The sequence below is a fragment of the Amblyomma mixtum genome, chromosome 3 (assembly GCF_055824585.1).
Source record: "Amblyomma mixtum isolate Tamu chromosome 3, ASM5582458v1, whole genome shotgun sequence".
NCBI lineage: Eukaryota > Metazoa > Arthropoda > Arachnida > Ixodida > Ixodidae > Amblyomma > Amblyomma mixtum.
The window spans coordinates 166,228,743-166,641,142 of record NC_143014.1 but is presented as its reverse complement, the minus strand read 5'-3'; the positions used below and the strand labels follow the sequence as shown (position 1 = coordinate 166,641,142).

Genomic DNA, 412,400 nt, shown 5'->3' with positions numbered 1-412,400 from the left:
AAGGCGGACAAAGAACGACAAATGTACAAGAGAAACTAATTAATACAGGATGAGTTACAAGGCAATGATTAAAAAGAAACTATTGTAGACGGGAAAAATTAAAGGCAAAAATATACATAGCACATACATGGTACCTGTTAGTAGCATGAATGGAGGACATATGGCAAATACTAATCTAAGAAAAAATGGAGGGGTCATATTAGAATAGTCAGTCGCTGTAAAAGTTGTAAGACGCACAAAGAACCAAAACAAAACGCAATAGCAACGAAGAAACTGAAATACACTGCTATGTCGCGTTCTCTTGTAAGTGGGAAAAGTCTTTCGTGCGTGCACGTTGCCGTGCAACTTTCAACGGATGACCGATGCGGTGAGACGGGAATTGTGAGAGTGCACAGATGTGCACAGATCTGGAAAGCTTGGTTTGATTGGTTTGATTCATAGGGTTTTAACGTCCCAAAGTGGCTCAGTCTATGAGACACACCGTACTGAGAGGCTCCGAAAATTTTGACCACTGAGGTTCTTTCAATTCTATTAACATTTCACAGTACACAGAGGCCTATAAAATTTCGCCTTCATCGAAATGTGACAGACAAAGCCGGGATCGAGCACGCGTCCTTCAAATCATCACCGGAGTGCCGTAACCACTGTGCCACCGCGGCGGCTAAAAATTGGGATGTAGATAAAGGCCTGAATGCAGCGAAATGGCAGGCAGCTGCCGCACATTCTAGCCATTAGCTGTAATACCTAGATGAATGGACTCCATTTTGCAGGTAGATATCCCCAGGTCGTGATTAGCATCCCGTTAATATCCCTCGACAGCACACTGTATAATAGTGATATCTTGTCTTCACTTATAGGGCATAAAACTTTGCGGCTAACGAAAAGGTTTGACATAAAGTCGCGGGCAACAAACTCCGAAATGTAAAGCAAAATTATTGGAGGAACGTCAGGAGACAGGAATAGAGGAAAGCGGGTTTCATTTATTTATTCGTTAAAAGGTCTCTTGTTGAGACGCTACATGAACCAGTAGGAATTTCAAGGCAAAAAAAAAACAATAAAAGTTAGATTGAAAGGTTTTAGGTGAGCCGCTTGAATTCTAGTGGGTCATTGAAGGTGCCAACTTAGGTTGGCAGGCTATTCTGGTCGCATGATGTGCGCAGCAAGAATGACTGCTGTAAATTCGGGGAATGCACTTGTGGGAGTTAAACTATTACGGTGGCTGGAACTGGCGATGCGGAGGCTTTTTTACGTAGGGGCTATCCGAAAGCAACGAACTGAAAATGTGTGCAAAGGTTACGGCTTGTTATTGCACGGCGTAAAGCAAGAGCGGGAGAATATACGTGAGCTTTTAGTGCTGTGATGCTTGAATTCTAGGAATAATGAGAGAGAATGAATCTTCTGCGTGTCTGAACCGACTAGAAGGCGTTAGCAAGATTTCAAGCTGTCTTCTGCGTTTCAAGGCCATTAGCGTGGTCTGATAAGAAGTTCCCCCTCTTAACAGCTGCCATCGGGTAGAGTCGTTGCCCCAGATTGCTCGATGCAAAAGCGGAACCAACGGTATGAAATGAGAGCTGAAGTGGCGGTAACATCCCGTCGGGCATTCATTATCTCGACTTCGAGGCGAGTCAAGTTTCGCTGCTCCGCGTCGCGGACCGTCGGGGAAAACACCGCTCAAGGAACACGGATCGCATTCGCGAGCTACTCTTGCGGCGATCTTCACGGTGCGAGGCCACGCAAAAGCATGAAGCCCCCATTGCTTCTCGCCATGGCAGCCGTGTTATGCGCCAGATCAGCGCTTTGCCATGAAACCAGTAAGTGGCACGTCGTTCATCCTTGTTTCATGCTCATTATGTTTGCAGCGTGCACTTGCTTACGCCGCGGTAATTGCTTTTTCGACGGCTGCGCAAAAAGTCGGCTTTTCTAGCGAACTCATAACTAAGTGAAAACGATGAGCGAAAATTTGGCTGTGGCCTGCACACACGCACCGCAGGTTCTCAGAGCATTTTGTGAAGCGCATCGACCCCTGGTGCTCCCGCTTTTGCCTCAATCTTCTCGTTCAGTGATAGAAATCAGATGTGAGCTACACAAAGTGGATGTAGAGATGTAGCGCTGCTTGCATAAAAGCCCATGCGTTAAAACATGCGGCTTTTCCTGCTGATCGAGCCAGCGCCGTCTTCGAAGGGTGAGGCGAACTAAACAATAACGCCGTAACTAAAAACCGAAAAAGTTCGTGACCTCCTAACCATGCGTTCTTGGGAGGTAAAAATAAATCTTCGAACGCTTCGATGTTCTTTGCGACACACGAGACAAGGGCCAAGACGACGAGTGTCGACTTCAAACGCCATTTTTCGACAGTCCGTTCTGGTTGTGTCCTCTTCCTTTGCCCTCGCCTCGTCTGTGACACTGAATTGAAAGGTGTGAACGTGCCAGCAGGGCCAGCCATTGGTCTTAATACCCGAGAGGGACATTTTTAGGTGTATTTATAGCATTCTTGGGAGCTGTTTTTCCGCACTGAAATTTGCGAGCAATGTGTTGTGACACAATTGTGTTGATGGAGTGGTGGACTTTTGCTCCCATAAAGAGACAAGAGTGGAAATTTGTTATAAAAGTCTGTTTATTCGTTGAATAGCTCAACACAAACTTAGGCAATGATTCACCCGTTAGACAACCCATTAGACAAGTTGCATGTGCAGAGAATAAGCTAGTTGCCTGTTGTGCCTAAATGAAATAAGAGTTCTGCAAAAAACGCGGCACTTTCCCAGCGATTTAACAGCTCCCTTTTAGAACTTAATGAGGGCAGACGTTTCCGTCGATACAATCAAAACCTACGCAGACCGGATGAAACACGCAACGAAGCGCCCACACGATGAGACTACCAGGAGACTGCCAGCGAAGACTTCGATAGAACAACTGACCTCATTACAGAGTGCTCTGAGCCTAACGCCCAAAGCACTTGAGCATCGGAGATTTTATGAAGGCCATGGCGTGTGACACACGACACCCTCTTCGCACATTTATGGTAGTAAAGCAATATAAAAAAGTAGTATTCTATAAACATCACATCTACAAAACTTAATTTGTACAGTCCCTCATAGCTTGTGTCGCTTTGGGGTGTTAAACCCGCATGAACCACAAACCATCAATTTGCAGAAAATCCTTTTCAGTTGCAATTTTCAGTGCGCAGTAATATGTGTGTAACATAAACGTTCAAGACTGCGTTCACTTAGTGTTACCAAAGGATAGGGCGATAGATTTCTGCATTATCAAAGCGTTCCCCAATATTTAGAGGGATATAAAGCAAATGTACTCTTCAAATCACTGCCAAGTGCACGTTGATCGTACCGTTTCTTCACTACGAGAATATAACACTCATGACATATTTCACTCAGTACTGTCAACATAAAGCACTATCGTTCTGTCCGAAAGCAGGTGCTATGGAATTAACAGAATTCACTACGGCAGATTCGCTTTCGTAGTAACTACCCAGGGATTATCTGTCAGTCACATGTGGCTCCTCCCACACAGATGTTACAAATTCAAGCTGGTATAATCACTAAGTGGCAACGGCACACCACAATACCAAAGCGACTATAACACTCTAACGTTGAAATGTGGTGCTAGCAGAGCAGTTCTCATTTTCCAGTTTCCCACGGAGCACCAGTTGTTCGCAAGCTGTGCGCTATAAGTCTCGATTTGCACCGTCTTTACGAAGGCAACCGCATCAAAACCATGCGCCTGGATCTGTAGCTTGTACAGTAAAAAACAAGTGCGCACACATAGCCAACGAGATCATAGCACTAGGACAAAGAGTAACGAAGTACTTGAAATTAATGCTGATGAAAGGCGAGCAGCCGCATGCAGATGACGAGATACGCCGGCTATGGACGGCAGTAGCCGGCAGCCAGCGGGAAGTATAAGAGGCGCTGCCCGCTGCTGTGAGGGGATGCGAACATAAATATTTCTTTTTTTTATATATAAAAAAGAGCTGTACATTCAAATCAAATGCACAGAACCAAAACATTTTAGGAGCCAGTAACAGCAGTGGTGTCCTAAATGGTGAAAAGACCACAGATGTGTCACTAATTATTGTTTACTTATTTCTGTTGCCGTCATCGACAATTTTGCCGCTTCAGTTCCAGTTGATGTCACTGGCACTTGGTTCTCTATCGCCACCAAGCACCGACTACACGACTAGTGTAAATTGATTTTCAGTTACACTTCAAGCGCAAGCGCGCCGTTCTGCAGCCCAGCGCCTTGCGCATAGAAGCAATGTATTAAAATGGCCTCCGGCTCCGACCGCAATAGTTCGTCGGCATGTGTGTTTTACAGCGACAGCTCTTAAGCGCCCGTTACTGGCCTTGGCTTCGTCGTTGCCGTAGTATTAGCAGTATGTAGTATCTTCTCGTCGGTGTAACCGGTGGGCGCGTTGCCGTGGATACCACTTGGAGTATGGTTACCTTGGAAGGAGGAGGATATCACGTGAGTGGAGAAATGCGTAACTGGTGGGTGGGAATTACCACCGAAAATATCCGGAGAGTGATTATGGTGAAAGTAGGAGGGTACGGCGAGAGTGTAAAAAGACGCAACCGGTGAGTGGTTTCCACGGGAACTAGCCGCAGGGAGCCTACGCTGAAAACAGGAGGAGTGTTACTGTGGAAGGAGGACGATATGGCGAGAGCGGTGGAATCCCCAATCGGAGGATGGTTACCGTTGAAGGAGGGCATGGCAAAAACGGAGGAATCTAGAACCGGAGGGTTTTTACAATTGAAGGAAGAGGATATGGCGAGAGCGGTGGAATCCCCGACCGGAGGATGGTTATCGTTGAAGGAGCGTATGGCGAGAACGGCGTAATCCCGAACCGGTGGATTGTAACAGTGGAAAGACCAAGATATGTAGAGAGCGAAGGAATCCCCAACCGGAGGATGGTTACCGTTGAAGGAAAGTATGGCGAGAACGGAGGAATCCCGAACCGGAGGGTGGTTACTGTGGAAGGAGGTAAGTACTCCGAGAGCGGTGGAATACCCAACCGGAGGGTGGTCACCGTTGAAGGAGAGTATGGCGAGAACGGAGGAATCCTGAACAGGAGGATTGTTACAGTGGAAGTAGGAGGGCATGGCGAGAGCGAAGAAATCCCCAACCGGAGGGTGGTTACTATGGAAGGAGGAGAGTACCGCGAGAATGATAGAATCTCCAACCGGAGGATGGTTACCGTTGAAGGAGGGTATGGCGAGAACGGAGGAATCTCGAACAGGAGGATTGTTACAGTGGAAGGAGGAGGGTAGGACGAGAGCGGAGCAAGGACGGAAAGATGAGAGGATGCCTGCCGCGGAAGGAGGGGGCACTGCGAGAGCGATGGAATTCCCAACCGGAGGATGGTTACCGTTGAAGGAGGGTATGGCGAGAATGGAGGAATCCCGAACCAAGGCATTGTTACAGTAGAAGGAGGAGCATATGGTGAGAGCGATGGAATCCCCAATCGGAGGATGGTTACCATTGAATGAGGGTATGGCGAGAACGGAGGAATCTCGAACCGGAGGATTGTTACAGTGGAAGTAGGAGGACATGACGAGAGCGAAGAAATCCCCAACCGGAGGGTGGTTACTATGGAAGGAGGAGAGTACCGCGAGAGCGATGGAATCCCCAACCGGAGGATGGTTACCGTTGAAGGAGGGTATCGAGAGAATAGAGGAATCTCCTACTGGAGGATTGTTACACTGGAAGGAGGAGGGTAGGACGAGAGCGGAGCAAGGACGGAAAGGTGAGAGGATGGCTGCCGCGGAAGGAGGGGGCACTGCAAGAGCGATGGAATTCCCAACCGGAGGATGGTTACCGTTGAAGGAGGGTATGGCGAGAAGGAGGAATCCCGAACCAGGGGATTGTTACAGTAGGAGGAGGAGCATATGGCGAAAGCGATGGAATCCCCAACCGGAGGATGGTTACCGTTGAAGGAGGGTATGGCGAGAACGGAGGAATCTCGATCCGGAGGATTGTTACAGTGGAAGGGGGAGGGTATGGCGAGAACGGAGGAATCTCAAACCGGAGGATTGTTACAGTGGAAGCAGGAGGCTATGGCGAGAGCCTAGGAATCCCCGAGCGGATGATGGTTACCGCTGAAGGAGGGTGTGGCGAGAACGGCGAAATCCCGCACCGGGGGATTGTTACAGTGGAAGCAGGAGGATATGGCGAGAGCGATGAAATCCCCAACCGGAGGACGGTTACCATTGAAACAGGGTATGGCGAGAAGGGAGGAATCTCTAACCGGAGGATTGTTACAGTGGAAGGAGGAGGGTATGGCGAGAATGAAGGAATCTCGAACCGGATGATAGTTACAGTGGAAGGAGGAGGGTAGGGCGAGAGCGAAGGAACCCCCAACCGGAGGGTGGTTTGGAAGGAGGAGAGTACTGCGAGAGCGATGGAATCAACAACTGGAGGATGGTTACCGTTGAAGGAGGATATGGCGAGAACAGCGAAATCCGGTATCAGAGGATGGTTACAGTGGAAGGAGGAGGATATCGTGCGAGGGAAGGAATTGCTAACCGGAGGCTGGTTACTGTGGAAGGAGGAGAGTAATGCGAGAGCGATAGAATACCCAAACGGAGAATGGTTACCATTGAAGTTGGGTATGGCGAGAACGAAGGAATCTCGAACCGGAGAATGGTTACAGTGGAAGAAGGAGGGTAGGGCGAGAGCGAAGGATTCCCCAACCGGGGGGGTTGTTACTGTGGGAGGAGGAGAGTACCGCGAGAGCGATGGAATCCCCAACCGGAGGATGGTTACCGTTGAAGAAGGATATGGCGAGAACGGTGAAATCCCATATCAGAGGATTGTTACAGCGGAAGGAGGAGGATATGGCGAGACCGAAGGAAATCCCTTCCAGAGGGTGGTTACTGTGGAAGGAGGAGAGTACGGCGAGAGTGATCGATTTCCCAACTGGAGGATGGTTACCGTTGAAGGAGGGTATGGCGAGAATGGAGAAATCTCGAACCGGAGGATTGTTACAGTGGGAGGAGGAGGGTATGGAGAGAGCGGATAAATCCGTAACGAGCAACGAGAAGAAAAACTGAGAAAAAACTGTCATTTTTTTTAAAACCAATTGAACAACTGAAAAAAATTTGTATCGGTTGCACGTTGTTAAAGCTAGTGGGCGTTAAAGCAGGTGTTCATTCTTCAGTTTGGGGGGACACTGAAACTCCGCCTTAAGGCTATGACGGGATAGCAGTGGGTTAGAGCCCATATATGCAGAATTGGTAATTCTCTACTTAACATTCACAGATGACGGCGAGTCCTCATGCCACTACCAGCGCAGTGGCCCAGCGGTTAAGCTATGCGCCTCTGCACTGGCAGGTGGCTGTTACTGTCACAGCCACTGGTAAGGATTGTGCGATTTATGTTGCTCTTCTCGAGCAACCTCTCGAGCAGCTGGCACGACGCTCCTCCGAACTTAACCGGGCTTACCCGAGTTACTATCCGAGCTTAACTCGGGTAAGCTCGAGTGGTAACTCGGGTTTCTAGGCAACAGCACAAGATCATGAGTACGGTGAGCGGTGAATTTACGTACGGCGGCAAGGTTCTTGGCCGGTGTTGGTGAGCGTGTGAATGCTTTCGCTCTAAAACGCAGTATTCAAACAACTTAATCGGCGCACAGAGGGGAGCATCGCAGCGCAGCTAGCAATTTCGAGGTGCAGTCCACACTTACGGCCTAACACCATCCAAGCCAAACACGAAACTTTGTCTTCCCGGCATTCCCGCGGTCGATGAAGTTTTCTTTAAGAAACTCGCATGGAATGGACCGCCAACGTGCGCCATAGGTATTATTCAGAAACTCTATGATCAGATGATCAGAGTGGCTTGTATCACGCCGAAGCGGCTATCGCTAGCAACCTCATGACCGAGTTATTCAGCCGTCCGGGCATCATCATTGGATAGAGAGAGGAGGCGGTTGGCTAAAGAAGACAAAACGGCAGCGTCATCTCACTCGCTGCACCCGCGGTCGCGGGGAGCGTGTGTATGAAAATCAGGCGGCTAGCTCCGCGCCGGCGCTAGGCAGGGATCGCGAAGCCGATATGTCGAGCGACGAAACTACGAACGCAGCGCACACGTCAGCAGTTTAACGCGGCCGCTGCTAGACGCCCCTGGCTGCACAGAGGGCGACTCCTTCTAGTGTCCGCGTTTTATTCCGGCCCTATGGCAGACTCCAACTGCACGGTGCAGGCAAGAACGAACAAGGTAAGCGAATTCAAGCGAATTCAAGAGCCAATTCATGCCAGTTCCAGACCATCTACTTCTTTTTTTTTGCTCGGTGTGCGCCCTTTTTGCGCGGTGTAAAGCAACTTTTTGACGTAACAGTTACAAGAGAACCGTTTTTAAAGATCATCACTTCCCAAGAACTGCTGCTGTGCGCGTGTGAACCGCTGTTCTTGCCGTGCAGTGTGTCCGGAGCCACCAAGCCTGCAAATCCACGACCAAGTGCAGCAAGAAGGCGAGTTCCAGGAACAGGTTCCCGTAGGCACCACGCTGACGTAACTATACATTTTATTTTTTTTATTTGTTATTCAAAGTGCCGCCGAAGGCCCTCATTCGAGAGTATTACATGGGGGGTGGGGAAGGGAAACTAGTACAAGGCATTGGTTAAAAGTTATAAAAATGTACTAAAATAAAACAGAAATCATAAATATTAATGAAAACTAGGCATCCACAAAAAGAGTCAGAACAATGCACATTGCAGCAAAATTTTAGGAATAAATAAAAGTACATCAAGAAAAAGACACCGCCGGAAAAAGTTTCCTGAAGTATAAATAAAAATAAAAAATAAAAATAAAAGGTGGAAGAAAGTACGCTGAAAACAAAATAAATAAGACCATTTTAGTTGTTGAAACTTGAGTGAATAAGGTGCTGGAGCTTATTTAGGATAGATTCTGTGGCAATGTCTGATGGTAAAGCGTTCCATTAGGTTATTGTGCGTGGTACAAAATACTAAACATAATGAGATGAGTGGCAGTTCACATAAGGATGATCAACTTTGTAAGGATGATCACGGCGTGCAAAGGAATTCACGTGTGAAGGGAAGGATAACGCTTATGAAAAGTGATAGGCGAATAATTTTGCGGCGCAGTGCTGTGTTATCTAACTTGACTTTGGACTTCAATAAGTTGACGCTGGTGTAATATGAATAATCAGGAAAGATGAATCGCACAGCACGGTTTTGCAGGGCTTTGACGTTACTGATGATGTAAGTTTGACGATGATCCCAAATGGCAAACGCGTATTCGTGTTTCGGACGGATTGCTCTGGTATACGCTAGTTTTTTTACATGTGTTGCGGCCTCTATTAAATTATATTTGAGAAGTCCGAAAGTACGATTAGCGAAGGCCAGAGGGAGTTTAATATAATGATTCCATGATAAGTCGCACTGAAGGTCAATACCAAGATACTTCTAACTTGCGGTGAATCCTACACTATTGCTATCAAGAGAGTAGATAGTAGGAATACGTGCCATGTTGGCGAAAAACATGCGCTTAGTTTTGGAAGTATTTAACGGATTCAACCAAATAGAACACCATGTGCTTATCGCTTCTGGATCAGACTGCAGTAATTGGCTATCAATGTTACAGGTTATACATCGATAAAGCACACAATCGTCAGCAAATAGTCTGATTCTAGACGTCACGCAACTGGGTAAATCATTAATATAAATGATAAAAAGTAAAGGTCCCAGTACACTGCCTTGTGGGACTCCAGACGTAACATTAGCATGACATGAGTTAGAGTTGTTAACTGATGTGAAGTGAATTCTAGATGAGAAGAAATCTGCTATCCATGCAATAATATTAAGGTGAAGGTTCAGTTGTGAAAGTTTAAGTAACAACCTTTGGTGGGGAATGCGATCAAATGCTTTAGAAAAATCTAAAATATATCGTCAACCAGCGTCGATGAGTGCTTGTATGTCGTTAATAAAACCACCGAGTCGGGTGTCGCATGAGCAGCCCTTGCGAAAACCGTGCTGAGGATCGAAGATAATGTTATGATCTTCAAGGTAGTTGATGACCTGAGTATGTATGATATGCTCGAATAATTTAAAAACTCTATTTGGTAAGGAGATGGCACAATAGCTAATGGGAGAAGCACGATCACCTGATTTGAAAATGGGTATTATCTTGCTATGCGCCAGTCGTAGGAATGGTGCCAGTTGATAGCGACTAGGAAAATAAGACGGTTAACATGCAACAAATACTATGTGATGTATTCCTTAAAATTTTATTATTGAAACCCAGATAGTCTGCGCTAGAAGGTGTAGAGTTAAAACATCAGGCTCACTGATTACTATCTCGTCCATGGTTAGTCCCACTAATGCGCTTAACTTAGGCGAGGAAGGAATGTCTTTATCAGTAAACACAGGTACAAACGCAGGATTAAGAAGTTCAGCGCACCTTGAATTAGGGATAAGAACACCAATAAAATCTGTAAGAATGATGTCAGGAAAAATTACTGGGTTTACCACACGCCGAAAACGCCGAATATTATTTTTCAACATGGAACCCAAGCCGCGAGAAAAAAAGTTGTGCCGAGTAGATTTTAATAGTGCCTTATAATCCTTTTCACACGCTCTGTATTTATCATGTGAACTCACAAAACCATTCAGTTTTGCCTGTCTGTATAGTTTTTCTTCTTGTTGTTCAGCCGCCGAAGACGGTTGGTAAACTAACGAGAACTATCACCAGTAATGGTTACCATGGGAATGAACTGCTCGATGAGATCACTGAGGGCAGTTATAGAAAGTATCCAGTTCTGTTCTATAGAGCGAGAGAAGAAGTCATGCAAAAAGTTATCAGAAAACTTTAATAATTCTGTGTTAATTGCAACAAAATTCGCTTTGCCGTACCATCTTAATTTCTCTTTAGTAATTAACTTTTCACTAGCGCAAAATTTAATGCACCCGGTGATAACATCATGGTCAGAGATGCCTTCCTCATGAGTTATGCCGGAAAATATATCAGGTTTGTTTTTGAGAACTAAGTCAAATACGTTGGCAGAGGCTTTAGTTGATCGTGTCAGTTGATTAATGTGTTGTGTTAACGAAAAATCAAGGCAAGTTGTGAGAAAAGAATGTGCTGCTGCATCTGTGGCCGCTACGGAAAGTGTTGAGGAATTAACGCTTGGAAAAGTAAAATCTCCAAATATATTAACAGCCGAATCGGGGAACCGCGCATACATTTCCTTCAGCACCCGATGATATTCATCTGAAAACGCACCAAACATGTCTGGCGGACGGTAGAAAACGCCGATGATAACACGAACGAATTCAAGCACATGCCACGAAGGAATCGATAACGACAGGTGTGGCAATGAATCATTCCTTTATCGCGATGAAAACACCGGCCCTCCCCCCCCCCCCCCCCCCTTCGGAACTGTCTATCATAACGAAAGAACTTGAAATTGCATATACTGGTAGAGATCCTGACATAATGAATAATGTCGTTCGGCTACGTCTCAGTATCAGTAAAGAAGCTTCACATGAATCGATGAAAGGTGATAGTGCTATACCATTGGCTACAACACTTCTAATGTTGGTGCATAAAAACAGACATTCGTTATCGTTATCACAATGCAATTTGGCAGGTGAGGGTGGTAGATGAACCTGGGTTTTCGGAAACGGAGGGTGGACGTCATTCGTCATCCTCACGCCCTCATAGCAGAAGGGCTCGACATTAATTGGCGTTCCACACATAGAGACCATCATTAATAAAGAGCTTGTTGAAAACAAGTCGAACTTTATCCCCATCTTTCTTACTAGGTTTTAAGAACTGAAGAAGCATCAGTAGCTTTTCGCGAAAGGCTTCGGAGTAATCGTGCGAGATACTTAAGTTGATGTTTTTGATATTATAGCTGCGGCTCATGACTAAGTCAACATCTCTTTCATTAAAGAATTTAGCTATGATATGCCGCTTTTTGTCGGAAAAAGAGCGGTACACACGATGCGCTCTGGAAACATTTTCTACAGTAAGCAGAAGTTTTTCTTTACAAAAGTCATTTACATGACGTTCAGACACTTACCAAGTTTCCGGCTTCTCTGGATCAGCTATACTGTGAAATAGAAGACTGGACCGCCTAGAGCGATTTTCAACGTCATCAATTTTTTCTTGTACAACTGCAAGACCCTTGCCACTGTTCACCACGGACTCAGCAGATGGTGCGGTTGCAAATTTCTGCTCAAAATCGTGAACTCGCTTTCACAGTTTCTCTAAATCAAGTTTTAGGCCTCCGTGAATCTGAACTACTTTGCTGACAGATTCTTGAAGGACTGCATTGATAGCTTCAAGGGGTAAGATAGAACCGGCCACAAGGTCAAGCTTTTCCACTTGAGCCTTAGTCATGGGTCCCGGGTTTGTCTCGACATCTGCTCCCAAAACTAGCAGACACCATAAATATGATACACAAGCGCGGCAACCTTTCAAAACATAAGGTGGCCACGACTCCACTAAAAGACAGACATCATCGTCATGGTAAGAATAAGGGTCATAGTAACCAACATGTAGAAACATGAGTGGTGAGCACAGGATCGCAGTGGCGGTGCCATAGCCCAGAGGGGCGTCGAAATGCGCGCACTTTTGTACCGCCTGATCAGCACTCACAGTCCCGCGTTGCCAGACGGAATCGAGAACTGCGTCCGGAAGTGGCGGAGCATCCAGAAAAGGCGAAACAGGCAAAACAACTTGTTGATAGGCCGCAGTCGGTTGACGAAAGCGCACCGAGCTGCGAGCTTGTATCGTTGAGCCATTCCATAATTCCAGAATATCATAAAATTTCAGTGGAAGTTGCAGTAACGTTACGTGTTGCATTAGAACGTTAGGCTAATTTTAAAAATTAACAAATAACTTTTCATGGTGAGAGGTAAACATTAGTTTAGCATTACAACTGAACATGCTGATGCTGTGAACCATTTTTTAAATTTTAAAATCATAACTGTGAAACAACACTGCAAATTGTAATGTTATTATAATATTCAAATAATGACCATAACACAACTGCAAATTTTTTCAAGCATTGTGTCTCACTGAAGATGTTTTTCAACTGCAAGAATCTGAAGTTAAACGTCTAAGCTGATGCCTACCGCTGTTTGCTGTTTGCCTACCGGGCAAACGGTTCTTGGGCCCCACCTTGTATAAAGAAAAACAACACAAGCTTGTGCAATGGCGTCGTTTGGCCACTGCTGCCCTTGCGCATGAAAATTCAAATTCATCAACATTCCGCTACCATCGATGCTTTTCAACTTGCTCAATTGTCAGTTGTGATGTGGACCACTCTTTCATTGTATATTTATAGCGTTTGCTTTAGTTTTTTTTTTACTCCCACTTAAGCACGGCGTCTTGAGCAAGTACAGGCGTTTTTGCCGTAAGATAGCGGATTGTGCAAGCGCCAAGGAAACGTCATCTTGCGTCTGCGGGAATGTTCAGTGGACTGAAATTCGAAAGTGCTTAATTATACCATCCGATCTATTCTGACTCGCGCCTTGGTTCCACCAACATAGAGGGCACTAAAAATATCCTCTTTTATTCGAAATGCGCAAAATTAGCGAAAAGGTTTGGTGTCCTGAGATTTCGAATTTTGGAAATGGGCTGCGCAATCCTCACCCCTCATGCTAGCCGTGTGACCAATTAGTTAGGGCTTTCAGCGTATACTGGGGCTTTCAGCGAGCACTTCAAAAAATTTTCAAAAAATAGGCTTTTTAGGGTAAAAATTTGGCTTTTGCGGCATAGTATTACCATTGTTAGCGGACACCAGAAAACCGGTGAGTCGTCTTAAGTAATGAGTTGCTTAAATAATTTTTTTAATAATTAACTTTTTAACTAGTTTTGTTAGGCGGTGTTGCTATTATAGATTTGTAGCCGAGCGTTAGTATTAGCCATAGCACTTTTTAGAATCTCGAAAACTCAATTACCGTTGGCGCTGTGGCTCGACAAAATTGGGCTTTTTCGAGTAGTTACGTGCATTGGAGGGGTTGGTTTGCCTGCATGCTTTCGAAAGCGCAAGTTTTTTTGAGCCATAGCGGCGAAGGTAATTGCGTTTTCGGGGTTTTAAAAACTGACATGGCTATTTCTAACGACCGGCTGTAAATTTCTGACTGCAACCAGTCACCTATGCGTGATACTTTAAAAGTAAGTCATCAGAAATCATTTAATCAGCTTACTACTTAAGGCAATTAACCGGCTTTCCGGTGTCTGCGAACACTGGTAATATTATGCCCCAAAAGCCATACTTTTACCCCAAAAAGCCGATTTTTGAAAATTTTTGAAAGTATTTCCTGAGACACCTGGTATAGTAAACATTTTATCCGTTGCAGATCCACGACAGCACTTTATTATGAAATTGTGCCGCATTGAGTGAAATTATTTATGTGCGAACCATGTTCGCACTGTGAGCTGGACTGCGTAGCTCGAGTAGCTCGAAAATGCACGTCGAGCAAACGCACCTGAAGAGTTGAGTTTGCTGAGAACGAACCATTGCAGTGTGTCGAGTCAGCTGTATGGTTCCCACCCTGTCATGGTTGTCAGTGCTCTCTTGCGTTGCACAGGTACCGTTGTGGGCCGGGATACACCCCGATGGAGGGCGGTACGTGGAATGCAACCTGCCTCCAGAGAGAAAACGGGTCACTGTACTGGGATATCGACCCGTTCGACTGCAAACGTAAGTAGGACATTTTTTTTATCATTGCTGGGTGCAGTGAGAGATCTCAGAGATATGTGTCCGGACCTTCTGTATCAAACAAACAGGAAAAAAAATCCAGAAAAAAAAGTTCCATGGCTCAGATTCAAACAAAGCAATTTCTCATGGGAAGCGAGTATGGAACCTGGTGGCCAGGACGAGTTTTATTTCTTTTCTTTTATTACGTGGAAGTACACCCACCCTGAGAGGATTCAAGCCCGACCTAACCAGGTCGTATGCCGCAACCCTTCATACACAGTCACACCAACATCGTGCTCTTGCTTTGCCCGCACATCAATATTCCGGGAGACACACACATGCATCGAGTAAAGGCAGCCATACAGGAGGTTGACCCTGCGCACCATAGCACACTGCCCTCTGAACAGACTTCGATGAACGGGGCGGCTCTGCGTGGGGATCTGTCATGCGGCTCTTGCGCAGGCTAAACAGTCCCATTAGCACTATAAAAGACCACATGGAACCTTATAACCTTTCATTGTAGGGAAAAATCTTATCGTATAGGGCATAATCTCAATGTCCTTTTTGAGCGACCGTTTAAAAATGTCCCCCCCCCCCAAAAAAAAACAAATAAAAAACGCCATCACTACAAACCTCAAAGCAATGATGAATAGTTTCTGGCTCCGGACGCAAGCGACAGTTTACAGACCATGTCACAAATGTCTCTTTTTCTCGATGCCACGTTTTGACAGGTAAGGTTGATCTGTCAAGTTTGACAGGCTGATGTTTGAAGGTTGAAGTTTGAGGTTCGTAAGGTTGAAGACGGGTTCCGTGTTACTTGATGGATAGAGGAGAACATAGTCTGCGCGGCAAGGCAGCAGCAGTGGCGGCGGAACTTTCCATGATACCATCCTAGGTGGCGTGAGTAAACAGAAGGTGGATGACGTATACAAACTGCGCCTCCGTTGACGCCATTGCAAGCTACCGCGCCCTCGCGCGTAAAATAACAGCGCGTCGCCTAGTAGTTCCGGCTCTGCGCCAGACATGGAAGGGGCAAAATAGCCAATGCCTTGGCGTGTCTTTAACAGTGTCTTAAACCCGACACTGTTACGAATAAAAGCAACGCAAGAAGCAGAATGATGTGGTGCGACAAGGCGGTGGTGGTAGCCGTTCCGCAGAAGCTAAGAGTGAATAAGAAGGCGTTTGCAATGGCCAAGAAAAGGTGTTTGCAGTGGATTGAAGAATAGCTATAGCAGTCGTTAGTGTGGTCATCTGCTTGCTAACGCGTCTAAACCTTACCTGTCATTTAAAAAAAAATCTTTCTTCAACCGTCGTGGTGGCGCAGTGGTTATCGTGCTCGGCTGCTGACCCGAAGCACGTGGGTTCGATCCCGGCCTCGGCGCTTGTATTTCAATGGCGGCGAAATGCTAGAGTACTGTGCACTGTGCGAAGCCAGTGTATGTTAAAGAACCACAGGCGGTCTAGATTACTGGAGCCCTCTATAACGGCGTCCCTTATACTCCCGGGTACATCGAAAGACCCAGGGCATACCATTAGGCGGCCACAATTTTTATTCTGAAGGGCGTGCCATGCAGTAAGATTCTACTCGTTTTTCTCGTGGAGCCAATGTATAAATGAAAGCCGATATTTGGGCTGGGGTGTTCGTATTGACAGCCGTAGCCTGGTTATTAATGGTACTCTGAGAGGTCGGACTGAAGTTAGCTTGTGCTGATAGATTACTGCATTCTGATGACAAAGACGCTACTTTCGCTGAAAATATAGTTTTGATAAGAAAGAAAAAGCGAGGAAATGAAATACAGGGGTCGTCATCACCAGCATGTTTGGCAAGTAAACTGCGGGGCGTCGTGGCAGTTTTTAACGCTGATCCTTGAGACTAGGCTACTCCGCCATTCACTTTAAAGCGTTTGTCACGGAGTTTTTTTCGAGTGGCGTGAAAACTTTTTAATTCAATTTTCTTAGCAATTGTAGCAGGATTTCCGGGGAAAGTAACTTAGCGAGAGCTAGCCAAAATGCCGGTCCGAGCTTCGGTCATCCAGCCAGCGATCTCGCGCCGCGCGCTAGCGGAGCGGCGGCCGGCGCTGCTCATCATCCTCTTTACAATTACCCCCAGGCTGAAGGCGAAGCCATCCTGGCGAGTCAGGGAGACGACAACACACACGGGTCATAGTACGGCTTCAGGCGTGACACATGAACAGTCTCGCGGCTGCGTCAGCGTTGATCTGTGGAGGGTGTCACCGGGTCGACAATGTAGTTGACCGGGGAAGTGCGCTCTGATGCGGTAAAATCCGCTTGGGGAGAAATTTGGAGGAAAGGCCAGGTGAGGTAGACGGCACGTGAAGCCGGACGAGAGAGCCGGGTAGAAAACTGTCAGCAGGGTGGCTTGTGTCGAAACGGAATTTTTGACGCCCCTGCTCGCCGGATGTTAACGACCAAGCGAGCTGACAGCACTCCTCGGCATGCTTGGAAGCCTCCGAAATAGTGGTGCGCTCAGACACGTCGGGCCGGTAAGGAAGTACTGTGCCAAGTGGTGAGGAAGGTTCTCGCCCGTACAATAAATGTATTTTGCTGCCGGACAAACACTAACGTCCCCAGAAAGGGCTATAAAATTGATTTTTTACTAATTATAAAACTTGGTTGCAGTCGTTATCAGTGTTCCTTTGCGCGCCAGTGATAAACCGAAGACTGAGCGTCGTGTAGTCGAAGCGCTTGTACCGACTGTATATCCAATTTTCTTCAGCTTTTTTATTCTATAATGAACTTGGCGCTGTGACTATCAACTTAAATTAATCATTGAAGGCTATTAGTGAGAAAGTAATGAAACGCCATGAAAAAAAAAGCTCACCTGCATAATCTGCGCCCCGTCTACTGGCGAAAAAATGGCATTTCATAATAATTGCACCTGTTGCGCCGAAGGTTTCTCTGACTAGTAAGGGATCTAAAGTCCAACGTTGCGAAACTTGGGGGCGCCATTATGTGATGCGCTGCGGACGATGCTTCCTATTTCATGTGCAAAATGTAGGTTGTTTCTCTTTGATACGGCCGTAGTTTTTTAAAAGTGTGAGCACTTAAAGTTTTCAGTGCGGATCTGTCAGTATTTTTTCGTCTTGCAGTTGCACAATTGTGAATCGTGTTCATGAACGGCAATAAATCCGCTACTTCATAGGCGGGTTATCCTACTACCCTGCAGGTAAGCGCAGCTAAAGCCGCACTGCGGTTAATGTCGCTCTCGTTTCTTAATGCGGAAGCCACCTTCTGCTCTAAGCATAGCGATTGGGGTGCGTCGACGTTTACCGCATGGAACTGCTTGGCATTTCGCATGCGTTATTCGCCTGCCTTCCCCATCCCCTCCTGCGTCCTGAATTTGGCATGTCTAACACACATTCCTTCCTTTTCGAATGAAAATTTTTACCTGCAGCGAGGGTAAAATTTTTCGCACGTAAAGAAAATGCCATGGAACGACTGAGAGCTTTGCGCTTTGTTCAATGAGACTTGCTCAGAGACAAAAATGACTGATAACCGGATAACCCGAAATATACTTAGAGTACTGATAGCGCAATATACCCAAAGCCGCTGTGAGCAGTGCTGGGATGGTTTAACCTTGTCGTTTAACATTACAGAAATATTTTAGCTTTCTCTGACCACACTGTTTTGTGTTTTCGTGCGACACGGAAGTACAGACCCTAGATGCTAGGAAGTACTTGAAGATAGGCTTGTTGGTGCGTATTTGTGAATACGTTATGCTGACGAGCGACAGGTCTTCAAGCATCCGTTTTATTTTAGGTCCAGCTCGGCACGGACCAAATTTACTGCTGATGAGGCCGCAATCAAACGCGAACACCATCTGTGAACACACCACAGTTACGCCTTTCTGCGTAGTAAGCACCTGGCATTGTTCATGCTTTTCTGCTACAGGTCTGGCGAAGTACATGTTCATCGACGAGTTTCGCATTGATGTCGTTTTACCTATATGCTTTAGGAATAACGAATAACAGTGCTCTGTTCTAATACATCCCTTCAGTGCACCCTTGAGGAAAAGTAAGATCTTTCTTTCCCCGCCAAATGCTTATGATGTGCAGTGGACCAGAACGTCGCATCGGCGCAAGTTGCATTTTCCCACCGCCAGGAACTTCGTAACGGGCTCAGCAAGAACAACTTCGCACTAATGTGTGACGTCGATCTTTGTGGTGTTAAGAGCCACTTGTGAACTTAGTTGTGAAACAAAGATAAGAAAACCTACACAAGGTCTGGACGCAATCTAAGTTCAAGTCAGGGAAGATGGGGATGTGTTTACTTGCTCCAAAGGCTCCGCTATCTGCAGGCTTGCAGCTCTACTGATAGCGACATGCTATAAAATCACCGTAAATGAAATCTTATCATACTGCTCCACTTATTTTTGTATTTTTGTTTTTATTTACAAATACTGCAGGCCCTTTTCGGGTTCTCATCTTTCCGTGCACTTGTGTTGTACGTCCCCAGAGACACTTAGAGTGAGGGGTGGTTGCGGCCTCGTTCACAAAGGAGATGCCCTCGACTCAGCCTGGCGAGCTGAGCCAGAAGCCACCTACCAAGTGGTAAGGGAGGTGGCCGTTTGGTGCCCAGCTTTCGCCTGTCCCAAGCCAGAGAATGGGTCGGAGCCAAAGGTTCACAAACAAAGTTTATACAGCAGAGAGACGACACAGAGGATTTCACAATCACTCGTACGGGCACGTACAAAGTGATTTGCAATACAATGCAATTCATGAGAAGTAACACTCGAGGAAGATTACAATGCAAGAAAAAGCCTTGCACCTGAAGTCCACTAATACAAGAGAGAGACAAAACAATAAGAGACAATTTGTTCACCGGTCACTGCGCTGGAGGAAGACGACGGAGTCGTCCGCAAGCCGGCGCACACTGTCTCGCTGGTCCGTGGCTGGGCGAGTGGTGTTGACCCGAGAGTGGAGCGGGCACGCTTCTCTGAAGCTTGAACGGCGGCCCGGGCTGACAGACAGTGGTCAACGCCCTTCACTTGGCAGCAGTGGCGAAAAACAGCTTTCATCGCGCTAAGCACTTTGCTGCGTTCTTTGGCGCAGGTTCACTTGCGTCATAGCTACGAACCTGGCTGTGCTTCCTGCCATCTGCGTGACCGCACGTGGGCAACTGATTGACTGCCCGGATTACAACGAAGAGCGATACCATGTCACACAGCGTATCCACTGTCCCCTTTCGTCTGCACCACGTGGCCTATTGCCGGCTAGAAAAGGAGCACCCGTTTCTCGTGTACCTTCAATTGGCAGCAGCGGCGAAAACAACTTTCATCGGACTAAGCACTTTGCTGCGCTCTTTGCCACAGGTTCACTTCCGTCAGAGCTACGAACCTGGCTGTGCTTCCTGCCATCTGCGTGACCACACCTGAACAACTGACTCACTGCCCGGATTACAACGAAGAGCGATACCGTGTCATCACAGCGTATCAACTGTGCCCTTTGATCTGCACCACGTGGCCTATTGCCGGCTAGAAAAGAAGCACCCGTTTCTCGTCTACCCTCAATTGGCAGCAGCGGAGAAAACAACTTTCAGCGCACTAAGCACTTTGCTGCGCTCTTTGCCACAAGTACGTGTAAATTTTTCGAAGCTTTTCTTCTCATTGTTGTCGCTGCTGCCAAGTGTTATCACAGGTGCCGTCACTTCTCCTGCGTCGCTGTTTCTGTTGTGTGTTAATAATACAGCACCAGTGTACTTAGGTAGTCATGATAAAGGATCTGCATCAAATGAAGGAGGAACTAAAGGAGGAACCAAAACAGGCGCTGAAAACCTTTAAAGAAACTGTTGAAAGAGACCCATGAAATGGAATTCGCGGGTTCAAGTTAGAACAGCGAAACATAACTCAATGCTTAAAATATGCGCACCAGGATATCGAAGACCTGAAAGAAAAGCTAAATGCTGCAGTTACCAAGAATCAAACACTTCAAAAAGAAAACAGGGCACTGCAGGAGAAGTGCCTAAGCCTAAAGGGCGTATGACACAGGCAGAACAACATTCCAGGAATAAAAACATAGAAATAACATTGAAATTCAAGGAGTATTTGTGCAAGAAATGGAAAATGGTGTTGACATTGTCAAACAGATCGGCAGTGCCTTGAAAGAACACATCTCAGAGGATGGCATTGAGATGTGCCACAGAGTGCCGGCAAGAAATGATGCTGAAAAACGCATATTTGTGCAGTTTAAGTCCAGAGCACACCGAGATGCTGTCCTGATGGAGGGATGGAAGGCAAGACTTCTTAACACTGGCATAAATCTGGGCAAGCCTGACCCCATCTGTGTCAACGATACCTTTGCGTTGTCCTGAAAAAACTTCTCCGTGCAGCTGTCGGTAGGAAGCGTAAACATAGGTGGAAATCGGTTTGGACGCTGAACGGCAAGATTTTTGCATTAAAGTCGGATGATGAGCTGGTCATCAACATTGAGCATGAGTCTGATTTGTGCAAGATTCTGTAAAGAAATACTGTATAGTGTGGCTGTAGAGTTTCCAAAATGGAGTACCTAGTATTTATTTATCCAGCTGATCTTAAATTAACCAGTCCGTCTGACATATCTCTTTTGCACCTTAATGCACGTTCCATGCGCAATAAGCGTGACGAGATTGATGAATTGTATCGAGTATTTACATTCTAATTTAGAATCCTATGATATCTGAAACATGATGTAATCATGCATCTGACATCCTTCCAATAGAAAGTTACGAGAATTTTTTTCAAAATCGCCTTGGCAGACGTGGTGGCGGCTTAGTACTTTACGTTAACACAGAATTGCATTGTGAACAAATGTTCGAATTTTCCGCAATATCTGCAAGTTTTGAAGTGCTGACGATAAAAACCTGTAACGAAATCATCAGCACTGTGTAGCGACCTCCATGTGGTAATGTGAAAGATTGTTTCACATTTTTTGACAGCGTAATGGATTACTTTTCCCAAAATAGTTATTCTTTAACTTGTGCCCGTGATTTTAACATTGATATCATGAACAGAAAAAACAATTACGACTTCGATTTTCGACTACTCTCAGCAGGTTACAAAAATGTCATTACGACTTCAACACGTGTTACACCTTCCTGTTCATGAACACTTGACCTTCTTATCACTGATCTCGATACAGATATCCGGAGTGCAGGCACAATCGCAGCCGACATAAGCGATCATTGCCGAGTTTTCATGACCTTTCCTGGTCCCAACAAAAAAAAAACATTTCGCCCGTGAGTTCACCTATCAGCCTATTTCCGAAAGTGCTTTGGAATCATTTAAGCACGACGTTACTGCGTATAACTGGAAATTTGTATTCGATCAGACAGATGCTAACAAAGCGTACTAAGCCTTTCTTGAAACTTTCCTTTTAATCTATAACAAAACACTTCCCGCTTAAAACTGCAAAGTGATCAAGAAAAAGTAAGAAACTCTGGGTGACCTCAGCACACATCAAACGTATCAAGAAAAGAACAGCCTTTATCACGCCTCTTTGCGTTGGCGTTGTCAAGACAAGCTAAGGGAATTTAAGAACGTACAAAACCCGCTAAATGCGGTGCTTAAACAGGCAAAACATTTGTACTACAAAACCTTTTCACTGAAACTATAATTAGGAACCCACCTCCAGTGGGGAATATTGTCAATGATATTCTTGGTAGAAGAAGGAAGATTGCTGCCCCCAAAACGATGCTTCATAATGGCGTAGAGTTGTGTGATGTACAACTTGCACATCATTTCAACCGCCATTTTGCTAATATTGCCCCGGCAGCTAATTTAAGCCCACCAAGAATAAGCACAGGAAGAGTCAGTCCCTCTCACAGTTTGTTTCTTGAGCGCACGGACACTGAGGAGGTCTACCACGCATTTATTAGCATGGTAAACTGTAAAGCGCTGGATCCCAATAACATTGATATGAGGCCAGTAAAATTTGTAATAGAATATATCGCTCCTATTTTAGCCCCCATTTTTTTATTTTGCTCTCGAACTCAGCATTTTCTCTGATGACATGAAAAGGCTATAATTACGGTGGGGCACAAAGGAGGCGTTATAAATGTCGTGAATAATTATAGGCCAATATCCATTCTCTCGATTTTTCAAAAGGGGCTTGAAAAGGTTATATTTCATAGATTGAATAACTTCTTCGAGAAAAACAGCATAATAACTGACTCCCAATATGAAAATATGATGGGACGATCGACAGAAATGACATTACTTCTACCGAAAGAACAGATAGTTCAAAATATAGATTCTGGTCGTTTTACTCTTGGTCTGTTCATTGGCTTGAGTGAAGGCTTTGACTCCCTCAACCATAATATTTTGTGAGGTAAGTTTCACAGTATGGAATACGCGGCGGGCCTCTCAATTTAATTAGGTCATCGCACCGTCAAGCCACTCCTCGGTTATGAGTCAGGGCACTCAAAACTAATCAAGGACGGTATCGCGGTTTCGTGCCTTAAAGCAGCAACATCTAGGTCGTGCCACCACCGTGTTGCGGAAAGTGTGTCAGAGCAAGTGGTACGATTGAAAAGCAGCGGTTTTCCCGACCACGTCATCTCCAGGGCAGGAGAAAAAGTTCTGAGGTGGGTTAAGACAGGAGCCAACGGAAGAGGCCGTGTTGACAGTGAGCGCCGTAGGCCAGCCGTCATTCCGTACGCTCACAGGCTTTCCCATGGGTTAAAGAGCGTGGCAAAGAGGTACGATGTTAGGGTGGTGTTCTCGGCTCCTAAGAAGCTCGCTGCAATTTGCCCACAGGTGGACAAAAAACTGGCGGCTGGTGTCCACAAGAATCGCAAGGCCTGTACAACAAAGCATGTGGCGCCTTTCATTCCTTGCAAAAAGGGTGTTGTATATCGGTTGCCACTGTCTTGCGGTAAGGTGTGCATCGGGCAAACGGGGCGCTGTGTAAATGTAAGGCTCTTGGAGCACCGCAAACTACTCGGCAGTGACTCGCGAGACAACCTTCCCGCACACCGCCGGGTTTGCAAATGCACACCCCTTTTCCCAAAAACGGACGTGCTTTTTTTCCACCAAGATAAGGTGACCCGGGAGCTGATGGAAGCGTTCTTTATCTGAAAAACCGGCAAACGGTGCGTGAGTGATCCTTCAGTGGCCTTGTCAGAATTGGAATTTAGGTACTTGAATAACCGGGTGCACACGCGCGATGCTTCTGTTTAGATTATCTTGCACGCTTGCACGTAATCTGTTATGACATACGCAGTCGTGGGTGGTTTTTGTATATATTGTGTTCTGTTCTTTCCAATAAACCTTAGTTGCGAGTCAGCGCTTGTAGTGTCTCCCCTCTTTTCTGTGTTTTCTGTCTAAGTTTGCGCTGTTTTTTCCACCATAATTAGGTCATACCTGAAAGACAGAGTCCACTGCGTCTGCATACATAATGTTGAGTCATCTCTGCTGCCGCTGCAAACCTGAGTACCGCAAGGTAGTGTTTAAGGATCGCTAATATTTAATCTTTATATTAATGTTATAGTTCTTTTAATTCAATCAACTAAATGGTTTATATACGCTGATGACAGTAGCAGTCTTCATAAAGGTGAAGATACAAACTCTGTAGTGCAACCGAACGCTTGAATCCCTATAAGGGTGGTCCCAGTCTAACTGCATAATAATCAATACCACTATGACTAAGGTTTTACTGTTTACACCAAAAAATAAAGTTTTCACACTGCAAAATAAGATCAATTATAAGAATCAAGATATAACAATAGTAGGTGAGCATAAGGTTCTTGGCGTTACTTTTAATTCTCACCTAAACTGGGATCACCACATTAATCACGTCGGCAAGAAACTGTCTACTGTTGCGGGCACTCTGTCCTGCTGCAGGAACCTCCTTCCTGAAAGAGTTAAACTCCAGTTGTACCAAGCTTTATCTACAACCCACATAAATTATTGTAGTCTTGTCTGGAGCTCAACAACAAAAAGAAATACGAATAAAATTAACGTGCTCCAGAAGAAAGTCCTGCGCTATATGGCAAATGTTGGAATGCTCACAGCTACAAACAACCTATTTCCGATGTATGGGATCTCTTCGTTGCCTGCACGGTTGTGAATATCAACTCTTAAAACTGCTTTATTTCTGCTCCGTTGAATCTGCAAATTTTCTTACCACTGTTGACACATTACAAAGCGAACAACAAATGTATTCACTAGAAACCCCCCTAACTGGCTACTTCCCTATTTCCGCATCCAAAACAAGTTTCAGTCATTGGAGCATAATGGTCCATCACTTCGAAACAAATATCTAAAGGAGTTTTTTTTCCATCTAAGCAAGAATATAAAAATTATTTCTGTAACCACAACTGAACTCTTACATGTCACCTTGATTTGTTGTATCGTGCGTTAGTCTCGAAACTGAATAATTGTCCTCCGATCGTGTGCTTGCATATTTCATATCATCATATATATCATATATCATCTGATATATATATATATATCATCAGATGATTTTTTTTATCGTCTGTTTGTTTCGTGTGTACGCTTTTGAGACCTGATTTATTACCCATATATTTTCAGTGTGATTTTTGATGAGGGCAGTTTCTTTCTTTTGTTGATGATCTGCACGACTGCTGTCTTGTAAGGTGGCCACTGGGCCATCGTCAAGTTGCTTAGTGCACTTTTTAGTCCAGGGGACCATTTTGTGGGGGACCAGAGTTTGTGTTTGTAGCGCTCTAGAAAATAAACGAATTGAATTGAATATATAGGCGCTTCGCGTCTGTTCGTTCTTCACGCCAAGGCAAGCGTGTACATACATACAGTATCAGCTGTAGAATTTCCTTCTCACTCTCGCGCCAGAGTTGCGCGTCCCCATTGGTCAGGCGCGGAGAGTGGCTTCGGGAACCTTCCAGATCCTTCTTGCGTTGTGCCACCGCCTGTGCGGGAATAAAGGGGAGAGGACATCATTTAGCACTCTCAAGGCTATGCCCTCTCCGTCAGCATTGAGTAGAATTTACTCAAAGCTTCTCGAATAATCGAGGACGTGCGCCGACGTGTTCCTTTGGCGCCGCGCAGGCGAGCGAGGTGGAGAGGGCAGCAACACACGCAAGGTTAGGCGCTCTCCGGTGTTTCTTATCCACTGTTTTAACGGCGCGCGCTGGCGAGATTGCTTCCGCGCGCGCATGTTTTTCGAATATCCGCCGAATTTTGTGACACGGGTCCAAGATGGAGTCGTTAAAATGATGGGAGCGAAAACTAAATAGACCTGAAGGTGACTTGGGAAGCAGCAGCGCAGGAAAATAATGGGTTGCGTGAAAAAATGCTAAGGTCGAAATAAAAAGACAGTGAAACAGATCAACATCAATGGCACTTAACAAATCGCTTCAAATCTCTCTGTTTTGCATACACTCAACAAAAGCGTCAAAGTACTGCAGTTTAGGGCCTCAGCAGGGGAAGGGAGTTTTCGCACAAGCCATGCAAGTTGCTAGGGTGACAGTAATTTTTGAAAGTGGCGACAAAAATAATTTGTCTAACTATCGTCCCATATCAAGCCTATCGATTTTTTCAAAATGCCTCGAGAAACTGCTGTAGAAATGGATCATTAGCTTTTGTATCAAACATAACTTATTGGCCGCTCATCAACATGGGTATAGATTAGGCCATTCCACTGGCACAGCGCTTTTAACTCAAAAAGAACTAATCCTAAATTTTTTTGAACTGCATCAATTAACTCCAGGTATATTTGTACATTACTCAAAGGCATTTGATTGCATTAATCATCAGACAATGATTGCTAAACTTGAATTCTATGGCTTCCGTGGCGTTTTTCTTGATATATAAACCTCTTATCTATCAGCACGAGTACAAGCTGTAATTAACAATAAATTATCCGACCTAAAATCAGTTTCAGCAGGAATCCCACAGCGAAGCATATTGGGGCCTCTACTTTTTGTCATCTACACAAACGACAGCGCTCTCATTGACCCACACACAAAATTTATAATATATGCTGATGTCACGAGCCTATTTCTCACCACTAGAAGTACACATAATCTAACTGAACAAGAAAACACATGTTTAAATTTTTTAAATCATTGGTCTAACGTAAACTCACTATCTATAAGCATAAATAAAACAAAAGCCGTGCTTTTTAGGCCAAGAAATAAAACAGAGTGCGATAGCGACATTTCACTTTGGATTGGGTCTGTTCCTTTGGAAGTTGTCCCCGGCGTAAAAAGCCTTGGACCATATTTTGAGAAGCATTGGTCGTGGTCAACACATGTTGATAAATTAGCTGACAAATTATCAAAAATAACTGGTGTCTTAAGTACACTGCGCAATTTTCTGCCACAAAACATGAATTTAATTGTCTATAATTCCATGTTTGCTTCCAATTTAAACTACTGTTTCACAGTATGGGAAACTACTACGTTCTCAAATTTAAATAGCTAACATGTCATTCAAAAATCGAGCAATAAGAAGCATTGCAAACATCCCCCGCGACGTTACGACTAAAGCTCTTTTTAATGCTCTCCACATAACTTCAATACACCAGCTATATAATGTCAATTTAATAAAACGATATCGGAGAAGTAATACCTACCGTAATTTTCTTGAAACTTTGTGTGATTTAACACCCAGACAACACACTCATGCCATAAGAAACCACGATGAATTTTTCGTTCCCCAAACACGAACTAATTATGGACGTCAATTGGTCAGCTATCACTTGCCATCATTGCTAAATGCCTTGTGTTAGTCCTTCAAACCTTTATTTTGCATCTTATTGCTTTTGCCGTTTTGCCGTTTTGTCTGTTTTTTATTTTTTATTTTTCCTATCAGTTGTGTCTCGCTTATTTTTTTCCTCAAACGCAATTGGTTTGTTGTATATGTAATATGTTGTATATGTTGCATATACATATATGCTGCGCCCGCCGCGGTGGCTGAGTGGTTACGGCGCTCGACTTCTGGCCCGAAAGGCGCGGGTTCGATCCCGGCCGCGGCGGCGGAATTTCGATGGAGGCGAAATTCTAGAGGCCCGTGTACTGTGCGATGTCAGTGCACGTTAAAGAACCCCAGGTGGTCGAAATTTCCGGAGGCCTTCAAAACGGCGTCCCTCATAGCCTAAGTTGCTTTGGGACGTTAAACGCGAATAAACCGAACCAAACATATATGTTGCATATACAACATATATGTTCTCTATGTATATGTAATATATGTAATTAAACAATTCTTGAAAACTTGTACGGGGGCGTTGGCGCTCAATCAAGCTCCAGAGAGATCTTCTTGCCAGCGCCCCTAACATCTGGATAATGTAAAGAAAGATTTGATGTGCTTTGGTTTGATTTGAACTATTCCAAAGGGCGATCGCACAAAGGAGCATAGAATGTTCATATGAATTAATGTGACTTTGGTTAGTACGTGCAGAACGTCCGAATCGTTCGTGAACAAAACTGATCGGTATAATTTGAAATGGCCATGATAAAGCTCATGTGTGAACCTCAGCATGGGAATTGATTTGCGCTGTTCCAGCGTATGTGGGCTGGCCCTGTTTTGCAGCTTAGTAACGCTGGACCGGCGAGAGTTAAATCTGGATATGAAACGCAGTGCTAAATTCTGAATACGCTCTATCATGTTAACAAGGCATTTCTGATGTGGACTCCAGATTAAATCAGCATATAATATAATGTTTGCCTAACAAGCGTTCTATAAGCATGGAATTTGAGCTCAACGCAACTTTCTCCGGAGAAATCATAGTTTAACATCTGCCTTGCGACAAATGGTTGCCATATGAGGATGCCAGCTTAAGTTATTAGTGATTATTCCGCCCAAATAATTTGATCGCATTTCATTATTCCAGTTCTGTCTGACGAGTACAAAAATTTTAATTTTTTTTGGTAAATGTGATCCACTAGGTTTTGGCCGCGTTCAGTTTCATCCTCCACTTTAAACACCACGAGTGAATAGAGTTTAGCGACTCATTAGGCTTGATTTTGTCCTCTCTTATGTGTGTAGCTTTGTTTACACAATCATCTGCGAAAAGGCTGATGCTAACTGGTGGGTCGACGCAGAAGAATAAGTCATTTATATAGATCAGGAACAAAAGATTAAGGACTCACCTTTGTGGCACCTCCTGAGAGGACATCGTGGTCACCTGAAATACATTCAGTGATGGCGACACATTGCTTCTGATTATGTAATGAAGAAGTTTTACTATCAATCTCTATTGCAATGAGTTTAGCCACTGAATCTTCATGAAGAATGCGTCCTATAGTGTGTATATCCATGACGAAATTGTGCCTGTTTCACTAAAAATAGAAGTTTCCACAAATGACAAAAGAATGCTTTCTCAGGGATGATAAATCTGGTAAAGCATGCGCCATCCGGCGCGAACACTTGCTGATACAGCATTTCATCTGCCAGAAAGGAACAGCGCGGATACAGCATTATGAAGGTGAATACACTCATGAGAAAATCTGATAACTGCGAAAATCTAATAACTGAATTGTTTGAAAAATATCTGTTTATTTCTCTCAGCCTGTGTAAACGAAGCTGATGATCCGTCTGACTACTGCTGGGGCATCTCAAACTGCGTGCAGCAGCCGTCTCCCGCGAGCGGCTTCTCTTTGTGATAGTGATGTAAAAAGGACTGAACTGAAATTAGTTAGAGGAGACGCCCCGGGCGAAAAGAAATGATAAAATCGCTGATATAGTTAGTGGAGCATGAACACATTTCGCCCTCTTGTCACGTTTGACTGAACGCAGCTTGAACCCATGACATGGCCAGCATACACAGGGTGAAATAGTGACGTGTTGTGCTCTCCCAAATGCAACCTAACCCTGTTCAAGTATGCCACCTTCAACATCCACAGCGGTGTCGTGTGACAATCCGGGAGACGTCCAGAATGGCCGCCGGTTGGACTCCCAGTTCGTGTACCCAAGCCGCGTGCGCTACGAGTGCAACAGGGGCTACAAGCTGGAGGGAGCGCCCATTCTGTATTGCCAATATAACGCCCAGTGGAATGCACGGAAGCCCGAGTGCCGCAGTGAGTATAACCACCAGAGACGAAGAACCTTTTGCCCTGTAGCACCCTCACGGCGTGCAGTGGTGTCGTGATAGTTGCTTCATGGTGGTAAGACCCACATACGGATGTCAACAGCGGCTGAGTGATTAAATGGCTAGTGTGGTTAAAATAACGGTAAACACTATATACTATCTTCTGCATTAACAGAGAGTGTTCTTATCATGCGAAAGAAACCTGGTTTTGGGTGCGGTTACTCGTGATTTGCAGAGGAGGTGTTAGTTAACGCATAGCTACTGTTATCATTTTGATAGCTCTGTGCCAGCTGCTCTACCTGTGACTCGCGGTGACAAAATAGATTAATTGATTTACCACTGGTGTAAAAAGGCCAGTGCACTCTCAAGACTTCAGAAAGAGCTCGCTTACCACGCTTACCTCGAACCTCAATTCGAGCACAGAGGTGACAGGGCATGACGAATCTTCTGCAACCACTTTGACGTGTAGCCTTGGCCCGCGCACAGCTTTAACATGAGAGCGGCTTTTTCTCGCAGGATGGCTCTTGCAAAATAACTACGGCAGGTGTGAAGGTTCGCCACCAACATGAGTTTGGCGTCTTTCGGAACGTTCACTGCTGCATGTTGTGACGATGCTCCTTGCGCAAGATAATACTCTCCAATGTTAACAGTGAGTCCGATGTGAGAGGGTACTAAGAACATAGAGTAAGTGTCCTGAGCTGCTGGCCAGTTTTGGGCGCTGACCGCTGCTGTGGCTGTCAAAGCGAGCAGTGGGAGGGAAAAGAAAGACTTTCAAGGCGAAAGCCTTTAATTTCTCATCGTTGTAAGCAGCAGTTGTCGACAGAAATGTCACGCTATTCAGTTGGTCGAAACGGTCGTGACGTCACAGTGCGCCAATTTCAAACGGGGCCAATTGTACTTTGGCTAGTAACCATGCAACCAATTGAAGGGATCATGTAGTGATGCTCCAAGTAAGTGGGACTGAGCTTAGTTAAATGCTTAATTACCCAGTTAGCCTAATTAACTTTTCTAGTCAGGCCATATAAATAAATAAAACCTAGTAAGAAATTGGTCGAGCTCGGGAATCGAACCCCGGTCTTCGGAGTGCGAGACGAGCACGCTATCCACTCCGCCATGCCAGCTTTTTTTTTCTTTATTGCCTTCAAAGGCATGGGAATACAGTGCATTACAACATATGTGACTATTTACATGGCTATTTACATGGCTACAGCACTCCTCGCTTCCAGCGACCATTCCAACTTCTTCAGTTGGGATAGATTCTGGAAAAGGGATACAATTTCTTCGTCAAAACCTCGGTCTTTTAACACATCGTAAATTTTCAAGACACTCTCAACAAAATATTGATACACAGATCTGGCTCCAGGATCGCAATGGCGATATGCCATGGCACTACGCCACACTGCATGCAAGCCAAGTAGAAAAATGGTGTCATATGGAGCTCCATCGTCTCGATGGTTTGGAATGAACAAAGGCGCGTCTAGTGAATACGGTGTCTTCGCTCACTGCCATCCTCCTCCCTTCCCTTCCGGCGAGGTTTAGCTGTCCACCGAGATATGAGACAGAAATACATTTCCTTTCCTCAAAAACCAATTTACCGACGAGCGAGGTGTAAAACCGAATGGGCGATGGCGTTCTATGGACTCCCTGGCAGCGTTGCAAGACGCTCTCGCGTTCCACTCTTAGAGGCGAAACTTAACATCTTAGCCACACATCAGTGACCGCACTTTAGGTCAAAAAAGTGCACCCCCCACCCCCTGAATTTTGACGGGTGTCCACCGAGATATGTGAGACAGTTATTGCGTAATTTTCTTTCCTCAAATACAATTTCCATTTTCTTCATTACGGGCCATCTTTGCCTTTCTTCTTTCACTCCCACTTTCTTCCTTCCTCTATGGTGCGGTTCAGGTGTCCACCGAGATGACAGAGAATTACTCCGCCATTTCCTTTCCTCAAAAATTGTTGCGTTCAAACGGCAAGGCATCGCGCCGAACGGGTGGTGGCGTTCCGTGGACTCCCTGGCAGCGCTACAACACGCTGTCGCGTTCCACTCCTAAAGGCGAAGCTTAAGAGTCATTAATTAGCAGTTAATTAGTACTCAGACATTAATCAGTAATTAACCAATAATTAGTGATTTGTCATCACTTGGTAATTAGTACTCAATTACATGTGACGCCACCAGTGCCACAGAAGCAGTGAAAGTGGTGCTTAAAACGCTTTCGCCTCTGCGCACTTTAGACAGTCAAAGTGCCCCCTGAATTTTATAGTTGGAGGCGGCATGAAAGCGGTTGTAGAACTACGCGTTTCGTTACGGCCACTCTGCTAGCAGCAGAATATTGGCATACATTCAACAGGCGTATAACTGGTACTCCCCCAACGCAGCAGCGATATTACATTTCCGTCTTTCTTTTTAAATTATGAGTTTGTATCCTCTGGTGTCAGATTTTTAGAGTACAACAAATGATTTTCTAATGAAAGACTCGCTTAGACACTGCTATATTGCAATGTTCGCGACGAAGCCAGCGCTATTTCATAAAACAACCACGTTGAACAAGCACCGCTTCCAGCGTTGCGCCGAGCAACGGCTGCTGCAAAAAAACAGAGGCCTCCTCCCCTAGCATGATAAAGAGCAAGAGAGTGAGTTGCATATGCGGTAACTCTATGCAAGGAGTTCCCAAGCTCTGTGCTTTTAGTTTGACTTGCTTAATCAGGACCGCGGTGACCTCAATCACTTATTCATTCGTTCGACATAATAGTTCGGCCATCTCTTGCTCCCTCCTTTCTTTGGCGCTCTCGCCAAGAAGAGGAAAGGATACTAAAAACAGAGGCAATTATGGAATTTCAGGCCGAGCTTCTGCTAGCTATCCCTCTCATTTACTTCGCTCACCAGTTCTATGGCTTAGAAAAGAAAAAAAACAAAACAGGTGGATGGACTCGTGAGTATTTTTGCTAACAAACTTCATGTTGGCCTACATAATTGCGGGAAATTTCTTCGAACTTAAAATACTGGAAAATTTGAGTACGTGGAAAAGAATTTCTGGGGCTTCGTGGGCACGTCAGCCGGGTCCACAAGTTACACAGCTACTTGTAGCCACCCTTCTCGAATCGACTGGTCAAGAAGAGGAAAAAACCTTTGCTATGTCAGAGTCACTGCCGCTTCCAAGAACTGCAGTAGGAGAAAAAACTGTTTGGACAGCATGCTCCGTAAACGAAGCAGATAGCTCCATTGTTAGCTGGCGGCTTGCGACCACACTGGTGGTTTCCTGCACAAGTCTCGGCTCCAGCCAGCGGCTAATAAATAGAGCTATCGGCTTCGCTCACGGAACACGCAATTCAGATCTCGAAACTTTGCCCTCCACTGTACTATCAGCGTCAAATGAAACGCGAACAAAACAACAGGAACGCGAGCACAAAAAATCAAGCATATTAGAGGCTGCAGATGAAATACAGGCGTGGGCTATTAACATTTCCGAAGAGCGGTCTTTTCGGCTTCAATGGGAAAATCAACTGCTCATGTATTTTGCCTCCCTAATATAATGTCTGCGAGTTGTGCTGTTAGCGTTTCAATTGGCTTGTTCGCGTTTCAATTGACGCTGATAGTACATCTCCCAAGCGGCCAAATCATGCATATTAAAATTGATAGAACAATACAATAACGAGCACAAACAGTAAGAGGTCAGCTCTGCATATACTGCCGCGAATGTGATTGCTTGTTTTCGAAAAGGCATGACCTCTATTTAAAAGCAAGACTGCACCAAGGGAAGCCGAAACTCGCAGAATTGCTCAACGTAAAAATCGGTTATGTGAGCCCACCGTCGGCCGATGCTGGTAATACATAATACGCCAGGTTGTCTAGAGGGTGGAGAGACATTTGAATGAGTATTCTTAGTGATGGTGCCTGTTTTTGTTTTATTTATTATTTCATGCTAACATCTGATTTGCTTTTCTTGGGCATCGTTGTACGCGCTACATCCGGGCGTAATGAACACCTGACTAATGGCAGCACTGTGTTCATGTACCTTTTCTCTCCTCTCTCGGCTGCGTTGCACCAAGCGGCCTCCCACGGTACTACCTTTAACCCAGTCCTACGTGTTAGCCTGTGAGATGATCACACACGAGACTCAAGGACGATATGAGACGCTGTGTCCAATAGGACCTTTCCCGGAGAGAAACATTCCTCTCCTTTTTAATCTTCTTAAGGTTTATCAGTTTTAATACCTAATTCTATAATTTTTTATTACTTTTTTAGGTAATCCATCCCAAGTCAATCCATCCCTTTAACCTAGTCCTACGTGTTGGCCTGTGAGAGGATCAGACACGAGACTCAAGGACGATATGAGACGCTGTGTCAAATGGGACCTAAACATTCCTCTCCTTTTTATTCTTCTTAAGGTTTATCAGTTTTATTACCTAACTCTATAATTTTTTATTACTTTTTTAGGTAATCCATCCCAAGTCAAGCCCGAGAAAAAAGCGCGTACATTCTTGAATTGTGCACTGCACATAATCCTGCCCAAGCCATTTCGTCTTGTGTGTGCCCCTGTAACGACTAGAGAATTTATTGCATAGACTGTCCTTTTTTTTTGGCGAGTGAAATGTGTGTTTCATTACTGCTGCACTAATTAACTGCCGAGCTACGCTCTCTGCTGCAGTCATGGATTGCGGTGCCCTGAGAGACATCGATAACGGCACTGTGCGCTTGTTGGGAACGGTGTTTGGCTCGAATGCCGAGTTCTCGTGCAACCATGGTTTCAAGCTGGTTGGCAACACCACACGAACCTGCGGCGTTGACGGAAATTGGACTGGCGAATATCCGCGTTGTGAAGGTAGGTGGGCAATCTTATCCGGCCAGAAACACGAGATTCTTGTTCCAAGTTCACTTAGCGCCTCTTTGAATAACTCCATTAAAACTTGTTCTTTTGATCTGCCACAGTAACGATGTTTTCTGTAGTTGGAGAAATATACCATGTTCTTCGCAGCGTGAGCTTTCTCGGCATACCCACGGCTCGCGATTTTACTGAGCAGCAGCGCTGTGCGAGAGAGAGAGAGAGATGTTGAGTTTTGGGAGTGGTTCAGAGGAGTGCTGTATAGGGGACCTTATTGCGTTACCTTACGCCCGTGTCGGTGAGAAATGGCGCCGACACGCAGCTGCAGAAATCGCTCAGCATTCATACATCAATAGCAATGGCGGAGCGACTTCTCACCGCCGCCGTGCGCGCTTAATGCAACCCAGTGACCGCTGTATAAACGACGAGGTGTGCTTTAGGCATAACGGATCGATGTTTTCAACTTTCTTTGAGAGGGGCTAAAGCGAGGGTGCGAAATGATTCTAACCTCATCGCAGCCAAGAAAATTGAATCATTCGCAATGCAACATCGTGGTTTTAAATTGTGAGGTCAGCGAATCTGATTCGCTCAGCGGCTTCCTTTTCCCCTCATGTCGGTGAAGTTCACGTTTTTCATAGCCCTTATGAAAGCGCTCCTTTCTTGAGACTGCTGTGTCGTTTTTCGAGCCTGGTATAATTCTGAGCTGAGTGGTGGGGCGATCAGGTCCAGCTGCGCCACTCTGTGTGAACGTCATCCACATAAGCCTGCATTCGCCAAAAGCGATTGCATTTGATATACCCCAAATGATGATGATGATGATGTCCTCGGGGCTAATGGCACACACCCACGGCGGGGGATTGGCCAGGGTGCATAGCGGATAAGAACGCACACATGTACAAATACCTCAAATAGTCCTTTCGTCCGCGACTGCTCGTGCCACTTCACTGCCTAGAGCGGCTCATGCCTTGTTTCGATAGCCAAGAAGAAAACGCTTGTTAGAAACGTGAAAACAGAGTTCACTAAAGCGGTGGTTTGGGCTAGCTCGCGCTGACATAGTGATAGGTAAACAGCCTGCGGAAGGAACGTGACAGAAGGGAGATAGCAAGATGAGCAGTTTTGCGCTTAGGCGCGTCACGAATGGTCGTACGAAGCGCTGCTGTCTGCACACGTGTGAGCAGCGCTTGGTACGAGCACTCTTCAGTATTCATGTGCACCCAACACTGCGGAGCACGATGGGAGCACCCATCTCAACCCATTACATGTTGTAGGGTGCCTTTTCATTCTTTTTCTCTGCGTCCTCTCCCGGAGGCTCTCATAGAGCCCGTGCATCGTCCAAGGCTATCTTCTTTCTCTCTCTCTCTCTTTTTTACAAAGTGCTAAAACAACACGAAGTGTTCGCCCCTGTCTGTTCTTTCTTCGTCCGTGTTGTTTTCGCGCTTTGAGAAATACATGTCACTTTGAAAGATACATGCCATACTTGCACGAATTAGGTTGATCCGCCACACTTATTTCTCTTATTCGTTCCCGTCTATCCTGGCCTGAATCCTGCGCGGCTATGTGCATAAGTGGCTATAGAGTGTACGCTTATTAGGACACAGGCGTTCTAGTACCCAAATGTGTTGTCCGTTCGCGCACGGGTTGGCGGACAAAAAAATTGCAGGCTAATGCATGCTACCCCTGGACTAGTACAATGCATGGAATGCATGTGTGGAGAGTTGTCCACATTTACAGAAGGGGCCCCGCGAGGCCTGGTGAATTAGCGGCGGCCAGCTGATTCGACACGTCAGTTGTGCAGAGCAGCCACGATCGTTGTGAAGGGTAAAGCTGGCCACCTCTTGGTTTTCCAAACGCTGGTGCGTGTGGTGGCCCTACACATGGATGCAGCGCCCTGCTTTGTTCCCGTGCATACACGCAACGCAAGGAGAGGCAGTGGGTTTCGCGCGAAAGTTACCATGCCTTCCTTTTGCTCTTCTTCTCAAGGGATCTCCCATAGCAGCCCATGCATCGCTGTAGAGGCTAGCTGATGCTGCACCTAATTCTTCTTCCAAGTTCACAAAAATAACATAGATAACCTATCCTCCTACTAAGGCAACTACAGCTGCTGTTTGTGTTGTGCGTGGTCGTGTAGAGGGGCGCTAGGAACGCCTTTTGATGGAGTAAATCACTGTCCCATATTTCACTCGTTTTTCCACAATCGAAGCACTCATTCTACCCTGAAGGCGGCACACATCGCCTGCAGGAGTGGATATACTCGGTCAACTACGAAAGGTAAAAAAAAAACGGAGAAAAAACCTGCAGCCGTGCGGTGAATCTAACAGCAGAAATTTTGCGCTGGGGGCCGAACACGTTGCCTTTGAATATCGTTTTTTTTTCTTTACTGCCTGATTTGACATGTCACATCTAACAAGACCCTGAAACCATACATTACAGAAACGGCGTGGAAAGTTTCTAAATACTAAAAAAAAAAGCTCCTGCGCATTAAATGTACGAGTGGTTTTCTTTAATCTAGCCACTCTGGTGTGGGTTTTTAAGGGCCTTTGTGTCTCAAGGAATCTACCCGCCGACTTGAAGAAATTCTCCCGGTACTACCGGGCAACAACGTCAGCATGGTGCGCAGCCATGCGCCCGCGAGAGATGCTTTTCGGATCCAGAAGCATTATCGCGTCAAAGGCGACGTCATCTTCGTTCTATGGTTGGTTGGTTGGTTGGTTTATGGGGTGTAACGTCCCAAAGCGACTTAGGCTATGAGGGACGCCGTAGGGAAGGGCTCCGGAAATTTCGACCACCTGGGGTTCTTTAACGTGCACTGACATCGCACAGTACACGGGCCTCTGAGAATTTCTCCTCCAAAGAAATTCTAGCCGCCGCGACCGGGATCGAACCCGCGTCTTTTGGGTCAGCAGCCGAGCACCATAACCACTGAGCCACCGCGGCGGCTTCTTCGTTCTATCGGTAGAAACCTAATACTGTGAAAGTCTAGCGGTAAGTCCTTTTTAAAGTCGTTTACAGGATGTCTCAGAAGAACATGCCTTCCCAGCAGTCCAGGAAGACGTGTTCTACTGTATGCAGCCAAAGAAAGAAGGATTAATTTTGCTCCATTTCCATGCTTTAGAACGTCTCTTACATTCCTCGATATACAGCGCGTTGCACCTAAGATTTTGAATCATGGGAGTTTAACGTCCCATAGCGACTCAGGCTATGAGGGACGCCGTAGTGAAGGGCTCCGGAAATTTCGACCAACTGGGGTCTTCACCGTGCGCTGACGTCGCACAGTACTCGGGCCTCTAGAATTTCGCCTCCATCGAAATTCGACCGCCGCGGCAGGAATGGAACCCGCGTCTTTCGGGTCAGCAGCCGAGCACGATAACCACTGAGCCACCGCGGCGGCACATTGTTTCATCTAAGATCTTAGCAAGCTTTAGAAGTAGGCTTCTTCAGTTAGCATAGTGCATTTGCGTCATAACAATGTGAACGGTGTATCACATCAGAATACGGTTAAGACGAGTTACTAGCAGGCTGGTTACCTAAAATTGAATAGTTATCTTTTTAACTATTACTCTTACGGTTCTTAACTATTGAAAAGCTGTACCCCGCTTTAAGTAATATCTATAGGAATTTTTAGTATTTTGAAAACACGCTTACCCTCGGTGCTGTGGCCTAACAAATTTTGGATATTTCGACCAGTTGTGCGCACTGGAGAGGTTGCTTTGCCTGCAAGTTTCTCGAAAGTGCGCGCATTTTGGCGCGATGTTGCCAAAATTTGTTCATCCACAGCCCCGAGAGTTACCGTGCTGTGGAAAATCTAAAAACTTATATTCATATTACTTGCTGTGGGCTACGCGCCTTTCAGTAATTAAGGAACCAAGTTGTAATAGTTGAAAACTTAACTATTCAATACCAATTAACCAGGCCGCTAGTTAGCACGCCTTAGCTGTATTCTGATTTACTACACCGCTGACAATGCTATGCCGAAAAAAGCGCTATTCTAACTCAAAAAGCCTATTTTTGAAAATTGTGTAAAGTCTTAGGTGAAACACCCTGTATAAAAACTTCGGTACAAGGGAGCAGGCAGGACAATGCTGACAAGCAGTGTTCTTCGGTTTGCCCCTCCTAAATGCTCATCAGGAAACCTAGCACATAGGAAATCACAGTCAACTACGTCTTCTTTTAAGTATCCCTGTACCGCCACCCGAAGGCACTCGCAAGATATAACAATGTCCGACAACAGTCTCTTTAATTTTAGCTTCACGACTTCACGTAACAGAGGGGCTTTTAGATTTCGAACGAAAAGTGTACAGTTTACAAATTATTCAATCAACAAATCATCGGATTAGGTTCGCCCGACTTGTTCTTTGCCACATAAAACCCCCTATAAATATTATATCCACATCAAGCCAGGAACAATGCAACACAGTAAGCGCATAAGCACAGAGCATAGTTTGATAATAAAAAAAAATTGCACACAACACTTCGCCCCCCCCCTCCCCCCGAAAAAAAAGAAAAATCCCGCGTTGTGACTTTTTCCACTCTTTCATGCAAAATGTCGGTTTGTTCCTCGCTGGCTGTCACGCTAGTTTTACAAAGACCTAAGTATTTCAGGGGTGTCGCCACCGAAGGCATATCTGTGAATGTGTCTCCAGTCGCGGGCCTCTCGCGACGCCAGAGGGCCGAGATGTATTGCTATTGATTATAAACGCTGCAGTTTGAGTCTCGGGACTGCTTCCTACGTACATTTTGCAGACTTCGGTGTTCCAACTGTCCGGCAACTCACAGATCGCTGCCCTGTAAGTTTGCACCGCTTAATTAACGATGAAATAATCCAGACCAAATTTCACACCGAAGCAAATTTCAATTCAGAAGCAATTTCATAGAGTAGGCTGGAGGTTTTCCCTCCGTAAAATATCAATAGCATCCTGGTACAAAATAATTGTGCTAAAAATCCAGCGTCGCTTCACTTATGCTCAGGCCAACAATGCACGCAGTTAGAGAACTGCAATAGGATGTATTTGGACGTTTGTTTTGCGGCGAATAGTGAATATTTATAGGCATTTAGTGGAAATGTTATTTTTTCAACCGATGCATTGGATGTTTCGGCGGAACGTTTTTCCTTGTAAGGTCGCTCTCTTACGACAACGACAACGTGAATGCCATCCCCGGAGGGCACATAGCATTTTCATTTAGCGTTAGAGCTGTAATTGACTCGCAGAAACTGCGACACTTAGGAAACCGCCGTTACTGCAGCTTATGTACGCAAGTACATGCCTTCTCTGAATGGTACTTACTGAGAGCTTTTGCTGAGGTATATACTCTCTTCCCGCCGCTCAGAATGGTCTCTCTTTACTCTCGTTCGGCGGAATCGGCTGCGAAGATATTTTGCGAGAGATACAGTTTCACAGCGGACAATATCCATCTTCCAGCCATCTTCCCCCTCACTTTTATTGCGAAGCAATACTACTTTAGCTACCACCTCAGCCCGCCAAAACGCGAGGCGGTGGTAGGCACGGTTGACCTTTAGCATGACGTCTGGTGTGACGTCACACCATCTGTGTAAAAACGTGGCCCCATCTCACGCCGTCGCGATGCGAGGCGGTAGGCACGGAGCGGCGGCCTAACTCCCGCTCCTCTCACCAGGGGCTCCGCGTTCGGAGTGACGTCACACCATCTGTGTAAAAACGGGTCCCCATCTCACGCCGTCGCGATGCAAGGCGGTAGGCACGGAGCGGCGGCCTAACTCCCGCTCCTCTCACCAGGGGCGCCGCGCTAGGAGTGACGTCACACCATCTGTGTAAAAACGGGGGGCCGGCTCAAGCCGTCGCAGTGCGAGGCGGTAGGCACCGACTCTGGTTCGGCCTCTTGTGAGGGTTGAGAGATGCCGCCTCAAGCAAGCAAGCACTTCGGCAGAATGCAAAGAGGAAGCAACAGCGGTACAATAGCAGAACCCACGTATTGCTTCGCAATTACCAGGCTTAACCAAACTAAGCCACCACCAATTTTTCATATTCTTGTGTATGGATCCGGTACCAGCCTTTGGTTATGGATCCGCTCAGCTTTCTGTATTGAAGGTTTACCTGTTATGATAATAAATAAATGAATAAAAATAAATATATCTGCGCTACATTATACAACCGATGGAAGTAGAGCCATCATTGAACTCCTTGTACCCGTATAGGATTTGCGCAGGAAGCTCTCAATGCTCAACGAGGCATTGTACTCATTAGGAAAGTTATGTCAAGTAAGCAGTCCCTAAAGACAGCACTGCAGTCTCTTTCGCTCTTTTTGAGGCTGTGCTATCTTTGAGGGTGTACTATTATAGTTTATAAATGAAAGCATGTTCTCGACTGTCATTCACGTGAGCATTAGCAGGTGAGGTGTCTATCCGTCCACGGACGGACATAATTGCGCCGAAGCCAGAGAGTCAAAATACAGACAAATATTGCATTCCTACATTAAAACTTATACAAAATGCATATACGTTTCGGTACAGACAATACTATGGTACCACTGGATTTGGATATTACTAGAATGAGTGCTGCGCATAGATAGAGACAAGCGTAGGCGGTGGGTTTCGTGGGGAAGTTACCATTCATTTTTGCAGCAGTTCTTCACACAGGAGCTCCTATAGTAGCACACAACTTCTGTCGAGGCTAATTTCTTCGAGTGCAGTTTCATCCAAGGGGCGCGGATGCATGACATACATAACCTATCCTCATACTTTGGCTGCCGTGAATGCGGCTCATTCTGTACGTACCCATGAATGTAGTGTTCGCATAGAAGACATGTATGCTCTCTTCTCTTATTCAGGAGATAATTAAGCTTTATTGTTATCTAGGTGAAGTGTCGGTGCGTGGACAGAGAAAAAAAATTGTGCGAGCATGGTGAAGTGAAAATATATACATACAGAATCGATCACACTTGTCCAGAGTGCTCGGACGGTGGGCTGCGGAGCAAATGAACTGAAATCTTTCGCAACTGCTTTCCTAGCGGTAAGGCGCTGGTGCCTGTACGCTTCACGTCTCGATTCGGCTGCTCTCCAGCGCAAGCATTATCAATGAAAGTCAATACCTGCTTCATAGTTTCTCATCTTTCCCCCTGACCGGCACCTTTCCAGCGCTCTAGAGAAGTGTAATCGACTCTGTACTTAATACAGTCCACAATCAACCAAAGGACCAGCTTGAATGCATTTTCCCAGTGCATTTCAGCGAGACGCCGGACAGAATAATCATCGTCCGTCCTGCGTGTGTCCCTTACGCTGTCGTGCGTCTCGTAGAAATATGCCGGCAAAATGCACTCAAGCTAGAGGGACCAACTAGCCCGTCACCCGGCTACGGGCCGAAAAATTGGTAGAGGCTTAGCTTGGTTAAGGCCGTAAATTGCGAAAGCAACTTCATTCGTTTCTTCAGCCCGCCGTCGTTTCCTAGCTTGACCGAATACAATCCAATCCAATGCAATCCACTCCAATCCAGTCCAATCCAATGCAATCCAATGCAATTCAATCCAATGTAATCTAATGTAATCTGCGTCCCTCATAGCCTGAGTCGCTTCGGGACGTTAAACCCCAATAACCCTCTAATGTAATCTAATGTGATGTAATTTAATGTAATGTAATCCACTGCAATGCAATCCACTCCAATCCAATCCACTGCAATCAAATCAAATGCAATGCAATCCAATGCAATCCACTTCAATGCAATGCAATCCAATGCAATGGAATTCAATGCAATCCAATCCAATCCAATCCAATGCAATCCACTTCAATCCAATCCACTGCAATGAAATACACTTCAATCCAATCCAATCCACTACAATCCAATCCAATATAATCTAATGTAATGTAATCTAATGTGATGTAATTTAATGTAATGCAATGCACTGCAATGCAATCCACTCAAACCCAATGCACTTCAATCCAATCCAACGCTGTCCAATCCAATCCAATGCAATCGATTTCAATCCAATGCCATCCAACCCAATCCAATGCAAACCAATGCAATCCACTCCGATCCAATCCACTGCAATCCAATCCGCTGCAATCCAATCCAATCAACTCCAATACAATGTAATGTAATGTAATCTAATGTGATCTAATTTAATCTAATGCAATCCACTCCAATCCAATCCACTCCAATCCAATCAACTGCCATCCAATCCCATGCAATGCAATCCAATCCAATCCAATTGAATGCAATGTAATCTAACTTAATGTAATGTAATGTAATTTAATCTAATCCAATCCAATCCAATCTAATCCAATATAATCCAATCTAATACAATCTAATGCAATCAAGGTGAACTAAAGGTCAATGGTGGTCACCGCCGCGGCACGATGGTGGTCACCGCCCGCGGCACGGTGGTGGTCACCGGCCGCGGCACGGCGAAGGCGTGAAAGTGCAAGAAGTATTGTTTTCGCAATAAAAAGCTCGCCGCCCGAGTGACGAACAAAAAGAGGACACCCGCCTATTAAGTCTCAAAACGAAGGGAGCCGCTTTTCTGAAGTTTTTAAGCATGAAATGCTTTTAGCCCCCGTTGTCGGCAGTGTGGTGACGTCACGCCGAGACCGAGAGCCATCATCCGGGCACTGAAATCCACTCATCCGGGCACTAAATTCCAGTCATCCGGGCACTGAATTCCAGTCATCCGGGCACTGAATTCCAGTCATCCGGGCACTGAATTCCAGTGATCCGGGCACTGAAATCCACTCATCCGGGCACTGAATTCCAGTCATCCGGGCTCTGAAACGAGAACATCCGGGCACCGTACGAGACTTAACGAGATTTAACGAGACTCTCTAAGCCCTCCTACGCGACCGGCATGCAAGCGCCGGTTGGTCTCCAAACGAGACAAAAAATAACTGCTGCCAGTGCCTTCTCAATGTTTATCAAGATATCAGTGGAGCTGTGGGTTTGATAATGCACGGAATTATAATTTCCGATTTCTAATAACGCGTGCAAAAAGCACATAAATGCCACGTTACACTTCGTTGTCATACGTGATCTCTTAGGGGCTTCGCGCATCGAAGCAAAGCCGCGCAGGCGCACAGGGGCCCGGGGGAGAAGCGCTGCGTTCAAAGGGCAAGGCATCGCGCCGAACGGGTGGTGGCGTTCCACCCTTCCATTACGGTGCGGTTCGGGTGTCCACCGAGATGGCAGAGAATTACTGCGCCATTTCCTTTCCTCAAAAAACCTTGCGTTAAAAATGGCAAGGCATCGCGCTGAACGGCTGGTGGCGTTCCTCCCTTCCTGTACGGTGCGGTTCGGGTGTCCACCGAGATGACATTAGGCCCGTAAACATTTCATGCTTACTCTACTCTCGGTTACGGGAGAGGCAGAGTTTTTTTTCTAAGCTTCATTGGTTACTCCCGATTATGGTCTATTATTATGGACTATTATTTTATTATGGTCTATTATTTTTGTTAGGTATGCGGGCTTAGCTCGAACTTCGGATGAAAAGAAATTGGCACATTGTTTGATGATGTGCTCCACATAATTGGGCTGGAATGTTTCATCTGTGAGTTATTGTGATCATCTGTTATTGTGAGTTATTGTGATGCCTTTTTATTGCAATTGAAGTATCACGCTCCTCCAACCCTGCTGCATTTGCACTCAACCGATGTTCTCTGGCGCAGTCGTGGATTGCGGCGACCTGGAAGGCATCTCTAACGGCGTTCTGCGCCTTCGGGAAACTGTGCTGCGGTCGAAGGCCATATTCAAGTGCAACCGAGGTTTCAAGCTGGTCGGCAACAGCACCCGCACCTGCGGCGGAGACGGTAAATGGTCCGGTGAATATCCGCATTGCGAAGGTAAGTGTGCAGTCTAATCGGTGCGAACGCACACGAAGCTTATTTCAAATTCACGCAGTGGCTCTTTCAACAGAGATGCTGAAGCCTGACCTTTCGAGTCGCCAGAAGGATGATGTTTTCAGTGTTTTTCATTATACAATATGCAGATCTTGGGTTAGCTTTGACGGCTTATCTTCTGTGGTTGATTTTGCGCAAGAACTGTGCAGTATAGGCGTTAGCACTGATGCTAGAAAGCAAAAGCTGATAGCTTTCAGCCAATGCTGCTATAAAGAGTTTTGATCCTCGTAAACAAAAACCGGCTTCTTATGTTAATAGGGGAGTCCACAACCGCCTCCAGCGGATGAATCTGTGGTAATGTAAACGGCGTGGTTGAATTCGCGGCGAGTAGGCGGATGCTCCTCAGGCCCTTCCCTTTCTTGCGTTCCAGCAGAATTAGGAGGTTCAAGAATTCTAGCTCTTCAAGCCTACTGGCACTTTTTCGGCGAAATCTTGTGTCGCTGTTTCAGTCATAATTATGATGCAGAAGCGAAACATTTTTTTTTCAGAAGTGTGAAGCTTGAATTGTTGCACTTTTTCATTCCTCTTCTATCCCTTATAAACTGAGTAGCTCTGGGACGACAAAACCTATAAACCATTATTCGTTTACTGCAGCCCAATATTATTTCTGTGACACGGAAACGGCTCCGCGTGCCAACTTTATCGTTTTTAAAGGCGCTAACTAGTCAGACTGCTTTTGACGTCATATGGGTGTTAAGCGCACCTTTGATTGCTGTCATCGTGCATGACGATAAAGGAAGTAAGGTCATTAGTGGGTACCGCCTTTTGAATCTGTGTTATTGAGGGTGAATAGAACCAATACAACGTTTTGTAATATGTAACTTGAGCCCCTATTATGGTAGTGAGTGAATACTCTCTTCGGTAACCGCACAAGCGTTGACGAAACACTCGAGCGAAGGAATGACTCTGTGTGGAGAAAAAGCAAAGATACTAATGTTCCCCTTCTTTCATTCCAGCCATATGTGACATACAGCCTGGGCCCGGTTTTGATGTCCTACGAAACACGTCTTACGGATCACGGGTACGGGTAAACAAACTTTTCGCTTGCCGTAGTGTTCCTCACAGTCATCTTAACGGGAACTAGAATTAGGATAAGCCCTCAGATTACATGTGCGTATCAGCTGGTTTTTTTTTTGCAAACCTTTGTTTTCATGAACAGTTCATCCTAAAGGGGAAGCCTGTTTTCTCTTTTTATTTGTGACACCAAAATTTATGTCTAATAGCGGGTAACAATATGGTGGTGAATTCGATAAGATAGGCATGTCAGAACCGTGCCACCGCTGGTGCATATGCACCAGCGGTGGCACGGTTCTGACGTCAGACCACCCAGCCAGTAGACGGGGTGCTACTATTCCCACCAGCGATAATTCTGAAGGTAAAGACGACATTCTACGTAAAAGTGTGGATATCTAGCATCGTACGAAGCACCTGTGGAGGCATGAAAAAGCATCAAGAAATAAGTGTGTCCTCTGTGAGCTGGCCCCTCTCGACTAGCTTCTTTTTAGCCTCTTTATGAATCAGTCAGTACGTACGGTATGTATCGCTTTTATTTCATCGGTGGGCACCAACGGGCGTTATATCTGATTGGCCCTGTGATTGAAGGGTAGGAAACATGCTGTTGAAAGCGGTACTTCGAGTGTCTTTTCATTGTTCTGATGGCTATAATCAGGAAACCGAGAAAGCAGTGGTCTCAAATGGGCGTTTAGCATTTTGTTGTTGCTGTCAACAGATACCGTGAGAAACACACAAACGTCTAGTTTCTTTTTATGATATTGGTAGCTCTCAAACCTGGCAGTCTATCGCTACTAGTATGCTACAAGCGTCATCACTTTGCGCTTCACTCCTCTGCCGTCGTCAGCGTAGTTCTCAGTTTAAAACCAGTTATTTTTTATGTATTTAAGAACTATTTTTAAAGTTAAACACGAAGGAATGTCTCTTTAAAAGCACACTTTGTTATTGACACCATTCATTTCGAAACTTAGGAATTCAGTGACAAACACTCCTCACTGGCCACCACGTTTATCACTAAAGCACTGACACATGGCAGACTTTGTTGCTCTCTACTTCCCCTTTGTTATGCGGCAATACAATATGGACAAAGAACTGCTTTCCGTGTCGTAGAAGTGCTGCTGCTATTAAAATTATGAGCATTTAAATTATGTGCTTCGCGGATTCATGTTTTGCTCGTAGCTCTATCTGGCTTAACGATATATGAATAATTGCTTGCGATTTACAATATTTTATTGTAAGCGTACAGCCCCAGCTCACAATCCCTAGGAGCCTCTTTCATTGGCAAGATATGAAACCGTTCTAGGAATCTTAGAAATTCTGTGTCTTGGATGTCTCTGTTATTCTACATCAGCGCAACGCGGTCACATTCCACAGCCTAATGCTTCACATCAGCCTCCTTGAGGCATCTATGAGCTGTTTGCATTAGAGTATGGGAAGGAATCTCACCGCATTTATAGGTTATGCACCAGTGTACGGGATGCCTTTGGGAAATGACATTGAAGGAAGTTTCGGCAGCATCTCTTAAAATGGTCACAGCGCTCGAAAAGTCTTTCGTGAGCAATGTATTGCCATAATGCTCAAGAACCTTTCGCGAGGCGTGCCGTGCGGACTCACTTGCTTTAATTTTACCCTGAATGCGCAGTTTATTTTTTTTTAGAGAAACTCCAGTGGCTGCGGCGCCCTTGTATTTTGGTTTTCTCTTCCACTCCAGAGGTGGCAAGAGCAGACTGATCTCCACAGAGAGAGCAACAAAGGAGGCACGCGGGCTGAGTAGGGGGCCCCGGAATAAACGTAATGTCTGTGTAACTCAGTGCGCATCAACTTGTTGATGGCACGTACGAACCAAGCGATTTGGTCGGGTTCACCGCTGCTGCTATGTGAATATGCTTTCGTCTGCCCATAAAGACTTCTCACAAACATGGTGTGGACGTTGGAGGGGAGATATTTTTACGATTTGAGACTGAGGGAAGGAGAATATTTTAAAAGTAAAGAAGCAAAAGAAGAAATGCTTGCATTTGCTCACCTGTGGCAGTAAGTCACACCCTTGGCGTGGACTGGTCACGAACATGGCTTTGAAGTGAATGCAAGGAATTAGCAAAGGTGAGCGTGAGAACTGCGTGAATAATGTAGAATGCATGCGAGGAACAAAAACTAGTGAAGTTTAAAAATTGGTCAGGTGATTCAAACTTTGAAAAATTTAAATTGCAGAGGGTAACCTACTTTTGCTATTAGAAACTCCGTTGATAAAAAATGCCTTCACCATGCATCGAATGGGGGTAGCCTTTTGGGTTGAGGCTGAAAGGATGAAAGGTGTACTTGCTTTGAAGGCAACAGATCGAGTTGCATACTAAGAACAGCAGACGCCTGCTCTTAGCATCCTTTACGTTTTTTTTTCAGTTGCTTGCAGAAAATGGTACCCAAGTGACAGAATCTGACAACAGCCTCGTTGTGAAATGCGTAGACGGGTATCGATTCACACGGGAGTCGCTTCGAAGCGCGGGAGGAGAAGAAGCTCCTCTCAGGTGTCAGGGCGGTGTGTGGGATCCCCCACAGCCCTGGTGCACCCAAAGTAAGTGGCTGCATCGAGTCCATTACCCTGGCACAAGTGCAAATTAGAACTGATAATGGCGTTACTAATATGTTCGCACAGGCGATAAATCTTAAAAAAAAAAACTTATGGAAGTGGTTGAACGCTTCGTTGTTGAGGAGTTAGGGAAGAAGGAACGGCGGCAGCGCAACTTGCACTTTTATACCGTCTTTATTTTTGTTTATTTTCAATTTATTTATTTAAGTATTTTTCAAGGTGCTCACCAGTTGCCAAAGGCTTAGTCAAGTGGTGCACGCGGTGATGAATACAGAGGAGAAAAATGAGCTGAACATAGCAAAATGATGATGATAATAATGATTAACAAACAGACATATGTTGACGCCCTATTGAGGTCTGTGTGTCTCGCTTGGATTCGACGAACTCACGATGGAATATATCAAGATTAGGTGTCACCAAACAGGTGTAAAGACGCATCATTCGCACAATGGGACTGAGGTTGCTCGGAGAGGAGTTGAACCCACGAAATGGTCGTGGACTTGATCCAGACGCGTGAGGCTTAGCCATCGCTGCTAGGTACGTACAGCCTTTGTCAAAAGTTTGGAGCCCAGGGGGTTTATTTCTGAAGCGCACTGTTTGGTTCGTAATGCATCTCCAGCGCTCCAAATTTGCTGAAGGTAAGAAGATTTCTGGTCCTGCATCTCCAGCGCTCCAAATTTGCTGAAGGTAAGAAGATTTCTGGTCCTGCCCGGCTTTCCTGGAACAGCAAAACATTTTCGCAGACACCATGTACGATTTCCGCCCACACCGGTCCGCACAAGATGTCCTGTTGCAACTTCACAAGGAGATTCTCGACCCCGTCGAGCACCCCAGCAATGATAAAGTAGTCGTCGCACTTGACCTGCGGGGGGCTTTCGACAATGTGACCCACGAGATCATCCTATCCCACTTGTCGCAAACAGACTGTGGGCGCAATACTTTCAATTATATCAAACAATTCCGTACAGATCGCCAATCCTATATCCGGCTGCAAGACACAGAATATGGCCCATATCAACTTGGCACACGAGGGACCCCACAGGGAGCTGTCCTCTCGCCATTACTATTTAATCTGGCAATGATGAAGCTCCCTACCCAGCTGGCAGAGGTCGCCGGTTTGCAGCACGCTCTGTATGAGGACGACATCACCCTCTGGGCAACACAACAATCGGTTGGAGACATCGAGACCAACCTGCAACAAGCGGCAGCTATTGTGGACGAATACGCTCGTCGCTGTGGTCTTGAATGCTCCCCGAGCAAATCGGAATTTGTGCACATACGCCCCAACTCAAAGTGCACAACCAAAATTGCCCTTTCCCTACTTAGCGGACCGATGCCTGAACACGAGGAGATCCGGGTACTGGGGCTTTTCATTCATCATAGGCGCAAGATAGACACTACCCTAAACAAGCTACGTAAGGTGGGGGACCAGGTGGGTCGGATGCTCCGCCGGGTGTCCAATAAAAGGGGGGGACTACGATGCAAAGATGCCCTGCGGCTGGCATTCGTGACCAGCCGGATTTTATATTCGGCTCCCTACCTCCACCTACGCAAATGCGATGAGAATGCCTTAGAAGTAGTTCTCCGCAAGATTTATAAGAGAGCGCTCGACCTCCCCATAACGACGTCCAACAAGCGTCTCCTCGGTCTGGGGATGACCAACACCTTTGGGGAGTTACGAGAAGCTCATCTTAACAATCAATACTTGCGCCTAAGCAAAACACCTGCGGGGAGGCGCCTTCTGACCCGCTTACACATATGCTACGCAACACATACAGAAGAACGGGTCCGCATCCCTGAAGCCTGGCGCTTTGCACTCCAGGTGCGACCCCTTCCGAAGAACATGACTGCAGACACCCATGATGGTCGCCGTCTCGCGCGGGCGGAGGCTATTTCTCAACAATATGGCCATAAGCCAGGTGTCTTCTATGTGGATGCGGCCGGCCCACACCATGGGGGTTGGTACACGGCGGCCGTCATCCACCAAAACACTACAGTTCAGGGCCTTACTTTCCGTGCCCCAAACATTACATTTGCGGAACAGATCGCCATTGCATGCACTGGCCGCCGCAGATCCAGAGTCCCGAGTCATTACCCAACAAACACAAAACCTCCTCAGAAACTCCAAAAAAGGATGGAATGTCCCTGTCCCAGTACAGCATTTATCAAACGTTTCCAGACCATAGAGGCAAGACATAGAAACACAAGAATAAAGGCAGTGCTCCCACTAAAGGTCTAGAAACGTTCTTTCGAGAGTTTTAAGCAGCAACAAAAAAGAATTAATGCATTTTGGTCCCAGAAAGGTAACTGGGTATAACGTTTTCGGGACCAATGGTTTTCAACAAGAAATAAAAATTGACAGCTCGCTCTCTTTTCTCTCTCTCCCTCGGCCACAACCTGCGGGGAGAGAAGGTTTTCCTCTTGCACTCGCCGTTTTGAGAGATGAAACAGCAGTTTCATTCGAACAGCCGAAGGAAACGGTAAACCCCGCATCTCTCTTGGCGCATGCGTTTCTCGCACGTGGGCCGTCGGCTCCATGCTGCAGGCAGGCGGCGGCGGTCTGCATTTTCATCGCGCCGCCGGCAGCGGCGGTCACCAGCTTTCACGTCTTCTAGCGTTTTCCCAGCTTGCGCCTAACTTCAACATTATGTGGTGGTCCCTCCAGGCGTCTCCGACTATCGGCACTCCTCGCTGCGCCGCTGTCTGGCAGAAGTGCAGTAATGTCCTCCCGTCGCTCGTCCGGCTTCCTCGCTGGACGGACGCCATTTTGCGCGCGCTTATTCGCGCTGCCCGAGACGTTCGAGCACAAGCCCCAGCGCGCGGCAGTTCTTGCTCTCGTCACTGCGCCAACTGGGCTGTCGTGGACTTCGTAGCAACGGATTCACGGAAGTTTTCCCGTGCACCTCGGCGTGCCCACACCATTCCTTTTGGAACTGATACCGCGGCGGCGCATCGCAAGTCCTTTGCGCAGCTCCACGGCCCTACTGATGCCGCTGTTCGAGGCGGCGTTCGCGGCAGCGGAGTTCGTGGCAATAGGTGACTCCTCGCACGCACCCTGCATTCCTCAGCGCCTCCGACGACTTCAGCACGTTGGTGGTGGCAGCGTGGCCGTCTACTACGGTCTGAGGCGGGAAGGACCTTCGGAGACCCACCACTCTCTTTCTGCGATTGCCCATGGATTAGCCTGCTCTACTTCGCCGCCGCGCAGCCATCCTGCCGCAGCGGTATAGTTTGTGCAGTGTTCGCATGGTTATATTGACTATCTCCCACTGGATTAATCGTGCCTTGATCTCGACTCCCAAGCTGGACTGTGCCGCATGCGCGGTCTGCCGCACCATGGCTGCAGCGCGCCACCGCACGTACCTGAGCACGTTCACCTTCCCGCCTGGCTCCAAGCAGTCTTATCCCCACACTTAGTCACAAGAAAATAAAACTCCCAGGATCGTTACGAGGGTGTAACGCGTATGTTTGAGCGCTCGCTGTGCTGTGAGAAGGCGCAGGACAGAAGCCTGCGTTTAATTTATGGTCTCAGCTGTTGCAGCCTTGTATTTCATCCCTGGGTTTCCGTAGGCAACGTCGTCAAGGTATGTTGGTTTATTTTAATTTTTTATTTTATTTATTTATTTATTTTTAAGCATACTGCAGGCCCTTTTCGCACTTTTTTTATTTTCGCCTAGTAGAACTAATATTTTTTTTCTGTTTGATAACACGTCGCCGAAGCTTGCTCCGAGTCTCTAAGCGTGAGGGGGGTTTCAACTTGAAGAAAATCCGTGGCCTGAAACTGCGTGTCTGCAGCGTACGCCCATCTCGTCTTTTCTTTTGTCACCGAAGTTGCTCTTTATATACGTTTGCTTTTGCGTGTGCATATCTGATTTTGTGGCCCTTAGAATGCTCGTTTAAGGTGCATCAACTTTCAGCCTGTATTCTGTTTTACTTGCTTCATATTGCAGACTTCTCAGGGCTGGAGAAAAAAGTGGCCATCATTATATGCATGGCGCCGTAGTGTTATGTACACTGTGTATTAAATGGTGCATACGTTTGCGTCTGCTGTTTGTATTCATTCAGATTTGCGCCTTTGAACGTAAGTTTTGTTCGGCACGGACTTTCAATTCGGTCTGTATTGTTTTTTTTTTGACTGAAACATGAATGCATTTTGATTGTGGTGGTGTATGGTGCGGTCGCCGGCATGGACGGCAGGATGCAATTCGTGCTAAGAGCACAGCTAGTAAACTGAAATTACTTCTGTATGGCGCTGCTATTTGCTCTTATATGGGCCAAATCGAGTTACTTTTTGAGTTCATATTTCCTTTGTTTGCAAAATGCTAACACATTTCACGTAAACGGATAAGTGCAGAACGGCCGAGCCAGCACGCATTCAGACGAGTGGAAAGGTGGATTACACCACCTGCAACGTAAGTATGCACCTGAAATTTGGCACATATGTGCGCTTGAATGCCTGCAGGCTGCATGAAAAAGGAGGAATAATTTTATTGAACCAGAGCCGAGAAATCGAGCAGTAACCTTTTGGGGCTTTCCATGGAACGCACAACTTTTCGGACATTGCTAGTTGTGGGGACGTTTTTTAGATGTGTTCGGGAAAAATGAGCACCTCCTGGGGAGATTCCCGATGTCCCGATGGGTCATTTTTGGGAGATTTTGAGGAGGTTTTGTGTTTGTTGGGTATTACGGACTCCAGGGGCGCCTGCCGCAATATTGAGCAAGGGTATATTCCAGACCGTGCTTTCAAAATTCTCCACGCATGCGAATACACAGGGTTTCCGACCCATCGTACCATCGTGTGGGCTCCGGCTCATGCGGGTCTTGAGGGGAACGAGGCAGCCGACGCTGCCGCCCGCGCGCTTACTCGCCGGGCGTCGCCTCATCCGCAGCCTGATCCGGAATTCAATTTCAATCCGGCCATCACCTTTAAAGAGATCACCTCTCTTTATCAAAATTTTCATGGTCTCTATCCCCCTCCCTGTAAAGGCCTCACCAGGGTGGAGGAGCGCTGGCTTCTCCGCCTTTATACCAATACTGTACTGTGCCCGGCAGTACTTAAGCACTTCAATTCTTCTTTCTCGGGCGCGTGCCCACACTGTGAGGAGGAGTTTTCGGACACCTACCACATGGTGTGGGTATGCCCTTCCAATCCTGCCTACCCACCCCACCTCCACCCCACTCGAGAGGACTGGGAAGCTGCCCTGCGCGGCTGCTCCGAACTCCATGCCCAACAGGCATTGGTAGCTAGAGCCCGGGCCGCTGCGGAAGCTACAGGGATCCCGGACTAGGGATCCCTCCTAGTGTTTGTAAGGGGCGGGCCCTTCCGGCTCGCCCCATCGACCTCTCACTGTAAATAGAAATAAAAGTTTTCCTCCTCCTCCTCCTCCAATGGGTAGGACTACCACGAATGTTACAGGAGTCCCACTGCGAGGCTTAGAAGCAAACCCCCTGGGCTCTAAACGTTTGACAAAGACTGTACATGCAGTCAGTGTGGCCACGAATGTATCTATACAGGAAAAGAAGATCCCGTCCCGCAACTGCAGTGTTGTCTTCAAATCAAAACTTGGCAGGGCGCGCAGGGCACGACTGTAATCGTTTTCGAGGAGCGGATGGCAAGTTCAGACGGCCCATTACATTCCTGATGAACCGCTTTTGCGCGCCTTTAGGAGTATGGAAGAGGTGCGCCAGATTGTATTCCAGTGCATTGATATATAGAGAGTGTTTTTTTTTTAAACGTTTATGTGTCTCTATTAAAGCTAAAGTTTTACTGGTCTAGTCAAGCCAAGGTCATGGGCGCCGCAATTTGACCTCCAAGTGGAGGAGCGGTGGAGGTGTGGCCGCCACGTGACATATCAGGTCCCTCGCCGCAGCTGCAAGCGCGCGCCGCCGCCGTGCCGACCGCTGCGCCGACCACCGCCTTGGCAGCTGTGGTCACGTGACTAACCACGTGACTCGCCATTTGCTGGAAATAAAGCCCCTCAATGAAACAAAAGTAGCGAAAAGCTTTGAACTTTCCGACACTCCTCCTCTCCTGGCGCGCCGCAGGAGAATCGAGCCTCCCATTGGCCGAGGCGCCGTAGTCACGTGTTAGCGCGCGCTTTTTGGCTCCGCAGCAGACGCCGGCGCCATTGCCGGGGCTGGGAGTCGCGCTTCGTTCTCTGTGGTCGTTTTTCAGTTGTCAGTCGTGTTTTTTCGGATGATTTGGTGTGAAGCGCCAGCGGCTGCAGTCTTTCTTCGCACTAAATGCCGTTTGGCATGATTTTAAACAGGCTCGTTCGCTAGCGGGTACGAAAGCCGTGCTGAAGTGCAGGTTTAATGTTGCTCGCATTGCGCGGCGTGTCGGCTTGGTTGCAGTCGGGCTCGTTCGCAGGCTCGTTCGCATGTTGTTTGAGACCCGCCGTTTACGTTGTTCGCTATGCAGGGGCGCTATGCTGGAAGGCCCGAGTTTGCTGAAACTCGGAATCTTCCCGAGCTCTGGCGACGCCCCCAGATGAGTGGACTGATGGTAGCAAGACAAAATCCCACCCTCGTCACGCCTCCAACTTCATTGGGTTATCTGGATATATTCCGTGCTTTATCATCACATCAGCGCCACTTCATGGGCTTCTTGGGCGGTCTACAAAGAGCGGGTCACGTGAGCCAACCGCCGGTGCACTTTTCATTTGTGTGTCGCTCCACGAAGTGCACTGCGTGTGCAATTTGACAAACGAGGTTTGTTGAATTTTATAATGCGCTTAGTACACCTTTATAAGCATTTTATAGTGTGCAAGATTTGGATTTAAAGCGCTTTAGAATGATTCATGCATTATTAAATTTTGCTTTGCACCGCGAGGGAACGCTACCAACGCTACGGTCCCGTCATCAGCTGACTGCCAATGGCGACGAGGTACATGTGCAACGCTGTGAAGGCTACGGAAGTAGTCCGCAAAAAAAAATAAAGAGAGGTGTCTCACTCCGCGCTGTTCCGTGGCCGTGTGGTCTAGCGCGTCGCTCCGGAGAGTCGACAGGCAATGGGAGTGCGTGGGTTCAAATCCCGCATGGTGAAACTCTTTTTTTCGCACTTTTTTTTTCCTTCGCAAGTTGAATTTCGTGTGAGTTGAATGAGAAAACTCGTTTTGTTCAGAATCGCTTGAATATTGTGCCGTGTTTTGAAATGAACTGCATGCATCTGTTCATTTGATGCATACCGCGTTGATGTGAGCTGTCCGAAATTCGTTGTCAGTGAGCTCGCACCGGCTTTTGGTCAGCAGTGGCGGTTTTCTTCCCGATTCTGCAGCATTGTGACTTTACTTTTTAGATGCACGCGAGAGGTTTGTGCAGAAGATGACATTCATTCGTCGGGTTTAATTAATTAGCACATGGGTGAGTGCTCTGCAGTGGCCCGATTAACAAGTGGAAACTTTCGATTTCGCCGTTGCCGAGGAGCCGACTTTTTTGTGGGCCTCTCTTAAGGTACCTGGCATGTTATGAATTGTTCTGTGCAACCGGTTAGCGGCTGATCAAGTCTTCGCCAAAATAGTCTGGGACAGACTTGGGCACTGTGCTGTGGAGTAGCAAAAAGGACTTGGCGAGAACAATTATTTTTTACTGATCGCAAAGTTCAGAAGCAAGATGTCTGTTAATTTAGAATGCTGGTTTATCATGCAGGAGCGCAGCAAACATGTTCTAGACTTCTTAATCGCCTATTTTCTCACTGTATATGTGTCCCATTCTTGTGAATATCTGCAATTCTTTTGTTTTTGTTAAGATATCTTTCGTTCTTAAGCAAAGCGGGTTTTCCTTGGTCATTGAAGAGAGCTCTATAACTTGGCTATTATATGCGGCAAAAGAGCAGTATATTTAAACTGATTGGTCAAATTATTTTTACACACACCACCTCGATATGGCCTGTTTTCCCGTGTTAAGTGTTAAATTTTGAACATAGTGTTGATTCACACAGTGACAGAAAATAGTACTGCCTCAAGAGTCAGCTTGGCGCGATTTCCCTGCTCTCCTAGAAGAGCAGAAGCTGCTCAGGCAGGATTTTCATGCAGCCAGGTAAAAAGAGTTACAAACTGTGCGAGCGTAAAGTAAGAATGCAGAAAAAGATGTACAACGCTAGGAAAAAATATTTCGAAAGAGCAAACAATAAATGAGAAAGGACAGTAAAAAATGCTGACGCCGCAGTGTTTGCGAAAAATAGTTTATTCTGGAAACAGCCAGTGCATGGATCACAGTGCATAGAATTTGAAGGACACATGCAGTGGACGTACACCAACACACAATCAGTCAAGTGCTCCAAAATTGAAAAAAAAAATGTGGAGCCATTGAACAACGCTATTTGAGAAATCTAAAAACTGACCAATGTACTAACAAAGACATGACTCAAAACAAATTCACACTCAACTGAGCAAGAGCCAGCTTGAAATCATTCACACATCCAAAAACTAAGGACAAAACATACAGTACTGGCTACCTCAACACTGGCACTGCATAACATGTCAAAACGACCAGAGATTCACAGTAATGCAAGACAACACCAAACCAGGAATCCCTTTTCAGGACATGAAGATCAGACACCCATACATACCATTCCCAACCCTCACACACAAAATGAGGACAATGCCTAGGGGTTTGTGAACGTTCTAACTTTTTGGACAGCATAATTGAATAAATTTCAGTTCAGTTAGTCGAACGAATCAAAGAGTATATGTTCAAAATTATTTTAAATGAATCTAATTTGCTCTCAAATTTTCACATACTTTTCGAATAATTGACATAACGGTTGATTAAGCTCCACTGTATTTTTCCGCAATTATTATTCCAAAAACTGCACACATTAACGACGTGTACCAGTATACGTATTCTAATTGGAAAAAGTACTACTTGCACTCCCTTACAAATTCTACTTCTATACCGACACTATTAACACGACCACCTCACCACCTACACTACAAGTTACTGCCCGATAGAATTTGATGCAATGAATTGTAATGATTTGATGGAAATGTTACAATTTTTTATGGAAATGTTACAATTTCCTCAGTAGACTGATCAACACACACACCCACATGCACACATATTTCACATTTCCACCCACACACGCACAAAGGTGATCACAGCAAGCCGATGAGTTCTCTCTCTTTCCTCGGTAGCATGTGTATTACACATCAATTCGAAGTCAGACAAGTTCCTCGATGCCACTAAAATCTTCATCACTGGAATCAGTGCTCGACTCATCAGAGGAGGAGTTGCACGAGTCAGAAATGCTGAAGACAACCGGTACAATTTCAGCGTCAACAATCATATCGCGTTGCCATGCTTCAGCCTCAACTTGCTGCACATGAACACAATAGTTTTACCAGTTTTCCTAGCTTACAGACGCCAGTGCTTTCGGCAGTAGCTTTTCCACTTCAGCCAAAGTGAAACATTTATTTCGGCTATGAATATTGCATAAGAATGCAATCTGCCAAGTGACACAAATGCTACCGTTTAAAAACCCATTAAAATGCATGCATGAAATAGCTGGAAAAATCCATGCACTTATTACATGCGCAAACATGAGGCAAAACAAAAAATTATCTACACTGTGTGTAAAACTGCTCAGTTACTGATAAACGCAAGCGGTTTTTGAGGTTTAACGCCCCAAAGTAACTCAAGCGATGAGGCATGCCATGGTGAAGGGCTGCCAATAACTTCGACCATATGTGGTTCCCTAACATCCACTGATGCTGCACAGTACACGGACCACTATCACTAATAAATGGGAGAACATTTCATTAACCACGACATGCATGAAAGCAAGAAAAGAGCACTCTTACAACCATTGTGTTCAATGCGTAATGTGCCTTCCTCGTGAAATAGTTGGCCTTCACCATGTCAGGGCTGTACATCGAAGGGGCCTTTACGCCACTGTAGGTCCCGTCGACGCATCCCACGACGTCTGTGATTCCGCCGCGCAGAAGGAAACGCTCCTTAATTAACATACGCACGCTCGGCCGCAGTCGTGGAGAAAGCGAGCCACCGCTTCTGCACAGCCGCGTCGATAAGCGCGTCGGAGACGTCCCTCACACAGCGGCTCACATTGCTTTGCTGGCGTCCAATAAAGCGGTCCGCGCCGACGCTCCCCTGGAAGCTCCCGATCGCGAAGAACCGCAGGGCACAGAGGAATTGCTCTTCGACCGAAAGCGAATGAGGCCCGCTGCGCACTCTCCGCAGGCGTGGGTCGTCGCCTAACTCTTTACACAACCATCGTACCGATGTTTTGGAGAGGCGAAAATGTCGTTGGAATTCGTCGTCGGCCATGGCAGTAAACGGGCCCAGCCGGCCGTACTGACATTTGCCGCCAGAGGAAGCAATGACCCAGGCTGCTGCTGCTGCCGCGATGACAGTCCCGAGATGAATTCGGGGCACTTCACCGTTCACGAGTTTAGCTCCGAGTTCACCTGTCAATCAAAACCATTGGTCACGCCCCCGGCGTGCCGTACATAAATTATAGGCGTACGCGCTATGGGTGGGCCACTCCCAATATCCCTGCCGGCTACAGGTATGCTGCGCGGCTGTGCTGATTGCTGACAGACATCGACGATGTTGACCATCGAAATATAACAGGCAAAACAGACGTCATCGCTGATTAATCTAAGCACCTCTGCGAAGGACACGCAACGTAGCGAAAGCCGCCGATTTCTTCGCTCGCATACCAAGGTTGCACAACACTATAGCCTGTTCCAACCACGCAAGACACAGCACAATGCTGACGGCGCGTCACACCTGCTTGCAAGGCGTCAAACACAGAGCACGACGACGAAACGGTGCTTGCAGCACGTCCTACTTCAACAACATCGCATCACACGTGTTTGGCTTGGCCGTCGTTTCATCGGTGATAAAGCTCAGCATCAATGTGTCAAACATCCGCGATCGACAAACGGTCGCTGCTCCGGACCCAGTGCAACAAAGAGTTTGTAATTTCCAGCACGCAAGCACTGCGTACTTCACAACCGTAACACCTTTCTCTGTTTAAAGTCCGATTCCATTATTACAAACAGGATCCCTCATCTACCCGAACGATGTTATTACGATGTCACTGCGGTATACAACGACGATCGACGTTAGTGACAAAACCAGACCGCAAAACCTTGAAGCGCGCGACGTAAACAAATACTACGCAGATACGCGCGCCACCACCTTCACAGCTTTTAGTCAGCGTCTGATGACATAGGATGAGCTGTGTCGCTGGCTAGCACGCTCTTCGCATCCGCAGTGCACTAAAGAGGCGTCACACACAACAGGCATACGTAATGAATTATTGAATACAGCCAAACAGCAATTTTTTTTCCCACACCGCACCACAGCCGCTCGCACGGGCAATTTCTACCGCTGAGATTCGCCAAGAGCGCACTAAAAGCAATGGTTGACCATGGCGGGGTGCGGCAGCGGCCGTAGCAGCGGAGAACTCCACCTGAGGTCACTGCAGAGAGCAGCAGTGACGCGGGGGTGCAGTGAAGTTCAGTTTTTTGCTTTTGTGTATTATGCAAGCCGGAAGATACATGACTGTTATGTGTTGATATACGACCCAATAAAATATATTATCGCAAAGGCCGAAAAATAAGACAGATTCAGTCTTTCCAGTCGAAGGCAGCGCTACCGGCGGCGTGTCAGCGCAGGAGCTCTCTCGTTTTCGGCACGGCGGGCTGCCGCTCTGTTCGTATGCAAGCCACGCTGCAAGCAATGGCCTCACTATCGCCACTAGCGGCAGAAAGTGTCAAATCTTTGTTAATTTCCTAAAGCTATGCTTTTCAACAACGCTTCATTGGATTCAGATTTTAAAATACATTCGGAAATGAACAAAATGTTCATAATATTATCTGTTGCCTTTTAACGTATTCGAGAGAAGAGAAAGGGTTGATACAAGAGTGCACCTAGTGCGCACTGCTCGTCTTCGGAAATGGAGAGACAGATAGAGCCTGAAAGAGAAGACAAGCCTTTGACGCGCCCCAAAAGGCGTGTCAAACAGCTAGCGGCGAGTGTGCAGATAGATAGCAGAGAAGTCACGATTTCGCGATTGCTGATATGGCGCTGATAACTTCAGGTAGCGCTGCGGCCTGGTATTGCGCAGTGTATTGTGTTTGAAGTGTGAAACAGGCGCGCAGGGTGCGCTTGTATCGCCTTTACGTGGCTTTATCTCTACATTTTATTGTGCGCTGCCTGCGCACGTTCCGCGCTATCTTCGTTCACTGACTGCCGCCATCGCAAACTGGGATGAAACTCGGGCGAGCGCCAAACTCGGGCCTTCCGGCATAGCGCCCCCGGTCTAGGCTTGATGTTGCGTGCATTGCTTGCCGTATTTGTGCTGCTGCAGCTGAGCTCCTGGGCTCACGAACTCGATACTAAAGGGGCGGTACTCGCTGTTTGAGCCTACGCTGCTCATGCTGTTTGCGATTAAGGTCTAGCTTTCATGTTGCACGCATTGCTGAACGTATTTTTCAAGCAGGGTTCTAAACCAAAATCGGGCGTTCCTGTACTTAGGCACATTAACGCACCTGTCGCTTGAATACTCGATATATGCGTAGATAATACTTGTGAATGCAAGCAAGGACCTCCGTAAAACATAGTTTCAGACATTTTGGGTTTAGGCCGTCGTCGCTGCCGCGAATTCCTGCGAAAATCACGCTGCGTGGGGCTATGTAACGTGGATAGGTGGTGTCAAATGAATCACTAACGCAGGGGCGCGCGCAATGATCCAGACCATTTCCGAAGTTCGACATTGGAAAAGCTCCTCAGGGCCTTTAATGCGGAGTGGTGACGTGTTAACACTTGTGTATTCTTTTCTCAGTTATGAAAAGTCACGCTCTATATATTTTTTACGTGCCTTGTATCTCCCACGCCACAATCTCAATGCGGCCGAATCTGAGGCAGAAAATGCAACAAAAATCATGCGGGCGCGCGGTCCGCTGCGCGCCAAAGCGCGAGCGACGAGAAAGCCACTCGTCGAGAGATGGTAGTCCACGACCGGCTTTATTAGCCGGTCGTGTGGTAGTCACTCTAGTGCCGCGAACTCGCTCGCGCGCGCCACTTCCAATTTGTGCTCCGCAGTCAAACCGATCGAAGAACAAAAAGTTTCTATAAAGCAGTGCAACGTTGGTCTGGGCAGTTATTACAGTAATTGATTTTTCAATCTCTCATTTCATGACCGAAGCCAAGGCAGAAAACAAAGTTCATTCGGGCGCGCGGTCTGCCGGGCGCCAAAAGGCGACGGTTGGGAGCGTCTGCTAGCTGCTCCCGGCCTAGGTGCCGCCACCGTCGGCGCCCGGGAGAAGCCGAGAGAAGGAGCGCCGGTATAGGAGGAGGGGGAGGAGATGTCGCTACTTTTAGTTTATTTAGGGGTTTTAGCTGGAAAAAGGGAGCTGCGCCGCTCTCACGGCATTCGCGTTGCAGTTCTCGCTATGGCCGCAGCGAGTCGCGGGAGCCGTCTATGAGAGGAGCTGTCTGTGATACATTGTGAGACATTGAACTGTTCAACTTATCTCTCATCAAACTGTGAGAGATAAACTGAAGGCGGTCCACCGAGATGAACCCTGTTTTTAAATTTCCTTAATCGGCAATGTGTTACGAAATATCGAAGGTCAAGAAAACACTTTGAATGTTCGTTAAGTTGGCTTTTCAGCATTACGTGATTATAAAATGTTGCTGCGCGTGGTGTCCCCGCCTAAATCAAGCCATATTCCTCTATATCATTAAATTTATAAACGGCATTCGTACTTGAGGCATTAAAAATGCGAGCGACGCCATTATATATACATATATATCAAAAAGTATTTCTTGCAGCTGATTGATTAATATAAGATAATGTCACCAGAAATTGAAAAACATAACAAAATTTAATTCACGACGTTTCGGCTGGAGGACCAGCCTTTTTCGAGTGTATTACAGTATTCGAAACAAGCAGCTTTTATAGTATCCGCGAGGTACAGGAAAAGGTGTAAAACACAAATGCAAACAATGGTGAGGGGAGAGGTTTAAAAAAAAAGTTGGTTACAACTTGAAAAGGCGGCAGGTGTTCGGAAGGAGGTAAAGACAGAAAACTTGATGACAAGCGCGAAGCTCTACAGCGCACAGCTGCCACAGGGTTGTGACAAAAAAAAAAACTTTACTGCACAAGACTACAAAATGGCACTCCTGACGCATTGCGGCTGCCAGGCGCTTCGCGCTTGTCGGCGCAATGCGTCATGAGTGCCATTTTGTAGTCTTGTGCAGTAAAGTTTGGGGGATTCCCCTAAAACATTTGACCAACACCCGTTTACCTTTGAAGGGTGCATGAGTGCATTAAAGGGGCAAACGTGCTCAGCGCACCCTTTAAAAAAAATAAATATAAGTGGAAAGGGTGCCGTTATTAGCTTTACACCTTTAAGGGTGCAATTTTTTTTACTCTCTAGATGGGGGAAGACATTGGAGGCGCTCTATTGCCCCGAGTGTTGACGGTCACCCACGAGGTGTTTCCGGTGCCGTTTGATGCCTTTGAAAGAGGCTTCCTAGGGCCAGTGAAGGTCTCGCTTGGTGGCGTTATGCCGCACGATAACGTGCGTGCTGCATGCGAAGAACAGGTTTGACGATGCTGGGTCCAGGATACTGCAACAGAGAAGCCGAGGTCACGTTCCTTACGGCATCTAAAAGGGGAGTGCCATAGCAAAGGCCGTAAAGGGCGAATGCCATAGCCTCTCCTGAGTGCGCGAAGACTTTAACGATACTAGTGCAGCGCGACATTCAGTGAAGACAACCCACGCTGCTGGGGGTTGTTGCAAAGTAAAAGCTGCTCGCCGAGCAGCTAGCTCGGTAGCAGAAGTCGAAGTGCGGTGACTCAGCGTCGCCAAGATAGTGGTGCGCGCTGATGGTATCCGTAACGCCGACTGTTGATGAGACGGGCATGACAGAACCATCAGTGTAGATGTGGCAGTGCGCACTGTAGCATCCAGAGGTGTGCTCAAGGGCAAAGTATATAAGGTGCTGGTCCGGGGGTGTTGGCTTTGCTCTTAATGTCACTTATGATATAGAGCGGAGAGTGGGCGCAAACCCTTTTGTTTGTTGTAGTTGGCATTCGACAGCGTTGCGCCACCGAGAGTTTTCCCGAGCGTATTTTTGTGCGGAGTTACGACGCTTACTTCGGGAGTGCTCGTGAAAGTTGTTTCTGCCGTTGATCTTCGTTCACAGCAAGCTCGTTTACCTCGCCGTCCAGACGCTTGCGTTTTAGTTTTAACTGTTCTTTTCTTACCGCCAGGTTGCGGGGATTGTTTTGTTGTTCCCCGCTTTAAAAACCAGTCTTTATTCCTTGAGTTGCTGGTTCGTCTTGGGGCTAGCGGCTCGCGGACTCCTTAGCGTAGCTCACTGGCGCCCAACGAGGGCTGCCAAATTATGGCCGCACCACAACAAGTCCACGAGACATGATCTCGCCCAACTAGTGACACATCCACAGTCAGTGTAAAAGACACGGTTTATTCGGTACCAACGAAAGCTTCCAAACAGCAGAGCATGCAGTCTAGGCTGTCGAGAACGCAATGCTACGATTAGAGGTAAACGGGCGGTAGCATCTGAACATGGCGAAACAAAACCGCTGCGGCGTGAATGGGCTGTTGTGCCAGAAATCAGGGCTCGAAGCCTGCAAGTAACCATCCAGGCCACGCAGCAGCCACTCAGGTCGAATTCGGAGATATCACTTCCACCTTTTCTCTTCAACCCGGTAAGGCGCCGCCCTCTGTGCACATCGAGACGGCTCGCGCCGGCCGCCGACAGCGAGGCAGCGCCTCAGCAGCGTTACTGCCAGAATCCTCCTCTGCGTCGCCTCCACCGCCCTTACCAGACGTCCTCGCTGCATCGATATGACTTCACAGCCCCCGAGCAGCAATTCGCTTATGCACAGTTACGCTGCACCCGCACGCACCTAGGTGGCGGGGAAAGAACGCGCGCGTCCAGCGCGCACAGTTTGAACGCCTAAAAGGGTCAGTAGTGCCCCACAAGCTTCAGTGCCAAAAGTTATAGCGCCGCACCCAGTGCCGCCGCTGGCGCTTCAGTGTATCGCGCGATTATTAGTACGAAAGCAATATTTCACTAGCAATCCTGAAAAAGCCGAGGTTTGTTTGAAGCCTCTGAGATGCCTGCAAAAATAAAATAAATATATTCGTCATTCAATTTCGAACCCGCGGCGGCTCGAGTAGATCAGCTTCGCTTCACTGCGGCGTCCCCCATAGCCTGAGTCGCTTTGGGACGTTGAACCCCATGAACCAAACCAGATCAGCTTCGCTCGTCATTGCACGAGAGCACTATGTTAAACTGCCCAGTGTTAAACAGCTACACGCTCTCGCGCTGTGAAAAGTCTACTCTAATTATCCTCGTCTCTCATCTATATATATATATATTCTGTGCATTGCACGTCGTCGTCTTCATCAACTTCCATCTGTGCGCAGAAGTCACGAAAGGATAGGAAACGCCCACAACTGGCTCTCTATGGGTCAGTGGACACCTCAGTCGCGCTTTGAGCTACGTGGCGGTTGTGACAGAGGGATGAGCGCTGCTTGCGTTTGCGTTGGCAATGTTTTGGCAGAAACGTGGTATTGGTAGCAATAGGCCGCGGTGTTCATTGGGTTCATTGGCGTTGCCGTTGGCATCGCTGTAGACTCCGCTGATTTTGAGGAAAGAAAAGGCGCATAACTATCTCCCTGGGTAAGTGACCACCTTAATCATGCTTTCAGGTACATGGCGGTGATGTCCACTCGCTGCTTTCGCACAATAATTCGTGCTTAGCGATGCTAAACCGCCAGCAATTTGTTTTGTACGAGTGTTCTCAAAAGTAGCGAATATTGGTAAAAATATCTGAATCGTATTTCACTCCTTTCCATCACTATTCGGTTCATATTCGATTCGGTTTTGAGCCACATTCGAATCGCCAGCAAAGCTAAACTATACGTATTCGATTCGCTTTTGTGTAAGTACTATTCGCACAGCCCTAGCTGTAACTTGAAGAAATCTAGATTCACTTGTTTAATCATGATCGTATGCAGATATGCTGCAAAATAATCTTTTTCTTTCCTTTCCTAAATTTTTTTCGCACTTTTTTACTGTTGTTCTTGCTTTCTATTGCTGCAGCCAGTTACAGCTGCTTTGAATCGGGAAGGGCTCCATATACCTACTTTGTTCGTTATTAAGAAATTAACTATTCAAACCAACTTTGTACGCCTCATGGGAGTAACCATTCAGGGCGCTTTTGATTGCTGTCACCGTACATAACAGCTAAAGAAGAAAAGCTGGTTATGGGTGCGTCTTGTTTTTTCGAGAGAGTGCATTAATGAGGGTGAATACAACGAATACGATGTTCAATATAATAGTATTGAACTTAAAAACAGAAGTTGGTAACAGTGGGCCTTGGTCCGTGGCGTCCTATATTAGTCCGTTGACAAGTCAGAACACTGAAAGAAATCAGTTTTTTAATGTTTGACTATATCAGACAAGCCAGCGTCATCCAAATCCCAAAGCTTACAATTTCGACTTTTGATTAGGTTCTTGTTTAGTTATGAGGAAAAGCTTTAACAACGGACTATTTTTTTGTCACGAAGGACTTCTGTATGGTGGTCATGGACGCGGGCGGAGTTTTACAGCAGAATTAAATTCTGTATGAGAATAGATATTATATGATCCAGTGTTATAATAGCCAATAGGCTATCTCTGAGCTATTAGGAGTGTTAAACTTCTCATGCAAATCGATTATATTGTCATGTGGCTGTGTTTACAGCGTGGATGAATACGTTCGGAGAAAACAAAAGACCATCGCGAAACTCATGCTTGTTATTAAGCTAACCTATACCGGTAAAGAGAAACAACTAGGAGGCGTCTGTAGCATTAAGTGTGCTCGGCGATCGTCGAAGATCAGAATCACCGTAGCTTTTGGAAAAAAAACTTTAAAGGTGAGGAAGACAGCATAGCACCGAAATCGATCTCTGATTTCTAAAAGGCCGTTGTATGCGGTTACAGTCTTTCCAGCGGAATCTGGTCGCCTGTTGCATGTAAAACAAAATGATAAGGTGCCTTCCGTGTCATCGAACAAGGAACATAAAAAAAACACGACAAAGGTTCGCGTTAATATTGTTTGGAAGAAAATGGGGAACTTATAATTCCTTTTCCTATTACAGCAAAATGTATCGTACCCCCTGGGCCTGGTTCTCAAGTCCAACGCCTGACATCCAGCTGGCGGGGACAATGGGTAACATACTTCCCTTATTCGTTGCTGTAGTGATTGTTGTCATCCGAACGGCCACTGGAAATAGGAAATAATAATATTGTGACGCACATGAAGAGCAGATGCCTCTCCTGAGAGGTGGTCGGCATCTCTGACTACGCAGAAAAATTCAGAGGGACACTTTGTTGACCTGAAGTGCGGTGAGGCGAAAGCGTTTAGCGCGGTGTTGATCCTTGTGTCACTGATGTGTGGTTAAGATGTTAATTAAGTGCACAGTTGTTTGTGAATCTTAAATGCTGGAGACACTGGAGGGCGTTTGGGAGGCATCCGTCTGATTCGACGCCTTTCTGCAAACACTCTCCAGCGTCCTAGACAAGGAGCACTACATATGCGTTGACAAGAAGTAGCGTAGCCATTAGCACGCTCGGCTCCGGAATGGACAGCTCGTGGTTGGAATCCCATCGGGCAGAAAGAATTTTTTTTCCGGTCTGACGAAAAGCGTGACACCTCTGCACACAACCTTCCGTCGACAACGATGAGGCATTAAAGACTTTAGCCTTAATATAAAGAGAATCAGGTAGATGCGTTTAATGCAAGCAAGAGGACGCAGCGGTCTTCAGTCGCCCGTTCTGCTCTGCATAAACCCCTGCTCATAACGTCTTAGCGGAATGCTGGGTATACAGGTCGCCCGAACACGGATCCCCACTTGCAACTTCGCCAGTCGTTGCCTCGTAGTCTGTCGCCTTCTGTGCTGACGATGTCTCTGGACGGAGACGCTCCGAGGTCCGTACGTGACCAGCAGTTAGTGGCAGCATTACCGGTAGACAAGGTCGTTCGCGGGCTCATCCAGTGACGACGTGGACGATGGCTTATTCGCTACCAACGGGTGAGCCGCCACAATAAGTGTGTGGCTCCTCAGCCCGCCTTGCCAAAGTTTTCCCTTACCGACACGAACCTAACTTGGTATGACAACCACGAGGATTCTTTCCCGAACGACATGGGATCACTTTGTAGACGAGCTCTAGAAGGGCTTCGGCTACTCTGTCTCGAAAAAGGAGCAGGATGAACAAGCGGTAGCGCAAAGGGCTCAGCTTCCCGGTGAGACATGTATAAGGAAGAATGCTTGAAATTATGCAAGGTTGTCTGCACTCGCATGACAGAGGAGGACAAAGTTGACCGCTTGCTTAAAGTATTGACTGAAGACACCCGCAATTTTCTTATCGGGAAAGCAGGTCTCGAGTCCATGTTTGACATCATCCCGCACTGGCGCACGTTTGAGACATTGAAAATGCGTCGCATTCCCCCCCCCCCCCCCCCCCCATTCAGACATTTGGAGGAGTGACGACTGTGGCAGCTGGTGACTGAACATCGTCTTGTGATCTGGCATGCACGATCCGCCAGATCTTTCGCGTAGAAATGACCAGGTCGCTGGAACCAACTTGGAGCCCCTCAGTGCTCCCTCCCGCGTATCCCACGCGCCCTCCATCGGTAGCAGCGGCCAATAACGCAGCGGACTTTGTGGAGCACCAGGTACCTCAAAGGCTGCGGCCGAGCAACATTCCGCGATCGGCCCCGGAGCACTGGTACCGCTACTACAAGCATACGCCGATCACATATTTGACTAGGACGTTTGGCCCCGTAATTCGTACGGTGACTACTTACCGCTGCAGCCTGTTCCTGGTCGCTCTTTTCTCGGCTACCTCTGCGGTTAGCCCGGTCACACGTAGTGATTCCCTGCTGAAAAAAAGTTCTATGATGCAATAACCTCATAGATCATTCATCATAGAATATCATACAATCTTTATGACATATCATAAAATTCTGTATGATATATATGATATCATACAGAATTTTATGATATGTCATAAAGATTGTATGATATTCTATGATGAATGATCTATGAGGTTATTGCATCATATAACTTTTTTTCAGAAGGGTTCTGTTCTCGCCGCCATCCATCTCGTTACGGCTCTTCAGCCTAACCTCCGAGGTCGGATCACCAACAAGTTCCTTCTCGGCTCGCATCCTACCCGCCTGATTCCGTGGACCCCTGGCCTTCGCATTTGCGGGATCGTTCACCGGCATCGGATAGAAGCGTGGCACCACCTCGAGCTTCCCGCACGTGTCGGTCTCCATCACCCCTAAAGCGCTCCTTCTCGCCTCCCACGGAAAACTACTCGGCGCGACCGATGGAGTTGAGGTCGCTGGACGCCTGCCGCCGGAAGAGATGCCCCCGCCTATAGTTACATTACGGAACAAAGTGCACGTGCTAGTTCATGGTGTGCCTGTCATGGCTTTAGATGATACAGGAGCTACTGTTTCCGTTTGGAGCGCTGCTTTTAAGTGCCTCCTCGGACGTATAGTTTTGTTTCAATGGGACAAAAATGTCCAATTTTGAGGTATGATTGCCTTCGATTGCAGTTTGCAGTGTCGAAGTTTCTTTGAGTGGTACAGTAGTCAGCACAAAAAAATTGCAGTGCTGTCCCGATCGACGCACGACGTTGCCTTCTGTGATACGGCTGGGTGCTGCGTATAAATGCAGGTCGTGGTGCAATAAACCTCAGTTGATAGATGGCGCCTGTCCTGTTGCTTCACATTCCTTTTTGTCATCTTCCCATTTTCGCCTTTCGGTTTCAAACATGACATCGAACCTACTAGTCCAAACCAAAGTACTTCCAGCAGAGCCATTCCCGCACTGACCTACAATCCAGTGGCGGTATTCTTAAAGGGGTTTTCAGGGTTCAATTTGCATGCCTAGACTGAGATTCTTCTACACGACATGCTGTAGAGGGCTGGAAGTTTAAGCTGTAGTCATGTGTGGCAATGATTAATGCTCCGCTGCTAGGATATAGACCGACAAAGACTAAGAGACAGACAGGATCGGTTAAGCGTATTTATGCACTTGCAGAACAGCTCTCATGCAGTGCAGTTCAACTAGCCCAATCTCATGCCCTTGTTAACTTTATGTGTGGCAGATTATATCCCAGCAGTAACCGAAACCATAAAAACAAGTTCTGCACACATATGGTGACACCGGGTCTTCAGGAGATATCATTTATTTCCTTGGTACGTATAGTACCAATGAAACAAAGTGGTGATCAAAATGGAAGAGCAAAGCAAGTGTAAGGAGCATATATGTATGCTAACAATTTTCACACCTAGCGCATATATTCACGTTATCACATATATGTGTGCTAACAATTCAGCCAGTATAAGCGCCTTGAGATCGCCAACATGAAAAGCCTAAAGGCCGCGCTGGGAATTCCACTCCAGGCTCCTACCAACTCTTAGGAGAAGCCGTTGCCTTCTCTTACGTTTACAGACCTCCAATAAACTGTTTCTACAATTAGTTCGTCTTCGAGAGACCCGCGTACATCAGGTGCTGGTTTTTCGACTACGAGCTAGGAACCAAAGTCACTTTTATGCAACCCTTCACACCCTAAGCTCAGCAGAGTAGGTTGGCCACCCACGGGACACAGGTGTCAGCAGTACCCGCCATGGCGTTATCATGAGATTCATTGCGGCTTCGGCATCTTTGGCTTACGCACAAAAGGATCGCTACCTCTGGTGGAAGTAAGATCTTTCGTTCTCGAGCATCTCAACAGCGTTTATGATCGCCCCCTACAAGTCTGCGCTCTGAGCAGGCATGAACAGTCATACTCAACCGCTTTTGTAGTGCCGTACCTTGAGATGTCTTGGGCTGGGCGCCTGCAAAGTGTAGTGTCGTGCACTTCGGCTGAATCATTCGCCATTGTAAGGTCGCTTAAACGTCCGTGTTTCTGCAGACCACAGATAATCATTATTCTGTCGGACTCCAAGTCTACACTACAGCGCCTGAGTGCAGGTTGGTAAAGCTACAGTAGGGAGAATTGACAGCTTTCTTTCTAGTGGCTAACATCTCACGTTGTAGCCGCTGGTAAGACGGCAGAGACCTTTGCTCAAGAAGCACGGTCATATCTATCTTCAGTGGTTGTTCCAAAGGGCGAGAACTTCGCTAGCCACCTAGTGGTGCAACACTTTTGTCCATTTCATCCATATTTGCGCCTCGCTTGCGTTACGCGAGGCTTGTCGAGCGACAGAGTCACTCTCTTTTTCTACTGCGCATGAACTCTGCATACACGCCGGTATGGTTGCGCAAGATGTTGTGAGTGACGTGCACCGTTTCGTTTTAGCGTTCCCGCGTTTTTCTGACGAGAGTGAGGCACTCCTGGAAAACCTGGGGAATCTGAACTTTCCCATGGACGACGTCTCACGCATCATTTATCCCGAGGACCCCGAACTGAACGGCGATTAGTGTCACGATCAGTGCTGAAGTTTTTAGGGGAAACTGACCTTATGGAACAGTTATAGAGGCGCAATCACTTAAATCAGTGACTGAGGCAGAGCAGTTCCGACAGGTCACTGTAAGGCTAATTCCACCTGTATATTTACACCCCCCTCCCCCCCTGCCGTTTCCACAGCAGCACTAAACCCCACGAGCCAAATTAGGTTTCGGTACCGTCGTCTTCATCAACTTCCGTTCGGGCAGCGCGAAAAGATGAGCTTCCCTGGCCACCGCATAAAGAGTAGTACAAAATCGCCGCAGCGGAAGGCCCTGCGTGCGTGCTTTCTTATTCAGAGAACTCAAGCAGCTGTATGTGCCCTCCGTAATTTTTGTTTGTCTACGTCAAAACATTATCGGATTTCACAAGGGAAAATCGTATTGTCGACACCACAACTGTTGTCGCGATCTGCTACTTCTTGAAAAGACGGAAAAAATGTAACAGAAAGCGGGGGGAGGGGGTGGCAGGAGAGGGGCTGGAACAATGTACTACCTCAAAATACAGACACAGAAAACACCACTAAACACAGCATGCGCTAAGTGTAAACAAGCTTCGTATCGGGGTGCAAATTAACACTTTGACGATCGCCGTCTCAGGTTTCATGCAAGACAACGCCTGCGAATATATGTACAGCATTTATCAAAGCTGTCCGGCCTACACAGTTCGGTGCCTTGTACAGAGATGCTTACGGCACCCCTCAATCGGCGCAGCTTGCCAGGGGTGCTGAGGAGAGGTCTACTCACCCGCCAGATATTTGGAGCTGCAGGAGTGCCACGCCCTGCTACGCGGATAGACAGCGATCCTTGTGGACAGGACATACATTACAACAGGCGTACCTGCCTAAGTTCATATACTATACTCTACTAAGAAACAACGACGACCTGGACAAAAAGTACGCCGGTTACTTTGAACACATCTTGGAAGAAAAGCAGCACGTAGCGGATTGCACGGGTTGGCTAGCAGCGTGCGAAGGCGACTCTCAGTCGGATCCAGATCAAGACCACCCGCGGCAGTTCTCAGTAGCCTTGACTTTCATCTGCTCAGCACAAGGTCGCGGGATCGAGCCCCGACCGCAGAGACCGCTTTTTTAAATCAAATTCAAAAACACCGTGCACTTCATGGCTTCAGAGCCTGATAAAGATCCCCACGTGGTTAAAATTAATCTGCAGCCCTCTACTACGGCGTCCCTCATCTATCCACGTGCCGCTCCAAGTCGGTAAACGCTACGAACCATACCATACCGTACCACATCACGCCACACCGCGCCACTCCACGCAATACCATACCGTCCCATAACATGCCATAATATAAGAGTTCGGCAGTTAAGCATGAATGCAAACACGAGAATATCGAGAACGATATAAAGTTAGATCACTTACCAGAGTGGGCAAAATTTATTTTGTGCCAAGGACTGTGCAAAAGAAACACGGGCAAAGACGACACATTAAAACGATGGTACCGGTGCTGCTTAAGTTGGTTTATAGGGTTTAACGTCTCAAAGCGACTCAAACTATGAGGGATGCCGTAGTGAAGGGCTCCGGAGAATTTCGACCACATGGGGATCTTTAACTGACAACGCACAGGACACGGGCTTCTAGAATTTCGCTTCCATCGAAGTTCGACCGCCACGGCTGGGTTCGAAACCGCGTCCCTCGGGACAGCAGCCGGGGGCCATAACCACTGAGCCACCACGGCGGACTCGGTGCTGCTTAAAACGAGGTTTATTAGCACATGCCTGCCCATTTAAAATACAGTCAAGTGGTATCACAGATACCCTCCAAGATTTTGCGATCTTATAGTTTATAGATGTTTTTGTTGAAGGGTATCTGCGATATCACTCTGCTTTATTTTAAATGCGCAGTCGTGTAGGAATAGAGCTCAGTTGTATGTGGGGCCGGGCCCATCATGTTCATGGGCCTTCTATGTCCCTGTTCTCTTTTGCGCCATCTTTAGTATGCTTTACAGTTGTGAACAAACTTGCCTAAACCAAAGTATTACTTCTTTTATGGAGGTGTATTGCTCCAGTACAGCTAAAGCAACCCATGCTGACCGTAGTCCCCCAATACCGCTAGCTTATGGGACGAAACCAGCCGAAAGCACTACATATATAAGCCCAATTTTCTAATTTGTCATTCTAATTCCTGGGCTTGTGTTAAAGTCTTCGAAATATGAACATGTTGGTTGCCTTGGGCTTACTCTTGCTTGCAATGACATGATCGTAAACAGCAAGGTGAAACCCCCAGACCTACAGCAATCCCACCATCGGTCTGGATTGCTATGCTGCTGTTAAGAGGAATTTAAAGGGAATACAAGGAACAAGCAGATGTCAGCGTGAGACCATGATGGATATTCCATGATGCACATCGGGAAGAAGATGTATCATTTTGATTTTAACGGGTGCCCCTTCCATTATAAGTGCAGTAGATGTGAAATTCCGCCGCTGTGCAGCCAATGTGAATAGCCGTTTTGTACAGCGGCTGGAAATCTTTCCATGCGGAAAACGTTAGCTCTACATTACTGCTTTCACTCGCCGCGGCTCAGTGACTTGGGTGTTTCGCTGCCCATCCCAGGCCCACGCGTGGAGGCGGATTACAAAAACACCCTTGTGCTGTGGTATGACAGCGCTCATTAAAGAACCCCCGATGTCTAAATTAATCGCAAGCCTTCCACTGCGGTGTCCCTAATAGCTCATGAGTCCCTTCGGGACAGTAAACCGACCTATTTAAAATTTACACCGGCACCTGCTCCTAGAATCTCATTATATATATTTTTTCTTTTTTTTTCAGTGGTCGGGGGTGCACGCGGGTACCCAAGTGTCTGAATCCGACAGCAGCCTCTATGTGGAATGTGCACCCGGGTATGCCTTCGTACAGCAGTTGCGTCCACGCAGAGACGAACGAAAGCTGCAACTGAGCTGCCAGGACGGCGAGTGGAAACCGCCAGGGCCCTGGTGCACCGAAAGTAAGTGGGTGCATAGAATCTATCCTTCTGCCACACATGCCAACAGCGCTCAGAGTGCTGCTGATAGTTTGGCCCCGCAGCTGGTAAATATTAATATCTATCGGCGTGTGCAATTAGTTAAAAGGAAGTAGTGGAGCACAAGGACCATAAGCAGTTCGACCTGCACGGTTTTGCCACTGTTGAACCTTTTATGCGTAGCATATTGCAATCACTCAGTTCAGCCCTTGGGCGCGGCCGGGCAGCCACCAAACCACGTGACGTGACGTCACGACAGCCGGAGGAAAAACCGTAGGTAAAGACGATGGCGATTCTTGGTGAGAATTGCAAACACAGTAAACAGAAAGAAAAGAAAAAAGAAAAGAAAGGAAAATAAAAAAAAAATAAATAAAAAGAATAAAAAATTGCAAAAATAAAATAAAAAACAAAAAATATAAAATAAAATAAAAGATAAATAATACATAAAATAATAAAAAGACCACGCAATATGCAACGCATTCTTGGCTTAACCAAGCTAAGCCTGGGCATCAATTTTTTCATCGTCTTCGCTGCCCAGCCAGCGCTAAGAAGAGGAAGACCGCTGGGAGTGTGCGCAAGGCGACACGCGCTGGACGTTCTCAAGTCCATCTTAGCTTAGGGTGCGCTCAATAACGCCCCCCCTCAAACCGTCCAAGAGTTCAGTCCTTGGGTGCCTGCCCGTGGCTCATCCTCAACAGCCACCCTGTCTTAATTCTGAAAATATACTTAAGCGTGAAGTAACGGCAGAAACAACTGCATACAGCAGCGATCGGTGGTTTCAGAGTTCTTCGTTTGAAATATAAGAAGGCTTCGGCATCATGGGCTTCGTTTTGCAAGCGACTCAGGCTATCGAGGATTACGTACATTTGAAAAATTGGGCCCAACAATGTGTCCATCACTACCCACACCAGTTTACAAAGCGTTGTTTTGTGCGGTGCGTCATAAATAAGTTTTGATGACGTCGAATCAGATGGTATGCATGCAGCGATACTTAGAAGCGCCCCTTGCAAGCGGCGGTTTCAATTTTTTATGTCTCATCGTAAACTCAAAGAAAATAGACCAATTCTACACTTCTAGTGCTCAACATACTAGTCGCCAAACCCAACGCGCAAATTTTACTATTTATAAAATTAAATTTGAGCAAGCTGCCGCGTACCACAAGGAGTGGGGTGTGACAGCTCGTGTACATACAAGAAAAATAATACAACACTGTTACCTGCTGTCAACCACGGTATCGGCTCCCGTGCATAATAATATCGCAAGTTTTTTGTCATGCGGCCCGATAACTCAACTTCCACCTTCATGATATTTCTCAGCCGAACAAAGGAGCGGATTTTGTGGGTCACTCTTGGAGGGGGCGGTTGGGTAGGGGCTGTTCTATTTGAACCATGTATTTCTCGGATATATCTTCAACAAATGGGGTTCGTTATGCTTTTCCTAAGTTAGATTTCTCTCCTTGCGGAGGGGACCGTTTCCCTGCCTCCCCCTATAAATCCGCCCTTGGCTGAACACTTTGTAAAGTTAATCAATACCTTGAAAGTCGAGAAACTGCACAATGTGACTGTTCCGCCTGCCGTTTCATTCACACTTACTTAGCTTCGAGACTAAGGACCTAAAGTGGCATATTTAAATGGCCGACCTGAATATTGGTATTTATAAAGCTAATGTTGGATAATCTGGGAACAAACAGTGGTTTGAAATGGGAGTTGAGGTGTCGAAAATTCTAAGGGAGCACATCTATCGCGGCCAACAAGTCACCGAAGATATGCACCATGAGAAAGAAATAACTAGGACAATCAGAACTGGTTAGGGACCCAGTGTTGAGCACTGAAACATCATCTCTAACACAACTAGTTCACGCTTCTGTTTTTCCTCAAATTATTATTACAGACTGAATAGGCAAGTGCAAGATACTGAATCATGATTTCACCTTGCCTGTCACAGAGCCTTGTAGAATCCCTACACGTCTCCCGGAAGGGGTTGAAGCTGAACAAAGCTGGGAGGTGCCTCACGGCCAGCAGGTGAGGTTCAGGTGCAAGAGCGGCTACACGATGGAGGACGCTGACTATGAGCAACATCAACCTCTATGCCTCCTTGGAGAGTTCGATCGCCGCTATCCTTCTTGCAAGCCAGGTAAGGAAAGCAGGTTATCGCATAGCGAGCACGCCATCAACACTACTGCGCAGAGTTTAATCTGCGGTTACCACATGCTTGTCGTCTGGCTGCTGTTGTGTCGGCCAGCACAAGGTATAGCATGTGATAATTTTGACCGCCTGCTATTGCCGCAAAAACACTGTGAGAACTGCCTGCATCGTGCGATAATACAGGCCCTTTCGAAGCCATGTAATAAAGCAAAACCTCCAGTGCACGTAACAAGTCGAAAAGGCCAAATTTTATCGAGATACATCGCGAAGAGTATTCGCGTTTTTCGAAACTCTAAAAACTAATATGGCTATTACTAACCACCGGCTACAAATCTCCAGTTGCGAACAGGCACCAAACTCCAATAGTTAAAAGTTAATTATTAAAAATTAGTTGCCCAGCTTACTAATGAAGGCGATTAAGCGGTTTTCTGGTGGCCTGCAACACTGATAATACTGTGCCGGAAAAGCTATATTTTTTACCTTAAAATCCTCTTTTTGAAAACTTTTTGCAGTGTTCCCTGAAACACCCCATGACAGAGTAAATAAACCTCTTCAGATGCTTTCAGAGTCGAACCTAAACAAAAGAAACAAATATAAGAGGACGTTGCAGCATGTACCAAAAAAATGGTCAACAACACAAGGCACAAGCTACTGTACAATAATTCGTGAACTTAGAACCCAAAGGTGACTATAGTGAAACAGCGTCAATTTCGCCTGCTCAGTCTGAACGCTAGAAGCATTGTTAACAAAGTGCAAGATTTGGAAAAACTTCGGTTGTTACATGATCCTCATTTCTGCATTATCACTGAGACATGGTTGCATGGTCTGATTCGCAATGACGAAATCGTTCCGCCAGGTTACCAACTATACCGAAGAGATAGAGGGTCTCGTGGTGGGGGCGTAGCCATTGTTGCGAAGTATGGTACTGAGGTAAAAATTGCAGACCAAATTAGTGAACACGAAAGCCTGCTCCTAAAAGTGTCCCTCTGGGGTAGCACGTTTTTTCTTTGCGCAGTTTATCGACCTCCAGATGCTGATGATTCGTTTCTACTTAAGTTATATGATCATCTTCTAGTATTTTCAGGTAAAAACTTCATTATTACTGGGGATTTTAATCTGTCCTGTATTGACTGGAATCGCATACAGTATGGCTATTCCGTTGCCGGTGACACACTAATAGATATAATGTACTCTCTTAACCTCGAGCAGATAGTTAAAAAGTGTACTCGCGGTAGTTCAATTCTAGACCTACTGCTTATTTCCGAAATGTTCTGTAACGGAATAGTTCGCGTGGAGCCTGGTATTTCTGACCATAATTTAATATTTTTTTCCTGGAGTAAGACTGCTAGTAAAAGCAGGCGACTTGTCTCATCAACTGCAGTTAAAAATTACACCAGAGCGGACGACACGGCCATAATTGACTACCTGGACATGCATCTTGATAGCGTTAGTCATAACGTAGAACGTTCCTGGCAACATTTTCGCGCAACGGCACAATTTTGCATTACCCACTTTGTTCCCACAAAGAAAATTTCCAAGCGTCGCGCTAACCCTTGGATCAATGGCGATATTATTCACATGAAAAGAAAAATTAAGCGCCTGAGAAAACAGCATAAAACTTCCACACCGCAGTTTAGTGAAATGAAAAACGATTTAGTAACAAAAGACAGGCATGCAAGAAACAATTTTTTCAGTAAAACGCTATCAGAGTTTATTGTGAGTGACCCCCCAAAATTTTGGCGTCACGTAAGCCAAGATAATGAGGAGATTCATAAAATAAAATTTGAAAATAAAATTATCAATGAACCAGCAGACATAGCAGGAATTTTCAATCGGTATTTTCAGACAGTTTTTTCGGAGCGGGATAAACATGAATATCACAGTACCCCAACGGCTCCAGCGAAAGCTCTATTGATTACTCGCGAAGGTGTCATTACCATGTTGCTTAATTTGAATGCAAAAAAGTCCACAGGCCCTGATGGCATTCCGAACGCTTTTCTTAGACGTTATGCTGAGCAGATTTCAGGGTTTCTAACTGATATGTTCAACTTGTCGGTTGCTACAAGTGACATTCCAGCTGATTGGCGCATTGCACGTGTTACACCAATTCATAAAAAGGGTGACCGACTCTCTGTAAATAATTATCGTCCTGTTTCAATTACAAGTACATGTTGTAAATTGTTGGAGCACACTATTGCAGTTACATTCAAGATTTTTTAGCAGACCATAATTTGTTGTCGTCATATCAGCATGGCTTCAGAAAAGCCATGTCTACAGTAACCCAGCTGGTTTCAACTGTGCATGATTTATCGAGTGTGCTTGATGTGTCTGGTCAGGTAGACATTCTGTTTTTAGATTTCTCAAAGGCCTTCGACAAAGTGCCTCACGGTAAACTACTGTATAAATTAGAACGCCTTGGTCTCCCTTCTTTTATTGTTCAGTGGGTCGGTGCATACCTCCGCAATAGAAGCCAATTTGTTGAAATAAGAAGTTGTGCATCTGGTGTCCTTCCTGTTACTTCAGGCGTACCACAAGGAAGTGTTTTAGGGCCACTGTTGTTTCTTATCTATGTTAATGATTTAGTGGATGTTATCCCCGGTGAAGTATCTATAAGACTGTTTGCTGATGATTGTCTTGTTTTCAAAGAAGTAACCTGCGCTAACGATCATATTTTGCTTCCGAACAGTATTCTAGCAATAGCACGATGAAGTGATCGCTGGGGGATGGAGCTGAACACAGATAAAACGGTACTCTTGCGTGTTACTAGGAAGAAGTCAATTAGTGCTTTCACATATTCGCTCTATAACAGGCCTATTTCAGTAGTTGATAAGTATAAATACCTTGGTGTTACACTGACTAACAAGCTAACCTGGTCCGAGCATATAAACGATATTTGTGTAGCCGCTCTTAGAAAGTTGTGGTTCCTGAAAAGAAAACTAAGAAGCGCACCACCTTGTACAAAAATCCTAGCTTATAATGCATGCATAAGGTCGAAACTAGAATATGCCTCTGTTGTATGGGACCCTCATTGTAAAAAAGATATTATGCAGCTTGAAAAGGTACAAAGAAAAGCAGTTAGATTTATTTTCGGAAAATATAAACGCTTAGACTCCCCTTCTCAATAGCTCAATAATATCCCTACAATAGCAGCACGAAGGCAAGTTAGCCGTCTTGCATTTCTTTATAACGGTCTTTCCGGAAAGATCAAGTTACCCATACCAGAATCTGTTAAACACGCTAGTACAAGGACAACGCGGCATAATCACGAACAATCCTTAGCCCCAATCTTCGCTCGCACTAACACATTTAAATATAGTTTTTTTCCCCCGCACGATCACTGAATGGAATTCTTTAAAACGCAACATTTTTCAAAGCAAAGACTTTGTGAAAGGACTAGAAAGCCATATTTTGCACACCTAACATATCCTGTTTTCCTTCCAGAAGAGTTATTTTTCATACATTTCGAATTCGTACTATACATGAGATGTGTTGTCCATTTATTTCCCAATATTAGTTTTATCATATAGTTGTCCTTTTAAGAAATGTGTTGTTTCCCATGTGTTCTTTCTCGCATTATATATGTTCTTCTTGTGTTCTAAATTTGTATGCCCATCCTGCTTGGGCCAAAACATTGGCCTGCAGTATATGTAAATAAAAAAGCAATTTTTAAAGCGCAGTCGTCTTCAAGCTAAAGGACGAAAAGTTGAGACGGGTGCACCCGAAGATAAGGTTTGGTTTATGGGAATTTAACGTCCCAAGTTGAGTCAGGGTATGAGGAACGTCGTAGTGAAGGGCTCCGAAAATTTCGCCCACCTGGAATTCCTTAACGCACACTGACATCGCACAGAGCAAGGGCCTCTAGAATTTCGCCTCCATCGAAATTCGGCTGCCGCGGCCGGGCTCGAACCCGCGTCTTTCGGGTCAGCAGCCGAGCGCCATAACCAATGTTTCACCGCGGCGGCCTAACGCGAAGGTAAACTGAGAAGCCTGCACGTGAACGTAACAATTAAACAGCGAAGCAAATGCCGGCGTCGAAGACACAGCCTAAAGAGGTTAGCATGGCGCATGTGTGAGTTAAAAAAGGAAACAGAAAGGGCGGCCGTCAACGGGCATGAGTTGGGAAAAAGACAACTAAAAACCTGCGAAGCAAAAGCAGGGTTTGTATCGGTAAAATAAGTGCAAAAAAAATATGAGAACTACCAGAAAGTCATTAAGTAACCTGGTGAAATGAGAAAAAACATCAAGGAAGAGAAAAGCATTAAAAAAATTCAGGGGGCACTTTGACTGTCTAAAGTGGGTAGAGGCGGAAGCGTTTTCCGCACCACCTTCGCTGTTTCTGTGGCACTGGTGGCGTCACATATAATTGAGTACTAATTACTAAGTGCTGGCAAATCACTAATTAATTGTTAATTACTGATTATTGCCTGAATACTAATTAACTGCTAATTAATGACGCTTAAGCTTCGCCTTTAGGAGTGGAACGCGACAGCGCGTTGTAGCGCTGCCAGGGAGTCCACGGAACGCCACCACCCGTTCGGCGCGATGCCTTGCCCTTTGAACGCAACGCTTTTTGAGGAAAGGAAATGGCGCAGTAATTCTCTGTCATCTCGGTGGACATCTGAACCGCATCGTAGAGGAAGGGAGTTGGGAGTGAAAGAAGATAGATAAAGAGGAGCCGTAATTAAGGAAATGAAAATTGTATTTGAGGAAAGGAAATTACGCAGTAACTGTCTCACATATCTCGGTGGACACCCGTCAAAATTCAGGGACCAATTTTTTGACCTAAAGTGTGGTCACTGATGTGTGGTTAAGATGTTAAGCTTGGCCCCTAAGAGTGGAACGCGACAGCGTCTTGCAACGCTGCCAAGGAGTCCATAGAACGCCATCGCCCATTCGGTTCTACGCCTCGCTCGTCGGTAAATTGGTTTTTGAGGAAAGGAAATGTATCTGTCTCTCATTTGTCGGTGGACACCTAAACCTCGTCGGATGGGAATGGAGGAGGATGAGAGTGAGTGAAGACACCGTATTCACTAGATGCGCCTTTGTTCAGTCCAAACCATCGAGCTGGCATGGCCGAGTGGATAGGATGCTCGTCTCTCACGCCGAAGACCGGGGTTCGATTCCCGAGCTCGACGAATTTATTAATCGGTTTTATTTATTTATATGGCCTGACAAGTAAAGCTAATTAGGCTAATTGGGTAATTAAGCAATTAACTAAGCTCAGTCCCACTTACTTGGAGCATCACTATACGATCGCTTCAATTGGTTGCATGGTTACTAGCCAAAGTGCAATTGGCCCCGTTTGAAATTCGCGCATTGTGACGTCACGACCGTTTCCACCAACTGAAAAGCGTGACATTTTCTGTCGACAACTGCTGCTTACAACGATGAGACATTAAAGGCTTCCGCCTTAATATTACGAGGAACTTTAGCGGCTAAAGTGGTGAAAGGCGAAAGCCTGAGTGCTGCATTCTGCTACGCGATTGTTCACTTCCCATTTTGTTGGTGCATTAATTAACTGCTCTATAATGACGCTTAAGATTCGCCTTTAGGAGTGGATCGCAACAGCGTGTTGGAGCGCTGCGATGGAGTCCACGGAACGCCACCATCCGTTCGGCGCTATGCCTTGCCCTTTGAACGCAACGCTTTTTGAGGAAAGGAAATGGCGCTGTAATTCTCTGTCATCTCGGTGGACACCTGAGCTGCACCGTACAGGAAGGGAGGAAGTGTGAGTGAAAGAAGAAAGAGGGGCCGTAGTGAAGAAAAGGAAAATTGTATTTGAGGATAGGAAATTACGCATTAACTGTCTCACATATCTCAGTAGACACTAGTCGAAAATTGTATTTGAGGAAAGGAAGTTGCGCAGTAACTGTCTCACATATTTCGGTGGACACCCGTCAAAATTCGCGCGTGGTGACGTCACGACAATTTGGACCAATCTGAAACGCGCACAAATACGACTTGCTCGTCGGTAAATTGGTTTTTGAGGAAAGGAAATGTATCTGTCTCGCATATCTCGGTGGACACCTAAACATCGCCGTAACAGGAAGGGAGGAAGATGGGAGGGAACGAAGACACCGTATTCACTAGACGCACCTTTGTTCAGTCCAAACCATCGAGCTGGCATGGCGGAGTGGTAGCGTGCTCGACTCGCACTCCGGAGACCGGGGTTCGATTCCCAAGCTCGGCCAATTTCTTACTCGGTTTTATTTATCTGGTCTGACTAGAAAGGTTAATTGGACTAATTGGGTAAGTAAGCAATTAACTACACTCAGTCAAACTTACTTGGAGCATCACTATACGATCCCTTTAATTGGTTGCATGGTTAGTAGCCAAAGTACAATTGGCCCCGTTTGAAATTCGCGCACTGTGACGTCACGACCGTTTCCACCAACTGAAAAGCGTGACATTTCTGTCGACAGCTCCTGCTTACAACCATGAGACATTAAAGGCTTTCACCTTAAAAGTAATCCAAAATGGGTGAAGAAGACAAATGTGCATGACCCGTAGCAGAGCAGTCGTATTACAAAGAAGCAAGTAAAATAAAAGCACAAATATCAAGAGGCTTAAAATTTAACTGAAGCGTGGTTATAAACTTACTGGCGATTGACGAGAACCAGCAATCAAATGCATTCCAAGAAAACCGTTTAATTTCATAATTTCCAAGCAGAAAATTCAGGAAAGCTTTTCATTATTTGTAAGTACGAAATTCTTGGCGTTGGCATGGAATAGAATAGAAAGGGAGAACACTGAGGCTTTCCAGCACCCTCTGATTTCGCTGCAAGAGAATGAAATGCTTGGTTGCAGGAAGTGCTGATCCATGCGGGCTGCTCTTTGGTGCTGCTCCCCTAAACCCGAGTTCTACGTCTGTGATGGAAAGGAAGAACCGGCTTTCGTTTATCTACAAAAATTATTGTCACCAATAGCCGGTAGATTGTTGGAAGAAGGGTAGAAGGGCACCTTGGAGCACTGAGCCAACACAGGGAAGCAGCCAATGAAGGTGATACCGCGAATCTTTATCCACGCCGCGTAGACCCCCCCGAGCGGCGTCACCACATGGGCGCCAGGTGCCCGTATTTGTCTTCCGTGCCACGATGTCTGGACTTTTCTTAATATAGTTGCAAGACCATGACTTATAGCCGAGAACTCGCGCCGATATCTATATGAAGGCAGTCACATGGTGGTGGTAAGCGGGGACTGTGATTTCGGCGGAAATGAGTTCACTTTCTGGAACGTGCATCGTGGAAGGGGTTGCACTTGAGGGTGGCGTTGTTCGTCGGAATGGGGAGTGGAGCAGAGGCTGCTCTAGGCGTTGGAAGGTGATTGGAGCTTTGGGTGGAAGGTCGGGTTGAAGGGTCAAGTCGGCGAGCTGAGGATGTTGTTCGAAATGCGGAGCGCTGGCGGCCCTACCCCCAGAGGCCGCCGTCCTCAGGACTGCCGGAGGGACGACTAGCGACCTGGGGAAGAGAACCTACGGGGCTACGGCGACTTGGACTGGCGCTGTGGTGAAGGAGCAGGGGGGGACGTTGGTGGTCAGGTACTGGGCGATGTTACGGGGTCGTTCACCATAACGTGGCCGGGGTGCGTCTGGTGAAAAGTTTCGCAGGTCCCTCCGACGATACGCGTAGTGCCGCAGGATGTGGCGGGCTTCATCGCAGGGGAAGCACAGGGGCCGGTTGCTCGACGTGCGCCACAGGTGTGCTTTGCTAAAAGTGGTCGTGCGTTAGGGAAAGCAGGCGAAGTCGGGAATCGTTGATACGATGTGGGAGGAGCAGGGTAGTAACACGTCGGTGGTGCTGGCGTAGAGCTCGACGCCCTTACATACGGCGCAGGCAGCGACTTGGGGCAGACCATTTTCTGCATCGCTCGAAGTACTTCGTCACGAACGACGTCCGAGATGGCTCCGACGCCCGGGTGTTGCTCGACAGGGCGAAGCTTAAGTAGCTCGTCGTGCAAAATACTCCTGACATGCTCAAGGAGGGCCTACTCTCGGAGCCGGGACGTGGCACGTGGGCATCCGTAGGAGATGTATGCGCCGGACGGCCGCAATGCGCGAACCTCGGCTGCAGGCTGCGCTGCAGACTTGTCCCCTCCCGAGCAAAGTCGACCACAGTGCTCGGAGGGTCGCGCACAAGCCCGGCGAAAAGCTGCTCTTTGACCCATCGCATAAGGTGACGCCCCTTCTTCGCTGCGCAGTTGAAGAGCCGCTTCATGTCTTCTACGAACATGGCGACGCTCTCATTTGGCTTCTGTACATGGGACTGCAGGGCAAGTTCAGCTCGATCTTTCCTTTCGTTGCTTCCGAAGGCCTCCTAAGCCAACATGCACTCTTTCGTTGTGTGAGTATACGAGACGTAGTACGAAGTGGTAGCGGCCAGCTCCATCACTTGGTGAGTAAAATGCGCAAGCACAGTGTGATCACTTCTCATAATTTCATCTTCTTCTCTTCAGCTGAATGTTTTGTATGACACAGCAACACTGCAGCCATGCGTGAAGCACACCGTAGCAGCGTGCTCCAGATTAACTTCGCCATTACCGAAATGTCAGTACAAGAGGGATTTTTTACTTCCTTTGCACAGCAACGGAGCTGCAGCAGTGGCCGCGCTAAACCTGCGACCTTGGGTTCTGGTGTTCAGTTTTATGCCGGAACAAATGTTGTTTGTGAAAGCCAATTTCTACAACGCTTTTCGCAAAAGCCTTGGTAACGAAAGAAAAACAAACAGCCTGGTGCTCATGTAAGAAACTTTAGTGATTTAGTTTGTACTCGTAAAACGCATTCCTGTACTACGAATATCATACATTGTATCACCACGAAAACGAAGCAACGAAAAAAAAAGCTTTAAAACATAAACAATGCCCTTCAGCACCAGTCATGAACAATGCGAATAGTGCGCTTGCTTGTGTAACAGAAAGCAGCACGACGCTGTCGGTATCTGCTGGCAGGCGTATAGAAGGTGGTCAGCCTCCAACGTCAACCACTGGCAAAGCTTAAGGAGACTGGCAAAATATCGGAACACGGACTTCTTTCTTCCTGCAGATGACTGTCCCATTGAGAACCTCCCTCACGTGGAAAACGGGCAGCCCAGGCCATATCAGAGTGTCTCTCATGGGTCATTCGCAATCTACGAATGCAACACCTCGCTGGCACTTCAACCGCAAGGAGGGGTTCAATGCCATCTGGGACAGTGGAGGGGCACGCCGCCGTTATGTGTTCCGAGTGAGTATTAACGTCACCTGCGTTTTTAAATTTCTCTTGCACAATATACTCTCACGTCCGTAAAAAATAGGCAATAAAGCCATTAAAAAAATTACCGACGATTACGTTACTTCCTAATGCGAAATTTGAGTGCAGCCCATCAGTTGTTTCCGTTTTTCGATGGACTAAGGGAAAGAATTCGAGTAAGACATTTATGTACAATTACAGACAACTTATTTTTCGCACATATTCCTTCATCAAGAAACACTCCACTAACATTTCTTGATTGTCATGAAGAAAGCTTTGTGATCGGAGAAATAGATGAATATACAGGGTCTGTTCTGAAAGTAGTAGGACTAGTTTTTTCCTGGGCGAACGGGCGGACGAGAGGTGGTCTGCGCGTGCAGGATCGTTGAAGGGGGATATTGGGAATGCTGGGGAAAATCGGCTGTCGGCTCTGAGCCGTTGAAGAGAGGAGGTCGCTTGTAGTGTGAAGCCCTGTCGAAACGTCTCGTCACGCAGAATCATCGAGCGTTTACTGGATCAGCGATACGCGATCAAATTTTGAGTAAATCTTGGTGAAACGGGCAAAGAGACTCACAACATGATTAAGGAGGCCTACGGTGACGCTTCCATGGGTAGATCAGGTGTTTTTTGAGTGGCACAAGCTGTTCTGAGAAGGTAAGGAAAGGGTGGAGGAAGACGACCGCTCCAGACGCCCTTCGACCAGCAAGACCAACGAAAATGTGTAGCGAATGAAGCATTTACTTAACAGTGATCGTAGAATGAGTATCAGAATGATTGCTGATGACTTGAGCATTCCTCAAACCCACGTTTTTGAGATCGTGACAGAAAACTTATCCATGAGGAAAGCGTGCGCGAAGTTGGTGCTGGGAGTGTTGTCAGAGGGGGAAAAGGCCAACCGGTAGGATCTTCTTCATCATGTGAATGAGGACCCCGATTTTTTGCCGAGCACATGGCGGCAACGCTGCCTCAGCCCCCCTACAGCCTCGACTTGGCCCCGCCAGACTTTTTTCTATTCCCGAGAAAAAAATCGACGCTCAAGGGGGAACATCACGGATCGGTAGAGGTCGTTCAACAGGCCGTGACGAGGGAGCTAAACAGCATTCCGGTCCAGGCGTTCCTGGAGGCGTACGAAAACTGTAAAACTCATTGGCAGCAGCTTGTGGGTGCGGAAGGGTGCTACCTTGAAAAATTGTAATCGTTTGTACTATTCCCTTGAATAAATTTTGTTTAAAAAAATGAGTCCTACTACTTTCACAACAGACCATGTATGCTCGACTTGACTAAAAAAATGCCTCATTCTCAGAGACGAGGACTATACGAGTATTCGCGATGTTGTCACAGCCGTGGAAGGCGTTACGAGCGAAAGTAATGGGTTGTTGTCCCGCACTAGTGGTAAGAAAATCCTGTTTGGCTGTATACGTGCATTAAAGTCCCCATCCGCCCTGCCACCATGGCAGATGACAGTTAATAGTTGATCGCGAGATTTCGCTCATCGTTGTCAGCGCGAATGCATGCAGCCCACATATCTCTCGCATCGCCCCACGTACCTATAAGCGTGATTCAGGCGTTTACTTTCCCAGGGATCCAGTCATGCGCACTTGTTTTCATTAAAATGATCTTAGTGTAAAACGTTGTCAACGCCAAAGCTAATGAACACAACGAACGCCGATGGCCTATGGCTTCAGCGCCGTGTTTCTGGCACAACGTTGCCAAGGCCAACGCATGCAGTGCACATCTGTCCCTACTGCCACATAGCTTAAAGCAAGATTGAGGTGTCCGCTGTTCCAACAGGGCAGTTATGCGCCTTCCCTCTGGTTCAGGTGTCCACCGAGATGTATGAGACATGCTGCGCCATTTCGTTTCCTTAAAACACCAATATACCAATTTCACCCTCTCCTTCCCAAGCTCCCGCTCTATTCATTTCGCAGCTTAAAGCGCGGCTAAGATGCCTACTGCTGGTTACAACGGACAACGGCGACGGCAACGGCGACGGCGACGCCGCGGAGCGCAGAAACGGGCGCCAAAGAGCTACGCTCTAGAACATGCATAATTCGGTGACTGTACTACGTTACGGCCGCTGCAGACTCGGAAATTCCGGTAGTCAACTACTCTACAGCCACTGCATGATTAAGTTCCTACTACGGACGTCCTATGGTATGAGAAGCACGAACTCATTTAACGCCAGGTTAAGACCTCTTGGTACGCTATTGTAACAAGCGCATTATAAGGACTGTAATATCCCCCCCCCCCTCTAGAATTTACTTCTTCAGTATGAAATTTTACTTCTCTTTCCGCTCGATTTCATCGCCAGGACCGTAGCAAATCCCACTTGGAGTATCAGTGCTACATCCGACGCGGAACGTATCTGTGCACTGTTCCCTGTGCAGAACAGCGCAGTGGCATCGGCGGCCCTTAATACCACAAAAGAGCAATATTGCTCACTGAGACAAGAAGCGCAAAACAATTAGTACAGCTAAGCTTGCCGCCTTAGCGCATTATTCAGGAAAAGCTGGTTGAAATTAGCGGCGTTTCTAGCAGGTAAGTTCGGTCTAGTGCATGCATGCAACGAGGACCGCAGCGCTAGCACAAGCATGTTTACAGGCATTTTATGCATGCACATGACGGGACACCCTGACACACAAACGCCTACTTGGCTTTGCTTTTCTATTTCGCGCACTTTTAGCTACTTGGCTTCACCTCTCTTTTTTTTTCGAGCATGTTTAGCTACTTGGCTTTGGCATGTTTGTTTCGAGCACATTTACGTGCTTGGCTTAGCCTGTCTGTTTCGAACTCATTTGGCCACTGGCCTTCGCCGCTTTATGAGTCAGCCCCACCATTAGCAGTGAGGTCTCCCACGTTCAGCTCGGATATGAACACGCTATCAACTATCTTGTCAGAACGAAGGATATATACTTCCACTAGCATGCCGAATCTACGGGCATCCCACGGCACACACTTTTCGCGAACATCCGCCGTGGACTCCTTTGCACCTTATCAACGCGCCGTTAACTCCGCAGCTGCGTCTTTTGACGAAAGGAAATGGCGCAGTATCTGTCTCATATCTCGGTGGACACCTTAAACGCAGCCACAGCTCGCGTGGCGAGGTGGACAGAGAGGAAAGGAAAAAAGTGGTAGGGTTTTAATGTAGTTCAACCGAGTACTCGTGCGGAAGCCAATGTTTAGCCTGGTTGGTTCATGGCTTTGCTTTGCTTTGCTGGGTTGTCGGCACGTCTGACGACGATGTTCAGTAGTAGTGCTACTTGACGAAGACGACGTTGTACAATGCACTACGCGAGAATGTGTTGCAGTTTAACACGTAGCATGATAGGCTGCGGCGATAGCATATATGCTATAGTGCTGCGATTGCATAGTGCAGCCGTAACGCGTAACGCGCTACGGCTGCGGTTTTACCTCTTAAATGCCTTATACAAAGCTAACACACCTTTCGCTCAAAAATAGTATGCACTGGTATGACAGTCGCCCCAGCCTGGACTGGTTAAGTTTGAGTACAGCATCGAATAAAGTGCGAACGGTTGCCGGGGTCGCTAAAGGAAGGGAGAGAGGGAGCGAGGAACATACATGTGTTTCTCGTTCTTGACAAAGGATAGTTACAGCTTGACATCAAATCCTGAGGACGCCTTAAAATTTTTTTAGTTGTAGCGCTCTAGGCGTCTTGCTATGCGACGCGATGCTTTTCGGTGTAGAATTGTGTAATTGCATTGTAAGAGGGCGAGCTTAATTCCAACGCCGCCAAAGCAGGCCAGAGACGTGTCGTAAGGAGGACCCGGGAAGAGACGCCTAGCTCCTTTTCCCCTTCCGGTTTCATCCCCGCCCAGCTGGATGCTTCTGAGAAGGCGCCCGCGGTGTCCGTCATGTTCGGGGCTTTGGAAAATCGCCCTCCCGCCCCTCCCTCTGTTATGAAACCGGCTGCACGGCACTGGGGCACGAACCAAGGTCAATTGAACTAGGTCGCGAAGCCGGAGCCTGAATGTGGTCCAGAACCAAGTGCTAGCGACATCAAATTAGTGGTGGAACTAAAGCGCCAAACTGAAATGAGTGGACAAACACGACTAGAAGAGGAAAATAATTAGGACATATTTTGTGTTTCAAAAACATTCGAAAACAATTGCAGTGATTCCTTTTTAAAATGTTTTAGTTGTGTGCATTTTGTTAGAAAGTATAGCGCTTGCTTTGTAAAAATTTTTATGACAGCGTTCGCTCAGAGCAGCGGCAATGGCAGCGGGACGATGCCAAGGTTGACTGTGCTCTGATGTCATACCCTTGTCATATCTTTTGACCATTCTGCTTGCTTTTGTTTGAAACTCGATTCTGCTGGCCCTACTTATTCATCGTTGCTTGTTGCTCGAGTTCTTGGTGTGCATCGTTGGTGTACAGTTTCCGCTTTTCCCTTTTGCCAGCGCTTCTGTGTAGTTTCGTTCTGTTGGGTGCGGATCTGTCGCTTTTGCCCCAAAAGGGCATTGTCTGTGGCCATGGGGCCCCCGTACGCAAAAAAGAGGTGTGCGGTTGCACGATGTGCGAGCGATAACCTGTCTGGCGGCGTCACATTTCATCGCTTCAGCGCTACACCTCAGACATTCAGCGCGACACCTGAGGCGAGGACGAAGGAAAAAGGCACAACGAGAACTTACTACCAAAAATAGCGTTGGCGGCCGGCACTCGTCGTGTCTTCTTTCTTCGTTCTCGTGTCGGGTGTCGCGCTGAAGTGTCGCGGCGTTCAGCAGTTTATTTTTGCCGCCAAGCAGCACGTGACGCTGACGTCACGAATATGACGTCACTAAAACACGTGACTTTAACGTCGCGTTTTTGTTTTAATTATGACGTCACTTTTTAGTTGTCCACGCATTTCGAAGACGGCGCTGGCTGCGCATCATGAGCCGCCATGTTTTGAACGTATGGGCTTCTATGCAGCCTTCGCTACCATAGTACATCTACCTTGCACGAATGGCGCATTCTTTGCCTTTCTGTGGCGGGTAACAGTAACACGCTTTCGGACCTTTGCCGAGCGGTAGTTTAAGTTTTTTATTTCTCATCGTAGACTCAAGAAAAATAGCCCGATTCTACCGGTATAGTGCTCATCCTAGTCGCCAAAACATACGCGCAAATTTTACTATTTATAAAATTAAAGTTGAGCAAGCTACCGCGTACCACAATGAGTGCAGTGTGACAGCTCGTGTACATACAAGAAAAATAATACATTACTGTTACGTGCTTTCAACCACGGTATCGGCTCCCGTGCACAATAATATCGCAAGTTTTTTGTCATGCGGCCCGATAACTCAACTTCCACCTTCATGATATTTCTCAGCCGAACAAAGGAGCGGATTTTGTGGGTCACTCTTGGAGGGGGCGGTTGGGTAGGGGCTGTTCTATTTGAACCATGTATTTCTCGGATATATCTTCAACAAATGGGGTTCGTTATGCTTTTCCTCAGTTAGATTTCTCTCCTTGCGGAGGGGACCGTTTCCCTGCCTCCCCCTATAAATCCGCCCTTGGCTGAACACTTTGTAAAGTTAATCAATACCTTGAAAGTCGAGAAACTGCACAATGTGACTGTTCCGCCTGCCGTTTCATTCACACTTACTTAGCTTCGAGACTAAGGACCTAAAGTGGCATATTTAAATGGCCGACCTGAATATTGGTATTTATAAAGCTAATGTTGGATAATCTGGGAACAAACAGTGGTTTGAAATGGGAGTTGAGGTGTCGAAAATTGTAAGGGAGCACATCTATCGCGGCCAACAAGTCACCGAAGATATGCACCATGAGAAAGAAATAACTAGGACAATCAGAACTGGTTAGGGACCCAGTGTTGAGCACTGAAACATCATCTCTAACACAACTAGTTCACGCTTCTGTTTTTCCTCAAATTATTATTACAGACTGAATAGGCAAGTGCAAGATACTGAATCATGATTTCACCTTGCCTCTCACAGAGCCTTGCAGAATCCCTACACGTCTCCCAGAAGGGATTGAAGCTGAACAAAGCTGGGAGGTGCCTCACGGCCAGGAGGTAAGGTTCAGGTGCAAGAGGGGCTACACGAATCAGAACGCTGACTACGAGCAACATCAACCTCGATGCCTCCTTGGAGAGTTCGATCGCGGCTATCCTTCTTGCAAGCCAGGTGAGGAAAGCAGGTTATTCCATAGCGAGCACGCCATCAACACTACTGCACAAGGTTTAATCTGCGGTTACCACATGCTTGTCGTCTGGCTGCTGTTGTGTCGGCCAGCACAAGGTATAGCATGTGATAATTTTGACCGCCTGCTACTGCCGTACAATACTGTGAGAACTGCCTGCATTGTGCGATAATACACGCCCTTCCGAATCCATGCAATAAAGCAACCCCTCCAGTGCACGTAACAAGTCGAAAAGGCCAAATTTTATCGAGATACATCGCGAACAGTAATCGCGTTTTTCGAAATTCTAAAACTAATATGGCTATTACTAACCACCGGCTACAAATCTCCAGTTGCGAACAGGCACCAAACTCCAATAGTTAAAAGTTAATTATTAAAAATTAGTTGCCCAGCTTACTAATGAAGGCGATTAAGCGGTTTTCTGGTGGCCTGCAACACTGATAATACTGTGCCGGAAAAGCTATATTTTTTACCCTAAAATCCTCTTTTTGAAATCTTTTGACAGTGTTCACTGAAACAGCATATTACAGAGTAAACAAACCTCTTCAGATGCTTTCAGAGTCGAACCTAAACAAAAGAAACAAATATAAGAGGACGTTGCAGCATGTACGAAAAAATGGTCAACAACACAAGGCACAAGCTAATTGTACAATAATTCGGGAACTTAGAACCCAAAGGTGACTATAGTGAAACAGCACACAAGTAATTTTTAAAGCGCAGTCGTCTTCAAGCTAAAGGAGGAAAAGTTGAGACGGGTGCACCCGAAGATAAGGTTTGGTTTATGGGAATTTAACGTCCCAAGTTGACTCAGGGTATGAGGGACGTCGTAGTGAAGGGCTCCGAAAATTTCGCCCACCTGGGATTCCTTAACGCACACTGACATCGCACAGAACATGGGCCTCTAGAAGTTCGCCTCCATCGAAATTCGGCTGCCGCGGCCGGGCTCGAACCCGCGTCTTTCGGGTCAGCAGCCGAGCGCCATAACCAATGTTTCACCGCGGCGGCCTAACGCGAAGGTAAACTGAGAAGCCTGCACGTGAACGTAACAATTAAACAGCGAAGCAAATGCCGGTGTCGAAGACACAGCCTAAAAAGGTTAGCATGGCGCATGTGTGAGTTAAAAAAGGAAACAGAAAGGGCGGCCGTCAACGGGCATGAGTTGGGAAAAAGACAACTAAAAACCTGCGAAGCAAAAGCAGTGTTCGCGTCGGTAAAATAAACATGAAAAAAAATATGAGAACTACCAGAAAGTCATTTAGTAACCCGATAAAATGAGAAAAAAAAAACATCAAAGAAGAGAAAACCATTAAAAGTAATCTAAAAGGGGCAAAGAAGACAAATGTGCATGAGCCGTAGCAGAGCAGTCGTATTACAAAGAAGCAAGGAAAAGAAAAGCACAGATATCAAGAGGCTTAAAATTCAGCTGGGGTATGGTTATGAACATATTAGCTTTGCAAGAGAAACAGCAATCAAATGCATTCCAAGAAACCCACTTAATTTCGTAATTTCCAAGCAGCAAATTCAGGAAGGCTTTTAATTATTTGTAAGGATGAAATTCTTGGCAATGGCATGGGACAGAATAGAAAGGGAGACAACCGAGGCTTTCCAGCACCCTCTGATTTCGCTGCAAGATAATGAAATGCTGGGTTACAGGTCGTGCTGATCCTTGCGGGCTCCTCTTTGGTGCAGCTCCCATAAACCCAAGTTCTACGTCTATAATGGAAAGGAAGAACCAGTTTTTGATTCGATACAAAAATTAGTGTCACCGATAACCGGTAGATCGTTGGAAGTGTACAAGGGATCACCAGGAATAGCACGGCCGCCCGGTCACTGTCGTTGGCTATGGCTCACGGGGTGGAGAACGTCACCGTCAGTTCGTGGAGGTCGATGCTATCATCATTTTCGCGAAGAAAATCGAGGCCGAGTATTAGGTCATTGCAGCACTGAGCCAACACAGGGAAGAAGCCAATGAAGGTGATACCGCGAATCTCTATCCACGCCGCGTAGACTCCGAGCGTCATCACCACATGGGCGCCAGCTGCCCGTATTTGTCTTCCGTACCAGGGTGTCTGGACTTTTATTAATATAGTAGCAAGACCATGACTCATAGCCTAGAAATCGGCGCCGATATCTGTCTGAAGGCAGTCACACGATGGTTGTAAGCGGGGACTGTGATTTCGGCGGAAACGAGCTCACTTTCTGGAACGTGCATCGTGGAAAGGGCCGCACTTGAGGGTCGCGTTGTTCGTCGAAATGGGGCGTCGAGCAGAGGCTGCTCTAGGCGTTGGAACATGATTAGAGCATGGGGTGGAAGGTCGAGTTGGAGAGTCAAGTCGGCGAGCTGAGGATGTTGTTCGAAATGTGGAGCGCTGCCGGCCCTACCCCCAGAGGCCGCCGTCCTCAATTTTTCCGGCGCGGACTAGAGCAACGTTTATAGATACTTTTTTAGTTCCATAACTCCTCGCAGCGCCCGTAGGGAGCAGGCGGCCTGTCGCCGTCCCCGCCACCGCGGCGCTGCAATCGCGGGTTGAGCTATGAGAGCGAGAGTCGTCTGCTAGCGTGCACCGTTTTGCACGAGCACTCGCATTGGAATCATCGCTGCGCGACTGCTGTTTTTTGTTTCCGGCTCTTGCCCGGAGGCATTTCATAACATATGTGTGCTTAGCGCGTTTGCGAACTTAAGACCGGTGATCTGAGCAGTGTCACAAGCGGCCGTTTTGTACGGGCAATGACGAAATGCATGCATGCTTCGATTCTGATTCTCGTGAGATGAACCTAACCTTGCTACTTCAATAGATTCGGATTATCCGCCGAACCAGTTTTTCGCGACTGGCTGTTGTGTCTCGCATTTCGCGCAAAATTACTTTTAAGTTTTATTACAACAATACTGGTGCAAATAAAACCCGCCGCTGTCTCGGTGGCTACGGCCCGCGGCTGCTTTCCCGAAAGCCGCGAGTTCGATACCGGTGTAGGCGAAATGCAAGAGTAATTCAAGGCCCTTGGCATTTAAATAGAAAAATTTTATTCACAAATCGACTAAATATCGTTGTTGACATATTTGCTCTCGACTAATTTGTCAGACAAGCTTCGCCTACTTTCGCTCTTTTTGAGCTCTAACGGCTCTATTATTTTCAAAGCACTTTGCTCGCGCAAAGAAGTGCATGCGCGTCACTAAATAAAAGTAAATTAATTGAGCTATGAACACCTCAGCATGCTCTGGTAAACCAACAGCATTCGTGCCTTTTTTTACAAGAGAATCCTGCACGTTCCAAAACAGGTCGCCGAACAACTCGCCCTTTCAAGCCTGTTTTATAGCACCCTCTACCGCGCTTACACACGCAAACATCTTTCCGGAAGGGTACGCGAGAATGCCACTAACATACTCGCGCTCAATAATGAGCATTGCCTCACGCGGCAGAGAATCCTGCCTGCCAAGTGCGTCACATTGCGTCACAGAGTTCATATTGCGCTTTACTTTTCCTTTTGAAAGCCACATAGCTTGTCAAATAGTACAAGGCTGTTTCTTCTGGTGATGGAACACTGTATCTGTGGTCGTTGGAGGCATCGGAGAGGTCCCTGAAAGGTATCGCCTATCAGCTCCTGCCAGATCTATTCTTTCTAGCCTTTTTCTGGATGAGGGCGTCGTGACGTTTTTCTCCGAGGCTCTCGAAGGCACTAATTAAGACACGATCAGTTCCCGTATCACAGTTCCCTTTCACAGCTACTTCAACAGGTGTGTAAAAGAAAGCAGCCTAAATAACTGGCTGAACTTGGTCACTGTAGGGTGGTCTTCGTCACCTCCTAATGACCTCACTAGGCCAAAGAATCTCTGAATTAAAAAAAAAAAACACATTATATATGAGCATTTCTAGGCTTTTTCAACGTGCCAGTCTAATTACCTCAAACGGGTCTTGGTTTAACTTCGCTGTCAGAATATACCTGAGGCTCTTGTTGTGTAGGAAGTCTATAATGGAGAGCACTGACATCAATGCCACCCTCAGGGACTCAACGGTTTGATCTGATGCAATGAGTGATATTTCCTTTTGCTTCCGTACGGATGGCGTTTCTCCGGGTTGCTCTAGTACCCGCTGGTACAGCCGGGCGCGAAGCAAGTGGGCTTAGTCGCGCTCGAAAGCTGCTTCACGGCCAGCAGCGTTTGTTGTTCTGAGTGCCCGATGGGGACCACGTGTTCGCAGAGCGCACAGGAACACAAATGGACAAAAAAAAGACAACGACAAACCCGCGCACGGGCTAAGTAGTAACTGCAGGAGAGGAGCCGCGCGCGCGCCGGCGACCGCGCAAACCTCGACTGCAGCGCCCTCTCACCGCCCGGGTACAAGCAGCGCCCGCTTTCAGAGGAGGAGTTATGGAACTAAAAAAGTATCTATAAACGATGGACTAGAGGACTGCCGGAGGGACGACTGGCGACTTGGGGAAGAGAATCTACGGGGATGCGGCGACTTGGACTGGCACTGTCGCGAAGGAGCAGGAGGGGGGGGGGGGGGAGGGACGTTGGTGGTCAGGTAGTGGGCGATGTTACGGGGTCATTCACCATGGCGTAGCCGGGGTGGTTGTGGTGAAAAGTTTCGCAGGTCAGTCCGACGATACGGGTAGTGGCGCAGGACGTGGCGGGCTTCACCGCAGTGGAAGCACAGGGGCGGGTTGTTCGACGTGTGCCACAGGTGTGCATTGCTAAAAGGTGGTCATGCGTTAGGGAGAGCAGGCGAAGTCGAGAATCGTTGATACGGTGCGGGAGGTGCAGGGCAGATTCTCACAGCCGGTCTCCTCTCCGGCGCGGCGGCGACGGAGCCGGGAGCCACGGCCGCAACGGAACGGATTTGTGTTCTAATCGAAAGAGGCGCCGGACACCGGCAAACCAGTTTGGGCGGGCGCTCGCTGCTCCCACGTGACTCTACGACAGTGCCTTTTTTTTTTCTTCCACGCGAAAAAAAAAAAAAACGCTGCTCGGCGGTGAAAGTCGTCTGTCGTCTGCTTGCGCTTTGGTTTGCTTGGCTCTTATCGGAGCAAAAAACGATGCGATCTTGCAAGCGGTGGAAAAAGTTTTAAGTTAGTTTATTAACTCTACGCAACTCCCCTGTTTTTCCAGCGAAACACCACGCGTACAGCACCAAAAAAAATATACCGGGTGTCCCAGCTAAATGTAACCAAACTTATAAAAAATGCGAAGTGTCCTAGTACAGTGAAACCAACTGAGGGTTGTTCATAGTCGCGTGGCCTAGTCTTGTGTATTTCTTGCGCTCTTCAAAGTTAAATAATCAGTTAAGTTTAATTAGCTAACTTTTTAATTATTGACTTCAGAAAGAAAGTGTCAATGAAAACGTTTCAGGTCGCCTCGAAAAACTGCTAGTAGTGCTGTTTCTGTCAAGTTACAATATACGTAGCTTCAGTTATTGGTCTTAAAAGAAAGTTATCACGTGACCAGCTGCTCGGTCACTTCTCTGCCCCAATGTGCGCCCAAAGTCTCATCGAGGAGAGGAGTTCAGGAAAAACGGATTTTATTCTTTAAGGCGCGTCTTGGGACGTGGTGGCACAGTTGTCATGTGGAAGCCTTTTCTTATTTTGCGGGTTATGGTTAAAGGCCGGTAAAAAAAAACTACTTTACGTAATTATTACTTTGCTGCAAATGTCTCAGTAGGCTGTTTCTCAAAGCGTTCTACAACTTTTCCATTGACACTTTGTTCCTCAAGTCAATAATTAAAAAGTTAGTTAATGAAGTTTAACTAATTAGTCAACCTTGAAGAACGAAAAATATACTGCAGACTAGGTCACGCGACTCTAAACAACCCTCATTTGGTTTCAGACGGCTAAGACATCCCGTGTTTTTTAAAAGCTTGGTTACATTTAGCTGGGACATCTTGTATATATAGCAAGCTACTTTTAAACCGCTGCAGAAATGAGTGCTGCAGTCACAGTATTCAGGCCAATATGCACGAAATTAAACATATGTAGGGTGATAATGAACTCTGTTATCAATGGCTGGAGAGATCGGTCTTTAGACAGCCATTCAAGAATTAAGCTAGCAAAACCATTTAAACGGCTAATAAAAACAATGAGGCCTCAGAAGCTAGCAACGGGTGAACGGAATTTTGTTTTTTCTGCTCTTTTCGTTATTTTCGCAGTTACCTCTCTCGCCCCTTTCTCTTTTCTTCACCTGGATGGTTCCCCTTTGCATCAGCAATCCCCTTCCCTTCGCTTTAAACCTGGCAACAGTCTTTTCGTCCCCCACTTCGTTACCCTCCCGAAAAAAAAAAAATCATTTATCGTATATCCCACGCCTAGTGCAAACGCAATGCTCATTCGGAGACCCGTTTTGGCTCGAACACTTCGTATATTGCCATGTGAAATAAAATTGTCATCCGCTCTCTGTTCCTCGACAGCGGGCGCTTTTCGGGGCGCAAGACGCGTGCATCTCCCGACGGAGAGTACAAAAATGAGCAGGCTTTTTTTTATTTTCTCCCCGCCCGCGCACCCGCGCATCGCCGCCGCCACCGACGGATGGATGGATGGATGGATGGATAGGAGCGCCCCCTTTGAAACGGGGTGGTGGCAATTGCCACCATGCTCAACTTTTCTTTATTTATTATTTTTTTGTTTACTGTGTTGGCAATTCTCATTAAGATTCTCCATCACCTTTGCCTACGGTTTCCTACAATTCTAACCTTATGCCACATCTCTGCTTTTCAGCCACCAATCCTCCAATCGCTTTTTGCTGACTTCCACTGCAGATTTATTTACATGACCATTGTTATCTTTAAACCCTAGGGCCTCAGAAAGAGTGACTGTGCCTGCATCGACATCCGGATGGATACCATCACATTTGATTATGAGGTGTTCAATTGTTTCCACAGATCTACCACACACTGCACATGTGTCATCTTCTTCGTTAAATTTCTTTTTGTAGCTGCGCGTTCTAAGACACCCTGATCTAGCTTCAAAAAGTAGGGCACTGCCTCTTGAGTTATAGAAAAATTCTTTCCTGATCTGCCTTTTCCAGAATCGATATACTTCTACACTATGTTTCTTTTCCATTGAATTCATCCAATTTTTAACTTCCGCGTTTTTAACCTGTCGTTTAATGCTCTTTCGTTCTCCGTCCTCATGACCGGCATACTTACTGGTTAGTTTTCTAGTTCTTTTCCGCCACTGTGAGTCAACGTTCTTTCTGTATAAATATTTAAATACCTTAGCTGCCCATCTGTTATCGTCCAATTTTCTCAGGCGTTCTTCATATAGTATTTTACTCTTAGCTTCCCGTGCCTCGAACGATGACCAGCCCATATCCCCTTGTACTGCCTCGTTTGTGGTTTTGCCGTGGGCACCTAGTGCTAATCTTCCAACAGCTCTCTGATTTACGTCTAATCTCGACTGAACTTCTGCCCTTAAGCACAGAACCGCATTGCCGAAAGTAAGTCCCGGCACCATTATTCCTTTCCAAATACCTCTTAGTACTTCATATTTGTTGTACCCCCATAATGCCCTATGTTTCATTATCCCGGCGTCTCTTCGTCCTTTTGCCCTAAGAGCCTGTTCATGCTTTTTCGTGTATATCTGCCCTTCGTTTAGCCATATCCCGAGGTATTTGTATTCGGCCACTTTGGGTATTTCGTGGTCTTGTATTGTAAGCACCTGATCAGTTGTATCGTTAAAAATCATCACACCTGATTTAGTTGCGCTAAAACTGAATCCTAGAGCGTCTCCTTCGTCTCCACAGCAATTAACCAAAGTTTGTAAATCTTCCTGGCTATCTGCTAACAGTACAATATTGCCACGTATCATTGTAGTGTTTGTTCGTTCACGCTCAAGGCTGCAAGAAAGGACTGTTATCATTTTTGTTCGTGACGCGAGCAGCGACCAGTCTAATCTCGATTGATCGCAGCCATGAAAGGCTGCATCTTGGTTTTTCCAGATTACTGTAGATGATCTTGTCCTGCTATCTGGAAGTTTCTTTGCCGGCTTTAAATTGAGCGATGCCGCGAGCGGCGGGCATTCGTAGTTCGACGACCGACGAGCACGTTTGTTGCTTACGCCGCCGCCGAGTGATTCAGTTACTTTTCGGGCGCAAGTCAGCCCAAATAAAGAGCTTCGTTTCCAAGACTGGCTGGTGTCTTCCTGACCACTGGACTGCCGTCACTACAACGTGACATCTGGTGGAGGTGCTGGGTAGCCTTCCATGTACCGGACACCCCCTACAAGCCGTGACGCCAGCCCTCTGAGTCATCAACCGCAGGACCTGAGTCCAGTCCACCGCGCTAGCCGACGCCTGCAAGGGGACGCACCAGAGTTCGGGAATCTGCCGGACCCTACCCGGAAGCGGAAGCCAGCCGCAACATCTACCATGAGCTTGCCCCAGACGATGACTCCAATCATTCTTCAGCAGCCCCGGGTGCCACCAACCTTCGACGCTTCGCCTGGCGCCGACCCCGAAGAATGGCTGGAGCAGTTCGACCGTGTGGCTATCTTCAACAACTGGGACGATGCCACGAAACTTAGGTACGTCTTCTTCGCCTTGGAGGGACCAGCAAAAGTCTGGTTTGAGAATGAGGAAGCTAACCTCACGAACTGGGAAACCTTCAAGGAGCAGCTTCTAAAGACCTTCACGAACATCGTGCGAAAGGAGAGAGCCCAGCAGCTGCTACAGTCTCGCATACAACACCCAAACGAGACCGTTGCTGTGTACACTGAGGAAATGAAGCGTCTCTTCCGGCGTACCGACGCAAACATGAAGGAAGAAGAAAAAGTAAAGCTGCTCATGCGAGGAGTTAAAGAGCAGCTCTTTGCCGGCCTCGTCCGCAACCCACCGAAAACTGTCGCGGAATTTGTAGAAGAGGCATCCACGATGGAAAAAACTCTTGATGCCCGAGCCCGCCAATATGACCGCTAGCAGCGCGTTTTCTCGGCAAGCTGCCTGGACACCGCTAACAGCAATGACCTGCGGGAGGTTATACGTCAAGTTGTGCGAGAGGAGCTCCGACGATTGCTGCCAACGGGAACGCAGCCGCAACCTTCATCGCTCACTGACGTCATCCGGGACGAGGTTCAACAGGCCTTGGGTGTGACGCCGACACCCACGCAGCCTCCGCAGCCCCCAGCCATGACTTAAGCCGCAGCTGTGCGCCGTCCTGCACCTCGACGACGGGACCCAAGCCCCTATCGCCCTCAGCCAGCTGCGTTGGACCGCCGCCCACCCGCCCCAACCCGCCCGTTCTACGAGCGACGCGCGCAGCCGAGGAAATGCGACGAGTGGAGAACTCCCGACCAGCGCCGCCCACTATGCTTCCACTGTGGCGAAGCCGGTCATGTCCTCCGGCACTGCCCATACAGAAGACTGGGCATCCGAGGGTTCTCTTACGACGCTCCACGACCCCGACCCGGCCAGCGACCAGCCGAAATCGAGGAGTTTTTGCGTCGGGAAAAATACTCATCGCCGAGCCGCCTGTCACGTTCCCCGTCGCCATCGTCCCCGCGCTTTGTTTCTCCTAGCCGAGGTTACGCCGTGCGTGGACGCTCCCCCAGCCCCCGAAGGTTAAACTAAATAAAGCAGCCTCTGGAGGTGAGGTTGCTTCTAAGCGCAATGACAAAGATCCTCCATCGACGAGTACTCAAGACCATGCCTCAACTACGACGACAACACCGACGACGACAACACCGACGACGACAACACCGACGACGACAACACCGACGACGACAACACCGACGACGACAACACCGACGACGACAACACCGACGACGACAACACCGATGACGACAACACCGATGACGACAACACCGACGACGACGACACCGACGACGACGCGGCCAGACTTGAAGCTTTTACCGCTGCCAAGTGAAGTAACGTCGCAGTACGCCCACCGCAGCCTCACTACTCGACGAAGCCGAGATCGGACACCGAAGACAACGTACAATACGAGAACGCGAATAAGTGACCTTGAAGTTACGGTCGACGGTCACGCGGTTACTGCCTTGGTGGACACGGGAGCTGACTACTCTGTCATGAGTGGCCCACTCGCTGTCCGACTCAGGAAGGAAACAACAACTTGGGATGGCCCGCTGATCCGCACCGCACGTGGTAACCTGATTACGCCGTCAGGACGCTGCACCGCGAGAGTTACTGTAAATGGGAGAACCTACGCGACAACCTTCCTGATCCTACAGCAATGCTCGCGAGACGTGATTTTGGGAATAGACTTCCTGAACGAACATCGGGCGATCATCGACCTTCGATCTAAGTCGATCAAGCTTTCCACGGAAAAAACCATACCTGTTGCGACGGGCGCGACTCATCACATTGCCTTAAACGTCCTCGATGTAGCATTGAGCGTGCCGCCCCGATCAAGTGTTCTCGTCGGCATAGGTACTGGAGACATCGAAAATGCCGAAGGCGTTATCGAGGGGAACACCCAGTTACTCCTGGATCGAGGATTGGGCGTCGCGGGGGGAGTCGCCAAAATCCGAAATGGCCAAGCCCAGGTGTTGCTAACCAACTTCACGGAAGAATACCGGCATCTAAACAAAGGTACGACGATCGCTTTCCTCGACGAGCTGGCAGACATCAGAGACGTATTTGCCCTACCCGACCAACCCGCAGAACCATCTGACCAAGGCCATCAACCCACGTTCGACATCAACCCGGCATTACCCTGGAGCAGACAAGACCAAATACGCAGTCTTCTTCAAAGGTACACCGATTGCTTCTCATCAGGATCGAATGTGCGACGAACCCGGCTTGCCAAGCACCGCATTGTCACAGACGAACACGCACGACCACTGCGACAGAGCCCCTACCGCGTATCGCCGCTAGAACGCCAAGCTATCCGCAAGCAAGTTGAGGAAATGCTTCGTGACGACGTCATACAGCCATCGAGGAGCCCCTGGGCAGCACCGGTCGTCCTAGTGAAAAAGAAAGACGGCACCCTTCGCTTTTGCGTCGATTACCGCCGCCTGAACAACATTACGAAGAAGGATGTCTACCCCCTCCCCCGCATCGACGATACACTGGACCGGCTGTGCAACGCTAAGTACTTCTCATCGATGGACCTGAAGAGCGGCTACTGGCAAATTGAAGTCGACGAAAGAGATCGCGAGAAGACTGCGTTCATCACGCCAGACGGACTCTTCGAGTTCAAGGTGATGCCATTCGGCCTCTGCTCTGCCCCAGCGACGTTCCAGCGAGTAATGGATACGGTGCTCGCAGGCTTGAAGTGGCAGATTTGCCTAGTCTACTTAGATGACGTTGTTGTCTTCTCCTCAAGCTTTGAAGACCACCTCAGAAGGCTTCGGATAGTGCTGGAAACGATCAAGTCTTCAGGCCTGACACTGAAACCAGAAAAGTGCCACTTCGCCTACGAAGAGCTGCTGTTCCTTGGTCACGTCGTAAGCAAGGATGGAGTTCGCCCAGACCCCCAGAAGACGGCTGCGATCGCAGTTTCCACAGCCTAATGACAAGAAGGCTATACGCAGATTCCTTGGATTGTGCGCTTATTACCGACGATTCGTCAAGAACTTTTCGCGCATCGCTGAACCTTTGACTCAACTTACCAAGGCTGACGTGCCTTTTAAATGGGAAAGGCCACAAGAGGAAGCTTTGAACGAGCTCAAGCGCCGCTTACAGTCCCCTCCTGTGCTCGGGCACTTTGATGAAAACGCCGAAACCGAAGTTCATACCGATGCAAGCGGGGTGGGCTTAGGAGCGGTCCTCGTTCAAGACGTCACTGGAACGCGGCATGGCAACGCGCGCCGCTAAGTGGTCCTGTCCGAACGCAGTGACGTCCCGTGTGACAGCCTAGTTCCTTGGGCTCGTAACTTCTACCACCGCTGCGACGACCTCCAAAACACAGAGGACGCTAGGGGGCAGCCGGCGTTTGCCAGACGTGCGGCGCTTCGGCTCCGTCATTTTTTGGCAGGAGCCACGGCTCAAGTCATCGGACCCCATCAATTTTGCTCCCATTAGATTTGGCAAGTTCATCGGCATCTGTGGATACCAATTTCATCTAGGTGGGCCCACTTTTACAAATTTTAGAGCGGTTTTTCCTACCCGCCTCCGGCGCCGACGCTAAGCCTAACAGCTGCGCCGGCGTTCGGCTGCAAGGGAGCCGCTTTCGGCAAGATGGCAGAAACGCTTCTGCAACGCGGCTATGACCCGGACGCCATGTCTTGGTCGACCGTTCCCGTCACTGTGGAACCCAAATCGGCGCCCGCGGACCCGATCCGCAATGCATCTCTCCTCCGTCTACTTGAGCGCCGCTCCAGACGAGAGACCAAGGTAGAGGCGAACGCCACGCCAACCACCGGCAAGGCTGCTGCTACCCGCCAAGCTGGCCGCAAACCCGTGACCAAATGGAGGCCCAAGCCTCTACCAAAATTCAACCAAGACGACTTTGTCATCGTCATCAAGCCCCGGAAATCATTGGCCATCCGGGACGCCTTTGAATACGGCGAACTCGGTGCAGCGTTCGGCGCTTTCCTCGGGGCGCCTAACGCGGCCGAGTTGAGCCTCCTCCTATGCAAGGAGCAAAATTTGATCCTAGCTACCACCCGGAACGCTCACGTCGCAGACCGTCTGCTAGGCGAGTTTTCCATCAAATCGACCAAAGGAGATGTGCCTCTCGCCGGCCATCTGAAAGAACATCAAGAGGACGTCTGCTATGGGGTCATTACGGTGGCCAACCAAGAGACGTCTGAGTCTCTCCAACCTTGCGTGCAGTGGAGGAGCGGCACTTTACTAGATATCCGCAAGTTCGGCTCCTCAAACAAGGCCAGGCTTACCTTTGCCGGCACGGTGAGGCCTCGATACGTGCACTACAACTTCGAGATTATCACAGTGCAGCCATATTTCCGCACTATTCCGGCCTGCAGCTTGTGTGGAACTGTCGGCCATCGGGTGGACTCTTGCCCCAACCCAACCCAAGACACGTGTGGCCTGTGTGGACAGCAGGCACCCGTAAAAGAGGGGGTGCGGACCCCTCACGAGTGTCAGCCAAAATGTGCGGTTTGTGGTGGTGGCCATGCCACGAACTCGCGGGACTCCACTGCAAAATATCGCCATACCAAGCCAGCCGCCCCTAAGGGCGGGAAATCCAGCGGGACGGGCAGGCAGCCACGTCACCCAAGCAGCATCGGCAGCGATGCTTCAAAACGGCAGACGCCTACCAGCGGGAAGGACGCCAAGAGCTGTCAAGTGCCACCAACGCCCCCACACGGCGGCCAGGAGAAGCAAGCCCGCTCCCAAGACAACAATGGCGCGACCGGCTCCTGGGCCAACGTCGTCAAAAATGGCAAACAGGTGAGCGGTTCAGGCAGGGTTGCCTCCTCCTCCCACCTCCTCTCCCCTCCCCCTCGCTCGGCGGCTGACGCTGAGCTCCACAACATTGTAGCTTCTCTCCGGGCACAAAACGAGATGCTACTTGCCAAAATTGAAGCCTTAGAGGCTAAAACAACTCCCCCTCCCCCTAGTAACTCCGACACGGACGCTATGGAGAGCGAGACGGCGGCGACGCCGGCTCTGGAACCTTCCCTTGCCGAACTCGAAGCCCGTCTAAATTCCAAATTTGACACCCTGTTGGAGACAGCGATGGAACGCCTCATCGCTAGAGTCATGGAGGCTATCCCCTCTATGATCGCTGAACACGTCGCGACTAACACCCGCCTTTCTCGCAGAGCCGGTCCTCTTAAGGACGTATCTGGTCGGCCCTCCAGATTGTCCCGCCGAGTAAATGACCTTGACGATGACGAAGACAGCTGCCCCCCTCTAGGTGCTGAGCTTCAGCCCCTGGTATCTGGCTCGGGGGCAGCCTCACTTCCACCTCTCACCTCTAAATCTGAGCATGGCGGGACACCCCCGGTGTAGGCGCTCCCCCCTTTCCAAATCGGCTTCCCCCATTACGATTACTCAGTGGAACTGTCGGAGGCTCCGGTCCCGTTCCAAGCGGGCCGAGCTCCGACTTTTCCTTTCAACCTTTGAGCATTTGCCAGCCGTGGTTGCCCTCCAAGAGCCAGGGAAAGGCGCCGCACTAACAAATTATACGACGTTCCAGCAGGACCCCTCGTCTTGTCTGTTAGTCCATAGAAATTATACAGCCAACCAGGTCGACTTAGACATACAACTTGAATACTCCTATGTAATGGTGACCCTCCTCCCACTGCGCAAGCAGGATGCACCGCTACACATACTCAATGTATACTGCATTCTAAATTGCCGAATGTATCATTCGCGGACCTCTTTAGCCGCGCGCTGAGAGTTGCGGGTCGGGACCCCCTCCTGATTGTGGGCGATTTCAACGCTCCCGCTCGGATGTGGGGTTACTGTCGTGAAGAGAAGTGGGGACGCAAGTTGGCGGAGCTTGCGTCAACGCTGGGCCTCACTCTTCACACTGACCCCCTCCATCCAACTCGTATAGGCAACTCCGTGACTAGGGATACCTGTCCGGACTTGACCTTCACCCGCAAAATTCAGTATGCAGACTGGGTCAACACCGAGGAAACCCTCGGCAGCGACCACTGCCTCCTGAACACAATGATTAGGACCCATCCTTTCGCACGACCAACAACGCAAGCCCGACTCCCAGATTGGACTAAGTTCAGGCAAAATTATAACACTACCACACCCATACATGAGCAAGGCTACCAGTCTTGGTCACAACATTTGGTCTCTTGCCTTCGCTCCTCCGAAACTCAAATTCAACTCTCAGAGGCGGTCTCGGATGTGGACAACCACCTGCTCCACCTCTGGGAGGCCCGGCATTGCCTCGTCCGTCGGTGGCGCCGGCAAAAGCACAACCGAAAACTTAAAGCTCGCATCGCCGAGCTCACTCAACGAGCGGCTGAGTATGCGGCCCAACTCGCGGACTCCAACTGGGTGGCCCGATGCAATACAGCCGCGCGGCAAATGTCCAGCCGGAACACGTGGCGGCTCTTTCGCGCCCTAATTGACCCAACGCAAACACGCATGGAAACTCAAAAACACCTCCAAAGAGCAATACACAGCTTTCAGGGCAACACAACTCAATTGGCGCACAAGCTCCGGGACCAGTACTTGTGCACCACACAGGACCCCCGCGGGCCGGCGTACTCTTATGCAGGTTCTGAGAACGTTGAGCTGGATCAACCGTTCCAGCTCCACGACCTGAGGGCGGCCCTGGCAAAAATGAAACGCGGCACCGCTCCGGGTCGGGACAAAATTACAGTCAAATTGTTAGCCAACCTCCCCGACCTGGCATACCTGTCTTTATTGAATTACATTAACTCAATCTGGCTTGGGGAAGTGCCACTCCCCATCGAGTGGAAGACCGCCCTGGTCACCTTCATTCCTAAAGCTGGCAAGGCCATCAACACGGACAACCTCCGCCCCATCTCTCTGACTTCCTGTGTGGGCAAACTCATGGAGACGATGGTACGTGACAGGTTGTCCGAGTTCATGGAATCCAAACACCTTTTCGCAGACACCATGTTCGGGTTTCGCCCACAAAGATCTGCACAGGATGTCCTGCTAGAACTAAATCGGGATGTCCTCGACCCCGTCGAATGCCCTCACAATGACAAGGTCGTACTCGCCTTGGATTTGAAGGGTGCATTCGACAACGTTACCCACGAGATCATTCTCACCCACCTCTCTCAAACTAACTGCGGCAAAAACGCCTTTCAATACATTCGGCAATTTTTAACCGACAGACAATCTTACATTCGAGTCCAGGATAAAGAACATGGCCCTTTTCATTTAGGAACCAGGGGTACACCCCAGGGCGCGGTGCTGTCTCCCCTGTTGTTCAATTTGGCTATGATGCGCCTACCGGCCCAGCTGGGCGCTGTCGCCGGTGTGCAGCATGCGCTGTACGCCGATGACATCACCCTGTGGGCTACACAGGGTTCCCTTGGAGACATTGAGGCCAACCTGCAGGAGGCGGCGACCATAGTGGACCGTTATGCTCGCCGCTGCGGCCTCCAATGCTCCACCCAAAAGTCTGAATTTGTGCACATACGCCCCTCACCAAAGTGCACAGCCAAAATTTCATTGTCTCTTGAGACAGGTCCAATTCCTGAAAATATCGAAGTCCGGGTACTGGGGCTCTTCATACATCAAAACAGACGGTCAGAAACAACATTGGCCAAACTCCGTCAGGTGGGGGACCAGGTGGGCCGCTTGGTCCGCCGGGTTTCTAACAAGCGCGGGGGGTTACGATGTAAGGACGCCTTGCGGCTGGCGCATGCATTTGTAACCAGTCGAATTCTATATTCGACTCCATACCTCCACCTGCGGAAGCAAGACGAGGATTCACTCGAAGTCATCCTTCCGCAAAATTATTAAGCGAGCTCTGGGCCTCCCCGTGAACACCTCCAACAAGCGCCTCCTGGGGCTGGGCATGGTGAACACATTTCGGGAGCTCCGGGAAGCCCACTTGACCAACCAATACACACGTCTCTCAAAGACATCGTCGGGTCGCCGCCTGCTTGCCTGACTGCACATCCAACACACCACCCTTATGGAAGAGCGCGTACGTATTCCATCCCAGTGGAGATGCGCCCTCCACGTGCGCCCTCTTCCCGCGAACATGAACCGTGAAGACCATAATGGCCGGCGCCTGGCGCGGGCGGAAGCCCTGGCCCGCCACTATGGATCGAAACCCGGCCTATTCTACGTGGATGCCTCCGGCCCCCACCACGGGGGATGGTACACGGCCGCAGTCGTCCACCAATCCAAAACAGTGAACGGCCTTACTTTCCGAGCCCGTGACATAACACACGCGGAGGAGCTCGCCATTGCGTTGGCTGCATCTGATTCCAATTCAAAAACAATTATTTCCGACTCGCGAGGGGCATGTCGGAGCGTCGAGCAGGGCTGGGTACCATATCTAGCCTACCGCATTCTCCAAAACAGCGTCTACACCGGGGACCCCGCGCACCGGCGTATCGTTTGGGCTCCTGCTCACATGGGCCTTGAGGGAAATGAGGCAGCTGACGCCGCCGCCCGCGCGCTCTCTCACCGGACATTCCCCTCCGACCCCGACGATCAGGAACTCGAATTCACTCCCGCTTACTCCTTTAAAGACATTGTTTTACATTATCAATCTGGCCATGGTCTTTATCCCCGCCCGTGTAAAGGTCTCTCAAAGGCGGAGGAGCGGCTTTTGCTTCGCCTGTATACCAATACTTTGCTGTGCCCGGCAGCTCTCAAACACTTCGACCCTTCTTTCTCGGGCAGCTGTCCGCACTGTGCGGAGAAGTCTTCGGACATTTACCACATGGTGTGGGCCTGCCCCTCCAACCCTGCTATCCCCCCTAACCCCAACCCAACCCGGGAGGACTGGGAGGCGACCCTGCTCGGCTGCTCTGACCTGCAGGCCCAACGGGCCTTGGTCGCGCGAGCCCGGGCGGCGGCCGACGCCACTGGGGTCCCGAACTAGGGACCTCCACCTAGTACTTGTAAGGGCTGGCCCCCTCTGGATCAGCTCATGCAATACCTCCAGTAGTGCATGTGTAAATAAATGTTTTCCACCACCACCACCTCGTTCAGAAAAATGGCAGACAGGAGAAAGTTATCGCGTACGCTAGCCGTTCACTGTCGAGAGCCGAAGCCAACTATTCGACGACAGAGAAAGAATGTCTCGCCATTATTTGGGCCACGTCCAAATTTCGCCCCTACCTATACGGACGACCATTCAAGGTTGTGAGCGATCACCATGCCCTGTGCTGGCTGGCCAATTTGAAAGATCCCTCCGGCCGTCTTGCTCGTTGGAGCCTGCGTCTTCAAGAATTCGACATAACTGTAGTCTACAAATCTGGCCGCAAGCATTCCGATGCAGACTGCTTGTCACGAGCTCCTGTCGACGCAGCACCCGAAGAGGAAGACGACGACGCTTTCTTAGGACCGGTAAGCGCCAGCAGTTTCGCGCAGCAGCAGCACTCGGATCCTGACTTGCAAAGCCTAGTTGATTATCTGAAAGGCAAGACCGCATCGCCTCCCCGAGGGTTCAAGCGGCAACTGTCGTCCTTCGTCCTTCACAATAATGTCCTCCTGAAGAAGAACTTCGCGCCGAACAGGCCAGTGCATCTTCTTGTCGTGTCCAAAAATCTCAGGCAAGAAATTATGCAGGCATGTCATGATGAGCCGACTGCAGGACATCTCGGGATTGCTCGCACGTTGCACCGTATCCAGGAGAAGTACTATTGGCCACGGCCAGCTACCGACGTTTCCCATTGCGTGAAAACGTGCCGTGAGTGTCAGCGACGCAAAACGCCTCCGACTAGACCAGCCGGGCTCCTGAACCCTATACCACCGCCAACTAAGCCCTTTCAGCAAATAGGGATGGACCTCCTCGGCCCCTTTCCGACCTCTTCAACAGGAAACAAGTGGATCATCGTGGCCACCGACTACATGACCCGCTACGCCGAAGCAAAAGCGTTGCCTAGTGGTACCGCAACAGAAGTCGCAAAATTTTTTGTCGAACAAATTCTCCTGCGACACGGCGCCCCGGAAGTGCTCATCACAGACAGAGGAACGGCGTTTACAGCGGAGCTGACGCAAGCCATTTTAAACTACAGCCAGACAAGCCATCGGAGGACCACTGCCTATCATCCACAAACCAACGGACTCACAGAGCGTCTGAACAAGACCATCGCAGACATGCTCTCCATGTACATCGACGCCGAACACAAGACGTGGGACTCCTTCTGCCCTATGTGATCTTCGCTTATAATACTGCCGTCCAGGAGACAACCAGGTTTGCCCCATTCCAGCTGGTATACGGCAGGAAGCCCACGACAACACTCGACGCAATGCTCCCGCATGTTACCGACGAAGACAACCTCGACGTCGCCGCCTACCTTCATCGCGCCGAGGAAGCCCGAAGACTTGCGCGGCTTCGCATTCAAGACCAGCAGCACACCGACGCCCGACGCTACAATCTGCGCCGACGAGACACGCATTACAAGCCAGGTGATCGGGTTTGGATATGGACGCCAGTTCGCCGCCGTGGATTGAGCGAAAAGTTGCTGCGGCGCTACTTTGGCCCGTACTGGGTTCTCCGTCGCATCAGTGACCTCGACTATGAAGTCATCCCCGACGCCACGACAGCATCTCAGCGACGCCGCCCACGCCCGGAAGTCGTACATGTCGTACGCCTAAAGCCATATTATGAACGCTAAAGGACTCGAAGTTTCATTTTCCGAGTTTATTTTCATTTTAAAGCATCGAGACGATGCTTCTTTGGAAGGGGGGTAATGCCACGTATCATTGTAGTGTTTGTTCGTTCACGCTCAAGGCTGCAAGAAAGGGCTGTTATCATTTTTGTTCGTGACGCGAGAAGCGACCAGTCTAATCTCGATTGATCGCAGCCATGAAAGGCTGCATCTAGGTTTTTCCAGATTACTGTAGATGATCTTGTCCTGCTATCTGGAAGTTTCTTTGCCGGCTTTAAATTGAGCGATGCCGCGAGCGGCGGGCATTCGTAGTTCGACGACCGACGAGCACGTTTGTTGCTTACGCCGCCGCCGAGTGATTCAGTTATTTTTCGGGCGCAAGTCAGCCCTAATAAAGAACTTCGTTTCCAAGACTGGCTGGTGTCTTCCTGACCACTGGACTGCCGTCACTACAACGTGACAATATCGTCCGCATACATTAAACCCGGGAGTCGCTGCTCAACTACATTTCCGCCTAATCTGTACGATAGATTATAAGCCAGATTACTTTCTTCTAGCCTTCTTTCCATATTTATCACGTAAAGCATGAACAGCAGCGGTGATAGAGGACAGCCTTGTCTTAATCCTTTGTGCACCCCCACAGCTGTGGTACTTTTTTTCCCTTCCCATGTAATTTCAACTTCATTATCTCGGTAGATTTCCTGTAGAAAATCAATTACCTCATCACCAATATCTAAATCTTTCAATATGCTCCACAGGAGTTCCCTGTTCACGTTATCGTATGCACCGCTTATGTCCAGAAAGGCTAAAAACAGAGGTCTATTTTCCGCCTTAGCTATTTCTATGCATTGGGTAAGCACGAACAGGCTATCATCTAACCGCCTACCCCTTCTGAACCCATTCTGAAGTTCTCCGAGTATTCTATTCCCTTCTACCCATGACTGCATTTTTAATTTCACCGCCTGCATTGCCAGCCTGTACATAATAGATGTTATCGTAATCGGACGGAAGGATTTTATGTTCATCTTATCTCCTTTCCCTTTATAAATCAAATTCATTTTACTCTGTCTCCAGCTGTGCGGAATTTGCTGATTTGTTATGACTGCCTCCAATGCTTTTATCAGCGCGCCCTTGCTTCTTGGGCCAAGTTCATTAATCAGCTTAATTGGAATTTCGTCTATCCCTGCGGATGTGGTTTTAGGAATATTCGCTTCCGCCTTTTCCCAGTTAAGACTATTCAGTTCTAAGCTGTTCTCTTTTGTGCTGTCTTGTGTTGCCGCCTCACTTGGGGAGATTACCCCATTGGCGTTGCTAAAAGACGCAGCTATAAATGACGTAATGTAGTCCACAGCATCGTCTCCCTCTAAACATTTTCCCTCAGCATCTATGATCTGTTCCTGCTTTCTTTGATTTGTTTTTCCCAACCAGCTTATATGGTTCCAGAATTTTCTTGGCCCCCCTTTATTTGCCTCGCGAACTTCAGCCAGCCATTTATCAGAGGACTGCTTTATTTTAGCCTGGACTAGGACCTGAACTTGCTGTTTCTTTTGTCGATAAGATTCACATTGTTTTCCTATTTCCTCTACAGATAACTGCGCCCTCTTTGCTTCTCTGTGTTCCCTTGAAGCCATCCGTCGTTGTTCGATGGCCTCCTTAATTTACATACTCCACCCGCTTCGTGGCTTCCTCTTTCCTCTCCAGTGGTTAACTCCTTTCACTTGTTTCATTTTTGTAGCGATGAGCAGTTCCAACTGATTATAATCCCAATTTTCCATGTGGCGTTTCTCAATTACTTCTTCTATATCGGCTGATATTAGCGCTATTTGTTCATCATTTAATTTTGCGTTGTCTTTTGGACTTCGTTGCATTTCTCTTTTGACTAGGGCTCCCAACTGTAGACTAATACGTTTATGATCACTTCCTAGGCTGTCCTTCCCCTCTTCGTCTATTTCCATCATTGCGAGCTTGCTATAGATGCCCTGCGACATTAGACAGTAGTCAATGGTTGTATGCCTGTTACGGGATTCCCACGTGATTTGTCCCTCACATTTAGTTTCTCTATTGACAATAACTAAGTTGTGCCGCTCACACAAGTCTAGCATCAACTTCCCGTTACAATCTGCGTATCCATCCAGATCCTCGATGTGGCCGTTCATGTCTCCAAGCAAAATAATATCGACACCGTCTCCAATCTGCTTTATATCGTCATTGAGGCACTTAACTAGATCCTTGTTTTCTTGCCTGCATTTGTCCGCGGTCCCTAAATAAACTACCCCTAGCCATGTCCTTTTGTCAGCAATTGTACCTGATACCCAGACATGTTCTTTGCAAGTTGATTTTATTCTTTGCCAATTTGTTCCTTGATGTATCAGCATACCTACTCCTCCTCCCTTCTTCTCCGTTGTTGTTCTGTTGCACCCTTCCCAGACATAGCCATCGATGAAAGATGGATCTTCTAGATCCCTCAGATGTGTCTCGCATAAAACGTACACACCTACTGCTTCGTCCTTTAACTGCTGTTCTATTTCTAGCCATTTCGCTCTCTTTCTACCCCCTTGCATGTTTATGTAACTGATCCTGGCGTTAAATTTCTTTTTCGTGGTTTTCTTTCTGGGCCTCCTAGTGGCCATTTTGTTGGGATCAGCCGCCATTGTTACATTTACATCGCTTCTACCTACCCCTACGCCCTGAGCCACCGCGGACCCCCTAAAAAAGCTACCGCTCGGCCTCCCAGGCGCCTGCCTATCTCTTCTCCTACCCTTCCACTGAAATGGATGCCATCTCGTCCAAAGTCTCTGCCCGAACCTGCTCTGTGCACTTCCTTGTTTATTTCTACCACCTCAAAGCCTTTCTCGAGGCCTAACTGCCTTATCTCGCGATTAAGATTCACAACGTCTTTAGCAACCTCTACATTCCTTCCTTGTACCTCCGGCACTGTACACACCACGATCTGCGCTTGCTGTGCTATCGCCCTTATACCGTCAACTCCCTCAGCTAATGTTTTCCCTACTTGTGCGGCGTTACCATTCAGGACATCATTTAGCCCCGCCGCTACCACTACCAAGTTACGCCTTGCAGCCTTCTCGGAAAGTTCACTTTTAGTCGCTCTCAGAACATCGTGCATTGTCTTTCCTGGAAACACCCCGACTGCTACCCGCCTATCACCCTTCACCCGGTCCAGAATAGCTCTTTTGCAGCGCCCCATGTTTGAGTCACCAGCGATAAGCACTAGGGTACTCTGCCACTCCCTCCTAACCTCCGACGACGACGCTCGCCAGCGCCATCTCTTGTTCGCAGCAAGCAAGCGGTGGGTCACGTGAAGCGAGCTCGCGCTGTGACTGGCTCGCTCTCCGTGGGGGCGGGCTCTGTCGCCGCCGCTCGACGGAAACGTAGAGCAGGACCCGGCGGCACCGGCCACCCGGTTTGGGGGGGAAAACGGTCCAAAACCAGCCCCCTCCGTCGGCTCCCGGCGTGACGGAGGCGACGGAGCAAGGGAAAAACGGCTGTGAGAATGTGGCCTAACACGTCAGTGGTGCTGGCGCAGAGCTGCGTAGCGCATCGCGGTACGTTATTACATACGGCGCAGGCAGCGACTGGAGGCAGGCCATTGGCTGCATCGCTCGACGTACTTCGTCACGAACGACTTCCGAGATGGCTCCGACACCCGGGTGTTGCCCGACAGGGCGAAGCTTATGTAGCTTGTCGTGCACAATGCTCCTGACATGCTCAAGGGGGGCTTCACTCTCGGAACCGGGCAGTGGCACGTGGGCATCCGTAGGAGATGTACGTGCCGGACGGCCGCAATGCGCCAACCTCTGCTGCAGGCTGTGCTCCAGGCTTGTCCTCTCCCAAGCAAAGTCAACCACATTGCTCGGAGGGTCGCGCACAACTCCGGCGAAAAGCTGCCCTTTGACCCATCGCATAAGGTGACGCACCTTCTTCGCTTCAGGCATGGAAGGATCTGCGCAGTTGAACAGTCGCTTCATGTCTTCTACGAACATGGCGACGCTCTCATTTGACCGCTGTGCACGGGACTGCAGGGCAAGTTCAGCTCGGTTCGTTGCTTCCGAAGGTGTCCAGCAACCGCCGGCGGAAATATCGCCTCCTAAGCCAACATGCACTCTTTCGTTGTGTGAGTATACGAGGCGTGGTACGAAGTGGTAGCGGTTAGCTCCATCACTGGATGAGTAAAATGGGCAAGTATAGTGTGATCATTTCTCTTAATTCCGTCTCCTTATCTTCAGCTAAATTTTTTGTATGTCATAGCAACACTTCAGCCATGCGTGAAGCACTCCGCAGCAGCGTGCTCCAGATTAACTTCGCCATCACCGAAATGTCAGTACAAGAGAGATTTTTTACTTCCTTTCCACAGCAACGGAGCTGCAGCGGTGACCGCGCTGAACCTGCGACCTTGGGTTCTGGTGTTCAATTTTATGCCGGAACAAATGTTGTTTGTGGAAGCCAATTTCTACAACGCTTTTCACAAAAGCCTTGGTAACGAACGAAAAACAAACAGCTTGGCGCCTATGTAAGAAACTTTAGTGATTTAGTTTGTACTCGTAAAACGCATTCCTGTACTACAAATATCAATCACTGTATTACCACGAAAACGAAGCAACGAAAAGAAGCTTGAAAACATAAGCAATGCTCATCAGCACGAGTTACGAACAATGCGAATAGTGTGCTTGCTTCTGTAACACAAGGCAGCACGAGGCGGTGGGTAGCTGCTAGCAGGCGTATAGAAGGTGATCAACCTCCAACGTCAACCACAGGCAAAGCTTAAGGAGACTAGCAAAATATCGGAGCGCGGCCTTCTTTCTTCCTGCAGATGACTGTCGCATTGGGGACCTCCATCCCGTGGAAAACGGGCAGCCCAGGCCAGATCAGAGTGTCTCTCATGGGTCATCCGCAATCTACGAATGCAACCCCTCGCTGGAACTTCAACCGCGAGGAGAGGTTCACTGCCATCTGGGTCAGTGGCGGGGCACGCCACCATTATGTGTTCCAAGTGAGTGTTAACGTCACCTGCTTTTTACATATATCTTGCACAATATACTCTCACGTCAGTAAAAAATATGCAATAAATCCATTAAAAAAATTGCCAACGATTACGTTACTTCCTAATGCAAAATTTGAATGCAGCTCAGCAGCTGTTTCCGTTTTCGATAAATTAAGGCAAAGAATTCGAGAAAGACATTCATGTACAATTATAGACAACTTATTTTTCACACATATTCCTTCATCAAGAAACACTCCACTAACAGCAGTTCTTGATTGTCATGAAGGAAGCTTTTTGGTCGGAGAAATAGATGGATAAATGCTCGACTTGCCTAACCAATGCCTCGTTCTCAAAGACGAGGACTATACAAGTATTCCGCGATGTTGTTAAAGCCGTGGGAGGTGTTACGAGCGAGAAGAACGGGGTGTAGTCACGCATAAGTGGTTAGAAATTCCTGTTTGTCTGTATATTTGCATAAAAGTCCCCACTCACCCTGCCACCATGGCAGGTGGCAGTTAATGGTTGATCGCGAGATTTCGCTCATCGTTTACAGCGCGAATGCATGCAGCCCGCATCTCTATCTCATCGCGCCACGTACATATTTAAGCGTGATTCAGGCATCCACTTTCCCAGGAAGCCAGTTATGCGCATTTTCTTTCCTTAAAATGATCTTACACTGCAAACCGAAAAACACCCGGATAGGAGTAAATGGCTCATCGCGTAGCGCACTCCCGAAAAGGGGTTTTTATACTCCTCAGAATAGGAGTATATCGTCTACTCCTCTGCTTGAAGGTGTACTTGTGGAGTGCTAGAAGGAGTAAAGTGTTACCGCTCTGCAGACGGGAGTTTATTTAGGAGTAAAGTTGTGATCACAAAGGTGTTAGCATGGCAATTAATAGAAGTATTATATACTCCTTTGCAGCTACTTTTATAGTACATTTCAGGAGTACGTGCCTGTTCCTTTTAAGTAGTTTTGACAGGAAATTTTTCGAGAAATTTTTCTTACTATAGGGTTACATTTATGATTCCCAGACGAGTATATTACTCCACTTGATGCGGAAGCCGATTTGAAATAAAGTATCCGTATGGAAGGCTCATTTTAGAGCTTGATATTCCAGGATAAATGCGTCGATGAACTTACAGTGATTTATTTCAAACAATATTTTATTGGGTACAAAACATTTGAGACATGTGTTCGGCAGCTTGCTTTCGACGGTTACAGAGAACCTACGTGTTGGCCCCTGTAGAAAAGAAGAGTGCCTTAACCCACGCTGTCTTTGGGTACATAATTTAAATACCCAAAGGAATGAAAATAGAGATGCCACACTTGAAAGCAAGGAGGGAACCTTGAAATGCTTCGCTGTCAACATACAGGCTCCTTCTGAAAGAAAGATTAGAAAAAAAAATGCATCAGAGGAATTGCACCTCTAAGCTTGAAGTATGACGTGCTTCAAGTGTAGAAGTCAACGTCCCAAAGCCGTTCAGAGTGCACTTTTAAATAAAGTAGGTATTATTGAAGTTTAAACGCTTTTCATGACTAAAGATTAGCTAGTAGAACATAGTAGGTAATCAACTAGCTAATACATACCTGTACCCTGTCGGATGACAGCGGCTAAACGCGGTTTTCAGGGAATCACAAATTCCAGAGAGCCGCTTTCGTAAGCGTTAAGGCAATACGGCGAATGGGAAGCAGCATCGATAGGGAACATTTTTTCCGCAAAGCATAAAACTGAAAAAAATAAAATGGTCTTACTGAGGCACTTGCGCATTCGCGCTGCCTTTGGCTGCGTTCCTGCACCGAAAGAGGCCTCGAGATATAATTTTTTTTTTACTTGTCAGAGGTTCCTCATGCTTTTCGGGCACCTTGTCAGAACCAATTACTGAAATCAAAACATGCAAACAAAAGACAGCGCTTTGCATACACGCAGCGGAAGCTTACATGCAATTTCCTTGATGGGAGAGCCTGCAGCTACGCATTTTCAGGCGTCGTCATTCTGTGTATAGGTCAAAGGCAGGGCAAGGGCGACTGACATAGCAGGCATTGTTAGGAATAGAAAGCTACCAAAAGACCCACCCTCCCGCCGCCACCTGTCTTCTGTTAAGCTTTGCCCTCACATTCGTGGCCAGGGTTCAAAAGAAAACATTCTACACAGGCCTATCTGGCTGGGAAAGGAATATACTTTCGGGAAAGAACGCCAATGAAAAAAAAAAAAAACGTTTCGGAATCTTCTTGGTTCTTTCAGCAGGTGTGACTGCGAGTGAGTCACAGCTTGCCTTTTTTTAAGCCTTCGGTTAGTCATCCGCCGGGTCACTGATCGTAGACAGTTGATGCAAGGATAGTTCCCTCGAAGTCAGTCTTGTCAACCCGCGCTTCCTTCCTTGTTCATTTGTTTGGCATCCGCTTTGTGCTGCTTCAGTTTTTCTGGGAAATGCTTGCTTTCGCCAATGTACTACGTCCAGCACGAGCAGGGGATCTTGTACACTGGCGTCTGCTTTATTCTTTTTCTTTCGCTGCCTTCCTGGGATCAGCAGTCTGAACCGGAACGCTTGCCTCCACGAGTTTCACATAATGGAATGTGTTCGGAAACTGCACGCGAAGTGGAAACTTCTTTTAACATTTTTCAAATGCGAAGAGCTTACAAGATACCACATTTTGGAACTAGACGCCTAACCATCCAGAAAAGGCAGCGTTCAGTATGGTTGAAACCTCATGTCCGCTGCCGAAACTCGGAAAATGTAACAGTTTAGCTAATCTCCGTGAGCGCTAAGGCGTCGTCATGTCCTGTGCTATGACTGAAAACAATAAAATCGCTTGCATTGTTTGCATAACAAGGCCCTCTTAAAACACAGGAAAGGAAGCAACCGATTAGGGCAGGGTTCTCAGCACTGTTCGTAATAACGTGACAGAAATTCACAGACCCCAAGGCTGTGCATTTTCACCTGTCATTGCCTGTACAGCTTTTCCATATTCGTGGGGCGTGAACGCATGAAGAAAATTTGGTCCCTAGAAGAACTGACCGTACTTCCAGCTGTACATGTTAGCGTAACAGCCACGACTGCAGTGCCACACTCTTTTTTTCAGCCGCATGCAACAACAAATTTCTCAGATACTTACTTCATGCCTGCTGTGTGAGTTGGCTCCACCGGACCACAATGAAGCCTTTGCTGTTTTGCTGTTCTCGTTAAGTCTTTCATCTCGGCGCACCCGTGGTTCACTGCAAGTCTATGCACACTGAAAAGGGAGCGGCGTTAAGTGCATGCGCATCTATGGCATCAAAGGAGAGTTTAATACTGCTTACCAGAACACACGACGATGATAATCCGGTCTTTAGTATTCTTGCAATACAGCGAAATAACGAGGGGCCGACGATGTCGAGAAAACTGGTGCGTCACACACACACCGCCATGTCGGCGCGGCGAAACGGCAGCAGCCAACACTTGTATGCTGCGTAGACAATGAATGACTAGCCGCTGCTTCTGCACATATTGCTGGCTTGAGTGAGACGTTCATTGCAGCACGTTGCTGCTAAGGTCGATGATGTCCAGTCTTACGTCACGACAAGAGCGCGCAAAGGAGCGGGTAGCAAACTGGCGGCTTCGGGGAGGTCGACGCGTCACACACCGCCATGTTGGCTCGGCTGAGCTCGGCTGGCTAAGCCTCTCGCAGACTGCCGTCGCAGGCGATGCAGCACCAAGCGTTCTCCGAATACACTGGGGGCTTCACAGGCACTGTCTGCGGCACTGTCGCGAGGTTGCGGCGATCCGGTGTCTTGTAACATGACAAACGTGCGTGAAGCAGCAAAAGCAGAGGCGAGCAGGCAGCGACGACAGAGCCGGCGTCGTCACCTGCAAGTGCAGCGAACCGGCAGCTGCCACTAGGTGGCGGGCAGACACTAAGGAGTGCATAAAGGGCCTGAAGGAGTATTGAAGCCGACATACTCCTGCTTGGAAAAGTAGTAAAATCATGTAAATGCTTTATTTTACTCCTCGATTTCGCGACGGCAGTAAAAAAGGAGGATTTCCTCTTTTTTACAACTTAAAGTCGATTGCGCAATTTTCAAAAAGGAGTTTAAAAGCGGACACTAGCCATTTATACTCCTATTTGGGCTTATTTGTGTTTACAGTGTACTGTAAAACGTTGTCAACGCCAAAGCCAATGAACGCAACGAACGCCAACGGCCTATGGCTTCAGCGCCGTGTTTCTGGCACAACGTTGTTAATGCAAACGCATGCAGCGCACATCTGTCACTACCGCCACGTAGCTTAAAGCACGATTGAGGTGTCCACTGTTCCAAGAGGGCAGTTATGCGCCTTCCCTCTGGTTCAGGTGTCCACCAAGATGTATGAGACAGATACTGCGTCGTTTCGTTTCCTCAAAAACCAATTTACCAAGCTTTCTCAGAAACTTCGTAGTTAAAGAAAAAGCCGTATGCCGTATGGCTGCGCTTGGGTGGATGCCAATGAGTAATTACTCCCATATTACAGATTTACTCCACCTTGGGGGATTCCCCTAAACATTGGACCAACACTGTTCCCACTTCGAGTTATTGACCAATTCGCTCTCGCCCTACCATAAGCTTGCCGTCCCGGTTAGCTCAGTTGGTAGAGCGATTGCTCCGGTGAAGCGGTGGTCCCGGGTTCGAACCCCGGACCAGGACGAATTTTTCTTTAACTACGAGGTTTCTGAGAAAGCTGTATAGCCTTCCTTTGTAGCCGTGGGGCTGCGCTTGGGTGGGTGCCAATGAGTAATTACTCCCTTATAGCATTAGTGATCAAGTCGGCAAAATGCCCGCGCCCCGGCAAGGCAAGAGCACCACCCTCTTCCGAGTCGTGCCAGGTAAAACAAAGAACAAGGCCTTAAGCTGTGCTGCTAGATTAACTCCCCTTTTGGCTCATCCTCCCCCCCCCGTCCCTCAGGCGGTTTGGTTGGGTGATTTCCGGAGGAGACCTATGCGGGCGATTCAATGCCACCGCATCTTTCAATTTTGAATCAGGTTTTATGCTGGAATAAATTACACCTGCCGTTGCGATCCACAGACGGACGCCCGATAGATCAGTTGAGAGGATAGTAGAGCTCAACTACTATTCATGTAATCTCAACCGCTGAACAATACATAACCGACAACAAAGATAACCCACACACTGCAACTATACATTACAAAGTCTCAAATGCTGTCATAAAAAAAAACTCTTTATGCAGATAATTAACAAGCATCTTTAAGCCACATCATTCCAGGCAAAAATAAAAGCTCAAACCATCGCTTGCATTTTTCTACCGGAGTGAATGAATAAATAAAAAAGAACAGTAAATACAAGACACATGTATTCCTGGAATACCCCTACTTCAGCCGCGCCCTGCGCTTTTGGGCGGCCGGTCTACCAGCTAACGTTTCCCAAAAGCTGCGGGGCTGATTAGTTCTGTCTCTTTGCTACTGGCGTGCAAAGCCCGGGCAGCGCTGGAAAAGCGCTACGCGAGAGGGGCGCTGCCTCCTCTCTCGGCTCCCGGCATGTCTCGTCTTTATCGGACCCGCGCGCGCACGGCGGCGCCCTTTTATCTGGTGGCCGCGCGCTCCTTTCTTTAGCAAGCAGCAGGCGTCACATGTCTCATGACAACCCTTGCAGCGGTCCAACGATGGAGAAAGTGGCTTACGTCCTGCATGTGCCAGCTTAGTCGATCTGGTCTTCACGCGACTCCTGTGAGCTCTCCGAGAAGTAATGCCGCAACTCCGCGTAACTCCGAGAGTGGCAACTCCGAGAAGTTACGCGGGGACCTCAATTGTAGAAGCCCGACCTGCACTTTTGCTTTGCGACACCACACAATTCGGTTTAGCCGCCGCGGTGGCTCAGTGGCTATGGTGCTGGGCTGCTGGCCCGAAAGACGCGGGTTCGATCCCGGCCGCGGCGGTTGAATTTCTTTGGAGGAGAAATTCGAGGCCCGTGTACTGTGCTATGTCAGTGCACGTTAAAAAACCCCAGGTGGTCAAAATTTCCGGAGCCCTCCACTACGGCGTCTCTCATAGCCTCAGTCGCTTTGGGACGTTAAACCCCATAAACAAACCAACACAATTCGGTTTTCGTTGCATGGCGCCGCTTTTTGGAAGCTGCCCCAGTGGATCTGTTGCGCGCGCCTTCTGTTATCGCGGGGCCGTCACGTGTTAAGGTGCCAGCCCTCGCCGCAGCATCAAAAGCTGACTCAGTAATTCCCGGAGGCTCGTCGCGTGCGGAATTTTCCTCGCATGGGAAAACTGCCTGAGCCCTGCTGTCAGTGCTAAGTAACAGCATGGTAACAGCTTCTCTGACAATTCGGACGCCTCAGCGATTTTGTCTGAGCTCGGTTCTTTACCTTCTGGGCTCAACTGGGCCGCGATCTTGCAGTCTTTAGAACGCGTTAGCGCGTGCACGGAGCGGTCGCCATAGCTCAAGCCCCTCTTCTTTAAGGCCGTTGTACGGTCGCTTTTGAGCGGATCCGCCAGGCAGGCGGACTGGCGGACCGAACGACCAGACAATAGACAACCGCCCCGTCCGGCGGGCGGGAGGAAAGTTGGTGAACTTCAACTTTCGGGCGGACGAGCGAACCGCCTGGCGACCGAATTGCAGCGATTGGCTGCTTTTTACGTGACGTAGGCATCCGCTCCTGCCGGGGCAAGATGGCCGTCCGTCGACTGAACTGGGGAGCGAGGCATAGGTCGCGACTGTAGTGGTGGCAGCTATGCCGCGAGGCATACTATATTGGCCACATGTTGATATTACGAGTGTTCAGAGCGACTGCGAACTTCTCCGCGTGCAGCAGCGGCGAGCAGCAACAGTTTCCAGACTTGAAATCGACGCTGATGTAGTTGACACAGCGCCCCATCAAACCGACGCAAGACCTACGCGTTGGCGGTGTCACGAAGTGTTTATATGGAGCTGTTTGTGGTTGCTGCAAGCGTTCCTAATTCCTGCGAGGATCATCACGCACAGCGGCGAGCAACAGCTGCTCACGGTGAACTTCTGTGCGTGCATGAGCTGCCTAGCACAGTGACTAGTGTCCGCGTAGTGAAAGTGATTGCGATCGAAGCGAGTGCTTTTACGTCAAGGCAGTGAAATGTGCACCTTCGAGAGCTCAATACGCACGCCGTGCTTTCCTAATGCTGAAATGAACGTGGCGTTGTGCAGCTAGTCGCATTCCTGCCTTATTATAGCCTGGCCCCTCTGTTTTTAATCCTTCATCACCCAGCACCAATGGTCCTATTTGTGTTATTGGCATGTGCTACAAATCACCAAACACATTTCATACTCTTGACCCTGCTAGATTGCTTTGGCCCATTAAGTTTTTTCATCCAAATCGGCCAGCCTTTAGAAAACATTTCTGCAATAGCCAACTTTTTCTTGTTCTTCACGACATGCACCTTGACTGCAACATCCCCCTATGATGCTTTTGTTCTTTGCTTTGAAAAAGCATGCGATTCCCTTATTTATGTGAGGCTAGTTTTCTCGTGCTTTAACTTGCATCCAATAGCTCTAAACTGGATCCAAGCTTAAACAGCCAGCCTTCGGCAGATTTCCCTTGCCAATTCTTGTGCAGCCTGCCTTTTCCTGCAATCTCGAACGTCCCCCGAGGCACTCCTTTGGGCCTCAGCTTTTTATTACTTGCATTATTACTCTCCCTTCAGTGTTTTGTCACATGCCTTCACAGACAGCTATATGGGGTCTGCCATATTTCAATCAATACCAGCATTTCACTTCTCCAAAACAACATTTAGCATGCCCTGGATTGGCCTGTTTGCTAATGTTACTGAGAATGCACTAATATTGTTTTTTATTGTCAGCATTACATTTTGCCAACTTATAAGGCCTTCCGATAAAAGTATATTCACTGTATACTGCTTCAAATACCTAATAATCCTCATACACCCACCCACAGCCTGTGATATTTACACCACGACGTGCCCTTAGTATCACCGTCTTCCAAGTTGCTTGCGTTCAAATCCCCGGTGTGGCATCAGCTTGTGTATTCGAATGGCACATGCCACAAAATCTAACTTAACTAGAATCCTGGAATGAGTTCAGACCTGAGGCGCTTGTTTTATTCTCAGACTATTTTTGAAGCTCCAGTGTAACTGCACTAAAAGTGAATCTTCAAATTTCTGCATGTCATGTAGAAACTGCAGATTTTTTTAAACTGTTGATTGCCACATAACAAACTAATCTATTCTGAGTCATGGTTCCTTCTGCACTAGTCGCACAAGCAGTGTTGTGCCTCAGTTCGCTCATGCCACTGCATTTCAAGATTCATTTTTGTTTTTGCCACAAAAGGCTGGAATGGCCTTCCAACTCACAGGGCTTACTAACCTCTTGTCCTTTGAGCTAGTCACTGCAGAAATCCATGCAGTAAATGATGATGTTCATCCACTGAATTAGGTAAATCCCCCAAGGTGAAGATTTGTGATAAGGGAGTAATTGCTCATTAGCATCCGCTCAAGTGGAGCCATAAGGCTACAAAGAAAACCTACAAAGCTTTCCTTTGTAGCGGTATGGCTGTACTTGGATGCTAATGGTTAATTACTTCTTATTAGTATTAATTACAAACTCATTAAGTTCTTACTAGGCGTATCATGTTAGCTCACCACTCAAGTATTGTCATTTAGTACTGTTTAGGTATAATAAATGTTAAAATAAGTAATTGTAAAAAAGTGCTTAGCCACTTGCCCAGCTCAGGAAACTAATACAATGCTATCTTATGCGTAAGAACTATCCTCACAGTATATTTCAAGTAATATTGGGGCAGATTTACACAACAGTTTTGTCGGACGGTATACAGTTGCATTTAGGCTAACTTGCACACTGCACAAGCTAGGTCTAGCCAGCTAAACTCGTGCACTGAAAAGCTAAGCATGCATTACTGTGCCTATCTGTGTCAGTCTTTTCTTGGCGCTTCTCTCTTATCGTATCTTCAGGTAAGCAAGACATCGACTTCATAACATGGCTCAGTGAGAATGCTGCAAATGCATACATATGCATGTGACTTTTATATAATCAGGATAGTGTTTACAGGACTGCTGGTTCATCTTAAACACAAAAGCTGTCAACTTCAAGTTGCATTATAGAGATGAAAGAAACGATAAAAGCCATCACTGCTTTTCTGTTTTTCTTCGGCATTCTTCGGCCTAACATCATATTGCTATTTTCCAAATTTCTGTTGCCTGTCAATGCCTCAGTTAATTTCTTTTTTTTTGAAAGTAGACTGGCAGCGATATACGTATATTTTGCTGAACATGTTGATAGTCAGCAACTAATAGCACTCTAAAATTCAGCATATGTTAAGTGGTATGAACATCGCTTAACAGTTAGCAATGTTCATTTTTGCTTGCTACCTTGGGAAGTGGTCATCGTTACATTCAGCCATTCCACATTTTACTGATCAGTGAAAATAACTTTAGACACTGCTTTAAGGCTGTATCAGAGAACATATGCTATATACCTGTCACATACTTAAACGGCTTATTTGTAATTTCATTTTATACCACGACATCATAGCTCCCTTACTGGAAATCCAATTTTACAAATTCTGCTTGAGATGTTAGTGTTTCCTCGAGATAACCAGATAATATGGCCATCGTACCTTGTTCCCCTGACTATACAGGTATTCTTTCTCAGCCTAAGCCGGGAGCCGTGGCCATGTAAACCCTGCAAATTGGTTCTTGCATTTACTGAACCTGTAATTCAGTTCACTGGCTCCGACATCTCATTATCTTTATATTAATGAGAATGGCATGCACAGACTTCTATGCAATAAGAAGGCACCAACTTTGCTTTGCATTCACAGCGACATTTGAGAATTCTTTGGAGTTGCACAGAGTATATGCCAGCTTGTTTTGTACATGGCAACAATGACATGGCCTTCAGCAGAACTTCCCATAGTTGTTTTCAACACTGCATTCTGGCTTGTGCAACTGCAATATGAGCTCAGGAAGGAATGCTAAACCACAACTTGATGGCCCGCTGTCACTGTGCAGAACAAAGCCATGCCCTTTTAGCCCAGTGATGCACGTCCTAGCCCCTATGCAGCCACATAGTGCTATTTCTATGTTGGGTTTAATAATGGCGTGAAAAACATGACAAAAATAAATCATTATTGTTGCATTTTCACTGTTCTGTGAAATGCATAACTGCTTTAATTACAACTGATTTTACCTGTTCCAATTAGCTGGAAACATAACTTCTCATGTCCATTAGCATTTGTGTTTGACAGCAGTGTTGTGCTAAATTGTGAATGTTAAACACATGCACAATTAACACACCTTCCCCACACGCACGCACACACCTTATATATTGAATAGGTAAGCATGTCTTTTCCAGTAACAGTATAGGGGGCCAAGGAGAAGGCCGTTTACATATTACAGTGACTGTGCAAATTGCTTGGGAAAGGCTGCAAGTGCAATTATTTTTTTTCTCTGTCAGCAATGCAAAAACACTGAAGTGTGCTATTTTGAATAACTGACTAAAAATTTTAAGTATGCAATCGTAACTATTTTAAAAAATGGGATTATGCCGATAGTAATTACGGACGGTTGTTAGCAGCCTGTACTGCAGTGTGGCCCGATCGAGAATTCGTAGCAAGAATCGCGTCGTCGCAGCGAAATCGTCAGGGCAGCGTAAATTTCAGAGCAGGCAACATTCTGTTATTTTGGGGCCGGAATCACGGTCCGTTGTGAGAAAGTTTCGTCGAACGGGGACGCGATGTGACGCGTTTTTCAGTCTCTTGGGTAGAAATGATCCAAACACGTATCATTTCCGACGGCATCGCTTTAGATGAGCAGACTCGCCTTCGATCTTGCAAAGTTTTGTCGCGAATTGTTTCGCGGCCGTCAGGGTCGTCTGAACCAAGATTCGTGCCGTCCCAGCCCGAATCACAGCCGACCACGAGTCTACCTTCGACGAAAATCCCGCAGCAAAAGAAACGTTGACGTAACGGATATTTCCTTGAATACGCCGCAATTAATATGGGTAATTTCTACCGCAAGATATCTGCATGTTTCGCTACAAACACGTCTGTACCGCCGCACGCGATTAGACGGGCGGCACTGGCGGGAGCACCAATCGGAACGTTCGAACCATCCGTCTCGTCCGCCAGCAGCAAAGTCATCGTACAACACCATTCCGCCCCACGCTCGAGCGGAGGCTGAAAGCGAGCGGTCCGCTCGCTGGCGCATCCGCCCAAAAAACGATCGTACAACGGCCTTTAGCTCGCCCTCCGAGCGGTTTGAAAAAAGGTACGGGTACTGTTCTGGCAAGGTCGCTGACACCGCCGCTTCGGTATGCAGCACCCCAAACGGGCCTTCAATGGTGACGCGTGCAACAGGCAGACAGACACTGTCCTCCTGAGCCACCTGCTGGATCCACGCGCTTTCCCCCGTGAAATCTTGCGGTGAAACGAGCGAAGGATGCATTACATCCATTGTGGCGGGGGAGTCGCGCAGAACGCGACACCGTCGCCCATTCACTGTCATTTCACGCATGTACGGCTCTATAGTTGGATACAGCTCAAGAAGGAAGCGGCTTTTTCCTGCCACAGGACCTTCTTCCAGCCAATGGCGTCGGCGGATTCTCATGACCCTGGTAACATGAAAATGCACGCAGTGGTAGATGAAAGGGGACAGTTCCTTCTTTTCATGGTCGGGGATAGACCCCTCTCTTCATTGTGGCGCTGCTCCCTGCATTGTCATGCTAGCAGGGTCATGAGAATCGTCGGACGCCATTGGCTGGAAGGGGTTCCTTTGACGGGGAAAAGCCGCTTCGTTCTTGAGTTGGATCCGACTATAGTAGGCGCATATTTTCCTCGTCGATAGTAGGGAGCGACGAAATCAGCCTAGTCCTTCGACAGCCACTCGCGATGTGCCCGGGCTCGTTACAGCGGAAACAGACTGCCGGTTTCCTCGCCTCGAAGACTTTAGCACGATCCTTCTCTTTTTTTTTCTTTGTCTGCGTCATTTCTACCGACGGAGTCTTTTTCGCGGACCCCCTCATTTGCCCCTTTCTCTACTCTCGGCGGGGCCGCTCTATTCTCGTTCCGCAGAGGGCGCTCCCCGAAATCCCTGTAGGGCTTTGTTGCTGCCCCTAAGCTTTCCTCTCCTGTTTCGCGCCTGACGTGGAACTCTTTCTTCTGCGAGCTCGGCGGCGCGCTCTAAGCTTTTCTTTTCGGGCCTGTCTTACACCCAGAGCCGCGTTTCCTCATTTACACAGTGGTAAAATTGTTCTAGACGTATTTATTCTACAACTTTGCCACGGTCCTCGTAAACCTCCGAGCCATTCGATCAGATTTGCCTTAAGATAGTAGGCAAAATCTGAGAATGACTCAGAAGGGCCGCTTTCCCGTGGTTCTGAACCGTCGACGGAAGGCGTCGGCTGACAGGCGGTACTTTTTCAGCAAGGTGGCCTTCACTTTATCGTAATCATCCGCCTCCGCCTTTGTCAGCCGAGCAAGCACGTCGGCAGCCTCACATGGCAGAACCGTCAAAAGGTGCTGTGGCCAAGTTGTACGAAGAAAGTTATGGTTTTCGCACGCGCGCTCAAAGTTCACAATGAACAGTCCGATATCTTCACCCATTTTGAAAGGTGACAGAAGGTCTTTCATTTTGGGCGGCTTCGATGACTGACTGCTCACAACAGAGGCCGTGCCCGCTTTTGCTGCTTCTGCCTGAGCTTCAGCTAGCTTCACCTCTAGTCGCTTCCTTTCTAGCTCCACCTCATCTTTCCTTTTTTGTTCCTCTAACTTCTCTTTTCTTTTTCGTTCCTCCAATTCCAATTCCTCTTTTCTTTTTTGTTCCTCTAACTCCTCTTTTCTTTTTGTTTCCTCCCAGTTCTCCACTATCTCCTCGTCCTCAAAACCGAGGTCCTCTATCGCACTGACAACATGCAGTTTCTTCATTGTTTTCCCGCAATCAATCCCTAATTCTCCAGATAAGGAGATCAGGTCCATCTTACGCAGCTTTCGCCAGTCCATGACTGCCCTTACGTGCTTGCTAACAATGTGATCGCTAGTCTCTAAGGATGTTGGTGCAAGCAAGATTCAAATCCAAATAGGCTACTACAACCAACGCACACTACCAGGAAGAGCAGCACTAATGCTAAGCCTGGCAATACTCAAGGAGGGAGGCAATGCACTCACCAAAACCGGAGCCAGGACACCACGCAGACGATCTTACCGCTGCCAACCAGCTGTTGCGACCCGGGTAACATGGTCTGACCGGTGATGGGACGAGCAAGATGGGAGACTGGGTTAGGAGGAAGGCAAAGAAAACTTTATACAATTATTTGCATTGTTTACAAAAGAGCGACTGAGAGTGACTCTCAGTGGAAGGGAACTTCTTCGCCAACCGGAGTCGACCGGAGTTAACGGGCGTCTCTCGGCCACACTCACAGCCGAGTTAAATAGAGTTCGGATTCCCCCAGATCCCTGACTGGGGAATAAAGTTCGAAGAACGATGTCCAATCGCATGGGCAGATGTGGATGCCGGTGGTACCATAACGGCAGGGGTGGTGCTGGACTGTCCCGCTCTCTCGCAGCTCGGTCGATGGGAAGGGGTAGATGCTGAGTAATCAAACAATGCTGGAAATGAATATCCCGCACTCTACCAGCAGGTGAACGAACGTCCTCGTGCTTCCCCGCCGGGTGTCCAAAACATGAGACCTCTGTCGAGGACACAGCCGTCTTTAAATTAATAGCAACAGCTTGACCTTGCACCACTCCGTCGTTCGGCGACCTGAGGGTAGACTCGGCCACCTGACGCCGCCATCGTCGGCGCTGCTTCCGTTGCTATTTCCGCCGCTGCTAATCTTCACCAGCCCTAGCCGTATCTTCGGCTTTCGCCGGTCCTCGACCCTCGCCGCTGCCGCCGGGGTCACCCCGGTCGAGGGTGTCCGCTGCCTTAATCCACTTAGCCTAGGGGGGGGGGGGGGGGGGGGGGGGGGTGCATCACAAGCACTACACTGGTCTGCCGCCGTCGCGAGGTTGTCGGCCTTGTTAACCGTTCTCGGTTCCTGCTTGCTCGGGCCCACGTGGCCAGTACAATCATAACAACGCCTCATTCCTGTGACATCCTGGTAGCCGATAATTTCATATTATATGAATGTTCGACCATTTGCTTCTGCATACAGTTCAAGGGCCGCAATGATTTCCTTTCCCGGGAGCAGATTACTGTTGCAGTAAGAGACGAAATTGACGTCAGGATGGTGTAGCAGCCAAAAAACGAGGCAAAGAAACTAAAGCAGCCTCTACATATGTTCCTGTGAGATGACACTGAAACAGAAGCTTTTCGAATTAGTACAGTTACTACTAGTGCACTGCACGGGCTCGGGCCGGCCCGAAAGCCCGGGCCCGGCCCGGCCCGCGGGCCGGGCCGGGCCGGGAAACGATCTGTTTTGCCGGGCCTGGGCCGGGCCCGGGCCTGAAGTTGCGGGCCTGGGCCGGGCTCGGGCTTAAAGCTGCGGATGCGAGTGGGGCTTGGGTCCGTACAGAAACGGCTGGTGTCCGACTATTCATTCACTATTGCAGAGTGAAGTACGCAACTGCGACATTGGAGCAGCGACACGGATGAGCTATGGGTTATAGTACGCGCTGAGAAAGAAACTAAACTTTATTCATTGACTTATTTATTTCCTTATTTCCACGCCGTGGTGGCTTAGTGGTCAAGGCGCTTGATTACTGAGCCGGGGAACCAGGGTTTGCTCCCATCCTCGGCGGTCGCATTTCTGTTTAGGCGGCAAGCATGACAGCCATGTACTTTGTAGTATCATTGCTCGTTGAGGAAACCCAGGTGGTCGAAATGATCCGGAGCCCTTTGCTTCGGTATCCGCTTGGGCCCTTAAGCCCCAAAAACATAGCCTTAGTTTTATAGCTATATTTTTCTCATGTGAGAAAATTCACAAACTAAAGCGCGTTTGCTTTTCTTTTTGATGAGCTGACCGGAACGTCTCGTAAATGAAATAGCCACAAAAGCTCGCGAGAGTTTGTAAATCTCATCGAATAAGCACATCTATCTCTCCTCGCTTCTTCAGCCTTGTTGTCATGAGAAGGGTTTTGCCCTGGAAGTTATCACGTCGTACGCACGTTATCTTCTGCTCCACCAGTAAGAGTAAAATTCAACCGGTCTTAATTGGTCATTGATCATTCGTCATCCCAAAGTTTAGGACGCTTATAGTCTTCAAAACACACACCATGAAATACTCAGGTCATTTAACTTTTCGTTTCTGCTGAAAGGCGACCAGTTCGGCTATGATTTCAACCTGTGAGATCGCGTTCACTAAAAAAATGTCATCCCACTGCTTGGTAGGCAGCTTTAAAGTTTATTCTTCCAGGCGGCAAAATATAACTGATTAAAATCATGGGGGAATGCAAAGTAGTCTATTACGCGCGTACGCAGCCCTTTTTATTTCGCTTTCGGAACTTCCGAGTTTATCTTTGCGCACCTACACGAGATCACTGTCCAAAAGAGGGCCTGGCGAGCACTACTCTTAATCACTTCCTTCTGGGTTAAAAAGAACCAACTTTCTGCAAGCCAAACTGCGGTTTCAGAACCTTTGTCGGCCAGTTCCTTATCGGTCTAGTAGCAGTCTACTTGCTCAGAGTGAGCAGTGTACCTCAAGCGTTACTGTGAAACGGGCCGGGCCGGGCCCGGGCTGGGCTTCACTCCAGGATTCACGGGCCGGGTCGGGCTCGCTAGAGCGATAATTTAGCGGGCCTGGGCCGGGCCCGGGCTTGAAGCCGCGGGCCTGGGCCGGGCTCGGGCTTCAGGTCTCGGGCCCGGGCCGGGCTCGGGCTTCAGGTCTCGGGCCCGGGCCGGGCTCGGGCCCCAGATTGAGGCCCGTGCAGTGCTCTAGTTACTGCCTTACATTCCAGCCCGCAACACAGGACATCAAGCTGCGAAAACAGCTTCCATTGGTTATGTGCACTTGGTATTGACATGACAAATAAATAACTCATACTAATAATAAATATACTTTGATGAGTGAACTAAACATTTAGTAGTTCTCCCCTTGAATGAAATCATCTGAGATTTATGATATTGCCGAGGGACACTGTTTTACCTTTTCATGCGGCCAAAAAAAAAAAAGATGTGCGCACCATAGCCCTGCCAAATTTCTAACGCTAGCATGCCTTGCAAAAGTCATTTCATTTTGCACAGTATTTCAAACATTCAGAAGTGTGGCGGGTCGGGCTAGTTGGTGCACGTTTGACATTTTTCGAAAGTGCTTTGTCCGTGTTGTTTTAGCGCTTTCTAAAAATTTGAATAGAATAGAAGATACCGGTTTGATCATGAAATTAGCATTAATCGTATATTCTAAGAAAATTTTTGACGTTTAAAAAATCATAAGCATTCGAACAAAAATTTAAAAATTTTGATAGGCGTCGTATCCTTCGACGTATGATGCTGAATGCCGCATTCTAGGTGTGATAAAAGCTGCCAATATTTTAGATTACTCATTACCCATGAAATCAGTGCGCGATCAAGAAATCGCCGAAAGGAACAGTATTTGAATCCTACACTATTCACCGTGAAGACCAATATATATGAAGCCATAGCAGAAAGAAGGATGCCTAGAGGTCAGGTTCCATTTTGCCTTGGCAGACAAAGCACTTAGCTTTCAAGAACGCTTATTAGTTGAACAAAATTGTTATGGTACTGCCATTCCAAACTTTATCGAAAGGATGTTTACCATTATCTCATAATCATTTACCTCTGCAAAAACTCCATAGTGAGAGGGCAGCCGGGTGGATAACAAATGTTGAAAACAAAGAAAGCTCCAAGGAGCCCTAATGCCTCCTCTGTGCTGTCTGACGAGATGCACTCCTCTCCGCCGACAACAAAGATAACTCGGTGGATGTCGCCCGGCCTGCTTGGACATAAAATTACTTCAGATGCACACACTGACCATTAAACGGGCGCGCAACGATTATGAGTTATAATTTCACACAGTTTGCACAAGTACGCAGACTGAAGCTAGACACAAATCTACTAGCGCAATGCTAGACAGTTACAAGTTTTGTTCTTGTTTTGTAATCTCAAGGCTAAAGCGAATTGTTTCTTTCATGCGGAAATAAATAATCCGCTTGAGGTATAGCATATAGAATACGGCAGGCTTGGTGTCACATACATGACATCAAGGATTATCCTAAGCATCACAGGCAATTGGCCCAGTACTGCAACTGGATGGTGTCACCCTCGTTCCTTTGTAGGACCGGCCTTTGCCAATACATTTCCAGTATTGGGCCGACTAGCTGTGCTGCTGGGGATATTGGGTCTGCCCTTAAACTGACAGGGCAGCGAAGCCTCTAAGCGTGGTCTAGCCTGCGTTTTTGGTACCTAACATTTCTTCCTAGGGACAGTGCTGGTTCTGCAAAATGAGGTCAATCTACTCATGACCATTTTTTGATTCAATATTCCATAAATGAAAATATTACCCACTTATAATTGCAGGATGCAGTGTTGAGGTAGTCCCTCAAGCATGCTCTAAACTGCACGCTGAAAATTAACAAGTTGTACAAAATTTAATAAAATCTACATGAAGTACAGAAAGAGTGGAACAATATTTAATAAACCCTGCTAGAGGCATAGAAATAGTGGGAAAGTACGCATAAACTTGAGGACGCATGCACAAGGCCCAAGTAATTTCAAGACGGTTCGTTGCCGTCTTTGTTCGGAGGGGCACAGGCCTCGCCAAACGTGGTTATTCGGTGGTGATGAGGGAGGTGACGTTCGGTGAGACGAGGAAGTATATTTACAGAATATACAAGAGTGATAACTACAAGTTACAGAAGCGAAGTCACAAAGACAAATTCAATAACTGTAACTTGAACGAAGCGATCTCACACAGCGATAACACTCGAAGACGTTACTTATCTACCGAAGGGTTTCAGTTTAAGCCTAGGTATTCTTCAAGTACGTGGTAAGCACGAAGCTTCTAGCTAGGCTAAACAAGACTGAGGTCTCATGCTTTTTTTTTCATTTTTATAGGTTATTTTTTATATAGCCCGCCCTAAACTTCTATAACCATTGACGTTTTAATACAAGGTAGCCACAGCCCCTGAAGGTTGGACACAACCTCGATCCCAGGGCTTGGCTATAAGAAAAAAGATACACATAACGAAAACATTCCGAACATCCTCTCCCCGCGGGAGTTCTTGTCCTTATCGCGTGATGCTGTTTTCCTTTCGCCGCCGAACTTGCGTGTCGCTTCTCGAATGATGTCGAGTTTTTCTAGCTACCCCACAAGGCGAGTTATTAGAGAGTTTAAGTATTGGGTCACCGCGCATAAGGTGACCCTATCTGCACGCACATAGCGTTAGCGCTATCAGTACACATTCACGGCTTATAGAATAGGGTCGCAAGCGGTCGCTTAGCGTCGTTTGCACGCAGCGCCATGACGGCAGGAAAGAAAAGCTAGTAGAAAAAAAATATTTTACGCCAAACGTTTTTCGTTACAAAACAGTAATATAATAATATTCCAGTCGATTTAGAATTGAAACAGTACCTAATTAAAATAGTTAATAAATTTTTCTCTTCTTAAGTTAACTGTGCAGTAAAAAGTGGTCAACATCATCCAAGCACTGGACTCCGAGCACGAGCGCATATTGACTCTATGACGAGAACTGCAAACATCCACCGCATCACCCATAGCAATGCTGTCAACTGGCAGCGACAATACTGGTAATTAGAGGGTTTTAGAATAGGGGGCCTCAAGGATTGGGGACCCCCAAAAGATAGCGCGCCCCAACGATAGAGAAGCGTACACCGCTGAAATTTAGAATAGGAGCCTACTCGACTCTGGGCTTGGGTTCCTTGACTGCAGCACCATTGCCGCCAAGAACAGAAATGCTAAAAAAATGAAAATGAACAACTGAAAATATTTTTGTTTCATATATCTGGTTCCTTTTCCGCACCATTAAATTTGCATACAAGAATTGAAACAGCCGCTAAAAACAAGAAATGCTTTCACATTTTTTTATAGTTTGCCATGTGCAGCGCCATCTTGGGCGGAACCCACCATGGTAACTCTCGCAGATGTAATTATTTTCAGTTTTGTTTACGTCCGCGAGAGTAAAATATACTGCGCAAATAAGAAAAGTGTGTTACCGGGATGCAAATTCTTTGTGACCCCTATTTGGACAAAATTGCCAACCTGCTTGTGGAGATCATTAGTTCGAACCTCCCGCGCTTTCTGACGTGAAACGATGCGTAAGCCTGGCAACTCTATGAACACGGAAGCAATCTGAAAATTTGGCGTGTTTTATCGTTGAAATTTTGTGGTTCAGGCAACTTCAGCCAAAGCGAAAGCTTCGTCCGCCTTTAGTTTGCTGTGAACGTGAGCTACAGAGTAGCGGCAGCGACCAATCGGCGATGAAGTGAGAGGCCCCGCTTTGAAGGGCGCCGCCATGTTGACCCACCCTAAAACGGCGTTCGGGCGCACGCTATTTGGTCGATTTAGCGTTAGCGTCGCCCGCTTACCCAAACGCCCAAGGGCCGTTAGCGTTCTGCGCATGCGCAGTAGCGTTCCGCTATTCCCCTATGACCCAAAGCGATAGGGTGACCATATACTAAAACTCTCTATTTACTGGCTCATCGTAGAAGTGTAGGATAGCGGAGGCAGGAAAGGAGCCCCGCGATGCTTCGCTGCTGTCACGAATGCCGGCAAACGAAATGGCCCTTCGCGAAACTCGAAGCAGGTTCGCATATTTCCGTGGAAGTGCCGTGGGGATCCGCTGCCGTGAGAACGCGGCACTGGATCGAGCGGCGCTCTATGTCCACCACTACCCTTTGTGTGCGCCACGCGTGCCTTCTTGACGCGCTGGCGGATGAGCATGCTTAACCGTCATAGCGATGCTTACACTGAATTCCACGCTTTTGTGGATGTTTGCGGGGTATGCCGGGTGTGCAGCTAGGGGCTTTACTGAGCACTCTCCGCATAGATCGAAGGCGCGCAGTGACCTCAAGTTACTGCAATTAAAATAAACTAATGATCGAGGCCATAATGAAGCGCGGCCTTACAGCCCCCTCTCGCGTGATGCCGCCCTATCATCACATCTATCGTAATTTACTGTATTTGTGCGTAAGCGATTCTGTTAGTGACTGGAGCCGCTAAGTATGAGGCACTGTATATATTCTACTTCAGAGTTTTACTTTCTTAAACTCAATTCGATAATATGGTGTCGGGAAACATGTTCACAGGCTAAGCTCTTTTTGTTACAATGATAAATGCGCCGAAATGGCTCACACAGACAAACACGGAATACAAAACGCAAGTCTCTGCGGTTACAGTGTTGGTATTTTTGAAACATGCAAGCTAAAAAATCTTTATAGAATAAACTAATCGTCTTACTATTCTTTTCAGAGAAATGTGTCGTGCCTGAACACCACGGCACGAAAGTGAAGCGCCGCCGAATGCTGTCACAGGTACAGTGTTTTACGATCCATGATTATTGCACTTCCAAGTTCTTCTTCCTCTGCGCGCGTCGCTATTCTTTATTATTTTCTTTCTTTCGTTTGAGCGGAAAGGCACGTACGCGCCTCTTTTGAGTGAGCCGGATGGCCTATCCGAACGGTTAGTTAATTGCTGTGCCCTTCGCCCCTGCCTCCCCACACCATCTTTCAAGTCGTTTACAGCGCCGTGAAGGCTGCGACTATCTGAGCCAATCAGAACGGCGTGCGCTGCAAAGCGTATTTCTCTGCGCACCTTACCCCGTGACTGGTGGCTCTATCACTGGGAAGGAAAGGGCACCAGTGTCCAGCTCCTACACGCAGGAGGCTTAAAGACATGCTTAAAGAGGAGACTCGGCCGACTCAGCGGACGCCATGTTTACGAATGGCGGCGGACCACTTCGCAGCAAGCATCCGCAGTACTGTGGGCTTGCGGATTTGCTCTGCTATTTTAACCGGTGGATAAAACGCTCGCAGTGCTTTCAAAACATCATCCTTAGCTATGTTATCGGTTACTGCAATATTTCTGTAAAAAATAGCAACAACAATGCTCAAATATTTGAAGGACTATTTGATGCCTTCCTTGGCCTTGATTGGACGAGAGAGCTCTACCATTCACAGTGCTGCAAACGGTTTGTGAGGTCCTTCTAACCCCTCTTTTTCTTTTCAAACCCGATCAGCCAGGAGCACAAGGTGATAAACGATTACCTTCCCTGATTGTTCAAGGATTGTGACGATACTTCGAGCTATATGATGGCACTGTGGACGAGCAACAGGAAAGGGAAAGAAACGGGCCTTTGGCTCCTGAAGGCTGGAGCGCCGAAGCGCAAGTGTCACATCACTGCATAATATAGTCCTGGACACCACGGGGGCGAGGCCAACAAGTTCATACAAAAGAATCGACCCCTCTCTCGTGTTTCAAAATTTGGCCGACCCTTCCAGTCGCCCCTGACATTTATAGGATTAAGCGGCTGGAGAGAAAGGGGTGTTCAAGGCAATCGGGGTGAGTTCGAACAAGTTCTTTGTGCAGCAACTGGCCTAAATAATGTGTTCACTCTCCTCATTTACTGCCCTGGCTACTTTGCACAGCGGCAAAGCCGGGGACAAATACCCGTCTCCTTCCTTTCCCTTCCTAGCCTTGCCAGTAGCGACACAGAAAGTTGACCGTGGTCATATTTTAATGTTTTACTTTCCTTAGAAGATGGCGAAACTATGTGCCCAGCACAGCACACCTTCAGGAGCTTTCCCCTTTATGCAATCACACAGACTGGCCGACCATGATTGGATCTTTGGAAGCTGGTGCAAAGTTCGCTAACTGCCGCAGTTTGATTCTAGAATCCTTCGGAAAAGTTTCCCTTTCTCCGGTAATTGGAGCGGTAAAGTTTGTTGAAAACATTACTTTCATGTAGTTTTAAAAAATTTTAAGAACAAATATTCTAAACTTTTTGAGATTGTTCGGGTTTTGGTGCAGAGAAAAAGGGTCTGATATAGAGAGTTTTGGGTCTAATCTGGGAAATATTCGTTACGGCATGAAATAGTGCTAGTCTGAGAGGCGACGTCAGGTGCTCTCGGTGGAGACGGCTCTTTTTTCACGACTCCATCGAGTGCGCTTGCCAGTACTCCAGATACTTGCCGGCAGGAAAGGCTGCACCCCCGCCTCGCCCCTCAAGCTCTATGATGCACATGCGACCAACCTGCCGCAAGTCTTGTCTCTGGTCTCCCCCGTGCCGTTCGGATGAATAGGCTGGAGACCCAATACCGTTCTATCATCCGAAGATGCCCGGGAGTTCCGAAATCAGCCCCGGTCAATGCCATCTTGACCGAGGCAGGAACACTCCCCTTTTATCTTCATCTGCTTCGAACAGGCCTACTCTTCACCTACAGGCGGCAGCATGTCCATGATGGTTTTTCCCTCATCGCTAGGCTGTGGCACCTTCCCTCCTGAAGGGGCGAAGATAATAAAAAAAGAGGAAGAAAGAAGCAATACCTCCCATCCCGGTTCACTTGGATCTGCAGGGCCAATTCAAACGCCATAATCTCATGTCTGCAATGACATATACAACCGCATCACTCCAAGAGGAGAGCCTATCTGACAGTGTTTTCACGGATGCCTTGGTTCTCCTATGTATTACGCAGCCGACCGCAGGTTAGCAGCATTCCAAAACGTCAAGCGACAGAACACCACCGTGCGTGGCAACGGCCACTATCCTAGACTCAATCGCTGAAAAACCGTGGCCACAGGCTCTACCACAAATGGTTGCTATGCCCCATCAGCGTGCCTGGCAGCGAGAAAGCCGACTCGCTTGCCAGAGCACCTCATGGTCCTGAATCCCCCCCTCCCCCGTCTCCACAGCGGTGATGTCCTTCGATTACTCTAGGACTGCCATCAAGAAAAGGCATCATCAGCTTGGATTGCATCTCATGACTGCTTGAAACGGCTACCTAAGAAGCTGACCCGAAGAGAACAGTCACTCTTCCTCCGCTTACGCATTGGCTGTTCATAGACAGCGTACAGGAGTTACCTCCATGTGAGAGCCTAGTCGGAAGCCTTCACGGTGTGCGGCCAGGACAAGACCATGGACCACCTCCTCTGCCACTGTCTAGTGCCCCACGCCAACCGCAGGCCCCGCTTCCAAGACCTGGGCCTACTTGCCGACACAGGAGTACACCTCCTGTTCCCCAGTAGCAAACACCTCCCAGCCCTTCGGATCCTCGAGCTCCACTTGGACACGACTGAGCCGTCTTAGATTTTGATAGCTGCGCAAGGTCTGCAAATCGCCATTTCCTGACCTTGACAGAACCACCACCAATCCCAATCCTTGCTACCTCGGTGCCCTCCTGAACTAAGAAAAACAAGGGCTTGTGTCTGTACCCCTCCCCTCAATAGTCACAGCAACAACAAATGAGATAGCCTTTGCAGTGGTAGATTTAAATCAACAAGGCGCAAACCTGCCTTCGAGACCATTGCGCCGCTCGTACTCTGGAAATACCCTGGGAATTCAATGGTGCGAGTTCGGGTTCATCGGGGGGCTATGCGTCTTGAAACAGTGACTTCCACTTCGATTTGTGGCTGACGACGATGCCCATACTCGTCGTTTGGAATTATTGTCACTGTGGTACAAGACACACGGGGTTTGACGTCCCAAAGCGAACCGTGTGCTAAGAGGGACCGTGTCACGGGTTCGGTGACTACGCGATGTCATCACCGAGTCCTGACAATGAGGGGGTGGCCGTTTGATGCCCAGCGTAGCTGGTAAGCAAACGTAGTGAATGAGACCAAGGCGTGTTAACACAAGTCATAACACAAGTCAGAACACAAGTGAGAGCCCAATTAGCTACAGTCGATAAAAGTTCAGAGAGGGAACAAACATAGAGTCAACCGGGGAGCGCGGCTGCAGTCCATCCACAAAGATGCAGTCAGTGCGGCCCCCGAAGGCGACGTCCATCCAGAGCAGCTTGCGGTTTCGAGGATGCGGTGCGGCGGCTCGGAGTCGCGGGAGTTCGCGGCGGCAGCGTCTCCACCGACGAGCGGACTGAAGTTTGTGCCCGTACGGCCCCTGCCTCGCGGCGCCACAGAGTCGGTGTCGAAAAAGCAAACACCAAAAAGCGCAACAAGAGCACGTAGGCACCTACCTTAGGCACTGCATGGCCGCCATCTTGGAGGAGGAAAAATGAACGGACAATTAAAAAGAAGCCCTAGGCTTCGATTCGGTGACCTTGGAACAGCAAAAAAGAAGCCCTAGGCTTCGATTCGGTGACCTTGGAACAGCAAAAAAGTAAAACACAACCAAAAAGGTTGTCACGTCCGCCCGCAACTTCTTTCCTACTAATTGTCAGCTCAAGACTTCGGCAGTATCGGGGCGGACCTTGAGCGGGGAAAAAGTAAGACATACACAAAACAAGCACCACGTACGCCGCCGCTTGCGCAATGCGAGTGGGTTGTCTAACTGAAACAGCGTGCATATATTCGTGCTTTTCCCGAGACACATACAGGTTACACGGTCACACTATGTCAAAGAAACGCGGACACATAAGTTTTATACGAAACAAAAGTAATTTACAGGTTGCCGCCGCTTCTGTGACAGACCCCATACTCTAGTGCTCGTGGTTAATTTCGTCCATCTGGCGCACTTCAAAAGGACAATGAGGACAAATAGAAGTTTACCTGTATCGGTAGGGTCATCATCAGCAGCAGCAGTCTGACTACCCCTACTACAGGGCAGAGGCATCTCGCATATGATTAACTTGGTCCTGTGCCAGCCGTGGCCACCTTCCTTATCTGCGTAATCGATAGGGCACCACGTTCTAATCCTAAAGAGCCAATCATAAAGAGCCATCACCAAGAGCCACTATCTCTCTGTGACTACGCATACTCCTTGTGTGCGTACATCTACGTAACATCTCTTGGTGGAGGTCGTGGGTTCGAGCCGACGAGCCGACTAGCCGACTCGTCGAGATAGCTACCGACGCCCCCCCCCCCCCCCCCCCCCCCGCCGTCTGGACCTGTTAGGCCAACTGTCGTAGCCCACCCTCGCCACACGGTCACATTCTGCGGTACAAATGGCGTGGACGTCGAGGACTGGCTCTCGAAGTACGAACGTGTGAGCACACACAACAGGTGGGACCCGACGATGAAGTTGGCCAACGTCATTTTCTACTTGACGGGCACCGCAAGGGTCTGGTCCGAGACCCACGAGGAAGAACTCACCAATTGGGACCTGTGCAAGCAGAAGCTTACCTAATTGTTCAGTAAGCCATTCGGATGTCAGCTGGTCGCGAAGAAGGAGCTTGCATGCCGCGCACAATCGTCCACAGAATCCTATGTGTCTTACATTCAGGACATTTTAGCCCTCTGCATGAAAGTTCATTACGCCATGTCAGAGAGTGGCAAAGTCGGTCGCGTTCTAAAGGGAATGGCAGACGACGCCTTCAAGTTGCTGGTGTACAAGGACTGTGGAACGGTTGACGCAATCCTAAAAGAATGCCGCCGGTTTGAACAAGCGAAGAGCCGCCGTATTTTTCCCCAGTTCACGCGGTTGCCGAACACGGCGGAAACTTCGTCCTGCGTAGACTCACCTCAACCGTGCCCCCTGCCAACATCCGACAGCCTGACACGACTTGTGCGCCGAGAACTAGAGGCAGTATCTCCCACAGTTTCCCAGTTATCGGTACCGGACAGTGCGCCTGCAGTATCTCTTATACAGGCTGTTGTCCGACAAGATGATGATGATGAAAACTTTATTTGTAACAAGGGAGTTTTGGACACGTCGGTCCTTGGGCCCCCGCACGGCCCCACTGCACTCAAACGTTCATGTCCCGGAGGCTCATGACGCTGGCAGCCCGGCCGGTGGCGAAGGCTTGCTTGGCCGGGTCCTCGGAGCGCAGTAGGGTCTCCCAAGCCTCCGAAGTGGTAAGGTGCTCGAGGCCCCGCGGGGGAGGATCCGCCGGGCAGAGGAAAAGAATATGGTCGAGAGTGGCTTTGGGGTGGTGGCAGAGGGTACAGGAAGGGTTCGTGTGGACTGGGTGATATCGCGAGCGTATATAAGGGGAGGGCAAAGTGCGTGTTTGGAGCCGCCTCCAAAGTGTCTGATGGTAATTGTCGAGGGAAGGATGAGGTGGGGTGTAGAGCCGACGCTCGGCTTTGTAGGCCTGCGTCATTTCACTGAATGAGTGCGTGCGCTCCCGCGAGAACCCCAGGTCGGAGGCCGCCGGTGCCCGGTTGAGAGAAGCTCGGGCTAAAGCATTGGCGGCCTCGTTTCCTGGATTCCCGGAGTGGGCAGGCACCCATATCAGCGCCACATGGCGGGGCGGGGGCGCGGCGAGGGAGTCCAGTATGCGAAATGCAGGGACGTGAACTCTCCCGCCAGCAAAATTTAGTATGGCAGTTTTGGAATCTGACAGTATATATCGGGCCTCCGTGCGGGTGATGGCCAGGGCAATGGCGGCCTCTTCGGCCTCCTCCGAAGTGGCAGTAGGGGTTATGTGAAGGGTGGCAATGGGTTGGAGGGAGGGGTTCGTGATGACTACAACCGCGTCCTCGCCCGTGCATGCGGCATCCACCCAAACGGCATACGGTTCCGTGCCATAGTATTTGTGGAGTGCCCGTGCGCGAGCTCTGCGGCGGGGTTCGTGGTAGGTGGGATGCATGTTTTTGGGGAGAGGTTTAATAAATAAATCGCGGTGAATGAGGCGGGGGACCTGCAGCTGTGTGGGATCGGTAACTGGTAGGCGTATACCGAGGGTGTGTAGGATGTGTCTCCCGGTGGTGGTTCTCGCGAGACGTATGTATTGTGTCTGTCGGTGGGCCTCAATAAGCTCCCCTATCGTATTGTGCAGGGCTAGTTGAAGGAGTTTTTCGGTTGAGGTATTTAGGGGTAAGTGTAATGCTGTTTAAATGCTGTTCGAATCATGGCATCCAGGGTGGAGATTTCCCCGGCCTGGAGTTTCAGGTAGGGGAGCGTGAAGATAAAGCGGCTGAGGACGAAGGCATGAATGAGACGACATAGGTCATGCTCCTTCATGCCCCGGTGGTGTGCAGAAACACGGCGGATTAGGTGTTATATCGACACAGTTGTCTGCTTGAGTTTCCGTATGGTGAGTGTGTTTTTCCCGTTGTTCTGGATGTGGAGGCCAAGTACCCGGAGAGTGTTTACCTCCGGGATGGGCCGGTTTTCCAGTGTCACGGTGATGGGGGCTGTGGGGCAGTTTCGTGTTGTGGGGCGGATTATGAGGAGCTCCGACTTCTCCGGTGAGCAGGAGAGTCCGATACTCCGCGCATGCGTTTGGGTGAGGATAGCCGCGGACTGTAGGGTGTTCTCTATGTCTCCATCAATGCCATGGGTGGTCCATAGCGTGATATCATCGGCATAGAGTGTATGCCGAAGTTGAGGGATGGTTTGTAGCTTGTGGGCAAGGGGAATGAGAGTGACATTGAAGAGGAAAGGGGAGAGGACGGACCCCTGGGGGGTTCCAACCCCACTAAGGGTGTATGGGGGGGAGATGTGGGGACTGAAGTGAATTTCGGCCGTGCGCTTAGTAAGGAATGTTTGAATATAGGTGTACATACGTTCACCTATGTTCAAGGGGGAGAAAGCCGCCATGATCGCTTGATGGTCCAGGCGATCAAAGGCCTTGGAGAGATCCAAGGCTAAGACAGCTTTTGTGTGACCCGGAATGAGGGGGTCGAAAATGTCCTGCGTGAGTTGGAGCATGGCGTCCTGTGCTGACAGATGGGTACGGAAGCCCACCATGCTGTGCGGGTAGAGGTCTTGCTCCGCCATGTGTTGGGTGAGTCGAGCGACTGCGACGTGTTCGAAAAGCTTGCCTAGGCATGAGGTTAGTGAAATGGGACGGAGATTTGAGGGTGTAAGTGGTTTGTGGGGCTTTGGTATGAATATGATTTTGGCGTGACGCCAGGATTAGGGAAGAGTGCCCTCCTGCCAGCATTTGTTGAAGTACTCCGTGAGCTGGGCGATCGATTGATCGTCCAAATTGCGGAGCATGGCATTAGAGATCCGGTCAACTCCTGGGGTGGAGTTAGAACGGAGAGTCAGGAGGGCCGCTCTGACTTCTGTCTCCGTGATCTCTGCGTCAAGGTTGTCATTCGGGGCGCCTGTATAGGGGGGCAGGGGGTTTGAGGTACCGGGAGTTGTATATGTGTTTCTAAGTATATTAATGAGTGCGTCAGGAGAAAGGCCGGTCTTGTGTATAAGGCGTGTGACGTGGTGTTGTGTGGCTGTTTTGGATTGCGTGGGGTCAATTAGGTGACGGAGGACTTGCCAGTTACGTTTGGAGGACAGATTTCGAGCCAAACTGTCGCAAATCTGACCCCAGTTTGATCGGCAGAGCTCCTCAGCGTGCTCAGTAATTTGTGTTTGCAGCGCGGCCAGCCGCTTTTTAAGGGTCCGATTGAGCTTTTGCCCCTTCCAGCGCTCTAGGATGCTATGGTGGGCCTCCCAAAGGTGGGCCAGGCGAGTGTCGAGGGTGGGCGTATCTGATGTTGTGACAAGGGTTCGCGTGTGTGTGGATACATCGTTCATGAGTGATGCCACCCACTGGTCGATGTCTATAATGGAAGCGTCAGGGAGGGCCGCCCGTGCGGAGCGTACACCATCCCAGTTGGTGATTTTGTGTGTTAGGTGACGGGACTGTCTTTGCTTGTACGGTACTTTAACGGAGAGGATGTAATGATCGCTTCCTAATGTATGACGCGTTGTGGTCCACGTAATACCAACAAGGTTGCGGCTCAGTGTCAAATCTGGGCTGGTGTCCGCGCTGACACTGTTACCAATCCTCGTGGGGGTGTTAAAGTTGTTGTGTATTGTGAGGCGGAGCTCTTGTACCAAGGACCAGAGACGCCGGCCTCGTCCAGTGGTGGTGCGGTAGCCCCAGTCAGTATGCTGACTGTTGAAGTCTCCTCCGATAATCAATGGATGCTTGCCTGCAAGACGGTGGAGATCTCGCAGTAGCGTTTCCAATGAAGCCATCGGGTGAGATGGTGGGTGGTATATATTGGCGACAAAAATCGATGCTACTGAGTGTGTATCTCGTATGATTTCTGTAATTACGCAGGGCGTCTCGGAGGTGATGTAATGGTTTTGGTGTGTAATGGAGCGATGTATGAGTGTGGACGCCCTGGGTGTATTCGTGGCGTCCGAGTGAACAGATGTATAGCTAGGAAGTGTGGCAGGGCTATGTGTGTCCTGAAGGAGAAGGATGTGGGGCGTGGGAAGTGTGGGGAGGAGGAGTTGGAGGGGTGCGCGCTTGCCCCGGAAGCGGCGGCAGTTCCGCTGAAGAATTGATAAGGAATTAGGAGGTAGCCCCGCCATACTGGAGCTTTGGTGGGGTGAGGGTAAGTGGATTGGTTGGGGAGTTCTGTGTGGGCGGAGGGGCCGGGGGCTTGCTGGCATTGTTGACTCTGCCGGCCACTCTGTCCGCCCAGGAAAGTTGACGAGCCTTCTGGTCTTGGCGGCGACGAGATGATGAACGCGACTTGCTGGAGCGACGCACGTCGGTGCGGTCCGCGTCTCGGTCCGGTGTACGGGAGATGTGCTGTTGCAGTGAGGCGGGCGGTGAGCGGCGTCCCCTGCCTTTGCATCCTCTAGTGCCGGTCATGTGGGCGCCTCCACATAGTAAGCAGGCTGGGGTGCATGTCGCAGTGTCCTCTCGTGGGTGGGGGACGCCACACCTTGGACAGTTGTGTGTGCGCTGAAGGGTGCACACGTCCGAACGGTGTCCAGGTTGACGGCAGTTTGTACATGCGTCGAGGTGTCCTCTGTAGGGGGTGCAGTTGTGGAGGCCGCCTCCGTAGGAGATGGTTCTGGGCACCGGGCCCCCCCGGAAAGTAATAAGGATTGAACGGGTCTGTCCCATGCGGCGTGCATCAATGATGGGGGCCGTAGGGTTGCCCACGATGAGGTCTTCTAGAACCTGTGTCGGGGTTTCCTCCCAGTAGGCGTTGGTAATAACTCCCCTTACTGCACCATCCGGGGGGGGGGGCGATGTAGGCACTGACAGCGTAGGGTTGGTTTCGAATTTTGAGCTGTTGAATGGCGACCAGGCGAAGCGTGTCAGCTTGGTGAGGGGTGCTCATGGTACATGTGTTGTTTATGGGGTGAATGCGCAACTGGGTGGCGTCTGGATCTTGGATGTCCTTGGCCGCAGCTATCAGAGCGAGGCGAAGCTGGCGCGGTTGAAGGTCGGTTAAAGAAAGGCCTCCGTTCGAGCGGAAGACAATCTTGTAATCGCCCGCAGGTAATGGTGGCTGGCGTTGCGACCTTTGCGCCGCGAGACGCGCCGCTCGCAGCTGGGACGCTTGGTGTATGGAATGTGTCGGTCGTGAGCCGGCGCTGGCGTTCGCCTCGTCCTGGATCTTCGGCGCATCTTTTTGGCGGGTGGGTAGGTTCAGGATATGAGTCCAGTCCCTGGGATTATAGTCCTTGGGGTTGATGGTCTCCTCGAGCACCTGGACCTCCATGCTCTCGCTGTGGGTGAGGTGGTAGGTGAACGCACGGTGGCGCGAGGCATAGTGCTGCAGCTGGTCGGTTAGGGGTGGTTTGCGGCCCGTGGGCCCACGTAGGAGGGACCGTCGGCCACTAAAGTAGAGCTGATCGTAGTGCTCCCCTTTACGAACGGTGTAGTGAAGAGGTGGGCACTGCGGGGCTCGTACTTCGAAGAAATCGCCGTGTTTGTACGGAGCCGATGCGTAGCGCGTTCGCACTCATCGGTACCGGACAGTGCCCCTTATACAGGCTGTTGTCCGACAAGAATTCGCCAATCTCGGGATCCGATCTGTATGCTCCATTAGTTGCCCAGATGCTCGTCGTGTGTTTCCGGTGCTCGGGGCCCGGCATCCGTACCACACTCGCCGCAGCCGCAACCCAGATGAGTGGAGGACACCTGATGACAGGCCCATCTGTTTTAACTGCTCCCGAGTTGGTCACATCTCTCGACACTGCCGAAGTCGTCCGTCATCGACCTACCGCCGCTATCCTGATTCTGTCTATTCCCGCCGCTCGTCGTCGCCCACTGAACCACAGTTCTCAAGCTCCGACGCTCAGGCCCCTCCCACCAACCGCTCGTCGTCGTCTTACCGTCGCCGATCTCCGTCGCCCCAATCTCGCCGCCCGTCATCTCCTGGCCCGTATGCTCGATCCCGTTCGGAAATCTGATGGCTGCAGCGTCTGGAGGTGATGCTGCTCCGACGACCGAACTTGAAAATCCTCCTTTGACTCTCCATGCCCGACGGAACATACTTAGCGTCGACGTGGACGGGAGCCCTGTTACCGCTCTCATTGACACGGGAGCGCGCGTCTCCGTTATGAATTCCCGTCTACTGCATCGTCTAAGGAAAGTGCTCACTCCTGCCCACTCCGCTCTTCGTGTCGCCGATGGCCGTACTTCCGCTATCGCTGGAATGTGCACAGCCCGTGTGTCAATCGCCCAATGAAATTTTCCGGCTGATAAATATGCTTTTCGCTGATGCATATGTATCAGCTAACCGTACTTTCGGACTTCTCAAACATAATTTAAAAAAGGCCGCGACACAGGTAACAAAAACTAGCGTACACCACATTAATCTGTCCGAAACTCGAATCCGCGTCTGCCATGTGCGATCCTCATCAGAATTTTATCATCAGTAACATCGAAGCCCCGCAAAACCGTGCGGCGCGATTCATCTTTTCTGATTATTCTTGTTACACCAGCGAGCGTCACCTAATTGAAGACTAAAGCCGAGTTAGAAAACTTAGCACTGCGCCGAAAAATTAAAAAATTTCCCGTCTATCACTCTTCCACAAGTTTTATCACCATCCTTCCCTTCATGATGAATTCTTTCAGCCACCGCCAGTTATCTTTCCACGTCGCGATCATTCTTGCAAAGTTAAACGCATTAACTGCCAGTCATTCCATTATGCCTATTCTTTTTTACCACGCACAATAACCGAATGGAACGCTTTGCCATCTGACATTGCCACAGAATCTGATCTAAATAAGTTCACTTTATTCACTCATGTTTAAACAACGAAAAAGGTATTTTTTTCAGCGTTATTTCTTCCCCTTTGTCTTCTTTTTATTGTATATTTTTTGTTTTGTACTTCGGCGCACTTTTTCCGGTGTGGTCTTTTTCTTGTGGTGCTGTTATTTATTCTCAAATTTTGCTACTATGTGCATTGTTGCAACTCTTTCTGTGGATGCCTATTTTTGATTAATATTTTGTGACTTCTATTTTATCTTAGTGCACTATTTTAACTTACCCCCCCCCCATGTAATACCCTCAAATGAGGGCTCTTGGGGGTATTTTGAATAAATAAATAAATAAATAAATAAATAAATAAATAAATAAATAAGTAAATAAATAAATATGTCTTTCTATAAAAGATTAAGCGGCCGAACAGTAACAGTTATAAAGTTAACTATTCAATATTAGTTAACCAGCCTGCTAGTTAGCATGTCTTAGCTTTATTCTGGTGTACTACACTACTGACAGTGTTATGCCTAATCGCTCTTGTACTTCGAAAAGCTTAGATTAAAAATTGTGTGACGTCTTAGGTTACACGCCCTGTATATATACGGGTGTGTAGAGAGAACGGTAATCGACGTCTCGTGACCATTTTTGTTTTCTATTAAATTTTTATATGTGATGGAAAAATGTCATGACAAAGGTGAATCGCATTCAGTTTTACAAGAACCGCTGGTGTTTTTTCTTTTTTAATCGTATATCACTCTGGTGGAAAACATCGATTTTTTTGCGATTTCGCAAAATTGCTAGTTTCCCCGCAGAATCCAAAATAAGATTGTGTGCAACCTGATTATTTTTTCAGGAAATGTATGTAAACATTTCGGTTGGAAGCAATGCAAAAATGTTCTTGGTTCCTGTAAATTTTTAGCAAAATATCGCAAACAATGCTAAAAAAGTAAAGCCTTCCAATATGGCCAGTTTTTAGAACAATGGGAAAAGAAGAAATGAGAACCTGTGGCCAAAATTTTTTCCACGTATTAAACCATATCTTAAACTATTTCCGGGGAAAAGCTGTGCTTCTAGAATGGGCAGATTATTTCTAATTAGGCGTTGAAATCATCTATAATTCGAAAACATAAAAAAGGCGAACTTTCACGGAGATTAAAAAAAACGCCCAATCCGATTTTGTTTAAAATTTTCCTAGAACACCTTCAGTACCTTGCAATTCTAGATCAAGAAAAATATTGCAATATGGGGTCTTAAAATATAAAATTAAAGGCCCAACACAGACGATATTTCGTTCAGTTACCATTACTGAATATCATGCGTTAAAGAGAGCAACGGCCATGAATTCGACTTGGAACTCAGCGCATGTGGTTATATTGTAGTCAGCACAATGACAAAGTCTGATAACATATCTGGTAAATATTTTTTTGCTTGTAAGTCCAGTTTTGATCACGTTCAACTTCAATACACGCCCTGTATTTGTCGTAATCTCTCTAGGTCTCGAATGCGGCAAATACAAATATTCCGTTCTTCCTAACTTGAATCTTCAAATATTTTATTCCTTAGCTATTTGAGTATTGTTAAGTAATAATATTTCTTTAATTATTGTCTTTTAATGAGTTTTATAAGACCGGCGATTGTTCATAGAAATTATTATTTTCGCGTTTTAAGACGGGTAATTTGTTTCAAATATAAATATCATTACTTACATGTGAAAAGAATCTTTTAACTGGCCACTTAATTTAGGTTGAGGCACGAGCCGGAGCAGGTTCAATTACCCTATGCACTTCCTTTACACGCGAGCAACGCGGTTCAGGGCAATAACGTTATCGTCTCTTTCGTATATAGCGTTTTAGGGTTGTGGTGGTCTTGCACGTCTAATTCTGTTGACAAAACTTATTCTGCACTACACCGTTTCAATTTCAATGTCTTAGACGAAGAGCGAACTTCTCCAAATAAAAAGCTTTTTTGGGCGGATGACACCATTTCCGTAAACTCTGTTACCAAATTAAGGGGAACTGTTCATGTCGCTATGCCCACAAAGAGTGGCCCCGCACAAGACGATAAATCAGTACAGATCTGATTCCACTACTAAACAGTAGTGTAGGCCATCTAAACATTGCCTGAATTCGATCCACCATCTTTACTTTCGATACATGTGGTTGCCGTGTACTTTCTGAGCTCTCTTCCATCCTGTCCAAGAAAGTCAATAAGCTGACTATGCCGAAAGTCCTGAATGCTAACATCATTCAGCTTTCCTCTGAGCGCGCCTGCGAAGCCGCTAGCTCTTTCTAAGCTCCAACTCCCAGTCCATATCAAGGTGTGTACCGTGTGCTAAATAGTCTCGCATCGCCGTTTCACGCACTTCTGCTGCGTCCTGTGGCCAGAAACATGATGTTGGTTATATGATATTCCTTGTGTATGAGTTCATGAAGCGAATATTTGCTCTGACAGCAAGTGGGAGTCCTTTCATTGGCAAAAGTTGCCTTGGCATATCGACAGAGGCGCTGGGTTCATGCATGCTGCACCTTGGTTTCGACAGAGCCAGCCGTGCAGGCGCCCCCTCGTCAGACAGAGCATTTCAAGAACGGTAACTTTTTTTTTGTGCCAATAGTACGCTCTGACAGCATTTGGAAACCCGACTGTTTAATACTAGAAAAATCAAAAATGCAATGCTATATTTTCTACTGATAGCTCTGTCTTCCTGCATTCGTAAATCCTGTTGGAATAGATGTTGTGTGCTTGTGTGGAGTAATTCGGGGCCTTCCTTAAAAGTTATTTTAATATCAATACAGAAGTCTCAGCTATTTAACCATCTAATTCGACTTCGAAGATGCCGTTTGGTTTTCGCGCTCACTAAAAAATTGATATTTTTTTTTCTGTGCCGAAGGTTACCTCACTTCAAAGTGAGGTAACCTTCATATAGCGCATATTCGGCAGGCTAGTGCCGCCTGCGCCTTTTTTTACCGAAGGCGCAAGCGGCACTAGCCTGCCGACGTATATGCACAGAATCTGCTTTTTTCCGGGAGGAAGGGCTTGCCTGGCTCAATTTGGAGCATCAGAAGGATAACTATGCCATTCTGCACGCTTTTAGTTAAAGTTTAATTATACGAATTATCGTTCATCTAAACGCTATAAAAGTTTCGGGTGAGTGTTTTATAAACCTTATTTCTTGCCAAATTGCCTTGAAATTGTTTTGAAATAGAGCAAAATTCTGAATACCATCAACCAGATGTATAGGAGCCACGTAGAGAAGCAAACGTATAATTGTTTTGACTCATAAAAACCGCTTTCAAGCGAAAACATGCATCCAATGTATTTTCTGAGACTGCCATTGTGCTATCTAAAACGCAACAACATGCTCCGAGTTGAAAATCGAATTCATGGGTGTTGCTCTTTTTAAAACACAATATCCAGTAATGGTCAATTTAATTACTTTTTTTTTATGGCTGCGGCTGATGCTGCTCATGCGAGAAGGGAGGCATCATCGCATAGACACCACGGCACTGAGGAGTTGCCTTCCGTGCGGGAGCGCTGCTTTGTCCTCCCGGTGGAAGAGAGGCCGTTGCGCTAGGGCGTGCCCGCGCCCAGTGACAGCGCTTCAAGTCTTTGCTCGCGTTCGAACCACGTTGGCCGAAGGGCACCACCTTTAGCAGGCTGCCAGGTCGTCAAAAACTGGGCATGGCCCGCGAGGGGCGCAGCGGGGTTTACGGAGCTTCTCCAAAGCGAACACCCCCAAAGAAAGCCGGGCGCCAGGCCGGTGGTGGCTTGTACCCATTTTTACCGGTGGGTGTCCGGCGGTGGGTTTCGAACCAACCACCTCGCGCAGCCGAGACTGGCGCCCAAATCACCGTTAATGGTAATTACAGTAAAGCAATGATAGGCCTTTAATTTTATAGTTTAAAGCAAAATAATGCAACACTTTATTCTTGCTCTAGAAACACCAGGTATTGAAGGTGTTCAGAGAAATTTTAAAAGATATCGGAGATGTTTTTTTTTAATGTCCTTCAAATTTCGCCTTTTTTCGAAATTCTCGTATTTTCGACGGTTTCAACGTCTAATTAAAAATCATCTGCCCTTTCTGGGACTACGAATTTTCTCCAGCGATAGTAAAAAGAGCGAATTAATACTGAGAAAAAATTTCAGCTCCAGGTTATCACCTATTCTTGCCCCATTGTTTTCCTAAAAACTATACTTACTGAAATGCCTTATTTTTGCAGCAATGTTTGCGATACTTTCCTGCAAAACTATACAAGCTAAAAAAATATTTTTGCATTGCTTCCAACAGGAAAGCTTGCATACAATTGTTTAAAAAATAATCAGGTTGCACAAATTTTTTTTTTATTATCTGCAGGGATCCAAACTAGCGATTTCGTGAAATCGACCTTTTCCAGCTATCGGGATATACGATTTTTCTCCAAAAATACTACATACTTTCTTGTCAAACTAATTACGATTCCCTCCCGTCGGCATATTTGCCCATCACAGACAAAAATTTTATTGAAAACAAAAAAATAGTGATGGGACCTCGATTACCGTTGTTATCCGAACACACCATCCGCCGCGTTGGCTGAGTGGGTAGGGCGCTCGGCTGCTGTGCCGGAGTTCCCGGTTCGAATCCAGCCGCGGCGGCCGCGTTTCGATGAAGGCGAATCGCAGGCGCGCCCATGAGGTGTGCGATGCCAGTGCACGTTAAGGATCCTCAGGTGGTCGGAATTATTCCGGGGCCTTCCTCTACGGCACCTCTTTCTGTCATTCTGATTTCACTCCCACCGTCCTCCCTTCCCTTACGGCGCGGTTCGGTTGTCCACCGTGAAGTGAGACAATTACTGCGCCATTTCCTTTCCCTAAAAACCAATTTTCAATTTTTACCAACTTTCTACATTAACGTATCTGTTAATGTAGTTTTGTCTGACCCCTGCTAGCTTGCAAAAAAATTGTGTCCGACGAAGCATCACCGGAAACGGCCGTCATGCTCGAAGAAGCACGCCATCAGATACACCGAGTGCAAAAACAGCCTATTTACCAGATTCTTCTGACTTGTGGCCGAGTTTGCATCGGGCAAACGGGGTGTAGCTTCAACGAAAGGGCAAAAAAAAACAGTCACTGACAATCCGGAACAAGAACAAGGTAAGCAGAAATATGTCGGAGCACTTCAAGCGATATGATCGCAAGAACACATGCAGGTCACTTTTACCGATGGCTACATTCTTGGCGTGGGCTTATGACAGAACAGAAAGAGAAATTATCGAGGCGTTTTTCAGAAATAAAGCAGGCAGCGAGTGCGTCAGCACTGGCTGCCTGTTTTGGAGTGTACCTTTTCTAGGCCATTTCTAGTGTACCTTTTGATGCAGCCTTGTGTTTTTGATTGTTTCGTGTTAATCTCGGTTGTAAATATTTCACCCCTTTTTACTTCGTGTCACCGCTGTACTGTTTTTACCTGAGGGCTGTATACACGCCATGCTTGTTATCGGTTTTACTCTTGTAGTTTTACGTTTCTTGATGCTTCATGTTCACCTTGTTTTGGATTGAACCCCTTTTTGCTTACGACTTCGCTGTATTATTTTTTTACCCGTGCGCTCTGTCCATCCTTTGCTTGAAATGGTTTTTGTTTTCTATGATACTTTTCCTGCGCATCCGCTCCGTAGCGCTTAACTTTTTTTAGCCTTCTTTTATCTATCTAAGCTTTTCTTTAATTCAAGGATTTTTGAATATGTGCTTAGCGCGGATCTGCTTTTTTAAAGACCACTTTCCTGGAGAAATCCTGTTTTTATGCTTGTCATTTTGATCCGGCTTTTCTCCTGTCTCCACCCTGCCATTTATTATCAACCTTGGCCGTTTGGATTACACAGTATCTCATGTGTTTTCACTATTCGGTTGAGAAAAAAAAAACTTGTTTAGCCTCTTGCGGCTTCATGGCTACTTGATTACCACGTGGTGATGGCCTGCTATAAAATCACTGTCCGTAAGCTTCAATAAAATCAGTTGGTAGTAGTCGCCCGTCACCTGTCGTTTCGTATCTTCTCGAGCAGTCTCATCTCCAATGGGCATCTTCATGTGGGCACATATGAATATGGAAACCGACAAAATTAAACTGGTGGGTAATAGTAGCACTTTGTATTTCGTTGTTCGTGCATTACTTTAGCCTTCACTGCAAAAGCTAAGCATTGAATTAATTAAAGTCATTTAATTAGCGGGTTGGTAGTCTTCTTCATTTATATACCCTGTCATATAGGCACAAAAACGTTACTTTGGAAGCAACAATTTGGCATTCTCTAGCTGATGGATCTCTTCAGGTACTGTTCAGTTTTTGTGTTCAGAGACAACACATGCTTCCTACAAGCTTCATTTCTTGCTCATGTTTTCACTCACAGGTTTTTGGGAGCACTGACGTTGCGCCCAATACACAAGTGACAGAACAGGACCACAACCTCTTCGTGACCTGCACACAAGGGTATCACTTATTAAACCCCACGCAAGCAGAGGCTCAAGTCGTCTGCAAAAATGGTGCATGGGAGCCACCACCGCCTTGGTGCATTGGTAAGTCAATTGGTTACAACAATAACGAGAATGCCAAAACCGTTCAATACGTTCACTGGTCGGGAGGAATCGCCGTAGCGCTGTGCGAGAACTACCGTATTTACTCGATTCTAACCACCGTTTTTTTTAAGGATCGCAAGGCCTAAAGTGGGGGGGTTAGGGGAGGGGGTAAAGGGTAGGGGAGGGGGGTATTTCGATTCGAAAAATCTAAAATGACGCCGTCACCCCCCCCCCCCTTCCCTGTTGGCAGGATCGGTCCACAGCGGCTCTGTGTTTCAGTGGTCTTCAGCAAGCGTGATTGCTGTTCGTATGAACTTCAATGCGTAGGCAGCCTCTTCGAAGTCAAGCCAGCCTCCATTAGGGCTGTCAAACAACTGACACCAAACTAAGCAGCGGCGTGCCCGTGAAACCTAATCCTTAAACTAATAAACCATGCAGATTCTGTCGCAGATATCCCGTCAAAAATGCCCGCGTTTAGAAAACAAATGCGCAGCATGAGCGTTCACGACTGAAGACCTATTAACTTCCGCGGTTCTATGCGAGACGTTTGCATACATGCTCAGTTGTTAGCTTCATCACCCCGGTGGAGCTACATGTTCACCCGCGGCTATCTGACAGCAGCTTAATTTTGACGCTATTTTTCAAGAACGCTTCCCCTTCCGATTCTGAAAGGGCGGAGAGGTGCAAGAAACACGACTGAGCTATATATGGCAGTGTTTGTGGCTGGACCGCTGCCATTCCGAGCTGAACTCGGATGTTTGATTGTCAGCTGGCTAAATGAGGACAGTGCGCAATGGACGACGAAAATAGTCTTTTCATGCCTTCCCTGTACAACACCGTCGAAATAGCATCCGATTATTGTTGCGAGAAGTTTTGTTGTGAAAGCAACACTACTGGAGCCCAGCTCGGCTCGTCGCGTATGCTCCTGGCGGCGCGGCTACCAAACGACCTTAGGGAAGCGCACCTGAAGTTTGCTCCCACTGCACCAGCGCCACTTCTCCCCTGCCGGTCATTTTGGCGTTGCTGTCCGGGCACGTCGCCGGCGGAGCGCATTGAGCCAGCAGCCTGTCGGCTGGTACGCGCGTGCTGCTCGCGCAGCTGGCACTCTCTCTTTCATTGTGAGCACGTGCCGTCCTGCTCGCGGGCGCACAAAAGTGGTGTTGCCGCTCGCTGTGAATTCCGCGACGTTCTAAGAGTGGAGAAACTGGTTGTGTGTGCGGCTGTCACAATAGTTCTCTGAACATCAACGGCCAAGGAATGCCCGTGTAATTCTACAGATTTCCTGGTGATGTCCTACATTCTTGGGAAAAAAAATTTAATATTGGATAATTGTAAAGTACAGTAACGGAAATATTGAAGGTAATGGTCCACCCTTTCTATATGCAGCAAAATCTTAAATATTTTTCATCGCTCGTATCGAGCAGTTGACGATAGGAAAAACGTTAATACGAAAAAAAAATGCAAGCCTATCGATGGGAGATTGCTATAGTCAAATCTTCCAGTATATGAAAAAAAAATGCGGTCATACATTTTTTACTATTCAAAAATGTTTTTGTCCGGAATTGTTGCGTATGAAATGGATCAGAACGAGAAACGGCAGGCCTCGATAACTGCTATGGGCAGGGTGAAGTAAGCTTTTTCCTGTTACTAAACACGTTTGGTATGTCGCACGCGTAATATTATTTCTGCGCAGTTTTTGCTGTAATTCACTAAGCATGCAGTGTTTAGTAAAGCTCGCGCTAACGAAACTCATTTTTTTTACCGTTTTTTATTTTGGAGACTGACTGCAGCTAGCGGCATTATGCAGACGCGTGTGAGGCAAGGTCAGTGATCGCCTGAATGTGATCGCCTGGACTGAGGGCCCACCCTTGCTCGAAGACTCAAGTCGCCAGCGCCCAAGCAGGACGACAAAGAAGTCTTCATCTCCGCGAATCTCTTGAAAGAGCAATAAAAGTTTTCTCTCTCTCTCTCTCCGACTTGTGACGCCGGGCTCAATTTTCGAAGTTGCTTTACATGTAAAAAATTTCAAAAAATAAAAATAATCAAAATTTTTGCTTGCACATGAATGAGCGTTTGCATATGAGCGATGGCTCTGCAAATAATTGTTTTGGGGATGCGCGTGCGCTGTAATCGGAATTAAAATAAATATACGAGCCGCTTATCTCCGTTGTAGCGATTGAAAAACTAGAGCATTTTTTCTCTTAGCCGTATATAGCAAGCAGCTGGTAGGCGCATTTCGTGCGTGTTTTCGTTTTTCTCCTCAGCCTCGCGTGTCGCCTTAAGGCCACTTTATTTTAAGTTAAAATAAAAATTATTTCCATCATTATTCATCGAAACACGTAACAAAATCCTTATTATTTGGCCAACAAACCTGCATGCACCGAAGTGCTCAGTCACCCAACGAAATTAAGCATCTTGCGAAGATGGCCGTGCCAAAAAAAAATGGTATTTACCTCGAATTCCACGTCTTAAATGATCTCGTCATTTACTTGCGATACACATTTCGCCGTTACGGTACCGGCTTTTTCGTCAACAATCTGCTTCACGTAGTGGGCCTGATCCACTAGCAGTTCTTTTTTCAAGTTCGCAGCGAAAAAAAAAATTCACTGTCCACTATTTCTCTTAACCTACATCTCAGAGCGTACTGCCGCGACCGAAAGAAATGCGAACAGCGGAGTGCCTAGGCTCTCCGCTGTTGGAATTTATTTTCGTCACGCTTATACTTGGCTCGCAACACAAATACGCTAGAGACATCCGTGATACAATAATGTACCACTCTAGCGTCTTTTTGTTACTACCGAGATAAAAACGCATTGAAGATAAATTCCGACTGCGCAGCGCGTGGGCGCCGTGCTGTTCGCATTTTTTTCTAGCGCCCCTGTACATTTTGCTAATCCTCTGAAGCTCGCCAGCGTTCAAGCACGAGGGAAAAAGCTCGGGACTGCACAAAGAGATTTGCAGGCTGGCCAACACGTGCAAAGTACGTGCAGAACTGGCTTTTTTTCAGGGGAAAGCGCGCTGCTCGCGCAGCTACTCAATGGGAGGGGTGACCGGTTTGCCCGGACAAAAATACGGAGTCGGTCGGAGAGGGCGCTTTTCACTGGCGTCCGCAGCGCCCCCCTGCGAAGCTGCGGTCCCCTGCTCCAACAGACGGCGCCGCGCCGCTGCCATCTGCGCGAGAGGTAGCTCGGGAAGAGCAAAATCCCGACGGGTGGCTGGGATAGAAACAGCCACCTGCCGGTGCAGTGGCGCATCGCACGACTGCTGCGCCACTGCGCTGGTAGTGGTATATGAGGACTCGCCGCCATCTATGAATCTTAAGTAGGAATTACCAATTCAGCATACATGGACATTAACCCACTAAAGATATCATGCCACACAACTAAGGAGGAGTTTAGTGCCCCCTCCAATTGAAGAATGAACACCTGCTTTCGCTGGACTACTCGGTTTAACTACGAGGCCTGTTAAAAAAAAACTGGCATAACTGGAGCGTTGGAAACCTAATCACCCTCAAAGCAGTCTCCTTGGGACTCCACACGCTTCCCCCAGCGGTGCTGCCATTGTTGGAAGCATTCCGAGAAGGCCTCTTTCTGAATGGAGTTCAGCTCAGCTGTCGTTGCAACCATAATGTCCTCTTTTGTCTGAAATCGCGTTCCTTTCAATACCCTCTTGAATTTGGGAAACAGCCAGAAGCCGCAGTGGCCATATAAGGAGAGTAAGGAGGCTTTTGAACTACAGGAGTCTTGTTTTTCGCCAAAAAAGTCTGAATCAAGTCCGAGGAATGTGGAGGAGCATTGTCGTGATGGATGCACCAATTTCCTGTCGACAACAACTCCGGTCTCTTGCGCCGCACAGCATCACGTAGGCGACGAGGGCATTCGTGTAGTGCTCTTTGGTGATTCTTTGGCCCTATGGTGCGTACTCGTGCCGTACCACATCGCGTGGGTCAAATAAAGCAGTCAGCATCACATTGACGTTGCTGCGCGCGTGGCGGGCCTTCTTTGGTCTTGGTGACGTGGAATGCTTCGCTTTGACAACTGGGATTAGGTTTCCAGGTCGTACGCATACACCCAAGACTCGTCACCGGTGATTATGGTGTTCATGTAGTCGGGGTAACTGTGCTGAATCTTCCGAATGGTTTCCACTTATCTGTCGCCCAGTTTCTGGCAAAATTTGATGCAGTAGAGCTGCTCCAGTCGTTCCGCCCTTTTGCTTGCTATAAAAAACCCACGAGAGCACTGCGCACTACCTCACTCAAACGCTGCGTCCCAGCGACTGACGCTATCGGCAGGCGAGAAAAAATTCGAGCATGAGCACGAATGTTCTTTGTCGGCTGATGCAAGCGCGTTTGGTTCATATCAATCAGGCGTTCGCAAAAAAAAAAGAAGACCGGACACTTTTCTAACAGGCCTCGTATGTTAAGCCCCTATCAATTTTTTCTTCAAGTTTAAAGTTTGCCGTCAAGTTCCACAAAATGTCTTTCACATAAATGGCATGCACCCAATCTTTCATGCTTTTCATGCTTTCATGCTTTCAAGATTCATGCTTTTGTGATAATGGGCCAAACGTGGCAAAAAATGATATTTTAACATATTTAACCCAGCGATTCCCGGTGTTTCAACGGTAAAGAGAATGTAGCCATGTGAATAATTTTCATTTGTTCTTTAAGAATTACATCAATTGCTAACATGCTTGAAGAAACAGTTTTTTCCAACATTTTTTTCGAAGCAAAGTCAGAATGTCAGCTGCCAGAGATGCACGCAGGAGGCCCGCTAAAAGCTGAATTCTTGAAAAAGCTAACCCTAACGACCAAACAGCCCAGAAATTTTTCGGCCGTAATGCTACATTGGCTGGAGAGGGAGTATATTAGATTTTCGCTCATGATCAGCGGCAAGCGCCGGAGTATTTGCTTCAAGTTTATCCTCATCAGACATGATCAAAATTAGGTAAATTCAGGTATGCTAAGATCAGTTTTTTCGCAAAAATCTCCCCGTTCTTTTTTTTTCGCATTTCTGCAGGAAAAGAACTTTTTGTGTTGATATCCTGGAAGTTCATAACTTTTAAATAATATTTTCAGTGCGCGGGCAGATCAAACACATATACAGTACACTTGTTTTAACAGCACCCTGTATTGGGCGAGTTGTAATATCTTCATGTTGAGGACCAGCGCAAAACAGACAAACTACAAAGAGACGACACGGGCGACGACAGCGCCCGTGTCGTCTGTTTCGTTTGACCTTTGTCTGTTTTGCGCTGGTCGTCAAGAGAACTGCTTGTTCTGGTTTGGAGAAACTACATACACTGACATGCCTGTTTAGTATACACCATCTGTGTAATCGTGCAAGTGTAACTTTTACGCTTCTTTGCGTGTGAGGTTGCTCCTGTGGCCTGCTTTGTCGCCTCTCTCGGAATTCTCCCCCATTAAAGTACTGTGGACGAGGTTAATGTCACGCTACTATGTCACAATATAGTATAGAGATTTAGCATAGCGGAGACATACTAGCGTAGACGTATACGAGATTACCGGACGCGTCCTGCGCACGCGCTGTGGCCCCACCCCTTTTACTGGGCGTGCGCAGAAGGCGTATGGTAATCCGTTATCCATCTCAGCCAGTAGGTCTCAGCTATGCTAAATCTCTTTATGTAGAATCCCGAGCATATTCAAAATGTCTTGGGATATCACAGGACGTTAAGCCGGGCCATGCTACCTTTACTGACTGTGAGTGCTGCGTCTAAAAATGGTACAGGTGGATGTTCATTCAAAGGCAGGTATTCATTGCTGCCCGCTCCCATATTACGTGGTTTGCTGACTCGTTGGAATTTTCGGTTCACCAGTGGAGACACCTCTTGAGAGCCGCGGTGGGTCAGTGGTTATGGTGCTCGGCTGCTGACCCGGAAGACGCGGGTTCGATTCCAGCCGCGGCGGTTGAATTTCTTTGGAGGAGAAATTCTAGAGGCCCGTGCACTGTGCGATGTCAGTGCACGTTAAAGAACCCCAGGTGGTCGAAATTTCCGGAGCCCTTCACTACGGCGTCTCTCATATCCTTAGTCGCTTTGGGACGTTAAACCCCATAAACCAAACCAAACCAAACACCTCTTGAGAAGCGATGGCTGAGCTGAGTATTGCAAAACACACTTTATGACACGAAAAACTCCTTTGGTCAGTCATTCTTCATCTAGCTGTTGTATGGACGCCAAGCGTCCGAGCGTTTCGAGCACAGCGCGTGAGAAGGTTCGATGTCGGTAGCTAACATGTGAAATCCATGACTAAAAGAGCCTTACGCAGGTTTTATTAAGTCTCCAGCAAAAAAAAAAAAAAAACCGCACATGTTGGAAGAAGCCGTGTGCTTCCCAAGTGGCAGGAGCACAGAGTAAAAACGAATCAGGTTTTAGTAAGACTTACCATGCATCTTTCTTGCTTAGCCTTACAACTGTTTAAGAATCAGCTGAGCTTTTAAAAATCCCAAGGTATTGCTCTCGGCAGAAATGGGAGTGAGAGGGAGCTTAGAAAAAGAAAGGCGCTTCCCACCTTATTTTCCTACCCGCGCTGTTGTGTCACTACTTGGCGGAAAAGGATGTGAGTCACTGTATGATACTCAAGAGTGTTTCGGCATTCGAGAGTGGCGTGAAACCAAACGTCTACATATTTCGGCAATTTCTGCCCACCTCAAAGAACCCTTAGCTGACGAAATCAATCTAGGGTCCTCCACTATAAGGCGACTATTTCTCTTTCCCGGCTTTCACCCCCTCCTATATTCCTTTCCACACGGCGCGCTTCGGGTGTCCTTCCTTCCTGAAGCCGTTACTGTGCATTTCCTTTCCTAATAACCATAACCAGTTATTACCATTATTAAACTCACTGATATAGCCCTTTCATGAAGGCCAGCAAAACTGAAGGAGCTACGTTGCACTTGCTATTTCTTTCGAAAGTGTATCGAATGGTTTTCCGCTTCCTTGAGTACTCACTCTAAGAACTAAAGGAGTGCGGGGAACTCCTTTCGATGGAGTATACGCTTGTCTCATATTTCACTCCTTTTTCAAGAGTCGCCGCACTCCTGCAAGGCGCACTCCCTATGCAGGAGTAGAAACACTCCTTTATTACGAATGGCTGGGGAAAAAAACCTGCGCCGGGGCGAGGATTCGAACCGGGGAACTCAGCATTACGAGCTGAGTGCGCTACCTCTCGTTTATACTTGGGTTTTTTTTTCTTTATTGCATGGAAGAACTTCCGTAGAAAGGAGGAAAACTTCAATCAGACTGGTTCGCGTCTCAAGTTACCGGGCTGCTTAATAGGAGGCCGCCATAGCCCTAACTCACCACTGCATCCCCATCAAAACATCAAAATTCAGGGAGGCACACACATGCATCTAGGCACGGCAGCCAGCTTGGAGGTTCTTCGCGTGCAGTATATACACTCCTCACCAAAGCACACTGTTCACGAAACACAGATTTGGACGATCTTGGTGGCTCGGCATGTCTGTCCATCATACGGCTTTTCCAAAGACTGAATAGTCCCATCAACATAAACAGACCATAAAACACAACAGAGTTTTTGTCAACAGGCAGAAATCTAATAGTGTATGGTGTAATTTCAATGTCCTTCTTATGAGTTCGTTGTAGTATGTCCCTAAAGAACATGGCATCACGGAACAGGATGAAGCAATGATCAATTGTGTCAGGCACGTTACACAGACGGCAATTCACATTCCAGGGTACAAACATCCCCTTGTCATTAAGAAATGTCTTGACAGGCAGCGTCGCTGTATGTAGTTTAAAAAAGAACGTTTTAGCGGCTGCCTGAATCCACATCCGCCTAACACGCTTTAGAACACTGATGTCCAAAGACCCCAGATAAGGCTGCCGATAGAATGGTGTAGGGAACAAAGACTCAGTGAGAGCCTGGGTCATCTGTTTTCTCGAGAGGCTATACAGGTAATCTAAAGAGAAGCGCACAGTGAGGAATTTGAAAGTGTCAGCAACCTCCTTAAGGAATCCCCATAAAGTCCCCTCACGAGCCTGCACAGTCGGTGCGAATAAGTAAGGCAAATGAAAACTAAGCCGCCTAATGAGCACAGCTACCATAAACGGGTGGTTTGCCGATTTGAAAAAGAAAAAACGGGAAACAAGTTGATGCGCGAACAGGTGAACAAGGCCCACTCCACCACCCTCTAAGGGAATGAACAAGTTGTCACGCCTCATGGGCTCCCATTGAGAGCGCCAAACGAATGTTGCAAATATTCTGTGTATTGCTTGCACCTTCCTCCTCGCACAATGTAGGACTTGAAGGACATACGCGAGCTTTGCAAACAAAAATATGTTACATACCTGTGCCCTCGCAAACACTGAGAGTTCCCTACCCATCCAAGCCTGTGTTTGCCGCCGTAGAGCTACAATTTGTGAATCCCAGTAGGCTGTACTGTTGCGAACTTGATGCAGCGGAACGCCTAGGTACTCAAGAGGGCTACAGTCCCAACATATGCCACCGAACTGGCTTGGCTTAGTTCCCCAATAACCCAACCAAAAGCCTTTGGATTTCTCTAAATTAAGAGCCGCGCCTGATACATCGCAGAACTGTTTAGTCAAGTTTAGAGCCTCAAGTACACTCTTTTTGTCAGAACAAAAGAGAGCAACATCTTCAGCGTAGGCTAAAACTTTAACTTCACATTGAGCCAGAGAGAAACCGCGGATAGCTGCGCTGTTAATTATACTGAGAAAGAGGGGTTCCAGATATAGGGCAAACAACAATGGAGACAGAGGACATCCTTGACGAACAGATGCTTCTAGTGGTATTGGTTTCGTTAGCTCCTGATTAACAATAACCCTTGTATAGGAGTTCTTATAGCACAACCTTATGCCTTTGAGCAAGACGTCACCAATATTGCATACTCAAAGACCGCGAACAAGAAATCGTGCCGAACTTTATCAAACGCCTTCGCCAAGTCAATTTGAGTCACAGCTACTTGGCCTGTCTCATCTGATACTGTCTCTAATACTGAACGTGCAATATGGATATGTGTTTGAATACTGCGGCCTCTAATACCACAGACCTGATGCGAACCTATCAAGTCCATAATGACGAGCAGCAGACGACTGCTAAGAACCTTGGCAAAAATTTTGTAATCAACATTGCAGAGGGAAATTGGACGATATCCCTCAACAGTTTTCAACCGATTAGTATCTTTGCTTTTGGGAATTAATATTGTGTGCCCAGAATAGAAAGTGGGAGGCAGGACACCCACATCATAAGATGCTTGGAAAACTTCCATCAAAACAGGCACTAGGCAAGGCGAAAATGTTTTATAGAATTCGCTAGTAATACCATCTGGCCCAGGAGATTTCTGGCTCTGCAGGGCAGAAATGGCTGATGGAGGACGTATGGTCACGCCGTGATCAGTCCGTCTTTCAAAAGTGGGACTTGTTTAAACAGGAGATCAAAAACTTGGCAATTGAGGCCTCAGCAAGAATCGCTTTCCTGAAGAGACACCACCTTCGTGAGCTTGGCCGCACCCTAACGGAGCTACATGAGCTAGAGAGGGTAAGCCCTAGTGCCTATCTCGAAGAGATTAATAACGTAAAAGCAGAGCGTCAACAATTTGCGACAGAAAGATATAAGGGGGCCTTGATACGATCTAGGTCCCGAAGGTTTCTTGATGAGCAACCTTCTTGTCGGGTCCTGAGCGATGAAAGAGAGAATGCTCTTGCGAAGGAAATATTGGAAATTCAGTATGGTGATTGCACATACAGCGATGCGCCTCGTATTCTTGCTGCTTTCTTCGACTATTATCGGAAGCTGTTTGGCAGTTGCGAAGATCCAAATCAGAGTTTCGATTACAGTTCCTTACTCGGAAACTTCCCTCGACTTGACGATGAGAAGTGTGCTATAGTGAAGGGACCTATCACTTTGGAAGAAATTCATTCTCTCGCCTATACTTGGGAGGAGTGCTAAACCTTTTGAATAGTTATATATGCTTACATTTTGAGTTCAGCGGCAGTTTCGTGCGTATATGTAGCGAGTTCTGTGCTCCAAATTGGTAGATCGCTGGCTGGTTAGAGTTGGCACAGCTCAGTAAATGATGAAACAGTAAAGGCAACACCTGAACGCCACGAAAAATCCTTACTCGACCGCAATTTCATGGTGCACGGTACGTTGACTCGCCCTTCACGAACGAGTTAACTGGTGTCCTGATGCACTATTATTCGTATTAAAATGATGTGTAGCTTCCCTAGAGCACTCGTCGAGCATTCATACAGTAGTTGGAATGCAATATAAAGTGTTTAGACTAATGTTTCGCCGACGACCGCGAAGGTTTACGGGATCTGACAGAAGTGACATTTTGCAACATCTATTTCAACACAACGACCTGCAAGGAAAAGCGGTTCGCAGAAACGAGCGATTCTTCTGTTAAAGGAAAACACTTCTGGTTTGGTTTGGTTTATGGGGTTTAACGTCCCAAAGCGACTAAGGCTATGAGAGACGCCGTAGTGGAGGGCTCCGGAAATTTGGACCACCTGGGGTTCTTTAACGTGCACTAAACATCGGACAGTACACAGGCCTCTAGAATTTCTCCTCCAAAGAAATTCAACCGCCGCAGCCGGGTTCTGACCCGAAAGACGCGGGTTCGAACCCGGCTGCGGCGGTTGAATTTCTTTGTAGGAGAAATTCTAGAGGCCCGTGTACTGTGCGATGTCAGTGCACGTTAAAGAACCCCAGGTGGTCGAAATTTCCGGAGCCCTCCACTACGGCGTCTCTCATAGCCTTAGTCGCTTTGGGACGTTAAACCCCATAAACCAACCCAGAAGTGTTTTCCTTTAACAGAAGCATCGCTCGTTTCTGCGAACCGCTTTTCCTTGGAGGTCGTTGTGTTGAAATAGATGTTGCAAAATGTGAATGGCGGTTCCGAAGGGCATAAAATATATTCACACAGCGATAAACTAATGTTTAGGATAAATTGCGACTGTTACCATGACAGTCTCTCCTTATACGCATTCTACTGAAGTGTATGACTTCGCTGAATGGTATACACTATTCAGAACACCGAGGCGGTCGCATTTCGAAGAAAGCGAAACGCCAAAGCCTCATGCACTGCGCGATGTTAGTGAACTTCGCTTTGGGATGTCGCGATGTCAGTGCAGTCGCTTTGGGACGTAAAATCCATTGAAATCAAATCAAATATGCTGTATGAATGCAACGCAATAATCTCCAAAGTGTACACTGCACGTATCGGTTATGTACAAGGTCTGGCTCTCTGTGCGGAGCACAGCGCACTTTCTTGTTTGGTTGTTTTTGCTTACCACTAGTTTGCATGAGATGCATGTCGCAGGTCACTATATATATGGCTCCGATGCAGTACAAAAGCTAAGAAAATAAACAACCTCCAACTCCTTCAGGCCCTAGAGGGAGTGCACTCGCAGTTTTACTCTTTACCGAAGGAGGCAATTCACTCCTTAGGAAATTTGGGCGGAGTAAACTGGTGCTAAAGAGAGTGCAGTAGCCGCTATACTCTATCATAGAGAGTATCCGTTCTTAGAGTGCTATGAGTGTGCTAGTACCGTAGCGCCATTAGACCAGGACGAAGAACCTTATATCGACGATAGACCACAGCAAAGTGCCCAGGTGACCGCGACTAACTGCTAGCGTTTTTTTCTTCAGCTAGTCGCTAGCTGTTAGGTCAAGCGAAGAATAATTCTTCAAAGATTTGCAACGATTTTGTAGTTTGAAATACTGGGCTTTCTGAAGTGAAAAAATAGTTCTTGAGACATACCACTGCTATTAGTGTTGACCTTCCCCGAAGAGCCTGAATGGCTGTCCGCTGCTCTATATTACCGTGCTCCAGCCTGGCCGTAACAGATCTAGAAGACCACGCGACATGTGCACCCCCGAGTAACGTGTGCCTAGGCCACTGCAGCGTGCGCTCCTCAGCTCCGGGTGTCGGCCTGGCGCGTCCAATAGTAGTTTTTTTTTTGAGGACTAAAGAAGTAAATTGGTTACGGACAGTATAACTGGCTTACTGAGCGCTGAGTGCCTGCACTACCCGCGGCGGAAAAAGTAGAAGACAGGACACAGACAGTCTGAGAGAATGCGACAGATCGAATAAAGCATATATATATATATATATATATATATATATATATATATATATATATATATATATACGAGGTCTGTTAGAAAAGTATCCGACTTTATTTTTTTTTGCGAACACCTGATGGATATGAGACAAGCGCGCTTGCATCAGGCGACCTTGAACCTTCATGCGCATGCATGAATTTTTTCCGGCCTGCCGATAGCGTCATTCGCTGGGAAGCAGCATTTGAGTGAGGCAGTGTGCAGTGCTCTCGTCGGTTTTTTATTGCAAGGAAAATGGCGGAGTGAAAGGAGCAGCGCTACTGCAACACATTTTGCCATAAACTTGGCGACAGCCGAGTGGAAACCATTCGAAATATTCAGACGGCTTTCGGTAAAGATGCTATGAGCAGCACACTGTTTAAGCAGTGTTACAATTGTTTTAAAGATGGCCGCACATCGGTGGAGAACGAGCCACGCTCCAATCGGCAATCAACATACCAAAATGACCAGGCCATTGCCGAACTGAACGCTATGGTGATGCGGGACTGTCGCGTGACTATCCGAGAAATTGAGGAAGAGGTGGACATGAGCAATTTCTCCGCACATTCCATTATCACCGAAGATTTGGCCATGGAGAGAGTTGCGGCGAAATTCGTGCCGATACTGCTCATGGTGTAGCATTAAGCAGCTTCGTGTTGAAGTCTCACAGGACATGCTGGATTCCGCAAATAGTGACCCCGACTTTATCAACATCATAATCACTAGTGACGAGTCTTGGGTGTACAGGTACGACCCGGAAACCAGATCCCAGTTGTCAGAGTGGAAGCATTCCACGTCACCAAGACTTAAGAAGGCCCGCCAATTGCGCAGCAATGTGAAAGTGATGCTGACTGCTTTCTTTGACACCCTCTGTGTGGCAGACCACGAGTACGCACTCTACAGGGTCAAACAATGACCAAAGAGTACTACAGGGATGTCTTCCGTTGCCTACGTGATGCTGTGCGGCGCAAGAACCCGGAGCTGAAGTCAACAGGAAATTGGCGCACCCATCGCGCCAATGCTCCTGCATATTCCTCGCACTCGAATCAGATTTTTTGGTGAAAAACCAGACTACTGTAGTTCAACAGACTCCTTACTGTCCTGATATGGCCCCTGCGATTTCTGGCTGGTTCCCAAAATCAAAAGGTCATTGAAAGGAGCGCGATTTCAGACAAGGAAGAACATTATGGCTGCAACGACAGCTGAGCTAAACTCCATTCCGAAAAGGGCCTTTTCGGAATACTTCCCACAATGGCAGCACCGCTGGGAGAAGTGTGTGGAGTCCCAAGTAGACTACTTTAAAGATGACTAGGTTTTCAACGCTCCAGTTATGAAAGTTTTTTTCAACGGCCAAAGGTCGGATACTTTTCTAACAGACCTCGTATATATATATATATATATATATATATATATATATATATATATATATATATATATATATGCTGTTCCGTCGCTCACAGCGCAATATAAAATGCTGCTGTAGCCTAAACCGCTCGATTCTTTGCGTTAAAAGTCCGCATGGCGGTGTCATTGTGCGTCAGTTGTTGTTTGAGTCGCGTAGCTGCCTGTCTTATTGACAAAAAATGGGAAAGTTCATACCGCATGCGGCGAAAAAAGACACTTTTGCAACAGGTGTAATGGTAGCCTACTGGTAGCCCCAAATCTTCTAAGCAGCAGAACGACGGAAACTCACGAACGCGAGAGGCGAAACGACGAGGGCTCCCCAAGCCTCACTGTGCTAGAAATGTCGCTGCCGGTACAACTCTTGGGGCAGCGTCTTCTTCTGCCCGGCATCGGGGCATGCGATACGGACTTTGGAAATTACGACCAAATCCGCGCGCTGTGCGAAATCTGAGTCCGTACATACCAGCGGTTTAGCCGTGATAAATATTTTATCAGGCTCTCTGAGCTATGCAACAGCCTGTAGGTCGTGTAAAAAGCTGTTAAGGAACAGTATACAAACCGCAGGAGCACAGATGTAGCCGCAATAGAACGTTGTCGCGAATCGGAGTGACGCGTCCCCGACTGCTGAAGGGGAACGCTTTCGCGTGCAGGTTCGAAGAACAAATTCGAATCAAACAAAACAAAACGAAGCCGTGTTTATAATTTAAAGGAAAGCAGCCAATGAAAAGACCGAAAACACTAAGGAAAACACACACTAGGCACGCGTAAAACACAACAGATAAAAAAGGAGAGAGTTCACCAGCTACAAAGCGTCCCAGGTGGTGCGGAATGCCTTGCAGGTAGCACAGACGCGGGTTGGCGAGTTGTGATGTGTCGCTGGCGTTGCGTTCAGGAAGGCGATGGTAGAGAGCCAGGAGATGAGGAACGGAGATGGATACGGGAGACGCTGACGAACTCGTGTCAGCCGCCCCCAAGAACGGAGCAGCTGCAGCAGGAAACCTGTAGCCAGGTTCTGTCGATGGCGTTCCGCAAACACCGTAGGCTTGTGCAGCCTATCCCAGGAAGCCTTGGCTGCTGCCTCTTCCGACCTCGAAATGGATGCAGTAGGCCTGCGTCGTTGATTCAGGGAGGTCCATGGCAGCACAGACCCGAAGTCTGCCGGCCGCCACCTCGACGCTTCAATGAGGCTTCATGACTTGCGTCGGTGATCCAAGGGAAGTCTCTGGCCGCTCGGATCTAACGTCCGACCGCTGCCTCTTCCACGCTTGAACGACCAGACTTGTGCTAGGGTGTCTTCCTCAACACCTCGGTTTGCTGACACGTAGCTCTACGCCATGCCGCGTGACTGGCTGTGCCGGCGAAGCACACCACATGATTGGAATTGAAACTTCGGATCGCTGCCATTTGTTAACCACAGCGCTGTCACAACGTTGCCTCTGCCTCAGGCCCATCACGCAAGTTGTTGATCTATCATGTACTAAACGGACAAAGCCTGAATTAGATGTGCGTAAGTCGCGAGACTAAATATGTCGAGTCTTTCAGCTGATACGTTACTCTCTTAATCCGAATATGTTTACTCTGAATCCGTGCAGCATCGTGATTTCTTGCTAAAGCCTCTTTTTTTTTGCGAAACGAAGACGGCAGCGCTTGAGATTTCATGAGCTATATTTACCCTACGTAATCCTTGGGAACCCGTAATGCAAACACTTGAGGTCTCTTATATTTTACACCCTGGTTATTACCTGTCAGTAGGCGAACTGATGTGGCTGATAGATTTGTTTTTGTGTAAACTATAGGTGTAGAAAGTGTTGATGTCAGTTTACCCAAAGGCTCATGCGACCGTGCAGTCGTACTGAAGGAGAGTGTGCGCTGCCGCGCGGTAATTATTTCGTTGTTTCATAAATCTCAGATGTGAAATCGAAGAGGCTGATTGCACGGTCTTTGCATAATGCATAGGGGTGATATATCAGGACTTGATGGTTATCACTCGCGCGGGGCAGGCCTGGAGCGGGCGCGCGTTCTCCTTTCGCGTGAACGGCGGAAACAGCGGCGGAGCGGTGGGGCTGTGGCGACCCCCCCCCCCCCCCCCCCCCCGCGGTGTGGTGGGAGGCGGAAATAGACCCCATTGCGAAGGCCGTAAGAAAAAGAGCGTGCGCGCCCCCCTCGACACCGGCCGTGATGAGGCTAGTCTAATGCGTCCATTAAGCGCTACATGGAGCTGTCCTCCAGTGAACTGATGCCTCATGTCGGAAATAATCGTTGCACTCCTCTTGAAAGAGAACTGTTGGACTGTCTTCAAACTAATTCCTCGCCCAGCTCTTGCACGATGACATCTAGCACACTGAACCTGCAAGGAAATGCATGATATCGTGATCATCAGCCTAATTACTACCATCGGAGAAAGTCAAAATTGTGACGCAGTGTATAGAAGGTACTCACAAAAAAAATTTGGTGGATAATTTGTTCTTGGCGCTTAAGAATATTTGAACATAACCTGTAAAAACATGAAAATACTGAATTTACCATGTGTCAAATGGCTATAATTTCTAATCTTATTGTGCCATGTCACACCCAGGCAAAGTGACCAAAAAGGAATTAAGTCTGATATTTTACACAAATAAACGCATTTTTTTGTTAGAATGTAAGAACTACGCATGCATAAATTACGAGCTGGGTTTAATGCGCCAGCATAGGAGAGCCACGAAGGTGAAAACTGTCCGGCGTCGACGTCTGTTTGCAATCTCCACCGGTCAACCATGGCAGGTGGTGTTTCGGGGAACTTCCTCCTCTCGTCCTGGCCTGTGTAGGGGAGAGGAGGTAGACGCCGGGATAAGAATGACTCGGCAGAAATGAAGCAATGAAGTGATTACGTGCACAAAGAATATAGAAACAGAATTGAAGTAGAATCAAAACTTGGAATAGAATCGGAATTTGGATAGAATCAAAACTGCAACAAATTTATAAGTGAAAGACAATGGAGTCGTAACTGGAATCGAATCAGAATTAGAATAGATTGGCCAGTGCAGAAAAATGCTGTTGCATTTACTCTTCACCACTGCAACTGATTGCCACTGCATTTTTTTAGCAGTTTTATGCCTTTGCTACACGGGTACATATTCGAATCACATCTGAGTCGAATGACATTCGAGGCTTGGAATGGCATTCGGACTCGCAGACTCCCGCGGTGCTACACGACACTTAACAAACACATTAGAAAGGCTCAACTCGTTTTCAGTGTACAGCGACGACGACGGCGGCGGTCACTGCGGTCACACTAGTCCGACAACGACACTATCACTGTCAGCAGCTGCATGTGATTATAGTGAAGCCACACTTGTCCAACAACGACGATATCGCGGCCAACAGCACCGTGTGATTATAGTGAAATCACACTAGTCCGACGACGAAAATATCACGGTCAACAGCAGCATGTGATTATAGTGAACTATCTAGTTCAGTGTAATATGATTGTAGTGGGACAAGCATTTAGGCCAACGGCCCCAACAAATCCGATCAGCGGACGGCCTCCATGTCCTCATGAGGTCGGAGGCTGAGCGAAAACGCCTAAGCTGATGAGGCGACGGTGTGAAAATATTCGCGCTTCTACATTATTCGCATTGGAAATAAACAATACGATCGGCTATATTTCACATGTATAGACTTGAACACTCACCAGCAATAGGCGCATGCCAAATTAACTTTAGTAGACCACGACTGCCTTCCCTTCCGCGACGACTTGGCCTAGCGAGTCCGCAGGGTTCGGTCTGTGACTGCGGGCGGTTGTGAAGAGCGAATTCACAAGTTTCAGCAAATGCAATAGGTCAACCAGTGTGGTTTTGACAACAGTGACCTGAAATCAACTATTGTTTGCATCGCAGGGCGTGAAAACGAAGAACGGGAAGCGCCGGTGACCCAGACTTCCGAGCAGTGCTTTACGGTCAGCAGCAGTTGTCGCCGTCGATAGCTTGTGGGAAGCAAGTTAGGCCCTTTCAGTTAAAGCGAACGGTCTCCAAACATACTTCTGGATAAAGTAGTTTAAAATAAAGTACTGCTCACGTCGAAGAAAGCCGGGACAATTAGCGAGAAGCGCCGGTCCTACAGGATGTCAACAACCCGGCTGTGAAGTGTTTCTCAGGCGGGCGATTGCATAAGCGCTTCCCACAGACGTCGGTCGCTCTGCGTAAACAAGCACGTGTACAACCGGTACAGAAGATCAGATATTATTTACTAGAACTATAGCGCAGATTGCGTCTTATGTCATGAAAACGAGCACTAGCTGTTCGTACGCAGCGATGTAAACAACCCTATGAGTGCAGTCGTCCTCATCGGCGCTCTGCTGGGGAAATTTCATTCTCAGGCGGTAAATTTTCATGGTGGTTTGGTTTGGTTTATGGGGCTTAACGTCCCAAAGCGACTAAGGCTATGAGACACGCCGTAGTGGAGGTCTCCGGAAATTTCGACTACCTGGGGTTCTTTAACGTGCACTGACATCGCACAGTACACGGGCCTCTAGAATTTCTCCTCCAAAGAAATTCAATCGCCGCGGCTGGGATCGAACCCGCGTCTTTCGGCTTTCGGAAGGCATTCGAAACGCCCGTGTAGCAGAGGTATTATTCAAGCGAAGCTACGGCACAGGTGGAGGCATCTCCTCCACAAGAACATCAAAATAGCCTATATGAACTATGTTTTCTTCTCCGTTTTGTGCAGCATGTCTTGCAAAGACGACTCGCACTTGTGCAAGATATGCTGAAGCCATGCAGGAGACTCAGGGCACATTTCGTTAAAACAAGTAATATTGAACTATATCTGCATCGTTTCACATGCACGTTACATTTTAGGCGGAACTCTTGCTTGAAGATCACGCGAAAAACCTCTCTGATAGATGAGAGTTCTGTTTGAGACAACTTGGGCAAAACTAGCTGTAAATACAAATTGCGCATTTTCTGGAACAGTTTGTGCAGCCTGCCAGAGCGCAAAGCAAAGAGCAGAATGATTTTCGATGTACTCAAGACTAATTCTATGTGTCATTAACTCTGACTGTATTCTGGCCTCTGTTATCTGCGATGTCGAGGAAGTGCCTACTGCATCTCCTTCGGAGAGGCACAGTATGCTCAAATGGAGAAGAGACTACACGCCTCATTCCTGTGACATCCTGGTAGCAGATAATGTGACATTATTTGAATGTTCGACCATTTGCTTCGGCATACAGTTCAAGGCCCGCAATGACTATATACCTTTCCTGGGGGCAGGTTACTGTTAGCGTATGAGACGAAATTGACGTCAGGATGGTGTAGCAGCCAAAAAAGGTGGCAAAGAAACTAAAACAGCCTCTATATATGTGCCTGTGAGATGACACTCAAACAGAAGCTTTTCACATTAGTACAGTTACATCCTTACATTGCCGCCCGAAACGCAGGACATCAAGCTGCGAAAACAGCTTCCATTGGTTATGTGCACTTGGTATTCACATGACAGATAAATAACACATAGTAATAATAAACATATTTCGATGAGTCAGCTAAACATTTAGTAGTTCTCCTCTTGACAGGAATAATCTGATATTTATATTGCCGATGGCCACTGTTTTACCTTTTTATGCGACCAAAAAAAAGGATGTGTGCACCATAGCCCTGCCAAATTTGTAACGCTAGCATGCCTTGCAAAAGTCATTTCAATTTACACAGTATTTCACACATTCAGAAGGGTGGCGGATCGGGCTAGTTGGTGCACGTTTGACATTTTTCGAAAGCACTTTGTCCGTGTTGTTTCTAAAAATATTTCACACATGTCTCGAAGTTTAGTAAGAGAGACTATTAGATCTCATTCTCAAATCAGGTGTCTTCTGTTCATCAAAGTGAATAGAAGGTACCTGTTTGATCATGAAATTAGCATTAATCGTATATTCTAAGAAAAGCTTTGACGTTTGAAAAATCATAAGCATAAGAACAATAATTTTTAAATTTTGATAGGCGCCGTATCCTTCGACGTATGATGCTGAATAGCGCATTCTAGGTGTGATAAAAGCTGCCACTATTTTATATTACTCATCAGCCATGAAATCAGTGCATGATAAATAAATCGCCAAAAGAAACAGGATTTGAATCCTACACTATTCACCGTGAAGACCAATATATATGAAGCCACAGCAGAAAGAAGGATGCCTAGAGGTCAGGCTCCATTATGCCTTGGCAGACAAAGCACTTAGTTTTCATCAATGCTTATTATTTGAACAAAATTGTTACGGTACTGAAGTTCCAAACTTTATCGAAATGATGTTTACCATTATCTCATAATTATTTACCTCTGCAAAAACTCCATAGTGGCAGGGCAGCCGGGTGGATAACAAATGTTGAAAACAAAGAAAGCTCCAAGGAATCCCAATGCCTTCTCCGTGCTGTCTGACGAGGTGCACTCCTCTCCGCCGACAACAAGGATAACTCGGCGGATGTCGCCCAGGCCTGCATGGACATAAAATTACTTCACATGCACACACTGGCCATTAAACGGGCGTGCAACGATTATGAGCTATAATTTGATACATTTTGCACAAGTACGCAGACTGAAGCAAGACACAAATCTACTAGCGCAATGCTACACAGTTACAGTTACCCCAGGTGGTCGAAATTTCCAGAGCCCTTCACTACGGCGTCCCTCATAGCCTGAGTTCCTTTGAGACGTTAAACCCCAATAAACCAAACCAAACGAAACAAGTTTCATTCTTGTTTTCTAATCTCAATGCTAAAGCGAATTATTTGTTTCATAAAAAATAAAGATTCCGCTCAAGGTATAGTATATAGCATACGGCAAGCTTGGTGCCACATAGATGACATCAAGGATTATCCCAAGCATCACAGGTAATTGGCCCAATACTGGAACTGGCTGGTGTCAGCCTGGTTCCTTTGTAGGGCCAGCCTTTGCCAATACATTTCCGGTATTGGGCCGACTAGCTGTGCTGCTGGGGATATTGGGTTCACCCTTAAACTGAAAGGGCAGCGAAGCCTCTAAGCGTGGTCTAGCCTGCGTTTTTGGTACCTAACATTTCTTTCTAGGGACAGTGCTGGTTCTACAAAATGAGGTCAATCTACTCATGACCATTTTTTGAGTCAATATTGCATAAATGAAAATATTACCCACTCATAATTGCAGCATGCAGTGTTGAGGTAGTCCCTCAAGCATGCTCTAAACTGCATGCTGAAAATTAACAAGTTGTACAAAATTTAATAAAATCTACATGAAGTACAGAAAGAGTGGGACAATATTTAATAAACCCTGCTAGAGGCATAGAAATAGTGTGAAAGTACGCATAAAATTGAGGACGCATGCACAAGGCCCAAGTAATTTCAAGACGGTTCGTTGCCTTCTTTGTTCGGTTTGTTCGGAGGGGCACAGGCCTCGCCAAACGTGGTTATTCGGTGGTGATGAGGGAGGTGACGTTCGGTGATGGAGATGAAGGAGACGAGGAAGTATATTTACAGAATCTACAAGAGTGATAACTACAAGTTACAGAAGCGAATTCACAAACACAAATTCAATAACTGTAACTTGAACGAAGCGATCTCACACAGCGATAACACTCGAAGACGTTACTTATCTACCGAAGGGTTTCAGTTTAAGCCTAGGTATTCTTCAAGTACGTGGTAAGCACGGAGCTTCTAGCTAGGCTAAACAAGACTGAGGTCTCATGCTTTTTTTTCATTTTTATAGGTTTTCGCAAGCAAAGAAGTTAGGGCGGTCATGTTTAGAAGCCCGCCCTAAACTTCTATAACCATTGACGTTTTAATACAAGGTAGCCACAGCCCCTGAAGGTTGAACACAACCTCGATCCCAGAGCTTGGCTATAAGAAAAAAGATACACATAACGAAAACATTCCGAACATCCTCTCCCCGCGGGAGTTCTTGTCCTTATCGCGTGATGCTGTTTTCCTTTCGCCGCCGAACTTGCGTGTCGCTTCTCGAATGATGTCGAGTTTTTCTAGCTACCCCTCAAGGCGAGTTATTAGAGAGTTTAAGTATTGGGTCACCGCGCATAAGGTGACCCTATCTGCACGCACATAGCGTTAGCGCTATCAGTACACATTCACGGCTTATAGAATAGGGTCGCAAGCGGTCGCTTAGCGTCGTTTGCACGCAGTGCCATGACGGCAGAAAAGAAAAGCTAGTAGAAGAAAAATATTTTACGCCAAACGTTTTTCTTTACAAAACAGTAATATAATAATATTCCAGTCGATTTAGAATTGAAACAGTACCTAATTAAAATAGTTGATTAATTTGTCTCTTAAGTTAACTTTGCACTCAAAAGTGGCCAACATCATCCAAGCACTGGACTCCGAGCACGAGCGCATATTGACTCTATGACGAGAACTGCGAACATCCACCGCATCACCCATAGCAATGCTGTCAACTAGCAGCGACAATACTGGTAATAGAGAGTTTTAGAATAGGGGGCCTCAAGGATTGGGGGCCCCCAAAAAATAGCGCGCAGCAACGATAGGGAAGCGTACACCGCTGAAATTTAGAATAGGAGCCTCCTCGACTCTGGACTTGGGTTCCTTGACTGCAGCACCATTGCCGCCAAGAACAGAAATGCTAAAAAAAAAATGAAAATGAACAACTAAAAATATTTTTGTTTTATATATCTGGTTCCTTTTCTGCACCATTAAATTTGCATACAAGAATCGAAACAGCCGCTAAAAACAAGAAATGCTATCCACATCTTGGGCGGAACCCGCCATGGTAACTCTCGCAGATGTAATTATTTTCAGTTTTGTTTACGTCCGCGAGAATAAAATATAGTGCGCAAATAAGAAAAGTGTGTTACCGGGATGCCAATTCTTTGTGACCCCTATTTGGACAAAATGACAAAATTGCCAACCTGCTTGTGGAGATCAGTAGTTCGAACCTCCCGCGCTTTCTGACGTGAAACGATGCGTCCTCCCTAAGCCTGGCAACTCTATGAACACGGAAGCAATCCGAAAATTTGGCGTATTTTATCGTTGAAATTTTGTGGTTCAGCCAACTTCAGCCAAAGTGAAAGGGTCGTCCGCCTTTAGTTTGCTGTGAACGTGAGCCACAGAGTAGCAGCAACGACCAATCGGTGATAAAGCGAGAGGCCCCGTTTCGAAGGGCGCCGCCATGTTGACCCACCGTAAAACGGCGTTCGGGCGCACGCTATTTGGCCGATTTAGCGTTTGCGTCGCCCGCTGACCACGGGCCGCTAGCGTTCTGCGCATGCGCAGTAGCGTCCCGCTATTCCCCTATGCCCCAAATCGATAGGGTGACCATATACTAAAACTCTCTATTTACTGGCTCATCGTAGAAGTGCAGGATAGCGGAGGGAGGAAACGAGCCCCGCGATGCTTCGCTGCTGTCACGAATGCCGGCAAACGAAATGGCCCTTCGCGAAACTCGAAGCAGGTTCGCATATTTCCGTGGAAGTGTGCGCCACGCGTGCCTTCTTGACAATGCTAGGAGCCATAGGCCGTCATAGCGATGCTTACACTGAATTCCACGCTTTTGTGGATGTTTGCGGGGTATGCCGGGTGTGCAGCTAGGGGCTTTACTGAGCACTCTCCGCATAGATCGAAGGCGCGTAGTGACCTCAAGTTACTGCAATTAAAATAAACTAATGATCGAGGCCATAATGAAGCGCGGCCTTACATCCTCCTCTCGCGTGATGCCGCACTATCATCACATCTATCGCAATTTACTGTATTTGTGCGTAAGCGATTCTGTTAGTGACTGGAGCCGCTAAGTATGAGGGACTGTATATACTCTACTTCAGAGTTTTACTTTCATAAACTCAATTCGATAATATAGTGTCGGGAAACATGTTCACAGGCTAAGCTCTTTTTGTTACATTGATAAATGCGGCGAAATGGCTCACACAGACAAACACGGAATATAAAACGCAAGTCTCTGCGGTTACAGTGTTGGTATTTTTGAAACATGCAAGTTAAAAAATCTTTATAGAATAAACTAATCGTCTTACTATTCTTTTCAGAGAAATGTGTCGTGCCTGAACACCACGGCACGAAAGTGAAGCGCCGCCGAATGCTGTCACAGGTACAGTGTTTTACGATCCATGATTATTGCACTTCCAAGTTCTTCTTCCTCTGCGCGCGTCGCTATTCTTATTTATTTTCTTTCTTTCGTTTGAGCGGAAAGGCATGTACGCGCCTCATTTGAGTGAGCCGGATGGCCTATCCTAACAGTTAGATAATTGCTGTGCCCTTCGCCCCTGCCTCCCCACACCATCTTTCAAGTCGTTTGCAGCGCCGTGAAGGCTGCGACTATCTGAGCCAATCAGAACTGCGTGCGCTGCAAAGCGTATTTCTCTGCGTACCTTGCCCCGTGACTGGTGGCTCTATCACTGGGAAGGAAAGGGCACCAGTGTCCAGCTCCTACACGCAGGAGGTTGGTTGGTTTTATGGGGTTTAACGTCCCAAAGCGACTAAGGCTATGAGAGACGCCGTAGTGGAGGGCTCCGGAAATTTCGACCACCTGGGGTTCTTTAACGTGCACTGACATCGCGCAGTACATGGGCCTCTAGAATTTCTCCTCCAAAGAAATTCAACCGCCGCGGCCAGGATCGAAACCGCGCATTTCGGGTCAGCAGCCGAGCACCATAACCACTGAGCCACCGCGGCGGGGCTACACGCAGGAGGCTTAAAGACATGCTTAAAGAGGAGACTCGGCCGACTCAGCGGACACCATGTTTATGAATGGCGGCGGACCACTTCGCAGCAAGCCTCCGCAGTAGTGTGCGCTTGCGGACTTGCTCTGCTATTTTAACCGGTGGATAAAACGCTTGCAGTGCTTTCAAAACATCATCCTTAGCTATGTTTTCGGTTACTCCAATAATTCTGTAAAAATAGCAACAACAATGCTCAAATATTTGAAGGACTATTTGATGCTTTCCTTGGCCTTGACTGGACGAGAGAGCTCTACCGTCCAGAGTGCTGCAAAATGTTTCTGAGGTCCTTCTAACCCCTCTTTTTCTTTTCAAACGGGATGAGCCAGGAGCACAAGGTCAGAAACGATGACCTTCCCTGATTGTTCAAGGATTCTGACGGTACTTCGAGCTATAGACCAGAATCCAGAGCCGCTCCTGGGCGCGGCCATATTCCGCCCTGGTGCGCCGCCGTGCGGGCGTTTCTTTGGGGACTGCGGGGCTGCGGCAGCTACGCGGCCGCGCCTGCATATAGCCGCGCTTCGGGCACTAAAAAAAAACATTGCCGAGCATACTTCCGCAGCGTGGCTGTGTTGCAGGAAGTATTCACGTTATCAAAGGGAGCACATTGATGCCTTTTAATGTCATTTAGTTTGACATTCACGTGAGTTGTGCTGACGCTTAGAACGCGCTCGTGCTTAAATCGCTACCGTCTTGGTGCTCCACTACAAAAAAAAAAAACTTTTTGTTCAATATGAAGTATTAGGTGTGCGGCTAGCATGCAGTTCCAATTCCCATGCACTCTTAATCCTTCGGCCATAAAGTACCACCCACAAACAGGGCTTTCTTGTCGCATGCGTGGTGCGCCAGTTTATCAACAAATTACCGCTGTGAGCTTAACTTAGTCGCAGCGCCAACAAAGAACAAAATTTGTCATGGTGTATGCAACCTGGTGCATAAAAACGTACTTTTGCTCAAATTATCAAAAGCTTGAATAGATATTAGCAGCGAATCTAGCTTTCACGAATTCTGAGGTCCGAAGTCGCGTTCATTTTATTCGGTAGCTCTCGCCGCGTGTGACATTGTTGCGTAGGCGTTTGGCTAAGTGCGAATGAATGTATTAAAATCGCGCATATTTTCCTATGATTAAGGTAGATAGCAAAGGCAGAAAGACACTACGGTAAACCTTTTACACCCCCCCCCCCCTTCCTTGATCCCTATGACATGCGTGCGGAAAGAGCAACTGAAATCGGTAGCGGTCGTGCTTACAATCCTGTGCAAGAAATGTGTTTAATGGGAACTAGAGCCAGCTCAGCGCAAGGATCTAGGTGATTGAAAACACGCGCTTCGTCGGGGAAACCTTCAGTCTGCAGCTCGCCTATCCAGTTACTATACCACTGAATCAAATCAATAAATCTACATTCCTGTGCTAAAATTATAGATGATAGCGCACGTAAAAGACGGCAACAAACGACACGCCAGCGCAGAAATCTGCAGAAATCTGACCGAAGCCGGAAAACTTCCCTTTTACCTCCTCCTACTCCCAACAGGCCTACTCTTCACCGACAGGCGGCAGCATGTCCATGATGGTTTTTCCCTCATCGCTAGGCTGTGGCAACTTCCCTCCTCAAGGGGGGAAGATAATAAAAAAGAGGAAGAAAGAAACAATACCTCCCATCCCGGTTCACTTGGATCTGCAGGGCCAATTCAAACGCCATAATCTCATGCCTGCAATGACACATACAACCGCATCTCTCCAAGAGGAGAGCCTATCTGACAGTGCTTTCACGGATGCCTTCGTTCTCCTATGTATTGCGCAGCCGACCGCAGGTTAGCAGCATTTCAAAACGTCAAGCTGCAGAACACCACCGTGCGTGGCAACGGCCACTCTCCTAGACTCAATCGCTGAAAAACCGTGGCCACAGGCTCTAGCACAAATGGTTGCTATGCCCCATCAGCATGCCTGGCAGCGAGAAAGCCGACACGCTTGCCAGAGCACCTCATGGTCCTGAATCCCTCTAACCCCCACTCCCCCGTCTCCACAGCGGTGATGTCCTTCGATTACTCTATAACTGTCATCAAGAAAAGGCATCATCAGCCAGCATCCAGACATTGGATATCATCTCATGCCTGCTTGAAACGGCTACCTGAGAAGCTGACCCGAAGAGAACACTCTCTCTTCCTCCGCTTACGAATCGGCTGTTATTAGACAGCGTACAGGAGTTACCTCCATGCGAGAGCCTAGTCGCAACCCTTCTCGGTGTGCGGCCAGGACAAGACCATGGACCACCTCCTCTGCCACTTTCCAGTGCATCACGCCAACCGGAGGCCCCGCTTCCAAGACCTGGGCCTACTTTCCGACACAGGAGTACACCTCCTGTTCCCCAGTAGCAAACACCTCCCAGCCCTTGGGCTCCTCGAGCTCCACTTGGACACGACTGAGCCGTCTTCAGTTTTGTTAACTGCGCAAGGTCTGCAAATCACCATTTCCTGAACTTGACAGAACCGCCACCAATCCCAATCCTTGCTACCTCGGTGCCCTCCTGAACTAAGAAAAACAAGGGCTAGTGTCTGTACCTCTCCCCTCAATAGTCACAGCAACAACAAATGAGATAGCCTTTGCAGTGGTAGATTTAAATCAGGAAGGCGCAAACCTGCCTTCGAGACCATTGCGCCGCTCGTACTCTGGAAATGCCCTGGGAATTCAATGGTGCTAGTTCGGGTTCATCGGGAGGCTATGCGTCTTGAAACAATGACTTCCACTTCGATTTGTGGCTGACGACGATGCCCATACTGGTCGTTTGGAATAATTTTCACTCTGGTACAAGACATACGGGGTTTGACGTCCCAAAGCGAACCGTGTGCTAAGAGGGACCCTGTCACGGGTTCGGTGACTACGCGATGTCACCACCGAGTCCTGACAATGAGGGGGTGGCCGTTTGATGCCAGCGTAGCCGGTAAGGAAACGTAGTGAATGAGACGGAGGCGTGTTAAGAGGTAACAACAACAAAACAACTTTATAGTTTCGATTGAAGAATACCACAGCTTTCACAGACGCCTAGTGTACACCCTACAAAACAATGGCGGGAATCACATAGCATTAAATACACTGAATTAAGTTATACATTGAATATGTCTACACAGGTCAGAACACAAGTGAGAGCCCAATTAGCTACAGTCGATAAAAGTCCAGAAGGGGAACAAACATACAGTCAACCGGGGAGCGCGGCAGCAGTCCATCCACAAACACGCAGTCAATGCGGCCTCCGAAGGCGACGTCCTTCCAGAGCAGCTTGCGGTTTCAAGGATGCGGGGCGGCGGCTCGAAGTCCCGGGAGTTCGCGGCGGCAGCGTCTCCACCGACGAGCGGACTGAAGTTCGTGCCCATACGGCCCCCTTTTAATGTCCTCGGGCGCTAGCGGGCGAGGAAGTCGCGGCGCCACAGAGTCGGTGTCGAAAAAGCAAACACCAAAAAGCGTAACAAGAGCACGTAGGCACCTACACTTTGACACTGCATGGCCGCCATCTTAGAGGGAGAAAAATTAACGGACAACTAAAAAGAAGCCCTAGGCTTCGACTCTGGATTCGGTGACCTTGGAACAGCAAAAAAGTAAAACACAACCAAAAAGGGAGTCACGTACACCCGCAACTTCTTTCCTGCTAATGGTCAGCTCAAGACTTCGGCAGTATCGCTGTCGGTCATGAGCCGGGAAAAGTAAGAGGTACACAAAACAAGCAGCACGTACAGTCGGGGACAAAAGTCTCCGGACCACGTGTTCCTCTAGCGAAGCCTATAGCTCTGTCATTGTCACAAAGTGCGCGCACGCCTTTTCTTTCTTTTTTCTTCTCCGACCAAAGTGGCCAGGGCTGGCCACGGCGTCGGTTGTATGCGGGCATGTCGCGACGCAGCGGCGATGATTTTGCCTCCCCCCGCGTGGGCGGTTGACCCCTCGCGACGCTGGGGGTCAAGGCTACGTCGCCCCCTCCTCAGGATTACCGGCGGGAAGCGAGTGCTTTCACGAGGTACGGACGGGAAGCGGCCGGTTGAATGCCCCCACCCCCTATTCCCGATCTTCGAAGGCTTCTCGTTAGGACCGTAGCTCTCCTTCGCGCCCCCTTCAGCTTCTTCACGTTTCTTCTCCCCCCTTCTCAACATCTGTATATCGTTGGTGCACGGGGCCGAGAGGATTCGTTTGCTTTTGTTTGTTTTCTGTTGTTTGTCACGGGAACGCGGTGGCGGGAAAATCACGACCGAGTTAGTTGGCTTAGAGATTTCGGTGCGTGCGGACGTGTGTGGGGTCAGCCAGGGCAGTGGTCGGCAAGCGAGCCTAGGCGGTGTCTGACGCGTAGAGCGCGGCGACGGCGGCCCCGAAAGACGCGTGGAAGACGCGTAACCCGTGGCCCAAGTTCGCCCGTATCCGCACCCCCCCATCAGCACCGCGCGCTTCCGCAGCCCGACGCTCCGTGCGACCGGACCTTGCCACTACGCAGCTAAGCCTCCGATTCTCACCACTCGCTTTGCTCTTTTCTTTGTTCTGTCGCTATTCTCGTCCTATTCTTTTGTATATTGAGGCGGAAGCCTTTAATGTCTCATCGTTGTAAGCAGCAGTTGTCGACAGAAAATGTCACGCTTTTCAATTGGTGGAAGCGGTCGTGACGTCACAGTGCGCGAATTTCAAACCGGGCCAATTGTACTTTGGCTGGTAACCATGCAACCAATTGAAGGGATCGTATAGTGATGCTCCAAGTAAGTGGGGCTGAGCTTAGTTAATTGCTTGATTACCCAATTAGCCTAATTAGCTTTACTAGTCAGGCCATATAAATAAATAAAACCGATTAAGAAATTGGTCGAGCTCAGGAATCGAACCCCGGTCTTCGGCGTGAGAGACGAGCATGCTACCCACTCCGCCATGCCTGCTCGATGGTTTGGAATGAACAAAGGCGCGTCTAGTGAATACGGTGTCTTCACTCACTCTCATCCTCCTCCATTCCCTTCCCGCTAGGTTTAGGTGTCCACCGACAAATGAGAGACAGATACATTTCCTTTCCTCAAAAACCAATTTACTGACGAGCGAGGCGTAGAACCGAATGGGCGATGGCGTTCTATGGACTCCTTGGCAGCGTTGCAAGACGCTGTCGCGTTCCACTCTTAGGGGCATCAGTGACCACACTTTAGGTCAAAAAAGTGCCCCCCTGAATTTTGTGAGACAGTTACTGCGTAATTTCCTTTCCTCAAATACAATTTTCATTTTCTTCATTACGGCTCCTCTTTATCTATCTTCTTTCACTCCCACTTCCTCCCTTCCTCTACGGTGCGGTTCAGGTGTCCACCGAGATGACAGAGAATTACTGCGCCATTTCCTTTCCTCAAAAAGCGTTGCGTTCAAAGGGCAAGGCATCGCGCTGAACGGGTGGTGTTCCGTGGACTCCCTGGCAGCGCTACAACGCGCTGTCGCGTTCCACTCATAAAGGCGAAGCTTAAGCCTCATTAATTAGCAGTTAATTAGTATTCAGGCATTAATCAGTAATTAACCATTAATTAGTGATTTGTCATCACTTAGTAATTAGTACTCAATTATATGTGACGCCACCGGTGCCACAGAAACAGCGAAGGTGGTGCGGAAAAAGCTTCCGCCTCTACCCACTTTAGACAGTCAAAGTGCCCCCTGAATTTTGCTTTAATCGTGTAACCTTGTTGTATAGTTCTCGCCCTGTTGTTTTCCTTCTTCTTGTTAATAGTTTGTGTTTGTGTTCTGATTTTGTGCTTGTTCGCATCGCGCCTGTGCATTACCGCTATTTTGCTTGGCTTGTTTCGTGACCGTTGTTCTTGTTCTTACCCGAGTAAAAGGGTTGCTAAGAAACTTGCCTATACGCCTCATGCCTCCGGTCAACGGCTAATCAGGCGTGGCCCCTATCGCCGGTCAGCAGCCTAACCTCATCTTCCGCACGCGGGGTGGAGAGGTTTGTCGCTCCTCCCCCTCCGAGCTTACGGAGAGTGCAGCAGTGGGCAGGTTGGCCCGATTAATTATAACTTCGGCGCCAACCAAACATCAAGCCGCCCACGATATCTTGACAGTTATTAGTCGGCTTCTGGAGACCACACTTGTGGAGGTAAAAGTTAATTTTTTATTCTTTCATCTCCACAAGTACGGTCTCCAGCTGCTGTCTGATAGTAGAGCTATAAGCTTTGTTTGAGAAACACGTGGTCCGAAGACTTTTGTCCCCGACTGTACGCCTCCGCTTGCGCAATGCGAATGGGTTGTCTAACTAACTGAAACAGCGTGCATATATTCGTGCTCTTCCGGAGACACATACAGGTTACACGGTCACACTATGTTAAAGAAACGCGGACACATCAGTTTTATACAAAACAAAAGTAATTTACAGGTTGCCGCCGCTTCTGTGACAGACCCCATACTTGAGTGCTCGTGGTTAATTTCGTCCATCTGGCGCTCTTCAAAACGACAATGATGACAAATAGAAGTTTGCCTGTATCAGTAGGGTCATCATCAGCAGCAGCAGTCTGACTACCCCTACTACAGGGCAAAGGTCTCTCGCATATGGTTAACTTGGTCCTGTGCCATCCGCGGCCACCATATCTGCGTAATCAATAGGGCACCATGTTCTAATCACAAAAAGCCACTCTCACCTAAAACGGTGGCTTGATAAGCTAGAAAAGCACAAAAAAAACGAAATGCAGTTCTTTTTATCACCGCCAGATTTTGCAAGTAAAATGCGTGCGTCAGGACCAATTTTTGGGTGCGGGTCCCAGAGGTTACGCCACACCGCCATTCATTACAAAGCGGTGACAATACGTCCTTTTCGGTAAGGACATCCCGACTTTGAATCGATTGGCTGGAATATATGGTCAATATACAACGACGAAGACAGTGCGGGGCTCGTGCACAGAGCGCCAAGAGGACGAAGTGTGTACGCCGTTGGCCGGCAGTGGAGTATTCCCTGCAGTCCTCAGGTGTCCACCTATGTGTATGCTGATGGCATCGCCTTTTTTCCTTCAGAGGACGACATTTCCTCTTTTTACCAGTCCTTACAGTCCTACCTGAATGTCCTAGACCAATGGTTAGCAGACATTAATCTGTCCCTTAATGTCAATAAATGTACTTTATTGGTTTTTCCGCTCTCTCATCCAGTTAATATATCTATTGTTTACCGGAACTATGTAATTCCTCAAGTGCAAAGTGTCAAATACCTCGGAGTAATTTGTGATCCTTCTCTTTCCTGAGGGGCCCATATCGAGCAGATCACTGCGAAAGGAGTCCGAGCAGTCGGTATGCTGCGCAGGCTGAGCAGTGTTCGATCTGGCATGAGAAGGCACTCACTTCTTATGATTTATAGAATGTACGTCCGTCCAGTCTTAGAGTTCGGCTGTGTTTTATTCGCTGGTGCGCCAGCGTATAAACTTTGCCCCTTGATTCTCTTGGAGCGGGAGGCGTTGCGCCTTTGTTTGGGCCTTCCAAAATGTGTGGCGAATTCCGTTTTGTACCTGGAAGCGCGTATTCCATCATTGGCTTCTAGATTTCGGCTCTTAACGGTGAAAAGATTTGTAAGAATGTGCGATCCTTCGCTTCATGCCTCCAATTTGATCTTTCTTCGTCAGCCTCGGCCATTTTTCAACGAAACCTGGTCTCGTTTCCGTACCCCTCAGATATGTTTTGTGCAATCCCTCCTTGACCCCTTAAACGTCCGCATTTCGGACATCCTTCCGGTATGCGCCAACTCTTCATCTATTCAGATTGTCTTCGATGACATCTTTCCAAAACATGCAAAGTTAATGCCTTTTCATTTGCTCAGAGGTTTACTGCAGGATTACCTGCTGTGCTTTAAATCTCATGTGCTCATACCGACAGACGCCTCACAGTGTGAAGAAAAGGCCGGTGTTGGCATTTTCTCCATCTCCCTTGACTAGTCATTCTCACTCTGCCTTCCCGATTACACCCCTATTTATTTAGCCTAATTTCTAGCGGTAGTCTTGGCGTTGCGCAAATTAAACAGCTCCTTCTCTTCTGTCATAATTATGGCGGATTCATTATCGTTGTGTTCCTCTCTCACCGCGCCTACAACATCTCAGGCACTTCGCTTACTCAAATGCTTGGTTCCACCCCACGTGTGTTCATTACGGTTGGTCTGGGTGCCTGGGCACAGAGGAATCCATTTGAATGAGGTTGCCGATACCCTGGCGAAGGCATCTCTTCAAGGCCCAGTCGTATCTGTGCTTCCACTCAGCGCATATATTACGGCGGCCAGGTTTCGCAGGTATCTGCTCTTGAAAGAATTCGCAGCATCAGCTCTGACCTCCTCTCCCGAATTCCGGCATCTCCTTTACCCGTGGTGCAGTAAAGGATGGCGATCACGCAAGCTTGAGGTTTCCTTCACGCGTCTACGTTGTCGCGTGCCTCACTTAAACTTCTACCTTTATAGATCTGGTCTGGCGGTCTCCCCATTGTGCCCGTTCTGCGGAGAACCCGTAACGATAGATCATTTCTTGTTGACCTGCCGCCGTTTCTCCTCTTTAAGGAGCCGCCTGCTGGAGCATCCGTTACGACAGCTAGGTCTAAGTCTGTCAGCTGGGGTTGCTTTGTCTCTTGGGGCTTCCTCCCTTGGGCACAGCAACTGGAATGTGCTCTCCGCCATGCAAAACTTCCTTACAGACACTAAACGGCTGCCGTGTTAAGCTCTGCTCTTTCTCATGATCAATATTTCCCTGGAACGAAAGCTTTCCGAAACATGGAATATTTAGCGCCGTTCTCTATTCCAGTCACCGATCTCACAGTATTTGTTTAGCTTATTTCAATTACTCCCCTGAGTTTCTTTCATTTATTTCCTAATTGCTGTTATTATCATTATTATTTTATTTTCCCCATCATTATTTTCTTGTTTAACATTTTGTGCACATATCAGTTGCCGCCTGTGTCTTGGCCAATCCCCCGCAGTGGGTACGCACCATTATCTAGAGGACAACAACAACAACGACTTATCTGCTGTCAGCTATCTCTCTGTGACTACGCATACTCCTTGTGTGCGTACATCTACGTAACATCTCTTGGTGGAGGTAGCGGGTTCGAGCCAACGAGCCGACTAGCCGACTCATCGAGATAGCTACCGACGCGGCCCCCCGTCTGCGCCTGCCAGGCCAACTGTCGTTGTAGCCCACCCTTGCGACCTGGGCACATTCTGCGGTACAGATGGCGTGGACGTCGAGGACTGGCTCTCGCTGTACGAGCGTGTGAGCACACACAACAGGTGGGACCCGACGATGAATTTGGCCAACGTCATTTTCTACTTGACGGGCACCGCAAGGGTCTGGTTCGAGACCCACGAGGAAGAACTCACCAATTGGGACCTGTGCAATCAGAAGCTTACCGAATTGTTGGGTAAGCCATTCGGACGTCAGCTGGGCGCGAAGAAGGAGCTTGCATGCCGCGCACAATCGTCCACAGAGTCCTATAGGTCTTACATTCAGGACATTTTATCCCTCTGCATGAAAGTTGATTCCGCCATGTCAGAGTGACAAAGTCGGTCACGTTCTAAAGGGAATGGCAGACGACGCCTTCAACTTGCAGGTGTACAAGGACTGTGGAACGGTTGACGCAATCCTAAAAGAATGCCGCCGGTTTGAACAAGCGAAGAGCCGCCGTATTTTCCCCCAGTTCACGCGGTTGCCGAACACGGCGGCAACGTCGTCCTGCGTAGACTCACCCCAACCGTGCCCCCTGCCAACATCCGACAGCCTGACAAGACTTGTGCGCCGAGAACTAGAGGCAGTATCTCCCACAGTTTCCCAATTATCGATACCGGACAGTGCCCCTGCGGTATCTCTTATACAGGCTGTTGTCCGACAAGAATTCGCCAATCTCGGGATACGACCTGTATGCTCCATTAGTTGCCCAGATGCTCGTCGTGAGTCTCCGGTGCTCGGTGCCCAACATCCGTACCACACTCGCCGCAGCCGCAACCCAGATGAGTGGAGGACACCTGACGACAGGCCCATCTGTTTTAACTGCTCCCGAGTTGGTCACATCTCTCGACAATGCCGAAGCCGTCCGTCATCGACCTACCGCCGCTATCCTGATTCTGTCTATTCCCGCCTCTCGTCGTCGCCCACTGAACCACAGTTCGCGAGCTCCGACGCTCAGGCCCCTCCCACCAACCGCTCGTCGTCGCCTTACCGTCGTCGATCTCCGTCGCCCCAATCTCGCCGCCCGTCATCTCCTGGCTCGTATGCACGATCCCGTTCGGAAATCTGATGGCTGCAGCGTCTGGAGGTGATGCTGCTCCGACGACCGGACTTGAAAATCCTCCTTTGACTCTCCATGCCCGATGGAACATACTTAGCGTCGACATGGACGAGATCCCTGTTACTGCTCTCATCGACACGGGATTGCACGTCGCCGTTATGAATTCCCGTCTACTGCGTCGCCTAAGGAAAGTGCTCACTCCTGCCCACTCCGCTGTTGTTCGTGTCGCCGATGGCCGTACTTCCGCTGTCGCAGGAATGTGCACAGCCCGTGTGTCAATCGCCGAATGAATTTTTCCGGCTGATAAATAAGCTTTTCGCGGATACACTTTCTCTAAAAGATTAAGCGGCTGAACAGTAGCAGTTGCAAAGTTAACTATTCAATATTAGTTAACCAGCCTGCTAGTTAGCACGTCTTAGCTGTATTCTGGTGTACTACACCACTGACAGTGTTATGCCTAATCACTCTTGTACTTCGAAAAGCTTAGATTTAAAAATTGTGTGAAGTCTCAGGTTACACGCCCTGTATATACCAGGTATGCCAGCTAAATGTAACCACGCTTTTAAAAAACACGGGGTAACCTAGCCGTCTGAAACCAAATGAGGGTTGTTTAGAATCGCGTGACCTAGTCTGTAGTATTTTTTTCGTTCTTCATGGTTGACTAATTAGTTAAGCTTAATTAACTAACTTTTTAATTATTGACTTGAGGAACAAAGTGTCAATGGAAAAGTTGTAGATCGCTTTGAGAAACAGCTTACTGAGACATTTGCAGCAAAGTAATATTTACGTAAAGTAGTTTTTTTACTGGCCTTTAACCATAACCCACACAATAAGAAAAAGCTTCCACATGACAAATGTGCCACTTCAACGTCCCAAGATGCGCTTTAAAGAATAAAATTCATTTTTTCTGAAATCCTCTCCTCGATGAGACTTTGGGTGCACATTGGGGCAGAGGAGTGAGCGAGTAGCTGGTCACGTGACAACTTTCTTTTAAGGCCAATAAATGAAGCTACGTAAATCGTACCTTGACGGAAACAGCACTACTAGCAGTTTTTCGAGGTGGTCTAAAACTTTTGCATTGACACTTTCTTCCTGAAGTTATTAACTAAAAAGTTAGCTAATTAACCTTAACTAATTAATTAACTTTGAAGAGCGAAAAAAATACTCAAGACTAGGCCACGCAACTATGAACAACCCTGAGTTGGTTTCACTGGACTAGGACACTTCGCCTTTTTTAAAAGTTTGGTTACATTTATCTGGGACACCCGGTATATGGGTGTGTAGAGAGAACGGTAATCCAGGTCTCTTGACCGTTTTTGTTTCCAATTAAATTTTTATATGTGATGGAAAAATGTCATGAAAAAAGTGAATCGCATTTCGTTTTGCTAGAACCGCTGGTGTTTTTTCTTTTTTAACCGTCTATCACTCTTGATGGAAAACGTCGATTTTTTGCGATTTCGCAAAATCGCTAGTTTCCCCGCAGAATTCAAAATAACATTGTGTGCAAAGTGATCAATTTTTCAGGAAATGTATGTAAACATTTCTTTTGGAAGCAATGCAAAAATATTTTTGGTTCCTATAAATGTTGAGCAAAATATCGCAAACATTGCTGAAAAAGTGAAGCCTTCCATTATGGCCAGTTTTTAGAACAATAATGAAAAAATAAGAAAAGAGATCCTGTGGCTGAGATTTTCCCACGTATTAAAGCATATTTTAAACTATTTCCGGGCAAAAGCTGTGCTTCTAGAATGGGCAGATGATTTTTAATTAGGCGTTGAAATCATCTAGAATTCGAAAACATAAAAAAGGCGAACTTTCACGGAGATTAAAAAAAAACGCCCTCTCCGATTTTGTTTAAAATTTCCCTAGAACACCTTCAGTACCTTGTAATTCTGGATCAAGAAAAAATATTGCAATATGGAGTCTTAAACTATAAAATTAAAGGCCCAACACAGACGATATTTCGTTCAGTTACCATTACTGAATATCATGCGTTAAAAAGAGCAACGGCCATGAATTCGACTTGAAACTCAGCGCATCTGGTTGTATTGTAGTCAGCACAATGGCAAAGTCTCATAACATATCTGATAAATATTTTTTTGCTTGTAAGTCCAGTTTTGATCACGTTCAACTTTAATATACGCCCTGTATTTATCGTAATCTCTCTAGGTCTCGCTAATGCCGGCAAATACAATTATTCCGTTCTTCATAACTTGAATCTTCAAATACTTTATACTTTAGCTATTGTGAGTATTGTTAATTAATAATATTTCTTTATTTTTTGTCTTTTAATGAATTTTATACGACCGGCGATTGTCCATAGAAATTATTATTTTCGCGTTTTAAGACGAGTAATTCGTTTCAAATATAAATATCCTTACTTACATGAGCCGGAGCAGGTTCAATTACCCTATGGACTTTCTTTACACACGAGTAGCGCGCTTCAGGGCAATAACGTTATCGTCTCTTTCGTATATAGCATTTTAGGATTGTGGTGGTCTTGCACGTCTAATTCTGTTGACAAAACTTATTCTGCACTACACCGTTTCAATTTCAATGTCTTAGACGAAGAGCGAAATTCTCCAAATGAAAAGCTGTTGTAGGCGGATGACACCGTTTCCGTATACTCTGTTACCAAATTAAGGCGAACTGTTCATGTTGCTATGCCCACAAGGAGTGGCCCCGCACAAGACGATAAATCAGTACAGAACTGATTCCACTCCAAAACAGTAGTGTAGGCCATCTAAACATTGCCTGAATTCGATCCACCATCTTTACTTTCGATACATGTGGTTGCCGTGTACTTTCTGAGCTCTCTTCCATCCTGTCCAAGAAAGTCAATAAGCTGACTATGCCGAAAGTCCTGAATGCTAACATCATTCAGCTTTCCTCTTAGCGCGCCTGCGAAGCCGCTAGCTCTTTCTAAGCATGAATTCCCAGTCGATATCAAGGTGTGTACCGTGTGCTAAATAGTCGCGCATCGCCGTTTCACGCACTTCTGCTGCGTCCTGTGGCCAGAAAAATGAGGTTTGTTATATGATATTCCTTGAGTATGAGTTCATGAAGCCAATATTTGCTCTGACAGCAACTGGGAGTCCTTTCATTGGCAAAAGTTGCCTTGGCATATCGACAGAGGCGCTGGGTTCATGCATGCTGCACCTTGGTTTCGACAGAGCCAGTCGTGCAGGCGCCCGCTCGTCAGACACAGAATTTCAAGAACGGTATTTTTTTTTGTGCCAATAGTATTCTCTGACAGCATTTGGAAACCCGACTGTTTAATACTAGAAAAATCAAAAATGCAATGCTTTCTATTTTCTACTGATAGCTCTGTCTTCCTTCATTCGTAAATCCTGTTGGAATAGATGTTGTGTGCTTGTGTGGAGTAATTCGGGGCCTTCCTTAAAAGTTATTTTAGTGTCAGTACAGAAGTCTCAGCTGTTTAACCATCTAATTCGACTTCAAAGATGCCGTTTGGTTTTCGCGCTCACTAAAAAATTGATATTTTTTTTTCTGTGCCGAAGGTTACCTCAGTTCGAAGTGAGGTAACCTTCATATAGCGCATATTCGGCAGGCTAGTGCCGCCTGCGCCTTTTTTTACCGAAGGCGCAGGCGGCACTAGCCTGCCGACGTATATGCACAGAATCTGCTTTTTTCCGGGAGGAAGGGCTTGCCTGGCTCAATTTGGAGCATCAGAAGCATAACTATGCCATTCTGCACGCTTTTAGTTAAAGTTTAATTATACGAATTATTGTTCATCTAAACGCTATAAAAGTTTCGGGTGAGTGTTTTATAAACCTTATTTCTTGCCAAATCGCCTTGAAATTGTTTTGAAATAGAGCAAAATTCTTAATACCATCAACCAGATGTATAGGAGCCACGTAGAGAAGCAAACGTATAATTGTTTTGACTCATAAAAACCTCTTTCAAGCGAAAACATGCATCCAATGTATTTTCTGAGACTCTGCCATTGTGCTATCTAAAACGCAACAACATGCTCCGAGTTGAAAATCGAATTCATGGGTGTTGCTCTTTTTAACGCATTATATCCAGTAATGTGAGAGAAGCCAACAGCCACAGAAACCAAGGAGCGCAGGGGATTTTTTAATTTATTTATTTTTGTGTGATGTTGATCAAGTAAGAATATTACTGAATATGTTGTCGCTTAAAGCTAATTGATTAGAAAAGCAGAAGAAAAAACAACCACATGCCGCCGGTGGGATCCGAACCCACGACCTCCGAATTACGCGTCCGGTGCTCTACCTCTGAGCTACGGCGACGGCTGTCAAACCTTCTGCTTTCGGGGGTATTTATGTTTACAAATAACCTAACCTTGAGAGTGTTCATCAGCGCACCCACGTTCGTAAGCGGCGGACGTGGAACGTCCTGAGCTACCGCTGGTGTGACGTAGAACGCCATCGAACGGCGAGGGTGGAAGCTGTGTGAGAACCCTCTTATGCTTCCTATGGCGTCAAGGCTGCCAGAACCGAGGCCCTCGCTAAGCAATTAAGCAAACAAGGGAAGGGGAATGAGGGGCTCGTTATAAATATGAGAGAAGCCAACAGCCACAGAAACCAAGGAGCACAGGGGATTTTTTTTATATTTATTTATTTTTTTTGTGATGTTGATCAAGTAAGAATATTACTGAATATGTTGTCGCTTAAAGCTAATTGATTAGAAAAACAGAAGAAAAAACAACCACATGCCGCCGGTGGGATCCGAACCCACGACCTCCAAATTACGCGTCCGGTGCTCTACCTCTGAGCTACGGCGACGGCTGTCAAACCTTCTGCCTTCGGGGGTATTTATGTTTACAAACAACCTAACCTTGAGAGTGTTCATCAGCGCCACCTACGTTCGTAAGCGGCGGACGTGGAACGTCCTGAGTTACCGCTGGTGTGACATAGAACGCCATCGAACGGCGAGGGTGGAAGCTGTGTGAGAACCCTCTTAAGCTTCCTATGGCGTCAAGGCTGCCAGAACCGAGGCCCTCGCTAAGCAATTAAGCAAACAAGGGAAGGGGAATGAGGGGCTCGTTATAAATATGAGAGAAGCCAACAGCCACAGAAACCAAGGAGCACAGGGGATTTTTTTAAATTAATTTATTTTTTTGTGATGTTGATCAAGTAAGAATATTGCTGAATATGTTGTCGCTTAAAGCTAATTGATTAGAAAAGCAGAAGAAAAAACAACCACATGTCGCTGGTGGGATCCGAACCCACGACCTCCGAATTACGTGTCCGGTGCTCTCATTCTCAGCCCCTCATTCCCCTTCCCTTGTTTGCTTGATTGCTTAGCGAGGGCCTCGGTTCTGGCAGCCTTGACGCCATAGGAAGCATAAGAGGGTTCTCACACAGCTTCCACCCTCGCCCTTCGATGGCGTTCTACGTCACACCAGCGGTAACTCAGGACGTTCCACGTCCGCCGCTTACGAACGTGGGTGGCGCTGATGAACACTCTCAAGGTTAGGTTATTTGTAAACATAAATACCCCCGAAAGCAGAAGGTTTGACAGCCGTCGCCGTAGCTCAGAGGTAGAGCACCGGACGCGTAATTCGGAGGTCGTGGTTTCGGATCCCACCGGCGGCATGTGGTTGTTTTTTCTTCTGCTTTTCTAACCAATTAGCTTTAAGCGATAACATATTCAGTAATATTCTTACTTGATCAACACCACAAAAAAATAAATAAATTTAAAAAAAATCCCCTGTTCTCCCTGGTTTCTGTGGCTGTTGGCTTCTCTCATATTTATAACGAGCCCCTCATTCCCCTTCCCTTGTTTGCTTAATATCCAGTAATGGTCAATTTAATTACTTTTTTTTATGGCTGCGGCTGATGCTGCTCATGCGAGAAGGAAGGCATCATCGCATAGGCACCACGGCACTGAGGAGTTGCCTTCCCTGCGGGAGGGCTGCTTTGTCCTCCCGGTGGAATAGAGGCCGTTGTGCCAGGGCGTGCCCGCGCCCAGTGACAGCGCTTCAAGTCTTTGCTCGCGTTCGAACCACATTGGCCGAAGGGCACCACCTTTAGCAGCCTGCGAGGCCGACCGAAACTGGGCATGGCCCGCGAGGGGCGCAGCGGGGTTTACGGAGCTTCTCCAAAGCGAACACCCCCAAAGAAAGCCGGGCGCCAGGCCGGTGGTGGCTTGTACCCATTTTTACCGGTGGGTGTCCGGCGGTGGGTTTCGAACCAACCGCCTCGCGCAGCCGAGACGGGCGCCCAAATCACCGTTAATGGTAATTACAGTTAAGCAATGATAGGCCTTTAATTTTATAGTTTAAAGCAAAATAATGCAACACTTTATTCTTGCTCTAGAAACACCAGGTATTGAAGGTGTTGAGAGAAATTTTAAAGGAAATCGGAGATGGTTTTTTTTAATGTCCTTCAAATTTCGCCTTTTTTCGAAATTCCCGTATTTTCGACGGTTTCAACGTCTAATTAAAAATCATCTGCCCTTTCTGGGACTACGAATTTTCTCCAGCGATAGTAAAAAGAGCGAATTAATACTGAGAAAAAATTTCAGCTCCAGGTTATCACCTATTCTTGCCCCATTGTTTTCCTAAAAACTATACTTACTGAAATGCCTTATTTTTGCAGCAATGTTAGCGATACTTTCCTGCAAAACTATACAAGCTAAAAAAATATTTTTGCATTGCTTCCAACAGGAAAGCTTGCATACAATTGTTTAAAAAATAATCAGGTTGCACAAAAAGTTTTTTTATTATCTGCAGGGATCCAAACTAGCGATTTCGTGAAATCGTCCTTTTCCAGCTATCGGGATATACGATTTTTCTCCAAAAAAACTACATACTTTCTTGTCAAACTAATTACCGTTCCCTCCCGTCGGCATATTTGCCCATCACAGACAAAAATTTTATTGAAAACAAAAAATAGTGATGGGACTTCGATTACCGTTGTTATCCGAACACACCACCCGCCGCGTTGGCTGAGTGGGTAGGGCGCTCGGCTGCTGTGCCGGAGTTCCCGGTTCGAATCCAGCCGCGGCGGCCGCGTTTCGATGGCGGCAAATCGCAGGCGCGCCCATGAGGTGTGCGATGCCAGTGCACGTTAAGGATCCTCAGGTGGTCGGAATTATTCCGGGGCCTTCCTCTACGGCACCTCTTTCTGTCATTCTGATTTCACTTCCACCGTCCTCCCTTCCCTTACGGCGCGGTTCGGGGGTCCACCGTGAAGTGAGACAATTACTGCGCCATTTCCTTTCCCTAAAAACATATTTTCAATTTTTACCAACTTTCTACATTAACGTATCTGTTCATGTAGTTTTCTCTGACCCCTGCTAGCTTGCAAAAAAATTGTGTCCGAGGAAGCATCACCGGAAACGGCCGTCATGCTCGAAGAATCACGCCATCAGATACACCGAGTGCAAAAACAGCCTATTTACCAGATTCTTCTGCCTTGTGGCCGAGTTTGCATCGGGGAAACGGGGTGTAGCTTCAACGAAAGGGCAAAAAAAAAACAGTCACAGACAATCCGGAACAAGAACAACGTAAGCAGAAATATGTCGGAGCACTGCAAGCGATATGATCGCAAGAACACATGCAGGTCACTTTTACCGACGGCTACATTCTTGACGCGGGCTTATGACAGAACAGAAAGAGAAATTATCGAAGCGTTCTTCAGAAAGAAAGCAGGCAGCGAGTGCGTCAGCACTGGCTGCCTGTTTTTAGTGTACCTTTTCTAGGCCACGGCGTGTATACAGCCTTTTGATGCAGCCTTGTGTTTTTGATTGTTTCATGTTAATCTCGGTTGTAAATAGTTTACCCGTTTTTACTTCGTGTCACCGCTGTACTGATTTTACCTGAGGGCTGTATACACGCCGTGCTTGTTATCGGTTTTACTCCTGTAGTTTTACGTTTCATGATGCTTCTTGTTCACCTTGTTTTGGATTGCACCCCTTTTTACTTACGACTTTGCTGTATTATTTTTTTTACCCGTGCGCTCTGTCCATCCTGTGCTTGATATGGTTTTTGTTTTCTATGATACATTGCCTGCGCATCCGCTCCGTAGCGCTTAACTTTTTTTAGCCTTCTTTTATCTATCTAAGCTTTTCTTTAATTCAAGGATTTCTGAATCCGTGCTTAGCGCGGATCTTCTTCTTTAAAGACCACTTTCCTGTAGAAATCCTGTTTGTATGCTTGTCATTTTGATCCGGCTTTTCTCCTGTCTCCACCCTGCCAATTATTATCAACCTTGGCCGTTTGGATTATACAGTATCTCATGTGTTTTCATTATTCGGTTGAGAAAAAAAACTTGTTTAGCCTCTTGCCGCTTCATGGCTACTTGGATACCTCGTGGTGATGGCCTGCTTTAAAATCACTATCCGTAAGCTTCAATGAAATCACTTAGTAGTAGTCGCCCGTCACCTGTCGTTTCGTATCTTCTCGAGCAGTCTCATCGCCAATGGGCATCTTCATGTGGGCACATATGGATATGGAAACCGACAAAATTAAACTGGTGGGTAATAGTAGCACTTTGTTAGTTAGTTATATGGGGTTTTATGGCGCATAAGCAACTATAATAGTAGCACTTTGTATTTCGTTGTACTTTAGCGTTCCCTGCAGAAGCTAAGCATTGAATTAATTAAAGTCATTTAATTAGCGGGTTTGCATGGTTGTCTTCTTCATTTATATACGCTGTCATATAGGCACAAAAACGTTACTTTGGAAGCAACAATTTGGCATTCTCTAGCTGATGGATCTCTTCAGGTACTATTCAGTTTTTGTGTTCAGAGACAACACATGCTTCCTACAAGCTTCATTTCTTGCTCATGTTTTCACTCACAGGTTTTTGGGAGCACTGACGTTGTGCCCAATACACAAGTGACAGAACAGGACCACAACCTCTTCGTGACCTGCACACAAGGGTATCACTTATTAAACCCCACACAAGAAGAGGCTCAAGTCGTCTGCAAAAATGGTGCATGGGAGCCACCACCGCCTTGGTGCATTGGTGAGTCAGTTCGTTACAACAAAAATGAGAATGCCAAAACCGTTCAATACGTTCACTGGTCGCGAGGAATCGCCGTAGCGCTGTGCGAGAACTACCGTATTTACTCGATTCTAACCACCGTTTTTTTAAGGATCGCGAGGCCTAAAGTGGGGGGTTAGGGGAGGGGGTACGGGGCCGATTACTGTTGCAAGAAGTTTTGTTGTGAAAGCAACACTACTGGAGCCCAGCTCGGCTCGTCGCGTATGCTCGTGGCGGCGCGGCTACCAAACGACCTTGAGTCGCCGTTGCCTGGCAACCACTTCAGCTGCGCTCCAACAGACGGCGCCGCGCCGCTGCCATCTGCGCGAGAGGTTGCTCGGGAAGAGCAAAATCCTGACGGGTGGCTGGGATAGAAACAGCCACCTGCCGGTGCAGTGGCGCATCGCACGACTGCTGCGCCACTGCGCTGGTAGTGGTATATGAGGACTCGCCGCCATCTATGAATCTTAAGTAGGAATTACCAATTCAACATACACGGGCATTAACCCACTAAAGATATCATGCCACACAACTGAGGAGGAGTTTAGTGCCCCCTCCAATTGAAGAATGAACACCTGCTTTCGCTGGACTACTCGGTTTAACTACGAGGCCTGTTAGAAAAGTATCCGACCTTTGGTCGTAGAAAAAAAACTGGCATAACTGGAGCGTTGGAAACCTAATCACCCTGAAAGCAGTCTCCTTGGGACTCCACACGCTTCTCCCAGCGGTGCTGCCATTGTTGGAAACATTCCGAGAAGGCCTCTATCGGAATGGAGTTCAGCTCAGCTGTCGTTGCAGCCATAATGTCCTCTTCTGTCTGAAATCGCGTTCCTTTCAATACCCTCTTGAATTTGGGAAACAGCCAGAAGCCGCAGGGGCCATATAAGGAGAGTAAGGAGGCTGTTGAACTACAGGAGTCTTTCGCCAAAAAAAGTCTGAATCAAGTGCGAGGAATGTGCTGGAGCATTGTCGTGATGGATGCGCCAATTTCCTGTCGACCACAAATCCGGTCTCTTGCGCCGCACAGCATCACGTAGGCGACGAGAGCATCCGTGTAGTGCTCTTTGGTGATTCTTTGGCCCTGTGGTGCGTACTCGTGGCGTACGTACCACATCGCGTGGGTCAAATAAAGCAGTCAGCATGACATTGACTTTGCTGAGCGCGTGGCGGGCCTTCTTTGGTCTTGGTGACGTGGAATGCTTCGCTTTGACAACTGTGATTAGGTTTCCAGGTCGTACGCATACACCCAAGACTCGTCACCGGTGATTATGGTGTTCACGTAGTCGGGGTAACTGTGCTGAATCTTCCGAATGGTTTCCACTTAGCTGTCGCCCAGTTTCTGGCAAAATTTGATGCAGTAGAGCTGCTCCAGTCGTTCCGCCCTTTTGCTTGCTATAAAAAACCCACGAGAGCACTGCGCACTACCTCACTCAAACGCTGCGTCCCAGCGACTGACGCTATCGGCAGGCGAGAAAAAATTCGAGCATGAGCACGAATGTTCTTTGTCGGCTGATGCAAGCGCGTTTGGTTCATATCAATCAGGCGTTCGCAAAAAAAAAAAAGAAGACCGGACACTTTTCTAACAGGCCTCGTATGTTAAGCCCCTATCAATTTTTTCTTCAAGTTTAAAGTTTGCCGTCAAGTTCCACAAAATGTCTTTCACATAAATGGCATGCACCCAATCTTTCATGCTTTTCATGCTTTCATGCTTTCAAGATTCATGCTTTTGTGATAATGGGCCAAACGTGGCAAAAAAAAATATTTTAACATATTTAACCCAGCGATTCCCGGTGTTTCAACGGTAAAGAGAATGTAGCCATGTGAATAATTTTCATTTGTTCTTTAAGAATTACATCAATTGCTAACATGCTTGAAGAAACAGTTTTTTCCAACATTTTTTTCGAAGCAAAGTCAGAATGTCAGCTGCCAGAGATGCACGCAGGAGGCCCGCTAAAAGCTAAATTCTTGAAAAAGCTAACCCTAACGACCAAACAGCCCAGAAATTTTTCGGCCGTAATGCTACATTGGCTGGAGAGGGAGTATATTAGATTTTCGCTCATGATCAGCGGCAAGCGCCGGAGTATTTGCTTCAAGTTTATCCTCATCAGACATGATCAAAATTAGGTAAATTCAGGTATGCTAAGATCAGTTTTTTCGCAAAAATCTCCCCGTTCTTTTTTTTTCGCATTTCTGCAGGAAAAGAACTTTTTGTGTTGATATCCTGGAAGTTCATAACTTTTAAATAATATTTTCAGTGCGCGGGCAGATCAAACACATATACAGTACACTTGTTTTAACAGCACCCTGTATTGGGCGAGTTGTAATATCTTCATGTTGAGGACCAGCGCAAAACAGACAAACTACAAAGAGACGACACGGGCGACGACAGCGCCCGTGTCGTCTGTTTCGTTTGACCTTTGTCTGTTTTGCGCTGGTCGTCAAGATGAACTGCTTGTTCTGGTTTGGAGAAACTACATACACTGACATGCCTGTTTAGTATACACCATCTGTGTAATCGTGCAAGTGTAACTTTTACGCTTCTTTGCGTGTGAGGTTGCTCCTGTGGCCTGCTTTGTCGCCTCTCTCGGAATTCTCCCCCATTAAAGTACTGTGGACGAGGTTAATGTCACGCTACCATGTCACAATATAGTATAGAGATTTAGCATAGCGGAGACATACTAGCGTAGACGTATACGAGATTACCGGACGCGTCCTGCGCACGCGCTGTGGCCCCACCCCTTTTACTGGGCGTGCGCAGAAGGCGTATGGTAATCCGTTATCCATCTCAGCCAGTAGGTCTCAGCTATGCTAAATCTCTTTATGTAGAATCCCGAGCATATTCAAAATGTCTTGGGATATCACAGGACGTTAAGCCGGGCCATGCTACCTTCACTGACTGTGAGTGCTGCGTCTAAAAATGGTACAGGTGGATGTTCATTCAAAGGCAGGTATTCATTGCTGCCCGCTCCCATATTACGTGGTTTGCTGACTCGTTGGAATTTTCGGTTCACCAGTGGAGACACCTCTTGAGAGCCGCGGTGGGTCAGTGGTTATGGTGCTCGGCTGCTGACCCGGAAGACGCGGGTTCGATTCCAGCCGCGGCGGTTGAATTTCTTTGGAGGAGAAATTCTAGAGGCCCGTGCACTGTGCGATGTCAGTGCACGTTAAAGAACCCCAGGTGGTCGAAATTTCCGGAGCCCTTCACTACGGCGTCTCTCATATCCTTAGTCGCTTTGGGACGTTAAACCCCATAAACCAAACCAAACCAAACACCTCTTGAGAAGCGATGGCTGAGCTGAGTATTGCAAAACACACTTTATGACACGAAAAACTCCTTTGGTCAGTCATTCTTCATCTAGCTGTTGTATGGACGCCAAGCGTCCGAGCGTTTCGAGCACAGCGCGTGAGAAGGTTCGATGTCGGTAGCTAACATGTGAAATCCATGACTAAAAGAGCCTTACGCAGGTTTTATTAAGTCTCCAGCAAAAAAAAAAAAAAAAAAACCGCACATGTTGGAAGAAGCCGTGTGCTTCCCAAGTGGCAGGAGCACAGAGTAAAAACGAATCAGGTTTTAGTAAGACTTACCATGCATCTTTCTTGCTTAGCCTTACAACTGTTTAAGAATCAGCTGAGCTTTTAAAAATCCCAAGGTATTGCTCTCGGCAGAAATGGGAGTGAGAGGGAGCTTAGAAAAAGAAAGGCGCTTCCCACCTTATTTTCCTACCCGCGCTGTTGTGTCACTACTTGGCGGAAAAGGATGTGAGTCACTGTATGATACTCAAGAGTGTTTCGGCATTCGAGAGTGGCGTGAAACCAAAAATCTACATAATTTGGAAATTTCTGCCCACTTCAAAGAACCCTTAGTTGACGAAATCAATCTAGGGTCCTCCACTATAAGGCGACTATTTCTCTTTCCCGCCTTTCACCCCCTCCTATATTCCTTTCCACACGGCGCGCTTCGGGTGTCCTTCCTGAGTGAGGCCGTTACTGTGCATTTCCTTTCCTAATAACATAACCAGTCATTACCATTATTAATTTCTTTGATATATCCCTTTCATGAAGGCCAGCAAAACTGAAGGAGCTACGTTGCACTCGCTATTTCTTTCAAAAGTGTATCGAATGGTTTTCCGCTTCCTTGAGTACTCTGAGTGTGCTAGTACCGTAGCGCCATTACACCAGGACGAAGGACCTTATACCACAGCAAAGTGCCCAGGTGACCGCGACTAACTGCTAGCGTTCTTTGCTTCAGCTAGTCGCTAGCTGTTAGGTCAAGCGAAGAATAATTCTTCAAGGATTTGCAACGATTTTGTAGTTTGAAATACTGGGCTTTCTGAAGAGAAAAAATAGTTCTTTAGACATACCACTGCTATTAGTGTTGACCTTCCCTGAAGAGCTCGAATGGCTGTCCGCTGCTTTATATTACCGTGCTCCAGCCTGGCCGGAACAGATCTAGAGGACCACGGGACATGTGCACCCCCCGAGTAACGTGTGCCTAGGCATCTGCAGCGTGCGCTCCTCAGCTCCGGGTGTCGGCCTGGCGCGTCCAATAGTAGTTTTTTTTTTTGAGGACTAAAGAAGTAAATTGGTTACGGACAGTATAACTGGCTTACTGAGCGCTGAGTGCCTGCACTACCCGCGGCGGAAAAAGTAGAAGACAGGACACAGACAGTCTGAGAGAATGCGACACATCGAATAAAGCATATATATATATATGCTGTTCCGTCGCTCACAGCGCAATATAAAATGCTGCTGTAGCCTAAACCGCTCGAATCTTTGCGTTAAAATTCCGCATGGCGGTGTCATTGTGCGTCAGTTGTTGTTTGCGTCGCGTAGCTGCCTGTCTTATTGACAAAAAATGGGAAAGTTCATACCGCATGCGGCGAAAAAGACGCTTTTGCAACAGCTGTAATGGTAGCCTACTGGTAGCCCCAAAACTTCTAAGCAGGAGAACGACGGAAACTCACGAACGCGAGAGGCGAAACGACGAGGGCTCACCAAGCCTCACTGTGCTAGAAATGTCGCTGCCGGTACAACTCTTGGGGCAGCGTCTTCTTCTGCCCGGCATCGGGGCATGCGATACGGACTTTGGAAATTACGACCAAATCCGCGCGCTGTGCGAAATCTGAGTCCGTACATAGCAGCGGTTTAGCCGTGATAAATATTTTATCAGGCGCTCTGAGCTATGCATCAGCCTGTAGGTCGTGTAAAAAGGTGTTAAGGAACAGTATACAAACCGCAGGAGCACAGATGTAGCCGCAATAGAACGTTGTCGCGAATCGGAGTGACGCGTCCCCGACTGCTGAAGGGGACCGCTTTCGCGTGCAGGTTCGAAGAACAAAGGAATCAAATCAAACAAAACAAAACGAAGCCGTGTTTATATTTTAAAGGAAAGGAGCCAATGAAAGGAACGGAAACACTAAGGAAAACACACACAAGGCACGCGTAAAACACAACAGATAAAAAAGGAGAGAGTTCACTGGCTACAAAGCGTCCCAGGTGGTACGGGAATGCCTTGTAGGTAGCGCAGACGCGGGTTGGCGAGTTGCGATGTGTCGCTGGCGTTGCATTCAGGAAGGCGATGGTAGAGAGCCAGGAGATGAGGAACGGAGATGGATACGGGAGACGCTGACGAACTCGTGTCAGCCGCCCCCACGAACGGAGCAGCTGCAGCAGGAAACCTGTAGCCAGGTTCTGTCGACGGCGTTCCGCAAACACCGTAGGCTTGTGCAGCCTATCCCAGGAAGCCTTGGCTGCTCCCTCTTCCGACCTCGAAATGGATGCAGTAGGCCTGCGTCGTTGATTCAGGGAGGTCCATGGCAGCACAGACCCGAAGTCTGACGGCTGCCACCTCCACGCTTGAATGAGGCTTAATGGGCTTGAGTCGGTGATCCAAGGGAAGTCTCTGGCAGCTCGGATCTAACGTCCGACCGCTGCCACTTCCACGCTTGAACGACCAGACTTGTGCTAGGGTGTCTTCCTCAACACCTCGGTTTGCTGACACGTAGCTCTACGCTCCTCGTGCCTGCCTCGCGCACACCACTCGCACGCGCCCACGCGCAACGCGGGGCTGGCACGTACGGCGCTCCGCTGTCCGACGCACCACTGCCGACACGTCGCGTTCCAAAACTCCCTCACCAGTGTGGTCTGCACATCACAAACGTCACATCCAGGGTGCCGTGGAAAGAGCTTCCTTTCGAAACGCGCCCTTTTTCGTGCCCCCGTCCTCCTTTCCACTGCAGACCTTTTTAGAGCGCAGCTCTTTGGCGCCCGTTTATGCGTTTCGCGGCGTCGCCGTCGCCGTTGTCCGTTGTAACCAGCAGTGGACACCCTTTAAGGTGCGAAAGCAGTGGAGCGGAAGCTTGGAAAGGAGAGGGTAAAAGAGCAGCCTCCTACCCTCTTTAGCAACCGGCGCGCCAATGGGTGGCGCAGCTGTGCATAGCAACCGTGACGTCACACAGTAGCGGTAGAACGAGCGCGCGCGCGTCGGCGGTGGCAGCTACACCGCCGCTCCTTCGCCAGACGTCTCGTTGCAGTCGAGTGAGTGAGACGCATGGCTCCGAAGCGGCCCAGTGATTCCGCGCCAAGCGGTTCGGGGAAGCGGCAGTGGGTTGACCACAAGGCTTTCGCCAAGTAAACTTTAGAATTTCCAAAGTGTCTTCGGTATTTTTTTTGAAGAAAGGAAATGCGCACCATCTGTCTGCCACCAATGCGAAACCCATAGAGCGGGGGCTTGGAAAGCAGAGGGTAAAATTTGTAAATTTTTTTTTTTGTGGAAAGGAAATGCGCAGTATCTCTCTCACATATCTCGGTGGACACCTGATACCAGAAGGAAGGTGCATAACTGCCCTCTTGAAACAGTGGACACCTCAATCGTGCTTTAAGCTACGTGGCGGTAGTGACAGATGTGCGCTGCATGCTTTGGTATTGACAACGTTGTGCCAGAAACGCTGCCACCTGCCAGGGTGGCAATGTGGTTAGGGAAATTATTGTAGATGTAAAGACAAACGGGAATTTCTTACCACTTTTGCGGGAGAACATCCCGTTCCTCTCGCTCGTAACGGCTCCCACAGCTGTGACAATCTCGCGAAATACTTGCGCAGACCTCGTCTTTGAGAGCCAGGCATTGGTACAGCGAGTCGAACACATATATCCATCTATTTCTCCGTCCACAAAGCTTCCTTCATGACAGTCAAGAACTGTTAGTGGAGTGTTTCTTGACGCAGGAATATGTGTGAAAAATAACAAGTTGTCTGTAATTGTACATACATGTCTTGCTCGAATCCTTTGCCTACATCTATCGAAAAGCAATGAGCTGCGCTCAGATTTCGCATTAGGAAGTAACGTAATCGTCGGCAATTTCTTTTTTTGTTGATCAGTGTTGTATCCAGCTAAATAATGTCATCGAAAGATAAAATAAACCTAAAAAATTGGCTATATTTACTCCATGCTGTGAATGTTGCGAAACGGTATGATCCAGGTGTCCACCCCCTGTTAGTCTGCTACTGCGACTTTTTTTTTAACCAGTTATAACTCCCGCACAGACGCGCAGAGAGCGTGCGATAGGCGTTTCGAAGAGTTTGGCGCCATCTTCCTACAGCGCGTCCCATCCAAGGGCAACGAAGGTTGCGGTAGGTGCGAGGTGTGGTACACATCGAAGGGCTGGTCACCTGATCGTTGGGAAGAGCTACGCATAGTCCCTTGATCACGGGTCAGCGCACCCCCACTCGAAGACGACGAATGCAACGGGAGGCACGTGCAGGGGGGAATCACATCGATCGCGGACAGACTTTCGCATCGATTTCGAGGGACACCGCAGACGCATCTCTCGCTACCAAATCACTGGCAGCTAGCGTCTGTCCTTCTCTTGTAAACGTAGGACAACACTACATCCATCCATCCATCGTCTGACGGTACGCATCCCGCAGCCAATCCGTAATGAGTGGATCCCACGTGGCCTCCTGAGCTCACAAACTGCAGATTCTGCGACCCGCCTTGCGACCCCAACCTCGTCTTTGCATCGAGTCCTCACTCTGGATGACACCGGCCTCGTTTTAACAATAAAGAAACACCTCTGGCGCCGCACACGTGCTCTCATCCCTCCTTGTGCGGTATTCCTCTCCCGTGGTCTTACCCGAGCAAAGGAGGTTGCGTTTCGGAGGATCCGTGTCGGGGTTGCCCTAACTCCAGCCGTGACACGAAAGTGGCCGCAATTTGAAGGCTCATATCCCCGCCTTGGGTGTCCAGTCTGCCAGAATAGAAATACTGAGGCCGATTTTCTCCACCTGCTGTGGGTTTGCCCGGCTCTGAAGCCGACAAGTATTCGGCACTTGGCGGCAGCGGGTCTCTCGCCGAACAATCCTGCATCATGCACCGCTAGGACACAGGAACCACATCATCATTCACTCCTCGACTTCATTAGATCAGGCAACCTTTTCTCATTTATTTAAGCATCCTCGTCATCCATCATTACATACTGTTTTATGCCCTGAGGCAATAAACTTCGCTAAAAAAAACGCTGTACAGACGACTGCTTCAAGTAAGAGCAGAAGTCGGATCAGCCTGAAACCTCGTCGATGTGTACAGGCGCCTCGCGTGGTTATAGTGAGTCAAGACCGCTTTTCTTTTCTTCCCTTTCCCCAGTAGAGAGTAGAAGGCCAGGGAGAGACCTGTGTCAATGGAGTGTGTTGGAGTGGAGTGCTGACAACTCCAGTGGACCGTTGATCGTTGTGTGGCAATCTTTCTCCCTGCAGATGGCTGTCGCAGAGTGGACCTGCCTCACGTTAAGAACGGCCGCCCCATAGGAGACGAATTCGTCACGCCCAACTCATTGGGCAGGTATGAATGCCAGCCCCCGTTTCAACTTCAAGGGGGAGGAAGGATTCGCTGCCAGCAAGGATTCTGGCGTGGCCCGGCGCCATCATGTGTTTCAAGTGAGTTGAGATGTCGCCTGTTTTGTTGCGGGGTATTTGACAGCATTTTACAGAGCCTTCCTGATCGGTCGATAATTGCGAATCCTTGACAGGGGGCAGCGATCTGGCTTTCTGCTTGGCAGTTTTTAAGTCGTTTAATTGAAACTGAACATTTATCGTTTAAATTTTAGGTGAAATATACGTTTAAATTTTACAATAAATATACATTTAAATTTAAATGTTCTCATTCTAAAGTTTGCATTTTTGCCAATTAAATACACGTTCAAATCAAAATTATATTTTAAAATTGAACTGAAAATTAAGATTTAAACTTTTAAAATATTGCAGCATGAAATACTGAGATTTTAATTTCAAGTTAAATTTATAGTAAAATAAAAGACTGCTATTTGAGAGTAATGTGCAAATTTTAAACTTTTATACTTATAAATTTCATGTTTTAAGTGAAATTCAATTTCGAATGCCATTTAAAACTTACAATTATAAAAATATATCTTCAAACACTTCATGTTCTAAAATTTTTATCAAATAAGATATTCTTTGGAGAGAGCAAGCCTTATATTTAAAAAAAAATTATACTATGGCGGGGACTGGGGCATCTCTCCTCGCGGTAACTCTTTTCGGCGGGAACTGCACGGAGTGTAAATGAGTCTCTGAACGAGTGTTCTGAAGCTGAGAAATTTTGCAAGTTGCCAGTTGCGACCAATAAAGGCTCTTGCCTAATGCTTTAACTTACCCGTCGCCTAGTTTAGTCAGATTGTTTTTTCAATGTCTTTTTCGCAACACTTCTTTCAGCAAATAGTGTTGAAGCCTGATCAGGATGCATTTGATTCAGCAAATGCATCGCGGTACATGAGTTCGGAGATCATAAATATCAGTAGAGAAAGGATAAGTGAAAGTCGGTTGCCTACCAAAGAAGAAGCCTGCTGAATAGCGAAGTGATCGCCCTCTTATGTGCTATAACAAGTTATGGATGAATAGCCAAGTCGTAAGTGAGATAAGAACTAAGAGAATTCTAAACCAGCCTGCACATTTGCGCACGCAGTTATAAGCCCTGCGTCACGTTGAAAATGTTAGACTCTTTCATTATAATCGCCACCTCCTTACCTTTAAGGCATATATTGTAGACGCCTTGCACTTACTTTTGCGCAGTATTTCTCAGTATGCCAGCGTAAGGTTACAGCGCTATCTGCAATACGTAAAGTTGGATTGACTTTCGGCTTTGCTGAACTGCTATCAAGCCTCACACGACGCCTGTTCAGCGAGCCAGCTTGATACGGTATTGCTATGCTTACGTACAGCGTTTGCTGTTTGCCTCTTCTTTTCACGAGCCTCGCAGTATCCGCTGCTTTTTCTCCGCTATGATTTCTACGTGGTCACATTAGATAACTGTTAGTATAGCAAACGCAGGAATCAAAGCAGACTTCGCCCACCAGTCAGCGCCTTCGTCTACTTTCTGCTGCGAGGTGCATTTGACCTATAATAATCTGATTTAACGTAATCTGATCCAGGAAGCGGATCAGCCCGATAAAACAGAGAAAGCGGAGAGAAAGAGAGGAAGCAAGAGGTGCACTCTCAAGTGAACATTTATTCTAAAGTAGCACCGAATGCATGCAAACTCAGTCTCAACTGCACAACGCTGCGAAAGCGTAGAAAGAAAACTCTGCCTTTTCACCTCCTCAAAGGGCAAACAGGTGACAGCGACAATTGTACCGCACCCTGTCCATCACAGCACCCATTCCTCTGAATACCATACTCAGGCCCACCTTCGTTACGCCCCTTTTAGCCAGCAGGCTAATGCGTGAGTTTTAATGCGAAAACAGTATATGTCCCAACGGCAACGAAACCCGATGTCCAGAAAAAGTGCAGCCGAAAAACTCACGTCACCCTGCTAAAAGAAAAAAGACTTCTTCCAAAGTTGCGGAGAGTTGACCTCAGAACATTCACATCGCGAAGCGAGCACGCATCCCATACGCCACAAGACCCTTTTTTTATTTTTTTCAACACAATATTTATTAAGATGATGCGATGGTTTATGTACATTAGCTATCTACAAACATTAAGAAAGCAGTGGCCGATCAACACATCTTAGCAAACAAGCGCGATAAAAGAGTCTATACAGAGCACATAGCCAGTACATCATAATACGACACATCTAAGCAGCAAGCAACTAGAAGAAAGGCAATGAACAGCAGCACATCACTAAGAGTGAGTGCCACTCCGGTTCAAACTCGGCCTAGGCATACAATTCTTGCAGGTCAGCATCATTGTACTGAAATGTTCTTTAGCAGAATAAACAGATTCACATATCGGTCCATCATGGATGCTTTCCTGAGGGTGTGTAATCTAATTAATATAACAACCCTAAGAGTTCATCAACGAATGGCTGTGCAGCTAGATATCGTACAGAATGCGGCGTGAAATTAAGCCCTTTTTCTAAACGTCCGTTGCGTCATGTCCCAGAAGAGTATTGCTTCTTTATAATTGATGAAATAATGCCCAATCATTTCAGGAGCATCAAAAAGACAGCAATTAAATTGATGCACAAAAATAGTTTTTCTCTAGCTACGTTTTAATTGGTAATGTCTCAATGTGTAGCTTCATGAAAAATGTTTTTGTACTTTGCGAGAGGGGAATTTTACGTACTCCCTTGAGTACGTCATGCCCGGCCGGTAAACCGAAATACACTGAGGGATACATTATTAGAAGGAAGAGCGTAAAAACTAAGTACTTGTACAACCGTTTCCTCGACACCCAAAAAAGGAACTTAATTTCAGAAGGAACAAGTTGGAAACGAAAAGCCAAATAAACCTTATGCATGAATCTCCAGAAACAGGGACAATCAGAAACATTAGAAGACACAATGCGGAAAAGGTTATCACGCCTCATTGATTCAAAAGGCGAGTCCCACACAAAAATTGCGAAAACTCCGTGGAAACGCTGGATATGAGTTTTTGGGCAATAAATAATTTGCAGGAAGTAATAAATTTTAGTGGCCAGAAACAGAGACCGCGCGCAATAGGCCACAAAACCGCGTTCTTTATTTGCTAGCAAAGCTGAACGTAATATATGCGCTGCCTTACGACTGTATTGTAATAAATATGTGTGCCATTAGATATGCACGAAGAAAGTTAAAAAGGAAACAAGAAATCGCCAGAGACACTCAAGACTGCTTACGTGTGAGAAGGCGTAAGCCTACCCGCTCACTTTGTGAACGCAATCGCCGAGCGCTGCGGCGTGATGTAACCCGATGCCACGCAGCTGACTATTCTACCTCTGCATGGCTCTACGTAGCCGCCGCCGCTGCGCGAAGCACCCCTTCTGATGTGCGCGCTAAAGCAGGAGACGCATGTCCGGCAACGCGTCCGGCGCGCCGCCCAGGGTGCCGCTTCGGAACTGCCGCACCACAGCCGTGCGCACGTGATCGAGGCGGCCGTGCCACAGCAAGCAGCGAGACACGGAGCGGCAAACACTGCTGCGCCGTTCTACCCAAGCTAGCCCACAACCGGTGCCGCCGCGCAGCATTGGCTGAGCGCTGCTTGGCTTGGTGTACAAATATTGCAAGAAAAAATATTGTTGCTTATGTTGCGAGCTTTCGGCAACGGCACCGCTCGCGGGCGCCCCTGCCTTACCGACGAGCTCTGCTGCTGCCTGTCTGCCGTGGTCGACGCTAGACCGCCTGCTTCGCATCGAAGCGGCAGGGGTCGGCGCTTTGGAAGTCGCCTGCGCTATAATTGAAGGCCTAATCTTCACTCCGCTTTGCTGTCAACAGCATCATCTCACAATAAAATAATAGGATGGTCAATTTCCACGGCGCCTTCAGCAACAGAGCTAGCGGGCGCCAGTCGAGCCGGACCCCACAATCGACCCAGCGGCAGCTGCGAGGCGGTTCTCGCAACAAATTCGCTCGTACCACAGTTGTCACTTTTACCAACAACTCGGTATTGGCCAATTACCCAGAAAAATGATGTATTTTTTTAATTTCCCTATCCCAGGGTTTATTATTCTCGTCAAGAACACTCATTAGCTCATTTTTATAACGCCGGCAGACGGGATCCAGACTCGCCGGCCGGCAGGCTCGGCTTACTTCACGTTCGCACAAGAAAATGCAAAACAGCCATGCTACCAGAAGGAATGCTTCTATAGATTCGAGCAACGACAACATGCCTGTTCTAGAGTGGAGCTTTCGGCAACGACACAGCCAGCGGCAACGCCGGGGGACGAACTGCGCGCTGGTCCCTCACTGCCCTAGTCGTCGCTAGGCCTAGATCGTTTCGCATCGACGCCGCAGCTGAGGGCTCTTGGGGACTGGCCAGCGCTCAAAAAACGTGCTACACTCGGCACCCCTTGGTCGTTCTCCCAAATCCGGGATTGTTTGAATGAAGTCATGGCGCTCAGTGAAAACAGCGCAGTCAAGCTGACCCTACAATTCAGCAGGCGACACACCGCTCACCGGCTCACGGTGAATGTCACCAAGCAGAGCTTTCGTGGACTCGACGTCATCGTGACGTTGGCGCTCCGCGCGCTCGCATTGGCTGCCACTGCCAGCCGGAGCGGCGTGCCGGGCCTTCGCCGTTTGATGCATCCGGCGGTCGCCGGCTGGCCGGAACGGCGCCGCCGGACGCGGCGAGCCGGACCGGATTCGGAGCGCCCGCCTGACATGTGTCCCCGCCTTAACTTCGTGGAGGCAGTCGGTGCCGCACCGCGGCCCCCGCACCACCTTAATGGTATTACGCGGTAGCTAATGGCTTAATGCATGCAGAATTGTTCATTCTCTGCTTAATATTCATAGATCCCTGAGAGTCCTCTTACCGCTCCTGGCGCAGTAGAGCAGCGGTTAAACGGTGCCCTTAGAAGGCAGGTGCTGCCACCGATGGGACTTGTGCGATCCAGATTGCATTTCACGAGCAACCTCGCGCGACCAATCATTAATTTAACCGCCAGCTGCCAGATTGCCAGATTGCATCTTTTATGGGAGAAGAAAGAGAGAGACGGATTTCCGCTCAATGAGGCGAGTAAGGCTTTCGCTTTAAAAATAAGCAACAATGATTTCGCATTCAGAGCACGGAAGTAGCTTTAAGGGCCGTGCGTAATGTTTTAGCCAAATTGTACCCTGCCAACGAGCGCGCTGAGCCCCTCGTGCAAACTACTTCTGTCGAACTCCGAAATCAAATAGAGGCAAACTCCCACTAAGAGATGCGATCATCGCATATCATTTGATATTATTTTTGAGACCAGCGCACCCCTGTGCGCCGCAGCCATCAAAAGGAAAAGAAGGTTACCAATACTGAAGAAACTACAACCATAATGTCGCAATTCTTGCAAATTCGTAAATTTTCATGAATCCACGAGCAGATTGATTTTGCTGAAGAGGCGCTAAATTGGTATCGCAGGCTCTACGCCCGAAAAATCCCACTTTAAAACTACCCTATTTGAGTATAAGACACGTCGGTGCACGGCTATTCGGTACAGATTGCGGGTTAACCACACTGCGGTGCAAACATTTTTCCTTGTGCCTTGCAAAGGACTGCAAATACTGAGGGAAGTACGGTCACGTCACTCTTTTGTGCAAACCTGCCTCTAGGCATCAAGTAAAATTTGAATGCCTTGTGAAGAAAGAAAAAATACGCACGGTTATGACACGGGACTGTGCGATAATACAATGGCTCCCATTAAGGATTACTTTCTCCTGGTTAACAGCCCCTACAATCATTTTTTCCTCTCAGAGTTGGGAAAATATGAGCTAATTCACTTTAGCTCTGGACTGCATTCACAGTACAGTCGAATGGTTAATGAATCTTTCAATCCTGATCTCTTCCTCATTACATTACTTTTCGATCTAGAAACTTGTCTCGAGCTGGTGGTAAAATGAAAGGATGCATTCGAGATTCGTAAATGCGCAACTACTTAACGCAGCCAGCGCATGGTACGATATAGATTCACATTGCAAAATCCTTTTCCCTGCAATGGGCGTAGTCAGCCTAACGACAATGATCAAGCATATCTGTCTATCCTTGCCGGAAAGTGGTTCGGAGAAACAAAGAAGGCATGCGAAGTGATTTCCACCAAAAATGCTTGACCGAAAAAAAAAACGCGAGATATAAAATTATGGGACATATGTAGCCGAATCCAACACCAAAAAAAAAGCGCAACAGGAATTCGAACACCAGTTGGGAATCCATAAATGATATCGCTTGGAGTCGTATCTTGAAATTATATTTCCGTGCCCATTCTTTGTCTCTTTTCCCACTAGGAGCTACCACTTCGTGACGTCAGCATTGACGTCTAGCAAGTAACGTCAGCTTCGCGCTCCGGTATATTAAAGATTGCAAAGGCAATGACAAAGAGACCATAGCAGTGAAAGTGCAAATAATCATTTAAAGGAAGGAGATTCCATTTTAATTTTCTTAGTTCTGCAATGTCACCCACAGAAGTGGAATATTATTTCCTCGTTTTCGGGTCAAGATAAGGCTTTACACAGCTCCAGGGACAGACTCGCCGCCGCGGCTCAGTGGAAGTTATGGTAGGCTTGTGCGAGGTATTTATTCTCCGCTTTGCTCGAGCAGAGCAACATGGATCTCATAAGACCCACCGGCGGCTGTGTTTGAAGCAGCCACCTGCTGGTGGCGCATCACTTAACCGCTACTCATCTGCTCCGGTAGTGCTATGAGGACTCGCCATGATGTATCAATGTGACATGCTTTGCGTAATTACAACCGCCGCAGTTAGCAAACAGCTGGAGATGGCACAATGGGAGATGGGGAGATGAAAAAATTGCTATACACTCAGAACTGAAAAGTTTGGAGGGTAAAATCAGATTTACAATCACATTTCCTCCGCATCAGTCCAATTGATGGGCTACAAAATTTTATGGGGTATCTGAGATAAGCCTGGACCCATACGGAAGCTCATCCATTGCAATGTATTCTGTCGGTCCAAGGGTCGATGGTAAATAACGCCATGGAATTCCGTAGTATACCGTTCGCGCGTTGTAGACGAGCGTGTGGAACACTATGCGTAAGAGCACTTGTTCGCTGCAGCGAAACTTGCGTGCAACGAACGTTTGTTACTCGTTTGTTACACACGCTTTCATTGTCACTTTTACCGTTAATATTACACCCGATCGACACAAAAATTGTATTGCCGGTACCGGTACAAGATACCAAGCCGAAAGTGATTTCCGATACTGATACTCGCACCAAGCCGGATCTCCGTCGGCCTCTCAGTAACGACCGAATCGGACCGTCTCGTACGGCCAACGCAATACAACTGCTCTAGGTCTCTCCCGAGCGCCTGCATTCCGTCCATTTCGCGCCAATTTCTCACTTCTAACTAATCACTGGTCTCTCCGCTCTAACGATCACATATTGTAGAACTGTAAACAGGAGCCGCCGCCGGAATTTCTAATACAAGTTCCTACTCTAGAGCAATGGGATGAGACCACTGTGTTCAAACACAGGACGCTCAATGGGCTACTCAAGTCGCTGTCAGCTGTGGACTGATATCCACCTAACACGGATCATCGGAATTTTTTCTTTTCTGACGAAATAAATGTTTTGCAATCCAACAATCGCGCTCTCTCCCGAAGATTCAACATTGCCAAAACAGATAAAATCACAACTACTCGCGCGCCACTTCAAACAACCGGTGTCAAGAGTCAAGACACAGAAATCCCCGCACGTGCGTGGCGCTTCTGGTCCTCCAGCGCCCGAGCACCGTGGCTCCAGAGAAGCAGTGCAAATAGACAAACTTGTTTTCCGGCCAGAGGCGAAGACTCGCACGTGTTCCCAGCATCCGCGGTCTCCAGTAGCCCTCACCAAGGGCTTCGGTTAAAATAGCAGTGAGGGCATTCTACGAAAGAGTGTGATCGCGCGACCCGAAAGTTTATTAAATGCGGCACATCAAAACCGCCATATTTCTCATTGAAAATGGCATGCTCTTTCCATTTTCAGAACTGTAGTCTGAATATTTCAACTGAAACTGGAGATATTACAGGCTATCTGGGTCCAAAATAGTATGCCATTAGGATTTCACCAAAAATTCTAGGCTGCAAATCTAGTCAAGGAGATGGCAACACTTTATTAGTAATTCATCGGTTATTAGGTGAGTCTGATCAGCCGATGGGACAGGCGGCGCTAGCGGAGGCATCGAACATCTCTTCATCGTACCACGCGACTTTCGGTGGAGCGTACGGCGCTTTCTCTCCCCTTAGGCATGACGCATCGTAAGTCTTCAAAAGTGCGTCTCCCTGGCCCCGGCATCAGATCCTTCCTGCTCACAAAAGCTGGTGATGTAGGAAACCAAAGAAGCCGTAAAAAAAAAAGCACAGAGAGGAACTTAGCTAAGCAACCGCTGGGATGAAAAAGCACGCAAATCAACAGAGGGAACAAATCGTACTAAGCAAAAAGGGTTGCGTTTACCCACAGCCGAGGCGAGCGAATCGGCTGCCTGAAGAAGAGTCGGTTGCGCTTTGCACGGCCTTTCGCGGCGCCCAAGCGGCCCAAGCAGTCAAAACATGGCGGAGCATGCAAGCTTTCGAGCTTTCGAAAATGGCCGCGATCGGACGGGAAGGAGCTGACCGAACAGCGCGCACACTCAGCCTTCGTCACGCCATCCTGGATCGTTTATTGCTCGCGCGGGCGCATAAAGGTTAGATTTCTTTGTATTGCAAGATTGATGTTATCAGCGGATGTTTTTTGAAGAGAGGTTGAATGTGTAAGCGTACCGAAAATGTGATTTTGGAAAAGCGTCTTTTTCGCTGTTCTTTATCGAATATTAAGGCCCGATACCCCTGCGGAACTCCTCAGGTTCACCTCCTAACACAGTTTCACAGCACTAGAGGTGCCACAGTGTGATCAAGGCCGCGCAGCCGGTCCGGCTCCGCGCGCCACTGACAGCGTCTTCTGAGGCCATACCCCTGTTTTTGCATGTCATATTTGGGTAGTTACTTCCACCCCTTGTTCGGCTCATCTTCTGGTCTTGCGAAGGGCACATAGCCCCTCTTCTTCTCTCTTCTTTTTTTACTATTTCTCCTTTAGTCTATTACACTGGCAATATTCCTTCGCGTACCCCCCTCCCGCCATTTTTTTTTCTCTCTCACAGTCCAGCCTCAGCAGCTACCAGCGGCGGGTGTAATCTTGCCCACTGCAAAGAAAAAACACTACTTTATCTTTTCATTTTTTCCCCCTGCTTTCTCTCTTGTTGGGTCGAGATTGTTTTCCCCAATGCCCTCCCTGCCAGAAGGAGCGAGAAGTTCCCGCATACTTCCATGAAGGTAGCTACACGGCAGCGAACGCTGCCGCCCATCTCAGCCCAGGTCGACACGTCTGTCAATAAGCAAGCGTGCGGTGCTTAACAAAGCAGGGGTTGCATCTCGATTTTGTATTTCCCTGCTTCTTACATGTTTTGCGTACTCTCCATTTTTTCGTGGGGCTCCCACTCCCCTTTTCTGCTTTTTCGTATCCAAGCTGACTTCTTTATTTTTACTTGTATTTATTTCTTTTTACTTCGGTCTACTTATTTCTGTACTCTTTATCCGTTTCTCGGTCCCATGTTCTGTCCAACCCTATAAATGGGGTAACCGCAGCGAAGACAAATCACTCTTGAAGAAGATCGAGCCTCCGATCGAAACATCCAATCAAATAAAAATATTTCCTTTAGCGAAGCGTACACTTAACTATATGCTTTTTAAAGCATAATCTGTCACTTAAAGACAAATAATTATAAAGCAGAAGAAAAATTGGCGGGGGCTTAGCTTTGGTTAAGCCTGGTAGGTTGCGAAAGCACGCAGCGCCTCCAACTGAAGGACCACAGTGCTCCGCGTCTACAGGTCATGCGTGGCTACCGGCCGGCGCTGCGCGACGACTGAAAGCGTCTTGGAACACAGTGCGCCGCGTCTACAGGTCACGCGTGGCTACCCACTTTTTGAGGAAAGGAAATGGCTCAGTAATTCTCTGTCATCTCGGTGGACACCCTAACCGCACCGTAAAGGAAGGGAGGAACGCCACCACCCGTTCGGCGCGATGCCTTGTTGTTGCGACTGAAAGAAAGATAACTTGTAGAACGCCGCCGGGCTCGCCATTCTGCGGCAAATGCGCGTTGCTTAGCCAACCGCTCTTGCCTTTCTTCACCTGTCTCCTCGGCACGGCGCCGGCGTTTGTGCTCAGCACGTCGCTCCAGCGACGCCTTTACAACTCCTCAGACATGACTAAGCGGAGCGCGCCTGCGGCGCCCCGTTTATCCTCTCCTAGCGAGCGCCCTCACGCGGCGGGCCGAGGAGCCCGTCACGTGGCAGCCGCCGCGCCGAGCGAAGGAACGACTACGGCCGAAGAGACGAGTTGGGGCCCCTGCTCTCCTCTGGTCATGACGCCACGCTGTGACGTGGTCGTGCGCCGCAGCTGCGCCGGAGCGAAGGAACGACCTCCACCGACGGCAGAAAAGTGCTAGCAATATTGCTTTCGCAATAAAACATCCATGCGGCCGGTGGGATCCGAACTCACGTCCTCTGAATTTTGCGTCCCGTGCTATACAAAAGCAGCTACGGCGACGGCTGTGCAGTCTTCTGCTTGCGGGGGTATTTATGCTTTTGAGTGTAACCGAACCTCGAGAGTGTTCACCAGCGCCGCCCTCGTCCATAGTGGCGGACGTAGTACGTCCAGTATTACCGCGTGTGTGACGTGGAATGTCATCGAACGGTCCTCTAACTTCATCGAACGGAATCTAACAGCCATCGGAACCAAGGTGCATAGGGAAATGTATCTATTTTTTTAATCTGTGGTGTTGATCAACGGGAAAATAATACTGCGATTAATCTGTCGCTTGAAGACAAATAATTATAAAGCAGAAGACAAAAATCTCTTGCCACCGGCGGGGGAACACTCTCAAGGTTCGGTTACACGCAAAACATAAATACCCCCGAAAGCAGATGATTGCACAGCCGTCGCTGTAGCCGTGGCTGCAGATCAGAGGTCGTGGGTTCTGATCCCCACCGGCGGCGCTGTAGTTTTTCTTCTGGTCCATAATTATTTTGTCTTCAAGTGACACATTAATCAGTGTTATTTTCTCATTGATCAACACCAAATTAAAAAATATAGCAACATTTCCCTATGCACCTTGGTTTCGGTGGCTCTTGGCTTCCTCCATATGTATGTCAAACCTGCCCCTCATTTCCCTTCTCTCGTCTGCCCACCGTATCAGGAGGCAGCTCAATCATTAATCATTAGAGTCTGCTCGGGAAGAGCAACCTGGGTCGCATCCCAACCCAAGTCCCACCGATGAAAGCAGCTGGCAAAGAAGGGCAGTGGGGCACGGCTTGACCGCTGCACCAGGAGGGGTAGGAAGACTCCCAGATATCTCCTGTGTGAATAGAGAGAATTGCTTAGTTCCGCATATATGGATATTAACCCATTATCGCTATCCGAACAACTGTCATCCGTGAACACTGGATCTGAGCACCGAAATCGAAGTGAAAACTAAACTGCTAGCGCACCTTATTCGCATTTTCCCTGACTACGCAAATCGGCTATCATTTTTTTATTAATGAATTGTTCTTCGCCTCTTCAGACATCGCAGATACTACGCACGCGAGGAAATCGGGCAGGGTACTAACTGAAGATCGTTTCTTTCTCTCTGCAGATAATGAGAGCAACCACGAAAGAAAAGCTTGCAAATTTTATGAAAGAAAGGAGCGCTTCAAGGCACATCACAAAGGCATTCCCGTGAAGCCTAGAGGTCCTTTCGAGCACGGGACCGAGCTTGTGTTTCACTGTGAACCTATTGGGGAGCTGCATCTCAGAGGGCCCCGCACAGCTCGATGCATCGATGGAAAATGGGATCCTCCACAGCATCCGTACTGCTACGACTTAGAACCATATGACATCTTCGTACGCTTCCTTAACGCTACCTACACTGCCCCCGGTGGCACAGTATACGTGGAGCCGAATACGGAAGTTCGCGTGATGTGCTGGAGCAATGCCCCAGTTGACCTCTCCTTGTCGGCTGAACAACCGATTGGTAAGTGCAGAGCCTCCATTTTTATTTTTTTTCGTAATGCTTACTGCTCATTTCATCTTTAGGCATACTTCCCTGTGGTAATGTGAAAGAAGCCAACAGCGACAGAAACCAAAGGGCACAGGGTATTTTGTTAATTAATTTATTTATTTTATGGTGTTGATCAATTTAGAGTATTACTGAATATGTTATCGCTTAAAGCTAATTGATTAGAAAAGCAGAAGAAAAAACAACCACATGCCGCCGGTGGGATCCGAACCCACGACCTCCGAATTACGCGTCCGGTGCTCTACCTCTGAGCTACGGCGACGGCTGTCAAATCTTCTGTTTTCGGGGGTATTTATGTTTACAAGTAACCTAACCTTGAGAGTGTTCATCAGCGCCACCCACGTTCATAAGCGGCGGACGTAGAACGTCCTGAGTTACCGCAAGTGTGACATAGAACGTCATCGAACGGAGAGGGTGGAAGCTGCGTGAGAACCCTCTTATGCTTCTTATGGCGTCAAGGCTGCCAGAACCGAGGCCCTCGCTAAGCAATTAAGCAAACAAGGGAAGGGAATTGAGGGTCTCGTTATAAATATGAAAGAAGCCAACAGCGACAGAAACCAAAGGGCACAGGGTATTTTGTTAATTAATTTATTTATTTTGTGGTGTTGATCAATTTAGAATATTACTGAATATGTTATCGCTTAAAGCTAATTGATTAGAAAAGCAGAAGAAAAAATAACCACATGCCGCCGGTGGGATCGGAACCCACGACCTCCGAATTACGCGTCCGGTGCTCTACCTCTGAGCTACGGCGACGGCTGTCAAATCTTCTATTTTCGGGGGTATTTATGTTTACAAGTAACCTAACCTTGAGAGTGTTCATCAGCGCCACCCACGTTCATAAGCGGCGGACGTATAACCTCCTGAGTTACCGCAAGTGTGACGTAGAACGTCATCGAACGGAGAGGGTAACGAGGCCAACACGTGTCCAGCTTTTCGAGAGAACGTTATTATCACTATCTGGCCTAAAAGATAAACCACGGCCTCAGAAGATCGCGAGTAAAAACAATAGAAAGACCTCAGTTACAGATGAAGATTCAAACTGCAGCCCTCAACGTCGATAATGCGGCGCTTACGCTGTACAATGATAACCTGCTGCATAACAGCACATTTAACTCGAACACAGCCCAAGGGCGCTATGCCGGAAGGTCCGAGTTTGGCGCTCGCCCGAGTTTCATCCGAGTTTGCGATGACGGCAGTCAGTGAACGCAGATAGCGCGGAACGTGCGCAGGCAGCGGACAATAAAATGTAGAGATAAAGCCACGTAAAGGCGATACAAGCGCACCCTGAGCGCCTGTTTCACACTTCAAACACAATACACTGCGCAATACCAGGCCGCAGCGCTACCTGAAGTTATCAGCGCCATATCAGCAATCGCGAAATCGTGACTTCTCTGCTATCTATCTGCACACTCGCCGCTAGCTGTTTGACACGCCTTTTCGGGCGCCTCAAAGGCGTGTCTTCTCTTTCAGCTCTATCTGTCTCTCCATTTCCGAAGACGAATAGTGCGCACTAGGTGCACTCTTGTATCAACCCTTTTTCTTCTCTCGAATGCGTTAAAAGGCAACAGATAATATTATGAACATTTTGTTCATTTCCAAGTGTATTTTAAAATCTAAATCCAATGAAGCGTTGTTGAAAAGCATAGCTTTAGGAAATTAACAAAGATTTGATATTTTCTGCCGCTAGAGGCGATAGTGAGGCCATTGCTTGCAGCGTGGCTTGCATACGAACTAGAGCGGCAGCCCACCGTGTCGAAAATGAGAGAGCTCCTACGCTGACACGCCGCCGGTAGCGCTGCCTTCGATTGGAAAGACTGGGCAACTACTACACGCTGAATCTGTCTTATTTTTCGGCCATTGCGATAATATATTTTATTGTGTCGTATATCAAAATATAACAGTCATGCATCTTCTGGCTTGCATAATAAACAAAAGCAAAAAACTGAACTTCACTGCACCCCCGCGTCACTGATGCTCTCTGCAGTGACCTCAGGTGGAGCTGTCCGCTGCTACGGCCGCTGCCGCACCCCGGTATGGCCAACCATTGCTTTTAGTACGCTCTTGGCGAATCTCAGCGGTAGAAATTGGCCGTGCGACTGCGAGCGGCTGTGATGCAGTGTGAGAAAAAAAATTGCTGTTTGGCTGTATTCAATGATTCATCACGTATGCCTGTTGTGTGTGACGCCTCTTTAGTGCACTGCGGATGCGAAGAGCGTGCTACCCAGCGACACAACTCATCCTATGTCATCAGACGCTGACTAAAAGCTGTGAAGGGGGTGGCGCGCGTATCTTCGTAGCATTTGTTAACGTCGCGCACTTCAAGGTTTTGCGGACTGGTTTGGTCACTAACGTCGATCGCTGTTCTATACCGCAGGGACATCGCATTAATATCATTCGGGCAGGTGAGGGATCCTGTTTGTAATAATTGAATCGGACTTATAACAGAGAAAGGTGTTACGGTTGTGAAGTACGCAGTGCTTGCGTGCTGGAAATCACAAACACTTTATTGCACTGGGTCTGGAGCAGCGATCGTTTGTCGATCCCAGATGTGTTTGACACATTGATGCTGAGCTTTATCACCGATGAAAGGACGGCCAAGCCAAACACCTGTGATGCGATGTTGTTGGAGTAGGACGTGCTCCAAGCACCGCTTCGTCGTCGTGCTCCGTGTTTGACGCCTTGCAAGCAGGTGTGACGCGCCTTCAGCGTTGTGCTGTGTCTTACGTGGTTGCAACAGGCTATAGTGTTGTGCAATCTTGGCATGCGAGCGAAGAAATCGGCGGCTTTCGCCACGTTGCGTGTCCTTCGCAGAGGTGCTTAGATTTATCAGCGATGACGTCCGTTTTGCCTGTTATATTTCGATGGTCAACATCGTCGATGTCTGTCAGCAATCAGCACCGCCGCGCAGCATACCTGTAGCCGGCAGGGATGCTGGGAGTGGCCCACCCATAGCGCGTACGCCTATAATTTATGTACGGCACGCCGGGGGCGTGACCAATGGTTTTGATTGACAGGTGAACTCGGAGCTAAACTCGTGAACGGTGAAGTGCCCCGAATTCATCTCAGGACTGTCATGGCGGCAGCAGCAGCAGCCTGGGTAATCGCTTCCTCGGACGGCAAATGTCAGTACGGCCGGCTGGACCCGTTTACTGCCTTGGCCGACGACGAATTCTAGCGACATTTTCGCCGCTCCAAAAAATCGGTATGATGGTTGTGTAAATAGTTAGGCGGCGGCCCACGCCTGCGTAGAGTGCGTACCGGGCTTCATTCGCTTTCGGTCGAAGAGCACGTCCTCTGCGCCCTCCGGTTCTTCGCGACCGGGAGCTTCCAGGGGAGCGTCGGCGCAGACCGCTTTATTGGACGCCAATAAAGCACTGTGAGCCGCTGTGTGAGGGACGTCTCCGACGCGCTTATCGACGCGGCTGTGCAGAAGCGGTGGCTCGCTTTGCCCACGACTGCGGCCGAGCGTGCGTAGGTTGAGGAGCGTTTCCTTCTGCGCGGCGGCATCACAGACGTCGTGGGATGCGTCCACGGGACCTACATTGGCGTAAAGGCCCCTTCGAAGACCAGCCCTGACATGGTGAAAGCCAACTGTTTCACGAGGAAGGCACATTATCCATTGAACATTGCAATCAGTAAAAAATAATTGTTCTCGCCAAGTCCTTTGGGCTACTCTACAGCACAGTGCCAAAGTCGGTCCCAGACTCTTTTGGCGAAGACTGGATCAGCCGCTAACCGGTTCCACAGAACAATTCATAACATGCCAGGTACCTTAAGAGAGGCCGACAAAAAAAAAGTGGGCTCCTCGGCAACGGCGAAATCGAAAGTTGCAGATGGCCACTTGTTAATCGGGCCACTGCAGAGCACTCACCACTGTGCTAATTAATTAAATCCGACGAATGAATGTCATCTTTCACACAAACCTCTCACTTGCATCTAAAAAGTATAGTCACAATGCTGCAGAATCGAGAAGATAACCGCCACTGCTGACCAAAAGCCGGTGCGAGCTCATTGACAACAAATTTCGGACAGCTCACATTAACGCGGTATGCATGAACATGCAGTTCATTTCAGAACACGGCATAATATTCAAGCGATTCTGAACAAAACGAGTTTTCTCAATCAAGTCACGTGAAATTCAACTTGCGATGAAAAAAAATGCGAAATAAAAAAGTTTCACCATGCGAGATTTGAACCCACGCGCTCCCATTGCCTGTCGACTCTCCGGAGCGACGCGTTAGACCACACGGCCACAGAGCAGCGCGGCGTGATACACCTCTCTTTATTTTTTTTTGCGGACTACTTCCGTAGCGTTGCACATGTACCTCGTCGCCATTAGCGGTCAGCTGATGACGGGCGTTGGTAGCGTTCCCTCGCGGTACAAAGCAAAATTTAATAATGCATAAATCACTCCAAAGCGCTTTAAATCCAAATCTTGCACACTATGAAGTGCTTATAAAGGTGTATTAAGTGCATTATAAAATTCAACAAACCTGGTTTGTCTAATTGCACACGCAGTGCACTTGGTGGAGCGACACACAAATGAAAAGTGCACCGGCGGTTGGCTCACGTGACCCGTTCTTTGTAGACCGCCCAAGAAGCCCATGAGGTAGCGTCGATGTGATGATAAAGCACGGAATATATCCAGATAACCCAATGAAGTTGGAGGCGTGACGAGGGTGGGATTTTGTCTTGCTACCATTAGTTCACTCATCTGAGGGCGTCGCCAGAGCTCGGGAAGATTCCGAGTTTCAGCAAACTCGGGCCTTCCAGCATAGCGCCCAATACAAAACCATACTGTTCACATGAAATCCACGCCATGGTTACGGCAATGTAACGCGAAGTTTGGTTTGGTTTATTGGGGTTTAACGTTCCAAAGCGACTCAGGCCACTAGGGACGCCGTAGTGAAGGGCTCCGGAAATTTCGACCACCTGGGGTTCTTTACCGTGCACTGACATCGCACAGTACACAGGCCTCTAGAATTTCGCCTGCATCGAAATTCGACCGCCGCGGCCGGGATACAACCAGAGTCTTTCGGGTCAGCAGCCGAGTGCCATAACCACTGAGCCACCGCGGCGGACTAACGCGAAATTCAGCGACAGGGGGTACAAAACTGGAATATTGTGAAGCGCCTCATCCGAGGAGAGTCGTCAGTCAGTGGTAATGCCCTGAGGCCATTGCGGAACCATAGGCGATCCCACTGTAAGAAAACGGGTCGTCCCGAGAAACGCCTTCGCGGTTCCATTGGCTTCCGCATATTCTCGCCGACGCCTGTTTGCTCGGCTTGTGCGGCGCGCACTGCGGGGTCTTGACGCTGAAGCCGCCTTGTCTCAGATTCGGTGGCACTCACTGTAGGGTCTCAACGTTGTATCCTCTTTGCGACGGCTTCGGCAGTATACGCACACGGGGCCCTGACGCCGATGCCTATTGTCCTCACATTGTGCTTTGCGCAAAGTTCGGGGTCTTGGCAGGCTTGCTACTTTATTTCTCCGTCTCCAGGACATCGTGAATCATACGTTGCGGCAGCGTCTGGTATCACCGGCTTTCCGATCACGACTGACGGAGGGAAATGCTACGCAAGTTGCCGGCCAGTCTGCCAGCACTTGCTGGCTAGGCTGAACGTGCCCCGCAGTGAAAAAAATGGGTGCGCGCAGGCCATCTCGTGCGCATGCCTTCTCTCGTAGCTTTGTGCGATTAGTTGTGCGCTTTTTTTTCGACTCTACGCGCTGCAGGCGTCGCAGAAATCGAGTCCGCCATCACAAGAGTTCAGACATTAATAAGTGACGGTGTAAAACAAAGCCATACAATGGTCGAACTTCGACCCTGTACAGTCCACCGGTTTTCGGGATTCTTTGTCACTAAAACTTCCTGCAGGTTTGTTGCTTCCTTAAGCGCATTCGTGCGCTCAAGTGTTCGAATATGAATGAGTTTTCTACGCTTCTCTTAAATGAAGCGCGAATTCGCCAATATATTCGAATGTGTGGTTAAACCATTTAAGCCGAATAACACTGACAGTTTTCGTGGAACTCCACTGCCATTTCGCACAGGTGCAAACGGAAACACCCCCCCCTCCCAAAAAAAAAGTAGGCCAAATATCCCCCTCCCCCCACTCCCCCCCCCCCCCCCCCCCCCCCCCCCCCCCCAAAGAAAACAAACAAACAAACTGGCGGGTGTCATACGATGTGTTACGAAAAACTTCGTTTGCAGTATTCGTTGTATACATTTCGCATTTACATTCAGTGATGTTCTACGCCGTAACCGAGAGTCTCTATTTCTGGCAATTTTCCCATCACTTTGCACCAGTTTAGGAAGTCCAGAAATCTGGAAAAAATGAAAAAATTTTGGATTTTAACATTTCTTGAAAACCCATGAATATTCTCTTTTTGCCAAATTTTCCTACGAAAATTATCTGAAAAAAAAAATTAGGAGCTGTCAGTCGGCCTAATGCGAAAGAAATGCAGTAGCATTCTTGTCCCACTGGCCAATCTATTCCAATCTATTCTAATTCTTATTCGATTCCGGTAAATATGCTGTTGCGGACGCACCAGCCGGCGCCAATATCGGCGGCCGAGCAAAACGTTCACGTCGATGTGACGGTTACTAGTTGCTCTTGTCCACACCTTCTCCGTAGTGCGAATAAGCGAAATGAGCGATTACATTTCACGTGTTCACTCTTCGACACTAACCAGCAGTATGAATAGGCATGGATAGCCCGCGGGATTCGTTTGTGCGATGCCGGTGATTGTGGAGAACGAGTTGACAAGTTTTAGCGAATGCAAATGGCCATCGAGCATAGTTTTGACAACAGTGACCAGAAATCGAGGATTGCTTGCATCTTAGGCCTCAAATACATCGAGCGGGAAGCGCCGCTGCTAGGCGGTGTGTCCCAGCCTGCCGACCGATGCTGCAGGCACCCGCGGCTGCAGCTACAGCAGTCGCCGGCGGCGCTTGAGGACAACAGATTAAGCCATTTTAAGCATCGCAAATGGGACCCGAGCATACTTCTAGATAAACCAATTTAAATTCGTGTTGCACACTTCGGGAAACCAAGTTACAAAGGGCGAGGAGACGCCTGTCCTATGTTGTGAACAACCTGGTTATGAAACGTTCCGCAGGCTGATGCTCGCATTCTCCTGCGATTCTTGCAGAGGTATCGCACTGCTTAAACAAGTAAACAAACAACCGGTGAAAAACAGAGCGGAGTGTTGGACGTAAGTATAACGCAGCTCACAATTCATGCCGATTTTACAGATGTAGCTAGATGTGTAAACAGAAGCAGAGCTGAGGTTTAGTCGTCCTCATGGGAGGATTCCTGGGGGAGGTAGCTACTCGCGCGGCAAATGGTAAATCCGCTACAATTACCCTGAGGCATGCATTTAGCGAATGCATGGAGAGTGTGTTAAACAAAGAACAGATTTATTTATTTATTTAATTATTTATTTATTTACTCGTATATACTGCCGCCCCGCAGTTGCTATGGCAGGAGTGGGGATATTGAATACATGAAAAACGTGTATACAGGCTGTTTCACTTAAGACTTTACATAATTTTTCAAAAGAGGCTTTTTGGGTTAGAAGAGCGTTTTTTTTTTTTCGTGCCTTGTCAGCGGTCTAATACATCAGAATACAGCTAAGACGTGCTAGCTACCAGGTCGGTTAACTAATATTGAATGGTTAACTTCTAACCATTACTATTAGGCTCCTTAATTATTTAGAGGCGCGTAGCCCACCGTAAGTAATACACATATCAGTTTTTATGATTTCCAAAACGTGGCCTCCCTCGGCGCTGTGGCCCAGCAAATTTCCCCTATTTCGACGAGGTAAGTGCACTGGAGAGGTTGCTTTGCCTGCAAGCCCCTCGAAAGCGCATTATTTAGGTGCGATGTCGCCAAAAATTTGTAGGGCCACTACGCCGAGGGTAACCGCGTTTTATAAATTATAAAAACTGATATGGATATTGCTTACGCTTGGCTGTACACGCCTGTCAATAATTAAGGTGCTTAACAGGAATGGTTTGAAAGTTAACAATTCACTATTAATTGACCCGTCTGCTACTTAGCACTTCTTAGCTCTGTTGTTATGCACTACACCGCTGACAGTGTTATGCCGGAAAAAGCGCACTTCTCACTGAAAAAGCATATTTTTAAAAATTATGTAAAATCTTGGGGGAAATATCCTGTATGTTCACGAATACAAGCGTGCATGCATAAAAAAGTGCAAACAAAATACAATATAAAATGAACAAAAGAGGGTGTCAGTGACGTTCAGTGGTAGCCAAAAATTGCGGAAATAAAAGTGAACGAATTTCAAAGGGCAGGGAATTCCAGCATTCGGTGGTACGTGGGAAGAAGCTGTAATTATACGTGTCACTGCGCGTGAAGTGGAGATATGTTTGAACTGTGGTGGCGCCTGGTTGATAATGGAGTAGACAAAGTAACATGGATGTTCATTGCCATGAGGCGCGGTGAGTTAATGAGCTTGTAAATATATACTTAAGGCACTCGTTGCATCGTAATCTGCAGCCACGGGGCCCTGAGCAGTCTCGCAGCGCGGCTGCGCGGGCGGAGCGAAGTCAAGACAGCGACGAGTATTGGTCGGTACGAAGAGTGAGACATCGTGTCGCAGTGTTATGGGGTCGGCCGGCTGGCGCGCTGGCAGCTACGGGCCGCCGACACAGACCCCCGCCTAGCGTCGGCGTCGGCGTAATGCGGCAAAGCGAAATACAACTCAGAAACCGCGTTGTCATACGCGGTGTGCCGACTGAGACCGGTCGAAGCGAGCCGCTTGTTTTCAGAACTTTGGGACGTCCTGCACGCGCTTGGCTTTTCTCAGCATGTCGCAGTAACGACCAAGTTTGCCAGCATTCTATAACCGCTGGTATGCACAGCATGTGTACGAGAGCAGACGACACTGCAATTCGTGCGTGACAACTTTTGGGGCGCATGTGACTAGGGTTGCTGCTCTTCCTTGGTCGTGATGTCGTAGCACACCCCGGCACTCAGAAACCGAAACCTAAATCGCTCAGTGTAAAAAATGCTACCGTAAATTATTTACCGCGCATATATGAATTGCGTACTGCGTGTCACCCGTCCTGGGGCAATACGCAGTGTTTGAAACAAAGAACACGCCATGCAGCTAAAAGTAGTGTCTCGACCCCTTTAAGCTCCAGAAGCTATTTGCAGCTATTAAATGGGGGCGCAAGAATCCGCGTGTGTGGTTAGCCTCCATATGTACGCTCACGTGCATCTTTCAAGAAAGGTAGTGTGTTATGTGAACACCCAGATATTTGCACGATGAAACAGCCGATAACTGAGTGCCATTAAGAAGACAGTGAGAGGTGTTAACACGAGGGCGGGCAGAAATACCCATGTATTTGCATTACTCGCTTCACCGGGAAGAAATTCTCTCAGGCTGTAAACATGCTTCATCGCGGGGTTTAATAATTAAACGATATAGCAAGCAATCATCTGCGAAATGTTTTATATGGGGCATAACATTATTAAGTAGATCACTCAATATTAAATTAGAAACAAGAGAAGACCTAATACAGAACACTGAGGTACCCCAGAAATAATGGAAATAGGTGTGTCATAATTATTAACCGAGACTTCTTGGCTAAGGTTGGAAAGGAAATATTAGTTCGAAAGCGCTCATAAGCTCACCAACAGCGACCGAAAATCTTATCAACCGTCCGATCTTTCTTTCCTGTGCCGTTGCCTAGCAACAGGGACGCCGCTTACCCGAGCTTCCGATAAGGTCAGGTAGTAACTCGGGTAAACTCGGGTATGTTCGGAGGAGCGCCGGGCCAGCTGCGCGAGATGCTGCTCGGGAAGAGCAACATGGGTCGCGAAGTCCCCCTACCGGCTGCTACGAGAGAAACAGTCACCTGACACTAGAGTGGCGCATCGCTTAACCGCTGCGCCACTGCACTGGTAGTGGTAGGAGGATTGGCCGCCATCTATAATGGTACCAATTCTGCATATATTCTGCAATTACCAATTCTGCATATATGGGCATTAACCCACATTGCGTCCTACCTTTAAGGCGGAGCTAAAGTGTTCCGTCTAACTGAAAAATGAACACCTGCCTTCGTGCTTAAACCCCTACAACGTTTTTCTTTTTCCAGCCTAATACCTGATCGTCAGTATTGAAAGCACTGAGTTTAAATAGCAAAAAATCATGAGTAATAGTGGCAAACGCCTTAGCAAAATCTGGAAAAAAAATGCAGTTCACAAGAACGTTAAACACCTAGCGCGAAATAAATCATTAGAGGAAGATAGGGGCTCTGTTTCGCACGAAAAAAAAAATTTCTGAAGCCTGGTTGACAAGAATTGAAAACGTTCCGAGATTCAAGGAAAGGAAAAAGGTAAGAGTAAATTATGGGCTCAAGAAGTTTGCAGAGCACGCTGGGCAATGAAATGGGGCAATAGTTAAGTGCTGAAGCCATGCCACCTTATTTATGTAAAGGAAACACCTTGCCCGCTTTCTAATCAAGAGGGAAGGACAACTCTGTAATGGCAGTACGAAGATTTCATGAAGAGTCAATGACGAGCCGCCAGGTGCGCTTTTAAAGAACTTCGTTGTTATGCGATCGATACGTGAGCAAGCTGAAATCTTCTGTCTTTCAATTAAACATGATGCGCCACTGGAATCAATGATTATCGTTTTCATGGAAACGAAGTCGGAAGTACAAGGATCAGGGTAAAAGGTGGACAAAGTGGATGACAGACACGAGGCAAAAAGTTCATTAAACAATTAGCAGCAGTCACTCGTGTCTTGGTGTGTTTCTATGATCCGAGTGATCTGCTGTACTCTTCTTACTCCCGCTGACCACATTCCAAATTTTTCACGAATTATTTCTCAGAATAGAAAGGCGCGTGAGCTGATGGAATTCTTTCTCTCTCGGGCACAATTTTCTTTTACTCCGTGTTGGCGGTAGAATAACGTTGCCAGCGATCAGATGTTTGTGTTGCCTTGGCCCGCCCATATAGCCTTTGCTTTCTCTTCAGCTGGCGTCGCAGGCACGCGTTAAGCCAAAGCATAATTATGCATCAAAGCATAATGCGTGTCTGAGCGATAAATTTATTAATCAAGAAATTTAATTTTTCTTTTAACAAAGCCCCATTTTCTTCGGCAGAGTGAGCCTGGAAACCTGGAATGAAGTCAGCGATGAAATTCATCAGTTCGCGGTGTATATAGTTAGTCTGACGTTGAACTTTTGGCGTTTCGGTAGCGAGAACAGAAGGGCGCAGTTCGAAATAAATGAGGCAGTGATCACTTAAACTAGTCATATACCTTACACACGAAGCAAGGTGAGGTGTAGTAATCAGAATGAGATCAAGGACGTTAACAGAATGCTGTGTAGCACAACAAGCTGCCTAAAATTAAAATACTAAATAATAACTAAAAACTAAATAAACTAAAATAAAAATAAAATTAAAATGAAATACAAGCACTCGGGTTAACCGTCAGATATCGGTGGAGGTTCATCCAAGTTAACTGCTGAAAAATTAAAATCATCAAGAAGAAAGAATGGAATTGAATGGAACGGGACAATCAACTCGTTTAATACCTCATGTAGCTCAGAAATAATGTTATAGAGGTATTGGGTGGGCGATAATACACGCGAAAAATAAAATCCCGATAATTGAGAGTGATACGTACTCACACTATTTCTAACTGCGAAGTCATATCTAAAATACAAGAACTCAACCATCACGTGCAGCGATCAGCACCCCGCCATCAGTACGCAAGATACGGTCACGACGAAAAAACTTGAAAACTCTGTCACATCAAATCACTGTCACTGTAATGACGTTCAACTCTACATATCTGTCTGAATGCGGGGGGGGGGGGGGGGGGGGGGGAGAGTTTCATTGACGTCCTTGTTATTTTCGTTCTAAAGTGGACTATTGCTTATGCTTGAACAAACTTGCTTCTCCTATATAGCTTTCTCAACCTGGAAGGGAAAAGATACCATGTGGATGAAATTCAGCCTTACCTGGAACACGTCGGCTAACATCTCCTGCCGTCACCGTCACGTAACAACGAGGAGTCATTCACGGCAAATCACTGTGCTGGGTCAGCGTAAGTATGCACATCATTTTACTCCTTACTTCACTATTTGTACAGAGAACGATAGCTTTGAGAGGACGACGTGCCAAGAAGGCAATCTTTTTGAGCAGAAAAGCACCGGGTAGCTTGAACTGCTCTAGGCAATACTGGTCGCTCCTCTAACGTAGCAGGGGGATGCAGAGTTACGTGAGCGGACGAGATTTGCAAGCCTGCGTGGATGTGATGAGGTGGCAACAGTTGGCGTAGGACGGGAATAATTTAATCTGAGTAGAAGGGGCCTTTTCCTCCGGTGGATGTGCTTAGGCTGATGACGACGGTAAATAATTATTAACACGCAATAGGCACACTCCAGCGGCGGATCATTGCCGACGTTGCGCCGCAAAGCATGGCGGCACAGGTCGCGGGAGCGAAGAAGCGGGAGCTGAGGGGAGCGCGGTGAAAGGTCCCTGTGGCATGCCAGGAGGCCAACGGTGCAGGAGGGGTAGCTCGAGCGTGCAACGTCACGCCAAGGGAGAAAATTGATATCTTGTTTGTTCATTGATCACATCACGTTAACAAGCGTGAGCAGTACTGGACACGGTGGTCCGTAGGCACCCCGGTAACTGCAGAGATGCGTCAGGCTGCGCAGTACCCCAGCCATGCTGGTTCGGCGACTTACGATGAGATCAAAAAAGCCCCACTCAGGCACGCAGACATGTGGGGACGACAAATCTTCTTTGAGATCCTGGCATGCCCAGGTAAGTTTGGGGAAACGGCAGACTTCATGGGCTTGTACTAGCTTGTAATGCAGAGTTAATTACGTTCAGAAGTCTTGTTTCCTTCAGCGTGACAAGAGTTCAGCGTGACAAGGCACGCTGGCTTTCTCCTCATCTACCTGCACTCTTCACACATAACAGGGACATACCGAGTGTAGTTTGTGCACCTGATTCGCGCGATGCCGAAATGAGTCTCGTGTTTTTTTTTAGAGCAGTGCAACATACATCAAGTGTGCTAGATTCGTGCGAGAAGGTAACAAGAAACCGGAGTTTACCTGCCGTATCTAAGGAGAATAAACATAAAACAGGCCAGAAAATAAGGCGGGGTGCGCAACAGCTGTCAAAAACAGGCAGAACTGCATCACCGCGCTTCTAACGATGCACTGTGGTGTTGAGTGGTGTTGAGCAGTGTCTGTTTCTACGCTTCCGGCGAGCAAGTCGTTGATATCCAACGATAAGCGCACCATGTAATCGGTGCAATTCGGCGAGGCACAACGCGCGATGAAGCGTGCAATCTTCGCTTTGTGGTGAGTAGGTAGCGCTGTGACCCTGCCTCCATCCGGGTTGCCTTAACGCCCGAACCACTTAGCCGACGACTGGCGAGTCACGGGGGACCGCTTATACGAAAAAACCCGGTGGTCACAAGCGTCCGAGAGATTTCTGCACCTGAGGAGTGACATAAAAAATTGCGAGGACACTTGGGCAACTAAACTGCTGAGAGGCGAAATCCGAGGATACTATGCCGTCACGACTTCCGGTGGATGTGACGTAACACCGTCCCTGTGGCTAAAACGTCGTTTGCGCTATTTCGACGCAATTTCGACATTTTGCCAATAATTAATTAACTAATTAATCGACAGTCATCAAAACTTGGCTTCTGGGTTCATTTTTTCCTCCTCTATCTGAAGCAAGCATTGGCTTTCTTCTATCCTTTTTAGTTCCCGAATTAAACGCGTTTGACACGCTTTGTTAATGGAAGAAAGTATGAGCCATTAAAGGCCTTCGTCTTAAAACAGCCACGAGAGCCCACCTCAGACCAGCAGTCCCCTGAGACCAAGGAGGAAAGGGGATGTTTTTTATCATATTTCATGGCGTCGGATCCACGCAGGCGTTATGTGGTTGGTTTTTCTTCTAGTTTCTAATCAGCTATGTTTAAAAATAAATACCCTTTTAATCTCCCATTAATAAACACCACAAATAAAAATAAAAATGTCATAAAATAAAAAACGTCCTCTTTGCTCCTTGGTCTCGGCGACTTGTCTTCCGTCATGTACAACGCGCCCCTCTTTTTCTTTCCTTTGTCTGCTAATCTCCGAACAGGCCAGTTAACGAGCAGCGAATGCCTGACGCACCATGTCTGGCCGGGTTAGGGAGACACGACCCCCCTCCCGTCTCCGGGAGCCCGCCGTCACCTGATCGTCTACCTGTGGTTCGGTCGAACCACCCTTGGCATTGCTTAGATAACCACCGCGCTGCTGCCATTCGTGGATGCTCGAGGCGGATCTAAGAACCACTGTGTTCACGTCTGATTCACGCCGGATGTTCGCGAAGGTAAGGGAAAGAAAGGAAGCCCCCCCCCTCCCCCCAGCAACAGCTCTGAGATAAATTTCAACACCCCGAAGGATTGAACTGCACACGAAACGGCTATTTAGGAGCGCCCGACTGCTTCGTCCCTCGTATTTCATTCATCGTATCGTTTCATCATGTACAGTTTTTTCTTTATTTGCTACACGATGTAATTAGTGTAAACCGATATGTCTTGTTGATTTATTGCTCAACCTCCCTGACTCCTCGTCCTTTCTCTTGCGGGGAAACCACTCCGGACCCGATTCGCAACAGTAGATAATATATTGTCTCCAGACTGTCCTATGTCTGACAGCGTCCGCCTGCTGTTAATAGATTTCACGCCAATTTTACAGCGTAGACTGGCTGACACTAAGAAAACGACCACCCCTTTCTCCCTCCCGCAGATGCCATCACAACGTCTTGAGAATTCTCAGGCATGAGATCGAGATAATTAGTCACGCAAATCGAACACCTAAACACTTCCCACTCCCTCCACTGCTCTTCACTCCGCTGATTTTGAGGAAAGGAAAGGCGCATAACTGGCTCCCTGGGTCAGTGGACATCTCAGTCGCGCTTTGAGGTATATGTCGGTGGGGACGTCGGCGGCCTGCTGCTCCAGGAGGGGTGATGACGTCATTTTAGTGCCGCATTTCTACCACGGGTTTTTGATGACTACGGGGTTTTCGCACAATGAGCAATGTAATGTTCACGCATCAGAATTTAATAATCAGCTTTTTGAGATATAGCGATGGGTGCCTGACGCGTAGTACTAGTGTAGTACCAGTAGTACTAGTGTCGTACTATTGTAGTACTAGTACTACTATTACTAATAATACTATTACTATTAGTACTAGTACTATTAGTATTATTAGTACTGTTGTAGTTCTAGTGTCGGCGGGCATTAGAAAACAGGAGAATCCGGTTTAATAACCACGTTAACAAATTTCTAGTAATCAACTTTTAAACTATACCAGATAGCAATTACAGATATGTAGCTGGCCGCAGGTAATAATGGCCTCATTCATTTACAGAATTTCGAATGCGCGAACACCTTCAGCTCTGTGCCTAAAAAAAAATTAGCATCATCGGAGCAAAAAGCCAGCCTCGATCGTCCGGAAAGTCATTGGCTAGCGCAGGGTGTTACGTGGCCCCACGTGATCAGCGGAGGCGAGCAACGGCGGCGGCGGCAGCTTTGGCGGCTCCGCGGCGGGCGAGTCGGCACCGCGGCAGTCGGAAGGGCCACTTGTAGATGTACAGACGTACGTAGATGGCTCCGCGTATCCAGTTGTCATGGAGCCAGAAGCAAGACCGGCGGGCGTAGTAGGGAATCCCCGCGCTCGTGGACAAGGCTCTGGGCAATCGCATTGACACACGTAATGTAATTCAGTGTCCCTGCACAGCTTCACCGCCCATCGCTTGACGGCTGCAGTCCGTGACGCACGCGTCACGTGACCTTCTCTCTCGAGTCTGCTCTGGAGCAGCGAGCAGAGAAGCGCCCTGTAGCAGCAGGGGTTGGAAAAAACACTGGGGGCCAAAGACGTGCGATATTTGAAGTACGCACGCAAAGACCATAATTTGTTAAGCTACAGTGCCGAAGGTAATGGCGTTTTTGAAATTCTATAAAGTGAAATCGCTAGTATCAACTGCCAGCTACACAGCTCTAATTGCAACCTTGCGCCGGAATGTTGCGGTTAAAAAGTTGACTGATTAAAAATCAGTTAACTAGGTTAATAGTTGAGAGGATTCACCTATTTTCTTATGTTCACAAGTACTGGTATTACAATGCCGCAGGCTCCATCTCTATACCTCGAAAAGCCTATATTTAAATATGCTTGGTCACCTTCGCTGAAACAGCCGGTATGATGGACGCCACAGTGCTAATTTATGGCGCTCCGAGGCTCTGTCATTTCTGCAGCTTGCTCTCTCCACACAAAACAACCCCCTCGGTCGGAATCGACTCGCGCCACCTTTCCAGCCAAATACTACAACGTTGCTGCTCACTCCATCCATCAATTAGCTTCAGATATCGCGTTTCCTGTTCACGTGCGCATTTTCTGCCGATAAGAGTGGCAAGCAGTCAGTTTTCGCTTAGACTGCATAGTGCTAGCGCAAGCGCATACAGGGGTGAAGAAAAAATAGACGACGACAGAAAACTGCTGACTTTTAGTCTTTACTTCATTAATTTTTTGCAATATATGTAGATTATGTGTCACACTTCATGGCAACACGAGAAATGGTTAAAGGTACTGTGAAACATCTTCTGAAGAGAGTATATAAACTGGCTTAATCACTACTTTCTCTCGTCGTTAACGCCTGGGCCAAACAATACACTCCTACACGCCGCAGAGAACCCACAAAAGCTCGCGAAAGTAGGGGAGTCCTTTCCGGAGTCTTTTTCGTGCTCGCCCTCCTCCGCCGCACGCTCCTGCGTAATTCTGTTCAGGTATGGCCATTGGTTAGATCCTGTCAGGCGTCACGCAGCTACCGTGGCGGCGGCCAGTCAGCAGCGTCGCTCCGGCAGGTCACGAAGCTCCCCTCCCCGGAGAATTCCCGCGCAAGGAGCACCGACCTCTGCCCATGCAAAAGTGATGAGACGCGAGGGCAAGGCGCGAGGACCGTCTTGAATAGAAATTTTGACTAGAGATAACTCAACTTCTACAAAGCGCATCTAAAAAAATTCTTGCTAGAGTATATTCGTGAAGCGGCGTCCTTTAACATCCCAAGAATATCGCACCTTTTTGAGAGCCTCTTTCAGAGCCACTTTAAGCTGGCTCCTAACGCGGAAAGAAGTAGGCTTCACCGCGAAGTGGGAGTGCGGCTTCAGGCTCCTCCTTTTGAGCTCCCTGCGCATTTTGTCCGCTCCACAGTGAAACCTACTTATATTCGCGTTAAGAACCGTTTCTCGTGCCACTCTAAGTACACAGATACTGCACATGGTAGCGAAGCAACTTTTTTTTTTTCGGTAATTCACTCATAGCAGCCCATGTGTGAACTATCGGCAAAACGTTCTTCGTTCGTTAGCATTAGCACTATGCATGTCGTTGCACCCCCCACTCGAATTTCACCATCGAGTGCAATGTTTTTTGCTTTTTTTTCCCCAGATAGCGGTAGCAGTGGAGTACTGAGAGCAGATGTGGAATTGAAGCGCATCTTCGTAGTGATGTAAATCAAAGCTTCTTTTATGGCGCAGTGTGCACGGCATCAAGGTACGAGGACAGAAGGAAGGAAGACACAAGGGACCCACGAGCGCTGACTTACAGCAGTATTTGTGAGTCAGCGCTCGTGTGCCCCTTGTGCCTTTCTTGTGTCCTCCATGCCCTTGGTGCGCTTTACGCTTCCGTCATGACAAACAAACAAGCTCGAACTGCACAGTTAGTTCTTTTATGAGGTGATGTTTCTGAGACCATTATGTCTTTTATTTTTAACCGTTATGTCTTTCTTCTCTTTTTTTTCTGCATTGCGCTAGACTCCTATAGCTGTCCCCCCCTCTCAAGCAATGCGGAAGGCCTCCAAATAACGCGAAGGAATCCACGCACATACTATTTCACGTGCGTGGAGGGGTACAAAATAGTCGGAAAACGTAGCCTGCACTGTCTTGGGCACGGAGAATGGAGCGGTGCCATTCCCAGATGCGAGCCCGAATCGGGAGTCTCAAGCATTCATGCCGCCTCGCCCCAAAGTGACCAGACTGGGTCCCAGACCCCGAATCCTGCCCATCGAGTGCAGCCATTTTGACTCCGGAAGGAACCGGTGAGTGACATGCCGCGCAGCTGTATACGCACAGAAAACAAAAATAACCAAGACCGCAAACATCCACATGATTCGCTGTAGCGCACGCCAGTACACGTGACTGACAGGCAGCCGTGGTAATGATGTTCACATTTATGAGAGGTGCATCCTCCTTAATTAAAGAAGCTGAAGGGTAACTAGGTGCATATCTTGGAGGAGACGAAGCGCAAAAGAAAAAAAAGACAGCACACTGTAGAGGAAAAGTGATGGGACATGCTCATGTGGCATAGTTTTTCTCTGTTTGTGTGCTCTGCTTTTTTTTCTTTTTTTGCGCTTCCTCTCCTTCACGCTATGCCTCCTGCTGAGATTTCATACTCGGTGTACACTTCAGGGCAGAAAAAAATGTCACTTAGTCGTAAGGGCTTACGGACTAGTTGGTTCAACAGCGCGAAAAGTCGGCCGGCGGGAACGAACGTGTTCCTAAATATAAATTGGCTCTTGTTTCGTTTTCCATGATTAAACATTTTGAAGTCTGCGGCCGTAGTGCATTTGTGCTATATTGTGCCTGTCTTGTTGCGCTGTTCACTTTATTCAATGCGAGACGAACAATGGCCATTAAAATATGTCTGCAGTGAAGCTCCGCTCACATTTATGACCACCACACATAATTCCTCCGCGACAAAAAGGCAACCCGTCGTTAAAGTTTTTTCTTGTGACCGAAATAAGAAGCATATCACAAGGCGAAATAATAAGCTCGAGCATTGTAACGCCTCATGGCCGTTTCACATGATGCGATTCTTGCTAAAGCGCACTGCGATTTCAGCCGCACTGCGACAGAAGGGCACGCCGCTCCCGTCGCAGAGCGGTTGCGGCAGGCTTCCAACCAGTTGGTCGCACTCCGCACAGTCGCAGCGATCGTTGCGAACGGAGCGGCCGTCAGCCAATAGAATTCAGAGGTGTGACATCACAGGAAACGACGTAGCGGAAGCCTCATCGTAGTTGCGTGCAAAAGCAAACACTTAAGAATACCTTCTTTGCATAAAGTACTTGATATTTTAATAAAAATACATTAATTCAATAAAAAAAGTAAAACTTAAGCGTGTTATACATTTATTATTGGTAAATTATGCCGGTGCCGCTCGTGCCGCACCAACAAAAATCGCAGGCGCCGCAAGCATGTGAAAGGGCTGTCGCGACTGGCGCCGGTGCGACACTGCGACTGGACCGAAGTTTTTCTTGCGCGCCGCATGATGTGAAACGGCCATCAGGCTTGTTTGACGCAGCCAAATATTAAAAGGCTGAATTTGTCTGCGGCTGCGGTTGGTCAGCGCAGTAATACATGTCCTGGAGAGCCATGACCCACTGTTATCAGTGGCTGTTTGTCTGTTTTTTTTTAAGTTGTGTCTTACTATACCTCTAAAGCACGTAATAAACGATATTTTATCTACCCAGCATTCTGTTTTGTATACGAAGCCCTATAGCTGCTGGGAACGCTATGTGGATTGCCTCTGTGAGATTAAACTGCGTGAATTGCAGCGTCTGCATGAAGGTCTCGATGTGGCTATCTCGGATGATGGATGCCAGATCAAGTTAAACCAAACAAATTACAAGACCTCCATCGGCTTATTAGGTTCTGGAAGGGTCGCGTCGCACTTTGAACCACGTGGTATTCCGCTTCTTTCTGCAACACTTCGGCCAAAAGAAAAGAGCTCCCGGGGCCACGCGGTGTATAGTTATGTCGGCACTGCTACAAAACCACAAGAACTCCTTCACCGGCCAGGTCTCAGCGCGAAGCTCTCGCACTGACAAGTGAAGGAGGCCTGCGAATTTATCGCGTGCGGTTTTTTACACGCGTCTGCCGCTTTCCAAGCAGCGCGATGTCTCGCCTCTGGGATGCGGGTGAAAACACGGTGCGAAGAGGGTGACGTGCCCGCGCAGCCAGGAGAGAAAATCTGCCACTGGGCGTGCAAAGCCGAACGGCTTGCGTAGACAAATATATTTATTAATTACTTCAAAGCGAGAGCAGACTGCACGCTTGAGGATTTGAGGTGTGAGTGTCTTGCAATTTGAACGGAGCAGCGGTTGTGCACGATCGCACATTGAAATTCTTCGTTCCCACAGCCGCTCAGCGTAATGCCCCCCTTGAAAGCCACTCTCATCCGCGATCGGACGAACAGCTGTAAAACAATAATTCCAAGTTGGACATCACTGCCAACAAAACAACTCACAGCAAGGTTCCCACCTATAACATGAATTTCAGCGACAGCTTCGGAACACGCAGTGCTGAATGTCCACGCCCACGTCGTCTTGCTTCGATGTGGGCATCAGATAGATTTGGATATTCGGATATGCAGGATAGTACCACGCTGCGCGTTTGTGATCATTGTTCCGAGCGCGATCATGCTTCTCTTGGCGGTCTCTGCGCCCGCCGCCCACTGGTGCGCAACATCCCGCCGAGCATGTCACTTCCTCCCGGCTATGCCTATACGTGTACTGCATATTGGCGATTTTCACAGCCCAGAAGGCGTGCTTCCAGTAATCCAATATTGCAGCATTCCAGCGTTATGGCGGGCTCCCCCTATAGGCAGCCTGCAGGTTGCATCGCGTTTGCTTTAAAATTCCACAATAATCTTTGTTTATCGACGGTGAATACCTCCTGTGAAGTAGTCTTCCGTTTCTCGAGGGTGTAAAAGAGTAAACGAGAGACAAGGAAGAAACCGCTACCTGGCGTTTGAAAACGGCTGCCGTGAAAGGGGAGTGGCAGACTGTAGACGCGCGCTTCAGAGAGTATTTAAAATCAACATCAGCGGTGAATACTCACGTGCAACAGGTGAATGGCAGATCTACATAGGTTCAATATTCCGCATTTAGGACTATAGGTAAGCAAGACCCAGCGACTGTCATTTGCTGCAGTGAAAGAAGCTGTAAAGTTTCCAGTCGCTGTAGCTAGGGCTTTCATTTAAATGGTCTGCCCTTTACCACGTGCTATTTTTAAGATGAATATAGGTTTGCAATAGTATGTAGATGTGGAAGGCTGGAACACTCAGGTCGCCTTTACCACGCAATGTTATCTCGGAGCAATTAATCACACCTTGTGCTTTCAATTTGTAAGCAGTAATGAACATGAAAGGCATGAAATGAACGTAAAGCTACTATAGCATAATTTTTTTACGGCGGGAGATTGCATAAGCCCACATAGAGCCGTTGCTTAGATGAAGCCCTTCCACGACCGCCAATCTCAGAAGCCAGGAGAAAAACAAATTGTGTGGTTTAGCTCTGGTTAAACCTGGTTGGTTGCGAATTAAAGCAATAGAAGCAGTAGAGCAACTAGATTCAGATATAGACTCTTCGTCTCTGACTTCCATGGTGAGACTCCTCGAGGAGCGCCGCACGACCGGCTTCTCCTGGCTGAGGTGGAAAGAGCAAGCTGATGTCATGCGTCGCCATAGCAACGGAGAGGCTGACGTCACACCATCTGTTAGGCGCGGCGGCGGCTCCTCGAGGCGCAGGAGGGTCCACGGACCACGCAACGAGCGGTTCGACCTGGCGTAGTATTGCTTTCGCAATAAAAAGATAAGGAATGGAGGGGCAGCGATGGAAGAAAGAAGGGAAGAAGTAGAAGTAGAAAATGAATGGTCGCTGTTGCCGACGCAGATATTGAAAGAAAAGATAAATGCAGCGATGTCGCTCGTTATCGGAGCATCTAAGGCAACCGTCCACGTGACCCGGTCCAATCGGTTCTGCGTTTCTCTCTCTCCCCGAGCGGCTGCAGCTCGGAAGCGAAGTGCTTCCTGAGGAATTCCCTCTGAAATTCCCTCTGCGGAGGCCGAGGAAACAAAATATCAAACCGAGAAACCTGCGCACGTGCGTGGATGGCGCAGCAGCTGCCCACTTATTACCGTTTCATTGCCAGTCTAATAAACATTCTTAAAAGAACATAAAGTAGACATAGAGGGAACCCGGATCAGCAAACCTTTTCAAGGCCAAAGCCAATTCAAAATAAATGAACAGTGGGAACAGTGTTGGTCAAATGGTCAGGGACATTTGACCAACACTGCTCCCACTTCGAGTTATTAGAGACGTTTAGTATAGCATATATGAGTGCTTACGTGCGTTATACGCAAGCATTTAGCGGGAGATTACCATGGTAGTTGCAGGAGCACCTTTAGTTTGCCGTACAACAACCCGAACGCGACGATAGCATGGACGATAGCCAAGGACGCAGTGGCGCCATCTGGTGTTATAATGTAAAAACGTTTTGTGTCAAAATTTTTGGCACATAGCCAAGGCATTTGCCAAGCTTATCCAAGTCGTATCATGTAGCTAGTGATGTCAGCACCAACACGAGCATTGCGACGGGCAAACCACGATCACTCGTGGGCCAGCTGTCCGCCGAAAAGGCTACTTTTGGCCAGGCTATGACTACCTTGGCGTAAAAACCCAAATCAAGCCAACCCACAGCGGGCAGTGTTTAGTTAGGGTTCGGAACAGCGAAGTTACAGAGAATCCAAAATAGGGCAAGTTTATCACTCATTCGTTCTGCTGTCGGCGAGAGGAGGCAAAGCGAATATCACATGTTCCATTTAAGGGCAATGAATATGCCTAAAAACACAATAACATTGAGAATTTCTCTTGGAAGCGGGCGATGTGGCCGCCATAATGTTTACGACGCTATGTTTCCTAGCGTACGCAAGAGCACGCGCGCTATTTTATAGCGTTCGCTATGCCTTTGCCTATGTCTGCATACGCTATACTAAAGCTCTCTATTAAGGCGAAAGCCTTTAATGTCTCATCGTTGTAAGCAGCAGTTGTCGACAGAGAATGTCACGCTTTTCAGTTGGTCGAAACGGTCGTGACGTCACAGTGCGCCAATTTCAAACGGGGCCAATTGTACTTTGGCTAGTAACCACTTAACGCGACCTCTTGCCAAGCTCTTCCCGGCGAATAAAATGTTTTACAATCAATAGTAACCATGCAACCAATTGAAGGGACCATATAGTGATGCTCCAAGTGGGACTGAGCTTAGTTAATTGCTTAATTACCCAATTAGCCAAATTAACTTCTCTAGTCAGGCCATATAAATAAATAAAACCTAGTAAGAAATTGGTCGAGCTCGGGAATCGAACCCCGGTCTTCGGAGTGCGAGACGAGCATGCTATCCACTCCGCCATGCCAGCTCGATGGTTTGGAATGAACAAAGGCACGTCTAGTGAATACGGTGTCTTCGCTCACTGCCATCCTCCTCCCTTCCCTTCCGGCGAGGTTTAGGTGTCCACCGAGATATGAGAGAAAAATACATTTCCTTTCCTCAAAAACCAATTTACCGACGAGCGAGGCGTAGAACCGAATGGGCGATGGCGTTCTATGGACTCCCTGGCAGCGTTGCAAGACGCTCTCGCGTTCCACTCTTAGAGGCGAAGCTTAACATCTTAACCACACATCAGTGACCACACTTTAGGTCAAAAAAGTGCGCCCCCCCCACCCCCTCAATTTTGACGTGTGTCCACCGAGATATGTGAGACAGTTACTGCGTAATTTTCTTTCCTCAAATACAATTTTCATTTTCTTCATTACGGGCCATCTTCGTCTTTCTTCTTTCACTCCCACTTCCTCGGTTCCTCTACGGTGCGGTTCAGGTATCCACCGAGATGACAGAGATTTACTGCGCCATTTCCTTTCCTCAAAAACCGTTGCGTTGAAACGGCAAAGCATCGCGCCGAACGGGTGGTGGCGTTCCGTGGACTCCCTGGCAGCGCTACAACACGCTGTCGCGTTCCACTCCTAAAGACGAAGCTTAAGCTTAAGCTTAATTAGCAGTTAATTAGTATTCAGGCATTAATCAGTAATTAACCATTAATTAGTGATTTGTCATCACTTAGTAATTAGTACTCAATTACATGTGACGCCACCAGTGCCACAGAAGCACTGAAAGTGGTGCGGAAAACGCTTTCGCCTCTACGCACTTTCGACAAAGTGCCCCCTGAATTTTTGATAAAATTGCTATGGCCCTACCGCAAGCTTCCCCTCCCTGTTAGCTCAGCGGGTAGAACGACTGCACCGATGAAGCGCTGGCCCCGGGTTTGAACCTTGGACCAGGACGAATTATTCCCTAACAGCGAAGTTTATAAGAAAGCTGTATAGCTTTCCTTTGTAGCCGTATAGCTGCGCTTGGGTGGATGCCAATGAGTAATTACTCCCTTATTACAAATCTACTCCTACTTGGGGGATTCCCCCTAAACATTTGACCAAAGACAATGCTACGCCGAAAAAAGCGCTCTTGTAACTCAAAATGCTCAGTTTTAAAATTTGCTGAGAATTTTAGGTGAAACATCTTGTGTAGGCGCGAGAACGCAGTCAGCAGTTCGCAGTCTGCAACTGTCTTCAATAATTTCATGCCATTTCTTTCGTACCCACAGAGCCCATTTCTACCGTACGCGTGTATTGCAACTAGACGCAGCCGCACGCGATGTAGCGGAGAGCACCTGAGGCTGAGGCGCCTTCCTAGTGGGCACTGCGAAGATTGACTTGACAGTGCGGGAACAGCTCCCTTCGTCTGACCAGACTACGCTTTTCAGGACGTCAGATTGCTCTTCTGTTTATGGAGATCTAATTCAAGTAGTCAAGGCGGGTTTGGAAATCCCTGTCTTCTAAATGCGCATGCAGTGCACGTGATACTCTCTAGAGCTCTCACCAAACGCTCTTCTACGTAACTCTGGTGTGGGTTTTGACGTCACGCGCGCTTGCACGGGAAATGAGCTTCCAGGAAAGCCGGAATAGCTGTTTTCGTTGCTTCCTAGGCTGACACCCGTATACTGCACTGGCGTATACTTTCCTGAGGCTACCAGTTTCTGCCAGTGTGTCATAGTTGCGGAGTCTGGCATACCACTTGCCGCCGGAGTTCCTGCTTGCCCACTGTGAAATATCTGTGCCGCTTATCTTCTAACGCCGTTCGCTATGCCGAGGCCAAGAAACATTCCCGTGTGTTCTGGTATCGCAAAGTGGATTCTTACTGGGTCATTCCTCGGCCTGGGGCCGTGTTCTGCAACGTTCCATTTCCTTTACAATCTATTTTGCCCACTGCCACTGGTCGCTGCTTCCATTGTCGTTGGATGCTAGAGAAGACATCACGCTGGTCGTCATAAACAGACACACGCACAAGATGCCACCTGCTTGAATTAACGCATTTCGAACCCATGTCGCACTGGCCGGCACCGACGCCGACGAGTGGCGAAGAATGACGACACGTTTGACACGCCCAACGAGCTTTATCGCCGCTATACAGTCTCGGCAAAGAAACTTAGTCCGTGTGACTCTACCGGTCCGGATGCGGCTGCCGGCTGTGGCTGTGGTTAGTAATTTACTTTCCTACCTGCTGTTGCTTCCGTGACATTGATGTCATGGCTTAATGAAATGCAAGACTGAATGAGCCATTACAGATTAAAGATCCTGGATGTCGATCCTGGAAGAATGAAACAGCGGCAGAAAAGGCTACATGCACAGTTGCACACTATCAGCTACAATAAAAAAGGCGTTGTCACTACTTATCACCCCCCATCGCGCTGTCGTCTCCACCTTTCCGTCGGGTTCCCTGACGATAAAAAAAAAAAAACGTGAAAGGTGCTTCAATTGCGGCATCCAGTGGATTATTGCGGTCGCACGCCGCGGCGTTCCCTCGGCAACAGATTCATTGTTGTGACAAAACGGTATGGCTTGGCCCTCACCAGTATCCGTATCCATCGCAGCCACCGACACCCTGTTTCGTCGCCCGGTGCGGGCGAGAGAATTCGCGCGTTCCTTCAAAGCATTTGAGGGCACTGAAATGCTGGTGGTAGCGGGTAGGCACGTTGAAGTTTCTTTTTTTTTTAATGTTGTGTGCTCGAATGAAAGGTCGGAAAAATCAGCCAGACGATATTCACATTGACGGAAGGGATGCGATATGATTGCTCTCAGTACGAGCAACAGTATTCCCTGTAAGAAGATTTGAGCACAAATAATTAAAAAATTCTGTGTGGTTCTATGCGAGACGTCTGCATACATGTTCAGTTGTTAGCTTCTTTTACAGGGTGGAACAACATGTTCACCCGCGGATATCTGCAGCAGCTTCATTTTTACCTATTTTTCGAGAACGCTTCCCCTTCCCATTCTAAAAGGGGAGAGAGCTGCAAGAAACACGATTGAGCTATATATGGCAGTGTTTGCGCCTGGACCACTGCTATTTCGAGCTGAAATCGGACGTTTGATTGTAAGCTGGCTAAATGAGGTCATAGTGCAATGGAAGCCGAAAGTAGTATCTTTTCATGACGCCACTCTACTACACCGCAGAAATGGCATTCGTTTATTCTTGCCTGAAGTTTTTCTTCAACATTAAAGTTTGCCGTTATGTTCCACAAAATGTGTTTCGCATAAATGGCAAAAACGTAATCTTGATCGAAAAATGGCATAAATTATCTAAGCTGCGATGTGTGCCATGAGGCACCAGTTCCGCGGCCGTTAATAAGCCCTTAGACGGTCAGCAGAGCTCTCAGTAGCCGCGTCTGTGCAGACTGAGCTGGAAAAAAAAATCAGCCTTCTATCGCTTCCTGTTTTTCTGATAATGGGCCAAACGTGGCAAATATATATATATATATATATATATATATATATATATATATATATATATATATATATATATATATATATATATATATATATATATATATATATATATATATATATATTTTAACATATTTAACTCTGCAATTAATACATCAGTTGCTAACCAACTTGAAGAATAGGCTTTTTCCAACAATTTTTTCTAAGCAAAGTCAGAATGCCAGCTGCCAGAGATGCATGCAGGATGCCCGCTAAAAGTTAAATTCATGCAAATGATAACCCTGACGGCAAAACGACCCAAAAAGTTTGCGGTCGTAATGCTATATTGGCAGGAGATGGAGTTGATTTGATTTTTGCTCATGATCAGCGGCGTAAGCCGAAGTATTTGCTTCAAGTTAATCCTCGTCGGCAAGATCAAAATTAGTTAAATTCAGGTATGCTATGGTCAGCTTCCCCGCAACAATCTCCCTGTTCTTTTCTTTTTCTTTTCTCCTATTTCCGCAGGGAAAGGACCGTTTTTGTTGAAATCCTGGAAGTCCATAACTTTTAACCAATATTTCCAGTGCGTGTGCAGATGAAACACGTATACAGTATACTAGTTTTAACAGCTCGTTGTATTGGGCGAGTTGGAAGTAGTTCGTCTTGAGGACCAGCGTAAAACAGACAACGAACCAACGAACGAACGAAAGAGGAGGCGACAGGGGTGACGACAGCCCCCATGTGGTCTGCTCTTTCATTAGTCCTTTGTCTGTTTTGCGCTGGTCTTCAAGACGAACTACTCGTTCTGGTTTGGAGAAACGACATACACTGTCATAGATGTTTAGCATGCAGCATCTGTGTAATCGTGCCAGTGTCACTTTTACGCTTCTTTGCGTGTGCGGCAGCTCCTGTGGCCTCCTTTGTCGCCTCTTTCGCATCTCCCCCAATAAAGTACTGTGGACGAGGTCAGTGTCACGCTACCATTTCACAATTCAGTATAGAGATTTAGCATAGCGGAGAAGTACTGGCGTAGACGTATACGAGATTACCGGACGCGTCTTGCGCACTCGCAGTGGCCCCACCTGGCCCAGCCCCCGCCACTGGGCGTGCGCAGGAGACGTATGGCAATCCGTTATCCGTCTCGGCCAGTAGGTATCAGCTGTGCTAAATCTCTGTAATGTAGAATGCCGAGCATATTGAAAATGCCTTGGGGTATCACATGACGTTAAGCCGGGCCATGCTACCTTCACTAAATGCTAGCGCTGCATTTAATAATGATGCTAGGTGGATGTTCATGCAAAGGAAGGTATTCTTTGCTGTGCGCTCCCAAATTACGTGGTTGAGTGACTCGTTGGAATTTTAGGTTCGCCAGTGGAGACACCTCTTGAGAAGCCTTGGGTGAGCTGAGTGTTGCAAAGCGCACTTTATGGCAGGAATAACTGTTTTGGTTAGTCCTTCCTCACCTAGCTCTTGATGCACGCCAAGTGTCCGAGCGTTTCGAGCACAGCTCATGAAAAGGTTCGATGTCGGTAGCCAATATGTGAAATGCATGGCTAAAATAGCCTTACGCAGGTTTTCTGAGTCGCCACCCAAGAACAAAAAAAGACTTAAAACATAACCGCACATGTTGGAAGAAGCCGCGTGCTTCACAATTGGTAAGAACACAGAGTAAAAACGTGTCAGGTTTGAATAGCACTTACCATGTATCTTTCTTGCTTTGCCTTACTGCTGTTTAAGAATCAGCTGAGCTCTAAAAATCGCAAGTGAGAGCAAGCTTCACCTCATTTTCCTACACGCGCTATTGTGGCACTACTTGGCGGAAAAGCATGCCACTGAATGATGAACAAGAATGTTTCGGCATTCAAGGGTAGCATGAAACCAGAAATGGAGATTTTTTTTTAAATTTCCGCGCACCGTAAGAACCCTTTGACTGTTTCTCTTTCCCTCTTTTCACCCCCTCCTATATTCCTTTCCTCACGGCGCGCTTCGGGTGTCCTCCCTGAGTCAGCCAGTTACTGTACATTTCCTTTCCTAATAGCCAGTCATTACCATTATTTAACTCATTGATATATACTTTTCATGAAGGCCTGTAAAACTGAATGAGTTCCCTTGGACTTCCTGTTTCTATCAAAAATGTGTCGAACGGTCTTCAGCTTCCGTGAGCACTCGGAGAGCGCCAGTACCGGCGTGCAATTATACTAGTACGAAGAGCCGGATACGAGGTCTGTTAGAAAAGTATCCGACCTTTTGCCGAAGAAAAAAAACTGGCATAACTGGAACGTTGGAAACCTAATCACCTTCAATGTAGTCTCCTTGGGACTCCACATATTTTCTCCCAGTGGTGCTGCCATTGTTGGAAGTATTCCGAAAAGGCCCCTTTCGGAATGAAGTTTAGCTCAGCTGTCGTTGCAGCCGTAATGTCCTCTCTTGTCTGAAATCGCGCTCCTTTCAATTGCCTCTTGATTTTGGGAAACAGCCAGAAGTCACAGGAGGCGATATCAGGAGAGTAAGGAGTCTGTTGAACTACAGCAGTCTGGTTTTTCGCGAAAAAAGTGTGAATTTAGTGCGAGGAATGTGCAGGAGCATTGTCGTGATGGATGCGCCAATTTCCTGTTGACCTCTACTTCGGCCTTTTGCGCCGCAAAGCACCACGCAGGCGACGGAGGACATCCCTGTAGTATTCTTTTGTCAATGTTTACTTTGTGGGGTGCGTACGCATGGTGTGCCACACAGAGGGAGTCAAAGAAAGCAGTCAGCATCACTCTGACATTGCTGCGCACTTAGCGGGCCTTCTTTGGTCTTGGTGACGTGGAATGCTGCCATTGTGACGACAGGGATTTGGTTTCCGGGTCGTACCTGTACACCCAAGACTCGTCACCAGCGATTATGGCGTTGATGAAGTCGCGGTCACTGTTTGTGGAATCCAGCATATGCTGTGAGACTTCAACACGAAGCTGCGTTTGCTCCACCGTGAACAGCTTCGGCGCAGATTTCGCCGCATTTTTCTCTACGGCCAAATTTTCGGTGATAATGGAATGTGCAGAAAAATTGGTGATGTCCACCTCTTTCACAATTTCTCAGATAGTCACATGTTGGTACCGCGTCACCACAGCGCTCACTTCGGCAATGACCTGGTCATTTCGGCATGTTGATGGTCGACCGGAGCGTGGCTCTCTCTGCACCGATGTGCGGTTGTCTTTAAACCAATTGTACCACTGCTTAATCTGTGTGCTGCTCATAGCATTGTCACTGAAAGCCATCTGAATATTCCGAATGGTTTCCACTTGGCTGTCGCCTAGTTTCTGGCAAAATTTGATGCAGTAGCGCTGCTCGTGTTGCTCCGCCATTTTCCTTGCAATAAAAAACCGACGAGAGCACTGCGCACTGCCTCCCTCAAACGCTGCGTGCCAGTGACTGACGCTATCGGCAGGCGAGAAAAAATTTGTGCATGCGCAAGAAGGTTAAAGGTAGGCTGGTGCAAGCGTGCTTGTTTCAAATCTATCAGGTGTTCGTAAAAAAAAAATAAAGTCGGATACTTTTCTAATAGACCTCGTATCGACCACACACCGCAGGAAAGAGCCCAGGTGATCGCGACGAACGGGTGGCGTTTTAATGCGTAAACATTGCACGCCTATTTGGCGGTGTCGGCGTGGACTAGATAATCTCGGTTCTATAACGGTAGAACTATTCTGTATATCGGAAAAGAGAATTGTATCGTTAGATAGAGCATTGAAAAAGGATGTGCAAGAGACGAAATGGTCCAGGTGGGTTAATTAAGTAATTAACTAGAGCCAATTAAGTCACCAATTCAAAGTCACCAAGAGCCAATTAACCACCTAAAGCGGTTTTTCGTCTTTGAACAATTGGGCTCTGATTTATGTCCCCCCTGTGTAATGCCCCCAGTGGGCCCTTAATTAAGGTATTTGAATAAATAAATAAATAAACAAATAAATGAATGAATAAATAAATAAATGGTTTGGTTTGTTGGGGTTTAACGTCCCGAAGCAACTCAGGCTATGAGGGACGCCGTAGTGAAGGGCTCCGGAAATTTCGACCACCTGGGGATCTTTATTAACGTGCGCTGAAAACGCTTCTGTGGACGCCCGAACGGTGTGGACAGGAACTTGTCTGCACTGTAAAAGTAGAAAAGAGCATCAAAAGAACTTGAACCCGTAAGAGAATGGTCGAGGTGGGCTAATTAGGTAATTAATTAGCGCCAACTAAGTGTGTAATATGGGTCCAAGATGGCCGCCAGGTGACTTCCGGTTTCGGATTGAGACTTCCGGTCACGCGATTTGTCGGCGGGAAATGAAAAAATGAAAAAGCTTGTTATGTCGACGTGGTGTGACGTCATAAGGTGTGACGTGATGTTATGGGAAATTCCGTCGGGGGGAGCATAGGCGCTTACGCATTTCTCCAATACGGGTGCCGCAGTGATCTCTAAAGTTGTTTGCTTCTGCTAGTCGCTAGCTGTTAGGTCAAGAGAGGAATAATTCAAAGATTTGCAATGGTTTGGCAGTTTTAAGTACTGGGCTTTCTGAAGGGAAAAGATAGTTCTTGAGACATACCATTGCTATTAGTGCTGGCCTTCCCTGTGCAACCCTAATGGCTTTCCGCTGCTCTAGATTACTGGGCTCCAGCCTGTCCGGAACAGATCTAGAAGACCACGCGACATGTGCACCACCGAGTGACGTGTGCCTAGGCGTCTGCTGCGTGCACTCCTCAGCTCCGGGGTTTCGGCCTGGCGCGTCCGGTAGTATTTTTTTTTTATGAGGACTAAAGAAGCGAAATGGTTTCGGACAGTATAACTGGCTCACTGAGCGTTGAGTGCCTGCACTCCCCGCGGCGTCATAAGTAGAAGACAGGACACAGGCAGTCTGAGAGAATGCGACAGATCGTATAAAACATATATATGCCGTTCCGTCGCTCACAGCGCATTGTAAAATGCTTCTTCAGGCTAAACCGCTCGCTTATTTGCTTTGAAATTCCGCATAGCGGTGTCATTTTGCGTTAATTTTTGTTTGCGTCGGGTACTTTCCTGATTCAGTGACAAAGAGTGGGAAAGTTCATACCGCATGCGGCGATGCCGGGCGAAAAGAGATGCTTTTGCAACAGCTGTACTGGTAGCCCCAAATCTTCTAAGCAACAGAACGACGGAAACTCACGAACGAGGTGAAACGACGAGGGCTCCCCCAGCTTCTGGGGTCTTATGTGCTTGGTGGTCGGGACCAGGGGCTTCACCGCATGAGGATGAGGTGGGCAGACTACGGAGGGAAGTCTTCAGGAGTCGCAGTAAACTTGGCGGTTTATTTACATTATTTACAATATAAACAGATTCCAAATGTCAGGAAAGAAGTTCTGTACACATGACAGATTGCGGCTTAAGTACAGTTGCTATTCCCAAGCCACCTAGACAGGGAATCCGGTCCCTGGTCGAGCGTCCAATGGGCCTTGAGCCTCTACATAAGCTCCGCCTTCCCCACGTGACCGCGCACACAACACAGAAACACATGCAGGCAAGGAGGAATCCGGCGCCTGGCAGTCGCGGACGGCGTGGTTTCTCGCGGGCTGACGAGGCCCAAGGGTCGTCGGCCTCTGTGCGGCGATCCTGCCGCACGAAACACGAGATCTGTTGGCTCGAACCGGTGGACTCTTCACGAGGGAAGGACAATCAGCCGTGACCACCCCCGCTTTGTCGGCTGCTCAGTGCTCACGCGGGCAATGGGTTGGCGCCGCCGTCGCCGCCACTTGGGAAGCGCATCTGAAGTTTGCTCCCACTGCACCAGCGCCACTTCTCCCCTGCCGGTCATTTTGGCGTTTCTGTCCGGGCACGTCGCCGGCGGAGCGAATTGAGCAGCAGATCCCCGGCGAAGGGTATTAGACGCCCTTGTTCACGGCGACGCCGTCGCCAGTAGCCGCCCCCACGCCGGCGTTTCTTGCGCTTCCTCCGAAAAGCAGCGCTTTCGGTCACGGTAGCTCGATATGGCGCCTACACTCTTAGCAAAAAAAAACACCCAAAAGGGAGTAAATGGCTTGTCCTCTAACGCACACCCAAAAGGAGTTTTTTTTACTCCCTATGTATGGTGTTTTTTATTTACTCCCTTATATAAGCGAGTTATTTTGGAGTACAAACGGAGTTGTTTTGGAGTGAAAAGGGAGCTATGCCCAAAGTGAAAAAGGTGAGCCAACTCATGCGCGGCGTTAAAGAGCAACTGCTCGCTGTCCTCGTGCGCAGTCCACCAGGGACTGTTTCTGAGTTCCTTACGGAAGCTGTCACGGTGGAGAAGATGCTCTGGTGGCGGTGTACAACCTACGACAGGCCGGTATTCGCCGCTTCGGCTACAGAATCGTTTCCTGCCTTCGGGGCTAACCCTGATCTCCGCGAGCTGATCCGCTCCGTTGTGCGCGAAGAGCTCCAGACGCTTTTCGGTGCTCCCCTGCCGACGGACGGCTCTCTCGCTAGCCTCGTCCGCGAAGAGGTTCAAGCCTTTAGGCCTTCGTTACCGTGCGTTGACCCGCCGTCTTTTCCCACGGAGTACCGTCGGCGAACGTATGCTCAAGCCTTTTACGTCCTGCGCCCTCTTCGGCGCAGTTTCCTCCGCCCAATCAAGGCTCACTATACCGAAATCTCCGACACGTACATCGACAATCGACGATTGCCCCAGCGGAAGACGGACCTGTAGCGTGCCCCAGGTCGGCGGCATCTGTGTTTTCACTGCGGGGAACCCGGTCATCTGTATCACCAGTGGCCGTATCGACAGCTTGGGCGGCAGGGGTTCCCTGTTGACATGCCCCGCCAACAATTAGGTCAACGACCCCGGGAGATCGAGGACTACGTCGCCCAGTAGCACTGGCGACAATTCCCCAACGGCAGTCTCGGTCTCCATCACCACGCCGACCTTCGCCGCAGCCGCAAAGCTCCTCGTGGATGGCGCAGAGACGGTCGCCAAGCCCCCGCCGGGAAAACTAAAGAGAGCGACCTCCGGTGGCGAGGCCGCTGGCAATCGATGCGAACAAGACCCCCCGACAACGCGAACAGCGGCCGACCGCGATTTAAAGGCAACGAGTGCAGTTCCTGAACTCAGAGATCGATTCTCGTTGGATATGCCCGTGCTTCACGACGGCTATAAGGTTAGCGTTTTGTTGGCACTGGCGTTGATTTGTCGATTTTAAGCGGAAAGCTAGCGGCGCTTCTTAAAAAGCTAATGACGCCATGGTCGGCACGCAGATTCGCACGGCTGGCGGACATGTCGTAACTCCGCTTGGCCTGTGCACGGCAAGAGTCCAAATTCGCAGCTCCACATTTGTTGTCAGCTGCCAAGTTCTACCTGACTGCTCCCGTGACTTTATCCTTGGCGTTGATTTTCTCCGGGAGTATGGAGCTGTTATTGACCACCAAAAGCGCACTGTCACATTTTCTACCGAGAAAGCTTTTTACTCCGAAGACCGTCAACGCCGCGCCGCCCTTCGAATTTCCGCCGAGAGCGTTTGGATTCCGCCACGCGCCAGTGTTTTTGTGTGTGTTCATTGCACGGACTACGTCAAGGAACAGCGGTCGCAGAAGGCAACCTGTCCCTTTTGCTCACCCACGGCATCTGCACAGCGCGAAGTCTCATCCATCTCCGCTACGGCTGGTATGAGCTCCTGGTGACTAACTTCACTAACCAATCCCGGCACCTTTTTCGTGCTACTGCCATCGCATTCGCCGACCCCTTCGGGGAGATTTCTGAATGTTTCACGTTCGAAGTTGTTATACCTGTGTGCCCATCCCTTGACGCTCTTGACATCAGTCCGGACTTTTGGTGACTGAACAGCGAGAACTACATGCCCTCCTACTCGAATACGCTACCCGTTTCGCTTCTTCGTCGAAAGTCCGGCAAACGGCTCTTCTGAAGCATCGCTTCATTACGACCGACGATGCCCGCCCTATCCGTTAGTAGCCGTACCGTATCTCACCGAAGGAGCGTGAGGCGATCCACACGCAGGTGAAAGATGCTTTCAGATGGAATCATTCAACCTTCCAGCAGCCCCTGGTCGTCACCTGTCGTGCTGCTGAAGGAAAAGGATGGGACACTCCGCTTGTGCGTTGGTTATCGAAAACTGAACAACATCACTAAAAAAGACGTCTACCCGCTGCCTCGTATCGACGACTCACTCGACAGACTTCGTCGCGCCGACTACTTCTCCTAAACTGATTTAAAGAGTGGGTACTGGCAGAGAGAAGTCGATAGAGGGACCGCGAAAAAACGGTTTTCGTGACCCGCGACTGATTGTACGAATTTAAAGCGCTACCTTTGGGGCTATGTTCAGCACCGCCAACTTTCCAGCGGAGTATGGATACCGTTCTTGCTGGACTCAAATGGCAAACTTGTTTGGTTTATCTCGATGATGTCGTCGTATTTTCCGAAACCTTTGCCGAACACCTTGAACTACTCAGGACAGTATTAGATATCCTCCCATCGGCCGACTTAACGCTCAAACCCGTGAAGTACCACTTTGGATACAAAGAGTTGAAGTTTCTCAGTCATCTTGAGAGTTCCGATGGCGGTAAGCCCGACCCCGAGAAACCTGGTGTTGTCGCCGACTTTCCTGTTCCTAACCAAGAAAAGTGTGCAACGCTTTTTGGGTCGGTGCGCATATTACCACCGCTTCATCGCAGACTTTTCAAAGATTGCCGCATCCCTGTACCATTTCACGAGCGATGATACACAGTTCGTGTGGGCCGCCGAGCTGCGCAGACGACTGCTAACAACCCCTGTTCTTGTGCACTTTGATAAAGAGGCTGAAACCGAAGTCCACACCGACGCCAGCAATGTGGGCGTCGGCGCCGTACTCGTCCAACACCAAGGTGGCTTGAAAAATGTCATCGCATATGCAAGCAGCACGCTTTCTCGCGCTGAAACAAACTATTCACTACAGAAAAGGTATGTCTCGCGTTTGTGTGGGCAACCATGAAATTTCGTCCTTACCTCTACGGCCGCTTGTTCAAGGCAGTTACAGACCACCATTCTTTGTGCTGGCTGGCCAATCTTCGCGACCCATCGGGGCGCCTAGCCCGATGGAGCCTCCGCCTCTAAGAATTGGAATACACTATTGTGCATAAATTTGGCAGACGCACGAAGACGCTGACGCACTCTCGTGCACCCGTAGGGTTAGCCGATGATAGCGTGGAGGACGAGAGCGGCTTTCTTGCAGTTGTCAGCGACTTAGACGTAATGAGCCGACAGCGAGCTGACCCAGACCTGCGATCTCTCATTGATTACCTAGAGGGCCGAGCTTCTGACGTACCTCGACAATTTTCTAGGAACCTGCCAGCCTTCTGCCTCCGGAACGGCATTTTGTTTAAGAAAAACTCCATCACTATTGACCGAGCGCACCTCCTCGTCGTTCCGGCAGACCTCCGCGCCGATATCCTTCTTGTTTATCACGATGAGCCCACCTCCGGCCACTTGGGCTTTTCCCGCACACCTCCACGCGTGCGCCAGGCGTATTATTGGCCCAAACTTTCTCACGCCGTTCAACGTTACGTAAGAGGCTGCCGTGAGTTCCAACGCCCTCTCAAGCAAAGCAGGTTTGCTCCAACCTATTGAACCGCCTCGGACGCCGTTTGATCAAGTCGGCATCGATCTCCTGGGCCCATTCCCTGTGTCATCGGCCGGTCATAAATGGGTCATAGTCGCGACCGACTATTTAACAAGGTATGCGGAAACTAAGGCGGTGCAGCGCGGCACGTCATCTGAGATCGCCCAGTTTTTTATGCGACAAATCATGCTGCGTCCTGGCGCACCGTCCCACGTAATCGCTGATAGAGGTACGGCGTTTACGGCACAGCTTATGCGCGACGTGTTCGAGCTCAGTTACACGAGCCATCGCAAAACCACTGCCTGTCACCTACAGACGAACGGGCTCACAGAGAGGCTCAACAGAACGATCGCCGACATGATCGAAATGTACATAGACTCGCAGCACAAAACCTGGGACGAGATTCTCCCGTATGTCACATGCGCCTACAACACGGCCACCCAGGAGACGACCCGCTTTACACCATTTCGTCTGGTCTACGGACGTCGACGTGGCGTTCAGACGATGCTGGATGCCATGCTTCCATGCGGCACTGATGCCCACCCGCTGACGCTAGACGCCGAGCAGTTCGCTCAGCGCGCCGAGGAAGCACGTCTACTTGCCCGTGTTCAAATTCAGCGGCAGCAGAGTACGGATGCGCGCCGCTACAACCTCCGTCATCGGCACATCAAATACCATCCCGGTGACCATGTTTGGTTGTGGACCCCGGTACGCCTGCCAGGCTTGTCTGGAATACTGATGTGCCGTTCCTTTGTACCTTACAGAGTTTTGCGCCGCGTCACAGAAATGACCTACGAGGTTTTTCCTGACGGTACTGTGCAGCCTCAGCGTCGCCCACCCCGCTCTGAGGTCGCGCACGTAGTCCGCATGAAACCGTACTTAACGCGGTAATGGGTAGTACGCTCAGTGTTCCTCTGGTTGTCGCGTGGGACACCTTCGCCCACCTCCCTTGTCCATTTTTCTGTGCCTGTGCTGGTGTTTTTCCCCTTCCATTCCTCATGCTCCAGCCCCGCTTTTATATTTTTGGTTTTTTTTTTGGGGGGGGGAGGAGGAGGAGTAATGCCACCTGGTGTTCTCAGGTGGTGCTTGAAAAGGAAGACGTTGAAGTGTCTCGCGCTGGCTGGCTGCCGTATTCTGCTGGCTAGCGACCTGTAGCCCTATCTTCCGTTACAATACCGTCATGCCTAAAATCCGCCATTAACAGTGAAAGCGTTTCGTTTCAGACTGCCCGGTTAAAATCTAGTGGTTATCTATTGCATTTGATTTCTAAGAAAGGCGGTAAACTGCTTTGTTGGGTGAAGAAAGCGGGGAAGGACCAAAAAGAATGTTGCGGTAGTTCCATACACACAAGGTTTAAAGAATGTTGCAAACAACATTGACGCGGTTTTTTCAGCTCGAAAAAAAAAACAAAAAAAACCTTGGCACGTGTAGGCAAGGGGAAGCTAGAGCGAGGCGACAACCACCCGAAAGAAAATAAAGGAATGCCGTAATCAAAACAATTGCTTTGCACCCTGCAATGTTGGGTGGTGTACGAATAACTTTCGTACGCTACCTCGCACTCAGAACGATGCGGTGTAGCGACCATTGGATTGTAAGGTCTCAAATTAGCGTATACTTGAAAAGCGAACGGAAGAAACTAGCGAGGAAGACGCCCATAAATGAGTAAGCAGTAAGAGTGAAAATAGAGGAATTGCAGATCTCGCCGCAGAACATATATTCGGCTTTAATCGAGGGTGACGACCTTAATGTTCAAACAATGAACGATAAGCTGATAGGTATCATTGCGGAGTGCGAAGTATAACTAGGCGGCAGGATTGTTAGACAGGATACCGGCAAGATTACTCATGAGGCGAAGGATCTGATTAAGAAATGCTAAAGCATGAAAGAATCTGACCACCCAGACAGAATACAACTAGCAGAGCTGTCAAATCCAATCGATAAGCGCAAGTTAACCGACATAAGGAAGTATAACATGGAGAGAATCTAGCGTGCTCTAAAGAACAGAGATAGCCTAAAAGCTTTTAAGAGGAAACTAAGCATCGATGAGAATCAGATGTATGCTCTAAGAGACAAAGAGGGCAATATCAGCAGCGAAGAATGTAACCAACCCCTATATAGAGCCTTCATAGATTTCGAGAAAGCATTGGACTCAGTCGAAACCTCAGCTCTTCTGCAGGCGTTACGGAATCAGGGTGTAGAAGAGCCTTACCTTAAAGTACTGGAGGATATCTGCAGGGGCTACACAGGCACCATAGCCCTCCGTGAAGACAGCAATAAAATTCTAATAAGGAAGGGTGTCAGGCAGAGAGACACGATCTCTCCAATCATATTCAGCGCCTGTTTACAAGAGGTACAGTCGTGAGCAGCCTTGTCTAGAGCGCTCGGGCGGTGCACTTCCTTGCAAACAAATCCACATTTTGTGGCAGCCTCTAGGGTCCAGCTGCAACGCTTGCAGGGAAGTAGCGCCAGATAGCCTCGTAAACAAAGCAGGCACGAAAACTTTGCCCTGTAATGACGGGCTGCTCTCTCATTTCGGTTTTTGTTACCAAGTGCGCACTGCTCAAGCGCTCTAGACAAGGCTGCTCACCACTGTACTCGGATATCTTTATTGCGAACAGCTGGGGATTGAGTTAATGGAGAATACCTTAGAAACCTGCCAATCGTTGACGAAATTGCGTTGCCAAGTCAATGTGGAGGTAAATAGCAAAGCATGATCAGTGACTTAGGCAGAGCAGAAGGGTGGGTCTAATAGTTAATATGCAGAAAACTAAAGCATTGTTGAAGTGTCTCGAACGGGGGCAGCAGTTTACAATTCGTAACGAGGCGCTGGGATTTGTAAGGGATTACGTATTCTTGGGGCAAGTAATTACCGCTGACCCCGATTACGATAATGAAGCAACTAGAAGAACAAGAATTGGATAGAGCACGTTTGGCTGGTTCTCTCAGATCATGAATGTCAGTTTACCACATTTCTGAAAAGTATATAACACCGATATCTTACCGGTACTCACCTGTGGGGCAGAAACGCGGAGGACAATTAAGGCAGCGAGGTAAGAAAAGGAAAATGCTGGGTGTAACGTTAAGAGACAGGAAGAGAACAAAGTGGGTCAGGGAACAAAAGTTGATTAAATATATCTTAGGTCAAAATCAAGAAGATGAAATGGGTTTAGGCAGGGCATGTGATGCGAATGCAGAATAGCCGATGGTCGTTAAGGGTAGCGGACTGGATTCCTACAGGACGCAAGCGTTTTTGCCACCCCAACAGAACGTTAGTGGGGCGGATGAGATTATGAAGCTTGCGGCGATAACAGGACCGCGGCTGGAACAGGGCAGTGTTGATTGGTGAGATGTGAGACAGGCCTTTGTCCTGCAGTAGGTGTAGTTCGGCTGCTGCTGCTGATGATGACGACGGATTCCTTGTACTTGCGGACCGCTTTGTATCGGTCAGATAGGAGGCTGTATGAACTTCCGACTAATTGAGCACAAGAATTCCAGTTCCAGGAATTCTTTATGCAGTATTGACCGTCATTGGAGGAACTGTACATTACCTCCGCTATTTTCTAACGCCGTCGTACTCAGGCAAACATAAAGACCATCGAACGCATGAAATTTCGGAATCAATAATTGATAGGTTGCATAAAAGATCCATTTGTAACACTGGATGAAATCAACAATTGATCCTTGAAATATTTCTAACTTCCTGTGCGCTTGCACCATGGCGAATCTTGTGTATGATAGTAGCCTTTTTTTGTTTTCTGGAAAGAAAAGCATATAAGTAACGCGTCTCCGGAATAAAAAGCCTCTTGCGAGTCAGCGCTTATGTTTTGTGTGCGCTCCTTCCTTTGCGGTGGGTTCTTCCCGTGCTGTTCTAATCATGAATCAGTACCAACTCACCCAGATGGCAGTCTTAATTAACTTATGCTTATCTTTTTTTCTCATTTCTATACGTGTGTGCAGTGGTGAAAGTATAAACAAGTATTATATCAATATCGCTTAGCTAATCATCGATACGGAGAAAAAGGTTTACGTGCTCATTTTACCGTGCAAAGTTTCCTTAACTGGTGTACTAGGTCTGTTGCATCGCAGCCGTAAGCTTGCTGATTTTTGAATCGTTTATCTGGAAGTTCAAAGCGAAACATACATCATGCTAAGAAGTATCGTGCTTGCATACGCTTCTCATTTTTTTTATGCACCTTCTTCTCTATGTATGCACCACTTATTGTAGCAAATAAAATGTTTCATTTTCATTTATTTACGTATTCACTAAAATGGAGTACAGACGTTTGTACTACGTACGTTAAATAAAAACAGTGCTTTAGAGCAGGAGAGCCCTAAGTACAGGGAGCAGTACGCAACTCAAAAGCACAGCTGATTACACTTTTAACCTGGTTCCATACGGGCCCAACCCAATAACTAAAGTTGAAGTGGAACTTTTTAAAGCGTTTTATTTGGGTGGCGCTGTGTTCTAGATATAATAATCAATACATGATGTGGAAGCGCTTTCACGATAGAAGTTTTGTGCGGAACAGCTGTTACACTCGTGTTTGGCTAGAAATACGTTCTGCGTACATCTAAAGACCTTTACGGAGAGCTTCCCTACAGTTCGGCTGCTTGGAGAAGTTGAGGCTCGACCTCATGTTAGGTTTCACTGCGTCTCACCACTTACCCGCTGTATTATGTGGAGGGGGGAGTCCTCTTCTATTGGACTCATCTACTGTCTGTCTCGCGCCACTACTCAGCGGGCAAACCCAAGCGCGCTTGCATTTCAGCGTAGCATGCAAGTCATTCAGATGCCTGAGCCGAGTCCGGACCCGCGATTTAAGGCCCGTCCAAGGCCCGTGAAATTACCTCACTTCTCAGCCCAGCCCAGCCCGGCAAGCTCGGTGCAAGGCCTAATGTTGCGAATTTTCTAACCTGATGGTACTTTCTGAACAATAATTACTGTGTCTGCAAGATAACACCAATGAATGCAATTCCATGCGCTAAAACAAGTTACACATAAGGTGGACTGGAAAGCAGAGGCAATAGACTAAGGCTGCACTTAACCGACTTCTGCCGACTCACTTGCGACAACGCCAGCTTAAAAACACAATACGAATAAGATGTATAGAGGGCAAAACGCATGTCTATAACACGCTCTGAGCGTGTTTCGGGCGTAACACGTGATAACTAGCGATTAGATTTGCTTAAAAATGGTCTGGATGTAAACATGGGCACTTAAACTCATAGAATTTCATCGTCATTTTTTGCCTTCTTGGTTGCAGCGGCTTTGGGAGCTCCGGAACGCAGAGTTTGGTTGTTCTAGGCATGTGTTTTGCCCTCTGTACAGGTATATATCACAATCTTGAAGATTAGGATGGCGACGAGCACTGCACTGCTTGTTAGTGCTCCTTCTGCGGGTTGCAGATTAAAAGATAATAATCATTGTTGAGAAACACTGGCCTGTTGGGAAATGTTTATAAAATGACATTACCTGTTTGAACGTGTGACTGTAGTCAAACTCGGCACAACCTTTCAACTCCGAACAATAATTTTTCATGGGAATGCATCTTATGCCCCTGTCACGTTTCAAGGAACTATGCGGTCAACGCGATTATTGGATAAGCATAAATGTACTCGGGCAGCTAATACCCGGAATAAACTCGTAAGGAGGAAGAGGTCACCGCAAATTTTGGAAGGTCCCTTGCTCCGTACAACTTGATGACGTAAAATGTTAGACTAAAATCTCCATTTTACTATCTCGAGAATTATCTCCACAATCTGAACATAAATACAGAAAGTGTTAGTATATCAACTCTGATTACACCTTTTCTAGCACAAGGGTGATGAGCATATGGATTGTGAATTGTGTAATGATGTGTTTTTATCGTTCAGGAAACAGCGGTATCTATTTCATGTTTATTGCTTATTAGTAATTATTTCGCTATGTTTATTATGACCTCTTTAATCATATCACTACATTATAGCTTTTATTTCAATGTATAAATGTAGTCTTGATTGCTTTTGTCTGTACGTGTCAATAATGTTTGTAACCGCTGTATGCCTTGCAAAGGAGAGCCCAGAAATCATCAAGCGATTTTTCAATTTTCTTCCAGCCCCTGGAGCCTGGAAAGAAATAAATTTCTACTTCTTTTCAAAAGCTTTGCTAAATGGACACACCAAGAAACATAAACAGGTCGTTTGGTGCATCGTCAGGTACCTGGAATAAGGACCTTCGTCGTCTTGCCGAGATAAGCTTTATAAGCCGCCGTCTCTCATGAGCATCACTACTGCATGTTGATGGAGAGCTCGACTCGGTCTCGAAAAGCCGAAAAGCTGGTTTTAATTTCGACCGGAACCGTTTTCTTGCTTCTGAAGTTTGCTTAGCTGCTATCAGCCATGAGGCGAGCTTTCTTTTCGTGCAGCGATTCCCAAAAATTCGCGTCCAGAGTGCCACATTTATCCGGAGTGGCACCGCCTGTGGAATTCAGAGTGCCCGTAAAGCAGCGACGCAGGGATATGAAACCATGGACGGAGACATGGCTCAACCTAGTCAAGCGGCCTGCATAGGCACAAGGAGCGCGCTACAGCTGAGACAACAAAATTCAACATAAAATAATAATCACCGTCGTCGTCATCATTTACTATACGCTTAATGGCCAATAGGAGGCAGTATTTTGAGAGATTAATTTGAGGGACAAGCGGGTGCGCTCAGAAAACACCAATAGCTCTTAAATCGCTTGGCACACGTCGAGTTATAAAATCCGCTGTTAGTTGAAAGTTTCTGTTTAAAATAATAATAGTTACAGAGGCGAACTTACTTTCCCACGTTCCGAGTAGTTGCTAGAGATTTGTTCCTTTAGAGCCTCAGGCTTTGCTGTGAATATGTAGTACAGAGTATGAAAGGGAACACTTTGTCTTTGGATCCGATTCGGCAAAGCCGCTTTTGGATAATATACTGAGAGAGAATCTGCATAGAGAAAGGAGAAAAATATGTTTGGATATCCCACCGGGGAGGTAACTGTCAGTTTCGTGGGAACAGGTTGTTCCCTCTATCATTTCTTGCAAATATATGTCTTTTTGTTGCGGCAATTTATTGCAGATTTATCAGATTAAATGCTCGACAGGAAACAGACTTAATGTTGTATGTCGATCTGATACTAAGGTGTTTACGTATTTAATCCACTCTGAGGGTTTGATCAATTTTTCCCTTTCTTTGCACGGTCGCCGCTATACAGTTGTCGATGTGAGGAGCTGCAGTGTCGCCATGGTGTTCGTTGCTTTGAAAATAGCTACAGCCATGCATTGCGTTGACAAACATGATGTATTTTTTTAGCATCAATTAGGAGAAGAAAAAAATGTTACAGGGTTTTAACGTAGTTAAACCGAGTAGACCTGCGAAAGCGTCTGGTTAGCCTGGTTAGCTCATTTCTTTGCATAGCTGGGTCGTCGGCACGTCTCGCGACGATATTAGTTGGATAGTATGATTAGTTGATGAATTGGATATTAGTTGGATAGTATGAATTGATGAATCATACCCAATTAGATTGGGTATGATTAGTTGATTAATCAAAAGAACTTATTGGGCGAGTTGGTGGGACATGATGCGAATTGACCATAGCGAAAACATACGTAGACAAGAGAAGAAACACAGACAACAGACTGGCGCTGTGTCCCACCGAAGCGTGGCCTTCCGGTACAGCATCGGCCTCGCATTCGGAAGGTGCTGGGATCGATCCCTGTGCCGCCGGGGTACCTATCGGTTTCTTTAATGGGCACAAGGTTCCCCTGGCCTGGTGCTCCGCTCTTCTAGGGGGAGATGCTTGGGAAAATGGTCGTAGACCAAAGTTGCCTTGACGGCTCAGAGATAAGTTCCGCTGTAAAGCAACCCCAAATCCGCCTCGTGCGGTAGAAGCCCAATTTGTGGCCCTTTTTCCAGCGGGATTTGCGCAGCCTCCTTCAAGCGGACACCCCTGAGGAAGCCGGGCGCCGGGCCGGGGGTGGCTTGTACCCATTTTTACCGGTAGGAGTCCAGCGGTGGGTTTCGAACCAACCACCTCCCTCAGCCGAAGCGGACGCCCAGGCCACTAGGCCACGACTAGTTGATGAAGATGACGATGTACAATGCATAGCGCGAGAATGTGTATATTCGTTCTCTAACAGTGTAATAGTAATATTAGTTCTGTAATGTTGATGAAGACGATAATGTGCAGTGCACAGCGCGAGATTGTGTTGCAGTTTAACACGAGGGGCGATCGGAGGTGACGATGGCATAGTGCTCTCGTGCGGTGGCCAGCGAAGCTGTTCTGTTCGCGCCGACGCGGGTTCGAATGCCAGTCTTGGTAGTATTTATTTTATTTATGTATCGTACAGCCAAGGTCACCCTCAAGATCAAGCTTCACACCAACTCGGTGAGCCGGTTAGACCTCGTGAAATAGCGCTTTTGCACTAAGAGCCGAATGAATTCCGAGGTAAAAAGAGTAGCTGCTCCTCAGAACGCTGTGCAGCCCTGCTGTGAACTCCTTTTGCAGATTTTTCCAAGCGTTTCCCTCCCTTTTCACCGGTCGCAGTAGCCGGTATTCAGTGTAGTCTGACCTTGAAGGGCGACATTGGCCTCACACCATACACAAGTCGACAGACGCCGTCGGCTCTTCATGCATTGCCAATTCATAGGCAACCGAACCAGTTTCTACCCGAGGTTGATGCACGCTCCGACGGGTCAAATTTCGGGCAGTATCTGTCACCAGAACCTTGTGCGTGTCTTGTCGCTTTCTCAGCCTAAAAATTATGAGCCTACGAAATTCGCGGTCTGTCCTGCAGGTGGTGAATTCCTCGCGATAACCTCGACCAGCAAGTCTGGATCATCCAGCTAGACCGCAAGCCTGCTGTCGCCAGCGGAACCCTGGACTGGGCTCCCGACAACCCGGCTCATGCGAATTACTCTATTCATATTAAAAGTTTTTTTCTCTCTCTCTCGTGGATAGCAAATGACTCTACTGCTCATTCCTTATAAGGGCTGCAGAAATGTTGGTAGCACACCCTCAGATTTTTTTGCTCTGCGGGACCCGACGTTAAGTACACTCACCTCACCATTGAAAGCGAGTATCAAACTCAATAAAGTAACGATATTAAAATAAAGGTTGATGTCACTTCCATTGTGACGCTGCTTAGACTACAGACACCTCAGAATATATAGCGCGCTTTATAGTTATAACATTACCGACGATCATATTATAAAAAAAACACTGAAGCTTCAAGCGGGGACAAAGAAATAGAAGACAGGACGGGTGCTTTTTTGGTCCCCGTCTGAATCACAAGTCTCTTAAATATACGATGAAGAACCAACTGACCGATGTTTCTTCGGCAGGCATGCCATTCTTGCAGGGTACGAGTGACTGGCGAAATAAAAACAGCGAACTTCAGAGCTACACTGGCAGTTACTACGCGATTAAAAGCAATTTGTCATCTGCTAGCATCATTTTCATGTTGCATAAAACAAGCATGAAGGCATCAAACTATTTTGTATTGAAGACCAAAATTATTCTTTCGAAGAGTTCAATGGGGTAACTGCCTTGAGAATTACAAGGGCACTGCCACGAAAAAAATATGGGTAATAAGTTTTAAATATCTTATATCTTTACTGCTTCATTTCAAAATTCTGACAAGTGTACATGCAGAGACAGCAAACTACAACGAAGAGTTACAAGCTGACAAAAGCAAAAAACAATTTTTTTAGGTAAGGCGTGAGAGGAATCTGGTCGCCGAAACACACTTATTATACAGTAACGAATGTGCACATAAAGGCAGGCACATGCGAAAAATAAATCTGTTGTAAGTTGGCATTGCTTATAGGTTTCTTTGTCCTTCCCGTGTCCTTTCCTCATGTTGTGCCATGCTTTGTTCGAACACTTGTGAAGCAGGGTGTCTAACCGGAATTTTTCCGGGTTCAGTTGCGGGTTCGGCTTGGGAGCGACATCCATTTGGTGTTGTAACCGCTTGCAACCGGTTCTAACCGGTTCTACCGTGCTCAAGCTAGTTTAGGACCAAAAAAAGTTTTGAACGTAGCTAGATGTTTTAATCAATCTTGGATATTTTATTTTTCCTTGTAACGTTGATATCGAAAATAAAAAGTGAAAAAGGTTTGTTCTGTTCAAGATGTCATTTTACCCACTTTACAGTCCACGGTAAAAAGTGTAGGGATTCACGACAAGAGCCATGAAATTAAATTAAGTGAAAATTGATGCAAAATGCTATGTATACGCTAGAGTCCATCTGATGAGGGACATAAGAGAAAAATCTGGTGAATTTTGCATGTAAGAAATCCACTTGTCTCACCATTTCTGGAGACCCCGCCGCGCGAAGAAGGTTGCCCTTGAGGCTTGTGTCAGTCAAGCAATTTTCTTGCGCAGAGTATTTACGCGGGCGCCTTGAGGACCGCCACATGCGCCTTCTACCTTACTGCACATTATTGAGGCCGGAAGCTGTGCTATATAGGCAGCTAGAGACAGGCACCTGTCCCTCGCCCCAAAACCGACATGCTAGTCACTCCATGGTCCAGTTGTTTAGGGGAATACGCCAATGTGGAATAGATTTTTAATAAGAGAACAATTACTCACTAACATACACCCAAGCGCAGGCGTACGGCTGCAAAGGAAAGCTTTACATCTTCCACTAAAACTTCGTAGTTGACGAAAAATTCGTCCCGTCCTAACCGAATAGGAGCAAGCTGGGGTAGAAAAGGATCTGTTTGTAAAACTAAGGAAAGCACTTTTTTCCTAGCTTCTCGAGTTTTGTACATAACAGTAAGACGTGGTGTAGTGTAAGCTCATCTCCACATCCTTCACACGCTGGTTTATCTTGTTTTATAAAAATGAAATTGTGTGTGTGATGTGAAGGCGACATAAAATTACAACAATCAAGCGTTCTTGATGACTACATCCTTCCCATGCCTCGATGACTGGCTTTATTAGGTGTGGTTTGTTGTTTGCTTTATAAATCCATGAAGCCTGCCATTTTGCCCTCAGGTTTCTCCATACAAATTTCACACAATCTTTATGCGGTATATGTGCAGTATTTTTTCATTACGGGCTGCTGCTTCACATGTGTAGGCATCTCTCGTTGTCGAAAATTTCTATGTGGCGCCGAACTTAATTGCACGTCCTTCCGTTACGGCTCCTACTACGTTCTGTATATCTTCTGTTTAGGGTTCTATTGCATTTCGGGAACGTAGTGTGTTCATTACACTGGTGGTGTCGGTGCATATGATACCGTTTTCAATGTTTTTCTTTATTGTTTTTATACCCACGAAAATGGCGTAACATTCAGCAGTGAAAACTGATGTGCACTGATACACCCTTACACCCTTACACTTTTATCCAATTTGTCTTGTAATACAGCCTTTCCAACGTAAAGCCTTATTGTAGAACCAGCTGTGTAAAAAGCTGCGTAATATCCATATTTTTCATTTAGTGCTTGAGAACTCTTAGAATATATGTTCATATGGTGTTTGCTTTTTACCAAAGCGGGTTAGTGTAAAGTCACATGAAATGGGGAGGCTGTACCAAGGCGGCAGAAGATCAAGTCTCCAGGTGATATTAGGCAGTTGCTAGGGTTCGAAATTTTTAGCAGTTGTCCTCTAAGTGGAATAACAAAGGCCTAATCAGTTGGAGCTTGCTAATGAATGGTGTTTTGGAATAGCACTTTGTAACTGTGGGATAACGCAGCGCAGACATTTGGGCTAGTTGGTGGGAATTCATGGTGGAAAAAAACAGCGCGAAGTAAGACAGAAAACACAGAAAAGAGGGGAGACACTACAAGCGCTGACTCGCAACTAAGGTTTATTAGAAAGAACAGAACAGAATATATACAATAACCACCCACGACTGCGTGCGTCATAACAGATTACGTGCAAGGCGTGCAAGGTGATCTAAACAGGAGCAGCGCGCGTGTGCACCCGATTATTTAAGTACCTAAATTCCGAATCTGACAAGGCCACTGAAGGATCACTCACGCACCGTTTGCCGTTTTTTCGGATAAAGAACGCTTAAATCAGCTCCCGGGTCACTAGCTTATCTTGGTGGAAAAAAAAGCACGTTAGTTTTCGGGAAAAGGGGTGTGCATTTGCAAACCCGGCAGTGTGCGGGAAGGTTGTCTCGCGAGTCACTGCCAAGTAAGTTGCGGTGCTCAAAGAGCCTTACATTTACACAACGCCCCGTTTGCCCGATGTACTCTTTACCGCAAGACAGTGGCAACCGATATACAACACCCTTTTTGCAAGGAATGAAAGGCGCCACATGTTTTGTTGTACAGGCCTTGCGATTCTTGTGGACACCAGCCGCCAGTTTTTTGTCCACTTGTGGGCAAATTGCAGCGAGCTTCTTAGGAGCCGAGAACACCACCCTAACATCGTACCTCTTTGCCACGCTCTTTAACCCATGGTTTGGTTTGGTTTATGGGGTTTAACGTCCCAAAGCGACTAAGGCTATGAGAGACGCCGTAGTGGAGGGCTCCGGAAATTTCGACCACCTGGGGTTCTTTAACGTGCACTGACATCGCACAGTACACGGGCCTCTAGAATTTCTCCTCCAAAGAAATTCCAGCCGCCGCGGCCGGGATCGAACCCGCGTCTTTCGGGTCAGCAGCCGAGCACCATAACCGCTGAGCCACCGCGGCGGCACTTTAACCCATGGGAAAGCCTATGAGCGTACGGAATGACAGCCGGCCTACGGCGCTCACTGTCAACACGGCCTCTTCCGTTGGCCCCTGTCTTAACCCACCTCAAAACATCACCTCAACTTCACCTCAACTCCACCTCAAAGCCGTAGGCCGGCTGTCATTCCGTACGCTCACAGGCTTTCCCATGGGTTAAAGAGCGTGGCAAAAAGGTACGATGTTAGGGTGGTGTTGTCGGCTCCTAAGAAACTCACTGCAATTTTCCCACAAGTGGACAAAAAACTGGCGGCTGGTGTCCACAAGAATCGCAAGGCCTGTACAACAAAACATGTGGCGCTTTTCATTCCTTGCAAAAATGGTGTTGTATATCGGTTGCCACTGTCTTGCGGTAAAGAGTGCATCGGGCAAACGGGGCGTTGTGTAAATGTAAGGCTCTTTGAGCACCGCAACTTACTCGCCCCCCCCCCCCCCCCCAACACACACACACCAGTGTTCAATGAGCCAGGCTGGTTGATATTTTAAACCGCGCTCAATCGTCCGCCACTTATTCGCTAGCGGTTGTATAGTGCTAGCGCACTAAAAAAGTGGTTAGCCATTAAAGATGGAGCCGTTCGGCCATGGTGCCAACTATCCACCGCGGTGCTCAACAAGGGGAAGGGACAGGGACTTGCAAGGAAGTCCTGGCCCCGCCAGCTGTATGCCCTAGCTATTACCGATTGAAGGGTAACACAGGGTAGTCAGCCACACAAGATTAAGCCTTGTCGCCAGGACAAAACAAAAACCAAGAAGGTAGTTGAGGATAGGAAGGTGGTGAGAAAGAAGGTAAGAAAGTGAGAGATGCAGTGGAGGATCTGTAAATGACAACTGCCGATTCCCCCACGGTCGGCTCAGACCGAAGTGTATGTACAGCCGTGTGTAGCCCCCACCGAGGGGCTTTAAGGGCCCAAACGCTCGGCGTCGGCTCAACCACCAGGATCCCCTTTTCCCCGGACACATCCAAACGCCACGCACGGGTAGGCGGAGCTGGTTGGAGCCCACATGGGCCAGGAACCTGTGGGGGCGCAGCTCGCCAACATGTCCATATTACAGGTGTCCCTGCGGGGGTAAACTACACTAATGCTCAACACTCTAGGAGAGAAAAACTCACTCAGTTCAGGTTAATTTCCTTAAAGGCTCTATTTTTTTTCTTAGGGGGGGGGGGGGAGGAGGGAGACTACATAGAAGGTTATTTATTTATTTATTTATTTATTCATTTATGTCTTCATAATACCTTACAGGGCCCAGAAGGGCACTGAGTAAGGCGGACAAAGAACGACAAATGTACAAGAGAAACTAATTAATACAGGATGAGTTACAAGGCAATGATTAAAAAGAAACTATTGTAGACGGGAAAAATTAAAGGCAAAAATATACATAGCACATACATGGTACCTGTTAGTAGCATGAATGGAGGACATATGGCAAATACTAATCTAAGAAAAAATGGAGGGATCATATTAGAATAGTCAGTCGCTGTAAAAGTTGTAAGACGCACAAAGAACCAAAACAAAACGCAATAGCAACGAAGAAACTGAAATACACTGCTATGTCGCGTTCTCTTGTAAGTGGGAAAAGTCTTTCGTGCGAGCACGTTGCCGTGCAACTTTCAACGGATGACCGATGCGGTGAGACGGGAATGGTGAGAGTGCACAGATGTGCACAGATCTGGAAAGCTTGGTTTGATTGGTTTGATTCATAGGGGTTTAACGTCCAAAGTGGCTCAGTCTATGAGACACACCGTACTGAGAGGCTCCGAAAATTTCGACCACTGAGGTTCTTTCAATTGTATTAACATTTCACAGTACACAGAGGCCTATAAAATTTCGCCTTCATCGAAATGTGACAGACAAGGCCGGGATCGAGCACGCGTCCTTCAAATCATCACCGGAGTGCCGTAACCACTGTGCCACCGCGGCGGCTAAAAATTGGGATGTAGATAAAGGCCTGAATGCAGCGAAATGGCAGGCAGCTGCCGCACATTCTAGCCATTAGCTGAAATACCTAGATGAATGGACTCCATTTTGCAGGTAGATATCCCCAGGTCGTGATTAGCATCCCGTTCATATCCCTCGACAGCACACTGTATGATAGTGATATCTTGTCTTCACTTATAGGGCATAAAACTTTGTGCCTAACGAAAAGGTTTGACATAAAGTCGCGGGCAACAAACTCCGAAATGTAAAGCAAAATTATTGGAGTAACGTCAGGAGACAGGAATAGAGGAAAGCGGGTTTCATTTATTTATTCGTTAAAAGGTCTCTTGTTGAGACGCTACATGAACCAGTAGGAATTTCAAGGCAAAAAAAAAAACACAATAAGAGTTAGATTGAAAGGTTTTAGGTGAGCCGCTTGAATTCTAGTGGGTCATTGAAGGTGCCAACTTAGGTTGGCAGGCTATTCTGGTCGCATGATGTGCGCAGCAAGGATGACTGCTGTAAATTCGGGGAATGCACTTGTGGGAGTTACACTATTACGGTGGCTGGAACTGGCGATGCGGAGGCTTTTTTACGTAGGGGCTATCCGAATGCAACGAACTGAAAAAGTGTGAAAAGGTTACGGCTTGTTATTGCACGGCGTAAAGCAAGAGCGGGAGAATTTACGTGAGCTTTTAGTGCTGTGATGCTTGAATTCTAGGAATAATGAGAGAGAATGAATCTTCTGCGTGTCTGAACCGACTAGAAGGCGTTAGCAAGATTTCAAGCTGTCTTCTGCGTTTCAAGGCCATTAGCGTGGTCTGATAAGAAGTTCCCCCTCTTAACAGCTGCCATCGGGTAGAGTCGTTGCCCCAGATTGCTCGATGCAAAAGCGGAACCAACGGTATGAAATGAGAGCTGAAGTGGCGGTAACACCCCGTCGGGCATTCATTATCTCGACTTCGAGGCGAGTCAAGTTTCGCTGCTCCGCGTCGCGGACCGTCGGGGAAAACACCGCTCAAAGAACACGGATCGCATTCGCGAGCTACTCTTGCGGCGATCTTCACGGTGCGAGGCCACGCAAAAGCATGAAGTCCCCATTGCTTCTCGCCATGGCAGCCGTGTTATGCGCCAGATCAGCGCTTTGCCATGAAACCAGTAAGTGGCACGTCGTTCATCCTTGTTTCTTGCTCATTATGTTTGCAGCGTGCACTTGCTTACGCCGCGGTAATTGCTTTTTCGACGGCTGCGCAAAAAGTCGGCTTTTCTAGCGAACTCATAACTAAGTGAAAACGATGAGCGAAAATTTGGCTGTGGCCTGCACACACGCACCGCAGGTTCTCAGAGCATTTTGTGAAGCGCATCGACCCCTGGTGCTCCCGCTTTTGCCTCAATCTTTTCGTTCAGTGATAGAAATCAGATGTGAGCTACACAAGCTGGATGTAGAGATGTAGCGCTGCTTGCATAAAAGCCCATGCGTTAAAACATGCGGCTTTTCCTGCTGATCGAGCCAGCGCCGTCTTCGAAGGGTGAGGCGAACTAAACAATAACGCCGTAACCAAAAACCGAAAAAGTTCGTGACCTCATAACCATGCGTTCTTGGGAGGTAAAAATAAATCTTCGAACGCTTCGATGTTCTTTGCGACACACGAGACAAGGGCCAAGACGACGAGAGCCGACTTCAAACGCCATTTTTCGACAGTCCGTTATGGTTGTGTCTTCTTTCTTTGCCCTCGCCTCGTCTGTGACACTGAATTGAAAGGTGTGAACGTGCCAGCAGGGCTAGCCATTGGTCTTAATACCCGAGAGGGACATTTTTAGGTGTATTTATAGCATTCTTGGGAGCTGTTTTTCCGCACTGAAATTTGCGAGCAATGTGTTGTGACACAATTGTGTTGATGGAGTGGTGGACTTTTGCTCCCATAAAGAGACAAGAGTGGAAATTTGTTATAAAAGTCTGTTTATTCGTTGAATAGCTCAACACAAACTTAGGCAATGATTCACCCGTTAGACAACCCATTAGACAAGTTGCATGTGCAGAGAATAAGCTAGTTGCCTGTTGTGCCTAAATGAAATAAGAGGTCTGCAAAAAACGCGGCACTTTCCCAGCGATTTAACAGCTCCCTTTTAGAACTTAATGAGGGCAGACGTTTCCGTCGATACAATAAAAACCTACGCAGACCGGATGAAACACGCAACGAAGCGCCCACACGATGAGACTACCAGGAGACTGCCAGGGAAGACTTCGATAGAACAACTGACCTCATTACAGACTGCTCTGAGCCTAACGCCCAAAGCACTTGAGCATCGGAGATTTTATGAAGGCCATGGCGTGTGACACACGACACCCTCTTCGCACAGTTATGGTAGTAAAGCAATATAAAAAAGTAGTATTCTATAAACATCACATCTACAAAACTCAATTTGTACAGTCCCTCATAGCTTGTGTCGCTTTGGGGTGTTAAACCGGCATGAACCACAAACCATCAATTTGCAGAAAATCCTTTTCAGTTGCAATTTTCAGTGCGCAGTAATATGTGTATAACATAAACGTTCAAGACTGCGTTCACTTAGTGTTACCAAAGGATAGGGCGATATATTTCTGCATTATCAAAGCGTTCCCCAATATTTAGAGGGATATAAAGCCAATGTACTCTTCAAATCACTGCCAAGTGCACGTTGATAGTAGCGTTTCTTCACCACGAGAATATAACACTCATGACATATTTCACTCAGTACTGTCAACATAAAGCACTATCGTTCTGTCCGAAAGCAGGTGCTATGGAATTAACAGAATTCACTACGCCAGATTCGCTTTCGTAGTAACTACCAAGGGATTATCTGTCAGTCACATGTGGCTCCTCCCACACAGATGTTACAAATTCAAGCTGGTATAATCACTAAGTGGCAACGGCACACCACAATACCAAAGCGACTATAACACTCTAACGTTGAAATGTGGTGCTAGCGGAGCAGTTCTCATTTTCCACTTTCCCACGGAGCACCAGTTGTTCGCAAGCTGTGCGCTATATGTCTCGATTTACACCGTCTTTCCGAAGGCAACCGCATCAAAACCATGCGCCTGGATCTGTAGCTCGTACAGTAAAAAACAAGTGCGCACACATAGCCAACGAAGATCATAGCACTAGGACAAAGAGTAACGAAGTACTTGAAATTAATGCTGATGAAAGGCGAGCAGCCGCATGCAGATGACGAGATACGCCGGCTATGGACGGCAGTAGCCGCCAGCCAGCGGGAAGTATAAGAGGCGCTGCCCGCTGCTGTGAGGGGATGCGAACATAAATATTTCTTTTTTTATATATATACAAAAGAGCTGTACATTCAAATCAAATGCACAGAACCAAAACATTTTTGGAGCCAGTAACAGCAGTGGTGTCCTAAATGGTGAAAAGACCACAGATGTGTCACTAATTATTGTTCACTTATTTCTGTTGCCGTCATCGACAATTTTTCGCTTCAGTTCCAGTTGATGTCACTGGCACTTGGTTCTCTATCGCCACCAAGCACCGACTTCAGGACTAGTGTAAATTGATTTTCAGTTACACTTCAAGCGCAAGCGCGCCGTTCTGCAGCCCAGCGCCTTGCGCATAGAAGCAATGTATTAAAATGGCCTCCGGCTCCGGCCGCAATCGTTCGTCGGCATGTGTTTTACAGCGACAGCTCTTAAGCGCCCGTTACTGGCCTTGGCTTCGTCGTTGCCGTAGTATTAGCAGTATGTAGTATCTTCTCGTCGGTGTAAACGGTGGGCGCGTTGCCGTGGGTACCACTTGAAGTATGGTTACCTTGGAAGGAGGAGGATACCACGTGAGTGGAGAAATGCGTAACTGGTGGGTGGGAATTACCACGGAAAATATCCAGAGAGTGATTATGGTGAAAGTAGGAGGGTACGGCGAGAGTGTAAAAAGACGCAACCGGTGAGTGGTTTCCACGGGAACTAGCCGCAGGGCGCCTACGCTGAAAACAGGAGGAGTGTTACTGTGGAAGGAGGACGATATGGCGAGAGCGGTGGAATCCCCAATCGGAGGATGGTTACCGTTGAAGGAGGGTATGGCAAAAACGGAGGAATCTAGAACCGCAGGGTTCTTACAATTGAAGGAAGAGGATATGGCGAGAGCGGTGGAATCCCCGACCGGAGGATGGTTATCGTTGAAGGAGCGTATGGCGAGAACGGCGTAATCCCGAACCGGTGGATTGTAATAGTGCAAAGACCAGGATATGTAGAGAGCGAAGGAATCCCCAACCGTAGGATGGTTACCGTTGAAGGAAAGTATGGCGAGAACGGAGGAATCCCGAACCGGAGGGTGGTTACTGTGGAAGGAGGTAAGTACTGCGAGAGCGGTGGAATCCCCAACCGGAGGGTGGTCACCGTTGAAGGAGGGTATGACGAGAACGGAGGAATCCTGAACAGGATGATTGTTACAGTGGAAGTAGGAGGGCATGGCGAGAGCGAAGAAATCCCCAACCGGAGAGTGGTTACTATGGAAGGAGGAGAGTACCGCGAGAGTGATAGAATCTCCAACCGAAGGATGGTTACCGTTGAAGGAGGGTATGGCGAGAACGGAGGAATCTCGAACCGGAGGATTGTTACAGTGGAAGGAGGAGGGTAGGACGAGAGCGGAGCAAGGACGGAAAGATGAGAGGATGGCTGCCGCGGAAGGAGGAGGCACTGCGAGAGCGATGGAATTCCCAACCGGAGGATGGTTACCGTTGAAGGAGGGTATGGCGAGAATGGAGGAATCCCGAACCAAGGGATTGTTACAGTAGAAGGAGGAGCATATAGTGAGAGTGATGGAATCCCCAACCGGAGGATGGTTACCATTGAAACAGGGTATGGCGAGAACGGAGGAATCTCTAACCGGAGGATTGTTACAGTGGAAGGAGGAGGGTATGGCGAGAATGAAGGAATCTCGAACCGGATGATAGTTAGTGGAAGGAGGAGGGTAGGGCGAGAGCGAAGAAACCCCCAACCGGAGGGTGGTTTGGAAGGAGGAGAGTACTGCGAGAGCGATGGAATCCCCAACCGGAGGATGGATGGTTACCGTTGAAGGAGGATATGGCGAGAACAGCGAAATCCGGTATCAGAGGATGGTTACAGTGGAAGGAGGAGGATATCGCGCGAGGGAAGGAATCGCTAACCGGAGGCTGGTTACTGTGGAAGGAGGAGAGTAATGCGAGAGCGATAGAATACCCAAACGGAGGATGGTTACCATTGAAGGTGGGTATGGCGAGAACGAAGGAATCTCGAACCGGAGAATGCTTACAGTGGAAGAAGGAGGGTAGGGCGAGAGTGAAGGATTCCCCAACCGGGGGGGTTGTTACTGTGGGAGGAGGAGAGTACCGCGAGAGCGATGGAATCCCCAACCGGAGGATGGTTACCGTTGAAGGAGGATATGGCGAGAACGGTGAAATCCCATATCAGAGGATTGTTACAGCGGAAGGAGGAGGATATGGCGAGACCGAAGGAAATCCCTTCCAGAGGGTGGTTACTGTGGAAGGAGGAGAGTACGGCGAAAGTGATGGATTTCCCAACTGGAGGATGGTTACCGTTGAAGGAGGGTATGGCGAGAATGGAGAAATCTCGAACCGGAGGATTGTTACAGTGGGAGGAGGAGGGTATGGAGAGAGCGGATAAATCCGTAACGAGCAACGAGAAGAAAAACTGAGAAAAAACTGTCATTTTTTTTTAAACCAATTGAACAACTGAAAAAAAATTGTATCGGTTGCACGTTGTTAAAGCTAGTGGGCGTTAAAGCAAGTGTTCATTCTTCAGTTTCGGGGGACACTGAAACTCCGCCTTAAGGCTATGACGGGATAGCTTCAGTGGGTTAGAGCCCATATATGCAGAACTTAACATTCACAGATGACGGCGAGTCCTCATGCCACTACCAGCGCAGTGGCGCAGCGGTTAAGCTATGGGCCTCTGCACTGGCAGGGGGCTGTTACTGTCACAGCCACTGGTAATGATTGTGCGATTTATGTTCCTCTTCTCGAGCAACCTCTCGAGCAGCTGGCACGACGCTCCTCCGAACTTAACCGGGCTTACCCGAGTTACTATCCGAGCTTAACTCGGGTAAGCTCGAGTGGTAACTCGGGTTTCTAGGCAACAGCACAAGATCATGAGTACGGTGAGCGGTGAATTTAAGTACGGCGGCAAGGTTCTTGGTCGGTGTTGGTGAGCGTGTGAATGCTTTCGCTCTAAAACGCAGTATTCAAACAACTTAATCGGCGCACAGAGGGGAGCATCGCAGCGCAGCTAGCAATTTCGAGGTGCAGTCCACACTTACGGCCTAACACCATCCAAGCCAAACACGAAACTTTGTCTTCCCGGCATTCCCGCGGTCGATGAAGTTTTCTTTAAGAAACTCGCATGGAATGGACCGCCAACGTGCGCCATAGGTATTATTCAGAAACTCTATGATCAGATGATCAGAGTGGCTGGTATCACGCCGAAGCGGCTATCGCTAGCAACCCCATGACCGAGATATTCAGCCGTCCGGGCATCATCATTGGATAGAGAGAGGAGGCGGTTGGCTAGAGAAGACAAAACGCCAGCGTCATCTCACTCGCTGCACCCGCGGTCGCGGGGAGGGTGCGTATGAAAATCAGGCGGCTAGCTCCGCGCCGGCGCTAGGCAGGGATCGCGAAGCCGATATGTCGAACGACGAAACTACGAACGCAGCGCACACGTCAGCAGTTTAACGCGGCCGCTGCTAGACGCCCCTGGCTGCACAAAGGGCGACTCCTTCTAGTGTCCGCGTTTTATTCCGGCCCTATGGCAGACTCCAACTGCACGGTGCAGGCAAGAACGAACAAGGTAAGCGAATTCAAGCGAATTCAAGAGCCAATTCATGCCAGTTCCAGACCATCTACTTTTTTTTTGCTCGGTGTGCACCCTTTTTGCGCGGTGTAAAGCAAATTTTTGACGTAACAGTTACAAGAGAACTGTTTTTAAAGATCATCACTTCCCAAGAACTGCTGCTGTGCGCGTGTGAACCGCTGTTCCTGCCGTGCAGTGTGTACGGAGCCACCAAGCCTGCAAATCCACGACCAAGTGCAGCAAGAAGGCGAGTTCCAGGAACAGGTTCCCGTAGGCACCACGCTGACGTAACTATACATTTTATTTTTATTATTTGTTATTCAAAATGCCGCCAAAGGCCCTCATTCGAGAGTATTACATGGGGGGTGAGGAAGGAAAACTATTACAAGGCATTGGTTAAAAGTTATAACAATGTACTAAAACAAAACAGAAATCATAAATATTAATGAAAACTAGGCATCCACAAAAATAATCAGAACAATGCACATTGCAGCAAAATTTTAGGAATAAATAAAAGTACATCAAGAAAAAGACACCGCCGGAAAAAGTTTCCTCAGGTACAAATAAAAATAAAAAAATAAAAATACAAGGTGGAAGAAAGTACGTTGAAAAAAAAATAAAACCTTTTTAGTTGTTGAAACAGGAGTGAATAAGGTGCTGGAACTTATTTAGGACAGATTCTGTGGCAATGTCTGATGGTAAAGCGTCCCATTAGGTTATTGTGCGTGGTAAAAAATACTAAACATAATGGGATGAGTGGCAGCTCACATAAGGATGATCAACTTTGGAAGGATGATCACGGGGTGCAAAGGAATTCACCGTGAAGGGAAGGATGGTGATAAAGCTTATGAAAAGTGATAGGCGAAAAATTTTACGGCGCAGTGCTGTGTTATCTAACTTGGCTATGGACTTCAATAAGTTGACGCTGGTGTAATATGAATAATCAGGAAAGATGAATCGCACAGAACGGTTTTGCAGGGCTTTGACGTTACTGATGATGTAAGTCTGACGATGATCCCAAATGGCAAATGCGTATTCGTGTTTCGGACGGATTGCTCTGGTATACGCTAGTGTTTTTACATGTGTTGCGGCCTCTTTTAAATTATGTTTGAGAAGTCCGAAACTAGGATTAGCGAAGGCCAGAGTGAGTTTCATATTATGATTCCATGATAAGTCGCACTGAAGGTCAATACCAAGATATTTCTAACTTGTGGTGAATTCTACACTATTGCTATCAAGAGAGTAGGTGGTAGGAATACGTGGCATGTTGGGGAAAAACATGCGCTTAGTTTTGGAAGTATTTAACGGATTTAACCAAATAAAACACCATGTGCTTATCGCTTCTGGATCAGACTGCAGTAATTGGCTATCAATGTTACAGGTTATACATCGATAAAGCACACAATCGTCAGCAAATAGTCTGATTCTAGACGTCACGCAACTGGGTAAATCATTAATATAGGTGATAAAAAGTAAAGGTCCCAGTACACTGCCTTGTGGGACTCCAGACGTAACATTAGCATGACATGAGTAAGAGTTGTTGACTGATGTGAAGTGGATTCTAGATGAGAAGAACTCTGCTATCCATACAATAATATTAGGGTGAAGGTTCAGTTGTGAAAGTTTAAGTAACAACCTTTGGTGGGGAATGCGATCAAATGCTTTAGAAAAATCTAAAATATATCGTCAACCAGCGTCGATGAGTGTTTGTATGTCGTTAATATATGTCGTTTTTTTTGTCGATATCGCAGTTGTGAAATGTACCTTGTTTTGAATGTGAATTTATTAGGTTTTCCACTCCTGTAATAGCCTGAGAAAGGCTGACAGTATCAATAAATGAATGAAATGAATGAATGAATAAAACCAGCGAGTCGGGTGTGGCATGAGTAGCCCTTGTGAAAACCGTGCTGAGGATCGAAGATAATGTTATGATCTTCAAGGTAGTTGATGACCTGAGTATGTATGATATGCTCGAATAATTTAAAAACTCTACTTGCTGAGGAGATGGGACGATAGCTAATGGGAGAAGCACGATCATGGGTATTATCTTGCTATGCGCCAGACGTAGGAATGGTGCCAGTTGATAGCGACTAGGAAAATAATACGGTTAACATGCAACAAATACTATCTGATGTATTCCTTAAAATTTTATTATTGAAACCCAGATAGTCCACGCTAGAAGGTGTTTTGAGATTGTTTAGTAGAGATAAAACATCAGGCTCACTGATTACTATCTCGTCCATGGTTAGTCCCACTAATGCGCTTAACTTAGGCGAGGAAGGAATGTCTTTATAAGTAAACACAGTTACAAACGCATGATTAAGAAGTTCAGCGCACCTTGAATTAGGGATAAGAACACCAATAAAACCTGTAAGAGTGATGTCAGGCAAAATTACTGGGTTTACCACACGCCGAAAACGGCGAATATTATTTTTCAACATGGAAGATAAGCCGTGAGAAAAAAATTTGTCCCGAGTAGATTTTAATAGTGCCTTATAATCCTTTTCACACGGTCTGTATTTATCATGTGAACTCACAAAACCATTCAGTTTTGCCTGTCTGTATAGTTTTTCTTCTTGTTGTTCAGCCGCCGAAGACGGTTGGTAAACCAACGAGAACTATCACCAGTAATGGTTACCATGGGAATGAACTGCTCGATGAGATCACTGAGGGCAGTTTTAAAAAGTATCCAGTTCTGTTCTATAGAGCGAGAGAAGAAGTCATGCAAAAAGTTATCAGAAAACTTTAATAATTCTGCGTTAATTGCATCAAAATTCGCTTTGCCGTAACATCTTAATTTCTCTTTAGTAATTACCTTTTCACTAGCGCAAAATTTAATGCACCCGGTGATAACATCATGGTCAGAGATGCCTTCCTCATGAGTTATGCCTGAAAATATATCAGGTTTGTTTTTGAGAACTAAGTCAAGTACGTTGGCAGAGGCTTTAGTTGATAGTGTCAGTTGATTAATGTGTTGTGTTAACGAAAAATCAAGGCAAGTTGTGAGAAAAGAATGTGCTGCTGCATCTGTGGCCGCTACGGAAAGTGTTGAGCAATTAAGGCTTGGAAAAGTAAAATCTCCAAATATATTAACAGCCGAATCGGGAAACCGCGCATACATTTCATTCAGCACCCGATGATATTCATCTGAAAACGCACCAAACATGTCGGGCGGACGGTAGAAAACGCCGATGATAACACGAACGGATTCAAGCACATGCCACGAAGGAATCGATAACGACAGATGTGGCAATGAATCCTTCCTTTATCGCGACGAAAACACCGGCCCTCCCCCCCTCCCCCTTCGTAACTGTCTATCATAGCGAAAGAACTTGAAATTGCATGCACTGGTAGAGATGCTGACATCATGAATAATGTCGTTCGGCTACGTCTCAGTTAGTTAAAGAAGCTTGACATGAATCGATGAAAGGTGATAGCGCTATACCATTGGCTAAAACACTTCTAATGTTGGTGCATAAAAACAGACATTCGTTATCGTTATCACAATGCAATTTGGCAGGTGAGGGTGGTAGATGAACCTGGGTTTTCAGAAACGGAGGGTGGACGTCATTCGTCATCCTCACGCCCTCATAGCAGAAGGGCTCGACATTTATTGGCGTTCCACACATAGAGATCATCGTTAATAAAGAGTTTGTTGAAAACAATTCGAACTTTATCCCCATCTTTCTTACTAGGTTCTAAGAACTGAAGAAGCATCAGTCGGTTTTCGCGAAAGGCTTCGGAGTAATCGTGCGAGATACTTAACTTAATGTTTTTAATCTTATAGCTCCGGCTCATGACTAAGTCAACATCTCTTTCATTAAAGAATTTAGCTATGATATGCCTCTTTTTGTTGGAAAAAAAGCGGTCCACATGATGCGCTCTGGAAACATATTCTACAGTAAGCAGAAGTTTTTCTTTACAAAAGTCATTTACATGACGTTCAGACACTTACCAAGTTTCCGGCTTCTCTGGATCAGCTATACTGTGAAATAGAAGATTGGCCCGCCTAGAACGATTTTCAAGGTCGTCAATTTTTTCTTGTACAACTGCAAGACCCTTGCCACTGTTCACCACGGACTCAGCAGATGATGCGGTTGCAAATTTCTGCTCAAAATCGTGAACTCGCTTCGACAGTTTTTCTAAATCAAGTTTTAGGCCTCCGTGAATCTGAACTACTTTGCTGACAGATTCTTGAAGGACTGCATTGATAGCTTCAAGGGGTAAGATAGAACCGGCCACAAGGTCAAGCTTTTCCACTTGAGCCTTAGTCATGGGTCCCGGGTTTGGCTCGACATCTGCTCCCAAAACTAGCGGACACCATAAATATGATACACAAGCGCGGCAACTTTTCAAAACATAAGGTGGCCACGACTCCACTAAAAGACAGACATCATCGTCATGGTAAGAATACGGGTCATAGTAACCAACCTGTAGAAACATGAGTGGTGAGCACGGGATCGCAGTGGCGGTGCCGTAGCCCAGAGGGGCGTCGAAATGCGCGCACGTTTGTACCGCCCGATCAGCACTCACAGTCCCGCGTTGCCAGACGGAATCGAGAACTGCGTCCGGAAGTGGCAGAGCTTCCAGAAAAGGTGAAAGAGGCAAAAAACTTGTTGATAGGCCGCAGTCGGTTGACGAAAGCGCACCGAGCTGCGAGCTTGTATCCTTGAGCCATTCCATAATTCCATAATATCATAAAATTTCAGTGGAAGTTGTAGTAACGTTACATGTTGCATTAGAACGTTAGGCTAATTTTAAAAATAAACAAATAACTTTTAATGGTGAGAGGTAAGCATTAGTTTAGCATTAGAACTGAACATGCTCATTCTGTGAACCACTTTTTAAATTTTAAAATGATAACTGTGAAACAACACTGCAAATTGTAATGTTATTATAATATTCAAATAATTACCATAACACAACTGCAAATTTTTTCAAGCATTTTGTCTCACCGAAGATGTTTTTCAAATGCAAGAATCTGAAGTTAAACGTCTAAGCTGATGCCTACCGCTGTTTGCTGTTTGCCTACCGGGCAAACGGTTCTTGGGCCCCGCCTTGTAAAAAGAAAAACAACAGAAGCTTGTGCAATGGCGCCGTTTGGCGACTGCTGCCCTTGCGCATGAAAATTCAACTTCATCAACATTCCGCTATCATCGATGTTTTTCAACTTGCTCAATTGTCAGTTGTGATGTGGACCACTCTTTCATTGTATATTTATAGCGTTTGCTTTAGTTTTTTTACTCCCACTTAAGCACGGCGTCTTGCGCACGTACAGGCGTTTTTGCCGAAAGATAGCCGATTGTGCAAGCGCCAAGAAAACGTCATCTTGCGTCTGCGGGAATGTACAGTGGACTGAAATTCGAAAGTGCTTAATTATACCATCCGATCTATTCTGACTCGCGCCTTGGTTCCACCAACATAGAGGGCATTAAAAATGTCCTCTTTAATTCGAAATGGGCAAAATTAGCTAAAAGTTTTGGTGCCCTGCGATTTCGAATTTTGGAAATGGGCTGCGCAATCCTCACGCCTCATGCTAGCCGTGTGACCGATTAGTTAGGCCATATACTGGGGCTTTCAGCGAACACCTCAAAAAATTTTCAAAAAATAGGCTTTTTAGGGTAAAAATTTGGCTTTTGCGGCATAGTATTACCATTGTTAGCGGACACCAGAAAACCGGTGAGTCGGCTTAAGTAGTGAGTTGCTTAAATAATTTTTTTAATAATTAACTTTTTAACTAGTTTTCTTAGGCGGCGTTGCTATTATAGATTTGTATCCGGGCGTTAGTATTAGCCATAGCACTTTTTAGAATCTCGAAAACTCAATTACCGTTGGCGCTGTGGCTCGACAAAATTTGGCTTTTTCGAGTAGTTACGTGCATTAGAGGGGTTGGTTTGCCTGCATGCTTTCGAAAGCGCAAGTTTTTTTTAGCCATAGCGGCGAAGGTAATTGCGTTTTCGGGATTTTAAAATCTGACATGGCTATTTCGAACGACCGGCTGTAAATTTCTGATTGCGACCAGTCACCTATGCGTGATACTTTAAAAGTTAGTCATCAGACATCAGTTAATCAGCTTACTACTTAAGGCAATTAACCGGCTTTCCGGTGTCCGCGAACACTGGTAATATTATGCCCCAAAAGCCATACTTTTACCCCAAAAAGCCGATTTTCGAAAATTTTTGAAAGTATTTCCTGAAACACCTGGTATAGTAAACATTTTATCCGTTGGAGATCCACGACAGCACTTTATTATGAAATTGTGCCGCATTGAGTGAAATTATTTATGTGCGAACCATGTTTGCACTGTGAGCTGGACTGCGTAGCTCGTAGTAGCTGGAAAATGCACGTCGAGCAAACGAACCTCAAGTATTGAGTTTGCTGAGAACGAACCATCACAGTGTGTCGAGTCAGCTGTATGGTTTCCACCCTGTCATGGTTGTCAGTGCCCCCTTGCGTTGCACAGGTACCGTTGTGGGCCGGGATACACCCCGATAGAGGGCGGTACCTGGAATGCAACCTGCCTCCAGAGAGAAAACGGGTCACTGGACTGGGATATCGACCCGTTCGACTGCAAACGTAAGTAGGACATTTTTTTTAATGCGCTATCATTGCTGGGTGCAGTGAGACATCTCAGAGATGGGTGTCCGGACCTTCTGTATCACACAAACAGGAAAACAAATCCAGAAAAAAGTTCTATGGTTCAGATTCAAACAAAGCAATTTCTCATGGGAAGCGAGTATGGAACCTGGTGGCCAGGACGAGTTTTATTTCTTTTGTTTTATTGCGTGGAAGTACACCCACCCTGAGAGGATTCAAGCCCGACCTAACCAGGTCGCATGCCGCAACCCTTCATACACAGTCACACCAACATCCTGCTCTTGCTTAGCCCGCACATCAATATTCCGGGAGACACACACATACATCGAGTAAAGGCAGCCATACAGGAGGTTGACCCTGCGCACCATATCACACTGCTCTCTGAACAGACTTCGATGAACGGGGCGGCTCTGCGTGGGGATCTGTCATGCGGCTCTTGCGCAGGCTAAACAGTCCCATCAGCACTAAAAGATCACATGGAACCTTATAACCTTTCATTGTAGGCAAAACTCTTATCGTATAGGGCATAATCTCAATGTCCTTTTTGAGCGACCGTTTAAAAATGCCCCCCCTCCCCCCCCAAAAAAAAAATAAAAAACGCCATCACTACAAACCTCAAAGCAATGATGAATAGTTTCTGGCTCCTGACGCAAGCGACAGTTCACAGACCATGTCGCAAATGTCTCTTTTTCTCGATGCCACGTTTTGACAGGTAAGGTTGATCTGTGAAGTTTGACAGGTTGATGTTTGAAGGTTGAAGTTTGTAAGGTTGAAAACGGGTTCCGTGTTACTTGATGGATAGAGGAGAACATAGTCTGCGCGGCAAGGCAGCAGCAGTGGCGGCGGAACTTTCCATGATACCATCCTAGGTGGCGTGAGTGAACAGAAGGTGGATGACGTATACAAACTGCGCCTCCGTTGACGCCATTGCAAGCTACCGCGCCCTCGAGCATAAAATATCCGCGCGTCGCCTAGTAGTTCCGGCTCTGCGGCAGACATGGAAGGGGCAAAATAGCCAATGCCTTGGCGTGTCTTTAACAGTGTCTTAAACACGACACTGTTACGAATAAAAGCAACGCAAGAAGCAGAATGATGTGGTGCGACAAGGCGGTGGTGGTAGCCGTTCCGCAGAAGTTAAGAGTGAATAAGAAGGCGTTTGCAATGGCCAAGAAAAGGTGTTTGCAGTGGATTGAAGAATAGCTATAGCAGTCGTTAGCGTGGTCATCTGCTTGCTAACGCATCTAAACCTTGCCTGTCATTTAAAAAAAAAATGTTTCTTCAACCGTCGCGGTGGCGCAGTGGTTATGGTGCTCGGCTGCTGACCCGAAGCACGTGGGTTAGATCCCGGCCTCGGCGCTTGCATTTCAATGGCGGCGAAATGCTAGAGTACTGTGTACTGTGCGATGCCAGTGTATGTTAAAGAACCACAGGCGGTCTAGATTACTGGAGCCCTCTATAATGGCGTCCCTTATACTCCCGGGTACATCGAAAGACCCAGGGCATACCATTAGGCGGCCACAATTTTTATTCTGAAGGGCGTGCCATGCAGTGAGATTCTACTCGTTTTTCTCGTGGAGCCAATGCTTAAATGAAAGCCGATATTTGGGCTAGGGTGGGCTACTTTCGCTGAAAATATAGTTTTTATAAGAAAGAAAAAGCGAGGAAATGAAATACAGGCGTCGTCATCACCAGCATGTTTGGCAAGTAAACTGCGGGGCGTCGTGGCAGTTTTTAACGCTGATCCCTGAGACCAGGCTACTCCGCCATTCACTTTAAAGCGTTTGTCACGGAGTTTTTTTCGAGTGGTGTGAAAACTTTTTAATTCAATTTTCTTAGCAATTGTAGCAGGATTTCCGGGGAAAGTAACTTAGCGACAGCTAGCCAAAATGCCGGTCCGAGCTTCGGTCATCCAGCCAGCGATCTCGCGCCGCGCGCTAGCGGAGCGGCGGCCGGCGCTGCTCATCTTCCTCTTTACAATCACCCCCGGGCTGAAGGCGAAGCCATCCTGGCGAGTCAGGGAGACGACAACACACACGGGTCATAGTACGGCTTCAGGCATGACACATGAACAGTCTCGCGGCTGCGTCGGCGTTGATCTGTGAAGGGTGTCACCGGGTCGACAATGTAGTTGACCGGGGAAGTGCGCTCTACGATGCGCTAAGGTCCGTGGTACTTGGGGAGAAGTTTGGAGGAAAGGCCAGGTGAGGTAGACGGCACGTGAAGCCAGACGAGAGAGCCAGGTAGAAAACTGTCAGCAGTGTGTCTTGTGTCGAAACGGAATTTTTGACGCCCCTGCTCGCCGGATGTTAACGACCGAGCGAGCTGACGGCACTCCTCGGCATGCTTGGAAGCCTCCGAAATAGTGGTGCACTCAGACACCTCGGGCCGGTAAGGAAGTATTGTGTCGAGTGGTGAGGAAGGTTCTCGCCCGTACAATAAATGTATTTTGCTGCCAGACAAACACTAACGTCCCCAGAAAGGGCTATAAAATTGATTTTTACTAATTACAAAACTTGGATGCAGTCGTTATCAGTGTTCCTTTGCTCGCCAGTGATAAACCGAAGACTGCGGGTCGTGTAGTCGAAGCGCTTGTACCGACTTTATATCCAATTTTCTTCAGCTTTTTTATTCTATAATGAACTTGGCGCTGTGACTATCAACTTAAATTAATCATTGAAAGCTATTAGTGAGAAAGTAATGAAACGCCATGAAAAAAAAGCTCACCTGCATAATCTGCGCCCCGTCTACTGGCGAAAAAATGGCATTTCATAATAATTGCACCTGTTGCGCCCAAGATTTCTCCGACTAGTAAGGGATTTAAAGTCCAACGTTGCGAAACTTGGGGGCGCCGTTATGTGATGTGCTGCTGACGATGCTTCCTATTTCATGTGCAAAATGTAGGTTGTTTCTATTTGATACGGCCGTAGTTAAAAGTGTGAGCACTTAAAGTTTTCAGTGCGGATCTGTCAGTATTTTTTCGTCTTGCAGTTGCACAATTGTGAATCGTGTTCATGAACGGCAATAAATCCGTTACTTCATAGGCGGGTTATCCTGCAGGTAAGCGCAGCTAAAGCCCGCACTGCGGTTAATGTCGCTCTCATTTCTTAATGCAGAAGCCACCTTTTGCTCTAAGCATAGCGATAGGGGTGCGTCGACGTTTACCGCATGCAACTGCTTGGCATTTCGCATGCGTTATTCGCCTGCCTTGCCCATCCCCTCCTGCGTCCAGAATTTGGCATATCTAACACACACTCCTTCCTTTTCGAATCAAAATTTTTACCTGCAGCGAGGGTAAAATTTTTCGCACGTAAAGAAAATGCCATGGAACGACTGAGAGCTTTGCGCTTTGTTCAATGAGACTTGTTGAGAGACAAAAATGACTGATAACCGGATAACCCGAAATATACTTAGAGTACTGATCGCGCAATATACCCAAAGCCGCTGTGAGCAGTGCTGGGATGGTTTAACCTTGTCGTTTAACATTACAGAAATATTTAAGCTTTCTCTGACCACACTGTTTTGTGTTTTCGTGAGACACGGAAGTACAGACCCTAGATGCTAGGAAGTACTTGAAGCTAGGCTTGTTGGTGCGTATTTGTGAATACGCTATGTTGACGAGCGACAGGTCTTCAAGCATCCATTTTATTTTAGGTCCAGCTCGGCACGGACCAAATTTACTGCTGATGAGGCCGCAATGAAACGCGAACACCATCTGTGAACACAGCACAGTTACGCCTTTCTGCGTAGTAAGCACCTGGCATTGTTCATGCTTTTCTGCTACAGGTCTGGCGAAGTACATGCTCATCGACGAGTTTCGCATTGATGTCGTTTTACCTACATGCTTTAGGAATAACGAATAACAGTGCTCTTTTCTAATACATCCCTTCAGCGCACTCTTGAGGAAAAGTAAGATCTTTCTTTCCACGCCAAATGCTTCTGATGTGCAGTGGACCAGAACGTCGCATTGACGCAAGTTGCATTTTCCCACCGCCAGGAACTTCGTAACGGGCTCAGCAAGAACAACTTCGCACTAATGTGTGACGTCGATCTTTGTGGTGTTCAGAGCGACTTGTGAACTTAGCTGTGAAACAAAGATGAGAAAACCTACACAAGGTCTGGACGCAATCTAAGTTCAAGTCAGGGAAGATGGGGGTGTGTTTACTTGCTCCAAAGGCTCCGCTATCTGCAGGCTTGCAGCTCAACTGATAGCGACATGCTATAAAATCACCGTAAATGAAATCTTATCATACTGCTCCACTTATTTTTGTATTTTTGTTATTATTTACAAATACTGCAGGCCCTTTTCGGGTCCTCATCTTTCCGTGCACTTGTGTTGTGCGTCCCCAGAGACACTTAGAGTGAGGGGTGGTTGCGGACTCGTTCACAAAGGAGATGCCCTCGACTGAGCGTGGCGAGCTGAGCCAGAAGCCACCTACCAAGTGTCAAGGGAGGTGGCCGTTTGGTGCCCAGCTTTCGCCTGTCCCAAGCCAGAGAATGGGTCGGAGCCAAAGGTTCACAAACAAAGTTTATACAGCAGAGAGACGACACAGAGGATTTCACAATCACTCGTACGGGCACGTACAAAGCGATTTGCAATACAATGCAATTCATGAGAAGTAACACTCGAGGAAGATTGCAATGCAAGAAAAAGCCTTGCACCTGAAGTCCAATAATACAAGAGAGAGACAAACAATAAGAGACAATTTGTTCACCGGTCACTGCGCTGGAGGAAGACGACGGAGTCGTCCGCAAGCCGGCGCAAACTGTCTCGCTGGTCCGTGGCTGGGCGAGTGGTGTTGACCCGAGAGTGGAGCGGGCACGCTTCTCTGAAGCTTGAACGGCGGCCCGGGCTGACAGACAGCGGTCAACGCCCTTCACTTGGCAGCAGTTGCGAAAAACAGCTTTCATCGCGCTAAGCACTTTGCTGCGTTCTTTGGCGCAGGTTCACTTGCGTCATAGCTACGAACCTGGCTGTGCTTCCTGCATCTGCGTGACCGCACGTGGCCAACTGATTGACTGCCCGGATTACAACGAAGAGCGATACCATGCCACACAGCGTATCCACTGTCCCCTTTGATCTGCACCACGTGGCCTATTGCCGGCTAGAAAAGAAGCACCCGTTTCTCGTCTACCCTCAATTGGCAGCAACGGCGAAAACAACTTTTATCGGACTAAGCACTTTGCTGCGCTCTTTGCTGCAGGTTCACTTGCGTCAGAGCTACGAACCTGGCTGTGCTTCCTGCCATCTGCGTGACCACGCCTGAACAACTGACTGACTGCCCGGATTACAACGAAGAGCGATACCGTGTCATCACAGCGTATCAACTGTGCCCTTTGATCTGCACCACGTGGCCTACTGCCGGCTAGAAAAGGAGCACCCGTTTCTCGTCTACCCTCAATTGGCAGCAACGGCGAAAACAACTTTCATCGGACTAAGCACTTTGCTGCTCTCTTTGCTGCAGGTTCACTTGCGTCAGAGCTACGAACCTGGCTCTGCTTCCTGCCATCTGAGTGACCACGCCTGAACAACTGACTGACTGCCCGGATTACAACGAAGAGCGATACCGTGTAATCACAGCGTATCAACTGTACCCTTTGATCTGCACCACGTGGCCTATTGCCGGCTAGAAAAGAAGCACCCGTTTCTCGTCTACCCTCAATTGGCAGCAACGGCGAAAACAACTTTTATCGGACTAAGCACTTTGCTGCGCTCTTTGCTGCAGGTTCACTTGCGTCAGAGCTACAACCTGGCTGTGTTTCCTGCCATCTGAGTGACCACGCCTGAACAACTGACTGACTGCCCGGATTACAACGAAGAGCGATACCGTGTCATCACAGCGTATCAACTGTGCCCTTTGATCTGCACCACGTGGCCTGTTGCCGGCTACAAAAGAAGCACCCGTTTTTCGTCTACCCTCAATTGGCAGCAGCGGCGAAAACAACTTTCAGCGCACTAAGCACTTTGTTGCGCTCTTTGCCATAAGTACGTGTAAATTTTTCGAAGCTTTTGTTGTCATTGTTGTCGCTGCTGCCAAGTGCTATCACAGGTGCCGTCACTTCTCCTGCGTCGCAGTTTCTGTTTCGTGTTAATAATACAGCACCAGTGTACTTAGGTACACTCTAAACACGGTAACCTTTGGGTAACCTTTGTAAAGGTGCACATTTTCACATTGAAGTATACCTATAATTTAAAGGTTACAGAATGTAACCTTTCCACTTATAACCTTTGTAAAAGTTACAAATGGTAAAGGTTACTTCTTTTTACGCATAGGTTACGCGACTTTTTTAGCGCTGTAACCTTTACAAAGGTATACATCATTGAGCTAGTTATAGGTTACGTGCTCCAAAATGTGTAACCTTTGTAAGCCACAATGGCTGGCCTAAAAAAAACAAAAATGTCGCTGCAACTTGCTGAAGGTGATGAAATACAGAGGTCTGCTGGATTTCAATTTGAATGGAACAAAAATTGGCCAAACAAGAGAATGGTTTAGAAAGGAGAAAAATGACAAACATCGGCATATGATACGCAAAATTTTAATTGACTCCAACATCTTCAAGACTTAGTGAAAAATACAGAACAAGAAAACTTCCCAAATATTGTCTACACTGAAGAAAAACTAAGGAATGTAACAGATGCAGGTATGTTCAAGGCACCATTTTTGCTAACTTTTTTGCAAAAAAAATCACAATAAATGGGCATGCAAGGCACTAAAATATGGGCCCATATTACAGTATTACTGTTGGCATGCGAAACATAACCACGTTGAACAAGCAACTCAATAAAGCATGCTCAGATGAAGTCTCGCTTCGAATAGAGCTTGGCTACAGCATATTGCAATGTAAATAAAAAAAATAGGCACTGTAATTGTAGTACCAAAAAGACAAAATAAAAGCTCTATTATTCACGACCAAGTGCCATGTCAACTTGACATTGTGTAAGGGGTACATCAGACACAAACTATGAATGGCAAAAATATCAGAGAAGGCAATAGTTTGATCACACATTTTACCACACTTCTTAAAAGAAAGATTAAAATGACTATACAATAAGAGAACAAGAAAGGTGGTCCAAGCAGTGCAGATAACTTATAAGTTCTTTTAAAACTTGCGGCCACATAAAAACGCAAACAACAATCAATCGATGTAAACATCCTGGCTAAACAGCAACCAGAGATATACATATACCTAACAGCTTTCAGAGGTATGTACATAACATCAGCAAATTCAGCACAACTTGCCTAGATCATAGGAACAAAAGCCCTTTGTGACCCCTCCAGTCACTTCATTAACAAAGATGCAGAAGGACATGACCAATAACTTGTAACATTAACAGTGCTATAAGCCTGACAACACTCGCATAAGTACATCAATTTCCAATACACTGTAGCGCAGCAAAAGACGAGGACACAAGAGACGAGAGACGAACACCACGAGCGCTAACTTCCAACAAATTTTATTCTCCCGAAGCATCACATTTATACGCCAGAAAACAGTAATCACACGTGCGAACACTATCAATTTCTTAGAAAAACAAGCTCTTTATCTGAGAGGAGAATGGAAGGTGTGCTTACGCACGAGCATCCTGACCTATTTATTTTTTCGGCTTCAATGATTTCGCGCACTACCCTTTCTCTGCTTTTTTCTATTACCAGACTTTTATCAAAGAAAGGCTTACAGGTTTTCGACTTGCATGCGAGAATGTGGCCAACCAGCGATCCGATCCGTCTTGCCCGTTTCTGACGTTGCGAGCGTGTTGCATTAGGCGCTCGTTCAGACGCTCGCAACGTCAGAAACGGGCAAGGCGGATCGCTGGTTGGCCACATTCTCGCATGCAAGTCGAAAACCTGTAAGCCTTTCTTTGATAAAAGTCTGGTAATAGGAAAAAGCAGACAAAGGTTAACGCGCGAAATCATTAAAGCCGAAAAAATAAATAGGTCAGGATGCTCGTGCGTAAGCACAACTTTCATTCTCCTCTCAGATAAAGAGCTTGTTTTTCTAAGAAATTGATAGTGTTCGCACGTGTGATTACTGTTTTCTGGCGTATAAATGTGATGCTTCAGGAGAATAAAATTTGTTGGAAGTTAGCGCTCGTGGTGTTCGTCTCTCGTCTCTTGTGTCCTCGTCTTTTGCTGCGCTACAGTGTATTGGAAATTGATGTACCAACAAGCCCAAAAAGTGCTGCAGTGTACTGCAGTTAAAAAAAAAACTTGCTCAATTTAGCTTTAGAAAATATACTTCAACATATTAGAAAGTGAACAACTGAACTACATTTGTTTCCAAGAAATTACAATAAATTATTCTTTTTCAAGAGCATGAACAAGCTCTTAAGTCGGTTCGTCAGCAGTCCACGTGGCACTAAAGTGTCTGGCAGGACAATCTTCTGCCGCAGGATGAGTATGGCGGAAAATGCCCGTGGATAGTCGAGGTATTTTATGTAATATGCCACCAGGCAGAAGATGGGGGCACGCTCTAGGTTGCCGTTGCTGATCGAGATCACTTGTTGACTACTTCCAGCGTAAACACTCAGCACAGGTATTTGCATGAGGTGCAGTCACTTGCAACTCTTCCGGCAGTGGGATCTGTGGAATGTTAAATTAGAGCCAGTGAGCAACCATTCATACTTAAAGCATGGCTGATATTCTCACCAGAGTGAAACATGGTATACAAAGAACACCGCAGTGCCTACCGCATCCCAGCGCCGCTGCTGCGACTGCTGCGCTGTTGCTTCCGCAATTCACTCAGGATGGCCATTGGTCAAACCACAGCCAATTTTTTTAATGAGCCCAATTGTATATCCAAAATCGTATGGCGCACCGATCAAGTGATAATCAATGAAACGACGTGCAAAGTTCCAAAATTCAGATTCAAAACAAAAGTACCGCTTCATAGTGAAAACAGCGCGGGAAAACGAGACGAGCAAAGAAAGACACACATCGTCTCGTTTTCCCGCGCTGTTTTCAATATATGAATCAATACTGTTAGAGGTGAGCAAAACGGGAGGGGGAGCGAGTAAGAACACTCGTCGCCAACACAAATTTGTGAGAATAAAAAACGGATATATTGCACTTACAACTTAATTCTTGTTAGCGCACTTCAATAGGGCTCACACTGTCATATGCACGTCCGCTCAGATCGCTCGCGCACCACACACCCTGCGCTCCGCTTCTCGTCGCCAACGCTGATGAGTGGACGCGCCGCACTCGCGAAAAACAACCATAACAAACACAAACATCATCCAGACGGCGCCGGGAAGAGAGGAAAAAGGATGGCAGGCAATGCGGTAGGCACTGGGACCGACCGGCACACCGAGCCAGATTCACGTGATCGCCACTCGAGTCGAGGAGACGACTGCCGCCGCGTGGGCGGGAATATAGCGCCGATGTGGAATTGCGTCATAAGATCGCTTACAATACCAACTCGCCCAAATGGCATCCTTAATTAAAAAAGTACCGTTGTGCGTTTTAAGCGTGCTCTTTAGTACGTATGCAAAAAAAAAACGCGCGCACACGCATGCAAACGATCACGAATTAGCGCTGGATTACCCGTATTATCACACCTAATGACCCCAAATGACATACGGCAACAATAGTCTAAAACCAATATTCTGGATAACCAAACTTTTGGCCCGAAACCCCGCGCAGTAGGTGACTGAGGCACTCAAACTACTGAACCAGATTTCGCTTCGAAGTACACTCAACGAGGCTTAGAAATGAAGCTGCTCTGGCAAACAAAGAAAATACGCACTTTGACTAGCATGAAATGACTTCGCAGGTCGTTATTGTGCATATGGTAAAAAAAAGGCCACTCACCCATGTCCGTTATTCTTCCATGAGCACCTGGAACGTGATTGCAGTAGTCGCAACGAATTGCGCTGGACGCGGAGCTGTCTGCCGAGCACACAACGACGTAGCGTCTTCAGTCACATTGGGGTTCGTTGCAGCAGCCGCGCAGCGTACTCCACATGTCCCTGCTGCTTAGCGGAATTACTGACACGGGGCATCCCAAACAAACCACTTCAAAAACGCCACCAAAAGACGGAGTGGTTCACGAACGGTTTCAACTCTCGGTTCCAAGAACAAAGCAGCCTCCGCAACGCTGCAACGTCCGAGCCTTCCCGCCGTCCAGACTTGCCTGCGTGCTTGCCGGCGTGCAACGATGCCAAGCGTTTTGAAACAGAAGCGCCGCTTTTCATTGGGTGAAGCGCCGGCCGTCTGCGCATGCGCGTTTTACGCATACTGGAGCGACCGTCATGCCATATTTTGAGTAGTTCTTTGCCAAATAATCGTTTCCTATAGGCGCCGCCGTTCATACCGTGGGCGCATTACGTTTTGATTTGAGATACATATTTGCCACCTGAAATCATACATTGGAAGCGTATGTAGAGAGCCACATGAAGGGAAGTCGAATCGCGCACTCGGCGGCCCGCAAATGCGGCTACGTCCGCTGTCGCCTTCCCAGGCGCTGCCCTTCCATATATATGTCTGCGTTTTTACTATTAATTGCGACCGCTGTTACCGGGTATCGGTTCGACGAAGATGAGGAATAGGCTCTATCTGAGGCATCGCGAAATTATAAGTAATTTGAATTATTTTTTATTAACGTTGATTCGCGCATCGGTACAGAACATGCTTAGAAAAGTAGGACGTTGGGTTTCTTTGCAAAGCTCATGGATAGGAATCGAACATTCAAGATGTGTTCTCATATATATTCAGCTGCAAAATACTGCATTCGCATTGCATTCGCTGCCTCCTTTGGTAACTGTGAAGACAGATATCTGATAACGCGCGATTCAATGTGGCTGCGACCCAAAATAGCAGTTTCGGGTTCATGCGACAGCTTACGTTGATGTCTCCCCCTTGCGGTCGAAACCGCAGCCCCATTGCATCCGAAAAGCACATTCCCGCACGTAAAGCAGCATACGTCCGCTATATGTGCATATCTCCTGGCTTGACGACGCATATAGGTTACCGTGCTGACCAAAGGTTACTGCGCAAAGGTTACTTGGCAATTTTTTCATTGTAACTTTTGAAACGGTTGACTTTTGGTCGTTGTAACCTTTGGGCTCCACAAAAATAAAGAAAACGTAATGAAAACATAAAAAACATAAATTGTAACCTTTGTGAGAAAAGTTACTCACGTCCAAAAGTTACTTTATAGCTTACTGTGTTTAGAGTGTAGTCATGATACAGGATCTGCATCAAATGAAGGAGGAACTAAAGGAGGAACCAAAACAGGCGCTGAAAACCTTTAAAGAAACTGTTGAAAGAGACCTATGAAATGGAATTCGCGAGTTCAAGTTAGAACAGCGAAACATAACTCAATGCTTAAAATATGCGCACCAGGATATCGAAGACCTGAAAGAAAAGGTAAATGCTGCAGTTACCAAGAATCAAACACTTCAAAAAGAAAACAAGGCACTGCAGGAGAAGTGCCTAAGCCTAAAGGGCGTATGACACAGGCAGAACAACATTCCAGGAATAAAAACATAGAAATAACATTGAAATTCAAGGAGTATTTGTGCAAGAAATGGAAAATGGTGTTGACATTGTCAAACAGATCGGCAGTGCCTTGAAAGAACACATTTCAGAGGATGGCATTGAGGTGTGCCACAGAGCGCCGGCAAGAAATGATGCTCAAAAACGCATATTTGTGCAGTTTAAGTCCAGAGCACAGCGAGATGCTGTCCTTATGGAGGGATGGAAGGCAAGACTTCTTAACACTGGCATAAATCTGGGCAAGTCTGACCCCATCTGTGTCAAGGATACCTTTGCGTTGTCCTTAAAAAATTTCTCGGCGCAGCTGTCGGTAGGAAGCGTAAACATATGTGGAAATCGGTTTGGACGCTGAACGGCAAGATTTTTGCATTAAAGTCGGATGATGAGCTGGTCATCAACATTGAGCACGAGTCTGATTTGTGCAAGATTCTGTAAAGAAATACTGTATCGTGTGGCTGTATAGTTTCCAAAATGGAGTACCTAGTATTTATTTATCCAGCTGATCTTAAATTAACCAGTCCGTCTTACATATCTCTTTTGCACCTTAATGCACGTTCCATGCGCAATAAGCGTGACGAGATTGATGAACTGTTGCGAGTATTTACATTCAAATTTAGAATCCTATGATATCTGAAACATGATGTAATCATGCATCTGACATCCTTCCATTAGAAGGTAACCAGCATTTTTTTCAAAATCGCCTCGGCAGACGTGGTGGTGGCTTAGTACTTTACGTTGACACAGAATTGCATTGTGAACAAATGTTCGAATTTTCCGCAATATCTGCAAGTTTTGAAGTGCTGACGATAAAAACCTGTAACGAAATCATCAGCACTGTGTAGCGACCTCCATGTGGTAATGTGAAAGATTGTTTCACATTTTTTGACAGCGTAATGGATTACTTTTCCCAAAATAGTTATTTTTTCACTTGTGCCCGTGATTTTAACATTGATATAATGAATAGAAAAAACAATTAGGACTTCGACTTTCGAGTACTCTCAGCAGGTTACAAAAATGTCATTACGACTTCAACACGTGTTACACCTTCCTGTTCATCAACACTTGACCTTCTTATCACTGATCTCGATACAGATATCCGGAGTGCGGGCACAATCGCAGCCGACATAAGCGATTATTGCCCAGTTTTCATGACCTGTCCCGGTCCACCCCCCCAAAAAAAACATTTCGCCCGTGAGTTCACCTATCAGCCTATTTCCGAAAGTGCTTTGAAATTATTTAAGCACGACGTTACTGCGTATAACTGGAAATTTGTATTCGATCAGACAGATGCTAACAAAGCTTATTCAGCCTTTCTTGAAACTTTCCTTTAAATCTGTAACAAAACACTTCCCGCTTAAAACTGCAAAGTGATCAAGGAAAAGTAAGAAACTCTGGGTGACCTCAGCACACATCAAACGTATCAAGAAGAGAACAGCCTTTATCACGCCTTTTTGCGTTGGCGTTGTCAAGACAAGCTAAGGGAATTTAAGAACGTACAAAACCCACTAAATGCGGTGCTTAAACAGGCAAAACATTTGTACTACAAAACCTTTTCACTGAAACTATAATTAAGAACCCACCTCCAGTGGGGAATATTGTCAATGATATTCTTGGTAGAAGAAGGAAGATTGCTGCCCCCAAAACGATGCTTCATAATGGCGTAGAGTTGTGTGATGTACAACTTGCAGATCATTTCAACCGTCATTTTGCTAATATTGCCCCGGCAGCTAATTTAAGCCCACCAATAATAAGCACAGGAAGAGTCAGTCCCTCTCACAGTTTGTTTCTTGAGCTCACGGACACTGAGGAGGTCTACCACGCATTTATTAGCATGGTAAACAGTAAAGCGCTGGATCCTAATAACATTCATATGAGGCCTGTAAAATTTGTAATAGAATATATGGCTCCTATTTTAGCCCCCATTTTTTTATTTAGCTCTCGAACTCAGCATTTTCTCTGATGACATGAAAAAGGCTATAATTACTGTAGGGCACAAAGGAGGCGTTATAAATGTCGTGAATAATTATAGGCCAATATCCATTCTCTCGATTTTTCAAAAGGGGCTTGAAAAGGTTATATTTCATAGATTGAATAACTTCTTCGAGAAAAACAGCATAATAACTGACTCCCAATATGAAAATATGATGGGACGATCGACAGAAATGGCATTACTTCTACCGAAAGAACAGATAGTTCAAAATATAGATTCTGGTCTTTTTACTCTTGATCTGTTCATTGGCTTGAGTGAAGGCTTTGACTCCCTCAACCATAATGTTTTGTGAGGTAAGTTTCACAGTATGGAATACGTGGTGGGCCTCTCAATTTAATTAGGTCATACCTGAAAGACAGAGTCCACTGCGTCTGCATACATAATGTTGAGTCATCTCTGCTGCCCCTACAAACTAAGTACCGCAAGGTAGTGTTTAAGGATCGCTAATATTTAATCTTTATATTAATGTTATAGTCCTTTTAATTCAATCAGCTAAATGGTTTATATACGCTGATGACAGCAGCAGTCTTTATAAAGGTGAAGATCCAAACTCTGTAGTGCAACCGAACGCTTGAATCCCTATAAGGCTTTATTTCTGCTCCGTTGAATCTGCAAATTTTCTTACCACTGTTGACACATTACAACAGCGAACAACAAATGTATTCACTAGAAACCCCCCTCACTGGCTACTTCCCTATTCCCGCATTCAAAACAAGTTTCAGTCATTGGAGCATAATGGGCCATCACTTCGAAACAAATATCTAAAGGAGTTTTTTTTCCATCTAAGCAAGAATATAAAAATTATTTCTGTAGCCACAACTGAACTCTTATGTGTCACCTTGATTTGTTGTATCGTGCCTTAGTCTCGAAACTGAATAATTGTTCTTCGATCGTGTGCTTGCATATCATCAGATGATTTTTGTTTTTTTTTATCGCCTGACTGTTTGTTTCGTGTGTACGCTTTTGAAACCTGATTTATTGCCCATATATTTTCAGTGTGATTTTTGATGAGTGCAGTTCCTTTCTTTTGTTGATGATCTGCACGACTGCTGTGTTGTAAGGTGGCCACTGGGCCATCGTAAATTTGCTTTGTGCACTTTTTAGTCCAGGGGACCATTCGGAGTTTGTGTTTGTAGCGCTCTAGAAAATAAACGAATTTAATTGAATATATAGGCGCTTCGCGTCTGTTCGTTCTTCACGCCAGGGCAAGCGTGTACATACATACAGTATCAGCTGTAGAATTTCTTCCTCATTCTCGCGCCAGAGTTGCGCGTCCCCATTGGTCAGGCGCGGAGAGTGGCTTCGGGAACCTTCCAGATCCTTCTTGCGTTGTGCCGCCGCCTGTGCGGGAATAAAGGGGAGAGGACATCATTTAGCACTCTCAAGGCTACGCCCTCTCCGTCAGCATTGAGTAGAATTTACTCAAAGCTTCTCGAATAATCGAGGACGTGCGCCGACGTGTTCCTTTGGCGCCGCGCAGGCGAGCGAGGTGGAGAGGGCAGCAACACACACAAGGTTAGGCGCTGTCCGGGGTTTCTTCTTCACTGTTTTAACGGCGCGCGCTGGCGAGATTGCTTCTGCGCGCGCATGTTTTTCGAATATCCGCCGAATTTTGTGACATGGGTCTAAGATGGAGTCGTTACAATGATGGGAGCGGAAACTAAATAGACCTGAAGGTGACTTGGGAAGCAGCAGCGCAGGAAAATAATGGGTTGCGTGAAAAAATGCTAAGGTCGAAATAAAAAGACAGTGAAACAGATCAACATCAATGGCACTTAACAAATCGCTTCAAATCTCTGTGTTTTGAATACACTAAACAAAAGCGTAAAAGTACTGCAGTTTAGGGCCTCAGCAGGGGAAGGGAGTTTTCCCACAAGCCATGCAAGTTGCTAGGGTGACAGTAATTTTTGAAAGTGGCGACAAAAACAATTTGTCTAACTATCGTCCCATATCAAGCCTATCGATTTTTTCAAAATGCCTCGAGAAACTGCTGTACAAATGGATCATTAGCTTATGTATCAAACATAATTTATTGGCCCCTCATCAACATGGGTATAGATTAGGCCATTCCACTGGCACAGCGCTTTTAACTCAAAAAGAACTAATCCTAAATTTTTTGAACAGCATCAATTAACTCCAGGTATATTCGTACATTACTCAAAGGCATTTGATTGCATTAATTATCAGACAATGATTGCTAAACTTGAGTTCTATCGCTTCCGTGGCGTTTTTCTTGATATATAAACCACTTATCTATCAGCACAAGTACAAGCTGTAATTAACAATAAATTATCCGACATAAAATCAGTTTCAGCAGGAATCCCACAGGGAAGCATATTGGGGCCTCTACTTTTTGTCATCTACACAAACGACAGCGCTCTCATTGACCCACACACAAAATTTATAATATATGCTGATGTTACAAGCCTATTTCTCACCTCTAGCAGTACACATAATCTGACTGAACAAGAAAACACATGTTTAAATTTTTTAAATCATTTTTCTAACGTAAACTCACTATCTATAAGCATAAATAAAACAAAAGCCGTGCTTTTAGGCCAAAAAATGGCTGAGGCTTAACTTGGTTAAGCCTGGAGAATGCGAAGCACCATCGTGTCGCGTAATTTGGAGGCGCACAACCGCAGCGACGGCGCGAGGTGGGCCCCCGTTTCTCCACTGTCGTGGCGTCATCGTGTCACGTGGTGTGACGTCATGTATCACGTGATTTGGAGGCGCACAACCACAGCGACGGTGCGAGGTGGGCCCTCGTATCTCCACTGTCGTGACGTCATGTATCACGTGGTGTGACGTCATGTATCACGTGATTTGGAGGCGCATAACCACGGTGAAGGGCTGAAGTGGTAGCTAAAGTAGTATGCTTCGCATAAAAATAAAACAGAGTGCGATAGCGACATTTCACTTTGGATTGGGTTTGTTCCTTTGGAAGTTGTCCCCGGCGTAAAAAGCCTTGGAGTATATTTCGAGAAGCATTGGTCGTGGTCAACACATGTTGATAAATTAGCTGACAAATTATCGAAAATAACTGGTGTCTTAAGTACACTGCGCAATTTTCTGCCACAAAACGTGAATTTAATTGTCTATAATTCCATGCTTGCTTCCATTTTAAACTACTGTTTCACAGTATGGGAAACTACTACGTTCTCAAATTTAAATAGCTTACATGTCATTCAAAAATCGAGCAATAAGAAGCATTGCAAACATCCCCGCGACGTTACGACTAAAGCTCTTTGTAATGCTCTCCACATAACTTCAATACACCAGCTATATAATGTCAATTTAATAAAACGATATCGGAGAAGTAATACCTACCGTAATTTTCTTGAAATTTTGTGTGATTTAACACCCAGACAACACCACACTCATGCCATAAGAAACCACGATGAATTTTTCGTTCCCCAAACGCGAACTAATTATGAACGTCAAATGGTCAGCTATCACTTGCCATCATTGCTAAATGCCTTGTGTTAGTCCTTCAAACCTTTATTTTGCATCTTATTGCTTTTGCCGTTTTGTCTGTTTTTTATTATTTATTTTTCCTATCAGTTGTGTCTCGCTTATTTTTTTCCTCAAACGCAATTGTTTTCTTGTATATGTAATATGTTGTATATGTTGCATATGCATATATGTTGCGCCCGCCGCGGTGGCTGAGTGGATACGGCGCTCGACTTCTGGCCCGAAAGACGTTGGTTCGATCCCGGCCGCGGCGGTGGAATTTTATGGAGGCGAAATTCTAGAGGCCCGTGTACTGTACGATGTCAGTGCACGTTAAAGAACCCCAGTTGGTCGAAATTTCCGGAGACCTTCACTACGGCGTCCCTCATAGCCTAAGTTGCTTTGAGACGTTAAACCCGAATAAACCAAACCAAACATATATGTTGCATATACAACATATATGTTGTATATGTATATGTAATATATGTAATTAAACAATTCTTGAAACCTTGTACGGGGGCGTTGGCGGTCAATCAAGCTCCAGAGAGATCTTCTTGCCTGCGCCCCTAACATCTGGATGATGTAAATAAAGATTTGATGTGCTTTGATTTGATTTGAACTATTCCAAAGGGCGATCGCACAAGGGAGCATAGAATGTTCATCTGAATTAATGTGACTTTGGTTAGTACGTGCAGAACGTCCGAATCGTTCGTGAAGAAAAACTGGTCGGTATAATTTGAAATGGCCATGATAAAGCTCATGTGTGAACCTAAGCCTGGGAATTGATTTGCGCTGTTCCAGCGTGTGGGCTGGCCCTGTTTTGCAGCTTAGTAACGCTGGACCGGCGAGAGTTAAATGTGGATATGAAACGCAGTGATAAATTCTGAATACGCTCTATCATGTTAACAAGGCATTTCTGATGTGGACTGCAGATTAAATCAGCATATTATAATGTTTGCCTAACAAGTGTTCTATAAGCATGGAATTTGAGCTCAACGCAACTTTCTCCGGAGAAAGCATAGTTTAACATCTGCCTTGTGACAAATGGTTGCCATATGAGGATGCCAGCTTAAGTTATTAGTGATTATTCCACCCAAATAACTTGATCGCATTTCATTATTCCAGTTCTGTCTAAAGAGTACAAAAATTTTAAATTTTTTTTGGTAAATGTGATCCACTTAGTTTTGGCCGCGTTCAGTTTCATCCTCCACTTTAAACACCCCGAGTGAATAGAGTTTAGCGACTCATTAGGCTTGATTTTGTCCTCTCTTGTGTTTGTAGCTTTGTTTACACAATCATCTGCGAAAAGTCTGACGCTACCTGGTGGGTCGACGTAGAAGAATAAGTCATTTATATAGATCAGGAACAAAAGATTAAGGGCACCTCCTGAGAGGAGGTGCCCTTTGTGGCACCTCCTGAGAGGAGATCGTGGTCATCTGAAATACATTCAGTGATGGCGACACATTGCTTCCGATTATGTAAGGATGAATAAATTCATGAAGAAGTTTTACTATCAATATCTATTGCAATGAGTTTAGCCACTGAATCTTGATGAAGAATGCGTCCTATAGAGTGTACATCCATGACGAAATTGTGCCTGTTTCACTAAACATAGAAGGTCCACAAATGACAAAAGAATGCTTTCTCAGGGATGATAAATCTGGTAAAGCATGCGCCATCCGGCGCGAACACTTGCTGATACAGCATTTCATCTGCCAGAAAGGAACAGCGCGGATACAGCATTATGAAGATGAATACACTCATGAGAAAATCTGATAACTGCGAAAATTGAATAACTGAATTGTTTGAAAAATATCAGTTTATTTCTCTCAGCCTGTGTAAACGAAGCCGATGATCCGTTTGACTACTGCTGGGGCATCTCAAACTGCATGCAGCAGCCGTCTCCCGTGAGCGGCTTCTCTTTGTGGTAGTAATGTAAAAAGGACTGAACTGAAATTAGTTAGAGGAGACGCCCTGGGCGAAAAGAAATGACAAAATCGCTGATACAGTTAGTGGAGCATGAACACATTTCGCCCTCTTGTCACGTTAGACTGAACGCAGCTTGAACCCGTGACATGGGCAGCAGACACAGGGTGAAATAGTGACGTGTTGTGCTCTCCCAAATGCAACCTAACCCTGTTCTAGTATGCCACCTTCAACATCCACAGCGGTGTCGTGTGACAGTCCGGGAGACGTCCAGAATGGCCGCCGGTTGGACTCCCAGTTCGTGTACCCAAGCCGCGTGCGCTACGAGTGCAACAGGGGCTACAAGCTGGAGGGAGCGCCCATTCTGTATTGCCAATATAACGCCCAGTGGAATGCACGGAAGCCCGAGTGCCGCAGTGAGTATAACCACCAGAGACGAAGAACCCTTTGCCCTGTAGCACCCTCACGGCGTGCAATGGTGTCGTGATAGTTGCTTCATGGTGGTAAGACCCACATACGGCTGTCAACAGCGGCTGAGTGATTAAATCGCTAGTGTGGTTAAAATAACGGTAAACACTATATACTATCTTCTGCAGAAACAGAGAGTGTTCTTGCGAAAGAAACCTGGTTTTGGGCACGTGATGATGGTTGCGGAGGAGGTGTTAGTTAACGCATAGCTACTGTTAGCATTTTGATAGCTCTATGCCAGCTGCTCTACCTGTGACTCGCGGTGACAAAATAGATTAATTGATTTACCACTGGTCTAAAAAGGCCAGTGCACTCTCAAGACTTCAGAAAGAGCTCGCTTACCACGCTTTCAACACAAAAACGACACTGTCTAATCGCGTTCCTCATCTTCTCAGGTTGCGCAGCAAGGCTTGGTTCGCTGACTGAAATAGTCGACAGAATTGCAAGAAAAGCTGTACCTCCACCCCCGCACCACAATTCGAGCACAGAGGTGACAGGGCATGACGAATCTTCTGCAACCACTTTGACATGTAGCCTTGGCCCGCGCACAGCCTTAACAGGAGAGCGGCTTTTTCTCTCAGGATGCCTCTTGCAAAATAACTACGGCAGGTGTGAAGGTTCGCCACCCACATGAGTTTGGCGCCTTTCGGAACGTTCACTGCTGCATGTTGTGACGATGCACCTTGCGCAAGATAATCCTCTCCAATGTTAACAGTGAGTCCGATGTGAGAGGGTACTAAGAACATGGAGTAAGCGTCCTGAGCTGCTGGCCAGTTTTGGGCGCTGACTGCTGCTGTGGCTGTCAAAGCGAGCAGTGGGAGGGAAAAGAAAAACATTTGTAGTTTGGAGGCCGCATGAAAGCGGATGTAGAACTACGCGTTTCGTTACGTCCACTCTGCTAGCAGCAGAATATTGGCATACATTCAACAGGCGTATAAGTGGTACTCCACCAACGCTGCAGCGATATTACATTTCCGTCTTTCTTTTTAAATTATGAGTTTGTCTCCTTTGTTGTAAATTTTTTAGAGTACAACAAATGATTTTCTAATGAAAGGCTCGCTTAGTCACAGGTATATTATTCTGTTCGCGATGAAGCCAGCGCTACTGCACAAAAACACCAAATTCAACAAGCACCACTTCCAGCGTTGCGCCGAGCAACGGCTGCTGCAGAAAAACAGAGCGGCCTCCTGCCCTAGCATGATAAAGAGCAAGAGAGTGAGTGGCATATGCTGTAACTCTATGCAGGGAGTCCCCAAGTTCTGTGTTTTTAGTTTGACTTGCTTAACCAGGACCGCGGTGACCTCGATCACTTATTCGTTCGTTCGACATAATAGTTCGGCCATCTCTTGCTCCCTCCTTTCTTTGGCGCTCTCGCCAAGAAGAGGAAAGGATATAAAAACAGAGGCAATTATGGAATTTCAGGCCGAGCTTCCGCTAGCTATCTCTCTCATTTACTTCGCTCGCCGATTCTATGGCTTAGAAAAGAAAAAAAAAACAGGTGGATGAACTCGTGAGTATTTTTGCTAACAAATTTCATGTTGTCCTACATAATTGTGGGAAATTTCTTCTAACTTAAAGGACTGGAAAATTTGAGTACGTGGAAATGAAATGTCTGGGGCTCCGTGGGTACGTCAGCCGGGTCCACAAGTTACACAGCTATTTGTAGCCACCCTTCTCGAATCGACTGGTCAAGAAGAGGAAAAAACCTTTGCTATGTCAGATTCACTGCCTCTTCGCAAGAACTGCAGTCGGAGAAAAAACTCTTTGGACAGCATGCTCCGTAAACGAAGCCGATAGCTCCATTATTAGCTGGCGGCTTGCGACCACACTGGTGGTTTCCTGCACAAGCCTCGGCTCCAGCCGGCGGCTAATAAATAGAGCTATCGGCTTCGCTCACGGAACACGCAATTCAGATCTCGAAACTTTGCCCTCCACTGTACATCTCCCGAGCGGCCTAATCATGCATGTTAAAATTGATAGAACAATACAATAACGAGCACAAACAGTAAGAGGTCAGCTCTGCATATACTGCCGCGATTGTGATTGCCCGTTTTTCGGAAAGGCATGACCTCTATTTAAAAGCAAGACTGCACTAAGGGAAGCCGAAACTCGCAGAATTCCTCAACGTAAAAATCGGTTATGTGAGCCCACCGTCGGCCGATGCTGGAAATACATAATACGCCAAGTTGTCTAGAGGGTGGAGAGACATTTGATTGAGTATTCTTAGTGATGGTGCCTGTTTTTGTTTTATTTATTATTTCATGCTAACATCTGATTTGCTTTACTTGGGCATCGTTGTACGCGTTACATCCGGGCGTAATAACCACCTGACTAATGGCAGCACTGTGTTCATGTACCTTTTCTCTCCTCTCTCTGCTGCGTTGCACCAAGCGGCCTCTCACGGTACTGCCTTTAAACCAGTCCTAAGTGTTAGCCTGTGAGAGGATCAGACACAAGACTCAAGGACGATATGAGACGCTGTGTCAAATAGGACCTTTCTCCGAGAGAAACATTCCTCTCCTTTTTATTCTTCTTAAATTTTATCAGTTTTATTGCCTAATTCTATAATTTATTATTACTTGTTTTGGTAATCCATCCCAAGTCAAATGCCCGAGAGAAAAGTGCGTACATTTTTAAACTGTGCACTGTACATAATCCTGCCCAAGCCATTTCATCTTGTGGTTGCCCCTGTAACCACTAGAGAGTTTATTACATAGGCTGTCCTTTTTTTGGCGAGTGAAATGTGTGTTTCATTACTGCTACACTAATTAACACCCGAGCTACGCTCTCTGCTGCAGTCATGGATTGCGGTGCCCTGAGAGACATCGATAACGGCACTGTGCGCTTGTCGGGAACGGTGTTTGGCTCGAATGCCGAGTTCTCGTGCAACCATGGTTTCAAGCTGGTTGGCAACACCACACGAACCTGCGGCGTTGACGGAAATTGGACTGGCGAATATCCGCGTTGTGAAGGTAGGTGGACAATGTTATCCGTCCAGAAACACGAGATTCTTGTTCCAAGTTCACTTAGCGCCTCTTTGAAAAACTCTATTAAAACTTGTTCTTTTGATCTGCCACAGTAACGATGTTTTCTGTAGTTGGGGAAATATACCATGTTCTTCGCAGCGTGAGCTTTCTCGGCATACCCACGGCTTGCGATTTTACTGAGCAGCAGCGCTGTGCGATAGAGAGAGATGTTGAGTTTTGGGAGTGGTTCAGAGGAGTGCTGTATAGAGGACCTTATTGCGTTACCTTACGCCCGTGTCGGTGAGAAATGGCGCGGACACACAGCTGCAGAAATCGCTCAGCATTCATACATCAATAGCAATGGTGGAGCGACTTCTCACCGCCGCCGTGCGCGCTTAATGCAACCCAGTGACCGCTGTATAAACGACGAGGTGTGCTTTAGGCATAACGGATCGATGTTTTCAATTTTCTTTGCGAGGGGCTAAAGCGAGGGTGCGAAATGATTCTAACCCCATCGCAGCCAAGAAAATTGAATCATTCGCAATGTAGCAGTAATGACATCGTGGTTTTAAATTGGAAGGTCAGCCAATCAGATTCGCTCAGCGGCTTCCTTTTCCCCTCATGTCGATGAAGTTCACGTTTTTCATAGCCCTTATGAAAGCGCTCCTTTCTTGAGACTGCTGTGTCGTTTTTCGAGCCTGGTATAATTCTGAGCTGAGTGGTGGGGCGATCAGGTCCAGCTGCGCCACTTTGTGTGAACGTCATCCACATAAGCCTGCATTCGCCAAAAGCGATTGCATTTGATATACCCCAAATGATGATGATGATGATGTCCTCGGGGCTAATGGCACACACCCACGGCGGGGGATTGGCCAGGGTGCATAGCGGATACAAACGCACACATGTACAAATACCTCAAATAGTCCTTTCGTCCGCGACTGCTCTTGCCACTTCACTGCCTAGAGCGGCTCATGCCTTGTTTCGATAGCTAAGACGAAAACGCTTGTTAGAAACGTGAAAACATAGTTCACTAAAGTTGTGGATTGGGCTAGCTCGCGCTGACATAGTGATGGGTAAACAGCCTGCGGAAGGAACGTGACAGAAGGGAGATAGCAAGATGAGCAGTTTTGCGCTTAGGCGCGTCACGAATGGTCGTACGAAGCGCTGCTGTCCGCACACGTGGGAGCAGCGCTTGGTACGAGCACTCTTCTGTATTCATGTGGAACCAACACTGCGGAGCACGATGGGAGCACCCATCTCAACCCATTCCATGTTGTAGGGTGCCTTTTCATTCTTTTTCTCTGCGCTCGTCTCACGGAGGCTCTCATAGAAGCCCGTGTATCGTCCAAGGCTATCTTCTTTCTCTCTCTCTCTCTCTCTCTCTCTTTTTTTTTTACAAAGTGCTAAAACAACACGAAGTGTTCGCCCGTCTGTTCTTTCTTCGTCCGTGTTGTTTTCGCGCTTTGAGAAATACATGTCACTTTGAAAGATACATGCCATACTTGCACCAATTAGGTTGATCCGCCACACTTATTTCTGTTATTCGTTCCCGTCTATCCTGACCTGAATCCTACGCGGCTATGTGCATAAGTGGCTATAGAGTGTACGCTTATTAGGACACAGGCGTTCTAGTACCCAAATGTGTTGTCCGTTCGCGCACGGGTTGGCGGACAAAAACATTGCATGCTAATTCATGCTACCCCTGGACTAGTACAATGCATGGAATGCATGTGTGGAGAGTTGTATCGTAATCTGTATCTAATCTGCTCAGCATGCAGCGCGCTCTGTGTTCATGGCAAGATACGCCCCCATGTGATAAGGGCGTTACCCGCATGTTCACATCGTGTATAAAACCAGTGCTGAATAAACGCGAGGGCTCACTTTTGCCCAGCAAGTAACACGCGACGTGTCGTCGTCTGTTCCACTCGATGCAAGAGTTGTCCACATTTACAGAAGGGGCCCCGCGAGGCCTGGTGAATTAGCGGCGGCCAGCTGAGCGACACGCCAGTTGTGCAGAGCAGCCACGATCGTTGTGAAGGGTAAAGCGGGCCACCTATTGGTTTTCCAAACGATGGTGCGTGTGGTGGCGCTACATAAGGATGCAGCGCCCTGCTTTGTTCCCGTGCATACACGCAACGCAAGGAGAGGCAAAGGGTTTCGCGCGAAAGTTACCATGCCTTCCTTTTGCTCTTCTTCTCAAGGGATCTCCCATAGCAGCCCATGCATCCCTGTAGAGGCTAGCTGATGCTGCACCTAATTCTTCTTCCAACTTCGCAAAAATAACATAGATAACCTATCCTCCTACTAAGGCAACTACGGCTGCTGTTTGTGCTGTGCGTGGTTGTGTAGAGGGGCGCTAGGAACGCCTTTTGGTGGAGTAAATCACTGTCCCATATTTCACTCGTTTTTCCACAATCGAAGCACTCATTCTACCCTGAAGGCGGCACACATCGCCTGCAGGAGTGGATATACTCCGTCAACTACGAAAGGTAAAAAAAAAAAAAACGGAGAAAAAAACCTGCGGCCGTGCGGTGAATCTAACAGCAGAAATTTTGCGCTGGGGGCCGAACACGTTGCCTTTGAATATCGCTTTTTTTTCTTTACTGCCTGATTTGACATGTCACAGCTAACAAGAACCTGAAACCATACATTACAGAAACAGTGTGGAAAGTTTATAAATACTAAAAAAAAAAGCTCCCGCGCAGTAAATGTACGAGGGGTTTCCTTTAATCTAGCCACTCTGGTGTGGGTTTTTAAGGCGTTTGTGTCTCAAGGAATCTACCCGCCGACTTGAAGAAATTCTCCCGGTACTACCGGGCAACAACGTCAGCATGGTGTGCAGCCATGCGCCCGCGAGAGATGCTTTCCGGATCCAGAAGCATTATCGCGTCAAAGGCGACGTCATCTTCGTTCTATCGGTAGAAACCTAATACTGTGAAAGTCTAGCGGTAAGTCCTTTTTAAAGTCGTTTACAGGATGTCTCAGAAGAACATGCCTTCCCAGCAGTCCAGGAACACGTGTTCTACTGTATGCAGCCAAAGAAAGAAGGATTAATTTTGCTCCATTTCCATGCTTTAGAACGTCTCTTACATTCCTCGATATACAGCGCGTTGCACCTAAGATTTTGAATCATGGAAGTTTAACGGCCCATAGCGACTCAGGCTATGAGGGACGCCGTAGTGAAGGGCTTCGGAAATTTCGACCAACTTGGGTCTTCACCGTGCGCTGACGTCGCACAGTACTCGGGCCTCTAGAATTTCGCCTCCATCGAAATTCGACCGCCGCGGCAGGGATGGAACCCGCGTCTTTCGGGTCAGCAGCCGAGCACGATAACCACTGAGCCACCGCGGCGGCACATTGTTTCATCTAAGATTTTAGCAAGATTTAGAAGTAGGCTTCTTCAGTTAGCATAGTGCATTTGCGTCATAACAATGTGAACGGTGTATCTCATCAGAATACGGTTAAGACGTGTTACTAGCAGGCTGGTTACCTAAAATTGAATAGTTAACGTTTTAACTATTACTGTTACGGTCCTTAACTATTGAGAAGCTGTAGCCCGCTTTAAGTAATATCATACGAATTTTTAGTATTTTGAAAACACACTTACCCTCGGTGCTGTGGCCTAACAAATTTTGGATATTTAGATGAGTTGCGCGCACTGGACAGTTTGCTTTGCCTGCAAGTTTCTCGAAAGTGCGTGTATTTTGGCGCGATGTTGCCAAAATTTGTTCATCCGCAGCCCCGAAAGTTACCGTGTTGTCGAAAATCTAAAAACTGATATTCATATTACTTGCTGTGGGCTACACGCCTTTCAGTAATTAAGGAACCAAGTTGTAATAGTTAAAAAGTTAACTATTCAATACTAATTAACCAGCCCGCTAGTTAGCACGCCTTAGCTGTATTCTGATTTACTACACCGCTGACAATGCTATGCCGAAAAAAGCGCTATTCTAACTCAAAAAGCCTATTTTTGAAGATTGGGTAAAGTCTTAGGTGAAACACCCTGTATAAAAACTTCGGTACAAGGGAGCAGGCAGGACAATGCTGACAAGCAGTGTTCTTCGGTTTGCCCCTCCTAAATGCTCATCAGGAAACCTAGCACATAGGAAATCACAGTCAACTACGTCTTCTTTTAAGTATCCCTGTACCGCCACACGAAGGCACTCGCAAGATATAACAATGTCCGACAACAGTCTCTTTAATCTTAGCTTCACGACTTCACGTAACAGAGGGGCTTTTAGATTTCGAACGAAAAGTGTACAGTTTACAAATTATTCAATCAACAAATCATCGGATTAGGTTCGCCCGGCTTGTTCTTTGCCACATAAAACCCCCTATAAATATTATATCCACATCAAGCCAGGAACAATGCAACACAGTAAGCACATAAGCACAGAGCATAGTTTGATAATAAAAAAAAGAATTGCACACAACACTTCGGCCCCCCCCCCCCCCCCCCCCGAAAAAGAAAGAAAAATCCCGCATTCTGACTTTTTCCACTCTTTCATGGAAAATATCGGTTTGTTCCTCGCTGGCTGTCACGCTAGTTTTACAAAGACCTAAGTATTTCAGGGGTGTCGCCACCGAAGGCATATCTGTGAATGTGTCTCCAGTCGCGGGCCTCTCGCGACGCCAGAAGGCCGAGATGTATTGCTATTGATTATAAACCCTGCAGTTTGAGTCTCGGGACTGCTTCCTACGTACATTTTGCGGACTTCGGTGTTCCAACTGGCCGGTAACCTACAGATCGCTGCCCTGTAAGTTTGCACCGCTTAATCAACGATGAAATAATCGAGACCAAATTTCACATCGAAGCAAATTTCAATTCAGAAGCAATTTCATAGAGTAGGCTGGAGGTTTTCACTCCGTAAAATATCAATAGCATCCTGGTACAAAATAATTGTGCTAAAAATCCAGCGTCGCTTCACTTATGCTCGGGCCAACAATGCACGCCGTTAGAGAACTGCAATAGGATGTATTTGGACGCCTGTTTTGCGGCGAACAGGGAATATTTATAGGCATTTAGTGGAAATGTTATTTTTTTAACCGAAGCATTGGCAGTTTCGGCGGAACGTTTTTCCTTGTAAGGTCGCTCTCTTACGACAACGACAACGTGAATGCCATCCCCGGAGGGCACATAGCATTTTCATTTAGCGTTAGAGGTGTAATTGTCTCGCTGAAACTGCGACATTTAGGAAACCGCCGCTACTGCAACTTATGTACGCAAGTACATGCCTTCTCTGAATGGTACTTACTGAGAGCCTTTGCTGAGTTATATACTCTCTTCCCGCCGCTCAGAATGGTCTCTCTTTACTCTCGTTCAGCGGAATCGGCTGTGAAGATATTTTGCGAAAGATGCAGTTTCACAGCGGACAATATCCATCTTCCAGCCATCTTCCGCCTCACTTTTATTGCGAAGCAATACTACTTTAGCTACCACCTCAGCCCGCCAAAACGCGAGGCGGTGGTAGGCACGGTTGACCTTTAGCATGACGTCTGGTGTGACGTCACACCATCTGTGTAAAAACGGGGCCCCATCTCACGCCGTCGCGATGCGAAGCGGTAGGCACGGAGCGGCGGCCTAACTCCCGCTCCTCTCACCAGGGGCGCCGCGCTAGGAGTGACGTCACACCATTTGTGTAAAAACGGGGGCCCGGCTCGAGCCGTCGCAGAGCGAGGCGGTAGGCACCGACTCTGGTTCGGCCTCTCGTGAGGCTTGAGAGATGCCGCCTCAAGCACGCAAGACACTTCGACAGAATGCAAAGAGGAAGCAACAGCGGTACAATAGCAGAATCCACGTATTGCTTCGCAATTACCAGGCTTAACCAAGCTAAGCCACCACCAATTTTTCACATTCTTGTGTATGGATCCGGTACCAGCCTTTGGTTATGGATCCGCTCAGCTTTGTGTATTGAAGGTTTACCTGTTATGACGATAAATAAATAAATAAAAATAAATATATCTGCGCTACATTATACAACCGATGGAAGTAGAGCCATCATTGAACTCCTTGTACCCGTATAGGATTTGCGCAGGAAGCTCTGAATGCTCAACGAGGCATTGCACTCATTAGGAAAGTTATGTCATGTAAATAGCCCCTAAAGACAGCACTGTAGTCTTTTCGCTCTTTTTGAGGCTGTGCTATCTTTTAGGGTGTACTATTATAGTTTATAAATGAAAGCAAGTTCTCGACTGTCATTCACGTGAGCATTAGCAGGTGAGGTGTCGATCCGTCCACGGACGGACATAATTGCGCCGAAGCCAGAGAGTCAAAATACAGACAAATAATGCATTCCTACATTAAAACTTATACATAATGCATATACGTTTCGGTTCGTCCGTAAGGTTATACCTTTTTTGCCAAACGTAACCAGGCTACCCTGATCATTTTCAGGCTACCTTTTTCAGCAACCAGAAGAGGAAACCAAAGGCTAACATTAACATCGCGCAAGTTTGCCGCCGCTCCGCCACGAGACCTATGCTCGAGCCGTGGTCATGGCAGGCTAGTAACCTTTCGCAAAAGTGGCACGTAGGCCCAGCGAGAACAGGAATTCCATGATGGTAGATTGACGAAACAGTGTCACAACGAGCACAAACAATAAGTTTGTTGTTTGTTTATTGGGGTTTAACGTCTCAAAGCGACTGAGGCTATGAGAGACGCCGTAGTGGAGGGCTCCGGAAATTTCGACCACCTGGGGTTCTCTAACGTGCACTGACATCGCACAGCACACGGGCCTCTAGAATTTCGCCTTCAAGAAATTCAGCCGCCGCGGCCGGGATCGACCCCGCGTCTTTCGGGTCAGCAGCCGAGCGCCGTAACCACTGAGCCACCGCGGCGGGGCACAAACAATAAGGGCACAAACAAACAATAAGAGCCCATCTCTACATACACTGCAGCGACTGTGATCCTTTGCCGCTTTTTGAAAACATGTGAGCTTCATTTAAAAGCAAGAGTACACAAAGGGCATTTGAAGCACCCGAGATCCCTCCTCACTCTCAAATACGAAAAAAAAAAATTCTGCGGGCACTGAAGTCAGCCTACTTGGAGGAAATGCGACGACCGTGTTTCGGTGGAGGCGAAACGCGAAAGGCGCCCGTGTGCTGTGCGATGTCAGAGCACGCTGAAGATCCCCAGGTGGTCGAAATCATTCCGGAGACCTCCACTACGGCACCTCTTTCTTCCTTTCTTCTTTCCTTCCCTCCTTTATCCCTTTCCTCACGGCGCGGTTCGGGTGTCCACCGAGATATGTGAGACATTTACTGTAGTGACTTTCTTCAAAAACCAATTTTAAAATTCAATTCAAATTTTTCGTTTTGAGGAAATGAAAGGGCGCATTAGCTCTGACATTTCGACATCTCGGTGGACGCCTCAACCGCGCCTTATAGCATGCAACTGAAGGAGCGTATGCCATCGGTGCGAAACCAGCTAGCCTCCAACTTCACATCTCGACGTCTCGGTGGACATTTCAACCGCGACTTAAGGGGAAATGTAGTCTCAGAAAGCAAGCAATTGATGGTGCATGTGTTATTGCTCCGAACCCCTGTCGAAAGCTAGCCTCCAACTTGACTAAAACATGTAACTACATGCAAAGAGTAAGGCTGTGACAGCACCCGGAATACTGTACGACGAACGGTTGCTCAAATTTTTGGTGAATGTTTTCGGGAATACTGCCACCTCACTGAGGTCAGCCAGTGATGATATCGCTGGGATTTCTTTGGCATGTGCGATGTCTGTTGCTCAGACAAACGTCGACGCTTCTGCGGACGCAGTTTTGCGCTTGTGACTCAACTCGCGAGTGTGTCGTCATCACTTTGGTGTGATGACACACGAAGTTTTCCGTCAACCTCTCACGTCATCTCGCATGTCGGCAGCCGATTTCAATTCCCACCTATACCCCAATTTTCTTTTCTCATTTTTATTTTTTCATGACGTCACATTTCTAGTGACATCACAGGGGACCAACTTAGGGCGACACGTTTTGAGGACACTTCCAGAGTCAACATTGCCATGTAATTCTTTCGCATTAAAAAAAAAATTGGCAGAGGCTCAGCTTGGTTAAGCCCGGAAATTGCGAAAGCAACTTCATCCGTTTCTTCAGCCCGCATCCGCCGTGTCTACCGCCGATCTGCGCCGACGGTTGGTTGGTTGCGACTGAGAGAAGGATGAAAACGAAAGTGCACGGGCCTGCCTACTGGCTCCAGCCGAGCCACCACCGCTGCCACGTGCAGATAGAAGAGAGTTGAAAGATATGAGGAAAGATAAACACCTCTCATTAAACTTGGCCCTGCACTTGTAGATGCACCCGCATCAAGCGACGTTGACCGGCGTGCTCGCTAGGCTGCTGAATACGCACGTTGTTTAGCTAGCCGTTCTTCCCGTTCTTCGTCTGTTTCTTCGGCGCGGCGCCGTCGCTTGGCCGCAGCAGATCGTTCCAGCCTCGCCTTGTACACATCATTCGACATAGCGCACTGAGAGGAGCGCAGCTGCAGCCCCCCCCCCCCTTTTTTTTTCCCGCTCTGGCGAGCGCCCTCTCTAGGCAGCGGCAGATAAAGTATTTAATGCCGAAGAGAGCCGCTGGACTGGGTCAGACCTAGCTATGTTATGTTTAGATTTGAGCTAAGACCATATTTAGTAGATATCACTTTTTCTTGCTTTTTTCATATTTATTGCGTGATTCTCACGATTTTAGGCAGCGAAGGTTGGACCCGAAACCATTTTCTCTTGTATTTAACCTTTGGCAATTTCTAGTCAAATGCCGGATGAAAATAAGTGCGCCCATTCACTGAGAATTTGGTGCACACAATAGGTAGCTTCATCTCTGCGTCAGAGTGAGCACAAGACAGTGTTTGTTTTTCTCTCATTTGCTTCCAAGAGAAATGGCATGTTGCTTCAAACCCAGCTGCTGAGCTAGTTCTCAGCCCACCTACGTTCTCTGCCGCAGTCGTGAACTGTGGCGTCCTGGAAGGCATCTCTAACGGTGTTCTGCGCATTTTGGGGACCGTTTTTGGCTCGACGGCCGGCTTCTCGTGCAACCGCGGTTTCAAGCTGGTCGGCAGCAGCATACGCACCTGCGGCGCTGACGGCAGATGGTCCGGCGAATCTCCGCACTGCAAAGGTGGGTGTGTGTATTATCATCACGAAGCAAGAGAGTCTTGTTCTAAGTTCACGCTGTGCATCTTCGGAGAAAACCATTAAAATTATTGTTCTTTGGATATGCATGCAGCTGTATGGTATTTTGAATAGTTGGCAATGTACAGTATGCAGGTCGCAGGGTGTGCTTTCTGTGCCTATCTTTTCTACTTGATGTACAGCAACAGCGCTGATTCTACAAAGGTCCTGATGCTTCAAGGAAAAGGTCAAAAACATGAGCTTCTCGGCGAAGCTAGCCATAGATATTTGAAGGAACCAAGTTGCGCTATAAAAAAGACAGCCACAGGAAAAAGCCAAGGAGGCAGACAGAGCGCATTTAGCTCTGTCTGTCTCCTTGGCTTTTTCCTGTGGCTGTCTTTTTTATAGCGCAACTTGGTTCTTTCAAAGCAATGCACCAACTTGCCCAACAAGAAGTTCTTCTAAACTAGCTATAGAACCTTCGCCTCTGCCCACAACCTCACCCTGTTGTCGCAGAGAAAAGGAAAAGGCATATACCAACCGGTATATCACTGCATACGAGGTCTGTTAGAAAATTATCCGACCTTTGGGCGAAAAAAAAAAACTGGCACAACTGGAGCGTTGGAAACCTAAAAATCTTCAAAGTAGTCTCCTTGGGACTCTCACACCTCTACCAGTGGTGCTGCCATTGTTGGAAGTATTCCGAAAAGGGCCCTTTCGGAATGTGGTTTAGCTCAGCTGTCGTTGCAGCCATAATGTCCTCTCTTCTCTGACATCGCGCTCCTTTCAATGGCCTCTCGATGTCGGGAAACAGCCAGAAGTCGTAGGGGGCCATATCAGGAGATTAGGGAGTCTGCTGAACTACAGGAGTCTCGTTTTTCGCCAAAAAAGTCTGAATCAAGTGCGAGGAATGTGCAGGAGCATTGTCGTGATGGATGCGCCAATTTCCTGGTGACCTCAACTCCGGTCTCTTGCGCCGCACAGCACCACGTAGGCGACGGAGGACATCCCTGTAGTACTCTTTGGTCATTGTTTGACCCTGTGGGGTGCGTACTCGTGGTGTGCCGCCCAAAAAGAGTCAAAGAAAGCAGTCAGCCTGACTTTGACATTGCTGCGCACTTGGCAGGCCTTCTTTGGTCTTGGTGGCGTGGAATGCTTCCACTGTGATGACTGGGATTTAGTTTCCGGGTCGTACCCGCACACACAAGACTCGTCAACAGTGATTATGGTGTTGATGAAGTCGGGGTCACTGTTTGTGGAATTCAGAATTTCCTGGGAGACTTCAACACGAAGCTGCTTATTCTCCACCGTGAGCAGCTTCGGCACGAATTTCACCGCAACTCTCGCCATGGCCAAATCTTCAGTGATAATGGAATGTGCAGCAAAATTGCTGATGTCCACCTCTTCCGCAATTTCTCGGATAGTCACACTACGGTCCCGCATCACCACAGCGTTCACTTCGGATATGGCCTGGTCATTTCGGCATGTTGATAGCCGACCGGAGCGTGGCTCGTTCTCCACTGATGTGCGGCCGACTTTAAACCAATTGTACCACTGCTTAATCTGTGTGCTGCTCATAGCATCCTCACCGAAGGCCGTCTGAATATTCCGAATGGTTTCCACTTGGCTGTCACACAGTTTCTGGCAAAATTTGAAGCAGTAGCGCTGCTCCTGTAGCTCCGCGATTCTCCTTGCAATAAAAAAACCGACGAGAGCACTGCACACTGTCTCACTCAAACGCTGCGTCCCAGTGATTGACGCTATCGGCAGGCTGGAAAAAATTCGTGTATGCGCACGAAGGTTCAAGGTCAGCTTATGCAAGCGCGCTTGTTTCATATCCATCAGGTGTTCGCAAAAAAAAAAATAAAGTCGGATACTTTTCTAACAGACCTCGTATAAGCGCTTGTGCGCAAAGCCTAGCAAGAATAGCAAAACGTTTGGGCATAGGGCAGAAGACGACGACGGTGGCCATCATGAGCGGCACCATTGCCTCACAATACTATCGGTTCAGGGGAACTTCACTTCCTATGGAAGCGAACTGTCACTAACTTGAAGAAAAGTACGCGGTGTGACGTGCAAGTTTTATTTCACCGCTCTCAAAATAAGATCACACCTGGGAATGACTACTTGCCATAGTACTGAAAGTACAAGCACGCTCTTTTATGGAAAGGTTTCAAAGTTATTTTATTTCGTTTCGCATTAGAAAGTAACCCGGGCGCTCGTATAGTTCCTCATGGCCGTAAGGAAAGCTTAAGGAATACAGTGCAAATCCAAATTTCATCCAGAGGCTTATATATCCACATCACGTCTAACAATAGAAGTAATAGCCTATTAGAATAGCACGGAGGGTTTAAATCCATGGGTCACACTAGATAGTTTGCAAGGTTGTCTCTCTGAGCATTTGGTTGTAAAGAAAAAGACAAGGCTGTAGAGCATACCCAAAAACTTCTGAGCATAGCAGAAGACTGTCAGCAGCGGGCGTCTTCACCTTCATTTAAATGCAGTCCATTCAAATGCCCTACTCCACTTTCAATGTGCAGAAATCTGGTGTCCGGGAGAGATGCTTGTGCAGTTCACCGAGCAAGGTGGTAGTGTGGTGGTGGGCAACGAGTCTATTTCCGGACGCCAGCTCAGTGGCACCACGGTGCGTTTCATATGCCCATCAAGCAGTGACCTGGTCGGCTCCGACAGTAGTGTCTGCCAAGAAACCGGAGTTTGGAGCTTCGAACCCCCGGCTTGCAAACGTAAGTAAAGTTCAAAAGGGAGGTTTAACCTTCAGGAGACGACCACGACATGGCATACCATGCATAACTCAATCTCAACGCTGGATTACATAGTCTTCTACGTACTTAACCTTAGACAAAGTTTGCCCAGGCTGTCTCAGAAAATTATACGAGAGCGACAATTATTATAGTCATCATTAGTTGTTTTCTAACGCGGTAGCGTTAAAGGCCCCGTTACCCTAAAAATCCGACATCGGTGTTGTCGGCGTTGCGAGCGCAAAATCGCGAGCATTGCTCTGGCAAGTGGTGCCCGGAGAGCAACCAACGATGCAGGTAAGCCACCTAGGTCACATGACCTTGCGACGTCATCACACCCTGCCCACCGGATAGTGAGAAAACTGGCCTCCGGGGCAGGTGGCAGTTAAATTAATGACTGGTCGCTCGGGAAGAGCAACCTGGGCCGCACAACGCCCACCGCTGAAGCGCCTGCTATCGTAGCAGAGTGGCGCATCGCTTAACCGCTGCAACAATGCGCCAGGAGGGGTACCAGGATTCCAAGGGATCTACGAATGTGGAAATTGCCACCTGTGTATGTGGGAATTAATTCATTACGCTGTCGCGTCATACCCTTAAGGCGGAACTTAAGTGTCCCCTAGAATTTAAAATTTGTTTCGTGTGATTTGAATATATAACAAATATAAAAGACCAGTTACCTATTTCTCAGTATATTTTCACGCAATTATGCACTCTTCTTCTACCAAGTGTTGGGGGCGCAAGTGTTTTCCGTCAGCTCGTCTTTCAATTTTGCCCTTTAATGGGTGCTTCTGACTGCGTTCATTCTCCGTCTGTTCTAAGTTATTAACTTGCTGCCATTTGTAAGTGACATATTCGGTGGTTGCATGTATTGATGCATATTTTTATAAGTCGTAGGTGAAGTGGAAGGTTAATATAACGTCATCAAGACTACTGAAATGGTCATTATCCGCTGCCACAACTATAGGATGAAGCAGTATCAACTTTCACTGTATTTCAGAGTAGCGCGGTCGACGCTTTCGCAGGTTTTGAAAAAGTATAGGTTCGGAGGAGGTTTGATTTTTGGATTTTTCCAGGAGAGATGCTATAGCGACTAACCAAATTGTCGAAAAAAACATTGTCCACGGGAGCCTCATAGGAACGAGTGATTCCATTAGATGAATCAAAGTTCTTGTCGTGCATGAATGATGGGATTTGTTGTATGCGTAGCCCCAAATTCAAAGATTCGGCAGTGGTGATAGCAATAAGAGTGCTCGGCGGTCGTAGAACATAAGTCCTGCTGTTGTCGGCCGCGCTCAATTTAAAGCTGGCCAAGAACCATAAAGAAAATGCGCCAAAGTGACGACAGCAATTTACAAAAAAATGGAAGCAGTAGCGCGCGGCTGCGATCTTTGAGGCAAGTCTGGTCGCATATCACGTCACAAGCAAATGATAAAGCCGTTGCCAGCGGCTTTGGGCGTGAACAAGCAAACAGTACGAAGGTTCGGTTCCGGTTTATGGGGGTTTAACGTCCCAATGCGTCTCATGCTATGAGAGACGCCGTAGTGGAGAGGTCCGGAAATTTCGACCTCTTGGGGTTCTTTAACGTGCACTTTCAGAGTACAGGGGCATCTAGCATTCCGCCTCCATCGAAATGCGACCGCCGCAGTCGGAACCCAACTCGCGCCTTTCGGGTCACCAGAAGTAGGATTCGTCGCTGTATGAACCACTGAAAGTTGTAGCGAACACAACAGCAGCAAAAGTGTATCTGCCGTCCACCATAAGGGACAGAGGTTCCCCTCACAGTGACAGGCCCATCTCCCTCACTTGCATAAGTTGTAAATTACTTGAACACGTTGTTTCCTCTAATGTTCATCGTGCCAGCACGGCTTCAGAAATGGTTATTCGTGCGCTACAGGCCTGCTCGTACTGGAAACTGATCTGAATTCTAATATAGATAGAAATAAACAAACTGATTGCATCTTTCGTGATTTTCTGAACGCTTTTGAGCGCGTTCCAAATGGCCGTAAAATCTCCAAATTGTCAGCCTTTCGACTTGACTCCTTAAAATTATCATGGCTTCGTAACTTTATCTCCCTTCGAGAGCAGTATACCTTCGTTAACAATTTGTCCACCGTCATCTGCTTATGTTACCTGAGGTGTTTTTCAAGGCAGTGTTCTCTGTTCTTTGTTATTTCTTATAGTACATGTTAATGATCTGCCAACAAATGCATCCTCCTGTTCACGCTTGTGCGCTGATGATTGCATGATTAATAAAATCAACCGATGACCATGGTGTTCTTCAGCAAGATTTTAATATTTCTAGGCGGTGTGAAAATTGGCTGAGGACGCTTAACCCCTTGAAATGCCAAATAAAGACCATCGACAGTAAACGTGCCAATTCTAATTTGTCTTACTTTGTAAATAATGTGCTTGTGTCTGAGGCTTCGGACAAATACCTGGGCATTCGTACAACATCAAATCTTTTCTGGTCCGAACACATCACTTCCGTCCTGTATCTGGCTCACTTGGTTATCTCCACCAAAACATTAAAAAGGCGCCTGTTCATGTCCGAAAATTCGTTTATGCAATATACGCCCTCTGCTAGAAGTTGGGTCGTCGATATGGTCACCATACCAGGACTATCAGCCGTTGCCTGAAGCGAACGAACACAAAGCTAGTCCCAAGGAGGTCATATCAATCAGCCAAATATGGCACCTCAAGTGTTCTTTCATGCTTGCATTTTTTTTTTCAGTGCACATACGTTATTTTTCAGTGCAGTATATGTCCTCAAGAGTACCTCTCCTCGCCTTGATGATGCAGACGGGCAACACCAAATTCAATTCTGCTATCTGTTCACAGTAGTAAAACTAACATTTTTCCTAATTTCGTTTATTTGTCTTATTCTCCTTTCCTTTTGGGAATCATATTATAGGTTCTGTGACACCGGAGAGCTTCGTGTGCTCCATCTTTTTGATCATACGCAGCCTAACCAGTCCAAGTCAACTTTTGTCAGTGCATGTAGATGTAAACACTGAGCAGGCTTTTGATTGATATCACAGTACACAATGACAAAAGAATGAAGGCCAGTATAGTGGACGCGTCCTGCTCTCTCGATAGAGAGCATTACCGAGGCCTAATGTAACGAACTCAGCGTTCTGTGAATTTAACATGATCTGCTATGATGGAACCTAGCGATTAATTTACTTTTAAGAATGCATGAACTTCGATGAATCCCTGGTGTACCGAGCTGTAATGATCACCTTTCATTTCAGCCAAATGTGTCGTTAGTCCTGGCCCCGGTTCACAAGTCCTACGCAAGACGCCTCACAGATCACAGACATGGGTGAACATTCTTTCCAGCTTCATTTATGTAGTGCTTCTCGTGGAAACATTAACGGCGAGTAGAATCAAGAGAAATCCTTAACTGATAACGAGACATCAGCGGTTTTTATTTTTGTAACTTTTTCTTTACTTATTGCAATTTGTTGAAATGATGGATTCTTTTTTCTTCTTTTTCAGAGAGAATCATGTAAGAATGCTGAGAGTGTGGTTGTGAATGATATACAAAGGTTAGCAAGCACAAAAATATTGTCACACTTCAGAGTTTTAAAGTTTACATTCGCGGGAGGGGAGGCCTCTATCACTCCTCTCAGTGAATATCGCGAAGCTGAAGGGGACATGCATTGCACTATGGCTACCTGCAGCTGCGTAGGATACACATCGCTAGGTACAAAAGAACTATATACTGAGTAGTGAGTGCGCAACTCGCGAGAGGCGCTCTGTGTACTGATTAATGTGCTGCTCTCTGGTTGTGGTGTAGGTATAGGGGGGTTTAACGTCCCAAAGTGACTCAGGCTATTAGGGACGACTTAGTGAAGTGCTCCGGAAATTTCGAACACCTGGGGTTGTTTTTCGTGCACTGGCATCGCACAGTACACGGGCGTCTAGAATTTCGTCTTCATCGAAATTCGACTGTCCCGGCCGGGATCGAACCCGCATCTTTCAAGTCAGCAGCCGAGCGCCATAACCACTGAGCCCCCCATTACATGACTACAGCGCAGCGAACGGGACAAGAAGAAGGGCACAGGCAGAGACACAACACAGCGCTGACTTACAACTGAAATCTTTATTAGCTGCCAGCCGGAATAAGTACCTAGCAGGCGGTTAAAAATGAAACGTAATAGACACAAGTCATGCCGCGGAAAAATTTCAAAAAATAAAAAATAAATAAAAACAAATTAAAGCACACGCGTGTCAACATTCACATTCAAGTTTGTAAGTCAGCGCTGTGTTGTGTCTCTGCCTGTGTCCTTCTTCTTGTCCCGTTCGTTGTGCTGTTGTCATGGAATATCGGAACCAACTCGCCCAGCAACTTACCTTGTCAACCACTGAGCCACCACGGTGGCGCTTCGCAGTGCATGCTAAGCGCATTCGCGTGACAATCGAACATGACGTAGCACTTTAATGCTTTCGCATACTCACACATGCGCAGTCTAAAGTGTCTCTGCCAAATTTTTTTAGAAAGCCGTAAAGTTTTTGATTTGATGCGTTGACATGAACGCAGATACAAGAAAATACGCCTGCTGTTGTATTCTCTTGCACTTTTTTTTCAGCCGCCAGTGGAACCTGGTACCCAAGTGACTGAATCCGACAACAGCCTCGTCGTGAAATGCGTTGACGGGTATCACTTCAGAGAAAAGTCGCTTCGACACACAAGCAGATCAGATATAGCGCTGAGCTGCCAGGACGGCGCGTGGGAACCGCCAGAGCCCTGGTGCAGCGAAAGTAAGTAGGTGCATTGAATCCATCCTCCTGGCACCGGTGCTAACTAGTACTCGCGTTGGCACGTTGATATTGATAAAACCAATTACGTTTGAAGCGATAGGTTCACTGTGCTAGGTAAAGCCGGGGATCGCCGTGTATGCAACATGACCTTCGGGAGAGCTGGCAGGTGGCCCCCAAAGAGCAACCTTGGAGGCAGGTGGGCAACCTAGGACACGTGACGTTGCGGCGTCCTGACAACCTGCCCACCGGATAGGGAGCATGTCTACCGTGGCTGGTGCCAGTTAACGATTGGTCGCTAGTGAAGAGCAACCTGGATCGCACATGGCCCACCGTTGGGAGCACCTGCCGATGCAGGGCAGGGGCGCATCGCTTAACCGCTGCGCAAGTGCGCCAGGGGGGCTATGAGGACTCCCACGGATGTTTGGACGCAGAAAATGACCTTCTGCATATATGGCAATTTGCCCATTGCGAAATTGTGTCAAACTCTGCGTCCTTCTTTTTTAACTAATTACTGTTCATCCGAAGAAAATGCTGAAATTATTACGAAAGGCGATTTATTACGCGATGCGGGACATGGCCTATGCAGCAGTATTTCAGAGAGCAGCTCATGGTATTTTCCCCCCAAAACTGAGGAATGTTTAGCAATAGCAGCCTGTGGAAGCGCTTGAAGTTTCATTCTGTTTTAAAAGGAGAGGATGTAGACTGAGGAAGGGGAGGACGGAGAGCGAGGTTCACGAGCAGCTCAACTTGCGTTGTCATGCCGTTGAGCCTTCATTTGGTAAAAGTACTATCGAGGACAACAGACCCCTGGACACGGAACAAAGCTATCTTGGTGCGTACGTGCCTTGTTAGTAAACGATCATCTCATTTCAGCGGGCCCGAATACATCACGTTAGTCCTACTTTCACTGGTGGTCTCGAGCCACCTCCTTAAAGAATAGCTATATTGTTCATATGCGGCTGACGCACTGTTGGAGACTTTTCTCCTCGATAGTTCTTAAACTCCCAACAGCATAACAGCAGCTGCACAAAACAGTGGTTGTTTGTTTACGGAACAGTTGCTTCAAAGAGGAAGAGAAAGTTTGCGCACGGTGGTGCATTCCATTTCCAGGGTATATTTTGCACTGAACTGTTGCTGGAGATAACTTAGAGTATGTCTAAAACTTCAATAACTTTTAAATAGGTAAATAAGACTATCATTGCACGTCGCTCTTCTCTGCAGCAGGCTAAAGGACCTAATATAGAGTCATTGTAAGGGACACTTGAGTGACGGACTGCATGCATTTTTATAGTGCGCACTTTCGTTGGCGTACGGTGGACATTCGAAGAGAAAGTGAAGTACAGTCTCAATTGAGGCGCAGTTGTCACAATACGGACTTTCTGCATGCTTGAAACGATCTCGTAGACTCTTCATAAATACAGCTTTGAGACGAAGGCGATGATAATTTATTTCTAGATGACGCGGAAGCCCGAGGTGTAGTCCTGGTTTTAGCCGTGGGTCGATGGATTGGAGAAAGGAGTAATGATGACTTGGTGAGTTCCAGAGGCGGTTGTTTTCATCCTGGGTTTATCGTTAGGCGAGTTGGGACGCATCTGATTTTGTGAAGAAGATGCACTTGTTGTTACGGTGCTGTAAACCTTTGCGGTCCGCTTCATATTATCTCTTATTGGCCAGGAAGCCGCAGATAGATGGAATGCGTTGAAAAGTTATGCAGTGGCCTTCAGCAACAGCAAAGTGGTGCAGGTAGCCAATGCCATGAGAAATTGCGTGTTGATTTGTTCTCTTCAGTAGGTTGAACAAGGTTTGTAGCACTCCATGCGGGTCCCTGAAGACTACCCAGCGTCCTGGGTTGTAAGGCTTGGAAGGCTGCTTTTGAATCAGTGAAAACAGACCATTGCTGGGGTGTTTCTTCACTTATATGCTTAATGGCGACACAAATAGCGGAAAGTTCTGCACCAGTCAATGAAGTCTGGTGTGAAGCTTTCACTTTCTTAACTATGGTTTACGGGGGTGACCACGGAGCCCGAGGAACTGGAGGGAGTCAGTGAGCCATCGGTGTATACGTGCAGTCGGTGCAAATAAGTGCAAATATACAAGAGTGATCTATTTTAATGCTGTCGGCGATAAATCAGCCTTCTTTGCAACAAATTCTAATGATGTAGATTTGTCGTATCACGTTGTGTGATAACCTGGGCATTTTTTTATATATTCTAGTACGAACGCGAGAAAAAATACCGCAGTTCCAGTGTTTAGCAACCAATTCTGTACAGTGCATGAGATTTTACTGCCCTGGAATGCTGGCAGTCTGAATGACCGAGCGGTAGCTTACCGTGCGGTGCACACATGTTCTTGTATCACTGGATATGCTGTACGCCGGATACGAAGCGGAAAGCGGATGTGAGGAAATAGGCCACGTGTCATTGCAGCATGCTTCAGGTTGTACCAGCATGGAATTTGTTCGATTTGTATGCAAAGCTCACGATTACGAGCAACGATTTGATTCTATTCTCTCGTAAGCTTTAGTGCGATCGCAGCAGTCTCATAGGAAGTAAATATAAAAGCAAACAATATGAGCTTGGATCGCAACTCTGTTAGCAAGACCTAAAGGCTTTGTTGCAACCTGGACTGCCGCAACGATCGCAACTAGCGCAAGGTTACGTGCTTGGTGATGGTCACGTGAGCGGTGCTGATAACGGGGCTCACCACGGAACTCAAAATGAAAAGATTTATATGTCTTCAAAAGCACCGACGCTCGTCCCAGCGGTAGTCGAGGATGTGAACGCTTTTCTAGGAATTTTATGAAAACCTTGTAATCCGTACTGGCAAGGGTTAATGGCCAGTACGACTTCATTGAAAGCAGTCTCAGGGGGTAACCACTCTTTGGTATCAAGACTATACGCGCGTCCTCGGGAATTACGGTGGCGTGTCTTGCTTGAGTTTCTCATTACTTACCTGGTTTTTTATTGTCGCCTAGATGGAAACATCAAGCGCAGAAGGCTGAGCTGCCTTTTTCGCGAAGTTGTGGCGGATTTTATTATAATAAAGGCTAGTTTCTCGCTGGAATACCTAAGTTCTGTGACCCGTAAACAACTCAGGAAAGACTTTCTTGATGTCATGTTACCGGTTGCTGTTTATCGTTCCTTATACTGTGGAGGGAAAGGTAAGGTCGTCTTAAAAAGAGTTAAAAGTATGTCAGTATGATCGTCAGCAAAAAGTGTCTTCTTCCTTTTCCATGGCGGTACATTGCCTGTTAAACCACGGTTGAGAGAAAAATGCTCGGCTTCACTTCGAGCTAGGCGTTTCTGCTATAATTACATGTACCAGGAAAATAGCGAAAAGATAAAAAAGAATCACTTAACCGACAGTACGGCAAAAAGATAAAAGATAGAAATATAGTAGAAACTAAGGGCTTCCTAACCTTAACTGGCCCAGAAAGGACTGACACCCACTTCGTTCCTGACCCCCCCCCCCCCCCCCCCCCTGTAGCGTCTGTACGCCATGGGTTGGAACGACGACTCCGTCAAAAGCGTGGTTGTGGCATGGGCTGTCGTACGGTCTGTCGTGCGCAGGGCGAGCCTTTGACAGCCGAAATATTTTAATCTTTGTTTAAAAGTACTTCCAAAGCCAGGTTATACTGCGCTACTTATGCGAATGCATTCGTTCAACAATTTCGTGACTAAATAGCAATAAATTGTGTTTATTGTGTGTACCAACCATAGTTCTTTTTCATGATAGAGCTTCGTCACATTGTAATCAGAACCATTTTGTGTCGTTACAGTCAGCCGCGGTTGCTCGTTGGAACAGTTTTTCGAGGTGGCTCCTCCTGGACTGGTAATTAATGCCAGCACGATCTACGTACGCCAAAACTCCACCTTCTGGGCGTTTTGCGACGGCTCAGGCTACACCTTGGTCGGGAATGGAAGCGCAGTAGCTTGCCTCGAGGATGACTCCTGGGCTATTCCGCCGCATATGAAGTGTAAGTCATTCCAATTAATCTTTTACAGGTCGTTACTAAGAGTTCCTAGAGCAAATCGGTTCTTTTAGGCGAAGTGCTCTCGCAATGATGTGAAGGAAGTTATCCATCATTATCCTCCCACATGATCCAGATGGGCTTTTCAAAATAAGGTGAACTTTCACGTGCATAAAATCATGAACACACTGGCAGACGGAACATAAATTTCTGCGTTCAGTTCAGACACGCACGTAATTTAGAATGAGAAACAAAACACGAGCTATGTTTTCTTACCAGCAGTAGCAGGTGCTCTTGGCGTATAGAGCTGAGAAGTTAGGTGTCTGACGACCGAATCAGCCCAATATCTTCAAAGGAATGGAAAGAACAGGAGAGAAGAAGCGGCACCTGGAGCTCACGAGGCGAGCGCGCAAGAACCATTCGAAGCGCGAGCAAAGGCAGCAGACGTTATTCCTCCGTCTTCACCCCACAGAAGGGCTTCATCGTCGAAGATGTGCATATTACCATCACTGCCTCCCATATGCCTGGACAAGAGAACACAGGGGCTTATGAAGGGGATCATGTGGGGAGGGGAGGCAGTCAACCCATACACACCTAAGTGGGAGATGTTATATTGAAGAACCACACTGACTCCCTCTTTCCTGCAGTTAAAATGAAAAGGGGAATGCATTGCGCACATCTAAAAGTCGTCCTCCAACCACTTATCTCCAAAAATTATCTATAAATCTCGCCTTAAGACCACACCGAAGCGCACTCGCGGAGATTATGAGGTCCTCTGACTATACCGTAACTATATCACGCCATTTAGGTGGGCGTTAAGTACAGTCTACCCCCTACCCCTCTTAAAGGTGCACTGAAGAGGAATCTGAACTCGTCTGCAAGGGTTAGGTCCATTCGGGAAAAGATATGGGACGCTTCAGTGTCTTTTCGAGAAAACGGTTCTGTCGTGAAGTTAAGCTTCGCTCATGCCTTCATTGACAAGGTTCGTTATAATTGGGATGAAAGTTCTAATTCATTGGTAAAAGCGTATAATGATCCTCTTTGTTCTGGGCCTGCGTCCTGGACTGCCGCATCATCGTCTCCCTGACTTAGCTCTGGCCGTCCTGATAAGCTTGTCGTCTTAAACATTAATGTTCGCAGCATTGTTAAAAAATTTCCTCATTTACTTTCCCTTATCTCTATTCACTCTCCCCATATTATTGGCATAACGGAGACCTGGCTGCATAGTGGAACTTACGACTCCGAATTCACTCCACCAAGATTTGTTGCCGTGCGCTTAGACAGAAGTTGCAGTACTGGTGGAGGTGTGGCATTGCTGATCAGATCGGATTTGCGATTCTCACTGTTACCTTCTCCCCCTGACACAGAATCCTTGTGGTGTACAGTTTATCTAAACAATTATAGTATCATAATCAGTGTTATTTATCGTCCACCTGGCTCTTCCGTTCATATCCTTCATGCTGTCGCAAATTTCATGAGCAATATCGACATTGCTTCATCAAGATTTATCTGCATGGGAGACTTCAACACTCCTGGCATCCTCTGGCCTTCGTTATCTGCATTTGGTCGTGACATTGCAATTTGTAGAGAACTAATAAACATCTCCTTATTGTTTGGACTAACTCAGGTTGTATCTAGTGCTACTAGGCTGAATTCCATTCTCGACTTAGTTTTTCTAAGCGCTTCTTTGGCCCAAAATTCCTTCTCTTGCGAAGTAATATTTGGACTGTCAGACCACAAAGGCGTGTTAGTTTCACTCTCATGTCCAGTCTCCAAATCACCCTATTTGTTTACTACTTTTCCTGACTTCACTCGTGCTGACGACAATTCCATCATTGATGTTTTAGCTGATCATTTCGATACGTTCTTTGCTTTCTCAGCAAGCCAAGACGTAAATTTTCTTGCTAATTACTTTGAATGTCTTGTCAACGATTGTGTCCAACGCTTTGTTCCTTTTAAAACTAAGAAAAAAAAATACTAATGTTCCTTGGATGACTCGAGACATCTTGCATTTATCTCGTTGCGTTCGTAGGCTAAGGCGTTCTAGAAGAAGCAACGATCCCATTACCTTGGACAGATTTGACAAGGCGAAAGAAGAATTTAATCTTAAGTCGCATACGGCCAAAGATTTCTTTTTTCGTGTCCACCTGCGCGATCTGTTAAGAACTAACCCCCGTAAATTTTGGTCATCCATCTTACCTCGCGATACTTCATCCACTTCGTTCATATTAGATAATGACGTCATCAGTGAGCCGGCAGTAATATCAGATGCTTTCAACAAATATTTTCACTCAGTGTTCGTTCCCGATAACAATGTCATTCCACCGCTCACCAATATAATTTCTTCTTTAGCAATCAGTGATGTTGTGGTAAACCCTGATGGTATCCTAAATCTTGTACTAAACCTCGATGTTAAGAAATGTACCGGTCCAGATGGAATATACAATGCGTTCCTGGTTCGTTACTCCATGTGGTCATCGAAATACCTGTCCATCATATTCAATAAATCCTTATCATCTGCTACTGTCCCTTCTTCATGGAAATTAGCCAAAGTGCTCCCTCTTTATAAATCCGGTGATATGCAGTGCTTGTCTAACTATAGACCGATTTCTTTGACATCACAATCATGCAAAATGTTGGAACACGTCATTCATAAACACATCATGCTTTTTCTTGAATCCAGTAATTTGCTATCTAACTTTCAGCATGGGTTTAGGCGCGGTTTTAGTACGGTAACACAATTAACAGAATTCACTCATGATATATTACTTAACCTCGATATCGGCAACCAAGTTGATGCCATTTTTATAGATTTCTCGAAAGCGTTCGATACTGTTCTACATTCCAGACTTCTTGCTAAACTAAATGCTGTACTAAACAATCCTCACTTGGTTGATTGGATTTCTAGCTTTCTCTCATCCCGCTCCCAGTTCGTATCTTATAATTCTTCTCATTCCGCTGCTGTTGATGTGACGTCAGGAGTGTCTCAAGGTTCCGTCCTCGGACCGCTACTCTTTTTAATATATATAAATGACTTGCCACATAACATTTCTTCTAACATTCGTCTTTACGCTGATGACTGTGTTTTATACGAAGTAATTAATGGCCCTAATGATCATCGTCATCTGCAAGAGTCATTTAATAGGTTTTGTAGTTGGTGTAGCACCTGGCAAATGAGAATTAATTTTGATAAAACCATCCTCATGTCTTTTTGTAACAAGTCTTCAGTTTCCCTTTATAATTGTTCGTTCAATGGCCGTGTGGTAGATAGGGCTTCTCAGTATAAATATCTTGGTATCATATTCACGCATAACATGTCATGGTCTAATCACATTGCTTACGTATATAATAAAGCACTAAAAAAACTAGGTTATCTACGACGCATGTTACCAAATTCACTAAAAGACACAAATTTACTGCTGTATAAAACTTTAATCCGCCCTGTTCTTGATTACGCAGCTGTAGTGTGGAACCCGTACAAGCAGTTTGAAATTAACATGTTAGAAGCAGTCCAGAAAAAAGCTGTGCGTTTTATATGTCATCGTTATGATCACGATTTCTCACCCTCTTCTACACTTCTCTCATTGAATTTAACCATGCTCTCCGCCCGTCGCCACACTGAATCATTAAAATTCTTACATTGTATCGTCAATTCCTCGGTAAGGCTCTCAGTTAACCACTACATTAACTTTGCACCATTATCATCTACAAGAAGTCATCACGAGCTAAATTTTGTACCGTATTTTGCACGTACTAATTTGTTCAAATTCAGTTTTTCCCCCGTTCAATAGAAGCCTGGAATTCTCTACCTGGATCCATTCGTTCATCTCCAGTTCAAAGTTTTATAACTGCCATGGAAGACACATAATATCTGAATATTCCTACCGTGTCATTAACAGTTCCTTTTTTGTTTGTTACTTTTTGTGTGTTTTGAACTTTATTGTGCTCACTTTGTACATTTTGTTGTATTTTGTTACCTTTAGTATTTTGCTTTTTGTTTTTCCCACTCCTGCCATAGCGCATATAATTGCGCTGCAGTATGTATAAATAAATAAAAAGACGAGTTCAGATTCCTCTTCAGTGCACCTTTAAGTCGACCGTCCACATATGCACTGACTGTATGACGGCTGTGAAGGAACTCAACATTTGTTGATACATCACATCACTTGACCTCAGCGTCACAACACTGTACAAGACAGCCCGGACCACCGGCGCTGTTCATAAAGTGGACACGGACACTCGGCCATAATAATTACAACACGGGTAACCGGGCAGCATACGAGGCGGCAGATGCGCATCTCTAAGATGACAGTCAGAGGCCACCAACATTGCAAGTGGTCTCCAACAATTCTTATGCGGTTACTTGGGCATCGCTCCTCCCCCGAGTGAAATCGGACGGCAAAGCTTCACTAGTGCACCATCTCTCTGGTAGACGCAGTTTGCCGACAGTCCGCGCCAGGGCGTAGGCCCTGGTCCACAAAACCGGGATAAGATTAGCAATTGGGGCCACGGCAGTCGGCCTTTCGAGGCACGTCCCGGAGGCTACCTTACTCAAGTGGAAGTAGTCGAATGCCATGTTTAAGAAAAAAGAGAGCAAAACCTGGCGTAGTCGCGAGCTGCGCCTTCCGGTCCCCGATGGAAAGTTCCGCGGTTCCATTCCCCGCGCGGCTGCTGTCTTTTTTGAACCCACAGTTGTGTCTCAGTGGCTTTCGCGCTCGAGTGCCCATCCCATGGTCGCGTGTCCGATTCTGGCCATGGCGGCCGCATTTCAGTGGAGGCGAAATACAAAAACGCCTGTCTGTAGTGCAACGTTAGCGGACGTTTCAGAACCTCAGACAGTCAAAATTAATTTGAAATCCGCCAATACAGCGTCCCACATGCCCCTCAATTTACAATATTTTTCAAACTGGCCCATTTTCAACCCGTAATTCTTTTTCTGCTTTCCTTCACCCCAAACCCCAGCTATTTCGGCCCTCAGCTTCGCTATCGGGCATTTTCAACAGTTGAATAATTGTTTTGTTTTATAGAGCATATACTGGCTGTTCATATAGACACTTACAACTAGAAAAAAAATATATATAGCATAATTTCGGGCTTCGTAAGCAAAAAAGTATCAAATAAAATGGTTTTGCAGCTATTACTAGATGAAGGTTAGTGTATACTGTGTTGCGTAATGGCTGCACCTTTTTTTTGTTGTGTTGTTGTGTTGTTGTGACTAAGAGAAGGATGAAAAGGAAATTGCACGGGCCTGCCTACTGGCTCGATCCGAGCCACCACCGCTGCCACGTGCAGACAGAAGAGAGTTGAAAGATATGAGGAAAGAGAAAAAGGAAAGAAAAGACGCGCGTCGCAGCAACAACTGCGTCCGCCGGAGCGGACGCTGCTCAAAAAACAGATAAGCGGCCGAAGCCGCGCTCGCCGAAGCTGTTACGGGGTGACAAAGTTGACAGTGCAACTATTACATGCCAAAAAAGAAAAAGGGTGATACGTTGCTCATCTAATATTTTTGTCCAAAAGAGGGGGACACGAGCCCTTACGCCATACAGAACTGGCAGCAGGGGGCTATTTTCTCTTCTTTCAAATAGCTGTCTTAAAGTTTTGTTTGCTACATAGTGCACGTCTGAAGATTACGCCGCTGATAAAAGTCACAAAGGAACAAATTACATTATTTAGTGACACTTTCTGAGAGTTTTTCGGCAGTACAAGTGAGTGAGGGTACGAAGAAACGTGGTGGACTGGACCTCTACTGATATTTACTGAAAAATTTCTGCTATTGTTCAGTTCTAATTCTCCTAACAGCGTTATACAAATCAACAGCAACTATAGAGGTACCATGCTTGCAGGCCATAGGGGAAGAAAGAACGGAACGAGGAGGACGACAGGATGCGGAGGTGAACTAAAAACTTTTCTTTCGAAAAGACGCGCACCCTTATTTAAGAAGATGAATATCCGGCCAGATGAACACAGCAAACGGACAAAACTAAACCAAAACTAAAAAGCAAAAAGACACACAAAAAACACTGCTGATGAAAAACGCGTGACTGAAGCGAAAGAAAAGTCATGGCCACAAGTCAACTGAAAATTTTCGAGCGAAGCTGTGGTAAGGAATAAAGCTGCAGCTCGAGTGACACTTCGAGACCAACACTACACCCGCATAAAGCAGTGAACATGGGAAAACTTTCTCTTCAAAGAACAACCTAGAATGCATCGGTGCCAACGAAAACAGACACCCAAAGCGAAACAAAGGAACTATATTTGAAGGTAAGCAATGTAAAATTCAAATTTCTTTATGGTGAGAAAATAAAAGCCAAGAAAGAACACGGCCAAACTTTAAAACTGCTAAAAATCGCACTGAAAGCAAGGGCAACAATAAGCACACACCATAGAAAGAAGCACGGCATCATTCATCGTACAAAAACGAGCGACCCTATTAGTGCCGTGGCTGGTCGCTTAGGTCCAAGAGAAATCTCATATACAAGCTTACGTTGTGCAGGAGATTTGATTGCAGGAGCGGCAAAAGAATACTGCTGTCGCGTTGCAAGTTGTGGGAGTCCTGGTGGGCCGGCATCACCATTGCGCGGCCGGACAGGGCTCATTGAAGAAATATGGGGAGACGCCTTTGTCCTGCAGTGGATGTAGTCAAGCTGATGATAATGATTATTCGGGTACAGTTGCGCTTCGGGGGCCCGATGAACCGTCTCCACTGGACAATTTCGACAGCATTTCTGACCACGATGATCCAGGTGCGCACCTGCAAGAAAGCGCAATGTACATACGCTTCCTCTAGCCTGCCGGCGCCTTGGGATCCGTTCGAACCTCCACATACTCGAGTTTGCCTCCACGGGGTCCTGCTACCCACGGCGGCTCAAGCTTGTCTGCACGGCTTCTTGCTACTTACGACAGGCGTATACCTTGCACTGACTGCCCACCCTGTCACGACCCAACTCAGTGGTCATCGCAAGAAAGGTCACAGCATAGCCGCGGGTGTCCTGCTCCTACACCGGCGTGTTAGCGACATCCATTGTCTGCATCATCCTGTGTGCCCAGTGGAGTCTGTGTCTCGCGCGTCCCGCGACAGGCTGGTTGTGGGATATCAAGCGCCACTGGAAGAAGACGTCAATAAAGGTCTCCTTCGTGAACTTGGAGGCTTGTTCACTTGCTGCGAGCCGCTGCCCTCCCTTCGTGGGTTTAGTGAGCGCTGTAGCGGTGCAACAGTATAGCGGAAACGGGGGAGCGAGGCCCTTTCCGCTAGCTCGAAGCTTGAACACGCAGTGGTTGGTGATATAATGCCTATGGACACCGTAGAAGCTACAAAGCAGCTACAAAGCATGTGCTGTGTAACTTGTGTTATTCCCTTCTCTCGGGGGGCATGTGCACTGCACGAATATTCTTGACCACGATGTTCGCTCGCGGTTGTATTCAGGAGGGTTTGCTTACGCTTCTGAATGTCTCAAAACATTTAGATCAAGAATTTCTGAAAGAGGCCGTGCACCAGCCTGCGAAGTGCATCGGTCGACATTACCAAGCTCCCAGATATGATCTAGTGTAGTGGGCATATTTCATGCCGTCTCTATCTCAGATGGCGACATTTCAGAGTGGTGCGGATATCTTTTAGTTGCGGGCCCTGCCCTGAAGTGAGTTTTAGGAAGGCGATATATTTGCATCAAAACAGAATTATAGGTATATTATTAAGTCTACAAGCCCCCCCCCCCCCCTCCCCCCAGCCCCCAGCACACACACACTGATGACGTTTGAAACACGTTTGTTTGTTTTCGCTTCTCGTGAAAACCAGCTTTAAGATACGGATGTGCCTTGCAGTGTCTTTCTGTCCCACACCGACGTGGTTTGGTTTTCACAGAATACTTCTCGATTCGATGATTGTATTAAGTGTAGTTTATATGCAAAGGGCTGTATCGAACATCAGGGCCGATTTTTCTGTTTCTTGTCCTGCAGCTTTCGCAAGCTCAATAATTTTCAATGTAGATTTGTGCGGGGCTCCTCCCTGCAGGTTGGTGTGATTTAGACAGGAAGTGATGCAATCGGCAATTAGCTTCTTCAAAGTTGCGTCTTTAATCTCGTGGTCGACATTCCACCTTCAGGTATTGAAGGCTGCGGCAACTTTGACACTTGGCCCGGCGGACCCAAAGTGGAAGGGAAAAAGGACGCCTACGACTTGGGCGACAGCATAACGCTCTCCTGCAGGAACGGAACTGTGCTGCAGCCTCCCATCGAGAGGGTCACCTGCCTCGGCGACCGCTGGTCTGAGGACGCGCTGCCAACATGCGTTCGAGCAGTGGAAATGCGACGGCAAATTACCTGGAGCAATTTTGTTCCTCGACGGTATGCTACACATATTTACAAACCCTTTATTTTCTTTGTGTTTTTGAGCTCCCTATTTCGACGGCGTTAAATAAAGTCACAAGAAGGGAAGCCTGTCTAATTGGCATAAATGACGATTTGCTGCCAGTCCTGGAACATCTAGGATTTTTATTTTCTGTTTTCCTCTTTGGACTACTTCTGTTTAGTGGATAAAAGGCGAGCCTTATTAAATCTGCACTGGAAATTGCTTGCTTGTCTGATATCTCTAGAAAATACGAAGTAGTCATTAGTATCAAAAGCGCTGGAAGTACGTCAACGACAAATGCTTCAAAGTATTGTGACAGGGGGGAGGGGATTGGCTAGCGAGTTCGGCGAAGACTATTTTTCCGAGCATTTCGCCCCAGAATAGCGGAGCACCAGGCTAGGTGAAATCTTGTACCCATTAAAAAACCGGTGGTTACCCGGCGCCACTGGGGATCGAACCCAGAACAACCCGATTATGAGGCGGATGCACAAATCACTTGGCCACCATTTCGGTCCAACCCTGTTTTGGCGCATGATGGCTTTAGTTGGTTATGCGCCGGAAAACCCAATACCATTCGACTCACTGGGATTTACTACTGGCTTCCTCCTCCATCTCCTCCGTTCCGTTGCAGTCATTTTGATATTTATTTATTTATTTATTTATTTATTTATTTATTCATTCATTCATTCATTCATTCATTCATTCATTCATTCATTCATTCATTCATTCATTTGTACCTCGCAGGCCCCGAAGAGCATTAGGTGAGGGGGGCATATCGAAAAAAGCATACGCGGAAATAAAAAAACCATAACAACGGTACAACGGACCCGATACAAGGAAATTACACGAAAGTAACACGAAGTTGATACAAAACGGAGCTAGAGTAGCATCAAACACGAAAATAGAAAGAAGAAAAAGAGCCAAACACGAACATGTGCTCATTATTTATTTTGTTAAGAGCAAGTTTGTCCTTATACATTCTACCTAAAGCCGATAACTCGCCTTTTCACTATAACATTTGTGTTTGTTTACTGTTTTACGCTACTGCTCGCGTATTAAAGCTTGGTAGAACAAAACTGCCTTTAAAACTCAGCTAACTGCACTTGGTTCCATTCTAGAAAATGCCTTTGGATTTTATCTCGGTGCTTATAATAGTTACTAATTTTCAGTTTTCGCGCTCTTTCATCGACAGTAAAGTGTAATTTCCAGCATGTATGCACAATCCAATATCGACAGTCAGGTAGGAAGAATGAATTGTAACGGTCTACTAGGAGTTACCTCACCTGGGAACCTCCCCGAGGAAGATGCAAGATGGCCGAGAAAGCGAGGAGACTAAATAGAAGATGAGAGTAACTAGGACACTTCGCCCGCTCTGCTGTAGGGGAAAGGGGTATAAAGGTGAAGAGACAGTGAATAATGTAGTTTGGGCGCACGAGGCTAGCGTCGCTATCGCAATTTCTGCACGTGCACCAAACAAACACGACACCCTAAGTAATTTGAGTGAGTGCCACCACTTTTTTCGTTCAAGCCAGGTCAATAAGTATAGGCAAATCAAATCGTCTCCTACTTTTCCCGTTCTTCCTGACTCCCAATCGCTAGCCTTCGCGGCTTCTTCGCACGTGCATTGAGCGGAAGAGAGCGCCCCATCCCTGGCGACATACGAAGGGGAATGAGTGAAGAAACGTATCTCCTCTTTTATTTTTTTTTTTCAGGAGGCGGCGCTTTCTGGAGGGTCATTCGTCAGCCATTCCAGCAGCTCGCGCTGTGATGTAAACCCTGTCAGTGGCGCCACGTCGCTAGGGCTAAACGAACAGGGGAGATCAAGGGGGACCCATTGCGAAGCGACTGATGTGATGTGACTGGCACTGACATAGAGAAGGCATTGGCGGAGCAGTGCATGGCAAGCTTTCAAGGCTTACAGTCGGTGGGGCCAGTGTTCGGGAGTGCTGTTCTCTGTCTTCATGTGGTTGTCAAAGCTGGAAAGTGCAGACCGCACTTTCCCGAAAGTGCACTTATTCCGCGCTAAAGCTAAAGACACACAAACTGTATGCGAAGTCGTTTTGTTATACCCACATGAATCGGAAATGGCGTTGACGAAGACAAACCCACAATCTTGCTTCGCGTTGTGGTAGATGACATAAGAAACGCAGCGACAGTTAACGATCCCAAGAATGTAGACGCGAGGTAGCGTGATCTCTTGAGTTCCACACGTGTATCGTAAGCGATGGAAAACTTGCAATGACTACCAACGCGTTCTCGATGCCGGTCGGGACGGCTATAGGTATATTGACTATCTTCGTGGGCAGGTGGGGGAATTCTTCTGAGCAGCAGTCTACAGTTACTACACAGTGTCCCGGTAGCCCCGGAACCAGAATGCCTTGTCTTTTTAGGTGAACACTGTGATGAGCTTCTTTGATTTGAGACCGCGTTTTCATGAGGTCTGCCGCACAACGGAGATTGCAGATGTCGGCAGGCTGCTTTAGAAAGAGGTGTGACTTTAGTAACTCGATGGCAAACTCGAAGGTTGTACTGGCACGTTCTCCGTGCTGGGTTTTTCAGTAAGCTTAATGGCAGCATGGAGAGCGCCAGGCTTCGCAAATGTGGATGATGTCAGGCAAAATTCATTCACCGTGATTACGACCGGCCTTCTCAGATGGCCCTAAGTCCAAAAAACTGTGGGATTTATACGGGCCATTTTCGTAGAGGCTATGGCGGGTTCTGCTCATCTTGTACAGACATCTTGAGGCGTTCTCTTACATAGCTAGCGACTGCAAACATGCTTTCCTTTTCACGTTTCTCGTTACCAGCTTCCAAGTCCTTCATCGCACGTGGTGAAGGAGCTGTTAAATATGTTGACAAAAAGGCTTACTGAGTAAGAGGGGTTTTCGTGAGCTTTCTATGTGGCTGGCTGAGCGCAGGCTTGCAGGATAGTGGACATTCTCCCAGACCTACGCTTGTGGTCCTCCTATACACTTTTCAAGCTTGTATCCCAATTCTCACATGCATTTTTGGCCGCTAGCCCACCAGAGTTATTTCCTGGGTTTCGAGGGAGGCGGTTGCAACGGAATTATCCACAAACGAAACAAATCTTTTTTCTTTAAGCGGTATAAGAGATGTGCATATGACCGACATCTTTGTAGAAGGCACTGAAAGCTCTATTTTGTGAGCATTTTCTTTTGTCGATCATTTCTTTTTCGCTTGCAACATTGGTAGCTTCCGCGTGCGTCGGATGTCAGTGCTATGAGGTAGCAAGCAATCTGTGATGCCACACCTAGCTTCAAAAGGAACTTCCGATCAATAACATGAAAGGTGAAAAATTCGGTACGAAAGGAGGCCTCGGCTTTATTTTCTTTTTTATTATTTCAGGAAGCACTGGTTTCCAGCAGTATGACGGAGCTTAAAGCGAGAAAACTATGCAGAGTGAGGCAGCAAGATCCGCAGTGCTTATGCGCATTTTGTGACCTTGCACACAAGTTAACGGTCGTGAACGAGGAAGAAATAAGGGCAGCGAGATGTATGTCGTCTAAGCTGGTTCCGTACACGTAACTGCTTTCCTGAAATACCTATGTTATACGTCGTGCCACTGAACGGGTAACGTTTCTCTGTGGACTTATGTTCATCCACGAGCTACGTGTTCAAGTTTTTGGGAGTTCCATCGCGCACCTTTTGCTAAGTTCGTACATTAATGTTTCGATGCGCATACTGGCAACGGCTGCAACCGGCACCCGCTTGAAACGTGAGCAGTAAATTCGCGAATGTTCACGCGGGCACAGTGTACAGGCGGTGCTGCAGCAGCATCTTTTACACTGGTTATGTTGCAGGTTGCTTTCTTCAAAAGAGCTACTACTGGGCTAGTTGGAAATACATTCTTGAAGGTATTGGTGAGCGCTATCAAAATGCGGAAAAGGGACGAACACACAGGACGAAGCGCTTCGTCCTGTGTGTTCGTGCCGCGAACTGGTGCCCCGACTTTGTGACCGGACCAGGATGAGCCAATGTAGAACAGCGCAAAGATTTCTACAAATTGGGAAATGCGCTCGCGCTCTCTTGCACCAAGTAAAGCATTGCACATTGCGCCGACGTGGAGAGCCCCACCTCGAAAGAATCATTTGTTTTGGCGACGAGTGGCCTGCGACCTCACTGCCGCGATCAGTTTCTTGGTGAAACGGCTGTCAAGAAAAAGTTGATAGACAACAAAGTGAATGTGGTTATACTGTGCTGATCAGAGAGCATCTCTTGCTGTCAACATTCAATGGTATCGGGTCTGGAAACCACTTTGCGTATGTCTGGCAACTATACGGCGTCCAAGCTTGGCAGCCCAGATACTGATATAATAGCGGAAGCGTCCGATAAACACCGTTGTTGCTCCCAACTTCAAGGTAGTCACTTGTCAATTTCGGGATTCCATCGTAGCCGACACAGTACTGGTCATCTATTTAGCTAATCACACAAGTACTTTGTTTTTGAGGCAATACATTGGAACCACGGTGGCTCACTCGTTTACTTCGTCGCCACTACTAGTACACGCCACTAGTGTGAGCCGCTTGTATCTTGGCTGTTTATTTTGCGTGACGCCTGAGATACCTACACCAGCCCAGGTGCAGCACATGCGGAACTCGGCAGTTGCGGTATTTTCCATCGAGCGTAAACGCTCACGAACCAAATGAGCCTGCTCTTCAGAAGGACAGCCGTGTGCACACCCAGTATGCTTAGACACTTCAGCTTTTCATGGTGAATGAGCGCGAAAAGAGCACACTGAACTCACGACAAATGAAGAAACGCACACGCTGCACAAGAGCTTTTACTTTATGCGACGACGCATAAAGTAAACACGGTCAACTAATGAACAGCGTAAAAATGTGCATTTCTGAACGCAATGGTGAAGCAGAATTCATCGTGAGATATGTGTCCTATTCCTAGAGGTCTTTTTTACCTCATTCTAAGTGTGACTGAATGGAAGGGGAGTTCGTTTGTGCAGAAGGACAGTGTTTATATCGGATGTAAAGTAGCACCGGTACTTGCTAAATTGTTTATCGCCCAGGTTTACAGATTGACAGATAGTAGGTGTGTATGGTTAGTTTTAAGAACTTTTCAGTATGTAGATGACTACATATTCTTCACTCATAAGGGAGACATCACGCAAAGGTTAGTAGCTGTATTCAATGTTCTTTAAAGAAAGTGCGGTACGGCTTGCTTTCACAAGAGAACTTCCTCTTCGAAACCCTCCGTGTACACTTCCCTGGTTCCAATAAGAGTGTGATCACACAAAAGTGGTCAAAAATCCCATTATACTGGCATTCCTAAAATCCTCCATTAACAAATTTTGTCATGAAAGAATCAATGAAAACATTTCGTGTCAGGCTGCCTGGTTAAAATCTAGTGGTTATCTGTTGCATTTGATTTATAAAACCGGCGATAAACTTCGTTGTTAGGTCAATAAAGCAGGGAGAGGATCAAAAAGAAAGCTGCGGTAAATCCATAAACACAGGGTTTAAAGAATGTGTCAAGCAGATAAAACGTTGCAGCTGTTTTTTCAGCTCGAAAATAAAAAAAAAAAACCTTCTTGCCATGTGTAGGCAAGTGGAAGCGCAAGCGAGGCGACAACCACCCGAAAGAAAAAGAAGGAATGCCTTAATCATAAGAACTGCTTTGTACTCTGTAATGTTGGGTGGAGTACGAATACCTTGCCTACGCTATCTTGCACTCATGAATTTCCGATGTAGCGACCATAGGATTGTAAGGTCTAAAATAGCCTAGACTTGAAGAGCGAACGGCAGAAACTAGCCAGGAAGAAGCCTATCAATGAGTAAGCGCTAAGAGGAAAAGTAGAATAACTGAGAATCTCGCTACAGAACAGATATGCGACTTTAATCGAGGCTGACGACCTTAATGTTCAAACAATGAACGATTAGCTGATAGCTATCATTATGGAGTGGGAAGTAGAAGTAGGCGGCGGGATATTTAGACAGGATACAGGCAAGCTTTCACAGGAGGCGAAGGATCTGATTAAGAAATGCTAAAGCATGAAAGAATCTTACCACCCAGATAGAACAAAACTAGCTGAGCTGTGAAATCTAATCGGTAAGCTCACGTTAACCGACATAAGGAAGTATAACATGGAGAGAATCTAGCGTGCTCTAAAGAACGGAGATAGCCTAAAAGCTTTCAAGAGGAAACTAAGCATCGGTGAATATCTGATGTATGCGCTAAGAGACAAAGAGAGCAAAATCAGTAGCCGAAGAATTACACACATCTACACAGTAACCAATGCATCAAATCGTGAGTGTGAGAGAGAGCAGTGGGCAGCAATTGGACATCCCGCCAGTAAAGAAAAAGGAAGTAAGACAGCCTTAGGAGCAATGCAAAGGGGAAAGGAACTGGTGAGGATCAAGTAACAGCAGACCTGTTGAAGGCCAATAAGGAGATTGTGCTAGAAAAATTAGCCGCCCTCTCGCAATGCCTTATGATATCGAGCATATCGGAATCTTGGAAAAACGCTACATCATATCAATCCGTATGAAAGGAGACGTAAATGACTTCAAAAGTTATGGACCGATCTGCTTACTGGTAGCTGTCTATAAGGTATTTACCAAGTTAATCTCTAATATAATCAGAACACCCGAGACTTACTTCAACCAAATGACCAAGCACGCTTTCTGAAAGGATGCTGGACAATAGACCATATTAACACCATCAATCAGGTCTTAGAGAAATGTGCAGAATGTAACCAACCCCTATATAGAGCCTTCATAGATTACGAGAAAGCATTTGACTCAGTCGAAACTCATCTCATGTACGCGTTATGGAATCAGGGTGTAGAAGAACCTTACCTAAAAATACTGGAAGATATCTGCAGCGGCTTCACAGCCACCATAGTCCTCCATGAAGACAGCAGTAACATTCTAATAAGGAAGAGCGTCAGGAAGGAAGACACGACCTCTCTAATCATATTCAGTGGCTGTTTACAGGAGGTACTCGGATATTTTGATTGGGAACAGCTGGGGATTAAGTTAATGGAGAATACCGTAGTAACCTGGGAATCGCTGATGGCATTGCGTTGCTAAGTCACTCTGTGGATACATAGCAAACCATGCTCAGTGACATAGGCAGAGCAAAAGGGTGGGTCTAAAAGTTAATAGGCAGAAAACTAAAGCATTGTTAAACTATCTCGAAAGGGGGCAGCAGTTTACAATTCGTAACGAGGCGCTGGAATTTGTAAGAGATTACGTATACTTGGGGCAAGTAATGACCGGATCCCGGTTACGATAATGAAGTAACTGGAAGAACAAAAATGGGATGGAGCACGTTTGGCTGGTTCTCTCAGATCATGAATGGCAGTTTACCGTATTCCTGAAGAGAAAAGTATATAACAGCGATATCTTACCAGTGCTCACCTGTGGGCAAGAAACGCGGAGGCTAACGGATAGGGTTCAACTTAAGAGGACAATTAAGGCAGTGAGCTAAGAAAAGTAAAATGCTAGGTGTAACGTTAAGAGACACGAAAAGAGCAGAGTGGGTCAGGCAACAAAGGTTGGTTAAAGGTATCTTAGTCAAAATCAAGAACACGAAATGGGTTTGCGCAGGGCATGTAATGTGAAGACAGAATGACCGTTGGTCGTTAAGGGTAGTGGCCTAGATTCCTAAAGGACGCAAGCGTTTTTGCCACCCCAGCAGAACGTTAGGTGGGCGGATGAGATTATGAAGCTTGCGTGAATAAGATCAATCAATCAATCAATCAATCAATCAATCAATCAATCAACCCATCAGTCTTTTATTTTCTCTATATTATAGAAGGAGACAGGACTAAAAGCTCGGAAGCTTGACAGAGGTCCTTCCCCCTTTTTCCACGTTGGCATTGCATCAGACAAGCGGCAATAAATTCTGCGTTGACACAAGATGACCACGGCTGGCACAGGGCAGTGTTAATTGGTGAGATGTGAGCGAGGCCTTTGTCCTGAAGTGGGCGTAGTTCGGCTGCTAATGATGATTACGACGGATTCCTTGTACTATCGGACCGCTTTGTATCGGTCAGATGGGAGGGTGTATGAACTTCCGAACTTCCGAAAATTCTAGTTTTGGGCATTATTTACGTAATCGTGACCGCCATTGCAGGAACTCTATATTCACTTCTCTATTTTCTAACGCCGTCGTCCTGGGCAAACAAAACAATCTAACGCGTGAAATATTAGAAGCGATGACTCAGTGGCTTCATAGATGATCCATCTGTAACACTGGATGAAATCAACTATTGATCCTTCATATATTTCTAACTTCCTGTGCGCTTGCACCACGGCGAAGCTTGTGTATGATAGTAGCCTTTATTTTGTTTTCTGGAAAGAAAGCATATAAGTAACGCGTCCCCTGAATAAAAAGCCTTTTGCGAGTCAGCGCTTATGTTTTGTGTGCGCTCCTTCGTTTGTCGTGTGTTCTTCCCGTTCTGTTTGAACCATGAATCAATACCAACTCGCCCAGATAGCACCCTTAATTAACCTACGCTTTTCTTTTTTTTTTAATTTCTACAGGCGTAGGCAGTGGCGAAAATATAAACAGGCATTATGTTTAAATATCGCCCAGACCAGCCCGCCAAGCTCGGTGCAAGGCCTAATGTTACGAATTTTCTAACCTGACGGTACTTTCTGAACACTAACTCTTGTGTCTGCATGTGAATACCACTAAATGCAGTTTCGTGCGCTAAAATAGTACAGATGTACAGATATATATCACAATATTGAAAATTAGTATGGCGATGAGCACTGCATTGCTTATTAGTGCTCCTTATGCGGGTTGCAAATTAACAAATAAATTATCATTATTTAGAAACACTGGCTTGCCGGGAAATATTTACAAAATGACATTACCTGTTCGAATTTGTGACTGTAGTCAAACTCGGCACAACCTTTCAACTCGGAACAATCATTTTTCGTGGCAATGCATCTTATACCCTTGTCACGTTCTAAAGAACTTTGCGGTCAACGCGATTATTGGATGAACATAAATGTACTCATGTAACTGATACCGAGAATAAACTGGTAAGCAGGAAGAGGTCACCGTAAATTTTGGAAGGTTCCTTGCTGCGTACAACTTGATGACGTCAAATATTAGATTATAATCGCCATTTTATTATCTCTAGAATTATCTCCATAATCTCAACATAAATATAGAAAGTGTTAGTATATCAACTCTGATGGCACCTTTTCTAGCACAAGAGTGATGAGCGTATGGATTGGGAATTATGTAATGATGTCCTGTTATCACTTAGGAAACAGCGGTATCTATTTCATGTTTTGCCCATTAGTAATTACTTCGCTACGTTCATTATGACCTCTTTAATGATATGACTACATTGTAGATTTTATATTGAAATTTAAATGTTTGCTTGATTGCATATGTCTATATGCGTGAAAAATGTTTGTTACCACTGTATGCCTTGCAAACGAGAGCTCAGACATCAAGCGATTTTCACTTTTCTTCGAGGCCCTGCGCGGTGGCTCAGCGGTTACGGCGTTCGGATGCTGGCCCGAAAGACGCGGGTTCGATCCCGGCCGCGGCGGCTGAATTTCAATGTAGGCGAAAATCTAGAGGCCCATGTACTGTGCGATGTCAGTGCACTTTAAAGAACCCGAGGTGGTCCAAATTTCCGGAGCCCTTCAATACGGCGTCCCTCATAGCCTGAGTCGCTTCGGTACGTTAAACCCCAATAAACTAAACGAAACTTTTCTTCGAGCCCGTGCAGCCTCGACAGAAATAAATTTCTACTTCTTTTTATAAGCTTCGCTAAATGCAGACACCAAGAAACGTGAACAGGTTGTTCGGTGCAGCGTCAGGTACCTACAATAACGATCTTTGTGCTGCTGGCGAGATAAGCTTTTTAAGGCGCTGTCTCTCATGAGCTTTAGTAGTGCACGTTGATGGAGAGCTCGACTCGGTCTCGAAAAGCCGAAAAGCTGGTTTGTATTTTGACCGGAACAGTTTTCGCGCTTCTCAAATTTGCTTAGGTGCTATCAGCTATGAGGCGAGCTTTATTTTCGTGCAGCGCTCACCCAAAATTTCGCGTCCAGAGTGTCATATTTATCCGGAGTGGCACCGCCTGTGGAATTCAGAGTCCCCGTAAAGCAGCCACGCACGGATATGAAACCATGGACTGAGCCATGGCTCAACCTGTTGAGCGATCTGCATAGGCACATGGAGTGCGCTACTGTTGAGACCATAAAATTCAACATCATATAAGAATCACCGTCGTCGCCATTGTTTACTATAAGCTTAATGGCCAATAAGGGTCAGTATTTTGAGAGATTAATTTGAGGGACAAGCGGGTGCACTCAGAAAACCCCAACAGCTGTTAAATCACTTGCCACGCGTCGAGTTATAAAAGCCGCTATTTATTCAATGTTTCAGTTTAAAATAATAATAGTTCCAAAGGCGAACTTACTTTCCCAGGCTCTGAATAGTTGCTAGAGATTTGTTCTTTTAGAGCCTCAGGCTTTGCTGTGAAGTGTACAGATGCAGGAAGTATAAAAGGGAACACTTTGCTTTTGGATCCGATTCGGCAAAGTCGCTTCGGGATAATATATTGAGAGAGAAACTGCATAGAGGAAAGGAGAAAAATATGTTTGGATACTCCACCGGGGAGGTAATTGTCAGTTTCGTGGGAACAGGTTGTTCCCTCTATTATTTCTTGCAATTATATGTCCTTTTGTTGCGACAATTCATTGCAAATTTATGAAATTAAATGCTCGACAGGAAACAGACTGACTGTTGTGTGTTGATCTAATACTCAGGCGTTTGCGTATATAATCCACGCTAAGGGTTTGATCAATTTTGTCCTTTCTTTGCATGGTCACCGCTATACCGTTGTCCATGCGAGCAGCTGCAGTGTCGCCATGGTGTTCGTTGCTTTGATAACCGCTGCAGCCATGCATTGTGTTGACAAACATGATTTATTTTTGTTTAGCGTCAGTTATGAGAAGAAAAAAATGTTACAGGGTTTTAACGTAGCTAAACCGAGTAGGCCTGCGAAAGCGTCTGTTTAGCCTGGTTAGCGCATATCTTTGCTTTGGTGGGTCGTCGGCACGTCTCGCGACGATATTAGTTCGATAGTAGGATTAGTTAATGAAGACGAAGATGTGAAATGCACGGCGCGAGGGTGTGCTGCAGTTTCACACGAGGCGTGATCGGCTGTGACGATGGCATTGTGCTCTCGTGCGGAGGCCAGCGAAGCTCATCTGTTCTCGCCGGCGCGGGTTCGAATCCCGGTCTTGGCAGTAGTTGTTTTATTTATGTATCGTTTGGCCAAGGTCACCCTCAAGATCAAGCTTCACACCAACTCGGTGAGCCGGTCAGACCTTGTGTAGTAGTGCATTCGCACTAAGAACGGAATGTATTCCGCGGTAAAAACAGTAGCTGCTCCTGAGAACGCTGTGCAGCCCTGCTGTGAACTCATTTTGCAGATTTTTCCTGGCGCTCCGCTGCCCTTTTCACCGGTCGCAGTAGTAGATAGTTCAGTGTAGTCTGAATCTGGAGGTTAACATTGGCCTCACGCCATACACAAATCGACAGGCGCCCTCGGCTCTTCATGCATTCCCAATTCATAGGCAACTGGACCAGCTCCTACCCGAGGTTTAAACACGCTCAGACGGGTCAAATTTCGCGCAGTATCGGTCACCAGAACCTTGTGCGTGTCTTGTCGCTTTCTCAGCCAAAAAATTATGAGCCTACGAAATTCGCACTCTTTCCCGCAGGTGGTGAATTCCTCGCGACAACTTGGACCAGCAAGCCTGGATCATACAGCAAGTCCGCAAGTCTGCGGTCGCCAGCGGAGCCCTGGACTAGGGGTCCCGACCACCCGTCTCCTACGGATCACTCTACTCTAATTAAAAGTTTTTTTTTCTCTCTTTCTCTCGCGGATAGCAAATGATTCTACAGCTCATTCCTTATAAGGGCTGCAGAAATGTTGGTAGCAAACCCTCAGATTTTTTTGCTCTGTGGGACGCGACGTTAATTACCCTCACCTCACCGTTGAAAGCGAGTATCCGGCTCATTAAAGTAGCGATTGAAATTAAAGCGGATGCCACTTCCATTGCTGCGTTGCTTAGACGACAGACACCTTGCAATATATAGCCCACATTAGATTTCTAACATTACCGACCATCATATTATAAAATGACTGAAGCTTCAAGCGGGGACAAAGAAATAGAAGACAGGACGGGTGCTTTTTTGGTCCCCGTCTGAATCACAAGTCTCTTAAATATACGATGAACAACCAACTAGCCCACCTTTCCGCGACTGACCGATGTTTCTTCGGCAGGCATGTCATTCTTGTAGGGTACATGCCACTGGCGAAATAAAAACAGCGACCTTCAGAGCTACGCTGGCAGTTACTACGCGAATAAAAGCAATTTGTCATGTGCTAGCACCATTTTCATGTTGCATATAACAAGCATGAAGGAATCAATCTATTTTGTAGGGAAGACCAAAATTATTCTTTCGAACAGTTCAATGCGGTAAGTGCCCCGAGAATTACAAGGGCCACTGCCACGAAAAAAATGTGGGTATTAAGTTTTAAATATCTTATATTTTTACTGCTTCATTTCAAAAGTCTGACAAGTGTACATGCACAGACCGCAAACTACAACGAAGAGTTACAAGCTGACAAAAGCAAAAAACAATTTTTCTTTGCAAGGCGTGAGAGCAATCTGATCGCCGAAACACACTTACTATAACAGTCACGAATGTGCACATAAAGGCAGGCGCGTGCGAAAAATGAATCAGTTGTAAGTTGGCATTGCTTATAGGTTTCTTTGTCCTTTCCCGTGTCCTTTCGTCATGTTGTGTCATGCTTTGTTCGAACACTTGTGAAGCAGGGTGTCAAACCGTAATTTTTCCGGGGTCAGTTGCGAGTTCGGCTCGGGAGCGATCTTCCTTTGGTGTTGTAACCGGTTGTAACCGGTTCTAACCGGTTCTAACGTGTTCAAGCTGGTTCAGGACCAAAAAAGGTTTGAACGTAGGTAGATTTTTTAATCAACGTTGCTTATTTTATTTTTCTTTGTGACGTTGATATCGAAAATAAAAAGTGAAAAAAGTTTGTTTTATTCAAGATGTCACTTTACCCACTTTACAGTCCACGGTAAAAAGTGTAGGGATTTACGAGAAGAGCCATGAAACTAAATGAAGTGAAAATAATGCAAATTCTGCTATGTATACGCTGGAATCCATCTGATGAGGGATATAGGACAAAAAACTGGTGAATTTTGCATGTACGAAGTCCACTAGTCTAATCATTTTTGGAGACCCCGCCGCGCGAAGGAGGTTCCCCTCGAGGCTTGTGTCAATCAAGCATTTCTCTTACGCAGAGTATTTACGCGGGCGCCCTGAGGACCGCCGCATGCGCCTTCTACCTGACTGCACAATATTAAGGCCGGAAGCTGTCCTATATCGGCAACTAGAGACAGGCACCTTTCCCTCGCCCCAAAAGCGACATGCTAGGCACTCCATGGTCCAGTTGTTTAAGGGAATACGCCAATGTGGAATAGATTTGTAATAAGAGAACAATTATGCATTAACATCCACCCAAGCGCAGGCGTACGTCTACAAAGGAAAGCTTTACAGCTTCCACAAAAACTTCGTAGTTGACGAAACATTCGTCCCGTCCTGTCCGGATAGGAACAAGCTGGGCTGGAACGGGATCTGTTTGTTGTAAAACACTTTTTTTCTTAACTTCTCGAGTTTTCTACATAACGATAAGATGTGGTTTATTGTGAGCTCATGTATGTTGTCCTTTATTATTTTTTATATCCACGGAAATTGCGTAACATTCAGCAGTGAAAACTGATGTGCACTGAGGCACCCCTACACTTTTATCTAATTTGTCTTGTACTACAGCCCTTCCAACGTAAAGCGCTGTTGTAGAACCATCTGCGTAAAAAGCTGCGCAATGCCCATATTTTTCATTTGGTGCTTGAGAGCTCTTATAATATGTGTTCATATGGTGTTTGCTTCTTACCAAAGCGGGTTAGTGTAAAGTCACATGCAGTGGGGAGGCTCTACCAAGGCGGCAGAGGGTGAAGTCTCCGGGTAATATTAGGCAGTTTCTAGCGTTCAAATTCTTAGCAGTTGTCCTCTAAGTGGAATAACAAAGGCCTAATCGGTTGGGGCTTACTATTGAATAGTGTTTTGGAAGTGCAAGTTGTAACTGTGGGGTAACGGAGGTATTTCGGTAGGGACTTTAGTTTCTATAAGTATGCGCATGTAAGTATTGTTCTTCTGTCTGCTAGGAGTGTATGATTTGTTTCGACGTAAATACTATTTATGGGGGATATTCTGGTTATGCACTAGGTCAGGTCATGTAAAGTATGACGAACTTGTAGACCCATACACTATGTGCCCGTAATCCAAGCAAGTTCGTACAGTGGAGCGATAAATGTGCAACAGGCATCTCCTATCAGATCCCCAGCGTTTTCGTGAGAGCACTTTGAGAACGTTAAGAGATCGCAAGGGCTTCTTTTTGCGGGTGTTTATATGAGGCACGAATGTGAGCTTTTTTTATCAAAAATTACAGCTGAAAATTTGTGTTCGTGTTTTATTGGTAGTGTGAATTCATTCAGATAAAGGGTGGGATCAGTGTGCATTCGTCTTATAAGCGGGAAATAAACGGCCAACTATTTTTGTGGGGAAAACTTTAATTCATTTCTATCTTCCCATGTTCGTAGTTTTTTTTTTTGTCCGCTGTATTTCCCTCTTGCATGTTGATACGCTGAACGATGTGCTCGCAATAGGGAGGTCGTGGACGTAGACTGAATACATAATGGATTTACGCATTGTTTTCGCTATAAGCTTAATTTTTACCATGATGAGTAATAGGCACACCATTATCTTCGAACGAAGGGTAGCACTAAGATGTCCTTGAAGTGAGCGGTTAAGCAGAAAGTCAGTCAACCGTTTCAGTATTCTGCCGCGGATGCCGAGATCTCCCAAGTCGCGTAGGATGCGGAACCTCCATTTGGTGTCGTAGTCTTTTTTCCAGATCAAAAAGACCGCAAGGAAGTGTTGTCTGTGTATAAATGCTTCTCTGACAGTATTTTCAAGGCGGATGAGATGAACAGGTGTAGAGCATACTTCTTAAAATTTACTGTGGTGGATGTCATGAAGTTCTTCTCTGGTATAGAACAGACATCAACTTAATGTTTAGAACTCTTGAAATATTCAACGAGACAGCACGGAAGGGCTATGGGCGTGTAACTGCTGTAGAAGAGGTTGGCGGTTTTCCAGGTTTTAAGACTGGCACCATATTTTCTTCGTTCCGAGGCTAGGAAATTATCCTAATATCCATATTTTTGCGAAAAAAGTTTCAAAAGTGCTTTTCCAAAGGGTTCTCACAGATGAGCCAGTATTTCATAATATACGTATTTTGTAGAGGCATGGCGCGGTCTGTTTATAGAGCACAGTATTTACTTATTTTTTTTTTAGTCTAAACTATTGAAAGCTTCGTTAGTGCTACCATTTGCAGAAAATTTTGATTTTTCTATTGTATTTTCGTACTCTAAACACGACTGTGTGTAGTGTGAGGAACTGGAAACTGAGCGAAATGCTTCCCATATAGTCTGCCTGTTCCTCTATACTTGTTTGTGTAGCACGGGTTGTTAGAAGAAGCACCCGTCATTTAGTTTATAAACCTTCTCCCACATTTTTTCGATTATGGACGACACAATTGTGCCGCGCATGATTGTGCACGACACGATTGTGCAAAGATTGTGCACCACACAAAACTCTGCCATGATGTTTTTCTGGACAGCGGCGGACACACCGCGCTTTAGCTCTCGCGTTTTAAAAATTTTAAAGGTACTCCTGTGCTGGATATCTAAAATATATGCCTCTAGCTTTATTCTGCTGTTTTTCCGCTTCCTTGAATTCTCGTGTACACCAGACTGTGGGTTTGTAGCACATGAGGTAAGGACTGAGTGGCAGCAAGGATTAAAGTCGTCAACTTGTCATTTATTCTTCAACGCAAAAATTATCCAAGAATATAGTGTGCACACTGGCGTTTTGTCTAAACAATTCCCAGTAAGCTAAATGCAGCTTTCGACGCCTCGGTTTAGTGAGGATGACAGCCGGTGATATTGAGAAACTGATTAAGACAGGCAGGTTATATCTTCCATATGCCATGTCTCGGACATTTCATTTAAAATCGCTGAAACGAGACGGTCAACTAAACGACTAATCTATACAGTTCATTATCCCCGAGCTTGGGGAGCAGTGTATAGGTTTAGTAGAGTTCAGCAAACAAACCTTATTACACTGAATAAAATCCGGTGTAATTTCACCTCTGGTATCTGTTTTCGCACTTCCCCCAAACGAAGAACGTGCGTTAACATCTATAACTACCAATGCGGCTCTTTGAGCAGCTCTATACAGCTCTTTTAATGCATGTAGGGTTACTTTGAGATCTGACTTGAGGTATACCGAGCACACTGTAAATATGTTGTATATAAGCAGAGTGACTGCTACAGCTTCGAATATAGTTCTTAGTTTAAGCTTAGGAACTTCGGCGCCACTTTTTACTATGATGGCTGCGCTTCCAGAGAGCCGGCTCATCTGTTCCCAGTCGCGGTGGAAAACTTTGTATTTCTTAAGCACATCTGTGTGCTGGGGGCGTAGATATTTGGTTGTAAACACAAGACAGCAGATGAGGGTGTAGCTGTTTGTTGTGACACTTCAGTGACTTAAAAGTCCGCTAAAGATCTAGTGTAATATGAATGCCATCTTTTCTTATATATAGAATGGAAAACCTAGGTTGTGCTTATCGGCTTCGGGTTTCGAGGTTTGTCGTTTTTGGGGCGTTCTAAGGAGCCCCCGCCCCCCAATCCGTCTGACGTTGACGGGGCAGAAATACCTTGGGTTGTGTCCGGTTATATTTGCAGGGGTGTATTTGTGTCAGCCCTCGCCGAGTGGGGAGAATCGTTGAGGCCCGCTGGCCTGACGGTCCGCGCAGCCTGCTTTGGAAGTGGTGTAGCAGCGCTAGCTGCTTCCACCGGGAACGCGGTAGGCCCTCCACCAGTCTCACTGCGTATGGTCCGGGCGGGCGCCGAAGGCCGCAGTGGTGCCGCGACCTGCTGCACCACAACGGAGTAGCTTGAATTTTGCACCAACTAAAGTCGCTTCCGTGTTTCGGTCAAGGCTATATTTTCTTTCACTTTGAATGTGACAATTTCTTTTCCTTTCTTCCATGCTGGGCAGGCCCGTGAGTAAGCAGGATGCCTGCCCTCGCAGTTTATAGAAAGGTGTGGTTCACCTTCACAGTTATCGGTGGGATAGTCATGGGATGCATACTTAGCACATAGCAATTGGCCTCGGCAACTGTACGAGCCGGTTACGTGGCAGTGCCGTGCATTTGGGCAGTCAGATTTTTCTGCAGCCTACCTTCACGCAGTCGATCAGAATGCGCGATGCGAAGGTAAGAGCTGTGTGCTTAGTGGGTGTTGTTTTGCAATGCTGTCTCATTTTATTCTTTCATAGCATTCATGACTATTTTTTCATTTGGTTACTTAAGGTCATCATCGAATGTGACCCCCCCCCCACACACACACACACAAACCAGCGTCCAATGAGCCGGGCTGGTTGATATTTTAAACCATGCTCAATCGTCCGCCACTTATTCGCTAGCGATTAAATAGTGCTAGCGCACTAAAAAAAGTGGTTAGCCATTAAAGATGGAGCCGTTCAGCCATGGTGCCAACTATCCACCGCGGTGCTCAACAAGGAGAAGGGACAGGGACTTGCTAGGATGTCCTGGCCCAGCCAGCTGCATGCCTAAGCTATTACTGATTGTGGCGTAGCACAGGGTAGTAAGCCACACAAGATTAACCATTGCGGTCAGGAAAAAAAACAAAAAGCAAGAAGGTAGTTGAAGACAGGAAGGCGGTGAAATAGAAGGTAAGAAAGGGAGAGATGCAGAGGAGGATCTGTAAATCACAACTGCCGATTTCACCATGGTCGGTTTAGACCGGAGTGTACAGCCGTGTGTAGCCCCAACGAGGGGCTTTAAAAGCCCAAACGCTCGGGGCCGGCTCAACCACCAGGATCCCCTTTTCCCCGGACACATCCAAACGCCACGAACGGGTAGGCGGGGATGGGCGGAGCCCACATGGGCCAGGAACCCGCGGTGGCGCAGCTCGCCAAGATGTGCATATTACAGGTGTCCCTGCTGGGGAAAACTAGACTAATGCTCAACAGTCTAGGAAGGAAACAAAAAGTCACTCACTTCGCGTTTATTTCCTTAAAAGCTCTATTTTTTTTGGGGGGGGGGGGGGGGGGGGGGCGGGAGGGGGGGGTGCACTACTTAAAAGGTGAGGTTATTTATTTATTAATTTATTTATCTATGTATTCATAATACCTTACAGGGCCCAAAAGGGCATTGAGTAAGGGGGACAAAGAACGAAAAATGTACAAGAGAAACTAACGAATACAGCATGGGTTACAAGGCAATAAATAAAAAGAAAGTATTGTGGACGGGAAAAATTAAGTGCAAAAATATACAAATTACATACGTGGTACTTATTAGTAGCATGAATTTAGGACGTATGGCAAATACTAATCTAAGCAAAAAATGGAGTGGTCATATTAGAACCGTGAGTCGCTGTAAAAGCTGTGATACGCACAAAGAACCAGAACAAAACGCAATAGCAACGAAGAAACAAAAATACACTGCTATGTCGCGTTCTCTTTCAAAGCTCTTGTCGCTTTCTCCTGTAAAGTGGGAAAAGTCGTTGCAATGCCTCGCTGCTTGTAGGAAAAATAATACGGAAAAAGTAGTCGTGCGAGCACGTTAGAGCTAAACTTTCAACGGATGACCGATGCGGTGAGTCATGCATGGAGAGAGTGCACAGATGTGCACACATCTGGGATGCTTGGTTTGATTCATGGGGGTTTCACGTCCCAAAGTCTATGAGACACACCGTAGTGAGGGGCTCCCAAAAATTGCAACCACCTGAGGTTCTTTAACTTGCATTAACATTGCAAACAGGGGCCTCTAAAATTTCGCCTTCATCGAAATGTGACAGGCGCGGCTGGGATCGAGCCTGCGTCTTTCGAATCAGCACCCGAATGCCATAACCACTGAGCTAAAGCGGCGGCTAAAAATTGGGATGAAGATAAAGGCCTGAATGCAGCGAAATGGCAGGTAGCGGCCGCGCATTCTGGCCATTAGCTGAAATACCTAGATGAATGGAGTGCATTTTGCAGGTAAATACCCCCAGGTCATGAATAGCATCCCGTTCATATCCCTCGAAAGCATACTGCATAATAGTGATATCTTGTCTACACTTATAGGGCAGAAAACTTTGAGGCTAACGAAAAAATTCGACATAAATACGCGGGCAGCAAACTCACAAATGTAAAGGAAAATTATTGGTGTAACGCCAGGAGACAGGAATATGCAAAGCGGGTTTCATTTATTTATTTATTAAAAGGTCTCATGTTGGGACGCTACATGAAGCAGTAGGAGTTTCATGGCAAAGAAACACAATACAAATTAGATTGAAAGGTTTTCGTTGAGCCGCTTGAATGCTAGTGGGTCATTTGCCAACTTAGGTGTGCAGGCTATTCTAGTCCCATGATGTGCGTAGCAAAAATGACTGCTGTAAATTCGGGGAATTGACTTGTGGGAGTTACACCATTACGGTGGCTGGATCTGGCGATGATGATGATGATGAAAACTTTATTTGTAACAAGGGAGTTTTGGACACGTCGGTCCTTGGGCCCCCGCACGGCCCCACTGCACTCAAACGTTCATGTCCCGGAGGCTCATGACGCTGGCAGCCCGGCCGGTGGCGATGGTTTGCTTGGCCGGGTCCTCGGAGCGCAGTAGGGTCTCCCAAGCCTCCCAAATGGTAAGGTGCTCCAGGCCCCGCGGGGGAGGATCCGCCGAGCAGAGGAAAAGAATATGGTCGAGAGTGGCTTTGGGGTGGTGGCCGAGGGTACAGGAAGGGTTCGATGCGGGAGGCTTTTTTACGTACGCGCTTTCCCAAGGCAATGAATGAAAAAGCCTGTGAAAAGGTTAAGATTTCTTATTCTACGGCGTAAAGCAAGAGAGGGGGAATATACGTGAGCTTTCAGTGCTGTGATCCTTGAATTCTAGGAATAGTGAGAGAGAATGAATCTTCTACGGGTCTGAACCGAATAGAAGGCGTTAGCAAGATTTCAAGCCGTCTTCTGCGTTTCAAGGCCATTAGCGTGGTCTGATAAGAAGTTCCCCCTCTTAACAGCTGCGATCGGGTAGAGTCGTTGCCCCAGATCGCTCGATTCAAAAGCGGAACAAACCGTATGAAATGAGAGCTGAAGTGGCGGTAACATCCCGTCGGGTATTCATTATCTCGACTCCGAGGCGAGTCAAGTTTCGCTGCTTCCGTCGCAGACAGTCGGGGGAAACCCCGCTCAAGGGACGCGGATCGCATTCGCGAGGTACTCTTGCAGCGATCTTCACGGTGCGATGCCACGCAAAAGCATGAAGCCTTCATTGCTTCTCGCCATGGCAGCCGTGTTATGCGCCAGATCAGCGCTTTGCCAAGAAACCAGTAATTGGCACGTCGTTTAACCTCGTTTCTTGCTCGTTATGCTTCCAGCGTGCACTTTCTTATGCCGCGGTGATTGCTTTTTCCACAGTTGCGCAAAAAGCTGGCTTTTCTATCGAACTCATAACTAAGTGAAATCGAAGTGCGAAAATGTGGCTGGGGCCTTGCGACAAGCTCCGCAGGTTCTTAGAGCATTTTGTGAAACGCATCGACCCCTGGTACTCCTGCTTTTGCCTCGATCTTCTAATTGAGTGATTAAAATAAGGCGTTAGCTACAGTAGGTAGATGTACAGATGTAGCGCTGCTTGCATAGGTGCCCATGCTTTAAAAACATGGTGGCTTTGCTTAAGGAGCCAGCGCCATCTTTGAAGGGTGAGGCGAACTAAACAATAACGCTATAACTAAAGATCAAGAAATCTCGTGGCCTCATAACCATGAGTTCTTTGGAGGCGAAAATAAATCTTCGAACACCTCGAGGTACTTTGCGAGACACGAGACAAGGGCCAAGACGGCGAGAGCCGACTTCAAACGCCATTTTTCGACAGTCCATTATGGTTGTGTCTTCTTTCTTTGCCCTCGCCTCGTCTGTGACACTAAATTGAAAGGTGTGAACGTGCCAGCAGCGCCAGCTATTGATCTTAATACCCGAGAGGCACATTTTTAGGTGTATTTATAGCATTCTTGGGTGCTTTTTTTCCGCACTGAAGTTCGCGAGCAATGTGCTGTGACAGAATTGTGTTGATGGAGTGATGAAGTTTTGCTCACATAAGGAGGCAAGCGTGGAAATTTGTTATAAAAGTCTGTTTATTCGTTGAAAAGCACAACACAAACTTACACTATGATTGCCCCGCTAGACAACCCACTACACAAGTTGCATGAGCAGAGATAAGCTAGCTGCCTGTTGTTGCCTAAATGAAAAAGAATTCTGTAAAAAACGCGGCACTTTCCCACTGATTTAACGGCCGCCTTTTAGAACTTATGGAGGGCAGACATTTCCGTTAATACGATCAAAACCTACGCAGGCCAGATGAAACACGCAACGACGCGCCCACACAACGAGACTACCAGGAGACTACCGGGGAAGGTTTCGATAGAACAAGTGACCTCATTACAGACTGCTCTGAGGCTAACGCCCAAAGTTCCTGAGCATCTGATATTTTGTAAAGGACATGGCATGTGACACACAACACTCTCTTCGCAGATTTATGATAGTAAAGTAATATAAAAAGGTAGTATCTCATCAACATAACATCTACAAAACTCAGTTTGTACAGTCCCATAGCCTGTGTCGCTTTGGGACGTTAAACCCGCATGAACCATAAACCATCCATTTGTAGAAAATCCTTTTCCGTTGCAATTTTCAGTGCGCAGTTATATGTGCATAACATAAACGTTCAAGACTGCATTCACTTCGTGTTAGCAAAGGGTAGGGCGATAGATTTCTGCATTATCCCCCCGCCGCGGTGGCTCAGTGGTTACGGCGCTCGGCTGCTGACCCGAAAGACGCGGGTTAGATCCCGGCCACGGCGGCCGAATTGCGATGAAGGGGAAATTCTAGAGGCCCGTGTGGTGTGCGATGTCAGTGGACGTTAAAGAACCCCAGGAGGTCGAAATTTCCGGAGACCTTCACTATGGCGTCGCTCATAGCCTGAGTTGCTTTGGTACGAAACCCCAATAAACCGATAAACCATTTCTCCATTATCAAAGCGTTCCCCAAAATTAAGCATGAAAGGCTTTTAGCTCCCGTTGTCGGCAGTGTGTTGACGTCACGCCGAGACCGAGAGCCAACATCCGGGCACTGAATTCCACTCATCCGGGCACTGAAACGAGAACATCCGGGCACCGTACGAGATTTAACGAGACTCACTAAGCCCTCCTACAGGACCGGCATACAAGCGCCGGTAGGTTCGCGCCGAACGGGTGGTGGCGTTCCTCCCTTCCTGTACGGTGCGGTTCGGGTGTCCGCCGAGATGACAGAGAATTACTGCTTAATTTCCTTTCCTCAAAAAAGCGTCGCGTTCAAAGAACAAGGCATCGCGCCGAACGGGTGGTGGCGTTCCGTGGACTGCCTGGCAGCGCTACAACACGCTGTCGCGTTCCACTCCTAAAGGCGAAGCTTAAGCGTCATTAATTAGCAGTTAATTAGTATTTAGTCATGAATCAGTAATTAGTCACTAATTAGTAAGTTGTCATTACTTCGTCATCAGTTATGTGTGACGTAGTCCAGTGGTGACGTCACCAGTGTCACATAGGCAAAGCGGTGCGGAAAACGCTTTCGCCTCTACGCACTTTAGACAGTTTCGCTGCATATACATATGCATTCTTATATACATATACATATACATACATATACATATATACATATACATATACATATACATATACATATACATATATACATATACATATACATTCTGCATATACATTCTTGTCAGTCCTGCGTCTCGTCGTGTCCGCGTACGCTTCGTGTTATGCCCGTAAACATTTCATGCTTACTATACTCTCGGTTACGGGAGAGGCAGGGATTTTTTAGAGGGACATAAAGCAAATGCACTCTTCAAATCCCTGCCAAGTGCACGTGGATCGTAGCGTTTCTTCGCCACGAGCATATATAATACTCATGGCATATTTCACTCCGTATAGTCAACATAAAGCACAATCGTTCAGTCCCAATGCAGGTGCTATGGAATTAACAGAATTCACTACGGAACATGCGCTTTCGTAGTATAACTACCGAGGGATCACCAGTAAGTCACATCTGGCTCTTCCCACACAGATGTTACAAATTCAAGCTGGTATAAGCACGAAGTGGCAACGGCATACCACAATATCAAAGCGACTGTAACACTTCAACGTTCCAATGTGATGCTAGCAGACCAGTTCTCATTTTGTCACTTTCCCACGGAGTACCAGTTGTTCGCGCGCGCTATTAGTCTCGATCCACACCGTCTTTCCGAAGGCAACAGCATCAAAGCCATGCAACTGGAACTGCAGCTCGTTCAGCAAAAAACATGCGCGCACACGTAGCGAACGAGATCATAACGTGAGGACAAAAAGTAACGAATGAAGTAGTTGAAATGAACGCTGATGAAAGGCAAGCAGCCTCCTGCAGATTACGAGATACGCCGGCTATGGACGGCAGTAGCCGGCAGACAGCGGGAAGCATAAGAGCCGCTGCCCGCTGTTGTGAGGGAATGCAAACATAATTATTTTTGTTTATAAAAAAAAGCGCTGTGCATTCCAGTCGAATGCACAGAACCAAAACAATTTTGGAGCCAGTAACTGTAGTGGCGTCCTAAATGGTGAAAAGACCACAAATGTGTCGCCAATTATTTTCCACCTATTTCTGTCGTCCTCACCGACAATTTGGCGCTTCAGTTCCGGTTGATGACACTGGCACCTGGTTCTCCATCGCCACAGAGCACCGACTTCACGACTTGTGTAAATTGACTTTCAGCTTCACTTCAAGCGCAAGCGCGCCATACTGCAGCGCAGCGCCTTCCGCATAGAAATGATGTTGTAAACTGGCCTCCGGCTCCGGGCGCAATCGCTCGTCGGCATTTGTGTTTTACTGCGACAGCTCTTAAGCGCCTGTTCCTGAGTTTGGCGTCGTCGTTGTCGTAGTAGTAGTAGTATGTAGTATGTTGTCGTCGGTGTAACCAGTGGGCGCGTTGCCGTGGAAACCACTTGGAGTGTGGTTACCGTGGAAGGAAGAGGATATGACGTGAGTGGAGAAATGCGTAACTGGTGGGTGGTGGTTACCACCGAAACCAGCCGGAGAGTGGTTACTGTGAAATGAGGAGGGTAGGGTAAGAGTGTAAAAAGACGCAAACGGTGAGTGGTTTCCACGGGAAGGAGAGGCAGGGAAGCTACGCTGAAAAGATGACGAGTGTTACTGTGGAAGGAACAGAATATGGCTAGAACGGAAGAATCCCCAACTGGAGGGTGGTTGCCGTGGAAGGAGGAAGATATGGCGAGAGCGGTGGAATCCCCAACCGGAGGATAGTCACCGCTGAAGGAGGGTATGGCGAGAACAGTGGAATCTGGAACCTGATGATAGTTACAGTGGAAGGAGGAGGGTAGGGCGAGAGCGAAGGAACCCTCAACCGGAGGGTGGTTTGGAAGGAGGAGAGTACCCCGAGAGGGTCGGAATCCCCAACCGGAGGATGGTTACCATTTGAAGGAGGGTATGGCGAGAACGGTGGAATCTCGAACAGGAGGATTGTTACAGTGGAAAGAGGAGGATATGGCGAGAGTGAAAGAATCCCCAACCGGAGGGTGGTTACTGTGGAAAGAGGAGAGTGCCGTGAGTGCGATGGAATCGCCAAATGGAGGATGGTTAGCGTAGAAGGAGGGTATGGCGAGAACGCTGGAATCTCGAACCGGATGATTCTTACAGTAGAAGGAGGAGGGTAGGGCGAGAGCGAAGGAATGCTCAACCGGAAGGTGGTTACTGTTGAAGGAAGAGAGTGCCGCGAGAGCGATGGAATCTCCAACCGGAGGATGGTAACCGTAGAAGGAGGGTATGGCGAGAACGGCGAAATCCCGAACCGGAGAATTATTACAGTGGAAGGAGGAGGATGGAATCTCCAACCGGAGGATGGTTACCGTTGAAGGAGGGTATGGCGAGAACGGCGGAATCTCGGACCGGAGGATTGTTACAGTGGAAGGAGGAGGGTAGGGTGAGAGCGAAGGAATCCCCAACCGGAGGGTGGTTACTGTGCAACGGGGAGAGTGCCGTGAGTGCGATGGAATCCCCAAATGGAGGATGGTTAGCGTTGAAGGAGGGTATGGCGAGAGTGGTGGAATCTCGAACTGAATGATTGTTACAGCAGAAGGAGGAGGGTAGGGCGAGAGCGAAGGAATCCCCAACCGGTGGTGTACTGTTTAAAAAGGAGAGTACCGCGAGAGGGATGGAATCCCCAACCGGAGGATTGTCACCGTTAAAGGAAGGTGTGGCGAGAGCGGCGAAATCCCGAGCTGGAGGATTGTTAAAGTGGAAGGAGGAGGATATGGCTAGAACGAAGGAATCCCCAACCGGAGGATGGTTACGGTTGAAGGAGGGTATGGCGAGAACGGCGAAATCTCGAACCGGAGGATTGTTACAGTGGAAGGAGGAGGATATAGCGAGAGCGAAGGAATCCCCAACCGGAGGGTGGTTTCTGTGTAAAAAGGAGAGTACCGCGAGAGGGATGGAATCCCCAACCGGAGGATTGTCACCGTTAAAGGAAGGTATGGCGAGAACGGCGAAATCCCGAACTGGAGGATTGTTAAAGTGGAAGGAGGAGGATATGGCTAGAACGAAGGAATCCCCAACTGGAGGATGGTTACGGTTGAAGGAGGGTATGGCGAGAACGGCGAAATCTCGAACCGGAGGATTGTTACAGTGGAAGGAGGAGGATATAGCGAGAGCGAAGGAATCCCCAACCGGAGGGTGGTTTCTGTGCAAGGAGGAGAGTGCCGCGAGTGCGATGGAATCCCCAACCGGAGCATGGTTACCGTTGAAGGAGGGTATGGCGAGAACGGTGGAATCTCGGACCGGAGGTTTGTTACAGTGGAAGAAGGAGGGTAGGGCGAGAGCGAAGGAATCTCGAACCGGAGAATGGTTACAGTAGAATGAGCAGGGTATGGCGAGAACGAAGGAATCTCAAAACCGGAGAATGGTTAAAGTGGAAGAAGGAGGGTAGGGCGAGAGCTAAGGAATCCTCAAGCGGAGGGTGGTTCCTGTGGAAGGAGGACAGTGCCGCGAGAGTGATGTAATCCCCAACCGGAGGATGGTTACCGTTGATGGAGGGTATGGCGAGAACGGGGGAAATCCCGAACCGGAGGATTGTTACAGTGGAAGGAGGAGGATATGACGAGAGCGAAGGAATCCCCAACCGGAGGGTGGTTGCCGTGGAAGGAGGAGGATATGGCGAGAGCGGTGGAATCCCCAACCGGAGGATAGTCACCGTTGAAGGAGGTTAGGGCGAGAGCGAAGGAATCCCCAACCGGAGGGTGGTTACTGTGCAAGGGGGAGAGTGCCGCGAGAGCGATGGAATGCCCAAATGGAGGATGGTTAGCGTTGAAGGAGGGTATGGCGAGGGCGGTGGAATCTCGAACCGAATGATTGTTACAGCGGAAGGAGAAGAGTACCGCGAGAGGGATGGAATCCCCAACCGGAGGATTGTCACTGTTAAAGGACGGTATGGAGAGAACGGCGAAATCCCGAACTGGAAGATTGTTACAGTGGAAGGAGGAGGGTAGGGCGAGAGCGAAGGAATCCTCAACCGGAGGGTGGTTACTGTGGAAAGAGCAGAGTGCCGCGAGAGCGATGGAATCCCCAACCGGAGGATGGTAACTGTTGAAGGAGAGTATGGCGAGAACGGCGTAATCCCAAACCGAAGGATTGTTACAGTGGAAGGAGGAGGATATGGCGAGAGCGAAGGAATCCGCAACGAGCAACGGGAAGAAAAACTGAGAAAAAAACTTTCACTTTTGTTAAACCTATTGAACTGAAAAAAAAAATTGTAGCGGTTTCACGTAGTTAAACCGAGTGGACGTGCGAAAGCAGTTGTTCATTCTTGAATTGGAGGGGACACCGAAGCTCCGCCTTAAGGGTATGGCGGGTTATCTTTAGTGGGTTGGTGCGCTCATAGGCAGAATTTGTCATTCTCTACTTAACATTCATAGATGGCGGCGAGACTTCATGCCCCTACCAGCTCAGTGGCGCAGCAGTTAAGCGATGCGCCTCTGCACTGGCAGGCGGTTGTTACTGTCACAACCACTGCTAAGGATTGTGCGATTCATGTTGCTCTTCTGGAGCAACCTCTCGAGCAGCTGGCGCGACACTCCTCCGAACTTAACCTGGCTTACCCGAGTTGCTACCCGAGCTTAACTCGGGTAAGCTCGAGTAGTAACTGGGGTTGCTAGGCAACAGCAGAAGATTGTGGGTACGGTGAACGGTGAATTTACGTACGGCGGCAAGGTTCTTGGTCGGTGTTGGTGAGCGTATGAATGCTTTCGCTTTAAAACGCAGTATTGAAACAACTTAATGGGCGCACAGAGGGGAGCATCGCGGCGCAGCTACCCATTTCGAGGTGCAGTCCACACTTTCGGCCTAACACCAGCTAAGCCAAACACGAAACCTTGTCTTCCCGGCATTCCCACGGTCGATGAAGTGGTCTTTAAGAAACTCGCATAGACCGTGGCGCCAGCTTTCCCTCTACGTAATATTTAGAAAGTATGGATCGTGGGCAGGGCGAGAGGGATTACGCTGCTGCTTTCACGGTTTTTGCCGGCCGTGTTACATCTCCCAAGCATATGCAGACGAAAGGTTCATAGGAGCCAGAGAGTTCCTCAATATTAACTAGAGGGAAACCAGGCGGCCCGGCAATTCATCCTTACTTCACCCGCCGAGGATACCCTAAGCAGGCCGGGAATAAATGGCTTCAGATTGACATTTGGGGACTTGTTGACTGCTCTGTGCATCAGATTTTTTATTGTTCAGTTTTGTTTTCATTGATATTTTGTGCTCTTTGTGGTGATATAGTTATCCAGCTACACATTCAGTTGATATGAGATGCGAAGCATCCATAGGCTGCAAGAACTGTAATGCAGGATAATGGTCTGAGCAAAGAATGCACAGGTACAATAACTGTGCTTCTTTACAATAAATTTCACAGATGTAACGTGCTTTCACTGTGAAGAGCATAGATCATTTCACATAAAGCTAGTATGTGCATCCTCATGCAGTTTCAGTGAAGAGCGGATTTTCAGCTGTTCTACATGATTAGCGCAAGTCCAAGGTTGATTTTTGAAGTGCTATCGGCGTGGTTCATTTAAGTCTGGGTGGGAAAAGGCTGAAAAAGTGCTTCGGCCCAGAAAACAGGATGCCGACAAGGGAATGAAACACATCACAAAACGTGTTTTCATCCATCATCTCGCCCCATTTTGCCGCGTCGAAACTCGTTCTCAGTATGAATCACCAACTGGCCTAGAACACAGCCTTGCCAAGCAGAAACATAGCATGAACCCGGCTGTCACTTGCTTATGCTAGGAAAGGTTTCCGCTTCCTAATTCGTGTTTTTCTTCGCAAAACCAGTAAGCGTAGCGCCAGGGGATGGTGAGAGTCGGCATTTTGCACGCGCAAAGGAGTTTCTAATTGAAAGGTGAGGGTCTGGGCAACTTTCTCATGGCGCGAACATCGATAGGGCGTGAACCCTCATTAGACGACGACACAGATGCATCTTTGCTATTTTTCACAGTGAGAAAACGGCACTCTTAGCAGTTTTTTGAAAGAATATATTTGCTCCAAAAGGTGTCTCTTGAACGCAAGAAGAAAAAACATATTTTCAACGGTGTGTTATATATATGGCGACACGAGCGAAAGCACTCTCTCACCGTGGTCAAATTCGGTGCTCGTTTAAACCTATCTGCTTTTCTCTTAATTTATTGCAACGTATTCACTAAGCAGGTCTTATTAGAGGGACATTTTTAAATGTAAAACAACGTTTCCTCGCAATATCTTTTCTTGCGGAAATTTATATTTCTGCACTCATGTTTTAGGGCTAACGCTGAAACCCGCCGTGGTGACTCAGTGGTTATTGTGCTCGGCTGCTCATCCGAAAGACGATGGTTCGATCCCGGCCGCGGTGGTCGCATCTCGATGGAGACGAAATCCTAGAGGCCTTTGTATTGTGCGATGTCGGCACAGGTTAAAAAAACCAGGTGGTCAGAATTATTCGCCGCTCTACACTACGGCGTAGATTCTACAGTAAGCAGAAGTTTTTCTTTACTGAAGTCATTTACATGACGTTCAGACATTACCAAGTTTCCGGTTTCTCTGGATCAGCTATACTGTAAAATAGAACATTGGACCGCCTGGACATTGGAGCGATTTTGAAGGTAGTCAATTTTTCTTGTAGAACTGCAAGACCCTTGCCCCTGTTCACCACGGACTCAGCAGATGGCGGGGTTGCAAATTTATGCTAAAAATCATGAACTAGCTTTGACTGTCTTTCTAAATAAATTTTTTACGCCTCCGTGAATCTGAAGTACTTTGATGACAGATTTTTGAAGGACTGCATTGCTAGCTTTAAAGGGTAAGATAGATTCGGCCACAAGGTCAGGCTTTTCTTCTTGAGCCTCAGCATGCCTTAGTCATGGGTCCCGGGTTTGGCTGGACATCTGCTCCCAAAACTAGCAGACACCATAAATATGATACACAAGCGCGGTAACTTTTAAAACCATGAGGTGGCCACGACACCACTAAAAGACAGACATCATCGTCATGGTAAGAATAAGGGTCATAGTAACCAACCTGTCGAAACATGAGTGGTGAGCGCAGGATAGCCGTGGCGGTGCCGTAGCCCAGAGGGGCGTCGAAATGCGCGCACTTTTGTACCGCCCGATCAGCACTCACAGTCCCGCGTTGCCAGACGGAATCGAGAACTGCGTCCGGAAGTGGCGGAGCATCCAGAAAAGGTGAAACAGACAAAAAACATGTTGATAGGCCGCAGTCGGGTGACGAAAGCGCACCGAGCTGGGAGCTTGTATCGTTGAGCGTTTCCGTAATTGGTTATTTGGTTTATGGGGTTTAACGTCCTAAAGCGACTAAGGCTATGAGAGACGCCGTAGTGGAGGGCTCCGGAAATTTCGACCACCTGGGGTTCTTTAACGTGCACTGACATCGCACAGTACACGGGCCTCGAATTTCTCCTCCAAAGAAATTCAACCGTCGCGGCCGGGATCGAACCCGCGTCTTTTGGGTCAGCAGCCGAGCACCATAACCGCTGAGCCACCGCGGCGGCTTAGGATAATTTTAAATAATCACAACTAACTTTTCACGGTGAATAGTAAACATTAGTTTAGCGTTAAAACTGAACATGCCGATGCTGTGATGTAAACGTTTTTAAAATTTTAAAATCATAACTGTAACACAACACTGCAAATTGTAATGTCAATATAATATTCATATAATGACCATAACATGACTGCGAATTTTTCAAGCATTGTGTCTGACTGAAGACGTTTTCTAAATGCAAGAATCTGAAGTTAAATGTCTAAGCTGTGTCCGACCTGCAGCAATGCAACAACGACAAAACTCGCATGGTTGCTTTCGTGTTTGCCATTGCTACGTGGGAGTGCGATGTGAGAAAACCCAGGGCGCAGGCTGCCCTGCTGTTTCTTCTCTGCTGGCTTCGCCGTTGCTTGCGCTCATGTCTGCTACCCTTGAAGGGGTGGCCTAGTGGATTGGGCATCCACTTCGCACGCGGGAAATGCGGGGTTCGATCCCAGTGCCACCGGGTAGTCACTTGTGACGCGATGGGTACAAGCTTTTCACCTGGCTTGGTGTCCGGCTTGTCTGTGGCTGAAAATGCTTTGCAAACGTTTCCTGGACGCCATCTTGTAAGAAAAAAACAACACAAGCTTGTGCAATAGCGCTGCTTGGCCACTGCTGCACTTGCGCGTGAAAATTCAACATCATCAACATTCCGCTACCGTCGATGTTTTTCAACTTTCTCAATTGTCAGTTGTGATGCGGTCCACTCTTCCATTGTATATTTATAGCGTTTGCTTTAGTTTTTTTTACTCCCACTCTTAAGCGCGGTGTATTGCGCAAGTACAGCCATTTATGCCGAAAGATAGCGGATTGTGTGAGCGCCAAGGAAACGTTATCTTGCGTCTGCGGGAATGTACAGTGGACTGAAATAAATTCGTAAGTGCTTAATTGCTTAATTATACCATTTGGTATATTCTGGCTGACGCCTTGGTTCCACCAACATACAGGGCATTAAAATGCCGTCTTTAATTGGAAATCCGCATAATTAGAGAAAAGGTTTCGTGCCCTACAAATTCGAATTTTGAAAATGGGCTGCGAAATTCTCACCCTCATGCTAGCCGTGTGCCCGATTAGTTAGGCCATATACTGGGGCTTTCAGCGAACACACCAAAAAATTTTGAAAAATAGGCTTTTTATGGTAAAAATATGGCTTTTGCGGCATAGTATTACCATTGTTAGCGGACACCAGAAAACTGGTGAGTCGTCTTAAGTGCTGAGCTGCTTAAATAGTTTTTAATAATTAACTCTTTAACTAGTTGCGTTAGGCGCCATTGCTATTACCGATTTGTAGCCGGGCGTTTGTATTAGCCGCATCAGTTTTTAGAATTTCGAAAACGCGATTACCGTTGGCGCTGTGGCTGGACAAAATTTGGCTTTTTCGAGTAGTTACGTGCACTGGAGGGGTTGCTTTGCCTGCATGCTTTCGAAAGCACATGCATTTTCGCACGATGCGGCTAAGTTTTTTTGAGCCTTAGAGGCGAAGGTAATACCGTTTTCGGAACTTTAAAAACTGATATGGCTGTTTCTAACGACAGGCTATAAAGTTCTGAATGCAACTAGTCACCTATGCGTGATAGTTAAAAAGTTAGTTATCAGAAATTAGTTAATCAGCTTACAACCTAAGGTAATTAACCGGCTTTCCAGTGTTCGCGAGCACTGGTAATATTATGCCCAAAAGCCATATTTTAACCCAAAGAGAGTTGTTTGAAAATTCTTGCAAGTATTCCCTGATACACCTGGTATAGTAAACATTTTATCCGTTGCAGATCCACGACAACACCTTATGAGGAAATGAGGAAATTGTGCCGCATTCAGTCAAATCATTTATGTGCGAACCATGTTTTCACAGTATGCTGTACTGCGTAGCTCGTAGTAGCTCGAAAATGCACGTCGAGAAAACGCACCTGAAGCATTTAGATTGCTGAAAACGAACCATCGCAATGTGTCGAGTGAGCTGTACGGCCTCACCCTGTCATGGTTGCAAGTGTCCCCTTGCGTTGCACAGGTACCGTTGTTGGCCGGGATACATACCGATGGAGGGCGGTACCTGAAATGCAACCTGCCTCCAGAGATAAGACGGGTCTCTGTACCTGGATGTCAACCCGTACGACTCCAAACGTAAGTAGGACATTCTTTTTTAATGCGCTATCATCGCAGGTTGCAGTGAGACATCTCAGAGATGTGTGTCCGGACCTTCTACATCACACAAACAGGAAAACAAATCCAGAAAAAAAGTTGTATGGCTCGGATGGAACCTCATAGTATGGGAAGCGAGTATGGAACCTCATAGCCAGGACAAATTTTGTTTGTTTTATTTTATTGCATGGAAGTACACACACCCTGAGAGGATTCAAGCCCGAACTAACCAAGTCGCATGCCGCAACCCGTCATACACAGTCACACCAACATCCTGCTCTCGCTTTGCCCGCACATCAACATTCCGGGAGACACACACATGCATCGAGTAAAGGCAGCCAGCCATACAGGAGGTTGACCCTGCGCACCATAGCACACTGCTCTCTGAACAGACTTTGATGAACGTGGCGGCTCTGCGTGGGGATCTGTCACGTGGAACTTCCGCAGGCTAGACAGTCCCATCAGCACTAAAAGATCACATGGAACCTTATAACCTTCCATTGTATGCAAAAATCTTATCGTATACGGCATAATCTCAATGACGTTTTTGAGAGACCGATAAAGAATGATACCCCTCCCCCCCCTCACAAAAAAAAAGAAAACGAAAAAAAAACGCCAGCACGACAAACCTCAAAGCAATGATGAATAGTTTCTGGCTCCTGACGCAAGCGACAGTTCACAGACCATGTCGCAAATGTCTCTTTTTCTCGATGCCACGTTTTGACAGGTAAGGTTGATCTGTGAAGTTTGACAGGTTGATGTTTGAAGGTTGAAGTTTGAAGTTTGTAAGGTTGAAGACGGGTTCCGTGTTACTTGATGGATAGAGGAGAACATAGCCTGCGCGGCAAGGCAGCAGCAGTGGCGGCGGAACTTTCCATGATATCATCCTAGGTGGCGTGAGTGAACAGAAGGTGGATGACGTATACAAACTACGCCTTCGTTGACGCCATTGAAAGCTGCCACGTGCTCGCGTATAAAATATCCGCGCGTCGCCCATTAGTATGGGATTTGCGTTGTCATGCTTGGGGTGCCCTCCAGCCTAAGTGGATTACGGCAGCGGTATCCCTCGACCGGGGTGAACACGGCGGCGGCGGCGAAGGCCGAAGTTTGGGGTACAAAAGCGCCAAATTTCCTGTGTCGCCCCACGTGCCGAGAGCCTCCGCAGCGAGCAGTCGGGCGTTATCTTCCCCAATGATCGCGGCCAGGTCTGGAGACAAAGGTCTTGTTTCGGGTGTTGCCCTCCAGCGTGCCTGCCCCACGAGTCGGTTGTTATTAAGCACAGGTTTCGGCAACATGCGTCTTCCATCAGCTGGCCATGGAACAACCCATGCTGACCTACCGCAGCCTATGCGACCTCGCCGGCATTCTCCTCACTCAAACTCTAACATGTGACAGGGCGGGGGGGGGGGGGGGGGGGGGCTACAAGTGAGAGAAAGTGTGAGGTTGTGCGCGAAAATTAACCTTCAGGCCACCCTCTCCTGGGCGAGGCCGTTCTCTGTCTGGGGACTCTAGGGAATGAGAGCCCTTTTTAACTCGGCTGTGAGTGTGGCCGAGAGACTCCCGCTCGTGAAGAAGCTCCCTTCCACTTAGAGTCACTCTCAGTTGTTCTCTTGTAAATCATGTAAATAGCCCGTATAAAGTTTTCCTTGTTTTCACCTCGTAACCCCGTTTCCGCGCCTTCCTCGTACCTCCTCCGGCCCGACCACGCTACACCCGATCCGAATAGCGCCAAACATGGACCGGACAAAATCGCCAATGCCTTGGCCTGTCTTAAACAGTGTCTTAAACACGCCACTGTTGCGAATAAAAGCAACGCAAGAAGAATAATGATGTGGTGGGAACAAGGCGGTGGTGGTAGCGGTTCCGCAGAAGTTAAGAGTGAATAAGAAGGTGTTTGCAATGGCCAAGAAAAGGTGTTTGCAATGCTTTGAAGAATAGCTATAGCAGTCGTTAGCGTGGTCAACTGCTTGCTAGCGCATTCAAACCTTGCCTGTCATTTTAAAAGAAAAATGTTTCTTGAACCGTCGCGGTGGCGCAGTGGTTACAGTGCTCGGCTGCTGACCCGAAGCCCTTGGGTTCGATCCCGGCCTCGGCGCTCGCATTTCAATGGCGGCGAAATGTTACAGGACCGTGTACTGTGCGAAGTCAGTGTATGTTAAAGATCCACAGGTGGTCTAGATTACTGGAGCACTCCACAACGGCGTCCCTTATACATGATACTAAACGAAATGTTTCTTGGCCTGAAATACCGTGTACATAGAAATACGCAGGGAACACCATTCCGCGGCCACAATTTTTATTCTGAAGAGCGTGCCATGCACTGAGATTGTACTCGTCTTTATGGTGCAGCCAACGCATAAATGAAAGCCGAAATTCGGGCGAGTTGGTTCGTATTCACAGCCGTAACCTGGTCATTAAAGGGACGCTGAGAGGACAGACTGAAGTTGGCTTGTATTGATAGATTACTGAATTCTGATGACAAAGACGCTACTTTAACTGAAAATGTAGTTTTTATAAGAAAGAAAAAGCGAAGAAATGAAATACAGACGTCGTCATCACCAGCAGGTTTGGCAAGTTAACTGCGGGGCATCGTGGCAGTTTTTAACGCTTGATCCCTGAGACTAGGCTACTCCGCCATTCACTTTGGAACGGTTGTCGCGGAGCTTTTTTTTTTTTTCTCGCTGTAGACGTCCTGAGTTTAAATCGAGTGGCGTGAAAGTTTTTTAATTCAATTTTCTGAGCAATAATAGCGTATTTTTGTGCCGGACAAACACCAACGTACCCAGAAAGGGTTATAAGATTGATTTTTACTAACTACAAAACTTGGATGTAGTCGTTATCAGTGTTCCTTCGAAGGCCAGTGATGAACAGAAGAGTGCGGGTCGTGTAGTCGAAGCGCTTGTACCCACTTTACCTCCAGTTTTCTTCAGCTTTAATTTTCATTCTGTAATGAACTAGCCGCTGCGACTATCAGCTGAAATATGTTATTGAAGACAATCGGTGAGAAAGTGATAACCACGCCATGAAAAAAAAACCTCACCTGCAATAATCTGCGCCTCGCCTACTGGCAAAAAAATGCCATTTCATCATAATTGCACCTGTTGCGCCGAAGATTTCTCCCACCAGTAAGGGATTCAATGTCCAACGTTGCGAAACTTGGGCACGCCGTTATGTGCTGTGCTGCTGACGATGGTTCCTGTTACATGTGCAAAATGTAGGTTGTTTAATTAAAAGTGGGAGCACTTAAAGTTTTCAGTGCGTATCTGTCAGTATTTTTTCGTCCTGCATTTGCACTATTGTGAATCGTGTTCATGAACGGCAATAAATCCGCTACTTCATAGGCGGCTTATCCTACTACCCTGCAGGGAAGCGCAGTTTAAGTCCGCATTGTACTTGTGCCGTTAATGTCACTCTCATTTCTTGATGCGGAAGCCACCTTTTGCTATCAGCATAGCGATTGGGGTGTGTCGGCATTTACCGCATGCATTTACCGCTTGGCATTTCGCATGCATTATTCGCCTGCCTTCCCCATCCCCTCCGGCGTCCCGAATTTGACATGTCTAACATACACTGCTTCCTGTTTGAATCAAAATTTTTACATGCAACGAGGGTAAAATTTTTCGCAGGCAAAGGAAATGCCATGGAACGATTGAGGGCTTCGAGCTTTGTTCAATGAGACTTGAGACTTGCTGGCAGACAAAAATGACAGATGACCTGATAACCCGAAATATACTTCAAGTACTAATCGCGCAATACGCATAAAGCCGTTGTGAGCAGTGCTGGGGTGGTTTCACCTTTTTTAACATTACAGAAATAATTAAGCTTACTCTGACCGCACTGTTTTGTGTTTTCGTGCGAACGGAAAAACCCACTCTTGATGCTACGCTGGCGAGCGACAGGTCTTGAAGCATCCCTTTTGGTTTAAGCCCAGCTCGGCACGGATCAAATTTACTGCTGATGAGGCCGCAATCAAACGTGAACACCGTCTGTGAACACACCAGGGTTACGCCTTTCTGCATAGTAAGCACCTGGCGTTGTTCATGTTTTTATGCTACAGGTCTGGCGAAGTACATGTTCATCGACGAGTTTCGCATTGATGTCGTTTTACCTATATGCTTTAGGAATAACGAATAAGAGTGCTCTGTTCTAATACACCCCTTCAGTGCACCCTTGAGGAAAAGTAAGATCTTTCTCTCCACGCCCAATGCTTCTGATATTTAGTGGACCAGAACGTCGCATTGACGGAACTTGCATTTTCCCACCGACTGTGACTTCGTAATGGGGTCAGCAAGAACAACAACTTCGCACTAATGTGTGACATCGATCATTGTGGTGTTAAGTGTCACTTGTGAATGTAGTTATGAAACAAAGATAAGAAAACCTGCACAACGTTCGGACGCAATCTAAGTTGAAGTCGGGGAAGATGGGGTATGTTTACTTCCTCCAAAGGTTCTGCTATCTGCAGGCATGCAGCTCTGCTGAGAGCGACATGCTATAAAATCACAGTCAATGAAATCTTATCATAACGCTCCACTTATTTTCATATTTTTGTTTTTATTTACAAATACTGCAGGCCCTTTTCGGGTTCTGTTTTCCTGGACTTGTGGTGTGACTGCGTGACCACACGTGCGTGACCACACGTGGACAACTGCTTGACTGCCACATCACAACCTGCCCATCCCCGTCATCACAACCTGCCCACCGGATTGTGAGCAAACTGCCCACCGTGGCAGGTGGCATTTAAATTAACGATTGGTCGCTCGTGAAGAGCAACCTGGGTCGCACAAGGCCCACCGCTGGGAGCACCAGCCATCGCAGGGCAGTGGCGCTTCGCTTAACCGCTGCACCACTGCGCCGGGAGCGGTATGAGGACTCCCACGGATCTACGAATATAAAGTATAGAATGACCTTCAGCATATCTGGCAATTAAACCCATACGCTATCGCGTCATTCCCTTAAGGCGGAGCTTAAGTGTCTCCTCCAATTTTTTCATGACCTGCCTGTGCATGTTTTAAGTTGGGACAAAATTTTTTAATGCCAAAGTAGTAGTCTCATTATGAGAAAAGTCGGCGACGTGTGTGTTACTGTGCTTACCTGCGAATGGTACTGAAAATCCCAGCTTTTGCAAGAAAAATAGGGAAACGTCATCAAGCGGCCAAAAGGAGCGCACCATTTTCGACAAACATATACATGTCGATCGTCTGCATATCCCCCCCCCCCTCCCCGCTTCCCCTCCTGGCCGATCTCATGTGCCGCCAGTTTTCTGGACAACATTCGTACCAAACTTGCGAGCAACTGTTTATCGTAGAGCTTTCCGCGCGGTGTCATACGATTTCTCGTTGCATATAGCTTAGTGTGACGTTCCGTGCGTGAAATACCAGGGCCCATACCTTCGGCGGAATTTTCTTTGTGCTCAACCGTCCTACTCCCTTGTCTCCCCTTAAACGGTCCGCGTTCGGCTGCGCCGCCTAGACGGAGCCCCCAGCGGCGCCAAGCCACTGAAGGGGTACAATGGTACAAAGGCGCCGGCCGGAGGGAAAGCCAGCCCAATTAGGCATGCCTGGCCGTACAAGGACAAGAGAAGAAAGCTGCCGGCGGGAGACAAACTACATTCCAACGACGGATGTCGGGGATGCCGCAGGGCGCCGCCGTGGAAAGGAGGAAGAAAGAAACATTCCAGTCGGGAAGAGAGGAGATCGGGCGTGGCCGGCGGGGCAGATATAGCTGGCGAGTGCGGACGAAAGGGACGCAGAGGACGAGATCGTTCACGGAAAAGGGTCCTTCAGCGCCGAAGCCGGACGGCGCGCAGCTTCTGCCAGCCACCGACGGATCGCAACTCCGGAGACCATCCATCGCCCCCATGACGGCGTCGCCACGTAAGCTCGGACACCCCAGCCTCTGATGTACCATGTATAATTATTGATTACATCATTTTTGTTTAAACTGAGCCATACGGTGTCTTCTTGCCTCTCCGTCCCGTGTGGACCTGCGCATTATGTGGGGTCGTCACACTGGTGTCAGAAGTGGGGTCTCAAAAGCAAATGTCCTCTGAATGCTGCGACATTCATGACTTCAAAATTGTAATCAAAGGGGAATCACGGGACTGATTGTGGGACTTCGACCCCCATTTGAGAGGCGTGAGGCACCGGAGGGCTGGAGCGGAAAAAAATGTCTGTAACTGACGGAGCTCCCACTCCACAGCCGTCGCTCGGAGCAAGCATGCTGGCATTAGGAAGCGTCATTCCGACGTTTACGGGGGATAAGACAGGGCTTCCAATCTGCGATTTCTTTTCCATGCTAGAAGAGATTGGGAAAATGGGAGGATGGTCCGATGCTCAAATGCTGGGTATGGCGAGGTGTAAGATGGCAGGAGCTGCTCATGATTTTGCTTGGCGAGACGAAAAAGTAAAATCCACAAAATCATTTGCGGAATTTAAGAAGCTCGCGTTCGAGCATTTCGACACTGAACCACGTCATGTGCGGGTACAGAGGTTCCGTGACGCCGGACAGATGGTAGGGGAGGACGTGCGAACATTTGCGTCGCGGCTTCAGCGCCTAGCGCGCGATACGCTGAGTAGGGAGGAGGAAGGAGACCAGCTAAAGAAGAAATACGCGGAGGAACTACTTAAAGAGGAAATGACCGCTTTGTTTGTGGCTGGTCTGCAAGACCCCGTGCGCCGGTTCGTGCTCTCGCGCAAGCCGAGCAATTTCGACCAAGCCGTGGCGGCCGCATTGGATGAGGAACGAAATGAGGCGCTACGGCGGCCGCAGCGAGAGTTCGCGTCATAGAGAGAGCGGTGCCCAACCCTGAGGTTGCTCTCTTGACAGAGCGGTTAGATCGCTTAGAGCAGCTGCTATCTCAGCAGGTGGAACGCCAGGTTGAAGCGGGCGCTCAACGGCGCCCATTCGCTGGAAACCGGAGACCGCCACAAAACTACAGGCGCGGTATGCGAGATTTCGAAGAAATCGCGTGCTTCCCGTGCCAGGGTCGCGGACACATCGCAAGGTTCTGCCCAAACGTGCGCCGTGGGGAGCCACAAAGAGAAGCAGGCGAGACACGCCCTAAGCAAGCCTATAGCGAGGCTCCAGATACAGGGACAAAAAACTAGGTTGTCCTCCCCATCCTGATGAGTGTGGGGAGGGAGCAGTAGGTAATGAGGTGGTGGTGGTTTGTGTGGCCGACGAGGCATGCCCTGTTGTGTGTTGCAAGTTAAATGGTTGTTGCATGGAATTGTTCATAGACACGGGGTCAAAGGTGACCTTGCTTAAGGAAAGCAGCTTTAACACGCTTCGAAGGAAAGGGGACCGCGAGGTGTTGGAAGCGTCTGGTGGTATGGCAACCAAATTTGTAGGCATAACGGGGGATCCTCTTGGCATAAGTGGGCTCTACCGGTTGCACTTCACTCTCGGCGGAATTGCACTGGAGCACCCCTGCTACGTATGCCCGGACTCGGTGTCTCTGCCAAACGGAGTGTCAGGTATATTAGGGCAGGATTTTTTGAGAAAAGGGAAGGTAGTAGTCTCATTCTCTGAAGAAGAAGTTAATGCGGGGGGCTCAAAAGTTCCGTTTTTGAACAGGAGCAGGGCTGAGGTTCGCAGTACCGATATTGACACCCGTAAAACAGTGGGATCATTGGAGAAGGTATATTCGCGGGTTGCCGTGAAGCTGGTCGATGAGGCTGTCGTCCTTCCGTGGTCGGAGCACATTTTGTACGCTTATGTGCCTGCAGATGTAGAGAGCGGCGCCGTGGGAGTGCTTGAACCGGTCGACTCTCTTAGTAATGGACTGAAGGCAGCCGCGTGCCTCGTGACTGTTAATGACGCCCACAGAGTGCCCCTACGGGTGGTTAACTGTAGCCAGCAGCCACTGAGCCTTCCCAGGAACAAAACATTGGCTTTCTTCACCTCTGCGATAGAGACACATGAGCCCACCGATACGGTACTCGCAACTGTAGAGCATGCTAGTCCTTCGGCTCCTCCAAATGCGTTGTTCGATCTTTCCCACGTAAAATCCAGGGAGAGAGAGGCTCTGGCTGGTTTGCTGAACGACTACTCAGAGGTATTCGCCGCGTCCAACCTGGATTTGGGCTGCTGTGGCGTTATAAAGCACAGGATAGAAACCGGCACTTCATCGCCCGTTTACCAACGTGCGTACAGGATTCCTTACTCCCAACGTGAGGAGATGGAGCGGCAGGTGCAGGACCTTATTGATCGCGGCATTGTCGAACACTCAAAGTCACCATGGGGAGCACCGGCACTATTGGTGGAAAAGCCAGATGGCTCGTATCGATTGGTGGTGGACTACCGCAAACTAAATGCCGTAACTCGCATCGATCCATACCCCATTCCCAATATACAGGAGACGCTTTCTCAGCTGGGCTCTGCCAGGTACTTCACGGTAGTGGACATGGCGGCGGGATTCTGGCAGATAGCAATGGATCCGGCAGATGCTGAGAAAACGGCATTCAACATGCCCTCAGGGCACTATGAATGGAAAAGAATGCCGATGGGTCTGGTCAACAGCCCTGCTGTCTGGCAGAGAACCGCTGATGTTATCCTGGCGGGTCTTCTGGGGAAGCTGTGCTTCGTGTATATGGATGACATAATCATATACAGTGACAGTTTTGAGAACCACTTGCGCGATATTGAGCAGGTTTTGGTGCGACTAAGAGGAGCTGGTCTCAAGCTGAAGCCTTCTAAGTGCCAATTCCTCAAAAACGAGGTGAAATACCTCGGGCACATTGTTTCAGCTGACGGCGTGCGACCGGACCCTGAGAAACTAAGGTGTGTCTCGGATTTTCCATCCCCGACTAGTGTCCGCCAGGTCCGGCAGTTTCTCGGCCTGATCGGTTACTACCGAAGGCACATAGAGGAGTTCGCCAAGCTCGCTAAGCCGCTCACTGCCTTAACAGCCAAAAATGTCGCCTTTCGCTGGTGCAAAAACGAGGAGGATGCTTTTGGGGCCCTGAAGAGGAAGCTAATGAGTGCACCGCTGTTGCGCCACCCGGATTTTAATTTGCCCTTCGTTTTGGCCACAGATGCGTCAAAGTTCGCAGTTGGTGCTGTGTTATCTCAGGTTATCGAGGGCAAAGAACATCCCGTGGCTTTTGCTAGCCGACAGCTGAGCCCCACAGAGCAGAAGTACGGAGCTACAGAAAGGGAGTGCCTCGCCGTTGTCTGGGCAGTAAAGCACTTCAGATGCTACCTTTACGGCCGCCAATTCAAGCTAGTCACAGACTGCCATCCTCTGAAATGGGTGATGAGTGTCAGGGACCCTAGCTCGCGACTCGCTAGATGGAATCTACAGCTGCAGGAATACTGCTTTGAGGTGGAGCACAAGTCAGGAAAGACACATCTGAATGCTGATGCGCTCAGCCGTACAGCTGCCGTGTCAGCTATAGATGAGTTTGTCCCCGTAGTCGACCCCGCCGAATTACGCACAGAGCAGTGCAAAGATCCTGACCTGAAGCGAATAATCGAAAGCTTAGAGGGCGCACCATCTCACCCCGAACAGCTAGGTTATTTCATTGGCAAGGACGGCACCCTGTGTCGGCGCACGAGGCCAACCAGGAAAGGGAGACCAGAGAAAACCGCTTGGGAGAGAGTCGTCATACCTCGGTCGTGGACAGAAAGGGTTCTTCGCGCGTTCCACGATGCGCCGTGCGCCGGTCATTTTGGCGTAGCGAAGACACGCAGGCGCGTCGAGCGTTTGTACTTTTGGAGTGGCATGCGACAGGATGTTAGAGACTACTGTGCGAAGTGTCATTCCTGTCTCGAAAGAAAAACACCCAAGGGACGCAGGCCAGCACCAATTCAGCCGTTCCCTGAGGTTTCGGCTCCTTTCGAGCGGACAGGTATGGATATAATGGGCCCATTGCCCACAACCACTTCTGGAAACAGGTACATTTTAGTATTTGTCGATCACCTTTCAAAATACGCGGAAGCGGTAGCACTCCCAGATCAGAAAGCAGACACGGTTGCAAGAGCATTTGTCGAACAGATCGTGCTCCGACATGGATCTCCGAGGCAACTCTTGACAGATCGGGGAACAAACTTCGTGTCACAGCTAATGAGGAGAGTTTGCGAGCTGCTTAACATCACTAAGAAGCAGACAACACCGTACCATCCGGCTTGCAACGGCGCGGTGGAGCGACTGAACCAAACCGTGGCCGGGTTCCTGTCGCATTTTGTTTCGCGCGACCAGCGGGACTGGGACTTGTGGCTCCCGTATGCAATGTTTGCCTACAATTCCGCAGCACACGAGAGCACGGGCGAATCGCCATTCTTTCTTCTCTACGGCCGAGACCCGGACCAGCCTAGTGAAGTGCCAGAGGGCCCCCGTCGTGTCCCATACGCTTCACTGGACGACTATAAGGTTGAGCTAGAATCGCGCTTGCAAGTGGCGAGGGACATCGCAAAGGAGGCCTTAAAGAAAGCGGCGAAGCGCAGGAAGGAGGTGCACTATCGCGGTGCTAGAGACGCGCCGTTTGAGGTGGGGGACAGCGTGTACATCGAAAACTGCCAAAGACAGATTGGGTTGGCTCGTAAGTTCCAGACGAGGTGGAGAGGACCGTGCGAGGTTGTCGAGAAGCTTTCTCCGGTAAACTTCAGGGTCCGAGACGTGAACCGCCGCTTGATAAGGATACACGCAAATCGCCTCAAGTCGGCACCGGTTCAGTATTCACGAAATGAGGAGGGGGAAAGCGCAGATTTTGATGGGGACCGAAGTGAAGCGGAGCGCGCAGATTGTTCGCAAGAAACGCCCTCTCCTGCATTTGTTCGGCAAGCGCCAGAGGTTACGGCAGGAATGCCACCGGATTTACTTCATGCATTGCTGGAGGAAGGAGCGCGCGAGGTTGCCGCGCAGATAACGCCAAGAGAGGCTCCTGCCACGAGCCCTCGCGAGTCTCAAAGCAGACAAGGGGTCACAGAATTACTTGGTACGGCTCATGAACGCCGTTATCCGCTTCGAAATCGGAAAGCTAAGTCGGACTAATGGCGTAAACAGAGCGGAGTTGGGGACTGGTTAAGACTGTGTAATGCTGCAGCTCATAACATTGCTATGTGCTTATGTGTTAAAATATCGGAGTAGCTAGTTAAACCTTTCTGCCATTAGGTAACATTTTTACAGGATGCAGAACATGCCCGACTTCCTTTCGTTATCTATATATTTTTTTGTCTGTGCCATGATTGTGCTGGAAGTGGGAGCTCCTTTGTAACTGTGGTAAATTTATTTCGTCCAGTTTGGACTAGCAAGGAGAGGCTTGGGTGCTGAGTTTCATGTTTGTCTGTGAAAGAAGATCAGTGCTGCCCCTGGAGACGCCAGTTATGACAGCTGCGGCATATGGTGCAGTTCAGTGGTGTTGTGTGCAGCGAAAAGTGTTTTGTCGGACGGAATGTGCGAGGCGATTCAGAAAAAGAAGGGGAGCTGCCTGGACTCAAATGTTCGGAGAACATTCTTCTGGAGGGTGAGTGAGTGTGACGTTCCGTGCGTGAAATACCAGGGCCCATACCTTCGGCGGAATTTTCTTTGTGCTCAACCGTCCTACTCCCTTGTCTCCCCTTAAACGGTCCGCCTTCGGCGGCGCCGCCTAGACGGAGCCCCCAGCGGCGCCAAGCCACTGAAGGGGTACAATGGTACAAAGGCGCCGGCCGGAGGGAAATCCAGCCCAATTAGGCATGCCTGGCCGTACAAGGACAAGAGAAGAAAGCTGCCGGCGGGAGACAAACTACATTCCAACGACGGATGTCGGGGATGCCGCAGGGCGCCGCCGTGGAAAGGAGGAAGAAAGAAACATTCCAGTCGGGAAGAGAGGAGATCGGGCGTGGCCGGCGGGGCAGATATAGCTGGCGAGTGCGGACGAAAGGGACGCAGAGGACGAGATCGTTCACGGAAAAGGGTCCTTCAGCGCCGAAGCCGGACGGCGCGCAGCTTCTGCCAGCCACCGACGGATCGCAACTCCGGAGACCATCCATCGCCCCCATGACGGCGTCGCCACGTAAGCTCGGACACCCCAGCCTCTGATGTACCATGTATAATTATTGATTACATCATTTTTGTTTAAACTGAGCCATACGGTGTCTTCTTGCCTCTCCGTCCCGTGTGGACCTGCGCATTATGTGGGGTCGTCACATAATAGCTTACATATGCTAGTCAAACTGGAGACTAGCTTGGGAGAGGGATTCAAATCGACGGCATATGCACCTTCAGTTGTATGCCTTCCCAGACTCTTTACCTGTTACCTTATGGCGCGGTTGAGGTGTCCACCGAGATGGGAGGCATTTTCTGCGCCGTCTTCTTTCTTCAAGAACCAATTTTTTTATCAAAATTGTGACGAAATGATTCATCGTACAGCGTCCTGGGTGCTGTCATACGATTTTCGTTGCATATAGCATACGTATCTTAGGTTGGAGGCTAGTTCGTAACAGGTATTCTAACCGATTTTCCGAGTGTTTCACTCGGAGCTTCGGGTATTCACCGTTTGTGCAATCAACGCTCGGAGGCTTGCCTTTGTTTCCTTTCTGAGTGCGCAAGCTACGTTGAGGTCGAAACGTCACGATGACAAACTAATGCTTTGGCCTTCACAGCACGTGAATTCTGCGCTTGGCAGTTGAGCTAAACTAATTTAACTATAAAACTGTGAATGTGCGAATAGTGACCACAGGTGTACCCATTTAGTTCCAATATCCTCTTAAAGGGACACTGAGGAGAAATTGAAGTTAACTTGCATCGACAGAATACCAGCTCCTGATTACAAAAACGCCCTTCATACTGACAACAAAGCTCTTGTAACATAGAAAAGAGCAAGAACCAAATTACAGGTATCGCCGCCACAGGCCAACCTCGCAAGTACAAGCTTCATGACGTCATAGGACAAAACAGTGTTGCTAGAACCAATAGTTCTAGCAACACTAGGACACGACAAGCCACAAATCACTGAGGCGCAGCAATTGCATGCGCAAATCTTCTTGACGTCGCCAGATGGCGCCACGTACCCGACAGTTACGCGCGCTCCTGCAGCGCCGGGACTAATCAGCGCCTGCTCGCAGCGGTATGCGGGCTCCCGGTATTCCGCTAACGGTAACAAGGTACACGGTATGCTAAAGGTGTCTATTTGCGAGAACTGCGTTGATGACTTCGAGAATGGGATCCATTGTAACGCTGGCAAAACGCCGGTGCAAACATGAACGAAGCGACGGCCGCAATAGCCGATAGATGCCTTCAACGTGCGGCCGGCGGTAGCTTTCTTTTCGGCTGCTGCTGGGCCGCACTGCTGGGCCGCACTGCTGGCTGTCAGAAATCACGGAGTCTGCGTTACGTCATGTGCTCGTCATGTTTCACGTCACTTAGTCCTGTGTCGTCATAGGAGAATCCCAAGTTTGAATCAGAGCGGCGGGAAAAACTTTTTCAACTTCGAATCCAAATTTCTTAGAAATAAAGGCATCTTTCGCTGCCGGCCAAGTGGCAAGAAAGCCATGAAATGCCGAACTATCGGATTTTGCTATAAAAAAAAATATTAATAGAGCACTCCTAGTGTCCCTTTAACGAAGAGTTCATACCAAAATCACGTCCTTTTAGATGCGCGTTTAGTGAACTGATGGACAGCTCTTCGGAAAGCCTGAAAGCAACTACACACCCTCACAAACCCATGCATCTGTGCACTTGTAAAGACAGAGAATGCTTGAACTAGACAACTGCGGTTGGGTTGAACTTGAACTCAATATGGGCATTTGTACGCTCGCACTCATGGACTCGACAGCAGCGGGTCGAGTAAGGCAACTTGCCAAGCAAGGTCACCACTGCTGACAACTACGGATTATCATGAACTTCTTTTCCACCCTGCCAGGCGAGCAGGCGAAAACGATTTGTACGTGTGGCCCAGAAAAGTGGCAACAATTGGTCTCCGTCACAGTTTTCCTTGTGTAGAAGTCAACGTTATTCTAAAGTAAGAGCGTACGCACGTATCGCATCGCAGGTCTCTTCAAGCCCCCACTGGCTAGTTACAGGACGTCATTTGAACTTTGTGCAATGCTGTGGAGCTTAGCGTCCGGTGTAAAAGACTTAGCACAAATCCTAATAACTTAACATTCGATTCTTCCTAATTGGTAGGTGTCCGTTAGTCACCAATTCCAATTCAAAGCAGCGTTCACGTCACTTATATATCTCTGTATAGCGCTTGTTTCTGAGACCCCTCTTTTTGTGTGTGTCCTCCTGACACAACTTCATTTATTCTTGCCTTGTGTGACGCAACACGATTCGCAGTTCTAAGTGGCCAGCTACATAATTAGAAAGCACAGTGCTTCTTTAGCTGATTTTTAATAAACAGTGTGCCTTCAGTGTTGTATAGCCACAGAGCACGAAACCCAGGACCGAAAATACTATATCTTTATAGAGCACAGCTTTTTCAGGGCATTTTTAATCAACTGTACCCCTTCGGTAGCGTCTGCTTACAGAGCACAAAAGCCAGTACAAAAAACGATACCTAGCATGCTCTTATCCGAAAGCTACTTGGCGACAACTTTTGTTGAGAAAGATACGTTGCCTGTTGCGTCCTGTGTTCCGTGCATCTCACGATGGTGTCATTTGTTCCTGACGCATTAACTCACTCTCCCCTAATTGTATGCGAGAAGCCAACAGCTGTTGGCTTCTCGCATATTTATAACGAGCCCCTCATCCCCTTCCCTTGTTTGCTTAATTGCTTAGCGAGGGTCTCGGTTCTGGCAGCCTTCACGCTTAGGAAGCATAAGAGGGTTCTCACACAGCTTCCACCCTCGCCGTTCGGTGACGTTCTACGTCACATCAGCGGTATCTCAGGACGTGCTACGTCCGCCGCTTAAGAACGTGGGTGGCGCTGATGTGCACTCTCAAAGTTAGGTTATTTGTAAACATAAATGCCCCCGAAAAGCAGAAGATTTGACAGCCGTCGCCGTAGCTCAGCGGTAGAGCACCGGACGCGTAATTCGGAGGTCGTGAGTTCGGATCCCACCGGCGGCATGTGGTTGTTTTTTCTTCTGCTTTTCTAATCAATTAGCTTTAAGCGATAACATATTCAGTAATAATCAAAATCGAACAACAGCAGAAAATAAATAAAAAAATCCCCTGCGTCCCTTGGTTTCTGTGGCTGTTGGCTTCTCGCATATTTATAACAAGCCCCTCATCCCCTTCCCTTGTTTGCTTAACTCCCCTAATTGTAGGCACTCATGCCTTAATCTATCGTCGCCTTACTGCTTTGAGCTCTACACCAAATATTGCATAAAGACGTCTAACTTTGGTTCAAGACTCGAGTCAAAACTCCCTTCGAAATACGCTTTGAAACTTGTTTCAAAGCCTGTTCGACCACCAAAGCCAGCTCGAAATAATGTCACTTGGCATGCATCCCACGGGACAGAAATGGCTGGTCCGTTCCTGTTGCAGCTTCCGGAGAATCTGAAAAATATCTGTTGTATGTTTTCTATGTTGTACGTTGCTGTACGTTGTATGCTTTACGCGAAATCTACGTTCTAACCACAGGTATCGAAGCCTGCGGGAACTTTGACACTGGAACAGGTGGACCCACAGTGGAAGGCCGCAAGGAATCCCACGAGTTGGGCGACAGCATCTACCTCTCGTCCATGAACGGGAAGGAGCTGCAACCTCCCATCGAAAGGCTCACCTGCCTGGGCGACCGCTGGTCTTAAAACACGGTGCCAATAAGCGTCCCTGCGAAGCACTAGGCTAGCGGGGCCAGAGATTAGGAACATAGAAGCGCCTAGCGCTAGTGGCACCGGTTGTGAGATGCACATATGTACGCGTCCACATCTGTTCTCACGAGAGCCTCTGCCAGTTTCATTCTGGAACAATATAATGTGTCGGCGATAGCTCTATGAGATACTTCCTAAAGAGGTAAACAGCCTCGGTGTGGTAGTATGTCAACTGCTGTATGCACTTTCCGCCCAAAGAGGCTGCTGGTCAAGCGGTTCTGGGAATGGCTGCACTCGTGGGGGCACGGCTGTTATGCAGTTAGCGTTACCAGCTGTTCGGCTCGCTGTAAGGCGAGTAGCGCAGGAGTTGTTTATTTGTTAAGAAAAAGCAACATACCAGAGCCTGAGTTTAAAAAGTTAGGGGGGCAATAAAGTTCTGCGTTTCAAGGTATGAAGCGACGCTGTTTATGGCTCCCTTCAGCGGTTTCTCTTCATACACATTCACAAATTTGTCACAATTATCGCAACACAGCTTCCACGTTCTTGTCTTTGTATTCTTCCATATTGCAGTTTACCCCATAATGTTGCTCTTACTAGTATCTCACTAATTAGCACTTCTCTAGCTCACACCCCTTATTAACATTTTACTAAGCTTCAAATTAAGCAAGACCACCAGTACATCATCCCGCCCACCGTTGTACCTCACTAGGTCAACGTGCTTACGCGGCCTAGTCAGCAGCGTGCGTGTTGGCGACCCGAGGGCCGTCGGTTGGAATCTCGGCTGAAAATTTTCACAAGGCATCTTTATGTAACATCAGTTACTTTATAAAAGTGAAGTCGTTTGAGACATGCGGCACCTTTAGTTCACACTAAAAATCTTTTTAATTATTTTCATCCCACGCAAACACGCGTGACCTTGGTTTTTCGACACAACAACAGCGCTGGGTTTTCCTCGGAAAGGCAGCTTTAAAGGACTATAGACACGAACTCAGTTGTGTGTTTTCTTTTTCAAATAATGTGTTAGTCATTCGAATACGTCGCATATCGCGTGATATTCACCTAAGACCGCTAAATAATTTATAATTGAATTTCTTCTCTCATGCTTTTTAGGTTTCATCAACCGGACGATGGCTGCGACGTGTTCTTGACCTTTAGGTCACGTGAGGCACGAAAAAAATGCAATATCAACGTTTATACTTAGTTTTATTTCTCTACAACACTTAAAGTAGCCTGCTTCAAGAGCTGGAATAACAGCAAACGACGTATCAGCAGTTATATTGCCTTTTTTTTTTTGCCTCTCGTCACCTAAAGGTTAAACGGAAACTGCATAGGTTTTAGAAATCAACGAGCTTGAGAGGGTCGAATCTGTGAAACTTGCAGGTAAAGCATGCGAAGTCTTTTTGGGCCAGCGCTTGAAATAGTAAAGTAATCACCGATTAAAATCCGGGCGCCCTTCAAGCTTCTCCGCAGCGCACAGCACCGAGTGAAGGGCGCATGATGACTTCATCGAAGGTATCGGAACATTTCCAACGCACAAACGCTTGCTTTGAAGGAAAAAAGACAAAGGCAAACCCTGCCGAGAGTTGTTTGGCCGAGTCTAACGAGTCAGGGCAGGGTGTGGCTTCCTTCCCCGACGTCACGCTGAATTTTCCTGCACTCCTATGGTGCACTGAGGAGAAGCGCAAAATTCAATCGTCGATTACGTCACTATTTTAAATGCTAGTGCAAAAACACTTAACATGCTTTGCCAACAGGCTATATAGATTTGAATCCTTGAATATCGCGAAATTCTCAAAACAGTGCTGCAGTTGCCCTTTAACTACACGTCGCAGCCATCGTCGGTGCATGAAATTCAGTCATCACCAGAAAGTAATTAAATTATAAATTATTTATTGGTTGTAAGCCAGTATCACATGGTGATTCATGTATATGAATGTCCAATGCTTCATTTGAAATAAGAAAACACGCGATCAAAAATTTCGTCTTTATAGTCCTCTTACGCAAAAGTCACAGGAAGAGCTGCGCCCGTCCATCTTATCACGAAGTATATAAAGGCTAGCCTGCAGAGCTGGATTACACTTTCATACGTGCTCATAGCACACGAGCCATTGCTAGGCATCAGGGGCTGGATCCAGCGGCGGTTCCTCTCGGGAACTTGTTCCTTTCGGCGTGCCCCATTGGCTGAGTGTTGTCATGTCCAGCGTGACGGCGTACTTCCGGAGGCGGGTTCCTGTTTTTCGTTTCAGTCAGGGGGTGTGGCTACGGCTCTGAGAGGAACCCTGTTCGGTGGCCGCGGAATGAACTGCGGATAGTAGGCCCACTTTTATGGAACAGCTCCCCTCTTCTGTTTGCAAACATGACGGCGCGTATGCCGGCCTCCTTTTCTTTTCGCGCCGCTTTGTCGCCGCTGTCGACAGAGGCGGTACGAAGAACGAGGCGATGCCTGCCGGAGGGATTTTAAGCAACACTTTGGGAGGACGAAGGCATTCGCACGCAGGCTCTATCCCGATCTTGAAGGAAAGGTGGGGACGAAGGCGCAGACCGGGCTGCAGCCGTAAACGAAAGTGGTCTGCGCGCTTCGCTCCTTTGGGATCGGTAGCGAGGCGACCATTCAGCTCCCGCAGCCCGCGGTGATTGGTTTATTGGTTTATTGGGGTTTAACGACTCAAAGCAACTCAGGCTATGAGAGACGCCGTAGTGAAGGGCTCCGGAAATTTCGACCACCTGGGGTTCTTTAACGTGCACTGACATCGCACAGTACACGGGCCTCTAGAATTTCGCCTTCATCGAAATTCGGCCGCCGCGGCCGGGATCTAACCCACGTCTTTCTGGACAGCAGCCCAGCGCCGTAACCACTGAGCCACCGCGGCGGGGCCCGCGGCCCGCGGTGAACAAAACCGTTTCCGCATTGGCCGATCCGCTAACTCAGCGTAGGGAAGCTTATGGGCTGGGTTTGTTTCCCTTCGACATCAGCGGAGAAGGAGCAGGTGATGGCCGATTTTTCGGAGTGCGGCTGGAACTCCTTAGTGTCCTCGGCTTCGTACACGGCACTTTGATTGCCATTTATAGAAGCCTCGTAAACACCCACGTCGCTTGAGCGGCTGACGAGGTTTCGGTGCTTTCTGGGCCCCGTTAGCACGTGCTCACAGAACCCAGATAGCAGCCGGCCGCGTCGCCGCGATGCCCAAATAGCTCGCTCACGCAACAGCGGCAGCAAATTGTTCGCGGTCGGGCTGAGGTAATTCGGAGGCCACAACGGCTGCGTCATGGTGGGTATTGTAACATCCTTCTTCCAATAATTACGATTTTGTGTGAAGACGAAGTGTCCCCCCTAAGAAAACTTTACCGCGAGCGAGACAGCAGACAACGCAGTGCCGAGCGTGCCACATCAACTACCGGCGAAAAAAACAATCATGAGTCAAGGAAATGGCATGGCAGTTATTAAATGTAATGTTTGCCTATATTACAGTATGTTATTATGCACTAATTTGCAATACTACAATTTTTATATTTAGTTCCCTCAGGAAAAGCCAGACGCTCGTGACACGCACTTCTGCGATTTGGCGCCTTCGGGGATTGGGCACTACCTTCCAAAGCCATCTCCCTTGGTACCGTCCCTGCCCCCGCTGGCATGAAACTGGAGTCGTGCAGAAAGAAAACGGTTCTCGAAAGAAACCGCCGCTCCAGGTGATTTTAGTAGCAGGTGTGGCACGGAATAGTGTAGTGGAAGATGCGGCTGAAGACTCTTGTAGCGATACCAGAAGACGCGTCTCTTAGAATTTTTTCAGAGCAATGAAGTGACATCGAATGAGGTGATTGAAGTGACAATGAAGTGATTGATTCAAGTGACTGCATCGCATCCGCCTCCATCCGCCATAGGCGCGCGCACTACGAGGCCTATCTGGACCGCATGGTCACAGATTAAAAAATTAAGAAGAGAAAACAGGACCGAAGAATAAAAGCGCTACCAAACTTGTATATGGTAATCAAACGTGGTGCCAAGGTTTCGATTTCAAAACCTTGACAGTGTTCTACCAGTGCCCTGTTGAAGACGAAAATGCCCCAAGCTGGGATCCCACTTTCCAAAAACAAACACAAGTCTTTCTTCGGGCTGTAGGCCAAGATTTTTGCTCGGAAGGTGTTAGAGAAGCTCGTGCAGCATTTTCAAAATGCTGGCCCAACAGTCAACTTTATCTCAAATACGAAAAATACCAGAGAGCACCTTGTTGTGCTCGCGAGCACACATTCCGCTGACCTCCGCGGAACCAACCGACGTGCGCCCGCCATCGCGCAAAACGGGCCTGGGCTCTCTGACATGTAGCGCCTTACCGCATGATTCATACTGGCTCGCCCGGCGCAGTAGCTTCCCCCTCTCCTCTCTAGCGTCGTCTCGAGACTTAGCCGACGCTTCGCTGGCCGCCTTTTCCGGGCTTCGAACTTTCAACGCCCGAACACCTCTCGTCCATTCGTCCAATACGAACAGTGGCCAGTGGTGTGACTTGACTGGAGGGTTCGAACGGCTGGCTGCTGCAACCGTCACCGGAGGCTATAAAGACAGAGCCGCGCTGAGCCGGAGCAGCAGAGGGGTAGCAGACGAGACAGAACGTCAGAGAGACGCTCTCCCGGGGCATCACCCTACCCCTTTGTGCTAGCCCGTCGTGCTCTCCGCCCTTGTGCCGATTATTCAAAGCCCTTATACATACTGTATATACACGTTTATTTGACTCACCGTAGCCTCGACTGTTTTCGCTCAGCTCTGTGCAACATTGGCAGCAGGCTGAGATGATCCAGTCCCAGCAGTGAGACACGGTGCGATGCCCATTCCCAGTAGTGGTGGCAGCGTGGGATGCCCATTCCTATAACAACCTGCAATTGCCGGTCCAGATGGAGAGCATTATATCTGGCCACCAGGTAAAAGCTGAATTTTTCTGTGCCTACTGGAACCTGCACATAACGAGGCAGAGCACACGAACGGTAAGGACGACAGGAGGAGCTCTGTCCTGGCGTCTTTCTTCTTCATGCGCTGTATTTGAGAGCGATGCTCTTAGGCGCCCCTTACTGCGTTTCGCGGCGTCGCCATCGCCGTTGTCCGTTGTAACCAGCAGTGATGGAGCGGAAGCTTGGAAAGGAGAAAGTAAAAGCGGAACCTCCTCCCCTCCTCAGAAATCGGCGCGCCAGTGCAGGGTGCAGCTGTGCATAGCAACCGTGATGTCACACAGTAGCGGTAGAACGAGCGCGCGCGCTTCGGCGGTGGCAGGTACCCCGCCGCTCCTTCGCCAGACGTCTCATTGCAGTCGAGTGAGTGAGACGCATGGCTCCCAAGCGGCCCAGTGATTCCGCGCCAAGCGGTTTGGGGAAGCGGCAGTGGGTTGACCACAAAGCTTTCGCCAATCACACTTGAGAATTTCCAAAGTGTCGTCGGTATTAGAGCGCAGCTCTTTGGCGCCAGTCCCTGCGTTTCGTGGCGTCGCCATCGCCGTTTTCTGCTGTAATCAGCTCCGCAGTCGGGGCGGCGCGCTGCTCTATAGTTGCGCACGCTTCTGGCGTCATCTCTCGCAACCTCCCGATAACTTAATTGCTCTCTTCGCTCCTCCTCCAATGCCACCCCTGTGCGGCGGCAATCCGAGCGGCGGATCGGTGGCGGCGGATCTCGATATGTGCGCCGCCCGAATCGAAACGCATAGCCGCCGCCGTTCGCCACTGCGAACCGCCTGCCTAAATAAATAAGTAATCCCTCGTTATAACGAAGTCAGCGGGACGACGAAAAAAACTCGTTATAAGCGATAATTCGATATAAGCGACCGCTCGAAAAAAAGCTAAAACAATCCAGATTTGATTGCGCCACAACTGCGAGGAAGCTGGCGGATGACGCCGCGAGGCGTCCGCCAGCTGCGGCGGTTGCTAGGCAACGGCTCAAGGTCGGTCTCTGTGCCTCCTCGGAGCACTGCCACAGCGCAATCGCAAGGTCGTGGCCAATTTAGCTTTCGCTACAAAATTTGCTCGTAGCACATTTGTTACTTCTACCAGCAACTCAGTATTGGTCAGCGATCCTCAAAGATGATACAGTTTTCAAATTTTTTATACCAGAGTTTATTATCTATATCAAGAACAAGCTTTAGCTCATTTTTGTGAACCAGACGGGATCCAAGCTGATCGACAAGCCGGCAGGCTCGGCTTACTTCACGTTCGCACAAGAAAACACAATGCAGCCATGTTACCATAAAGTATGCCTCCTAGATTCGAGCAACGACAGCATGCCTATGCAAGAGTGGAGCTTTCGGCAACGACGCCGCCTGCAGGAACGCCGAGTGACAAACTGCGCGCTGCTCCCTGACTGCCCTGGTCGCCGCTAAGCCTAGCCGGTTTCACATGGATGCCGCAGCTGTTAGCGCTTTGGGACTGGACAGTACTCAAATAAAGGCGCTACACTCGGCACCCCTTTACTGTGAACTAGTCCCATAATAAAATATACGTTAGATTTCCGCGACGCCTTCAGCAACGGAGCTAGCAGACGGCAGGCGAACCGCATCAGGCAGGAGCAGCACCAAAGCGGCTATTGGATGAAATTTGCTTGTATCGCAGTCATCACCTCTACCAGCAACTCGGTATTGGCCAACGATCGTCAGAAATGATGCATTTTTTACATTAATCTACACCACGGCTTGCTACAAACTTGAACAAACAATACTATCGCGTTTTCAGACGCCGGCGGCCGGCATCCAGGCTGGCAGGCCACGGCCGGTCTCGACGCGCGCGAGCGAGCGCGTCGAGACCGGCCGTGGGTAGTCCGGCCCGGCTCAAAGGAGCGCGCCCTACGTCATCATGACGCTGCCGCTCTCCGCGCTCGCATTGCCTCCCACTTCCCGTCGTTGCGTTTGCCGCAAGCGGCCCGTCGTTGACATAGCAGGTTGGACGCAGGCGGCGAGCTGCGATCGGACGCAGCGGCGCCGTTCGCAACTTCGCGCCGCGGTGAATCGCGCTCGCTTTTCGCACACGTGTCCCCACCGTAACAACAAAATTCAGTCACCCTACGACGCATTTAGACCGTTTGTTTAGTCGAATGGCGCGAATCGAGCATGGCCGGCCACTTTTCCGCATCCAAGACACCGCGGTTTTCTGGCATCGCCAAGCGCGAGGAAAACTTTATTTTCGTGTGGATTCTGTCACGGGGAACACCAGGAATGCGCTTCCGACCTAGATTAACGGTTCGGGCTCGCTGCACCATGGAATTTGGCCCCGCTGAGCAGGGGACACTCGACACTCTTGGTGTCCGTTACTAGGCAGGTCATCGATCGTGGGTTTGGTACTTTTGTGGCCTGTTCTATGCCTGCATGAGTCTAATTCGTCGGCGGTATAAATTTGGCGCTGCATGTTCAACGGGTCGCCGCCACGGAGGCGATGCCTCCGCTCGCCACTTCGCTCTAAGCGGGTCGAGCTCTTCGTGCGCTTCGAGTAATGCGGCTTAAAATGCATGCGTTTAAGTCGGGACCGGAAGAAATTTCGAATAAAGTGATATTTCGAGTAAAGCGATTTCGTTATAACGAGGAATTACTTAGTTTATTCTCTGCCAGTTCTTTCTTAGCAATGAGCGCGGCAACCGGTGGAAGTCCTTCGGCTGCCGCTGCTGTTAAACGAGCTGCCAGAACAGAGGCCCAGCGCCGGCGAGCCGCCATAATCCAGAGGTGCGTGCCGCTGAAGCGGAAATTTACCGTCGCCGCTGTTGAATTCTTTGCCTCAGTCTATCGAAAAGCTGAAATAGCTGATGAGCTGCGCTCAAATTTCGCATTAGGAAGTAACGTAATAGTCGGCAATTTTTGTACGCTGGTTCCGGTAGGCATGCAAAATAACTAGCCGAATGGCAAGCGCTGCAGTTTAAGGCAAGTGCTGGCAAGTGCAAGTAGAAAGTGCTGGAAAGAATGACAAGTGCTGCATTAAACAAGGTAGATATACTATGGTAGCGAAGGCTCCGTAGACGCCCATTGGTCCAAAAAATGGCGGATCGTGGGCCCCCCAGCGCCCCTGGATGCTGAGGGGCACCCTTGCGAGTGTGTGACGTTGAATGATGACACGTTTACGTCTGCATTTGGCGCGAATTATAAACCCCTCTTTTTGTAGAATCCGCATTTTCGAGTCCGCGTCTCTTGGAGGTTGTTGCCTTTTTGGAGGTTGTTGTCTAGAAACCCAATGAAAGTGTCTTGCCACGAAGGCAGCGTAGAAAGGCAGCAACCCTTCCAGACACAGACTAATACCCCTGTCACACGGCCAGTTTCAATGGCCATCGAGTCGAGGGCCACCGAGATTTTCGATCGCCATCGAACTCGAGGGAGTTGCGGAGCTGCTACACGGCAAATCTCAATGGCCATTGAAATCGTTCTCACGTCTTACGCCAAGCTCGTGTGGCGCCACAATCGCTACGTTCGATTTCGCGCAAATAACAAAAATATATTGACGAAACTTAACTAAATGTTGAAATACACTTTTTTGCAGTCATAAGGCGTGTTCACACTGGTTGAGAAATCCGGCAAGCGAAGTGGATTCGCTCGCCGCAAAAACTAGGACCTGTTCTCATCTGTTGACACCCGGGCGAGTTGGAACGGCCGCGCCGCTGCTGCTTCTCGCTGTGCGCACCACGTCGCCGCTCGCGGCGTACACAGATACAGTGAGAAAAGAGCTTAAATTTATGCTGTCTACGTACCACGAGCGTATGCACGCTTATGTACGCTAAACGCAGGCGCATTCCCTCATTTAGTTCAGCGTATGCTAGAGAGACGCAAAAATAAACTCAGCCTCTAGTGGCACCATCTGGTTGTCAAAACGGGAACCATTACTGTCAACACACCGACTCTCTTAGGCCTAGCAGCGCCAGAATCGTCACTCTAAATAAAAAAATAAAGCAAATTTATCACTTATACGTTTTCTTATAGGCAAGATGAGACGAAGCTAAGGACCGGTGCCCCATTTATGACCAGTGAACGGACAGAAAAAGGCAGCAGCAACGAGAATTCAGTCCAAAGCGTGGGGTCCGGCTTTGAAGGGCGCCGCCATGTTTGTTGTCGTTCGAAGCAATGCTAGCAACCTTGGGCAACGCTCGAAGGCCCTCGAAATCTCCATAGAGTTCCGGGCTGCTCCGTCGACTCGATAGACTATTGACTCGATGGCCATTCAAACTGTCCATGTAGCAGCGCTCGATCGCCTTCGAGTCGATAGACTATCGATTCGAGGGCCTTCGAAATGCCCGTGTGACAGGGGTATAAGCTTGCATAATTAGCAGCGCATATACTAGTGCAAGTGCTCTTACAAGTTATAAGTACTTGGTCTCTGAGTATAGGAAGGTATGATCCACATAGCACGGGCTCATGTGCACAAATCACAACAGAGTGTACGAAAGTATCTTTTCCATATTGATGGTTTATTACATCAACCAAACAAATACAGTGATAAAACACACAAACAAAAACGCATGTCAAAGGCAGCACAAACAGTAGCACTGTTTAAGCTGGCTAATCATGCCAATGGTCGCAGTGCAGACAGGAAAAAGTCCTTAAGCGCTACAAATGTTGCCAACTGGAATTTTTAAGTGGACAGAAAACATGCTATGACTTCAGTTGAGGCAAAAATGACATCAGATAGGCGTACCAAGATGCACATGGGGCATAGAGCACTGGGACTACTCTTCACATTTCATTTCTTCAACTGAAACTAATACTGAAACTGACAGCAGCTATGTTTACACCTGCATGACAATATTAAAAAAGGTTTTGCATCAACAAACCTGCTCAACGTTAGAGCATTACACCATACATATGGCCTGCGGACAACCTCGAGACCTGCTTCTTTTCGCTAACCGGAGTAATTTGAAGCAAATCTAATCAAACTAAAGAATATATATATCAAGTGCAGTTTACAGTGAAGTGCAAACACATTCACATGGCAGTAGAGGATGTAATCATTGTACTGTCATCATCATCAGCCTGGCTACGCGCACTGCAGGGCAAAGGCCTCTCCCATGTCTCTGCAATTAACCCTGTCCTTTGCCAGTTGCGGCCACCGTATCCCCGGAAACTTCTTAATCTCATCCGCTCATCTAACTTTCTGCCGCCGCCTGCTACGCTTGCCTTCTCTTGGAATCCACTCCGTTACCCTTAAGGACCAGCGGTTATCTTGCCTTCGCATTACATGCCCTGCCCAAGCCCATTTCTTCCGATCGATTTCGACTTGGGTGTCGTTAACCCGCGTTTGTTTCCTCACCCACTCCGCCCGCTTCCGATATCTTAACGCTGCACCTGTTATTTTTCTTTCCATAGCTGACTGCATTGTCCTTAGGCTCAACCCTCTTCGTTAGCATCCATGTTTCTGCCCCATAGGTGAGTACCGGTAAGATACAGCTGTTACAAGTATACTTTTCTCCTGAGGGATATTGGTAAATTGCCATTCATGATCTGAGAGAACGTGCCATATGCGCTCCACCCCATTCTTATTCTTCTAGTTATTTCGCTTTCATGATCCGGATCAGCGGTCACTAGAGAGTTTTAGCAGAGCGGGCTTACTGCCCGTTCCGCTCGCAGTTCCCAGCGGAGCCACAGCGGAGCGCAGCGCAAGAGTACAGTTTTAGCGTTGTGTCTCCTCACGGTCTTCCCTGTCCGCTCAAGCGAGGCGTCTCGTTGCGCCTCCTAGTGGTGGTAGCTGGACTTGTCAGAAAATAGTCATAAGTAAGCCTCTCTGATTTATGTATGAATAAATAAATAATAGCTGTTTACGTTTGCTGTATGCGTTTTGGCAACAGCGGTGCTTTGGAGTGAAGTTTTAGTACTACGAAAAATTGGAAAGTCTCCAACTGAGAGCCAAGTCAAGACCACGCAAGTCATCCCTCTCAGCGTGTGCATGTACGCATTTATCACGTTATGTGGAGGTTGTATTCATCCTCTATGCGTGCGAGCGTCGATCGTGATCGAGTTGCGTACGCAACTGCAACCTGTTCGCCATGACGAAAAGTGTCCTGCAAGACCTGCTCCTGTTACGAAAGTAGCGCTGGCGGCTGCCATGTTGAATGTTTACGTTTGGTTCGGCTAGCGCGAGCCCAGAAGGCTTTGTACTAGGCCCGCGCGTCGCGCCGCTCCGAGCTCCGCTTTGCTCGCGGGAGCGGGTCCGAGGAGCCGTTCCGCTCGCGCGATCTCGCCTGAGCGTTTCGGGCATGCGCAGTAGCTCTCCCGCTAGCTCGCTGAGCGGAGCGAGCGCACAAACCCGCTCAGCTTAAACTCTCTATTACCTGCCCTTAGTAGACACATTGTACTGTACGTTACAACATAGCCAGATAAAGTTCAAGCGCTGTTCAGTGTGTTTTATTCTGTCATCTCGTTGTGCTCCGGAAGATCGTGCTAAAGACTCTAAGGAGCTGAAGCAAGCCTGCTTAAAGATGGCTTTGTAGCCAATGCTGCTGATTGGTAGTTATGATGACATGGTTCAGTTCGTAATACGGGCAAGCGCGAAACTGCAAGGGGGCGGGAAGGTGGAAATATAAACTCGACATCACGGAAACCAGTTGAATCCATTGCCTAGATGGTCTCCTTTGAATGGCATTCGCTTTATCGGAATGGAGTTTCGTCCGACGACAGTGTATAAGGACATAGGGGACACGTGGACGAGCTGTAAATTGCATAAAAGTACCCTAAAAGAGGGGCATAGTGCAATGAAAGATGCTCGATTGTTAAACCATTGCCTCTGAGCAACCATGCCACGTGCATACTAGCACAGTAAAATTCACAAGAAAAAAATAGAAATAGATTATGACCAGGCTTTGAATCCGAAAAACAGTTTGCAGTCCTTGCAAGCCCTTACACCAGCCTGATATGTTGTATACACATTGCAAAACAGCTTGAAACTTCACAAAACACTCAGCCAATACCTTGGGAATTGCATCCTTCTCAAGTGCTTAGCCTCAGTGCTTGCTTTGTAGCTTTCCGTTCAGTAGTTACCCTGTGGAGTTGAAGATTTTTTCCTGCGTGCAAGCCAATGCAGCCTCACCCTGACGAACAGGGCAAACAAAACATCATAAACTTCATCACCACGTACAGTCAGCGATTTTTCTGTCTTCGAATGAAGCAACAAAATCAGGTCATGTCCTACATGCTCTTTTCTCGCAATACTGGAGGCATGTGTGACAAAAAGTTGTTCGCAAGCATTGACGAATGGTAGAAAGGAGGGTGCAGAAACAGGCATGCTGCCAAAGTCACCTTCTCCAGTTTTTGTCATACATAAGTACAAAAGAACTTGGTTCTGATCGGAAAAGGTTCCATTTTCTAGCCTCAACTCCCACTTATGCGACCCTGTTGCACACATGTGGTCATTCATAAACTTATAAGCAAGCCAGCTGGCAAAATAGCCAGTGTTATTCTCTGAAACTGGAGACAGATAACCAGAAGGTAAAGCTCGAACGGCAACAGGCAAAGATGTGGCAGCTGGATAGAGAGAAGGAGCAAATTCAGAAAAACAAACTGGGAGAGTGCCTAGAAGAATGGACATGTCTTCAGCACAGTTGCTGCTTTCCGACAGTTTGAAAAGGTTGCTAACTAAAAGATGCCTAAATGATGCCGGAAACTGCAGCCAAGAGGAGTTGCTGTTTGATCCAGATTTTGATATAACAATTGCAAAGGTGTTTTCAAGTGCATCCTGGTTCAGACGTCAGTAAAGGAGGTATGCGAAACTATACCGAGAGGTCAGGTGGTCCCATAAAAGCAGCAAAGCCCTCACAGTCCGGCTGAAGCCACGGATGCAAAGAGGCTGTCGTGCACAGCCTAACACTTCGGTACTTTGGAAAACACAATGCACTGCTCTAAAAACTCTTTATGTACAGGTCCTGCACACATTGAAGAGGCATATGGAGACTCCTGGCTTCTGTGAACTTTTTAAACTGTCAAAGAGTCTGTCTGTCCCCTCGACAAATCTGGCCGTGTGGATAGCCTCTGGTAGCAATTGCTGGAATGTTACCAACGTGCATAGTGCATCAGAGCAATGGTTGCAGAACACCTGTGCTGCAAGTTTCACAGACGTTTTAGAAGCAAAAGTCAAAGTTCCGAGCGCTCAGGTTTCGATTGTACCGAATTTGCAGTTCTCAATCCGTCTCATAAGCCTGTCGTATGTACGAGCTTTTCATTGTGTCACTGCCTATCCTGAAGTTGTACTTGAAAAATATATTGCGCAAGCACTTGAGAAAGTGGGGTGCATCAACAGCTGCGGTTAAATGCTCATGCAGACTCTCTACCTATTCGGCAGTGGTCTTCATGCGACGGCGCTGAAGCAGCAGACCTTGTAGCCTTTTATTGTGGTTGCGGAGTTGCCTGAGCTTGGCTCGAAGTTTTTCAAGAGGCTGTCTTTCAGTGATGTGGCAGGTGGAAGATCCTGCAGGGTAGAGATTTGACGGAAGAGCAATAAGTTGCTTCGTCTGGCTTAGTCATAGCTGCATGTAATCTGGCAGCACCAAGAAGTGCACAATACTGTGAAAGTGTGCCAGAAATCACTAACCTTCATAAGAAAGAGGCGAACCATTGAGCGGAGCTCGTCGTGACGGATCAGCAGTCTGCGACAGACAGTGCTGTGACCTCTCCTGCCAGGCCAGGTTCCAGAGGTGAAGCGCTGGCTTTAGTGCTTCGTCGTGCATATGTGTGGTCAGCTGCAATCATAGGATATAAAGAACAAAATATATCGACAGCACATTTCTGAAATTGAAGCCAGAAACCCAACAATGCCCAAATAAGAACTAAGCCCCACGAGCAGAGTTAACAATAACACTGAATCATCACCAAGCCACTGGTGTGGGAACGAGTCTGGTTCAGCATGCAACAGGCATGATATCCATATTCAAAGCACACAGTCAAGGAATTGAAGCATATTTCTCAGCCATAACTCTTCGAGCTGCTCTAACAGATTCGAAATAACAATCACCTTCTTGGAAGGGTGGCTGCGACTGGGACGACAGGCCGAGGATGTACACCTTGGCAGCAAGTCCACCGGAGACAGCAACTGTCATAGGAAGCAGTCCAATTGGCTTTCAGTTGTCACCGTTTTCAAAAGACGTATGCAAGTATGCATGCAACCCAGCTGACCTGGTTCTCCTGCACGGCACACTGACGCCGATGTTTCGCTCAGAGACTGTGCAGAGTTCATGTGGGTGCTGCGTTCGCTTTAAATGTCTGAAATGTCCACATTATTGCGAAGAGAAAAGAGGACTCAGTACCGTTACGGTTAAGCAATTTCCAAACAACTACACCTCCCACACCATGAGATCAAGTCACGACACCACTCTTGAAAAAAAAAATGATTAACTACCCTATCGAAAAATCTCATATGAATTCATATGTGTCTCGTATCATTCCATATGTGTTACATACGAGCTATATGTGTCAGATATGTGTCTCGTATGAACTCGTGAGCCGCCGCGGTGGCTCAGCGGTTATGGTGCTCGGCTGCTGACCCGAAAGACGCGGGTTCGATCCCGGCCGCGGCGGCTAGAATTTCTTTGGAGGAGAAATTCTAGAGGCCCGTGTACTGTGCGATGTCAGTGCACGTTAAAGAACCCCAGGTGGTCGAAATTTCCGGAGCCCTCCACTACGGCGTCTCTCATAGCCTTAGTCGCTTTGGGACGTTAAACCCCATAAACCAACCAACCAACGTATGAACTCGTATGCAGCCCATATGAGTTATATGTGTCAGTATATGTGCCTCATATGAGCTCGTATGCAGCCCATATGAGTTATATGTGTCAGTATATGTGCCTCATATGAACTCGTATGCAGCCCATATGAGTTATATGTGTCAGTATATGTGCCTCATATGAACACATATAGGCTTCATACGAGCTCATATGTGCCACATGTCTCCCTCGTATGGACTCATATGGGCATCATATGAGCCATATGTGTCGACAAATGCGCCTCGTATCAGCACATATGCTTCATACGAGTTCATATGTGTCACGTACGAGCTCATACGCGTCACAAATGTCACAGATGAAAACATGTGCTGCATATATAGTAGTTCACGCGCTACGGAAGTGTGACTTGTATGCACTTATTACATATGTGGCATACCTCAACTGACACGCGACACTCGTGCCTACACAAGAGCTCCGATATGCGTCGTATCAGCTTACATCAATCTCGTGCGAAACAGATAGCCGCTGATGAGTGCCTCTTATGGAGTGGGCCTTGCTGTTTGAAACACGCGGAAAAGAAGGGATGAACAAGCGATTAACAAGTGCCCACCAACGCATAAAAAAAACTCTTGGCCTGTTTCAAATATTTTTCTCCCTGATCCTCTGCTTGTGCCCTCTTGTTGTAAACAGCGCCTATCCAAACAGTATGACGTTAGGCGTTTCCAATGTGCTTGGACAAACGTTCAGCTAGAAGGCAAATATTGCCTTCTGGGCTTAGTTGAGCTGTTGAGCGAATAACGCCAGGTATTTTCATGCAAGAGCTCCGACTGTAGTTAACAATAGGTGCGCAATGAGAGTACTACGATAAATGGTGCAGGCGCTGTGAAAATTAAAATACATACAAATATCAGATCTTTCAGTGCTTATCACCGATCACATCAAGATTCAGGCCAGGGCCATGTTACCACCGGCCGACCTCTCCACCTTTCCCTCATTAAAATTCCTTTCTCTCTCTCTAAGATTCACAATATCAGTGGAAGTGCAATCGGCTGTAGTTCAGCTCCTTAAACCTTACAAATAAACATTTGACCGCGCACCTAACCGTCGAATTCTAAAGTAGTGGGAAGCATAGCGTAAGTCTTGCCATCCAAATATAAAGCAGTAGTTTTCCGTGTCAGCCGTGGTGTAGTACTCTTATCACGTACGGGCGAAGGCTTGGCCCGGTCGACTGTCTCACAAACACAGTTCATGTCACCCAAGAACATAACAATCTTGCCACATTTTAAAAACGACTCAATTCGCTCAAAAAACAATTTACGTTCCTTTTCTACATTTGGTGCATACACACAAATAACTCGAAAAGGCAGATCGCAGTACAAAAAATCGGCGACCAGGAGACGACCGCTTTCACACGAAAAGAGCGATTGCATTGTTATGCCTTTGTTATTCCTAATAAAGAGAACACAGCCGCCTGACGCACCGACAGAATGACATACACACGCATTAAAGTGCGTACGAAAGGTAGACACCATTCTTTCAGTCGCTTCTTGGCTTTCAATTTTTGTTTCCTGTATTGCAACTACGTTAAGGTCGTTCTCAAGAAGAAGCCGACTTAGCTGACATTGCCGCCTTCTCGCTCCGAGGCCTCTAACGTTTAAAGTGGCTACACGTAGCACTTCGCGTAGGTTAGCTGCCATGTCGAATACAAAGGACGCCTTATTATGTAGTATCTACCGTCGTGACACACATCTCTCACCCCCCCACACCCTAAAGGAAGCTCAGCAGCAAAAAAAAAAACCTAAGGAGGCGGTTTACCCCGCCTGCCGTGAGTCGGCCGGCGCGTTTGGCCGCCTCTTTAAAGTCGAACGCCTCGTACCTGGCGCTTTGGGCGGAGGCTCGTCGCTACCGCTGGCGTCCAGTTGAGACGCACTACAACCGGCTTCATCATGCGTGCGTTTCCCGGTTGCGGCCGAGAGAGCGTCCATGGGCTCCTCCGAAGGTTGGGTGCCACCCTCCAAAGAGTCCACGTATGTTTCTGTCCGACCCTTCAGCGTGGCGGGGACTGGTGCAGGAGCTACGGGAGCTCCTAACAGCTTTCCAGGTGCTGCAGTGACATTGGGTAGCACCTCTGGTTGATCCGTCTGGGGAGGCGTCAACGTGGGTTCTTGCGCCGCTGGCTCACTTGCCGCTTTCGATGCCTCTTCCGCGTCGGCGTGGTCCATTAGCAGCTCCGAGCAGTCCTCGTTGCTCACCCGCCAGGTGACGTTGGCATAAGTACGAGCACACTGCTCCTCCTCGTGCCCGTACCGACGGCAGGAACCGCACCGCGGGATCCGGCACTCCCGGCGGATATGTCCTGTACCACGGCATCGAAGGCAGAGCGGAGCCCTGCCTGGGACGACCACGAGCGCCAGCTCGCCAGAGACGCTCACTTGATGGGGCAGGTCGTCCAGCTTCACGCCGGCGTTCAACTTCAAAGTCACGAGCCTCGTTGTTGAGCCCTTGTCAGACACTCCGTGTACGCGCCACCGCTCCCTCGACACGTCCGTCACCTTTCCAAGTGGTGCGAGGGCAAGCCGCACATCTTCGTCAGGAACGCTGTGAAGCAGCCAGTGCAGCTTCATTCGTACGTCCTGGTTAGCGGGGTCGATTACGTGAATTCTTGCATGCTCTGGTCAGTGAATACTGTTTAGAGGATATAGGAAGTGTTTATATGACTGGGACCCGACCGCAATACACGCACTTTCGGGGAGACAGCCATGCCCGACTGGACCGTTTATATGTGTCGTCAGACTTTGTTCCTTTGTGTACCTCGTACGAAGTCAAACCGGTTCCATTTAGCGACCATTGTCTAGTGGCTGCAAACTTTGGCAGGATACGCTTTAAAAAGCCGTTTAATTGGGATTTATGGAAACTCAATGTAAAGTTATTGGAGCAAGAACGCTTTGTCAGTACAGCAGGAAAAGAGCTCGAAAAGCTGCTCATGGACCAACCGTCAAGTTACGCTGTTCAGTGGGAAGAATTTAAGCAGTTCGTCAAAATGAGGGCAATTGAACAAGCAGTGTTATCAGATTTGAAGAAAAGCAGAAGGAAATCCAGCTCCGTGAGCAGCTTGCGCTGCTCATTAATGTTGAAAGCAGTCAGCCAGGAACTTGTTTTAATAAAATAAGAAATACAAAAGCGCAGTTGGAAAAAATAGACACAGATAAGTACAGAGCAGCGGTGGGCAGGGGAATCGCCAACAAAACGAGCATTAGGCGATGAAAAAAGATACGCTTGTCAAAAAGAAATACGCCAGATACAAAACGGTGACGAGGTATCGGCCGATAGCGTCATTATCAAGGGCGTAATCAGAGACCATTTCAGTGACTTGCTGGGTCACATGCGAAGGGCGGAGGGCAGTTTCCATAACGATTTCCTACCGTTTATGCCAAGGCTCGACGATGAAGTCAGAATTCGTCTTAAACAGCCAATAACCGTTACAGAGCTAGAGGAAGCAATAGATCAACTGCCATTGGGTAAAGCACCCGGTCCTGATGGTTTAGGAGCCGCCTTTTACAAATATTTCAAGTCAGAAATCGCTCTACTTCTGCTTAAAGTTATTGTCGAAGCGTACGAGAAAAAGCGTACGCCATTTTCATTCACAACATCGCACACTGTACTCATACCGAAGTTTGCTGAGCCAGAAAAACGTCTGTTGGTGGGGTCTTATCGCCCGATAAGCCTAACAAACGTAGATTATAAGATATTCATGAAGGTTCTGGCAAAGCGAATTCAGGGCGTCATAACCATGCTAGTGGGGAGTCATCAAACTTGCGGTATCAAGGGTCGGAGCATAGCCACTAATATACACATAGCGCGAAGTGTGCTTGAATGCTGCGATGCACTAGGCGACAGGGTGGCAATGATGCAGCTAGATCTCGCAAAGGCCTTTGACCGTGTATCTCATGAGGTTCTGTTCATCTTGCTAGATCAGGCTAATGTGGGGTGTGTAATAACGGAGGGCGTACGAATGGCGTACGCGAACTGCACAACGCGCGTCAGTGTTAATGGGGAGCTGACTGAAAGCCCACACGTACGATCTTCAGTGAGGCAGGGAGGTCCTTTGTCACCCCTATTGTTCGCAATCTATCTTGAGCCCCTTTGTCTGGCTATACTAAACTCTGAGTGTATAACTGGCTTCAGGTTACTGTCAGCGCATGTTAAAATCTTAGCTTATGCTGACGACATCGCCGTGTTCTGTTCAAGTAAACAGAGTATCTGTGAAGCCACGGTTGTTGTTGCGAAGTTTTGCAAATGCACCGGGGCGCAAATAAATTGGGAGAAGAGTTATGGATTCTGGCATGGTGACTGGGAGGAAACGCCAGACTATTACTCCCGACTTCGGTGGGCCACAACTCCGACGACGTATCTTGGAGTACCGCTGAACTCTTATAGCAACCCCGAACCATACTGGAATGAACAAGTGGCAATAGCAAAGGAAAATGCCAGTGGGTGGCAGGGGCGACCACTATCAATGTTCTCGCGCGCCACTGTGTGTAACCTGTTCCTCATCTCCAAGATATGGTATGTCATGAATGTGTTGAGCGCCTCGCGGATCAATATTCGAAGGATCCATCGGGTTTTTGCTGTATTTATATGGGAAAGAACTAGTCGAACAAACTTATTCTTGCCCGTGAAGAGAGGAGGTCTCGGTCTTGTTCATTTATTTGTACGACAAATCGTGTCCCGCTTTATGTTTCTTCGCGACCAGAACGATATTTTTCTTCGCACAGTTATGCAAGTTCGTTTATGTCGATTGCTACCAGGAGTTGTAGTATGCTCTGTTGAAAACATGCGTGGTAGAGTGAGAGGTTATCTGCGTGAAGTTGTGCTTGCGTGCAGAATGTTACAAGTGCGATTTTCAATGCAGTACCTCTCCCATGTCACTAGAAAATATGTGTATAAAGATTTAATTGAATCAATGCTCACTGTACCCATTTACCGATTGTCAAACTGCGGAGGCCCAGGAGCAGATGTGCTCAAAAGGGTTAAAAGAATGCCAGTTTACCCATCTTTGAAAACTTTCTTCTTCAAACTTCATACCGGAACTCTGTCGGTCAAAACATGGAAGCATGATAAAGGACTCTTTGTCCCTTGGTCAACAGATTGCTTTCTATGTAAAAAACCTGAAACAATAGATCACGTTTTTTTAGATTGTTGGGATGCGGTTTTTTTCTGGGATGTGCTTCAAAGAACACTAAAGAAAGATTTACCGCTACACCCGCATGGAATCAGGTTCTTACCGGTAGGAAAACAGGACATCCCTTATGACACTATTATGCTCCTTGGCCTCCATAGTTTATGGAAAACAAGGACACAATTCAACAATGCAGAAGTAGTTGTGAGATCTCCACGCGAGCATTTCATTGAAGGTGTCATACGTCTGAAGGAAGTGTATCAGGCACTGCCTGATCAGCCCACTTGGTTAAATGTGTTGGATGACTTGGTTGAACTGAAAAAATTTTAACCTGCTGTGTCAGTGCAAGTGTTGCTGACAAGTTTTACTTCTTTGTACCCGTTGTGAAAATGCAATAAAGAAAAAAAAAATCAGCCGTGGTGTAGTGGTTAGTGTAGTGAGCTGTAGATCTCTAAGTCAGTGGTTCGAATCCGGACCCACGCGTAGTTTTTTTTTTCGCGTCCAAATTTTTTTTTACTTTTTTAGTTCACTAACTTCAATGGAAGCTATTTAATTGTTAATTGCCTTATAATTCCCCCCCAGCCCTCCCCTTTCCTTTCCCAATAATTGTAAACCAGACACATATGACACATATGACACATATGACACATAAGACACATATTCCATGATCTCGTATGAACCAGACACATATGACATATATATATGAATTTTTCGATAGGGTAATGAAATAAAATTCTGTTTACCACCCTGATTTGTCAGGCAACCTATTTTGATGTCATCAAGAGCTGTAGAGAGTCAGTAAATCATTTGTAGTTTTTGTAAGCAATGTTTCACTTTGAATAGTGAGACGTTCCTCTCACGAAAACATTGATAACTCGCAAATTAAGTACTGTGCCCCGTATTGGCCTCACATTTATGCAGGTCAGCCTGGGACCTACGCAATAAAAACGATAAATTCGCGGGCAATTATCGCAAAAAGAAAAACATATACAAAAATTGGATTTTGCTAGCACGCATAGTGAGGCAAAAGGCAGCAACACTGATTAGTGCATTTTTGTACTCGTTCAGTGCATGCTGTGTAACATAATATATGAACATATATATGAACAGCTCTCCCGCCCCCGCACTCCCACTCCACGGATGCAGCGTTACCGCTCGCTAACCGCAGAGGGGTTCGTGCTCGAGGGAACAAAGGGAGAGACGACAAATCGTGAACACTCATGCTATTTATTACATTTGCAATTAATACACAGAGCGGGCCAGCTAGCTACACAGCATCAACGAGGCATTCCTCGGAAATAAAAGGTTACGTAAGCAGGGCTTCCAACTTACCTGCTGGGGCAGGGGCGCGACTTCGGGGGTATCGGCGGCGAACGTTTGTACGCGCCGACAACGGCGGCCGGGTTTTCCCGTGCGCGCCGCATTCTTGGGGCAAAGCCATCCCCGAGCATTTGCTGGGGGAGGTGAGGAGAGCGCGCGTTTGCTGCGCTCGCTTCGCTGCCTGCAACCAGAAGTCCACCGGCAAGGCACAACAGATCTCCGTGTGCCTGCCGCGGGAGGTGACGAGAGCGTGCGGCTGCAACCGCTCGTGACGCGGGCCGGATCCCGAAGACTCTCACTGGCTCCGCGGAGCTCCGCCTAGCCTTTGAGGTGGCGTTCCCGTCTCTTCTTCCGCTTCTCCCATGAGGGAGACGTCCCTCCTCGCCCAGCCGGTACTGTCCTGACGCACGATGATGATGATGATGGTTGTAGGTCCTGTCTATAACGAATGGGGGAAACGGGTTTTCCACAAACTGTAAGGCAACTGTGAAATATTGTAGGGTGCCGTTGTGAGTATATTCCTGGGAATGGTTGTAATCTTCCGTGTGTAGCAATATTTTGCTTTTATAGTTTGCCTTGCGCTCGTACTGAGTAGTTAAAACTGAGATAACCATTGGGGTACGTTATTGACAATCAATTGCAGAAAACTACAAGCGTCCCGAGGAGGGATCTGTGGATATATTTATTGTTATGGTGCAATCTTACCATATGCAAATAAACTGCGTTCGTAAACAACTTCCTGTAGAAAAAATGCGCTTTTTCAGAATTTCCGGCTATGCGTGAAGGCAAAAGCTCTTGCACAAAAACCCGTTTCAACGACGAAAATTCTAGAACTTCGAAGGGATCAGCGGCTTCGCTCTTTTACGCAGGTAATTTGAAATAGAGGTCTGCGCATTTTGCGCGGCTAAGGATCATGTGACAATCGAGTGCAAGACGACGGTTTCTCTCGATGACAAGAAAAGGGTCGTCCCATAGTCTGGTCGATGCTTCCGCTGTTATTTCAAAGGACACATTTTGAAGCAAGGTCGCAACAAAAGATTGAAGTGCAAAAAATGGACAAAAAGACACTTAACTCACATGTGTGATTCCGCTACGAAGCGCGCTAACAGCACAGATACCGCTATTTCATTTCGCGACAGGGCGGAACAACGGCAAAGCCCACACTGTGCTTCGCCAAACAACCCATATGCGTGCAAAGGCCAACAGTCATACAGCGGAACGCAAGTGTGACATGAGACATCAAAGCCTGCACACGTTGTTTATAAGTTTCCTCTGTCGTGCGGTACTGTGTTGTTGGCCGGACTGGTAGGTGCTACAATGAACGTGCTATGGAACATGCAATATCTGTTGAGAACACTTCTGGGAGAAACCTGCCGCAGCATTGTAAACCATGTGGGCCGAGAGGATGCACTCCCTCTTTTCATGAGTTTGTATTCCTGGCTAGAACAAATGACGAACTAACAAGAGAACAAGCTGCCGGGCTAGTTTGTGATGCATGTTGTGAAGATAGCGCAAAAAAAACGGACGAGGGACACAAGAGAGGACGCATAAGGCATTCACGAGCGCTGAATGTCACTAAGCGCTGGTAAATGTCTTATGTTTCGTCTCTTCTGTCCCACATCCGTTTTTTGCGCTGACTTCTTGACAGCATGCATCGCCAGCGAAGATTTGAAAGCAGCGGTGATTGCGAATCACAAGAATTTCTGCATTAGCACTCCGTCCCTCGCACTGACTGATAAGGAATTCAGTTACCTTGGACAATTTTATTGTTTTTAAATACCCTTTACCATACAGGAAATTATCATTTGCCCATTTGGAGGATCCGGAATTATTACTGAGCAAAACCGAAAGCGTGTACGTACCTGGATCAGTAGCCAACACAACCGAAAGAAGCACTTCATCGATGATCTAGCGATACCCGAGAGCTGTTGTGATCAGCTGATTTTTTTTTTTTAGAAAAGATTGGTTTGGTTTGGTTTATGGGGTTTAACGTCCCAAAGTGACTAAGGCTATGAGAGACGCCGTAGTGAAGGGCTCCGGAAATTTCGACCACCTGGGGTTCTTTAACGTGCACTGACATCGCACAGTACACGGGCCTCTAGAATTTCTCCTCCAAAGAAATTCTAGCCGCCGCGGCCGGGATCGAACCCGCGTCTTTCGGGTCAGCAGCCGAGTTTAGAAAAGATAATTCAAGCAGTTAAAGCAACGAGAACAGAGCTTGCAGAAATAATTGTACCACCAGTGGTTTAGCGAGAAAAAGGATAGAGATCTTTATTGAATCTGATTCTTATTGAATTCTCGCATCTACAGACGCGCGGAAATTGCCAGACTCATGAGCGGCACTGAAAACAAAATTCGGCTGCACACTGCACGGGCCTATACCTTCAGCAGTTCGTCTGCAAGAAAAGCTCCCATACTATGCTCCATGTTATGCATACAACAATAAACACCACATGCTTGATTAACGTCGCAAGGCTCCTTTCGCATCTGCGCCTAACTTCGTGAATTTTTATGGTAAGACTTTTTTACGTAACGGGTGGCACCTTCTGCTCCCATGCCTACGTTCATACCAGGAGCCCGCCACAAGGATTGGTTCCCTCTCCACTGCTTTTTAATGTATTGGTTGGAGATGTACGTATTCACAGAATACAATAGTTTTTTATATATATACGCAGGTGACAGTTTTCATCGCATCGGCAGGGATATTCATGCAATGTATCTCTCACTGCAGGTTTACCTAAACACTCTAGAGGTACGACTGGACAAGACTGACTTAGGCTTACATGTGAACAAAAAAGGCACGTTTGTGTTTCCAACAGACACCCCGTTATACATCTCTTTCACCTGTCGTTCCGACCCAATTCTACAGGCGGAGTCTGTCAGATATCTGGATGTCACCTACGACACTAGCTTGTACTGGCGGCATCGCATTCGAAATAATGCTTTAAAATGCGCACGTGCTCTTGGCGGGCTGACATGAATAGACACTGAAAAACTTTGTAAGGTCGAGACACTCCGTTTTTTATAAGGCCTACACAAGGCCCGTACCTAAATTCGCAGTCTTATTCTACTCTTTGGCAGTCCAAATTAAAACCTACAACTCTCAATGCGGATTCGCACTGGAGATTCAAGGAGGTCGTGCGACATGTTTAAATCGATATGTTACGCTCCCTCCCCGCGTTACTGGTGCTTCGGAAACCTTGACTAATTGACTACAATCTGTCGCGCGACGCTTGCGACTCACCAGTGTGAATCCGTCTTTAAGACGCGTTCACACTAGTCGGTCGCGAAGGTGACGCGACTTGCTCCGGTCGACTCGCGACGGGCGCCGAGTGACATCCATTGTTCACACAGGCGAGTCGAGTTTGAGACTGGCTTCCCGAGACCTCTCCCTCCGAACGAGAGTTGGCGGGGTAGGAGAGGCGCCGCTAGTGTGCCCTCTTTGCCTTCAGCTCCCACATGACGGTGCGAGCGAAAGAAGTAGTGACCATTCTCAACCGTAAGGCGGCTTTGAAAGCCTGCAGAAAGCTGTAGTGCACCAACGACGAAGCCAGCGATGCCTGTGTATGCGCCCGTGCTCGCGGTGGCGGCTAGTAGCCAGCCACGTGAGTATCTTCAGAAGCAGCGGGGTGCGCATGACGGAAGGAGCTACCGAAAGCCAACTTCTCCTTCTGGCTGCCGTGACATGTTCGTCTAACCATGTAAGTACTTTCATTACCACTTGTGGAGAACAGGCCAAAGACACATACGCGTCAGCTAACGACGCGTAATGAGAGTAACCCAATCACGAAAGAGCATATCATTAATGAGTTTAAATTTAATTAGGCGGTTTAACCCCCCAAAACGACTCAGGCTATGAGGGATGCCGTAGTGAAGGGCTCCGGAAATTTCGACCGCCTGGGGTTCATTAACGTGCACTGACATCGCACAGTACATGGGCCTCTAGAATTTCCCCGTCATCGAAATTCCACGGCCGCGGCCGAGATTTAACCCGCGTCTTTCGGGTCAGCAGCCGAGCAGCATAACCACTGAGCCACCGCGGCGGCCGCGTATCGTTAATCGTCAGTCAAGGAAACTTACTCGCAGTAAACGGCCCGATATCACAAAGGCAGCATGCATGTAAATACACGCAGGACCTATTGTCTGTATAAATGCTCACGGGAACTCTGATATCGTTTCCATGTTTCATCTTTTTTGTTTTATAGCGGCACATGACACTGATGTGCCGCTTAATCATGAGAATGACAAGAAATTTTACCACGTTGTTGATTGCCCCTGCGGAAAACTTTATGACAGAGACAGGCAAATCTCGTCAAATGTAGAAAAGCAAAAGGTGCAATGCGGCCGCCGAAGCCTATTTGAACATGGACGCCTAGAACGGGTGCGCTCGTGGGCGGCTGCCGCGCGCCATGGCTTGAATTTCCCGGCGGAGCAAGAACCCGCTTATTATAGGTCACTTGTAGTGGTGTCATAACCAGCAAAGCCGCGGATCGGCTGAGGAGTCCTGCGACATAATGTTTTGTCGGAAGGAATCGGCCAGCGAGCGACTGCCTCAAAAGGGTCGCTGGCGGTTTCGAGGCTCCCACTCCATGACGAATAGGCTCAATGAATTCGCGCGACCTCCGCGACTCGCTAGTGTTAACGCGACTTTACTGCTATTGGAAAGGCGCGCCCTGAGTCTCTGCGTCGGACTTCCAAAGCCGGTTTCTAACGCCGTGAGCCCGTATGCCTTAAAAGGCAACTGCACTACTTTTTGAGAATTTCGCTATTTTCAAGGGTTCAAATCTATAGAAGCTGTAGATAAAGCGTAGCAAGTTTTTTTGCTCTAGCGTTTAAAATAGTTACGTAATGGACAATTACATTTTGCGCTTCGTCTGAAAGCACTAAAGAAGTGCGGGGAAGTTTTGTGTGGTGTCACGGAAGGTATGATTTCAAATTACCGCTGCCTTCAGCCACTTCCTGCCGTGCCTCATTGGATGCTGCCAAACAACGTCCGGCGGGCTTTGGCTTCGATGGCGTTCGCTTTTTGCCTTCAAAGCATGTGTTTGTGTGTTGGAAATTACCTATACCTCCGATGACTCATCAAGCTCTCCCCACTTGGCGTTGTGCGCTGCGGAGAAGGTTGTAGGCCGTTGCGATTTTAATTGGTGATTACATCACAATTTCAAATGCCCGCCCGAAAGGACTTCGCATGCCTTACCTGCAAGTGTAACGCATCCGACTCTTTTAAGGAGTGGCCCTTTCAATTCCGCTTACAGCTTACTCTCAGAACTTTCCTACGGTCTTTTGAGCCAGCCCCCCGTGTGACTAAGACCATTTTTTTCTCACAGCTGCCTCTCTTTTTCACCTTCGAGATTTCAGCTTGCTCAGGTGGTATTTACATAGAACCTCTTATCAAACTTAGATGTCAAGCTCAGTTTACTGCAACGGATTGGTGACACGAAGGCTAAATGTGAATCTCTTTTTTCGATATTTTCCCGTTCAATTCCCGGCCCTTACCCACTAATATGTTAAATTTCTGACGCTTGGATTGGTAGTTCGTCAAATTCGCTGGAATGTATGGAAGAAAATTGTTCTCGCAGATTCCCCTCTCTGCTTCAGTATCTTTAAAACCTCAGGGAACGCTCTTTTTAGTCTTTCTCTTCGGTTTTTGTCCCCTGCAATGTTAAAAAAAGCGTGTTTTATCCGGGCTCCATGGCATTACAGTGTTTTATCAAACGAAGTGGCTGACTTAATTGGTAAATCGGTTCTGTGAGCTGTTAGCGGCTGTTACATAGAGCATCCTTAACCTCATTCCTTTTGCAATTTCCCGTTTTCAGCGTTACCAGCATACATCTGCGCGATGGCATAGTTTCTTGTTTAATACCGCGGATTACCAGCATTTAAAGTAAGTACCCTTAGAATGCACACTTTCATGTAAATCTCGGCCTTGTGAGATGGTGAAGACTCTCCCGCAATGCAGAATTGCCAGCCTAGATTTGTATTTATGCAGATGTGTGTTCCCTCCGACAAACCTTTGCTCATCGTGTAGAGCATTACATACTCTCTTGCCGGCGGTTCGCACTTCAGAGGAGGGCGGATCTGGAGGTTCCCCTATCAAAGTTAGGGCTCCCATCGTCATTTTCCATTCTTCTCTCTTTCGGTGCGAGCGCCAGCGGTTATGTGTTGAATCCGATTCGCGAATATCTTCACGATTACATTATTGCAACCGGCAGATTCTGTTGTTAACTGTCCTCAAAGTTTTCCCAAACCCTGTCTAGCTATCCCATCTTCTTCTTTTTATTATTCCTAATCAATTCAGCGCTCTTTTCTTCTCAGTTTTTCTCTCTTTCATTTCATTGTTGTCATATACGCTTAATCCCTCCCTTATATAGCTATGAAATTGCCTCAGTGGTTGATCTTTGGCATTCATCGCGAAACAAGGGCCAATCTTCATAGTAGGTAAGTGTCATGTCTGAATAGGCGCACAGCAGAAACGTGAACTTTTTTGAGGGCGGCCCTAGAGCACCCCAGAATTCGTGCTGGCTCGCCGAAAAACACAGAATCCCTCAGTCATGGCGGTGGACCATGATGGGAGGAGGAGGAGGTTACGGTGAAAAGAAGGGCGCACAGCTTTACTGCAGTGTGCTACACCGTGCATTGGCAGATATGAGTGCAAGCATAGGCGCCGAGTTTTCAATCTATTGGTGGGGGGCTGGGTCCCAGTTAGCACCCTTTGTCTTTTTCATTCTCTCTTCTCCTCTCCTCCGGGCATGCTCCTTGGCAAGAGGTAATTGTTTATTTATTTATTTTACTCTCAGGATACAGAGTACATTACGGAGGGAAACGGCAATTCACAGCAATATAGTAGATAAAGGAAGGTAAGGGGGTCAAGTACTGATCCTTCAGGAACCCCAGAACCAAGTGGTGCAGTAGAGGAATCAGCGTCATTAATGCTGACAAATTCAACACAAGAAGAAAGAAATCCATGGATCCAGTTAAGAACTGCAGGGTCAATGTGCAGTACACTTAGTTTATGTATTAGCAGTGGGTTATTAACTCTATCGAATGCTTTAGAAAAGTAAAAAAATATGCTGCCAGATAAAAAAGCGGAGTACAAATAGAAGTGCAAGTCCTAAGTGAACGAATGTAGTTAAATGTCACAAGAGAAAAACTTTCGGAAGCCATGCTCGGTTAAAGAGAAGAAATCGTTATCCTCCAGAAAATCAGCAAGATGTGTAAATATATGTACCGTTATTTTGCGTGCTATTGATCACAAAGATATGGGTCAATGATTAGATGCACTATGCATATCTCCGGTTTTATGTACCGGTATGACCACAGCAGTCTTCAAGTCTTCTGTAGTACACCATGATGATACGATTGTGGGAATATGCATTTCATGCTGATAGAACTATACTCTTTTGCATTCCGTATAAATTTGCCATTTATACCAACCATTCCGCTAGAAGACGTTAGTTTCAAATCGATAATCGGTATGATGCCTTGCAAGTCGAACATGGTGGGATACATCGCGAAATGATGCCGCAGTTGGAGATCGGGGGTCGTTGGATAACATGGAGAAGAAAGAAACGACTTAAAGAAAGCATCATTCAGTACAGTAGCAGAGAGGTTGTCGGGAGCAGGTTCGCCGGTGGATGCAATAACGACAGCTTATTGGTGTTTCCAGATTTTATTATGTTCCAGAAGCGCTTTGGATTACTGTTAAGAATGTTCAGCAGGGTTACTTTAAAGAATGTTGATTTAGTAGACTTCTTTGCTCGTTAATATGCTGAAGCAGCTGTCTTGTATGCTGTCCAATGCGCAGGTTTTAATGAATACGAAGCAGTTCGAAAAAAATCTCTGCCTCTCCCGTAAACGAGAGTAGAGTAAGCATGAAATGTTTACGGGCCTAATGTCATCTCGGTGGACACCCGAACCGCACCGTAAAGGAAGGGAGGAACGCCACCACCCGTTCGGCGCGATGCCTTGCCCTTTGAACGCAGCGCTTCTCCCCCGGATCAATTATGACAACGAAGTGTAACGTGGCATTTATGTGCTTTTTGCACGCGTTATTAGAAATCGGAAATTATAATTCCGTGCATTATCAAACCCACAGCTCCACTGATATCTTGATAAACATTGAGAAGGCACTGGCAGCAGTTATTTTTTGTCTCGTTTGAAGACCGACCGGCGCTTGCATGCCGGTCGCGTAGGAGGGCTTAGAGAGTCTCGTTAATCTCGTTAAGTCTCGTACGGTGCCCGGATGTTCTCGTTTCAGAGCCCGGATGACTGGAATTCAGTGCCCGGATGAGTGGATTTCAGTGCCCGGATGACTGGAATTCAGTTCCCGGATGAGTGGAATTCAGTACCCGGATGAGTGGAATTCAGTACCCGGATGAGTGGAATTCAGTGCCCGGATGATGGCTCTCGGTCTCGGCGTGACGTCACCACACTGCCGACAACGGGAGCTAAAAGCATTTCATGCTTAAAATATTTTCTTTTTGTCAGAAAATCGTTTTAGATATGTGTTATACCATGGAGCATGGCTATTGGAATACACGCGCCTGAGGGTTAAGACGATGAATCAGTTAAGACACTTTCAGTTAAGACACTTTATTTCGGTATATACACCAGTTTGTTTCTACTGAGCGCTCGAGATAACCTGTTAAGAAAATATGTAAAAAAGAGTGAGCTTTGCTACAGTCGCTAATGGTATTGGAGCGTTTTCACTATGGTGCATACGATAAATCGAACTTGAAATGCAAGATATCGAGATCGCTCAGGCTGGGCATATGTATTACGTGTGGGATGGTACCTTCAGATGATGTTAGTACAAGATACAGGCAGGCGGAGAGCTATATGCTAAACGCCCGTCCTTCCAAAGTACTGGTCGGCAAACCATGGTCTCGCCCGACGAGTGACAAATCCAGTCTTCTAAAAGAACCGATTTATACCGGATGCACAAAGAGCACTTTGCAAGGGCACAACATTGGACAACAAATGCATTTTCAATATTAAGATATTTTAAATTCTTCTTGTCTAAGAAACAATGGACCATACAAACATTCTCCCAACAAGCCAACAATTTGAAATTTAATGAAGGAATATGAGCAATTACGGCCTATTTCAAAAATATAAACGAAGACACAAACAGGAGTTAGAGCAGAAGTAGTAATCGCGAAGCGGCAACACAGGGAATTGGAGGACGATTTTATGGGCGGGAATAATTTAAGCTCATGGACAGTGGCAGCTTGAAGAAAGCTGGTCTACTTAACTATGATGAACTTCACTGTGCTGCACATTATGCAAAGGCTATCGCGCAATCCAGAATTTGTTAGTTCGCCCCGTAGACCTCTGAATTAAATCGTCCGCGATGTCACTGAGATTTATTTTGCGGGCGAGCTCTCTTTGCCCGTGAAGAATTTATGCTGCCCCCTGACCCCATCGCTCAGTCTCCAAGCCCACCCCCGGAAAATTTCCAAGGGGAGGGGGCTCGAGCCCTCCAGCCCCCTGCAGTAGGCGCCTATGA

General features: G+C 47.3%; 2 protein-coding genes and 1 pseudogene across 6 annotated transcripts; 2 read left to right on the top strand and 1 right to left on the bottom strand.

Moving 5' to 3' along the window:
* Positions 1-1,671: 1,671 nt before the first annotated feature.
* Positions 1,672-263,177, top strand: LOC149352619 (sushi, von Willebrand factor type A, EGF and pentraxin domain-containing protein 1-like). 3 transcript variants are annotated; one of them, XM_089581811.1, is made up of 23 exons: positions 1,672-1,811; positions 8,429-8,519; positions 14,570-14,682; positions 29,500-29,673; positions 34,334-34,507; positions 44,130-44,303; positions 45,317-45,381; positions 47,769-47,940; positions 66,108-66,178; positions 73,263-73,437; positions 75,397-75,585; positions 84,634-84,813; positions 90,774-90,962; positions 114,956-115,135; positions 135,494-135,555; positions 153,418-153,583; positions 177,091-177,152; positions 196,812-196,977; positions 205,746-205,925; positions 217,557-217,934; positions 229,932-230,069; positions 235,845-236,128; positions 263,060-263,157. In XM_089581811.1, exons 1-22 carry the CDS (start codon positions 1,742-1,744, stop codon positions 236,111-236,113), a joined length of 3,438 nt encoding a protein of 1,145 aa, XP_089437937.1. In that variant the 5' UTR covers positions 1,672-1,741; the 3' UTR covers positions 236,114-236,128; positions 263,060-263,157. The 3 variants fall into 3 exon arrangements, with proteins under 3 accessions (XP_089437937.1, XP_089437938.1, XP_089437939.1); XM_089581812.1 differs by lacking the exon at positions 235,845-236,128 and having other exon boundaries at positions 263,060-263,177; XM_089581813.1 differs by lacking the exons at positions 177,091-177,152; positions 196,812-196,977.
* LOC149352620 (uncharacterized) lies at positions 126,923-128,108 on the bottom strand (annotated as a pseudogene).
* A 6,717-nt stretch (positions 263,178-269,894) lies between the features above and the next one.
* On the top strand, positions 269,895-345,429 carry LOC149352618 (protein lev-9-like). 3 transcript variants are annotated; one of them, XM_089581815.1, is made up of 12 exons: positions 269,895-270,021; positions 272,345-272,407; positions 275,898-275,988; positions 301,382-301,578; positions 304,429-304,602; positions 313,539-313,712; positions 316,246-316,449; positions 319,716-319,786; positions 321,057-321,228; positions 325,007-325,204; positions 333,298-333,538; positions 345,281-345,429. In XM_089581815.1, the coding sequence occupies exons 4-12, from the start codon at positions 301,383-301,385 to the stop codon at positions 345,285-345,287; spliced, it is 1,437 nt and encodes a 478-aa protein (XP_089437941.1). In that variant the 5' UTR covers positions 269,895-270,021; positions 272,345-272,407; positions 275,898-275,988; position 301,382; the 3' UTR covers positions 345,288-345,429. The 3 variants fall into 3 exon arrangements, with proteins under 3 accessions (XP_089437941.1, XP_089437942.1, XP_089437940.1); XM_089581816.1 differs by lacking the exon at positions 272,345-272,407 and adding an exon at positions 282,165-282,277 and having other exon boundaries at positions 269,903-270,021; positions 301,405-301,578; XM_089581814.1 differs by lacking the exon at positions 272,345-272,407 and having other exon boundaries at positions 269,923-270,021.
* The last annotated feature ends 66,971 nt before the right edge of the window (positions 345,430-412,400 follow it).

Excerpts from the sequence above, each read along its gene's own strand:
- LOC149352619 (XM_089581811.1), top strand. The coding sequence starts at position 1,742 with ATGAAGCCCCCATTGCTTCTCGCCATGGCAGCCGTGTTATGCGCCAGA. Across the intron at positions 1,812-8,428 it reads AGCGCTTTGCCATGAAACCA|TGTGTCCGGAGCCACCAAGC; the intron begins GTAAGTGGCACG and ends CTTGCCGTGCAG. Across the intron at positions 135,556-153,417 it reads GCCGCCGAATGCTGTCACAG|GTTTTTGGGAGCACTGACGT; the intron begins GTACAGTGTTTT and ends TTTCACTCACAG.
- LOC149352618 (XM_089581816.1), top strand. The coding sequence starts at position 269,952 with ATGAAGTCCCCATTGCTTCTCGCCATGGCAGCCGTGTTATGCGCCAGA. Across the intron at positions 319,787-321,056 it reads CTCACAGATCACAGACATGG|CCGCCAGTGGAACCTGGTAC; the intron begins GTGAACATTCTT and ends CTTTTTTTTCAG. Across the intron at positions 321,229-325,006 it reads AGAGCCCTGGTGCAGCGAAA|TCAGCCGCGGTTGCTCGTTG; the intron begins GTAAGTAGGTGC and ends GTGTCGTTACAG.